Genomic DNA, 534,725 nt, shown 5'->3' on the forward strand with positions numbered 1-534,725 from the left:
TGCGTCTCCACCTTGGAGAAATCCATCCCCCTCCTGTGTCAGGGCACACAATGCCTTCACTGTACTGCTGCTCGCTCTCCCCTCCGGCTCCGACTGCAGATGGTGAAAGGGCTAGAGGAACATGCATACTGAGATTATGGCGGCATGAGAAAGTAGCATCGTAACAGTATCCATCATTATGGTACACCTCTCGAGGCCAGTGTTTTCACATCCATAAAAAAAAAAAATTCTCAGAGTGCTCCTCAGTGTAGAAGTGAAAATGAGAAAGGCCTTTCTTTTTTCTTTTTTATTCGGAATGAGTTCCTGCATACTTTGAGATGTTCGTGTGGAATATAAAGCTGGTACTATTGTGATTATAGCGGATGTCATGGGTCATGGGTTTGTGTATGTAATTGGAAGTGCATGTGTAATGGAAGTCAGTGGTAGATGTGCTGCATTGTGCCTTAATTAAAACTTCCACAGTTCAAGACCATCTTCTTTATGTGTATAACTTACATAAGTAGTGTTCTGTGTTTGCTCATGTGTGTGTATGTGTGTGGCATGTTATATATCTTTATGAGACCTAATATCCCAACAAGAATATGAATATCTGCTTGTGCTGCTTATATCTCATCTCATTATCTCTAGCCGCTTTATCCTGTTCTACAGGGTCGCAGGCAAGCTGGAGCCTATCCCAGCTGACTACGGGTGAAAGGCGGGGTACACCCTGGACAAGTCGCCAGGTCATCACAGGGCTGACACATAGACACAGACAACCATTCACACTCACATTCACACCTACGGTCAATTTAGAGTCACCAGTTAACCTAACCTGCATGTCTTTGGACTGTGGGGGAAACCGGAGCACCCGGAGGAAACCCACGCGGACACGGGGAGAACATGCAAACTCCGCACAGAAAGGCCCTCGCCAGCCACAGGGCTCGAACCCGGACCTTCTTGCTGTGAGGTGACAGTGCTAACCACTACACCACCGTGCCACCCCGCAGCTTATATAATAATAATAATAATAATAATAATAATCAAGCCAAAAGATTTCCTTCCAGTTATTGAGGTTAAGGTCAGGGTTCAATTTTTATGTAGATATAGCATTAATTAGCTTCATTAATATTAATGGAATGTCTTTACAAGGACAGTAATACAAACATTTGCTTACACACGTCCCTAAATGTCTTTTCTTGCATGCGAGTCTATTCCTGTGAGTGTTTCGAATTTTTTTTCCATCAGTGTCCTGAACCTGTAATTTATCTGATCCTACTTTAATAGTTTGAATAATTACTTTATCGTCTACAGAAAATGGGCGATTTGCAGTAAAGCTAATGATGGCCATTCTTTATGCTTAACTGAAGCCCCTCATCCTGGATAGAAAGTTCTGGAAGTGATTTGCAGATATCTCCGCAACGACTGCTGATTAGGACAAAAAAAAAAAAAGCTATGTGCATATGTGGTGAGCTCATCTAAATCAAAGTGTATTTCCTGCTAAATCGCTTTCTCGACTGAGCTCCTAAATCACTTGAACCTATAAGGAAAATGTATGGCTTTTACAAAGTGTTGGCATGGTATCAACTTATAATACGAGTACATTAGTACATATATAAATGGTGTACATCCTTATTGCCTTTGCCCTACTTACAAAGTGTCCAACCACAAGCATTAAACATGTCGAGGTCACCTGTAAAAGCTTTACTATGGCTGATTTTTGTGGGTTTCTTTCTTTTTTTGGTTTTTGTTACGATTCGGAATTTAAAATGGGGTAATAATAATAATCATTATCATACATTTCATAACGTGACTACTTTGCATGTTTGAAACCAGATGTATAACTACTTTTTTGCTATATGCATATCCAGAGCTTCCTGGGAATTGATTTCGGTTTAAAACCTCACAAGCAGTTGAGTTGACAAACATCAATTGAAATGGGGCAGGTGCGGAAAGAGGCAAAGACTTGATTTATTTTTGTATGTGTGGGAGCGTGGTAGGGGGTTGGTGGGTTTTAGGGGAAGTTGGGGGGGGTGGCTTAAAATTACACTCACAGCCCTAAATCCTCTTCCCCCAGCATGGCATAAACAGGCTTAGACTGGGCAGGGATGGATGCCAGGCCTCTCCCCCTTGGCTTTTGTGTTTTAATTAACCTGTGCTGGGCCTGCTCGTGCTAAATGTGCTTCAGTTGATAAGGTGCCTTGGTTGATTGATTCATTGGGCACACGTGCCTCCAATTTACATAGCATTAATGCTAACATTAGCTTTAGCATTAGGCATCAATTTATGCAGGAGATAGTTGAGAACTAGCATTTACGCTAATACTTACATGTACATATTGTCACAGCACGGAGATGGACTATGATATGATGTTATGATTGTTTGAGTTCATATTCATCTCAAGGTACCAAGGGATTGAATCAATGTGAGCGACGGGTTTAATTGTAAGTCTCTTCTGGACATTAGCGTCTCCTGTCCCTCTCTTCTGCCTGGCATAGACTAAGCCTGGCCACCTCCCAGCAGACCACTCAACGTCTCCATTAGCCAGTACCATGGCAATGGTGTGATTAAAATGGGTGCCGCTGGCACACCCAGATGGGCCATTGTTCCATATGTGTTCCACCTGTGCCCAAGGAAGACAGCGCCAACCACACGGCACCATGGCTTCTGATTGGATGTTGCCTCAGCAACCTTGAAGCTGGATGATATGAGTTTAAACCCCTCAACATGGGGCTGTTTTTGCTTTTTCTCACTCTTTTTTTTTTTTACCATTAAAGATTGGCACAGGACACAAAGTAAATGAATCACCATTAATAATAATTTGCATATGGTGCCTGGTGGAAGCGTGCAGTGATTTTGGCTGCAGGTGAGAAAAGCTCAGCGTTATCAAAACTAATGCAGGATACCTGGCACCAAGGGTGCATTAGCATGAAGCCATTAGTGAGAAAGGGAGACGAAAAATCATAAAAGCCCCTACAAACATCAACAGAAAGTGGTATCAAAGAAATTGAAGTTTTTCACATTAGGTTGTAATCAAATCAGTGCTACGCAACTTTTTATAACTTCACCCATTACTTTTAATGTTCGACCACATTAGCGAAAGTGATTAGGTGAAGGCGCAATGCCCCTTGCTCGCTGTTCTCCGTCTTCATACTAAACCCATCAGTTTCTTTCCTCCCCTGGTTTGCCTTTTTATGATTCCACTTCTTTTTCAGGGTATCTGGTGTTTTTTTCCTAATTCCTTGCGGCACTGGAGGGCGATGCGTAGAGGCTGTGTTCAGCATGCCTGCAGGTTTTAATAACAATATGGCTGCCATCCAGCAGCAGCGAGCGCAGGGATTGGTTGAGCCTGTGGTTGAGGGGGAGGAGGAAGGGGCTCGAGCGTGATTCAGCTGGAATCAGACTCCCCTCACCTGCATCCGAGTGGAGAAAAGCCATTAAAACTGCCTCGGGCTGAGAGGAAATGGGAAAACAGCCCAATCGTTTTATTCTTCTTGGTTTATTTATATATATATTATATATTTTTTTTTTAATGTTTTTTGAGAATTAATGTTTGAAGTTTCATATTTTGCCAGGATCTCAATGGCCTGTATTGACAGTATGTTCATCACACTATAACAGAAAAAAAGAGAGCTTAAAAGAGAGACACTTGAAATGGATACATGCATGAAGATATGGGTAAAAAAAAAATCAAAGATATTGGAAATTCCTATAGGAAGTTTAGGAAAAATTACAAAAAGTTTCTCACATATACATTGCTATCCCTTAGAGACAGTGGTACTTATTATGGCTCATCCCAGATCACAGTGACTAGTCCATCCCCAGTCATAATGCTGACAAAGAACATTCAGACACACTTCTATTTGATTAGTCAGTGCCCCTGGTTCCCATTTACATTCCCAACACTGGCACAGGAAGGCCCTCAAGGCAATATGTAGGCAGCTCTTGTGCAGCATAGGATGATGACTTTACGGTACAATGTATGCAAGGCAGCGCTTGCCAAATCACCTTGATTACTCTGTGGACTGGCACTGCACACTCTATTGGTTGGGCATGGAGTCAAGCAATTATTGCACATGTGTTGGAACAATTAATCTCTTTTGTTGCTAAGGCTTGTTCCAGTGTGGAGTGCTTTCAAGACTAAGATTGTTGCAGTCACACCATATTTTTTGCTTTTTTTGTTGTCATGATTTTCATGTTTTAAGGGGACTAGTATTCAGTCTTGCGGCATACCTGGGTATACGGATGGTTCCCCTTTTAGAAAAGGTAGCAAACAGAACTTCTGTAGGAAGCTAGAATCGTCATGTATCCAAACAGAGTCTATTTTTAATAGCTATCGGAGCGAATCATTTTTGTATGAATCAATTGTGGTTAATTCATTATTTGCTTTCTGGCTCTTAGTGATAGCATGTGGTATACTAGCATATCTAGATGCTTTTGAATTAGTTTCCAAAAGTCATGACCGGGACCATTTTCATGAAAAATGTGCAGTGTTTTCTTTGGCAGATTGTTTTAAATGCCATGACTACAGAGTAACAGTTCTTGCATTTTAGTGCCTGTTCTCTTTTCTCGTGCTGTACATAATGGCAATAATGAGATTATTCTTACAAATCATGACGTTTACCCTGAAAAACCTCTCTTGGCAAGAATATAAAGACAAAGCAATGAGAACTTATCAGCAATTCCTTAACTCTGGCACTGTTTTCATTATGAAATGTGCCTTAAGACAGAGAGCATCTATGAGATTTGAAATAAAGCCAGCCATTCATTAATGATAAATATGCGCCGCTATTGACCTCTATATGCTTTACAGTGTTTGTTCAAACACAAAGACTCTTGTGAAAATACACTAAATCAAATGCCCTAACACACACACAGAATGCATGACAGGCCTTTACTAAGACACATCAAGCAGTCAAAACATCCTTATGAAAACATAACCGTTAGCTTCAAAGGCTCAACTCCCTCTTGGAAGAACCGAAGTGATGATAAAAGATAAAGCCTTAAGCCTTCCCTGTACATCAACTCAGCCTTTGATTCAGCCTGAGTGCCGACTTTGCGGGGTGATACGGGTCACTGGAATTGTGCGAGGATGCTAATGCTGGTCGTCTGCATTCTCCTGAGCGGATGTGACCTTTTAGGAGCTGCTTGAAAATGCAGAACTGCTGAACTGCAGTGGAATTAGTGCATCCCTGTGGCCACAGACAGCTGGACCTCGCCTGGGCGCTGCCGCACAAAAGCCCCGAGCTGAATAGGGCTGCTAATCTGCCTGTGAGCTGCAGGCGAAGGGGCACAGCTTCACCCTGGGGGCCTCATTTGGCCCCTGATCAGATGGATGAAGGGTCGGCAGGGGCCACAGTGCCCCATGTACCCTTGCCCTCTTGGCAGATGCTACTTCACCCTTCAGGGATTGAGTTTCTCAGGGGGGAGGCATTAACATGGCAGAAAAGCTTAGGATGGAGTCCATAAGCTTGAATATCTACACCTCTAGGGGTGTTTGGGTGCTGGTGAAGACTTAGGAAGTACATTCCAAGGGGTAGTTCCACACCCAAACCAGGCTCACATACCACACAGAGGCAGAGAGGCAAGGCTCAATCATTACTCAGTTCTCCACTGCTCTAAAATACATCACTGTGACTTATCTCAGTTTTTTTTTTCTAATGGCTTTACCTTGTGATTGATTTATAATCTCACTATCCGGAGTCACACCGAAGAGGATGGGTTTCTGTTCGAGCTTAGTTCATCTCTAGGTTTCTTTTGGAAAACAATTCTGTCTTAGAGAAAAGTCTATGATTAATATTAAGAGTGGACAGGACAGCGGGATCTATCTATTGTTAATTATGCTCCTTGGTCTCCTAATCCAGCCTCCATATTCTATTTCCTTTACTACATAGCTTTTTGATATCTTGTTGATGATGAATGTGATTTATAATTAATTTAACTGACTGTTTCAGTGAACCCAGTGTGTATATTTTATATAGACTTTGGAGTGTATCTGATAAGGTGTGTAAGAGAAAGTTTACTGACAGAGCATAAGATGTCAAGAGACATTTTTAAAAACAGTAAAGATCATATTCATTCTTCACTAGTGGATTATGGATATTTTTACAATTATTTGAGTATTTGAACTCTATCTATCTATCTATCTATCTATCTATCTATCTATCTATCTATCTATCTATCTATCTATCTATCTATCGCTTCAATTAATTAAGTATTTGTTCATTTGGACACTTTATAAAACCAAAAATCTAGTCTTTGGAACTCGAAGAATGTTAAAATGTTAGTTTCACTGTGAACACACTATTAAGAGAAAGACTTTGAAAGAATTATGTAACAATTTGCCAGAATATCATATCATTGATCATTTGTGCGCTATGATTTATATATATATATATATATATATATATATATATATATATATATATATATATATACACATACATACATACATACATACACACACACACACGCACACACACAGAGAGACACAGGGTGTTTCAAAAAATTTGATATCATTTCACAATCTAATAACTTTGCCAATTCTCGTTCAGTTGACCTCAAATGTTAACAGCATGTGTGGAAACAGGTCGAAATTTTATGTTTAATGCTTTTTGTTTTTATCTTTTTAGATATAGAAATGCCATTCACTGGAAGAGAAAAGGTGTTTTGTGTGTTAGAGTACGCTCAAACACAGTCAAACAAGACTGTGCAGCGTGCATATATGAAAGAATTCTCTAAAAATGCACCAACTGCAATGCAGATTTGGACACGGCACAAAAAGTTCAAAGAGGAAGGCTGTCTGTGCGTGTCTGTGTCTCAGGTGGCATGAATACTGAAAATGTATTAAATTGTTCAAGGAATCACATGCCTTTGAATTCCTCATTCAAATTTTGAGGAATAAATCTTATATTGCTCAATATTAAGCCTGTTCAATCTCATTTGCCTCGACTATGTAGTTTCTGGGATATTTACATCTCAAATAATATCAAATTTTTTTTGAAACCCCCTGTATATACAGTATATACATATATATGAGCTTTTTAATTGCATTTTCAGCCGAAGATAGCCAGCAATTATCAACATTTTGAGAAATAATCTTCTAAATATTGATAGGGATGAATATGTAGAATATCTGGAATGCAGGTCATCTAGAAGCAGGGATATGAGAAAGGAAAAAATGATTTTGGGGGAAAATGAGTTTAAAACCAAATGTGATTTGATGTAAACTGACAGGTATATCATAGTGGCACATATAGGCCTTAGGAAACAGACTGTTCAGGGATACGAAATGATGAGATTGTGCCAAGTGGGTGAAGATGGAGTCTTCTTCGGTTGCTCATTTTCAGTTAATGTGGTAACCATAAATGGATAAAACAAAAACAAACATTGAAATAAAACAATGTTTATATATATATATATATATATATATCATCTCATCTCATTATCTCTAGCTGCTTTATCCTGTTCTACAGGGTCGCAGGCAAGCTGGAGCCTATCCCAGCTGACTACGGGCGAAAGGCGGGGTACACCCTGGACAAGTCGCCAGGTCATCACAGGGCTGACACATAGACACAGACAACCATTCACACCTACTGTCAATTTAGAGTCACCAGTTAACCTAACCTGCATGTCTTTGGACTGTGGGGGAAACCAGAGCACCCGGAGGAAACCCACGCGGACACGGGGAGAACATGCAAACTCCGCACAGAAAGGCCCTCGCCGGCCACGGGGCTCGAACCCAGGACCTTCTTGCTGTGAGGAGACAGCGCTAACCACTACACCACCGTGCCGCCATATATATATATATATCTTCAACTTTATTACTACAGTTTGAGAAGTGTTATAGAGTCTGTGATATAAATTTCCAAAAATCTGACCAAAATCATAATTTTTACCTCTTGCTTTAAATAGTCCACAACCACACTGTGTAATGTGACTCAATAATCAGATCTACTTGTATTTTAACTCTGATTATAGCTTTCTATATGGATTAGATTGATACTAATTTGCTGTAACAGAAGCATAGTGCAATGAGTGTGTTCAGCCAGCCAGCATTACTAAAGGACACGGCTAAGCATTAGAAGAAGGATCCTGGCATCTATCAAGCCACAACCCAAGCTAACACCTGGCTCTATGCACTGATTAGCAATCACTCCAGCCCTCATCATCTGCACGACAAATACTCACAACTGAGATCCCACACCATTAACAACTTACTCGTCAAGATGTTTTCAAAACCCTTAGAGATGCATAGCATCTATAATGTAAGTAGTTTGCTCTTCTGGTTAATTTGAGTCAATTTCTGGGCTAAGCCTGGTTCAAACAAACATCTCCAGGATATAGAGTGCTGTTAGTTTCTCAGGCTACTGATATCTCTCAGGTTGCCTTTTTATTAAAATGTTGTCAGTGATGAGTTACTTGTAGTGGAAGCATAATATTTGAACAAATAGGGAAAACAAGCTCCAATTCTCGCTATAGTTTGTACTGTGCAGCCAGTTTTCCCGACATATTGTAAGAAGCATCAAAGTACAGTACCTACCTCGTCTAATTCAATGTTTGTCTTTATTTTCATTAATTAAGACACTTCATGTCTTAAAGTAATGATGGATGTCGTTTCTCTTTACTTAGTTGAGCGCTTCTTGGTATAATATGGATTACTACACTTGTGGAACAGGGCTATTCACTGTATTTTTATTATTTGCTAATTGATCTCAAACACATTAAGAATGCAAGAAATTGCACTAATTAACTTTTGACGAGGTACACTTGTTAGTTGAAAAGCATTCCAGGTGACTACCTCATGAAGCTCATTCTCATTATCTCTCTAGCCGCTTTATCCTGTTCTACAGGGTCGCAGGCAAGCTGGAGCCTATCCCAGCTGACTACGGGCGAAAGGCGGGGTACACCCTGGACAAGTCACCAGGTCATCACAGGGCCGACACATAGACACAGACAACTATTCACACTCACACCTACGGTCAATTTAGAGTCACCAGTTAACCTAACCTGCATGTCTTTGGACTGTGGGGGAAACCGGAGCACCCGGAGGAAACCCACGCGGACACGGGGAGAACATGCAAACTCCGCACAGAAAGGCCCTCACCGGCCACGGGGCTCGAACCCGGACCTTCTTGCTGTGAGGCGACAGTGCTAACCACTACACCACCGTGCCGCCCATGAACCTCATGAAGCTGGTTAAGATAATGCCAATTACTGCGTAATTCCAAATGTGTTCCAGATGTTATTTCATACCTTTGATGTCTTCAGTATTGTTCTACAATGTAGAAAATAATCAAAAAACAGAAACCTATGAATGAGTATGGGTGTCCAAACTTTTGACTGGTACCGTAGTTATGATTTCCTTGCATATGAATGTTTTCCTGCTGAACTTCATCATGATCTTATTGAAGAGACTGGAAGAAGCACTTGATGACCCAGGAAAAAAAAATTTTTAGAAGAAAACAGACATTGGCATATATCAGAGCATGATTCAAACTTGTAGCATTTCAACTTTTGAAAAGTTACAGATGACTGATGTCGGGGTGATGGACAGGGTTAATGGTCAGTGCTTTTCTCACAAAATCCAAATCAATCTCTTTCAGTGATTCAAATTTCTATAATCGTTTTGAAATTGGGTTGCCTCCCAACATTTTTGCCGCATGTAATGCCTTATTTATACATTGTTACCTGGTTTCTCTGTGCAAGAAGCTCCTGTCCTGGATCTGAAGTTCCACATCTGTGGCCTCGGCCCTTTCCTGAGGAGGGTCGTGTATACTGTACACATGCCAAGGGATTAGGGGATGAAAGAATGCCACTGACTGTGAAATTGCCTGATTTTTATCAGGGTGCAGAAAGAGGAACAGCTGTGCATAATTCTGGTTCTTAATCCAGAGGAGGAGGATGTTCGAGGTGTGTGGGTGTGTGTGTGTGCACTTGTGTATTGCTGGACATTTACCAAAACAATCCAAATACCTGTGTTTGTTGTTTGTGTTCATTTAAAATGGTAGATTTCCGGCAGGCTTCTGGAGAGTTCCGTGACAAAATCACGATTTTTTTATTTGAAATGTCGCATACAGAGATGAGCTGAAATGATGGGCTGGTGTTGAATATGAGCCCCAGCTGCACTGGATCTTTATCGGTTTGCGGTTTTCTGACAGCATTGTTGATGCATCTGCATTCTAATCCTGCCCTCTGCTTTCTCACAGATAAAGCTCTATACTTCAGGGAAGTCTTAATCTGTCATGAAAGGTTTATCAACTCTGTCCCAGCTTGAGAAAAGTAAGAACTCCTGTGGCATCTTTCCATAAGAGGCTAATGGACAAGCAGTTTCATTAATTAGGTTCATTTCACCAAGTTGATTCTGGCAAAAGACAACTGTCATATTGGAAATTGCCTGATTTAGATCGGGAACGACATACACGGAGGATTCTGATACAGCCTGTTTTCATTCATGAAGCTGAAGAATATATATGGAGGTGAAGAAGAAAAGGCGAAGCTGCCTCCAGCCTAGGATCATGAAGCTCAGCTCCTTCCCAGAGCAGCAGGTGACAGGCAAAACCTGCTCCTCAAATGCCATTGGGGCTGCTGGAGCCGGATCATCTCCAAAGGCAAAACTGCTGCTTCCAAACACACCACGAGTGTGGGGGCTTTAATACATATTATTCACAAAGAGCATGATTGATCATGCAAACGTGTCCAGCTGCTTGCTTTTGGCAAGCAGAGCAAGTTAGCAGCATGCCATGCATCGCAGAGCCACTTCAGCTCTCCCTAATCCCCTGACACCACCATAACAGGCAAGACCTCACTTGCACAGCATCGTATGATTTTCTTTCCGAGACGTTTATTTGTGTCCTCGCATGCAGTCACTGATCCGTTTGGCACTCAAGGAGTCTGCTGGAATAAAAGGGACGTGCAAGAGCCTTGTTTGTCTATCAGAGGATATGAATTAATAAAGACAGGCCTTTTGTGATCAGCATGTCTGGAAAGATAGCGCCCCCTTGTGGAGATTTTATATAGGGAAGAACTCGGTAGTGTGTATTTGAAAAAAAAATAATAAACTAATATACAATTTATGAACAATTTTATTTCAAATTTGTTAATGTTCATGTCATATAATACATATTTTTGATGATTAAAACATTAGACGTAAAAGGAAAAACAGATTCCAAGAAATGTTGCAGTGTGAAGGACTTTTTATTTATTTATTTGTTTGTTTGTTTGTTTATTTTGCATTGATTCCTTTCAGATGATATAACTATCACACCTCCATACAAGATGATTCTGGTTTCCCTCCTGTCACAGCAGCTTGAAAACGAATATGTCTTTCTTTCTGAAAGAAAATGTATCCACAATTTGAATGTTAATCCACTAATAAGTTTTATTCTATACACATTCACTGGATATGAGCAACCGCGCGCTCTGATTGGCTACTCTACTACTAGGCTATCAGCTCATATACCATGAGTAGAGAAAAATAAAATGGTGGATCGTGTTGCTGAACCAACCGAGGATGAAATAAAAACTCTATTAGAAAACAAAACCCCCCACAAATACAAAAAGCGACAAAATATGGAATAAAAGTATTTGATGATAAGAACGTAATTTTTTTTTTATATTTCAAGAATTATTATTATTATAGCATTTTTCACAAATTGCTACTGTCATTTCACCAGCTTGTTTCCATAAGCGGAAATGATTTTGTCGGACGTTTTGTATAAAGTTTCTATTTATCGAATTTGCAAAAAATAAAATTAAAAATGTTCTGGTTCTCAAAATCTAGTGAATGTGGATATAATAAAACAATTATTCCACTCAATCTCATCGTACATGGCTTATAGTCAACTCAGCACTATACGCCTCATCGGCTATCAGCTCACGTACAACTCGATTTCGTTGAATAACTGTTAAATATGCATGTTACTTTTTTTTGAGAAAAAAAAACCTAAATGAAATGGTACCTTCTCTTGTCACTGGGCTGGCATCCTCAGGTACACTATTTGTACCTTTAGTATGTATCCTTTACCTAGAAAGTTGCCTGATAACTTTTAAAGCTTTAGTCTTCAAATTAATTTTGGTACCCTAAAAAAAAATTTTTAAGGTACATTTATAAGATACATGTTAAATGTACAAAACGTAAGAGTACCATGTTAGCAACAAGAAAAGGTAATAGGTTGGTATTTTTTTCTGACAGGATGCAAAAAAGAATTTCTTTTCTTTCCTTTTTTAATAAATTAAAAAAAAAACTAAAATGTCCTATGAAGCTTTGCAAACTAAAGCAATCATACTTACTTTTATCGCTTATCTGCTTTCCGAAAGAAATTTGACTGAAAAAAAAGTCCAAATTTGAATATAGACATGAGTTATTTTGATTCTTGGATATAATAATTAGGAGAGCATTGTGAACAACAACAATTATGATGTGGAAGAGAGCCAACTAACATCAGCAGAGTGATGAATGAAAGGTAGATGAGAACTTTTCATTCCAAAACTCACATGCTGTCCTCTGACAGGTTTGCTGTAGAAGTTCGCCTCTGCTTGCTGGCTTCCTCTTCTGCATTCTTTTGTAGTTGCAGCTGACCAGGGTGAAAATATTTCTTAGTGTGACAGTAAAAGATCCACTCGGGGAGCATTGCTAAACCTACACAGTGTATACTTATTGCTGTTGAACAATATGTTCCCAAAACCACACAGGCAGATTATATTGACATTGACAAATGGCACCTTAAAGCAGATACACAGAACCTTTTATTTTTAAATAAATTTCTGAGTGGACAGTATCTCCATCCTTGACTGTTGTATGCTGCATAAATGGGAATAAAGAATATATATTTTTGAGAGTTAAACTCGACTGCAAAGTTGGCATTGGAGCTGCCCCGCTGAGCCAGCCAGCCCTGAGTGCGTGATGTCACAGCGGGAACCGGTTTTAAGGCCGAGGCCTTTGACACCTATAGACCAAAGCCAGACTCAACAGGTGAAAGTGGTTGCAATGGCCTCTTCGTTCGGATTTATTGGAGATTCTTCAGATTCCTCAGATAGTAATACATCCGACTGTGATAGTCCTGACATTGGAGTGTGTGTACATGCTACTGCTACACACGTAGAACCGTATCAGTTTGATCCATCGGAAAGCGAATCCTATAGTAACACGTCGGCCATGGAGGCCCCCGCCTTACGAAATAAAGCCAGAGAACAAAGCCGTCTAGAGAATTGGATGGAATTGAACTGACAGTCTCATGTGACTCTCATTAAAACAGGATAGGCGTTATAACTTATGCAACATACATGTACATGCATGCATTTTCACTGATAAAACGTAAAAGGCTAATTAAATAATCAGATGAACTGAGACAATCACATTCTGAAGCAAATTAAATAATCTTATACCGGTAACTTAAACACACAATACAAGTTACATGGATTAATCTAAATGCAGGAAAACAATGAGTAGTGTTGTTGTTGTTATGTAACTAAATGAGAGTCGTGTCTTACCCATCTGTGTTCTCGCTTCTTGAAGGCGGATTGTTTTGAAACAATCTGACTTTCAGTTCTTCATTCATTCGCTTCTTCCACGTAAGGGCGAGATATTGCTGCTGAGGCAAGCATATCCAGTGGAGAAATCTGACTGCTGGTCCACTCATTCTCCATTTTCTCCATACTGATTACGCCACCATTACTGCTCGGCTCACACTCCGGGAGAACTGGTGCAACTGAACTTACTTTCCTTTCTTGTAGTTTTATTTTCCTTTAATTGTTGGTGCTGCACCCTCTTTCAATACGGGCTTATAGCCAACGCTTCTCAACAGATCAGAGGTCTCGTACGAGTCTTCAGTAAAATGTGCAAAGCAGAGGAGAGACCACTTCATAGGCGTCCAATCCATGAATTTCTCACAAAATGTGTCTAAATCTTTGCAGTTTGAACATTCTTGGGCCATGAATGCAATGTAAATCCTTCTTCTGTCGTGTTGCTGCACCCACTAGCAACACCTCTACGTGGCATGGCGATAAATTAGCTCAAAATGGAGGATCGGAGTTGCAGTCAGCTCTGTGTTTTAGTATAGCGGAAATGGCGATGAGACCGATAGACTTCCTGCTGTGACGTCACAGATGTCAAGGTCATTCACTCAGACCGCTACCTATATGAATCACTTTAATCGTAAAAATTACTATATTAGATTTATTGTTAACACTTAAAACTATTCCTCTGCCATTCTTGAGGTCTCAAGGCATTCATAAACGAAAAGTGAGGCCATGGTTCTGCGTATCTCCTTTAAAGAGGTGTCACACCACATAAAGATCTATATCAAGATTCTATCGTTGTGCGTGTGATCCTGCTTGTTAACTGCTTTCTGCAAGAAGGAAGCCTTTTGCAAGATAATAATAATAATCTCCCAAGGAGATGTTCTCAGCTCTCCATTAGCAGTGAGGCACTTACATGGCGTGTGATGAACGATGTTGATTTTATCTGTTGGACAGAGAAGAAGCGAGTTAACTTGCCTGTATCATAGCTTTGACAATGTGATGTTTTTGCCGATTTTGTTTAACAATTCAAGGTCAATTTCTCCTTACACTTTCATTACTTCCTCTGTACTGGCTGTATTAAGGAATCCGTCATCTTGACACTGAATGTTTTCCCAAATTAAGGGTCTGTTTTGGAACGGACTCAGGATTGTGCACCATAATGAGCACAAGAAACATTTCAGTTTGCCTTCTGATGCCGCTCCAATCAAAACTCACCACCACTTTCTGTTATTGTATTCAAGGATTAAATTAACCTTGATTAAACATGTTTATTTTTTTCGCGGTCCAGTTTCCATCAAATCCTGCACTCTGATTGGCTGGTGAGCGGGTCCGTATCCTATGATACGGACCCCAGTTACGGACCTCTGGTGATTCGCTCATTCACAACAACAACAAACATAGTAGCATTTTTTGTCAACATTTATCTTTTTTATAAGATTTATTGATAAGATTATCAAAAATCTTATAAATTTTTGCCAGCATTTCTCAGGAGAATAGCATTAATTTTACAGCATGGATAGCGATAACGACAGTGTTCACAGGGAAAGCGAGTTTTACTACCCTGAGGAAGAAGAAATAAAAGAAAACATTTCAGGAGAAAGCTAAAAACCTCTAACTTGCTAACGCCGAGCAAAAACATGGCTGAATCCTGAATGACTCCTATTTGTATAAATAGGGGACTACATAGGCGGCAAAATGTAGGTTTTTTCCTGCCATGGAAGTGCACTTGTATACCGAGGAGGAAGCTATTTGCATTACAGCCGTGAATGAGGATTCAAAATGGCGGCTCGGCTTGGTTTTCCCTTTCGGGCGCTCTCGTTTTCTGTTAGAATTTGGTCAAGAAAAAAATAAATATATTCTTTACCAGCTTAAGGTCGGTCCGTATGGTGAAATACTGTCACCTCGGCCTTGAATACTGACCTCGGCCCAGAGGGCCTCGCTCAGTACTTTCAAGACCTCGGTCACGGTATTTCACCATACGGACCTCCCAGCTGGTAAATAACATATATATCTTGAGTGATAATACTGTATAACTTGTCTGTTCTAGATGCTTTGTTACAACATTTTGAGGAATACGCCAATGTTTTCTACTTTACAGCATTGGTATCCTATGTCCTATTGCCTTTACCAGGAATTTCTCCATGTTCCCCTGTACTGAAGAAACAGCATAATTTTTTCTTCATTCTATTTCTTTATAAATGTACCATGGGGAGCCTGAGGCAAATGATATTTCAATGCACTGTATACTTGCATACAGCAGTATTGACAAAGTTCTCTTGAATCTCTCTTGAATCCTGAAAATTTGACAGAAAACTGACTTGTGATTAAAGTCATAAATTCATAGCTATAACTGTTTAACAACAGAGGACTACAGATATCAACATTAGGCTTTCATAACACATTCATGAGAAATGCATAAATAATAAATATCTAAAGCCGTGCTGGAAGATTTATGTAAGCCTTATGTCAAAGCAAATGAAATCACATTTTATAGAAAGTATATGACTGTCTTTGTATGAAAAAGAAAAGCAAGAAGCACTCTCACTTGCTGTCAACTGTTTGGGATTGTTGTATCTGTATTTTTTGTATTTTTAAAGTTATTAGTTAGTTTTTACTAACAGCGCACTGGGTGGCACGGTGGTGTAGTGGTTAGCACTGTCACCTCACAGCAAGAAGGTTCTGGGTTTGATCCTCATGGCCGACGGGGGCCTTTCTGTCTGGAGTTTGCATGTTCTTCCTGTGTCCGCATGGGTTTCCTTCGGGTGCACCAGTTTCCCCCACAGTCCAAAGCCATGCAGTTAGCTGGCTACTCTAAATTGCCCATAGGTGTGAATGGCCATCTGTCTCTCTATGCTATGCTACATCCAAATTAATGTTTTCATTTAAAAACATTATCTTTAAAACAAACATTATCTTAAAAACAAATCTCCATCCAGATGAGCATTTTAGCTCTGTATGAGAAATCCTCTCCATCCATACAAACATGTCTGACAATGTATATCACATGACCAGTCATGTACAAGTGTGCATGTGCATACCAACATAACACACACTGGTTTTCTTCCAGAAAAGGGTCACGTGATAGGAGTGTGATGAATCAGGGAAGGATATGTTGTAACTGATAAAACCCAATCATGAAGTGAACGTGGGTGTCTCTATCATTGTTTCCAAACATCTCCGTTTTCTCCCGTATACACTAAAATGGCACTCCACAGGTTTCAAACTAAAACAAGGCCAGCAGCATTTCCAAAAGTCTCCACTTGTGGGGCTCAAAAACTCCAGAGTAGTATGATGTGTTTTAAGATTTAAAAGTAAAGTGATACATTTTAAAATGAAAAAGTATTAGTGTGGACGCTGCCTTAGACCTGTGATGGATTGGAAACGTGCCCAAGCTGTGCCCCGCCTCTCACCCACTGTCAGCTGGGATTGGCTCCAGCTTCCCCGTGACCCTAATGGATAAGCAGTATAAATCATGGATGAATGGAGAGTTTGTTTTTACTAACAGCACAAGGACCCATTGGGCGGCACCAGTGTTGTAGTTGAGTCACTAAACCTCAAGTTCAAGTCCAGTCTCGAGTCCCCAGTGTTCAAGTCCGAGTTAAGTCCAAGTCATTCAAGAAAAATTTGAGTCTAGTCCACTACTGATCCAAGTCGAGTCCAACACTCCAACCGCACCATTTGACGGTGGCTGTTTTAGCGCCATTAACATTAGTTTGTTCCTGAACATGATGTATGAACAGGTAAATGTGGTTCTCTTTGTCAGAGTGTGTGAAGTATTCTGTCAGAGATGGTTGGGAGATGGATGTGAGTGCAGAAGGGGTGTTTATTAATACAAGTGAAGACAGGTAAACAATCCAGAACGGCAGGTAAAATCGTTAAACAGTGAAACAGGCAATAGTTCGAGCGAGGCACAAACAGGCTATCGTAGACTTGGCAGAATCAAAGACGACAAACAGGAAATCAGGGATCAGGAAACCAAACAAGGAAATAAGGCTCGGTAATGTGTCAGCAATGCAACTCAATACTTCGCAAAGTAAGTGCGTTTTCACAGTTTTTATATCGGCGCACTGATTGCGCCTTAATCCTGTGCAGGTGCGAGTCATTTTGGGCATGCATGAGAATCCACTTGGCATGTGCGCTGTCCAGAGTGCGCCCAAGAGTCTATCTGATGCAAGTGCCAAGGCACACAGGTGTGACACTCTTGCACAAAATTAGTACAAAAATTAATGTAGATATAAATATCTTATGCCAAATTATTATTGCATGTTACAAAAAATAAAGAAAAAAATCTGAGTCCTCATCTCTAATTTACGAATCCGAATGCAGTTAATGCACGAGTCCAAGTCCAAGTCTGAGTCATCAGTGCTCAAGTCCAAGTTGAGTCACAAGCCCTTAAAATTAGGGCACGAGTCGGACTCGAGTACTACAAGCCTGGGCGGCACAGTGGTGCAGTGGTTAGCACTGTCGTCTCACAACAAGCAGGCTCTGGGCTCGAACCTGCCAGTAAACTGGGACCTTTCTGTGTGGAGTTTACATGTTCTCCACATGCCTGCATGGGTTTCCTCTGGGTGCTCCAGTTTCCTCCACCAGTCCAAAGACATGTGGATTAGGTCAACTGGCTACTCTAAATTGGCCATAGGTGTAAATGTGAGAGTGAATGGGTGTTAGCCCCGCAATCAACCGATGACCTGTCCAGTCCACCCGTGACCCGCGATGGATAAGCAGTATAGAGAATGGATGGATGGACCTGGAAGTATTGAATCTTTTCTAAAGTGCTCAATTGTCATCTTAATTTCTGGGAGGTTTATTTACTGTTTATTTACTTATTTATCTCCTTGTTAGAGGAGAATTGAATTGAATACTCTTCAACTAAAGTGGTGATGCAACCTTTACATTTAAAAGTATTATTACTAAAATATTTTGTACACAAATTCACTTATTTATGATGTGCATATGACAGCCAAATGGATGACTTTAAAAATACCCCCCAAAAATTTAAGTAGTAGTCATATTTGCATTTGTAACACTGTTATGATGCACTATATCTATATCATGTGCCATTTTCTCAATATGTCCTGAAAGTACTGTTAGTAAAAACAAACCAGCAACATAAGGAGAAAAAATACAGCAGCTCAATCAATCAGTCTACACTTAATAATAATTGAGTGCTGTTCTCTCTTCTCTCTTTCATAAAACCTCAGATGTAACACATCTAAATTCTCCATCACTGCTTATAAAATAGTTATGTAATGCTTATGAATGCGTTATAAAAGCCCAGTGGAAGTACCCTTCAAAGAACATGTTACAGAAATGTCTTACTATGTATACAATGTATTGGTTAATTCAGCATTTCTATCAAAAAGATATACAATTCGTTTCTGGCTATTTATATTTTCCCAGAGTTTGATGGTTCAGGCCAAAAATGAGGCACTTCTGTATTTTAAAGTGCATATCCTGGACCAAATTTTATATGAAAGCATGTCCCTTTACACACTCATCCAGAAGGGTAATTTTGCACAAGGCCATCTGTCTACAACAGAAAAAAATAAAATAACAAAACGCATCTGGAAAAATCCCAAGGGAGTCTGGAGCCAGATTTGTGACGTCACCTGCGGAAGCGCCAACAGGCTGCGCGAGCTCTGCACGGTTTCAGTGCACAGCCTGTGTAGACCAAGCGCTCCCATTTCTCTCTCATTGTCCGGTCTTTTGGAAAACGATGAGTACTAATCCCATCATGATTGGTGTTGCTACACCCTCCTACGATACATCTGTTAACCATTTTAATAATTATGTGGGGGCGGCACGGTGGTGTAGTGGTTAGTGCTGTCGCCTCACAGCAAGAAGGTCCGGGTTCGAGCCCCGTGGCCGGCGAGGGCCTTTCTGTGTGGAGTTTGCATGTTCTCCCCGTGTCCGCGTGGGTTTCCTCCGGGTGCTCCGGTTTCCCCCACAGTCCAAAGACATGCAGGTTAGGTTAACTGGTGACTCTAATGCCACTTTTCCACTGCCAACGCGGCTGAGTTGGGCTGAGTCGAGCTGAGTGGGGCTGTTGGAGTTGCATTTCGACTACAACCGCGCTGAACCGTGCTGGCTGGAAGTGGGTGGACACACTGGGTGGAGTTAGCGAAAGTGGGTGGATGTCACGTGATGTCGTTAGGCGGCACAAACAGTGACATCAGTGATCTTTTAAGCGGTAGTCTCACGACCCAGAGAGTAAACAATAAACATGGAGTCGTTAGTGTTGCTGGTCTTGGTGCTGTGGCTTGTTGTCACCGACAACACCAACAGATACTGGCAAGAGCGTATAGATGAGGCGAGGCGCATAAGGCTTCATAATTCTTGTAATTCGTAATTCTTCTTCTTCCGGGTTTACGGTGTTTACAGATCCCAGCGTGCTCGCGGGGCGTGTGTGGGCATGTGAGGACACTCCTCCTCACCAATCAGTGCACAGGGGAGTGTATCCTCACTCCCCTAGCCCCACTCAGCTCGGTTTGGCTCGCTTCAGCCCCACTCCAAAACCGTGCGAGTTTTGGGTGCTAAGTAAGGCTGAAGCGAGCTGAGTCGTGCTGCTCTGAGGTAGTCGAAACGCGAGCCGTGTCGGGCTGAAGTGAGCTGAAGTGAGCTGAAAAAGGATAGTGGAAAAGGACCATAAATTGACCGTAGGTGTGAATGTGAGTGTGAATGGTTGTGTCTCTATGTGTCAGCCCTGTGATGACCTGGCGACTTGTCCAGGGTGTACCCCGCCTTTCGCCCGTAGTCAGCTGGGATAGGCTCCAGCTTGCCTGCGACCCTGTAGAACAGGATAAAGCGGCTAGAGATAATGAGATTAGATGAGATGAGATAATTACGTGATAACATTGAAGAAATGTGCAGAAAACCACCAGGTCGTTTTCTCATAAACAAACCAGCGCTGACATAGGATTCAGAAGGAGGCGTCCCGCACGTGATGTCACGAAAATCAATGTTTGCCGGGAAATCCAAATGCCAAGTTTTTTCAGAGGCGGACCAATTCACCTCAAATGGCTTGATTTCAACCGAATTTTTCTGGTATTGCGCAAGGTAAAAAAATTGCACAAAATGCAAAATGTTACCCAAAGTTTAATATAAAATAGGAGAATTACATTGATCTCGCTCCTGAATTTACCCGTGATATGCACTTTAAGCTCAGCTGAATATTTTGATAACATACTGTATAAACTATCATTTCTCCTCTCTGATAAAATAGTTCCAGCTCTGCACAGACATATCGTATACTTGCAGTCATTTACTGAATCCATCCATCCATTCATTATCCATAACCACTTATCCTGTGCAGGGGGAGCCTATCCCAGCTGACTATGGGCGAGAGGCGGGGTACACCCTGGACAAGTCACCAGATCATCGCAGGGCTCATTTAGTGAATGTAAATAAATAAATAAGCTAGCTAGCTAACTAGCTGCCCCAACAACTGCCTTTCCACAAGTACAAAACAAGTAAATTTTCAGTATGTGTTACAATTACTGTTCAAGCTTATCACATGTCTGCTACAGGTAGAGCAAGGAGAGATTAGATTAAAAACTCTGGAGGATTTTCAAAAAAATCCTATATACTGACCATAGACACTGTCGTCGTCTTCTCTGTTATTCATGATGCTTGCCCGCAACTGTCGCAGTTTTTCCTAAAACACAAAGAATTTATAAAGGGCTTCATTACAGTCACCTTAATTTGGAGGCCATGAATTAAAGCGCAGCAACACATTATAATACTCCATTGTGTTCAAATAGGTACAAAAACAGTGTACAGTGCAACTGAATGTAGTGCTGGGTATTAGGACTCATTTTACTCAACACATCTCTTGCTTTTGGTAAAAAAAAAAAAAATGTTAAGAAGGTGGCTTCTAACCACACCTGTTGTGATTTGCTTATGGGTTCAGTTCAGCTGGAAATTTCACCATTTAGGGATGAATGAGTCACGGGCCACATGTGAGCCAGAACAATGTGAACTGCAAATCTCAACCAAGAAACAAAGAAGCACAAACAGGATGGGTGGATTGTAGGCTGCAGAACAAATGAAGACTACACGGTGAACAGAGGGAGTGGCAGGAAAAATAACAGAAATGGGTGATCCTCCTTGCCTAACGTCTTCTGATGATAGGAAGTAATTGCTATTGCACTGATTCAGCATGAGAAGGGTGTTCATTTTGTTTTCTTTGTAAACCTTCCGAAGTTGTTTGATTTACTGAAGTAATGTGGAGTGTTGATATTGTATATTGTATGGGCTCCTAATATGGCCATAGCTGTAGGGGTATGTTTTATTGGTGCTGCACTGCTCTACAAATTCTGGTGAATGCAGTGTTGATCTTTTCTCACTTTGTGTTTATTTTATGTCTGCAGCCACTCAGGATTCCTACTGGAAGCATCCCGTCTGGATTTTATCTGCTGACAATGATGATGCACGATACTGATATCAGTCTGGTTTAATGAGTGTTTAGTCACAGAACTAGCAGTGAATCTTGGTCCCATTACAGCACAATGATTAGACAATGCAAGAAGAATGACCACTGAAAGGTCGTTGGGATTTTAGTTTTGATAGTTAAGTGACAGCATATTAAAAATAATCTGATTTAAAATTGACCTGCCATTGACCTGATTGACCTGCCTGATCCATCCTGATGCCGTACGTCTGGTCGGAGTCTCATCACATCGCTCCTGTGGACGACGGCCCCATGAGGACAGTCAAAAGTTACACTTGGAGGACGCTCTGGACTCTTACAGTAATGCTTTTATGGCTGAGGACTACAGTTGACTTGCTAACTTTGGGACTGCAGTTGTCATGAACAGTTTTGCACTCAAGTTTCCATCAATGAAGAGTTATAACATCAACGAAACTGACTTCATGTTAAAACTGTTAATGTTATAGTCATGCTGTCTGTTGTTGCCCAAATGAGGATGGGTTCCCTTTTGAGTCTGGTTCCTCTCAAGGTTTCTTCCTCATGTCGTCTGAGGGAGTTTTTCCTTGCCACCATCGCCACAGGCTTGCTCATTGGGGATAGATTAGGGATAAAATTAGCTCATGTTTTAAGTCGTTCAAATTCTGTAAAGCTGCTTTGTGACAATGTTTATTGTTAAAAGCGCTATACAAATAAACTTGACTTGATTTGATTTGACTTGACTTGACTTGTGAAGTGGAAATTTAACTGGATTATAAATGGAGTAACTTTATTAAGGGTAGCTCAATTGCAGCATTAATACATTTTACTCACCATTGCTTTTGGGTCGAGTGCAAATGTTTCGCCATCTAGAATTGGTGGAACTTACTGCCCACATTTTATTCCTCAGACACCTTTTATTAACTTATATTGCTGATATTGTAAGTGTGGTGGCCTGGGAAAGCCCTTCACATGGTTGTTATTTTCATATATTCTATTATATCTAGTACAGGCTTTCCTGAAACTAGTTTCTCTTCTGTATGTACAGTGCTGTGCAAAAGGTCACATGCAAAGAAATGCTGTAGACAAAAAATGGCTTAAAAAATAATGAAATGAAACCAGTGTTGTAGTCAAGTCACTAAACTTCAAGTCCAAGTCCAGTCTTGAGTCCCCAGTGTTCAAGTCCGAGTCAAGTCCAAGTCATTAAAAAATAATTTGAGTCGAGTCCACTACTGATCCAAGTCAAGTCAAGTCCAAGTCATTAAAAAAAATTCAAGTCGAGTCCACTATTGATCCAAGTCGAGTCTGAGAACAACACTCCAACTGCACCATTTGACGGTGGCTGTTTTAGCCCCATTAACATAAGTTTGTTCCTGAACATAACATATAAACCGGTGAATGTGCATTCTCTTTATCAGGGAATATGAAGTATTCTGTCAGAAGCGGTTAGGAAATGGATGTAAGTGCAGAAGATGTGTTTATTAATACAAGTGAAGACCAGTAAACAACCCAGAATGGCAGGCAAAATCGTAAAACAGTGAAACAGGCAATAGGTCCAGCGAGGCACAAACAGGCTATCGTAGACTCGGCAGAATCAAAGACGACAAACAGGGAATCAGGGATCAGGAAACCAAACAAGGAAATAAGGCTCGGTAATGTGTCAGCAACGCAACTCAATACTTCGCAAAGTAAGTGTGTTTTCACAGTTTTTATACAGGCGCACTGATTGCGCCTTAATCCTGTGCAGGTGCGAGTCATTGACGGTGTATGTGAGAGTCTGCTTGGCGCGTGTGCTGTCTGGAGCGCACCCGAGAGTCTATCTGATGCACGCGCCAAGGCACACAGGTGTGACACTCTTACAATTAGTAAGACACTCTTACCAATTAGTACAAAATTAATGTAGATATAAATATCTTATGCCAAATTATTATGGCAAGTTACAAAAAATAAAGAAAAAATCTGAGTCCTCATCTCCAATTTATGAGTCCAAATGCAGTTAGTGCGCAAGTCCGAGTCATCAGCGCTCAAATCTGAGTCGAGTCATGAGTCCTTAAAATTAGGGCACGAGTCGGACTCGAGTACTACAGGCCTGAATGAAACATTTCAACATTAAAAAAATACTACAAGCCATAATAAATGAAACAAAGTCAATATTCGGTGTGAGACGACCCTTTGCTTTAAAAAAATAGTAGTCTCAGGTACAGTGAGTGCAGTTTTATAAGGAAATAAGCTGTAGGTTTTACTGAGCATCTTACAGAAGCAGCCACAGTTCTTCTGGACACTTTGACTGTCTCACTCGCTTCTTCATTTTGCACCAAAACCCAGCAGCCTTCATTATGTTTTTTTCTTTAATCTGAAAAATGGTCTCTTATGGAATATGCTGCTCAGATACAAACATTTTTTCTGTAACATTTAATTTTGTGCTAGAAAACGAACGTTTGGACTCTAAAATGTTTTTGTACCGACTCGATAATGTAGAAGTCATAAGTTTGTATGAAAAAAAAAATAGGGTGCCTAAGACTTTTGCACAGTACTGTATATGTGCCACAAATAAAAGATATTGGTTTTTAAATTCTGGTTAGACCAAAAAGTGAAAAAAAATGGACAATTACAATAACTTAATCAACATTCAATGCATGAGGAAATCACACCAAGGCTTTAGATATCTTTAAGCAGTATGTATTCAACATCATGTTTGTTAAACCCAACATTATCTTTGCAAAAAAAAAAAAACAGCCTGATTTAGAGTTATGGTTTCTAAAATTCCCTACATCAAAAGTATGTCATACAAAAGTCCAATTTAGGCCAAAACCCAAGTGTTCATCTTTTTTAGCTGTTTCCCAGCAACATCAACTGTGTTTTCCCAGACAGCCACATATATTTAGAACAAACATCTTAAAACCCATCTTTTTACTTGATGATTTAATAATTAATGGGTAATAAGTCATTATAATTACTATATTAATTAAGCGTTACAACAGTATTTATTTCATCATATGCTTCTATTTTCACCAACTTGCTGCAAAATTTTTAAATGCCCTTATTAAAATATTGCTTTGTTTGTTTGTGTATTTTTATTAGCATAAGTGCATATCTAAAATAGCTAGTCACCTGTTGGACGCCATCTAATCCTCTCTGAACCCTCTGCCAGTCACTGAATCTCTCCAGGGCCTCATCCACGCTGAGTGATCCTTTCTTCACCTGCTCCTGCAGTTTAATGAGCTCATCCAATCCCGGCGCTGGACCCGGCATAAAGGTGTCGTATGTGTCTTGACCGCTGGCTGTGGCATGCAGTCAGCAGTTAGTGTTAAACACTGTAAGAAGTCTTTCAGTGGTATTGTCCATTTTACTTTATTTTTAAAAGTATATTTATTCCAATAAATCAATTTATTTTTCTTTTTTAGTTTTCTGAGTGGGCGGCACGGTGGTGTAGTGGTTAGCGCTGTCGCCTCACAGCAAGAGGGTCCGGGTTCGAGCCCCATGGCCGGCAAGGGCCTTTCTGTGTGGAGTTTGCATGTTCTCCCCGTGTCTGAGTGGGTTTCCTCCGGGTGCTCCGGTTTCCCCCACAGTCCAAAGACATGCAGGTTAGGTTAACTGGTGACTCTAAATTGACTGTAGGTGTGAATGTGAGTGTGAATGGTTGTCTGTGTCTATGTGTCGGCCCTGTGACGGCCTGGCGACTTGTCCAGGGTGTACCCCGCCTTTCGCCCGTAGTCAGCTGGGATAGGCTCCAGCTTGCCTGCGACCCTGTAGAACAGGATAAAGCGGCTAGAGATAATGAGATGAGATGAGTTTTTTGAGATATCTACAAGTAAAAAGTGTGAATATTTTCGTAACTTACTTTTTTCATCTCATCTCATCTCATTATCTCTAGCCGCTTTATCCTTCTACAGGGTCGCAGGCAAGCTGGAGCCTATCCCAGCTGACTACGGGCGAAAGGCGGGGTACACCCTGGACAAGTCGCCAGGTCATCACAGGGCTGACACATAGATACAGACAACCATTCACACTCACATTCACACCTACGGTCAATTTAGAGTCACCAGTTAACCTAACCTGCATGTCTTTGGACTGTGGGGGAAACCGGAGCACCCGGAGGAAACCCATGCGGACACGGGGAGAGCATGCAAACTCCGCACAGAAAGGCCCTCGCCGGCCCCGGGGCTCGAACCCAGGACCTTCTTGCTGTGAGGCAACAGCGCTAACCACTACACCACCATGCCGCCCGCTATTTTCTTGTGCCTGTTCAAAATCATTATACATTGTACATTGAGTGGAATTCTTCAGAATGTTGTAACGGTTTGTCCTGTTCAGGTTTTATACAAAGCTGCAGGTCATCATTTCTGGTGTGTAAATTAAGTTTTTTATGTTTTATACACACTAAATTGCCCCACTGTGAAGCTCCAGCTGGTCAGAAGGAGGGATCTGTGAGTTGTTTAAGTTAAAATGTTTCACCATACAGTATACACACTGAAAGACACTACTGTGAAGGTGTTCTGCTTGTGAATTGTTACAGGAGTACAGATCATCTTAATGTTAAATTGTTTTAGTAAGAAACTGTACTGTGAATGTTCTAAGTAAAACTTGAGATGCTGAGGTCATGCATTCTTTTATGCACTAAATACTGATGTTCTTGACTGTTAATACTGTCCAGCTTATTGACACGGTTTGGATATGGCTTATGGAAATGTTTATGTATACGGTTAAAAAAAAGTAAACTGTACAGTGAAGGTGTTCTACGCAGCACTTTAAAAAGTTGAAGTCATGCATTCTATGCAATAAATATGGATGGTGACTGTTCATACTGTCCAGCTTATTGCCACTGTTCTGATATGGTAATGATTTAATAAAGGTTGGAAATTGATATGTCTTGATTTTTTTATTATTATGCTAACTAATTATTTTAAGCAGTTCCCATTTTCGGGCGGCACGGTGGTGTAGTGGTTAGCGCTGTCGCCTCACAGCAAGAAGGTCCGGGTTCGAGCCCCGTGGCCGGCGAGGGCCTTTCTGTGCGGAGTTTGCATGTTCTCCCCGTGTCCGCGTGGGTATCCTCCGGGTGCTCCGGTTTCCCCCACAGTCCAAAGACATGCAGGTTAGGTTAACTGGTGACTCTAAATTGAGCATAGGTGTGAATGTGAGTGTGAATGGTTGTCTGTGTCTATGTGTCAGCCCTGTGATGGCCTGGCGACTTGTCCAGGGTGTACCCCGCCTTTCGCCCGTAGTCAGCTGGGATAGGCTCCAGCTCGCCTGCGACCCTGTAGAACAAGATAAAGCGGCTAGAGATGATGAGATGAGATGTTACTTATTTTAATTAAGTCTTGTGTGTTTAATATGCTGATGTTTTTTTATATTGATTTTACTCAATTTCTTGGCTTTTTCTGTAAATGCAACTTAATCTTTTTGCATACATCGAAATGCATATTATTAAGTTCTCCTTACTCAAAAATACCATTAGTTGACTAAACTTACAAAAAGTGGTTGGAAAATGTTGCCTTATTTTTAGCGAGTTAGATCTAGGCAACAGTTTTTGCAGTGCACACAGAGTTAGAGAGAGATAAAGCAGAGCAGCTACACTGTGACACCATGAAAACTGAATAGGCCACCTTTTCACAGCACAATACATTAAAGGGCACATCTTGGATATATTTAGGAGCAAGATCAATGTAATTATCTTATTTTATATTAAACTTTGGTCAAATATCTGCCACATTTTGCATTTTGTGCAATTTTTTTACCTTGCGCAATACCAGAAAAGTTCAGTTGAAATCAAGCCATTTGAGACGAATTGGTCCGCCTCTGAAAAAACTTGGCATTTGGATTTCCCGGCAAACACTGATTTTCATGACATCACGTGCGGGACGCCTCCTTCTAAATCGTACGTCAGCGCTGGTTTGTTTATGAGAAAACGACCTGGTGGTTTTCTGCAAATTTCTTCAACGTTATTGCGTAATTATTAAAATGGTTAACAGATGTATCATAGGAGGGTGTAGCAACACCAATCTTGATGGGATTAGTACTGTGTCTGTGCCCTGTGTCTGGTCGGAGTTTTATCGCATCGCTCCTGTGAAGGACGGCCCCATGAGGACAGTTGAAAGTTACACCTGGAGGACGCTCTGGACTCTTACAGTAATGCTTTTATGGCTGAGGACTACAGTTGACTTGCTAACTTTGGGACTGCAGTTGTCATGAACAGTTTTGCACTCAAGTTTCCATCAATGCAAAGTTTATAACATCAATGAAACTGACTTCATGTTAAAACTGTTAATGTTATAGTCATGTTGTCTGTTGTTGCCCAAATGAGGATGGGTTCCCTTTTGAGTCTGGTTCCTCTCGAGGTTTCTTCCTCATGTCGTCTGAAGGAGTTTTTCCTTGCCACCGTCGCCACAGGCTTGCTCATTGGGGATAGATTAGGGATAAAATTAGCTCATGTTTTAAGTCGTTCAAATTCTGTAAAGCTGCTTTGCGACAATGTTTATTGTTAAAAGCGCTATACAAATAAACTTGACTTGACTTGAGTACTCATCGTTTTCCAAAAGACCGGACAATGAGAGAGAAATGGGAGCACTTCGTGCAAGGCACCCGGAAAAACTGGCAACACCACAGCATCATATGCGGGGCTCTCAGCCTGCTGGCGGATCCGCACGTGACGTCACAAATCTGGATCAATCTGGCTCCAGACTCCCTTGGGATTTTTCCCGATGCGTTTTGTTATTTTATTTTTTTCTGCTGTAGACAGATGGCCTTGTGCAAAATTACCCTTCTGGATGAGTGTGTAAACGGACATACTTTCATATAAAAAACCAAAATTGGGCCAGGATATGCCCTTTAATGCTCAAATGCCAAAAAAAGAGGACGCATTGTAAAATTTATCAGTATTAAATCTTAACAAAGGACGTTTGGTGAAAGCACATTGCTTTGTGTAATGTATAATATCTTACTTTGCTTAGCAGGAAGAGAGTAGAAAGTTTCGGTATCTCCCTGGGACATTTTCTTCTGGAACACTAGGATGAAATCAAAGGCATTCAGCAATCATCACTGGCCTGGTTTTCTCATCCGAGCAGCTTGAGACTGTCAGTAAGAATGCTACTAATCCACTAGGTGGCATCACATAACAAAAAAAAAAAGAGGTACTGTTGGCCTGAGAAAAAAACTGATAAATTCCCTAAAGTCACCAGGCTTATTACAAAGCATAATTAGTGTTTTAAAAAAACCATAATCTGATATAGAGTATTATCATAACAACATAAGTAGACTGGAAGGAGCCTCTTTTTCTGCACTCGCTGAAACAAAAGATAAACACAAATGAGACTTGCTGAGATCAATGAAAGGAGGAAAATTGAATTAAAGTGAAGGATACACTTGGTGATACTATTGATTTGTTTGTAAGGGCTTTAAATGAAAGGCTACTGGTGTGCTCCGTAATTCCAGCACCACACACTGCCATTCTCCTGTGATGGATTCTTTTCTACCATTTTGTCATTTGCACCATTTTGTGACTTGCAGGCACACAGTGCGAGGTTAGCTCTTTATTAATACATCCTGAACTGTAGCCATGACCAAATTACCCATATGCCCAATAACAGCATAATAGCATACGCTCATGGAAAAAAAAAAGGTCCTACGTTATATTTTTCCTTGTCAGGGGGTGGTTTGTGTTTTGTAATTTTAGTACATATCATTAATCTTGTATTGTGAAGGGAGTTTACGTTACCTTAAGGACCACTCTTGTACCTTTTGTTTGTTTTTAGAGTAATACTTCAACGGTACACACTAAAGGGGAAGATGTTCACTTGAGGGTGTAATGCTGGTGGCAAGGAAATGTACAATTGAATCCTTTTTTTTTTTTTTTTTTAAATCTGAGAAGCTAATGCAGCAGCTTTATGGCTTTAACAATAGCTGGAATTTCAGCATGAGCCGTTCAGATGAGCCCTGGTCCCTCCCCGTTCAGCTCTATAAACACTGAGTGGGTCTAGAAATCTGATCAGTGCGTGGGCGAGAGATTGCAATGTTGAAGTGGATGGAAAAGTCTTTCTTTCTTTCTTTCTTTCTTTCTTTCTTTTTATCCCCCCCTTTCCTCCCACCCCCCTCTGTCATTTCATGTTGTGGGATGAGAGAGGTGGAAAACATGTGTAATGCATGATGTCGGCTCTACTTGGCCCCCTTGAACTGTTCTGATTGGTTGCAGATGCATGAAGTAGTAGCCTCACTCTTCTTCCTCCTCTCCATGTCTCTGGGAGCGAATATGTGTTGGTGTGTTTTTATATTCAGAGACTCATTGTACTCAACAGCAACCATTCTCTCCTCTTGCACTAATTCTCGTCCCTTGGCACTAATAACGCTTCAGATCACATTGGCACCATCCCTTAAGCCTGCTGAGGATTTGCTGATCAGCACAACGTGGTCTTATTAAAGAGGATAAAAGCTATTCACCTGGGATCAACTCGTGCACTAAATTAACGCAAGCATAATGCTTAATATCGCCTGATGAACAGTGATTCATCATAACGCATATTAGGCCCAGTGGAGAAGCTCTCGCGCTCTCTCACACACACACATTGTCTTACTCCTTGCCTGGTATCATTCATCCTCACAATAATGCTGGTCTGAGCTCAGAATCACACTAAAACCTAACACGGAGCATATGCCAGAGAAATTTGACCCTAAAACAGTAGCAGCACACCCACCAAGGCTTTTCGTCCATAAATGCTTGCCAAAGGGAGCAGTCTGCTGTGTGCTATCAGCTGTATGAGCTTAGAATTTCCTTTAAAAAAAAAACAGTCTGGTTATTTGAAGTACAGAATAGCTGTTGTTTCTGAGAGAACCAGAAACAGAGGTTTGCTGGTAAAGACACGCTGATTTCAGGAATATCCAAGGTAGCTGAAATTGTCTTCAACCATCACCCACGTTTAATAAATAATGTGGCGGGAACATTTCCCGCCATCATTCCGTGTGAACACAATGACGCCGGGTGAACCGTGTCGACAGAAACGCAATCGTTCTCGCCAAGCCGAGCTCGCAGCTCATTTTTGGATGGCACAATGAAAAGGGTAAAAAGACATGATAATCTTTTCATCTGTGATGAAAGGAAGAAACGAGTCCTAGAGAAAATGGAGAAATGAGCAGGAGAGCGAGAAGGAGAGAGAGAGAGAGCAGGATTTGTTGAACAACAGCCATTGCATTGCTCATGTTTTCATTCCCCCTTCTGTATTAATATATGAAAAATGAGGTTTTCACAAAACAGCTCTCGAAACACACGCTAGTTACCATCTGTTTCCTCCAATACAGCATCTGATATCACTGCAATCTATCTCACAGCACGACCCAAACAACCGACTTGTACACACTCAGCCACTCTCCATGATTGTTAACTGTTAAAAACAATTAATGACTCATTACTTTCACTTCCTCTGACCTAATGTTTTATTTTTGCAACAGTACTTTAGGTAAAAGGGCGGCACGGTGGTGTAGTGGTTAGCGCTGTCGCCTCACAGCAAGAAGGTCCTGGGTTCGAGCCCCGGGGCCGGCGAGGGCCTTTCTGTGCGGAGTTTGCATGTTCTCCCCGTGTCCGCGTGGGTTTCCTCCGGGTGCTCCGGTTTCCCCCACAGTCCAAAGACATGCAGGTTAGGTTAACTGGTGACTCTAAATTGACCGTAGGTGTGAATGTGAGTGTGAATGGTTGTCTGTGTCTATGTGTCAGCCCTGTGATGACCTGGCGACTTGTCCAGGGTGTACCCCGCCTCTCGCCCGTAGTCAGCTGGGATAGGCTCCAGCTTGCCTGCGACCCTGTAGAAGGATAAAGCGGCTAGAGATAATGAGATGAGATGAGATGAGATGAGACTTTAGGTAAAAAAAAAAAATCCTATTTCACTATTCCGTGAATCTGTGGAAATTAAACTATAAAATGGTGAAGTATCATTTCTCACCATTACAACTGAGCAATTCGGAGGAAAGTTTGGTTGCACAGATCATGCAAGGACCTCATTCTCATGATAAAGCACTGCACAGGCTCAGCCTCTCTCTCTCGTTCTCGCTTTCTGGCTTACAGGCTACAGATCAGGAGAGTCTAAATGATTTATTAAGCTCTAACAATACAAGTCAGTTGGCACCTTCAACTTGTTGAATTATTAATGCGGCTGAAATTGAACATTTAAGAACTTGCTGCCTGTGATGAACGATGCAAATTTGGGCCTCAAATTTGAGCACAGATGGGAAAGGAAAAAAATATTAAGTATTTATAAACATTGCTGATTCGCCTGCCTAAGAGAGCAGCAGAACCTGCTTTAATAAGAATGTAGTGTGGGGGAAGAAAAAAAAAGTACAATAACACACTGTGGCCATATTTTATAGCTAATAATAACCCTAACCCTAGTATGTTTGTTTTTTGATGAAGTACAAATCTCAAGATTCTCCATCAATCAACTAATCCATGAAAACTCCTTTCAAAATGAGATCTCAGTAGAAATGTTTCAGCGTGTGATATTCTTACCCTGAGCGATGTAAGGTATGTTCTCCTCCTTGGTGGGGAGGCTCTCGGGTCGAGGGGCAGGTGCAGGGGGGCGGTTAGCCATCACCACTGAGCTACTGGAGGTCAAGATAGTGTCATATTCTTCATTATCCCCTTCAAGTGTATAGGGATCGTCATCATTCTCCACCTGCACTTTAGCATTTCTGGCTCCCCCTGTGTGAGGCTGATCACGGCTGTCAGCAACCCGCAGATTCACTGCGGGATCAAAACAGCACACATTGATTCTGTGTAATAATTACTGCATGCTTTATTATTGTGCAATGAACGCACTGTTTATTACAAGAATATACGGCAAACAGATAGTTAAGTGTGTAGTGACTTACCAGTGCTGCCCATCAACTCATACACACTTGTGTCATCACTCGTGTCATCACCATTGCTCTTTGCCTATACAAGCAGAGTCAGTTAGTCTGTCAGTTCTTTCAGGGCGTAGAGGAAATATCAACCATGCAACACATTACATACTGTAAGTTCTCATCTCATCTCATTATCTGTAGCCGCTTTATCCTGTTCTACAGGGTCGCAGGCAAGCTGGAGCCTATCCCAGCTGACTACGGGCGAAAGGCGGGGTACACCCTGGACAAGTCGCCAGGTCATCACAGGGCTGACACATAGACACAGACAACCATTCACACACACATTCACACCTACGATCAATTTAGAGTCACCAGTTAACCTAACCTGCATGTCTTTGGACTGTGGGGGAAACCGGAGCACCCGGAGGAAACCCACACAGACACGGGGAGAACATGCAAACTCCGCACAGAAAGGCCCTCGTTGGCCACGGGGCTCGAACCCGGACCTTCTTGCTGTGAGGCGACAGCGCTAACCACTACACCACCGTGCCGTACATTACATAAGTTAATACTGAAACATTTGTGATGTGCTGAGGCAATGCTGGTGCTAATTTGTTGGTTGATGCTGTAATTTTATTGTACCCTTGAAATGTTAGCAGTCATGCTGACGTCTCAGGACAACATTCCTAGCCTAATTACAAAGGTGTTTAATAGCAGAATAAATATCAACAATTTCAGACATAAGGAATGATGGTGTCTCCTAAACCAAAGAGCAAGAACTTTTTTTCTCACTCGCCAGTTTTCTGCAATGTACGATGACCAATGTAGAAGTAGTCGAGACAGCAAATATTGGATTCAAAGACATGGTTCAGCTAGTTAGTGGAAGTGTTAGTGGTCTTTATATTATCTATTTAATATATTCGTCAATGACCTACAATTTAGTTGAGATAACAACCCTGCCCTTTTTAAATATGTCAATGATTCAACTACCATTGTTCTGGTCTGGGACAATGGACAATGGTGCTTGGACTTGGTTGACCAGTTTCTTGTTTGGTCGAAGGATAATAATATGAACTGCAATCCATCAAAGAGACTTTTCCACAAGAAAGGCTACGGTGAAGATCTATCTCCTGTTCATAATGTTCCACAATGTGTAGAATTGCCTATTCTTGGGATAACGTTTCAAGAGAATTGTAGGCTAACTTAACCAAGGCAAATAAATGTTTGATTTTAATTAGGTCACTCAGAAGGTTTTTCTCAGGTAGAGGTACACTGCCTTGCAAAACTATTCATCCCCCTTGGTGTTTGTCCCATTTTGTTGCATTACAAGATGGAATTAAAATGAATTTTTGGGGGGTTAGCACCATTTAATTTACACAACATGCCTACCACTTTAAAGGTGCACATTGTTTTTAATTGTGACACAAACAATAATTAAGATGAAAAAAAAACAGAAATCTGGAGTGTGCATAAGTATTCACCCCCTTTCGTATGAAACCCCTAAATAAGAGCTGCTCCAACCAATTCACTTCATAAGTCACATAATTAGTAGATTAAAACCCACCTGTGTGCAATCAAAGTGTCACATGATGTCTGTATAAATCAACCTGTTCTGGAAGGACCCTGACTCTGCTACACTACTGTAACGCTCCCTACGTGTGGGTGGAGCACTAAGGACGGCAGGACAGAGATCAGGTTTGCAAAATGGCTTTATTGCCACACTTTTCAGTGAACAATCTTATGGGCTAGACAGACAGCCACACACAGCCAGCGCCTAGTCCGGAGATCAGCTCCTCTGCTCTCACTCTCCCTCCTTAAATAGGGCGCTGTCACTGGGAAGACACACACAAACACAGGTTAATTGTTCTCAGGTGTCGTGATTCTGCCACTTACCTTCCCTGACTCCACCCTCCTGTCACAGACCGGTGCTTGACCACGCCCCCGCTGCCACAACTACTAAGCAAGCAACATGAAAACCAAGGAGCCTCCAAACAGGTCAGAGACAAAGTTGTGGAGAAGTATAGATCAGGGTTGGGTTACAAAAAATATCCCAAACTTTGAATATTCCAGGGAGCTCCATTAAATTCTTTATAGCAAAATGGAAAGAATATCGGACCACTACAAGCCTGACAAGAGAAGGCCGCCCACCAAAACTCACAGACCGGGCAAGGAGGGCATTAATCAGAGATGCAACAAAGACACCAAAGATAACACTGAAGGTGCTGCAAAGATCCACAGCAGAGATGGGAGTATCTGTCCATAGGACCACTTTAAGCCATACACACCACAGAGCGGGGCTTTATGGAAGAGTGGCCAGAAAAAAGTAATTGTTTAAAAAAACACGTTTGGAGTTTGCCCAACAGCATGTGGCAGACGCCCCAAACACACGGAAGAAGATTCTCTGGTCAAATGAGACAAAAATTTAACTTTTTGGCCATCATGGGAAATGCCATGTGTGGTGCAAACCCAACATCCTGAGAACACCATTCCTACAGTGAAGCATGGTGGTGGCAGCATCATGCTGTGGGGATGTTTTTCATCCGCAGGGACAGGAAAGCTGGTCAGGACTGAAGGAAAGATGGATGGCACTAAATACAGGGTAATTCTGGAGGAAAACCTGTTTTGGCCCTTTTCCACTACCCTTTTTCAGCTCACTTCAGCTCGCTTCAGCTCACTTCAGCCCGACACGGCTCGCGTTTCGACTACCAAAAACCAGCACGACTCAGCTCGCTTCAGCCCTGCTTAGCCCCTAAAACTCGCACCGTTTTGGAGTGGGGCTGAAGCGAGCCAAGCCGTGCCGAGTGAGGCTGGGGGCGTGAGCAGACACTCCCCTGTGCACTGATTGGTGAGGAGGCGTGTCCTCACATGCCCACACACGCCCCGCGAGCACGCTGGGATCTGTAAACACCGCAAACCCGGAAGGAGAATAATTACGAATTACGAGAATTTCTGGAGCCTTATGCGCCTCGCCTCATCTATACGCTCTTGCCAGTATCTGTTGGCGTTGTCGGTGACAACAAGCCACAGCACCAAGACCAGCAACACTAACGACTCCATGTCCTCCATGTTTATTGTTTACTATCCGGGTCGTGAGACTACCGCTTAAAAGCTCACTGAATCAGTGACATACAGAGCATCGTGGACGAGTTCGCGGAGCGCAAGGCTCGCCGTATGCCCTTCAAATAATGCGCGCAGTAGGCTATTGATGTTTTATTATGAGCCATGTACAGTATGTCGCCTAATGTTTTTTTGTTTCTGAGTTACATGTTCGTTTGAAGGACTTAATGTACAAAATAACAGTTGCACCCCGTAGTGTTGAAATTGGTAAACACAGTGCATTCAGTGAGGTTTGCACTGCCCTCCTTTTATTTCTGACTCTTCCTGTCACCGTTGCAACCTCTGAGCGCTCATTCGTATGCCCTTCAAATAATGTGCGCAGTATAAGCTATTGATGTTTTATTATGAGCCATGTACAGTATCCTAATGTTTTTTGTTTCTGAGTTACATGTTCGTTTGAAGGACTAGATGTACTAAATAACATAGTTGCACCCGGTAGTGTTGAAATTGGTAAACACCGCAGTTGCGGACATTTTGTAGCCTAAAATGATGTTATGATAAGCTTTAATAAAGGGCCCGGTCATTTGCCCCGCCCCCGGCCCGGCTCTGACTTGTTCCGCCACTGTCACTGATGTCACTGTTTGCGCTGCTTAACGACATCACGTGACGTCCACCCACTTTCGCTAACTCCACCCAATGTGTCCACCCACTTCCAGCCAGCACGGTTCAGCGCGGTTGTAGTCGAAATGCAACTCCAACAGCCCCACTCAGCTCGACTCAGCTCGACTCGGCACAGCACGGCTCAGCCGCGTTTGTAGTGGAAAAGCGGCATTTGAGTCAGCCAGAGGTTTGAGACTGGGATGAAGGTTCACATTCCAGCAGGACAATGACCCTAAACATACTGCTAAAGCTATACTGGAGTGGTTTAAAAGGAAACATTTAAATGATTTGGAATGGCCTTGTCAAAGCCCAGACCTCAATCCAATTGAGAATCTGTGGCATAACTTGAAGATTGCTGTACACCAATGCAACCCATCTAACTTGAAGGAGATGGAGTAGTTTTGCCTTGAGGAATGGGCAAAAATCCCAGTGGCTAGATGTGCTAAGCTAATAGAGACATACCCCAAAAGACTTGCAGCTGTAATTGTAGCAAAAGGTGGCTCTATAAAGTATTGACTTGGCGGGGTTGAATACTTATGCACACTCCAGATTTCTGTTTTTTCCATCTTAATTATTGTTTGTGTCACAATAAAAACAATGTGGTAGGCATGTTGTGTAAATCAAATGGTGCCAACCCCCAAAAAATCCATTTTAAATCCAGCTTGTAATGCAACAAAACAGGACAAACACCAAGGGGGATGAATACTTTTGCAAGGTACTGTAGATCAACTTTTTAATACTTTAGTTTTAACTAATTTTTTGTATGGATTCTCTATTTATGGTGCTTCTGATTCAGATCTGACACAAATTCAGAATTTTTTAGACAGCTGTTTATAAAAGGAAATATATCTCAAATAAAGTAAATACTCGTAATCTCTTAGAGAAGGCAGATGTTAATATTTTTAAGAAATGTAATTTAGACCTGTCATTAATGGCATTGAGAGCGACAGCTCTAACCGAACTACAAACATGGCTTCTCAGAACTACAACGCCCAAAATCACAGCGCCCCATCACCAGCTTATTAAGTGCAGCTGTCTCTCATTTACGTCTAATCAGCCACGCTACTTAAGCCTCTCTCACACTCACTCTCATTGCGAAGTATTGTTCTGAGTTTACCCAGTCATACCAAGCCTTTCCTTTTCTGCCTGCCTCTAGTTTCTTTGATGCTCAGTATCACTTATCTTCTACATCTCTAGTCTTCTCTTCATTGCCCTGTTTGCCGATCGACCGACCCTTGCCTCCCTTTGACGATGTTTCTAGTTTTGTGATTTGGCTACGTTTCCTGTTTGCATCCCCGCTCTCCCCTGCACATACATCCACAAGTGCCTGCACCCTGACAAGACCCGTCCCAGCCGTTATACGCTATTTTACAGAGAAGGAAAGGAACATCATATAACCTAAGGAAAAGCAGTAGCCATCACCGTCAAATAAATTCTAAAAGATTGAAGAATTCTTCTGTAAAAGACTCATTTTTAAGTATAAATTTTAAACAGGATATGATGTTAATGTTTGTAACTTAAGATATGTGTCTTTATCTTAAGAAATAAAGATTACAAGTGGGCAGCACGGTGGTGCAGTGGTTAGCACTGTCACCTCACAGCAAGGAGGTTCTGGGTTCGAGCCCCGTGGCCGGCGAGGGCCTTTCTGTGTGGAGTTTGCATGTTCTCCCTGTGTCCATGTGGGTTTCCTCTGGATGCTCTGGTTTCCCTCACAGTCCAAAGACATGCAGGTTAGGGTAATTGGTGGCTCTAAATTGACCGTAGGTGTGAATGTGAGTGTGAATGGTTGTTTGTGTCTATGTGTCAGCCTTGCAATGATCTGGCAATTTGTCCAGGGTGTACCCCGCCTCTCACCCATAGTCAGCTGGGATAGGCTCCAGCTTGCCTGCGACCCTGCACAGGATAAGTGACTACAGATAATGGATGGATGGAAGATTACAAGTTAGCACTCTATGAGATGACAAGCCGATTGGAGTAATGGAGGTATTAGGATTAAAAATAAGAGCTTTGGCACCATATCTGTTTGAGCAGAATGTGCAGATGAGGAGGTGAGAGAGATGATCAGACTAAAGCACTAAAGCTCTGCTGCAGAGATGAAATGAGGGCGAATTCCAAGCTGTCAGCAAGGAGTCACATGGCATTGTGGGTAATGTAGGAAATTGCCAACCAACATGTCGATGAAATACCTCCAGACTAAAAAGTCAACTCAAGGCAGGAATTTCATTACAACATAAATCCTGAATGCCATGCCACTAAAGATCACATGTTATTTATGAAGGTTAATATGCAAGTAGTTCAGGGTGGATTTTTCCTTTAATTAATGGTGCAATTTGCATGAGTCTGATCTAATAATAAGAAGCAAGCAGTCATAATCACCACTGATGGCTTGACCTCAGTATAAGCTCATTTTAATTAATATAGTACTTAGCTGCATGCCTGATGATAAACATGATGTTGAATTGTTGCTGCTGTTATTAAACCACTACCAAGAGTGATCCAGTGTGCAGGAATTCACTTCCTTTATTTATCTAGTAGTTTTACCATTACATGCATTTGAACATTTGTCTGTCACAACAGCATGCATTTTTTTCTTCTTCATTGTCAAAAATGAACTAGCACTGTGACGTTCTTCTTACTGACATTTTTACATCCACTGGCTTAATATTTGTATTTAAAATTTTTTTAAAAGCACCAGAAAAAGAACAAAATCTGTCCTTTTAATAAGGAGCGATATAACCAATTGCTAACAGATCTGAGTCTGCCAATGATGTGGTCTGGAACAGAGCAGAAAGTGTCTAATTCATCAATCACAGCTTGCAAACGCAGTCCATTCAAACATGTAATTCAGACTGCTCAAACGTGTAATTTAGCCTGTAATTCTGAGCCAAAGATTTGATTCTGTGCTCGCCAAGTGTTACAACTGTCTTTGTCATGTATGCTGCAATTAAAGGGGAGATATTTAAAATGAAGTGAGTATTATGCAATGCTCTTATATATATATATATATATATATATATATATATATATATATATATATATATATATATAAGCCTGACATGACAGACATGCTAAATGACAATAGAAACACATCGGTTTCTATCATCAAAATCTGACAGACAAACTAACGTCTACCATCATATTCTGACAGACACTCTAGATGACAATAGCAACAAAACTGTTTCTTACATTATTAATCTGACAAATTTAGTAATAATATTAAATACCTCATCAGTAGAACCAAATAATAAAATAAAATATTGAAATAAAAAAGATAAAATTTATTTTCAAAATTGAAATCTCATCTCATCTCATCTCATTATCTCTAGCCGCTTTATCCTTCTACAGGGTCGCAGGCAAGCTGGAGCCTATCCCAGCTGACTACGGGCGAAAGGCGGGGTACACCCTGGACAAGTCGCCAGGTCATCATAGGGCTGACACATAGACACAGACAACCATTCACACTCACATTCACACCTACGGTCAATTTAGAGTCACCAGTTAACCTAACCTGCATGTCTTTGGACTGTGGGGGAAACCGGAGCACCCGGAGGAAACCCACGCGGACACGGGGAGAACATGCAAACTCCGCACAGAAAGGCCCTCGCCGGCCCCGGGGCTCGAACCCAGGACCTTCTTGCTGTGAGGCGACAGCGCTAACCACTACACCACCGTGCCGCCCATATATATATATATATATATATAAAATCAATAGTGCTAGTTCATTTTTGACAATGAAGAAGAAAAAAATGCATGCTGTTGTGACAGACAAATGTTCAAATGCATGTAATGGTAAAACTGACAGGACCTTGAGATGAGATTTATATCTCATTATCTCTAATGAGATATAAATCTCATCTCAAGGTCCTGTCAGTTTTCCCAACCTCGCTGAATCGATTTGTGAAGCACACCAGTAATGTGCAAAGCAAGGCCCCGGTCACTGTGGAAACAGAAGACAACTCAATTTGCCTCAGAGCAGATTATGTGTCGATTGTTCAACGCAGTGAGAGATGAACAATGAGACTATTCATACCACTCATACACATACTGACCACAGCTACAGAAAATTCATTTGGCTCCAAACAGGGAAAGTGCATGGTGAATTGATGAGTGGGGACCATTGAAAGTACGCACTTTACCACGGCGCATGTTTCAGCCTGCAGCTACCATTCTCTGTGCACTGTTCCTTAGCAACCTCCTCCATTCACTCAGAATAATAGCCCACACTCTTCCTCTTTAGTATTGATAATGCACATTAGCATTCTGTGATGTGAATATATTCATCAGAGTAGAAAGCGAGGATTAACAGATATACAAGACAAGCTAATTACGCATCACAAGTCGAGGAAGATGCGAATGATGGTGACTTTGATGTCAGGCACAAGTGGAACAACAGATTTTCCACAAGTGCCTTTCTCATGAATAATTTAAGTTTTTTTTTCTCCCATAGAAAAAAAAATGACATGTCAACGGAAAAAATAGAGTTTGAAGAACTGGAGAAGAACAACGGGACATTTAAGGACAATTCATTTCACTGGGACTACAGGTCCGTGCTATAGCGTTTTATTCTAGCCACATTCACTGGATATGAGCAATCACATGCTCTGATTGGCGACTGTACTACTAGGCTATCAGCTCATATACTGTGAGCAGAGAAAAACGAAATGGTGGAGCATGTTGCTGAACTAACCGAGGACAAAATAAAAACTCGACTCGAAAACAAAACCCCCCAAAAATACCAAAAAAAGTGACAAAATATGGAATAAAAGTATTTGATGGTAAGAAAGTGTCTTTTTTATTTTTCAAGAATTATTATTGTAGCATTTGTCACAAATTGCTCCTGTCATTTCACTGGTTTGTTTACATTCTAAGCAGAAATGATTTTGTTGGACATTTTGTATAAAGTTTTTATTTATCGAATTTGCAAAAAATAAAAATGCTTTGTTTCTCAAAATCCAGTGAATGTGGAGAGAATAAAACAGTTATTCCACTCAATCTCATAATACATGGCTTATAGCCAACTTGGTGCTATGCACCTTGTCAGCTATCAGCTCATGTACGACTTGATTTCATGGAATAACAGTTAATTAGCTACTATATATTATATTTATAGGAGTTTTGTTTAGTTATTATTTTATTATATGGAAATCCTCCAGGTTTTGTTCTATACAACATTTGTAATTACACTGTGTGTATGATTATTTAGACAGTGGTGCTTGAAAGTTTGTGAACTCTTTAGAATTTTCTATATTTCTGCATAAATATGATCTAAAATATCATCAGATTTTCACACAAGTCCTAAAAGTAGATAAAGAGAACCCAGTTAAACAAATGAGACAAAAAAAATAATACTTTATTGAGGAAAATGATCCAATATTACATATTTGTGAGTGGCAAAAGTATGTGAACCTCTAGGATTAGCAGTTCATTTGAAGGTGAAATTAGAGTCGGGTGTTTTCAATCAATGGGACGACAATCAGGTGTGAGTGGGCACCCTGTTTTATTTAAAGAACAGGGATCTATCAAAGTCTGATCTTCACAACACATGTTTGTGGAAGTGTATCATGGCACAAACAAAGGAGATTTCTGAGGACCTCAGAAAAAGCGTTGTTGATGCTCATCAGGCTGGAAAAGGTTACAAAACCATCTCTAAAGAGTTTGGACTCCACCAATCCACAGTCAGACAGATTGTGTACAAATGGAGAAAATTCAAGACCATTGTTACCCTCCCCAGGAGTGGTCGACCAACAAAGATCACTCCAAGGGCAAGGCGTGTAATAGGCAGCGAGGTCACAATGGACCCCAGGGTAACTTCTAAGCAACTGAAGGCCTCTCTCACATTGGCTAATGTTAATGTTCATGAGTCCACCATCAGGAGAACACTGAACAACAATGGTGTGCATGGCAGGGTTGCAAGGAGAAAGCCATTGCTCTCCAAAAAGAACATTGCTGCTCGTCTGCAGTTTGCTAAAGATCATGTGGACAAGCCAGAAGGCTATTGGAAAAATGTTTTGTGGATGTATGAGACCAAAATAGAACTTTTTGGTTTAAATGAGAAGCGTTATGTTTGGAGAAAGGAAAACACTGCATTCCAGCATAAGAATCTTATCCCATCTGTGAAACATGGTGGTGGTAGTATCATGGTTTGGGCCTGTTTTGCTGCATCTGGGCCAGGACAGCTTGCCATCATTGATGGAACAATGAATTCTGAATTATACCAGCAAATTCTAAAGGAAAATGTCAGGACATCTGTCCATGAACTGAATCTCAAGAGAAGGTGGGTCATGCAGCAAGACAACGACCCTAAGCACACAAGTCGTTCTACCAAAGAATGGTTAAAGAAGAATAAAGTTAATGTTTTGGAATGGCCAAATCAAAGTCCTGACCTTAATCCAAGCGAAATGTTGTGGAAGGACCTGAAGCGAGCAGTTCATGTGAGGAAACCCACCAACATCCCAGAGTTGAAGCTGTTCTGTACGGAGGAATGGGCTAAAATTCCTCCAAGCCGGTGTGCAGGACTGATCAACAGTTACCGTAAATGTTTACTTGCAGTTATTGCTGCACAAGGGGGTCACACCAGATACTGAAAGCAAAGGTTCACATACTTTTGCCACTTACAGATATGTAATATTGGATCATTTTCCTCAATAAATAAATTACCAAGTATAATATTTTTGCCTCATTTGTTTAACTGGGTTCTCTTTATCTACTTTTAGGACTTGTGTGAAAATCTGATGATGTTTTAGGTCATATTTATGCAGAATTATAGAAAATTCTAAAGGGTTCACAAACTTTCAAGCACCACTGTATGTATGTGTGTGTGTGTGTGTGTGTGTGTGTGTATATATATATATATATATATATAAATGCATAAATATCTGATATACGGTATCTGTCGATATGTGACTTGTTTTAGTTCAGTTTTTCTTTCTTTTCTTCTTTTTTTTGGACAAAAGTCTGCAAATAGTTAAATGATATCCATCCATTATCTTATTAATGATATCCATTATCCATAGCCTTTTATCCTATGTAGGGTTGCAGGCAAGCTGGAGCCTATCCCAGCTGACTACGGGCGAAAGGCGGGGTACACCCTGGACAAGTCGCCAGGTCATCACAGGGCTGACACATAGACACAGACAACCATTCACACTCACATTCACACCTACGGTCAATTTAGAGCCACCAGTTAACCTAACCTGCATGTCTTTGGACTGTGGGGGAAACCGGAGCACCCAAAGGAAACCCACGCGGACACAGGGAGAACATGGAAACTCAGCACAGAAAGGCCCTCACCGGCCACGGGGCTCGAACCCAGAACCTTCTTTCTGGGTGGCAACAGTGCTAACCACTACACCACCGTTCCGCCCCTAGTTAAATGATATATTATTATAAATTACTTATTTTGTATTTCACATTGCATACAGGCTAATGAAAGTTAATTATAAGTGCCTAAATGGAATATCTGAAATTTAGGAATGAATAATACCATGAAACAAACATTGACATACTAATACACAGAAGCAACTTTGCTTTTCCTTTCTGAATGGGAACACTTCCAAGTAGTTTCTGATTTCAGAATAAACAAAAAGCAGCGCTACCCACTCTTTGAACCGTGTCACGTAATTATATTTGTTCCTTGTTCCCGTGTTTACATTGCCTGATGTTTTTCTTAATATATCAAGAGAATGCTGGCTGAACTGCATATGAGCAACTATAAACTACAGTATATTCTGGAAACCCGCTATGAAGCGTGTGGATTTCATAAAGGCTTAAATGAACTGAAACAAATGTAATTTTTCAGACATTGTGTTTCACATCATATAGATAAGCTCACCACTGTGGGAATGCATTTTGATATTTAATATGCACTGATATTCATTAGCATGAAAAAAGAGACATTTAAAAAAAAGACAGCTGCAATTTAACGGTTCACTGAGAGCTCGTGTTTTGAATGTGTCATTTAGGACACAGTTTTGGAACAATGGTACTTTATATCATGAAGAAGCTTCTACGCAGAATGAACTGTTACTTCAGCCTGTATTTGCCTACCATGCACTAACTGAAAGAGCTCAGTGTTACGCTTTAACATGGCGAACGTTAGCATTCAAATTTCAAGCAAATCTCAAAGCCATACCAGTGTTGCGCTGATGAATTCTTACTTTATAGAGATGTACATTTGTACTACCATTTGTGAAAGAGCTTGAAAAGTGGTCCATTGTTGCATCTGCTTCAAGGGTTTTCGCAAGCACACAGTGGTGCTTGAAAGTTTGTGAACCCTTTAGAATTTTCTGTATTTCTGCATAAATATGACCTAAAACAGGGGTTCACAAACTTTTCCATGCCAAGGCCCCCCAAACAGCATTAGCTTCTGGCCGGGGACCCCCTTTGCAAACCCACAGACAATGCTACAAAATATGCAAAGAAACATCAACTTTTAGAATGTTTTCTCTTACTTTTATTCAATATTCAATAACTGTTACATTTCTTTAGCATAAGAACATTATTAACTAACATGTTTTCAACACGGTGGCACGGTGGTGTAGTGGTTAGCGCTGTCGCCTCACAGCAAGAAGGTCCGGGTTCAAGCCCCGTGGCCGGCGAGGGCCTTTCTGTGCGGAGTTTGCATGTTCTCCCCGTGTCCGCGTGGGTTTCCTCCGGGTGCTCCGGTTTCCCCCACAGTCCAAAGACATGCAGGTTAGGTTAACTGGTGACTCTAAATTGAGCGTAGGTGTGAATGTGAGTGTGAATGGTTGTCTGTGTCTATGTGTCAGCCCTGTGATGACCTGGCGACTTGTCCAGGGTGTACCCCGCCTCTCGCCCGTAGTCAGCTGGGATAGGCTCCAGCTTGCCTGCAACCCTGTAGAAGGATAAAGCGGCTAGAGATAATGAGATGAGATGTTTTCAACACAAATATTTTCGCACTGAACAATAAACTTTTCAACAAACTGTTGATAAGAACAGCACAAAAGAAATCAAACCACTCTCAATTGTGTGTGTGTGTGTGTGTGTGTGTGTGTGTGTGTGTGTGTGTGTGTGTGTGTGTGTGTGTGTGTGTCTGGGAGTGACAGACGGTTTACACAAGTGGGAGGGATGGGCTTGGTGGCTCCTACATAGTTTGTCAACCCTGGGCTTAATCTCCGTCAGTGCCATACGCATGTCATTGTCCACATATAGACGTGCTCTATGTTTGGTTTTGAGTACCTTTAAAGTTGAAAAGCCAGACTCACACTAGTAGGTTGTTGCAAAAAGGAGAAGGCATTTCAATGCTCTGTCAGCCAAGCTGGGATAGTCGTTTCTTACATGTAGCCAGTAGTTAGACAGGGGAAGAGCCTCAAAGTCCATTTTTAAATCCCCTGAGTTTGTCATCTCAATCAGCTCCTCCTGTGACTTTAAGTCCAGACTAGAACCGACACTGGGGGCAAAGGGGTTCCTAACCCAGTTTAAATGTGTGTTTTCGAGGTCAGGGAAATAGTCTTTGAAATATCCTTGGAGGTGCTCCAGGTGGGACTGGATCAATGGAGAGACGGAGCCCAAATCATCACATGACAGCAGCTCCTGATGAAGTAGTGGGAACATTTCTGTAACTCCCTCCTGGAGCTTGTTTGACCACAGCATGATCTTTTTGGAAAAAGCACGCACTTTGTCTTGCACCTGGAGTATGTACGTGTCACGTCCTTGCATGCTTTGATTCAGTACATTTAGATGCTGGAAAATGCCTGACATGTATGCAAGTTTGCGGATCCAGGTTGCATCGGTGAACCGATCTGCCAGCTGGTGCTTTTCAGATGAGAGGAACTCTGCAATCTCCCTCTGCAGCGGTTCAAAACTGCGCCCCGTGACAGCCAGCGCATGTTCGAGTGAAGCAGCAGCCCCTCAAAACGAGCGCCCATCTCATTACAAAGCAGGGTAAACAGTCTGTGTTTCATGGGACGGGCTTTAATAAAATTCACTACTTGTATAACCTCCTGTAGTACCTGATTCAACTCGTTATCCATCCTTTTTGCGACCAGTGCCTCGCGATGGAGCATGCAGTGTGTGGCCACTACATGCGGGGCCTTCTGCTTAATGAGAGCGGTCACTCCACTGATCTTCCCGGTCATTGCCACGGCTCCGTCCGAACACACCCCCACACAACGGGTCCAGTCCAATCCGTTAGACTCGATGTAATCGTCCAAAACTTGAAAAATGTCTTTCCCAGTAGTTCTTCTTTCAAGTGCTTTACAAAATAGTATTTCCTCCACAAATCTTTCCTGTGAAATAAATCTGATGTACACAAGCAGTTGGGCCTCATTGGATAAATCTGTGCTCTCATCCAGCTGAAGTGCGAAGTATTCGATGGCTCTCATCTGCTCCAACAGCTGAGCAGATATGTCTTGAGCCATGTCACCAATCCGTCGGCTCACGCTGTTATCAGAGAGTGGGACAGCATCGATTTTTTATTTTTTTTTGGCAGCATCCTCACCAAGCAATTCTCGGACAATGTCTTTGATGGCTGGTAAAATCAAATCTTCTCCAATTGAGTGAGGTTTTTTAGCACGAGCAATGTGGTACGAGGCTAAAAATGATGCCTTCCGGGCCCGCTCGGGGACAGTAGCTTGCTGGGTGAATGCAGCAGATTGCCTGACCAAATGCTCTTCTTTGTGTCTGAAGAAATCTACTGTTTTTTTCGGCATCTGTCGGATGTTTTTGTACCAAGTGACGCTGAAGTTTCGAAGGTTTTAAGCACTCGTTTGACAGGGTCTCCAGACAGAGGACGCATTTCAGGCAATCATGGCCATTTTTCTGTATGGCTGTAAAGCCATACTTAATGCATGCTGCCTCATATTTTCGGATTTTAGTTGGCCAGGACGTCTTAGTTTTTTTCGCGGCAGTGTCCTCCACAGCAGGGCTGTTGGTTTGTTCATTCGGTCTCTTCTTCAAAAACCTGTCCATTTTGCGCTAGCAATACGCTAGTTTGAGGAGCAAAGCAGCTTGATAAATGGCGCAAACCGCAACGTCACAGGCAATCAGAGAGATGAGCATGGCAAACAATGTTTCGATATGATGTATTATTATTAATAATTATATTTTATAATAATGATTAAAAAACTAATTACAATATATTTAATAATAATTATTTAAACAAATTTTTTTTTTCGCAATTTTTTGTTATCGTCCCTCCAACTTTCTGAGGCCCCCCCTAGCATCCCCTGGCGGCCCCCACTTTGAAAACCACTGCACTAGACAGCGTTTATGTAGAGTATACACACTAGACAGCGTTTAGGTAGAGAGTATACCGGGCCCGGCACGATGGGCAGGCCTTTGGGGGCCGGGCCCGCCCATTTAGGCACGTGGGCCCGCCCTAGTGTGGGCCCGCCCGCCCTGTCATAGGCTAGGGCCAACAGCTTAACACAATATTTAAAATAAATAAATAAATAAATCGCAAGCTACTACAATTAAACGCTTTTTTTTTTAAAAAGGGCATAATATTAAAGAAAAAGTCCTTAATTTAAAATGTGTTAAAACTATTTGTAATCATATGATTGGTTATTTCATAATGATCCGGGTTAAACGGAAATGGAAACACGCTCTGATTTTTGGCGCAAGCACTGCTCTCTGCGAGAACTCCTTTTCCACTCTGAAGAACGTTTTCACTGACCACAGACAAAGCATGCTGCACACACGCAAGGCCAATTTGATCAAATTGGCATTTGAGAAGGACTTAACAAAAAAGTTCAGGGAGGAGTGGAGTGACGCTGTCTTGCGAAGATTCCACGCAGCTGCACATCATCGCCTACCGCTTTACTGAGGGTGAGCTTGAATTTTTAATCACTACATAATAGTTATACTTGAGTTGTTGATTATAGTAAGCCTACTGTATGGGCTACAAAATAGTTATACATGACACACTGTTTTCTTAACGTTTCGGCCTGCGCCCATCTCGTCAGCCCTGCGCTGTCATGCACTTGGCGTTTGATTTGCAAACTAAGCACTGGAGGTAAGAAACTGGTTTTGACGTTTCAGTTAACCTATAAAACACATCTCTATTAAAGATTAATGTTGTCATGCTTCACAAAACTAGAGACATAAAACTTTTAATGTGCATGGTTTCACTTAGAAGGGATTCAGTGACTGCAGTTAGGCTTTGTGCAGGGAGGATGAGTGTGGCACGGGGGTATGAGTGTGATGTAATCTTCTGTTGCGCACTCTTAATTGTAAATATCAATCTTAATTTGCTGTCAACATTGATCACAATCATCCGTTTGCGCATTCAGTGTTGGGTGTTCGGAACGAGTTTACAACATGACTCGTGCGCAAACGGAATACTGCCAATATTCCGTATGAAACGGAATATTCCCTGCAAATGCGCTCAGTGACGGACAATATATGGCGGCGGAACAGGGTGTCTGAAGAGCTCAAAATACACCATTTTAGAGTGTTTTTTTTTTTCAAAAATTTCTTCCGGGGGAGCATGCCCCCAGACCCCCCTAGTAAAATTGGGTTCGCCAATGCGTGCCCACTCCCAGCCAGTGCAATGCCCGGCTACTAGACTGCTTCTGCCGCCAGGTCTGGAGTATACACACTAGACAGCGTTTATGTAGAGCATGCACACTAGACAGCGTTTATGTAGAGAGTATAGAGAGCGTGCACGTGACGTCACGAGGTCATGTGATATTTGTTTATCCGCCATTTTGGATGGCAAGGTCGCGCACAGAACTTAGACGAACCCGTTCTAATTATCAAGTGTGTGGGAGTAGATCTTTCGAGAATGGTTATATCTTGTTCAGCATTTGGTTGTACCAATAGACAGGGCCAAAAGGAGGGCCTGTCATTTTATAGATTCCCCGCAGACGAGGAGAGACGCGCAAAATGGGTGTCCGCTGTGCGAAGAGAAAACTGGAACCCCAGTTCTACCAGCCGAATTTGTAGTGAACACTTCATATCAGGTAGGTGTAATCTTCTAATTCAATACTCCTAGTACATCTGTCAAGTTGATTTTCGGATTGAATGATAACTGCATACTTAGAAACTAGACAGTCTCTAACGTTTAAAATGGCTATGCCTAGCCCTACTACTCTGGCCTAGTCTATGACAATGTTTTATCTTTTTGGCTCATATATGCCTTTGAAAGGCCAATCCATAGTAGGGATGGCGAAAACTAAAAAAAAAATCTTGACCGACCACCGAGCCTCATTAGCCGGTTAAAGTCGGTTAACCTATGAGTTTAAACAGGGATGCAAATGGCGGATGCGCCTTTTTCAAGGCTGAATCGTGCAGATCCGATTTTTTTGGGGGGGGGGCGTTGGAGTGTTTATTGTTTTTCAGACAAAAACATACATATTTACAACCCTGTCATTATCTGGAACTGAGTTTAGATTTCGAACATTCTTACGATAAAACGTCCTGCATAGTCTCTTTATGATAAACGTCTTAATGCCACTTACCCGTGAGGTTATCAAGTAGACATTCTTCTTCGGAACCTTCCAGAGGTGTAGTTGGAATACCCATCCCGCAACAAAATATTTATAAGCTTCCAGGCTCTTGTAAGCTTTGAGGGCTTTGCCAGTGTAACACGAGTCACGATTAACGAGAAAATTGTAAATGTCGTGGTAGGCCAGATCGGGCAAATCGCCGGCACCGCAGCTCCGAATTTCCCTGAACAAGGATTGCGGCAAGTTGTACAGATCTGCAATCCCCAACCTGGAACACTTTTCCACGTAACGCTGCCTCACGTCACCTTCAAGATGCTGAACAAACTTAGACAAGTTATCGCGCGATGTAGATGGGGTATTTTCCGAATTTTCTTGGGGATTACTCCCTGGATCCATTACGCTCGCGCAAGGTAAACAATCCTGAAGCCGTCCAATATGGCGGAGTAGGCGGAATAAACACGGACGGGTCACGTGACTGCACATCCTCTATACACACTAGACAGCATTTACCGTATGTAGAGAGCATGCACACTAGACAGCGTTTATGTAGAGAGCATGCACACTAGACAGCGTTTATGTAGAGCATGCACACTATACAGCGTTTATGTAGAGAGCATGCACACTAGACAGCATTTATGTAGAGAGCATGCACACTAGACAGCGTTTATGTAGAGAGTATACACACTAGACAGCATTTACTGTATGTAGAGAGCATGCACACTAGACAGCGTTTATGTAGAGCATGCACACTAGACAGCGTTTATGTTGAGAGTATGTTATGCACAACCTGTCAACCTCGATTACAATTTCCTTTCTCTGTATTGGCCTAATTTAATGTTTTAAAGTAATTATTTTTTCGACTAAAATGAATGACTAAAACTGGACTAAAACCCTTTTAGTTTTCGTCGACTAAAACTAGACCAAAACTATCAAGGATAGAATTGACTAAAATGTGACTAAAACTAATAAGCATTTTGTCCAAAAGACTAAGACTAAAACTAAATCAAAAATGGCTGCCAAAAACAACACTGCTCCTGGGGAGGGTAACAGTGGTCTTGAATTTCCTCCATTTGTACACAATCTGTCTGACTGTGGATTGATGGAGTCCAAACTCTTTAGAGATGGTTTTGTAACCTTTTCCAGCCTGATGAGCATCAACAATGCTTTTTCTGAGGTCCTCAGAAATCCCCTTTGTTCGTGCCATGATACACTTCCACAGACATGTGTTGTGAAGATCAGACTTTGATAGATCCCTGTTCTTTAAATAAAACAGGGTGCCCACTCACACCTGATTGTCGTCCCATTGATTGAAAACACCTGACTCTAATTTCACCTTCAAATGAACTGCTAATCCTAGAGGTTCACATACTTTTGCCACTCACAGATATGTAATATTGGACCATTTTCCTCAATAAATAAATGACCAAGTATAATATTTTTGTCTCATTTGTTTAACTGGGTTCTCTTTATCTACTTTTAGGACTTATGTGAAAATCTGATGATATTTTAGGTCATATTTATGCAGAAATTTATGCAGGTTCGAACCCAGCGGCCGGTGAGGGCCTTTCTGTATGGAGTTTGCATGTTCTCCCCGTGTCTGCGTGGGTTTCCTCCGGGTGCTCCAGTTTCCCCCACAATCCAAAGACATGCAGTTAGGTTGACGTGGGGCGGCCTTGGGCTGAGGTGCCCTTGAGCAAGGTACCGAACCCCTGACTGCTCCCCGGGCGCTCTGGTGTGGCTGCCCACTGCTCTGGGTGTGTGTGCGTGTATTCACTGCTTCAGATGGGTTAAATGCAGAGGATGAATTTCACTGTGCTTGAAGTGTGCATGTGACAAATAAAGGTTTCTTCTTCTTCAAATATAGAAAATTCTAAAGGGTTCACAAACTTTCAAGCACCACTGTATGTCAAACATGCATCATTTCTCATGAAGTCTTGTTTACATTAATTCTGAAATACCCCTGCCATTTTTTTGAAACCAGTCTACACATATGAAAAAGCATCACTGGATACTATTCGATCCCAGTAATGCTGCTCAGGTCATTACTTTGTAATGGAGATATTGCAAATACATGTTAAATGAAAACATTTAGTATAAGAGTTCATCATAAACCAATTCAAGGAATAGCTTCTTTTTTTTTGATAGAATCTGCTGCTATTAACTCTCAATTAGTTCAAAGAGCTTTCACTGGCAGTGAAGCAAGCCATCATTATGCTAGAACATCCAAAGAAGCCCATCAAAGACACAGCAAAAAACATTAGGTGTGGCAAAATCAACTATTTAGTCGTCGTCTTCTTCCGGCTGCTCCTGTTAAGGGTCACAGCAGCGGATTATCCTTCCCAATTTATGATCTGCATATTTGATTTGGCATAGGTTTTTACAACAGATGCCCTCCCTGAGGCAACCCTCCCCAATCTATCCAGGTTTGGGACCAGCACTAGGTATGCACTGGCTTGTGCAACCCCAGTAGCTGGGTATATTAAAATCAACTATTTAGTACTTTCTTAAAAAGAAAGAATGAACTGGTAAAGTCAGGAACACCAAAAGGCCCGGAAGAGCATGGAACACAACTGTGGTGGATGAAAGAAGAATTCTTTCTCTGATAGGCATATCTGTGTCAATGTCAACAGTTAAGAGAAACCTTCACCAGAGTAAATAAAGAGGGTTTACCCCAAGACGTAAATCATTGGTAAGCCTCAAAAACAGGAAGACTGATTAGACTTTGCCAAAAACATCTATAGACCTATAGACAGATGAAACAAAAACTAACATGTCCCAGAATGATGGGAAGACACGACTATGGAGAAGGGAAGAAACTGCTCATTATCTGCAGCATACCACCTTATCTTATTCCATGTGTATGAATGGGTGTCCACCATACAACTGGTTCCTTTGTATTTATTGATGATGTGACTGCTGCCAAAAGCAGCATGATGAATTCTGAAGTGAATAGGGATATACTATGTGCATAGATTTACACTGCAGATGGACAATGACCATCGAAAGCAACCCAAAACGAGAAGTAGGAGGCAAATGAGTAGAATGTTCTGCAAAAGGCAAGTCAATCAACTGACCTGAATTCAACTGAGCATGTATTTCACTTGCTGAAGGTAAAACTGAAGGCAAAACACTTCAAGAACAAGCAGGAACCAAAGATAGCAGGCAGGCACTGACTGCAAAGTATTTGCAACTAAGTATGACAACTGACCATTTAATTTTTGGTCATTATAATTATGTCCAATTACTTGAGGTCCATTATGAAAAAGGGGGGGGGGGGGGGGGGGGGTTGATGTGGCAACATTAACATCAAGTGCTGCAATTCCTACACCATTCACCAGATTTGGAGGTAAATACCCTCGAATTAAAGCTGAAAATGCACTTTGATGTCATGCACTGTATATTATTTAATTTCAACTCCTATATACTGTGGGCATCATCATCGTCACTGCCAAACCCAACTTGAGGCAAACCATGTTTGGTTGACTTGGCTAGAATTGCAGCAGTAGGGTGGCCAGTTCCTTTCTGCACACTCACATTCATACCTATTTCCTCAACACACTGTCTGGTAACACATCATGCCCCATGAAACCTGCACACAACCCACTTTTAGTCTCTTCAGCGAGGGACGTCTGATCACTGAATAGCACAAAAGTGGACTCCATTAAAGTAGTTCTGTGATTTCTGAAAATAGCTGGTTGCACCAGAGCTAATTTAGGGGTTTCACAGCAATGAGGGTAAAAACTTATGCAATCACAACTTTTACATTTCTTATCAATAAATAATTTTGCAAATTATAGATTCAAATTTTGATTTTTTTTTTTAACTTTCGCAACATTATGGGGTATTTTGTATAGGATCGTGACATATAATCTGAGTTAAGTCGATTTCAGTTCCAGGTTGTAGCATTACGATATGTGGGAATGCTTATGGGGCATCAGTACTTTTGCACAGCACTGTGTTTTGCTATGACATAAAACAAAGGAGATGAGTGATCATGTGGTGATTAAGACAATTATTTGAAATAATTCATTCAATCATCTACAGGATACACTTTATCCTGATCAGGGTCAGGATGGATGCAGAGCTTACCAAGAGACACACTCGGAATGGGACGCTAATCTGTCGTAGGGCATCACACACTCACTCACACACCCATTCATACAATTCACCCAGTCAAACAATTTAGAGTATCCAGTCATTTACTGTCATGTTTTTTGGGAGGTGAAAAGAAAACCGGAGAATGTGGACTAGACAAGAATATGAAAAACATTGCACGCAGACTGAAACCTGAGCTCAGAATCCATCACTGGATCCTGGAGCTGTAGGCTACCTGCTATGCCACTACACCCTGATATCATTTCAGAGTATACCAAAATAGATTTTGAAACATTCAAAAGCAATTTGCTGAAGAGTAAATTGTTCATATACACTACCGTTCAAAAGTTTGGGGTCACTTTGAAATTTCCTTATTTTTGAAAGAAAAGCACTGTTCTTTTCAATGAAGATCACTTTAAACTAATCAGAAATCCACTCTATACATTGCTAATGTGGTAAATGACTATTCTAGCTGCAAATGTGTGGTTTTTGGTGCAATATCTCCATAGGTGTATAGAGGCCCATTTCCAGCAACTCTCACTCCAGTGTTCTAATGGTACAATGTGTTTGCTCATTGCCTCAGAAGGCTAATGGAGGATTAGAAAACCCTTGTACAATCATGTTAGCACAGCTGAAAACAGTTGAGCTCTTTAGAGAAGCTATAAAACTGACCTTCCTTTGAGCAGATTGAGTTTCTGGAGCATCACATTTGTGGGGTCGATTAAATGCTCAAAATGGCCAGAAAAAGGTCTTGACTATATTTTCTATTCATTTTACAACTTATGGTGGTAAATAAAAGTGTGACTTTTCATGGAAAACACAAAATTGTCTGGGTGACCCCAAACCTTTGAACGGTAGTGTAGCTACATAATAATGTACCGTGTCTTACAGAAGTATTCATCCCCCTTGGTGTTTGTCCTGTTTTGCTGCATTACAAGCTGGAATTAAAATGGATTTTTGAGGGGTTAGCACTATTTGATTTACACAACATACCTACAACTTTAAAGGTGAAAACTGTTGCTTTCATGTGACAAAAACAATAATTAAGATGAAAAAACAGAAACTGGAGTGTACATAGGTATTCACCCCCCAAAGTCAATACTTTATAGAGTCACCTTTTGCTGCAATTACAGCTGCAAGTCTCTTAAGGTATGTCTCTATTAGCTTAGCACATCTAGCCACTGGGATTTTTGCCCATTCCTCAAGGCAAAACTGCTCCAACTCCTTCAATTTAGATGGGTTGTGTTGGTGTACAGCAATCTTCAAGTTATGCCACAGATTCTCAATTGGGTTGAGGTCTGGGCTTTGACAAAGCCATTCCAAGACATTTAATGTTTCCCTTTAAACCACTCCAGTGTAGCTTTAGCAGTATGTTTAGGGTCATTGTCCTGCTGGAACGTGAACCTTCGTCCCAGTCTCAAACCTCTGGCTGACTCAAACAGGTTTTCCTCCAGAATAGCCCTCTATTTAATGCCATCCATCTTTCCTTCAGTCCTGACCAGCTTTCCTGTCCCTGCAGATGAAAAACATCCCCACAGCATGATGCTGCCACCACCATGCTTCACTGTAGGAATGGTGTTCTCAGGGTGTCGAGTTTGCACCACACATGGCATTTCCCATGATGGCCAAAAGGATCAATTTTAGTCTCATCTGACCAGAGAATCTTCTTCCATGTGTTTGGGGAGATTGCCACATGCTGTTGGGTAAATTCCAAACGTGTTTCTTAGGAAATTACTTTTTTCTGGACACTCTTCCATAAAGCCCCACTCTGTGGAGTGTACGGCTTAAAGTGGTCCTATGGACAGATACTCCCATCTCCGCTGTGGATCTTTGCAGCTCCTTCAGTGTTATCTTTGGTGTCTTTGTTGCATCTCTGATTAATGCCCTCCTTGCCCAGTCTGTAAGTTTTGGTGGGCGGCCTTCTCTTGTCAGGTTTGTAGTGGTGCCATATTCTTTCCATTTTGCTATAATGGATTTAATGGTGCTCCCTGGGATATTCAAAGTTTGGGATATTTTTTATAACCCAACCCTGATCTATACTTCTCCACAACTTTATCACTGACCTGTTTGGAGGCTCCTTGGTTTTCATGTTGCTTGCTTAGTAGTGTTGCAGAGTCAGGGTCCTTCCAGAACAGGTTGATTTTAGACAGACATCATGTGACAGATCATGTGACACTTTGATTGCACACAGGTGGATCTTAATCAACTAATTATGTGACTTATGAAGTGAATTGGTTGGAGCAGCTCTTATTTAGGGGTTTCATATGAAAGGGAGTGAATACTTATGCACACTCCAGATTGGGGGGGGGGTCATCTTAATTATTGTTTGTGTCACAATAAAACAACAATTTGCACCTTTAAAGTGGTAGGCATGTTGTGTAAATCAAATGGTGCTAACCCTCCAAAAATCCATTTTAATTCCAGCTTGTAATGCAACGAAACAGGACAAACACACAGGGGGATGAATACTTTTGCAAGACATTCCAACAGGTGTAAGTTGTCATTGATAAAAGATTACCTGTATTCATTTTATGTGAAATAATATCAGATCTGAGTCAAATTAATTTGTCCTTTTTTTTTAAATATACGTTTCCTCTCCAATGCTTTCTGCACCAACTTGATGTCAAGTAACCTGATTTTGTTTTTGTTCTTCTGGGATCTCATCTCATCTCATTATCTGTAGCTGCTTTATCCTGTTCTACAGGGTCACAGGCAAGCTGGAGCCTATCCCAGCTGACTACGGGCGAAAGGTGGGGTACACCCTGGACAAGTCGCCAGGTCATCACAGGGCTGACACATAGACACAGACAACCATTCACACTCACATTCACACCTACGGTCAATTTAGAGTCACCAGTTAACCTAACCTGCATGTCTTTGGACTGTGGGGGAAACCGGAGCACCCGGAGGAAACCCACGCGGACACGGGGAGAACATGCAAACTCCGCACAGAAAGGCCCTCGCCGGCCACGGGGCTCGAACCTGTACCTTCTTGCTGTGAGGCGACAGCGCTAACCACTACAACACCGTGCCGCCCCTGTTCTTCTGGGGTAATAATTAAATTGCTTAATGTAATTTTATTATCGCATGGTTTATTGTTTGCAGTGTGTCTCATTAGTCACTTATTGCTAGCAATGTTTCATTATTTTCTAAGAGTTGAAGTGTTTGTTGATTGGTCAATGTGTCACACATCAAAATCATACTCATTCTAATTTCAGAAAAGTCAGAAAATTACATATGTGCATAATTACATAAAATTACACAAATCATTCTTATTTACATAGTCCTTATGGCGTCATGCCATTGCCAGAGGTTTTAATAAAACTCAAATAAGTAAATATAAATCACACTTAAGGACAAGAGAAATGTACATAAATCTGTTGATACAATGTCATGATTATCATATTTAACACGTTAAATTCTCAAATTTTAATTTAATTATTATGATTGTAATTATTATGTGACTGAAATACCAGAACTACACTGTGTTACAAAGTCAGTTGCAATTTCCGTACATAACATCAGCTCAGAAAGTGGTATAGTGTAACTTTATTACCACAATCTCACTAACTCAAAATCTTATGATGACCACTGGGACCCTTAATAAACGCTTGTGTAGGTTTATGACAGTTGTCATGTACAATAACCTTAGGAATTCTGCCTAAGGTTACCAAACATGTTACTAAAAAGATCTATGTTAAGAAAGACTCACTGAGGACTCCTTTCTAATCTTTCCTGAGCTATAGATTACAAGCTATGGACAATTTATCAGGCAAAACCCTACTCAGGGAGCTTTCACACTTGGCATGGAATCTTTGAGTCCATACCCATGACAAATTCTGAGCTTGTCTGGGGCAGGCCTCAAAACTGCGGATTTGCTTTGATCCTTCCTAACTGGATTGATTCCAGGCGTCACATTTGTGCAGGAAGGTTTGCAATATGGAAGGTCCTAGGTTCATCTTTTTTATTGCTTTATTATTGTTTTCCTTTGGTAGACACACTCAAGTAGTGAAGAATAGTACTTCTAGACACAAGACACGTCATCATGGAGGAATACCTGCGAATGAGGGGCCATTCTCATTATAAGAATGAGATGTAATCCCCTCTGCTGGTCAAAATAACCCTTTCACCACTATCACGAAATTTCAAACAGGAAGGAATGTAAAGTAAGTTAACTCAATCCCGGTTAACTTCCGGGCGGCACGGTGGTGTAGTGGTTAGCACTGTCGCCTCACAGCAAGAAGGTCCTGGGTTTGAGCCCAGCAGCTGACGAGGGCCTTTCTGTGCGGAGTTTGCATGTTCTCCTCGTGTCTGCATGAGTTTCCTCCAGGTGCTCCGGTTTCCCCCACAGTCCAAAGACATGCAGGTTAGGCTAATTGGTGGCTCTAAATTGACCGTAGGTGTGAATGTGAGTATGAATGGTTGTGTGTCTCCATGTGTCAGTCCTGCGATGATCTGACGACTTGTCCAGGGTGTACCCCACCTCTTGCCCATAGTCAGCTGGGATAGGCTCCAGCTTGTCTGCGACCCTACATAGGATAAGTGGCTACAGATAATGGATGGATGGTTAACTTCCCCACATGATGAGGGCATCACCAGGGGCCTGTTGAAGCAAGCCAAGGATCGGTTCTCTGGACTGATCCAAAACAGTTCAGGAACAGCTTTCATACCCTACCTAAGTCGAACTCTGGGCAAAAAGCCATGGGGCCAGACAAAAGAAATCTCAAGTGTGAAAATGATCTTTTACAGAGATTATATCGTATTTAAAGTGTGACTTATTCAGTGGTCTAGAACATATAATTTCAGAATTTCAGCACATAGGAACACAGAGACGGGGGAAAAGCACTGAACATTTCACCAGGAAATCAAATAAGTGAACCTACTAGGCATCCAGTGGGGAAACGCAGGAGAAAAAGATCTCTGGGCACAATACTTAATCTGCTCTCCTCCAGAATTCAGGCTTAGTGCTACACATTCTGAGTCAATGTTGCTGTGGTTACAGACGTCTGCCAGCCAGGAAAGTGATGAGGAGTGGATCAAAATGATTTAGAGTGGAGAAACAGGCTGAAAAAGCTACAACTGGGGATGCTTTGATGCCTCACTTTACATGTTATTTGTTTGGGTCTTAGGATGAAGGTATAAAACATGAACCACTGACTGACATAAATGCAGATTAAATGTAAAGTGTAATGAAGGCTCAGAAGATAAATAAGTATTATGTGCGAAAGACAGGTCATCATCATGAATACGTAAAACATGCACAACCATGACTACAACTTAAGAAGAGCAAATAAGTGCTTAAACTTGTTAAACAAAGTGTCAAGTGTCACGATATTGAAGGATGTTAGATATTTGATTTTAATAACCTCTAATGCAGGTCAATTTCACATAAAGGAATCATCAACCCGTAGCCTTTAAGTGAAGATATGCTGTAACCACAGTCACAGGAAGGGCTGCATGCTGTCAGAGGTGCAGAATGGCTACTGCTGTTGATTGCTCTTGCACATGGTTTCATCAGACTCTGAGCTGCTATTGCCAAGGAGCTGTTTAGAGCTCTTCCACTGGCACGAGGGTGCCTATGGATTGCAATTTGGCTGGGTAAAGTAACTCCCAATGCCTGAGTTAATCTATTTATAAACCCAGTGATTGATCACGCCATGCATTCACCAGTGCTGCCACTTGTGCTCTGCCATTCACAACATGATGAAACAAATCGAATGATCAGCCATCCAGTGAAACACCAGTATCCCAAATGGCTTACTTTAAAAAATGAGCATAAAAATAACTACTACTGGTTCACAACTCAGCACTTTAATTATTTTAACAGCTACTGCCATTTTGTCATTAGAAATTTTCATGGTGTTTGAAGGTTGTCCCAATATGATTCCAGCAGCCTCATCAAAGGAAGAGAGATGACATGTTTATGAGTGCAAGCTGAAACAAGACCCGAGACCAAATGTAACCTGCTCACAATAGAATTACTCCATTAAGCCACGCTGACCTTTTAAGTGGATGTCATGATTTGCCTCATATGTGAGCAGGAGCATGAAGAATGATGGTTATTTCAGCAGGGGCAAACCCTTGCGAATAGGCCTCATGTTATTTGTATGGTTGACCGGGGTTTGTTTTGACCAGGCAACATAGTCACATTTAGAAGCTCCATTAGAAAGCAAAAGGGCTGAAAGTGGTTGTGCCCCTGGAGCAATGTAGGATTAAGTGTGTTGCACAAGGACATGACAATAGCACTCAAAGGGACTTTACTGTATCACACTGACATGGCAATCTTTATAGAGGAGTTTAGACTTTGTTATATGTGTATTTTCTTTTTACTTGTTGAATAATTTACTGAAAAATAGAAAAATGGAGATCAGACATTTTTACTAACAGGAGAAAGAGTGATGATCAGCTGCAGTTGGGATATACAGTATTGTGCAGAAGTCTTAGGTCCATGCAAAGAAATGTTGTAGAGCAAAGATGCCTTTGAAAATCCATCCATTATCTATACCGCTTATCCATTGCGGATTGTGGGGGAAGTTGGAGCCAATCCCATCTGACTTCAGGTGAGAGGCAGGGTACACCCTAGGTAGGTCACCACGCTATCACAGAGCTAACACAGATATGAACAAACATTCACACTCACATCTATGGGCAGTTTAGAGTAACCCATCCATCCATCCATTATCTGTAGCCGCTTATCCTGTTCTTCAGGGTCGCAGGCAAGCTGGAGCCTATCCCAGCTGACTATGGGCGAGAGGCGGTTATTGCAGGGCTGACACAGAGACAAACAACCATTCACACTCACACCTACGGTCAATTTAGAGCCACCAATTAGCCTAACCTGCATGTCTTTGGACTGTAGGGGAAACCAGAGTACCCGGAGGAAACCCACGCAGACATGGAGAGAACATGCAAACTCCACACAGAAAGGCCCTCACCGGCCGCTGGGCTCGAACCCAGGACCTTCTTGCTGTGAGGCGACAGTGCTAACCACTACATCACCATGCCACCCCATCTCAAGACTTATTCTTACAACCCTGATTCCAAAAAAGTTGGGACAAAGTACAAATTGTAAATAAAAACGGAATGCAATGATGTGGAAGTTTCAAAATTCCATATTTTATTCAGAATAGAACATGGATGACATATCAAATGTTTAAACTGAGAAAATGTATCATTTAAAGAGAAAAATTAGGTGATTTTAAATTTCATGACAACAACACATCTCAAAAAAGTTGGGACAAGGCCATGTTTACCACTGTGAGACATCCCCTTTTCTCTTTACAACAGTCTGTAAACGTCTGGGGACTGAGGAGACAAGTTGCTCAAGTTTAGGGATAGGAATGTTAACCCATTTTTGTCTAATGTAGGATTCTAGTTGCTCAACTGTCTTAGGTCTTTTTTGTCATATTTTCCGTTTTATGATGCGCCAAATGTTTTCTATGGGTGAAAGATCTGGACTGCAGGCTGGCCAGTTCAGTACCCGGACCCTTCTTCTACGCAGCCATGATGCTGTAATTGATGCAGTATGTGGTTTGGCATTGTCATGTTGGAAAATGCAAGGTCTTCCCTGAAAGAGACGTCGTCTGGATGGGAGCATATGTTGCTCTAGAACCTGGATATACCTTTCAGCACTGATGGTGTCTTTCCAGATGTGTAAGCTGCCCATGCCACACGCACTAATGCAACCCCATACCATCAGAGATGCAGGCTTCTGAACTGAGCGCTGATAACAACTTGGGTCGTCATTCTCCTCTTTGGTTTGAATGACACGGCGTCCCTGATTTCCATAAAGAACTTCAAATTTTGATTCGTCTGACCACAGAACAGTTTTCCACTTTGCCACAGTCCATTTTAAATGAGCCTTGGCCCAGAGAAGACGTCTGCACTTCTGGATCATGTTTAGATACGGCTTCTTCTTTGAACTATAGAGTTTTAGCTGGCAACGGCGGATGGCACGGTGAATTGTGTTCACAGATAATGTTCTCTGGAAATATTCCTGAGCCCATTTTGTGATTTCCAATACAGAAGCATGCCTGTATGTGATGCAGTGGCGTCTAAGGGCCCGAAGATCACGGGCACCCAGTATGGTTTTCTGGCCTTGACCCTTACGCACAGAGATTCTTCCAGATTCTCTGAATCTTTTGATGATATTATGCACTGTAGATGATGATATGTTGAAACTCTTTGCAATTTTACACTGTCAAACTCCTTTCTGATATTGCTTCACTATTTGTTGGCGCAGAATTAGGGGGATTGGTGATCCTCTTCCCAGCTTTACTTCTGAGAGCCGCTGCCACTCCAAGATGCTCTTTTTATACCCAGTCATGTTAATGGCCTATTGCCAATTGACCTAATGAGTTGCAGTTTGGTCCTCCAGCTGTTCCTTTTTTGTACCTTTAACTTTTCCAGCCTCTTATTGCCCCTGTCCCAACTTTTCTGAGATGTGTTGCTGTCATGAAATTTCAAATGAGCCAATATTTGGCATGAAATTTCAAAATGTGGAGGGGGGCGGCACGGTGGTGTAGTGGTTAGCGCTGTCGCCTCACGTCAAGAAGGTCCGTGTTCGAGCCCCGTGGCCGACGAGGGCCTTTCTGTGTGGAGTTTGCATGTTCTCCCCGTGTCCGCGTGGGTTTTCTCCGGGTGCTCCGGTTTCCCCCACAGTCCAAAGACATGCAGGTTAGGTTAACTGGTGGCTCTAAATTGACCGTAGGTGTGAATGGTTGTCTGTGTCTATGTGTCGGCCCTGTGATGACCTGGTGACTTGTCCAGGGTGTACCCCGCCTTTTGCCCATAGTCAGTTGGGATAGGTTCCAGCTTGCCTGCGACCCTGTAGAACAGGATAAAGCGGCTAGAGATAATTTCAAAATTTCTCACTTTCGACAGTTGATATGTTGTTTATGTTCTATTGTGAATACAATATCAGTTTTTGAGATTTGTAAATTATTGCATTCCGTTTTTATTTACAATTTGTACTTTGTCCCAACTTTTTTGAATCGGGGTTGTAGAAATTCAAGCAAAATCCAACATCGTCTCCCTCATTCATGTGGATTTCTCATAAGCTCAGGTTCACAATTAAATTGTGCACCATAGTCCCACTGAGAGATGAACCTCACGTTAACATATACCAAGTCTAAGCATTCTTCTATGTTGGAAAACAGAAGAATTTAACAAGCAGGAGTGAATTCAAACAAACCATTTCCTGTACATGGTTTCCCATGTGGCTACAGGTTGCAGAAAATAAAAAGAGTAACTGCTAATCAGATTCCCATGTGTGCCAATTTGATTCAGTGAAGCAGCTCAATCAGCAATCAGCTCTATAAAACTGAATTACTTTATTAACAAGTCCACTGCACCTAATTTCATCATTACAGTATGGATCAAAACTGGACATTGTCATATAAATGTCATTACAGATGGATAATGCAGAGAGCAGGAGGTCAGGAGATGAAAATGTAGCAAATTAATGGTGCACAAGTAAAGAAGGAACGTTTCTCCTCTTCAGCACTGTTGTTTGTGAAGCATATCAAGTTAATTAGATGGTAAAGGCCAGGTGCAGACAGAGGCATAGCTGGAGCGGGTTTAATTGTAGATCTTAACACATATTCAGCGATGATTATTATATACTGTACGGTACATACTGTATTTGTCAAATAATATTGTTTTGCACAATAAGTGCACTATAAAGATTTTCATAAAATGTTAGAAACCATTATGATTCCATCCATTATCTGTAACCACTTATCCTGTGCAGGGTCACGGGCAAGCGTCCTTGTCCCAGCTGACTATGGGTGTTACACCCTGGACAAGTCGCCAGGTCATCACAGGGCTGACACACAGAGACAAACAACCATTCACACTCACATTCACACCTACGGTCAATTTAGAGCCACCAGTTAACCTAACCTGCATGTCTTTGGACTGTGGGGGAAACCGGAGCACCCGGAGGAAACCCACGCGGACACGGGGAGAACATGCAAACTCCACACAGAAAGAACCCAGAACCTCCTTGCTGTGAGGCGACAGTGCTAAGTACTACACCACCGTGCCACCCCATTATGAGTCCTTCATATTTAATTGCTTTAGTTTGTTTAATCAGCTGTTTAATCCACTGAGAAACAGGATTAACCAATAAGAATTATGTATTTCGTTCTTGCATAGGAGATACACTATATAGCTAAAAGTATGTACACTGTAAAAAAAAATTAGTCAAGCCAACTTAAAAATATAACGCAACCTGCTGCCAAAGGATTTTGAGTAAACTCAACTAGTTTACCCAAATAGTTGTGCTGACTTGCTCTTTTAAGTCAACACAGATGAGTATTTTATGTTGACCTTACTTTATTTAGCAAGTTCAGTGCATTCAAATTGTTTAGTTGAAATAAATTGAAGTAATAATGCCAATTAACTTAGAAGAGCGGGCGGCACGGTGGTGTAGTGGTTAGCGCTGTCGCCTCACAGCAAGAAGGCCCTGGGTTAGAGCCCCGTGGCTGGCGAGGGCCTTTCTGTGTGGAGTTTGCATGTTCTCCCCGTGTCCGCGTGGGTTTCCTCCGGGTGCTCCGGTTTCCCCCACAGTCCAAAGACATGCAGGTTAGGCTAATTGGTGGCTCTAAATTGACCGTAGGTGTGAATGTGAGTGTGAATGGTTGTCTGTGTCTATGTGTCAGCCCTGTGATGACCTGGCGACTTGTCCAGGGTGTACCCCGCCTTTCGCCCGTAGTCAGCTGGGATAGGCTCCAGCTTGCCTGCGACCCTGTAGAACAGGATAAAGCGGCTACAGATAATGAGATGAGATGAGATTTAGTGTGCATTACATTTTTTAGTTAACACAAACCTCTCAACACTTAAGTTCTACTTCACTTTGCCTATTATTACACAAACAGAAACAAGTACTGACATACAAGGAGGGAATTCCCTGGCCTCTGTTGAGGAAAGCTTAGTCTATACTCCTACACAACGTCTCGTGTCAGTTTCCACGGACTTCTCACTCCACCCGACTGTTGAAACTTTCGAACTTGTGAAGTGTGCATGCGCAGTGGCATTGGTTAAGGGGTGTCAATCAGCACTTGAATATAAGTTCACTTCACTTAATTTTCCAATTCCTATGAACTTGTGGTGAAGGAAAGCGTCTCAACTATTTTTTTTTAGTTACTTGAACAATTAGAAGGGAAATTTGTTCATTCAACTTAGAATCCTTTTTTCACTCAACAATTTTGCAAGTTACATTTTTTACAGTGTAGACGCCTGACCATGACCCCCATATATGGACCTTTCCCAAACTGTTGTCACAAAGTTGGAAGCACCTGACTGTCTAGAATGCCTTAGTGTGTCGTAATATTAAGATTTTCCTTCACTGGAACTAAGAGCCCCAAACATGTTCCAGCTTAACAATACATCTGTACACAGAGTAAGCTCTGTGAAGACATGCTTTGCCAAGGTTGAAGTGAAAAACATTTGAGTGGCCTGCATAGATCCCTGACTTCAATCTTACTGAACAACTTTGAGATGAAGTGGAACACAGACTGCATGCACACCAGGCTTCCTTGTTTGACATCAGTGCTTGACCTCACTAATGCGCTTGTGGCCGAATGAGCAAATCCCCACAGCTATGCTCCAAAATCTAGTGGAAAGCCTTCGCAGAAAAGCATCAGTGTTCATCAAGCACTTATGGCTGTCATGCTCAGGTGTCCACATACAATCAAATACAATTTACTGTATGTATTGTATGAGAGTGGCTGAGTAGTTGCTTTTAGGTCAACTACTCAGTGTTTTTTGTTTTTTGCACCATTCTGTGTAAACTCTAGAGACTGTTGTGTGTGAAAACCCCAGGAGATCAGCAGTTTCTGAAATACTCAAACCAGTCCATCTGGCACCAACACCCATGCCACAGTGAAAATATAAGTTGTTTGTTGCTGTGATGCTAGTGGTTGCTACTTTTTTTGCATTATAAGCTTTGTTTTCTGGTTTGAGAAGTTGGAGATTCATGTCATGGTGTATAAACAGGGCCCCAACAATGGTTCAACCCCCCCAAAATAACTTCTTTGTTGGACCACTGGTGGTAAGCACTTTTTCTTCCTGTAGAAGACACTGGGCTTTGTTCACATTCGGTTGGAATTTTTTTTACATGATTAACATAATATCAATGGGTTCATTAAATATTGATTGATTTTGAGCATATAATTGCTGCAAATAATATATGACACTAAATAATTTATATGCGTGTGAAATGATGAAGTATATAATCTCTGACCAAGGTTGAGACGGTCATTTATCACTTCTGATTAACACTTTCTAACATTTTAATATATTAAATCTAGGTCACATATTGTACTTCCGTGATTAAGCTCTTGAGGATATCAATCTTTTTTCACTCCTCCCCCCCTCCCCCAAGGAATTTGATTCAATAAGGCAATTCCTTTATTATATTATATTTCCCCTTGTATTTATGAGATGTATTGCAGGGCTAGGTGAGGCCTATCAGTCAATTTTAATCCAATTTTACAGGCACAATTATAGCAGGCATATAACAACCAGAGCAGAGAGGGGATTAGGTTAAGTTCTTTCATTTTCATTCCCTTGAGGTTTGGAATTCCCTGGGTGCACTGAGAGCTTGTTCATGTTGGAGAAGAAGTGCACCTGTAGGAGGTTTATGTTAAATCCAATTCTTAAAATGAAGGTGGTAGTGGTACATGTTTTTCCTTATTAAGCTCTGTGGACGCGCCAGCTTTAAGGTGATAAATCACATTGAGTCATGGAAGATAGGGTTACGTCATATAAGTCATATGAGTGAAGGTTATACACTCACCAGCCACTTTATTAGGAACACCCATCCACCTGCTGTTCTATGCAGTTATCTAATCAGCCGGTCCCTTGACAGCAGCACAATGCATAAAATCATGCAGCTACAAATCAAGTGCTTCAGTTAATGTTCACTTCAAACATCAGAACGGGAAAAATTGTGATCTCAAAGTGTGACTTTCTTTCACTGTGGCATGGGTGTTGGTGCCAGATGGACTGGTTTGAGTATTTCAGAAACTGCTGATCTCCTGGGGTTTTCACACACAACAGTCTCTAGAGTTTACACAGAATGGTGCGAAAAACAAAAAACACTGAGTGAGCGATAGTTCTGTGGGTGGAAACGTCTTATTGATAAGAGAGGTCAGAGGAAAATGGCCAAATTGGTTCAAGCTGCCAGGAAGGATATAGCAACTCATAGCAATTCTTTAAAACTGTGATGAGCAGAAAAGCATCTCAGAAGAACACATAGCAGAAGAACACATTGGGTTCCACTCCTGCCAGCCAAGAACAGGAATCTTAGAATCAAGAACAAATTCCTATTAAAGTGGCCAGTGAGTGTATTTCAAGAAAACTTTCTGACACATTTACATACCCACAGACATTTTCACATTTTTCTCAGAGCATTAGTTTACATGAAAAAAGGCCACAATGAAAATGCAAAGTTTATTTAAAAATTTGGTTTCGAGTGCTATTAAGGAGGGCGGCACAGTGGTGAGTATTGTCACCTCACAGCAAGAAGGTTCTGGGTTCGAGCGCAGTAGCCGACGAGAGCCTTTCTGTGCGGAGTTTGCATGTTCTCCCCGTGTCCGTGTGGGTTTCCTCCGGGTGCTCTGGTTTCCCCCACAGTCCAAAGACATGCGGTTAGGCTAATTGGTGACTCTAAATTAACCGTAGGTGTAAATGGTTGTTTGTCTCTATGTGTATGACCTGGTGACTTGTCCAGGGTGTACCCCGCCTCTCACCCATAGTCAGCTGGGATAGGCGACTGTGTAACACTGCACAGGATAAGCGGCTACAGATAATGGATGGATGGATGTTATTAAGGAATGCCAGCTACAGAGTCATCAGTGTTCATTCCTAATTGCATTTTTTTGCACTTTCATATCCCTCAAAAGGCTTGGAAATCTGTCAGGTGAATTGCGGGACAGCTTTCTTACTACATTATCTGGTTTGATTTGCACAAATTGGTGCATTTCTGTTGAAATTTCAGTCTTGTGCATTTTAAACAATGTTCAGCAAAAGAGCTAAAAGTGGATGTTGTGAGTCAAAGCACCTGATAAATCAGATGAAATTACTCCTCATCTGCAATGTCTTGTAATTAAGCCTGAGTCAGTACATCTGGAACAAATTCTGCCCTGTTGTGGATTGAAGAGCAGAGACAGCACACTCACACACATCACCGCATACTGATGTCTGACAGATATTGATATTTTGCTTGGGTCAAATCTGTGGTGAACAAAAGTGTTTTACTACAGAACACATCCCTCAGAAGGATTTCCATGGCAAAAATAAAAAATCTAGTCTTACTGTATACTACAGAGTCAGTGATGATTCTCCAGTGGAAAATATTTTCCAAGACTAGACTTAACATCTCATCTCATTATCTCTAGCCGCTTTATCCTGTTCTACAGGGTCGCAGGCAAGCTGGAGCCTATCCCAGCTGACTACGGGCGAAAGGCGGGGTACACCCTGGACAAGTCGCCAGGTCATCACAGGGCTGACACATAGACGCAGACAACCATTCACACTCACATTCACACCTACAGTCAATTTAGAGTCACCAGTTAACCTAACCTGCATGTCTTTGGACTGTGGGGGAAACCGGAGCACCCAGAGGAAACCCACACGGACACGGGGAGAACATGCAAACTCCACACAGAAAGGCCCTCGCCAGCCACAGGGCTCGAACCCAGACCTTCTTGCTGTGAGGCGACAGCGCTAACCACTACACCACCGTGCCGCATAGACTTAACATCTGCAGTATAAACTACCTGCTTAATCATCTGATTAACTTGATAATTACTCTGTGGTAGTTTGTCTTTAGAATGACAGTACCATTGGCCAGTAGATGTAGTATTTGCTTCTGTCTTGGGGTAAATATTACCTGAGCAAGAGCACAGGTTGTCAGGCAAAATGCATCAAGTAAGGAATAAAACACAACAAGGCATAATGCTATAGGAAAATAATAAATGATGGAGTGGTGTTGATCTGTTACAACCCTTAATTATTTTGCTGTAACTGTATGTTTTATTTGGGTTAGACTATAGTAATTGGGGTGGCACGGTGGTGTAGTGGTTAGCACTGTTGCTTCACAGCAAGAAGGTTCTGGGTTCAAGCCCAGTGGCCGGCGGGGGCCTTTCTGTGTGGAGTTTGTATGTTCTCCCCGTGTCTACGTGGGTTTTGGGTTTCCCCCCACAGTCCAAAGACATGCAGTTCGATTAACTGGCTACTCTAAATTGCCCATATGTGTGAGTGCACAGAAAGAAACCAACCACCCTACTGCTGCAATTCTGGCCAACTCAACCAAACATGGTTCACCTCAAGCCTGGATCGGGTTTTGTAGTGACGACAATGACTATAACAATTTACCAAAGATTGTACATTTTTATGAACTAATGAATGACATATTTGACCATTTGTAGTTATATTTAAAAGTTGGGTACCCAAAGTTGGAGAAACCAGCAAGAGTAAGCTAGATTTCAAAAGTACCCAACCAAAAAACTCCCACCCCTTCCCATCAAAGCCACACCTCCAAAACACATGAACACACACTGCATGACTACTGATGGAGGATGAGACTGAGAGGGGAAGAGAGAGAATTGTGGACAGAAACATAGCACATCTTTGTCATATCCAACAACCTCATGTCTCAGTCACATGTAAGAAAATACCTAACATGATTATAATGGATGTAAACAACAAACATGGCTATTGTTAGTTGTCTCAGCTGTCGACTAGTTCACAAGCTTTAACAAAATGTCTGCAATATGTCTACTTAGCCTTGTGTGGAAGGCTCCAATCATGTGCAATGAGTGCACATAGGTAGACAGGCAGGTAGGCCATCTAATCATTTCATGCAGACCATATGAAATGATTGGACTTACAGCCCTGCGACTACTATAGATAATGGGTTTCTGTCCTTTTATTGTCAGAGCATTTGATTTAGTCATTGTTGTTGGGATGTAAAGAGAATTTCAAGAAATATAACAAAAATGCTTCTAAAATAAATTGCCTAGACTAACTTTAATGTTGTAGAACATCCACGAGACAAGCTGCTTCCTGTTATTTAAAAAGCACGCACAGTTTGTCATGTTCCTGAGCCCAGTCTCCCACAGCGTTAAAAAAACATACTGACTGTTATAATGCACTGATACAGTACTCGAGACTCCTTCCAGAAATGTTAATAAACATCTTTCAGAAAGCTTCGTCACATCAACAATTATACGTCTTTGTTTGCATAGACAATTGAGTAGTATCCACTATACAAATCCCTGTGAATGAGCTGTTATTATAGAAATGATATTTAACAATTATTCGCTGAAGGCCAAGTGAATACCAGTGAATAATAACCGAGACAAAATTGAGGTTATTATTAACCGTTATTCACTGAGCCTGAGGTGGCTAACTGTTTTAGTATAAATACACAAGTGATTATATCAGAAAAATAAAAAATCGTATTAAAAAATCTTTTATTTCAAAATTCAAAAGCGGCATGCAAATGTAATGCACGCAGACTTGTCGCTTATCTAGACCGAGTCACATAAAATACTTTGTTTTGAAATAGATAAAATAAATCACAATTCCACCTTCCCTTTGAATAGTTGTAGATCAAACTTCGGAGCATCTTTAGTGCTTTTAGGAACAGCATTTTCTTTCATTATTTGTAATTCTTCCTCATTTACGGTGACGAAGCAATTGGCAGCCATTTTGCTGAGTCGCTTGAGGTGATTATTGAGAATTGGTATAAATACGGAGGTGACTGTAGGAAAGCGCACGCTGATTGGTTGAAAGATTTGGGCTATTTCTCGATGATCACCTCAAGCGACTCAACAAAATGGCGGCCAATCACTTTGTCACCATAAGTGAGGAAGAATTAGAATTGATGTCAATCATGCACAGAACAGATCATTTAGTGTAGAAATTCCACTTTGCTAAAATAGAGAGACTCTTATATACTTTAGAGGCCTTGGGGTTATAAGATAATGCACTATAAATAAATTACTGCAGATTTTATTGTAAATTACTAACAGGTAGTTTTCTAGTGAGCTAGTGAACTATATCTAGAATGGCTAGAACGTAAAATAATGCTGAGAAAATATGATACTGTACATGTGTTTTAGAGAAATTTCAATTCAGTTATTATTGTCCATCTATTCATTATCCGTAACTGCTTATCCTATGCAGGGTCGCAGGCAAGCTGGAGCCTATCCCAGCTGACTACGGGCGAAAGGCGGGGTACACCCTGGACAAGTCGCCAGGTCATCACAGGGCTGACACATAGACACAGACAACCATTCACACTCACACCTACGGTCAATTTAGAGCCACCAGTTAACCTAACCTGCATGTCTTTGGACTGTGGGGGAAACCGGAGCACCCGGAGGAAACCCACGCGGACACGGGGAGAACATGCAAACTCCGCACAGAAAGGCCCTCGCCAGCCACGGGGCTCAAACCCAGGACCTTCTTGCTGTGAGGCAACAGCGCTAACCACTACACCACCGTGCCACCCTTCAGTTATTATTGTATTTTATCTTAATGCAGTGTATCTTACTGTGCTAATCGATATAGTTTGTATAATAATTTAATAACATTTTCCAATATTATAGAATTACTATAATGACCAAAATACTATAAATTGTTTTACTGCATCAAAATGAAAAATCACAACACAAAAACAAACAAGCAGAAAACGGCTGAAAAGCAGTCAATACCACAATGCATCAAGAATGCATTACAATTTTAGTGTAATTTATTTTCATTTGTTATACAGGACAGTGTAAATGTTTCATTTTTAGGAATGTTGTATGTTTGGTCAGGTTTAATGGTCATTCTATAATATATAATGTTCACACACACACACACACACACACACATGCATGATGATGCACGTCACTCAATAATGAATCAATTGGGCATGACTGTTCTGACTGTGGGTGGCACGGTGGTGTAGTGGTTAGCACTGTTGCCTCACAGCAAGAAGGTTCCGGGTTCGAACCCAGCGGCCAGCGAGGGCTTTTCTGTGTGGAGTTTGCATGTTCTCCCCGTGTCCGCGTGGGTTTCCTCCGGGTGCTCCGGTTTCCCCCACAGTCCAAAGACATGCAGGTTAGGTTAACTGGTGACTCTAAATTGACCGTAGGTGTGAATGTGAGTGTGAATGGTTGTCTGTGTCTATGTGTCAGCCCTGTGATGACCTGGCGACTTGTCCAGGGTGTACCCCGCCTTTCGCCCGTAGTCAGCTGGGATAGGCTCCAGCTTGCCTGCGACCCTGTAGAACAGGATAAAGTGGCTACGGATAATGAGATGAGATGAGATGAGTTTGCATGTTCTCCCCGTGTCTGCGTGGATTTCCTCCGGGTGCTCCGGTTTCCCCCACAGTCCAAAGACATGCAGTTAAGTGAACATGGGGCGGCCTTGGGCTGAGGTGCCCTTGAGCAAGGTACCGAACCCCTGACTGCTCCCCGGGCGCTGTGTGTGGCTGCCCACTGCTCTGGGTGTGTGTGCGCGTGTGTTCACTGCTTCAGATGGGTTAAATGCAAAGGATGAATTTCACTGTGCTTGAAGTGTGCATGTGACAAATAAAGGTTTCTTCTTCTTCTCATAATTATATAAAAGACTCGCAATTAATTTTTGCCCAATCACAAATTGCTACTATAATACTCATGTGTCTTTATAATCATTACAATGAGGTGGATTTGCTGCACACAAACACTATACTGCCTTTAATGAGACTATTGTGAAAGGCAGCAGAACACTTGGTTCCTCAGAACCTGGCTAATGCATTCACTAATATAGTGATTGATACCTGTTAATTGCTTACCATTAGTGAATAAATGCAGCAAACTGAAGCCTCCTCGGTGCTTTCATCTGGGTGCTATTGGAGATCTTAACACAAACAGGCTTTCATCCATTCAAAAAAAATTACAGTATAATCTTGTAATTAACATTCTCCAACCCCTTTCTCAGACCCTCCCAGCGCTCCCCATAATGCACTGCTCTGAATGAGAAAGCAGCACTGTATTTCTTTGAGTGTTTTTTTTTAATCTGTGAGTTGTAGTTTTAATATTGGTTCACATTTGGTAAGCAATTAAAGTGGTTCATTTTGGACCTAAACAGAAGGGTTGAAATGCTATCAGTGAGGTTTCATCAGTGTTGCATTGGCCAAGCCAGTGCTTTAATTCATGACTGGGAATGGGGTTTCTTAAAGAAAAAAATGTTCTTCTCAGAGTGTAATTTTCCAGAATATAAGGCTAGGCTTACTGGCATGTTGATCTCCAAGTATATCACAAGACCAACCCTAGACACAACAACATTCCAAGACATTCATCCAACACCGTTCCTTTCTCCACCTCATTCCCATGGGTCACCTTTTTTTTAAATACTTTTTTTGGCCACATTAACATCCCTTTGGCTGCAGACATGCTCAAACAAATCAGTGACTTGACTGTGGTCGCTGCTAGCTAACTCCAATCCACCTGAGCTGGGTATTTACAATCACTGAGGAGCCTGAAGGATAGGGAAGGAAGTCCATAAATAATGGCTTGAAAGTTAGTAAGGCTGCCTTAAGTAGGCGGCTATAAACCCCTCAAGACTAAGGTCAGCAGGGTTTGCTTGTTACAATCCTGTTCTCATTCCTGCCATTTTGTCCCTCTGTCCCATTTGAACATGTTTATGACGTCATTTTGTCAATAATAAAATGAAGTTAAAGGTTAAAATGACTGGTCTTTATAAATATACACTTGGACACATTCTATGTGCACACACTAGGAATGTAATGGATCCATTACATGAATTATTCATGTTTAGTATAAATATGGAGGTGATTATAGGAAATCGCGTGCTGATTGGTCGAGAAATTCAGACTATTTCTCAATAATCACCTCAAGCGACTCAACAAAATGGTGGCCAAACACTTTATCACCGTAAGTGAGGAAGAATTAGAAATGATGAAAGAAAACGTTGTTCCTAAAAGCACTAAAGATGCTATGAAGTTTGGTCTAAAACTATTCAAAGGTAAAGTGGAATTGTGGTTTATTTTATCTGTTTCAAAACAAAGTATTTTATGTGACTCAGCATAGATAAATCATACAAGTCTACATGCATTACATTTGCATGCTGCTTTTGAAGTTTGAAATAATTTATTTTTTAATATGAGTTTTTTTAATAATCACCTGCATATTTATACTAAGGGTAGTATCTCACTGGGCTGCGACAGCCTGCGACTAGTTGGAGACACAACAATTGCGATAAAATATGCGAATTAGCGACAATTTTCACTTGGAATCACACTGAATTGATATTCACATATTTTATCGCAATTGTTGTGTCTCCAACGAGTCGTAGGCTGTCGCAGCCCAGTGAGATCCTACCCATACACTCACACTTCCTGTCTCACGGAAACTGACTTGAGAAGGGTTCGCAATGGCTTTGCGACACCAGCGAAGCATTTGCAGCTATTTTGAGAGAAATTTTGTCACACAAATTTTTTGAACATGTTCACGAAGGAGCGACACTTTGCAACTCATGCGAAGAAATTGAGAAGCCCTGCAAATGTTTCAAGACACTTCTGAAACTCTTTCACGAATGACGTTCGCAATTTGTCGCCAGCTGTGGCAGCCCAGTGAGATACTGGCTTAAAACAATTATCCACCTCAGGCTCAGTGAATATCGTTGAATAATAACCTCAACTTCATCTCAATTATTATTCACCAATATTCACTTTACCTTGAGCAAATAATTGTTAAATAATGGATTATTCAGAATGAACAGATAATACTGTATATTCTAAACACATACAAATACAGATTCAAATAGGATATGCACTATATATTGTTTTTGTTTGGTTTCTATGTTTGCACATTTTTGGATATTATTTCCAAGGAATTTTTCTGGGGTGAGTTTCCCCAAAGCATTGCAGCACAAAGATCATTGTTAAATGGTAGAGCGAGCATCACAATGAACACTCTCTCTCTCTTAGTTAGGATGCTCTTAGCATTAAGAGGCTTTTGGGAAACGCACCCCTGATTATTTTCTGGAAAATAACAAACCCCAAAAGTAGCGTAAATCTGATATTACAGTATAAGGTGGCTGTTGTTGTCACTTATAATCAATAGTTCCCTGCTTTGGGAAAGAAAAAATATATTACTTTTACTTGTTACTTTTAAAAGATAGTTCCCTAGCTTGCTCCGTTCAGTAACTGCAAAAGTTTGAGAGATGAATAAAGTTATGTTCTACATATTGCTGTTTTTATATTTTGTTGAATGAAAAATGTCTTATTTCCCAGCAGCCCTGGGTTTTTTTTTCTTACCAATGATTTCCAGTGTGGGGCGGCACAGTGGTGTAGTGGTTAGCGCTGTCGCCTCACAGCAAGAAGGTCTGGGTTCGAGCCCCGTGGCCGGCGAGGGCCTTTCTGTGCAGAGTTTGCATGTTCTCCCCGTGTCCGCGTGGGTTTCCTCCGGGTGTTCCGGTTTCCCCCACAGTCCAAAGACATGCAGGTTAGGCTAACTGGTGACTCTAAATTGACCGTAGGTGTGAATGTGAGTGTGAATGGTTGTCTGTGTCTATGTGTCAGCCCTGTGATGACCTGGCGACTTGTCCAGGGTGTACCCCGCCTTTCGCCCGTAGTCAGCTGGGATAGGCTCCAGCTTGCCTGCGACCCTGTAGAACAGGATAAAGCAGCTACAGATAATGAGATGAGACGAGATGAGATGAGATGAGATTTCCAGTGTTTTCAGAGACATCACAAAGCAAAAATAAAACAAAAACAAAGACACACACACACACCTGCCAAGACAGATCCTAATATGTATGTCAAGGGGTGTTTGCCTGTTTCCTTAAATAATGTTTGTATCACTCATAATTAATAGGAATACAAGATATTCGTGGTTTCCTCTCCTATAGCCACAAAAGCACTTCTCTTCTCTTCCAACTTTTAAAATACTCATCTATCTACTGTATTTGTCTGAGTGTCTGCAGATATTTGTTTCTAAACATGAATGAATGAATGAATGAATGAATGAGAAATCCTCTCAAATGGCACTTCCTACGGCTACAGTTTCCAGCAAAAGAACTCACCAGTGATTCCTGCAGGAGGATGTGGAGCTGTGAGTGTCCATTTGCGTGTGCTAGTGCCAGAGGTGTGTGTCCAAAATGGTTGGTGCTTCTCATGGCCTGCTGAGCTCCGGGACACTGCAGCAGAACACTGGCCAGATCTTTTAGCCCATACTGCGCCGCAAAGTGCAGGAGAGTCGGGATGTCCTCTGAGTGGGATACTGCAGATGACAATGAATGTCTAAAGATGTTTGCATCCTGAACATGCTCTAGAAATTTGATCAGTCCATAAATACAGCATAGCATATCCATTTTAAAATAATCTAAAAAAATATAGAGATCCAAATTGTGAGCAGATTTGAAGGCACACGGGAATAGAGATCTTATATAACCATAGAGTTCTACCTCCATCTGAAAACATGCGGTAGCAATATCAAATCCAGAATTAAAAATCAAACACAAAATTGATAGACCCTCAATGCTTTGGATGCTATATGAAGGGTTACTTTACACCATGGCTTTCACTGCTGAGCCCAAGCTCTAACTCACTGTGTAGGTGTTTGAAAGGCAAAGATGATGCATTATTTATCAGTAGGCTTTGTACTGCCACATATTCAGATTTGAGAGCTGACTTTATTGTAAGACTATTCTGGTTAAAGTTTTGTTTGCTGTGCTTTGGGGGGGGGGAAAGAAGCTATTTTGAAAGTAACTTTTAGAACAGTATGAAAACTCATTTCTTTTCAGCTGTGGTGAGCTTGTAACATGAGTAATGACCAGCACTGCTTGCAGAAGACAGCTCTGAGGCTGGAATCGACAATCATTTGTTGGTCACAGGATCAATACCTGACTACTGATGAACTGATTACACCATCAATCAGGCTCCAACTTCTAAACTGCTCCGGGTTATTTAGGACCAACTTTCAGTTTCTGGACTAAAACCCTGGCTAAAGATCAGGTGTAGCTTTCACAAAGCACCACAGCAGCAGTGGCTCAACACCATAGATTTTAGTAGGGCATGACACATATAAAATTAAGTACAGAGGCACATTAAGTACAGAATCACACGTAATGTGTACTTATGTGTAGCTATAGGCTACTATCTAGTGAAGTTTTAAGAGTAATCAGTTGAAAGTCGACGATGTACAGTACCAGTCAAAAGTTTGGACGCATCTTTGAATTCAATGGTTTTTCTTTATTTTTATTAATTAAAAGTCACTTCATGTCTTAAAGTAATGATGGATGTCGTTTCTCGTTACTTAGTTGAGCGCTTCTTGACATGATATGGATTACTACAGTTGTGGCATCGGGCTATTTACTGTATTATTTACTGTTTGATCTCAAACGCATTAAGGAGGCAAGAAATTGCACTAATTAACTTTTGACGAGACACCTGTTAATTGAAAAGCATTCCAGGTGACTACCTCATGAAGCTGGTTAAGATAACGCCAATAGTGTACAAAGCGGCATCAAGGTAAACGCTGGCTACTTTGAAGAATCTAAAATATGAAACATATTTTGTTTAACACTTTTTTTGCTTACCACACAATTCCTTATATGTTCCAGATGTTATTTCATAGCTTTGATGTCTTCAGTTTTGTTCTACAATGTAGAAAATAGTCAAAATACAGAAAAAAACTATGAATGAGTGGGGTGTCCAAACTTTTGACTGGCACTGCACAGTCGAGCAGCTTGTTTTGAGAAGTTTGAGATGCACCTTAGTTCAGTTGTGTTTGATACAGCAGGTGTGTTTCCCGTCGCCAACAAGACACACACAGAAGAGCTGATATCATTACTCAGGGATGCCAGGTTTCAGAAAAAAATCAAATAAAATCCAGCCCACTTACATTTTGAAAACCATACCTGAAACTATCCCAAAAAATTCAGGCGTTGAAAAAATGAGACATGTTTTTTTTCTTTTTCACAGCTTTTGCGTCGGAAACAAGGTCACATTTCTGATGTATGTATAGTACATGATCCAGTCCATAATCTCCCTTTCTTTCTCACACTCTTTGCAATATACTGCATCTTAAAATAGAAATGGATCTGTACATCATAGACACACTGTCTGTGATTTTAATTCAAATTCTTTGCTCTAAAGTAAGATCTTGGCAGCCATGTAGGATTTTTTGGAGGATTTCTTTTTCTGAATACTGATCCTGTCGGTAACTGTCCTGTCCACTGCTCTGCTCCCAAGCATGGAGCAACGTGATTCCTGGCCAAAAGGGCTTTTATTGGCGCTTGTTGTAGTTTCAATTTTTGATCACTACACAGTCAGAAACAGGGGTACACTAAGGCCCTGTCCACACGGCAACGGATTCAGGTGACTCTGATAAAATTGTTTATCGTTTCGGCCTGGCGTCCACACGGCACCGGCGTTTTGGGTGCCCCAAAACGAAATCTTTTGAGAACGGGTTCCAGAGTGAAAAAACTGGCAACGGCGCCGTTGCGAAGTCGTCTGGATGAGTAGAACGGATTTGTTTACGATGACGTCACAACCACATGACTGTCAGTGCTTCACGCCGGGTAGAAGTGTAATGAACTCGATGCGAGTTGTCAACAAATCCTATAACTTGGTTCATGAAATGCGCTTACAAAATATTTTCACTGTGAATATTTATTGTGTAATGGTGCAAAGTGAGAGAGAGAGAGAGAGAGAGAGAGAGAGAGAGAGAGAATAGCCCTTAGGGCAGAGTCTTTAGTCCAAACACTGCGGAAGCAGTACCAAACCGCGCACTGCCCGTGTGCTTTCCAAAAACAATCCCGCCAGCAAAAATAGGGAAAAAAAAGGAGCGATCTCACCTCTTCAGATGTTGGTTTAAGTCCAACAATACATTCCTCAAAAAGGGCGTAGAAGAACAAAGTAATCCATCAACGTGTAGCATTCAATTTATTCCGGACCATTAAAGAATTCTGGAGGATATCAGAATGTTGGTGTACCAGCTTCCATCTACCCCCGTTCATTCCTCTCTCTCTCCATCTACCCCCGTTCATTCCTCTTTCCGCGTCTCCATTCAAAAAACGAGCACGTGATTTAAAGGGACTATGGACCCTTTTCACGTGACGTCACGACAAACGCGGCCGCCATTTTGGACGTGTACTACCAGTAGTTTACCACAGCCAACATTGAGGAACGGCAGCAAAGAAAGTTTTTACTTTCAGCAAGACTTCCATCATGCCACTATATTGTTGTGCACCTGGATGTAGTAACCATCAACAAACAAGGCAAGGTTTATCATTTTATCGGATCCCGACGGAGAAGATGGATAGCGGCCATTAACAGATTGGCAGCCCTCGGCATACCAACGCTTGTGTAGTGACCACTTTGTTGGAGGTAAGACGAATAAAATTAGCCAGAAAAGGCATTACATTGCTGTTAACATTCTGTGGCAGCGAGTGTGTAACCAAATAGGCTAAAATAACCCATTGTAACCTCTTTGTTCTTCTGTAGTAGCTATTGTTGACTAGCTAATGTCAACAAGTAGCTGGTATGTTACTGTAGCAATGTTTACGTTCAGTCATTTGGATGACTGTTAAAACCTTTCAGTCTCAAGTTTTTCCTTTACTGTATTTACTAGTTTACTGTAATTATGATCCGGCAGCTATTTACACCGGATCCAGTATAAATAGCTGCCGGAGCCAACGTCCGAGGTTCCGGAGCGCGCTCCGGCTTGCTCTCCCTCAAATTAAGCAGCGCGCGCCGGCTTGCTCCCGGAGTGCTCCGGCCGAGGTTCCCCTCAAATTAAGCAGCGCGCGCCGGCTTGCTCCCGGAGTGCTCCAGCCGAGGTTCCGGAGCACACTCCGGCCGAGGTTGCCCTCAAATTAAGCAGCGCGCTCCGGCTTGCTCCGGAGCAAGCCGGAGCGCGCTCCGGAACCTCGGCCGGAGCACTCCTGGAGCAAGCCGGAGCGCGCTCCGGAACCTCGGACGTTGGTGTGTATGTGTATGGTGATGGGTTTTTAATGACATAGGTATACAGATCATGTGGGCCGAAGTCAGGTAAAGACGAGGGCTTCGTGTACTTCCGTACGTCAGTGAACAATCCTGGTGGAAGCAGGTAAACGTCGTTCTCTAAGCCTGCTAACCTCAATTTTTGCAAATATCTCTCCCTCTGCTCGCCCTGTAAATGCCCTACGTCGCTGGATAGTGAAGGTGTTTTCTGCATCTCGCTCCTTTTTCTTTTATGTTTTTCGTTTGTCGCCTTCCTCGCATTCAAACTGATTCGAGCCGAAGTCCACTACATGTCCAAAATGGCGGTCGCGTTTACGAAGGTCACGTGACTGAAAAGGTTCTATAGCTATAGGACAGGAAGTGAGAAGGTGTGCACGTGTGACAGTGACAAGGAAGAACCTAGGCTCATGCTCGCCCTGAATTTCTCTTAAAGTGAAGGCAGAAGAACGTTCAGCACCTGGCCAGGCTTTCTATGTATTAATTTACATAGACGTTTTAATATGAAATATACCGTTAAATAAGTGTCTTAGACAATAGATACTATTTTACGCTACTGATTAATAATCAAAACTTTATGTGGCTGATGCTACAGAAGAAGGGGTTTATGCGCATGCGTCTACTTCTTCTATTGTTCTGGTGTCTCCGATGGGACCGTCTTACAGCGCACGTAGAGGTGTGGCATGTGTATTGCATCGTTTTCAGCAAGCGTTGCATTGCCATATGAACCTGATATTTTACTGATCCGTTGCCCATGTGGACGCGATATTTAAAAAAAAAAAATCTCGTTGCCGTTGTCGTGTGGATGTAGCCTAAGAGTCCATTTCTGTCCAGCAAGGAATTATCTACACTAATGTACCCCTCAAAGGCTCATTATTGGACCTCAAGCTAACTAGGTGTACCTTTATAGAGCTAAAAAGGTATATATATATATATATATATATATATATATATGGTACAAATACAGACAGTATATAAGGGTGCAATTGTCCTCCTAAAAGTACAATAAGGTACTTTATTTTCTGAGAGTGTAGGTGTAATAAATAACTCTATGGGTGCTAATTGTGCAACATCTACAAAGGTGATCAGTGGCTTACATCTGTCAAATAGAACAATTTTTTAAAATCATTGGTAATTAGCATTTCAACAGAGTTTAAAATGTATGGCCTTGTGTATGAGAACTTTCTGAAGATTAGTATTTAATGAATGGCAGAGATACATGCACCACAGATCAGATGGTTTAAGGTAATGTTTTGTGACTAATATCCCCTTAAATCAGGAAGAATTGTGAACACTGAGACTGAGATTAGCGTTGTAACACCAAGATGCTTCATGAATGTCAGCCTGAAGACTGAGCTTTGCTGACTTTAATTTGAAATGTTAAACAATACTGGACAAAGAAAGATCTATCAGTAAAGCAAATCGTCTCATAACCTGCAATATAGCAAAGGTTAATTCAAAGTTCTAAAGTTTGAAGGACAAATATTTTTCACTCATGTCTTATATATACAGTTGAATCTGTAATATAAGTACATGTCAGCTTTATGACAGCTTTATTTGCATAAAAAACTGGAATATGATAAATCATTTACATGTTTCTGGTGTGGCATCAAAATTTCTTTCACGATTACATTTTGTCATGGCATCTTAATTTAACTTACATTCTAAGATAATTACTGCATTTCTTTTTTTAAATATAAAATTTATTTATAAATTTATTTTATTTTATATATATATATATATATATATATATATATATATATATATATATATATATATATATATATATATATATACAGTGCTAAGCGTAAATGAGTACACCCCCTTTGAAAAGTAACATTTTAAACAATATCTCAATGAACACAAACAATTTCCAAAATGTTGACAAGACAAAGTTTAATATAACATCTGTTTAACTTATAACAGGAAAGTAAGGTTAATAATATAAACTTAGATTACACATTTTTCAGTTTTACTCAAATTAGGGTGGTGCAAAAATGAGTACACCCCACAACAAAAACTACGACATCTAGTACTTTGTATGGCCTCCATGATTTTTAATGACTGCACCAAGTCTTCTAGGCATGGAATGAACAAGTTGGCGACATTTTGCAACATCAATCTTTTTCCATTCTTCAACAATGACCTCTTTTAGTGACTGGATGCTGGATGGAGAGTGATGCTCAACTTGTCTCTTCAGAATTCCCCATAGGTGTTCGATTGGGTTCAGATCAGGAGACATACTTGGCCACTGAATCACTTTCACCCTGTTCTTCTTCAGAAATCCATCAGTGGCCTTAGATGTGTGTTTAGTCATGTTGGAAAAGTGCATGACGACCAAGGGCATGGAGTGATGGTAGCATCTTCTCTTTCAGTATAGAGCAATACGTCTGTGAATTCATGATGCCATCAATGAAATGCAGCTCCCCGACACCAGCAGCACTCATGCAGCCCCACATAAGGACACTGCCACCACCATGTTTCACTGGAGGCACCATGCATTTTTCTTTGTATTCCTCACCTTTGTGACGCCATACAGTTTTGAAGCCATCAGTTCCAAAAACATTTATCTTGGTCTCATCACTCCAGAGTATAGATTCCCAGTAGTCTTCATCTTTGTCAGCATGGGTCCTGGCAAACTAGGCGGGCTTTTTTGTGCCTGGGCTTTAGGAGAGGCTTCTTTCGGGGCCGGCATCCATGCATGCCATTCCTCTGCAGTGTACGCCGTATTGTGTCATGGGAAATAGCCACCCCAGTCTGGCTTTCTACTTCTTTAGATAACTGCAGTGAACTTGCATGCCGATTTTCTTCAACCCTTCTCATCAGAAGACGCTCCTGTCGAGGTGTTAACTTCCGTGGACGACCTGGACGTCTCTGTGAGATGGTTGCAGTTCCATCTTTCTTAAATTTTTGTACCACTTTTGTTACAGTATTCTGACTGATAAGTAAAGCTTTGCTGATCTTCTTGTAGCCTTCACCTTTGTGGTGTAAAGAAATTATTTTCATTGGGGAATTCTGAAGAGACAAGTTGAGCATCACTCTCCATCCAGCATCCAGTCACTAAAAGAGGTCATTGTTGAAGAATGGAAAAAGATTGATGTTGCAAAATGTCGCCAACTTGTTCATTCCATGCCTAGAAGACTTGGTGCAGTCATTAAAAATCATGGAGGCCATACAAAGTACTAGATGTCGTAGTTTTTGTTGTGGGGTGTACTCAATTTTGCACCACCCTAATTTGAGTAAAACTGAAAAATGTGTAATCTAAGTTTATATTATTAACCTTACTTTCACGTTATAAGTTAAACAGATGTTATATTAAACTTTGTCTTTTCAACATTTTGGAAATTGTTTGTGTTCATTGAGATATTGTTTAAAATGTTACTTTTCAAAGGGGGTGTACTTATTTACGCTGAGCACTGTATATATATATATATATATATATATATATATATATATATATATATATTTTTTTTTTTTTTTTTTTTTTTTTTTTAATCCACATTCACTGGTTTTGAGCAATCATGCGCTCTAATTGGCTACTCTACTACTAGGCTACCAGCTCATATACTATGAGTAGAGAAAAACAAAATGGCAGAGTGTTTTGCTGAACCAACCGAGGACAAAATAAAAACTCCACTCGAAAACAAAACCCCAAAAAATACACAGAAAGCAACAAAATATGCAATAAAAGTATTTCATGATAAAAATTTATCTTTTTTTAATTTTTCAAAAAGTATTATTATAGCATCATGAGGCAGCCTTGGGCTGAAGTGCCCTTGAGCACCTAACCCCCAACTGCTCCCCGGGCGCTGTAGCATGGATGCCCACTGCTCTGAGGATGTGTGTGTGCTCATTGCTCACTTGTGAGTGTGCATGTGTGTGTTCACTGCTTCAGATGGGTTAAATGCAGAAGATGAATTTCACTGTGCTTGAGTGTGCATGTGACAAAAATAAAGGCTTCTTCTTCTTCTTCATTTTTCATAAATTGCTACTGTCATTTCACCAGTTTGTTTACATTCTAAGCAGAAATTATTTTGTTGGATGTTTTGTATAAAGGTTTTATTTATCGAATTTGCAAAAAATAAAGCTCATTTATGACTCAATTTCGCGGGATAACTGTTAATTTTTTTTTTACATTGAGGAATATTTTGACAAGATATTAAATTACATGATATTTCAATATGAGTGTATTTGCCTCATTGATATCCTTATTATTTGTAACTGTAATACAAGGCTACACACACACACACACACACACACACACACACACACACACACACACACAAATATCATATTAGTAGCTACCGCTCAAGATTTCAGTAAGAAGGAAGATTTTAGAGAGATGTGCATTGCAAACATCAGTGAAGCAGAACTAAAGGTCAAATTAAATGACACTCATTCACTAAGTAGACTGTTATTGCTTTCAGACACCCTGTAGGGAAAGTGGAGCAGATTCTAAATATTCATCGAGCTGGTGATAAAGTGTCTATGAGTGTGTGTGCGCGCGTGTGTGTGTGCAAATGTGAAAGTGAAGAGTGGCTTCGAATGAACGAGAAAGGCATTCAGAGTAAGTGATACAGATGGCGAATGAGCAATCAGTCTGTGTGCAAAAGAGGGGAAAAATGAAAAGAAAAAGTTCAAGAATGGAGAATTGAGCAACAGGGGCTATGTGAGGTCATCCAACTCTTGTGCCATTTCCCTGGAAATAGATTCAGCACAGGTGAGGAGCAATCTGAAGTAATTTGGGCCGGGCGACACCAGGCACACCAGCAATGATTTATTCTCAGCAAGCTGAGAATCGATAGTTAAGAGTTAATAAAGTTACATATTTTTAAAATGCTCCTTATGCACTCTTTCTTTTGCCATCTCACCAAATGGTGCAAGATAAACCAGCAGGAGCGGATGAGATGAAGTTAATATTCCGCAACTGGCGCATGGTAGAGTGCTCTGTAAAACTCATTTCATCTTGATTTTTCTTTAAAAATGATGAACTGTGAAATGATCAACTTGTCATTTTCACCACTGCCAGTAAGTTGCTTTTCAGTTCTACTTGGAAGAGATGAAATTATGTTGAATCTCAAACCAGCATTTCCAGTCTGGCTTGACACATGAACTTATTATATGTCTGAGACAGAGTTCTAGATACAGTAACATCATTTCCTGAAGAGGTAAGAAGAGCTAGGAGATAATTTAAGGAGATAATTTCCTGTTATAATATGAGAATAACAAACATTTCATTGTTGTGAATATCAGCGTGTGTTTTAGTGCTCTGGGCCTTGCTGTGAAAAACACATCAGTGGTACCTGCCAAAACAAATGTGCCTTTGTGAGCTGGATGGTGTTCCTCGAACATTTATTCATCAACAGAATGAGAAATGAGGGACCTGTACATGCAGGTCAGGGATCAGTGAGAGCTGCTTCGAGCTAAAAATCAGTTCTGGCTTCTGTTGAATTGAGTTGTGATCAGTTTTTAGGAGTAATTCAGACCCAGAGAATCACTTACCTCCAGTCAAAGCCTGATCATTCTGCAGTCCTTGAAAGCCTCCAGTAGGCATCTTCTTCAACACACATGCAGCGAGAATGTGATCCAGCTTCTCTAAGGAGGATGACTGAAAAGCCTGAATCGAATGAGGTATAATTAAAACATATGACCAAATGAACAAAAAAAAGTGAGGAACGTTTAATGATTTCCATCTTGCTTTTTCACAATCCTCTGGAATATCATAGTCAAGTCAAAGTCATAGTCTTTCATGTGCCAGTATCTGGTCTTCTCAGGCAGTCTCCCAACCATGTACTAACCAGGCCCTTAAGGCACACTGGGCGGTGCTGATCTCCGTTTCTATAGCCCTCGGCCTCTCACCTATTACATAGCTAGGGTTACAGTGGGGGGCTCGTCCTTGGTAACCGTGAAAGTTTGACTCCCTACTCACATCTGTATTGTGGGGTCCCTCATCAAATGTCAGTAGGTACCATTTTTATGATGGTCTTCCGTACGAACCGACTGCAAATAGAACCCATGATCTCCTGGTTGAGAGGCGGACATGCTAATGGAATATCATAACTCGTTTAAATTATTTAAAGAGCCCTGACATTGCAGAATAGTCTTCTGACAAATACTTCTTAATAGTATTTAATGCAGGTGTTTAAAAATTACTATAGGAAAGTAAAACAAATGTCATGATAGACTTATTTCCAGGGGCAAACTAATTTAAATATCATGTGATCGATGTAAATGAGAATAAATCAGCCACTGCCTGGATATACAATTAACATAACAATCCATTTGAAATGAAGAGTCCATTGGTGTGTCTCTATTTTGTATTTGACCCGCACTAAACACTGATAATGTCCCTTGTGCTTGCTTAATCAAGCCTTTAATGCATTTCAAGCTGTTTGTGTACCTGACACATGAAGCTCATCGGGTCGGCAGCCTGCTTGAGCAGCCGGGAAATCTCTCCCATAGTGCTGTAGTAGTGTAAGTGGGTGCTGCCCTTCATTACACCTCCGCAGTAGAGTGTTACTGCCACATTTCCAGCAGGAAATTCTGTAACATGCAATAACCATAATCCTGACCAAAACAAACCTTGTGCATCATCAAATTTCTCTGCTTATAGAGCTGCCAGCACATAGTTATTTTCTTTTTCCGAGTGTTTTGGATGAGAAGAATAATACTAAGCTGCTTTATAAACAATTCTGATGTGGATTCTTTCATTAGGCTGTAGTGTGAATATTCTAGAGGATGATGACAGAATTAGAGCATCAGTTTACTGGCTATAGAGGACTGCATATTTCTTTGTTAAAAAACAATGCTGTACATTTACAGTGTTTGTTTAACAGCAAAACAGTGTTTTATTATTTGAGAAGATTGGACTGGAAACAGTTGGACAATTGTAGCAGTGTAGTAAAAAAAAAAAGACCAGAAAGTACAATTCATAGTGGGATATTTACAGACGCGCAGCTTGTGAACAGGCAAGGCAGGCAACTGCTTGGGGCCCCCTGGCCCAGGGGCCCCCTGAGAGTCGGGGCCTGAGGGCTTATTTATTTTGTTTTGTATTGTTTTTATTGTTCTTTACCATTGTATTTTCACATTTGGAATTTAAAAAAACTTTGGTTTCATACATTTTTTGTTGGTGTCAGATTATTTATAACTAGTGCTGTCAAAAATGTCGCGTTATTATCGTGTTAACTTGACTCAATTTTAACGGCGATAATTTTTTTATCGCGAGATTAACGCTCTGTGACATGATGTAGGTTTTTCATAAGCTTTTGAAACTGCCAGGAACTTAGGTTTTGTTTTCCCATCGGCGGCTCCAGCCCGACTTTGCAGTGGCTGTGACGTGTTATGCTCTGCAATTAAAAAAAAAACATTGGTACAAAGCAAGCCCATTCACTTTTTTATGCTGATAAGAGAATTACAGTGGTTTTTCATGTGACAAAAATGTGCGATTAAATTGCGATTAATCGCGAGTTAACTATGACAGTCGCGACATTAATCGCGATTAAATATTTTAATCGCTTGACAGCACTATTTATAACATATTGGTGATGAACACTGGTCAGAAGGGCCCCCTGGAAATTTTTGCTTGGGGCCACAACAGACTCTAGAATCGCCTCTGGATATTTAAGCTTTGACGTAAGTGTATACACGAGTAAAAACTTTAGTAAAGCACTGAAATTCAGTTTGTGTTACTTCAATAGTGGATGTGGTTCAGTCAGTGCAAGTTAGTAGAGGGAAGTGGTGACTCAGTGGTTATGGCTTTGAGGTACAGATCAGAAGGTTTTAAGTTAAAATCCCATATTTTCCTTTATGCTGTAATTATATTTACAAGCATTCACAGTAACTACAGTCTGCTGCCAGTAAATGACTGGAAAATTTGTAGACTGTAAAATGTTGTAAAACATACTGCTATTAAGTGTGAATACTGTAATATCATATAAGATTGACCATATAAGATTGCATATGCAATTACATATACATGGGGACAGTCAAAAGTTTGGAAACACCTTCAAATTCGATGTTTTTATTTTTTTTTCCTACATTGTAGAACAATACTGAACTCATCAAAACTATGAAATAACATATGGAACATATGGAATTATATGGTAAACAAAAAAGTGTTAAAAAAACAACGTTTCATCTTTTAGATTCTTCAAAGTCGTCACTATTTACGTTGATAACAGCTTTGCACACTATTGGCATTATCTGAACCAGCTTCATGAGGTAGTCACCTGGAATACTTCTCAATTAACTGTGTCTTGTCAAAAATGGAATTTCTTGCCTTCTTAATGCATTTGACACCATCAACCATCTCATCTCATCTCATTATCTGTAGCCGCTTTATCCTGTTCTACAGGGTCGCAGGCAAGCTGGAGCCTATCCCAGCTGACTATGGGCGAAAGGCAGGGTACACCCTGGACAAGTCGCCAGGTCATCACAGGGCCGACACATAGACACAGACAACCATTCACACTCACATTCACACCTACAGTCAATTTAGAGTCACCAGTTAACCTAACCTGCATGTCTTTGGACTGTGGGGGAAACCGGAGCACCCAGAGGAAACCCATGCAGACACGGGGAGAACATGCAAACTCCACACAGAAAGGCCCTCGCCGGCCACGGGGCTCGAACCCGGAACCTTCTTGCTGTGAGGCGACAGCGCTAACCACTACACCACCGTGCCACCCGGGAAACAACCCTTTGCTTAAAAAAAAATAGTAGTCTCAGGTACAATGAGTGCAGTTCTATAAGGAAGTGAGCTGTAGGTTTTACTGAGCATCTTGCAGAAGCAGCCACAGTGCTTCTGGACACGTTGACTGTCTCACTTTCTTCTTAATTTTTCACCAAAACTCAGCAGTCTTCATTATGTTTTCTTTTTTTAATCTGCAAAGTGGTCTCTTATGTAATATGCTGCTCAGATACAAACATTTTTTTTCTGTAATATTTCATTTTGTGCTGGAAAACGAACGTTTGGAACTATAAAATGTTTTTGTACTGACTCGATAATGTAGAAGTCATAAAATAGAAATCTATAACAAAGTTTGTATGAAAAAAATAGGGTGGTTATAAGATTTTTGCACAGTACTCTACGCACACACACACACACACACACACACACACACACACACACACACTATATATATATATATATATATATAGTGTCTTGCAAAAGTATATCCTGTCTATCCTGATTTGTCACATTATAAGTTGGAATTAAAAAAGATTTGTGGGAGGTTAGCACTATTTGATTTATATAATATACCTACAACTTTAAAGGTGAAAAAAATTTTTTTATTGTGACAGACAATAATTAAGATGAAAAAACAGAAATCTGGCTTGTACATAGGTATTTCCCCTTCCTCCAAGTCAATACTTTATAAATCCACCTTTTGCTGCAATTACACCTGCAAGTCTCTTGGGGTATGTCTCTATTAGCTTAGCACATCTAGCCACTGGGATTTTTGCCCATTCCTCAAGGCAAAACTGCTCCAACTCCTTCAAGTTAGATGGGTTGTGTTGGTGTACAGCAATCTTCAAGTTATGCCACAGATACTGTGCTAGCGACATTGTTCAATGGATTAAGTACAATAAGCTGCTGTGCAACACAACGAAAACAGAGGTTCTGCATTTTCAGTCACGGTATCTTGCAGTTGATGCCATCCAGTATGTCACCGTTGGTGAATCTGTGAAGGAGCCAATATCTGAAGCGCGCAATCTTGGGGTCATCTTTGATCACCATCTTAAGATGTCTTCCCAGGTCAGTAACATATGTAAATCCGCTTCACATTCTCTCAGACGTATTGGTCAGATTAGAAAATATCTTGACACTGCCGCCACGGAAAAGCTTGTACATGCATTCATAACATCCAAGCTGGACTATTGCAACAGTTTGTTGTATGGTCTCCCTGATAAGGACTTGTCGAAATTGCAGCGCATCCAAAATGCAGCTGCAAAGATGGTTACTTTGAAGAAGAAATATGACCACATCACACCTGTCTTATGCTCACTTCATTGGCTGACAGTGAAGAAGAGAATAATATTTAAGATCTTGTTGATGGCCTTCAAAGTACTCAATGGATTGGCACCATCATACCTCAGCAATCTACTGGTGGTGAAGAAGCCACTATGGACACTACGCTCTAACAGTAATAACATCATCGTTCTTTCTTTTCGATTTACATATCTCATCCTTCTAGTTTTGATTTTTGAACTTTTATGTTTTTTGATTGTTATCTTTATGAGAGAGATGGGAGAGGGAATCTCAATGTTTCATTTGCCGGGTCGTTTGGATTCTTTCTCTCATCTTTCTTATTTCTTAATTTTATTTTTTTATTTTTTTTTATGAGTACTGTATATTATGGACTATATGTCTTATTTTCCAGTCTTATACTTTTGAATTTCGAGGTTTTCTGTATTTGAGTATTTTTTCATGAATATTTGATTTGTGATCATTTATGAGGGGGATGGGGGAGGGAATCTCAGCGTTTCGTCGGAGTTTTGTCGGCGCATTTGGACTCCTCTCACCTCTTTTATTTTCTTATTTTCATTGATAATGTTTTTATGTAAATGAGTTTTCACCACCCACAGAGGTAGCAGTAGGGGTTTGGTGCAGTGTGGATCGGGTGGCAGTCGAAGGCAGGGGCCTCGACGACCTGATCCCCGGACACAGCGGCTGGCTGTTGGGACATGGAATGTCACTTCGCTGGGGGGGAAAGAGCCTGAGCTTGTGCGGGAGGTTGAGAGGTACCGGCTAGAGATAGTCGGGCTCACCTCCATGCACAGCTTGGGCTCTGGAACCCAGCTCCTCGAGAGGGGCTGGACTTTCCACTTCTCTGGAGTCGCCCGTGGTGAGCGGCGGCGGGCTGGTGTGGGCTTGCTTATAGCTCCCCAGCTCAGCCGCCATGTGTTGGAGTTTACCCCAGTGAACGAGAGGGTCGCCTCTCTGCGCCTTCGGATTGGAGAGAGGGCTCTTGCTGTTGTTTGTGCCTATGGGCCAAATAGCAGTATAGAGTATCCGGCCTTCTTGGAGTCCCTGGGAGAGGTACTGAGGGGTGCTCAGACTGGGGACTCCATTGTGCTACTGGGGGACTTCAATGCTCACGTGGGCGATGACAGTGACACCTGGAGGGGCGTGGTTGGGAGGAACGGCCTCCCCGATCTGAACCCGAGTGGTGTTTTGTTATTGGACTTCTGTGCTAGTCACGGTTTGTCCATAACGAACACCATGTTTGAGCATAGGGGTGTCCATAAGTGCACGTGGCACCAGGACACCTTAGGTCGGAGGTCGATGATCGACTTTGTAGTCGTTTCATCTGATCTCTGGCCCTATGTCTTAGACACTCGGGTGAAGAGAGGGGCTGAGCTGTCAACTGATCACCACCTGGTGGTGAGTTGGATCCGCTGGCGGAGGAGGAAGCTGGACAGACCTGGCAGGCCCAAACGTATGGTGAGGGTCTGCTGGGAACGTCTGGCCGAGCACTCTGTTGGGGAGGTCTTTAACTCCCACCTCCGGGAGAGCTTTTCCCAGCTTCCGAGGGAGGCGGGGGACATTGAGTCTGAGTGGACCATGTTCTCTACCTCCATTGTGGATGCGGCTGTTCGGAGCTGTGGCCGCAAGGTCTCCGGTGCCTGTCGTGGCGGCAATCCCCGAACCCGGTGGTGGACACCGGAAGTAAGGGATGCCGTCAAGCTGAAGAAGGAGTCCTATCGGGCCATGTTGACCTCCGGGACTCCTGAGGCAGCCGACGGGTATCGGCAGGCCAGGCGTGCTGCAGCTCGGGCAGTTGCGGAGGCAAAAACTCGGAACTGGGAGGAGTTCGGGGAGGCCATGGAGAAGGACTATCGGTCGGCCTCGATGAAATTCTGGCAAACCGTCCGGCGCCTCAGGAGGGGGAAGCAGTACTCTGCCAACACTGTTTACAGTGCGGGTGGGGAGCTGTTGACCTCGACTGGGGACATTGTCGGGCGGTGGAAGGAATACTTTGAGGATCTCCTCAATCCCACCGTCATGTCTTCCACTGAGGAGACTGAGGCTGATGACTCAGAGGTGGACTCGTCCATTACCCAAGCCGAAGTCACTGAGGTGGTTTGCAAGCTCCTCGGTGGCAAGGCACCGGGGGTGGATGAGATCCGCCCTGAGTATCTCAAGTCTCTGGATGTTGTGGGGCTGTCTTGGTTGACACACCTCTGCAACATCGCGTGGCGGTCGGGGACAGTGCCTCTGGAGTGGCAGACTGGGGTGGTGGTCCCTCTTTTTAAGAAAGGGGACCGGAGAGTGTGCTCCAATTATAGGAGAATCACACTTCTCAGCCTTCCAGGGAAAGTTTACTCCAGGGTACTGGAGAGGAGAATTCGACCAATAGTCGAACCTCGGATCCAGGAGGAACAATGCGGTTTTCGTCCTGGTCGCGGAACACTGGACCAGCTCTATACCCTTCATAGGGTGCTCGAGGGTTCATGGGAGTTTGCCCAACCAGTCCACATGTGCTTTGTGGATCTGGAGAAGGCATTCGACCATGTCCCCCGTGGTATTCTGTGGGGGGTGCTTCGGGAGTATGGGGTTCGGGGCTCTTTGCTAAGGGCTGTCCGGTCCCTGTACGAACGGAGCAGGAGTCTGGTTCGCATTGCTGGCAGTAAGTCAGACCTGTTCCCAGTGCATGTTGGACTCCGGCAGGGCTGCCCTTTGTCACCGGTTCTGTTCATAATTTTTATGGACAGAATTTCTAGGCGCAGCCAGGGGCCGGAAGGAATCCTGTTTGGGAGCCACAGGATTTCATCTCTGCTTTTTGCGGATGATGTTGTCCTGTTGGCTTCTTCAAACCAGGACCTTCAGCATGCACTGGGGCGGTTTGCAGTCGAGTGTGAAGCGGCTGGGATGAGAATCAGCACCTCCAAGTCTGAGGCCATGGTTCTCGACCGGAAAAGGGTGGCTTGCCCTCTCCAGGTTGGTGGAGAAGTCCTGCCTCAAGTGGAGGCGTTTAAGTATCTCGGGATCTTGTTCACGAGTGAGGGAAGGATGGAGCGTGAGATCGACAGGCGGATCGGTGCAGCCTCCGCAGTAATGCGGTCGCTTTACTGGTCCGTCGTGGTGAAGAAGGAGCTGAGCCAAAAGGCGAAGCTCTCAATTTACCGGTCGATCTACGTTCCGACTCTCACCTATGGTCATGAGCTTTGGGTAATGACAGAAAGAACAAGATCGCGGATACAACCGGCTGAAATGAGTTTCCTTCGCAGGGTGGCTGGGCGCTCCCTTAGAGATAGGGTGAGAAGCACAGTCACTCGGGAGGAGCTCGGAGTAGAGCCGCTGCTCCTCCACATCGAGAGGAACCAGCTGAGGTGGCTCGGGCATCTTTTTCGGATGCCTCCTGGACGCCTCCCTGGGGAGGTGTTCCAGGCATGTCCCCCCGGGAGGAGGCCCCGGGGAAGACCCAGGACACGCTGGAGGGACTATGTCTCTCGGCTGGCCTGGGAACGCCTCGGTGTTCTTCCCGAGGAGCTGGCCGAGGTGTCTGGGGAAAGGGAAGTTTGGGCTTCCATGCTTAGACTGCTGCCTCCGCGACCCGGTCCCGGATAAGCGGAAGAAGACGAGACGAGACGAGACGAGACGAGTTTTCATGGATATTAGATATTTATTTATCTATTATTATTATTATTATTATTTTGCATATATTATTGTAAGGGCATTGAGATTGTTATGGAATGCACATAGAAATAAATTATTATTATTATTATTATTAGATTCTCAATTGGGTTGAGGTCTGGGCTTTGACTAGGCCATTCCAAGACATTTAAATGTTTCCCTTTAAACCACTCCAGTGTAGCTTTAGCAGGATGTTTAGGGTCATTGTCCTGCTAGGATGTGAACCTTCGTCCCAGTCTCAACCCTCTGGCTGATTCAAACAGGTTTTCCTCCAGAATAGCCCTGTATTTAGTGCCATCCATCTTTCCTTCAGTCCTGACCAGCTATCCTGTCCCTGCAGATGAGAAATATCCCCACAGCATGATGCTGCCACCACCATGCTTCACTGTAAGAATAGTGTTCTCAGGGTGATGGGTTTGCACCACACATGGCATTTCCTATGATGGCCAAAAAGTTCAATTTTTGTCTCATTTGACCAGATAATCATCTTTCATGTGTTTGGGGAGTCTGCCACATGCTGTTTGGCAAACTCCAAATGTGATTTTTTTAAGCAATGACTTTTTTCTGGCCACTCTTCCATAAAGCCCCGCTCTGTGGAGTGTACGGCTTAAAGTGGTCCGATGGATAGATACTCCCATCTCCGCTGTGGATCTTTGCAGCTCCTTTGTTGTTATCTTTGGTGTCTTTGTTGCATCTCTGATTAATGCCCTCCTTGCCCGGTCTGTGAGTTTTTGTGGGCGGGGCCTTCTCTTGTCAGGTTTGTAGTGGTGCCATATTCTTTCCATTTTGCTATAAAGAATTTAATGGAGCTCCCTGGGATATTCAAAGTTTGGGCTATTTTTTTATAACCCAACCCTGATCTATACTTCTCCACAACTTTGTCTCTGACCTGTTTGGTTTTCATGTTGCTTGCTTAGTAGTGTTGCAGAGTCAGGTTCCTTCCAGAACAGGTTGATTTATACAGACATCATGTGACAGATCATGTGACACTTTGATTGCACACAGGTGGATCTTAATCAACTAATTATGTGACTTATGAAGTGAATTGATTGGACCAGCTCTTATTTAGGGGTTTCATATGAAAGGGGTGAATACTAATGCACATTCCAGATTTCTGGGGGGGGGGTTTTCATCTTAATTATTGTTTGTTTCACAATAAAGCAACAATTTTCACCTTTAAAGTGGTAGGAATGTTGTGTAAATCAAATTGTGCTAACCTCCCAAAAATCCATTTTAATTCCAGCTTGTAATGTCACAAAACAGGACAAACACCAAGGGGGATGAATACTTTTGCAAGGCACTATATATATATATATATATATATATATATATATATATATATATATATATATATATAAAAGAAGGTCCTGGGTTCGAGCCCCGTGGCCGGCGAGGGCCTTTCTGTGCGGAGTTTGCATGTTCTCCCCGTGTCCGCGTGGGTTTCCTCCGGGTGCTCCGGTTTCCCCCACAGTCCAAAGACATGCAGGTTAGGTTAACTGGTGACTCTAAATTGACCGTAGGTGTGAATGTGAGTGTGAATGGTTGTCTGTGTCTATGTGTCAGCCCTGTGATGACCTGGTGACTTGTCCAGGGTGTACCCCGCCTTTCGCCCGTAGTCAGCTGGGATAGGCTCCAGCTTGCCTGCGACCCTGTAGGACAGGATAAAGCGGCTAGAGATAATGAGATTTTATATATATATATATATATATATATATATATATATATATATATATATATATATATATACTCTCTACATTCTCCAGCAAAAATGTGGAAATGTTTAGGATAAATGTTTACCTGCAGCAGTCACACAGAGCGTGCTCTCATTCCAGTTTACTGGCTTTACTCTCACTTTCTGCTTGTTCCCACTGAACTCCACCTCCAAGTCTTTCCTGGCCATGGCCTCCCGCAGGAGAAGGAACACCTGCCCGGGATTCTGTGAACATGGAGATCAAGACATCAGCAGCACGGTGTTGAATACTTTTAGGGTTATAGTTGCAAAAAAATACAGTACCAGTCAAAAGTTTGGACACACTTACTCATTACTATGAATGACTATGTGTGCCCAAACATTTGACTGGTTCTGTACATTTCAATGTGACAGTTTAAACATGATGGCTTAGTAACCCAGCTTCTCTATTTTTGGTGCTGTCTTCAGCTTTCACATTATTACTGTCCTGCTGTGAATGATTATACTGTACAGTATATGTATGTAATAAAATACTTTGGGTCACACTGTTATAGGAACACAATCAACGTCAATACCACTCTGACGTTTATTACCCTGAAGATTATTTTCCAACATCAGCATGTCCCAAAGTGTTTTATTCTTCTTATACTAGCAATTTACCCATGATTACATTTTTTGTGTCACCAACACTAGGTGTTGGATATCTCAAGAATGAGGATTTATATGGATTTATCATTACAGCAGTTGAACTGGTTCGATTTTAGAATTGGTCCAAGCAGGGTCAAGGTCACACCAAGGTCAAATGGCTTCACAGCAAAGCTTGTTGTTGTTCTCGATGACTAAAATGAGCTTTCCTGTTTGAAGTATAGTTCAAGCGTATTTTATGCATAAAATTTAGTAGCAAGAAGGACTAAGCATGTTCCCCATTCATGCCTTTGGTGTCGAATTCTACATGTTTAAAATGTATGAATTAATAATATAACATACTTTTTATATCATTTATAATTACATTTAATGTTATAAAATGTCCATGAACCATGTTATTTCCTGCTATCACTGCTGTTATAGCAGCTATAAACAGTTAAAGCCCCAAAGCACTGACAGTCAACACTCTTTTCTATAAATGTTAAATTTCTCCTCACAGAAAATGTCACCATCAACATTTTTTAAAATGTTCCTTCTTTATTTATTAGTCTTTATGAATTAATTATTAATATAGGAACGATAGCTCATTAGAAGGAGCTCATTAATATACACCTGTGATTTGTTTTGCAGCCAACGCTACTGTCAATGCTGCTGTTATGGAAAATTAATCAACATCTTCTGAGAATTCAAAAGCACAGTAGGTGTGATAGCAAGATTATAATGTCACTCAAAGAAGAAATTCCAGAGACCTGCGGTGCTGTTAGGAGAAACACACATCAGCTGTGACATCTGAAAGCAGCAAAATCAGCTGACCATGATGTCACACATATACAGGAAAGACAATTTTAGTGTAGAAATTCCATTTTGCTAAACTATAGGCCTACAGACTATTTTAGAGACCATTGGGTTAGATGACAATGCAAAAAAAAAAAATCTGTAGATTTTATTTTAAATTACTGCCAGTTAGTTTGTTTGTGAGCTAGTGGAGTGTAGCTACAACTGTTGAAACCTACAGTGATGCTTAACAAATAGAATACTGTACTTTTTTTTTACCAGTAGCATCAATTCAGCTATTATTATTATTATTATTATTATTATTATTATTATTATTATTATCTTATATGATATGGACAGGAGTGTTTTACTGGAATTTCCATAAACCACTTGTATTTTTCATACAAGCTAAATCCGGGACATGGAGAAACAAAACTGTGCCATAAATCTCTATACTGTATGCCACTTGTGAGGAAATCAATGAATTGTTTTTATAAATCTGGGTGCTTTTTGTTTATGAATGCTTCGATATAATAAAAAGAAAATCACACGTCGGCTTGAAGAAATGAAGTTTATCCTCTCCTGTTGAAAAACTTGTATTTTTCATCTGACATACATCGTGGATCTGAGTGATATATTTAAATAATATTGGCTGGCTTTGAGTGGTCTATCAGATACAACCCCGATTCCAAAAAAGTTGGGACAAAGTACAAATTGTAAATAAAAACGGAATGCAATAATTTACAAATCTCAAAAACTGATATTGTATTCACAATAGAACATAGACAACATATCTATTCTGCACCGACAAGTCGTGGAGCAATATCAGAAAGGAGTTCGACAGTGTAAAATTGCAAAGAGTTTGAACATATCATCATCTACAGTGCATAATATCATCAAAAGATTCAGAGAATCTGGAAGAATCTCTGTGCGTAAGGGTCAAGGTCAGAAAACCATACTGGGTGTCGGTGATCTTTGGGCCCTTAGACGGAACTGCATCACATACAGGCATGCTTCTGTATTGGAAATCACAAAATGGGCTCAGGAATATTTCCAGAGAACATTATCTGTGAACACAATTCGCCGTGCCATCCGCCGTTGCCAGCTAAAACTCTATAGTTCAAAGAAGAAGCCGTATCTAAACATGATCCAGAAGTGCAGACGTCTTCTCTGGGCCAAGGCTCATTTAAAATGGACTGTGGCAAAGTGGAAAACTGTTCTGTGGTCAGACGAATCAAAATTTGAAGTTCTTTATGGAAATCAGGGACGCCGTGTCATTCGGACTAAAGAGGAGAAGGACGACCCAAGTTGTTATCAGCGCTCAGTTCAGAAGCCTGCATCTCTGATGGTATGGGGTTGCATTAGTGCATGTGGCATGGGCAGCTTACACATCTGGAAAGACACCATCAATGCTGAAAGGTATATCCAGGTTCTAGAGCAACATATGCTCCCATCCAGACGACGTCTCTTTCAGGGAAGACCTCGCATTTTCCAACATGACAATGCCAAACCACATACTGCATCAATTACAGCATCATGGCTGCGTAGAAGAAGGGTCCGGGTACTGAACTGGCCAGCCTGCAGTCCAGATCTTTCCCCCATAGAAAACATTTGGCGCATCATAAAACGGAAGATACGACAAAAAAGACCTAAGACAGTTGAGCAACTAGAATCCTACATTAGACAAGAATGGGTTAACATTCCTATCCCTAAACTTGAGCAACTTGTCTCCTCAGTCCCCAGACGTTTACAGACTGTTGTAAAGAGAAAAGGGGATGTCTCACAGTGGTAAACATGGCCTTGTCCCAACTTTTTTGAGATGTGTTGTTGTCATGAAATTTAAAATCACCTAATTTTTCTCTTTAAATGATACATTTTCTCAGTTTAAACATTTGATATGTCATCTATGTTCTATTGTGAATAAAATATGGAATTTTGAAACTTCCACATCATTGCATTCCGTTTTTATTTACAATTTGTACTTTGTCCCAACTTTTTTGGAATCGAGGTTGTATATTTCATTCAGCTAGCATGATACTGAACGAGTTGAAGACAAGTTCAGTATCATGCTAGCTGAATGGAATATATCTGATAGACCACGGGAAAAAAACAGCCAATATTATTATTATTATTATAATACACTCTCTTCATATCAGCATTCTCAAAGGCCAATGCCAGCTTACCCGCGACTTGGTGCTGTTAGTGCGGCAGTCCAGTTACCTTCTAGCCGGTGTAGTGTAAGCAAAGGCCAGTGCTAGTGCAGTCAAACCGATTATTATTATTATCTCATCTCATTATCTCTAGCCGCTTTATCCTGTTCTACAGGGTCGCAGGCAAGCTGGAGCCTATCCCAGCTGACTACGGGCGAAAGGCGGGGTACACCCTGGACAAGTCGCCAGGTCATCACAGGACTGACACATAGACACAGACAACCATTCACACTCACATTCACACCTACGGTCAATTTAGAGTCACCAGTTAACCTAACCTGCATGTCTTTGGACTGTGGGGGAAACCGGAGCACCCGGAGGAAACCCATGTGGACACGGGGAGAACATGCAAACTCCACACAGAAAGGCCCTCGTCGGCCACGGGGCTCGAACCCAGGACCTTCTTGCTGTGAGGCGACAGCGCTAACCACTACACCACCGTGCCGCCCACAATGTGCAATATTGTAACAATATTGCATGCTTATTCTCCATTGGGGAGAGTGGTGTAATACATGGAGGATAAGCGATATGATAACGATATTGTATGCTATCAATTCATGTGTCCCACTAGAAGGGAACAGAAGACATGTTTTTATTCCATGGAAAAAGTGTCCTGTATGTATAATAATTTCCAATATTTCACTCCGATGACATCACTCCCAGTGTTTTCCCGCTGACTAGATGCGCGTTGTCAATATGGCAAACCAGTTCAAAATTAAAATTCTTTTCATTAACTTGCATATTTTTTTGTGGATGTGTCCAGATAATGTAAAGAACATTCCACGGTGGCATGAAGATATGAAGTTTATCTTCTTGTGTTGAAAATATTTTCACTCGTTCACTTTGCTCACTCATGAATATGTTCACCACTCAAAGATAAACTTCATATCTTCGCGCAACCATGTAATATCCTCTATTTATATCATACTGCATATATTTTGGCTGTGTTTGGTTATATACTGCATACTGCTGCTAGTAACAAAGCTGCGTAATGATCAACAGTCACAACCTCATTAACATGCATGCACATGCTGTGGTGCTGCTGTAGCATGAAGCTTCCCTTAAAGCTTTGTGTCGTTATAGTTTCTACTCTGAACCCATTGCATTAAGAAGTGCCATTTAAATGTATGATATAATCATTTTATTTCATGAAATGTAGTTAAATGGAGGTACCCACCTCACAAGGAACGTGACAGGGCAGGACTAGTAGAGAGGATTTAGCAAAAACTGGACCAGCAGAGTGCCTTCTGGACAGTTGTGGTTTCTGAGTAATTCTCATGTCCGCTGGTGATATCTGGTCACCTGAGGTCAAATAAAAATGAGCATCCAAAACTATAAAGCAACTGAGTACAGCTATTTGTTCTAGTAAACAATGAATAACTAATTTGCATCTTGCTTCTGAATAGTGAACGCCTCTTTATGAGTCTATTAACAATCAATATTGTAACTTTTCAAATCCTCTTTAGATGAGCAGCCATTTTCCCAGCAGGGCTAAAGAGATCAGGAGATCAGGATTTGCATACTGAGTGATAAAGGCAGTTCTGACGTATAAGGAAGGCTCTGAGTTTGCATATGATTTCCCACTGGACCAAACACACACATGCTTAATATCAGCTTTTGGTCATATCATCCAGTGATATGACCAATATATTGGATCATTATAAACACAATATCTCTACTGATAGGCATAATAATTTTGAATAATCACAAACAATGCAAAAACTGAGGCATCATAGAAGGTTCGTAAAAGTTGAAGAGTAAACAGGATCATAATGACGGGGGGGGGGAATGGAAATCAGTCTACTGTAGGACCTAATTTGCTTAAGTTATGTTAATGAAATCTGAAACAAGATAAGGGTAGAAACAAAAGGTCTCTTTTGGTCTACTTTTAATTTATTGGGTTTTTTTATGATGTGGAAATTAGACACGGTGATAGACACATTGGTCCAAATCCTCCAAAGTGGGCACCAGCAAAACTGTTAATGTGAATAAATAGTACAAGCTGTCAGATTCAACTTAACAGGCATCAGAGCAGCACATAGTGTTCTCATGGAGACAGACTAAGCAGGCTTCATAATATAGTAGTAAAATGGAGCTGTCTATTCATTAGCTATTGAGTGACTGCATAGAAAAACACCTAATCAACACATTTCGTTGTTTGAGTATATTTACAGTAATGCAAATGTTAACACGTAGCTTCTCTATTTAAGGACTCAACCAACTTTTATGCAAGTACAGTACTACAGATGCTCCAGAAGCATCAGAACAAAAAATAATTAACGTAATCTGACTGATCTGATACTTCAGTATCAGTATGCTTGCTCTATTATTGTTTAAGCTTCAGAATTCAGGTTTGTGTGTGTGTTCTCAATGAATTTTTTTCTTCTTCATGATATTGTGTTATCAGCGATGACCTGGCGACTTGTCCAGGGTGTACCCCGCCTCTCGCCCATAGTCAGCTGGGATAGGCTCCAGCTTGCCTGCGACCCTGTAGAACAGGATAAAGCGGCTACAGATAATGGATGGATGGATATTGTGTTATATTGTTGATTTGTGCTATTTTGCCATCTGAATAACCTGCTCTACTTTCATCGGGATAATTCACATTGTTTGCATTATTGTTTCAGTGGGTCGTCTGTGTCGATTTCAAATATGCAAAATTTTATTCTACTTCAATTTACTGCAATATGTAATTTATTCCTAAGCTCAGTGACAGCTGAACACACAGTATTATTGAGAAAATGAGAACGCCCACATCCATGTTTCATGTTCACGTTTTTTCTCATATTAAAGCTGTACTGCCTTTCAGATTTTTCAAGTGTAGGTCATAAAAAGAATTTTCCCCAACACCCAATTATTTTTGTTTAGTGGACTGAAAGCTACTGAATTCAAATCACAGACTTTCAGTTTTATTACATTTTTTTAAAATAGAACAATTAATGAATTTAGGGCCACATGGCCCTCAATTCTCCGCTATTTTTTCCTGCTTCACCATGACCCAATTCAAGATACTATGTCATGCATCACGTGGTGGGCTTTCCCCATTCGCGCAAGGCATTGTGGGATACAAATTTGAAACAGGAGAGAAAAATGGAGTACTTGAGTGTGCAAATGAAACGTGAAAGTTCGACTACAGTAATGGAAAGCGAGAAGAAAAGACATTATGTTATATATGAAGGAAAGGACACGCAGGACCAAATTAATAAATATCGGCAGTCAGCGAGCACCTCGGTGTGATCAGCTGTTCGTTTAGTGACGGAATGATGTAACTGTCAGTGCACGGTCAAAGGTAAACATGTAGATGGCAGTAATGCAGCACTGTGGTTGCCAGCTTCCATAAAACCAAGAAGAAGAAGAAGAAGGTAAACCTGCACATGCGCACACGGACTTCCTCTGTCTGCTTGACTGCGTGAAGCGAGCGATTTCATGCACATTATTTGCTCGGGAATCCCCTCAAATTAAATAACTTCCCAGCCACAGAATGGCCTGATATTTTGTGAGATATTACAGAAATAAACGTATATCACAATGACCAAATTTCAGTTGGAACTAAATTTCACCGATTTTATGAAATCGAAAGGCCGTCTAGCTTTAATATTTGTACTTTGAGTTTGGCTTCTGGGACGGCATGGTGGTGTAGTGGTTAGCGCTGTCGCCTCACAGCAAGAAGGTCCTGGGTTCGAGCCCCGTGGCCGGCGAGGGCCTTTCTGTGCGGAGTTTGCATGTTCTCCCCGTGTCCATGTGGGTTTCCTCCGGGTGCTCCGGTTTCCCCCACAGTCCAAAGACATGCAGGTTAGGTTAACTGGTGGCTCTAAATTGAGCGTAGGTGTGAATGTGAGTGTGAATGGTTGTCTGTGTCTATGTGTCAGCCCTGTGATGACCTGGCGACTTGTCCAGGGTGTACCCCGCCTTTCGCCCGTAGTCAGCTGGGATAGGCTCCAGCTTGCCTGCGACCCTGTAGAACAGGATAAAGCGGCTAGAGATAATGAGATGAGATGAGATGAGTTTGGCTTCCCTGACCCAGGATTGTATGTATTACCTGAACATACACTGGTTGAGGGTGTATAAAGAGGTGTGTAGTATGTATGGGAGAGAGCGAAAGCGAGTGAGAGGAGAGAGTGGTGTGTGTTTGCAGCCAAACGACTGTGTGAAAGCATAAAATGCAGGGAGAGAATGGGAATGACAATGACTATGTTCTAACTTTTCCTGAGATATGGACCTGCTGGGCTCGAAAATCAAAAGGGTACAACACAGTAAGCACGACGGCACACAAAATGTTTTCATTCCATATGCATTTACCATACCTTTTTTTTAACTGAAGGACCCTTTTGTCTACATTTCATGGACTGTGTAATGTGCACAGCCCCTATAAATATATGTAAAATAATATGCATTTGCTGTTTAATTTAAAAAAATAATAATAAATAAATAAATAAACCTGTTTATTTGTCGAGCTAACCACTGATCTTGCAGCCTTGTTTTTAATATCTCCTTGTTAGTGTAGGGTTGGGCAGTATTCAAACTGGCAGTTCCTGTTATTGTCCTGAGCTAATACCCTGCTGGTATCTGTGATATTAGAGTTGGAGATTTAAAGGCATTTTAAATATAATAATAGACAATGTGTGCACATTTACTTGAAAAAAAAACAAACAAGTAAAATAGGATGTTTTATTTACAACATGGATGTCATGAAGGATATCTATATTATCACCCTCATTAATAGTTGCACCTGCTCTTCATTTACACACACATTAAAGTGCATATCACGGGTAAATTCAGGAGCAAGATCAATGTAATTCTCCTATTTTATATTAAACTTTGGTCAAATATCTGTGAAATTCTGCATTCTCTGCAATTTTTTTACCTTGCACAATACCAGAAAAATTCAGTTGAAATCAAGGCATTTGAGGTGAATTGGTCTGCCTCTGAAAAAACTTGGCGTTTGGATTTCCCGGCAAACACTGATTTTCGTAACGTCGCATGCGGGACGCCTCCCTCTGAATCCTACGTCAGCGCTGGTTTGTTTATGAGAAAACGACCTGGTGGTTTTCTGCAAATTTCTTCAACGTTATTGCGTAATTATTAAAATGGTTAACAGATGTATCGTAGGAGGGTGTAGCAACACCAATCTTGATGGGATTAGTACTCATCGTTTCCCAAAAGAAAGAGAGAGAAATGGGAGCGCTTGGTCTACACAGGCTGTGCACTGAAACCGTGCAAAGCTCGCGCAGCCTGCTGGCGCTTCTGCAGGTGACGTCACAAATCTGGCTCCAGACTCCCTTGGGATTTTTCCAGACGTGTTTTGTTATTTTTTTTTTCTGCTGTAGACAGATGGCCTTGTGCAAAATTACCCTTCTGGATGAGTGTGTAAAGGACATACTTTCAGATAAAAAAAAAACTGAAATTGGTCCAGAATATGCACTTTAAGACTTGTGTGTGTGTGTGTGTGTGTGTGTGTGTGTGTGTGTGTGTGTGTGTGTGTGTAGCTTGTGTTTGTGAATTCTATCATCTGTTACTCTAAAGCTTATTTTATTGTTGAAATTTTATACCTTATACTTCATTATAACTTTTCGATCTAGTTCATGAGTCCCTGATTGTGTTGGATTACCCCCATTCACCGCTCAATTTCATATATTTTTGTTTACTGTATTCTGAATTCCAATTGTGATTCATATAATCTCTGACCAAAACATACACTCACCAGCCACTGTAACAGGAACTTGTTCTTGATTCTAAGATTTCTGTTCTTGGCTGGCAGAAGTGGAACCCAATGTGGTCTTCTGCTGTTGCATGCTGAGATGCTTTTCTGCTCACCACGGTTGTAAAGAGTTGCTATGAGTTGCTATATCCTTCCTGGCAGCTCTAACCAATCTGTGCTGAGTTTCCCAAAAGCATCGTAGCACAAAGATCATTGTTAAATGGTAGAGCGAGCAGCACAATGAACACTCTCTTTCCTAGCTAAGATGCTCTTAGCGTTAAGAGGCTTTTGGGAAACCCACCCCTGGCCATTTTCCTCTGACCTCTCTTATCAACAAAACGTTTCCACCCACAGAACTGTCGCTCACTCAGTGTTTTTTTTTTTTTGCACCATTCTGTGTAAAGGCTAGAGAGTGTTGTGTGTGAAAACCCCAAGAGATCAGCAGTTTCTGAAATACTCAAACCAGTCCATCTGGTACCAGCACCCATGCCACAATGAAAGTCACACTTTGAGATCATAATTTTTCTCTTTCTGTTGAAGTGAACATTAACTGAAGCTCTTCATTTGTAGCTGCATGATTTTATGCCTCGTGCTGCTGTCAAGGGACTGGCTGATTAGAGAACTGCATAAAACAGCAGGTGTTCGGGTGTTCCTTATAAAGTGGCAAGTGAGTGTAGGTTAAAAAAATAAAAGGATTTGCAAATCATTGCATTTTGTTTTTATTTGTGTTTTACATAGTGCCCCGACTTTTTTTTAGCATTAGGGTTGTATTTTATTCGTGTGAAGTTATAAAATGGGTGCTGATCTCACAGGGCCTTGATCCATTCAAGCACGTAGGAAGTACTATGCTAATAAGAGGAGTTGTTATGGACTAATTTTGAGTTGTGTGTAGAGGAAAAGGAGTAGTTTAGAAATGGGGTTCCTACACTGTTCCCAAACACACCTTGACTGAAAAATAATCTTAATGAATACTGAATAAGTCATGATATTAATGACTTACAAGATGCTAATAGTTAGCTATTACCATTATTAATGGCTATTCATATATGATTTAGAGGCTGTTAATATAGATATGCTTCATTATTCCCTGATGTTTAATTGATCATTAGTTAAGTATTATCCATCCATCCATTATCTGTAGCTGCTTATCCTGTTCTACAGAGTCGCAGGCAAGCTGGAGCCTATCCCAGCTGACTACGGGTGAAAGGCGGGGTACACCCTGGACAAGTCGCAAGGTCATCACAGGGCTGACACATAGACACAGACAACCATTCACACACACATTCACACCTACGGTCAATTTAGAGTCACCAGTTAACCTAACCTGCATGTCTTTGGACTGTGGGGGAAACCGGAGCACCCGGAGGAAACCCACGCGGACACGGGGAGAACATGCAAACTCCACACAGAAAGGCCCTTGCCAGCCATGGGGCTCAAACCCAGAACCTTCTTGCTGTGAGGCGACAGTGCTAACCACTACACCATCGTGCCGCCTAGTTAAGTATTAATATATGCTTATTTGTGGACCTTATAGTACAGTGTTCCTGAGAATTTACTCACTCTGGGGAAAATAGTGTATTTGACAGTGATTACGTGTACCCATTAAAGGTATGGAATGGTGTGTAAATGCCATATTTACTGCATTTGCATAGTTGGGCCAATGTTATTGTGGCACACATTGCCCAGAGTGTATGTCCAATTGCTATTGTTTATGATTATTGCTGCTTAGCACATCCTGTCTATAATGAAATAAAAAGTTGAACACTAAAATTGTATCTTATACTACAGAGATACATTAACATGCAGTTTATATTATACAGTAAGTTTTTGAAAATGTTTAATCTTGCTCTCTTGCACATGATCAGGTGCTGCTTACCACTAATTTCTGGTATTTTTCATGTGGGTGATATATTGTTGAGGGATGGTAATTGGCTTGTCAGGGCTCAGTGTGGATAATGAAGATTCAAACATGTGGAAAATCTCTCTCTCTCTCTCAGCTGCCCTCCCCACTCATACTGCTCTGTAATTACAGTCCTCAGGATCACCGATCATGCTGGCAGAATATAAACCTGATTAAGTTCCTCTAGCACTGCTTAACCTGCTGCGCCAAGTTATTTAGCACAGCCAGACTTCTGCATTGGAGGCTGATGCTTCCTTCAGCTGGGAAAGAATGTAATTTACTGGGGGTCTTTAGAGTAATTCACTTGGGTTTTTTTTTTATTAAATGTGACTTCTTCTCCTTGTCTGAGCCAGTCTGTTATTTGTATACTTAGGCTTGATTGTTGCATATTGCCTGCTTTAGATAAGCCAGTAAGGCTAATCATTATTAACACCTTTCAATCTTCAAAATACATCATTATGTCATACCGAAGAATCGTAATCCATTCTTTCTCGACCTCCTTACCCTTTTTTAACGCTCACCCTCAGCAGGAGCTGACATTATTAACCATAGACTCCATTACAGACTGCCAGCAAGTTCTCAGAACTATAGTCATCAGTTCCTCCTTCCACTAACTTTGTTATATCACTATTTGTATAAGACTCACCTCTGCGAATTATATCGAGCACGGCCGAGCGGTACTCATTTGCATCTTGTTCACTCGAGATCTGAAGGCATTCTTCACCCTTGAGAGGAATGAGTTCTAGCAGGGGTTCCAGGCTTTCGACACCACACAGCAGCACCACCACACATGCCTCAGGCTTCAGCACACGTGCTAAGAAGAAGCGATACAACTGGCACATGTCTTCCAGCAAACCCCGCGACAGGATGAGCAGTTTGCACTTGTAGCTATTCAGCTCCAGGAAGTTGTCTCGCCGACTGGATACCATAGCAATGTTGTAGCAACATATTCCCGTCTCTGAAACAGATCTGGCTAGGATGGAGCACATGTATGAAGCCCACTGCTCCGCCTCCTGCTCGAAGATGATCAGCAGCTCTTTTCCTGGTGCAAATGTAGGAGATGGTACAGGAGATGACAGCTACAATGTAAGCTCATTGGTCTTACACTATCTGGCCAAAGGTTTATGGACACCTAACCATCACGCCAATATGTCCTTTTTGAACATCCCATTTCAGATTTAGTTCCTGTTTGCTATTATAATAACCTCCACTCTTCTGGGAAGGGTTTACACAAGATTTTGGAGTGTGGCTATGGGGATTTGCTCATTCATTCATAACAGCATTAGTGATGCTGGCAGAGGAGGCCTGGGGCGCATTCGGCATTCCAGTTTATCCCAAAGGTGTTCAGTGGGGTTGACGTCAGGGCTTTGTGTGGGTCACTCAAGTTCTGCCACACCAACCCTGGGAAGTCATGTCTTTATGGACCTTGCTTTTTTACAAAGAGGCATTGCCATGCTGGGACAGGTTTGGGCCCCTTAGTTCCAAGGGAAGTTTTGAGTTGTATAGCAATTAAATTTCCTTGTACTGCTGTGCAATAACAATAAAAGTATTCTATTCTATTCTATTCTATTCTATTCTATTCTATAGGCAACTGTTTGGGGAAGGTCCACATATGGGTATGATGATCAGGTGTCCACAAACCTTTGGCCATATAATGTATGCCATGTAATATTTATATTTATAAACCACAGGAACTTTGAATTCTCAAATCTGAAGGTGATGATTAGTTCTCTATAACAGCACTGACGATAGTGCTGGCCATAATTAAAAGGATCAGTTGATCAGTGCATTACTATGGTATACTGTAGTGAGTTATATGCTTCAAGGTAATACTATAGTATAATAAACCTTGTGACCGATAGATGCTAAGATGGCCAGAAGTACAGTTGTATATGGAAACCTGAAACATTACACCCATATGTGCTTGCTGAACATCGTATTCCAGATTTAGTCCCCCTTTGCTGTTATAACAACCTCCACCCTTCTGACAAGGATGTCCACTAGATTTTGGAACATGTCTGTGCAGTTTGTACCTATAGCATTAGTGAGATTAGGCACTGATGTTAGGTGAGGGGCCTGGTGCTCTGTCGGCATTCCAATTCATCCTAAAGATGTTCAGTGGGGTTGAGGTTAGGGCTCTGTGCAGGCAACTTGAGTTAATTAACACCAACCTTGTCATGAACCAGTTCATGTTTTTATGAACCTCGCTTTGTACACCGGTGCACTGTCATGTCGCAACATGTTTGGGCACCTTAGTTTGAGAAATTCCAGCATATAAAGATATTCTACATTGTGTGATTCCAACTTTGGAGAAAACGTTTGGGGAAGAACCAAATATCGGTGTGATGCTCAGGTGTCCACACACTTCAAGGTTTTGCTGTAGCATACTATAGTAAGATGTAGACTTCAAGCTATTATTATAGCCTACTACAGTATGCTATCAAGGAGAGTATGCTTTATACGTCAAGGTATACTATAGTATACTAGAGTAAGTGTATGCTTACTACAGAAATTATTATAGTATATTAATGTTGTTTGGTGTGTATTTTAAAGTATATTTTATAGTACTATTGTAGTGGTATATTTATGATAATGTACAACTCCAATTCCAAAAAAAGTTGGGACACAATTAAACAGGTATGTAAATAAAAACAGAACACAGTGATTTGCAAAACATGAAAACCATATATTCAATTGAACATAGTACAGAGACAACACATCAAATGTTGAAACTGAGAAATTTTATTGTTTGTTTGTTTGTTTGTTTGTTTGTTTGTTTGTTTGTTTGTTTGTTTGTTTGTTTGTTTTTAATATATGCTCATTTTGAATTTGATGCCAGTAACAAGTTTCAAAAATGTTGGTCCCGGGGCATGTTTACCTCTACATTTAAGAACACTCTGTAAATGTTTGGGAACTGAGGAGATCAATTTCTGTAGTTTTGAAGGTGTTAAATTTTGAAATTTCACTTGCTCAATAGTCTGGCGTCTCCTTTGTTGTATTTTATGCTTCATAATGCACCAAATGTTTTCAGTGGGAGACAGGTCTGGACTGCAGGCAGGCCAGTTTAGCACCTGGACTCTTTTACTACAGTTGTATGGTTGTAATACATGCAGAATGTGGTTTGGCACTGTCTTGCTGTAATAAGCAAGGCCTTCCCTGAAAAAGATGTCATCTGGATGGCAGTATGTTTCTTCAAAACACATATATCATTCAACATTAATGGTACCTTCACAGAAGTGCAAGCTACCCATGTCATGTGCGCTAATGCACCCTCATACTATCACAGATGATGGCTTTTGAACTGTGCTGATAATAAAGCAGATGGTCCTGCTCCTATTTAGCCCAGATGACATAGTGTCCATGATTTCTGAAAAGAATTTCAGATTTTGAATCATCAGACCACAGGACAGTTTTCCATTTCCTCTCAGTCCATCATAAATGAGCTCGGGCCCAGAGAAAGTGGTGGTGTTTCTGGATATTGTTTATATCTGGTTTTAACTTGCATTTGTGGATGCAGTAACAAACTGTGTCCACAGATTATGGTTTTCTGAAGTGTTCCTGAAACCACGCAGAATTTCCACTACAGGCACGTGTCTGCTTTTAATGCAGTGTCACCTGAGGACCTGAAGATCACGGGCATGCAGTGTCAGTTTTCAGCCTTGTTTCTTGCATACAGAGATTTCTCCAGATTCCCTGAATCTTTTAATGATATTATGTACCATAGATGATGTGATCCATAAATTCTTTACAGTTTTACATTTAGGAACGTTATTCTTAAATTGTTGCACTGTTTGCCCACACAGTCTTTCACAGAGCGGTAAACCCCTCCCCATCTTTACTTCTGAGAGACTCCGCCTCTCTGGGATGCTCTTTTTATACCCAATCATGTTACTGACCTGTTGTCAATTAACCTAATTAGTTTTCTCAAGCATTACACAATTTTTCCAATCTTTTGTTACCCCTGTCCCAACTTTATTGAAACATGTTGCTGGCACTAAATTCAAAATGAACATATATTTTCCAAAAAACAATACGATTCCTCAGTTTCAACATTTGATATGTTGTCTTTGTTTTTTTTCAGTGAAATGTAGGAATTCCATGGCTTGCAAATTATCACATTCTGTTTTTATTTACATTTTACACAGCATCCCAATTTTTTTGGATATGGGGTTGTATTTTCTGATTTAGTCAGTTCATCAGAAGATTTTACTCTCCACAGCTTCTGAAATAATATCTAATCTCTTTATTATAGACAGAAAGGCCTACTGTGTTTTATATAAATAACTCTTGTGATTTGGGAGGAAGAAATGAAACCTAGTGAATCATACTAAACCCTTAGGTGAAGCTGAAAGGTTCTGACTGTGGAAAGCAACTGTGAGATAGTGTTTAATGAGAAGTTTAGCAACATCAATTGTCATTATAGCCCCAGCTTTAGAATGTGGTTTATATCCAGGACATTTATACTGCTTGTATTACTTATGAAGATGTATTTCCTTATCATGAATAATAGGTAGAGCTCTCCATTAAGACTCCACAACAACACATTATCATAAAAGACTTCATACTATCTCACATTTTACCCTAATATGTTGCTACTGTACTAATTCTAACACTGTATTCATATTCATTTTATATTAAAAATGTTTGAAAGATACATTTCACCAACACAATGTTTGTAGTTTAAACACGGTTAAACATTTTCAGAAATAAAAAAGTGTTTTAACTCACCAGTTTTACTCATCTTTCCGTCTGGGTAGATGCAAGTGATACTGGGATCTACAGACAGGAAGGTGTGTTTGATCAGACACACAGCTTTCTTTGTGTTGATATCTGGTACCAGACTGGGAGAAGGTGTGTCACAGGGATGTATGATCTGTGAAGGCGGGTAATAACCATAGCTTCCTTGTGTATTGCTATAACACACACACACACACACACACACACACACACACACACACACACACACAGACCTAGTTATATCAGTCATGGTAAAATGGTTCAGCTTCATGGAAATAAATAGCAGTGAATTAATTGTGCTACTGATTTTACAGAACATTTCAGAACATGCTTGAGTGTTTGCTGTGACATTATTGTGTATTGTAGAAAATTCGTTTACATATATTCTAATTAATAGATTGGGGTTTCCCAAAGACAAACTTTACATTTGTATGATAAGTATGGAATTTTCTCAATGCAAATCTGCTGGTACTCAATAATTATAGAATAATTATATATGACACATTTATAATATATACAGTGGTGCTTGAAAGTTTGTGAACGCTTTAGAATTTTCTATACTAGTATTGCTGCATAAGTATGACCGAAAACATCATCAGATTTTCACACAAGTCCTAAAAGTAGATAAAGAGAACCCAGTTAAACAAATAAGACAAAAATATTATACTTGGTCATTTATTTATTGAGGAAAATGATCCAATATTACATATCTGTGAGTGGCAAAAGTATGTGAACCTTTGCTTTCAGTCTCTGGTGTGAACCCCTTGTGTAGCAATAACTGCAGCTAAACGTTTCCGGTAACTGTTGATCAGTCCTGCACATCGGCTTGGAGGAATTTTAGCCCATTCCTCTGTACAGAACAGCTTCAACTCTGGGATGTTGGTGGGTTTCCTCACATGAACTGCTCGCTTCAGGTCCTTCCACAACATTTCCATTGGATTAAGGTCAGGACTTTGATTTGACCATTCCAAAACATTCACTTTATTCTTCTTTAACCATTCTTTGGTAGAACGACTTGTGTGCTTAGGGTCATTGTCTTGCTGCATGACCCGCCTTCTCTTGAGATTCAGTTCATGAACAGGTGTCCTGACATTTTCCTTTAGAATTTGCTGGTATAATTCAGAATTCATTGTTCTGTTAATGATGGCAAGCCGTCCTGGCCCAGATGCAGCAAAACAGGCCTAAACCATGATACTACCACCACCATGTTTCACAGATGGGATAAGATTCTTATGCTGGAATGCAGTGTTTTCCTTTCTCCAAACATAACGCTTCTCATTTAAACCAAAAAGTTCTATTTTGGTCTCATCCAGCCACAAAACATTTTTCCAATAGCCTTCTGGCTTGTCCATGTGATCTTTAGCAAACTGCAGATGAGCAGCAATGTTCTTTTTGGAGAGCAGTGGCTTTCTCCTTGCAACCCTGCCATGCACACCATTGCTGTTCAGTGTTCTCCTGATGGTGGACTCATGAACATTAACATTAGCCAATGTGAGAGAGGCCTTCAGTTGCTTAGAAGTTACCCTGGGGTCCTTTGTGACCTCGCCGACTATTACACACCTTACTCTTGGAGTGATCTTTGTTGGTCGACCACTCCTGGGGAGGGTAACAATGGTCTTGAATTTCTTCCATTTGTACACAATCTGTCTGACTGTGGATTGGTGGAGTCCAAACTCTTTAGAGATGGTTTTGTAACTTTTTCCAGCCTGATGAGCATCAACAACGTTTTTTCTGAGGTCCTCAGAAATCTCCTTTGTTCGTGCCATGATACGCTTCCCCAAACATGTGTTGTGAAGATCAGACTTTAATAGATCCCTGTTCTTTAAATAAAACAGGGTGCCACCTCACTCCTGATTGTCATCCCATTGATTGAAAACACCTGACTCTAATTTCACCTTCAAATTAACTGCTAACCCTAGAGGGTCACATACTTTTGCCACTCACAGATATGTAATATTGGATCATTTTCCTCAATAAATAAATGACCAAGTATAATATTTTTGTCTCATTTGTTTAACTGGGTTCTCTTTATCTACTTTTAGGACTTGTGTGAAAATCTGATGATGTTTTAGGTCATATTTATGCAGAAATATAGAAAATTCTAAAGGGTTCACAAACTTTCAAGCACCACTGTAATGACAAAATGATTATATTTTACATTAAATCATTTCACACGTTTGTTTTAATTCCACACTCTGGTATAGAACCCCTTCATCTTTCCCGTGTATTTTGTATTTGTATTTCAGCTTAAAAATATAATTAAAACGCACTGTACACTACACTCCAAATCTTCCATCAAATGCGGTCTTGCCTTTCACGTTAGGCGCTTTTTGTAATACTAGCTTGATCTGCGATGTAAAACTCAGACATAGCAGGATGTAACTGACTATTGTTTCCACATGGTGCACTCTCTGAGCTCCACAGCAGGTTCATTGTTACAGGCCTTTGATAAAGATGTGCATTGTCTGTAACCTTGAGATACATAAGTGGACCTACTGTCTAGGTTACTTCAACATATTACAAGTGCCACTTAACCTTTCTAACAGCATACATTTTAATTCTAGAAACACTTACCATCCAGGCAGTACATTGTTTCAGGTTTAGCCATATTCTGTTATAAAAACTTTTCCATTGGACAAGTCAGAGCTTTATTTCCCAGAAGTACTGTTAAATAAATATCACTTGAACTGAAAAAAAAGGTGTTCACTGTGATGCTCAGTCTACCATTTAATAATGACTTTTATACTGCAATGATTTTTCTAATTTGTCTTGTCATTTATAGGAGTTTGGACAAAAAGCAAAGAAATGAATATTCATTCATCCAAATTAAGAGTGGGTTTAAGTCTCTCAGTACAACAGTTTGCATCAGCAGCAGCCATAGATTTTAGTGGGGTAGGATGACATTAATAATGGCATATAGCCACAAACAAAATTGTGTCAAGTGGCTATCACACTTGATTTATGATATAGGCCATGAGTGATTTTTCTGGAGTAATAGGTAGTTGAGAGTCGACAATATACAGTCATCCAGAATACAGTCGAGCAGCTTGTTTTGAGAGGTTCTTTTTCTCTGCCAATGTCACCATGGTGCACATTCATTTCCGATGTACGGACATTATCCATTCTACCAACAGCATGAACCTATGGACCCAACCTGCCTTGTGTCAGTAGTCCAGGCTCGTAGAGGTGGTATGATAGTGTGGGAATGTTTTCTTGGCACGCTTTGGGGCCATTAGTACCAATTAATCATCGCATGAATGCCACAGCCTATTGGAGTATTGTTGCTGACCATGTGCGTCCCTTCATGGCTACAATTTACCGTCTTCGAATGGCTACTTCCAGCATGATAATGCACCATGTCGCAAAACAAAAGTCATTTCAAACTGGTTACATGAAAAGTGTTCTTCAGTGGCCTTCCCAGTCACTGGATCTGAATCCAGTAGAACACCTTTGGGATGTGATAGAACAGGAGATTCACAGCATGAAAGTGGACCTGAAAAATCTACAGGAATTGTGTGATGCGATCATGACAACATGGAGCAGAATCACAAAGGAATGTTTCCAACATCTTGTGGAATCCATGCCATGAAGAAATGAGGCTGTTTTGTGAGCAAAGGGAGGCCATACCCAGAATTAGTATTAGCACTGACGTGCTCAGTGAGTGTTTATGCTAAGGCTCTGACCCACTTGCTGCTATGGATGAGCCTGCACTGGGTTAACACTGTATTAGGAAATCACTATGAACAGCTTCATATAAATGAATGGTTTTTGTGTTCCAGCTTTTTAAAGTTTAAAGACTTGCACCATTATTTAGCTAGCTGCAGTATTGCTTAAACAGCTATAAGGCTATTTATTTAATATTATTTAATAAGAAGTGTCACTTATTACTTGTTTATTTTTTTGCCTTTTTGCCTTTTTGTTTGCATAATTAAGAGCCATGTGATATACAAGCAATTAGTCTTCAAAGCATTCCTCTTTAGGTTGCAAAGGTTATCACTTGATATTATATCACTTGAATAATCTGAAGTGTGTGGCAATAACAGTAGAAAATTATTCCTTTTTTAATTATAGGTCAGCAATTTGCTTCAATGGGTCTATTATGAGTTATCTTAATATGTCCCTGTATTTAAAATGTGTTGTTACTGAATATTCACATGTGCTTAAAATATAACCTCGACTCCAAAAAAGTTGGGATACTGTGTAAAATATAAATAAAACACAGAATACAATGATTTGCAATTTTTTTTTCAACCTATATTCAATTGGATACAATTCAAAAACAATATATTATGGACATTGTGCCCTTGAAGTTAAAGAAGAAAAGGACCACCCAGATTGTTACCAGCACAATGTTCAAAAGCCAGCATCTATGATGTGATTTGGGGGGGGGTAGTGTCCACAGCATGGGCAACTTGCACATCTGTGAAGGCTCCATTAATACTGAAATATTCATACAGATTTTGGGGCAACATATGCTGCCATACAGACACTGTATTTTTCAGGGACATCCCTGCTTATTCCAGCCATACAACAACGACAACAACAACAACGTTTCATTTATATAGCCCCTTTCACCAACCCAAGAATGCTTTCCAGAATAATGATAAACAAACAAACAAACAAACAAACAAAAAACACACTACCAGAAAAACAAAACAGAACCACAAACAATCAAGTCAACCAAATGAAGTTATTACAAAAAAGGAAACAGAGAAAAAAAGAAATGCAAGATAATCACAAATAATGTGCCCATAAAGACAGCAGACTAGCTGTCAATGCCAAGGCACATTCTGCACGTGTTACAACAGCGTGCCTTCATAGTAAAAGAGCACAGGTGCTAAACTGACCGGCATGCCTCCTTATGAAAATGTGTGGTGCATTAAGAAGTGCAAAATACAACAAAGGAGACCCGCACTGTTGACAAACTGAAGTTCAGTGTTGTAGTCAAGTCACTAAACCTCGAGTCCAAGTCCAGTCTCGAGTCCCCAGTGTTCAAGTCCGAGTCAAGTCCAAGTCATTAAAGAAATTTTTGAGTCAAGTCCGGGTCAAATCCACTATTGATCTGAGTCGAGTCCAACACTCCAACCACACCATTTGACGGTGGCTGTTTTAGTGGCATTAATATTAGTTTGTTCCTGTACGTGATGTATGAACAGGTGAATGTGAATTCTCTTTGTCAGGGAGTGTGAAGTATTCTGTCAGAGATGGTTGGGAGATGGATGTGAATGCAGAAGGTGTGTTTATTAATACAAGTGAAGACAAGTAAATAATCCAGAATGGCAGGCAAAATCGTAAAATGGTGAAACAGGCAATAGGTCGAGTGAGACACAAACAGGCGATCGTAGACTCGGCAGAATCAAAGATGAGAAACAGGAAATCAAACAAGGAAATAAGGCTCGGTAATGTGTCAGCAACACAACTCAATACTTTGCAAAGTAAGTGTGTTTTCATAGTTGTTATATAGGCGTGCTGATTGTGCCTTAATCCTGTGCAGGTGTGAATCATTTACAACATGCGCGCGAGAGTCCGCTTGGTGCGTGCGTTGTCCGGAGCGCGCCCGAGAGTCTATCTGATGTACGTGCCAAGGCGCGCAGGTGTGACACTCTTACATGAAATTAGTACAAAAATTAATGTAGATATAAATATCTTGTGCCAAATTATTATGGCATGTTACAAAAAATAAAGAAAAAATCTAAGTCCTCGTCTCCAATTTACGAGTTCTAATGCAGTTAATGCAGGAGTCCGAGTCATCAGTGATCAAGTCCAAATCAAGTCACGAGTCCTTATAATTAGGGCATGAGTCGGACTTGAGACTGTTGAGCAGCTTTAGTCTTGTATCAAGCAAGAATGGACAAAAATTCCAATTGCAAAACTGCAACAATTAGTATCCTCAGATCCCATATGATTAAAAAGTGTTAGTAAAAGGAAAGGTGATGTAACACAGCGGTAATAATGCCTCTGTCCCAACTTTTTTGAGTGTGTTGCAGGCATCACATTCTAATTTTGCTTATATTTACAAAATACAATTAAGTTGGTCAGTAAAACTATTGAAAATCTTTTCTTTGTACTTTTGTCAGTTAAATAAAGGTTCATGTGAATTAACAAATCACAGATTGTTGTTTTTATTGCATTTTGGAAAATATCCCAACTTCTCTGGAAATGGGATTTGTTTCTTTTACACAGCATGCTAATTTTTCTGGAATCAGGGTTGTATTATGAAAGCTCATTCCAAGAGATATTAGTGTGGTGTTGTAGTTAGGAGTAGAATTTTATACTAATATTGCGCATAATCTGCACAACATGTTATACTACTGCTGAACACACATTCAGTGTGTTAGGCCTATTTGTATGTTTTTGTCGTTGATAATTAAAGAAATGGATAAAGGATAAAGGATAAATTACATATAGATAAAATGTAAGCATTGGAGGTTTTCCACTGTGCAAAACTTTAACATTTGTAACCTGTACAGAAATTTCACCCATCAACTAACATGCACAAATAGAACAAAATGACCTAGTTGACAAGAAGGGCAAGGCTCTAATCATTCCTGGAAAAGTACCAGCCTGGAGAGAGAGAAATGCGTATGACTTCAAATGGACTGTAAGTAATGAACTGAGTACAAATCCTCATTTCTTTACTTCTACATCTCTTACTTTTCACAGAGACACACCTGCTTAGACTCCATCCATTCTGCTCATTAGACAAATCCTCGGAGAAAGGGCCACCCACCACTCTAATTGCGAACGTTGCTAGGTTTTGCATGTCATCACTTTCTCGCATTTCCTCAGGTGAAATTGGTGGAAATAAAGACTAAGAATGCTATGAATTAATTTAAGAATACCAGGCAGCGAATTAGGCTGAAATGACCTCATTGTGAAGTTGTCTGGTGAGCTCATTTCACAAGGTCTGGCTTTGAGGTAGATCCTCTCATATGGTCAGAGAGAAACAGTCTGGTCTCTTGGTATTTGCAGTCTTCCCATGTATCCATCAATGTGTTCCAGTGCAGTGTCAGTTAAACCATGCTGCCTCCTTTGTTTTACATGACTGAAGACCTGACAGTGAATGAAATGGTCCCAGATAAATCAGTTGCAGATCTGGTCAATGCCCATGGCTGTAAAACAAGAAGCAACTCTCTTTTATTAACTTCAGTTTTGCTTTCTTCAGATCTCTGAGACTCTCCAAGGAATACAGTGCTCAGCGTAAATAAGTACACCCCCTTTGAAAAGTAACATTTTAAACAATATCTCAATGAACACAAACAATTTCCAAAATGTTGAAAAGACAAAGTTTAATATAACATCTGTTTAACTTATAATGTGAAAGTCAGGTTAATAATATAAACTTAGATTACACATTTTTCAGTTTTACTCAAATTAGGGTGGTGCAAAATTGAGTACACCCCACAACAAAAACTACTATATCTAGTACTTTGTATGGCCTCCATGATTTTTAATGACTGCACCAAGTCTTCTAGGCATGGAATGAACAAGTTGGCGACATTTTACAACATCAATCTTTTTCCATTCTTCAACAATGATCTCTTTTAGTGACTGGATGCTGGATGGAGAGTGATGCTCAACTTGTCTCTTCAGAATTCCCCAAAGAAAATAATTTCTTTACACCACAAAGGTGAAGGCTACAAGAAGATCAGCAAAGCTTTACTTATCAGTCAGAATACTGTAGCAAAAGTGGTACAAAAATGTAAGAAAGATGGAACTGCAACCATCTCACAGAGACGTCCAGGTCGTCCACGGAAGTTAACACCTCGACAGGAGCGTCTTCTGATGAGAAGGGCTGAAGAAAATCGGCATGCGAGTTCACTGCAGTTATCTAAAGAAGTAGAAAGCCAAACTGGGGTGACTATTTCCCGTGACACAATACGGCGTACACTGCAGAGGAATGGCATGCATGGATGGCGTCCATGAAAGAAGCCTCTCCTAAAGCCCAGGCACAAAAAAGCCCGCCTAGAGTTTGCCAGGGCCCATGCTGACAAAGATGAAGACTACTGGGACTCTATACTCTGGAGTGATGAGACCAAGATAAATGTTTTTAGAACTGATGACTTCAAAACTGTATGGCATCACAAAGGTGAGGAATACAAAGAAAAATGCATGGTGCCTCCAGTGAAACATGGTGGTGGCAGTGTCCTTATGTGGGGCTGCATGAGTGCTGCTGGTGTCTGGGAGCTGCATTTCATTGATGGCATCATGAATTCACAGATGTGTTGCTCCATACTGAAAGAGAAGATGCTACCATCACTCCGTGCCCTTGGTCGTTGTGCACTTTTCCAACATGACTAAACACACATCTAAGGCCACTGTTGGATTTCTGAAGAAGAACAGGGTGAAAGTGATTCAGTGGCCAAGTATGTCTCCTGATCTGAACCCAATCGAACACCTATGGGGAATTCTGAAGAGACAAGTTGAGCATCACTCTCCATCCAGCATCCAGTCACTAAAAGAGGTCATTGTTGAAGAATGGAAAAAGACTGATGTTGCAAAATGTCGCCAACTTGTTCATTCCATGCCTAGAAGACTTGGTGCTGTCATTAAAAATCATGGAGGCCATACAAAGTACTAGATGTAGTAGTTTTTGTTGTGGGGTGTACTCATTTTTGCACCACCCTAATTTGAGTAAAACTGAAAAATGTGTAATCTAAGTTTATATTATTAACCTGACTTTCACATGATAAGTTAAACAGATAGTATATTAAACTTTGTGTTTTCAACATTTTGGAAATTGTTTGTGTTCATTGAGATATTGTTTAAAATGTTACTTTTCAGAGGGGGTGTACTCATTTACGCTCAGCACTGTAGGATCATATAAAAATGGATCCTCATAAGAATTGAATAGAAAACAGCACATGGGAGCATGAGAAAGATAAATGTATTTTGGTGCAATGATTGAAGAAACTTTGATACCCAACCTGAACAGCTTAGAGAGAACTACAACCCTGATTTCAAAAAAGTTGAGACAAAGTACAAATTGTAAATAAAAACAGAATGCAATAATTTACAAATCTCAAAAACTGATATTGTATTCACAATAGAACATAGACAACATATCAAATGTCGAAAGTGAGACATTTTGAAATTTCATGCCAAATATTGGCTCATTTGAAATTTCATGACAGCAACACATCTCAAAAAAGTTGGGACAGGGGCAATAAGAGGCTGGAAAAGTTAAAGGTACAAAAAAGGAACAGCTGGAGGACCAATCTGCAACTCATTAGGTCAATTGGCAATAGGTCATTAACATGACTGGGTATAAAAAGAGCATCTTGGAGTGGCAGCGGCTCTCAGAAGGAAAGATGGGAAGAGGATCACCAATCCCCCTAATTCTGCGCCGACAAATAGTGGAGCAATATCAGAAAGGAGTTCGACAGTGTAAAATTGCAAAGGGTTTGAACATATCATCATCTACAGTGCATAATATCATCAAAAGATTCAGAGAATCTGGAAGAATCTCTGTGCGTAAGGGTCAAAGCCGGAAAACCATACTGGGTGCCCGTGATCTTCGGGCCCTTAGACGGCACTGCATCACATACAGGCATGCTTCTGTATTGGAAATCACAAAATGGGCTCAGGAATATTTCCAGAGAACATTATCTGTGAACATAATTAACCGTGCCATCTGCCGTTGCCAGCTAAAACTCTATAGTTCAAAAAAGAAGCCGTATCTAAATGTGATCCAGAAGCGCAGACGTCTTCTCTGGGCCAAGGCTCATTTAAAATGGACTGTGGCAAAATGGAAAACTGTTCTGTGGTCAGACGAATCAAAATTTGAAGTTCTTTATGGAAATCAGGGACGCCGTGTCATTCGGACTAAAGAGGAGAAAGACGACCCAAGTTGTTATCAGCGCTCAGTTCAGAAGCCTGCATCTCTGATGGTATGGGGTTGCATTAGTGCGTGTGGCATGGGCAGCTTACACATCTGGAAAGACACCATCAATGCTGAAAGGTATATCCAGGTTCTAGAGCAACATATGCTCCCATCCAGACGACGTCTCTTTCAGGGAAGACCTTGCATTTTCCAACATGACAATGCCAATCCACATACTGCATCAATTACAGCATCATGGCTGCGTAGAAGAAGGGTCCGGGTACTGAACTGGCCAGCCTGCAGTCCAGATCTTTCACCCATAGAAAACATTTGGCGCATCATAAAACGGAAGATACGACAAAAAAGACCTAAGACAGTTGAGCAACTAGAATCCTTAGAATCCTACATTAGACAAGAATGGGTTAACATTCCTATCCCTAAACTTGAGCAACTTGTCTCCTCAGTCCCCAGACGTTTACAGACTGTTGTAAAGAGAAAAGGGGATGTCTCACAGTGGTAAACATGGCCTTGTCCCAACTTTTTTGAGATGTGTTATTGTCATGAAATTTAAAATCACCTAATTTTTCTCTTTAAATGATACATTTTCTCAGTTTAAACATTTGATATGTCATCTATGTTCTATTCTGAAAAAAATATGGAATTTTGAAACTTCCATATCATTGCATTCCGTTTTTATTAGGGCCCGAGCCCTATAGGGCGAAGGCCCTATTGATCTTGTTCGGTTTTTTATTATTAGGGCCCGAGCCCTATAGGGCGAAGGCCCTATTGATCTTGTTCGGTTTTTTATTATTATTATTCTTATTATTATTATTATTATTATTATTATTATTCCTTAGTCGCGGTCGCTGTTCGGCCTTTTTTGGGGCACTTCCTGTGGACGAAAACGCGCATATTTTGGATCATTTTATCGGCATCCCCTACGCTACTCAGATCCAAAACCCCAGATCTGGGCGGGGCTCTGGGCCTCTATAGCGCCCCCTAACGCCTTGAAAATTTTGCCTTTTTTCGAAGGCTCCTGGTTGCCATATAGTTTGTCGTAGAGGAACGAAATTTGGTTCACATATGTATCTTACTGACACGAACAAAAAAAGTTCTATGAATGCATAGCCACGCCCAACAGGAAGTGAGGTAATTTTACTTTTGTGCGAAATGCATGGCCACGAAGACGGCGCAACTCCTCCTAGACCGTTCATGGGAATGTCACCAAAATTGATACACATCATCTACAGACATGGCTGACAAAAGTTACTAAATACGTTTCACGTAGGATAAAACGTTCAGAAGTTATACGTCAATCAATTTTCACTTCAAAATTTTACATGCTAAAAAATTCATAACAAATCTTCTAATTGCTCAAAACTGCTCATACTTCACACGCAAATCACTCATTGGGCTTCTGACATGTTACCCAATTTCTGTGATATTTCGCCACTGGGGGCGCTATTTTTGGGCAAAAAATCCAATCTTTCCTCAAATTTGGTCAAACTTCACGGCCACCCTCTTACTACCTCCCATGTCATGTATACCGCATTTTGGGAATTTTCGTCCATGGGGGGCGCTGTTTTTGGCCGACGCAATTGCTCCAAAACGGGTTTTTGGTAAATAATTCCATAATGCTTTTCCTTCACACCACTACCTTGTGATAGTGCGTTCCTGTTGTAGACACTTATTTTTCCAACTCATAATCGCTCATGTACAGCATAGCGCCACCTTCTGACATGGGAAAAACCAAAAAATTTATTCTTCAAAAATCTATATCTCATCTTCTATTTACTCAATTGTCATCAAACTTCATACGCAAACTCTTCATAGCTCACCTGACATGTCCGCCAAATTTTGTGCACTTTCGCCCCTGGGGGTGCTGGTTATGGCGGAAATGATATTGCAGCTTCTGATTTGTCAAACTTGGCAAGCAAACTCTTTTCAAGACCCTTATTGGGGCGCTTGCCATGGTCGACAACGCACGAAATTTGGCTCCTTTTTCTTAGACTGCCACCGCTACTGAGAACCAAAAGCCCAGATCCAGCCGGGCCTCAGGGCCTCTATAGCGCCCCCTAACTCGTTGTGATTTTGGCCTCCCGCTTTAAGGTGCCTGGTTGCCATGTAGTTTGTAGGAGTGGCATGCCATTTGGTACGCATATGTATCTCACTAAGCCGGACAAAAATGTAATGCCAATGCATTAGCCACGCCCAACAGGAAGTGAGGTAATTTCACTTTTGTGCGAAATGCATGGCCACGAAGACGGCGCAACTCCTCCTAGACTGTTCATAGGAATGTCACCAAAATTGATACACATCATCTACAGACATGGCTGACAAAAGTTACTAAATAAGTTTCACGTAGCTTAAACCGCTCAGAAGTTATACGTCAATCAATTTTTAATGCAAAATTTTACATGCTTAAAAATTCATAACAAATCTTCTAATTGCTCAAAACTGCTCATACTTCACACGCAAATCCCTCATTGGGCTTCTGACATGTTCCCCATTTTCTGTGATATTTCGCCACTGGGGGCGCTATTTTTGGGCAAACAATCCAATCTTTCCTCAAATTTGGTCAAACTTCACGGCCACCCTCTTACTACCGCCCATGTCATGTATACCACATTTTGGGAATTTTCGTCCATGGGGGGCGCTGTTTTTGGCCGACGCAATTTCTCCAAAACGGGTTTTTGGTAAATAACTCCATAATGCTTTTCCTTCACACCACTACCTTGTGGTAGTGCGTTGCTGTTGTAGACACTTATTTCTCCAACTCATAATCGCTCATGTACAGCATAGCGCCACCTTCTGACATGGGAAAAACCAAAAAATTTATTCTTCAAAAATCTATCTCTCATCTTCTATTTACTCAATTGTCATCAAACTTCATACGCAAACTCTTCATAGCTCTCCTGACATATCCGCCAAATTTTGTGCACTTTCACCCCTGGGGGTGCTGGTTATGGCACAAATGATATTGCAGCTTCTGATTGGTCAAACTTGGCAAGCAGACTCTTTACGGTATTTCGCGGGGACGCATGCCCCCGCCCCCCCTGGCCGCTGGCGCGAGGGCCCGTCAAGGCCGCTTGCGGCTTTAATTATTATTATTATTCCTTAGTCGCGGTCGCTGTTCGGCCTTTTTTGGGGCACTTCCTGTGGACGAAAACGCGCATATTTTGGATCATTTTATCGGCATCCCCTACGCTACTCAGATCCAAAACCCCAGATCTGGGCGGGGCTCTGGGCCTCTATAGCGCCCCCTAACGCCTTGAAAATTTTGCCTTTTTTCGAAGGCTCCTGGTTGCCATATAGTTTGTCGTAGAGGAACGAAATTTGGTTCACATATGTATCTTACTGAGACGAACAAAAAATGTTCTATGAATGCATAGCCACGCCCAACAGGAAGTGAGGTAATTTTACTTTTGTGCGAAATGCATGGCCACGAAGACGGCGCAACTCCTCCTAGACCGTTCATGGGAATGTCACCAAAATTGATACACATCATCTACAGACATGGCTGACAAAAGTTACTAAATACGTTTCACGTAGGATAAAACGTTCAGAAGTTATACGGCAATCAATTTTCACTTCAAAATTTTACATGCTAAAAAATTCATAACAAATCTTCTAATTGCTCAAAACTGCTCATACTTCACACGCAAATCACTCATTGGGCTTCTGACATGTTACCCAATTTCTGTGATATTTCGCCACTGGGGGCGCTATTTTTGGGCAAAAAATCCAATCTTTCCTCAAATTTGGTCAAACTTCACGGCCACCCTCTTTCTACCTCCCAGGTCATGTATACCGCATTTTGGGAATTTTCGTCCATGGGGGGCGCTGTTTTTGGCCGACGCAATTGCTCCAAAACGGGTTTTTGGTAAATAATTCCATAATGCTTTTCCTTCACACCACTACCTTGTGATAGTGCGTTCCTGTTGTAGACACTTATTTTTCCAACTCATAATCGCTCATGTACAGCATAGCGCCACCTTCTGACATGGGAAAAACCAAAAAATTTATTCTTCAAAAATCTATATCTCATCTTCTATTTACTCAATTGTCATCAAACTTCATACGCAAACTCTTCATAGCTCACCTGACATGTCCGCCAAATTTTGTGCACTTTCGCCCCTGGGGGTGCTGGTTATGGCGGAAATGATATTGCAGCTTCTGATTTGTCAAACTTGGCAAGCAAACTCTTTTCAAGACCCTTATTGGGGCGCTTGCCATGGTCGACAACGCACGAAATTTGGCTCCTTTTTCTTAGACTGCCACCGCTACTGAGAACCAAAAGCCCAGATCCAGCCGGGCCTCAGGGCCTCTATAGCGCCCCCTAACTCGTTGTGATTTTGGCCTCCCGCTTTAAGGTGCCTGGTTGCCTTGTAGTTTGTAGGAGTGGCATGCCATTTGGTACACATATGTATCTCACTAAGCCGGACAAAAATGTAATGCCAATGCATTAGCCACGCCCAACAGGAAGTGAGGTAATTTCACTTTTGTGCGAAATGCATGGCCATGAAGACGGCGCAACTCCTCCTAGACTGTTCATAGGAATGTCACCAAAATTGATACACATCATCTACAGACATGGCTGACAAAAGTTACTAAATAAGTTTCACGTAGCTTAAACCGCTCAGAAGTTATACGTCAATCAATTTTTAATGCAAAATTTTACATGCTTAAAAATTCATAACAAATCTTCTAATTGCTCAAAACTGCTCATACTTCACACGCAAATCCCTCATTGGGCTTCTGACATGTTCCCCATTTTCTGTGATATTTCGCCACTGGGGGCGCTATTTTTGGGCAAACAATCCAATCTTTCCTCAAATTTGGTCAAACTTCACGGCCACCCACTTACTACCGCCCATGTCATGTACACCACATTTTGGGAATTTTCGTCCATGGGGGGCGCTGTTTTTGGCCGACGCAATTTCTCCAAAACGGGTTTTTGGTAAATAATTCCATAATGCTTTTCCTTCACACCACTACCTTGTGATAGTGCATTGCTGTTGTAGACACTTATTTCTCCAACTCATAATCGCTCATGTACAGCATAGCGCCACCTTCTGACATGGGAAAAACCAAAAAATTTATTCTTCAAAAATCTATCTCTCATCTTCTATTTACTCAATTGTCATCAAACTTCATACGCAAACTCTTCATAGCTCTCCTGACATATCCGCCAAATTTTGTGCACTTTCACCCCTGGGGGTGCTGGTTATGGCACAAATGATATTGCAGCTTCTGATTGGTCAAACTTGGCAAGCAGACTCTTTACGGTATTTCGCGGGGACGCATGCCCCCGCCCCCCCTGGCCGCTGGCGCGAGGGCCCGTCAAGGCCGCTTGCGGCTTTAATTTACAATTTGTACTTTGTCCCAACTTTTTGGGAATCGGGGTTGTATAAAGGATTCAGATATGAAAAGACACAGGGGTTTCACCAGCTCACCCACACCATGTGAAAATTTTTCAGCTAGTATTTCATCATTATTTATGCCTATCCACTGATTTAGTTCATTTTTAATTAGAGGATTTTGTGAACATGTCATATGCACTGTGAGTTGCTGATTAGTGCACCGTTTCTATCAATTTCCGAATACCACCAAGGAATATCTGAGGGAAAAAAAAACAACAACAACCTTGTGTGTCACTATTTAAGATACAGTATGTGCCTATTAGCCAAGCGAAGCTAATTAGTCATTTGCTCTCCCGCAGTTTTCCACATGTACAGCTGCATGCTGCGCTGACAAAACCATTCTTAGAACACATTGAAAAAACATAGTAGGTGAAACTTTTAATTATAGTGAGAGCTGATTTTCTCTGTAAAGACTAACCAATCTGAAACGAGTTTTTATTTTTATTTTTTATTGGCATCCATTACCCAACATTAAAGAAAAGGCTTTTTTATGTTTGCCATAGGTCATAGGGTAAATGCTGGAGGAAAATAGCAAGGGCATGCTAGAAGAAAAGATGAGATTGCCGTAGTAACAAGGCTGACCTGACAGTGATGGCAGTCTAAGGGCAAGTTTATTATTTCAAGCCATAATGCCACTGATGAACGTCACACGCTCAGGCTCACGTTTATGCTCGCTACCAATCAGGGAGAAGAGAAGGCTGTTAATGCATAGGTTAATGTAAGGTGTTAATGCATAGCCTGTTCTGCCTTATGAGCATCTTAATGAAGTTTTGTGTCACATGGATGATTCAAAGAATGAGATCAAAGCATAATGTCAAGCAAGGCCCAATGCAATGGTAACATGAGAATTACTCATCTCATCTCATTATCTCTAGCCGCTTTATCCTTCTACAGGGTCGCAGGCAAGCTGGAGCCTATCCCAGCTGACTACGGGCGAAAGGCGGGGTACACCCTGGACAAGTCGCCAAATCATTGCAGGGCAAGGTTATTATAAAATGAACAAATACCTTATAAGATTGTGTAGTTCTATATAAAACAGCACGGGCACCACTTAACCGTAAGGTTTTTGTAAATAGTATGAGGATGTTAACATGCATAACAAGGTTATGTGCATTTACATACCATCTAAAATATGAAGCAGCATTTATTTACCGCTGCTAGAGTATAGCCACCTGTTCTTGAGAGTCCCCACAAAAGACAATTCACATAAATAAACAGCAAGATTTCACTGAGAGCTGCATATACAGTGGTGCTTGAAAGTTTGTGAACCCTTTAGAATTTTCTATATTTCTGCATAAATATGACCTAAAACATCATCAGATTTTCACACAAGTCCTAAAAGTAGATAAAGAGAACCCAGTTAAACAAATGAGACAAAAATATTATACTTGGTCATTTATTTATTTATTGAGGAAAATGATCTAATATTACATATCTGAGTGGCAAAAGTATGTGAACCTTTGCTTTCAGTATCTGGTGTGACCCCCTTGTGCAGCAATAACTGCAGCTAAACATTTCCAGTAACTGTTGATCAGTCCTGCACACCAGCTTGGAGGAATTTTAGCCCATTCCTCCATACAGAACAGCTTCAACTCTGGGATGTTGGTGGGTTTCCTCACATGAACTGCTCGCTTCAGGTCCTTCCACAACATTTCGATTGGATGAAGGTCAGGACTTTGACTTGGCCATTCCAAAACATTCACTTTATTCTTCTTTAACCATTCTTTGGTAGAACGACTTGTGTGCTTAGGGTCATTGTCTTGCTGCATGACCCACCTTCTCTTGAGATTCAGTTCATGGACAGATGTCCTGACCTTTTCCTTTAGAATTCTCTGGTATAATTCAGAATTCATTGTTCCATCAATGATGGCAAGCCATCCTGGCCCAGATGCAGTAAAACAGGCCCAAACCATGATACTACCACCACCATGTTTCACAGATGGTAGAAGGTTCTTATGCTGGAATGCAGTGTTTTCCGTTCTCCAAACATAACGCTTCTCACTTAAACCAAAAAATTCTATTTTGGTCTCATCAATCCACAAAACATTTTTCCAGTAGCCTTCTGGCTTGTCCACGTGATCTTTAACAAACTGCAGATGAGCAGCAATGTTCTTTTTGGAGAGCAGTGGCTTTCTCCTTGCAACCCTGCCATGCACACCATGGTTGTTCAGTGTTCTCCTGATGGTGGACTCATGAACATTAACATTAGCCAATGTGAGAGAGGCCTTCAGTTGCTTAGAAGTTACCCTGGGGTCCTTTGTGACCTCGCTGAATATTACACGCCTTGCTCTTGGAGTGATCTTTGTTGGTCGACCACTCTTAGGGAGGGTAACAATGGTCTTGAATTTCCTCCATTTGTACACAATCTGTCTGACTCTGAATTGGTGGAGTTCAAACTCTTTAGAGATGGTTTTGTAACCTTTTCCAGCCTGATGAGCATCAACAATGCTTTTTCTGAGGTCAGAAATCTCCTTTGTTCATGCCATGATACACTTCCACAAACATGTGTTGTGAAGATCAGACTTTGATAGATCCCTGTTCTTTAAATAAAACAGGGTGCCCACTCACACCTGATTGTCATCCCATTTATTGAAAACACCTGACTCTAATTTCACCTTCAAATGAACTGCTAACCCTAGAGGTTCACATACTTTTGCAACTCATGGATATGTAATATTGAATCCATCCATCCATTATCTTTCGCTGCTTATCCTGTTCTACAGGGTCGCAGGCAAGCTGGAGCCTATCCCAGTTGACTATGGGTGAGAGGCGGGGTACACCCTGGACAAGTCACCAGATCATCCTAGGGCTGACACACAGGGACAAACAACTATTCACACTCACATTCACACCTACGGTCAATTTAGAGCCACCAATTAGCCTAACCTGCATGTCTTTGGACTGTGGGGAAAACCAGAGCACCCGGAGGAAACCCACGTGGACACGAGGAGAACATGCAAACTCCATACAGAAAGGCCCTCGCCAGCTGCTGGGCTCAAACCCAGAACCTTCTTGCTGTGAGGTGACAGTGCTAACCACTACACCACTGTGCTGCCCTGTGATATTGGATCATTTACCTCAATATATAAATGACCAAGTATAATATTTTTGTCTCATTTGTTTAACTGGGTTCTCTTGATCTCCTTTTAGAACTTGTTTGAAAATCTGATGATGTTTTCGGTCATATTTATGCAGAAATATAGAAAATTCTAAAGGGTTCACAAACTTTCAAGCACCACTGTAATCCGATATTAATCACAAATACCTTAACTTCATTTACCTTTCAGTCTGCATTAAAGATGCACATCCATGCCAAATGAATGTGTATTTTATTTTACCATGTGGCTAACTTTTACGCTGGTCTTCTGAGCTGAGATAGCTTTTTATATCCTTGTACAGCCTTAATTTGTTATGCTGTCATTTGCTAGTGATAGTGCTGGATGTCCTAATATCATTTTGATTCGAAAAAAAGGATGTGCTTAAATAATGAAAGCGTAATCCTGTTAACTTTGTTTAACACAGGAGGGGAAGTGTAATCTCAGTGACTTTTGTCAGATGGACTGGTTTGAGTATTTTGAAATTCCTGATTGCCTGGGATTTTCACACACAGTCTTTAGAGTTTACACAGAATGGTGTGAAAAACAAAAATATGCAGTGAGCTGCAGCTCTGTAGAACAGGGGTCATCAAACTACGGCCCGCGGGCCGACTCCGTCCCGCCACCCCCCTTTGACCGGCCCCCCAGCCCCCCACCACTTGAACCGGCCCTATGAGGCCCAAAAGTGGTCATGGCCTATTTTTTAAAATTACTTTTTGGCAAATAATAACATGTCTGCATCTTGTATTTTGTTGATTTTATCAATTAAAATTGATATTTAGTTATAAAATGAACTATTCATATTTTCCAAATTTTCGTCATATGCTCGCGATCAAGCAGTGACAGGCAGCGCACGCGCAGAGAACTGTCAGTGTTCAGGACAGCAAAATGGCGAGCGGTAAGCGAAAAGTTGAGAGAGTGCAGAGGTTTTTAAAGAACAGTGGACCATCGATTATTTTTTCGTTCAGTGTAAGGACCGTGCAGTTTGTCTTGTATGTAAAGAAAGTGTGTCGGTCTTCAAAGAATATAATCTGCGTCGTCACTCCGAAACCCGCCACAAAGAGTATGCTAGTTCGCGAGGGCAAACAAGAGAAGACAGGATTCGGAGGATGAAATGCGGACTGGCTGCACAACAGAATGCATTCCTTCACCAAACCCAGATCAACCAGGCTGCTGTCCGAGCTCGCTATAAGGCAGCTCACCTACTAGCTACCCATGGAAAGCCGTTTACTGATGGGGACTTTGTTAAAGTATGCATGCTTGCTGTGGCCGAGGAGGTGTGTCCCGACAAGAAGGATGCACTCAACGCGGTGAGTCTCTCCGCACCTACTATGACCAGGCGAACCGAAGATTTGGGGGACAACGTGTATGACCAGCTGAATGAGAGAGCGTCAGAATTCGAGTTTTTTGCTTTGCCCATGGATGAGAGCAATGACATGCAGGACACAGCACAACTGCTGTGATCTATTGATCTATTGCTCATATTATTATAATTTCACTGTTTTATAAATGTATTTATTTTATAGGCCTATTTATTTGACCTTTAAGTGCTGCACACAATTATTATTAATATTATTAATAATATCAACAGGCCTACCTACAATTTATAATTTTCCACTCACCTTTGCCAGTGTCAATCACCTCAAATAGGCAGATGTTTCTTACCTTGACAGCTTTGATGTTATTTTTATTAGAAAATAAATAAATGGAATCTCTGTGGTATTTCAAATTAAAACAAAGTGTGAAGACTCGATTACTACTTTTGCAAACCACTAGTAAAGATAAACAAATATGTGCCAGGAAGCAAGTGTTGATATAAGTAGTGTGGATATAGTAGTGTGGATATAGTAGTGTGGATATAGTAGTGGGTATATAAGTAGTGTGGATATACAGTAGTAGTGGGGATGGCTGTGCCAGGCTAGTAATCTTTACTACACAATGAGGCCTGCTGGTGGTCATATTTGTCTGGGTCATACAATTCTATGTTATATAGCTGGCCCGACCCCGGCCCCCCATCACAGTCAGGAACGACAATGTGGCCCCCAGAGAAAAAAGTTTGGTGACCCCTGCTCTAGAAGAAAGCATTTTATTGGTGAGAGAAGTCAGAGGAAAATGACTGGCTTGGTTTGAGCTGATAGGAAGTCTATGTACTCCATGTCACCGCTCATGTCACCAGTCTGTACAACCACGGTGAGCAGAAAAGCATTTCAGTACACAGCATACTGAACACTGTGGCAGATCAGTTATAATAGCAGAAAACTACTTTGGGTTCCACTCCTGTCAGCCAATAATAGGAATCTGTGGTAACACTGCTACATTGATTTTTTATTATTATTTATTGATTTATTTTTTAGTTGGTGCGTATGGAAAATTAAACAGTAAAAGATACAAATAATAATAAATATCATTATATGGCAACTCATATTGCAGGTCCTACTGATATAACTTCATTAATATTTAAGTGGTGATAACTGTTTTATTTATAGAAATGTATTTGTGTTATCATGTAAATATGCTGTATTTGAATTTCTATCATATGAGATACAAGAAACCAAACTGCACTGATTGAACCATTAATATTAATACTGCTACCAATAATGCTAATACTACAGGTGTAATGAAATGATATGCTGTATTATGTATTTTGATGTCCAGCTTATTAAGTTGGGCAGCATGGTGATGTAGTGGTTAGCACTGTCGCCTCATAACAAGAAGGTTCTAAGTTCGAACCCAGTGCCCGACGGAGGCCTTTCTGTGTGGAGTTTGCATGTTCTCCCCGTGTCTGCGTGGGTTTCCTCTGGGTGCTCCGGTTTCCCCCACAGTCCAAAGACATGCAGGTTAGGTTAACTGGTGACTCTAAATTGACCGTAGGTGTGAATGTGAGTGTGGATGGTTGTTTGTCTCTATGTGTCAGCCCTGCGATGGCCTGGCGACTTGTCCAGGGTGTACCCCGCCTCTCACCCATAGTCAACTGGGATAGGCTCCAGCTTGCCTGCGACCCTGCACAGGATAAGCGGTTACGGATAATGGATGGATGGATGGATCTTATCAAGTCACATGACTGGGTGTTCGATCAAGTTTGTGGTTTGCCCATCGTTTTTCTTTAGTGCTACATCCCTGTGCAAGATAAGGATTGAGGTCACAAGAAGAACTATTGTCATTTTAAACCAATCAAGGGGGAATTCCACTGAGTAAAATCACAAGATCCTACCAGCAGAGTAGTATAGCAACAGTATAATGTAATAGCTCTTCAGAGGATTGTGCTTTGCAAAAATTAATTCTGCATGGGTCAAATTAGGAGCCAAGAGTACTGAAGGACTTCATTTTACCATGCTTTTGTTTTTAAATGAACACTAGTTACAAACTAACTGTGCAATTACAACACGAGGGACGTCTATAAGCAGTTACTACACTCATAAATCACTGGCTCATGTTATCAAAATTATATGATCGATTGGATTTCAAAAAATCCTGCAGGCAGTTCAGAGATCTCTGAAGGCAAACGTCATCTATAATGGTTCATATTTTGAGATATATTGTTGCAGCCATCTGTTTAGTCTGCCTTTTTGTCTAAAATTTTATCGGCCCTCAGAGAGTATGTGGGAAGCTGAATCTGCAGGCAGGTTGCCATTTAAGAAAAAAACAAAAGGTTGGAAAAGTTCTAGCATGCAAATCTTTGGCCAGATGGGGTGAAATTATGCACTGTCCACCATCAGGGAAATGAAATTGTTCTAAATAAATTTTAAAAATCCCCCAGTGAAAGATCCCCAAAGAAGGCTGTAGAAAATATTTTTAAAGAACTGAGTGATCATAATGCAATTAAATTGTTTTCCTGACCCTTGTGAAAAATAAGAAAACAGCATTTACTTTTATCTTAATGTGTGACTGTATATTTACTCTAATAAACAGTGCTGCATTTGTCCTGTACTATACAACACACTGAACAATTAAACCAACATAAACTTAAAAAATCTTTTCTTGTATCCAGGACTAAACCACAATCCCGATTCCAAAAAAGTTGGGACAAAGTACAAATTGTAAATAAAAACGGAATGCAATAATTTACAAATCTCAAAAACTGATATTGTATTCACAATAGAACATAGACAACATATCAAATGTCGAAAGTGAGACATTTTGAAATTTCATGCCAAATATTGGCTCATTTGAAATTTCATGGCAGCAACACATCTCAAAAAAGTTGGGACAGGGGCAATAAGAGGCTGGAAAAGTTAAAGGTACAAAAAAGGAACAGCTGGAGGACCAAATTGCAACTCATTAAGTCAATTGGCAATAGGTCATTAACATGACTGGGTATAAAAAGAGCATCTTGGAGTGGCAGCGGCTCTCAGAAGGAAAGATGGGAAGAGGATCACCAATCCCCCTAATTCTGCGCCGACAAATAGTGGAGCAATATCAGAAAGGAGTTCGACAGTGTAAAATTGCAAAGAGTTTGAACATATCATCATCTACAGTGCATAATATCATCAAAAGATTCAGAGAATCTGGAAGAATCTCTGTGCGTAAGGGTCAAGGCCGGAAAACCATACTGGGTGCCCGTGATCTTCGGGCCCTTAGACGGCACTGCATCACATACAGGCATGCTTCTGTATTGGAAATCACAAAATGGGCTCAGGAATATTTCCAGAGAACATTATCTGTGAACACAATTCACCGTGCCATCCGCTGTTGCCAGCTAAAACTCTATAGTTCAAAGAAGAAGCCGTATCTAAACGTGATCCAGAAGTGCAGACGTCTTCTCTGGGCCAAGGCTCGTTTAAAATGGACTGTGGCAAAGTGGAAAACTGTTCTGTGGTCAGACGAATCAAAATTTGAAGTTCTTTATGGAAATCAGGGATGCCGTGTCATTCGGACTAAAGAGGAGAAGGACGACCCAAGTTGTTATCAGCGCTCAGTTCAGAAGCCTGCATCTCTGATGGTATGGGGGGTTGCATTAGTGCGTGTGGCATGGGCAGCTTACACATCTGGAAAGACACCATCAATGCTGAAAGGTATATCCAGGTTCTAGAGCAACATATGCTCCCTTCCAGACAACGTCTCTTTCAGGGAAGACCTTGCATTTTCCAACATGACAATGCCAAACCATATACTGCATCAATTACAGCATCATGGCTGCGTAGAAGAAGGGTCCGGGTACTGAACTGGCCAGCCTGCAGTCCAGATCTTTCACCCATAGAAAACATTTGGCGCATCATAAAACGGAAGATACGACAAAAAAGACCTAAGACAGTTGAGCAACTAGAATCCTACATTAGACAAGAATGGGTTAACATTCCTATCCCTAAACTTGAGCAACTTGTCTCCTCAGTCCCCAGACGTTTACAGACTGTTGTAAAGAGAAAAGGGGATGTCTCACAGTGGTAAACATGGCCTTGTCCCAACTTTTTTGAGGTGTTGTTGTCATGAAATTTAAAATCACCTAATTTTTCTCTTTAAATGATATATCATCTCAGTTTAAACATTTGTTATGCCATCTATGTTCTATTCTGAATAAAATATGGAAATTTGAAACTTCCACATCATTGCATTCCGTTTTTATTTACAATTTGTACTTTGTCCCAACTTTTTTGGAATTGGGGTTGTCTGAAAAGATATCATATACAGGTAAATGGGTGCTAATGGTATGAATTTCATCATGTGCCTTGGATCAAGAGGTTTTTGGTTTTTTTGGCAGTTGTTTGACTCAAGAAGCAATGCATCAGTGTGTTTTTCTGAGATATTGCAGGATGAAGTGTCTGGGAAATTTGGTGGTTCAACAGTTCATTTACCCATTTTAATGTTGGTGAATTACAGCAAGAAGAAGAGAAAGAATGAGGTGGCTTTGTAGAGACATTTTAAACAGCTGTATTGCAACTGTATAGTAACTTCATTGCGTTGTCATGGAAATGGCTGCACTTTCTGTTGACACTAATGGGCTAATGGGCTTCACTGCTGAGTTCTACTTCTAGCCTGTTACATATAACAGCTCTTCTATACAAGAACACCAAAGCATGGGCTGTGTAATGTCTTAGAGTGCAAATCCTGTAATTAATTAATCCCGTAATTAATGTGGAATTCAGATGACATGACCTTTTTTCAGCAGAGGTTGGCGAACAAATGCTTCAGTACTTTTATTATTAGTGCAGCATAAACGTACAACTGTATCACCTTCTTACAAAATGGTACTTTCACAGTGTTTAAATAATGATAAACACACTTAAATCCTATTTAATTTGTGTTTTACAACAGTGATCATTTTCTTCAGCTGCCCAAAGCAGCTACAAATGGCAAACAAGTTTTTACAGTTACTTGAAGGACCTGTGTTTACATACCCTGCTGAAAAATCTATCTTAATCTGAACAGCTACCAGCTGCCAAAACACAGGCCAAGATGGTCAAACTGGTAAACCATGACCAAGAAAGCAAAATTAGCAATGCTTTCTGGGTGGGAGGGATAGTGCGCTCTTGCGCTCTCTCTCTCTCTCTCGCCCTCTCTCGCTCTCTCTCTGTCTATCAATCCCATTGACATTAGTCAATCATGAGTGTCTGTGAGCTCATGTATGAGTAAGAGGGTAGACAGCACTTTCCTCTGAGTGTGTTATGCCGCCCCTTGTTGGAACATGAGCAGCAGTTCAAAAAGATGCTGCCTTCACATGTCTCAGTGGAAGCATGTGATAGGCTTCACCCTTCCAGGTTGTGTACTGTTGTATGATGGGGAGACCTAACAGCGAGTAGGACTTGGCTATGTTACGGAGAAAATTACGGAGAGTGACTAAATTAGGGGTAAATTGTGGGGAAAAAAAGTGGTAGACAAAGACCATTTTGCTAGTGCTGGTAGAAAGGAAAATATTTCTGAATTACCACTACTAATGACACATTGTTAGCAAGGTATTTTTAAAGGGAAAAAAACCCCAATACTAATGCAATTCTCAAATTCTCAAACATGTACTGATTTGTTTAGGTAAATACAGTGGTGCTTGAAAGTTTGTGAACCCTTTAGAATTTTCTATATTTCTGCATAAATATGACCGAAAACATCATCAGATTTTCACACAAGTCCTAAAAGTAGATAAAGAGAACCCAGTTAAACAAATGAGACAAAAATATTATACTTGGTAATTTATTTATTGAGGAAAATGATCCAATATTACATATCTGTGAGTGGCAAAAGTATGTGAACCTTTGCTTTCAGTATGTGGTGTGACCCCCTTGTGCAGCAATAACTGCAGCTAAACATTTCCGGTAACTATTGATCAGTCCTGCACACCGGCTTGGAGGAATTTTAGCCCATTCCTCCGTACAGAACAGCTTCAACTCTGGGATGTTGGTGGGTTTTCTCACATGAACTGCTTGCTTCAGGTCCTTCCACAACATTTCGATTGGATTCAGGTTAGGACTTTGACTTGGCCATTCCAAAACATTAACTTTATTCTTCTTTAACCATTCTTTGGTAGAACAACTTGTGTGCTTAGGGTCATTGTCTTGCTGCATGACCCACCTTCTCTTGAGATTCAGTTCATGGACAGATGTCCTGACATTTTCCTTTAGAATTCGCTGGTATAATTTAGAATTCATTGATCCATCAATGATGGCAAGCCGTCCTGGCCCAAGTGCAGCAAAACAGGCCCAAACCATGATACTACCACTACCATGTTTCATAGATGGGATAAGGTTCTTATGCTGGAATGCAGTGTTTTCTTTTCTCCAAACATAACACTTCTCATTTAAACCAAAAAGTTCTATTTTGGTCTCATCCGTCCACAAAACATTTTTCCAGTAGCCTTCTGGCTTGTCCACGTGATCTTTAGCAAACTTCAGACGAGCAGCAATGTTCTTTTTGGAGAGCAGTGGCTTTCTCCTTGCAACCCTGCCATGCACACCATTGTTGTTCAGTGTTCTCCTGATGGTGGACTCATGAACATTAGCCAATGTGAGAGAGGCCTTCAGTTGCTTAGAAGTTACCCTGGGGTCCTTTGTGACCTCGCCGACTATTACACGCCTTGCTCTTGGAGTGATCTTTGTTGGTCAACCACTCCTGGGGAGGGTAACAATGGTCTTGAATTTCCTCCATTTGTACACAATCTGTCTGACTGTGGATTGGTGGAGCCCAAACTCTTTAGAGATGGTTTTGTAACCTTTTCCAGGCTGATGAGCATCAACAACACTTTTTCTGAGGTCCTCAGAAATCTCCTTTGTTCGTGCCATGATACATTTCCACAAACATGCGTTGTGAAGCTCAGACTTTGATAGATCCCTGTTCTTTAAATAAAACAGGGTGCCCACTCACACCTGATTGATTGAAAACGCCTGACTCTAATGTCACCTTCAATTTAACTGCTAATCCTAGAGGTTCACATACTTTTGCCACTTATGGATATGTAATATTGGATCATTTTCCTCAATAAATAAATGACCAAGTATAATATTTTTTGTCTCATTTGTTTAACTGGGTTCTCTTTATCTACTTTCAGGACTTGTGTGAAAATCTGATGATGTTTTAGGTCACATTTATGCAGAAATATAGAAAATTCTAAAGGGTTCACAAACTTTCAAGCACCACTGTATAAGGAAGATGGAAAATAACTTATATGATCAACTAGTTTGCCAAGCACTGCATGTATTCTGGTCAGATCAAGTTGGGCTTTTCAGCAAGGTAATTTACACCAGCTTGGTGAGTTAAAATGGCACCCATGTCTAGAGCTTTCTAGACCTCCTAAAGGCTATAATGAGAAAGCTCATTGTGTGTTATAGGACACGCAGTAGGAAAGGCTGCCATTAAGATGATATAGCTAATAAATTTTTCGTGAATTATTTCATAATCCATTTTGGAACGGTTCAGATCACTGATAAGGTACAAAAAATTTGACCTGACTAAAGACTTGTGGAAAATGTACAGTAGACAGACAAGTTAAATCTTACAATATTCTGTCTTTGAATAGAAGCACCTCATTTTCTTGTTTTCACATCACCTTGTTTTCTTGTCAGAAAGACTGGATGAATAGACTCAACATAAAAAGCACAGCAGCTGAGGGACCTTATCAAAGTGCTTCATGACACTTGCAGGAGAGTGAGGATAAAAATAAAGCACACAGTGTCTATTGTCACATTCTGGCTTAAGGCCATTCTCTTGTGGTCACTGGAAGTGTTGTTCTATCTCCTTGGGTGACACGCCGTTGTGCTGCTCTAGTGCTTGCTAGCACCTAATATAGAAAAGACTGTTGCAGCTGTGTGAGCAGTGTGTGTGTGTGTGTGTGTGTGTGTGTGTGTGTGTGTGTGTGTGTGTGTGTGTATGCTTTGTCTTCAGTACCTCTAAAGGTATCATGGTGCCCTGGTTTGGAATTCAGAATGATCTCTGCTTCAGAACATCTGTACAAATTGATAATACACAATTAGAAAAGGGCATTTGAGTACTCTAGAGGGTTTAACCCTGGAAAGATACTGTTACTCAAAGCTCTGCATTAAACTACTCAGAAGCATTTCAGCACTGGATTATATTGCCTGTGGATGTAATTACTCACTTACTTACGTTGTATGTTCATGGAACAGAACTAGAAATATATGTGACGTATTGAAGATTGGAAATAATCAATATTAATTAACAAGTTGATTTGGTTTGTGCTCATGATTATGGTTTGGAGACAGTGGCACTGATGAAAAGACAGGATGCTGAACTGGAGGTAGCAGACTTGAAGATGTTAAGATTTTCACAAAGAGTGACAAAGTTGGACAGGATTAGTAATGAGTTGTTTGCTTTTTTTTTTTTTTAAATCAAGGTAGCACAGTAGGGTGGTCCCAAATTTTTTTTTTTTTAGGATTTTGTTACGACCACCTTACCTTTTTTTTTTACATTGCCTAAAAGAAGTTATTGTGCGAAATTTGGTTAAGACTGAACAATGTTCAGAGGTGCCACAAAGCCATTAAAGTTTTCACTCAAGACACAATATAAAATAATGTGGCTTATTAACTGTTTCATATTAATACAAACAATACAGTAATATAACTTCCTGTGTTCAAAGTAACAATAGCTATTACTTGTCTGTGATTTTCTAAACCCTTCGGTATTATGGTATCTTGTGGGACACACTAAGGACTTCCCTAGCAGAAGGAAGCTTTCTCCCAGACAGTTCCTTGGAAGTGGGACCAATTAACCAAACATAATTGTCCTTTCTGGTTTTGTGCTTTGCACCACCGGTACTACTTGTATTACTGTTGCTAGCCATCTGAAAAACATAGAAAGAAAAACATTCACAACTTCATCAGCATATTACGATCAGTGCTCATTGTTTAAGAACCCCTTAGTGCATGAAAGTTAACCTTCTATCAGTCTATAAACTCTTCCTGCCTCTTCTTTTTCGTAGAAGTGGCATATTCCCTCTAGAACTGCAACTTTTTGGGGGTTTGAGATCTTCTCTGCAGCAGTCTATGCACCAACTAATGTTAATGGCTTAACCCGATTTGCAACCTCGTGTGGCACCTCTAAATATTAACCAATTTTTCTGAAATTTTGCTTGTTGCCTCCTTTTAGCCTATGTAAAAAAATGGTAGGGTGGTCGGAATGTTTTGGAAAAAAAAAATGTTTCCCATACATTTTGGGACCACCCTAGTGGCACGGTGGTGTAGTGGTTAGCAGAGATGGGACCAAGTCACACATGTGCAAGTCTCAAGTAAGTCTCAAGTCTTAACCTTCAAGTCCCAAGTAAGTCCCAAGTCTTTTTTGTCTTGGGCAAGTCAAGTCAAGTCAAGTCACAGGCTATGTCAAGTCAAGTCAAGTCCTATAATAAGTCAAGTCAAGTCCAAGTCAAGTCACCTTAGGCGTATTGGTGTAATTTTAGCAGCAGAATATGAATTTAATACATTGAAAAGGCAATACATAAGTAAATGTCAGTAAACATCCCTGGCACATGTGCCCAACCTGTTAAATATTTGCATTTTAAATACTCATGTTCTGTAAAATACATCATGGAATAAAACAAAACAGTAATAATGTCACAAAGTTATTTATTGATGGCAAAATTGATTGCAAGATTGAAAGCCAACTAAGTTTCTCACATTGTCATCAGCCAACAAGACAGTCTGGCTAATGTACACGAACACACTTACACGAATTTGTACTGCTCATGAACGTGTACATGTTCACAAGCTGACCATTAGCTTAACCCTGAAACAGAACAACAGGGTAGGAAGCTGCTTATGTTATTCAGCATCACGACTGCAAAGTGCACAATCAACTTACTACTACTGATATACAATATCATTAAACTTGACGTAACTACATTGCTTACCAGCATTCACATAAGAATTTCACAATAATAAACTGAATCCCTAGCTACATCTGCAATGGCTAAAATCCTCCTACCGCTCACTCTCTTGGCTAACATTGGCTAACGAGGAGTTTAGCTGCTATCACCAAATAACAACACATTAATAAACTTACTGGGCAGAATGGATCTTCAAATGCCGGAAAAAATTGGAGGTCGTGGTCTGGCTGTCAGAAATTGTCACGTTGCAAATCTTGCACTGCACCGTTCGTCGTTTACCTTCTAGGCAGTAGCCCTTGAAGCCGAAAGTGATTACTCTTGGGATGGCTGATGATATGATGTGAAATCTGTGAACACATCGTGGCATGGGGCGTGGTATATAGCCCACGCAGAGAGCGTGCCTGATGGACAGGGTGGTGACAACGCAACGGCAGTGCAATCAAAATTACTGAAGTATGTGCATATTACATTTTATTTTCACAATAAAAACACGATGGAAATAACACTCAAGTCACTCAAATCATTGTGTGTCAAGTCAAGTCCCGAGTCTTAAACTTCCAAGTCCGAGTCAAGTCTCAAGTATTTTCATGTTTTGTCAAGTCAAGTCACAAGTCATGAAAACAGTGACTCGAGTCCAAGTCCCCAAGTCTCAAGTCCCCACCTCTGGTGGTTAGCACTGTCGCCTCACAGCAAGAAGGTCCTGGGTTTGAGCCCAGTGGCCAATGGGGGCCTTTCTGTGTGGAGTTTGCATGTTCTCCCTGTGGTTTCCTCTGGGTGCTCCGGTTTCCCCCACAGTCCAAAGACATGCAGGTTAGGTTAACTGGTGGCTCTAAATTGACCGTAGGTGTGAATGTGAGTGTGAATGGTTGTGTGTCTATGTGTCAGCCCTGTGATGACCTGGCGACTTGTCCAGGGTGTACCCCGCCTTTCGCCCGTAGTCAGCTGGGATAGGCTCCAGCTTGCCTGCGACCCTGTAGAACAGGATAAAGCGGCTACAGATAATGGATAGAACCGAAATCAATATTTATACAGGAACATCCAGTTTAACATTGCTAGTTTAAATGGAGTCCTGATATAATATAATGAATGTAAATATAACAAAAAAAGAAAAAGTTAAGACTTGGAAACCAAATTAATTCTAAAAGGAAACAATAAAGTACAGTATCAAAGTAGCTTAAAACACAATGTTGCTGCTTAAGATGGCATTTTAATTTAATCTTAAACTCACGTAGCTCCTGTATATTTCTAATATCACAAGGCAGGGAATTAAATGCTCATGCACCATTGCATCTAAAACTACCCTGGTATTTAGTGGTTTTACAAAATGGTATACACAGCAGATCATGACCCCTGGTAATATAGGTATCTCATCTCATTATCTGTAGCCACTTTATCCTGTTCTACAGAGTTGCAGGCAAGCTGGAGCCTATCCCAGCTGACTACGGGTGAAAGGCGGGGTACACCCTGGACAAGTCGTCAGGTCATCACAGGGCTGACACATAGACACAGACAACCATTCACACTCACATTCACACCTACGATCAATTTAGAGCCACCAGTTAACCTAACCTGCATGTCTTTGGACTGTGGGGGAAACCGGAGCACCCGGAGGAAACCCACGCGGACATGGGGAGAACATGCAAATTCCATACAGAAAGGCTCTCACCGACCACGGGGCTCGAACCCGGACCTTCTTGCTGTGAGGCGACAGCGCTAATCACTACACCACCATGCTGCCCCTGTAATATAGGTATGAATTATAATATAGATATTATACAGTGGCGCTTGAAAGTTTGTGAACCCTTTAGAATTTTCTATATTTCGGCATAAACATGACCTAAAACATCATCAGATTTTCACACAAGTCCTAAAAGTAGATAAAGAGAACCCAGTTAAACAAATGAGACAAAAATATTATACTTGGTTCATTTGAGGAAAATGATCCAATATTACATATCTGTGAGTGGCAAAAGTATGTGAACCTCTAGGGTTAGCAGTTCATTTGAAGGTGAAATTAGAGTCAGGTGTTCTCAATCAATGGGATGGCAATCAGGTGTGAGTGGGCACCCTGTTTTATTTAAAGAACAGGGATCTATCAAAGTCTAATCTTCACAACACATGTTTGTGGAAGTGTATCATGGCACGAACAAAGGAGATTTCTGAGGACCTCAGAAAAAGTGTTGTTGATGCTCATCAGGCTGGAAAAGGTTACAAAACCATATCTAAAGAGTTTGGACTCCACCAATCCACAGTCAGACAGATTGTGTACAAATGGAGGAAATTCAAGACCATTGTTACCCTCCCCAGGAGTGGTCGGCCAACAAAGATCACTCCAAGACCAAGGCGTGTAATAGTCGGCGAGGTCACAAAGGACCCCAGGGTAACTTCTAAGGTGGGGTTTACATTAGACCTTATCAGCGGATCATCAGATTAACGTTTTTAAAACGATTAGCGTGCACACAGCAACGCCAATACACGATTCGCGTGCACACAGCAACGCCAATACACGGATACGCTCGGCTCCACAGGCATCCTGCGCTCCAAATCACTCCGCCCTGAACAGCGAGTGCCCTCTGGAGGGTGCGCACTCCGGCCCTGCGCAGCTCACAGAGCACGCGAGTGAAGTGCACGAGCAGTGATTCGGGACTGAGCCGCTGTGTGTGTGATCCTAGTGCATATCGGGCATGCGCGCCACTTACCACTTGCAAGTGGAAGGATGGCAAGCCTAAAGACAATCATAACTACACAATGGGCAGTATTTGCATCAGTATTTGCAGTATTTTCATACTTTTATACTCTTTAATGAAAGGTGATACAAGGCGGAAGTCCGCGCCGTTTTTCAGCAGTCGCGTCACATGACCAACGCCAGCGAATCAGGAAGGTGGATGTCACAGTGACGTTGTCCAATGACGACGCCAACTAGAGCTCAGCACAGCGTATCCGCGTATTCTCAATGTTTACACAGCACCGGACCAGACACGATCTGGATTGAATACGTGGACGCTGGCGGATTCCCGTTTCCCGGCGTTTCCAGGCGTTTTAATGTAAACGGACAGTGCATCCGTGAAGAAAACGAGACAGATACGGTCTAATGTAATCTTGGCCTAAGCAACTGAAAGCCTCTCTCACATTGGCTAATGTTCATGAGTCCACCATCAGGAGAACACTGAACAACAATGGTGTGCATGGCAGGGTTGCAAGGAGAAAGCCACTGCTCTCCAAAAAGAACATTGCTGCTCGTCTGAAGTTTGCTAAAGATCACATGGACAAGCCAGAAGGCTATGGGAAAAATGTTTTGTGGATGGATGAGACCAAAATAGAAATTTTGGTTTAAATGAGAAGCGTTATGTTTGGAGAAAAGAAAACACTGCATTCCAGCATAAGAACCTTATCCCATCTGTGAAACATGGTGGTGGTAGTATCATGGTTTGGGCCTGTTTTGCTGCATCTGGGCCAGGACGGCTTGCCATCATTGATGGAACAATGAATTCTGAATTATACCAGCAAATTCTGTCCATGAACTGAATCTCAAGAGAAGGTGGGTCATGCAGCAAGACAACGACCCTAAGCACACAAGTCATTCAAACAAAGAATGGTTAAAGAAGAATAAAGTGAATGTTTTGGAATGGCCAAGTCAAAGTTCTGACCTTAATCCAAGTGAAATGTTGTGGAAGGACCTGAAGCGAGCAGTTCATGTGAGGAAACCCACCAACATCCCAGAGTTGAAGCTGTTCTATACGGAGGAATGGGCTAAAATTCCTCCAAGCCGGTGTGCAGGACTGATCAACAGTTACCGCAAACGTTTAGTTGCAGTTATTGCTGCACAAGGGGGTCACAGCAGATACTGAAAGCAAAGGTTCACATACTTTTGCCACTCACAGATATGTAATATTGGATCATTTTCCTCAATAAATAAATGACCAAGTATAATATTTTTGTCTCATTTGTTTAACTGGGTTCTCTTTATCTACTTTTAGGACTTGTGTGAAAATCTGATGATGTTTTAGGTCATATTTCTGCAGAAATATAGAAAATTCTAAAGGGTTCACAAACTTTCAAGCACCACTGTATGTAAGTTTTCAGCCTGCAAAAGAAACAATAATGCTTAAGCTATACCTGTGGTTTGTCTTGCAGTCAAACTACTGTCCGAGCTGCTGTTATAGATAATGAATCAACACCTTCCAACCAGTCAGACTCGAGACTTTAGTAGCTGTGTGGTATAAATACGTCTCAAGGGTTCTTTAGTGCAGTTGGAAGAATGAAGGAATAATATGGGGTTTGATACCTCATAAGTCCCAAAAGTGGTTTTAAAAGAGATTTGGCTATTAGTTTCCATTTAAATTATCTTGATTAAAACCCATTTTCATAACTGCCTTAAAGGATACTACCCAGCCCACACAAGCAGATCTTTATTTCTTTTCATTTTTTGCTTCTTCAGCATGCCAGCAATTTGCATTTTCATCAGTTGCTAGAGCAGTCTTTTTCAGCTGCACACTGCAGTTTCCTCCACTTTCCTATCTCTAAGCTTGCCAAGTAGTACTCTGTAGGGAGGAGGACAGGGCATGGTGTAAACCCCTGCTCACAAGATGTCCACCATACACTGCAAATCCGCTGAGTAATACAACACATTGTTCTCATTTGGGAGTCCTTGTATCCAAGCTGATGTGAATTTTGTAGTTAAGAAAAACATGGCAGCTATTTGTACTATTGGGCTGCAGAATGTCTTCGGTCAAATCAGAGAAAATTGGAAAAAGTTTCTATGATGAGGTCATTTTGTGTATATATCTGAATATGTTCATTCTCATATAGTGCTCAAATGAAAAAGGGCATCCGTATTCACTATATTTCTTTTTCCGGATACTCCTGGTAAGGGTCGCCACAGTAGATCTGTTCCACTTATTTAATTTGTTGTCGGTTTTACACCAGATGCCCTTCCTGATGCAACCCTCCTTAATCTGTCCAGGCTTGGGACCGGTACTAATGGGGCTTTTCCACTACCAACGCGGCTGAGTTGGGCTGAGCCGTGCAGTGCTGAGTTGGGCTAAGTCGAGCTGAGTGGGGCTGTTGGGGTTGCATTTCGACTACAACCGCGCTGAACCGTGCTGGCTGGAAGTGGGTGGACACATTGGGTGGAGTTAGCGAAAGTGGGTGGACGTCACATGATGTCGTTAGGCGGCGCAAACAGTGACATCAGTGACCTTTTAAGCGGTAGTCTCACGACCCGGATAGTAAACAATAAACATGGAGGACATGGAGTCGTTAGTGTTGCTGGTCTTGGTGCTGTGGCTTGTTGTCACCGACAACGTCAACAGATACTGGCAAGAGCATATAGATGAGGCGAGGCGCATAATTTGTCGTAATTCTTCTTCTTCCGGGTTTACGGTGTTTACAGATGGTGGTTCCCTGCGTGCTCACGGGGCGTGTGTGGGCATGTGAGGACACTCCTCCTCACCAATCAGTGCACAGGGGAGTGTCTCCTCACGCCCCTAGCCCCACTCGGCTCGGTTGGGCTCGCTTCAGCCCCACTGCAAAACCGTTCGAGTTTTGGGTGCTGAGTAGGGCTGAAGTGAGCTCAGTCGTGCTGCTCTGAGGTAGTCGAAACATGAGCCGTGTTGGGCTGAAGTGAGCTGAAAAAGGGTAGTGGAAAAGGCCCAAAAGTATGTACTGGCTTGTGCAACCCCATTGGCTGGGTATTTAACCTAATCTGCATGTCTGTCTTTAAACTGTGGGGGAAACTGGAGCACCTGGAGGAAACCCACACAGACACGAGGAGAACATGCAAACTCCACACTGAAAGGCCCCCGTCGGCTATGAGGTTTAAATCCAAAACCTTCTTGCTATGAGGTGAAACTGGTGGAACTCGCTATGGCTACACCACCATGTTTACATGCGCAAAATATTCCTGTTTTTGCCCTTATTCAGAAAAAGACAATATTCTTACTAAGCTGTTTACATGGCTAATGAAAATGAATGTTCCACTAATATTCCTGTTTACATGCAGCCATGCATATACTGATTGTCTGGTTGGTTTGTGTACAACGCACTGAGCTGACCGTAAACAGATAAGAAGCCATGTGTCGCAAGCTGCCGTAAAAACTCCAGTTGAGATGCATATTCTGAATGTGCTTTATCAAGAAGGTTCTGGGTTCAAGCTCAGTGGCTGACGGGGGGCCTTTCTGTGTGGAGTTTGCATGTTCTCCCCATGTCTGCATGGGTTTCCTCCAGGTTCTCCGGTTTCTCCCACAGTCCAAAGACATGCAGATAGATTAACTGGCTACACTAAATTGCCCATCGGTGTGAATGTGTGTGTGAGTGATTGGTTGTCTGGGAACCCAGCCACCATTTTGTGCCAGTCGCAAGCCCAGAAAATGCAAGGGTTGTGGCAGGAAGGACATCTGGCGTAAAACTATGCTCCAATTAATCATGTGTGTCCACATGGCAGCGACCCCATACACATAAGTGGGACAAGATGGAAGAGGAAGAAGATTCTGAATGCGCTGTATACATGTCCAAAGAATGCTCCCAAAACCCAAATAATATCGGCATATCCCACATCGGAAAATGCTAAATCTGGAATAAGACCAAATTCAGAATATCCAAATGAAATATGCTGTTTGCATGACCCGTATCAAATTCCAAATATTATTATATGCGTAATAATAGTGGAATATTAGCATGTGCTGACTGTCATACAGATTGTGGCATGATGCCTATTTGTTGATACGGTACTGCTATCAGTGATTGCACATTACCACACACAGACCAGTTCACAATACCACATAACATTACTGTTTACATTTTATATAACTGATTTGTGAAAAAAATAGATGAACAACAGACACTCAGTCTTTTATCACATATGATATTTCTGCTATTCAGTATTTGCCCAAAGCCTGTTTCTGTTGGATGACAAAACTGTAATTGCTTACAACTGAAGGACAGATACTTCAATTTTGTTTGTTATTCTCTCGCTTCTTCAGCCTTGAAATGCAATTTACTGCCTTGTATCTTTGAAGCTTGTACACATAATGTATTTATTTCTCCAAATTCTAAGCCTCAGTTCTTCCCTTTATCTGTTTGATTTCCCTTCTTTCTGCATCCTCATCTTCTGTATAGAATATATTCATGACATTAATCTCCACATCTGTTTCTGTTTTTTTTGTCTGTTTGTTTGTTTGAGCTTCAAGTCCTTCTTCTTCTTCTTTTTTTTTTGCCTATTGAGCAAAATATTCGGTTTTACCACTGCTATTTCAATTTTTTTGGCCTGACTTGTTTTCCCCCACTTCACTCTCATCTCATCTCATTATCTCTAGCCACTTTATCCTGTTCTACAGGGTCGCAGGCAAGCTGGAGCCTATCCCAGCTGACTACGGGCGAAAGGCGGGGTACACCCTGGACAAGTCGCCAGGTCATCACAGGGCTGACACATAGACACAGACAACCATTCACACTCACATTCACACCTACGGTCAATTTAGAGTCACCAGTTAACCTAACCTGCATGCCTTTGGACTGTGGGTGAAACCGGAGCACCCGGAGGAAACCCACGCGGACACGGGGAGAACATGCAAACTCCACACAGAAAGGCCCTCGCCGGCCACGGGGCTCGAACCCAGACCTTCTTGCTGTGAGACGACAGCGCTAACCACTACACCACCGTGCCGCCCCCACTTCACTCTGTCTCTCTATATTTGCCTTTTCAATTGCCTTAGTAAATGGATAAATTTTCAGTGCACAAGCAGAAAGGGCTCTTAAAAGAATCATCACATTCTGGTTACAAGATAAATTGTTTAGATTCATTCATTCATTTATTTATTTGTGACAGGATGAGTTGAAATGTGCTAGAGCCCAATAATGTTTGCTAGTTGTATATCTAGCACTGTCGCCTCACAGTATGAAGGTTCCGGGTTCAAACCTCAAGGCCGACAGAGGCCTTTCTGTATGGAGTTTTCATGTTCATGTTCTCCCTGTGTCTGCGTGGGTTTCCTCCGGGTGCTCCGGTTTCCCCCACAGTCCAAAGACATGCAGGTTAGGTTAACTGGCTACTCTAAATTGCCCATAGGTGTGAATGTGTGTGAATTGTTAAGAGGAGAAAACCTCTATAATAATCCAGTAGAAGGCAACAGGAAACCATTATTGTAATTCTTCCCTAGGAACTTTGATGGCTGGATCTGTCAGAGCAGTCACGTCACTGCAGTGATATGCCAGAGAGAGAGAGAGAGTGAGTGAGTTATATAGCTGCACTCAAGAAATCTTTTTAATAATTGTGTAAAACAGTATAAGGGCAATTCCAGCGTTATGAAAGTGACATTTGCATTCACACTGGCTAATAGACTGTTTCCTAGCAGAGGCACGCTCGGGGTAAATGAATCAGTTAGCAACATATGTTGTCGTTTAACTTCTTCAGGACAATGCAGACAAATCTTAAAGACTCGTGTCTTGATTTACATGTTTCAAATACATCGTAATTTATCAGCATTACGGATGTGGCATCAAATGCACGAACTTTTGCAGGAGACTACACATTTTCTACAAAGTCTGAATTTTAAAGACTATCTCAGAAAGGACTGCATATATCAGATGAAAGAGATTTGATTGTTGACTGAACACAAACAAAAAAAAACAATGAAAAAAAAAACCATGGTATTACGGATGTGATGGATTTGACAAGTCCGAACCAGTACTCCAAATATTTGATGTAATAAATGATCCTATTTTCTGTATAATCACCCAGAGAAGTTAAATACAGTCAGTGAACATATCTAAAAGTATTGTTTCTGTGTTCACACTTTTACTTTTTCCATGATAAGGCTGACATTTGTGTGGAATGGCCCATAAATTAAAAGTGAAAAGAGATCTTCTGACAAACAAAGCAAAAACCCAAGTGCCAAGCACCAAGCCTCTGCACATGCCTGCTTTCAATTCTTCTGAGCCTGAACTTCAGACCATTTCTCCTTTACTGGCTCTCTGAATCTTAGCAGGCTCTGCACTGTCAGGGTGGCTGCCCATCTCATAGCTCAATATATTCAGCCGAAATATTTACTGTTGCTGTGGAGCGCTGACTCAACAGGAGATCAATCTCACATTTTATCATAGTCCAGACATTTATGCTTCTGTGATTGGATGGAAAGGAGACCTTTGGTGAGAAATAAACAACAGCAAGGTGAAAAAGGGTTGGTAATGGAGTAGACTGGGATTTACGTGATAGAATAACTTTTTGATTTTTTTCAGTAACTTAAGTGCTGACGTTGCAGTGTTTGATATGAATTAATGGATTTGCTTTCCATACTCTTGATGTGCACAATACATATTTATGATGAAATGGTAATAATATATTTTTAAAAGTAATAATAAACGGTATCCTTGTTATGACTCAGCATCTCTGTAGTCATTTGTAGTGTATACTGTTTACAGAGCTAACAGGCATCAGGCATTGCCCTTGAAAGTTTGTGAACCCTTTAGAATTTTCTATATTTCTGCATAAATATGACCTAAAACAACATCAGATTTTCACACAAGTCCTAAAAGTAGATAAAGAGAACCCAGTTAAACAAATGAGACAAACATATTATACTTGGTCATTTATTTATTGAGGAAAATGATCCAATATTACATATCTGTGAGTGGCAAAAGTATGTGAACCTCTAGGGTTAGCAGTTAATTTGAAGGTGAAATTAGAGTCAGGTGTTTTCAATCAATGGGATGACAATCAGGTGTGAGTGGGCACCCTGTTTTATTTAAAGAACAGGGATCTATCAAAGTCTGATCTTCACAACACATGTTTGTGGAAGTGTATCATGGCACGAGCAAAGGAGATTTCTGAGGACCTCAGAAAAAGTGTTGTTGATGCTCATCAGGCTGGAAAAGGTTACAAAACCATCTCTAAAGAGTTTGGACTCCACCATCCACAGTCAGACAGATTGTGTACAAATGGAGGAAATTCAAGACCATTGTTACCCTCCCCAGGAGTGGTCGACCAACAAAGATCACTCCAAGAGCAAGGCGTGTAATAGTCAGCGAGGTCACAAAGGACCCCAGGGTAACTTCTAAGGTGGGGTTTCCATTAGACCGTATCAGCGGATCATCAGATTAACGTTTTTAAAACGATTAGCGTGCACACAGCAACACCAATACACGATTCGCCTGCACACAGCAACACCAATACACGGATACGCTCGGCTCCGCAGGCATCCTGCACTCCAAATCACTCCGCCCTGAACAGCGAGTGCCCTCTGGAGGGTGCGCACTCCGGCCCTGCGCAGCTCACAGAGCGTGCGAGTGAAGTGCACAAGCTGTGATTCAGGACTGAGCCGCTGTGTGTGTGATCCCAGCGCATATCACTTACCACTTGTAAGTGGAAGGATGGCAAGCCTAAAGACAATCATAACTACACAATGGGCAGTATTTGCATCAGTATTTGCAGTATTTTCATACTTTTGTACTCTTTAATGAAAGGTGATACAAGGCGGAAGTCCGCGCCGTTTTTCAGCAGTCGCGTCACATGACCAATGCCAGCGAATCAGGAAGGTGGATGTCACAGTGACGTTGTCCAATGATGACGCCAGCTAGAGCTCAGCATAGCGTATCCGTGTATCTCAATGTTTACACAGCACCGGACCACACACGATCTGGATTGAATACGTGGACACTGGCGGATTCCCGTTTCCCGGCGTTTCCAGGCGTTTTAATGTAAACGGACAGTGCATCCGCGAAGAAAACGAGACAGATACGGTCTAATGTAAACTTGGCCTAAGCAACTGAAGGCCTCTCTCACATTGGCTAATGTTAATGTTCATGAGTCCACCATCAGGAGAACATTGAATAACAATGGTGTGCATGGCAGGGTTGCAAGGAGAAAGCCACTGCTCTCCAAAAAGAACATTGCTGCTTGTCTGCAGTTTGCTAAAGATCACATGGACAAGCCAGAAGGCTATTGGAAAAATGTTTTGTGGCCGGATGAGACCAAAATAGAACTTTTTGGTTTAAATGAGAAGCGTTATGCTTGGAGAAAGGAAAACACTGCATTCCAGCATAAGAACCTTATCACATCTGTGAAACATGGTGGCGGTAGTATCATGGTTTGGGCCTGTTTTGCTGCATCTGGGCCAGGACGGCTTGCCATCATTGATGGAACAGTGAATTCTGAATTATACCAGTGAATTCTAAAGGAAAATGTCAGGACATCTGTCCATGAACTGAATCTCAAGAGAAGGTGGGTCATGCAGCAAGACAACAACCCTAAGCACACAAGTCGTTCTACCAAAGAATGGTTAAAGAAGAATAAAGTGAATGTTTTGGAATGGCCAAGTCAAAGTCCTGACCTTAATCCAATCGAAATGTTGTGGAAGGACCTGAAGCGAGCAGTTCATGTGAGGAAACCCACCAACATCCCAGAGTTGAAGCTGTTCTGTACGGAGGAATGGGCTAAAATTCCTCCAAGCCGGTGTGCAGGACTGATCAACAGTTACCGGAAACATTTAGTTGCAGTTATTGCTACACAAGGGGGTCACACCAGATACTGAAAGCAAAGGTTCACATACTTTTGCCACTCACAGATATGCAATATTGGATCATTTTCCTCAATAAATAAATGACCAAGTATAATATTTTTTGTCTCATTTGTTTAACTCCGTTCTCTTTATCTACTTTTAGGACTTGTGTGAAAATCTGATGATGTTTTAGGTCATATTTATGCAGAAATATAGAAAATTCTAAAGGTTTCACAAACTTTCAAGCACCACTGTACCCCATTCCCACTCACAGTGAAAACCATCAATTTTTCCATTATTATGCAGTAATGGTGTCATGTGGGAATGGGAGTAAAAGTCGGAATGTTAATCAACTCATGTCAACCTAGTAACATTGACAGAAATCTTTTGTTATGGCTCCAGTGGGAATCAGAACCATCAGATTTACATGTTCTGACAGTCATGATGTTGCTGGCGGTGACGTAAATGATGATGTGGTGATACTGTGATGGCACTACTCATACTGCCACAGTGTAAATCAACCAGCAGCAAAGTCAAAACAATAGCAGTCATCGGTAGAGACAGTGGGAGCACCGTATCGTGGGGGATATGTTCCAAGCTCTAACACGGACAGCTGAAACTGTGGATAGGTGCAAACCAGATATAAAGCTTGTTTTTCATGTACATACACACCTATGAGGGTGGCATGATGGTGTAGTGGTTAGCATTGTCGCCTCACAGCAAGAAGGTCCTGGGTTTGAGCCCAGTGGCCGACGAGGGCCTTTCTGTGTGGAGTTTGCATGGTGTCCACGTGGGTTTCCTCCAGGTGCTGCAGTTTCCCCCAAAGGCATGCAGGTTAGGCTAATTGGTGGTTCTAAATTGACTGTAGGTGTGAGTGTGAATGGTTGTTTGTGGTTATCTGTTCAGCTGGGATAGGCTCCAGCTTGCCTGCGACCCTGTAGGACAGGATAAGCGGCTACAGATAATGGATGGATGGATACATACCTATGATAAAGTTTCATTTATAAATTACACACAACACGACATCAACAACAGTAACTAATAATAAAATAAACCAATAACTTATAACAATATATTGTAATAAGTTATGTGAATGTGCTCTCTCTCTCTCTCTCTCTCTCTCTCTCTCTCTCTGTCATGAATGGGATTCTGACATTTCCACTTAATATTTTCATTATGGTTGAGGCATGGAGATGGATGCTTTAAATAAGGCAAGTACTGTGATGTGTCCAAAGTAAAAGCAGGTGTGCATGGTTAATGCTGTCTATAAGCAGGGTTGACCACGAGTTGGCCTAGTGGTTAGCGTGTCCGCCTCTTGATCAGGAGATCGCGAGTTCTACTCACGGTTGGGTCATACCAAAGACCATCATAAAAATGGTACCTACTGCCATCTGGCAAGGCATGCTGCAATACAGATGTGAGTGGGGAGTCAAACTCTTGCGGTTACCAGAGGACTAGCCCCCCACTGTAACCCTAGATAGGCAAGAGGCCGAGGACGATGGAAACGGGGATTGGCGCCGCCCTATGTGCCACATGGCGTGGGAAGGACTTTGATTTTGATAAGCAGTATGTAGCTCCAGAGGGCATGCTTTGATGCTTGGCTGAGTCAGCGGATATGGCGGTCCTACTCTATAAGCAAAAATGCTATAAACAGTTTTTGCTTGAGCAACACAAATGTTCAGAAACAGGAAGACAACTTTCTCAAAGGAGACATGATGCAGCTTGACTCATACCATGTTGCTAACTAGCTACTGTCTCAGCTTGGGCTTTTCACAACAATGGACTTGCCACCTCATACGTCATATCCGGTCTTGCATGGTTTGCGTTTCATAGCATTCCGTTAAATATAGTTAGGTGGGAACATACAGTATCTGTAATGTTTCCATTATGGAAGACTGAGTGGGAATGAAAATTCCATGATGATCTAATCCGTGTTGTTTTTACCTCATACATTAATGGATTTCATATGTGAAAGAGGCTATTAGAGCCCATGTCTGTTCGTAGCCAAACGGCACAACATGGGGAAACTGTGTTATTACTGCTGTACTTGGGTGGGTTTCCCAAAATCTTCTTTAACACTAAGCGCATCTTAACTAGGAGAGAGAGTGTTCATTGTGATGCTCGCTCTACCATTTAACAATGATCTTTGTGGCACGATGCTTTTGGGAAACCCACCCATGATCAGTCCTGAAGAGAAAGACCTTGAAGTATTAGAGTCTGGAGTCTATTGTTTTCATTACATGCTATCCTGCAGTTCAGTCACACATCACACATCACATTATCTCTAGCCGCTTTATCCTTCTACAGGGTCGCAGGCAAGCTGGAGCCTATCCCAGCTGACTACGGGCGAAAGGCGGGGTACACCCTGGACAAGTCGCCAGGTCATCACAGGGCTGACACATAGACACAGACAACCATTCACACTCACATTCACACCTACGGTCAATTTAGAGTCACCAGTTAACCTAACCTGCATGTCTTTGGACTGTGGGGGAAACCGGAGCACCCGGAGGAAACCCACGCGGACACGGGGAGAACATGCAAACTCCGCACAGAAAGGCCCTCGCCGGCCCCGGGGCTCGAACCCAGGACCTTCTTGCTGTGAGGCGACAGCGCTAACCACTACACCACCGTGCCGCCCGCAGTTCAGTCAGTAATTTATAATTCTACTGCAACATGTCTCCAAAGGTTGCTTGTATCTCTTGAGTTACTTAATCCTGAGAATAAAAGAAAGCCTTGGTTTCCATGGAAATTCTGCAGCTGGCAATAATTAAGTTACGAAAAACACATATGCATAGGCATGTAGCCCGTATATTGACTGGGCAACATTAAGGGAAACACATGGTACACTATGATACACTAAGCTGAATATGAAACAAATATGTATCAAAGGTCACATGTTGTGTGTGTGTGTGTGTGTGTGTGTGTGTGTGTGTGTGTGTGTGTGTGTGTGTGTGTGTGTGAACAGACAGCATCATCTCTGGTGCTGTAATTTGATGGAAATGTAACTCATAGCATGGCAAAATGGTAATAGCAATGATGGTATAATAATTTTACAATGGTTTATAGAGAAATGCTTTCATATTCTCCTTCAGTTAAAGTGTGCAATATATGTGTAATAATTGGCAAATTCATATTTCATGCTGCGGCACAGTGGTGTAGTGGTTAGCGCTGTCGCCTCACAGCAAGAAGGTCCTGGGTTCGAGCCCCGTGGCCGGCGAGGGCCTTTCTGTGCGGAGTTTGCATGTTCTCCCCGTGTCCGCATGGGTTTCCTCCGGGTGCTCCGGTTTCCCCCACAGTCCAAAGACATGCAGGTTAGGTTAACTGGTGACTCTAAATTGAGCGTAGGTGTGAATGTGGGTGTGAATGGTTGTCTGTGTCTATGTGTCAGCACTGTGATGACCTGGCGACTTGTCCAGGGTGTACCCCGCCTTTCGCCCGTAGTCAGCTGGGATAGGCTCCAGCTTGCCTGCGACCCTGTAGAACAGGATAAAGCGGCTAGAGATGATGAGATGAGATGAGATGAGCTATTTCATGCTCCAAAAAAAGAGGGGGCAGTATATCACCAGAAAGTTGGGATGTCCACCTTTATTGTCAGGAACAAGGAAATGCACAGTCCCTCCTCCTCTTCCCCCGACATGCACCACTACCACCACTCTCATAGAATTATCACTCACTGAATATGGTGGAAAGTTATTTTTCAGCCGATCCACTACTGTGTTCATACAATCTAACTTTACAATAAAAAAAAAAAAGCTAATTACTAACTAACAGCAGGGCAAGAAAATATCAAATTCAACCAAACTACTGAAACTTTGACAGCCAGTCAAGATAACACTGCTATTTTATAATCTTACTGTGTTGTCAGTTTACAGCCGATGCTATAGCTTGCTTATCGCAGTTTTTAGCAAGAAAGCAGCCACAGCAACTTGCGCATCATTAGTGCATGAGACTGCTACGGCTCATGACATGGCAGGAATGTAACTGAACCTGACTGACACAGATTGCATCCAAATCCACATCCCTTCATCTTAGTCGAGCTGCTCACGAAGTGTTCATTTCAGCAAGGTGCAACACATACCACATGAAATAGCATGACTTTCCAATGATACTAGTTGTTCGAAGTGTCGTTTAAGCAATAAAAATCAAGAAAACACATGCAATTAGAAGGTGTGAAGGGCCAAACTAAACTAATGACTTTTAAAATGTCAATTCTAAAGTCTTGTTTAAAGGCTTCACTGTATTAAGTGTATTATGTGCCACATATTTTGATATGATTTTAATGTCACAGCAGGGAATAGTCAAAACATACAGTCTAGTCAATGCTTTAATGCTATCTTTAGGATAGAAGCAGAGTTCCATCATCTCATCTCATCTCATCTCATTATCTCTAGCCGCTTTATCCTGTTCTACAGGGTCGCAGGCAAGCTGGAGCCTATCCCAGCTGACTACGGGCGAAAGGCGGGGTACACCCTGGACAAGTTGCCAGGTCATCACAGGGCTGACACATAGACACAGACAACCATTCACACTCACATTCACACCTACGGTCAATTTAGAGTCACCAGTTAACCTAACCTGCATGTCTTTGGACTGTGGGGGAAACCGGAGCACCCGGAGGAAACCCACGCGGACACGGGGAGAACATGCAAACTCCATACAGAAGGGCCCTCGCCGGCCACGGGGCTCGAACCCGGACCTTCTTGCTGTGAGGCGACAGCACTAACCACTACACCACCGTGCCGCCCCAAGTTCCATCATATTGGTGAAATCCATATAATAACACAGAACTTGAACTGTTCCCACATTGTTGGGCCCCATAAAACAGTAGGGTTTCCCTGATTCCTAAACCCCAATTTAACCTCTAGTCTACATGAAAACATTGTGTAAGCTTCCAGAATATTGTTTCACTTACACACGCATTCCAAGTCTACAAGCCTGGATGTTTTGGTGTTTTTTTTTTTTCAAATTTATGACAACCAAATCTGTGTTTAACAAGGCCACCCTGGGTTACATGAGGGCCCATAAGGACAAATTCCAGCATAGCGATAGAGATGTCATTATCAGTGTTTTCAAAGTTCTTCTTTGTCTGCGGGGTGGCTGTACAGGCTGTACAAGCCCAACAGGCTAACATCCAGGCCTCCAGCCTCCGTGTGTGAATCATCTGTCTGCACATCTGACAGAGAGTAGGACTTGCACTGTGCCAAAAGCAGCATGTGATAATGCAGCCCTGCTGCTCACTTGCAAATATTTATTCCTGCTAAAATGTCAGGTAAGTAATTTGGTCTGCAGTGACTTCAGCATACTGTTTAAGCAGGGCTCAACTGAAAGGCTGCAATAAGACAGGATCCATCTTTATTTTTTGTCTTCCTTGGGTTTGCAGATTTTCCCAAGCCTAAAAAAACATCCCAAGGATTTCATATCTTGTCTTGTCTCATTCAGAAAAAAGCAAGACAGAATATGATCAGAAGGAATGTGCTCTATTAACAGTACTTTTACCTGTAAAAAGGTTAAACAAACCTTTGACATACAAGAAAAAAATATTTTGGAGTTATCCAAAACACAAAATGCATCCATCCATTATCTGTAGCCGCTTATCCTGTACAGGGTCGCAGGCAAGCTGGAGCCTATCCCAGCTGACTATGGGCGAGAGGTGGGGTACACCCTGGACAAGTCGCCAGGTCATCGCAGGGCTGACACACAGAGACAAACAACCATTCACACCTACGGTCAATTTAGAGCCACCAATTAACCAAACCTGCATGTCTTTGGACTGTGGGGGAAATCGGAGCACCCGGAGGAAACCCATGCAGATATGGGGAACATGCAAACTCCACACAGAAAGGCCCCCATTGGCCGCTGGGCTCGAACCCAGGACCTTCTTGCTGTGAGGCAACAGTGCTAATCACTACACCACCGTTCCACCCACACAAAATGCAGAGATGAGTAAAAGCACAGTACATGCCATTCAGGGCGGCACGGTGGTGTAGTGGTTAGCGCTGTCGCCTCACAGCAAGAAGGTCCGGGTTCGAGCCCCGTGGCCGGCGAGGGCCTTTCTGTGCGGAGTTTGCATGTTCTCCCCGTGTCCGCGTGGGTTTTCTCCAGGTGCGCCGGTTTCCCCCACAGTCCAAAGACATGCAGGTTAGGCTAACTGGTGACTCTAAATTGACCGTAGGTGTGAATGTGAGTGTGAATGGTTGTCTGTGTCTATGTGTCAGCCCTGTGATGGCCTGGCGACTTGTCCAGGGTGTACCCCGCCTTTCGCCCGTAGTCAGCTGGGATAGGCTCCAGCTTGCCTGCAACCCTGTAGAACAGGATAAAGCGGCTACAGATAATGAGATGAGACATGCTATTCATGACAAATATTTAAATTGTAAATTGTGACTTATTCTAATGTCAAAAAAGTTGTCTTTCAATAGGCAAATATGCTTTTCAAATATATATGCAATCTGTTTTACTCTTCTTAACTGCTAGGAGTGATTCTCACTCATGAGTTGGCATATCATGACAGTGACATGGCTGCTCTGACTCCCATCAAAGTTTCTAAGAAAATCTGCAGGAGTGGTTTCCCGTTGCCTTCTACTGGATTATTATAGAGGTTCTCCTCTCAACCATTCACACCTATGGGCAATTTAGAGTAGCCACTCAGTCCTCACTCACTCTGGCTACGTTTACATTACGTCGAATCAGCGGATCATCAGATTAACGTTCTTAAAACGATTCGCGTTGACACTAAAACCGTTAGCCGTGCACACAGCAACACCAATACGCGGATACGCTCGGCTCCGCAGGCATCCTGCGCTCCAAATCACTCCGCCCTGAACAGCGAGTGCCCTCTGGAGGGTGTGCACTCCGGCCCTGCGCAGCTCACAGAGCGCGCGAGTGAAGTGAACAAGCCACGATTCGGGACTGAGCCGCTGTGTGTGTGATCCCAGCGCAGATCACTTATTACTTGCAAGTGGAAGGATGGCAAGCCTAAAGACAATCATAACTACACAATGGGCAGTATTTGCATCAGTATTTGCAGTATTTTCATACTTTTATACTCTTTAATGAAAGGTGATACAAGGCGGAAGTCTGCGCCGTTTTTCAGCAGTCGCGTCACATGACCAACGCCAGCGAATCAGGAAGGTGGATGTCACAGTGACGTTGTCCAATGAGACGCCAGCTAGAGCTCAGCACAGCGTATTCGCGTATCTCAATGTTTACACAGCACCGGAGCTGATACGATCTAGATTGAATACGTGGACGCTGGCGGATTCCCGTTTCCCCGCTTTTTCAGGGGGGTTAATGTAAACGGACAGTGCATCCGCGAAGAAAACGAGACAGATACGGTCTAGTGTAAACGTAGCCTCTGTCAACTCTTGCTGTCAGGCATTTTGGAGATGCTCTCCAAAAACATCTGTCCTGCATGCTGGTTTCAATCTCCTGGATCTCATAGCCAGTGTCATCCTGTAGTAGGTCAATGTAGGTCTTCATGGGATGCCCTTGAGTTCTTCTTCCTTGTGTAGGCTGCCATGTAACCAATTTTGACACCACACTCCCTTCTGCCCTTTTACAATGTCCTGCAAAAGCCTGTTTCCTGGTAGCAATTTTAGTTGTGAGATGAGGTATGTCACCATATAGTTCTTTGTTGTTCATATGTGATTTCCAGCTCACATTCAAAACTGCTCTCAACATTCTGGTGTAACACCCATTCAAGGCTTTCCTGATTTTCTTTGTAATGGTCCAGGTCTCACAACCATATAGCAGTATGCTTTCAACTGTGGCTTGGAATAGCTTTACTTTCAGGGGCCTTGGGACTTCCATATTTTATTTAGTTTGTTGCATGCCTTCCACGCCAACGCTTTTCTAACCATGATACCTTGCTCAGTACTCTGAACCCATGACCCCAAATATTTGAAGTCATTTACTTCCTCTATAAAGCTGCCATCTACTAGAGTAGCCAGTTAATCTAACTACATATGTTTGGACAATGGGGGAAACCAGAACTACTTCTTTTGGCTGCTCCCATTAGGGGTCACCACAACAGATCTGTTCCACATAAGTTTTACATCAAATGCCCTTCCTGACACAACCCTTCCCAGTCTGTCCAGGCTTAGGACCAGCACTAATTATGCATTGGCTTGTGCAACCCCAGTGGCTGGGTATTTTTACCTAATCTGCATGTCTTTGAACTGTGGGGGAAACCAGAGCACACCCACACAGATATGGGAATAACATGTAGACTCCACACAGAAAGGCCCCCTTCAGCCATGGGGTTTGAATCCAGAGCCTTCTTGCTCTGAGGCGACAGTGCTAACCACTACACCACGGTGCTACCCTATGGAGGAAACACACATAGACACAAGGAGGACATGCAAACTTCACACAGAAAGGCCCCCATCAGGGGCTTGAACCCAGAACCTTCTTGCTGTGCGACAACAGTGCTAACCATTGCACCACCATGCCACAGGTTGAGTAGAGGTGAGTAAGACCAGCTATGTGCTTCCATAATGACATTGGTATTCATTATAATGTTAAATCAGAGGATCATGCTATTAGATCTGTGCCAAGTTTCCCAAAAGCATCATAGCACAAAGATCATCATTAAATGGGAGAGCAAGCAGCACAATGAACACTCTCTCTCCTTGTTAAGATGCTCTTAGTGTTCAGAGGCTTTTAGGAAACCCACCCCTGACTGGTTGCACACTCATCACAAAATGGAAATACAGTAAATATAGGGTGACCAGACGTCCCGGCCGGGACAGTCCCGATTTGGGGTTGTGTGTCCCGAGTCCCGACAAAAGTCTGTCGGGACACGGATATGTCCCGGTTTTCGCCACTCGCGACGTTTGCGACTGAGCAGCGTGGGAATCATTAGCGGAGAAATGTCTGCATTTACTATTTTGATGAATTGACAGGAATCGCAAACTTTCCTGGTTACTGCCCCCTGGCCCTGTGGCATGGGTGTTTATTTAGCCACATTATTCCAGACAACAGAACGTGTTGCCATGCAACAATAAAATAAACATTAACTGGCGCGAATGTTCTTTGTCTAGCAGCTAGCAGCAGTAATGCCGCAGCAATTATGCCGAAAAGAAAATGTACCTTTTCCAAAGATTTACAGGGCACCTACCCCTTCCTCCGAGAGGTGCAGAACAACGCGCACGAAGCCTACTGCACACACTGTAAGTGCTTTGTTCTTGTACTGAGTTGGGTAGCCTATGCTGCAAATGCTGTGCGCTCCTGTGGGGGCTTTCCTCGGGCTGTCGCCCCTCTCCTCCTTTACTGCTGTTTTGTTTGAGTGTATGTTCTCAAATCACCTGTCTCCTTTTTGTTTCTGTTTAACGTAACATTCTGACAGTTTGGCCATACTGAACAGCTTGTTGCACCTTCCATTAAAGTGTTCACTTTTGTACACATCTTCTTGCTTTATTCATTCAGTTGTGGGGAATGGTTAGTAAGGTTGATTCTGACCTAGGCTATGTTGAGGTCACATATCTACTTTTTAAGTTCATGCTATAGTGCATATAATTTTAGAGATATAGCCTGCATGTGCATATGCATTCTTCTTGGTGTTCTCCCAAACAGGTGAAATAAATCAGTTTAAATTTGGCCTATGGACATAGCCTGGCCTATTCTCAGCCATTACAAAATCTGTTGTCTGACCATAATTTAACTGATCTGTATACCACTATGCTACTAGATAACAAAATGCCTGTTTTGTTTTATTTCATGTGAGATGTTGATAAATGTGAGCTTCAACAAAATGATAAGAGCACCTCTCTGAGTGTCACGTTTACGTAAAAAAAAGGTGTGCATGCACGAGCATGGTTGCGCGCAAAAGTGTCCCGGTTTCAGACTAGGGAAATCTGGTCACCCTAAGTAAATACCATCTTACGATATGTCTCCACAACTATTTGATTGGTGAGAAAAAAATGAAATCTCTTGCATGTGATGTTTCCATACGCTTGAAAAATTTTCCTTTACTACTCCTAAATCTCGAACTGAATTATGTTTACAATTCTTATGAATTATTCATAGATGGAGATGTCCCCTGGCTTTCCATTCATATTTCATTTAGAGTAAGAGATTGAAGACTTTAAAGGTCAGACCTCTCAAAGCATTTGCACCCACTTGTTTATATCAAGCCAATCATCAGAGGGACAGATTGAACTCTGCATGTCTTTGTTATGAACCATGTAATTTCTCCCATACATCTTTATGACAGCTTCACAGCCTCAGTAAAGTTGAGGGTTAACATACTGCAGGCTATAAAACTTTTAAGAACACTGGATGGTAAAATGCAACCTAGTTCTCTGTGTACAGTACCCAGGGGTATAAGCAAAATGTCTGCTCACTGTGCAGATGCTTTTCCCTCTTCCTACTGAAGGTCATTTTCACCTAGGGGCCCTGCATAGTCACTTGCACTGTTCCCTACTCAGTGACATTTTCAGCAGCATGGGCTGTTTTGGCAACCTACTGAATTATACAATTGGCCAGGGGTGATGTAAAGGTGGTAAATCATACATGGTTCATGTTGTGCTTCCTTAAAGGGGACATACTGTGGAAAACTGATTTATTTTCTTGTTGTTTTGAAATAAGATATATTGATGTGACTTGGGGATACACTGGATCTTTGAAAGTGGAATGTTACCTTCCCACTCTTTAATGGCCATAGAAAGAAAATAAGTGGATAGAACAGGCCAATTACAAAAGTGGAGAATCTTTCATCACGTCAATTGCCTTTAGTCATACTAACCATGGCAATGGACGGTTGGTTTAAACTTTGGCAGCAAGTATGTTGGCATTCTTTACTAGGCCCTTAAACAAAGTTAGTGTTCTAGCATTGACGATACCAAGTGGAAGACAGTCCCACACTGGTATGCCCAGGGGCATAAGCAAAATGGGTAAAACATCTCATGTTGCTAAAAAATGTCACTGAGTAGGGAATAGTGCAAGTGACTATGCAGGGCCCCTAGGTGAAAATGACCTTCAGTAGGAAGAGGGAAAAGCATCTGCACAGTGAGCAGACATTTTGCTTATAGCCCTGGGTACTGTACATAGAGTACTAGGTTGCATTTTCCCATCCAGTGTTCTTGCATGCATCTTATATAGAATCTCCTCTCATTTTTTATGGTACCACCCCATTAATGTAATTGCAAGCTGACCTAGCGATTAGCGTGTCCACCTCTCGACTGGGAGATCGTGAGTTCTACTCGCAGTTGGGTCATACCAAAGACCATCATAAAAACGGTACCTACTGCCATCTGGCGAATCATGCCACAATATAGATGTGAGTGGGGAATCAAACTCTTGCGGTTACCAGAGGACCAGCCCCCCATTGTAACCTTAGCTATGCAATAGGTGAGAGGCCGAGGGCTATGGAAACGGTGATTGGTGCCACCCAGTGCGCTAAGTGCCTGGTTAGTACTGGGACAGGAGACTGCCTGGGAAGATCAGGTCCTGGCACGGAAGGGACTTTGACTTTTTTTGACCCCATTAACATATGACCACCCATAGCAATCTGAATCAAGAAGATGGATCCACCTACCTAGTTATTCAGCAAACGATACCTGTAAAGAACAAGAAGTGATATCAGGGAGAAAACCCAAGTGTGATGTTCCAGGATGCACAAAAGAAAACCTGAGTCTGCATATTCTTCTAAAGCATCCAGTGAGCTCTCCTTGGCCCTTGATAATCTGGGGAAGAGGGTGTAAATCTCGTGGCAGGCCATACCCATATACCCAGCAGGTCTCCAAGGTCAGCAGCCTTTGTAGTCTTGGGTGTAGCACTGGTTCTCTGGTTGCTCCTTCGTTTTCCTCTTCTGATTTGGATTGATGCATATAAGGCTGTAATCCTGGCACTGCTTACCTCTCAGAGTTTAGCTCCAATTCCATGTGCTGGTAGTGAGGCTGTGGATCACAGAGTTATCATTTAAAGATGTTAGCCAACCAAAGCAAGGCTAATTACATCTTTAATATTTAAAAGCACAGCAGCAAAATCACCCTGTCTTATCCTATAAGGGTTTCATACCATACTAACACGGCATGCAAAACAAGGACCAAGGTGTTTTTGCAATAAAACAGCTTGACAAAAGCATCTTAGGGAATGATATAAAATATTTGCAAAGTGTCTGGCATGTCCCCTTTAAATACAAGAGACAGACACACATTCACATCTATGGGCAATTTGGAGTAACCAGTTGTCCTAACCCACATGTCTCTGGACTGTGAGAGGAAACCTGCGCAGGTATGAAGAGAACATGCAAACTCCACACAGAAAGGCACTGGTCAACCAGTAGGTTCAAATCCCGAACCTTCTTGATGTGAAGCAACAGTGCTACCCACTGCACCACCATGCTGCCTTCTTCATACCAGTCTGTGCCTTTTTATGCCTCCGCCACCTTACGGTGCAGGAGGCATTATGTTTTCGGATTGTCCATCTGTCCGTGCGTGCATCCGTCCGTGCGTGCATCCATCCGTGCGTGCGTCTGTCCCGAAACCTTGTGAGCGCGATATCTCAAAGGCTAATGAAAGGAATTTCACCAAACTTTCATCATTTGTGCGCTTTGGGACAAACATGAACTGATTAGATTTTGAGGTTAAAAGGTCTAAGGTCAAGGTCACTGTGAGGTCAAATGTCTGTCCGAAAACCTTGTGAACACAATATCTCTAAGGCAAATGAAAGGAATTTCACTGAACTTTCACCATTTGGGGACAAACATGAACTGATTAGATTTTGAGGTTAAAAGGTCACAGGTCAAGATTACTGCAAGGTCAAATGTCCATCCCCAAACTTTGTGAACACCATATCTCAAAGACTAATGAAAGGAATTTCACCAAACTTTCACCATTTGTGCACTTTGGGGCAAAGATGAAATGATTAGATTTTGAGATCAAAAGGTCTAAGGTCAAGGTCACTGTGAGGTCAAATGTCTGTCCGAAAACCTTGTGAACACAAGATCTCCAAGGCAAATGAAAGGAATTTCACCAAACTTTCACCATTTGTGCGCTTTGGGACAAACATGACCTGATTAGATTTTGAGGTTCAAAGGTCACAGGTCAAGATTACTGTGAGGTCAAATGTCCATCCCCAAATCACAACTTAATAAGGCGTGTAGTCTACCAGACGGAGGCATCCCCATCGACGCCGTTGGCGTCGAGTTCTATCTAGTTCTTACCGTAAGTTCAAAACAATCCTCTTTAAGACATTTGTTCACAGCAAATAATCTGATATGAATGCCAAAATTAATCCTTATTGATGATTTTATCTTTGAAAGAGGGGTTTAGCCCTGTTTGAGAGTTTATACCAGCTGCCCCTGGGAAAGAGTATGCAGGTTGTGCATGATTGGAAGCCCAGCATGCCTTCTGCTGAACCTTCAGCTGAAGGCAGCTTCATTGGACACAGTAAAATACTGTCCCATTTTCGTTTTGAGGAGAAAAAAAAAAGAGTTTCACCCAGTCTGAGTAGCACAAGGCAAGAAATCACTATCATTGCATTAAGAAGAAGCAGCCCTTATTTTTTTATCACATGTACACTCAAGCACAGCGAAATTCCTCCTCTGCATTTCACCCAGCTGAAGCAGTGAACACAGACATATACCTAGAGTAGTGGGCAGCTATGCTACACCACCCAAGGAGCAGTTGGGGGTTAGGTACCTTGCTCAAACCATGATACAGGGGGACAGGAAAGTGCTCTTCATTCACTCAGCTCCCCTCACATTTTTCCTGCCAGTCCTGGGAATTGAACCATCAACCCTTTGGCTGCTTCTCTAACCTTCAGTCCATGGCTATCCCACTACTCTAAAAATCCATTTAATATAACATCTTCACTGGCATGGTGGTGTAGCGGTTAGCACTGTCGCCTCACAGTAAGAAGGTCCTGGGTTTGAGCCCAGCGGCCAGCGAGGGCCTTTCTGTGTGGAGTTTGCATGTTCTCCCCGTGTCTGTTTCCTACGGGTGCTCTGGTTTCCCCCACAGTCCAAGGTGGCTCTAAATTGACTGTAGGTGTGAATGTGAAGGGTTGTTTGTCTCCATGTCAGCCCTGCGATGATCTGGCAACTTGTCCAGGGTGTACCCTGCCTCTTGCCCATAGTCAGCTGGGATAGGCTCCAGCTTGCCTGCGACCCTGTAGAACAGGATAAGCAGCTACAGATAATGGATGGGGTGGCACGGTGGTGTAGTGGTTAGCACTGTCGCCTCACAGCAAGAAGGTCCGGGTTCGAGCCCAGTGGCCGACGAGGGCCTTTCTGTGCGGAGTTTGCATGTTCTCCCCGTGTCTGCATGGGTTTCCCCTACAGTCCAAAGACATGCAGGTTAGGTTAATTGGTGGCTCTAAAATTGACCGTAGGTGTGAATGTGAGTCTGAATTGTTGTTTGTCTTTGTGTCAGCCCTGTGATGACCTGGCAACTTGTCCAGGGTGTACCCCGCCTCTCGCCCGTAGTCAGCTGGGATAGGCTCCAGCTTGCCTGCGACCCTGTAGAACAGGAAAAGTGGCTACAGATAATGGATGGGGCAGCACGGTGGTGTAGCGGTTAGCACTGTCGCCTCACAGCAAGAAGGTCCGGGTTCGAGCTCTAAAATTGACCGTGAGTGTGAATGGTTGTTTGTCTTTGTGTCAGCCCTGTCATGACCTGGCGACTTGTCCAGGGTGTACCCCGCCTTGAAGTGGCTACAGGTAATGAATGGATAGATGGATGGATGGATAACGTCATCTCATTTAGAGAACAGATACTAAACTGATGATGGATTATCAGTCTTAGGGTGAAATATCCACTATTTGCATGAAAATAAGAAAAAGTCCCATCATGTAGTAAATAACGTTCTACACATATGAGTGAGATACTGAAATCGTGCAGGTCCAAACTATCTATCAAAAAAAAAACAAAAAACACACATTTCAACGCTGACCCTAAATTGTGCATGAGAAAGAGATTGACACATCGTACAGCCAATCAATGACTAGTACTCGAGAGCGCCTGGTTCTTTTTGGCCAATAAGAAACGGGATACTCGAAGTGGGCGTGTCTAGTGTTGAAGGCAAGTTCGGTTGTACTAGTTGTGATGTGATGTGCAGGGAGGGGTGTGTGTGTGAGAGAGAGACTCTCTCACTACAGTAGAGCTGGAAATCAGACGGAGCTACAGTAACGGCGCTGAAATTTGTTACCCTGCTGCAAGTATTTCTGGAGAGTGATAGGAGTGAGCGATATCACTGCAGTCTCCTGTTTCGGGGAAGAGCTGTTGAGCGACGGCTACAGCAACGGACCATTAAAGAAAGAAAGAGCAACACATTGGACTGGAAATGTCTGAAAACAAACCGAATGATGATCCGAAGTTGTCTACAACGGATAGAGTTATTAAATGTGAGTGAAGCACGCCATGCTACAATGGCACAGGGTGGTGGGGGTGTTTGTGTGCACGAAATAAAGCAAAATATGGACAGTTTAACGTATGCAAAAAATAACATGTCCATGTTGCTCGGGTTAATGGTGCAGTAAAGCCTTGTTTAGGAGAGAAAAAGGGTGTTAGCCGGCTGGAGTGGTGAAAGTAGGAAGTAATTAGCGAGTTAGCAGTCGCTCAAAATGACAGCGTTATATATTGGAAGTGTCCGTGCGTTTGTGTCGTATCGTCCCGACATGTTCATGTCGCCGGAGGGGATTGTTTCTGCGCTTACCGGCGGTGTGTGTTTACTTTGCTCGAGATGGCGTTTATAGACGCTGTTTAGCAAAGCGCGCGCGCTCCAGTGTAAAGCAGCCAGTCCACCCAGGTGTTGCTCAATGGCTCGGAGTGTGATTCTCATAGCACCGCTGATTCTCTGTCTCTTTTCCCTCCTTTATTCAGTTCGCGTTTGCTCAGGCTGCAGTTTGACAGGCTGTGGCCCGTGTTTTGGAAACCCTCGTTTTTCTGTTTCTCTTCCTTCTGTCATGATTCATATTATTTTGGTTCTTCTGTAGCATGATGGGAATTCCAGCGAATCGAATCATTTGGCTCGGCTCATCAATAAGAACCGACTCGCAAACGATTCATTCTGATAAAGTTTGCACTATGGCTGGAACAGGCCATTTGTAGGAATTGGTCACGTGCCAATTTCCCCCTAGCAACAAGCCCGTGGTGGGCAAGCTAACTTGGCATTCCTTGACAACCATAAGAGTTTGACTGGCGATGCTAAGCAAGCCATTTCTATAATAGCTGTTTTTACCTTTTCTACTGTTTTTTTTAACCCGAATTTTCGTCTGTACTTGAAAAAAGTTTGTGGTTTTAACGTCTGTCGTAAGTTAAAGCGAATCATTGGCTGTAACTGAGTTGATTAGATTAGATTCACTTTATTCGTCCCACATCGGGGAAATTCACGTGTTAGAGTAGCAAGAAAATGTCAAACAAATAAAAATTAGGCAAACGAAGGATTAAGTACAGAGGGTTATTTGCATTATCTACCGTGAAAAAGTATAGAAAAATTGCCTTATATATATACACACACACATATGGTCCTTTTCCACTACCCTTTTTCAGCTCACTTCAGCCCGACACGGCTCGCGTTTCGACTACCTCAGAGCAGCACGACTGAGCTCGCTTCAGCCTTGCTCAGCACCCAAAACTCGCACGGTTTTGGAGTGGGGCTGAAGCGAGCCAAACCGAGCTGAGTGGGGCTAGGGGCGTGAGCAGACACTCCCCTGTGCACTGATTGGTGAGGAGGAGTGTCCTCACATGCCCACACACGCCCCGCAAGCACGCTGGGATCTGTAAACCCGGAAGAAGAAGAATTACGAGAATTTCTGAAGCCTTATGCGCCTCGCCTCATCTATACGCTCTTGCCAGTATCTGTTGGCGTTGTCAGTGACAACAAGCCACAGCATCAAGACCAGCAACACTAACGACTCCATGTCCTCCATGTTTATTGTTTACTATCCGGGTCGTGAGACTACCGCTTAAAAGATCACTGATGTCACTGTTTGCGTCGCCTAACGACATCACATGACGTCCACCCACTTTCGCTAACTCCACCCAATGTGTCCACCCACTTCCAACCAGCACAGTTCAGTGCGGTTGTAGTCGAAATGCAACTCCAACAGCCCCGCTCAGCTCGACTCAGCCCAACTCAGCACCGCACGACTCAGCCGCGTTGGTAGTGGAAAAGTGGCAATATATAAAAATAGTTTAAGGCCTATATTATTGCACATAATTGCATCGATGAGAGATGGCAGAAGTAGTAGTGGCGAAGTAGTGCAAATGAAACGACAAACAGGTTATTGGTGCTACGTTACAAGTTGTGGATGTTATACAGTCTGACAGCAGCAGGTATGAATGACCTGCGGTATCTCTCCTTCTTACACCGTGGGGTTAGCAGTCTACTACTAAAAGAGCTGCTTAAAGCCCCCACAGCCTCAAGTTGGTCACCGCCGAAAGAAATTCAGGTGCGAAATGGCGGATTTCTCAGGTATGTTTATAACTTCTCCTTTTCTACCTTTTATCATTTGCTTAATGTGTGAAGATTCTTGAAAATAAATACAGATATATCTGCCATTTCGCACATGAATTTCTTTCGGCGACGACCAACTTGAGTCCAAAAAACTCTTACAGCCAATGATTCTCTTTAACTTACGACAGAAGTTAAAACCACAAACTTTTTTTCCAAGTACACACGAAAATTCGGGTTAAAAAAAGACAGTAGAAAAGGTAAAAACAGTTATTTATAGAAATGGATTGCTTAGCATCGCCAGTCAAACTCTTACGGTTGTCAAGGAATGTCAAGTTAGCTTGCCCACCACGGGCTTGTTGCTCGGGCGAAAATTGACACGTGACCAATTCCTACAAATGGCCTACTGTAAACATGCAATCTTGCTGTATCTTCTAATCAGTAAAAGCAACACTACGTTGCATTTTTTTTAAAGTCTGTTTTCATGATGTCAGCATTTTTGTATTAATGTGTCTGTGAATCATTAATTATTACCTCCTCTGATAGCACTTGAGGGGGTGCGGGCAGATCCTCCCTGTCCTGCTGATCAGACACACACAGCTTAGAGTCGAACTCATGATTCATGATTCACACTAATAACCAACTCACAAGGTAGAAAGAGGTTTCCATGGAAACATTTTGATTAACAGCATTAGTGTTAGAAATAATAAAGGGGGGGGGGGGGGGAATAGCAACCCCAAACCTGTTCAGCTTATAGGTTTTATGTGAGCCACCTCTCAAGATTCAACTAAAGGAGCCAATTCAAAGAACCGACTCTTTCAAGAATATCTAACTAGTGGTGAGACATATAGGACTGTGCACAAGTTAGGCTCATGCAAGGAAATACTGTAGAGCAAATATGTCTTCAAAAATAATGACAGTAAATGTTTCTACATTTAGAAGATATTATAAAGTACACAAAACAGTAGTAGTAATAACTTGTATAGCGCCTTTCTCAAAACCCAAGGTCGCTTTACAACTATAGGGGAAAAAAAAAGTCCACCAAATAAAGGTCAGGATGTCATTCCGATGGTGTAGCAGCCACGAAAACAAGTTCAGCACAGCCGCTGTGACGGCACCAGGCAACATCACTCGGAACATCACGCCATGGATCCACAAAGCGAGCACAGACGCACCGCTATGCAGAGTGCTGGTATGTCCTAAACCACCTGCGCAGCTGCTGTGACGCCACCGAGCAACATCGCTCGGAACATCACACCAAGCACTAAAGCACTGCTGCACAGCGCACTGGACAACCATGATGTTAAAATGAGCAACAAGCTCACTGCAGTCCATAGCTAGGAGCACAGGCATCACCCACAGCGAACCAAGGCCTGGAGGGGAACTGATGCCCAAAACCTGATCCGGAACTACAACCAGTGGACAAAAACACTCTAACAAACGTCAAACTACACAAACACAAAAGAGAAAATAAAATAAGCTGTGGTGAGAAGCGGCAGCCAGAGTGCACATGGCGTATTCTCAACCGGAAACGGGGGGGGTCTTTAGGCTGTAGCCAAGGTAATAAATGAAACGGTCAATATTTACTGTGATGACACTTTGCTTTTAATAATTAATAGTCTTGGGTACGATGAGTGCAGTTTGATAAGGCAATGAGCCGTAAGTTTTTTTTTCTGAGCACCTTGCAGAACCAGTCACAGCTCTTCTGGACATGTTGACGGTCACATTTACTTCTTATTTTTGCAGCAAAACCCAGTAGCCTTCATTAGCTTTTTTTTTTTTTTGCCTGAAAAGTGTTTATGTAATACGTTGCTTTTTTTACTGACATATGGACTTTTTTTTTTTTTGTATACCTTTTTAATTTTATGCTGGAAAACAAATGATTGAAAATCTAAAATGTTTTTGTACTTCGCTGATGTAGAAATCATCATAAAATAAAAATCTATAGCAAAGTTTGTACCAAAAAAAAGGTGCTTAAAGTGCCATTCCACCATTGGATGTATTCTTTGGCATAAAATACAATATATTTTATGACATGACTAGACAGAGAAATCTTTTAGCTTCAAAATGATATATCAAACATAATTTTTTGACGACAAGTATATTAATTTTGCGAACAAAGTCACCTACCCTTTTAATTTCCGCGCGGTAGTGAAACGTGATGTCATCGGCAGGTTCCCCTTCTTGTGTACCACATCACAGATTATCAGCAATGGCGGATAGAACGCGATTTCCACTTGTCGATCGCTGTGCCGATATTCACCATCGACCGTCTCCTTTGGGCATCACTTGCTATTTTCCTTCGCTTCTTTTCCGAAGCTGACAATCGCGTTCTATCCGCCATTGCTGATAATCTGTGATGTGGTACACAAGAAGGGGAACCTGCCGATGACCTCACGTTTCACTACCTAGCGGAAATTAAAAGGGTAGGTGACTTTGGTCGCAAAATTAATATACTTGTCGTTGTCAAATTATGTTTGATATATCATTTTGAAGCTAAAAGATTTCTCTGTCTAGTCATGTTGTCATAAAATGTATTGTATTTTATGCCAAAAAAATACATCCAATGGTGGAATGACACTTTTTAAGACTTTTGCACAGTCCTGTACCGTATATACTCGCCCACTAATTCTGTTTAGAGTTTTAGACCGGCTAACCCAAAGCTATATTTCTGTCGTAATCTGGATCTTTAACTTTTGCACAACTCCTCCTCCTCCTTTGACGCTCCTTGAACCCAACAGGCTATATGATCGTCCCTTTCCGGCACCCATTTTTAACACTGACCAGCTCGGGACAGAGTCTTTGTACCTTACAGTGACCAATTCCCCTGAGATCTCATTGCGCTCTCCTTCAACCAAGTTGAATGCCAATATGCTGCCTTGCTTGCAGGCAAGCACTTTAAATCCTGCTGTGATCCATTCTTTGGATATGCAGTGCTGTATAAGTGCACCCTTCTGATATGAATTGATTGCTCTCATAAGAAAGCCCTCTGAGAGCTGATAAGTCTTTTGCTATCAATCTTTTGGCAGCGTCTCGTTAAGACGCCACTCTGAAGAGCAATTTCCTCAGCTTGGCTGGAGCATGCAAGCGAAAGGGCTGGGAGTTCCTTTGGAAGGCTCCTGCATTATAAATATTTCACAAGATCACGGCAAAAGGTATCTGAGTAACTGAAGAGTGGTGCAAAGTGCTTTGCTCAGGGTGAATGGAGTTTGAATAGGTGGGGATGGAAGAGAGGAAGGAAAGAAACTCTGCTTCCTTTCTTACCTCAAACCACCTGATGTAATGAGCTCCTGCAGTGACTTATAGGATGAAACGGATGCTATTTTCTTATAAACGCTTTGCTTTGCCCTTCACCCCCTAATCAGGCTTTCGTCTAAACCGGGGAACAGGGGCGCTGCGCCCTCTTACTCTCGGCGTGCACCCTCTTACCGAAATGCCGATTGAACCCCAAGTCACACTTAGGCCATGCACTTGTATGCTACTGCACAACATGCAATCTTTCTCAAAACGATCTTTTCTCCGTGAAAACATCCCAACAACACCACGTGACGATGTGTCTGATCATCAAATACGTTATAATTACTCCAAAAATATTCCAATCATAGTAGATACACCGCCAGACGGTGCAAAAACGATCCGAATTGGCGTTTCAGACCGAGGCGCCATGTTGTTTACTTGTTGCAGCTGCTCTCGCGAGATTTGACATGGGTTACATACAAGGTCAGCTGACTTGTAGAGCGAGATTTCTCAAGACTGAATGACCTTTCACCCACCGGCGCGGGAGCTTTTGACAGAAGTAGTTCGCGAGTTGTTTTTGTTGACACTTGGGCATTTAAAGATGTCATCCCGCGGCACGAAGCGGAAGAAAGCCAAAGACTGTCCGGGGCAGATGATGATTACTTCTTTCTTTTTCAATGTTGACAGACAATTTGTTACAATTCCCCTCTCAGATAGCCTCAGAATGTCCCATTGGAGCCTCAATTTTTCAAAGGCTTCGCACGGCGGAAGGGGGGGACAACCGGCACCACCACCCCCCCTCCCCGCTTTGCTCCCTCGCCATGGTGAGCGCCCTCATACTAAATTTTTCTGGAAAAAACCCTGCTAATAGAAATATTACTGCTAGGAAGAGAGTGACTTGCAGTGCTGCAGATCTTCCATTGATCACCTCTGTCCAGAAAGATATAAACCAAAACGTGTACGTAATATAGCACTTCAGGTTTTACGAGAACGCCTGGTATTATTTCTTCGATTCAAGCACAAGACATGAACTTGATTAGGCAAGTGCAGATTCATTTTCCGAAATGCTGCGTCAGTGTTGGGGATAATATTTATTCAGCTGCCTGAGAAGCCTTTCATTTGTTTACCTGTCCTGCTCCCTGTATTTACTGCATGGACGGTCTGTCTCTACTGCTGGCTGCTTGCTGACTTTTTTTTTTTTTTTAAAAACCATAGCCTCGCTGTTTATAAATCAGTTTCCGCTAATGCACGCATAACGTACCAGGCCATTCGCCTGCACCTTTTCTCCTTTATGCCCAAATTTTCAATTTTAAAGAAGCTCAGAATTCAAAATTGATGAGTGATTTTATTTATTTCCTTGCCATTCAGAAGAGATTTCTTTTCTTCCGTCAGTCTAGCTGCACAATAAAGATATGGACTGTTGAGCAGTGTGTCCTTCGCTTTAAATGATCCTGTCTGTTATGTAATTTCAGTGTTCCTTGAGGGGGTTTTCTCGTCAAAGAAAAGACTCGCTCTTTATGCTAATGAGCCTTTGTGTGTTCAGAAAGAGGATCCGAGCGAAAGAACACACAAAAGAAAAGCTGATGGACAGGCGTAATCCACAGGTGTGGCTGAGTAAGAGCTGAAACGCTTTCATTACACCTGCTATTCACACAGCTACAGTGCGTTTGCTCGCTGTGGAGGAGTGCGGATTACTGCAGGGCAGCCTGCTCTCAAAGGGCACCATGGATTTGATGTATTATTCAGCTACAGCGCAAACAAATTAAGATTTAGTTTCAGTATGGACGAGGCTGTGTGTAGGCTCGATGTAGAGCAGCAGAATCTGTGTGTCCTTTTTTTTAAACTCCTTTTTAAGTGCACCATTGTTCTGCAAAATTGAAAATGACTGCATAATTGAGGTAATTTTATGTTTCCTGTACAATTAGGTTCATTACTGAATCAAGACAATAGTTGTTTAAAATAATTTCTAATGATGAGATTATTTCTATGGTTTGCATAGTTCTACCTATCAATTTGTGCTCATTTGAAGCAAAGAGGGATTAAAAGCCATTTGCTTCTCGTTCCCGTTCCAGCCCGTATGTGTGTGTCTTGGATGCCGTGGTGTTTGCTTCATGGGAACTTAATTTGATCCAGAGACTTGAGGTGAAAATATGACCAGACTGAAAATGTTGCAAATGCAGAGAAGTGGCGTATTAACATGGCTAACTAGCTGATGGCCGGTCAGTGCTGCGCAGCTATGAAGCCAGGTTAGTATCATTTTGAAGCTTGAGTGGCCCTTAAAGGAGATACGCAGAACCTTTTTTTTTATTTTTAAATCCATTTCTGAGTGGATAGTATCTCCATCCTTGACTCTTGTATGCTGCATAAATGGGAATAAAAAAAGTATATTTTTGAGAGTTAAAATCGACCGCAAAGTTGGCATTCGAGCTGCCCTGCTGAGCCAGCCAGCCCTGAGTGCGTGACGTCACGGCGGGAACCGGTGCTATAGACCAAAGCCAGACTCGGCAGTGGCCTCTTCGTTTGGATTTATTGGAGATTCTTCGGATTCCTCGGCTAGCAATACATCCGACTGTGATAGTCCTGAAATTGGTGTGTGTGTGTACATGCTACTGCTACACACGTAGAACCGTATCAGTTCGATCCATCGGAAAGTGAATCCGATAGTAACACGTCGGCCACGGAGGCCCCCGCCTTACAAAATAAAGCCAGAGAGCAAAGCCGTCTAGAGAATTGGATGGAATTGAACTGACAGTCTCATGTGACTCTCATTAAAACAGGATAGGCATTATAACTTATGCAACAGACATGTACATGCATGCACTTTCACTGATAAAACGTAAAAGGCTAATTAAATAATCAGATGAACTGAGACAATCATATTCTGAAGCAAGTTAAATAATCTTATACCGCTAACTTACACACACAATACAAGTTACATGGATTAATCTAAATGCAGGTAAACAACGAGTGTTATGTAACCAAATGAGAATCGCATCTCACCCGTCTGTGTTCTCGCTTCTTGAAGGCCGATCTTGTGGCCGATTTGTTTTGAAACAATCTGACTTTCGGGTCTTCGTTCATTCACTTCTTCCATGTAAGGCAGAGATATTGCTGCTGAGGCAAGCATATCCAGCGGGAACAAAAGAAAAGCATATCCAGTGGAGAAATCTGACTGCTGGTCCACTCATTCTCCATTTTCTCCTTACGGAGTACTCTGCCATTACTGCTCGGCTCACGCTCTGGGAGAACTGGTGCAACTGAACTTGCTTTCCTTTTCTTGTAGTTTTCTTTTCCTTTAATTGTTGGTGCTGCACCCTCTTTCAATACAGGCTTATAGCCAACGCTCCTCAACAGATCAGAGGTCTCGTACGAGTCTTCAGTAAAATGTGCAGAGCAGAGGAGAGACCACTTCGTAGGCGCCCAATGCGCCCGTGAACTTCTCGCAAAATGCATCCAAATCTTTGCAGTTTGAACATTCTTGGGACATGAATGTAACGTAAATCCACCTTCTGTCGTGTTGCTGCACCCGCCAGCAACACATCTACGTGGCATGGCGATAAATTAGCTCAAAATGGAGGATCGGAGTTGCAGTCAGCTCTGTGTTTTAGTATAGCGGAAATGGCGATGAGACCGATAGACTTCCTGCTGTGACGTCACAGATGTCAAGGTCATTCACTCAGACCGCTACCTATATGAATCACTTTTTAATCGTAAAAATTACTATATTAGATTTATTGTTAATGCTTAAAACTATTCCTGTACCATTCTTGAGGTCTCAAGGCATTTATAAACAAAAAGTGAGGCCATGGTTCTGCGTATCTCCTTTTAAAGACATTCTCATTTAGACATTTGCTGGAAAAGGAATTGCTGTAATAAAATGGACACATTTAGTTGCTAGTTTTGAACATAAGTCCTTCTTGTAAAATCTAACCATTCAGTGGTTATCATGGTGACTCTCTGGGGCAGTTATTTCCCCATCGTCTGGAAGAAGTGCGGGCGAAATGTTTAACAGATCGGCAAGATGATCTTAAGCATCAAGCAGTTTGTGGTCTTTGGTTTCTGACTGCTGTACACGAGGTGCAGACTTTAATTTACAGCTGTTTTTGTAGTAACTGCAGATTCAGAAGTAGGCTTACTGCTCCCTACATACGTGCACTATACAGGAAAAGTCATAACGGCTTCGACGCCTTATGTGGTGCACTATGTGGCCAATTTGTTGTCTTCAGCTTGGTATCTGGCTCCCCTGAAGTTGAACTAATCTGGATTTTACACGTTCTTTCTGTTACAGTTGTAAAGGATTCCTCTTTGTCGGGGTCTAAGATGAAGCCTAAGATGATGTTAGTGTTACTAGTATGGTATTAATTGCCCTTAGGGCAGTTGTGTATGTATATTAAAATAAAATGTATACAGAATAGTCAGCATCACTGACGTTAGACTATTACTTGCTTTGTAAGGCAGTTAACAAAGATTTGAATTCAGTGATTTGTTTTTGTTTGCACTTTATACTGAGTGGGATCTCCTCCCCCGAATTTACTTTCAGTCTTTCTCTCAAATGTCCTTCCTTCCTTTTGATGCGTGTATTCAGGCCCACTCTCAAACAAAAAAATCATAACGTGTTATTGGATAAAGCTGCAGTATTTCTTCAGCCTACATAAAGAACACTGAAAGTTTAACTAGTTTGCTAATAGAGCTCGTGTGAAGCAGATGAAGTTCGATAAAGCCCTTGTGCATGGAGATTTAAGTCTACTGAGATATATTGCGGCGGCATGGTGGTGTAGTGGTTAGCGCTGTCGCCTCACAGCAAGAAGGTCCTGGGTTCGAGCCCCGTGGCCGGCGAGGGCCTTTCTGTGCGGAGTTTGCATGTTCTCCCCGTGTCCGCGTGGGTTTCCTCCGGGTGCTCCGGTTTCCCCCACAGTCCAAAGACATGCAGGTTAGGTTAACTGGTGACTCTAAATTGACCGTAGGTGTGAATGTGAGTGTGAATGGGTGTCTGTGTCTATGTGTCAGCCCTGTGATGACCTGGCGACTTGTCCAGGGTGTACCCCGCCTTTCACCCGTAGTCAGCTGGGATAGGCTCCAGCTTGCCTGCGACCCTGTAGAAGGATAAAGTGGCTAGAGATAATGAGATGAGATATATTGCACTTGGTTAAAATACTGATGTGGACAAACGCACGTTGTCAAGGTGATGATCTTTCAAAGGTTTGCTTGTAGTGCAAGTGGCCATAATTAGTGCATGTACAGTATGCAGTGACCCATAAGCATCGAGTTTTCCTAAAGTGAAAACACTGACTGTTTTTATGTTCGGTTGTTGCCTTTCACCATGTCCCGTTTCTCTGGGGTATAATTATGAGGTTGGGCACATGTGAAACTCCTTTGTCGTCCATGATCAAGGGAGCAAAAACAAAACTTTCAACACAAATGAGACCTGTGGCTGCCGACCTGCACAAGTCAGGTAAGGGTTGTTTTACAATCAGGGTACAAAGTTTGTCTCACAGGGGTCCAAAATTCAAATTGATTCAAACTGGTTCTTGTACCAGTTTTTAAGTGAAGGACGAGTTAAAGAACAGATTTCAGGTAATTTTTTGACGTGTGTATGGTAGTTTTGTGTAATCTGCTATAAGATGGGAGAAACAAATGAAGTGATTCTCGGAGAGGACTTTTTTTTTTTTTGACAATTCAGAATCCGCTACTTCCATAGTGCTTTTAAATATAAGGCTTTAAGTGCTTTGTGTTAGTTGTCTCTAATATTTATGTCCCAATATCTTGACCACATTTTAGGATGAAAATAATCATTTTAGATATGTTATTTTATATTGAAAAATTAGCTGTCTCGGAGAGGACTTTTCTTTTTGACACAATTACATACTAATTTGATCAAAATAGTCTGAAAACTTACTGGCATTCAACATTAAAACTTAACTATGTTTCCAATGATATGGAACCAAATATGTGTTTTATGGTATAAAGAATGATTTAAGTGCATCCCTTTTGGAGCTACCTGTGGTCAAAAAAGCACTTTTTCTAAATGACACGAGTAATTTTGCTCAATATGACACATATTGCCATACATTCACCAAAAATAATGTTATCACCAATTTTTTTTGCATGGTAAATAGAGCTATCACAGGGCTACAGGGCTCGACATTAAGAGTAGCCCGATTGCCCGGGGCAACCATTCAATAGATTCGGACAACCAGACTCTCTCAAATGCTTGCCCAATCGGGCAACTACCCAAATATGTCAACTTGTGTGAAAAACGATGTTTATTCATTCATATTATGATGAAATTCCATCAGGATTTGCGATTGTTTGACTCGGAAAGACCGCGTCCATGTTATCATTACGGGATGTTCAACAACTAGCGGAATTCACATTTGCACATCGCAGGCTCGCAATGCAGTTTCCCATTGCTAATAATTATCGCATGGTGCATATTCAGTGTTCTATTTAGACCCTCCAGGATTTCGCGATGTAGCGATTTGCAAATTCAACCAATCCCCGCGAATTCAGGGCGGTGTTGCAATTATATCCAATCACCGCAACTTTCCCGCAAATTTGACCAATCGTTGGCGTCGTCTTGAGGTGACGTCGACAAACTACCTTCCGCCTTACTTCCGTGTATACGGTCAAGAGAAGCAGCATGTGCGCAGTGTTGCTAGATTGGGCTGTTTTAAGTGCATTTTGGCGGGTTTTGAACATATTTTGGGCTGGAAAACATCAGCAGTATCTGGCAACATTGCATGATGTGCGAGTCAGTGTTTATAGGCTTAAATTCTGTTACTGAAAGTGTGTTATGTTTACAGTGAAGGACTGTGCACTTTACATTATTTTTTTACTTACTACAAGAAATTAATGGATGCCAACATTTTTGCCAAAATGGTATTTTATTTTCCATTGTTTAGGCAGCTTCAGCATCATACTGTGAGATTCTGTTCAAATTGTTTTTTTTCTTCTATGAAGCCTGAGCCATTTATTTTATTAGTTTATAATTGTTTAATTTAGTCTTCAGGAGAGACTGCCTGCACACAGTACTAGTATTAATAGGTTTTTTTCTTACATGAAAGCTGAGGCATTTATATTATATTTTAAGGTAACTTCATGTTGTGCTGTGAGGTTCTCTGCACTTTAACTTTTGAACCAACAGGTGCATTTGGATAAGTAAAGCCTATTTTTCTGCATTTTTGTAGTCCTGGTAATCTTTTATATTGGTAAAGTTGTTTATAGGACCATTTCTCATTTTTTTTTTTTTTTTATCAATAGTTTTTCAGTAATAACTTAATATTTAACATATCACTCAATTTTAATCACAAAAAGAGAAAATCGCAACAATTTCTCGCAACTTTCACTTCCTCCCGCAATGTAATCGCAACAAAAACCTAAAAAACACCGCAAATTTAATCACAATTTTTTGGAAAACCCCCCGCAACATCAGACATTTTAGCCCGCAACAATCACAAAATAGGCCCGCGAAATCCTGGGGGGACTGAATATTGGTATGTCCTTCACTACATGACTAATTACCGCATTACTCGCACGGGGCGCTAGTGTCAATGCTTGCTGATACAGACAGCGTCTGAGAAGGTTGAATAATTAATAAATTAAAAAAATATGATGTAATATTTGGGCAACCATGTTCTGAGTTCAGGCAACCAGATTTCTACAAATGGTTGCCCGAATGGGCAACCATGTCTCAAAGTTAACGTAGAGCCCTGGGCTACAATAAACAACCAAGTTTATTTAGTCAAGCCTTTTGATATTGAAGATAATAAATGTTAAATGTGATTTTTAGCTTGCGTACCCTGATTGTAAAACAACCCATAATGGATGATATAAAAATAGAGACCCAGTTAAGAACAATTGGGGCCATAACAAAGTTTTACATGTCTGACAACATTGAAAGACACAAGAACACCATTTCCCACACAGTGAGGAGGATGGCGAAGGAGGTTAAAAAAAAATAACCCAAGGATCAGAAGTCTTTCTTGTGGTTTTCTAGTTTCAAAATCGACTGCTAAAAGCCACTTTCAAAACAAGAAGCTGTTTTGAAAGTGTTGCAAGAAAGAAACCCTTTGATTTGAAATTTATTTGAACTACCGTTGGCCGTGTGTTGTGGTTCGATGAGACCAAAATCAAACTTTGTGTTTACGTACATGATCAGTATGTTTAATGACAAAAGTGGATTACGTACAAAGTAAATCAGCCAGTGTGAAATATATAAGGGTGGATGCTTTTGGACTGTTTTGTAACAGGTGGTTCAGGGACTCTTGTGAACATTTCGCGGCGTCATGAATTCTGCTAAGTACCTGGACATTTCAGCTCGGTACCTGATTGCCTGCAGCAGGAGATTCAGACTCGGCCATCTCTTGAGCTTTCAACAAGATGATGAGCCAAATATAGGTCCAAATCAACATGAAAGGAGTTCAAATCCCGCAAAATCACCCGGTCTGGACCCTGATAAAAACGCATGGTCTGAAGTGTAGTCCACAGGCACAAACCTAAGAGTATTAAGGAATATAAAATGTTTCTGCATGGAGGAGTGGACCAAAATCCAAAGGACTTCAGCCTTATTCAGGGTTCTCCAGAAAATCTGAAGTGGCTAGCTCAGAAAAATAGTAGGCGGTGGTTCTGGAGTTTGCAGCAGCAAAGGTGTGCTAATGCTGGGGGGGGCATCCCCCCTCCCCAAAGAGAGGTTTTAAATGTACATGCCTTCTGGTGCATTCTCAGCTAATAAATTACTAACCATTTCCTGTAAAAGACGTGCAAAATCTGTATGAAATTTCCCTCCAGATGTGTGCACGCTCGGCTTTCTCAGTTACCCTCTGTAGTACGCTGCCTGGCTCTGTAACCTGACTACATATGCTGCAGCGTGGTCATGTGGTCTGGCTCAGCCAATCAACAAATATGGTGTCGCTTCCAGTCATGACCTGAATCAAAGACAATTTCGTGGTGGAATAATTGGATTGGTAGCAGAGACGATCTAAAATCCTTTGATCATTGAAAGACAAGTTTTTATTTTTTTTTCTGGGATCAAGTCGCCAACGCAGACCATCTGTGTAGGTGGAGAAAACCGCTGGTCTCCGGTGCTCTCGGATTTATTAGTCGTTGCATCAGGATGCATGTCAGAAATGCTGGTAGATTTCACGCCCCCATGCTGATTTAATGGCATGTAATAGGATTGAAACTCATGGGGATTGTTTATGATCAAATTAGAACAGTTGGACAAATTAATTAATTAAATTACTCAGACGGCTTGAGTGCTTGTGTCATCAGCCAAGCTGTGAGTATGACTAGGTTCATTTTCTCATCCTATTATCCCAACCTGAATAATCACACATGATTATGCTGTCAGTTCCTTTGTAGCTCAACTCAAGTGACTCAGCAAGCTGAGTGTTTTTTTTTTTTAATATATATATATATATATATATATATATATATATATATATATATATATATATATATATATATCTTTCCTTCCCTGACTGTGAGGTCTGCTGAGAGACATCAGGAAGGCATTGTCTGTGGATTTCATAGCGCTGAGAGCATGTGACATTTGACTTATGAAGATGGACACCAGGCTAAGCAAGAGAAGCCGGTGGCCCGGACACTGCCTGTTCCCTGCTGAGTCGTTTTGCTTCTAACTTTTAAGTAACTCGACAAACTTCAACCCCAAGCTTCAAGCCACCCACTGTTTACTGTGGATTCAGGTGGCTTGTCTCACCTATGTCAACTTATTCTCGCTTTTTTTTTTTCTCCCCCTTTTTGTTCCTGTCAAAACTACTCGGGATGTGCTTGTCTTCCTCATGACCTGTCCTGAAGAGCTTGCTTAGTTGGCTTTAAAATCCAAAACCTGGCTTTTTGGAAGCCTGATGGCCAAATCGTGAACGTGTCTGAAATCAAAATAAGTGGTTCTTTAGTGTTACGGACACCAGTATGAGAACATTCCTGGAAAAAAAAAAAGGCATACGGAAATAATTTGTTGCTATCCCAGTTTTACACCAAATTTTGTTTTATATATTTTTAAAATTGTTCCAAGGGTGCTTATATTACCTATAACCACACTAAGATGTTTCTCCATGTGTATCACTATTGCCCCTTTTCCACCAAAGCAGTTCCAGGGCTGGTTCGGGGCCAGTGCTTAGTTTGGAACCGGGTTTTCTGTTTCCACTGACAAAGAACTGGCTCTGGGGCCAGAAAAACCGGTTCCAGGCTAGCACCAACTCTCTGCTGGGCCAGAGGAAAGAACCGCTTACGTCAGCGGGGGGGGGCGGAGTTGTTAAGACCAACAACAATAACAAGACCGCGAAAGATCGCCATTTTTAAGCGACAAGAAGCAGCAGCTGTACAAACGCAAAGTCATTTTTTATTATTATTATTGCCTCTGCTGCTTCTTCCGTGTTGTTTTTGCTTTGATATTCGTGCCAAGGTTTATGTAAACGTAGCGCCGTAACTGACGTATACAGTGACGTAACTGACGTATACAGCGACGTAATGACGTGGCTCCGCTTAGCACCGTGAGCGATGGAAAAGCAAACTGGTTCTCAGCTGGCTCGCAAGTTGAACGAGTTGTGAACCAGCACCGGCTCCGAACCAGCCCTGGAACTGATTTGGTGGAAAAGGGGTAACACATGCCCCTTTTCCACCAAATCAGTTCCAGGGCTGGTTCGGGGCCAGTGCTTAGTTTGGAACCGGGTTTTCTGTTTCCACTGACAAAGAACTGGCTCTGGGACCAGAAAAACCGGTTCCAGGCTAGCACCAACTCTCTGCTGGGCCAGAGGAAAGAACCGCTTACGTCAGTGGGGGGCGGAGTTGTTAAGACCAACAACAATAACAAGACCGCGAAAGATCGCCATTTTTAAGCGACGAGAAGCAGCAGCTGTACAAACGCAAAGTCATTTATTGTTATTGTTGCTGCTGCTGCTTCTTCCATGTTGTTTTTGCTTTAATATTCGCGCCAAGGTTTATGCAAACGTAGCGACGTAACTGCTGTATACAGCGACATAATGACGTGGCTTCCCTTAGCACCGCGAACTATGGAAAACCAAACTGGTTCTCAGCTGGCTCGCAAGTTGAACGAGTTGTGAACCAGCACCAGCACTGGCCCCGAACCAGCCCTGGAACTGATTTAGTGGAAAAGGGGTATGTGCTCATCTGTGTTCACCACAGTGTTGTTGTCGAGTCACTAAACCTCCAGTTTGAGTCATTTAAAGAAAATTTAGTGTCGAGTCCAAGACTCCAACTGCACCATTTGACGGTGGCTGTTGCTGCCTTTTATGCGAAAGCGTCTCTGCTACCACGTTGGACTAATGCCGCTTTTCCACTACAAACGCGGCTGAGCCGTGCCGAGTCGAGCTGAGTCGAGCTGAGTGGGGCTGTTGGAGTTGCATTTCGACTACAACCGCGCTGAACCGTGCTGGCTGGAAGTGGGTGGACACATTGGGTGGAGTTAGCGAAAGTGGGTGGACGTCACGTGATGTCGTTAAGCAGCGCAAACAGTGACATCAGTGACAGTGGCGGAACAAGTCAGAGCCGGGCCGGGGGCGGGGCAAATGACCGGGCCCTTTATTAAAGCTTATCATAACATCATTTTAGGCTACAAAATGTCCGCAACTGCGGTGTTTACCAATTTCAACACTACCGGGTGCAACTATGTTATTTAGTACATCAAGTCCTTCAAACGAACATGTAACTCAGAAACAAAAAACATTAGGATACTGTACATGGCTCATAATAAAACATCAATAGCCTATACTGCGCACATTATTTGAAGGGCATACGAATGAGCGCTCAGAGGTTGCAGCGGTGACAGGAAGAGTCAGAAATAAAAGGAGGGCGGTGCAAACCTCACTGAATGCACTGTGTTTACCAATTTCAACACTACGGGGTGCAACTATGTTATTTTGTACATTAAGTCCTTCAGACGAACATGTAACTCAGAAACAAAAAAACATTAGGCGACATACTGTACATGGCTCATAATAAAACATCAATAGCCTACTGCGCGCATTATTTGTAGGGCATACGACGAGCCTTGCGCTCCGCGAACTTGTCCACGATGCTCTGTATGTCACTGATTCAGTGAGCTTTTAAGCGGTAGTAAACAATAAACATGGAGGACATGGAGTCGTTAGTGTTGCTGGTCTTGGTGCTGTGGCTTGTTGTCACCGACAACGCGGACAGATACTGGCAAGAGCGTATAGATGAGGCGAGGCGCATAAGGCTTCAGAAATTCTCGTAATTCGTAATTATTCTCCTTCCGGGTTTGCGGTGTTTACAGATCCCAGCGCGCTCGCGGGGCGTGTGTGGGCATGTGAGGACACTCCTCCTCACCAATCAGTGCACAGGGGAGTGTCTGCTCACGCCCCCAGCCTCACTCGGCACGGTTTGGCTCGCTTCAGCCCCACTCCAAAACGGTGCGAGTTTTAGGGGCTAAGCAGGGCTGAAACGAGCTGAGTCGTGCCGGTTTTTGGTAGTCGAAACGCGAGCCGTGTCGGGCTGAAGTGAGCTGAAGCGGGCTGAAGTGAGCTGAAAAAGGGTAGTGGAAAAGGGCCATAACGTTACTGATCGACTGCCCCATTTTAGTTAATAGGCTACAGATAAAAAGCTTGTTCATCGCTCTAATTTTGCAGTTTGTTTATTTTGTATCATTTATTCATGTTCATTATTCGTTTTCCTGAGACTGAGAGCAATTCCATCTTTGTGCACCATTGGGGAATATCCATCTGCAAGAGCAAGTAAAAGGCCCTTCGCTGTTCTCCATATAAGCTACTGTCAGGATTGTTTACAATTGGCAGGGCTGTGTTGTAAGTCGAACGCTGTTAGCTGTTGTGTAAGTCAGTCAAGCACTTTAACCCGACATCGCTCTGACTTCCTGTTTCGGAAGGGAACGGCTAAGAAGCTGTTTTAATCAGACTTTAAATGAACGACGGCTGTAATTTAATGTAACCTTTTGTAAACCTCTAGATATTGCGTGAATCAGGGAGTAGGAATATTGTGCTTCTGACTTTTTTTTTTTTAAGGAGGTAATTTGGTAAACGCACTACAGTTTTTATCATTTTGGAGGTCTCTGATCAAGCTGCCGCCTTTCTCTACTGTAAGTCAGAATGCGTTTCGCAGTCCTGCAGTGTGTTCAGGTGGCCAGGCATTTGGTGAAGTTACTGTGCAGCGTGTGACAGGACGGCCTTGCAGCATGGTGCCGCGCAGCACGTTTGGGTGTGGAGGGTGGCAGGAGCTGAGCTGTGTGTTGACGAGAAGAGCGACAGACTCTCCCTGTCAGAAGAGCAGAGCAGTGTCTGAGAGGCTGAGCAGAAGGAGACGAATTACCTCAGCCTCAACGCTACAACTGGGCTTTCAAGCCAATAGTATAGAACACCACTCACTCGGACTGTCATGCTGAATACACTCACTCTTCCATGTGTATGACTAAAGCAGGAAACTCCAGTGATGGGGAAACGATGCAAAACGCACTGGTGTTGCGAAACCATCCTGAACAGACACAGAGGGGTGTTTTGTCTTCTCCCACTCAGACCAACTTGCTCCCAAGCACCCCAGTGCAGTAACAGAAAACACTCCTGACCTCTGATGGAATGAGCCTGGAGTTTCCTGGAGGCACTGCATGACCAGCGTAGGAGGGTTTCAGGCAGAGGAGCTCGAGTCCATCTGTTCAGCCTGGCGCTGGGAGAGGTGCCGTGTGACAAGTATGTACTGTATGTTCACAGGCAAGCTGAGCCCATGCTACTAATGACACAAAACATCGGAGACATTTTTGGTGGTGATGGTTTCACACCATTTTTTTTTTTCTTTCCCTTACAGAAATGTTTCCACCAACGTATGTGATGTGTATAAGCATGCACTTTTTGTGCTTAGGAGTAAAAGTGAAAGTCCTTTACTTGTTCAGGCTGATATGCGATGGTCTTTTTCAAATATAAGAAGAAAGACTCCGCTTCAGGGCTCTACGTTAACTTTGAGACATGGTTGCCCATTCGGGCAACCATTTGTAGAAATCTGGTTGCCCGAACTCAGAACATGGTTGCCCAAATATTACATGTTTTTTTTTTATTTATTATTCAACCTTCTCAGACGCTGTCTGTATCAACAAGCATCGACACTAGCGCCCCGTGCGAGTAATGCGGTAATTAGTCATGTAGTGAAGGACATCCCAATATTCAGTCCCCCCAGGATTTCACGTGCCTTTTTTGTGATTGTTGTGGGCTAAAATGTCTGTTGCGGGGGGTTTTCCAAAAAATTGCGATGAAATTTGCGGTGTTTTTTAGGTTTTTGTTGCGATTACATTGCGGGAGGAAGTGAAAGTTGCAAGAAATTGTTGCGATTTTCTCTTTTTGTGATTAAAATTGAGTGATGTGTTAAATATTAAGTTATTACTGAAAAACTATTGATTTAAAAAAAAAGACACTGAGAAATGGTCCTATAAACAACTTTACCAATATAAAAGATTACCAGGACTACAAAAATGCAGAAAAATAGGCTTTACTTATCCAAATGCACCTGTTGGTTCAAAAGTTAAAGTGCAGAGAACCTCACAGCACAACATGAAGTTACCTTAAAATATAATATAAATGCCTCAGCTTTCATGTAAGAAAAAAACCTATTAATACTAGTACTGTGTGCAGGCAGTCTCTCCTGAAGACTAAATTAAACAATTATAAACTAATAAAATAAATGGCTCAGGCTTCATAGAAGAAAAAAACAATTTGAACAGAATCTCACAGTATGGTGCTGAAGCTGCCTAAACAATGGAAAATAAAATACCATTTTGGCAAAAATGTTGGCATCCATTAATTTCTTGTGTTAAGTAAAAAAATAACGTAAAGCGCACACAGTCCTTCACTGTAAACATAACACACTTTCAGTAACAGAATTTAAGCCTATATAAACACTGACTCGCACATCATGTAATGTTGCCAGATACTGCTGATGTTTTCCAGCCTAAATATGTTCAAAACCCGCCAAAATGCACTTAAAACCGCCCAATCTGGCAACACTGCGCACATGCTGCTTCTCTTGAACGTGTACACGGAAGTAAGGCAGAAGGTAGTTTGTCGACGTCACCTCAAGACGACACCAACGATTGGTCAAATTTGCGGGAAAGTTGCGGTGATTTGGATATAATTGCAACACCGCCCTGAATTCGCGGGGATTGGTTGAATTTGCGTTCAAGTTGCAAATCGCAACATCGCGAAATCCTGGAGGGTCTGAATAGAACACTGAATCTGCACTACGCGATAATTATTAGCAATGGGAAACTGCATTGCGAGCCTGCGATGTGCAAATGTGAATTCCGCTAGTTGCTGAACATCCCGTAATGATAACATGGATGCGGTCTTTCCGAGTCAATCGCAAATCCTGATGGAATTTCATCATCATATGAATGAATAAACATTGTTTTTCACGCAAGTTGACATATTTGGGTAGTTGCCCGATCGGGCAAGCATTTGTGAGAGTCTGGTTGTCTGAATCTATTGAATGGTTGCCCTGGGCAATCGGGCTACTGTTAATGTCGAGCCCTGCGCTTGTTACACCCTTACTGGAGCCAGTGTAAGGTTTAATTATGCCACTTCAGAGCTCGAGAGAAAAATGGGAGGGTCTGTTTAGTTGAATGTCAAAAAGAACTTTTATTATAGAGCACAGTTATTACCCTTAATTAGCTTGATTAGTGCGTGATGATAAATTTGGCCTGGCCTGTGACTGGTGTCTGCTCACATTAAAAACGCTCCTTGATTGATTGCTTTTATTTTAAAACCATGAATTAAGTCTTCTTTAAGTATTCTCTTTATACATGACTGTTTGTTTCATGAGGGGGGTAGTTGGGTAAAGACACAGCCTAATTGTTGAGAGAAGCAGCTTTGGGACCAAAAGGTCGTCGGTTTGATTCCCTGGACCAGCAGGAATGACTGAAATGCCCAAGACACCTAACCTCCACTTGCTCCCAGGCTGCTCTGGGTATGTTGTATGTCGCTCTGGATAAGAGCATCTGCTAAATGGCATTAATGTAATGGGTAAGCACAACTTAAAGGGGAACTGAAGGCAATTTTTTATCATAATTCTATTTATCTTATTTTATTAAATATAGGAATGCATTTTGATAGCTATTTTGTCACTGCTATAGCAGGTTATGAGTGTTTGAAATATGCTCTGTAATATATCAGTCCATATGTCAAAGCAATGGCCGTAAACGAGATTCGCTGAGACCTGTGCGAGACTTTGTAGGACGGAAGTAAAATGTACAGCAGAAATCAAAGTGGCCAACGTTGTCAAAAGACGCGCGCGCCCTCTTACGAGTGCTGACGTAATCAAGCGGGAAGTTTCCCCTGTGTCCAAAATCGCTCCCTACTCACTATATAGGGCACTATGTAGTGTGGACGCCATTTTGTAGTGCTGTCCGAAACCTTAGTGAGGATTATGTGGGAAATGCGCTCAGTATAATATTTATCACAAAAATACATGCATGTATTTATTATTTTGAAAACCCACCAGCCGCTTGATCTGGCATGTTTTAATTGTGCGACAGTAATGACGTGCGTACCAGCGAGACGGACTCGTCCTTATCCTGTCGTCTTTCCAACTCTTCTCTACTCCACGTTGGTTCGAAGTCGTATGGAATAATCTCCATCACTGATGAAGCTGGCAAATCTCGAAATTAATCTAAATTGAATAATATGGCGATCTGGCCGCTGTGTAAACTGTTTTCAAAATGGTGGCGCTGACGCTTCACATTTCGAAGTTTCGCACAAGTCTCGTGAAGATCGCACAGATAAGCGACGCCTGCTGTGGACCAAACGAACTACATTCAGCATGGATAAAGGCCGAGAAGTGTAATATAACATGCAGATACGAGTCACGATATAAGGTTAATAAAACGGAAATGTAATTAACATGTTAATTAAGAAATAAAGCAAGTTTAAAAATGACTGACTTCAGTTCCCCTTTAAAGACCAGGTGAAACCGTTGAACTCTACAGTTCTGACAATTCTTCTTTAAGCTCAACCCACATACAGCTTTTAAATGTTGTTTTATACATGATGAAATATTTTTAGTGTAAAATTTCTCACATGCATCTGGTGTGAAGTCAGTATATTTATAGCTCATTTTAGTCAACAACTCAAAACTTGTTGTTTTAAAGACATACTGCACATTAGTATATTTTTGGAGCTGTAAACTAAATGATAAGACTGTCCTGTGGTGAAACACATCAATGCTGGTGTTAATCTTAACAAAAAAAAAAAGTCAGCATTTTATACGTTGAAAATGGCTCAAAATGCTATCTACTGGTCAAAATCATCCTGTGCCTTGTAAGGCCGATGCTGATGTCGGGCGGAGAGGTGCTTTCTTTTAACTATACGTTCGTGTGCACGTGATGGTGACCTTGCATATCCTGCATCCATTTGATTCTGTGCCGTTGTGCACGTGCTCAAAAATTAACGCTATGCATCCGCAAGATGCAATACACACATGAATGGTAGGGGCAGTGTAGTAGCAGTATAACCAAATACTAACCACCTCAACTGTTGTCATCTTTGTTTACATGCAAATGTAAATGCCTGCAAATCTATATCCAGTGTTCTCCACGGGTGCTTTTAAAGTGATGCACCGCCATGTTATAATTCTGGCCCGCCATCCTTCTCTTGCAGTGTCTTCCACGGGCGCGTTTAAAGTGGCGCGTCGCCACATTATAATTCTGGCCCGCTGCCCTTCTCTTGGCCAAAAAAAAAAAAAAATTACGTAACTTCGTCAACATACACCAAATAAATCGTAAAGTATTCACTTTATTCTAATTTTGTAAGTATTTAACACGCAGAAGACCATTAAACGAATGCATACGGGGCTACCTGAAGTGGCCACGTGGTTGCAATAGAAAACCATCCAACCGGCTGCATGAAGATTGTGACCCAGAGCTGTGCAGATTGAGGTCTATCCCTGCGTTAGGGCCAATTTATGCAGTCCTCGCAGATGGCGTCTGCGAAGGCCCCCCCCCCGCTTCGCAGACGCTCTGCGCGCACCTCCCAAAATTTGTGACCACCGCAGACAGCGTCACAGACAAGAGGGCTCTGATTGGTCCACTCTACATCCGCTGTACACGCACTTCCGCTTCCCTACTTTCCCGGTTTGGTTTGTTTTCACGACCGCCATTTTTAAAAACACGAGCGAAGATGGAGCAGCACGAAGAGCGGTTGATCGAGGAAGTGAGGAAGTACGTACATCTATACGACTCCAGTTCTAGTCATTATAAGTAACTGGAGGATAAACACTCCACTAACCACACCCACCAACTACTCCTAGTGATTTCGCGACTTCGTGCCCCCTTGCGTTGTGGCGGTGAATAACATCGCGCACGCCTATTACTCCCCGCTCAACGATAAATTACAACTGTCTGCGAAAAGCTATCTGCGAAAGCCTTGTCGCAAGAGCATGCAGAGGCCTTTACACTACACCGCACCACATTACACTATACAGACACATAGTAACGCTGGAAGTTGTGGGTTCCACCACTTCAACCCGTTTGCTGTTTGTGTATCCCGGTCTGTTTTATTTGCGTGTTAGTAAATAAGGTAAGCTAGCGTTGGTCTTCGCTACACCAGCTGAAAGCTAACTGGACTGCCGTGCTAACGGCACTGAGTCACAGGTATCAAGAATCAGAAGTATCATTAGTGATGGCATTGAAAATGTTTGAATGAGCCACCTTTCATTTCGGATTTTTCCTGGCTGCTGTTGCTCTTTTCCAGTGCTTCACGTTTGAAGAGGGTGGGCTTCGCTGGTCGTCTCTCATTCTGACGTTTGTCGGCCGGGACTTCGGACTTCAGCAATGGGTTCAGATTTCTTAGTAACCAAGCTGATGTTTCAGTGTTGTGCAAGTAGCGTAAGGGGCGCTGCCACATTTGGCATCCCGAGGGCAGTATTTGCTGTTGTATTACTCCTGGCTGTACTTCCACGCCCTGTTCTACCAAAGTGGCAAAAGGCCTTCAGTAAAGGAAGTGCTGAAACGGGCGACTGGACTTTGCTGAACTCAATGGACTGAGGTTTATCGTGCCATCATCTTCCCGAAATGGAAGGACTCGGAGAACTTTTGAACACATTCTTCTGCTTGGCTCTACTGCTATCTGGTGATATCTCAACCAACCCAGGGCTCAGAGATTTTCTTGTGGATTCTGCCTAAAGGGGGTAGGAAAAGGCACTAGTTGTGCATCATGTAAAACCCGTTTTCACACTTCATGTGTACCTTATGCGAACAATCAGGTGGGTAACTATCTCTAACAAATGTGGTGTTACTGTTGATGGGTATGAATTTTCTACTAATAACGAGTCTCACACAATCTCTGATGCACCTATAAAATCACACCACAAAGGGCTATTATTTGTTCATCAAAACATCAGAAGTCTCTTGAAAAAGAAAGCACAAGTAGAAATGTTTTTAGTTAACAGTAATGCTGGCAGTTTTGCTGTGACCTGAAACAATTTTAGATGAAACCATTACTGATGATCTTGGTGGCACGGTGGTGTAGTGGTTAGCGCTGTCTCCTCACAGCAAGAAGATTCCGGGTTCGAACCCAGCAGCCGGCGAGGGCCTTTCTGTGTGGAGTTTGCATGTTCTCCCCGTGTCTGCGTGGGTTTCCTCCGGGTGCTCCGGTTTCCCCCACAATCCAAAGACATGCAGTTAGGTTGACGTGGGGTGGCCTTGGGCTGAGGTGCCCTTGAGCAAGGTACCGAACCCCTGACTGCTCCCTGGGCGCTCTGGTGTGGTTGCCCACTGCTCTGGGTGTGTGTGCGCGCGTGTGTTCACTGCTTCAGATGGGTTAAATGCAGAGGATGAATTTCACTGTGATTGAGGAGCGCATGTGACGAATAAAGGTTTTTCTTGTGTTCTTAACAGTTATAATGTACTCCGACACGACCGTGGTTCAAGGCATGGAGGGGGTGTTGCATTGTACATCTCTAACAAAATCCCTTTTAAATCGCGTTTGGATCTTGTAATATTAGGCCTTGAGGCCATATGGGCAGAACTTATGCCACCCTCCCGTAAGAAGATTTTAGTCTAGCATATACCGCCCTCCATTTGACGATCACAATTTTTTAAAAATAAATTTGATGAATGTATGGACAAAGTATGTGATGAGCAACAAGGAGATCACAGTTATGGGGGATTTAAACTGTGACTCGTTGATTACTGACAATTTAGATTCTTTCGGCAAACTTGGATTGTCCTGCATGCTGTATCAACTCGAAAATATTATAACTTCACCAACAAGAATCACAGACACTACCAGCACGTCCATAGATGTAATCCTAACAAATGAGAAATCCCATCTGTATAACCATGGCACCTATGAAGGGGGGTTTAGCGACCATGCCATGACGTTTGCTTACCATAGTGTGAAAAGTCCTAGAACACAGTCAAGTGTAATTAATAAAAGGAACTATAAAAATGTTTAGTGAAGAAAAATATCTTCACGACTTAGCTCAGGTACCATGGAACATCCTAGGGAATTTTTCGACGATTGATGAACAGCTGGAGGTATGGGAAAACCTGCTCACTGGTGTTGCAAATATACATGCTCCCATTAAGAGGCTCAAGGTCGGAGGTACGCCAGCGCGGTGGCTTACCAATGACCTGAAACAGCTTATTGCCCTCAGGGATCAATTGTACAAAATGACCAAAAGATCAGGCAACCCTAAAGAGATGTCGGAATACAAGTCTATAAAAAAAAAAACCAGGTAAACTATCTATCTGTGTCACAAAGTTTAAAAAAAAGATCATGCAGCCCAGTCAGTCATCCAAGGGTCTGAAGAGGGACAGGTTGGACTGTGGAAAGCCATTCGGAACTCACTTCCGAGTAAGACACCGAACACCACCAATTGTACTCAGCATGATGATCAGAATATTACTGACGGTAGGAATAACGGAATGCTTGAATACGTTTTTCCACAAAGTCATAGATGATTTGTATATCCATCTCAAATACCGTTCCCTACTTCAGCCCTTTTCAGTTCAACAATGCCGACAGCACTTTCTCTTTTACTCCAGTCACTGAGGAGTCTGTCATAAGTCTATTGTCCAGGCTTAAAGTTAAAAAAGCAACTGGACTAGATGCTATTGACAATAAGCTCTTGAAAGTAGGTGCACATATTCTTGGCCCTCCCCTTACCAAACTGTTCACTCAGTGAGTACTGGAGAGTTCCCGAAAAACAATCAAAAATCATGCCTATCCATAAAAAAGGGGACAAGACAAACCCGAATAATTACCGTCCGGTGTCCCTTCTATCGGGTGTATCGAAGATTCTTGAAAGGGTAGTGCACAACCAATTGTCTGAATACCTTAGCCATCACAGGCTATTAACACCTTCTCAGTCTGGACTTGGAAAACTATACTCATGCAAGACTGCTTTACACTCTGTAGTGGAAGATCGGATTCAATCCGTTGATAAGAAGCAGCTAACCGGTGTAGTATTTTGTGATCTATCAAGAGCTTTTGATCCGCTAGATCACGATATACTGCTGCTAAAACTGAAATGCTAAGGTGTGGATGACTTGGCTTGTGACTGGTTTAAGTCTTATTTGACTGGTAGGCAGCAACGCACAGGCCTGAGCTCAGTCTTATCCTTCGCAATGGGCGTTACCTGTGGTGTTCCACAGGGATCCATATTGGGTCCAATTCTGTTTATTCTTTATATAAACGATCTGCCAAATTGCATCCAGTCCTGTAAGGTGGCCATGTACACCGATGACGCCATTCTATATTTTGCAGTACGAAGTATTGACACGCTTGAGAAGACAATACAAAGTGACTCAACCCGGATTTCTCAGTGGTTTGCCGCAAACAAACTTTCTTTGAATCCTAGCAAATGCAAAACAATGCTTATAGGTTCAGCAGGAATGAATGTGGCAAATACCAAGCTTAATCTTATATTAGATGGGGCCAAATTAGAACAAGTAACCACTTTTAAATACCTGGGGGTCACCATTGACTACTCAAGTGGAGTGCACGTTTTGAATACATATACAAGAAACTTGCACAGGTGATTTTGGTATAATTAAGTACCTCAAACCATACCTTAACAGACAGGCACTTCAGTTAATATATATACAACACTATTTATACCACACATGCATTACTGTAGTACAGTTTGGGACCGGGGGGAAGGGATACCTTGAAAAACTACAAAATAGAGCAGGCAGGGTACTTCTAGGCTGCAACCAGTATATCTCTACCTCAACCCTTCTAAATACATTAGGATGGCTCCCAGTAGCCAAAATTCACAGGAAAAGTAAAGCTATTCTTGTCTATAAGGCTCTTAACGGTTTGACGACTCCTTACATCACAGCAATGTTCACTCAACTGTCACATGTACACACTCGTTATACCCGCCTCAGGGCACAAGGCGGTCTTCAGTTGCCCAAGATTAAATTGGAATACAGAAGACGAGCCTTTTCGTCCTCTGCGGCGGCACTTTGGAACATGTTACCACATCGTCTAAAAGCAGCTAGAACTTTAGCAAGTTTCAAACAACTATATGAACTTGATTGTCTGCCGAATATTGATATGGCAGATTCTACTGTAACTGGATCCATTAACCACTTGCCCACAAAATAAGAAATTTTTCTTGTCCTTTTTTCAGTGAGGTAATATTTTCAAGATTGAAAATATGGTATTTGGTCTTCTAAAACAGCACGTCATTTAAAAATACACCGAGTATATCAATAAAAGATTTTTAAAGAATAAAGTTCTATTTCTTTGACATATCTGACAGACATAACTCCCATTTTAAAAATCCCTTTCATTATCCCTGTTGCTATCGTCAGTGAATTTCTGTCAGATGAGCTGACGATAGACTCGGCCATTATGGATCTTTGGTAGTTATCGTGTGGAAGCAGGCTTTATCATTTTTGGGTGTCAACAGATAGAGTTGGAATAGATTAACAGCGAAAAAACTATTTCGTTCACGAGAGAAGCCCACAGTTATTTTTAAAAAATGCTATCGTCAGTCTGTCAGTCAAATGCACCTGACGATAGCAAAATTCACGCACATGTTGACTGACGCAAAGAGGAAATTCTACTGCGCGTGATTTTTGTGACAGCAGACATTTACTTCCGGGCAAGACTTGGAGTTCTGACAGCTAGATTTCATCAAATAAATCAAGGTAAGATTTTCAGTCAGCTATCCTGACGAGAGAAATTTTTGACGATAGAAACTTTGAGAATATATTTGTGCATTCATATTTAAATTTTTCTGGAGGAAAACTATCGTAAGTTGAGATAAATCAGAGCCACTTGCGACCCTTTCAGCCGACAGGCCATTTCAATGTGTTATTTCCCCGCGAAAGTGACACAGTCGTGTCTATCATCACTGTTCTGACAATTATTGTTGATATTTCAATTTTGAAAATAAATTTTATCTTTTTTATTTCAATATTTTATTTTATTATTTGGTTCTAGTGATGAGGTATTTAATATTATTACTAAATTTGTCAGATTAATAATGTAAGAAACAGTTTTGTTGCTATTGTCATCTAGAGTGTCTGTCAGAATATGATGGTAGACGTTAGTTTGTCTGTCAGATTTTGATGATAGAAACCGATGTGTTTCTATTGTCATTTAGCATGTCTGTCATGTCAGGCTTTTATTAATTAGATCAAATCAAATCAAGTTTATTTGTACAGCGCTTTTAACAATAAACATTGTCGCAAAGCAGCTTTACAGAATTTGAACGACTTAAAACATGAGCTAATTTTATCCCTAATCTATCCCCAATGAGCAAGCCTGTGGCGACGGTGGCAAGGAAAAACTCCCTCAGACGACATGAGGAAGAAACCTCGAGAGGAACCAGACTCAAAAGGGAACCCATCCTCATTTGGGCAACAACAGACAGCATGACTATAATATTAACAGTTTTAACAGGTATAACCCTCAACTGTCCTCATGGGGCCGTCCTTCACAGGAGTGGGGCGATAAAACTCCGACCAGACACAGGGCACCAGGATGGATCAAGCAGGTCCGAGGGGCAGAAGAGGCCAGCATCTCAATCCCAGGATCAACATGTAACTCAGAGGGACAGATGGGGGGGGGAAGAGAGAGAGAGAAAGAAAACACGTTGTTAGGTATGCCCTAAAAATGACAAGTATTAAATCTGTGTGGTAGGCTCGCAGAGACGAGAGTCTTTACATCAAGCATAACACACAATGGCATGTTAATATGGTAAAAAATATATCATGACCTGCTCTGGCTGGATGCTTGATTGGGTGATGGGAGCACACTCCTCAGCAATGATGAGATGCAGATGGGACCCTTAGGCCTGGCCAAGACAATTCAGTTACATTTCACCGGGTCTGGGACATGCGACAGAATGTCTGACGGCCGATTCCCTGCAGGCTACGATAGCCAGTCGAGGTCCCCACCGTCTCCACCAAAAGATTTCCTGTTGACTCCATGTAACTCAGAGGGACAGATTTGGGGTGGGGGGGAGAGAAAGAAAACACAGGTTGTTAGGTATGCCCAATGTCACCTGAATAAGTAGGAACAGTATACATATTGCACCGAGTACAAGCAGGGACTCCGGCAACTAACTATGACAGCATAACTAAAAGGGGAGAGCCAGAAGGTAACACAGGCATGAGGGAGCCCCGGGACATAAAGCAGCCAGCCACTACACCGTCAACAAACTTGAGTGAGCAAGCGAGTGGGGACTGACAGCATCCATACATCCCAGTTTACCAAAACACTCTATGTCTGAGGACCCTCCAGATCTACTCCTTTACCTCATAAACACCATTAACAAAAGGCTTGACTAAACAGATATGTTTTCAGCCTAGACTTAAATGCTGAGACTGTGTCTGATTCCCGAACATTACTTGGAAGGCTGTTCCATAACAGTGGGGCTTTGTAAGAAAAGGCTCTGCCCCCTGATGTAGCCTTCACTATACGAGGTACCAGCAGATAGCCTGCACCTTTTGATCTAAGTAGGCGTGGCGGGTCATAGAGGACCAGAAGTTCACTCAGGTACTGTGGTGCGAGACCATTTAGTGCTTTAAAGGTCAATAGTAGTACTTTATAATCAATACGAAATTTGATTGGGAGCCAATGCAGTGTGGACAAGACAGGCGTGATGTGGTCATATTTTCTAGTTCTAGTAAGGACTCTTGCTGCGGCATTTTGAACTAACTGGAGCTTGTTTATGCACTTATTGGAACATCCAGACAGTAAGGCATTACAATAATCCAACCTGGAGGTAACGAAAGCATGGACTAGTTTTTCTGCATCATGCAATGACATTAAATTTCTTATCTTTGCAATATTTCTGAGATGAAAGAAAGCTATCCGGGTGATGTTATCAATGTGAGTTTCGAATGAAAGACTGGGGTCAATAATCACTCCGAGGTCTTTTACTGCTGCACGTGAAGAAACAGAAAGGCCATCCAGAGTTACTGTGTAATCAGAAAACTTACTTCTAGCTGTATGTGGTCCTAGCACAAGTACTTCAGTCTTGTCAGAGTTAAGCAGAAGGAAATTTATAAGCATCCAGTGCCTAATGTCCTTAACACATTCCTCAATTTTATTAAGCTGGTGTCTCTCATCAGGTTTTGCAGAGACATACAACTGTGTGTCATCAGCATAACAGTGGAAACTAATACAATGTTTACGAATAATATCGCCCAGAGGTAACATATATAGAGAAAAAAGCAGTGGACCCAAGACAGAACCTTGTGGAACACCAAACTTTACCTCGGTACGTCTAGAAATATCACCATTTATATCAACATACTGATAACGATCAGTTAGATAAGACCTGAGCCAGGAGAGGGCCGTTCCCTTAACTCCCACAACATTTTCTAGTCTATCCAGAAGAATGGAATGATCAATGGTATCAAATGCTGCACTAAGGTCAAGCAACACAAGTAGCGAGACACAGCCCTGATCAGACGCCAACAGTAGGTCGTTTACTACTTTAACCAGTGCTGTCTCTGTGCTATGATGAGGTCTAAATCCTGACTGATACATTTCATGGATGTTATTCCTATGTAAATATGAGCATAACTGCTGTGCCACAGCTTTTTCAAGGATCTTGGAGATAAAGGGGAGGTTTGATATTGGCCGATAATTGGACAGCTGACAGGGATCAAGGTCAGGTTTTTTAATCAGGGGTTTGATAACTGCTAGTTTAAAGGATTTGGGTACATAGCCAATCATAAGAGAAGAATTGTAATTAGTTACCAGGACTACTGTCCTAAAATTTACTGTGAATGTCCAAGACCCCAAATGCTACTAGAAAAACTTAATAGAATGATCAAAATAATCAATTCAGCAATTTAAGGAGATGGGACTTAACTGGCCTCTGTTATGGTAGAATCTGCCATATGCAAATTCAATCTTGATTTTAATTTTTTGTTTCTGTCATATTATGTTAGTTATATCATTGTGCTATTTATTTTGTAATATGACTGTATAGTTTGAAGCGTGTTATTTTAAATTTTTTTATTGTATCGTTTCATTTAATGTTGATAGTTTGTCAGGGCACATTGAAAAACGCCGGTAGGCGATATGTTTCCCCTGGTGAAATAAATAAAACAAAGCAAGATATGTACAGTAAGAATGTGTGTTTTTAGTTTTTTTTTTTTGTAAAATTATTTTAACAATGATTTAGCATTTCCTATCCATTTTATTGGCCAGTTTCACTGTCAAAAAAGCCCAAAGTCCATCAGCTTCATGGGGGCGTCGTCCCCCTGACCCCTAACCAGGACTCTGCTACTGGACCCCGTTGGGAGCCTAGGTGGCCCCCAAACCCTCGCCACCACCTTATTATTTTTGAAAAGTGGAGAACACTGTATATCTATGAAGTTCTATACAGTGGTGTGCACTCTAGTGGAATCCTCCGGTAGCACATGTAGTACATGGGCAAATATGCGAACAATTATGTCCATAACGCAGCCAGTTATCTACGCAAACACATGGTTAAAAAGCAGCTATATCTCCATTCATAGCGTCGACCATTTGGGACTTAAGTCATATTTATATATTTTTGAAAAATGTTCAATGTTAATGCCGTCTAATCAGAGCTGGGTGTCCCTTGCGTCCCCCAGCTCTGTCTTGAGTGGGAGTGTATGAAACCCTTGAGGAAGCTGGCTTTAGTGTTACAGTAGCTTCACTTTTAAGTTTGTTCTGGTCTGCATTTGAGCTTAATGTCATGCAGATGAAGCATGTCCCAGTGCACGCTGTGCCTTGATGAAATGAGGATCACGGCTAATAAGCATTTTGGATTACTGATTTATCGCACGTTTACACTGCAGCAACCGAAATCCTGAGCGCAAATAGTTTAATCACCAGCAATAAGAACAGCTGGTTAAATAATTAGCTGCTGTTTCTGTTCTTCTGCTGATAACTCATAAGCCACTTGTGAAACTCGGTCCTGATAAACGTGCTATATAGTGTGTGTGTGTGGAGCCTTCACACACACGCCCCCTATTTGTACGTCTTTGTTTTGGTAATTGGGAATTTAATATTCAGTACAGCTGACATGGTGCATCACTGCCGCCTCGCAGTTTCAGGTCCCCGGTTCAATCCTGAGCTCAGGAGGAGTTTTGCATGTTCTTCCTGTCTGGGTTTTGTTCAGGATAAATTTGTTCCTGCTCACCGCAGCAGGTGTTTGGGACATTTTTAATCTTCACTCAAAGCTGATGATGTTTTGCCACTTTGCTTCTTCTTTCGTAGACTGTGTGAGTTGGAGCACTTCAGCTGTGTGCAGAGGTTATGCAGTACAGTGTCTGTGGTCATTAGTCACAGCGAATAAGGAAGGAAAAATGCTGCTCTGTTCAATGAATGCAAATGAGGCAGAATTAATGCTGTTTTTGAATCGAATCGCACTGAAAACCAAATTGAAGTCATGAATATGCTTGCTGTTAAATGATAGTTAATATGCAGTTTATAGGTTTATCACAGGTGCTTTTTCTCCCTCCCTCCCTCCCTCATGTTAGAAGCTCTTTCATATTGTTGCCAAGCCATCGGTGGACTTCGCTGCCATTGTTTGTTCAGGTGACTTTAAATTTACTAAGCCATTACCACTTCCGCAGATTGCAGTTGTACCTTGCACCTCTACCGTAAGAGGAAAATGTAAAAGGTGATCCGCCCGTTTCGGTACATTTACTGGATTACATGTCTGAATATAGAGCAGTAATACCATACATGACGTGTTTGAAATGCAAACTTGGCTTGTGGTTAAAAGCAATTCATGCTTCTTGGAATTGATTTAAAATCTGTTTCTCTGTATTGTGATTGTGGGTATTAATGTGGCGAGGAGTCTTTGGAGGTCTCCTGCTTTATTTCTGGTTTCAGTTTGGACAGAGGATGTAGCCAAATAGCATATTTGTAAAATTTTAGATGACCTCATGTATAACGGTTTGTAAGATTTTTTTTAACTGGAATACTGTCGTTTCTTGTGAACTTGTGGGTTTCTAGAGTATCCTGTGAGCTGTTGTGAGTAGTGAGCATTTCACAACCAAGACATGGCATTACTTGGTTCGAACGCTCGTTAGATTGAAGTGGTTTGTCTGAGTGCTTGAAACAGGATAAGCTTTATGCTTTTGTCATAACCTGTATTTAACTAGCCTAGTAAACTAGACCCACCCGCCTAGCGGCCAAAAATATTTTTGCCTAGCGAGTGGGTCTAGCCTCGCACCATATAAACAAAACACCCCGGGCATCAAATCGTGCCCGCCAATCACAACGCAAGGTTTTTGTTTGGATTCTTTGGACGGGCTTTTGCAGGAGTGACGACAAAGCTGCGCGACGCTGGAGAAAGCACAACAGGAAAGATGGCTACGGCTAGTGAACAGCGCGCGTTTGACTCCGCTTTGGAATCAGTTTTAGAAGAATTAGACTTGGAGTTTTCGTTGAAACATGAGCAGGAAGAGGCTCTCCACTCATTCCTTTTCAAGAAGGACGTTTTCGCCGTTTTGCCGACCGGCTATGGCAAAAGTCTGATCTACCAGCTGGCTCCGCTCGTAGCCAAAAGGATGGGGCTAGTTTGTGCAGTACGAAGAATTAATAAACAGCTTTGAAACATTACTTTTTGATTGTTTCTTATTTTCCCGTTATTTTAAATTTAAGGGAAATTATTTCACCAAACACCACTAAATAAAAACTCTCAAAAACAGTTTAAGCAAACCCTTGAAAAACACTTGGAAAAAATGAGTGTATGTTAAGTATGTGGTACAGACTCCAAACTTGTGGTCATTATCTCCAAACTTCTTAATATCTAGAACCTGTTTATTAATTAATACGCATTTTGAAAAATTATTTATTTCAAGGCCTCCCCCACTGCTTTCTGTCGCTCTGACTACGTCACAGTCACTGTTGCGCTGATTGGTCAGAGCGTTGGCCTATACGCACAGAGACAGTTTGAAAGACAGCGGGTTGTTCCTCCCACACCCGTCAGAAATGTCTACAGATCGAGGCCAGACTAAATATTCACATTTAGTCTGGCTTGCCAGGCTAGTATTTAACGGTTATTCCACGAAATCGAGTCGTACATGAGCTGAAAGCTCATGCATCCAGACAGGCATTGTAAACCCCAAAACATTTTTGTTCACATCAATTGACTTTTGTATAGCCTGCTAGACAGAGATTTGACATTTACAACAATTTTATATAAAAACATTTTTCCTTCTTTTATATTTAAAAAAATTTTTTTTTTTTAACCGTGGAACTTAGCAACAGCACAACATTAATACATAGCATACTGATTGATGTAGGCCCTAAATCAGATCTTAATCCGATGATGATCGGCACTGGAGGGAGTCAGAGAGGGCTGCATAGTCCGGACAGTAGCTGCTGGTAGCGAGCCTCGAGCAGGCCTCGAGATGATCGTCGGACGTACTGGAGCGGTATTTAGATTTAATGATCTTCATATGCGAAAAGGCCGACTCGCACAAATAAGTGGAGCCGAACAATGCGTTTAAGGAGGTGGCACATTGCCGCATGTTCGGGTACTTCGCCTCCGTGAGTAAATTCCAAAACGGCCCATGCGCCCTGGACTTCAACTCGATGTCAGACTGCAGCATCTCGTCTTGCACGGCAGACGTGTTCAGCTGAAACAGTGCCGCAAATTTTGAGGCGAGGGAATCCACCTCAGTATCTTCCCCGAATGGGTGGCACATGAATGTAGCTGGTGGCTCGAGCAAAGCAAAGTCTTGAAATCGCTTCTCAAACTCCGACTGGAGAATTTCAGTCTGCTCAGTGTAGCGCGCACTGTTAAGTTGCGCAAACGGCCTCCCTTGCATCTCCAGCTCCGAGGCGAGGTTTCGGAAGTTTCCTAAATCACGGCGCTGCATCTTTGAAACCAGCAGTTTCATTTTACTGGTTGTCATGGTAACCTAATGTAACATTTTTTTTTGACGCAGCGCTTGGCTGACATTTCGCTTCAGGGAAAAAGCGAATTTGTTTACATGTAAAAATGACCACGATGTTTTTTTGTTTTTTTTTAAATTTCATAAATATATTAATATTTACATATCAATCATGAGATCTACCATCCCTGCCTTCGAGATCGACGTAGTGGGCACCCAGGCTTTAGGGTACTTTTGAGATATTTAAAGATTTCTTGGATAAGGTACTTTTTTAAAATCTTGGATAAAAAACTTTTGGACAAGATACTTTCTGATCCTTCGAACAAGATGCATTTTGGCTTTCCTCTAAGGCAGAAAAGTCAGTATAAAAATGTAAAATTTTTTTTTTTTTTAAATCTTATTTCCACTGGATTATTGCTGACTATTCAACAGTGCCATGGGCGTTTTATTTGTAAATGAGACATGGATTGTAATTCTCCTCAGATATTGCTCTGTGAGGGTGGGGCGTAAGCGGATAGGTGTTTGGATAATTTGACATGTTTCTTATCAAGCTTTTGTGTCATGTTATGCCTCGGTCACAACCAGCCGTACGTGTTCCTACGGCCAGTCTACGTGCAAAAAATGCAAGAAACGCACGGAGGGCGCGCGTGTGATGTGCTGATTTTCGAGCCGCAGAGCGGCCGCAGAGGTTCTTTGTCATGTCAAACAAACTCTACGGGCGCTTACGTTTTTTTTCAGGTTGCAAGACAAACTTACGGCCAACGTGCGTCTTTCTCCACGACCAAAAAAACTGCAGTGATTTGGGAAACGCCAAAAATCGCACGGCCAAAAAATCGTACGTCCGGTTGTGACCTAGGCTTTACTGGGTGGTTTATAGCTTTTACTGAGAGATGAGATGTATAAGAATTTGTTACTCACTAGAAACTGGATGCGTTTTTTGCCAACCCATTGCTATGAAGGCATTACGGTCACCTGATGTGTTTGAGTTTTGTGTATCAGGTTGGTGGTAGCACTCATGTTTTATCACCAGTGATGGAAAATAACATGGCAGAAGGTCTGAATGTCTAATACTACACCCCCCTGCTTTTTTTTTTCTTAAGTAAAGAAAACGAAAGCGCATGTTGATTCTTTTTCAGTGTTTTATTAGGCTTGTGCCCTTTCAGATCGTTACTATTAATCAGGTGGAGCACAGGGAGTCCCTGCGCACTCAAACAGCCTGTATCGATTTTTCCCTGCTCGCTTCAGCTCCGGTTGCAACCTGCGATCAGCTACCAACAGTGAGATTTAAGACTTTCTGTCTGTTGTTTTTGTTTACAAGTGAAGCAACCTTGCCTACTGTTCATTCAGCTAATCGCTGACCAGTAGCTGTTTGTAAAAACAGATTAGCATGATGACTGTTCATTTCATTATCTTTTTAGGATACTGAATTGGGCCATAAATCTTAGAAACAATTTTTTTTTTCTTCTTACTATAATAATCTGTCAGGCTGTGCTTGATTTTTACACCAGTGAGGCTTTGGGTTTGAGGATGGAACCATGCATAATTTTCACAGAACTCTATCTAAAGGGGTGTTCACACGGCAACTTTTACTCCGGTGTAGCACCGGGGCTGCCCCGGTAGAGCGTTCACACGGTACAAAGTTAGGTGTACAAAAGGAAGTACATTTTCACGCATGCGCATATTTCATTTCCGCATTATTACTATCAGGGTTTTTTCTAGAAAAATTTAGTATGAGGGTGCTCACCATGGCGGGGGGAGATGGTGCCGGTTGTCCCCCCCCGCCGTGCAAAGCCTTTGAAAAATGCTCCAATGGGACATTCTGAGGCTATCTGAGAGGGAAATTGTAACAAATTGTCTGTCAACATTGAAAAAGAAAGAAGTATGGCCAAAAAAAAAAAAGTGTGTTTCCGGTAACATGAAATACTAAAATAAGGTCGGTAGGTAGGAAAGGTTTTTTTTTTCGAAAAAATTAACACAAGTAAACATCTTACAAAATAGTATTTTGGCACAGAATCCTTTATACCACACATCATAATAAAATAAGTGTTTTAAATCTTTAAACGAATAAAAAAAATATCGCGAGAGTTCAAGTTATGATCTACGGAAGCGATGTTTCATGATATTTTCATGTAATAATGTGAAAACACCTCATCAAGAAATAACGTGAAAATAACGTCCTAGGCTACTTCCATTAAAAGCAGCCGGCCTAGCCTACTGTAGACCTTGGGTCGAGCAAAAACATGGCTGAATCCTGAATGACTCCTATTTGTATAAATAGGGGACGACATAGGCGGCAAAATGTAGTGTTTTTTTCCCTGCCATGGAAGTGCACTTGTATACTGAAAAGGAAGCAATTTGCATTACAGCCTTGAATGAGGATTCAAAATGGCGGCTCGGCTCAGTTTATGCAGGAGGGCTGATAGAAGTGGCGAAACATTTTACTTTTTATCGTTTCTTTCACAACTTGAATGCGTTGAAACAAAAAATTATGACAAACTAACGCCGCTTACACTAAAATATCGAGGGAAATTTGTAATAACTTTACGGTCGGCAATTTCGACGCGGAAATTCTCGATCGGTCGGGTTACCGGAAACACACTATTTTTTTTTTTTTTTTTTTTTGGCCTAATCTTCTTCTGCCCCGGACAGCCTTTGGCTTTCTTCCGCTTCGTGCCGCGGGATGACATCTTTAAATGCCCAAGTGTCAACAAAAACAACTCGCGAACTACTTCTGTCAAAAGCTCCCACGCCGGTGGGTGAAAGGTCACTCAGTCTCGAGAAATCTCGCTCTACAAGTCAGCTGACCTTGTATGTAACCCATGTCAAATCTCGTGAGAGCAGCTGCGACAAGTAAACAACTAAACAACATGGCGCCTCAGTCTGGAAAACACCAATTCGGATTGTTTTTGCACCGTCTGGTGGTGTATCTACTATGATTGGAATATTTTTGGAGCAATTATAACGTATTTGATGATCAGACACATCGTCACGTGGTGTTGCTGGGATGTTTTCACGGAGTCGGTAAGGGGGCGCACGCCGAGAGTGAGAGGGCGCAGCGCCCCTGTTCCCCCGTTTAGACGAAAGCCTGTTACTATCGTATAGCACGGTTGCAAAAACTGCCGTGTGACCGCAAGTGGGGCTGCACCGGTGCTAACACGCTTCTCTCTAGTAAGCAGGTTTGTGACGTGTGACCGCTCCACAAAATTTACACCGGTGTAAGATATATCGCAACAAAATACATCGGTGCAGCATCGATGCAAATATGTGCCATGTGAACACCCCTTATGACGCACGATACACCAGTTTACTATGAAACTTCTCGCAAAACTTGAGTGCTGCATTTAGAAACATTTTTGAATGTTCAGAAAAACAACACTGAAAGCAGATGATTTGTTTTTTGCCGAATCTTTAAAATTGTCATGTATTTTTCTCTTTTCAATCAGTTTGTAATTATTAAAAATTAATTCCACGTTATTCTCTTTTACCCACCCATGAACTGCTTGAAATTCCTCTTCTACTTTTAAAATGTGTTTTGTTCAAGTTGAACTTGGCTCCTATTTTACTAAGGGCTCATTTCTGTGAATACAAAATGAGTGATGTTTTTTTTTTTTCTTGTCTCATGTTAGCACCCGAGGCTATATCATGGCAAACACACATTTTTAGCAAATATTATCTGTAAATACAACCCCAGTTTCTGCACAAGTCCTGATTTAAGCATACTGCAGTCATTTTCTTTAGTCACAGATCTACCATTAGAGGATCTTCATCGTGTAACCGGATACGGAGAACACCACCTAGTCTTTTACAGAATTCTCCCCATGTTTTACTGGGATCATCTTACGTAGCGTGCCAATTTAAAAGACTGCTGAAATCATAGTGTAAAACAGGCTTTAGTTTCCAAGTGCTAAACTAGTGCCGATATTAACAACCTGCTTGAGATGATCCTGTTTCGTTGTACAGGCGCCTCTGTCTCCAACCCTCTCCCTGACAACAGGCAGCAATATTTGCAGTAAAGCAGCCATTGATGGCTCTCTGGCGCTGCTGCTGTACATTTGGAGAGGAGGCTCTAATGACACGCCATCTCTGCTCCTTTCTCGCCAGCACTACAGGACGCCTGGGCTAAGTGCAAAAGTGAGGAGGAGTACTAGATAGATATCGCTCTTCTGAGGGCACTGGAGAGCCACATTGACCTCTGATGAAATTCAGATACTTTTACACAAATGTGACCATTAAAGTGCCATTCCACCATTGGATGTATTCTTTGGCATAAAATACAATATATTTTATGACAATGTGACTAGACAGAGAAATCTTTTAGCTTCAAAATGATATATCAAACATAATTTTTTGACAACGACAAGTATATTAATTTTGCGACCAAAGTCACCTACCCTTTTAATTTCCGCGCGGGTAGTGAAACGTGATGTCATCGGCAGGTTCCCCTTCCTGTGTACCACGTGTCGGTCTATTTTTAGACCAGGAAACCCCCAAAGTGAGAGAGTCATTTCTCCTCGTATATGGGGGCCAAAAAAATTGCGAAAAATTGAGTTAATCTTTCAGTTAGCTAGATTTATTGGTATTAGCTAGATTTCTTGGTATTATTTTTATCGCGTTCTATCCGCCATTGCTGATAATATGTGCCACGTCACACGTCACGTGGTACACAAGAAGGGGAACCTGCCGATGACATCATGCGCGGAAATTAAAAGGGTAGGTGACTTTGGTCGCAAAATTAATATACTTGTCGTTGTCAAAAAATTGTTTGATATATCATTTTGAAGCTAAAAGATTTCTCTATCTAGTGATACCATTTATATATGTTGTCAAAATATATTGTATTTTATGCCAAAGAATACATCCAATGGTGGAATGGCACTTTAATGTCTGAATGCTGTCAATGTAATTCATACTTAACATAATCTTGAATAACAGTGCAAACCTACACATCTTGGGTACATTCCACGTCTCCCATAACCCGGTATGGAACAGAACCGTCACGTATTTTCTTATATTTGCCTTCCGGGTTTTTATATGCTGTTCTATCCCATGTATAACAAGTGTTCCGTCCAGCGATACCATTTTTGTGACATTTATTTACATAATCTTAGCTTTTTTGTTCCAATTTCACAGAGACATCCGTCACGTCCACCATTTTATTAATCGATACTTACCATGGTTTCTCCCAAAGCGTTTTAGCGTATCGGACCCGATACGCTTGCTCTGCCTGCCGATACACTTAGTCGCTTTAGTTAAAATCCGATACGCTTAGATTTATACCGATACGTTAAATTTCCTACCCACAAATAACTAGATACATACGAGAGCAAATAACAGATCCATTTACATACTGATTGATATTTGCGTTAAACAAGCGGTCTTTTTTTCCAATGTTTGTGTTGATTCTGTCAAAGTAATATGTCCGCGTGGTATGATGTAAACAAACTGTAATCTGTTGGCTATGTCAAGATCACGTGTTCAAACCGTCCAATAAAAATATTGAAAGAAAACGTCAGACATCCCGGAATTTTCCGATTCATTATAAGCAATCTCATTGGCTGCCGATGTTGTCCCGGGCAGCACGGTCGCCTCACAGCAAGAAGGTTCCGGGTTCGAACCCAGCCGCCGGCGAGGGCCTTTCTGTGTGGAGTTTGCATGTTCTCCCCGTGTCTGTGTGGGTTTCCTCCGGGTGCTCCGGTTTCCCCCACAATCCAAAGACATGCAGTTAGGTTGACGTGGGGCGGCCTTGGGCTGAGGTGCCCTTGAGCAAGGTACCCAACCCCTGACTGCTCCCCGGGCGCTCTGGTGTGGTTGCCCACTGCTCTGGGTGTGTGCACGCGCGTGTGTGTTCACTGCTTCAGATGGGTTAAATGCAGAAGATGAATTTCACTGTGCTCAAAGTGTGCATGTGACAAATAAAGGTTTCTTCTTCTTCTTCCCCCACCAGACGGGCAAAGCCGACTGATTTATTTGATAGGCTATTCTGTTTAGACTGTGAACGAGGCTTCTCCTGCTTAAAGAGAATAAAGACTCCAGCGAGGAATAAGCTAGGAGAAGACTCACTGGACAATTTGGTCCACATCAGCATGGATGACCGCGAGATGGACGATGAGAGGGGTGCCCAACATTGGGCCAAGCAAAAGCCAAGGAGAATTAATCTGCTTTACAGGAGTAGAAAACTTCATTCATTAGTTTGGGTTTGCAGAAAGATTATGCACTTATAAACACTCTCTCACGAAGTGAAGTTGTCCAAATGTGTCAAATATAGCATAATTTCAAATAATCATCATAAGGATTTTTGGCAGTGTGATGTCACTGGGATCCATTTTCGGTGACTCACAGGAGGACCGGGAGAATCAGCTTTCCGTTGATCACCCTAATGACTCGCCGTTCACACCCAGCCTCCAGTGACCCACACCAACATGATGCCTCAACGACACCTTAGGTGGTGTTTACATTAGACCGTATCAGCGGATCATCAGATTAACGTTTTTAAAACGATTCGCGTGCACACAGCAACACCAATACACGATTCGTGTGCACACAGCAACGCCAATACACGGATACGCTCGGCTCCGCAGGCATCCTGCGCTCCAAATCACTCCGCCCTGAACAGCGAGTGCCCTCTGGAGGGTGCGCACTCCGGCCCTGTGCAGCTCACAGAGCGCGCGAGTGAAGCACACGAGCAGTGATTCGGGACTGAGCCGCTGTGTGTGAGATCCCAGTGCATGTCGGGTATGCGCGTCACTTACCACTTGCAAGTGGAAGGATGGCAAGCCTAAAGACAATCATAACTACACAATGGGCAGCATTTGCATCAGTATTTGCAGTATTTTCATACTTTTATACTCTTTAATGAAAGGTGATACAAGGCGGAAGTCCGCGCCGTTTTTCAGCAGTTGCGTCACATGACCAACGCCAACGAATCAGGAAGGTGGATGTCACACTGACGTTGTCCAATGACGATGCCAGCTAGAGCTCAGCACAGCGTATCCACGTATTCTCAATGTTTACACAGCACCGGACCAGACATGATCTGGATTGAATACGTGGACCCTGGCGGATTCCCGTTTCCCGGCGTTTCCAGGCGTTTTAATGTAAACGGACAGTGCATCCGCGAAGAAAACGAGACAGATACGGTGTAATGTAAACTTGGCCTTAGATGAGCTTGTCATCAGAATTCTGATCCATGAGAGGATAAATATCTGATACTCCTTATTAGTCAGACAGAACTGAAGAAGCCTTTCGGATGAGAGATGAAACGTTTTCAAGAATCTTCAAGCAAGCCCAGTTGCTCTTTTCTACCACCCACATTTAACAAAAGGCGGCTCCGGATTATTCTTTTGTTAAAGGCTCACAATGACATAACGCTGCCAAATATGCTTATCATTATTATTCGAAATTATGCTACATTTGACACTTAAATTCTCTTCATGTGTACATAATCTTTCTACAAACTTAAATGCATGAATTAAATTTTCTTTTCCTTTAAATGTGTTTTAATCTAGTCCATTTAATAAAGTGCCAAAATTTAAACTTTAACATGCAGTTGCCTTACTTTTCAGTGCATCTTAGTTATACATATATTATGGTAATTGCATCCGAAACATTCTAAATTATTACAGTTATAGTAATACAGCAACTTATTTTAAGGTGGCAGGTCTTAGGTTCAGATCCCTTTGTGATCAGCAGGAGGTCATGATGATCGATTCTCTTCACTGGATTGCATAAGCTGGAGCAAACCACTGGTCATATTTTCATGCACATTTTTGTTACAGCACTACTTGATCATAGATAATTAAGGGATCCCCGTAGAGTTTCAATCCATCATATACCTCAGTAGTCTAGAACAACACAGTTTAACTTGCATGTTGAACTTTAAGGTGAAATTTCAAATGTGTATACGTTAATACTATTTAGGTCAGAAATCACTGAAACACTGGTAAAGTCTATCCTATAATCATGTATCTAAAACCTCTCAAGAGACCCTGAAAATGTAGTCTGGCTAACGCGACTTCAAAGCTCTGCGAGCATTTGGTCTGGCCAAGCTATTAAGCTCAACCGTTTCCCAGAGCGCGTGGTTGACCCGCCTCCCTGAAATGCCTCAGTTTGCTACTGGTCGAAGCCAGAAAAGGCTGTGACGAAGCTTAAACCAATCACATCACTCTTTCCTCTGACGTATGCGACGCGACGGGGCTAACTGGTAGATTAAACTCTTACCGAAGCCGGTCGGGAGCAAGGCGAAAACGTCCTTCCTTTCAATAAATACCTCCAGGGCTGCTCTTTGCTCCGTTTTCAATGAGAACTTCCTGTTGAATGCTTTCAATACTGCATCTACCGCTGTGTTAAAGGCTTGCCGCTGCTCCATGTTCGTGATGTGAATGAAGCGCTTCCGGCATAGATTCTGTAAACAATCTATGGCTTCCGGTCGCAGTTCTACTACGTCAGTGCCTTGAACACGCCTCTACCCAGGGCCGTTGGAGATGCTCAAAGTTGATTGGTTCCCGATTTTTCGGGAGCTTGGAAATGCTGTAGATAGCTTGCCTGGCCAGACTAAGCTCGCAACAGGCCCTCGTGTTGCGTCACGCTTAGGATGGGCGGGCCCAGGCTACTGAAAATGCACCCGAGAGCATCTATTTTCAAAAAGTTTTCTGGGGGAGCATGCCCTAGTTTTGCTTCGCGCCGTTGGCGCTCAATTGTCTGTGTATTATCGGGCCAGAATTTAGGGCTTTCATTTTTTTCTGGGGAAAACACTGCTTACATTAGTCATCCCGCCTTTATAGATGAACCCGTCCCGTTACGTATGATAAAGTTGGAAGAAAAACAAAATATATTGTTTAGTTGTTTTATTGTCAAAACATATAACTTAACTACTATTTATTCATCTATTTTACAATTTCTTGCCTCTTCCCCTACCTCTACCTTTTCGTTTCTTCAGCTGACATTGTATACATTTCAAGTTCTTATCTTTTTTGAGCTTATCTTTTTATGACCCACGTTTTTACAAATCAGTGTGAAACCACATTTTACTCGAGATGGCACTCGTTCCACCACACGGGATTTGGAGTTCTGGGCTTTTCGATCAATTTCAATTGAAAATATCGTGAATGTAACGTTAATACAATGGGACGGGATATAATAACACTGGATAATCAAAGAATACATGACAGTGATACATCTGAGTACAAGATGTTAAGTATGAAACCCCTGAATATTTAGAAAAAACAACGTTATTTTAATGTTCCGTACTGGGTTATGGGAGACACCGGTACATTCATAAGGGGTGTTCACACGGCACATATTTGCATCGATGCTGCACCGATGTACTTTGTTGCGATATATCTTACACCGGTGTAAATTTTGTGGAGCGTTCACACGTCCCAAACCTACTTACTAGAGAGAAGCGTGTTAGCACCGGTGCAGCCCCACTTGCGGTCACACGGCAGTTTTTGCGACCGTGCTATACGATAGTAATAATGCGGAAATGAAATGTGCGCATGTGTGAAAATGTACTTCCTTTTCCCGGTCGTCATGGCATCACCAAGCGCCGGGAAAACAACGTGGATGAAGACACCAGTGTTGCCAGATACTGCTGATGTTTTCCATCCCAAAATATGTTCAAATCCGCCAAAATGCACTTAAAACCGCCCAATCTGGCAACACTGGAAGACACGCAGTTCTGTTGTTGTTGATATTCGCCATTTTGGAAGCGCAAAATACCAGGATGCAAATTATGCAATGCCCGCATGTAATCAACTCTCCTCATGCGTAGCGAGTCTGCCCCTGACGTCCCATTTTATATCGGTGCTGCCCCGCAAAGCAGCTTTCAGGGGCTACACCGGTATAACTTTGTACCGTGTGAACGCTCTACCGGGGCAGCCCCGGTGCTACACCGGAGTAAAAGTTGCCGTGTGAACACCCCTATAGGATTTGTCATATCGCCACCCATATGAGCAAGTCGGTGTTTTAACACAAACACCATCATTTGCTCAGACATAAATGGTTGTAGCTGTGTGTAATCCTTTGCTGTACTCCTATCGGTGGCTTTTGGACAAGCGTCATAGTAGCGCTGACAAAAACCTTTGTGCTCACTGTTTGTGTTTGGTTGCAGTGGACTGTAAGACTGCCAGTGTCAGCTCGCTCAGTGTGATGAGAGGAAAACCGTACAGTGTAAACTCTGCTAAATCGCTAAACCATACAAAAAAAAAATGCTGCTACTTGTTTTGCTTCTCACATTCTCTCTCACTTGGGGTGTAAAATGCAAGCTGATATCATTCTGACAGTCACTAGAGAGCTCATGTTCCCATTAGGCAGTTGGATTTGCTCCACAGTGAAGGTTGTTGTGGAAATGGTGTATGAACATGCAGGTGTCTGCTCTCATATAGTCCTGCTGAACCCTGTCAGGAGTGCACGATGCTGAGTGAATACCTGTGGAGCGGAGGGGTTTTTATTTATTTATTTTTTTCCCCTTCAATGCTTGGCTGTTATTGGCTTTGACATTAGCAAACACCCACTGTGCTTCTAGTGCTACTATCAAGGCTACTCATTTTTCACCTCACATTTTTTCTTTTCTTGACTGTCTATATAGAAATGTTATGATTGTGCCAGGGCGGCACGGTGGTGTAGTGGTTAGCGCTGTCGCCTCACAGAAAGAAGGTCCGGGTTTGAGCCCCGTGGCCGGCAAGGGCCTTTCTGTATGGAGTTTGCATGTTCTCCCCGTGTCCGCGTGGGTTTCCTCCGGGTGCTCCGGTTTCCCCCACAGTCCAAAGACATGCAGGTTAGGTTAACTGGTGACTCTAAATTGACCGTAGGTGTGAATGTGAGTGTGAATGGTTGTCTGTGTCTATGTGTCAGCCCTGTGATGACCTGGCGACTTGTCCAGGGTGTACCCCGCCTTTCACCCGTAGTCAGCTGGGATAGGCTCCAGCTTGCCTGCGACCCTGTAGAACAGGATAAAGCGGCTAGAGATAATGAGATGATTATGCCTGGGGTGGGGTGTGGTTTTTTTTTTTTTTTTTTTTTTAAAATCTCCCGCCCAATTGAAGTTTGGTGGGGGACATGGAAACGGGTTCCGTCCGTCCATCCTGTCACGTTTTCATTTCCGGGCCATATCTTTAAAACTACTGAAGATATCTTCGTGAAACGTTGTATACATATCAAGCAACATGTGAACTGGTGCCTTTTGCTATTTTGGATTTTTTTTTTTTTTTTTTTAAAGTGTTTTTTCAATTTTTTACATAAAATAATAGATTTTGACTTAGTTTCTAAGAGCAATGTTCGTTTCTGGAGCGTATATCCAAAACTATTCATGATCCATGTTTGAAACTTGGTATACATGTTAAGGTGATGTAGATGTGCCTTTTCATACTAAGAAATTGGAGAAAAATTTAAATTTCATGTTTCCTTGGAAACAATTTCAGACTCTCAGGTTAGGCTTAGGGGTAGGTTTTGTTTCCAGAGCAGGTCTTGAAAGTTGGTATGTGTGTTGAAGTAACATGTGCCTTTTAGTACTAAGAAATGCAAGAAATTTTTAGCTCACCTGGACCAAAGGTCCGGTGGGTTTATGCCATGGGCTGCTGAGGTCAGTGTAAAGAGGTAGGGTTGGTTTGCTGCAGCACAACTTGAAAAATGTGGCAAATAATACCTTGAAACTTGGTATATGGTTGGTCTATAGGGCGGGGGATATAGATGACTCGGTCTTGTTTTGTGCGGTGACTGAATGGGAAACGTTAGGCAAGCATGGACAAGTCCTCGGTCTTTATGGTTCACGGCACGCTGTGACAGAGCAGCCCATTTTCAGAGCGAGACTTGAAAAGTCAGCTGCACAAGTAAAAGGTGGATTAGTGGGCAGAGGGAAAGCCCTGAAGGGAGGGGTGGAGATGTGTATATTTGAAGTGGGGGATGTTGTGGTGCACAGCCATGACAGCACGTCTATGGAATGCAGAGAGCGGGAGAGGAAGGGGGGGGAATGGAATGAATATGGTAGATTGACTGACTGTGTGCTAACTATATCATCGGGGTACAGCCTGGTTAATGCTCGGAGCGGGTGGATTGTGCAATATTGCCCATGGCAGTTTGTCTGCTCTTGGGATGGGTTCATTACTGAGAGCTTATATCAGTGCTGACTGCAGGTTCGTTGATCGCCTACCAACTCAGACTTCTGACTCTCAGGATCATTAAAATGGACACGTTTGTTAATGTGCTGTAAATGGGTGTGTGATGCAGCATTTCCCTTTTAATCCTGTGTGTGAGATTGTACATGCACAGTACCTTTTCTTTCACATTCAGTGCGTTTACATGCACATCCAAATCGAGCTGCTGTCGGTAATCGAGCTAAGGGTCCCAGCAGGGGTGCCAGACAAATCCAATCCTACATGCACACAAGGAAATCGAGCTATCGTGTGAGGTACATTGTGCACCCGAGCCACAGGTGGCGCTACACACCCCATCGTGTTGGTACACTTCCGGTTGTCGTCATGAAGAAGAGCTATTCAAGAGTATAAACAAAGTTATCAGTTCCGTGTTCACAAGAAGGACGAGGACAGCAACATATATATAATTATTTTCAACTCCTTAAGCTGAATGAGCATGAACTCTATCTCCTCATTGCTCCAGAAGTGCACGTTTCTACTCCTGTTGTCATGCCGACTGAGGCTGTTGTGTTTCCCGCTTGTGGTCTCGTCACTTCCGGAAGGGGCGGTGCTGAAGTAAGTAGCTCGATAGGGTTTACATGCACTAAGTAGCTCGGCTACAATCGCATAATCTAGGTCGCGTAGCTTGATTACGAGAAATCCAGTTCGGTTCGATTTCAGCCGAGCTAAGGTGCTTCCATGGCATTTAGAACTTCGATTTCAGTCGAGCTACGGCAGAAATTTTATTTTCTCTATGTGCATGTAAACGCTAGCCTGGCAAGCCAGACTAAATGTGAATATTTAGTCTGGCCTCGCTCGTAGACATTTCCGACGGGTGTGGGTGGAACAACCCGCTGTCTTTCAAACTGTCTCTGTGCGTATAGGCCAACGCTCTGACCAATCAGTGCAACTGTGATGTAGTCAGAGCGACAGAAAGCAGTGGGGGAGACCTTGAAATAAATAATTTTTCAAAATGCGTATTAATTAATAAACAGGTTCTAGATATTAAGAAGTTTGGAGATAATGACCACAAGTTTGGAGTCTGTACCACATACTTAACATACACTCATTTTTTTCAAGTGTTTTTCAAGGGTTTGCTTAAACTGTGTTTGAGAGTTTTTATTTAGTGGTGTTTGGTGAAATAATTTCCCTTAAATTTAAAATAACGGGAAAATAAGAAACAATCAAAAAGTAATGTTTCAAAGCTGTTTATTAATTCTTCGTACTGCACAAACTAGCCCCATCCTTTTGGCTACGAGCGGAGCCAGCTGGTAGATCAGACTTTTGCCATAGCCGGTCGGCAAAACAGCGAAAACGTCCTTCTTGAAAAGGAATGAGCGGAGAGCCTCTTCCTGCTCATGTTTCAACGAAAACTCCAAGTCTAATTCTTCTAAAACTGATTCCAAAGCGGAGTCAAATGCGCGCTGTTCACTAGCCGTAGCCATCTTTCCTGTTGTGCTTTCTCCAGCGTCGCGCAGCTTTGTCGTCACTCCTGCAAAAGGCCGCCCAAAGAATCCAAACAAAAACCTTGTGTTGTGATTGGCGTTCACGATTTGATGCCCGGGGTGTTTTCTTGATATGGTGCGAGGCTAGACCCACTCGCAGGCAAAAATATTTTTGGCTGCTAGGCGGGTGGGTCTAGTTTACTAGTCTATGTAAACGCACTGAGTGTGAAATACTATAGTTTGAAACTGCTGACACCCATTAAATACTAACATGTTGATGGAGAAACAATTCCTTGGTATGAAAATAATCCTAGACAAAAAAGAAAGGAGAGAAATGGAAAAATAATCACAAATTTTGATGAAGCATATCAAATGGCTTGTATGGGAATGAAACGATTCAGGTTTTGTAGTTTTAACATTTGATTACATTAAAAAATGTGTAATAAGATTGTGTCTAATACATTCACTGGCCACTTTATTCGGGACACCTGGACGTTCATGCAATTATCTAATCAGCCAATTGTGACTGCTGATCAGGAGAGCAGTCCCTGTAAAGCTTCGAACTCATGCCCACTGCAGCTTCAGATTCTTGCTCTTGACTGACAGGAGCGGAACCTGATGTGGTCTTCTGTTGTTCACCCACCTCAAGGCTTGATGTCATTAGTTGTAGAGTGGTTATTTTAGTTACTGTACCCTTCCTGACCGCTCAAACAAGACTGGCCATTTTCCTCTGACCTCTTATCGACAAGGCATTTCCACCCACAGAACAACTGCTCGCTCACTGGTTTGTTAGTTGCACCATTCTGTGTAACTTTAGAGTGTTGTGTGAAATTCCCAGCAGGGTGTGGGTATCCATCCATCCGTCCGTCCGCCCGCCCACCCGCCACATGCCACAGCAAGAGTGACCGGAGATCATGCATTCTGTTTTTTCAAATGTGAAAAATACCTGAAGCTCTTGACCGGTATATCTATGATTTTTATATATTGTGCTGCTGCCCCATGATTGACTGATTTGGATAACTGGTATAAATGGTTACTGATGTACTTGATAAGATATGTCTTTGAATTATGTGAAATATTCTTGCAAGAAAATTTTGTCTACCCAGTGCATGTTTACAGGCTTCAGAATAACTATCTTTTGTAAAGTCACTCAGTGCGTTTACATGCACATAGAGAGAATCGAATTTCTGCCGTTGCTCGACTGAAATCGAAGTTCAAAATGCTATGTATACACCTTAATTTGGCTGAAATTGAACCGAACTTGATTTCTCGTAATCGAGCTACTCGACCTAGATTATGCGATTGCAGCCGAGCTACTTAGTGCATGTAAACCCTATCGAGCTACGGAGTCGAGCTACTTACTTCAGCACCGCCCCTTCCGGGAGTGACGAGACCACAAGCGGGAAACACAACAGCCTCGGTCGGCACGACAACGGCATGAATCTTTTCTTTTTGTGGCATTGTTTGCACTGTTAAAATTTAGCTCACTTACTGTATCACCAAATACATCTGTACAGCTGTTGCATAGCTGTGAATTGTGTGTGTATATAGATGTCCAACATCTGAAGAATGTCAATAAAAACAAAACAATTGAACTTTTTGTGTGTTTATTAAGACATAAGTTAAATTGTAAGCAAAAAAAAAATATATATTTTTTTGTAAGCAAAAAATGGACTTTAGAAAAATATATAATTGTGCAAAATAAGTTGTCTTACAAAATAGTGGTCTGCGCCAGACAGTTTGTAGCCATACAGTCTGTTAGAGCAAGCCTAACAGCTTGAACACGGAACTTGTGAACACAGAACTGATAACCAGTGTTGCCAGATTGGGGGTTTTAAGTGCATTTTGGCGGATTTGAACATGTTTTGGGCTGGAAAACGTCAGCAGTATCTGGAAACACTGCTGATAACTTTGTTTATACTCTTGAATAGCTCTTCATGACGACAACTGGAAGTGTACCAACACGATGGCGCGTGTAGCGCCACCTGTGGCTCGGGTGCACAATGTACCTCACACGATAGCTCGATTTTGTGTGCATGTAGGATTGGATTTGTCTGGCACCCCTGCTGGGACCCTTAGCTCGATTACCGACAGCAGCTCGATTTGGATGTGCATGTAAACGTACTGATTGTTGCAATCTTGAGTTTTCAGTTTCTTTGCCGGTTTTCATGGTTTTTTTTTTTTGTCCTTTTATGACTTACTAAACCAAAATCTAAATTGCCATATTTTCACCCATTAACCAGTTGCACCAACTTATGTACAATTCTCATAATGAATATGAATTGGACTATTACTAGTGCATCTACAAAAAAAAATTTAGAATATCATGAAAGTTCATTGTGTTTTCATAATTTATTTAAAAGGGTAAATTTCAACATTCTATATTCATTACACATAAAGTGAAAAATATTTCAAGCCTTTTTTGTTTTAATTTTGCTGATTAATGGCTTATAGCGTGTGGAAAATCAGAAATCCAGTTTCTCAAAAGATTGCAATATTTAATTTTGAGTTTGAGTAAAACAGTATAAATCCCATGGATCTCTCGGTCTAGTTCAGTACATGCAAACGCAATCATGGGGAAGACTGCTGACTTGACGGTTGTCCAGAAGATGATCATCGACACCCTCCACAAAGAGGGTAAGCCACAGAAGGTCATTGCTAAAAAGGCTGGCTGGAAAAGGTGCACAAGCTACAGGGATTGACCGCAGCCTTGAGGATTGTCAAGAAAAATCAATTCAAGAACTTGGGAGAGCTTCACAACGAGTGGACTGAGGCTGGTGTCAGGGCATCAAGAGCCACCATGCACCGACGTCTTCAGGAAAGGGGCTACAGCCGTCACATTCCTAATATCAAACCATTCCTGAACCAGAGACAATGTCAGAAGCGTCTTACCTGGGCTAAGGAGGGAAAGAACTGGAGTGTTGCTCAGTAGTTCAAAGTCCTCTTTTCAGATTCAAGTAAATTTTGCATTTCATTTGGAAATCAAGATCCTAGAGTCTGGAGGAAGAGTGGAAAGGCACAGAATCCAAGGTGCTTGAAGTCCAGTGTGAAGTTTCTGCAGACTGTGATGTTTTGGGGTGTCATGTTATCTGCTGGTGTTGGTCTACTGTATTTTTATTTATTTATTTTATCAAGTCCAAAGTCAACACAATCATCTACCAGGAGATTTTAGAGCACTTCATGCTTCCATCTGCTGATGAGCTTTATGGAGATGCTGATTTCCTTTTCCAGCAGGACTTGGCACCTACCCACAGTGCCAAAACTACGACCAAATGGTTTGCTGACCATGATATTACTGTGTTTGATTGGCCAGCCAATTTGCCTGACCTGAACCCCATAGAGAATCTATGGGGTATTGTCAAGAAGAAGATGAGAAACACCCGACCCAAAAATACAGACGAGCTGAAAGCCGCTATCAAAGCAACCTGGGCTTCAATAACACCTCAGCAGTGCCACAGGCTAATCACCTCCATGCTACACCGCATTAATGCAGGAATTTGTGGTAAAGGAGCCCCAACCAAATATCGAGTGTATAAATGAGCATACTTTTGAAAAGTTGGACACTTCTGTATTGTAAATCCTTTTTTTGATTGATCTTAGGAAATATTCTAATAATTTGAGATACTGGATTTCTGATTTTCATGAGCTATAAGCCATAATCATCAAAATTAAAACAAAAAAAATACTTGAAATATTTCACTTTGTGTAATGGATATATGAAAGTTGACCTTTTTGAAATAAATGACGAAAAAAAGGCTTTCGTGATTTTTGGGATGCACTAGGACACGTAAATACCACGACTGTGTATCAGTCAGCTTTAACATATTTTTCAATCTGATACACTATTTTATGTAATGAATGTGTGGGATGTTGACTGATGGATCAGGTTCTGCTTGTGAATACGGCACTCTTTTGTCTTCAAGCAGGTTGGTGATCATCCTCTAACGTTTTATCGCCAACGCTCGCTGCAGAGAATTGGCATAATTACTCGGAGGATGTTCGTATTAGAGCTCTTGTATCGAAAGTGTTCTATCAGTGCATACCTAATAAATAACTCGTAGTTCAAAGATTACATTACATACATTATACTCCCTTGATTATGACTTAAAATATACACATTATGTATGTGAGGATATTCCACCATTGTGTGAAGATATGAAGTTTATCTTCGAGTGGTGAACATGTTCTCATCTCATTATCTGTAGCCGCTTTATCCTGGTCTACAGGGTCTCAGGCAAGCTGGAGCCTATCCCAGCTGACTACGGGCGAAAGGCGGGGTACACCCTGGACAAGTCGCTACGTCATCACAGGGCTGACACATAGACACAGACAACCATTCACACTCACATTCACACCTACGGTCAATTTAGAGTCACCAGTTAACCTAACCTGCATGTCTTTGGACTGTGGGGGAAACCGGAGCACCCGGAGGAAACCCACGCGGACACGGGGAGAACATGCAAACTCCACACAGAAAGGCCCTCGCCGGCCATGGGGCTCGAACCCGGACCCTCTTGCTGTGAGGCGACAGCGCTAACCACTACACCACCGTGCCGCCCTGGTGAACGTTTTCACTTGAATATTTTCAGCATAAGAAGATAAACTTCATATCTTCACGCCAATGTTCTTTAGATTATATAGACACATCTAAAAAAAAAAAAAAAACCCAAACAAACCTGCAAGTCAATCAAAAGAATTCTAATTTTGAACCGGTTCACCATTTTGACAACGCACGTCTAGTCAGCGGGAAAACGCCGCGAGTGACGTCATCGGCGTGAAATGGCGGGAAATGTCACTCAGATCCGTGATGTATTTCATATGAAAAATGTGAGTTTTTCAACACAAGAAGATAAACTTCATATCTTAGTAAGTGTGTGATTTTCTTATTATATAGACACACTCAGACGAAAAAGTACTCAAATTTATCAAAACCATTCACCGATTTCCTCACAAGCGATGGAGAGATTTGTTACAGTTTTGGTTCTCCATGTCCCGGATGTAGTTCTTATGAAGAAATACGAGTGGCGCATTTCCCAGTAAAATCTGTGCGCGCGTGCGTGAGAGCTTTATAATGAAAACCTTATGCTGTCATCAGCAGGTCAATTAATACCCTGTCCACACTAGGGATTTTGTACTGATACGAAACTACTTTCGTACCGCAACACCTGTCCACACTAGCAACTATACTGGTACTGTAGCGGTATAACTGTATCGGTACGAAACCCACAAATGTATGGGTTTCGTACCGGTACAGTATCGGTACTGTAGCGCTTCGCTGTAGTGTGGACAGATGAAGCGGTTCTGTATCGATACAAATATAATGTGCATACGCAAACGAAACGACCGTGGAGCTACATGGAGCAAAGAAAGGGAGGGAGGGGGGAAAAGAGGGAGGGAGGGAGAAAGTGAGGGGGAGAAAGGGAGATTCGTTTTCTTTGTTTCTCAACTGCCTCGTGCGTTTTATACTATTCGACTGAATAAATGACCACCAGAAATACAGACTGTACATTGACAACAAAAAGCACACACACACACGTTGTTTCATCCGCCATATTCTCGGAAGGAAGTTACTTGGTAACCATGGAAACATTTCGCGCATGTGGATTTCAACTACTGTGAAAGAAAACCGCAAACATTTCTCGCTAGTGTGGACAGATGCACTAAACTGTACCGGTATACTTTGTATCGATACAGTTATACCACTTTCGTACCGGTATAAGTGTGAACACAGCATTAGTTTATCAGTACTAAAAGATATGTAGTATGGTTTTTTTTTGGTCATGGTATGCTTGACACTTTTTCAAAACTGATTCATCCTTTTTGTTAACACTACTTTTTTGTGAACCATGGTAAGTACCCAGACATTGTACAAGGTTGTCCTACTGTTTGTTGGCGTTTTCACACACAGAGCTTGGCGGTGCCGTCTTCATTTGGGTAGATCCTGTTTGCTTATCTAAGCTTTATTTGTACAGCGTGACGGGCCCTGTAAAAACAATAGAAAATAAAAACTGGTGTGCCGTCCCTGGGTGTTCCGTGCATGAGTCATTAGTGTCAGTATTTACAAATACAACATTTGTGTTCCTATAATTTTCCTAAAACACTGACTTTTTTTTTTTTTGGAAAGTTAGAAATGCCTTCAATTCCAATATGAGAGTTATTCCTTATTGCGTTAACAATATAAAGAGGCTGTAATATACTAACTAAAGCCAATTCAAATCGGCGTGTGCCATTCACACACATTGCATGAAACTATTAGCTTAAAATGGCTCCTCTGGTTCCAAGCAGCGCAAGTCTAATTTTGTTTCCTCCTCCTTTGTTTTTAAATTTTAGTTTGTTACTTTAATGTTGTTCCCTCAGTCTGTCTCTTGTTTCACCATCTTCTATTCCCAGCTCTACTCCACCTACCACACAATTCCCCAACCGCGAAAACACAAAACCACAAGTACCCAAACAATAATAAAGGCAGAAAACGGAGCTGATCAGAGTTACACGATTTGAAATGCATCTTTCTCTGGTTGCTTCAAAACTGGTCTGCAATGCCTTTTTATAGTTTTCTTTTTTTCGCAGTGGAAGTGACCTCGAAAGCTCTACCAGCTTGACTGGGCACAGGTCTGTAAATTAATTTGCCCTCCGTTTATCTTTTTAAACAACTGAATTACAAATTCTTCCAACTGTCTAGTCCTGAACTGGAGAGCAAATTCAGACTTGCGCTTGAGTACTCTGTGACTCACCACATGGTTCTGCCTTTGTAGTATTTATCAGAATGCCGTTACCAGGGATGTGGTTAGCACTGTATTCACTGATTCCAAGGATTTGAGACCTGAGGCGAGCATATTTTCATGAAATTGAACTGAATGCAGTTTACCAGGTTTTTTTTTTTCCTTCCTATTGAGGTGTTTCACCCACGTGACCAAGTCATGTGATGCTGTCATTTTGGACATCACGGCTCGAATCAGTTTGAATGCGAGGAAGGCGACAAACGAAAAACATAAAAGAAAAAGGAGCGAGATGCAGAAAACACCTTCACTATCCAGCGACGTAGGGCATTTACAGGGCGAGCAGAGGGAGAGGTATTTGCAAAAATTGAGGTTAGTAGGCTTAGAGAACAACGTTTACCTGCTTCCACCAGGATTGTTCACTGACGTACGGAAGTACACGAAGCCCTCGTCTTTACCTGACTTCGGCCCACATGACCTGTATACCTATGTCGTTAAAAACCCATCGCCATACACAGGTATTGATCTGAAAGCGTATAAGAGTTTGGATGCCTACAAATATTTTGTGTCAGGCTGGGTAACATGCCTACATCAGCGGGTCGTCCCTGGAGCCGGTGGTCGCCATCTTATTACAGCTAAGGTTTGTTCACATTTTCATTTACTTTCGGTCCTCAGGATAAACAAAATGTTATTAAATGTCATTGAAATAACTTCTTAGTCTGTTGAGACATGGCCTGTTATAAATTTGCTGTTACCAGGCAATGACCAAGAACTGTATTATTAGGGTCGGTGTCTGTGTTGTAGCAGTGTACTAGCAGCTAGCTGTTAGCACTAGCTAATGTCAACAACATAGCTTGTATGTTACTGTAGCAATGTTTACGTTCAGTCATTTGGATGACTGTTAAAACCTTTCAGTCTCAAGTTTTTCCTTTACTGTATTTACTAGTTTACTGTAATTATGATCCAGCAGCTATTTACACCGGATCCAGTGTAAATAGCTGCCGGAGCGTGCTCCGGCTTGCTCCCCCTCAAATTAAGCAGCGCGCTCCGGCTTGCTCCCGGGAGCGAGCGCGAGCGCGCGCCGGAACCTCGGCCAGAGCACTCCGGGAGCAAGCCGGAGCGTGCTGCTTAATTTGAGGGGGAGCAAGCCGGAGCGTGCTCCGGAACCTCGGCCGGAGCACTCCGGGAGCAAGCCGGAGCGTGCTGCTTAATTTGAGGGGGAGCAAGCCGGAGTGCGCTCCGGAACCTCGGCCGGAGCACTCCAGGAGCAAGCCGGAGCACACTGCTTAATTTGAGGGGCTGTTTACACTGGATCCGGTGTCTGTAACACGTTTTTTTTTTTTTTTTTCCAAGCTGGTTCTCCCTCTCTGTCTGCAGCATTAGTATGTAGCTTGACCTTCAAAATGGCGGACACCAGGGCGTCACGTGACCCTGTGACGTCAGGTGAAAAACCTCAATAAATCCTGAGGTGGTGCAACGGGTAGCTTTGCCACCTCAGGGTCCCCAGTTTGATCCTGAGCTCGCCTTAATGTTTGTGTGCAGTTTCACATGTCCCTCATGTTTCCTCTGGGTTCTCTGATTTCTTCTCATCTACTAAAAATCCTGCCAGGGAGTGGCTTGGCTACTAAATTGCCCCTAGGTGTGAATGTGCGCAAGAAATGGATGGTGTACGTGATGCCCTGAGATGGCCTGGCAATCCCATCCAGGGTGTATTTGCACCTCACACAGTGTTTTCTGGGATGGACTGCAGATACAATGCAGCCTTGACCAGGATGAAGTGCTTCCTGAAGAAGAATGAGATTCAAGAACCGTAAAATGCAGTTTCCCCCAGTATAATGCTGAGTGATGGTCAGAAATGCACACGTTTTAATATTAGTTAAGCTAAATAGCCACTCTGAATTCTGTAATAACCCTTGAAGGCTAGAATAGATTGAAAGCCAAGAACTGAAGTGATCTGATTACTCTGATGTTAAGAGGCTCTTGGTAATTGTTTTAATAAGGGCTTGTGTTTGTAGCAGCAGCATCTGTCTAACTAACTGATGCAAAATAGCATTGTTGAAGGGAACGCAGGGTGTCTAAACATGCCACCGTTTTATAGGGAGGTGTAATGTGTCATAAAATTGTAGAGAGATTCACCACTTCACAGCTTGGCTATGCTACTACATCAGCTTATAAAGTGTGTTAAAGTCTAAAGTCCTTCCCACGTGTTGGGTGCATTGGGCAGTGCCAATCCCCGTTTCCGTAGCCCTCGGCCTCTCACCTATACAGCTAGGGTTACAGTGGGGGGTTCATCCTCTGGTAACCGTAAGAATTTGACTCCCCACTTGCATCCGTATTGCAGCGTGCCTTGCCGGACGGCAGTAGGTACCATTTTTATGATGGTCTTTGGTACAACCCGAGTGCGAGTAGAACTCTCAATCTCCCGATCGAGAGGCGGACATGTTAACCACTAGGCCAACTTGCAGTCATAGTCAGTGCGTTTACATGCACATCCAAATCGAGCTGCTGTCGGTAATCGAGCAAAGGGTCCCAGCAGGGGTGCCAGAGAAATCCAATCCTACATGCACACAAGGAAATCGAGCTATCGTGTGAGGTACCTTGTGCACCCGAGCCACAGGTGGCGCTACACACCCCATCGTGTTGGTACACTTCCGGTTGTTGTCATGAAGAAGAGCTATTCAAAGTTATCAGTTCCGTGTTCACAAGAAGAATGACGACGAGGACAGCAACATCGAGATATATATATTCAACTCCTTAAGCTGAATGAGCATGAACTCTGTCTCCTCATTACTCCAGAAGTGCACGTTTCTACTACTGTTGTCATGCTGACCGAGGCTGTTGTGTTTCCCGCTTGTGGTCTCGTCACTCGTCACTTCCGGAAGGGGCGGTGCTGAAGTAAGTAGCTCGACTCCGTAGCTCGATAGGGTTTACATGCACGAAGTAGGTCGGCTACAATCGCATAATCTAGGTCGCGTAGCTCGATTATGAGAAATCCAGTTTGGTTCGATTTCAGCTGAGCTAAGGTGTTTCCATGGCATTTAGAACTTCGATTTCAGTCGAGCTACGGCAGAAATTCGATTTTCTCTATGTGCATGTAAACGCATTGAGTGTGTTGATCAGGAAATAATTGCATTTACCTTGGTTATACCAAACACAAACTATATAGACATGTACAGAAAAGCCAGTGAAACAGGAAAAAATGAGTGGAAGCAGGGTCTTTGTCTAGAAATTGAGAGAAGGGTGTCCAACGGCTGAGCAAAGAACTGCTGGTGGGGTTCTGGGGACATGCTCTGCTGGGAAAATTTGAAATATTGAAGCAAATTTGGGACCCTGTGGTGCAATCTTGGCATGAAAAAGCAGTTGGGAGAAGCTCTTAAAATAAGGTGTTTTGGGTAATGAATTTCTGAAAAAGGAATCAGTCTTTTCACTCAAATCACTTTGGGGAAAATTCTTGGTTTTATGCCATTTTATTGCATGTGTAGCCTTTGTGCCAAATCTTGCAATGCTCAGTCCTGATTAGCATGGTGTGGTAAATTGGTAATGGCTGTCCCAACTACAGAAGCTAACCTTTACATGTACATTGAGCGTGTATAAACATTAGACAGGGTTCTTCAGAAAATCTGGAGTAGCTAGCTAAAAAATAAATAAATAAAAAAAATACAGAAACTTTTGAAGTTTCTATTCCTTCTGGTGTATTCTCAGCTAATAAATGACTAACCATTTCCCTTTAAAATTCTTGCAAAATATGTATGAAATTTCCGTGTGCGCGCGTGCACTTGGCTTTCTCAGTTACTCTCTGTAGTAGGGCTGGGCGATATGAGAGAAAATTATATCACGATATATTTTTTCAAAATTTTCGATAACGATATATATCACGATATAAATCAAATCACCATTTTTGTATTTTCTTTAATTTTCTGCTCAAAATATGAACATTACAAATTAGTAGTTCCTTCCTAATTAACAAAAATAGCTTAACAAGCCTTCAAGTTTCACAGAACCAAAACAAACTGGATGCACATTCTTTTGTTCTTTTTATTCAAATGAAGAATAAATTGAAACTGAAAAATAAAAACTATATACCATTGTTAATCATTTGTGCAAATTCTAGCAGCTTTCAAATAAACATAGACATATTGACGTGTAAACCTTATGCTGCAAGGAGAAAAAAAAGTGCAATCTTGTACGTCAGTGTGTTTAAGGTTTTGTGTAACACTTTGTTGCATGTCCGATTTTAAATATCCAAAATACCTCCACACAACCGAAGATCTCTGGCCCTTCTTTTCAACGATGTCCTCCAGGGCAGTGCTCTGACTTTCCTGTTCAGAACTCCGGTCAGTCGGCTTCTCGCTCATTTTTATACAGGGTTCCTACAGATATTTTATGTTGAATTTACTACCTTTTTACTACCTTCACAATTTTTTTTACTACCACAGCGACAATTTGGATTTGGACATTTTCTCACAATTTAACAAGGTAATCTTTGAGTGTATGTGTTAGTCCAAGTGAATGTGCTACATATAAGTTAGTGACAACTCTACCCAAAGAGTTGGATTGATGAGACAAGATAGAAAGAAAATCTGAACGTACCGGTAGTGTAACTCTTTCCCTTTGGACGCATAATAGAACCTCCCATTGCTAGGGCTACACATGGAGTAATGCATATTTGCATAAAAGAAAACAAACTTCCACATACAAGTTATAATTTTATTGAACTGTGAAACTGTGGCCCATAACCTCTTAACGGGTACACAGATTTGCACTAAACCTTGTGTGTCAATACTTCACATTAGGTACAAGATCTGATTACATTTTGTCGGCCAACACTTTCAAGATGGCCAACATTTTGTTTGTGGAATAATCTTTTGAACAGGTGAACAGATTTGCACAAAAAATCTTATGTGCTTAGGTACATCAACTCATTACATTTAGATCAGGTCAAATGGCAAACACGAACACCCCCCCCCCCCCCCCCCCCCACACACACACACACACACACAGCGCACACACATGACAAAGACAAGACACACACCCTAAAGATACAAAACACACATAACCTAAGCCCTATTTTGGCAGTCTCTCAACACATTGCCAAGTTTGCTTAAGATAGTCACCAGTCTGTAGTCGTGAAGGCCCGTGGGCAGAGTCAACACCTTCCTCCCAGAGATCAGTGTTTTAGAGGGTTAATCTTAATCATTTGAACAGTTCAACAGATTTGCTCATCACATTTTGGATGCCTCAAATGGCGCGCGCGCAACGCACCAGGCGCGCGCGCGCAACGCATTACATGTGCCTCGATCAACTTTTCAATGAGCGCCTCTCGCCGATTGCCATCTACCGCCTTTAGCCAGTCTTTAAAATCAGGTTCCTCCAGCCAGAGGTCTGAAAATTTGCATTTCCCCATTGTTTAATTCTCGTGCAGATGTCGCCAGTCGGGTTAACAGATAGATTCGACTAGAGCCGTATAAACAAAGTCAGTCTCGTACTAAACAATCTCTGGTATAAATTTATACTGGATTCGACCGTTATTGGAATTCAATGCGCATGCGCCACCAACTCCTCACTGCGGTCCTCCTCGATACATAAAAATAAATTCGCCCAAATGTAGTAATTTATGGATATTATGGCATGCAGGTTAATTAAACGAATTAGAAAACACATAGGCCCAGTTGGATGGGGGTCAAAAAAATTTACTACCACGTTAGATTACGTTTACTACCTTTTACTACTTTTTACTGGCCATAATTTAGCCTATTTTAATTAACTACCTTTTAAAACCCCGCGGGAACCCTGTTATAATCGCTTTGTTTCATGCTTTGTTGGAGAAATGCCGCGCTCCTGCAAACTTCACCACAGCCATGCTGTGCGTTGCTGCTACACGTGTGTGTGTGTTTGTGTGTGCACGCAACCTAACTTGACGTGGCTCTCTTCCAACTGATTGGTTACGTGCGGTACTGTTTAGTTATGATTGGCTATTCGCGTGTCTGTCAAAACTTCGGATGAAGTAATTTTATGGAAGGCGTAGGCTTATCGTAGGCATATCGTACGTGTCTAATTTCTAATCGTAGAGATTTTATATCGTGAATAACATCGTAATCGTAAAATCGCCCAGCCCTACTCTGTAGTATGCTGCCTGGCTCTGTAACATGACTACATATGCTACGGTGTGATCATGTGGTCTGGCTCAGCCAATCAGAGTGTGAGAATCAATCAACATATATGGTGTCACTTCCGGTCATGACACATATCGAAGACCATTTTTGTGGTGAAATAATTGGATTTGCAGCAAATTATGGGCAGTGTAAACTCTATAAATCTCTTGAACATTGAAAGGCAAGTTATTTATTTATTTATTTTTCTGGGCTCGTGTAGGCGGAGAAAACCGCCGGTCACCGGTGCTTGGACATCTCTGATTAGTGATTTCACACACACCTCAGATAAGGTTGCATGAAAAGTTCTACGGCTTCCTCAAATGAGAAGCCCTCAATGTTTATCTTGGCATAGCTTAGACGAACGAGGCGGTCCAATGTACAGATGCTAAGTTGGTTGTGGAGGCCAACCTTTATTTTGTTGCTGCAGCCGAACCTGGCTAGAGTACGAAACATGGACTATGGTTGGTTGCTGTGCCACATGCTGGCCAATGGGAGCACGCTATCTGTTCTGAGCAGCAGATCACGTCCCGCTTCAGAAATAAAGGAAAGCAAATATCGTACTGGAGAAACACGCACGTAGGATGCAGATTTATTGTGTTTAGGGTCCCCACTCGTCAACTGGTGTTTATTTTGATCTGCCAGTGCAACTAACGTTGCTCGTTTTTGTTTAATCATGATTTTTTCTAATAGGAATTTTGAAGCCTGTCGTTGCAGAAAATTACCCGTCGACTTCTAGTCTTGGCCGTCAAAAAGACGGGTCTCTCGATAACACGGAGAGTGGAAGTTAATGTACAACAATGTTTTGTCGGCATATCAGCTCGTTTTGTATGTATGATTTATAGTGAAGGGGTGTGTGAGAGATTTTGTCTGTAATTTAGTCATGACCAGTTCCCACCCATCAAGCAGCTTTCCCCTATCTCACAAACCACGAAGGCAGACAGCTGTTGCGTGCTTCCTCTGAGGCACATGAAGTCAGCTGACTGCATCTTTTTTCAACTGCTGCTCATACAGCATCAGGGTAATGCACAAGTCCACTCGGAAAAAAGCACCATCTGCCCTCTTCTGCATGCATGAGCTCACAGAAGACCATGATTGGCTCATGTTGCTGCGACTGATGAGGCGAGAGAGAGAGAAAGCATGCCACCCTTCCCTCTTTGAGAGTATGACCAATTTTGTTCTCTTGGACTCCCAGTCACAGATGGCTGTGGCATAATAGGGATTCAAACTTGTGATCCCCACATGATAGAGTGAATGTGTTTTTGTGTGGTGGTTTTATTTATCATTTCTGCTTTAAAAAAATGTTCTGTAGTTATCTGCTTTTAGATACAGACAGGTACATTGTTAAGAAGAGGTCGGCGTTATTTCAGCCGAGTGCAAGCCACTGTTTCAGGTTTTTCAGGGAATATGATTTGCTGTTTATCTAGAGAGATTGTAGAGGGAGGCAAAAAAAAAAAAAATTACCAGAATACTTCAACAAATGAGTTCCTACAGTGAGCTAGATTGAGATATAAGAATATGAACACACAATTTAAAGCAGGTGGGGGCTTTTATTATTATGTCTGTATTGTTGGCTTTTAATTTCTGCGAAAATCTGGCATACAGTCAGAGCAGATAAGTCCATCTTATTTTTTTCCCGGTCCGATTTCCATCAAATCGTGCGCTCTGATACCCCTTTTCCACCCAATCAGTTCCAGGGCTGGTTCGGTGCTGGTGCCGGTTCACAACTCGTTCAACTTGCGAGCCAGCTGAGAACCAGTTTGCTTTTCCATAGCTCGCGGTGCTAAGGGAAGCCACGTCATTACGTCGCTGTATACGTCAGTTACGTCGCTACGTTTGCATAAACCTTGGCGCGAATATCGAAGCAAAAACAACACGGAAGAAACAGCAGCAACAACAATAATAATGGATGACTTTGTGTTTGTACAGCTGCTGCTTCTCGTCGCTTAAAAATGGCGATCTTTCGCGGTCTTGTTGTTGGTCTTAACAACTCCGCCCCCCCCGCTGACGTAAGCGGTTCTTTCCTCTGGCCCAGCAGAGAGTTGGTGCTAGCCTGGAACCGGTTTTTCTGGCCCCAGAGCCAGTTCTTTGTCAGTGGAAACAGAAAACCCGGTTCCAAACTAAGCACTGGCCCCGAACCAGCCCTGGAACTGATTTGGTGGAAAAGGGGCATGATTGGCTCGCGAGCAGTCCGGAGTCCTATGATATGGACCCCGGTTATGGACCTTTTGGCGACTCGCTCATTAACAGCAAACATGTTAGCAATTTTTTTTGTCAACATTTATTTTCGCATTTCTCAGTATAATAGCATTAATTTTACAGCATGGATAGCGATAATGACAGTTTTCACAGCGAAAGTGAGTTTTACTACCCTGAGCAAGACAAAATAAAAGAAACCATTTCAGGAGAGAGCCAAAAACGAGCTTGTAGCAGGTTTGTTCTAAATATGGTTTCCCTTTCGGGCGCTCTCATTATCTGTTAGAATTTGGTAAAGAAAAAAAAATGTACATTATTTACCAGCTTAAGGTTGGTCCGTATCGTGAAATACCGTGACCGAGATCATATATAATATAAAATATTTGTTATATATAGGGTAAAGACAGAGTGAAGGAATCCTCTGGTATCGGCGTCTGCTGTTCAAGAGAGATCTGTAGCGTGAACTGGACATGGAGGCAGAGGAATGCTTTAGACAGGGCATCAGAGTGCATCAAATGTTTTTATTCCTAGGTTCGAACTCCATCTTATTGTTGAGTGTGCACAGAGTGGCACACATGCCAGTTCTCTCATTCTCACTCTAATTTAGTTTCTTTCCTGTGTTCATGCATGAGCAGTCAACTTTGGTTCAACATATGCCACTGACTTCACAGTAACATCTGTCTCTCTGATCCCCGCCTCCCTCTCAGGAACACTCATCTCACTCTTACTGCTGTTGTTTACTGTTCTCTCAGTAGGGCGACTAGCTGTGTTCACTGTAATTAATATGGCAGACGTGTGCTGTAGGGCTGAAACCGTTAGTCAGTAGAACCGTCAGGAATCTAATAGCAGCTTGTTGGGCCGTGTAGTGAGGCATGGTAGAAAGTATGGACACTGCAGCTGCAGAAAATCTCAAATGTGTGGTAACCACTGGCTGGTTCCATCTCTGACCAGAGTTTCTGACTATTTTTATTTATTGTTTTGGATCATTACTTCATACATTTTGAGAAGAGTGAAGTTTTTAATTTCGATGTCCAAAAATTGCCATCTTGGTTTTCAATATTACATTACATTATAGGCATTTAGCAGACGCTCTTATCCAGAGTGACACACATGCCCCTTTTCCACCAAAGCAGTTCCAGGGCTGGTTTGGGGCCAGTGCTTAGTTTGGAACCGGGTTTTCTGTTTCCACTGACAAAGAACTGGCTCTGGGGCCAGAAAAACCGGTTCCAGGCTAGCACCAACTCTCTGCTGGGCCAGAGGAAAGAACCGCTTACGTCAGCGGGGGGGCGGAGTTGTTAAGACCAACAACAATAACAAGACCGCAAAAGATCGCCATTTTTAAGCAACGAGAAGCAGCAGCTGTACAAACGCAAAGTCATCCATTATTGTTGTTGCTGCTGCTGCTGCTTCTTCCGTGTTGTTTTTGCTTTGATATTTGCGCCAAGGTTTATGCAAACGTAGCGCCGTAACTGACGTATACAGCGACGTAATGACGTGTCTCCACTTAGCACCGCAAGCTATGGAAAAGCAAACTGGTTCTCAGCTGGCTCGCAAGTTGAACAAGTTGTGCACCAGCACCAGCACCGGCCCCGAACCAGCCCTGGAACTGATTGGGTGGAAAAGGGGTAATACAGCGTACTCAGAGCAGCCTGGGGGGGGGAGTAGTTGGGGGTTTAGGTGCTTTGCTCAAGGGTACTTCAGCCATTTCTGCTGCTCCAGGGAATTGAACCGGTGACCTTTTGGTCCCAAAGCTGCTTCTCTAACCATTAGGGCATGGCGTCCTCAAAAATAAACAAAAATTAACCCTCACTGTTGTGTATAAAAGGCAGCCTTGGTATAGTTTAAAAAAAAAAAAAGCCAGGAATCAGTATTAATTTTGACAATTTTAAAATGTTTTCATCTTAGTTGCTTACTGGAAATTGGAGTCACATTTTTGGTTTTGGTTTTTAGTCAAGATTTAGTCAGTTTTAGTGTTAATTTTCTCAGACAGTTTCATGATACCTTTTGTAAAATGTGCCTCTGGTTTTAAGACGGGGTATTGATAGGTGGGGTGGGTGGTGGCGGCACGGTGGTGTAGTGGTTAGTGCTGTCGTCTCACAGCAAGGAGGTCTGGGTTCGAGCCCCGTGGCCGGCGAGGGCCTTTCTGTGTGGAGTTTGCATGTTCTCCCCATGTCCGCGTGGGTTTCCTCCGGGTGCTCCGGTTTCCCCCACAGTCCAAAGACATGCAGGTTAGGTTAACTGGTGACTCTAAATTGACCGTAGGTGTGAATGTGAGTGTGAATGGTTGTCTGTGTCTATGTGTCAGCCCTGTGATGACCTGGCGACTTGTCCAGGGTGTACCCCGCCTTTCGCCCGTAGTCAGCTGGGATAGGCTCCAGCTTGCCTGCGACCCTGTAGAAGGATAAAGCGGCTAGAGATAATGAGATGAGATAAATAAATAAATAAATGCGATCAGTAGTGTTGTCGCTTTGCGGAAGTTATATGGAGTTAGCCATGACTTACTGTTTCGCTAGTTATCGAGTGAAGATGGCTTTTTGTACGCTGTGGTGATAATGACCACCTATTTTCAGATAAAAATGTGACTTTGTTCAGACCAATGCTGTGTGTCTATGTCCGGACTCATATACATGTTATGGTGATGATACACGGGGCAACTTTTTGGGCAATGTTGCCGAACAATGTTGCTGGGCAATTGCGTTTTGACTCTTTTCTATTGAGATTGGGCAACATTGTTTTTTCTGAATGGTTTTGATAATCTCTGGCAACTTTTTGAGATAAGCCAGTCAGAACGCGAGTATCGAGTCATGTGACCTCCGGTGAGGTTCGGATCAGAAATTTCAAACAAATATGGCGGCCGCTCAGTGTCAGTGGAGTGAAGAGACTCCTCATCTGTTTTTACGCCGGTAAGTTATTTTAATATTCTATATGGAGGAATTTACCTCACCAAAGCTCTAAAAAACAACAGACAGCTTGATTAAATGGTCACAGCAAAAATTAAGACATCGTTTTTTTTTTTTTGTTTTTTTTTTTTAAGCTAACTGTAAACTGCTGTTGCTAACTGTTGTTGCCCATTGTTAGTTACCCTGAAAAGTTGCCCTGTGTCTCACCTAGTTGCCTGTTGCCAGCAACATTGCTCGGCAACATTGCCCAAAAAGTTGCCCCGTGTATCATCACCATTAGACTCCAGGAGTGTTGTGAGAGCCATGTGAGCGAGCCGAGTGAGGAATGCAAAATGGGGACAGTAACAAACGGTGATGGATTTTGCTGAAGGATGTTTTTCTTGGCTGTAAAAATTAGTAAACTAGGTTGTCTGCCCAAACAGAGGCAGATATTTCATTTTGTCTTTACTCGTCAGGCCATAAGGAAGCTAGATTTTGCCGTAATTTCCGTTGATGCTGCGGTTTAGTCATAAAATAATAGGTCATCAACGAATGCTTATTGTCTAAATTTTCCTTGACAAAATTAACCCTGCTGGGAACCTCCTTCTAGCTGTGTGTTGCTGGTAACCCTGCTGTCGGGGTATAGCTGGTACTTTTGTTAGAGCCCACTATAGCCCGTAACTCGAGCTCGTGTCAGACTGCCGGGACAGCCAAATGCAGCTTCACGCTGGCCTGTGTGTTGAAGGATTGGATATCTCTCCCCCCGCCCCTGCATATTAGCTCCTGTATATGTAAGACTGCACTTGGACAGCACACACCGTGTCGATCAGAGGACACCCCCCTCAGGCTGGGTATTTATAGTGCAGTGTCTCCGAGAAGCCGGGGAAAGTCCAACCAGTGTGCTGCGTCAGCTGCGTTTTTGCTTGGATCTTTGTCTGCCACCTCAAGGGGATCCGCGGCCAAAGCGCCATGGTAGAAAAGAGGTAAAAGGCAAAAAAATAAAATGTTTAATTACACATTTCGGAAGTTTGTCTGACTCACAAGTCATTCCTTCTGCCCCAGACGGCCCTCTTGTCACCCTTTGAGTCAGAGCTGCCTGTCTTTCTGTATTGTATAGTCACGTCACACTGAGTGTGTGCTTTTCTTATTAGTGTTCACAGCCAATCACGGTCTTCCTGTCTGCCATGACTAACCATAAATGGATTACCTCCATAAATATTTAATAGTCCTGAAGTGAATGCATGTCCCCTCTCATAGAGCAATCAACTGAGTGAAAGATGGTGGACTGTGTGTCATGTACTGTTCATCTTGTATACCATGAGTGTGTGTTTTAATGGGTTGGGCGATAAATGAAACATTAGGCCTGATACCAAATCAAATTATACTACTGCATAAATTCTGAAATTTAGCTTCGAATTGTGCTTCTCTATAAGCTAGACTCATAAACTTGTTGCCATGACAGCATGTCTGTCTGCTCAAACCTCCTCAGGAGCAAACATTTAGAAGCAGTGTATATATACAAGATGTCTGAACACACCCTGTGTTCCATGAATTCCATTATAGTACATGGAAAAAGATGAATTGTAAAATGTCAGTCAGCGACCTTGCTAATGGGTAATTCATCTCATTATCTGTAGCCGCTTTATCCTTCTACAGGGTCGCAGGCAAGCTGGAGCCTATCCCAGCCGACTACGGGCGAAAGGCGGGGTACACCCTGGACAAGTCGCCAGGTCATCACAGGGCTCTAATGGGTAATTAATAGTGCTGTCAAGCGATTAAAATATTTAATCGCGATTAATGTCGCGACTGTCATAGTTAACTTGTGATTAATCGCAATTTAATCGCACATTTTTGTCACATGAAAAACCCTTGTAATTCTCTTATCAGCATAAAGTGAATGGGCTTGCTCACCGTTCGAACTACGGGGGTACTCGGGGGATCCGAGATCCCCTGAAACAGACATGAGATCCCTTGAAAACATGACTTGGGAAATGTTGGGGGGTCTCTAAAATATTGGCAAAATGATGTTTATTGACACAGCAATCGTGTGTAACGGGAAGCATTTGCATATCCGAAGTGAGCGCGTGATGGAGAGCCGCGCTCTGAGACAAGCGCAAGCACCCCCCTAAGGGAATAAAGGGACCCCCAGAAAATATCGGCATAGTTCGAACACTGGTTGTACCAATGTTTTTTTTATTTATTTATTTATTTTTTTATTGCAGAGCATAACACATCTTGTCACAGCCACTGCAAAGTGGGGCTGAAGCCGCCGATGGGAAAACGAAACCTTAGCCGAGCACCGTGGCTCTTCAGGGGAGGGCAGAGGACTCTGGCTGTGCGGGGCGTGGCATCATGTCACAGAGCGTTAATCTCGCGATAAAAAAATTATCGCCGTTAAAATTGAGTCAAGTTAACGCGTTAATAACGCGACATTTTTGACCGCACTAGTAATTAATAAATTAAAAAAAAAAAAAAAAAACCTGACTGGTAATGCACATTGTACGAAAGCCGCGAGAGGCCCTTCATATGAGCTTTTTTGTTCACCTTGTTATCCTGAGATAACGACATAATTAATTCAGGATCTCGAGAAAACAACACAACTAATTCGAGATCATGAGAAAACAAAACCGTTATTCCGTGATCTCGAAAAAACAAGAGGTGCCGCGGACTAATTTTGAAATTATCCCTTATTAAAAGACTTAATGCAATCTCTCCGTGTGTCAACCCCTGATCAAAATATTGCCTTATTAGGTGATCGATTATTCCAGACATTCTAATGACCAAAGTTGCGTCTATACAGAATGAGAAATAGCCCCAAAGTCAGCATATCACAAGTCTCTTGGCGCACCTGAATGAACCATTTCTCAGCTGTTTACTCGAGATCATGAAATAACGGTTTTGTTTTCTCGAGATCTCGAATTAGTTGTGTTTTCTCGAGATCCTGAATTAATCATGTCGTTATCTCGGGATAACAAGGTGAATAAAAAAAAAAAAGGATTATATGAAGGGCCTCTCTCAGCTTCCGTAACATTGTATATGCGTTTGGCCACACCCCTTTTTTCCTTCCTCAGTATTAGTGCAGCAGCTACCAGCAATACCATCACAAATCACCAGAAGTTAAGGAGCATGGCCTTATCGTATAAGCCGGTCCTCCGATGCAGACCTCTCATCCGACAGTAAACGTTTTCCTTCTGCCAGCTCGATAATCTTGGTTTGTATTTCCACAAACCAAAAGTGCCAGTCAGTCATGGCTGTGTGTTTGAGCCACTGCTGTTTGGTGCCAACAAGAACATGTGGGTGTGCTGCGCTTTTTTTTTTTTAAAAGGGTTCCTTTAGAATAATAACTTCTCTCTGTAAACCTAAGCCCATAATTATGAAATCTTTTGCAGTTGGTGGTTGACTGATTGATTGACGGCTTTATTCTTAATATGTGGCACTCTTATTCCAGTCGTCACACTTGTTTAGACATGAACGGATTCCAGCTTTGAGAGCACATGTGTAGGCTGTACTTGATACATCCAGATGGTCATTCTCTTAATATTTACTACGATGCTGTGCACTCATACGACAGATTTTTCTTTCTTCTGCCTCTATGCTGTGGCTGTTTGGACAAGTCATCAATAACCAAAGGGGGGGGGATGAAAGCATGAAGGTATATTTGGTTGAGATGTACAGCATCGTCTCTCATTCGTACTACCAATTTATTTATTTTTTTTTTCCCCCCCTCTGGACCAATCACTCGAGCAGCTGAACGTTTCAGTGCAATGCTGCAGTGGATGCTAGACAAGGCTGAGTCTGTGAGTGAGAAATGGAGCAGCTGTCCTTGCTCGGGGTGTAACGGTACATTGTATAGTAATGTATTATTCATGACGCTGTTGATATATTCGATATGCCTGGGTATCAAACACAACCATTTAAAACAATGCTCAAAGAAGCAGGCTATTCATCATGAAACATCAGTTTAATTAATATTCATACTTAATCAAGCCTACACTCTGCCCTCCTCTGAAAAAGTAACTTCCTCTTTATCTTGAAACAGGATATGCTTCGGGGGATTAAAAAAAAAAAAAAAAGTTGATTGTATTTATTTAACCATGCTGCATAAGAATACAATTTGTACACTAAAGAGCGACTCTTAGTGGAAGTGCTCAAAAGCTGTTGTGTTGTGTTTTTTTTTTTTTTTTTTTAAACGCAGCAGAGATGTCCACAAGCACCGGTGACCAGCGGTTTTCTTTGCCTACACAGACGGTCTGCGTCAGCTACTCGATCCCAGAAAAAGATAACTTGCCTTTCAACGTTCAAGCGATTTTCATATCTCCGCTGCCCTTAATTTTGCTGGAAATCCAATTATTCCACCACGAAATAGTCTTCGATTCAGGTCTAATATGACCGGAATTGACGCCATATTTGTTGATTTGATTCTCTTGCTCTGATTGGCCGAGCCGGACCACGTGACCATGCCATAGCGCATATAGTTATATTACATAGCCAGGCAGCGTACTACAGAGGGTAACTGAGAAAGCCAAGCGTGTGCACATCTGAAGGGAAATTTCATACGGATTTTGCACGTCTTTTACAGAGAAATAGTAATTTATTATCTGCAGGGTTCTCCACGGATTGAAAATATAGGGGGGTGGGGGTCAATCGGATGACCTTGAAACAAATTTGCATAAATTTACATATGTCATTTGCATAAAATACTCTCAAATAGTAATCATTGAGAATAGAGCAATCAGTTGGACTGGTACAAAACACATCATACATCAAACATTACACACTTAGACATCATATTCAGACACATTGTTTGAAATGGAACTGGAAAAAATATTTTTTTATTTAGCAAACTACAAAAAAAGTACAGAAAAGTTTTTGTATTAACTATATTCACACCGCTCCACAAAAGCTGACATTGTTTGAAATGGAAATGTAATTGCAGGCACCACTGGAAAAATAATTTTTTTAGAGAGTAAAGTACATTGAAAAGATGTTGTTTTAACTATATTTACACTGCTCCATGGCTATATTTACACTGCTCCATCCTTGTTCACCAGTTAACAGTCTAAGAAGATAAAAAAGAAAAATGACATTGTAATTTAAATTCGGTTTTACATCGGCATTCGCGTAAAACCGAATCGCTCGAGAGACATTTCGACAGAGTGTACGCACTTCAAGAGCTACAGTAACACTGACAGCCAGGTTATATCCTCATGGTTTTATAGGCAATATCACACTTGCCACACCAACTTTGAACTTTTTGTTTTTATCCTTTATTTCTCTGCCGACAATAACAATCAGTTATCTCGAACTTGGTGTCGATTCACACGTTATTATAAAGGCGTGTTATCTCCCGGCGCAAGAACAATGTGTCAGAAACGCCGAAGTGTGGAATGCTTTTCTTAGGCTACATCCACACGACAACGGCAACGAGATTTTATTAAAAAAAAATCGCGTCCACATGGGCAACGGATCAGTAAAATATCAGGTCCATATGGCAACGCAACGCTTGCTTAAAACGATGCAATACACATGCCACACCTCTAGGGGCGCTGTAAGATGGTCCCATCGGAGACACCAGAACAATAGAAGTAGACGCATGCGCATAAACCCCTTCTTCTACCCGGTGTGAAGCACTGTCAGGAACAAACGCACAACAAGAAGAAGATGGCTGCGACTATGCGAGGAAATCGTGCCTTCTGTGTGTACAAATTAGTTTTATTAGTGTGCATAGTTTTATATAACTTAATTTTCTTATTGTGTGTGAACATTTTGAAAAGCATTTTTATATAATTTATATAACTTTTTTTACAACCCCGATTCCAAAAAAGTTGGGACAAAGTACAAATTGTAATTTGTAATTTTTAAATTTCATGACAACAACACATCTCAAAAAAGTTGGGACAAGGCCATGTTTACCACTGTGAGACATCCCCTTTTCTCTTTACAACAGTCTGTAAACGTCTGGGGACTGAGGAGACAAGTTGCTCAAGTTTAGGGATAGGAATGTTAACCCATTCTTGTCTAATGTAGGATTCTAGTTGCTCAACTGTCTTAGGTCTTTTTTGTCGTATCTTCCGTTTTATGATGCGGCAAATGTTTTCTATGGGTGAAAGATCTGGACTGCAGCCTGGCCAGTTCAGTACCCGGACCCTTCTTCTACGCAGCCATGATGCTGTAATTGATGCAGTATGTGGTTTGGCATTGTCATGCTGGAAAATGCAAGGTCTTCCCTGAAAGAGACGTCGTCTGGATGGGAGCATATGTTGCTCTAGAACCTGGATATACCTTTCGGCATTGATGGTGTCTTTCCAGATGTGTAAGCTGCCCATGCCACACGCACTAATGCAACCCCATACCATCAGAGATGCAGGCTTCTGAACTGAGCACTGATGATAACTTGGGTCGTCCTTCTCCTCTTTAGTCCGAATGACACGGCGTCCCTGATTTCCATAAAGAACTTCAAATTTCGATTCGTCTGACCACAGAACAGTTTTCCACTTTGCCACAGTCCATTTTAAATGAGCCTTGGCCCAGAGAAGACGTCTGCGCTTCTGGATCATGTTTAGATACGGCTTCTTCTTTGAACTATAGAGTTTTAGCTGGCAACGGCGGATGGCACAGTGAATTGTGTTCACAGATAATGTTCTCTGGAAATATTCCTGAGCCCATTTTGTGATTTCCAATACAGAAGCATGCCTGTATGTGATGCAGTGCCGTCTAAGGGTCCGAAGATCACGGGCACCCAGTATGGTTTTCTGGCCTTGACCCTTACGCACAGAGATTCTTCCAGATTCTCTGAATCTTTTGATGATATTATGCACCGTAGATGATGATATGTTCAAACTCTGCAATTTTACACTGTCGAACTCCTTTCTGATATTGCTCCACTATTTGTCAGCGCAGAATTAGGGGGATTGGTGATCCTCTTCCCATCTTTACTTCTGAGAGCTGCTGCCACTCCAAGATGCTCTTTTTATACCCAGTCATGTTAATGACCTATTGCCAATTGACCTAATGAGTTGCAATTTGGTCCTCCAGCTGTTCCTTTTTTGTACCTTTAACTTTTCCAGCCTCTTATTGCCCCTGTCCCAACTTTTTTGAGATGTGTTGCTGTCATGAAATTTCAAATGAGCCAATATTTGGCATGAAATTTCAAAATATCTCACTTTCGACATTTGATATGTTGTCTATGTTCTATTGTGAATACAATATCAGTTTTTGAGATTTGTAAATTATTGCATTCCGTTTTTATTTACAATTTGTACTTTGTCCCAACTTTTTTGGAATCGGGGTTGTATATTGTGTGTGAACATTTTGAAAAGCAGTCTTATCCAATAAAAAAAGAAATTCAAGAAATGGTTCAGTTACTTGTTTATTTAAAAGAAAAGCTGTATACAAAAGTGAATGCAATGCAGTGGTTCATACAAAACAGCGAGAGTGCTGCTTGTTCTAGTCATGTGGTTGTGACGTCATCGTAAACAAATCCGTTCTACTCATCCAGACGACTTCACAACGGCGCCGTTGCCAGATTTTTCCACTCTGGAACCCGTTCTCAAAAAATATCGTTGTGGGGCACCCAAAACGCCGGTGCCGTGTGGACGCCAGACCGAAACGAAAAACAATTTTATCAGATTCACCTGAATCCGTTGCCGTGTGGACAGGGCCTTAGGCTATAATCGTCAGACTGACTAAACTAATTGCTGGTAAATGAGTTTCACACTCGGGTGTTGTCGCTACTCCAACGGAGAAAGGCTGTCTGTCACAAGGAAAACAAAGGGACGTGTCTTCCTTTTGGAAAGGGGCGGCAGAAATTAAATGGGGGCGGGAATCACAGAAAGGGGGGCGGCCCGCACCTCAAACCCCTCGTGGAGAGCCCTGATCTGAGAATGTACTAGAAGCCACCAGAAGGCGTGTAAATTTCAAAATTTTCTGGGCAGCCATTTTCCCAGACACCTCCCCCCCAGCATTAGCACGCTGCAGATTCCAGAGCCACCCACTACTATTTATTTTTATTTTTATTTTTTTTATCCGGCTACTTCAGGTTTTCTGGAGAACGCTGCACAAACAGTATTGATAATGTCCTGACTTTTATTTTTATTTGCTGTATTTTAAAATGTCTTTAATTTCATCAGTATATTTTTCTGGTCTTATGGTACAATAAACATAGTAATTTTGTCACTCGTGCCGTTTTTACGTGAACCCTAATAATTTTTTTTTTTTTTTTTTTTTAACAAATGACCAGAATGAGATTTCTTCATGTAAACAGCTGGATTAGAATGAAATGGCTAATTACGATTGAGAATTTAATCAGATTGAAAGAGGTGGTGTAGGCCTTGGTCATCTGTTTGATAGGAAAATATTAGCCATGTAAACACTCGATCAGATTAGCTTCTGCGTGAGTTCAGTACGCCTTGGCACTGTGATGTGCCGTTTCATTTCCTGAATGACTCCTGTCGTTCTGAAGTCGTCTCTGCGTTCAGCAACTGTAGCTTCACGTAGGACAGCTTTGTTTCACCTGTCCTTGCTTCTGACTTTCTGTGACAGTCCTCTGGTTTTGGTGGGTGGAATAGGCAGCAAAGGTACAGGACGGCATTTCAAAACGCACGAGCCTGTGCTCACCTCCTGCTGTCGGAAAATGAAACACAATCAGGTTGACTAAGAACACTCACCATGTCCGTTTTGATGGAGCAGAGTAAGCTGGCTATGTGGAATTGTACACATGGACACACACCTGTCTGATTGCTTTCATGTAAATTGGATGCTTATGAATTCATCAATTGGAAGGAGTTCATTCCAAATGTAATAAATGTAAATGTAGTTCTTATTATAGTTAGGTTATTCCAAGAAATCAAGTCATACATGAGCTGATGGTTGACGAGGTGCGTAGCGCCGAGTTGGCTATAAGCCATGTACGATTAGGTTGAATGGAATAACTGTTTTATTCTATCCACATTCACTGGATTTTGAGAAATGGAGCATTTTTATTTTTTGCAAATTCAATAAATACAAACTTTATCAAAAACGTCCGACTAACTCATTTCTGCTTAGAATGTAAACCGGCAAAATGACAGCAATTTGTGAAAAATTCTATAATAATTCTTGAAAAATAGAGATGGACGTTCTTGGTATCAAATACTACTCATTCCATTTTTTTTGGGGGGGGGGTTGTTTTCAAGTAAAGTGTGGGTTTTTTTGGGGGTCCTTGTTTGGTTCAGCGACCAGAGCTGCCATTTTGTTTTTCTCTGCTCAAGTATATGAGCTGATATCCTAGTAGTAGAGTAGCCAATCAGAGCGTGCGATTGCTCATATCCAGTGAATGTGGATAGAATTGTACTATAATATAACCTGGTTAAACAAATGATCAAAAGAGTCAAACAAAAAAAAAATTGTTGAAATTGATTCAATTAACCGGAATTAGTTTATTGAATGTCAGTCGATGATTACTGTCGTGACTGTGATTGCACTAGACATTTCTCTATTAATATGCAAAGGAAAAACCAAGTTCTGTCTGTCTTCTGTTACGTTGTCTGACAGTATTATTTCACACTGGGGCAAAAAATGTCCCATTGCGCAGGCATGCGCGCACACAGTAGCAGTCTCTCCCACACTGTTCCACATGTCTCACACCCAGATGACGCAGTCACGAATGCTTTTCATAGTGTTTTAACAACTCCGCTCTGTGTTCAGGCTCCTCTGGGAGGCTGCTGAGGAAGAATGAGGTGTAATTACTTTAGCCAGCATAGCCACATGGTGCTTCAGATTTTGTTTGATGTGGGTCAGGCTCTCGGTGGGCTCAGCGCGCCAGGCTAAAATGGAGCATGCTCATCCCTTTGCTGTGCGCCGAGTCATTACGTTTCACACACAAAGCAGGAACCAGAGATGATTGCTAGAGAAGCCTTCTCTCCCAACCAGCTTTCTTCCCTCTCGCTCCCTGCAGTCTCCCCTCAGGAGGATCTGCTCAGCCGCAAGCTATAACCAGCTGGAACAAAGTCTGACTCTGTGTTAGCACCATTTATAGTCACACTTGGTGTAAATGCTGTGGAAGTGTAGTACCTGACAATGACAAAACACAACATTTAAGAATCAACTTAATGAGTCAGTCATGCTACAACACGTAAATTAATAGCTGGCAGTTTGTTTTACTTCAGAACTAAAGCAGCAGGTAAATGATGGATGTTTTGAACACTAAATACAAATCTCTAATCTCCACGTGCTGTAAACAGGGCTCAACATCATTAACGCCTGTCCAACTGACCGGGACAACCAAATGTTTGGTCCAGATGAGTCAAATCCACATCTGCTTGTCCGACGGGACAAGGTGAAAGTTTTTGTTGAAAATCGCCATCTTTTTTATAGTAATTATTCAAGAGTTGCATCAATAAAGTTCCAACAAAACTAGTTCAATCCCTTCAGTGATCCGGTTGTCAAGTCAAGTTGGTTTGTATAGCGTTTTTAACAATAAACATTGTCGTAAAGCAGCTTTACAGAATTTGAACGGCTTCAAACATGAGCTAATTTTATCCCTAATCTATCCCCAATGAGCAAGCCTGTGGCGACGGTGGCAAGGAAAAACTCCCTCAGACGACATGAGGAAGAAACCTCGAGAGGAACCAGACTCAAAAGGGAACCCATCCTCATTTGGGCAACAACAGACAGCATGACTATAACATTAACAGTTTTAACATGAAGTCAGATTCGTTGATTGTTATAACTCTTCATTGGTCGTGGTATTGTTTACGAAATTCCGGGGAATCAGAGTACAGCAGGTGCATGTGTGTAAATAAGCAAAAAACAAATAACCTACCCGTGTCGTGATATCATCTAATTATAAATTATTAGACTTTGAATTCATCGAAATCGGAGAAATGGCGATCAAATACCTCAATAAAATGAATATTTGTGGTGAATTTTCATTTAATTCATATCTTATATTTTTCTTTTGTATAGCTCATATTAACCATCACACATGCTGTAAAATATTTTGCGGTAATTTTACAACAGTGCTGAACTCACGGTTCGTTTTTTCATTTACGACGTGATCGTCACCCTTATCATGTCCAACTTGTTTTTCTTTTGCTTTCATTTCTTTAAATTTGTACTTCAGGGTTTACTGGCTTAATCAAGATTTAACTTTATTTCCTCCAGAAGCTTTGAATTTAGGTGAGTCTAACTCTCTTAAAATTGCAGATCAGGTACTGGGTTAGAACAACACATGTACCATAATGGGCCATTGGACAGTTTTTATTTATTGGTACAGTTAAAATTTGAGTTTTATTGAAAAATTATAAATCATTAAAGCATAATGATAACTATACCTGCCTTTTTTTTTTTTTAATCAACTTTAACCACTTTCCTTTCATTGAACTAGTAAGGCTATTCACGACAAGTGAAAAATCTTGCTGCTTGTCTGACTGGACAAGTGGATTAAAAAGTTAATGTCAAACCCTGGTAAAACAGAATCTCACACGATTTATTTATTATTAATAAACCCCAAAACGGCTCCGACAGCATACAGTGCTGTGTGTGTGTGTGTGTGTGTGTGTGTTCTTGGGATGAGAGACAAGAGTGAGAAGCCTTAGGCAGCTGGGCCATAGAAGGTTCACGCTGCACGCTGCATGCTACACGCTACACGTTCACGTGAAGAACCGGACCCTGGGCCATTAAACTTCATGCTTGGATGTTCACGTGTTGCGTCTGTTCTACTTTGACCGAGTAATACAACAATAACCAACAATATGGACTCTTCGGATGACGACGATTGCCTCATTCTGCTTTTACTGAGACAGAGGAAGAGAAAAAGGAACAGAATTTGGAGCCGAGAACACTTCCTTCTGAGAGAAACCCGTGGTGAATTTCACCGAACATTCTATAATCTGCTTGACAATCCCGATGAAGAACTATTTTTCAATTATACCATTCAATTATATTTTTTCTGAAGTTTTCCCCTGAAAGCATAGAGTTATCTCCCTAGACCCGTTCTGATTGGCTGGCGCGGCGGTGACCGCATGCATTGACTGGAATTTCCATCTTCACGCCTAGAAAAAAGTGTGCATGTTCATTTCACGCTTCACGCGTGAAGTGTGCAGCGTGCAGCGTGCAACGTGAACGCCGTTCTATGGCCTAGAGCAAGTCATGCTACGTTTGTCCACTTTTCTTTACACGCGTGTAGCGTGTAGTGTGCAGCATGCAGCGTGCAGCGTGAACCTTCTATGGCCCAGCTGCCTTAAAGTGCATATCACGGGTAAATTCAGGAGCAAGATCAGTGTAATTCTCCTATTTTATATTAAACTTTGGTCAAATATCTGTCACATTTTGCATTTTGTGCAATTTTTTACCTTGCGCAATACCAGAAAAATTCAGTTGAAATCAAGCCTTTTGAGGCGAATTGGTCCGCCTCTGAAAAAACTTGGCATTTGGATTTCCTGGCAAACACTGATTTTCGTGACGTCGCGTGCGGGACGCCTCCTTCTGAATCCTACGTCAGCGCTGGTTTGTTTATGAGAAAACGACCTGGTGGTTTTCTGCAAATTTCTTCAACGTTATCGCGTAATTATTAAAATGGTTAACAGATGTATCGTAGGAGGGTGTAGCAACACCAATCTTGATGGGATTAGTACTCATCGTTTCCCAAAAGCCCGGACAATGAGAGAGAAATGGGAGCGCTTGGTCTACACAGGCTGTGCACTGAAACCGTGCAAAGCTCGCGCAGCCTGCTGGCGCTTCCGCAGGTAACGTCACAAATCTGGCTCCAGACTCCCTTGGGATTTTTCCAGACGTTTTTTTTTTTCTGCTGTAGACAGATGATCTTGTGCAAAATTACCCTTCTGGATAAGTGTGTAAAGGGATGTACTTTCAGAAAAAAAAAGAAATTGGTCCAGGTTATGCACTTTAACCTTGGAGCATAATTTAGAGCAGACCTGGGCATTTTCCGGCCCGCGGGCCGCATCCGGCCCTTTGGTTCATTCTGACCAGCCCGCGTAAGATTAATTAGAAATTACAAAATAAATGTATTTTCTAATTTTACCTCATGCATGGACTGAATGTGCAGAGCTTTTATTTTGAAGTTGTGTTCAACAAAAACACAATGCGCGCGACATGAGCATGACATGAAATCCCACGAAACCTAATCCCGCGATAACTACTTCCGTAATTTGTCCAGACCAACCAGAAACTTGTACGTCATCCTTCAAACGGTCCAGCCAATCACGTAGTGTGACGTCACCAGCAGGCGCCGGAGCCCGAGCCGATCTGTAGATCTGATACCTACACCGAATCGACTGATGATCATCTCTCAGCTGTGCTTCGCATCTCCACCTCAGACATTCAACCTGACTCTGATGCACTCGTTAAAGACCAACAGAGACGAGATTTCTCTCACTGAACAAATAAAAAACTGGAAAACACCAAATGAGGTGATTAGACTACAAATGTGGGCATCATTATTATAATATGATGTATCTTGCTTGATATTTGGAGTAGAAAGACAATATTGTGATGTCTTTATTGTGTTTTGGGGTGAATGTGACTGAAAAAAAATGGTACAAACGTTCACATTTTGTTAACCATTGTTTTGGGAAATTTGATTGAATAAATGACATTTTTTGTAAGGCAACCTCGTTTTTTCCATACTCTTACCAGTCTTAGCAGCTTGTAAAAACAATGTTATTTACTGCTTTATATAAAGAAATATAATTATTATGCAGAATTTAGTTCAGCCTTTTGGTCCGGCCCTCCACAAAATTTTCTGTTTCTCATGTGGCCCCATGGAAAAAATAATTGCCCACCCTTGACTTAGAGGAATAAATGCAATACAGTGACAACAGTAATATTTCCCATCTTAATGATGGAAGGGCTATGATCTCCACCAAGACAGAAATTTGTTGGAGAATGTTTGTTTTCCCATTTTCACTTGTACTTAACTTGCAAACACTATTTTACTAATTGATCATGTGAGAATTCCCCAGTGACTGTATGATATGATTTGGATTTATGTAACATATGCTATATTCTAGTGACTGAACACTGAATGGAAGTAATAATATAGAATTGTAAATTCAGACAAAATGCTAAGGTTGAGATGTAGTCTGTAGCGTGGACCGTATCATGTCATGACACTTGCAGGAGATGCTTGTAGAGGATGCAAAAGTATCTTGACAACTGCCCAAGAATATTTTGTTCTATTTTAAAATGGATTGTCTTTTTATGAATCCATTCTAAGAAAATGCCGCACCTTGTTTTCTACGTGGTGGTGAACGCAGCTCATGGAAGAAATCTTGGCTCTCGTGCAAAAATAAAAACCCTTGATAGAAACAGAACTGAGCAGGAACTTTTTTTTTCTAACAGGATGAAATTCATTTGTCTTAATGAAAGCTGTTTTTATGTACTTTTGTCTAACTTTAAAGGAGATGCGCAGAGCCTTTATTTTTAAATAAATTTCTGAGTGGATAGTATCTCCATCCTTGACTCTTGTATGCTGCATAAATGGGAATAAAAATATATATTTCTGAGAGTTAAACTCAACCGCAAAGTTGGCATTGGAGCTGCCCCGCTGAGCCAGCCAGCCCTGAGCGCGTGACGTCACAGCAGGAACCGGTTTTAAGGCCAAGGCCTTTGACACCTGTAGACCAAAGTCATATAAATAAAAATTTAAGGGGAAAGTAAGAAATAGCGTTACCGACTTGCTCAACTAACACTGATTTGACTTCACTGATTGTGGGTTGACTCTCATTAAAACAGGATGGGTGTTATAACTTATGCAACATACATGTACATGCATGCATTTTCACTGATAAAACGTAAAAGGCGAATTAAATAATCAGATGAACTGAGACAATCACATTCTGAAGCAAATTAAATAATCTTATACCAGTAACTTAAACACACAATACAAGTTACATGCATTAATCTAAATGCAGGAAAGCAACAAATGTTTTTTGTTGTTTTGTATCCAAATGAGAGTCGGAGCTTACCCGTCTGTGTTCTCGCTTCTTGAAAGCCGAGCTTGTGGCCGATTTGTTTAGAAACCATCTGACTTTCAGTTGTTCGTTCAGTTCTCCGTTAGTTTGCTTCTTCCACGTAAGGGCGAGATGGCAGCAATATCCAGTTTAGAAATCAGACGGCTGCTCCACTCATTCTCTGTTTTCTCTATACTGAGTACTCCGCCATTACTGCTCGGTTCAGGCAATTACTAAAACCTGGGATGGAACAGGACGTCACCGGTTTTAGCAACAACCACGGGGAGGTCACTGCCCGAGCGATATGTCCCGTCCAGTTCCATCCCGGGTTTTACCAACAACCCTTGGCTCGCACTCTGGGAGAACTGGTGCAACTGAACTTTCCTTTTTAAAAAAATAAATAAAATAAATGCTTTCCTTTTCTTGTTTTCTTTTCCTTTAATTGTTGATACTGCACCCTCTTTCAACATGGGCTTATAGCCAACGCTCCTCAACAGATCAGAGGTCTCATATGAGTCTTCAGTAAAATGTGCAGAGCAGAGGAGAGACCACTTCATAGCCGCCCAATGTGCCCATGAACGTCTCGCAAAACGCGTCCAAATCTTTGCAGTTTGAACATTCTTGGGCCATGAATGCAACGTAAATCCACCTTCTGTCATGTTGCTGCACCCGCCAGCAACACATCTATGTGTCATGGCGATAAATTAGCTGAAAATGGAGGATCGGAGTTGCAGTCAGCTCTGTGTTTTAGTATAGCGGAAATGGCGATGAGACCGATAGACTTCCTGCTGTGACGTTATGGATGTCAACGTCATTCACTCAGACCGCTACCTATATAATCATTTTAATCGTAAAAATTACTATACAGGTAATCGTCGACTTACGGCCTATGCGACTTACGACCGATCGACTTTACAACTGTCTGGTTATGACTGGCAAGTGTTTCCCAGCTGAGCTAGCTGAGCGTACTACAGTTTCTGCCCCAGCTCCCGGCAGCACCTCTCGCCGCGTACAACAGTTTCCGCCCCAGCTCCCGGCACATGCGCAGTCTCTCTTGCGCACCCTCGCGCACTCCGTCATACAGTTTCCGCCCCAGCTCCTGGTTTCAATGTTGCCAGATTGGGCGGTTTTAAGTGCATTTTGGCGGGTTTTGAACATATTTTGGGCTGGAAAATGTCAGCAGTATCTGGCAACATTGCCTGGTTTATGAAACGAGCAAATCCTCCCGCCAGCCCAAGGGCTGCAACAGCTGATGACGACGTAGACGACCCACAGCCAAGCACCAGTGATGCCAGCGGTCACTAAATTTTGTATTTTGCTGTTTTACATTTGTATTTTGGTATGTTTCAAACTAAAATGTTTTCTATTTTTCACACCTGTATTTCGTATTTTTTGTTTTGCACATATTAAACGAATTGTACTGTACGCAGTGTAGTATGCAGTGTTTGACTTAAACCAAATAATGAGCCAAGGTAATGAAATAAGAAAATGTTGATAAAATAAGACTTTAAGATGATTACAATATCATTACACATCACAATATACTTACGTTCATTTAACATAGGCCGACTTACGACCAGATCAGTTTACAACCGGTCAGTCGTAACCAAACGCAGTCGCAAGTCGACGACTACCTGTATTAGATTTATTGTTGACGCTTAAAACTATTCCTGTGCCATTCTTGAGGTCTCAAGGCGTTTATAAACAAAAAATGAGGCCATGGTTCTGCGTATCTGCTTTAAACACAGGCGCAGTGCAGTTGGAGATGGGTGGGGTTTTTGTTTGGTTTTTTTTTTTTCCTCTCCCCCCTTCCCCTCCCATATTAAAATTGTGCAAAATGATCAAAGGAAATTCTGCAGATGTTGATTGTTCAACCATTAATCTATTCAAACTCTACAAATGTGAATTGTAGACATTTTCATAGGCCTTCATTGTTCAGACATTAACAGCTTGCGTAAGGGCAGTTGTTTTTATTTGTTAAGGATGTTGGCTGCCTTTCATGTATCTGAATTGTAACCTTCAAAAGACAATAAAAGTTAATACCAAAAAGAACTGAAGTTTCAGACACCATGTTGTCATTGTACAGCGAATTGACCAGCTTCACACACACTGAGCCCAGTTTCTTATGCCTTTATTCATTTACCACACTTGTTAAGAGTTTATTTGATAATATGCCAGAAGTGCCCCCCTCCCTTTTAAATCTGGCTGTGAAAGAGCAGTGGGTGTATAAGAGCATCACCTCACTCGATAAACTGTGCTTCAGACCCACAGCACTCGTGGAGCAGCCTAAGGCCAAGTTTACATTAGACCGTATCTGTCTCGTTTTCTTCGCAGATGCACTGTCCGTTTACATTAAAACGCTGGGAAACGGGAATCCGCCAGGGTCCACGTATTCAATCCAGATCGTGTCTGGTCCGGTGCTGTGTAAACATTGAGGATACACTGTGCTGAGCTCTAGCTGGCGTCGTCATTGGACAACGTCACTGTGACATCCACCTTCCTGATTCGCTGGCGTTGGTCATGTGACGCGACTGCTGAAAAACGGCGCGGACTTCCGCCTTGTATCACCTTTCATTAAAGAGTATAAAAGTATGAAAATACTGCAAATACTGATGCAAATACTGCCCATTGTGTAGTTATGATTGTCTTTAGGCTTGCCATCCTTCCACTTGCAAGTGGTAAGTGACGCGCATACCCGACATGCACTGAGATCACACACACAGCGGCTCAGTCCCGAATCACTGCTCGTGCACTTCACTCGCGCGCTCTGTGAGCTGCGCAGGGCCAGAGTGCGCACCCTCCAGAGGGCACTCGCTGTTCAGGGCGGAGTGATTTGGAGTGCAGGATGCCTGCGGAGCCGAGCGTATCCGTGTATTGGCGTTGCTGTGTGCACACTAATCGTTTTAAAAACGTTAATCTGATGATCCGCTGATACGGTCTAATGTAAACCCCACCTAAGATTAACCCCTTCAGTGCCCTTGGACGAGTCACGTACGTCATGAAATCTTTCACCGCTGTGACTTATGACGTACGCTACTAGTCATAAAAACACCTCCTTTTATGTACCTTTACATGGCACATTACTTTTACTTCAAAGTGGCACGCTATCGCGAGTTGGCCTAGTGGTTAGCGTGTCCGCGAGTTCTGTTCACGGTCGGGTCATACCAAAGACCATCATAAAAATGGTACCCAGTTACTTGGAATACATGGACCTTTTGATGTACATTTGTGTTTAAGTACTAGTAATTCATGTTTATGGACAGGTTCTCATTGACCAGACCCGTTGTCTTGTCTCTCATCTCATTATCTGTAGCCGCTTTATCCTGTTCTACAGGGTCGCAGGCAAGCTGGAGCCTATCCCAGCTGACTACGGGTGAAAGGCGGGGTACACCCTGGACAAGTCGCCAGGTCATCACAGGGCTGACACATAGACACAGACAACCATTCACACTCACATTCACACCTACGGTCAATTTAGAGTCACCAGTTAACCTAACCTGCATGCCTTTGGACTGTGGGGGAAACCGGAGCACCCGGAGGAAACCCAGGCGGACACGGGGGGAACATGCAAACTCCACACAGAAAGGTCCTTGCTGGCCACGGGGCTCGAACCCGGACCTTCTTGCTGTGAGGCGACAGAGCTAACCACTACACCATCGTGCCGCCCCCCGTCTTTTTTTTTTTTTTTTTGGATGTTTGTGAAGTTGTTTTTGATTACTCAAGTTTTATTTTTACTCTACAACAATGTTTTTTGTGATTTTTCTATACAAATATTAAAAATATAAAGTTCTGAACAAGTTGGAGAAAGATTCTCAAAATATCCCAATTTTGACCTATTTTTGTCCTATATGCCCAGCACATTATAGTTAATTATGGGTGGCAGCCAAGGGGTTAAGATAAAGTGAAATGAGCGGCACGGTGGTGTAGTGGTTAACACTGTTGCCTCACAGCAAGAAGGTTCTGGGTTCGAGCCCAGCGGCCAACGGGGGCCTTTCTGTGTGGAGTTTGCATGTTGTCCCTGTGTCTCTGTGGGTTTCCCCCACAGTCCAAAGACATGCGGTTAGGTTAACATGGGGCAGCCTTGGGCTGAAGTGCCCTTGAGCAAGGTACCCAACCCCCAACTGCTCCCTGGGTGCTGTAGCCCAGCTGCCTACTGCTCTGGGTAAAGCCTAGGTCACAACTGGATGTACGATTTTTTTGGCCGTGCAATTTTTTGCCTTTCCCAAATCGCTGCCTTTTTTTGTTCGTGGAGAAAGACGCATGTTGACCGTAAGTTTGTCTTGCAACCTGAAAAAAAACAAGCGCCCGTAGAGTATGTTTGACATGACAAAGAGCCTCTGTGACCAGTCTACGGCTCGAAAATCAGCACGTCACACGCGCGCCCTCCATGCGTTTCTTGCGTTTTTTTGCACGTAGACCGGCCGTAGGAGCACGTACGGCCGGTTGTGACCTAGGCTTAAGTGTGTGTGCTGTGTGTTCACTGCTTCAGATGGGTTAAATGCAGAGGTTAAATTTCACTGTGTGCTCAAGTCTGTGCTTAAGTGTATGTGTGGGAAAAAATAAAGGCTACATCCACACGACAACGGCAACGAGATGTTATTTAAAAATATATCGCGTCCAAATGGGCAACGATCAATAAAATATCAGGTCTATATGGCAACGCAACGCTTACTGAAAACGATGCAATACACATGCCACACCTCTAGGGGCGCTGTAAGACGGTCCCTTCGGAGACACCAGAACAATAGAAGAAGTAACGACGCATGCGCATAAACTATTATGCGCGAGACTTCATATTATCCACAAAGTCAGGAAAATCTGTTCGTAAAATTACATTATAATGACCAAATACAATGAAAAGTATTTTTCCAGTCTCACCTGTGAAAGGTAATCCCATGTGATCTCGTTTGGACGGTAAACCTGTTGGTACAGTTAAACGCAGCTAATCTTTATTCTCCGCTTTGACCTATCCAATATGGCGGCGAGGATGACGTATGATTCTACGCGGAAGGCGGCGTCTTTAATGGTCCGGAATAAAGTGAATGCTACACGTTGATGGATTAATTTGCTCCTCTACGCCCTTTTTGAGGAATGTATTGTAGGACTTAAACCCACATCTGAAGAGGTGAGATCGCTCCTTTTTTCCCTATTTTTGCTGGCGGGATTGACTCTGCCCTAAGGGCTATTTTCTCTCTCTCTCTCTCTCTCTCTCTCTCTCTCTCTCTCTCTCACTTTGCACCATTACACAATAAATATTCACAGTGAAAATATTTTGTAAGCGCGTTTCATGAACCAAGTTATAGGATTTGTTGACAACTCGCATCGAGTTCGTTACACTTCTACCCAGCGTGAAGCACATGTGGTTGTGACGTCATTGTAAACAAATCCGTTCTACTCATCCAGACAACTTCACAACGGCAACGTTGCCAGATCTTTCCACTCTGGAACCCGTTCTCAAAAAGATTGCGTTTTGGGGCACCCAAAACGCCGGTGCCGTGTGGACGCCAGGCTTAAACGATAAGCAATTGTATCGGAGTCACCTGAATCCGTTGCCGTGTGGACAGGGCCAAAGGCTTCTTGTCTTGACTTCTACAGCAACTTTATTCATCACACTCGTGAAAGTCCTCTCTGCATTTAACCCGTCTGAAGCAGTGAACACGCACATACCCAGAGCTTCTAAAAATACTGGAACGGGGATAATATCTGACCATTATAATTATATTGGCTAAATGATCTGTTATCTGTTTTTAGCTCTTAAAATTATTTTTTTTTTTTGGTGGGAGGATTTGTTGTACTCCTTGTGATCAGACCCACATGCAGGCTTCTCTGCAAAACCATAGGATGAATTTCGACAGATTCAGAGCTTCTTTTACAAATAGTGAAATTTTTCCTTTGACCTCAAGCTTTGTACCCAAAAAAAAAAGCCTTTCTTATAAAAGTTTATTGACCAGCCATCTGACTGAGCTTGGAGTAAACAGTCTTTCCATCGTTTTATTAGTACATGGAAACGTGTCCATGTTTATGGTGTGGTAGATGGAGATTAGGGTGAAAAACAGGAGAGTTTTTGTGGCTTCTATTCTTCACTTGACCAAACGATGTCGTTCACGGCGTTGTGGAAACTTGAATCAAAATCAAAGTGAATTGGGATGTTTTTATTTGATGTTTTACTGTAGCAGTGTGGGAGTTTGAGTTTTGCAGGATGGACACTTAACTGTAGTGCCGCTGTAGTTGTGTGCGCGTGCATCCACACTGCACATTTTCTGACTAAATGTAGGCTTTTTTTTCCCCCCCTCTTTCCACTTATGCATTAGGTAAGTGTTACTTGGATAATATACCTCCATACACAGGTATTTAATACCCTGTCCACACTAGGGATTTTGTACTGATACGATACTACTTTCGTACCGCAACACCTGTCCACACTAGCAACTATTGAGGTATTTCACCTGACGTCACAGGGTCACGTGACGCCCCGGTGTCCACCATTTTGGACGGCAAGCTAGCTAATGTCAACAACAGTAGCTAGTATGTTACTGTAGCAATATTTATGTTCAGTCATTTGGATGACTGTTAAAACCTTTCAGTCTCAAGTTTTTCCTTTACTGGATTTACTAGTTTACTGAGCTAGCGCGCGATGGCTCCCGGCTCGGCCGGCAAGCGCGCGATGGCTCCCGGCTCGGCCGGCGAGCGCGCGATGGCTCCCGGCTCGGCCGGCGAGCGCGCGATGGCTCCCGGCTCGGCCGGCGAGCGCGCGATGGCTCAGTAAACTAGTAAATCCAGTAAAGGAAAAACTTGAGACTGAAAGGTTTTAACAGTCATCCAAATGACTGAACGTAAATATTGCTACAGTAACATACTAGCTACCATGTTGTTGACATTAGCTAGTGCTAACAGCTAGCTGCTAATACACTGCTACAACTACACCGACCCTAATAATACAGTTCTTGGTCATTGCCTGGTAACAGCAAATTTATAACAGGCCATGTCTCAACAGACTAAGAAGTTATTTCAATGACATTTAATAACATTTTGTTTATCCTGAGGACCGAAAGTAAATGAAAATGTGAACAAACCTTAGCTGTAATCAGATGGCGACCACCGGCTCCAGGGACGACCCGCTGATGTAGGCATGTTACCCAGCCTGAGACAAAATATTTGTAGGCATCCAAACTCTTATATGCTTTCAGATCAATACCTGTGTATGGCGATGGGTTTTTAACGACATGGGTATACAGGTCATGTGGGCCGAAGTCAGGTAAAGACGAGGGCTTCGTGTACTTCCGTACGTCAGTGAACAATCCTGGTGGAAGCAGGTAAACGTCGTTCTCTAAGCCTGCTAACCTCAATTTTTGCAAATACCTCTCCCTCTGCTCGCTCTGTAAATGCCCTACGTCGCTGGATAGTGAAGGTGTTTTCTGCATCTCGCTCCTTTTTCTTTTATGTTTTTCGTTTGTCGCTTTCCTCGCATTCAAACTGATTCGAGCCGTGCCGTCCAAAATGGCAGCATCACATGACTTGGTCACGTGAGTGAAATACCTCAATACCGGTACTGTAGCGGTATAACTGTATCAGTACGAAACCCACAAATATATGGGTTTCGTATCGGTACTGTAGCGCTTCGCTGTAGTGTGGACAGATGAAGCGGCTCTGTATCGATACAAATATAATGCGCATGCGCAAAGTCACACACCTCAATCGATGTCTTCGCTGAATAAAATGGTGAAGAACGGAGATTCGTTTGTTTCTTTCTTTCTCAACTGCCTCGCGCGTTTTATACGATTCGACTGAATAAATGACCACCAGAAATACAGACTGTACACTGACAACAAAAAGCGCACACGTTGTTTCATCCGTACAGAAGCCGAGAGAGGCCCTTCATATAATCCTTTTTTTTAATTCACCTTGTTATCCCGAGATAACGACATAATTAATTCAGGATCTCGAGAAAACAAAACCGTTATTTCATGATCTCGAGTAAACAGCTGAGAAATGGTTCATTCAGGTGCGCCGAGAGACTTGTGATATGCTGACTTTGGGGCTATTTCTCATTCTGTATAGACGCAACTTTGGTCATTAGAATGTCTGGAATAATCGATCACCTAATAAGGCAATATTTTGATCAGGGGTTGACACAGGGAGAGATTGCATTAAGTCTTTTAATAAGGGATCATTTCAAAATTAGTCCGCGGCACCTCCGCAGAAGACTGGCCCGGCTTCGTCTCTACCGACGGAGATACAGTGATCCAGCTGAGATCATGAAATAATTTTGTTTTCTTGAGATCTCGAAATAACGGATACCATATATTCTCAGAAGGAAGTTACTCGGTAACCACGGAAACATTTCGCGCACGCACATTTCAACTACCGTGAAAGAAAACCGCAAACATTTCTCGCTAGTGTGGACAGATGCACTAAACTGTACCGGTATACTTTGTATCAATACAGTTATACCACTTTCGTACCGGTATAAGTGTGAACACGGCATAAGTGTGTGACTGGCTTACTGTTCCTTTCTGTGTAGTTTTCTCATAACTTCTCTCTGCTGATTTGTTTAGGCCTATTCGGCTCTAATGCAGGTTTGCATGCTGTCTCTTTAATGTGGGCTAATCCTGTGTCACGGCATTGTGTGAATGCAGGCGAGGAATGTCTTTGAGCTGCTCCTAGAGTACCACACATGTAGAGACAAGCAACACGCACCACTCGCGCACACTCTTGCACTTGCTGTTTGGGTGTTTTATTCAGACGTTTTCTAGCACATAAGCTCCCATTGTGTCTCAGTTTTAACTTTCTTTGTTGCATTGTTTTCGGGCAAACCCGTTTCACTTCCAAACAACACACTCGCACGCAGCAGGAGACACGGCAGTGCTTGTTAGTGTCTTCGAGAACCTGCTGTCTCCGAGACTGAGTGTCTGGATGATCCGGTGGGTTGCTTGCGTGTGTTGGAGCAGTCTTTCTCCCGCTCCCCTTATTCATGCTGGAGAACGTGTACGTCTTACCCATCATACGTTCAAATCAAATATTAACCCTGGCTAAAACGAGGTTCACTCGTACAAGCTTGTTCAAGCACTAGAATCAGAAACACATCTGCACAACACGGTTATTTATCTACACGTTTATTTACACAGCTATTACATAGAGGTTGATAAACCACCAGGCACTCGTGACATGTAGATTACACATCTGAGCAATCACTTCTTATTTAAAGTCGCCTGGTGGACATGCAAGTTGTGTACCGTATGTTCACTCTCCTAAGATATCCATGACCTGTTTCATTCATTCGGTCTTCAGTGAAGGTCAGGGTTGTGGAGCCTATCCCAAGAACACTTGACAAAGTTGGGAGTACATACTGCATGAGACGCCATTTCACTACCGTACACACGCCCTCGTTCAGGCCTGCAGGAAGTTTTAGCATTCTGGCATGTTTTTTAAGGAGGCGGGAGGCCTGATCTGACCCGAAATCCGGATCAAACTGGTGACCCTGGAGCTGTGAAGCTGCAGCACTGCATTCCAACCCACTACTTAAAATTTTTCATTTGATATGCATGGGTTACAGCTAGTGCTCCAGTCAGTTCAGTAATTATTTATAACTTGACCCTGGCAGCCTATGGCAATCCACACATCGATCAAGGACGTGAACCATGTTTACTAAAAGTCTCTGTGGATGAAACCGTCTGAAAGATCCTTGGATGTAGAAGCACACGCATGGCTCAGCGTGCAGTTACTGTGCTGTTAAATGCACCGATATAAGGCCATCCTTAAAAAAAAAAATCCGTTTCCTGTCCACCGCGTGAGCAAAAAAAATTTCAGTCAGGAGGGAGGGATTTTTTTTTTTATGGATGGATAAGAAATCGCAATACGGTGTTTGCTTTTTCTTTCAGTACTTTTTTATTACAAAAGCAGACACATTTAATAAAATGACAGTTTAATCAACTGAAACTTGTACAAAAACTTTAAGTTAGCATTTTAAATGCTGACTGCAACATTTGCAAAACTTTTACAAAGGTACTTAAAATGTCCGACACACGGACTTTTTGTAGTTCTAAATCGAGCGTTAGGCCTAGTTCGGATGAAATTACACTATTAAAATGATCACTGAATTATTTGTTTTTCTGAATCTTTACTATTTTGTTGTTCGCTAGAATACCATTTTGCGATTTCACACTTAAGCAAATGTTTGAAAACTCCGGATCTCCTTCCTTCATGGTGGCTGCCATTTTTTTTTTTTTTTAGCATGGCGCATGCGCAGAGTTCAGAGTGCGCGCGCACTCGGCGGAGGCAGTAGTGTGTCGAGGCTGTCGGAGGGAACAGAAGCAGAGATAACGCTTATTTTGTCTCCGGTAAACCAGTCTTCTCTCGTTCAATTACGTGCTGGCATCAAAAGACACCGTTGGTTGTAAATGAAACCAAACTGAGTGGTTGGAGTGTATTTTCATACACAAATGGAGAAATGTTGGCTGAGTGTGTAATTGTGTAGCCCCACTGCAGACCGTTGTCGTTGTTAATTCATAGCATGCTCAGCTGCGTGAATGTGTCACGCACCGAAAATAAGAGATTTACAAGCCAGGAACGCCTCATGATGCAATACGCAAGAAAAGAAAGAAGATTTACTGCCATTTTACTTTGTATTTGAGTAAAGTGAATAAATAAATGTTCTGTGGAAAATACATTTAATCCTGGGAACTGCGTGCACAGGAGTTTATTTTGTGTTTACTCCCCCCGGCTGGCTACTTGTTTGTCATGGCTGGCTAGTATGAGCCTTAGTGGAAAGCCCTGGGAATGCGGAAATGTCAAGTTCGATTTTAGATTTACGAACCCGAAAAAAATGTCGAAAAACCGGCGTTAAAAAAAAAAATTCAACCGCACAAACGGCACTCACCCGGCCGGTGGACCGGAAACAGAAAATTTTTTAATAATGGCCTGATGCCGTTAAATACAAGCAAAAATGAAGACGCTTACTTGACGGAGTTGGCTTTTTGGTGATGCAGGGACAGAACACCACTAGCTTGGAATATTTAAGTTTGCTAGTTATGACTCTTGTCGCGTATTTCATTGGGTTTTTCAGGACCGAGGAGGACGTTAAAGCTGTTAGTCGCCTCCTGGGGCCGCTACTACTAACATTCTTCTGCAGCATTAATGCTTTCATATTCAATCAAATAGTAAAATAATTGATTTAGTTGTAATTGTAATTTCCTCTTGATGAACAGTGCGTCATTGTCTCTTTAATTAAATATCAAGAAACCTTTCTATTATAACAAAAAATAAACACTCGACTATTGAGGCTGTCAGATTATATTAAAAGTATTAAAACTCGTAGAGTGCCTTTTTAAATTCACAATTAGAAAATGGATGCCTTTTTTTTTAAATTTATTTATTTATTTCGGTGTTCTCCACGGGCGCGGTTAAAGTGGTGCACCGCCACGTTATAATTCTGGCCCACCACCCTTCCCATGGCCAAAAAAACCCCCCAAAAACGTAACTTCGTCAGTATACACCAAATAAATCGTAAAGTATTCACTTTATTCTAATTTTGTAACTATTTAACACGCAGAAGACCGTTAAACGAATGCATACGGTGCTACCTGAAGTGGCCACGCGATTGCAATAGAAACCCATCCAACCGGCTGCATGCAGATTGTGACCCAGAGCTGTGCAGACTGAAGTCTATCCCTGCGTTACACTACACCGCACCGCATTACACTATACTGACACACAGTAACGCTGGAAGCTGCAGCTAGCCAGCAGCTAAATAACTTTGCGGGTGTTTGTAGCGTTATTGTGCAACGGTTACGCTTATCTCTCGTCTTTTCTGACCGTACACAGTTACAGTAATCATATAACAGCGCACACACACACATTAGTTAAGTTCAGGTCTTTTATTTTGCGTATCTGTGATTGTGTAGGCGAGAGCTGCATTTTCCCGTTGCTTCCCTGTGGTCGTTTACTGCAGGACTCCCGGGTTCCTGAGTCAAAGGACCCGAACTACGGAGGCCGGGGTGGCTTTGTAGCGCCAGTCTTGGGCACGCGCACCAGCTCGTGCATGGATTGGAGTGGTTTCACCCAGTTAACGTTTAATTATGTGTGTTGTAAAAAAATTATGCATTTATTTTAATTGGGTATTTTTTTTTAATTATAGAGATTATTGGCTGCACTTAGACCTGAAATTGTGTAAATGTATTTTTTATGCGATGTTGGTAATATAAAGTAATTGGTATCTTCCAGTGGGTGGGGACAGACCACTATATCTAGCCGTCTGAAGGGAGGTGGATTAGTTGGGTCATGTAGTAGTCCTGTAATGTGCATGAAATCAGGCGGTGCGCAAACAATGCAATACCGTATTCTGTTTTGTAGACACAGGTGGTGTTTTTTTGGGTAATAATTACTTGAACTTTTATTATTTAATTTTTGTGTTAAATTTCTGCTGCTACTTTGGAAAACCGGACCCAATAAAACATCTTGTATTAAAAGTTCTATCTTTGGCCGTTGTCCATCAGATGATATGTACAGTAAGGATGTGTTAATTTTTTGTAAAATGATTTAAACAATGATTTAGCATTTCCTATCCATTTATTGGCCGGTTTCACTGTCAAAAAAGTCCAAAGTCTGTCAGCTTTAGGGGAGCTTCGCTCTCGTGGCTCCGCCCCTGGACCCCGTTGGGAGCCTAGGCAGCCTCCGAACCCCTGCCACCACCTTCTATTTTTGAAAAGCGGAGAACCCTGAAAAGTATTAAAACTAGTAGAGTGCCCTTTTAAATTTAAAATTAGAAAATGGATACCTACTACTTTTATATTTATTTATTTAGCAGTTTATTCAATTTCAAAATGCATACAAATACAGTGCCATAGTGACCAGCATAACCTATGGGACTGTATCAACTTTACAGTCTAAAACACTTCAGAATCTAAAAAGCTAACCTATTCACAATGAGTCATGAAAAAAGAAAATCTAAATGTTGCATCTCAAAAAGGGAGGGGAAAAAAACTTCTTTGACTCCATACGTACTATGCTTGTGATTGCAAGTTCATACTAATCTCAGTCTTGTACCCCTTTTCCACCAAATCAGTTCCAGGGCTGGTTCGGGGCCGGTGCTAGTGCTGGTTCAAAACTTGTTCAACTTGCGAGCCAGCTGAGAACCAGTTTGCTTTTCCATAGCTCGCGGTGCTAAGGGAAGCCACGTCAGTTACGTCGCTGTATACGTCATTACGTCGCTATGTTTGCATAAACCTTGGCACGAATATCGAAGCAAAAACAACACGGAAGAAGCAGCAGCAACAACAACAATAATAATGGATGACTTCGCGTTTGTACAGCTGCTGCTTCTCGTCGCTTAAAAATGGCGATCTTTCGCGGTCTTATTGTTGTTGGTCTTAACAACTCCGCCCCCCCCCCCCCCCCCCCCGCTGACGTAAGCGGTTCTTTCCTCTGGCCCAGCAGAGAGTTGGTGCTAGCCTGGAACCGGTTTTTCTGGCCCCAGAGCCGGTTCTTTGTCAGTGGAAACAGAAAACCCGGTTCCAAACTAAGCACTGGCCCTGAACCAGCCCTGGAACTGTTTTGGTGGAAAAGGGGCATCACTGAGTAGGTTGTGAGACACTCTTAAAAGTACTAACAATATTCAGCGTGCTTAATGGGACAATATCATCTTTACAATCTAAAATGCTTATTAGTAGTAGTAGTGGCATAGGTATACCATAAAATGACCGGAATATATTCATTTCTGCGCTTTTTTTGGAGGGGGGGGTTAAAGCAGAAAGCAACACAACACTAGTTTTGATCGTAAGTAGCCACTGGGATCATTAACTCTCAGGTTTATACTTTTAAAGTGTGCGTCCATAACTATTCTGAAATGTTGAAGTATTTGAAGAGTAAAATTTGTTCCGGCAGACTTATGGTGATGATACACGGGGCAACTTTTTGGGCAGTGTTGCTGGGCAATTGCGTTTTGACTCTTTTCTATTGAGATTGGGCAACATTGTTTTTTCTGAATGGTTTTGATAATCTCTGGCAACTTTTTGAGATAAGCCAATCAGAACGCGAGTATTGAGTCATGTGACCTCCGGTGAGGTTCGGATCAGAAATTTCAAACAAATATGGCGGCCGCTCAGTGTCAGTGGAGTGAAGAGATGGAGAGACTCCTCATCTGTTTTTACACCGGTAAGTTGTTATTTTAATATTCTATATGGAGGAATTTACCTCACCAAAGCTCTAAAAAACAACAGACAGCTTGATTAAATGGTCACAGCAAAAATTAAGACATTTATTTATTTATTTATTTATTTATTTAGCTAACTGTAAACTGCTGTTGCTAACTGTTGTTGCCCATTGTTAGTTGCCCTGAAAAGTTGCCCTGTGTCTCACCTAGTTGCCCGTTGCCAGCAACATTGCTCGGCAACATTGCCCAAAAAGTTGCCCCGTGTATCATCACCATTAATGAAAAGCAAATGGTCATGCTGCGGGGGAAAAGTAGTAATAATAATAATGTAGGGAATAGAAATCCATGTGAGCTCCTGAAGGTGTATAAAGGAATTGATTTCTCACTACGCTGTGGAAACCTGAATTAAAATCAAAGTGAATTGTGAAGTTCCTCTAGATTCCTGTCCCCTGATATCTCGATAACCCTGACTTAGACAGGACACGATTCATACCTTCAGATACCGTTTTGTCAGCTGTTTAAAAAACAAACACTGACTGACGGTACCCTTATCCACTGTGATGTTCCAAAATCATTGTAATTTTATTGCATTATTTATATAACCATTGTTTTAGGTCATGTTTTATTACTGTGTTTCCCTGGCAACCATCTCACTGGTTCATCATTTCTCTGCACACTAACGGGGCCAGTATTTCATGGGTTTAGATGTTTATTCTTTACGCGCGCGCGCACACACACCCAAAGACATCGCATGGTATTGCGGAACAAATCGCTGCAAACATCGTCCATCGTGCCAGTCCTGTGCGTAATTGACACCTGGAAGCGATTTCATATTAGATTTTATACTGTAACTAACAGTAAAGAAATCAATTAAGCTCTTATCTGATTTCTTAAATGGTCCGGTTGGGGGCAGTAGACATTCGAGAGCAATATCGCACTCCAGTCAGCAGTGTGTGAATCTCTCTCTGTGCGCGCACACACTGAGCCTTTCAGAGTGCGTAGGAAAGCATTTCTGCGCTGTGCATAATAAAGTGGGTTGGGTAACAAAACGGTAATTATTTGCTTCCACACAGGTTCCTTCTAGGGTTTGTGCAGCAGGTTTTGCATGTCTTGCCCTGGTTAAGTATATGTTTGTGTTCTAGCGAGCTGCTAATCTTTTAGAGAATAAAAAAAAAAAAAAATCTGGGTGTAAACGTTGCTCCAGGTGAATTGGCAGTAAAGGCGTGCAAGGTTACCCATTACTTTTAATGAACGATTTGACTTCGGGTGAACCAGCACACTTATTTATGGACATGTGATAACACGGATCTCGTTACCAAGGCCATGTGCTCTTTGAACAAGCATGCGCGCAGGGATTTAAAAGCAAAACCGCTGTTAAATTAATAACGTCCACATGATAGGAGTGTAGTTTCTGATTACAAAGTACATCTGATCATTAAGGGTGATGAGTCTTAGAAGTTGTGGGCTGAGATCACCACCAGCTTTTCATCAGCTCCCCCTTTTTAGATGGCTAATATGGCTTTAATAAATAGTATCATATTGCTGAGCCTGTACTTGCAGATTTTATCACGGTGAGTGTTCCCAGGTTTTTGAACAGTGTCGTCCAGCTGGACTCCTTCCATCCTCTTGCTTTCTCCTTCCTTCCGTTTGAATCGTCCACTTCCTCCAAATCCGAGTGTGCCAGGGGCACTAACTGCGATGCATGTGGGTGTCCCCTGGCTCTGGCTCAGCTTCCATCTGATTGGCCTTCAAACCAGCCTCTCTCTCTCTTTCCACCACAAACACAGAGCTTGAATGCTTTTGAAAACACTAAGCCTCAAAGACTTGTCCAGTGTTTACATCTTTTCCTCTGTTCTCACTATCACATGTAAAACAGACCCATTTGCACGTCTAATGACCCCCCTCCCTCCCTCCCTGCCCCCACTGCGTGTCTTACAGCTCGGTGGCCGTTCCGTCCTTTCATATCCATTGTACTGAATTCAGCCATGAGCAAAATTGAGCTTCCTGTATCAGTCGGGCAGCACAAAGTGCCTCTGTTTGGCTTTAATGTTGTGCATACATTGTGTTACATGGCCACAATGGCACTGAACACTGGAGATAGTATTTGCTCTTTGATTTTCTGCTTTTTATCTGTCCTCATGTGGATTAAAGCGAAGCACGTCCAGTCCAGAACAGAGGTCAGACAGCGGCCAATGCCTTTTAGGCTTATCTTTTTATTACTAACACAATCTACTGATTTCACCTCTCCTTATTAGGAACAGCTACAACCCCGATTCCAAAAAAGTTGGGACAAAGTACAAATTGTAAATAAAAACAGAATGCAATGATGCGGAAGTTTCAAAATTCCATATTTTATTCAGAATAGAACATAGATGCCATATCAAAGGTTTAAACTGAGAAAATGTATCATTTAAAGAGAAAAATTAGGTGATTTTTAAATTTCATGACAACAACACATCTCAAAAAAGTTGGGACAAGGCCATGTTTACCACTGTGAGACATCCCCTTTTCTCTTTACAACAGTCTGTAAACGTCTGGGGACTGAGGAGACAAGTTGCTCAAGTTTAGGGATAGGAATGTTAACCCATTCTTGTCTAATGTAGGATTCTAGCTGCTCAACTGTCTTAGGTCTTTTTTGTCGTATCTTCCGTTTTATGATGCGCCAAATGTTTTCTATGGGTGAAAGATCTGGACTGCAGCCTGGCCAGTTCAGTACCCGGACCCTTCTTCTACGCAGCCATGATGCTGTAATTGATGCAGTATGTGGTTTGGCATTGTCATGTTGGAAAATGCAAGGTCTTCCCTGAAAGAGACGTCGTCTGGATGGGAGCATATGTTGCTCTAGAACCTGGATATGGACCCTTAAACGCGGCCGCCATTTTGGACATGTACTACCAGTAGTTTACCACAGCCAGCATTGAGGAACGGCAGCAAAGAAAGTGTTTATTTTCAGCAAGACTTCCATCATGCCACTATATTGTTGTGCACCTGGATGTAGTAACCATCAACAAACAAGGCAAGGGTTATCATTTTATCGGATCCCGGTAGATGCTGACCGACGGAGAAGATGGATAGCGGCCATTAACAGGAAAGATTGGCAGCCCTCGGCATACCAACGCTTGTGTAGTGACCACTTTGTTGGAGGTAAGACGAATAAAATTAGCCAGAAAAGGCATTACATTGCTGTTAACATTCTGTGGCGACGAGTGTGTAACCAAATAGGCTAAAATAACCCATTGTAACCTCTTTGTTCTTCTGTAGTAGCTATTAGCTAACGACATTAGCTAGCGTTGTGTTCCTTTGCTGTTGGTAGACTGTAGGACAGATCAGAGGCAGTGTCCTACAAACGGCGCTTAATTTGAGGGGGAGCAAGCCGGAGCGCACTCCGGAACCTCGGGTGTTGGCTCCGGCAGCTATTTACACTGGATCCGGTGATCCGACACCTCTTTTGACTATGTAACAAAAAAATACAAATAATTAAATAAAAAAATGCAAGTTTAGTGTTAATGTCTGATTTTGATATCTGTCTTGTTGGTGATTTCTCTCATGAAACGACATCCACAAAATATCTGCAGATGAACTTAATTTGCAGTGTTATTACAAAACATGCCCAGAAGCGCAGCGCCGCGCCCCCTCCCCCCCTCTTTTTTTTCCGCACCGGAGCCGCTCATCCTCTGCGCTCCGGGACCTCCCACTTTACAAATTAAGCACTGCCTACAGATAAGTGTTCAAAACAATAGGAGCATGTATTTGTCTCTTAAATCCAGGCCGTTCCCTGTAATCTGTAACAACGGTTGGAGAAAGTAATGGCAAATAGTGAGTGCACAAACCGTAGAAGGTAAACTGTACACAGCGCCAGGGCAGTGTGATGGTATGTCTACTTTTAGATTGTGTTAGCTTATCAATGAACACACTCGTCACTCGACGAGTTTCACGTCTTTACGACGGATACTTAAATGTGTGTTAGGTATTATTGTTGCAGTCTAAGCAGTCATTGTAGCAGCTAGATGAGCGAGAACCGAAAGGGTCTGTGCCATAAACCGTTATTTCTGTACGGCGTTGCTAATGTGTCGTTACTGTTATTTCTCCCTCTGCTCGCCCTGTAAATGCCCTACGTCGCTGGATAGCGAAGGTGTTTTCTGCATCTCGCTCCTTTTTCTTGTATGTTCTCCGTTTGTCGCCTTCCTCGCATTCAAACCAATTCGAGCCGAAGTCCGCTACATGTCCAAAATGGTGGTCGCGTTTACGAAGGTCACGTGACTGAAAAGGGTCTATACCTTTCAGCATTGATGGTGTCTTTCCAGATGTGTAAGCTGCCCATGCCACACACACACTAATGCAACCCCATACCATCAGAGATGCAGGCTTCTGAACTGAGCGCTGATAACAACTTGGGTGGTCCTTCTCCTCTTTAGTCCGAATGACACGGCGTCCCTGATTTCCATAAAGAACTTCAAATTTTGATTCGTCTGACCACAGAACAGTTTTCCACTTTGCCACAGTCCATTTTAAATGAGCCTTGGCCCAGAGAAGACGTCTGCGCTTCTGGATCATGTTTAGATACGGCTTCTTCTTTGAACTATAGAGTTTTAGCTGGCAACGGCGGATGGCACGGTGAATTGTGTTCACAGATAATGTTCTCTGGAAATATTCCTGAGCCCATTTTGTGATTTCCAATCCAGAAGCAGGGTTAGATCTTAAGGTTTTTCTGCACTAGCCAGCCGGGCTAGTGGCTTGCAAATTGCACTAGTCCGCAGAGTGTTGCACTAGCCCGCTATTTTAAGCCCAATTCCTGTGACAGTTGAAAGAATTTTAAATACTAAACAATGAACAAGTTGAAACAACAGAAGCTCCCAATTCAGTGTAACAAAACCAGTACTTTATTCAATCCATTATGGTTCTCATATGTGACTTTGTGTTTCAAACCATAATTGTCACTTTGAAGTATGAAAGAGGTAGTCATTGCTTACAGTTAAGTAGACTAGTACATGTAGTAATCTCGCAAAATGGACTAGAACTGAAATCATTCAGTTGCCTTAGACTGGAAAAAAACAGCAAATTCTTATAGAAATGGACTAGAACTGAAATCATAAACTTATCTTGGACTAGAAAAGAACATGACTAATTCTTGTACAAGTAAACATTCCATACAAAAAATATTCATTAATTGTGCACATACATGTAGCAATACTGTCAGGGTAACAAACATAAATGAGATCTAATGGCAACATAGGAAGATACAAGTACATGATGGCAGTCAACTGAGAGTTACAAGTAAAATTAATTTCTGTTTGTTAAGTACAAACCACAACACTTGAAGAAATATCACAATTATTTTCCCTTTAAGGGTGGGATTATTCACTAAGTGAAAGTAAGTCACCAGTTCATTTTGCGTTCATTTCAGTTCATTTTGCAGATTTTGCGTGATTCAAGATGGCCACACCAATGTCAAGTTATTGCACTAGCCAACACGGGCTAGTAGCAGAGATTTTGCACTAGCCCGTAGCTATCTGCACTAGCCATGGGCTAGCGGGCTAGTGTTAAGATCTAACCCTGAGAAGCATGCCTGTATGTGATGCAGTGCTGTCTAAGGGCCCGAAGATCACGGGCACCCAGTATGGTTTTCCGGCCTTGACCCTTACGCACAGAGATTCTTCCAGATTCTCTGAATCTTTTGATGATATTATGCACTGTAGATGATATGTTCAAACTCTTTGCAATTTTACACTGTCGAACTCCTTTCTGATATTGCTCCACTATTTGTCGGCGCAGAATTAGGGGGATTGGTGATCCTCTTCCCATCTTTACTTCTGAGAGCCGCTGCCACTCCAAGATGCTCTTTTTATACCCAGTCATGTTAATGACCTATTGCCAATTGACCTAATGAGTTGCAATTTGGTCCTCCAGCTGTTCCTTTTTTGTACCTTTAACTTTTCCAGCCTCTTATTGCCCCTGTCCCAACTTTTTTGAGATGTGTTGCTGTCATGAAATTTCAAATGAGCCAATATTTGGCATGAAATTTCAAAATGTCTCACTTTCGACATTTGATATGTTGTCTATGTTCTATTGTGAATACAATATCAGTTTTTGAGATTTGTAAATTATTGCATTCCGTTTTTATTTACAATTTGTACCTTGTCCCAACTTTTTTGGAATCGGGGTTGTATTTTTTATTTCATTTCCATTTGAAGGGATTACACAAACCGCAAGTACCCATGATTTGATTGTAGATGTTGAAGTACACCAAGTTTTTGGACACCTGACCATCATGCACATTTTGCTTTTTGAACATCCCATTCCAGATTTCGTCCCACTTTTGCTGTTCTGATGTACTCTGTTCTTCTGGGAAACCTTTTCATTCGATTTTTGGAAATGTGGCTTTGGAGATTTTGCTCATTCAGTCGCAGGAGCATTAGTGAGGAGGTCTCGGGTGCAGTCAGTGTTCCAGTTCATACCCGAGGTGTTCGGTGGGGTTGAGGTCAGGGCTCTGCGATAGACACGTTGGTTCTTTCACGCCAACCTTGGCAAAACAGGTCTTCACAGACTTTGCGCTTTGTGCACAGAGGTATTGTCTTGCCGGAACACATTTGGGCCTCTTGGTTCCAGTGAATTCTTCATAAAGCATACAAAGAGATTCGATACAGTTATGATGTTTAAATTTTGTGGCAACAGTTTGGGGAAGAATGACATAAGTGTGATGTCGGGTGTCCATATTCCTTTGGTCATGTTATGTGTGTCCTTTTCACACAGGGAGTGAGGTTGTTGAAGACCTTGACTGATTTTCTACAATAGCCAGTGGTAGTCCTGAGCAATGAAACGATCAATTCGGCAACAGCAGTAAGAAAATTGTTTGATAGAATCTTATCATAAATGCAGACTGCCAGGAAAGCATAACCCACATGCAAAGTTTGGTTGCATGAGCAAACCCCAAGCGCTCCCTCCCTGGCTCATAAACTAGGATATCCCGGACATATCCTTTGATGATGGAGTGTGCTAGGAGTGACCCACAAACAGCCACGCGTTTAAGTTCGGTTCCATCTTCATGTGACGACAAACGGGCGTGAAGTGAGAAAACGAGCCGTGTTTACCACAGGTCTTTAACATACATGTGGTGATAGCTGGCAGAAACAGCCGGTATTATCTCCCAGCACAAAAATACTCTCTCTCTCCTGTGATTTCAGATCACGGCAAAATTTGCTCCACTCGTGCGGTTCAGTAAATCGCTCATGCTATCAGTGACGAGCTCAAGCTTCAGAAAAACGGACTCTGCTTTTTATTTCATTTTTATCTCCCGCTGGCCGAAAGGCCCGAAGGGGGATTATGTCATGGCGATTTCCATCTGTCCATTTCAGGGTGTTCGCCTTCTGAAATCAACTCCTCTCAGAATTTTTGGAGGAACTTCACGAAACTTGGCAGGATTCTTTGTTGTATGTCAGTAATATGCATATTGTGATTTCATTAAATTGGGTCACATTTTACCAGAGTTCCATCCCTTGATTAACAAAATTATACTTTGACAATTTAGTTTTCCTTCTGAAATCAACTCCTCTTACAATTTGTGGAGGAATTTTATGAAACTTGGCAGAAGGTCTTGTTATATGGCGGTAATACGCATATTGCGATTTTAATTTCGTTTGTGAAAATTTTACCAGAGTTTTGAGCCTTGATTAAATAACTTGTATTTTGACAATTTCATGAGGGTGTACGTTCTTCTGAAATCAACTCCTCTCACAATTTGTGGAGGGATTTCACCAAACTTGGCAAAAGGCTTTGTTATAGGACAGTTATACGCATGTTGAAATTTCGTTTAATTTGGGCAAATTTTACCAGAGTTATGCGCTTGATTATTAACAAACTTGTACTTTGGCAATTTCATCAAGGTGTGCTTGCTTTCTGAAATCAACTTCCCTCACATTTTTTATCCCCTGCTGGCGAAAGGCCCGAAGGGGGATTATGTCGTGGCGATGTCCATCCGTCCCGGGAAGGGTACTCACCTTCTGAAATCAACTCCTCTCATGATTTTTGGAGGAATTTCACGGAACTTGACAGGATTTTGATATATGTCGCTAATACGCATGTTGCAGTTTCGTTCAATTCAGCTACATTTTACCAGAGTTATGGCGTAGTTGCCAGCGGGGGATATTGTGCTCTCGGAGCACTCTTGTTTTACTTACAAAGAAGAAAAATAAACCCAACAAAAATGGCCTACTAATTTCTTTTATGGACACAAAAACAATGATCAAATGTACATGGACTGTTCACGTCCTTTTAATAATCGGTTAAATAGGCAAGAAAAATGCACTATTACAAAGCTGGCTGGACTCGTGCTCCATGTTTTCATAGTAACGTTGCCAAGAGCATGTAACGTGCACGCTGATTGAGATTGTCTACTGCGTGAAAGTTCTGTTCGTGTGATCGGCCATTCCAGTATAATACGGTTCCTTTTAGCAATCCAGTATATTTATGTTCATTTTATTAATTTATCGCTCACAGAACATACTCGTTCTTCATATTTGTTTGCTAAAATGGGTCGGCAGATGTACTTGGGAGGCGTTTAATGTTCCTGGGCGGCTCGTCCAAGTAAAGTCTGTGTGGGGATTACTGTGGAGATGATGAGGATGTTGTTGATAAGTCAAGTCAACTTTATTGTCAAATATGCTATACATGCTCGACATACAGCACAGATGAAATATCAGTCCTCTCTGACCCACGGTGCAAACACGCAATGCAATAAATAAAAATAGAATAATTGAAAAAACAAACAATATAAACAGTATAAACACTCTAGATAGGAACTAGACTAAACACTCATACATGCACACAAGGGTACAGTGTTTTAAATGCAGAACAAAGGGGTTAAGTTCAATCATTTTTCTCCTGGTAATTATTTAAAACGGGTCATTTAAAAACAATTGATAATTATCTATATTGACTGAAGTGAAACTTTTTTTTTTGCAGCTATATCGCCCAGCCTGAGTTAGTAATGTTTAAGATGTGGCACACCTCTGAATAAAACGTTGGCTATGGTTCGCTGAAACAGCTAAATAAGCTTTTAATGAGGGCTTAAGTGAGTGCAGACACATGGGTATAAACTCCAGTTTTCAACTCGGCGGATTGTTTGGAATTGGATTTAACGTGTGGGCAGCATATGTGGGAGTCATCAACATCGTCTACAAAACAAAGCTGTCATTTAAAAAAAAAAAAGTACGTACTGCCTTACTTCTGTCCACAGTGCTGTGAGACTCGAACAAAAAGATCGACACTGATTTTGATTTCAAGTGTAAAAATGAAATATACAGTTTACTCAAAGTTTGGACATGCTTACCTTTTTTTTTTTAATGTCCCAAGCATTCCAAGTTTCCAGATTTCAAACATATGAAGCTGGAAGTGAAATAATATTGATATCTGATTTGTATATTTTGATGCATGTGTTAGTGTGCAAATGCTTTTACTGAGTCGGATGATGGCTTCTGAGGTAGCTGCAGTGTCCAACTAAAGCGATCTACAATACATTTGGAACAATGCAAGCTAAAACCAGACTAAGGTCTTATCCAGAGCGACGTGCAACACACCCAGAGCATGGCACCGAACCTCCAACTGCTCCCCAGGCTGCTCTGGGTATGTTGTACATATGTTATGTTATTTACCAGCTGGGAGGTCTGTATGGTGAAATATCGTGACCGAGGTCTTGAAAGTACTGAGCGAGGCCCTCTGGGCCGAGGTCACGGTATTTCACCATACGGACCGACCTTAAGCTGGTAAATAATATATTTATTTTTTTCTTTACCAAATTCTAACAGAAAACGAGAGCGCCCGAAAGGGAAAACTGAGCCGAGCCGCCATTTTGAATCCTCATTCACGGCTGTAATGCAAATGGCTTCCTCCTCGGTATACAAGTGCACTTCCATGGCAGGAAAAAAATTACATTTTGCCGCCTATGTAGTCCCCTATTTATACAAATAGGAGTCATTCAGGATTCAGCCATGTTTTTGCTCGGCGTTAGCAAGTTAGAGGTTTTTAGCTTTCTCCTGAAATGTTTTATTTCTTCTTCCTCAGGGTAGTAAAACTCGCTTTCGCTGTGAACACTGTCGTTATCGCCATCCATGCTGTAAAATTAATGCTATTCTCCTGAGAAATGCAAAAATAAATGTTGACAAAAATCGCTACGATGTTTGTGAACGAGCGAGTCGCCAGAGGTCCTTAACCGGGGTCCGTATCGTAGGATACGGACCTGCTCGCCAGCCAATCAGAGCGCAGGATTTGATGGAAACCGGACCGCGAAAAAAAATGATTTATGAAGTTTATCTTGTCGTTTTGAAATATCAGGGTTCTCCACTTTTCAAAAATAAAAGGTGGTGGAGGGGGCGGGGAAGACTTTGGGCTTTTTTTGACAGTGAAACTGGCCAATAAATGGATAGGAAATGCTAAATCATTGTTAAAATAATTTAACAACAAATTAACACATTCTTACTGTACATATCTTTGTCAAGGTGAGACTCATTTGACATTTTCAGTTGAGACCGATGTGCCTGTTGCGCATCCCTGAATTAATTATATTTTTTTCTGTGTGTGAAAAATAAATGAACTTCCATGCATAAACAAAATACCCAATTACAATAAATGCATACATTTTTTTACAACACACATAATTAAATGTTAACTGGGTGAAACCACTCCAATCCATGCACGAGCTGGCGCGCGTGCCCGAGACTGGCGCTACAAAGCCACCCCGGCCTCCGTAGTTCGGGTCCTTTGACTCAGGAACCCGGACGTCCTGCAGTAAACGACCACAGGGAAGCAACGGGAAAATGCAGCTCTCGCCTACACAATCACAGATACGCAAAATAAAAGACCTGAACTTAACTAATGTGTGTGTGTGTGCGCTGTTATATGATTACTGTAACTGCATACGGTCAGAAAAGACGAGAGATAAGCGTAACCGTTGCACAATAACGCTACAAACACCCGCAAAGTTATTTAGCTGCTGGCTAGCTGCAGCTTCCAGCGTTACTGTGTGTCAGTATAGTGTAATGCGGTGCGGTGTAGTGTAACGCAGGGATAGACTTCAGTCTGCACAGCTCTGGGTCACAATCTGCATGCAGCCGGTTGGATGGGTTTCTATTGCAATCGCGTGGCCACTTCAGGTAGCACCGTATGCATTCGTTTAACGGTCTTCTGCGTGTTAAATAGTTACAAAATTAGAATAAAGCGAATACTTTGATTTATTTGGTGTATACTGATGAAGTAACATCTCATCTCATTATCTGTAGCCACTTTATCCTGTTCTACAGGGTCGCAGGGAAGCTGGAGCCTATCCCAGCTGACTACGGGCGAAAGGCGGGGTACACCCTGGACAAGTCGCCAGGTCATCACAGGGCTGACACATAGACACAGACAACCATTCACACTCACATTCACACCTACGGTCAATTTAGAGTCACCAGTTAACCTAACCTGCATGTCTTTGGACTGTGGGGGAAACCGGAGCACCCGGAGGAAACCCACGCGGACACGGGGAGAACATGCAAACTCCACACAGAAAGGCCCTCGCCGGCCACGGGGCTCGAACCCAGGACCTTCTTGCTGTGAGGCGACAGCGCTAACCACTACACCACCGTGCCGCCCATGATGAAGTAACTTTTTATTTATTTAATTTATTTATTTATTTATTGGCCAAGCGAAGGGTGGCGGGCCAGAATTATAATGTGGCGGTGCGCTACTTTAAAAGTGCCCATGGAGAACACTGTGCGTGTGTGTGTGTGTCCTCTATTTAGTCAGTGCCTAAAAGCGGAGCTCCTGATGACTGTATGAGCAAAATATTTGCAAGGGGCAAAAATCAACCTGAATGGAATAATAGGAGCACGCGGCCTCTCGACCTGTGCGTGTTTTTCAACTCTGTCTCCATTTTGGATCTGTTTGCTAGCCTGTTTTCCATAAAACTCCTCCTGCGATTGCATCAGTCTGTCGCCTTGGACTGTCAACTGTCCAGCAAGCTAGTGGACTAATAAAACTGTTAACTAGGGTATTTATTGATTTATTTTTTAGATGAAACGGTCATGAATATTTTCTGCAAAATGTTAGCAAATAATCCCACATTATTTAAAAAAAAAGCAAATTAAAAATAAGCACTCGATTAAAACCCATCTATCTTATGTACATAGATACAGATGTCGTTGCCCGGTGGTCGTGTTTTGAGATGCGTTGCCGTGCACTTGCGATCAGGTTCCCTGTAGTGGTACACGTTCATCATACGTACAGCTGCCGTTTAGTCGAGCTATCAGAAATCAGATCTATGCATTAATACTATATTCTCTTCAGTATGGGCTCCGGCACGCACAGGCAGCTCCACGAGAAGATTTCATCATATTTACTTTTGATAACTGATTAATCTAATGGTTATTCCTGCTTCTAATGACGATGACTAATTGAAGGCAAAATTAAATGACATCAGAAAGATGTTTAAGTAAGCAACTCATTGACTATTAAAATCCGCATCGACAAATTTTCTTACCCCATTATTGTTGTCTAATTGCTGCAGTCCTGCACAACATCATCGTAAAGTCAGGAAGAGTGTAAGAGTAAGAGGAGTTGGCAGTAAATTGCATTCAGATGGTGTTTATGGGTCGACTGGGATTTCGAGAAGAATTACTGCTTATTTGTGCACTGGCACTTTGCTTTCAACTGAAGACTGGTGGCTGCAGTCGCTCTCATGCCTGCCTCGTCTGCTTGTGTACTATTCATATTGCAGACACGGACTGAACTCCCACGTGGCAGGAAGGGTGCTTCTGAGGAGCACGGCGTTACCCGGCCAGCTGAGGGAACCCAATTCATTTCCGTTGACTGTCGTACTACTTCGGTAGAAGTCCTTATAAGACTTGAGATATATTTTTGTTTGTTTTAATCGGAATTCTCAGACCAGTCCCCCCCCCCCCCAATGCCAAGACTCTGTTTCACTCTTCAAACACGCTTCATACTTCAGGCACCCTTATAGGGAAATGCCATTTAAGATCCGTGGCTTCGGGTTTTATACCAAATAATTCAGATAGCCCAAGGGGGTTCTTTTCAACACACTGCAGTGCACTTCCAAAAATATGGATTCCTTTCTTTCTTTCTCTTTCTCTCGCTTTTTTCTTGCTTTTGCTTTCTTTTCCTTGCTATTTATTTCTTGCTCTCTTGCTTTCTAACTTTCTCTCTTGCTTGCTTTATTTCTTGCTCTTTCTCTCTCGCCTTTTCTTTATTTCTTGCTCTTTTTCTTTGTCTGTATTTCTTGCTTTTTCTTTTCTCTCTCGCTCTTTTTCTCTCACTTTCTCGCACTTTTTTCTTGCTCTTTCTGTCTCTCGTTTTCTTGCTTGCTTTCTTTCTTGCTTTTTCTTTTTCTTGCTCTTTATTTCTCGCTCTTTCTTATGGCCCTTTTCCACTACCCTTTTTCAGCTCACTTCAGCCCGACACGGCTCGCGTTTCGACTACCTCAGAGCAGCACGACTCAGCTCGCTTCAGCCCTACTCAGCCCCCAAAACTCGCACGGTTTTGGAGTGGGGCTGAAGCGAGCCAAACCGAGCCGAGTGGGGCTAGGGGCGTGAGGAGACACTCCCCTGTGCACTGATTGGTGAGGAGGAGTGTCCTCACATGCCCACACACGCCCCGCGAGCGCGCTGGGATCTGTAAACACCGTAAACCTGGAAGAAGAAGAATTACGAGAATTATGAAGCCTTATGCGCCTCGCCTCATCTATACGCTCTTGCCAGTATCTGTTGGCGTTGTCGGTGACAACAAGCCACAGCACCAAGACCAGCAACACTAACGACTCCATGTTTATTGTTTACTATCCGGGTCGTGAGACTACCGCTTAAAAGCTCACTGATGTCACTGTTTGCGCCGCCTAACGACATCACGTGACGTCCACCCACTTTCGCTAACTCCACCCAATGTGTCCACCCACTTCCAGCCAGCACGGTTCAGCGCGGTTGTAGTCGAAATGCAACTCCAACAGCCCCACTCAGCTCGACTCAGCACGGCACGGCTCAGCCCGACTCAGCCGCGTTGGTAGTGGAAAAGCGGCATTACTTTCTTGCTTTTTTCTTTCTCGCTCTTTCTCTCTTGTTTTCTTTCTTTCTTGCTTTTTCTTTTTCTTGCTGTTTATTTCTCGCTTTTTCTTTCTCACTCTTTCTTGCTCTGTTTATTTCTCGCCTTTTCTTTCTCACTCTTTCTTGCTCTGTTTATTTCTCGCTTTCTTTATTTCTCGCTCTTTCTTGCCTTCTCACGTTTTCTCTCTTGCTTTCTTTATTTCTCGCTCTTTTTCTCTTGCTCTTTCTCGCCCTTTCTTGCTTTCTCTTTCTCACTTTCTTTTTGTCTGTCTTTCTTGCTCTTTTCCTTTCTTTCTCTCGTTTTTTCTTTCTCTTTCTTTCTTGCTCTGTTTATTTCTTGCTTTCTTTCTTTATTTCTCGCTCTTTCTTGCTTTCTCACTTTTTCTCTCTTGCTCTTTCTTTATTTCTTGCTTTTTCTTTTTCTCTTGCGCTTTTCCTTTTTGTCTATTTTTTTCTCTCTCTCTCTCTCTCTCTCAGGCTGATGTGATGCACATTACCAATAATTCAATCCGTAACGAACAGCAGCAGCTGCTAAAGCAATACAGTATGACTGACCCCTGTTTCACTACAGTGCAATTTGAGTTGATTTAATTCAACACTCTGCAGTTTGATGTGATGCAGAAGAGTGAGATGTTATATGCAGTTTGTGGTAGCGCTTCCTTGCTGCATGATGCTCTATGACTCGCCGGGACGCGCCTCAGACTCGCACGAGAGACTCGTTGAGCATTGGCCACAGACAGCAGCAGAGAGGAGTGCACTTGGGAAACAGTTTAGAGAGGAGCAATCAATCCAAATATAAAATTATTGGTCACATTTCAAATACTAAAGGCATGGGCCTCTACTAATAATGAATGTGAGCACAGGAACTCTCGCGTATATGCCGGGGGAGGAGACTCCTCCAAGCACACATTCTACCCTGCACCTTCACCTTATACAGTCACCAGCATCAAATACTCTGCATAGGGAAAATAACCACAACCCGTGCAAACGCGCATTTCACTTCCAGTATTGTTGAATTTTATTTGTTTGGTCTCGTACCGTTGCATATCAGTGTAGATAGTGTAGACAGTATAGATAACCGCCTCGATGTTTTTGGCAAACCCCACTCCTGCAAGGCATCTGATAAGCAGATTGTGTATGTAACTGTTTATGACTGCAAACTCATGCTCATGTTAAAGTGTTTTAGGGCACGTTATTTATGATATTACAGAACGCACTTTTAGAAGCAATGAGCTGCCAGCGTTATTTCCTGCTCCTTGTATTTAAGATGAATTCTTGTGACGCTGTGGTTTAGAGGATCAGCGCTGGTTTTAGTGATCAGATGGGAACTCTGAAAGGAGCAGTTCTTTTTCTGCCTGTAGGAGGTCATCATTTATGTGTTAGTCATGTATGGGAGGTTCTTTATCTTCCTTTGTGACTTTCTTCCCCTCCTTCCATCAGCACAGTGCACTTAAGTGTGCCGGGGCTGGAATTGCTGCTGTACTAAGTGTTTGTGGGCAGTGGAAGATAAGTGCCTGCGTATCTCTCCCTCACCCTTTCTTTCCATCTCTCTCATCTCAGTCGTGCGTGTGTGTGTGTGTGTCTCTGCCCTAACCACAGAGGAGGATGATCTCTGAGCCTTTATGGGTGAAGGCATCGTGTATGATTCTAGAGTGGCACCATCCATTTCACTGCACTTTTACCCCCCTGACTCTCATTCTCGGTCTCTGTCTCCCTCTCGTCTGTCTGTCTGTGTCACTCTCTCTCTGTCTCCCTGTCTCTGTCTTCCTCTTGTTTCTTTGTTGCTCTCTCTCTCTCTCTCTCTCTCTCTGTCTGTTTTCCTCTGGTCTCTGTGTCGCTCTCTGTCTCCCTCTCATCTCTCTCTCTCTGTCTCCTTCTTGTCTGTGTCGCTGTCCCTGTCTGTCTCTCTCTCTCTCTGTCTCCTTCTTGTCTGTCTGTGTCGCTCTCCCTGTCTGTCTTCCTCTTGTCTCTTTGTCGCTCTCTGTCTCTGTGTGTGTCTCTCTCTCTCTCTGTCTGTGTCTCTCGCTCTGTCTCTCTTTATCTCTGTCTCTCATGCGCTCTCTCTGTCTCTCATGTGCGTTCTCGCGCACTGTCTGTGTCTCTCATGCGCTCTCTGTGTCTCTCGTACTCTCTCTGTGTCTCTCTCTCTCTGTGTCTGTCTCGTGCGTTCTCTCTGTCTCTCTCATGCACTCCGTGTCTGTCTCGCGCACTCTCTGTCTGTCTCTCGCTCTCTGTCTCTCTCATGCGCTGTCTGTCTCGCTCTCTCTCTCTCTCTCTCTCTCTCTCTCTCTCGGTCTGTTTGTGTGTCTCTCTGTCTGTCTCATGTGCATTCTCTCTGTGTCTCATGTGCTCTCTCTCTGTCTGTCTCTGTGTCTGTCTGTGTGTCTCTTGCTCTCTGTCTCTCTTTATCTCTCTCTGTGTCTCTCATGCGCTCTCTCTCTGTGTCTGTGTGTCTCTTGCTCTCTGTCTCTCTCTCTCTCTGTCTCATGCATGCTCTGTCTCTCTCTGTGTCTGTCATGTGCGTTCTCTCTCTCTGTGTCTCTCTCATGTGCTCTGTCTCTCATGCGCTCGCTCTCCTCTCTCTGTCTGTCTCGCGCGCACTCTGTCTCGCGCTCTCTCTCTGTGTCTCTCATGCACTCTGTCTCTCACGCGCGCTCTCTCTGTCTCATGCACACTCTCTCTCTGTGTCTCTCATATGCGCTCTCTCTCTGTGTGTCTGTCTCTCATATGCGCTCTCTCTGTCTCGCGCACTGTCTGTCTCATGCGCTCTCTCTCATGCGCTCTGTCTGTCTCATGCGCTCTCTCTCATGCGCTTTGTGTCTGTCTCATGCGTGCTCTCCTCTCTCTCTGTGTCTGTCTCGTGCGCTGTCTCTGTCTCATGCGTGCTCTCCTCTCTCTCTGTGTCTGTCTCGTGCGCTGTCTCTGTCTCATGCGCGCTGTCCTCTCTCTCTGTGTCTGTCTCGTGCGCTGTCTCTGTCTCATGCGCACTCTCCTCTCTCTCTGTCTGTCTGTCTGTCTTGTGCACGCTCTCTGTCTCATGCGCACTCTCCTCTCTCTCTGTCTGTCTGTCTTGTGCACGCTCTCTGTCTCATGCGCACTCTCCTCTCTCTCTGTCTGTCTGTCTTGTGCACGCTCTCTCTCTCATGCGCACTCTCCTCTCTGTCTGTCTGTCTGTCTTGTGCACGCTCTCTGTCTCATGCGCACTCCTCTCTCTCTGTCTGTCTGTCTGTCTTGTGCACGCTCTCTGTCTCATGCGCACTCTCCTCTCTCTCTGTCTGTCTGTCTGTCTTGTGCACGCTCTCTGTCTCATGCGCACTCCTCTCTCTCTGTCTGTCTGTCTGTCTTGTGCACGCTCTCTGTCTCATGCGCACTCTCCTCTCTCTCTGTCTGTCTGTCTGTCTTGTGTGCGCTCTCTCTCTCTCTCTGTCTGTCTCATGTGCTCTGTATCTCATGCTCTCTCTCTCTCTCTCTCTCTCTCTCTCTCTCTGTGTGTTTGATCATACCGAGATTGAGTGGGCGGGAGGGTAAAAGTGCTGCTCTCTGGCTTGGCAATGCCACACCAAAGTTATCTCGTTCCCAGAAGCCCCCGGTGGCTCAGAGCAATTTGCACCACCTCAGCACTTCCAGTGACACCACAGAGATGCTGCACACAGCGAAATTCACCAAAAACAGACCACAGGCAATCTTGCATCACAACCAGAATCACTACATGCATTTCATTTAGTTCCTCTCTCACTAATTAGTCCATGTGTTCCTGTAACAGCCCACTCTCGTACTGCTAAATGGTCACGTCCAGATCAGTTAGAATGATGGATCGTGTTTGACGTGCTGAGAACACTAATGCTTATGAGGCGGTATGACTGGCAGTAACGCGCTAAAAAAATCACAAAGGTTACATGTCTGTATATGAGCCTCTGCTAAAAATCATTACTGACGACTCTGCCCTGAAGTGCTGATCTTATTGGAAATGACATGACCGTTTTACTTCATATAGTTGAGAAGTCTTGTCTTCTCTTCACATTTTTCTTTCAGTCCATGATTGTTGTGTCTACTGTACAATACTGAGCTTCATTTACCAGTCGTTTAGTAAAGTTGTGTCTACATTTAAACATGGAGCAAACAGAATAAAACAATTCCTCACCAGGTTCACAAAAGCCTCGGTATTCCAGTATGTATGTATGTTGGTAAATGTCTGTCTCGAAGAAAGAAATATGAAGAATGTTTATGGAACAGCTGGCTTCCATTTAGTGACTCCTGTAAAACTCTCTAAAAGGCAAAGCTCACCGAGAGCTGAAAACGATGAAGGGTGAAAGAGTGCTAAAGCTTCCACTAATGCAGCTCAGCCACCGCAGCGTGTCCGATATCACAGACACCTACTAAAGGCAGGTTTGTACAACCCCGATTCCAAAAAAGTTGGGACAAAGTACAAATTGTAAATAAAAACGGAATGCAATGATGTGGAAGTTTCAAAATTCCATATTTTATTCAGAATAGAACATAGATGACATATCAAATGTTTAAACTGAGAAAATGTATCATTTAAAGAGAAAAATTAGGTGATTTTAAATTTCATGACAACACATCTCAAAAAAGTTGGGACAAGGCCATGTTTCCCACTGTGAGACATCCCCTTTTCTCTTTACAACAGTCTGTAAACGTCTGGGGACTGAGGAGACAAGTTGCTCAAGTTTAGGGATAGGAATGTTAACCCATTCTTGTCTAATGTAGGATTCTAGTTGCTCAACTGTCTTAGGTCTTTTTTGTCGTATCTTCCGTTTTATGATGCGCCAAATGTTTTCGATGGGTGAAAGATCTGGACTGCAGCCTGGCCAGTTCAGTACCCGGACCCTTCTTCTACGCAGCCATGATGCTGTAATTGATGCAGTATGTGGTTTGGCATTGTCATGTTGGAAAATGCAAGGTCTTCCCTGAAAGAGACGTCGTCTGGATGGGAGCATATGTTGCTCTAGAACCTGGATCTACCTTTCAGCATTGATGGTGTCTTTCCAGATGTGTAAGCTGCCCATGCCACACGCATTAATGCAACCCCATACCATCAGAGATGCAGGCTTCTGAACTGAGCGCTGATAACAACTTGGGTCGTCCTTCTCCTCTTTAGTCCGAATGACACGGCGTCCCGGATTTCCATAAAGAACTTCAAATTTTGATTCGTCTGACCACAGAACAGTTTTCCACTTTGCCACAGTCCATTTTAAATGAGCCTTGGCCCAGAGAAGACGTCTGCGCTTCTGGATCATGTTTAGTTACGGCTTCTTCTTTGAACTGTAGAGTTTTAGCTGGCAACGGCGGATGGCACGGTGAATTGTGTTCACAGATAATGTTCTCTGGAAATATTCCTGAGCCCGTTTTGTGATTTCCAATACAGAAGCATGCCTGTATGTGATGCAGTGCCGTCTAAGGGCCCGAAGATCACGGGCACCCAGTATGGTTTTCCGGCCTTGACCCTTACGCACAGAGATTCTTCCAGATTCTCTGAATCTTTTGATGATATTATGCACTGTAGATGATGATATGTTCAAACTCTTTGCAATTTTACACTGTCGAACTCCTTTCTGATATTGCTCCACTATTTGTCGGCGCAGAATTAGGGGGATTGGTGATCCTCTTCCCATCTTTACTTCTGAGAGCCGCTGCCACTCCAAGATGCTCTTTTTATACCCAGTCATGTTAATGACCTATTGCCAATTGACCTAATGAGTTGCAATTTGCTCCTCCAGCTGTTCCTTTTTTGTACCTTTAACTTTTCCAGCCTCTTATTGCCCCGTTCCAACTTTTTTGAGATGTGTTGCTGTCATGAAATTTCAAATGAGCCAATATTTCGCATGAAATTTCAAAATGTCTCACTTTCGACATTTGATATGTTGTCTATGTTCTATTGTGAATACAATATCAGTTTTTGAGATTTGTAAATTATTGCATTCCGTTTTTATTTACAATTTGTACTTTGTCCCAACTTTTTTTGGAATCGGGGTTGTACTTCCACAGAGAAACTACGCTGTAGGTACAGTGTTGACGCTCACGCAGAGTGAAGTACGTATACTTGCATGACCTCTAGAGGCACAGTCACATGGAACACGTCAGAATTTACTGATTGTACCCGTCGAAGAAGAGCAGGAAAAAACCAGCGGGTTCAGCGTTTCACTGTAGGAATAATGAACATCATGTTTTGAAAAAGCCTCGCGTGATTTAATTATAAACCGAGTGAAATCTCACTGAAAGCTTTTCTGATGTTTATAACTCGTCTGTGTTCAGCAGTATGAGCAGCTCGAAGCACTTCAGTGTAAATACTGTTGAAATCCGCCGGATTAGCTGCAGGATTAAACTGGCCATTCTAATTAACTACAGCCGCTGTAGAGCCTCACACTTCTTATATTAACACGACATCGTGGTGATAGATTTCCACTTGTCATGCAAAAGAACGAGCAGCCGGAAATGCGTAAGAAAAAAATGTGATGTTACCAAGCGGACCAATCACAGTTGTTGGAGTTTGTCACTACGACATGCAGTTAATTCCTGGGGAGGCGCGAGTCAGGCCCCACTTTTTTTTTTTTTTTTAAACAAAGTGTTTTTATTGTTTTTTCCAGTTATAAAAGATTAAATTTGACATACATTTCAATACAATCCCACCCCACTGTACCAGCACAAATCCATAATACAGCACAGGTTCAGTAATTGTACATACAGTGGTGGGCAAAAGTTTACATACCCCAACAGAATGTTTTGTTTCTTGGCTATTTCTAAGAGAAATTGAATGATAATACACAAGACCCTTTATTTCACTTGTGGTTAATGGTTGGCTGAAGCCATTTATTGTCAAGAAAATGTTAACTCTTTTTAAACAATTATGACAACAAAAAAACTACACAAATGACCCTGATCAAAAGTTTACATACCCCAATTCTTAATACTGTGTATTTCCCCCTTTAACATCAATAACAGCTTGAAGTCTTTTGTGATAGCTGCCAATGAGTCTCTTTATCTTTTCAGATGGTAAAGCTGCCCATTCTTCTTGGCAAAAAGCCTCCAGTTCCTGTAAAGTCTGGGGCTGTCTTGCATGGACTGCACGTTTGAGGTCTCCCCAGAGTGGCTCAATAATGTTGAGGTCAGGAGACTGAGATGGCCACTCTAAGACCTTCACTTTATGCTGTTGTAGCCACTGACAAGTTGTTTTGGATCATTGTCGTGCTGGAATGTCCAAGTTCGTCCTATGCACAGCTTCCAGGCTGAGGCGTGTAGATTTTCCTCCAGTATTTTTTGATAAGTGACTGCATTCATCCTGCCATCAACTCTTATCAAATCTCCAGTGCCTTTGTAGTTCACACATCCCCAAAACATCAGAGATCCACCACCATGTTTCACTGTGGGAATGGTGTACTTTTCATCATAGGCCTTGTTGATTCCTCGCCAGATGTAGCGTTTAGTGTTGTGCCCAAAAAGTTCAATTTTGGTCTCATCACTCCACACAACTTTTTGCCAGAAGGTTTGGGGTGTGTCTCTGTGCAGTCTGGCATATCGTAGACGGGCTTCTTTGTGGCATTTGCGTAGAAGGGGCTTTCTTCTGGCAACTCTCCCATGCAGCCCATTTCTTCTCAAGAGTCTCCTAATTGTACTCTTTTTGAAACATCCACATCAACTTGTTTCAGAGAATCTCGAAGTTCACCGGATGTTATTTGGGGCTTCTTCTTTACATCACGCACAATTCTTCTAGCAGTGGTGGGTGAAATTTTTCTTGGTCTACCTGAACGGGCTTTGGTGTCTACAGAGCCCCTGACTTTCCACTTCTTGATTATTGTTTGAACAGTGCTGACTGACATTTTTAATTGCTTTGAGATTTTCTTATATCCCTTCCCTGATTTATAAAGTTCAACTACCTTTTCACGCAGGTCCTTTGACAATTCCTTTGATTTTCCCATGGCTCAATCTCAAAGATGACGCGCAGCACTGGATGAGGGATAAAAGGTTCTCTCAAAAGTCCAGCAATTTACTGACTTTTTTATTTTCATCCACTAATTAGAAGAAAACAGATCACAGGTGAAGGTAGTTGCCTTTAATTGCCATTCAGTCCTGTTTATGTCAAATTGTGTACAGGTTTTCAGGCCAATTCACAGGGGTATGTAAACTTTTGATCAGGGTCATTTAGGTAGTTTTTGTTGTTTTCATGGTTTTCAAAGAGTACACGCAGTAATGAATGCAATAAGTAGCTTCAGCCAACCATTAACCACAAGTGAAATAAAGGTTGTGTATTATCATTCAATTTCTCTTAGAAATAGGCAAGAAACGAAACGTTCTGTTGGGGTATGTAAACTTTTGCCCACCACTGTAATTAAAAAAAATAAAATAAAACAATCTCTCACTCACAAAAAGGAGGGGTTACATCTACACATTTAAGATATCTGAGGCATTTATCTTTTCAACATGATCTAAAACTGGTTGCCATATAGTACAGAAATTGAGGGCACAGCCTCTTGTGGCATAGCGGATTTTTTCTAAAGTCAGATGGTGCAGAAGGTCTCTGATCCACTGATTTGAAGGTTGGAGGAGATTTATCTTTCCATTTAAGCAATACGAGTCTTCTAGCCAGTAGCATAGCAAAGGCCATCATGTTTTTGCTATGTCGAGTGGGGCAGAAATCCTGCAGTACTGCACCAAAAATTGCTGTTATGGCAAGAGGTTCCATGGTTATTCCTAATAGGTCAGAAAAGAATTTGAATATAGATTGCCAGAACTCTGTTAATTTTGGGCAGATCCAGAACATGTGTGATAAAGTGTCTATTGCTGCTCCACAGCGGTCACAGTTAGGGTCAATATTTGGTGTCAGCTTTGCCAGTCTCGCTTTAGACCAGTGTAACCTATGTACAATCTTGAACTGTATTACTTTATGTCTTAAGCAAATTGAAGATGAATGTATCCCATCTAATGTGGAATCCCACATATCCTCAGTAATTTCTATGCCTAACTCTTCTTCCCATTGGTTTTTTAAACGTGTCAAGGGTTCTGAGTCATAAGAAATGAGTGACGTGTAAGTTTTTCCGATAAGCCCTTTATGGTTGGAGCTAAGCTCTAAAAGAGAGTCGAGGAGAGAGGCTCCACTTTTGAATTTTTTTTTTATTTTGGATTGCTTCCTCTTGTACATCTTACCTTTCACTTTTCGGGAGTCATTTGTGATAGGAAAGTCTCAGCAAAAGTGAAAGGTAAGATGTATAAGACAGTAGTGAGAGCAGCCGTGATGTATGGATTGGAGACCGTACCCTTAACGAAGAGACAGGAGGCAAAGTTGGAGGTGGCGGAGTTGAGGATGTTAAGGTTTGCGATGGGAGGTTGGACAGCAGGCTTTTAGATAGAGGGGCGTCTGGGCGTCTTTTCGACGCCCTGTACTGAAAAAAACAAGAAATTGGACGCCCTACTTTTTAGTACGACGCCCTAAAGACGCCCTAATATTTCCGCCCGTGTTATGTCCGGTAACTTAGCTGAATATGTTAAAAAATCGCCGAGTCTGAGCTTTCCGAGGATCTACAAGCTTTGTTGACACCGCCATTTTGGAAATTTCAGAAGTCTCGCTTTGACAGCTGTCTTTCCCGAAGACGCCCAGGGTTACCATAGCAACAGCACGAGCCCAGAGTACAAAATATAGGCACCCGCCGCAGAGCTACAGAAACACGCGTTTCTATGGCTGCACTAATTTCAAAGTTGTGAGAGCCCTCGTTATAAATAAATGGGTTATTAAATAAATTTGGTGTACAAAGCACTTGTAATATGCGTTCCCAGAGCAGAGGGGGAAAAGATGTATGCCTAGGAGACACTGGCATAAATATCCAGACAATATAGCCGTAGACTATATTGCCGCAGCTAAATGTGGAATGTAGTCTATAGAAAACCGGCCTTACCTGACATGTTATTTATCCCGAATAAATCCTGCATGCATTTCAAAGGTGAGAACAATTTGAAGGTTTTTCATACCTAAATGTAAATTTTTAGTACCTTGGTTTTTACCTTCTAGCTTTGTAATTAATGGGTTTCTATTGAAAAAACGAATACCATTATAATGTTTGAAGACTTAGCCATATTTCCTGTGTGTTTTTTTCTTTGTTATACTAAATCTTTGGACGCTAGCGGCTTTGAAAGCAAAACTGGTCAGCCGGGGTTGGTTGTCACACTGTGTTCGGGGTTGGTTGTCACATGTAATGCAATTGCAATAGGTGCACTACTGACTGAGACAAACACAGCTACAACAAGCTTTATTTATGTAGTATTCTGCGATCAGAAAGCTTTATAGCTAATTTGTCATGCTTAATATGCAACTCCAGCTCAAAAAATCCCAGAAATATACCCATTTTAATAATAATATTCATTAAAAATATACGCAGTTTGCAGTGTATTTTGTTTTGGTGTTCCCAAAGTTGATATTGTATTACCAATCTGTTATACCTACATGTATTTTGAATACATTTTCTTTAACATTTTTACATAATTCTCAAAAATATGTATGTATTTTCGGTTCCTGTACCGCCCCATTGAAATAACATTGTGACAACCAACCCTATAGGGTGTCACAATCTGTCAAAGTGTGTTTGACAGCCCATATCTTTTGAACACAACGACATAAAGTAGAAATACCACCTTCCAGTCGTACCTGAGACTTGCAGCTTCCTTTGTACATTGAAAGGGACCCTATTGCAGTGAAACCATTTTGTTTACATTAAGACATTAAAGAAAGTTGTTTTACCTAAAATGAATCTGGCTTGAATTTTTCCATGCACACATGCCTCCCCCCAGTCCAGCCTTACTATTGATACAAGAATGTTGTAACAAAGGCAAAAACACTTGGCTGTATTGCTCAAAATTTGCTGTCAAAATGAAGGAAATAGCATTTGAGAGCATTAGAAATTTCAAAATTTTCCGGGGGAGTACCCCCGGAACCCCCTAAAACACTCGTGCCAGCGGCGCTCAACGCGCCGCTACACCTCGCCACATACAGTGACACCTGCAAAAAAGTTAGACTCCCTAAAAAAAAATCCTGCCTAAAAGCCTGTTGGACAGGATAAGGAACGAGCAGATCAGAGGGACAGCACATGTGGAGAGCTTGGGAATTAAGCTAAGAGAGATGAGACTGAGATGGTATGGGCACATCCTGAGAAGAGATGCAGAGCATGTGGGAAGGAGAATGTTGAGGATGGAGCTGCCAGGCACACGAAAACGAGGAAGGCCAAAGAGGAGATCCATGGATGTGGTGAGAGAGGACATGAAAGTGGTAGGTGTGGTAAAGAAGGATGCGGAAGACGGAGCAATGGAGACGAAAGATCCGCTGTGGCGACCTCTAATCGGGAGCAGCCAAAAGAAGAAGGATTGCTTCGTCTTAAGTCCTTAATGTGGGGGGATTGATGGTCATAAAAATTGTTAAACTGATTTCGCACAGTTTAATTTTTTTTCTTTCTTTCTTTCTTTCTTTCTTTTTAAAACTTAATCTGATTTTAAAAAACAAACAATTGTCGTAACTCCTGCCACTAAAATGATTTAAAGCCCATCACTGAAAGTTCATATAAAGGAGTTACTTTGTACATACATTTACATACATTTGTGTATTCGTGCATAAACCACAAATCATAGCTACTTGGTACCGATCTTCAGCTTGGGGTTCTATACTGTGTATACGTTTTCAGGTCTGTCACACATCGACTTCCTGTTTACCGACTGAATGTATTTACAAAACGTATAGCGTGGATTTACAAAGTTTTTGCAACACTTTTCTCAGCAGCTACAAATCACAACTGCTTGATATTTGGTACTGATCTTCAGCTTGGGGTTCTATACCGTGTATACCATTTTCAGGTCTGTCGCACATCGACTTCCTGTTTACCGGCTGAATGTACACTACCGTTCAAAAGTTTGGGGTCACCCAGACAATTTTGTGTTTTCCATGAAAAGTCACACTTTTATTTCCCACCATAAGTTGTAAAATGAATAGAAAATATAGTCAAGACATTTTTCTGGCCATTTTGAGCATTTAATCGCCCCCACAAATGTGATGCTCCAGAAACTCAATCTGCTCAAAGGAAGGTCAGTTTTATAGCTTCTCTAAAGAGCTCAACTGTTTTCAGCTGTGCTAACATGATTGTACAAGGGTTTTCTAATCCTCCATTAGCCTTCTGAGGCAATGAGCAAACACATTGTACCATTAGAACACTGGAGTGAGAGTTGCTGGAAATGGGCCTCTATACACCTATGGAGATATTGCACCAAAAACCACACATTTGCAGCTAGAATAGTCATTTACCACATTAGCAATGTATAGAGTGCATTTCTGATTAGTTTAAAGTGATCGTCATTGAAAAGAACAGTGCTTTTCTTTCAAAAATAAGGACATTTCAAAGTGACCCCAAACTTTTGAACGGTAGTGTATTTACCCAAACGTATATCGTGGATTTTGACGCTATTTTCAAGAAGCAAAATGCTATTTCAAAATGCCAGTTTACCAGGATGCTATTTGAAATCCCTGGAAAGAGACTCTGCTCTTTACTTGTTTCAGGGTTAATTATTTGTTGAAGTCAACATTCATAAGTGTCCTATTCCTCCAATTGCTTGCATTCTGATATAAGTGAGCGTGGGGGGGTGGGGGGGATACGTAAGCAAGCAGTAGCTCACAGCTGATCTTGCTTGTATTCATTCTGATAAATGAGGCCTATTGAAAGTAATACCAGCATGCTTGTATAAACTGTAGCGTCAGTAATATTTACTTTGAATGTGCACATATGGTGAAATGCACGCAGTAAATGTTGGCATAAGGCAGGGCCCGAAAACGATCTCTCCCTAAAAACCAACAGTTGATATTTTGATAGGAGGCTGTGCTCAAAGTGAAGATTCTCCCAAAACATCCTGTGAATTAATGTTCTTCCTGCACTATAATGGCCCAAAGTATGTGGACACCTGACCATTACACCCGTATGTGGTCCTTCCCCAAACTATTAGAACGAATTTGGAAACGCGTAATTGTCTCTGTCTCTCTATGCTGTAGCTTTACAATTTTCTTTGGGTCTGTTCACCCGGCATCAGTGCCTGACCTTACTAATGCTCTTGTGGCTGAGTGAGCAAATCCTCACAGCCACACTCAAATCTAGTGGAAGGCATAGCCAAAAGAAGGGAGGTCATCAAGAGAGGTGTTATGAATACATCTCATCTCATTATCTCTAGCCGCTTTATCCTGTTCTACAGGTTCGCAGGCAAGCTGGAGCCTATCCCAGCTGACTACGGGTGAAAGGCGGGGTACACCCTGGACAAGTCGCCAGGTCATCACAGGGCTGACACATAGACACAGACAACCATTCACACTCACATTCACACCTATGGTCAATTTAGAGTCACCAGTTAAACTAACCTGCATGTCTTTGGACTGTGGGGGAAACCGGAGCACCCGGAGGAAACCCACGCGGACACGGGGAGAACATGCAAACTCCACACAGAAAGGCCCTCGCCGGCCCCGGGGCTCGAACCCAGACCTTCTTGCTGTGAGGCGACAGCGCTAACCACTACACCACCGTGCCGCCTATTATGAATACTTGATTATTTAAAAAAAAATCCTCAGTTAACATTTCATGTCATTGAATTGTCAACAAATGATGTTCATGACGCACAGTAAAGGTGGTTTGTTTGTTGTTACCCCCCCGCTCAAATGAAGTTTGGGAGGGGATATACAAACGGGTTCCGTCTGTATGGTCACGTTTTTGTTTCCAGGCCATGTTTTTAAAACTACTGAAGATATTTTCGTGAAATTTTGTATACATATCAAGCAACATGTGAACTGTTGCCTTTTGCTATTTTGGATTTTTTTGGGGAAAAAAAAAAAAAGTATTTTTCAAATTCTTACATAAGATTTTGACTTCGTTTCTAAGAGCAATGTTTGTTTCCGGAGCGTATATCCAAAGCTATTCATGATACGGAGTTGAAACTTGGTATACATGTTAATACGGTGATGTAGATGTGCTTTTTCATACTGAGAAATTTAAATTTTTCATGTTTCCATGGAAACAATTTCAGACTTGGTCTCTCAGGTTAGTCTTAGGGGTAGGTTTTGTTTCTGGAGCAGAACTTGAAAACTGAGTGGTATAGTCTTGAAAGTTGGTATACGTGTTGATGAAGTAATGTATGTGTGCGTTTTGATACTGAGAAATTTGAATTTTTAGCTCGGGTTTATGCCATGGGCTGCTGAGGTCAGTGTAAAGAGGTAGGGTTGGTTTCCTGCAGCACAACTTGAAAAATGTGACAATATCTTGAACTTGGTATATGGTTGGTATATAGTGCAGGGGATATCGATGACTCTGTCGTCTTGTTTGTTTTTAAGAATGCAGACCTGAAGCTAAACTCAACTTTGTAATTAAAAAAATAATGCACTCTTGCTGTATTTTAGCTACTTTTGGCTAAAGCTTGCTGTTTTAGCAGATTCTGACAGGCCTCTTTTAAAATATTCTTAAGCAAGACTTTGCGCACTGAACCCAGTTCATACCCCTTTGACATGAGGCACGTTGAGAAAACGGTGCCAACAGGTCTGCAACTCTTTACCCAGACAGACGCTCAGCCATCAGGGCCGTTTATGAAGCACACGCAGTAGTTAATGGGTATTTCAGACAAGGAAAGGGTCTCGAGGGGAACGTAACCTCTTCCGAAACATTTTTAAAGGAAGGTTGTACAGTAATTAACTTCTAAGAAACTCTGTAAAGTGAGCGTCTCAGGCCAAGTTTACATTAGACCGTATCTGTCTCGTTTTCTTCCCGGATGCACTGTCCGTTTACATTAAACCGCCTGGAAACGCCGGGAAACGGGAATCCGCCAGGGTCCACGTATTCAATCCAGATCGTGTCTGGTCCGGTGCTGTGTAAACATTGAGATACGCGGATACGCTGTGCTGAGCTCTAGCTGGCGTCGTCATTGGACAACGTCACTGTGACATCCACCTTCCTGATTCGCTGGCGTTGGTCATGTGACGCGACTGCTGAAAAACGGCGCGGACTTCCGCCTTCTATCACCTTTCATTAAAGAGTATAAAAGTATGAAAATACTGCAAATACTGATGCAAATACTGCCCATTGTGTAGTTATGATTGTCTTTAGGCTTGCCATCCTTCCACTTGCAAGTGGTAAGTGACTTGCGCACAGCGGCTCAGTCCCGAATCGCTGCTCGTGCGCTTCACTCGCGCGCTCTGTGAGCTGCGCAGGGCCAGAGTGCGCACCCTCCAGAGGGCACTCGCTGTTCAGGGCGGAGTGATTTGGAGCGCAGCCGCTGAGGAGGAAGCGATGAGCCGCACTGACACATTTCAACTTGCGTGCCGAATTAGTCATGTGATTAGCGTATCCGTGTATTGGCGTTGCTGTGTGCACGCTAATCGTTTTTAAAAACGTTAATCTGATGATCCGCTGATACGGTCTAATGTAAACCCCACCTCAGAAGCTGTGTTCACACTTATACCGGTACGAAAGTGGTATAACTGTATCGATACAAAGTATACCGGTACAGTTTAGTGCATCTGTCCACACTAGCGAGAAATGTTTGCGGTTTTCTTTCACGGTAGTTGAAATGCGCGTGCGCGAAATGTTTCCGTGGTTACCGAGTAACTTCCTTCCAAGAATATGGCGGATGAAACAATGTGTGCTTTTTGTCAATGTACAGTCTGTATTTCTGGTGGTCATTTATTCAGTCGAATTGTATAAAACGCGCGAGGCAGTTGAGAAAGAAAGAAACAAATGAATCTCTGTTCTTCACTATTTTATTCAGCGAAGACATCGATTGAGGTGTGTGACTTTGCGCATTATATTTGTATCGATACAGAGCCGCTTCATCTGTCCACACTACAGCGAAGCGCTACAGTACCGATACTGTACCGGTATAGTTGCTAGTGTGGACAGGTGTTGCGATACGAAAGTAGTTTCGTATCGGTACAAAATCCCTAGTGTGGACAGGGTAAGATTGTCATCCTGACACATCCCTGGGTTTTTTTTTCCCCCCAGTTTCGAGGGAGCAGCTGAGGTCTGAGTTAAAGAATATTTTGATATAGATCCAAACATTACTATCATAATAGTGCTGTCAAAAGTTAGCCCTTTTAGCGTGTGGGCAGGAAATGTAATACTTGCTTGATGAAAAGAGCAAAGTTCTAGAGGTCCAAATGCATTTGTGTGAATTAGAGGAGTTAATGAGCTAATGCGTTCCAGCAACATGATCACCACTGAAACCCAGCGTTCTTTCCGTGCCTGATGGAAAATGATTTATTCCGCATCTCGATTGGAGCTGCTGACCTGAGCCATGACTGATATTGTTCTAACCAGAGCATCATATCCGATTTCCTTATCGCCTGGAGAAATTGGTTGTGGTCACCGGGGTGCACGGGATGATGCATACGCCTCTGAGCTAGAAACAAGACAAGCTTTCATTATGCATGGTAAGTGGGTGATATGGGACAGAGGCGGGGCTGCGCTTTCCCTTTAAATGTGTCTCATTATGCGGATTTTCATCTGCGCTCCTGCTGCTCCAGTTCTGCTCGAGCTGCCTCATTGACGTTTCTGTATATGCCGCTGGAAAAGCGTCTTCAAATGTCAAAACACCGTGCCCCATCACCGAAGACAAATTGCCGAGTGCATTATTGCCTGCTGCGTTCTCACAAAACATTTCACCCGGTTTTAGTCCTCTCTGGTTAAGTAGCTCGGATAAATGCTCTGACGCCGCATGGTGTTTAGTGTTTATAGGGGATGTCTTGAAGGCTGTTTGGTCACTGCAGCTGGGAACGGTCAGTGAACGGTTTACAAACGCTTTTTACAGGCAAGTGGGTGCTTTGATGTGGCTTCCTCAGCAGGAAACAGCCTCGGACAGATGAATTGGGAAGAACTAAAATGAGACCGAGTTGTCTGCATGTAACAGGGTCAGAAAAGTGGAGGGCTTCGAGTCAAAGCGATAAACACGTCACGCTACATTTTTATGTTTATTCATTTGACTAACGCTTTTATCCAAAGTGACTCAGGATTGAATTCAAGCATCAACATCTCGCTGTGAGTGGAATACTGCAGAGAAAGGCTGGTGTTTGGATCCGTTTAGAGGAGATTCAAACGGTCATGAGTAGGGCTGGGCGATAAAATGATAACGATACGTATCGCGATAGACACATACTTGATATCAATAGAAAATGCGTTCGATAGAACGTTTCGATAGAATTTTTTTTCTTTTTTTTTTAAGAAACAAGCGTTAGCCGGAGCTCTCTCTGGTTTAGGTCCGCTTTCAATCAACTGTTGTTGCGGAGCAAGCTTGGTTGCATGAGCAAAGGCACTCGTCCTCTGGTGCCTAGCAACGCATAGGGAGTGACACGCTGATAGCCAATCATGTAACAGTATCGCGTTTGGTTGCGCCATCTCGTTGTCTCGTGGTCGTGTTTATTTTTTTTTCCAGAAACAGCGTGGCCAAGAAAAGAAAGATGAGTGCCGGAACGAGCGAGGAAATTGTGGATAAAGTCCGTAAGGTCAGATGTTACAGATGTAAAGTCTTAAGTCTACCTCAGTTTTACTTTAATTTCTTCTATGTTTACAAAACACTATTTTTATTTTATTAAACCTTCAATGAAAATATACTTGAATAGTTTAAGAATAGTCTAAGTCTACCTCAGTTTCACTCAATTTCTTTTATGTTTAGGGCAATTCCATGTAAATGTCAACCTCACCATGCAAAAATAAAGCAACATGTAATACATCAAAACCACTCCCAGAGATATCACCTAGGCCTGTATTTTACAGATGTCAATAAGTTGAACCAATTTGTCACAAGAATTGTTCCCTTCGCCTTAATATGTCAGTATGTCTTTCTTATAATGTAAAACCCAAGCTAAAATCAACTTTGATCATGTACAATTCTATATTATTGCCACAAGCCACAGAAATGTATGCTAAAATCCACAAAACAGCAAAACAATAGCCATCCTAAATATTATTTAAGAACTTTGATAGTTTTAGCTGATATTTAGAGAGTTTTTCAAAGGGTTATGGTGGTTAAATTGCTGATTTTCTAAACATATGCCATGTCTATTTCAGACGCGTCACATCCATAACAGAATTTCGTCACATCCATAACGCTGACTTTTCCTTCCGAAACTCTGCATGAAATACAAAATATTTTAAACAAAGATTTTTTTAAATATTCACCTTGGACCCCTCTATCAAATGGATATCTCCATTTCGACATTAGGTTTACAATTTCACAGAGTTTGATAAAAATGTACAGTCACCCAAGAAAAGTGATACTTTTTCTGTCACATCCATAACGCATCTTTTATTGGCGTTTTCTGGCATGCCCTAGATGTACTATGGGAATTGTTCTTGTTCTATCACTTCTCCAGTATGGTACAGCCTTAAAATATGCAACACCTGTTTAAATACTGGGAGACAATAAAACATGCACTGGGTCATTTGTTGCCATTTTGAGTTCAAGTGTCACGTCCATAACGCTGGAATTGCTCTTATAAAGCACTGCATATTTTTATTTATGTTTTTAAATGTTATTCACCAGAGGGTGAACTTTTTTTGCACTAAACTTGCAGTAAAAAATAAAAAATATGACAGTCCTTCTCACATAGCAGGTTTTGCTATGTTTACATTTAACACTTTGCTCATGTTTTTATAACACTTGAGTTTTTTAAGCACTTTATTATTGATAATTGCTCAGTTTTTGTTGTGATCGTAACATTGAACATGCGTGTTGACATTCCTTGCTTATTGGCTGTCAGAGGAAGTTTAAGTTTAAAATAAATGTTTGAATTTAGTATTGTTCCCTCCTGGTCCTTATTTTAAATAGGTCATAAAATGCTTCAATAATTATCGATATCGACCAATGTGAAACACTTGTATCGTGATACAGATTTCAGCCATATCGCCCAGCCCTAGTCATGAGTCATACCCTGCATGATATTTAATTTTTTTTTTTTGATTGTAATATAGCGAACACGTTTTTTAAATTTTGATTGCAACCTCGTGTTCTTGCGGAAACGATAATTTCAGCAAAGCTCCTCGGCAGGGAAGCCACCTGCGACTAGTGAGAAACAGCAGCTGAGTTTGGCTTTAGGGCTGGTTAATATTTGCTCATCTATAGAAACTGTTTTCATTTACATAAGAGCAAAACCAGAGCAGAGGGGAGTTAATGGCAGGCTGTTGCCCTGTGCGTTTTACACTGCCACGCTCCACAATACACATCACTAAAACACAAGCGTGCTTATTAGTCCCTCTCAAATGCAGAGGCGTGTAAAACCTGCATCGCTCGTGCAGCGTAGTCCACGATGTTAAAATGTTAAAACTGTTCAACAGATAAATGTCTCAGATCTTAATGATGTAATACACTGCAAAGATTTAACAATTCAGGAGCACTTCCTGGTTAAATATAAACGTGCCCTAGATATACCATGAAGATGTCTGATGAGCACTGTTATAAATAGCCAAAAAAAAAAAAAAGTGGAAAAGCTTTCATGAGTAGCTTTAAGAGGTTTAAAGCTGTACTGCCTTTCAGATTTTTCAAGTGTAGGTCATGAAAAGAATTTTCTCCGACACCCAATTATTTTTGTTTAGTGGACCGAAAGCAACTGACTTCCAATTTTATTAGATTTTTTTTTAAATGGAGCAATTAATGAATTAAGGCCATGTGACCCTAAATTCTCCGCTTTTTTTTTTTTACACTGTTTCACCAAGATACTACGTCCTGCATCACGTGATGGGCTTTCCTCGTTCACACAAGGCATTGTGGGATACACATTTGAAACAGGAGAGAAAAATGGAGGACGTGTGCGAATGAAACATGAAAGACCGACTACAGTAAGGGTTGTTTTACAATCAGGGTACAAAGTTTGTCACAGGGGTCCAGAATTCAAATTGATTCAAACTGGTTCTTATACCAGTTTTTAAGTGAAGGACGAGTTAAAGAACAGATTTCAGGTACCGTATTTTCTGGACTATAGAGCGCACCTGTATATAAGCCGCATCCGCTCTATTTTAAAAAAAAAATATAAAAAAAGACATACAAGCCGCACCGGGCTATAAGCCGCAGATATCTATGTTGAAAAATTAGATATTTACTGCATGTACAGAACAATTTTGTACTGTAAATGTACATGTATGTACCTGAACAGATTTTTTCCGAACAGTGCCTTTTAACACGGCAGCAACTTTGCTGATTAAAACGGAACAGAACCAAGAGAAAATAACCGGTATTTATTTACCTTCATTTCTCCTGTGTTTGAAACCACAAGTCACTTTAATCATCTTGGCTGGATTTGAAAATAATTACCAGTTAGTAATTTGTCGTGCGTGTTCTATCTGCTAAAGATCTGCTAATTCTTCTTTGCATTGATTTTTCGTCTATCTTATTTTTGATTCTACTTCCGGTTAGAGCGCCCCTAGCGGTGGAAGAAAAATCCACAGAATAGCCGCACCTTTGTATAAGCCGCATGGTTCAAAACCTAGGAAAAAAGTAGCGGCTTATAGTCCAGAAAATACGGTAATTTTTTGACGTGTGTATGGTAGTTTTGTGTAATCTGCTATAAGATGGGAGAAACAAATGAAGTGATTCTCGGAGAGGACTTTTTTTTTTTGACAATTCAGAATCCGCTACTTCCATAGTGCTTTTAAATATAAGGCTGTAAGCTTTGTGTTAGTTGTCTCTAATATTTATGTCCCAATATCTTGACCACATTTTAGGATGAAAATAATCATTTTAGATATGTTATTTTATATTGAAAAATTAGCTGTCTCGGAGAGGACATTTTTTTGACACAATTACATACTAATTTGATCAAAATAGTCTGAAAACTTACTGGCATTCAACATTAAAACTTAACTATGTTTCCAATGATATGGAACCAGATATGTGTTTTATGGTATAAAGAATGATTTAAGTGCATCCCTTTTGGAGCTACCTGTGGTCAAAAAAGCATTTTTCTAAATGACACGAGTAATTTTGCTAAATATGACACATATTGCCGTACATTCACCAAAAATAACGTTATCACCAAATTTTTTTTTTTGCATGGTAAATAGAGCTATCACAGGGCTACAATAAACAACCAAGTTTATTTAGTCAAGCCTTTTGATATTGAAGATAATAAGTGTTAAATGTGATTTTTAGCTTGCGTACCCTGATTGTAAAACAACCCATAACGGAAAGCGAGAAGAAAAGACATTATGTTCTGTACGAAGGAAAGGAAACGCAGGACCAAACTAATAAATATCGGCGGTCAGCGAGCACCTCGGTGTGATCAGCTGTTCGTTTAGCGACAGAGTGATGGAACTGTCAGTGCACGGTCAAAGGTAAACCTGCGCATGCGCACACGGACTTCGTCTGTCTGCTTGACTGCACGCAGCAAGCGATTTCATGCTCATTATTTGCTTGGGAATCCCCTCAACTTCACTAACTTCCCAGCCACAGAATGGCCTGGGGTTTTAAAGATATTACAGAAATAAACACATCACAATGACCAAATTTCAGAGGGAACTAAATTTTACCGATTTTTATGAAATCGAAAGGCCGTCTACTTTTAATCAAGGCCTTTCCAAGATTTTTTTTTCAACTTGATATTTCGGTGCGTGGAGCTGTTGTTTCTGGGGGCTACCTGAAGAGCTCAGTACAAGTATTCCTGTGAAAAGAGTGGAGGAAAATCTCGTGGTTGACGAGAAGTCGATGAGACACAAGGCATTTCAGACCGTATGAAACCAGCTTGACCTTTTATTTAAAAAAAAAAAAAAAGTCGATATTGTAAAGCAGGTTTACCAGAGTGTCACAGCAAAAAGCATGTACTTGAGTGTTGAATTTCATATTAAAGTAATCTTGTGTGAAATCCTTAAATCTCAGCTCGGATCAATGGTGCCGTCATTAGCATCTTGCAGGAAAAATCAAATTTGCTTACTATTCGTGTGATTTCCACACATATAACACTCAAAATAAAGATGATCTCTGCCTGCCCCTTGCTAAAACTGCTAAGTATAAAAGTTATTTTTGCTTAAATGGGGCTAAAGTGTGGAACACACTTAGGAGTAGTTTGAGAAAGGAAGCATCTTTCCCTAAATTCAAGAAGAGACTCAGACTTTGTTTATATATATATATATATATATATATATATCTCGCACCTTTTTTTTTTTTTTTTTTAGGTGTGTGTTCTTTAGTTATATTACAGACCTCCATTTAAGCCAGCCTTAGCTGAATTGGACCACCTGTTTAAAGGAGATACGCAGAACCTTTTATTTTTAAATAAATTTCTGAGTGGACAGTATCTCCATCCTTGACTCTTGTATGCTGCATAAATGGGAATAAAAAAAGTATATTTTTGAGAGTTAAAATCGACCGCAAAGTTGGCATTCGAGCTGCCCCACTGAGCCAGCCAGCCCTGAGTGCGTGACATCACGGCGGGAACCGGTGCTATAGACCAAAGCCAGACTCGGCAGGCGAGAGTGGTTGCAGTGGCCTCTTCGTTCGGATTTGTTGGAGAGTCTTTGGATTCCTCAGATAGTAATACATCTGACTGTGATAGTCCTGAAATTGGAGTGTGTGTACATGCTACTGCTACACATGTAGAACCGTATCAGTTCGAACCATTGGAAAGTGAATCCGATAGTAACACGTCGGCCACGGAGGCCCCCACCTTACGAAATAAAGCCAGAGAACAAAGCCGTCTAGAGAATTGGATGGAATTGAACTGACAGTCTCATGTGACTCTCATTAAAACAGGATGGGCGTTATAACTTAAGCAACATATATGTACATGCATGCACTTTCACTGATAAAATGTAAAAGGCTCATTAAATAATTGGATGAACTGAGACAATCACATTCTGAAGCAAATTAAATAATCTTATACTGGTAACTTAAACACACAATACAAGTTACATGGATTAATCTAAATGCAGGAAAACAACGAGTGTTATGTAACCAAATGAGCGTCGCATCTTACCTGTCTGCGTTCTCGCTTCTTGAAGGTTGAGCTTGTGGCTGATTTTGTTTTGAAACAATCTGACTTTCAGTTCTTCTTTCATTCACTTCTTCCACGTAAGGGCGAGATATTGCTGCTGAGGCAAGCATATCCAGTGGAGAAATCTGACTGCTGGTCCACTCATTCTCCATTTTCTCCATATTGAGTACTCCGCTATTACTGCTCAGCTCACGCTCTGGGAGAACTGGTGCAACTGAACTTGCTTTCCTTTTCTTGTAGTTTTCTTTTCCTTTAATTGTTGATACTGCACCCTCTTTCAATACGGGCTTATAGCCAACGCTCCTCAACAGATCAGAGGTCTCGTACGAGTCTTCAGTAAAATGTGCAGAACAGAGGAGAGACCACTTCATAGACTCCCAATCCATGAATTTCTCTCAAAACGCGTCCAAATCTTTGCAGTTTGAACATTCTTGGGCCATGAATGCAACATAAATCCACCTTCTGTCGTGTTGCTGGCGGGTGCAACAACACATCTACATGGCATGGCGATAAATTAGCTCAAAATGGAGGATCGGAGTTGCAGTCAGCTGTGTTTTAGTATAGCGGAAATGGCGATGAGACCGATAGACTTCCTGCGGTGACATCACAGATGTCAAGGTCATTCACTCAGACCGCTACCTATATGAATCACTTTAATCGTAAAAATTACTATATTAGATTTATTGTTAACGCTTAAACTATTCCTGTACCATTCTTGAGGTCTCAAGGCATTTATAAACAAAAAGTTCTGCGTTCATGGTTCTGCGTATATGCTTTAAATAGGATGGATGTTGTATTCCCTGTTTGCTTTCCATGCAAGTTGTAGTAATTGTGAATAACAATGCCCTGTGCTTCTGAACAGTGTTATTGCACTGAAATAATTTCCCCTTTATTATGAAGTTACCTTAGAGGAAAGGGTGCTCATATTTTCCACATCCTCTTGTGGGGTTTTGGAAGTGTTAAGTGGCTTCAGCGTGAGAACAGGGCAGAAAAGGTCACTTATTCATGACTGTGTCCAAGCCAGCACTGGTGTGGAACATGTGTGCGGAACACTTGTTCAGTTTTAGCTTTTCGAAAACCCTGTTTATACAGTCTGTGCCAGAACTATTGGCATCCTTTGTAAATATAGGTTTAAAAATGGTGGTGAAAAGCTATTTATTAAAAAAAGTGTTTATAGTTAATTGGCTTAATCTTGCACTCGAAATATGAGCGCGCGCAAACCCTGAGTTGTAGCAAGTTCTTCGCAAAATACATCTTTTAAAAACAGCAAAGTCATGTCACCATTATTGGCACCCCAAGAAATCCCTACAAACATGTAGCATGTTCATGTTTATAGTATCAGTCAAAAGTTCATACACGTTCTACTCCATTCATAGGGTTTTTTGTGTTTTGATTATTTCTTACATTGTAGAACAATACTGAAGACGATGAAACTATGAAATGTTTAAATAATATTGGCTGGCCTTTTCGTGGTCTATCAGATGTATTCCATTCAGCGAGCATGATCTTGAACGAGTCGAAGATGAGTTCAGTATCATGCTAGCTGAATGGAATATATCTGATAGACCACGAAAAAAAGCCAGCCAATATTATTATTAATAATAATAATAATAATAATAATATCTCATTATCTGTAGCCGCTTTATCCTGTCCTACAGGGTCGCAGGCAAGCTGGAGCCTATCCCAGCTGACTACGGGTGAAAGGCGGGGTACACCCTGGACAAGTCGCCAGGTCATCACAGGGCTGACACATAGACACAGACAACCATTCACACTCACATTCACACCTACGGTCAATTTAGAGTCACCAGTTAACCTAACCTGCATGTCTTTGGACTGTGGGGGAAACCGGAGCAGCCGGAGGAAACCCACGCGGACACAGGGAGAACATGCAAACTCCACACGGAAAGGCCCTCGCCGGCCTCGGGGCTTGAACCCAGACCTTCTTGCTGTGAGGCGACAGCGCTAACCACTACACCACCGTGCTGCCCTAATTATTATTATTATTATTATAATACATACACTCTTCATATCCGCATTCTCGAAGGCCAACGCTAGCTTACCTGTGACTCAGTGCTGTTAGCGCAGCAGTCCAGTTACCTTCCAGCCGGTGTAGCGTTAGCGAAGGACAACGCTAGCTTACCCGTGAGTTGGTGCTGTTAGCGTGGCAGTGCAGTTACCTTCCAGCTGGCGTAGCATTAGCGAAGGCCAATGCTAGCTTACCTGCGACTTGATGCAGTTAGCGCAGCAGTGCAGTTACCTTCTAGCTGGTGTAGTGTTAGCGAAGGCCAGTGCTAGCGCAGTCAAGCTGAATATTCATTATATATATTTTTTCCCTCTGTAATTTACTTAGTTACTTTTAAAATCAACAACAGCAGCTACACACAAGGGAGCGACCGGGCAGCCAAAATTCTCTCAATCGTCTGCTTTTCATGAAGCAAACCTCGTGCCCATGTTTGTTTACAAACCGTCGCGGCCACTCGCTAGCATGGAAGTTTTACATCTCCATCTCTTTTTTCCAGTTTTTCAATGTCCGTTGGTGTGTGTTGTCTTGACAACGTGCAATATTGTAACAATATTGCACACTCCTCCATTGGGTAAAGTGGTAATACATGGAGGATAAGCGATATGATATTGCATGCCATCAATAAACCCACTAGAAGGGAACAGAATACATGTTTTTATTCCATGGAAAAAGTGTCCTGTATGTATAATTATTTCCGATATTTGACTCTGATGATGTCACTCCCAGCGTTTTCCCGCTGTCTTGACGCGTGTTGTCAAAATGGGCGAACCGGCTCAAAATTAATATTCTTTTGATGCACTTGCGGGTGGAAATTTTTTTTTTTTAAGTTCACGTGAATGTTTAGGAGCTACTAAGCATCATCAGTGCCTTCATGTTTTATGGGGATCTAAAGTATGAGGTGACACAGAGACCAAATTCCTTCATCAGTATGAGAGTGATTAGAGAATGCACAAATGAAAGTGTGTTAAACTCTGTCAATAAAAATGCCCATATCCACTGTTAGGGTAATAATTAGAAGTGTTTTATGAAGCTGTCTGAAGGAGAACACAAGGGATCATGGTTGGAGATTTGCAGAAGGTGGCAGCATGTTGGGGTCACGAAATCTCTAAATCTACAGTTAGATGCTGCCTCCTTTCATCTAACCCCAAACATAAACATCTGGAGTTTGTTACATGCTACTGGAACTGAGTTCTGTGCTCAGAGGAGACAAAAATAGGGCTTTTTGGCAAGGCTCAAGGTGAGTTTGGTGTGTAGAGAGATTGCGAGGCAGAAGAGAAGCTAACCTGAACTGTTGAGTATGGTGCAGCATCTGTGGTTTGGGCTGAAGAGGAGCATCTACAAGAGACAAACCTGAAAATGCCTGAACTCTGATCTTTCCCCATCATCTCTCCATTATTGTTACTTTCGACTGATTCACTGCTTTCATAATTTTTAGATCCCTTGTGATAATTCTCCATTTCTTATCTGCATGTCGCAAGTTCCATTAGGTCATTTAGCACACTCATGGTTGAGCCACTTCATGAGTCAATTTGCCATCATTAATGGACAACAAAAGGTTTGAGGTATAGAATGAAGTAGATGCATTAAGATGGATTTCCACACTAATGGCTTCCTTTTAAAAATGCATAGACAATAGCAGTACAAGTACGACAATATTAAAATTGTCAAGTAGATCCATCACAGCCCGCCCACCTGCACTGCGATTGGTCAGTGTACAGTGGTGCTTGAAAGTTTGTGAACCCTTTAGAATTTTCTATATTTCTGCATAAATAAGTCCTAAAAGTAGATAAAGAGAACCCAGTTAAACAAATGAGACAAAAATATTGTACTTGGTCATTTATTTATTGAGGAAAATGATCCAATATTACATATCTGTGAGTGGCAAAAGGATGTGAACCTTTGCTTTCAGTCTCTGGTGTGACCCCCTTGTGCAGCAATAACTGCAACTAAACGTTTGCGGTAACTGTTGATCAGTCCTGCACACCGGCTTGGAGGAATTTTAGCCCATTCCTCCGTACAGAACAGCTTCAACTCTGGGATGTTGGTGGGTTTCCTCACATGAGCTGCTCGCTTCAGGTCCTTCCACAACATTTCGATTGGATTAAGGTCAGGACTTTGATTTGACCATTCCAAAACATGAACTTTATTCTTCTTTAACCATTCTTTGGTAGAACGACTTGTGTGCTTAGGGTCATTGCCTTGCTGCATGACCCACCTTCTCTTGAGATTCAGTTCTGACCTTTTCCTTTAGAATTTGCTGGTATAATTCAGAATTCATTGTTCCATCAATGATGGCAAGCTGTCCTGGCCCAGATGCAGCAAAACAGGCCCAAACCATGATACTACCACCATCATGTTTCACAGATGGGATAAGGTTCTTATGCTGGAATGCAGTGTTTTCCTTTCTCCAAACATAACGCTTCTCATTTAAACCAAAAGTTCTATTTTGGTCTCATCCGTCCATAAAATATTTTTCCAATAGCCTTCTGGCTTGTCCACATGATCTTTAGCAAACTGCAGATGAGCAGCAATGTTCTTTTTGGAGAGCAGTGGCTTTCTCCTTGCAACCCTGCCATGCACACCATTGTTGTTCAGTGTTCTCCTGATGGTGGACTCATGAGCATTAACATTAGCCAATGTGAGAGAGGCCTTCAGTTGCTTAGAAGTTACCCTGGGGTCCTTTGTGACCTCGCCGACTATTACACGCCTTGCTCTTGGAGTGATCTTTGTTGGTTGACCACTCCTGGGGAGGGTAACAATGGTCTTGAATTTCCTCCATTTGTACACAATCTGTCTGACTGTGGATTGGTGGAGTCCAAACTCTTTAGAGATGGTTTTGTAACCTTTTCCAGCCTGATGAGCATCAACAACGCTTTTTCTGAGGTCCTCAGAAATCTCCTTTGTTCGTGCCATGATACACTTCCACAAACGTGTTGTGTAGATCAGACTTTGATAGATCCCTGTTCTTTAAATAAAACAGGGTGCCCACTCACACCTGATTGTCATCCCATTGATTGAAAACACCTGACTCTAATTTCACCTATCAAATTAACTGCTAATCCTAGAGGTTCACATACTTTTGCCCCTCACAGATATGTAATATTGGATCATTTTCCTCAATAAATAAATAAATAAATGACCAAGTATAATATTTTTGTCTCATTTGTTTAACTGGGTTCTCTTTATCTACTTTTAGGACTTGTGTGAAAATCTGATGATGTTTTAGGTCTCATTTATGCAGAAATATAGACAATTCTAAAGGGTTCACAAACTTTCAAGCACCAGTGTCGACATGTGGAAACTCCAAAAGCATCTGTTTCACTCACACACCAACATGCATTAAATATATTTCCCATAGCAAAGTGGAAGCATCGTTCCTTTTCGATCAAACGGGCTTGTTATCCCCCGCCCAAACAGTTTGCGACAGGTTCCGTCCAGCTGTCCATCCGGTCACGTTTTTGTTTCCGTTTCTGGGCCACATCTTTAAAAATACTGAAGATATCTTCATGAAACTTTGTATACATATTAAGCAACATGTCATCTGGTTCCTTTTTCTATGTTTGATTTTTGAAAAAAAGAAGTATTTTTCAAATATTTACGTAAATAGATTTTGACTTCATTTCTAAGAGTAATGTTCATTTCCAGAGCGTATATCCAAAACTATTAATGATATGGATTTGAAACTTGGTATACATGTTAACAAGGTGATGTAGATGTGCCTTTTCATACTAAGAAATTTGAGAAATTTTAATTTTTCATGTTTCCAATGGAAACAATTTCAGACTTAGTCTCTCAGGTTAGTCATAGGGGTAGGTTTTGTTTCCGGAGCAGAACTTGAAAACTATAAGTGGTATGGTCTTGAAAGTTGGTATACGTGTTGATGAAGTAATGTATGTGTGCGTTTTGATACTAAGAAATGTGAGAAATTTTCATTTTTAGCTCGCCTGGACCAAAGGTCCGGTGGGTTTATGCCATGGGCTGCTGAGGTCAGTGTAAAGAGGTCGGGTTGGTTTCTGGCAGCACAACTTGAAAAATGTGACAAATAATATCTTGAAACTTAGTATATAGGGCACAGGATATAGATGACTCTGTCTTGTCTTATTTTCTTAGTGGATACATGTTGGGAATAAACTTCTTGATTAATTGTTGATTAAAACAGTTTGACAAGTTGGGCATATGGAGCTGCTTTTCTCTTCCCAGACCATATACTGGGGATGTTTCTTACAAAATCAGTGAGAGTTGGAGCCATTTCTAATTGAACAGCATTCAAATAAATCTGTTGCATATTGATGTTTAAGTCCTGCAAGCGTTTCACTGTAATTCAGCTATGAGAAGCTTCAAATCAAACTTTCAAATAACTGTTCTACATTATCCAGTGTGATGTCTGTATGATCTTCCTCAAACGAGGTTCCAGCAAAAACAGCAACATGCTCATTTCAGCCATTTTATTTTAACAAACAACAGAGATCATGTGCTTTCACATCACATGTTGTTTACCACCCGCCCCCTTGTTCGATGGGCAGCCAAGGTTCACTTACTGTTCTCAAAGACTGTGAAAGCTCTGGGATTTCGTAAGTTTCTTTGTTATGGCAAAATATAAACCAGGCTTAAGGGCGCTGGTTCATGTCATAACTCCTTTGTGAGGGACCAAGGCACTGAGGTCACCTTTAAAATGTTTGAATCTCAGGTGTGCAGTTCTTACTTTGAGAGTTGATCCCATCACATTGGAGTTGTTTCAGGAAGGGGGGGGATGTGCAGCAGGTCATTCAGCAGAGTGTTCTGTGTTCAGTGTGCTTGAGGGTGTATTCAGACCAGGATAGTTCGATAGTTCACTTGCTTTGGTCCGAACCAAATGTTTTTTTTTATTTTTTCATTTTGGTGCGGTTCGCTTTCACACTGTACATTTTAGTAAGCGGACCAAAATCTGTCAACAAAGCCACGCGCCCTGAGGTCGTTCAGCTATTGGTCAGAGACGACACGCGCACAAAGCGTCAAGTTCAAAAGTAGTCACGGAGGATAGCGCTGATGAGCGCACATCATGTTGTGACAGTTCTGGCTCTTCACGCAAGTCGCTAGTACCGCCACTTTTTGAAAGAATGTCCCTGATTTTAATGTAGGTCTGACGGAGTTTCTTCACTTTTAGCCGACATTGTTCTGGGGAGCGCGTGAACCCCTTCTCCTTCATTTTCTCACTGAATACAGCGAACACGTCGGCATTTTTGTGTGTTCTCTCCAAAAGCTCAGATATGTGGACATCTGCCCATATATCCACAAGGGTACGCGTTTCTTCCTCGGCCCACGTTTGCCCCCTACTCATTTTTTGTACTCTGTAGTCTAGCCTACCACTGGTCTGAATGACTGAACGACTGTTGTAAGGTTCCCTTGACAACCGAAACAGTGTTTGCACTTTGCGGTGGAGTGTCAAGACTCTGTTTCCCATAATGCTCGACAAACGACGGAAGCTCCCGAGGTACAAAAAAGCAAAACTGTCTGATTAGGTCCGGTCTGCTTTCACACCTCCAAAAGGTCCGCGCCAGGGTTCCTTTGGTCCGGACCGAGTCCGACCTTGCAGCTCGGTCTCGGTCCGCTCGTTTGGTCCGGACCAGAGTTCGGTGGTTTGTATTCAGACCAACCCAAAAGGTCCGGACCAAGGGAAATTTGGTTCGTTTGGTCCGGACCAAACAACGTAGGTGTGAATACGCCCTTAGAAGCCAGAAGGTCACACGTAAATAGTGTAATGGCGGTGTTTCCGGTTTTGGACAAGTTCTACAGGTTGTACATGTTTAACCGAGCTAAGCCGTTGTTTGTATCCTGCATTTATACTGGTCAGCAGAAGAATAAATCACAAGGTGTAATGTTTGGTCTGGTGGATGATCAGAATAGTGGTCTGCATGATGCACACTGGGATACAGGAATGACTGTGTTGAATACCGAGTGTTCTCTTTGCTAACATGAAGCAGTCCATGACCTTATTGAACACCAGCGCACTCGCAACCCAGTGCAAGTTAGTAACCCAGAAACGTTTGCTGATCGTTATGAATACCAGCTGTGTCCAACGTGTGCCGGTGTGTTTTTGTTTAAGTCTTACTCGTTACTAAAGGAGAACTGAAGGCAATTTTTTTTAATCAAAATTCTGTTTCTCTCATTTTATTAAATATAGGAATGCATTTCTGACAGTTATTCTGTCACTGCTATAGCAGGTTGAGTGTTTGAAATATGTTATTCGTTGAGACCTGTGCGAGACTTCGTAGGACGGAAGTAAAACGTACAACAGAAATCAAAGTGACCAACATCTGCCAACGGTGTCAAAAGACACGCGCGCCCTCTTTCGAATGCTGACGTAATCAAGCCGGAAGTTTTGTTTGTTTTGATAGCAATCAGGAAAGTTTGAAAAAAGTAGTCAGTAATCATCATTTAAACTCGTTTTTGTGCAATATTTCATTCGGAAAACAGTTTTCAAAATGGCGGCGCTGACACTTCACGTTCCGAAGTCTCGTCAAGATCGAGCAAATGAGCGACGCCTGATGTGGACCAAACGAACTAAATTCAACATGGCTGAAAACCAAATAGGCCGATAAGTTTAATTATTTAATTGCAATTAGTTGCCAATATAAAATAGCAAAGATTACTGCAATTTGGGGGAAATCAAGACACATTCTGGACTATAAATCACTACATACTCTGTATAATGCACTCATACTTCCATATCTGAGCTACTGTGTGGAGATATGGGGTAATACCTACAAATCTAACCTGCAGCCATTATGCACATTACAAAAAAGAGCAATAAGAATCGTCAATGATACGGGATATCTTGAGCATACAAACGCGTTATTCGTAAAAGCACACACTCTGAAATTCACTGATCTGGTTAAACAAGACTGCACAAATTATGTATAAAGCAAGCCATAACCTTCTTCCGGGTGAGGTACAAAATGCGTTTATGGAAAGGCAGGGTGGGTATAACCTGAGAGGGGAAATGAATTTTAAGAGAGTAAATGTTAGAACAACTATGAAAAGTATGTGCATAACAGTCTGTGGGGTGAAATTGTGGAATGGTCTGGAAAATGAACTCAAAAATAGCACCAACATAAAACTGTTTAAAAAATTATATAAAAACATGTTAATAAAAATATATGAGAATGAGGACAGGCAGACTATATATGTGATGATGAAATTGAGAGCAAGTCTGTGACTGGTCTCCTTGTATTTAGTGTATAGTTATAGGTATGTGTATATGTATGTACTGTATATATGTATTGTATGTGTGTCTATATGCATAACATAAGTATCTGTATATGAGTGATTCCACGCTTATGGGTACTGAAATGGGGACATGAACTTATTTTTAAAAATTCACCTAAAACCATTTCTTTTTTTACCATCAGGTCACAAAACATGTAATCTTTTAATGAATGATATGTTAAAAGATAACTTTAATTTTCTGAGATGTAATAAAAACATATTTATATGCCAAAGTCAAGCCTATGAGTTCCAAAATGAGGTCTGTTCCATTACTTCTGTTACGATTGTCCATCTCACGTCTGTTACAAATTAATTACAATCTAGCTATATACCATGTTAATCTTATTGAAAGAATGTGTATGTTTATTCTACTACACATGTTTATTAATTATATTTGCTAAAACATCACCTTCCTATGTTTCAAAAAGTAATTCTACATTGTTAAAATTGAGAATATATATGTCCACAACACTTCTGTTACGTTCTGACTTTGGCATATAAATATGTTTTTATTACATCTCAGAAAATTAAAGTTATCTTTTAACATATCATTCATTAAAGATTACATGTTTTGTGACCTGATGGTAAAAAAAAGAAATGGTTTTAGGTGAATTTTTAAAAATAAGTTCATGTCCTCATTTCAGTACCCATAAGCGTGGAATCACTCATATATGATTTGATTTGGTCGATATTATACCATGTCGGTATGTTTTGGTATGTTGGTATGTTTTCTTTTTTGTTTATTGCTTTTGTTTTCTTTTGTATATATAGTTTATTATGGTGGAAAGTGACATTTGATTAGCGGTGGTATAGAGGGTTCAGATTGGATAAGTTATTACTTCTTCCTAATCCTTTCTGAACATTGTTATTGCCTTGTGGCTACGCTATTCTGTTTGTTTATGAAGAAGTTTTGATTATTGCTTTTTTTTAATTTAAATTTTTTATTTTTATATCTTCTTTATTGTTCAGAATAAAGTAATCAATCAAACAATATAAGGTTACTAAAATCAAGAACGTAATTGAATAACACGTTAATTAAGAAATAAAGCAAGTTGAAAAATGACTTCAGTTCTCCTTTAAAGCTGCATGGTGGAAATTGGATCCATCTCATTATGCAGGCTCGAGATGGACCTCATATTCCGTTCAGCAAACAACCATCCACAGACTGTAATCACAAAGCTGTGTTGGATAATGAAGTCCAAATTTGGATATTTCATCAAATATTCAGCTGCAAGGGATTTGCAATGATGTGTTAATATAGTTCCCCCCTTTGGTTTTTCATTGCAGTTTAATTGGCTGCAACTCCATGGAGTCATTAGATAAACTCAAGTCGTCACATGAGAGAGAGAGAGAGACGGGAGCAGAGAGATGGTTACGGTTTAGTCTTTACCTCTTCATTATTTAAAAAAGAAAAAATGTAAAGTGATTTTGGTCAGAGTCTCTGTGTGCTGCCTGTAAATACCTTTAGCCATCCTAATATTTTATTCCAGCTCCTATCAAATACCCTTTGTGTGTGTTTTTTAATGTGTGACAATTAATTTAGTTATTGATAACATTGCAGAGTATTGTGTTTTATGCTTCGTAATTAATTGTAGTGTATAATCATTATCGTCAGGTGCCGGCTCTTGTGTTCCACACTATGAATAATTGGCTGGATATTGAAGCAGTATCTCGCACACAAGAGTGCTGCTGTACCGTGATTAGCTGAATCACAGCCGTGCTCATAGTTCGTACGACAGCACAACCTCGAGTGTTGTATCGCTTTTATACAACAGTTCCGAGAAACAGGAAATGAATATTGACGAAGGGATGTTTTGGATGACCAAAACAGTTCAAGTGGAACTGGAGCCTGAAGAAGCCACTCTTGCTTTATAGCACGTCAGCTAGCGGGCTAGCTAACTCGCATTTCATTTGCACATTCCTGTTAAAGGTGCTTTTTGGTAAAATTGGCTCCCCTTCCTCCTTTTTGTCTTCATCTGACGAGCTTTCATATTTTAAGACTAAAGTTATATTCCTGAAAAGTATCATTCGCCATATCTGCTGATGTCAAGAACACTATACTGTAGTAACTGTATTGAATTAGGAAGAGTGGTTTTACCCCCCAAACATGGGCAAGCAGAGCGATGCAACAGTGAAACTAAGGCCCTGTCCACACGGCAACGGATTCAGGTGAATCTGATAAAATTGTTTATCGTTTCGGCCTGGCGTCCACACGGCACCGGCGTTTTGGGTGCCCCAAAACGAAATCTTTTGAGAACGGGTTCCAGAGTGAAAAAATCTGGCAACGGCGCCATTGCGAAGTTGTCTGGACAAGTAGAACGGATTTGTTTATGATGACGTCACAACCACATGACTGTCAGTGCTTCACGCCAGGTAGAAGTGTAACGAACTTGATGCGAGTTGTCAACAAATCCTATAACTTGGTTCATGAAACGCGCTTACAAAATATTTTCACTGTGAATATTTATTGTGTAATGGTGCAAAGTGAGAGAATAGCCCTTAGGGCAGAGTCTTTAGTCCAAACACTGGAAGCAGTACCAAACTGCGCACCGCCCATGCGCTTTCCAAAAACAAAAACAATCCCGCCAGCAAACATAGAAAAAAAAAGGAGCGATCTCACCTCTTCAGATGTTGGTTTAAATCCGACAATACATTCCTCAAAAAGGGCGTAGAAGAACAAAGTAATCCATCAACGTGTAGCATTCAATTTATTCCGGACCATTAAAGAATTCTGGAGGATATCAGAATGTTGGTGTACCGGCTTCCATCTACCCCCATTCATTCCTCTCTCTCTCCATCTACCCCCGTTCATTCCTCTTTCCGCATCTTTCATTTTACGCTACTGATTAATAATCAAAACTTTATGTGGCTGATGCTACAGAAGAAGGGGTTTATGCGCATGCGTCTACTACTTCTATTGTTCTGGTGTCTCCGATGGGACCGTCTTACAGCGCACGTAGTGGTGTGGCATGTGTATTGCATCGTTTTCAGCAAGCATTGCGTTGCCATATGTACCTGAAATTTTACTGATCCGTTGCCCATGTGGACGCGATATTTAAAAAAAAAAAAAATCTCGTTGTCGTGTGGATGTAGCTTAAATATCGGCAATCTTGGAACACCGCTTGACCAGTCAGGTTAGTTAACTGAAACTAGCTCACTTACTTCTTCCAGCTTGTCCCACTTGTGTATGCGTATTCATCCACAGGTCATGTTAATTGGAGCATAGTTTTATGCTGGATGCCCTTCCTGACCTTCGCTCCCATTTCCAGGCTTGGGGAATGACCATTCACACCTATGGGCAATTTAGAGTAACTAATTAACCGCATGTCTTTGAACTGTGGTGGGGAAACCCACACGGACACAGGGAGAACATGCAAACTCCACACAGAAAGGCCCCTGTCAGGGACTGGGCTCGAACCCAGAACCTTCTTGCTGTAAGGTGACCGTGCTAACTACTACACCACCGTGCCGCCCAGTTAACTGAAACTAGCTATTGTAAAATAAACTTGTTCACCTGTTTTCTGCCGAATTTAGTCTTGGCCATTTCCTGCCCTATCTGAGACATGTAAAGGCAGCCAACTCTATCTTTTTCTAACTGCTGCTTGCTCCTGGTACATCACAGTGCAGAATAAGACACTCGTAAGAAAGCGCTATCCACCCTTTTCTGCATACATGAGCACACAGATGCACATGATTGGCTAGTGTCACTTTGATTGACAAGCGACAGAGAACATGCTATCACTCCAACCCAGAGAGCATGGTCAGATGTTGCTCTCTTGGATAGCTGTCATATTGTCTGGATTCGAACGTGCCATCTCTGGATGAACTGTTTTACTGTTGCATCATGTTAGACTATTTTTTTGTACTAATTGTTTCATTTCCCCTCTTTTTTTTTTTGTAAAGTCTTTAGTTTTATACATAAACGCTAGACAAAATTATCCAACCATATCGTGGTATTTGGTGCTTTGTTAGCAGAATGATGTCCAGGGTTAGTCAAAAGTATGTTAACACTTAAATGGTAGAAACCATTTATTGGCAAAACATGCATCATATGTGCAAGATGATTTACAGGACGGTCTCAACCTGTTCGCCATGGTGTTCAACATACAAAAACCAGTGAGCAGCAGAACCATTTAATTGGTCACCCAGTGGCGTACGTCTATCTGCAGGAGAAAAATAATCCGTTAGTGTTACCATAATTTTGATTAACCCTGTATAGTGATCTATTTTTGTCATATTGCCCAGCCTTAAGTAGGTGATGAGCTTGGTGTTAAAAATACTGTTTAACTCTGAGAGCCACTAGTTTGGAGGTTTTCGACGCATCAGTATAAACGAGTATCTGACAGCAAATAAAAGAAGAGCCTTCAACTTCATTCCAGCCAAACAGAAGCTACGTAATAGTCATTTAGAAACCAAGATCAATGAAGTAAAGAAGTGGAATGAGGTGTGGCTGCTTGATTGATTGATTGATTGATTGATTGATTGATTGATTGATTTGATTGATTTGATTTGGATAAGATTGAAGCTTCAGCCCTCGGTTTACCCTGCAATGATTAATGTCTCCCCCCCCCCCCCCCCCCCCCTTAAATTTCTCCAGCTGTCCCGTTCCCCCCCAGCCACAGGCTGACCGTGAAGGAGGTGTTCGACAGTGAAGGAAAGCCCAAAGTCGATGTCCTCAAGGCTCACCTGACCAAAGAGGGCCGTGTGGACGAGAGCGTGGCCCTGCGCCTCATCGGCGAAGGAGCAGCCATCCTACGCTCTGAGAAGAACCTGCTGGACATCGAGGCCCCCGTCACAGGTCAGTGTTTCCCTCTCAGCCCACATTTCTACAGGGGTGTTGGAAAATATCTCTCGCAGCAGAAATCTCCCTGTCTGATTTCTCACACCTCTCGAACAGTGCGAGGCCCGGCTGTGTTAACGAGAGAAGTGCTGACAAAGGGCTGCATGCAATTATGGCATAATTTATTTTATTTTTTTATATATTATTATTATTATTATTATTATTATTTTACCGTTTTCCACTTTTCAGATTGGTTTGACAGCTCTGATGCTGCCCCCTGCTCGAGGGGATACCACAAGCTTTGCTTAGAAATGACATGAGATTCTTGTTGAGAGAAAAGAGCAAGTGTCTGAGACTGGTCTTTTAAAAACTGCACATGACTGCATGCAGTCTTGGAGGTTTTGACTATTATTTAAAAAAAAAAGAGCTGGAAATCTTAGCATTCTAATATTACATTTCACCAATGCTTTTAAGGCAAGTTACTCGAGAATACATTTCTTCCTCCTTGCCTTCTTTACCATTTAACTGACTTCATTAGACTTTGGTTTGAGGCTGTTTGATGACTCCATTAACACAGAGCAGGAGGATGAGCTCTGTGCAGCGCTGCTTATTATATTTGGGCGTGTGCTTTATTGGCCGCCTGCAACACAAACACCTTGTCTGTTTCTCATTACACTCAGCCTCGGGCTTTGAGGTTTACTCTGCAGCATAACTCTCTCTCTTTCCACTTTTAACAGGTATATTTTAAATCCTGAGTGTTGTTTTTGGTTTACTGTCTTAAATTAGTTGTTTGCAGTTGCCCCCTCCCCCCCCAAAGTATGTTCTCCCGTTCTCTGCTGACTTCCAGCCCACAATATCGTTGTTCCTCCCACTTGCATCCAAGAGCCAATGAAAGCCAAGCTGCTTCAACTTGTTTACAGAAATAAGAATAGCGTTACTTGGAATTTTTATATACAAGTGGCCCAGAAGAATGTGTTTAGCTGTTGTGGCTACCAAGTACAAATTATTATTATTATTATTATTATTCCGAGGGAGGCGGGGGACATTTGAGTCTGAGTGGACCATGTTCTCTGCCTCCATTGTCAACACGGCTGTTCGGAGCTGTGGCCACAAGGTCTCCAGTGCCTGTCGGGGCGGCAATTCCCGAACCCGGTGGTGGACATCAGAAGTAAGGGATGCTGTCAAGCTGAAGGAGTCCTATCGGGCCATGTTGGCCTCCAGGACTCCTGAGGCAGCTGACTGGTATCGGCAGGCCAGGCGTGCCGTAGCTCGGGCAGTTGCAGAGGCAAAAATTTGGAACTGGGAGGAGTTCGGTGAGGCCATGGAGGAGGACTATCGGTCGGCCTCGAGGAAATTCTGGCAAACCGTCTGGCGCCTCAGGAGGGGGAAGCAGTACTCTGCCAACACTGTTTACAGTGCAGGTGGGGAGCTGTTGACCTCGACTGGGGATATTGTCGGGCGGTGGAAGGAATACTTCGAGGATCTCCTCAATCCCTCCCAGGAAGCGGAGGCTGATGACTCAGAGGTGGACTTGTCCATTACACAAGCCAAAGTCACTGAGGTGGTTTGCAAGCTCCTCGGTGGTAAGGCACCGGGGGTGGATGAGATCCGCCCTGAGTATCTCAAGTCTCTGGATGTTGTGGGGCTGTCTTGGCTGACACGCCTTTGCAACATTGCATGGCTGTTGGGGACAGTGCCTCTGGAGTGGCATACCGGGGTGGTGGTCCCTCTTTTTAAGAAAGGGGACCAGAGAGTGGTCCCCTTTCAGCCTCCCCGGGAAGGTTTATTCCAGGGTACTGGAGAGGAGAATTCGGCCAATAGTCGAACCTTGGATCCAAGAGGAACAATGCGGTTTTTGTCCTGGTCATGGAACACTGGACCAGCTCTATACCCTTCATAGGGTGCTCGAGGGTTCATGGGAGTTTGCCCAACCAGTCCACATGTGCTTTGTGGATCTGGAGAAGGCATTCGACCGTGTTCCTCGTGGTATCCTGTGGGGGGTGCTTCGGGAGTATGGGGTTCGGGGCTCTTTGCTAAGGGCTGTCTGGTCCCTGTACGAACGGAGCAGGAGTCTGGTTCGCGTTGCTGGCAGTAAGTCAGACCTGTTCCCAGTGCATGTTGGACTCCGGCAGGGCTGCCCTTTGTCACCGGTTCTGTTCATAATTTTTATGGACAGAATTTCTAGGTGCAGCCAGGGGTCGGAGGGAATCCTGTTTGGGAACCACAGGATTTCATCTCTGCTTTTTGCGGATGATGATGTCCTGTTGTCTTCAAACCAGGACCTTCAGCATTCACTGGGGCGGTTTGCAGTCGAGTGTGAAGCGGCTGGGATGAGAATCAGCACCTTCAAGTCCAAGGCCATGGTTCTCAACCGGAAAAGGGTGGCTTGCCCTCTTCAGGTTGGTGGAGAAGTCCTGCCTCAAGTGGAGGAGTATCTCGGGATCTTGTTCACGAGTGAGGGAAGGATGGCGCGTGAGATCGACAGGCGGATCAGTGCAGCCTCCGCAGTGATGCTGTCGCTTTACCGGTCCGTCATGGTGAAGGAGCTGAGCCAAAAGACGAAGCTCTCAATTTACCAGTCGATGTACGTTCTGACACTCACCTATGGTCATGAGCTTTGGGTAATGACCAAAAGAACAAGATCGCGGATACAAGCGGCCGAAATGAGTTTCCTTCGCAGGGTGGCTGGGCGCTCCCTTAGAGATAGGGTGAGAAGCACAGTCACTCGGGAGGAACTCGGAGTAGAGCCGCTGCTCCTCCACATCGAGAGGAATCAGCTGAGGTGGCTCGGGCATCTCTTTCGGATGCCTCCTGGACACCTCCCTGGGGAGGTGTTCCCGGCATGTCCCCCTGAGAGGAGGCCCTGGGGAAGACCCAGGACACGCTGGAGGGACTGTGTCTCTCGGCTGGCCTGGGAACGCCCCGGTGTTCTTCCCGAGGAGCTGGCCGAGGTGCCTGGGGAGAGGGGAGTTTGGGCTTCCATGCTCAGACTGCTGCCTCCGCGACCCGGCCCCGGATAAGTGGAAGAAAATGAGATTATTATTATTATTATTATTATTATTCATCTCATCTCATTATCTCTAGCCGCTTTATCCTGTTCTACAGGGTCGCAGGCAAGCTGGAGCCTATCCCAGCTGACTACGGGTGAAAGGCGGGGTACACCCTGGACAAGTCGCCAGGTCATCACAGGGCTGACACATAGACACAGACAACCATTCACACTCACATTCACACCTACGGTCAATTTAGAGTCACCAGTTAACCTAACCTGCATGTCTTTGGACTGTGGGGGAAACCGGAGCACCCGGAGGAAACCCACGCGGACACGAGGAGAACATGCAAACTCCACACAGAAAGGCCCTCGCCGGCCCCGGGGCTCGAACCCAGGACCTTCTTGCTGTGAGGCGACAGCGCTAACCACTACACCACCGTGCCGCCCATTATTATTATTATTATTATTTCAATTTATATAGCACCTTTCTCAAAACCCAAGGTCACGTTACAATTATAGAGGGGGGAAAAAATCCACCAAATAAAGGTCAGGATGTCATTCCAATGGTGTAGCAGCCATAGTCCTACCAAAAGGTGCACGAAAACAAGTTCAGCACAGCTGCCGTGCCGCCACCGGGCAACATCACTCGGAACACCACGCCATAGATTCACAAAGCGAGCACAGAAGCACCGCCACGCAGAGCGCTGGTACGTCCCAAACCACCTGCGTAGCCGCCACGATGCCACCGAGCAACATCGCTCGGAACATCACGCCAATCACTAAAGCACAGAGTGCTGGACAACCACGATGTTCAAATGAGCAACAAGCTCACTGCAGTCCATAGCTAGGAGCACAGCACAGGCATCACCCACGGCGAACCAAGGCCTGGAGGGAACCGACGCTCAAAACTTGATCCGGAGCTACACCACAACCGGTGGACAAAAACACTCAAAAACAAACATTAAACTACTCAAACACAAAAAAAGGAGAGAAAATCAAATAAGTGGCAGCCAGAATGCGCAGTACAGGCAGTTTTCTGACCGACCCTGCGCCTTGAACACCTTTTTGTCTGTTTATGATGCGTAATAGTGAAGCTTTGTGCTTGATCTCAAAGCTTTAAGTCAGGGTTATGATATCATTAAAAAAAAAAACCTTCCACATAGCGACTGAAGAAGAAAGGAGCCTTACACAGCATTACGAAATAAAGCTGTGCGTGTCCTCGCATCCATGTTATTATGCTCCATTCCCTCTCTAGACTTCACCCTTCACTCTGAGAAGTCTCCATTGTAGGGGCCGAAATTAAGTCGTTTGGAACCGACTTCGGCACCATTTTGTAAAGCTGAAGATGCATCTCACATCGCTGACACCTTATGTCAACAAGAGTAAGTTTAATCATGAGCAAATAAAAGGAGCAAGCACCAGTTTGATTGAAGAGATTTTGTTCTGAATTTGTAAATTTGCAGAAGCAAATGCACACGCTATGAGCTTTTCCAAGCGGTAGCCATTAGAAACATGAAATCTACATCTTATTTGCAGCCGTTTTATTCATTTCAACTGCAATTTAATATATTCTGACTTGTGCTCGAACTATGTTTTTACAGCAGCCAGTTGTACATTCGGCATAAAAGCAGTTGTCCATCGATTGTTCCTTTTGAGGGCTTTTAAGAGCCATTTAAAGTCAATGTTTTTCATCACTTCAGTTTGGAACGAAGCTAAAAATGGCTGCCGTGGTCGTCTCCCATCAAAGCTCCCTGTGTAGGCTTCGTCATTTCACGATGGACTGCAGCATCACTCAGCATGCGTGTGTTTGCTCATGTGCTTGTGTGCATCAGGGATCATCGGTACACACAAGTTGCATCAAACCTGCAAGTCCTTAACCACACAGACGCAGCATGGGGCTGTATGAGGATCGTGTGGGTGTTTTTGTACAGTTGTAGCCAGTTTAATGGCGAGCCTCTTTGAGGTGGAAAGTCCTCTTGTCTACACTGATGTTAAAATACAGCCACCACTCCCAAACCTTATGTGTTTTGTGGGTTTTTATTTATTTATTTATTTATTTATTTTATAAGTTTGTTTGCGGGCGGCACGGTGGTGTAGTGGTTAGCGCTGTCGCCTCACAGCAAGAAGGTCCGGGTTCGAGCCCCGTGGCCGGCGAGGGCCTTTCTGTGCGGAGTTTGCATGATCTCCCCGTGTCCGCGTGGGTTTCCTCCGGGTGCTCCGGTTTCCCCCACAGTCCAAAGACATGCAGGTTAGGTTAACTGGTGACTCTAAATTGACCGTAGGTGTGAATGTGAGTGTGAATGGTTGTCTGTGTCTATGTGTCAGCCCTGTGATGACCTGGCGACTTGTCCAGGGTGTACCCCGCCTTTCGCCCATAGTCAGCTGGGATAGGCTCCAGCTTGCCTGCGACCCTGTAGAACAGGATAAAGCGGCTAGAGATAATGAGATGAGAAGTATGGTTGCGCCTCGGGAAATGTGAAAAATTGAAAGTTCTGCATTTTTGATGCAAAAAGCAACTTTTTAAAAAAAAAATATATATATATATTTTTCTTGAATTGCTGTCACAGTTCGTAATTACTTGCATTTCCACTAAACATGAGCCTTTGGCGTGTTGGGACTCCGTGAGGGCATGTTTATAGTGTATGCTGCATTGTTTGTGTGTTAAGCTCTGGTCTGCTGGTGTTTTGAGAGAGTGAGAGAGAAACCCTCATCTACACACATGCCTTCATCAGGACATGCAGAGGTACACAGTGTGACTGGAACAGAGCCATTAATCACTCCCACCCAGCTAATCCCTGCCCAGTTGGTGCGCGCGCACATACATAAACACACGCACGCGCGCGCACACACTCCTCCTCATAATGTTAGTCTCTCACTCACTCTCCTTCTGTATCTCACACTTGTATAAACGTACTTTTTCTTCTCGCATAACACTTGCCAGAGGGTTCAATGTGCCAGTGAGTGGGAAGTGGGTTGATCTCATCGAAGTGTTTGGTATACACACACACACACACACACACACACTGTAATTGTTGGCTGCTAATTGTGTGATATATAATACACACACACACACACACACACACACCATATATATATATATATATATATATATATATATATATATATATATACACACAAAATATATATATTAGTGCTGTCAAGCGATTAAAATATTTAATCGCGATTAATGTCGCGACTGTCATAGTTAACTCGCGATTAATCGCAATTTAATCGCACATTTTTGTCACATGAAAAACCATTGTAATTCTCTTATCAGCATAAAGTGAATGGGCTTGCTTTGTACCAATGTTTTTTTTTTTTTTTTTTTTATTGCAGAGCATAACCCGTCTTGTCACAACCACTGACATCCATAACTTCCATATTAGATGAGAAAACCAAGGGATGAAAAATAGTGCATATCACTGTGAAAATAAAAAAATGTTTTATTTTACTCTTCATTAGTTTCTTTTGAAGAGAAGTATTTACCATAAAAGAAGAAAAAAACAGATAACAAAAATAAAAACATTCATCATGCGTTCAAAAACGTTCATCATAGTGTGGCACTGTATTATCTAATTCTCACTGCTTATAACTCTACACCTCCCCGGTGGAGATGAGCTGGGAAACTGAAGACTGAAGGAACAGTATTGAAAAGTATTTTTCCAGTCTCACCTGTGAAAGGTAATCCCATGTGATCTCGTTTGGATGGTAAACCTGTTGGTACAGTTAAACGCAGCACATGAATGAGGCATCTTTATTCTCCACTTTGCCCCATCCAGTATGGCGGCAAGGATGTTTATATGTCTATGCCTTTCTCCATCACTCACACGTACTCTTATTGAAGCAGTGCACAACAAGCCTCAACAGGAACTACGGGTGACTCGCAGGGCCAAATTAGAATTTGCGTTAACGGCACTATTTTTTTTTAAATTGAGATCGCATTAACGCGTTATCGCGTTAACTTTGACGGCACTAATATATATATATATATATATATATATATATATATATATATATATATATATATATATTGATTGTGTGTGTATACAATCCATAGTGCTCATGGGGTGTGTGTGTGTAAGTAATAAAAAGAAGATATTACATGGTTGCTTGAAGATATAAAGTTTTATCTTGGAGTGGTGAACACGTTTTACGAGTGAGTGAAGCGAGCAAGTGAAATATTTTTCAATACAAGAAGATAAACTTCATATCTTCATGGCGCCATTTAATGTTGTTCATATTATACAGACGTTCAAAAAATACACAAGTTAATCAGAAGAATTTTAATTTTGAACTGGTTCACCATTTTGACAACGTATGTCAAGTCAGCGGGAATATATATATATATATAGCGGCACTAATAAATATTGATTGTGTGTGTATACAATCCATAGTGCAGCGTCGTGGCTCAGGTGGATAAGGCGCCATACCATAAATCCGGGGACCCGGGTTCGATTCCAACCCGAGGTCATTTCCCGATCCCTCCCCGTCTCTCTCTCCTGCTCATTTCCTGTCTCTACACTGTCCTATCCAATAAAGGTGGAAAAAGCCCCAAAAAAAATCTTTAAAAAAAAAATGATTAACACGGTTACAGAGGGGTGATAGATTAAAGGAAAATCCATCATAAAGTGTCTTTGTCAGGCATTTAGCCTACACAGGCTGGCAGAACAGCTTAAATGCACCTTGGAATAGATTCTACACGTCTCTGAAACAGTGCTGCAGTGATGACCAACAAACTTCTTAAAGAGATTCCCTCAGCTGGTGTTTTGATGATGAAGTCAAAATCAACCAGTCGCCCTCTAAAGGGACAAGTGAACCCAAACCATTGTCCACCATCAGTCTATATACTGTTATAGCCTTAAAATCTCCTAAAATATAGACTGAATAACCCACTTGTCCATTACAGTTTTGTAATGCCGCATGCACACAGTATACAGAAATACATCTACCTACGATAACACTTGAAACTAGTATTACGCTCTCATTGCTCCTGAATCCAAATATCAAATACTGAGTGAACTTATGGAAACGTTGCCGGTAAACCCCCTGCATGCCCATAAGTATGGATTGGTTTTGGGGGGGATGTGTATAAATTGAGATTGCCGATAGACTGCCCAGTTTAGGAGGCACATGAATGGTTCCATTCAGATTGGTGAAGAGTTTTCAGGTAAACATACTGATTACAGCAGCACTGTATGGCCACTTTATTAAAGCCACCTGCCCTGAGCCTACACCCCTCTGGCCTTTTTATAATGCACACCCACCCACTTTAAGTGGGTGTAAGTTCAGTTGTTGCTCTGCACAAGTCATCACCCACTGCACTCTGTCCATCAGCGTTAATAGATCACCATTATAAATAAATTCATTATGCATCAGGTTTTCCCTCCTCCTGCAGAAAGTTAGACCAACCTCATCCATTCCTGCAGTTATTATTGTTTGCACCAAACGGCAATGTTTTTTTGTTGACCTTGGTTGGTTCTCTTTCTTAAAATATAAGCATATTTATCATTTAAACCACTGTGGATAAATAAGTTAGTAACGATGAATAGGCATGTAACGATATATCGTGTGTTGATAAATCGCGATCCAAGTTTATGATGATACAACTCAATGAAATGAATCGCGATTACTATCAGGTTACGTAATCTTAGATTTTACTAGCTATAGTTGTGTTTAGACAGCTTGGGGAATAACAATAATGCACAATAGTGGGAATGCACGTGACCTCACTCTAGGTGGAAGTAACACAGGTCATTCACGAAAATGCACCAAAAAGAGCTGTTGTGCAATTGACTGTACAAATAGATTTAGCAAGAACTCCGAGCTGTCTTTTTACAGACTGTCTATCCATCCATTATCTGTAGCCGCTTATCCTGTGCAGGGTCGCAGGCGAGCTGGAGCCTATCCTAGCTGACTACAGGCGAAAGGCGGGGTACACCCTGGACAAGTCGCCAGGTCATCACAGGGCTGACACATAGACACAGACAACCATTCATACTCACATTCACACCTACGGTCAATTTAGAGTCACCGGTTAACCTAACCTGCATGTCTTTGGACTGTGGGGGAAACCGGAGCACCCGGAGGAAACCCACAGGGAGAACATGCAAACTCCGCACAGAAAGGCCCTTGCCGGCCACAGGGCTCGAACCCGGACCTTCTTGCTGTGAGGCAACAGCGCTAACCACTACACCACTGTGCTGCCCCTTTTTACAGACTGATGAAAGCTAAAGAAAAGAGAAGCAAATGCAGGTAGTACAAATGTTCATAAGTTTATTGAGGCCTATTTGTTTGCAACTTTTTTAATTTTTAATAAAAGGAATATTTTGGTTAATGGGCTGTTATGTTACTCTAACCTTTTACAAATGTGGGTAAGTAAATATTGCTGGTTATTAAGAAAATGAAACAAGTGTGTATGTTTTTTTTGTTTTTCATCGTGAAAGACCAACGTGAGAGCCAGTTACAACGTGGCGAGCAGCTCCAATGCGCAGTTAAAAAAATCAATAAATAAAATACACAAGACCTACTGTATATGTGGTTATTTGATAAAATGATGGTCGTTGTAACTACAGAGACGTTTTCTTCTGCGAATGCATGCTGTAGTACGTATGTAGTAGCACATACACACTAAAACACACACTAGACAGTCAGCTTTTGCTCGTATCCAGGGCTGTGTAGCAGTCCTGTGGTTAGAACAGAAGGCCTCGCATCCACTAAGTGACTCAGCAGTAATCAGTGCCAAGCTTCTCCTCCATCTTTTGCTAATTGGCTGAATAGACAGTTCAACTCGGAGGCTGCGGCTGTTCTTCCAGGCACGGCTCAATTGCCTTAATTGTTTTATCTGGAAAGTCCAGGTTCCTGTAATGTCATTAAAAAGAAAGGCAGTCTCATCAGACGGGCCTTCTATAGCGGCGACGCTAAACTGCATTGTTAAATTATGTCTATGATAATTAATGACTTGTCTCCAGTGGAAATGATTTGACTAGGAGTTTGTGTTAATGGTGGCCATGAGGAAGACCCAGAGGCACTTCCTGTCTGTTCCTGTCTGGTAGAACTATAAGCACAGTTACACTTATGTGCTCAGGGCTGTGGACGACTGATGAGGCTGTGTGTGTGGTGGGGGGGTTAGTAGAAATGGGGAAGTGTGTGTCATACATGTATGTCAATCGTTTACTTTTATTACTTACATAACGATGTCATGCTGTACATGTTGTAATTCCATTAAATGTTCCAATTTTTAAATTAATGTATTTGTATATTAATTCCTGTGTAATTTGGTTTAGTGGTAGTACAATAATTCCTGTTCACTCTATGCTCACTACATAGGGTATAACATACCTGTTTAGAACAACAACAACTTTATTCATCACACGTTTGTGAAATTCCTCTCTGCATTTCACCCATCTGAAGCAGTGAACACACACATGCGCACGCGCACACACATATACCCAGAGCAGTGGGCAGCCATGCTAACAGCCTGGGGAGCAGTTGGGAGTTAGGTGCCTCGCTCAAGGGCATCTCAGCCCAAGACCTAACCACATGTCTTTGGACTGTGGGGGAAACCAGAGGAAACCCACGCAGACACGGAGAGAACATGCAAACTCCACACAGAAAGGCCCTCTCCGGCCGCTGGGCTCGAACCCAGGACCTTCTTGCTGTGAGGCGACTGAGCTAACCACTACGCCACCGTGCCGCCGTCTTACAGAACCTTACAGTGACATCTTTTATCTGCTTCCAACAAAGCTCACCTCCAGTAAGTTAGAATTTAGCTGCTGACTATGTACTGTCACTCTTGTGATGTACACTTGTTCGTTGTGATTTTGAAAATTGATGTCTGAATTAAAAAATGTTGCAATTAAGTACAATTCCAAAAAAGTTGGGACAAAGTACAAATTGTAAATAAAAACGGAATGCAATGATGTGGAAGTTTCAAAATTCCATATTTTATTCAGAATAGAACATAGATGACATATCAAATGTTTAAACTGAGAAAATGTATCATTTAAAGAGAAAAATTAGGTGATTTTAAATTTCATGACAACAACACATCTCAAAAAAGTTGGGACAAGGCCATGTTTCCCACTGTGAGGCATCCCCTTTTCTCTTTACAACAGTCTGTAAACGTCTGGGGACTGAGGAGACAAGTTGCTCAAGTTTAGGGATATGAATGTTAACCCATTCTTGTCTAATGTAGGATTCTAGTTGCTCAACTGTCTTAGGTCTTTTTTGTCGTATCTTCCGTTTTATGATGCGCCAAATGTTTTCTATGGGTGAAAGATCTGGACTGCAGGCTGGCCAGTTCAGTACCCGGACCCTTCTTCTACGCAGCCATGATGCTGTAATTGATGCAGTATGTGGTTTGGCATTGTCATGTTGGAAAATGCAAGGTCTTCCCTGAAAGAGACGTCGTCTGGATGGGAGCATATGTTGCTCTAGAACCTGGATATACCTTTCAGCATTGATGGTGTCTTTCCAGATGTGTAAGCTGCCCATGCCACATGCACTAATGCAACCCCATACCATCAGAGATGCAGGCTTCTGAACTGAGCGCTGATGATAACTTGGGTCGTCCTTCTCCTCTTTAGTCCGAATGACACGGCGTCCCTGATTTCCATAAGGAACTTCAAATTTTGATTCGTCTGACCACAGAACAGTTTTCCACTTCGCCACAGTCCATTTTAAATGAGCCTTGGCCCAGAGAAGACGTCTGCGCTTCTGGATCACGTTTAGATACGGCTTCTTCTTTGAACTATAGAGTTTTAGCTGGCAACGGCGGATGGCACGGTGAATTGTGTTCACAGATAATGTTCTCTGGAAATATTCCTGAGCCCATTTTGTGATTTCCAATACAGAAGCATGCCTGTATGTGATGCAGTGGCGTCTAAGGGCCCGAAGATCACGGGCACCCAGTATGGTTTTCCGGCCTTGACCCTTACGCACAGAGATTCTTCCAGATTCTCTGAATCTTTTGATGATATTATGCACTGTAGATGATGATATGTTCAAACTCTTTGCAATTTTATACTGTCGAACTCCTTTCTGATATTGCTCCACTGTTTGTCGGCGCAGAATTAGGGGGATTGGTGATCCTCTTCCCATCTTTACTTCTGAGAGCCGCTGCCACTCCAAGATGCTCTTTTTATACCCAGTCATGTTAATGACCTATTGCCAATTGACTTAATGAGTTGCAATTTGGTCCTCCAGCTGTTCCTTTTTTGTACCTTTAACTTTTCCAGCCTCTTATTGCCCCTGTCCCAACTTTTTTGAGATGTGTTGCTGTCATAAAATTTCAAATGAGCCAATATTTGGCATGAAATTTCAAAATGTCTCACTTTCGACATTTTGATATGTTGTCTATGTTCTATTGTGAATACAATATCAGTTTTTGAGATTTGTAAATTATTGCATTCCGTTTTTATTTACAATTTGTACTTTGTCCCAACTTTTTTGGAATCGGGGTTGTATGAAATAAATGACAGATGTTTATTTGGAGATCTTTTTATACATCAAGTCACATGAGTAATATTCAGCCAAATAAGTGGGGGAGGAAAAGAAAAAAAAAGTCTTGATAGATGTGCATTAACTTAAACAGTGCATTGGATGTTCAATTTGGATTTGTTGCCTTACATCCATCCGTTCTCTGTAGCCTGTACAGAGTCACGGGCAAGCTGGAGCCTATCCCAGCTGACTACGGGCGAAAGGCGGGGTACACCCTGGACAAGTCGCCAGGTCACACAGGGCTGACACAGAGACAGACAACCATTCACACCTACGGTCAATTTTGAGTCACCAGTTAACCTAACCTGCATGTCTTTGGACTGTAGGAGAGGGGGTGGGAGAGAAGATCTTCACATGACTTGACTTTTGCAAGGCATGACTGGGACTGAACCCATGATGTTCAGTTTATCAGACCAGCAGCTTCTCAGTTGGCCATCATGCTTGAGCTGTTGCCTTGCATAATTAAGACATATCACCAGGGGCGCAGATAGGATTTTTGAACTGGGGGGGACTGAGTTGTCAGCAAATGATTCCATTTTGTGTATATATGTGTGTGTGTGTGTGTGTGTGTATGTATGTGTGTGTGTGTGTATATATATATATATATATATATATATATATATATATATATATATATATATACACTACCGTTCAAAAGTTTGGGGTCACTTTGAAATGTCCTTATTTTTGAAAGAAAAGCACTGTTCTTTTCAATGAAGCTCACTTTAAACTAATCAGAAATCCACTCTATACATTGCTAATGTGGTAAATGACTATTCTAGCTGCTGGTTTTTGGTGCAATATCTCCATAGGTGTATAGAGGCCCATTTCCAGCAACTCTCACTCCAGTGTTCTAATGGTACAATGTGTTTGCTCATTGCCTCAGAAGGCTAATGGAGGATTAGAAAACCCTTGTACAATCATGTTAGCACCGCTGAAAACAGTTGAGCTCTTTAGAGAAGCTATAAAACTGACCTTCCTTTGAGCAGATTGAGTTTCTGGAGCATCACATTTGTGGGGTCGATTAAATGCTCAAAATGGCCAGAAAAATGTCTTGACTATATTTTCTATTCATTTTACAACTTATGGTGGGAAATAAAAGTGTGACTTTTCATGGGAAACACAAAATTGTCTGGGTGACCCCGAACTTTTGAGCGGTAGTGTGTATACATGTTATTTCACCTCCCTCACTGCCATCACCAGGAACTACCTGCAGGCCAGGACAATGATAACATTTTAACATAGCCTATGGAAATCCAAAGTTTACACATTATCATCACGCACAGAAATTGCAAAACTAGTTTTAAAATTGCTAAGTTCCAACTGTTAACCATAGCGAGAGGCTGGGCTACGTGTGTGTGTGTAAGGTGTAAACCAGTGCATCCTGACTTTCTAACTATGCCTGTGTGTTGCGTGAGCGGCAGTCAGTCAACAACTCTTCGCAAAGTTTCCTTATGAAACAATATGCTCGCTGAAATTATGGCAGGGAACGCCAGATTAAACATTAAAACTGCCTTCTGAGCACTGTATCTACAGGCTACCACCGAAAGAAGGAGGCTACCAGAAAGGCATCTCTACTCTGTACGATTTTACTTTCACTACGACATTACTTTGAACAGACTATCAAAAAATTGCAAGGTGATATGATAAAGTAAGGCACAGTTTACTTACAGTCGTTTTTTTTTTTTAAACGATGCAGTCGTTTTCTGCCTTTTGGCACCCTTCATCATGCCGTGTTGGGGTCCTGAACTAGGAGGCGCTGTCCCCGATATGCCTGTCAAACTTGTAACCATAGCAACCAAGCTCGAGCTCGCAACCTGTGCAGTCTGCGCAGGTGCAGCTATGTCTGTACTGCTGTGCACCTCAATAAACCGAATGGTAATCAGTCTTTTGATTTTTCCGTGAGGTTTGCCTTATGCAAAGAAAGACAGCATAGACGTTTTTTCCTCCCTATAAGTGGGGGGGACCGAACGAGGTGAATTTAAATCTGGGTGGGACGAATCCCCCCTGTCCCCCCCTCTATCTGCGCCCGTGCATATCACACAAGCTACAGTAGAGTACAGTTATACTGAATGTCAGCATGGCTGTGATTCACCGCAGGCACAAGTCCTCACTGGCTCGCTCACATTCATGTGTATATTTCCCATTAAAAATAAGTCTGTTAAAATTGGTGTCCCTTCACTTTCATCTTTAGCTGGTGGAGTTTCATATGTTAAGCCAAACATGATATTCCTGCCACATCGCTAACTCTACCCTGAGTTGGCCTAGTGGTTAGCGTGTCCGCCTCTCGATCGGGAGATTGCGAATTCTACTCGCGGTCGGGTCGTACCAAAGACCATCATAAAAATGGTACCACCTGCTGTCTGGCAAGGCACACTGCAATACAGATGCAAGTAGGGAGTCAAACTTTCGCGGTTACCAGAGGACCAGACCCCCACTGTAACCCTAGCTATGTGAGAGGCTGAGGGAAATGGAGATCGGCGCCGCCCTATGCACCACATGGTGTTGGAAGGACTTTGATTGCTAAAGGCCAATTTATGCTGACAACCCAGTCCTCACAGATAGCGTCGCAGACAGTGTCTGCGTAGCTCCCCCACCTTCGCAGACGCTCTGTGCGCACCTCCCCAAAATTCTGACCACCGCAGAAGCCTCGCAGACAGCGTCGCAGACGAGGGCTCTGATTGGTCCACTCTACATCCGCTGTACACGCACTTCCGCTTCCCTACTTTCCCGGTTTGTTTTGTTTTCACGACTGCCTTTTTTAAAAACACGAGCGAAGATGGAGCAGCACGAAGAGCGGTTGATCGAGGAAGTACGTACATCTACACGACTCCAGTTCTAGTCATTATAAGTAACCGGAGGATAAACACTCCACTAACCACACCCATCAACTACTCCTAGCGATTTCGCGCCCCCTTGCGTTGTGGCGGTGAATAACATCGCGCACGCCTATTACTCCCCGCTCAACGATAAATTACAACTGTCTGCGAAAAGCTATCTGCGAAAGCCTTGTCGCAAGAGCATGCAGAGGCCTTAACTCTGTCTTCGCCACATAAAATTCCACTTCCTAGTTTGAAATGATTACTTCAGCAAACGAGCATAACGGTTATAGGAAATACAGGGACTCTTGGAACGCTGCTCGACCAATCGGATTAGTGAACCGGAACTAACTGTTGTATAATACATTAATAATATGCAAATTATTTATTGACTGAGTATAATTTATTCTGACTGTCGTGATGGAAATGTTTAAACCTAGTGTTTTCCTGATAGATGAAGACTTCATCATGCTTTAAAACCGTACATCTGAAATCAGCATGCATAAAAAAATCGCATCAAGCCACGCTGTGTTCACATCGAAATTACATTACAGGCATTTAGGAGATGCTCTTATCCAGAGCAGCGTACAACAAGGGGGTACATGACGAAGTGCTCCTGGAGCAGAGAAGGTTAAGGGTCTTACTCAAGGGCCCAAGAGTGGCAGCTTGTCAGTGATGGGGCTTGAACCCATGACCCAGATCAGTAACCCAGAGCCTTAACCGTTGCACTGTCACTGCCCCAGTGGGAAATGGGCAATCCGTGTGTGTGTGTGTTTTTAAAAAAAAAAGAGAGAGAGAGAAAATGCACGCACACACCTTGCTGCTGTATTGGCACTGTGTAGGCCAGTGAGTGAAGTTGTGTAATGTGCATCGCCTACACAGTGGCCTGCTGATGGAGGTGCAGTCGCAGAGATCACTCCACCACTCACTCAACACTGCGTGTTCCTACTCACTCAGCTAATGGAGAACCTGATCGTGACGGTCTCCCCCGGTGTTTGGGTGTGTGTGTCTGTGTGTGTGTGTGGTGCAAGCAAGAGAGAATGTTGTTGTCCTTGAAAGTGGATTTTCTGTTTGATTGCATCCTATTTTAGTCGAGTGCATTTCCGCTCTATGATGAGAAGCACCAATTCGTTCTTCCACTCATTTCTTTATTTCTGTGGTAGTGAGGAGTTGAAGTTGGACTTGAAATGCGGTATTTCTATTAGGGCTGGGCGTTTCAAGCAACATCGCTATTCAAAATTGTCAAGGCATTATTCAACTAATATTTAAATATTCAAACCGCCACATGCACAGTGACGCGTCCTGCAACACATTATGGTTTCGTCACTGTGGTGGGTGTGCAGGCCTGCTTAGTATGCTGCTTCATATCCACGTGCAGAAGCATCTAAACATTCCACGTTTAAATGAGATTTTACATCCCGTTTGGCTTTTTGATTAAACAGCACTGCACTCTGTCTTTCAGCTTATAATGATGACATGTGAATACTGACAGTGTAAGGGATATTATGGAAAAACAGTGTTTCCTCGAAGGGCTTTTTCAGCAGCAGGGGTAAAGGGTTTTGTGGTGGTTGTGCGTAGTACATCTGTGGTCAGGAGTGAAATATCAAAAGGTAATTAAAAAATATGAAGAAGGACACGGTCACGGGGTTTATTTTTTTCTTTTTTTTAAATTCCCTTTTGAGCTTCACAGAAATAAAGTATCATGATACCTGAAAACAAAACTGAGTTTGGTGATTTTTTTTTTTTTTTTTAGACATTTAAATGAATAATTGAACACTGAAAAGGAGGAAGGAAAAAATCCAATGGTGTACGTTATTAAAAAAAAAAAAAATCATAGTGTACAATTTGGGATCCCAGTCACCCCGTCAGGGTTTATTTCACAGTAATAACCAGCTCGCTGTATATTATCCCTTACATATTAGCCAGGTGTGTGTGTGTGTTCTGTTTTTTTTTTTTTTTTTTTTTTTAAACCTCGCCTGGGACGGAGTCCACCAGGAGGCGAGATATTGTTTTTGGTCAGGGTTTTTTTTTTTTTGTAAACGATATTACGGGAAAACAGCTGGATCAATCTTCATGAAACTTTCAGGATAGATGGGCATTGGCCTCAAATAGAACCTCCAACATTTTGATAGTCATCCAGTCAAGGTCACCAGAAAGGTCAAAATCGTTTTTGTTGTGGCTACGGCTTCATACACTAGCCACTACGTCATCGTGCTGCAAGAATGTAAGACTGTAGCAATCACGCACTGCGCATGCACGTACACATGTTCCGATTAAAATGGCCGGTGAGTGTATACAATTCGGTTTTCGGTTGGAAATGCTACAGTTGCACAAAAAGGAAGGCTAAAGAAAATAATAACTGCTAGCAAGCTGATTGGCACAAATCTTAAAAGCTTGGAGATGATCTATAGGGAACGTTTACTGGCTAAAATAGACACGATTTTAGCAGATAAGAAACATCCTCTATTTTATACATTTGAATTATTGCCATCAGGCAATAGATTCCGTTACCCTGCTGTCTCCAAAAATAGGACTAAGCAGTCATTCATTCCACAAGCCATTAGCCTTTTTAATAAACAAAATCCCAGATCTTAATTTTGATTTTAATTGTGCAGGAGCTGTTCAGTGGGCCTGAGCAGGGAAGCCACATTTTATTACATTTTATCTTATTGAGTGTACACTTTTAATTTCTAACGTTTTTTGTTTTTAAGGATGTATTTATTTCCTCCTTGCTGTTTGCACATTTCTCCAGTATATACTTTTATCTAGGACACTTTAGTGCTATTTATTTCCCCTCCCTACTGTACCTGCACAGCCAGCGTTTTTGCACAACCAGTGCATTTTGGCCATTATGCACTTATGCCAGAGAAGCAGAAACTGTGAGTGGGACTGTTGAATAGTTTGTCCTGTCTTGTCTAATGTCCAATGTCTTTGTTAATATCTGGGTAAATGTGTAATGTAAATGTGTTAGACTTTGTTCCTTCATGTCATAGGCAAATACAACATGCCTGGTGTACCTCACTTGCTGACCAAAATTTCCCCATGAGGACAATAAATCCGTCCGTCCGTCCGTCCGTCCGTCCAATTACAGAGGGAAAGTGCATTCCACTGAGCTCTAGCGCTGGGCCATTTCCAGGAAATAAGAGTTTGGGTCATGGCGACAGTGTGTGCATATCAGCCTCAGTTCGGAGGTTTCAGTTTTGAAAACTGTAAGAGGTAAGAGTAGAATAAGATAAAGTACAGACACTTGGTATATTTTACTTCTCTGATCTTTAAATTGTTCATTTTTGGATTACGCTTCATTTTTGTGCCTACTGCCTCATAGAGTAAATGTACAGGGGGCTGCAAAAGTAGGTATACAGTAAGGATTATTCCAGTAGTATAATAGTGGTGCTACAGTAGATTTCATTTAATACTAACGTTTTGTTTTTCATTACTGTATACCTACTTTTGCAGCCCCTGTATATGCTATATTTACTGTATGGACATGGTATCAGAAAAGAATTTTATTTATAAGCAGTAGCCACATGGACCCATTACCGAGGTTTGTTTTGCCTGGCAACACTTGTTCTTTTTGTTTTCTTGACCTATGTAAAGTGACCTTGAGTTTGAGAAAAGTGCTATATAAATGTAAAATTTTTATTATTATTATTATTATTATTATTATTAAATGCATTATTCCTGGACACATTATACTCAAACTAAAATCTTCTTTTGGCTGCTCCCATAGGGAATCATCCTTCCCAATTTTATGATCCACATATTTGATTTGGCATCTGACTTTTTTTTTTTTTAAAACACCGGATGCCCTTCCTGACGAAGCCCTCCCTAAACTATCTAGAGTTGGGACCAGCACTAAGTATGCACTGGCTTGTGCAATCCCAGTGGCTGGGTATTTTACCTGCCTGGGTATTTTAATCTGCGTGTCTTTTTGAAATGTGGGAGGAAACCAGAGCACCCAGAGGAAACCTACACAGACACAGGGAGAACATGTAAACTCCACACGGAAAGACCCCCATCGGCCATGAGGTTTGAACCCGGAACCTACTTGCTGTGAGCAGACGGTGCTAACCTCTGCACCACCATGCAACCGATAATTAAAGCTAAAGTTACTTAAATGACTTATTAATTATAATATTTTATCTTAGTCCCCCCCCACTCGCGTCATTTTCTGCCCTCTCTGCTCTGTTACTCCTGCCTGTCTACTTGTCTAATAGGTTTACATTTGAGAATGAGTAGTGTTAGATAATTCTCTTGCATCATAAATATTTGATCACCCAGTCGGTAAGAATATTCAAATATTGTAGTAGCCACCACTCACATTACATATTTTAGAAACAGAAGGCGTTTTTTCTGTATAAAACTTCATCTTTTTGGAGAAACATATTTTTTTTTAACAAAATGCAATCAGGAATATTTTAATACGTAGCTCATATAAACATCACTGGCAATTATGTTACAGAAGTTTATTGAAGTCACGTTACCGGTGTTGTGATTCATTGAGTTTGCTAACATTAACGTTAGCTGGACCGTTATTTCACGATATTATTAAAATTAAATAATTAGTTGTCCCTGAAGATCAGTAGAAAAATACACTGCGAATGTTTATTTAAACTGTAAAACCTAACTTGACATTAGATAAATCTAGTTAAACCCCTCCCTCTCTCGTCTCGGCCAGGTGTCACTACATGGCTCCACCTGCTCTATCGGTCGTTTCAAATTAAAAGCCTTCTTCAGAGTCGTGTATTTGCAACTTTTATGACATTTGATCAAATTCTGAAGCAGCGGCAGCAATAATATTGTAGTGATGGGCTGCCGCTGCAAAATGTATGGGTAGTATCTCACTGGGCTGTGACAGCCCGCAACTAGTTGGAGAGACAACAATTGCAATAAAATATGCGAATTAGTGACAATTTTCACTTGGAATCGCACTGAATTGATATTCGCATATTTTACCGCAATTGCTGTGTCTCCAGCTAGTCGCAGGCTGTTGCAGCCTGGCTTTCCCTTGGCATGCAGGGAAGTAGAGGAAGCCTGACGAAAACTGACTTGAGAAGGGTTCGTGACAGCTTTGCAACACCAGCGACGCATTTGCGGCTATTTTGAGCGAAATTTTGTCACGCGAATTTTTTGAACATGTTCAAAATTTCAGCGACAAAGGAGCGACACTTTGCGACTCATGCGAGGAAATTGAGAAGCCCCGCGAATGTTTCAAGAAGCTTTTGAAACACACTCGCGAATGACGTTCGCAGTTTGTCGCGAGCTGTCGCAGCCCAGTGAGATACTGGCTTATATCGTGGAAACCGTGGAAGAAAAGAACAATGATGGGATTTGATATTTTTGTTTTGTTAGATATACAATAATGTGCAAATAAATGTTTGTTTATACAGATATCTTGTAATAAAATCTGAAATTTTTATCGTTTTCACCACCAGCTTGTTGTGGATTTTAAAGGGTTAATTAACAAAGCAAAGCTGTGCTATTACTCAGACTCGTTTATCATCCCGTGAAATTTTCAAACTTGCATCTGATCCACAATCATAGCGTTGGGAATAACCAATCTGACCTGTCCTAAATATATACAGTACATATACATACTGGTGCATCTCAAAAAATTAGAATATTGTGAAAAAGTTGAATATTTTCCATCAGTTATTTAAGAAAGTGAAAATGTTATACATTATAGACTCATTACACACAAACTAAAATGTTTCAAGCATTTTTCTATTTTAATTTTAATCAGTATGGCATACAGTACAAAAACATTTAAAAAAATCTCAAAATATTAGAATATTTCATTTCGAGTTTGAGTAAAACAGTATGAACACAGTGTATCTCTCGGTCTAGTTCAGTACACACAACCACAATCATGGGGAAGACTGCTGACTTGACTGTTGTCCAGAAGATGATCACTGATGCCCTGCACAAGGAGGATAAGCCACAAAAGGTCATTGCTGAAAAGGGTGGCTGGAAAAGGTGCACAAGCAACAGGGATGGCCGCAGTCTTGAGAGGATTGTCAAGAAAAGTTGATTCAAGAACTTGGGAGAGCTTCACAAGGAGTGGACTGAGGCTGGGGTCAGTGTATCAAGACCCATCACGAACAGACATCTTCAAGAAAGGGGATACAACTTTCGCATTCCTAATATCAAGCTACTCCTGAGCCAGAGACAACGTCAGAAGTGTCTTATCTGGGCTAAGGAGAGAAAGAAATGGACTGTTGCTCAGTGGTCCAAAGTCCTCTTTTCAGATGAAAGTACATTTTGCATTTAATTTGGAAATCACGCTTCTAGAGTCTGGAGGAAGAGTGGAGAGGCACAGAATCCAAGGTGTTTGAAGCCCAGTGTGAAGTTTCCACAGTCTGTGATGATTTGGGGTGCCATGTCATCTGCTGGTGTTGGTCCACTGTATTTTATCAAGTCCAAAGTCAACACAGCCATCTACCAGGAGATTTTAGAGCACTTCATGCTTCCATCTGCTGATGAGCTTTTTGGAGATGCTGATTTCCTTTTCCAGCAGGACTTGGCACCTACCCACAGTGCCAAAACTACTACCAAATGGTTTGCTGACCATGATCATACTGTGTTTGATTGACCAGCCAACTTGCCTGACCTGAACCCCATAGAGAATCTATAGGGTATTGTCAAGAGGAAGATGAGAAACACCCGACCCAAAAATACAGATACGCTGAAGGCCACTATCAAAGCAACCTGGGCTTCAATAACACCTTAGCAGTGCCACAGACTGATCACCTCCATGCCACACCGCATTGATACAGTAATTCATGGTAAAGGAGCCCCAACCAAGTATTGAGTGTATAAATGAATATACTTTTCAGAAGTTGGACATTTCTGTATTGTAAATCCTTTTTTTTGATTGATCTTAGGGAATATTCTAATAATTTGAGATACTGGATTTCTGATTTTCATGAGCTATAAGCCATAATCATCAAAATTAAAACAAAAAAGGCTTTAAATATTTCACTTTACATGTAATGAATATAGAATATATGAAAGTTTACCTTTTTGAATTAAATTATGAAAAAAAGGAACTTTTTCATGGTATTCTAATTTTTTGAGATGCACTAATATATACAGTGTCCACAACTGGTCCGACAGTCATCAAACCACTGAAAAGTAAAGAGGAAGACGTCTGTTCCTCCCAGAGCCGACTTTGTTCCTGACTAAGAACACCAGCCTACAGCTACATGAGAATACATTCAAAGGCAAAATTATTCAGAAATGGGCTTCACAGACTCTGCACACAAAATAAACCAGACAGCTACATACATATACCATATGGCACTGCACACCCATTAAACATTTTTGGCAACAAGCCACTCATCGGTTATCTCTCCTGCTGAAGCGGCCCATCCCTCTGTCTGCTTGGAGACACGTTAGAAATAAATTTCACTAAGAAAAGCAGTAAAGTACATCTCACAGCATTAACCATTGCCAAGGAAATTACCCTGGGGAATTAGAATTGATGAATACCATCATTCTCACTCAATACAAACGGTTAATAATCAAACGTACAACATTGGGGGAAGAGAAAATGTCAGCCTGAATGCTGTGCTGAAACTTAAATCTAATACTAAGCTCGGTAATTAAAATGAGTTTTTAAAATAAAATTATAATAAAAGAAACCCAGGGACCAGCCAGATGTTTCCATAATGTCGGAATGCTTTGGGACATCTGGTGCCAACAACATTCTAACCAAGGATGTTTGAGTTTGTTTCTTTTTTGGTGCCCCCCCCCAATTTATCCTATTTTATTTATTTATTTTCCTCTCTGGGCCTTGTTAATTCGTTGTATATAATATTAAAAAAGCCTCAGTGTTCCACTGAAGAGAGGGGGTGACGAAGCTCAAAAAAGGGGTGGGTGGGATGGTTTGTTTGTCGTTTTGTTTTCAGGAAAAATAAACTGTTGAACAGCTTTCCTCTAATCCATAGCAAGCACGTCTTGATGACAGCACTCATAACACTTCATCTCTGATCGTGCGCTTTCCCATAACTGTGCTCAGCACTCAGCTCTCATAGTTACTATAAAAACATCGTGAACCTGAATCCATCACCAATCACGGAGCCATCATAAATCCACAGGTCCATTCAGTCCAGACATTAACTCCATACTTCCATGTTATTTCCATGTATAGACAATAAATAAAACCACTAGATTGATGCTGAAAACCTGTGTAGGCCTACTGTCGTCGTCTCCCCCCCCCACACACACACACAGAAAATTGATCAGGAATCAAACCGATAAGGAGAATCAACAATGGCATCACTATGAATAAAATCTAATCACTTCCCTACTTGTTATATCCTCATGTGCTATACTCACTGACCATACAGATGATGCCACATGGCATAAAATGCACTAATCGTACAATAAATTTGGCATTTAATTTGTGCTATTGTCATGATGATGTGGAGGCAGAAGGATGTAAACACAAGTGGTTTATTAACAATCCAAATCAGTAAACAAACTTGTGGTCAGATATCAGGCAAATAGAACAATGCAGACGCATGAAACCCATGAAGGTCAAACAAATCAGCAATAATGAACACGCGAGAACATACAAAAAAAAAAATTGAGAACTGTACACTGGAATGGCAAAACCTTGCAAATACAGGTGGTGAAGGAGCTGGTATTAACATACAGTACCAATCATCACTGGTTTGGAAACGCCTAACTTTTTTTTTTTTTTTTTTTTTTTTTTTTTTAAATTGTCACTTTAGGTCTTAAAGTAATGATGGATGTCGTTTGTCTTTACTTAGTTGAGCGCTTCTTGACATATGGATTACTACAGTTGTGGAATAGGAATATTTACTCTGTATTTTTTTTTAAATAATAATGGTTTAATATCAGTTTCCACAAATATCACCTGATATAAACGCTAAAAATACATACTCTACTAATGTTAAAAATACGAATTGTTAAACTCCTCTCATCTCATTATCTGTAGCCGCTTTATCCTGTTCTACAGGGTCGCAGGCAAGCTGGAGCCTATCCCAGCTGACTACGGGCGAAAGGCGGGGTACACCCTGGACAAGTCACCAGGTCATCACAGGGCTGACACATAGACACAGACAACCATTCACACTCACATTCACACCTACGGTCAATTTAGAGTCACCAGTTAACCTAACCTGCATGTCTTTGGACTGTGGGGGAAACCGGAGCACCCGGAGGAAACCCACGCGGACACGGGGAGAACATGCAAACTCCGCACAGAAAGGCCCTCGCCGGCCCCGGGGCTCGAACCCGGACCTTCTTGCTGTGAGGCGACAGCGCTAACCACTACACCACTGTGCCACCCATTGTTAAACTTATTTACTAAATATAAAAGATACGTATAAGAATTTCCTAGCCTGAAATACAAAAAAAAAACCCTTAATACTAAATATTGGAGATTGTATGAAAAATAAGTAAAATCTGAAACTTGAGCAATACTATGATACTAATAGAGGAAAAATGATCCGAGACAAAGTGAAGGAATTAAACGATATGATTACCTACTTGATAAACAAGTGTAACAGTGATGGTATAATGGGGGCGGGACTGTGTAGCAATAAACAAATTAATAATAATGAAAGCACTGAGATACTAACGGGAATTTTATTGATAAAGTTAAACTAGATTACTAATGATTATGAGGCGGCACAGTGGTGTAGTGGTTAGCACGGTCACCTCACAGCAAGAAGGTTCTGGGTTCGAACCCAGCGGCCGACGAGGGCCTTTCTGTGCGGAGTTTGCATGTTCTTGCCGTGTCTGCGTGGGTTTCCTCCACAGTCCAAAGACATGCAGGGTAGGTTAATCAGTGACTCTAAATTGACTGAGTGTGAATGGTTGTCTGTGTCCGTGTCAGCCCTGCGATGATCTGGCGACTTGTCCAGGGTGTGTACCCCACCTCTCGCTCATGGTCAGCTGGGATAGGCTCCAGCTTGCCCCCCACATGGGATAAGCGGTTACAAATAAAACAATTATTGTTTGTGCAGCGGTTTCTTATTTTATTTTTATTATTTACTGTTTGATCTTAGGCACATTAAGAAAGCAAGAAATTGCACTAATTAACTTTTGATGAGGGACATCTGTTAATTGAAAAGCATTCCAGGTGACTACCTCATGAAGCTGGTTAAGATAATGCCAGTAGTGTACAAAACGTCATCAAGGTAAACGCTGGATACTTTGAAGAATCTAAGGCCCACTTTACACGGGGACGGTCTGAAACAAAAACGCAAAAGTCCGTTTTCGTTCTCACTTTTTTCCGCGTCTACACGACCGTTTTCAAGGAGGAAATCTGCGTCTATACGGTGACGCATAAATGTGTGGAATTCAATTGGATGTGCATGCCAGGCGGCTAGGTGGTGCTGTGAAAGACCTCCGCTATGTCTGCATGCATGCGCAACGTCTTCCGTCTTGTCTGATCTGCACATCTGTGCCGCGAAAACTTTGACTACTCTGGCTATGGTAAGTAAGAAAGTAAGTAAAAAAAAAGTAAGAGCATACTATACCCGCCTCTGTTCATTAACGGTATATGTGCAGATTCGGGATAGATGTTCGAAGGACTCCTGGACGTTTATTAAAGCTGCCAGAGCAGCTTGAAGGTCCGTTGGATCGATGTAATCAGACATGCTCTTACTTTTTTTACTTACTTTCTTACTTCCCAGGCTGGCATGTACAGTATATGACATATGTATGACGTAAACGCGTGCCCGACGTGAGCAGATCCGAGCAGAGTTTCGCGTATTGGGTAGTTTAGACGGATATGCAACGGGGGCTGTTTTTAACTTATCCACTCTGGAAGGCATTTTCAATTTTTTCCGTTTTTCAGCCTCGGAAACGCCATCCCCGTGTAGATGAAAGGCACTTCCGATAAAATATTTAGTCGTTTTTACTCAACAGCGTCCTCGTGTAAATGGGCCCTAAAATATCAAATGTATTGGGTTTTTTTTTTGTTTTTTTCTGCATTTTTATGTTTACTAAATAATTTCCATTCATTTTTTTTCGCGGTCCGGTTTCCATCAAATCCTGCACTCTGATTGGCTGGCGAGCGGGTCTGTATCCTATGGTACAGACCTCTGGTGACCTTGCTTGTTCACAACAACAACAAACATAGTAGCAATTTTTGTCAACATTTATATTTTTTATAAGATTTATTTATAAGATTTTTTTTTTTTTAAAAAATCTTATTTTTTGCCAGCATTTCTCACCATAATAGCATTAATTTTACAGCATGGATAGCGATAACGACAGTCTTCACAGCGAAAGCAAGTTTTACTACCCTGAGGAAGAAGAAATAAAATAAAACATTTCAGGAGAAAGCTAAAAACATCTAACTGTTGCTAACGCCGAGCAAAAACATGGCTGAATCCTGAATGACTCCTATTTGTATAAATAGGGGACTACATAGGCGGCAAAATGCAGTTGTTGTTTTTTTTCCCTCCCTCGGCCTTGAATACTGACCTCAGCCCAGAGGGCCTTGCTTAGTACTTTCAAGACCTCGGTCACGGTATTTCACGATACGGACCTCCCAGCTGGTAAATAACATATATATGTTCCAGATGTTATTTAAAAGTTTTTGGTGTCTTCAGTATTGTTCTACAATGTCTCATTCATCTCATCTCATTATCTCTAGCCGCTTTATCCTGTTCTACAGGGTCGCAGGCAAGCTGGAGCCTATCCCAGCTGACTACGGGCGAAAGGCGGGGTACACCCTGGACAAGTCGCCAGGTCATCACAGGGCTGACACATAGACACAGACAACCATTCACACTCACATTCACACCTACGCTCAATTTAGAGTCACCAGTTAACCTAACCTGCATGTCTTTGGACTGTGGGGGAAACCGGAGCACCCGGAGGAAACCCACGCGGACACGGGGAGAACATGCAAACTCCACACAGAAAGGCCCTCGCCGGCCACGGGGCTCGAACCTGGACCTTCTTGCTGTGAGGCGACAGCGCTAACCACTACACCACCGTGCCACCCCTGTTCTACAATGTAGAGAATACAAAATACAGAAAAACCTATGAAGGAGTGGGGGTGTACAAACTTTTGACTGATACTGTAAATCGGTCCATCTTTATCAGTTGTAGTGAAAGCGTGAGTGCTTAATCATCCCCGTCATGTATAACAGCTCTTAAACACTGGTGTGTTCTTGGTCTATGCACAGTACTGGCCTTTTCAGTGTCACATTGCTTCCCACAGGAGCAGCTCCGTACAATCTCACTCACTCCATCCATCCATCCATCCATCCATGGTTTGTTTCCTCATCTGAAGTGTAACGTTGACTTTCGGAACATAACAGTTCATAACACACACACAGGCACATGAACACGTACCAGTGGCCTCAATGTGTCTTTGTTAAACTTGTTCAATAAAAACTGTGACAAACCATTGTGTGCTCTCTCTCTCTCTCTCTCTCTCTCTCTCTCTCTCTCATATATATGCTTTATACACACCACACATGCACGCGCACAGGGAATGTGATGGACAACATAGTTTAATTGTTGCTAATCCTATATTTATTAAATATGCTTCAACAAAGCAATAAAACCCCATTGGGATTGGACTTGCCACTGCAGTGAATGAGGAGCTCATCACAGGACTGTTTCCATGCCAATAAGTGAGGTTTCCATAGTGACGGTAGCCGCTCGTGTAATTGCAGGTGACCACAATCAGGTTGGATTTGAACGCTCATCTAATAAGCTCAGGAATTTCTAGACATAACTATAGTTAGCTTTTTTGGGATGGATGTGATGTTCATAGTGCTGCGAAAGATATCTGACATTCAGCCCTTCTGCATGCGTGGAAGAGCTGTGCCAGCGTGGAGTTAGGAACTCGTGTGTGAGATCATTAATGAAGCGTGTTAGTTTGAAAAAGCACATAGGGAAAGTAATACAGGCTGGAAAATGGCTACTGAATTTCACTAACAAATGTGTGCGCACACACGGTAGTGTAGTGTGCATGCCGAAATTAAACTGTGCACAAATGTTCAGGTTCTCACAATAATCCTGTTGAAGTGGACGCCTACTGCACATATGAAGAAAGCAGCTTTGTATGCATGTCGGTGTTTTTTCTCTCTCTCTCTCTGAGACTTTGGCTTAATTGCTTCCCAGTGCACCCCGTCTAACAGATGCTAATTGGACAGCTCCAAAAGACATTTTGACTCAACTGTTTTGCGTCGCAGACACTTGTGCAAATAAATACATGTACAAGTTTGTAAAGCGTTTCCAAACAAGCTTCAGTCCTAATAAGAGTAGTTCTTCAGAGTGACATCAGCTGTCCTTATTCCCCCCCCTAATTACAGCTTCTGCGAAACTGCTGCCTCAAATTTGCTTTAAAACATCAGATTTTCACACAAGTCCTAAAAGTAGATAAAGAGAACCCAGTTAAACAAATGAGACAAAAATATTATACTTGGTCATTTATTTATTGAGGAAAATAACCCAATGTTACATATCTGTGAGTGGCAAAAGTATGTGAACCTTTGCTTTCAGTATCTGGTGTGACCCCCTTGTGCAGCAATAACTGCAACTAAACATTTCCGGTAACTGTTGATCAGTCCTGCACACCGGCTTGGAGGAATTTTAGCCCATTCCTCCGTATAGAACAGCTTCAACTCTGGGATGTTGGTGGGTTTCCTCACATGAACTGCTTGCTTCAGGTCCTTCCACAACATTTCCATTGGATTAAGGTCAGGACTTTGACTTGGCCATTCCAAAACATTTAACTTTATTCTTCTTTAACCATTCTTTGGTAGAACGACTTGTGTGCTTAGGGTCGTTGTCTTGCTGCATGACCCACCTTCTCTTGAGATTCAGTTCATGGACAGATGTCCTGACCTTTTCCTTTAGAATTCGCTGGTATAATTCAGAATTCATTGTTCCATCAATGATGGCAAGTCGTCCTGGCCCAGATGCAGCAAAACAGGCCCAAACCATGATACTACCACCACCATGTTTCACAGATGGGATAAGGTTCTTATGCTGGAATGCAGTGTTTTCCTTTCTCCAAACATAACACTTTTCTCATTTAAACCAAAAAGTTCTATTTTGATCTCATCCATCCACAAAACATTTTTTCAATAGCCTTCTGGCTTGTCCACATGATCTTTAGCAAACTGCAGACGAGCAGCAATGTTCTTTTTGGAGAGCAGTGGCTTTCTCCTTGCAACCCTGCCATGCACACCATTGTTGTTCAGTGTTCTCCTGATGGTGGACTCATCAACATTAACATTAGCCAATGTGAGCGAGGCCTTCAGTTGCTTAGAAGTTACCTTGGGGTCCTTTGTGACCTCGCCGACTATTACACGCCTTGCCCTTGGAGTGATCTTTGTTGGTCGACCACTCCTGGCGAGGGTAACAATGGTCTTGAATTTCCTCCATTTGTACACAATCTGTCTGGCTGTGGATTGGTGGAGTCCAAACTCTTTAGAGATGGTTTTGTAACCTTTTCCAGCCTGATGAGCATCAACAACGCTTTTTCTGAGGTCCTCAGAAATCTCCTTTGTTCGTACCATGATACACTTCCACAAACGTGTTGTGAAGCTCAGACTTTGATAGATCCCTGTTCTTTAAATAAAACAGGGTGCCCACTCACACCTGATTGTCATCCCATTGATTGAAAACACTTTACTCTAATTTCACCTTCAAATTAACGGCTAATCCTAGAGGTTCACATACTTTTGCCACTCACAGATATGTAATATTGGATCATTTTCCTCAATAAATAAATGACCAAGTATAATATTTTGTCTCATTTGTTTAACTGGGTTCTCTTTATCTACTTTTAGGACTTGTGTGAAAATCTGATGTTTTAGGTCGTATTTATGCAGAAATATAGAAAATTCTAAAGGGTTCACAAACTTTCAAGCACCACTGTAATCTGGCCGAGTACTTCAACTGAAAAAGCATGTTGGTGCATCATTTGAGCTGAGAACACCGATTTCAGTTCATCTGCTACAGTGTGTGCACTTCTGACTACCACGTTTTTTGTTCAGTCTGTGATTTGATCTGAATATCACCTGGTTGCTTGCATCACTGACCAGAGCAGCGGGTTGGCTTCCAAATTCCTTTTTGTTTCTTTTTATTGAAGAAACCGACCGAGTAAATTCACTCTGTGTTGCAACCTCCTTCGTCGTTTCTTTTCTTTTCTAAACAAACGAACGCTACGGCCAACACTTCTTATTACTCTGCTGCATTTGTGTCTCTTTTAGCACCACCACCTTCTTTGTTCTTTATCTGTATGGTGTTCGACGTGGTTGCCAGATATGTCACACAATTTATCTAGTCCCGTCTCTGCTCCATGTTTCCTTCAAAACACAAGCCCAGCTCCACATGACCCATTGTTCCTTAAGATACAAGGAAGACGTTCATCAGGACTCTGTACTAGCGCCCAGGTGGTGAAATGAACCTTCCTTTCAACTTGTCCTCTTATCGTCACTGTACTAACTCCTGTGTAACAGGGTTTGAGCTTGGTGCTGTTCGTAGACTCTGATCTATTTTACGAGCATGAGCATGTTTTTGATGGAAACTATAAAGCGATTTATAGGAAGACCGCTTCACTGATGCACAGCATTTTATCCAGATAATATACGCAGTATTTATACAGAGATGCACTACCGTTCAAAAGTTTGGGGTCACCCAGACAATTTTGTGTTTTCCATGAAAAGTCACACTTTTATTTCCCACCATAAGTTGTAAAATGAATAGAAAACATAGTCAAGACATTTTTCTGGCCATTTTGAGCATTTAATCGACCCCACAAATGTGATGCTCCAGAAACTCAGGCCCTGTCCACACGGTAACGGATTCAGGTGAATCCGATACAATTGTTTATCATTTCGGCCTGGCGTCCACACGGCACCGGCGTTTTGGGTGCCCCAAAACGCAATCTTTTGAGAACGGGTTCCAGAGTGGAAAGATCTGGCAACGTTGCCGTTGCGAAGTCGTCTGGATGAGTAGAACGGATTTGTTTACGATGACATCACAACCACATGTGCTTCACGCCGGGTAGAAGTGTAACGAACTCGATGCGAGTTGTCAACAAATCCTATAACTTGGTTCATGAAACGCGCTTACAAAATATTTTCACTGTGAATATTTATTGTGTAATGGTGCAAAGTGAGAGAGAGGGAGAGAATAGCCCTTAGGGCAGAGTCAATCCCGCCAGCAAAAATAGGGAAAAAAAGGAGCGATCTCACCTCTTCAGATGTTGGTTTAAGTCCTACAATACATTCCTCAAAAAGGGCGTAGAAGAACAAATTAATCCATCAACGTGTAGCATTCAATTTATTCCAGACCATTAAAGACGCCGCCTTCCGCGTAGAATCATACGTCATCCTCGCCGCCATATTGGATGGGTCAAAGCGGAGAATAAAGATGCCTCATTCATGTGCTGCGTTTAACTGTACCAACAGGTTTGCCGTCCAAACGAGATCACATGGGATTACCTTTCACAGGTGAGACTGGAAAAATACTTTTCATTGTATTTGGTCATTATAATGTAATTTTACAAACAGATTTTTCTGATTTTGTGGCTAATATGAAGTCTCGCGCATAATAGTTTATGCGCATGCGTCCTTACTTCTATTGTTCTGGTGTCTCCGAAGGGACCGTCTTCCAGCGCCCCTAGAGGTGTGGCATGTGTATTGCATCATTTTCAGCAAGCGTTGCGTTGCCATATGGACCTGATATTTTACTGATCGTTGCCCATGTGGACGCAATATTTTTTTAAATAACATCTCGTTGCCGTTGTCGTGTGGATGTAGCCTCAATCTGCTCAAAGGAAGGTCAGTTTTATAGCTTCTCTAAAGAGCTCAACTGTTTTCAGCTGTGCTAACATGATTGTACAAGGGTTTTCTAATCCTCCATTAGCCTTCTGAGGCAATGAGCAAACACATTGTACCATTAGAACACTGGAGTGAGAGTTGCTGGAAATGGGCCTCTATACACCTATGGAGATATTGCACCAAAAACCAGACATTTGCAGCTAGAATAGTCATTTAGCACATTAGCAATGTATAGAGTGGATTTCTAATTAGTTTAAAGCGATCTTCATTGAAAAGAACAGTGCTTTTCTTTCAAAAATAAGCAAATTTCAAAGTGACCCCAAACTTTTGAACGGCAGTGTAATGTTGAGAACCAAAATAAAGGGGGATGAATATAACCTGCCCCCCAAGCCAGCAGGCAGCACATCAAAAGTTGTCCTCAGACCTGGCAGTATTACAGTCGTGCATCATCTGTGCTCACAGCTCCCTCAAAAGCGTTTTGCTCCCGAGCAGTGGTGCACAGTGTCGAGAGAGATGTACACAGGGCTCCTGTAAAGCACACCAACGAGTGAGCGTTTTTTTTCCTTTGAGGAGGTTTTTTTTTCTTACATTATTTGAAGTACATGATCAGCTTTAAAAACCTCCATACTGACAGGAGGAATAAGAATAAGACTAGACCTGCTGGCACAAAAATGGTTCACGACATGTAACCGACAGGAAATACAACTGGAAACGAGAAACATGAATCTAGTTTGGTCTCTGCATTTTGTCTCCCTGTTAATTGAGGCTTATGCATCCTAATGTAGGCCAAGTTGCCTGTGGTGCTGTGCATCTCTCTTCCACATCCTCGCGCTGTATTATTTTTAAAATATTTTTGAAAACGTATCTGCTGATTTTAGTTTTAGCAGTCTAACCTTAGCTAAAGTTAGCCTGTGCCTTTCTAACTGCTGGAGAGAAAACAAATGATAATCTTTCTTATATTTAGCCCAGACAACTTTCTGCATGTTGCACAATGGCCAAGTTACGCGTGTTGAAGATGCTCTCGGGTCTTGTAGCTACCAGTACAGCGTAGGTGCTGCTCAGTTTCATAGAGTTCAAAGCTACTACCAAAGTCAGAGAGCAAGAACACAATAAGGAGAAAAGGAGTTGCTTTATCTGCTCCATGCTTGTAAAATATGCGGTGTCTGCGTCTTTTAATGTCATACCAGAAAATGTGTGCATCTCTCTCATGCTTCTTGCTCTCGCTCCTTCTCTCTCATGCTTCTTGCTCTCGCTCCTTCTCTCTCGCATGCTTCTTGCTCTCGCTCCTTCTCTCTCGCATGCTTCTTGCTCTCGCTCCTTCTCTCTCTCTCATGCTTCTTGCTCTCGCTCCTTCTCTCTCGCATGCTTCTTGCTCTCGCTCCTTCTCTCTCGCATGCTTCTTGCTCTCGCGCCTTCTCTCTCTCATGCTTCTTGCTCTCGCTCCTTCTCTCTCATGCTTCTTGCTCTCGCTCCTTCTCTCTCTCATGCTTCTTGCTCTCGCTCCTTCTCTCTCGCATGCTTCTTGCTCTCGCTCCTTCTCTCTCTCGCATGCTTCTTGCTCTTGCTCCTTCTCTCTCTCGCATGCTTCTTGCTCTCGCTCCTTCTCTCTCTCGCATGCTTCTTGCTCTCGCTACTTCTCTCTCTCGCATGCTTCTTGCTCTCGCTCCTTCTCTCTCTCTCGCATGCTTCTTGCTCTCGCTCCTTCTCTCTCTCTCTCGCATGCTTCTTGCTCTCGCTCCTTCTCTCTCTCTCGCATGCTTCTTGCTCTCGCTCCTTCTCTCTCTCTCGCATGCTTCTTGCTCTCGCTCCTTCTCTCTCTCTCGCATGCTTCTTGCTCTCGCTCCTTCTCTCTCTCTCGCATGCTTCTTGCTCTCTCTCTCTACATTTGTGTTTCTCTGTAGGGCCCGTGTGATTTTGTCTCAGTAGTCCCTTCTTGTGATAGCAGAGCCAACAGCTACAGGAGGGGTAGAGCAAGGGGAGCTTGTCCATTAGTTAATCAACCGCAGATGGCATTGTTCTCTCAGGAGGATTAAATTTAAAAACATTGTTGAAAAATACTAAAATGTCATCAAATATACTTTGGTGGCCATTAATATGCCTGGGTGGCCTGTTCAAGTAAAGTCTGTGTGTAAAAAACTGTGGACATCTGACTATGACACCCATATGTGGTTCATCCCCAAACTGTTGCCGTTAAAGGTGGAAGCACCTCTTTTTTTTTTTTGTATAGCATGTTTTTGTGTGCTGTAGCTTTACAATTTCCCTTCACTGGAACGCAACTCGGGTCCAAACCCGTTCCAGCACGACAAAGCCCCTGTGCACAAAGTGAGCTCCTTAAAGACGAGGTCTGCCAAGGTTGGTGTGGAAGAACTCCTACACAGAATCCTGAGTCCCAACTCAGCCCTGCTGAACACCTCTCTAATGCTCTTCTAGTTGATTGAACGCACATCTCTTATAGCCACGCTCCAAAGTCTGGTGGAAAGCTAAAGAGAAGAGCGGAGGTTATTGTAACAGCAAAGCAGGGAAGTAAAATCTGGAATAAGATCAAAGCACATATGGATGTGATTGATCAAGTGTCTGCATACCTTTGGCCATACAGTGCCTATTATGCAAGGGATAAAACCATGGCATCGTGTGTTAGCTTGGCTTGATATGAGCTAATCTGAAGCCCAGAATGTTTATAGTTTTATTCTGTTGAATGTCTGTGAAACTAGTTAGTTCCTGTTATCGCTTAAGTTATAACAGTAATAGCAGTCATTTCCTCTGGTTTGAAGCTGATAAGACAGAAATGAAGCTTATCATGCTACCAAGAAACCACAAGTGTCTGTCCTGAAGACTTTCTCATGTCTGAAAAACTGAAATGAACAGCTTTCCCTCTGACTGACTGACTTCTCATAGAACTCTTGATAACAGTCTGTTTATGTGCAGCATTGAGCACACAAGTCTCTGTGTAAATCCTTATTACAGAAACAACAGCGTATTACACAGGTTCCCAGCCGTGGTCCTGGAGTACCCCCTGCCCGATATAGTTTGGTGTTTTCCCTGCTCTAACACGTTAATCCATCTAATCAGCACTTCCAAAAGGTCACTGGTTCGATTCCCTGGACCAGCAGGAATGGCTGACGTGCCCTTGAGCAAGGCACCTAAACTCCAACTGCTCCCCAGGCTGCTCTGGATATGTCGTGCATCACTCTGGATAAGAGAGTCTGCTAAATGTCTGTAATGTAATGTGTATTAGAGCAGGGTAAACACAGATATTGAGTTCTTCAGGACCAGGGTTGGGAACCTGTAACGTAATATATTAGAACGAACACATTACTATAAACCCATGATTCACCTTAGAGCTGTCCGAGCTGTGCTATTATGGCAAATCTCATCTCATTATCTCTAGCCGCTTTATCCTGTTCTACAGGGTCGCAGGCAAGCTGGAGCCTATCCCAGCTGACTACGGGCGAAAGGCGGGGTACACCCTGGACAAGTCGCCAGGTCATCACAGGGCTGACACATAGACACAGACAACCATTCACACTCACATTCACACCTACGGTCAATTTAGAGTCACCAGTTAACCTAACCTGCATGTCTTTGGACTGTGGGGGAAACCGGAGCACCTGGAGGAAACCCACGCGGACACAGGGAGAACATGCAAACTCCGCACAGAAAGGCCCTCGCCGGCCACGGGGCTCGAACCCGGACCTTCTTGCTGTGAGGCGACAGCGCTAACCACTACACCACCGTGCTGCCCCATTATGGAAAATATTTCAATATTATGAACTTCTGACCAATCAGATTGAGGACTTGAGCAGCGCTGTGACGGACCGGACCGTTGTCACGAGAGCCGTGTTCGCCATCAACACGTTGCCGTTGTGTAAGAGAGTTGAAAACACTGCTTGAACACTCGGAATAAATCGTGACTTATTAAGTTTGAGCAAATAGCAGCTTGAACAGAGGAAGCTCTATTTATAGAACTCGTTCTGCCTCCATGAATAAGAAATAACTGGCAAATAACTAATATGATGTCGATACTGACACAAACAAAACGGCGTAAACACTACCACCAGTGGAATCAGCAGAGACGGGGCTGCATTATTTACAGCTCCTGTACCTCCAAATTGAGCCCGGCTAATTTATTGCACACACGTTTGGCAGAAAAGCTGAAAATATTGATGGGCTGCTATGGGGAGTTAGAAAGAGCGTTTGCTAAATAGCATTTGCATTTCAAGTGGACACTGGAACAGAGCTTGTAGAGCACAGTAACCATGGAAATGTGCATCTTATGAGAACATTGTCACTCATCGTATTGTGCTCACTTTACGAGCATGTGGTCAAATCTGTTAATGATTTTATGGTTGCTGGTGATAAAAGTAACATTTAAAAAATGGCATGAGGTCAGAGTAGTGTCCTCAATATCAGCACAGTTCTCAAACCCTAATGCTCTCTGGCACATTGTGCCTCTTTCACCACTACCTTCTTTGTGTGTACATTGTTCAACTGATCAGATCAGATCAGACAAAACTTTATTTATCCCCGAAGGGCAATTAGAAACTGGGTTTCTATGTACTTCTTATATTTCCTTAAAGCAGATGCACAGAGCCTTTATTTTTAAATAAATTTCTGAGTGGATAGTATCTCCGTCCTTGACTCTTGTATGCTGCATAAATGGGAATAAAAAAATATATATTTCTGAGAGTTAAAATCAACCTCAAAGTTGGCGTTCAAGCTGCCCCGCTGAGCCAGCCAGCCCTGAGTGCGTGACGTCACAGCAGGAACCGGTTTTAAGGCCGAGGCCTTTGACAGCTATAGACCAAAGTCATATAAATAAAACTTTTTGGTGAAAGTAAGAAATACCGTCACCGACTTGCTCAGCTTAGACTGATTTGACTTCACTGATTGTGGGTTGACTCTCATTAAAACAGGATGGGTGTTATAACTTATGCAACATACATGTACATGCATGCATTTTCACTGATGAAACGTAAAAGGCTGATTAAATAATCAGATGAACTGAGATGATCTCATTCTGAAGCAAATTAAATAATCTTGTACTGCTAACTTAAACACACTAATACATGTAAGTTGTATTATCTAAATGCATGTAAACATGTTGTTTTGTATCCAAATGAGTCACATCTTACCTATCTGTGTTCTTGCTTCTTGAAAGCCGATCTTGTGGCCGATTGTTTTTGAAGCAATCTGACTTTCAGTTGTTTGTTCAGTTCTCCGTTCATTCGCTTCTTCCATGTAAGGGTGAGATGGCAGCGATATCCAGCGGAGAAATCAGACGGCTGGTACTCCATACTGAGTACTCCGCCATTACTGCTCGGCTCAGGCAATTACTAAAACCCAGGACAGGACGTCACCGGTTTTAGCAACAACTACAGGGAGGTCACTGCCTGAGTGATATGTCCTGTTCTGTCCCGGGTTTTACCAACAACCCTCGGCTCACACTCCGGGAGAACGGGTGCAACTGAACTTACTTTCCTTTAAAAAAAAAAAAAATTTTTCTTGTAGTTTTCTTTAATTGTTGGTACTGCACCTTCTTTCAATACGGGCTTATAGCCAACGCTCCTCAACAGATCAGAGGTCTCGTACGAGTCTTCAGTAAAATGTGCAGAGCAGAGGAGAGACCACTTCATAGGCGCCCAATGCGCCCGTGAACTTCTTGCAAAACGCGTCCAAATCTTTGCAGTTTGAACATTCTTGGGTCATGAATACAACATGAATCCACCTTCTGTCGTGTTGCTGCACCCGCCAGCAACATATCTACGTGGCATAGCGATAAATTAGCTCAAAATGGAGGATCGGAGTTGCAGTCAGCTCTGTGTTTTAGGTGGGGTTTACATTAGACCATATCAGCGGATCATCAGATTAACGTTTTTAAAACGATTCGCGTGCACACAGCAACGCCAATACACGGATACGCTCGGCTCCGCAGGCATCCTGCGCTCCAAATCACTCCTCCCTGAACAGCGAGTGCCCTCTGGAGGGTGCGCACTCCGGCCCTGCGCAGCTCACAGAGCGCGCGAGTGAAGCGCACGAGCAGTGATTTCGGGACAAATAGCAGGAAGTGAAAGTCCGCGCCGTTTTTCAGCAGTCGCGTCACATGACCAACGTAGCATGACCAACGCCAGCGAATCAGGAAGGTGGATGTCACAGTGACGTTGTCCAATGATGACGTCAGCTAGAGCTCAGCACAGCATATCCTCGTTCCTCAATGTTTACACAGCACCGGATCAGATACGTAATGGATTGAATACGTGGGCCCTGGCGGATTCAAGTTGTTCCGCCTGTGGAGTGGTTTCCCGGCGTTTTAATGTGAACGGACAGTGCATCCACGACGAAAACGAGACGGATACAGTCTAATGTAAACACCACCTTAGTATAGCGGAAATGGCGATGAGACCGATAGCCTTCCTGCTGTGACGTTATGGACATGAAGGTCATTCACTCAGACCGCTACCGATATGAATGACTTTAATCGTAAAAATTACTATATTAGATTTATTGTTAACGCTTAAAACTATTCCTGTGCCATTCTTGAGGTCTTGAAACGAAAGTGAGGCCATGATTCTGCGTATCTCTTTTAAATAAGCTTCTTTTTTTTCCCCATTTAATAAAGAATAGCTACACAAATGAGTCACGTTAATTGATTCACAACATAATTCATTTATACAGAAAATGCATATTTTTACAGAGCTAACATTTGAGAATAGAAACGAGGTGTGTGCATATCGCATGCTCACAATCAAATGAATTATTTGCTGTGAGTTTTTAACGAGTTCACCGATTTCTTCTTCCTTATCCAGGATCGTACTTCAAGGGCAAGGCCCAGATTAAAACGGCTTGTTTTCATGTTAATGACTTGCAGCAAATTGGCCAAAAATGGAGTGAATGCATAATGTGTAAATGATTGATTATTCTTCTGCAATTGTGATGTTGAGCAGGATAAAGCAGTTACTGTGGATGAAAGACTGAGCGAATATTCTTATGCGAATGCTTTCGAGTTAAATATATCTCCAGTTCATATACCATCAGGGTTTTACTTATTCATCCACTAAGTAGAAGTTGTGGAGAGAGGGATATGGAACATGCATGATTTGTGACCAGAAAGGTCACCCAACAGCCCAGCCTAGATATTTTAACCTTTTTTTAAAGGTGTAGAAGAAAGCTCGATGGTATACGAGTTGGCTCAGCCTCTGTTAAATGCCATCGTATTGCCACTTCTGCCCTTAAACACTGAGCAATCCACATTAATGAGCAGTCGTCTCCTGGTGCTTAATGCACGACTGCTGTTGTAACTATGCACCTTTTTTGAACGTTTTCATAACACGCCATTCCAGTGGAAAGTAAAGCCGAGGAGCCGAACTCTGTTTTAATCTGCTCAGGCAGTCAGTGCGTTTACATGCACATAGAGAGAATCGAATTTCTGCCGTTGCTCGACTGAAATCGAAGTTCAAAATGCCATGTATACACCTTAATTCAGCTGAAATTGAACCGAACTTGATTTCTCGGAATCGAGCTACACGACCTAGATTATGCGATTTCTGCCTAGCTACTTAGTGCATGTAAACCCTATCGAGCTAGTAGTCGAGCTACTTACTTCAGCACTGCCCCTTCCGGAAGTGACGAGTGACGAGACCACAAGGGAAACACAACAGCCTCGGTCGGCATGACAACGAATCATGACAACGGCATGAATCTTTTCCTTTTGTGGCATTGTTTGCACTGTTAAAATTTAGCTCACTTACTGTATCACCAAATACATCTGTACAGCTGTTGCATAGCTGTGAATTGTGTACATAAACAAGTCACTGTGTGTGTGTGTGTGTGTGTGTGTGTATATATATATATATATATATATATATATATATATATATATATATATATGTCCAACATCTGAAGAATGTCAATAAAAACAAAACAATTGAACTTTTTGTGTTTATTAAGACACAAGTTAAATTGTAAGCAAAAAAAAATATTTTTTGTAAGAAAATGGACTTTAGAAAAATATTATTGTGCAAAATAAGTTGTCTTACAAAACAGTGGTCTGCGCCGGACAGTTTGTAGCCATACAGTCTGTTAGAGCAAGCCTAACAGCTTGAACACGGAACTGCTAGTGTTGCCAGATTGGGGGTTTTAAGTGCATTTTAGCGGATTTGAACATGTTTTGGGCTGGAAAACGTCAGCAGTATCTGGCAACACTATAGCTCTTCTTCATGACGACAACCGGAAGTGTACCAACACGATGGGGCGTGTAGCGCCACGTGTGGCTCGGGTGCACAATGCACCTTGCACAATAGCCCGATTTCACTTGTGCATGTAGGATTGGATTTCTCTGGCACCCCTGCTGGGACCCTTTGCTCGATTACCGACAGCAGCTCGATTTGGACGTGCATGTAAACGTACTGACTGTATTTACTCACTTTATTACAGGACAAAACATCTGAATGCGTATTTACACTGTCACTATATTGGGGCATCGCAATAGCCATCACTCAGCAGGATGCTGGATGAAAGTGAGTCTTTGCTCAGTGCGCATTGTTTAATGCACAAAGGCGCATTTCAGCCGGCAGCACTGATGCATGTATTATTCATTAAACAAGAGGCCAGGTGACACTCTTTATATGAAAAGCCTCAGGCACCATTGTTTGGTAATAAGATGGAGGAAAAGCTTTCAGTCACTGTGCTACTTCAAAGCCCCGATGTCAGCTCAGCATGGAAATGTGTGCACCAGTGTGCCACGCATCGATAAGGAGGGTTATGTTTTCCTTGTGTATGTGCATTTAGATTTAAGGAAAAGGTTGCTGAGGTTGATGTTCGACAGAGTTGCATTATAAATGAAGAAAATACCCGGTGCACTGACTCTTTGAATGTTTGTTTTTCCTCTCTCTCGGATTCTTTTCCAGTATGTGGAGACATCCATGGGCAGTTCTTTGACTTGATGAAGCTGTTTGAAGTGGGAGGATCGCCAGCCAGCACACGCTACCTTTTCCTTGGCGATTATGTGGACAGAGGATATTTCAGTATTGAAGTACGTGTCATGTTGCATTGATGCCCAATTTCAAACTGTCCTAAAACACCTTATCTGTTATGTGAAGGTCTGTTCTTTAACCCTTGTGTTCTGTCTCGGTCAAAATGAATCATTTTTAAACCCTCGCTGGCCGAAAGGACCGAAGGGGGATTATGTCATGGCGAAGTCCGTCCATCCTGGAAAGGGTTCTCACCTTCTGAAATCAACTCCTCTCATAATTTGCGGAGGAATTTCATGAAACTTGGCAAAAGGCTTTGTTATCGGACAGTAATACACATTAGGGTGCATCAGTTGCCCTCACTTTCATAAAATCTGATGCATTTTTATTTGGGTGTTCCTTTTCACCAATAAAGACATCCTGTACAATTTTTTGACCATATTCAAAAGTCTAATGGTGGCACCATGAGGTTCATTTTTTGCCAAAAAACGCTTATTTTATGTTTTCGCGTAAGGTTTGAATCACAATGTTGGACTCCATTTATTGATTTCTTGTGACCCAGAGATCATGTTAAGAACCTTTGCAAGGGATTGAGAAGCATTAATGTGATTCATAATACTATTGTTTAAAGGAACAGTCCACCGTACTTCCATAATGAAATATGCTCTTATCTGAATTGAGACGAGCTGCTCCGTACCTCTCCGAGCTTTGCGCGACCTCCCAGTCAGTCAGACGCGCGGTCACTCCTGTTAGCAATGTAGCTAGGCTCAGCATGGCCAACGGTATTTTTTGGGGCTGTAGTTAGATGCGACCAAACTCTTCCACGTTTTTCCTGTTTACATAGGTTTATATGACCAGTGATATGAAACAAGTTCAGTTACACAAATTGAAACGTAGCGATTTTCTATGCTATGGAAAGTGCACACTATAATGACAGGCGTACTAACACCTTCTGCGCGCTTTGGCAGCGCATTGATATCTGAGCTCCGTATCAATGCGCTGTCGAAGCGCGCAGAAGGTGTTAGTACGCCTGTCATTATAGTGCGCACTTTCCATAGCATAAATCGCTACGTTTCAATTTGTGTAACTGAACTTGTTTCATATCACTGGTCATAGAAACCTATGTAAACAGGAAAAACGTGGAAGAGTTTGGTCGCATCTAACTACAGCCCCAAAAAATACCGTTGGCCATACTGAGCCTAGCTACATTGCTAACAGGAGTGACAGCGCGTCTGACTGACTGGGAGGTCGCGCAAAGCTCGGAGAGGTACGGAGCAGCTCGTCTCAATTCAGATAAGAGCATATTTCATTATGGAAGTACGGTGGACTGTTCCTTTAAAAGTAGTTGAACAATGATTCAATGAACAGCTAAAACTCAAACTGTGCTTGATAATATATTTAGAATGCGTACTAAAAATGTGTAAGATATTTGGTATACTCTATAAGGTGCCATAATGTTTCATGAAAAGTGATCGAAATTTTGTCATAAAAGTCATAAAATGGCAGCTTTTTCCATAACTTTGAGCTCCTGGTGCCACCATTAAACTTTTGAATTTTGTCAAAATATTTCACCCAGTGTGTTTTCTTACCAAAAGGAACATAAAAACAAAAATGCATCATGATCGGAGGAACCTTTCATTTCTAGGGAGCAAATGATGCACCCTAATACGCATATTGCAATTTTGTTTGCGATATATTGTAGCGGGGGGATATTGTGCTGTCAGAGCACTCTTGTTAATTTTGGCTGAAAGTTGAAAAATACTGAGATGTGGGTCCGTCCATGTCTGGCTTATTTTGTCAATTTGAGCAAATTTACTTTTGATACGCCTGCCATTGCCCTCTTCTTAATTATATTACACGGGTTAGGGTTAGGTTTCCGTTCAGGAATAAACCAGATTACTCAAATTGGTGAAATATTAATGGACACAAACATGCTTTTCATTAAAAAAAAAGTAGTAAATAATTCACTCTGTTAAATTATTTGCACACGTTGATAGAACTTCCTCAGGTATAAGAAGTGCTTTTTATGTTTCATTACTGTTCCAAAAAAGAGATGTAGATATATTCAAACGTTGGTCAAATATTTTCTGTATCAGCAGCCCAAAGTCAGTGTGACCTGTGAACAGACCAACCGTGAATACATCTACATCTATTGCTAAGTAGCAAACAGAACACAGGGCTATGGGTTAGGTTAAGCATGGTGAGTTTATCTGCTTTCACATTTGATTTCTGCAGTTTCTTTATTTCTAGATAAACTTTTTTTTTTTGTGTGTGTGTATGAAAAGTGTTTACTTAATTTTCTCTGGGGCTTCCAAGGGAAAACGTCCAACTTATCATTGGGAGATCACAAGTTCAAATCCTGACAATCCATGGCTGGGAATCAAGGGAGCAAAATTGCCGGTGTTCAATGGGTGTCCAGGGACGGCACACACACTTTCTCCTGTCAGTCATAATGATACTAGCCGATCATAGGTGTCTGTAAGCTCATGTATGTGGAAGAGGGTAGATGGCGCTTTCCTCTGTTGTCCCTTTTCTACCAAAGCAGTTCCAGGGCTGGTTCGGGGCCAGTGCTTAGTTTGGAACCGGGTTTTCTGTTTCCACTGACAAAGAACTGGCTCTGGGGCCAGAAAAACCGGTTCCAGGCTAGCACCAACTCTCTGCTGGGCCAGAGGAAAGAACCGCTTACGTCAGCGGGGGGGCGGAGTTGTTAAGACGAACAACAATAACAAGACCGCGAAAGATCACCATTTTTAAGCGACGAGAAGCAGCAGCTGTACAAACGCCAAGTCATCCATTATTATTATTGTTGCTGTTGTTGCTGCTGCTTCTTCCGTTTTGTTTTTGCTTCGATATTCGCGCCAAGGTTTATGCAAACGCAGCGACGTAATGACGTATACAGCGACGTAACTGACGTATACAGCAACGTAATGACGTGGCTTCCCTTAGCACCGCGAGCTATGGAAAAGCAAACTGGTTCTCAGTTGGCTTGCAAGTTGAACGAGTTGTGCACCAGCACTGGCCCCGAACCAGCCCTGGAACTGATTTGGGTGGAAAAGGGGTGTGTGTGTGTGTGTGTGTGTGTGTGTGCTTTGTGATGCAGAATGAGCTGCAGGCTGAAAAGATGCAGATGTGTATGAATGGGAGGCTGATGGGTGTGAAGTTGGGGAGAAGAATCCCCCTCAAAAAAGTTCATTTTGAAGGTTTTAAGAATTCTGTGAAATAATGTCTTGAGTGCATCTGAATATTTGTCATTCGTACCATTTACATCCTAATGTTTGTCTTTGTGTCTGGTTTTTTTCTCCTTTTCAGTGTGTGCTGTACTTATGGGCCTTAAAAATTCTCTACCCCAAAACACTGTTTTTGCTGCGTGGGAACCACGAATGTAGACATTTAACAGAGTATTTCACCTTTAAGCAGGAATGTAAGTATAGCTACCAGCCACATTGCCTCCCACTTTACCCAAACACATCAGTAACTCGTATGTTGTACTTTGCCAGCTATACATAGTTTTCACATGACGTCACAGAGTCGGGGATTCCCTAGTGGCGGCCATCTTGCGGGGCAAGCTTACCGTACTGGTGACTGAGCACACATTGTAACGCACGAGTACAAAGTCTTCAAAAGAACCCAAGCAGGCTATTTAAAGCTAGCAATGGTGCACACCTGTTGTATTCACGGCTGTCGTAATAGGTCAGACGATGACGTCAAGCGGAGCTTTTATGGAATTCCCACTGTACGGGAGCACGAAGGCGAGCAAACAAAGAAACTCAGCATACAAAGGAGAAATCTATGGCTTGCGAGAATCAACTGCAAGGATTATCAGCCTTTCAAACACAGCAAAGTCTGCTCCGATCATTTTATAAGTGGTAAGTTGTTTAAATAAACAATCAATTGCAAATCCGTTACAGTCCATGAAACATAGGAAGTATAAGGATGAGGAAAAAAAACAGTGAATCGGAAAGCTGCGCAGCTTCGCGCAAATGTGCGCAGCTTTCCGATTTAAATCAATTCCGATTTAAATCAACTCGATATTATACACACACATTTATATGCAGTGTTGAGAGCTCTAAAATTCCAATGTTTACATACCTTGGCTGTAATTAGGACACGACTGTCACTTGTTTTTGGTGGACTTCACGGACCCAGCCACAGACAAAATAATTGTATGACTCCAGTGACTTGTATGCTTTGAGGTCGTCAAGTGTGTAGGCACTTTTACTATTCACGGAATAGTTCACAATATCAGGGTACGATATGGATGGCAGCCCTGCATAGTCACTTGAAAATGCTTCTTTGTCCACTTCGTAGGGGTCAGTTCCCCCAATCAAGGCCAGTTTGGCTGCATACCGTTGTCGTGAGATGTCGTCCAATGTATCTATATACTTCCGTTTGCTTGATTTTGTCAACATTGATCTTTATTTTAGAAAACTGACTATATAACTTCATAAATTCATCCGAGATAATGTAGCTGGTAATAGCGATGGTCCGTTTTGTTTGCCCCACAAGATGGCGGCTGGAGGGCGTTCCCCGGAATGCTGTGACGTCAGTGAAAACGTTTTGAGCTCAGTGTTAACTGTGGTATGTTGGGGGGGGAACAAAAAAAAAAAAAAACAAGCAGGCACTTTCTTTAAAGTCTAAAGTGAGAAATTAAAGTGTTTCCTGTTCAGCCCATGAAGTCATATTCTCGACTTGCCCACTTTGATGGTTAGACTTCAGACATGTTGCTTTTGGATTGAACATCTAAACACCTGCCAGAGTCAAGCTTTTGGACATGATGATTGCATTTATTCATATTGATGTTAGCTTTGTGTTTCCTTCCCACCATCTCCACTTGGCCCTCTTTTCCATCCCTCGCAGGTAAAATTAAGTATTCGGAGCGAGTGTATGACGCATGTATGGATGCCTTTGACTGCCTTCCACTGGCCGCACTCATGAATCAGCAGTTCCTGTGTGTGCACGGAGGCCTGTCCCCTGAAATAACAAACCTCGACGACATAAGAAAAGTATGTACGCCACATTGAAGCAATCACCTCCAGATTCCTCCAGCTGCTTTCAAGAGTATCGCTCAGATGTGGCAAATATAGTGTTGAATGCAGTACTTGTAAAAATGAGTCAGTAGCTCAAAGGTAAGTAGTAGTTAGCTAATAAATGCGTAATGTGAACGACACTGAACATAACTTTTATGAAAAGTGGATATTTAGAGCCAGTAATTCAGGAGTTTGTGTTTGATGGATATGTATGAAGGCTTTGTGTGTTGTGGAATTCAGACATGGGTATTAAATCTATAACTGAAAATACAGATTTAATCACTTAATATCACCGAACAGCATAATTTCCGTGAACTCCAAACCTTTTATTTGATAATAGGGTTTTGTTTTTTTGTTTTTTTTAAATAAATGTATCTCACATTCCCACTCACTAGCTAGATCAGCCTGGATGAGAGTAATAACCTCGGATAGCTTGCAGAGTGTACAGTATGTATGCATGTGTGCGTGCGTGCGAACAAGTATCCAAATATACTATTCAAAAAAAGTAGGGGATATTGGATTTACAAGTAGAATGAAATGCAGATCATGAGGTCAGGAAGGAAACAAATGACAGAAAAACATTAAGGAAACATTTGTCAATTTATTCGAAACCCTGTGTACAGTCAGTAAAGGACAGATTCTCCAGAATAAGGGTCAACACAAACACAGGGTCACACAGCAAATTTACGACCATTTTGAAACCGAGTCAGTAGCGGGTAAAACCCCCTCGGTTGGCTAGACAAGCTCGAATTCGGCGTGGCATACTCCTAACGAGACGGCCCAGGTCATTTTGGGGAATGTTATTCCATTCCTGTTGCAATGCTGCAGCAAGTTCTTGGACATTGGCAGGAGGTTGTTGACGTTGGCGTAGCCGCTGTCCAAGCATGTCCCAGACATGCTCGATGGGGGGAAAGGTCCGGACTGAGTGCTGGCCATGGTAATCTGGTGATATTCTGCTGCTGGAGGTAATCTGTAATGATCCTGGCCCTATGACATCTGGCATTGTCATCTTGGAAAATGAAACGGCGGCCATAACGACGTGCAAACGGCACAACATGGGGTGCCAAGATGTTGTCCCGGTAGTACTGCCCTGTGACACGTCCAGCAACAACATGCAAGTCTATTCTGCCGGCAGCAGTGATGCCTCCCCACACCATTACAGAGCCACCCCCATACGGATCATGTCTAATGACGTTAACATCATGGAAACGTTCATTACGTCGGCGCCAAACCCTTACTGCGTTTGTCCAGGGAGTACACAGTGAACCTCGACTCATCTGAGAACATTACGTGGTTCCATCGGCGATTATCCCAGCGTTGATGATGACACCATTGGAGTCTGGCCCTAATGTGACGATCCCTCAAACAGGGAATGACACGAGGACGTCGGGCGTGTAAGTGAAATCTGTGCAGTCGATTCCTGATGGTCTGGCCACTCACTACCAAGCCAGTATTCCTTCGAAGTTGAGACCTTATCTGATTTGCTGTTACCATACGATTTCTCAAGGCAATAGTGCGGATGAATCTGTCCTGAGCCTGAGTTGTTGCCCTTGGTCGACCGGATCGTGGTCTATCCTGAACAGACCCTGTAGCACGATGTCTGGACCATAATCTGCTGATGACAGACTGGGAAACATTCAATGCTCTTGCCACAACGACCTGTCTTGTGCCAACCTGTAGCATGCCAAGGGCACGTAACCTCTCATCCTGTGTTAGACGGCGCATGGTCTCTGTTTAATTAACGACTTCAACCACTGATAATCTGATGCTTTCTCTTCAAAATCTTCCTTTGGAGTGGCTCTAACCTTCCAATTCAGAGTCATGCAAATTTGTGGCACGACCCCCTTGATCATCAGTAGCATCCCGTGCTGATCATGAGAGTGTCATTGATGTGTATGGGTGATGAATTTCTTTGGAAATGCTTCCTCAGTAAGGAACTATACAGCATGCTTTCGTATCCCTTTGTATATGTGAAAATTTGGATCTCAAAATAAAATATCCCCTACTTTTTTTGAATAGTATATTCATGATTGAACGGATGAGAAAGGCCATCTTTGCCACTTTTAAAAGCTGTTATGCTGTGAATTTGATTTAATTTTGACACCACTCAAAAACAGGGATGCATCAACACTGATACTGGTATTGGCTATCAGTCCAACACATCTCTGTTTTACTTGTATAACGTACCTTGCTGCACAGAGCAGGTTGTAATTTGTGCTCTGCGAAATTATCAAGAGAAGGAACTCTACAGCATCTGCGCACTGCACAAGTAACGTGACAAAACGCACGACTTTTAAACGGTGGCTTTAAGAGAGAGCGTGAGGTCCTGAGCCAGCAGAGCAGTAGTTTTTCAGTCAGAGTGTGGTGATTTAAAATGGGCACACAGTGCCATGAATTGTGCGCACGCAATGGTGAGCGTGCAGAGGAACTGGCGCACGTAAAAGAGAGCACTTCAGTTCTAATGCTCTCCAGGGTCTGCACGTTTCTTCCACACATTGCATAGCTTAAAAATAAAACGAAGCACGAGGTGTTCATTGTTAGCAGCACACAGCAGCAACATAAACGGAGTGAAATTAAAATGTTCCGTGATGTCCCTGGTTGCTTACTGCAGGTTAAGTAACTTGGTCATTTAACCCCGATTCCAAAAAAGTTGGGACAAAGTACAAATTGTAAATAAAAACGGAATGCAATAATTTACAAATCTCAAAAACTGATATTGTATTCACAACAGAACATAGACAACATATCAAATGTCGAAAGTGAGACATTTTGAAATTTCATGCCAAATATTGGCTCATTTGAAATTTCATGACAGCAACACATCTCAAAAAAGTTGGGACAGGGGCAATAAGAGGCTGGAAAAGTTAAAGGTACAAAAAAGGAACAGCTGGAGGACCAAATTGCAACTCATTAGGTCAATTGGCAATAGGTCATTAACATGACTGGGTATAAAAAGAGCATCTTGGAGTGGCAGTGGCTCTCAGAAGTAAAGATGGGAAGAGGATCACCAATCCCCCTAATTCTGCGCCGACGAATAGTGGAGCAATATCAGAAAGGAGTTCGACAGTGTAAAATTGCAAAGAGTTTGAACATATCATCTACAGTGCATAATATCATCAAAAGATTCAGAGAATCTGGAAGAATCTCTGTGCGTAAGGGTCAAGGCTGGAAAACCATACTGGGTGCCCGTGATCTTTGGGCCCTTAGATGGCACTGCATCACATACAGGCATGCTTCTGTATTGGAAATCACAAAATGGGCTCAGGAATATTTCCAGAGAACATTATCTGTGAACACAATTCACCGTGCCATCTGCCGTTGCCAGCTAAAACTCTATAGTTCGAAGAAGAAGCCGTATCTAAACATGATCCAGAAGCGCAGACGTCTTCTCTGGGCCAAGGCTTATTTAAAATGGATTGTGGCAAAGTGGAAAACTGTTCTGTGGTCAGACGAATCAAAATTTGAAGTTCTTTATGGAAATCAGGGACGCCGTGTCATTCAGACTAAAGATGAGAAGGACGACCCAAGTTATCAGCGCTCAGTTCAGAAGCCTGCATCTCTGATGGTATGGGGTTGCATTAGTGCGTGTGGCATGGGCAGCTTACACATCTGGAAAGACACCATCAATGCTGAAAGGTATATCCAGGTTCTAGAGCAACATATGCTCCCATCCAGACAACGTCTCTTTCAGGGAAGAGCTCGCATTTTCCAACATGACAATGCCAAACCACATACTGCATCAATTACAGCATCATGGCTGCGTAGAAGAAGGGTCCGGGTACTGAACTGGCCAGCCTGCAGTCCAGATCTTTCACCCATAGAAAACATTTGGCGCATCATAAAACGGAAGATACGACAAAAAAGACCTAAGACAGTTGAGCAACTAGAATCCTACATTAGACAAGAATGGGTTAACATTCCTATCCCTAAACTTGAGCAACTTGTCTCCTCAGTCCCCAGACGTTTACAGACTGTTGTAAAGAGAAAAGGGGATGTCTCACAGTGGGAAACATGGCCTTGTCCCAACTTTTTTGAGATGTGGTGTTGTCATGAAATTTAAAATCACCTAATTTTTCTCTTTAAATGATACATTTTCTCAGTTTAAACATTTGATATGGCATCTATGTTCTATTCTGAATAAAATATGGAATTTTGAAACTTCCACATCATTGCATTCCGTTTTTATTTACAATTTGTACTTTGTCCCAACTTTTTTGGAATCAGGGTTGTAGATGAGTAGCTGAAAGCACGTACGTGGATTTGGACTCGGACTGAAAAAATTATCGGTGCATCCCTACTTAAAGTGAAGTTTATTGCTGTAGATGTACATAAAACCTTTAACACAGCTTTCACTAGGCAGAACCGAGAACGTATCCATGTGGTGACGGTGAGTTTATTTGGAAAGTTTCTTTTTATACATTATTCATTTTTTTTTTTTTGTCTTTCACCACTGAATCCATTGAAGACATTATTATTATTATTATTATTATTATTATTACGACATCATACAATGGCCTTTCCCTCTTTTCATTTCTGTAATATGATGCACAGAGAAGAAATACCAAATTAATGATGCTTAATGATCCTGTAGTTTCCTCAACTTTAATGCCTGGATTCTCCGACTGTACCATCATGCCATTTAATTGAATGCAACAATTTATTATCAGCTGTGTGGTCGCAGCACTTAGTAATAGATGCTCTCTAGCTGTTAATCGAGCAGTTTATTTCTGTGTCTGGTTAGAAAAAGTGTAACCCTTTCAGTTAGGGTTGCCTTCAAATCCAGGGCAACTGAGCTGAGCATGTTTTCACCATCTCCAGTTAGACAGATTCAAGGAGCCTCCCGCTTACGGACCAATGTGTGACCTGCTGTGGTCCGATCCGCTGGAGGACTTTGGCAACGAGAAGACCCAAGAACACTTCACACACAACACAGTGCGAGGCTGCTCTTACTTCTACAGGTAGCTACAAGTATAAACCCACAAAGTGCTCTTTCACATTTACCTTCATCCTTTCATATGACCTGCAAATTCCTACACCACAATATCGAAGCAAAGCAGCAGGTTCATTTTTCTGTCCTCGATGATGCACCAATTGTACCCCCCAAGCTTCCTCTAGATATCATTAGAACACCAGGAGCTTATAACAGCAATAAAACCGTGGCAGAAATTGTGAAAAGTGTGAGGTATTACACACCGCATGAGTTCGGCTGCTGCACTAGGATCCCCACAGTAACACAAGCTGCTTTGATGTGTGTGTCATATATATGTATATATAAAAACAGTAAAAAACAGCAGACTAAAATAGAATAAGTTAGTTTAAAACATATATACACACACACACACACACACACACACACACAATAAATATATATATATATATATATATATATATATATATATATATATATATATACACACACACACACACACACACAGTGGGGCAAAAAAGTATTTAGTCAGTCACCAATTGTGCAAGTTCTCCCACTTAAAAAGATGAGAGAGGCCTGTAATTTTCATCATAGGTACACTTCAACTATGAGAGACAAAATGAGAAAAGAAAATCCCATTGTCTGATTTTTAAAGAATTTATTTGCAAATTATGGTGGAAAATAAGTATTTGGTCAATAACAAAAGTTCATCTCAATACTTTGTTATATACCCTTTGTTGGCAATGACAGAGGTCAAACATTTTCTGTAAGTCTTCACAAGGTTTTCACACACTGTTGCTGGTATTTTGGCCCATTCCTCCATGCAGATCTCCTCTAGAGCAGTGATGTTTTGGGGCTGTCGCTGGGCAACACAGACTTTCAACTCCCTCTAAAGATTTTCTGTGGGGTTGAGATCTGGAGACTGGCTAGGCCACTCCAGGACCTTGAAATGCTTCTTACGAAGCCACTCCTTCGTTGCCCGGGCGGTGTGTTTGGGATCATTGTCATGCTGAAAGACCCAGCCACGTTTCATCTTCAATGCCCTTGCTGATGGAAGGAGGTTTTCACTCAAAATCTCACGATACATGGCCCCATTCATTCTTTCCTTTACACGGATCAGTCGTCCTGGTCCCTTTGCAGAAAAACAGCCCCAAAGCATGATGTTTCCACCCCCATGCTTCACAGTAGGTATGGTGTTCTTTGGATGCAACTCAGCATTCTTTCTCCTCCAAACACGACAAGTTGAGTTTTTACTAAAAAGTTCTATTTTGGTTTCATCTGCCCATATGACATTCTCCCAATCCTCTGCTGGATCATCCAAAAGCTCTCTAGCAAACTTCAGACAGGCCTGGACATGTACTGGCTTAAGCAGGGGGACACGTCTGGCACTGCAGGATTTGAGTCCCTGGCGGCGTAGTGTGTTACTGATGGTAGCCTTTGTTACTTTGGTCCCAGCTGTCTGCAGGTCATTCACTAGGCCCCCCCGTGTGGTTCTGGGATTTTTGCTCACCGTTCTTGTGATCATTTTGACCCCACGGGGTGAGATCTTGCGTGGAGCCCCAGATCGAGGGAGATTATCAGTGGTCTTGTATGTCTTCCATTTTCTAATAATTGCTCCCACAGTTGATTTCTTCACACCAAGCTGCTTACCTATTGCAGATTCAGTCTTCCCAGCCTGGTGCAGGTCTACAATTTTGTTTCTGGTGTCCTTTGACAGCTCTTTGGTCTTGGCCATAGTGGAGTTTGGAGTGTGACTGTTTGAGGTTGTGCCCAGGTGTCTTTTATACTGATAACGAGTTCAAACAGGTGCCATTAATACAGGTAACGAGTGGAGGACAGAGGAGCCTCATAAAGAAGTTGTTACAGGTCTGTGAGAGCCAGAAATCTTGCTTGTTTGTCGGTGACCAAATACTTATTTTACCGAGGAATTTACCAATTAATTCATTAAAAATCCTACAATGTGATTTCTTTCCCCCATTCTGTCTCTCATAGTTGAAGTGTATCTATGATGAAAATTACAGGCCTCTCTCATTTTTTTAAGTGGGAGAACTTGCACAATTGATGGCTGACTAAATACTTTTTTGCCCCACTGTGTGTGTATATATATGTGTATATATATGTGTGTGTGTGTGTGTGTGCATGTATATGTGATATATGCATGCGCCCGTCTCAGAAACTGGTCTCTCATTTGGGACATTATGGTCAAAAAATAAATTTTCTAATTTTACTATTTTTTTTCCATTTACCCAACACTCAATGTTTCTTTTGTCATGTTTAATAAGAATAAAGATAGTATCTTGCTTTATCTGGCCTCCACTGTGGGAATTTTTTTGATTACAATTCAAATGCTTTTGTAAAATTGATTTCCATATAAAATAACTCCATCATGAAGAATTAAAGCCCCTCCTTCACAGATGAGTGAAGATATTGAATAAATTTCCTCTTTTTAATTGCTTGGGTTAAAAATGCCAAGTTATGATGACTGAATTGATTATTCACTTAAATATGAATAATATGATACATTTTGGGTATTTGATATGGTGAAATAGGACACAATGGAAAAATCAAGAACATACCGGAAAGATGAGAATAACGGTGCTGGTAAAAGAACAGCGACTTTACCGGCTGAAGGTCGCACGGGTCTCTGCTGCAGCGCACGAGCAACGGGACATCACTACCGCACCGGATGGAGCGCGGGGCGGGGGCGGGGCAAAATGACTGGCTGTAGATTCTATCAAAAGTTTGATCTAAATTGACCATGGTTGCAAAATATTGGCCAAAAATACACAAACACTACGAAATATGAAAGTAAGATGAAAAAGAAACATTCTATTGCCTTATACTGCAAGACTAAAACAAAATAAAACTGTCAAAACTCACCTTTTCAGTGATAACGTCCAAACAGATCACTCGCGTAACAGAAAGACCGCAAATGGAAGCACGATTGGAGTGGAAAATTCCATTCTACACATGCACATTGTTAATGTGTGTCCTTCCCCGCACGCAAATAACACGCTACGGTAAAAAATAGACCACAACTCATTTTATAGCTCAGAAATTCATACAAGACCAGCTACCATTGCAACATATTCTGTAAGAAACATATTCTATACCTAACTTTCAGCTTTCGTTTTAAAAAACAAAATCGCAGATTTATAACTAAATTTTTATATGGCGTAGTGATTTTAAGTTACTACTTTTGGTGAGGTAGTGACCCCGACCCTGAGGCTTTCCGTTTAGATCAAAACACATGATCGTATTGGGTTTGGGTATGCGGAAAATGGAGTTACAACGGTGATCAAATATTTTGCATGATGTTTTATTATGGTTATGATTATTCTGGGCGGCATGGTGGTGTAGTGGTTAGCGCTGTCGCCTCACAGCAAGAAGGTCCGGGTTTGAGCCCCGTGGCCGGCGAGGGCCTTTCTGTGTGGAGTTTGCATGTTCTCCCCATGTACGCGTGGGTTTCCTCTGGGTGCTCCGGTTTCCCCCACAGTCCAAAGACATGCAGGTTAGGTTAACTGGTGACTCTAAATTGAGCGTAGGTGTGAATGTGAGTGTGAATGGTTGTCTGTGTCTATGTGTCAGCCCTGTGATGACCTGGCGACTTGTCCAGGGTGTACCCCGCCTTTCGCCCGTAGCCAGCTGGGATAGGCTCCAGCTTGCCTGCGACCCTGTAGAACAGGATAAAGCGGCTACAGATAATGAGATGAGATGAGATTATTCTGTGAGCGCACCAATCCTTAGGTGTATAAAGTTACAACTTAAAATACAATTAGTGATAACTGTAGACTTTTCAGTGGACTACAACCTTTTTAAGGGAATGCGATGTAGTCCACCGTTTATCATGTCCCAGATCAAGCCGCCATTTTTCCACAAATTTGTAGAATTTTTGCCAAATTCTGAATAGAGTATTCACATCAAAGATTGTTTTATCTGTGTTATTTCTTTCATTATTTTATTTCAAATTAAAACCAACATCACCATTCAAAATCGTATAGTTTATTGACCGTGAGTATATTTAGTGGGGTTCCCCTACAGTACCTGGCTTTGCTACTGGTAGCACTGTAACCCAGTACAACCTGCCGCATGGACGGGTGGTCGGCGTGTAAACCGGCTCCCCCACCAGTGCTCTTTGGCTCACTGGTGAGGAGGGTGGCATGTCACCCAGCAGGACGAAAAATAAGACCTGTCAGAGGGCGGATGAGCTCCTTAAGAGCCAACAGCCGTCATGCAGACACAAAGGGCAGGTGGGGCTCTCAAGCCTTGGAAGGCAACCCACCTAGGGGAAGGACACTCTGAAAATAACCTGCATCCTTGTGCGTCGCTCATCTTGTGGCAACCTTTGCACCAGATATCAAATGGCACGTACTGGACGGGAGTGCGCGACTGGAAGTGCACACACCTTTCTCACTATAATCCACTCAAGTGCAGGTCATCCTGCGACATCCTTTAATCCATCAGGTGTATGTTTTTTATATAAATAAAATGTATATGAGAGAGAGTGAGTGAGTCTGGTTCAGATAGACTTTTGAGCTTGTGAATATTTTTGTGCATCGAGTTTTCATAGTGCATGCATGTTAAAAATTTCCCCTCGTTTCTGAAGTTGCATACACTACCGTTCAAAAGTTTGGGGTCACCCAGACAATTTTGTGTTTTCCATGAAAAGTCACACTTTTATTTCCCACCATAAGTTGTAAAATGAATAGAAAATATAGTCGAGACCTTTTTCTGGCCATTTTGAGCATTTAATCGACCCCACAAATGTGATGCTCCAGAAACTCAATCTGCTCAAAGGAAGGTCAGTTTTATAGCTTCTCTAAAGAGCTCAACTGTTTTCAGCTGTGCTAACATGATTGTACAAGGGTTTTCTAATCATCCATTAGCCTTCTGAGGCAATGAGCAAACACATTGTACCATTAGGCTGCTGGGCCATAGAAGGTTCACGCTGCACGCTGCACACTACACGCTACACGCGTGTAAAGAAAAGTGGACAAACGTAGCATGACTTGCTCTGGGCCATAGAACGGCGTTCACGTTGCACGCTGCACACTTCACGCGTGAAGCGTGAAATGAACATGCACACTTTTTTTTCTAGGCGTGAAGATGGAAATTCCAGTCAATGCATGCGGTCACCGCCGCGCCAGCCAATCAGAACGGGTCTAGGGAGATAACTCTATGCTTTCAGGGGAAAACTTCAGAAAAAATATAATTGAATGGTATAATTGAAAAATAGTTCTTCATCGGGATTGTCAAGCAGATTATAGAATGTTCGGTGAAATTCACCACGGGTTTCTCTCAGAAGGAAGTGTTCTCGGCTCCAAATTCTGTTCCTTTTTCTCTTCCTCTGTCTCAGTAAAAGCAGAATGAGGCAATCGTCGTCATCCGAAGAGTCCATATTGTTGGTTACTCGGTCAAAGTAGAACAGACGCAACACGTGAACATCCAAGCATGAAGTTTAATGGCCCAGGGTCCGGTTCTTCACGTGAACGTGTAGCGTGTAGCGTGCAGCGTGAACCTTCTATGGCCCAGCAGCCTTAGAACACTGGAGTGAGAGTTGCTGGAAATGGGCCTCTATACACCTATGGAGATATTGCACCAAAAACCACACATTTGCAGCTAGAATAGTCATTTACCACATTAGCAATGTATAGAGTGCATTTCTGATTAGTTTAAAGTGATCTTCATTGAAAAGAACAGTGCTTTTCTTTCAAAAATGAGGAAATTTCAAAGTGACCCCAAACTTTTGAACGGTAGTGTATTTTCAGAGGTAATAAATGTATGTTCAGGTTTTTTTTTTGTTTTTTGTTTTTTTTTCCACCAGTAGGCCATGATTCCTGGCAGCTATGACATGATGCATGATTTATGCTGTTTCAGTTTTGACTAGAATGTCTGCTTGCTGAAAAATCGGATCAGACTGGCATTGTTAAATCAGTTATCGGAAAACCCTGCGTGAAGGACACACAAACCTCACAAATGACTACTTAACCATCTGATAAAGTATGTAACGTAGTATGTGCCACTGTGGGACAAGGCTGTAAGATGCATTAAATCTCTGTTACAAAATAATATCCGTCAACGCAGATGAATCCTCAGACAGGTGGAGTATAACAGGAAAGTACTGCATTTAAATTTGCAGCCCTAAACAGCTGCTGCATTTACATGCATCTCTCACACGTGCACGCACGGCCTTCTGCCTTTTTCTCAGGCAGTAGGGGGTAATTGAAAGCATACTGTGGAGTTGTAGCTTTATGAGTCTACACCAGAGTAGCAGGTCTGTTCTGCCTCTTCTCAACACTCCCAGGGACGAACATCCTGTCTCATCCCACCACGAGTCCTCGTAACTTTTACACCCATTGCCAGCCGTGTACAGTAATTGCTCACAATTCAAATTTGCACCTGATGTGTTGTACAGAGAGGGTTGGCTGTTGATCTGGTTGTATAACTCTTGTCAATTTTCTTGTTATGGGTTTTGACTAAACTGTTACACCAGTATGAAACACTTTAACATGAGAAGACAAATTATCACATAATCAACACGGTGTAATTGCAATAGACTGAACAGCATGAAGACTAGAGCGCTTTTCCGTTGCAGTGTCCACACTGGTTGTATTTGATGATGAACACAGCACAATGGCTTTCATCACTTCGAAAGCTCTTGCATTGTCTCCATCTTGACTCTTCACTTGTCTACTCTCTGCTCTCCATTGCTCAGCAAGTGCTCAAATTCATCAAGTCATATCGAGGCAAAATACAGGGTGTTTAAAAAGAAATTTGATATGTAAATATCCCAGAAACTACGTAGTCTAGGCAAATGAAACTGAACAGGCTTAATGTTGAGCAATATAATATTTATTCCTCAAAATTTGAATGAGAAATAGAAAGGTATGTGGATTCCATGAACGATTTCACGAATTTTCAGTATGTACGCCTAACCCAGCCTTCCTCTTTGAACTTTTTGTGCCGTGTCCAAATCTGCATTGCAGTCGGTGAGTTTTTAGAGAATTGTCTCAGAAATGCACGCTGCACAGTCTTGTTCGAGCGTACTCTAACACACAAGACGCCTTTTCTTATCCAGTGAATGGCATTTCTATACCTTAAAAGATTTAAAAACATTAAACACAAAATTTTGACCCGTTTCTACACATGCTGTTAAATTTTGAGGTCAATTGAACGAGAATTGGCAAAGTTATTAGATCGTGAAATGATATAAATTTTTTTGATACACCCTGTATATTTATATTAATGTGGAACGCCAATGACGTCTAGTCCATGCTCTGTGGCTGCACTGGATGCTGTCAGAAAGGATCATTAGCTTAAACGTGAGGAATAAAATGCAACAGGGTGTGCCATTACGGGAAAATAATCAGTGATGGGGTGGTATGATGCAGCCTGATGCAAAGTGGATTTACTAAAGTGTGAGGATTTTTGTATATAATATAGCACGTCCTGGAGTGCTTTATTAGGGTGCAGTGCGAAGCACTGCAATCCTATTGTTCTTCTATGTGTTTCTTCCTCCGTTTTCACCTTCCGTACAAATTTCGGCACTTAATAATTCAATAACCGTACGTCGCACACAGACAAGCAATATATCAAAACGTGCGGCTCGATCGGACTCGGTGTGCTATTACTTTGTTCATCAAAATGTGATTTTTTTCACGACGTAGTCGCGAAAAAATCACCCGAAATTTCCCATTCATTTCTATGGAATTATTTGAAAAACTACACATTTATAGCTACCCCTAGAACGGTCTGGCGCAAAGTTGTGAAATTTTGTACACTGATTCTTGACAACGTCAGGGTTCTTCTCAGCAAGTTTCAAGTCACCACCGTAAACTCTCTAGCGCTACCAACAGCTCAAATTCGCAGGTACATTTCTGCTTGTAACTTTTGAACCGTTGGTCCGATTTTCAAAAACTTGGTATCCCTAGAATCCTTGGGCCAAGACGAATCCAGCGCAATCTCTAACAAAATTTTCAACCCCGGAAAGTTTTCGCGCTATTTTGAATATTTTGAAAATCAATTAAAATGCTTCTCCTCCCTCAATTTTTGACCAATTTCTCCCAAACTTGGTACATGCCAACTTTAGACTAAGCTGCAAAAAAGACATTTTTTTGTTTTTCAAATTTCATAAGCGTTTGGCCGTGGCAGCCAATCAAAATTGGCTGCGCAGACGCGAAACAGGAAGTGTGCTCATATCTCGGCCGCGCTTTGGCATATCTTAACAGAACTTGGTGGCATTATGCCCCACCCCTCCATGAAGGCCCACAAAAAAAGTGGAACAAGTTGGCCGCCAGGGGGCTGGGAAAAGTGGGAAAAGTGTCCTTTGGCTCATATCTTGACGTCATATTCTGGAAAAGTTCTGCAATTTTGCACACTGCTTCTTGACAAACTCAAGGTTCTTCTCAGCAAGTTTCGAGTCACCACCTTAAACACTAGCACCACCAACAGCTCAAAGTCGCAGGTCCAAAAAACCCCATCTTCCGAACAAATTTTGATTCGTAATAACTCAATAACCGTACGTCGCACACAGACAAGCAACATATCAAAACGTGCGGCTCGATCGGACTCAGTGTGCTGTTACTTTGTTCTTTATTCTACGATTTTTTCGCAAAATGGTCGCGAAAAAATCGTCCAAAATTTCCCAATCATTTCTCGGGAATTAATTGAAAAACAACGCACTTTTTCAAACCTCCGCTGCTCTGGCATGCATTGACCTAGAGACATGATTCAAACGTAAAAACGTAGAGAAACTTCTCCTGTGTGGATCTGGCATTCAACTTTTTTGTTAGGTTCTATACTTTTGGCTCAGTCCCGGCTCAAACACCATGAGCAAAAATGGAGAAATTCAGAATTTATAATGGGTGTCTATTGCGTTACACACCAGTGGAGCTCGTTAAGCTAGAGTGTAGAGGGCCTGAAAAAAAACCTCAAACTTTCTCGTTTAAACTGTTTTCAGCCACAATTTTCACTCTACATACATAATTTTCTCAAAAGTAGTAGTCACACTTGTCCTGATTCACACAATGTGTCTACCTAACCGATAGGATTTACAGTTTTTGAATGAGAAGCCTCAAAGTGAGGAGAGCGCAGGCGAGCGGCCTCATTGACTGCCAGTATAAACGTAGCTGAAAAGTCACTCGTTTTTAACTCGCTCTAGTGTCCTCATTTTTAAAACGACAGACAAAAAATTACATCAGTGTGTTCAGGATACCCTTGTGGCGCTCCCGGTGAAAGAATTTTGTGAATAGCTGCTTTCGTTTTCGAGTTATTCGTCGTTGTTCAAGGCCTGCTTCTGAGCCAAAAACAGCAGAAAAGTGACAAGATCTTGTGTGACTCGGCACTCCTGCTCAGGCCCGTCGCCATGCCGACCGGGGCCAGTGAGGGAGCAGACAGGGGAGGGGCTGCTGTCTCAAGCACACACATAAATCATGGCATTGTAGCTTCATAGCAGGTCACACATTCACGGCCAGCGAACATGCGTGACCGAATTGCTTCACGCACTGCATCCTCTCACAATTTCCCCCGGGGAATTGTCCGGTCTAGTTCCTCTTATACTACAACAATTTGCCAGTGATTGCAATTTTTATTGAGTCACGTACATGTCATACTTCTTATCTCATTCTCTCTAGCCGCTTTATCCTTCTACAGGGTCGCAGGCAAGCTGGAGCCTATCCCAGCTGACTACGGGCGAAAGGCGGGGTACACCCTGGACAAGTCGCCAGGTCATCACAGGGCTGACACACAGTGCGTTTACATGCACATCCAAATCGAGCTGCTGTCGGTAATCGAGCAAAGGGTCCCAGCAGGGGTGCCAGAGAAATCCAATCCTACATGCACACAAGGAAATCGAGCTATCGTGTGAGGTACATTGTGCACCCGAGCCACAGGTGGCGCTACACGCCCCATCGTGTTGGTACACTTCCGGTTGTCGTCATGAAGAAGAGCTAGTCAAGAGTATAAACAAAGTTATCAGTTCCGTGTTCAAAAGAAGAACGATGATGAGGACAGCAACATTGAGATATATATATTCAACTCCTTAGGCTGAATGAGCATGAACTCTGTCTCCTCATTGCTCCAGAAGTGCACGTTTCTACTACTGTTGTCATGCCGACCGAGGCTGTTGTGTTTCCCGCTTGTGGTCTCGTCACTTCCGGAAGGGGCGGTGCTGAAGTAAGTAGCTCGACTACGTAGCTCGATAGGGTTTACATGCACTAAGTAGCTCGGCTACAATCGCATAATCTAGGTCGCGTAGCTCGATTACGAGAAATCCAGTTCGGTTCGATTTCAGCCGAGCTAAGGTGCTTCCATGGCATTTAGAACTTCGATTTCAGTCGAGCTACGGCAGAAATTCGATTTTCTCTATGTGCATGTAAACGCACTGACAGAGACACAGACAACCATTCACACACTCATTCACACCTACGGTCAATTTAGAGTCGCCAGTTAACCTAACCTGCATGTCTTTGGACTGTGGGGGAAACCGGAGCACCCGGAGGAAACCCACGCGGACACGGGGAGAACATGCAAACTCCGCACAGAAAGGCCCTCGCCAGCCACGGGGCTCGAACCCAGGACCTTCTTGCTGTGAGGCGACAGCGCTAACCACTACACCACCGTGCCGCCCCTGTCGTACTTCTTATTCATTTAATGTTGTAGAATGTTCTCAAAACAAGTTTATATTTTTTCCCCTCTCATGAAGTTAGAAAATGCTGTTTGCTGTGTTACAATGAACAAGAGCATTTGATTTGACTTTCAGTTGGAACGACTGTGAGAACCGCTGTTATAGAAAACAATCAACACCCAAATAAACAAAATGAAGCCAAATTGGATGATGTAGCTTTCCAAGTGTCAGGAGATGCCCAAAATAATATTTTTCAATTTCTATCAAGTTTTTTTTTTTTAATCCACAAAAGTAGAGAAGTGCATGTTTCATGTTTTTAATACTGCATTACCAGTTGGTATTTGTTTTTCTTTTGGCTTGGCATTATTCTTTTAATGAGTTCTGAATTCAGCAATCCTTCGGGTAGTGTTAAACCATTTTCATGGCTTCCAGCATTTTGCCTTGTATAACCAGGCAACTCATTCTCTCAGCAGCGAGTAAGTTTACAGAGTGTGTGCGCGCAGGCACCGAGCTCCATTTGGGTTTGTGTAAGATGTTGTTTTAGTTCTGTCAGCTCATTCAGCGGTTGCAGTGTGCCACAGGGTAGATTCATCACCAAAGCCAGTTGTAAACATGGGAAAGTTTCAGCATGCCCTTTTCTAGTTGGATGATGGCTGTGGGATGGAAAAGTCTAAAAACTCACATCTAGCCTTTCAGGATGGATGACAGTTTGCTTTGGCTTCCAGTCTCCAGCACTGATCTCGGGAGTGTTGAGGTTTCTCCCTGTTGCTCTCAAAAACAAATGCGTTCAGTTTTTAATGCACAATTTCCTCCCTTGATGGTCACTATGAGAGAGTTGAGTGTGTGATGTGCTGACCTCCTACAGTATTGTTGAAACTGATGTTCCTGATTTTTTTTTTTGTTCCTATAGTTATCCTGCTGTGTGCGATTTCCTACAAAACAACAACTTATTATCGGTCATCCGGGCCCACGAAGCACAGGACGCTGGGTAATATCTCCTTTAAAACACCTCATGTGTAGCAAAGATGGTTACTCGTGATATTACAGTGCTATTTAAAAAAAAAAAGTGCCTGACTAGCAATTTAAATGCAACTTTTTTGTTGTTGTTAAATACCCAGAAAATATTTTCAGTTGGATGACTTGTGAATTAAGCTCATCTCCTGAATAAGTACATACAATTTACTCCCACTGAATTTGAACTGAGCTCAGCAACTGTCTGAAATTTTGCTTACTCACTCCAGCTCAAATGAAATTGCCCTGCTTGTGCTTTAGTCAGTTAATTTGAGCTCTTTGCACAGCAGGAGTTTTATTGATTATTGCAGAGTTATTGTCTGAATACAGTAGTTTGGACTCCCCTTAGTCTCACAGTGTAATAGATTATTGCAATGAGGAGTTGAGCAGTAAACCAAACCCCCCGGTCTGTACTGTATCCAGCAGGACCTGTTGAGAATGTAGAAGAAACCATAACACGCAACTAAACCTGTGTAGATAAATGATTATGGATTCTGTAACCAGGATGATGACGCGAGAGCTTTTGTCTTCGTCAGGTATCGCATGTACAGAAAGAGCCAGACTACAGGATTCCCCTCACTCATCACCATCTTCTCAGCCCCCAACTACTTAGATGTCTACAATAATAAAGGTAAGAGACCATGATAACAGACGTGTTGGGGGGGGGCACTAGTCTAGGGTTGGCATGCTGTGGTCCTGCTGAGCTGCAAGATGGACAGACCCAGGCTCAGTTAGTCAGCACTTTTACATTAAAGAGAAAGGAAAGCGAGTGGGTGTTTGGTCATTTTACCCATGCTGCACTTTTTCTTCTGGCAAATGAAAATGTGAAGATGGATCAATCATTGCTGAGTTCACACAAACACCCACCACCACACACACAAAGCGAATGTAACTACTGTAATCGTGTTCAGGGTTTGTGTGTCAGCTATTCATCACCGATTTCAGGTTGTACGTTAAAGTTTTCCTCCTAACATGAAAGGACATCTGTCATATTAGAGTAACCGGTAGATGGTAATCGGCTCATGAACCATCTACACAGTAATTGTGAGCACAGGACTTTTTTCATGGAGCATGGAGAACTGGCATGTCTCAACAAAAACCTATTAAACACGCCTGGTTATTCTTAGCTTCTGTAGTTATTTGCTTTGCTGATCACTAATCTTTCTCCAGCTTTAATATTTCATCCAAGCTGTGCCACGGCAAAGGTAATGAGCTTAAAATATGCGTTTTGCATTACAGAGAGGAAAGAAAGCAATTATGACCTCCAGGTTTAGTAGTTAGATGTGAATAATTTAATTTCATCATGAATTGAAGTGGCAACACGAACGCTATGGCAAAATGGTGTGCGTGACAGTCTTTATTGGTTAAAGGAGTACGCCACCCCCAGGTGAAATTGAGTCAGTCCCTAGAGTTGGATGAGTGAGCCAAAGCGTTTTGTAGCCGACCCAGCCATTGCCCTGATCTAGAAACGCCCCGGTTAGCTTAGCTTAGCGTAGTCGCTGTAATCCGGCGTGTCCAGCTAGCATGTCATTGCAAAAGTAAATCAAATAACTCAAGATTTTTTATAATTATTTCTCATGACCTGTACATTCACATCGAGTACACATATCAATGCAAATTAACACAAAGGGATTTACTAGACCAATTTATATATGGAACTATTTTCGGCCACAGCACAGGCAAAGCACTGCTGCAGGCGCAAAGACACCACGCAGCACCTGAAAACCCTCAACTTCCGTCAATACACCAGCGTGACTACTAAGTTCTCTGCTACTAGCAGTGTTGCCAGATACTGCTGACGTTTTCCAGCCCAAAATATGTTCAAAACCCACCAAAATGCACTTGAAACCGCCCAACTGGACGGGAAACCGCCCAATCTGGCAACACTGGCTACTAGGCTGACACTGACAGGTGCTGTGTGGTGTCTTTGCGCCTGCAGCGGTGCTTTGCCTGTGCTCTGGCCGAAAATAGTTCCATATATAAATTGGTCTAGTAAATCCCTTTGTGTTAATTTGCATTGATATGTGTACTCGATGTGAATGTACAGGTCATGAGAAATAATTATAAAAAATCTTGAGTTATTTGATTCACTTTTGCAACGACAATGCTAGCTGGACACGCCGGATTACAGCGACTAAGCTAAGCTAACCGGGGCGTTTCTAGATCAGGGCAATGGCTGGGTCGGCTACAAAACGCTTTGGCTCACTCATCCAACTCTAGGGACTGCAGGGACTGACTCAATTTCACCTGGGGGTGGCGTACTCCTTTAAGAAAATGTCAAAAAGCAAAAGAACTGCTTTATGCATTATTAGATAAGCTACTCTCGGAGGACGAGTTTGTCTTGTAGTATTATACGGGTCTCTGGTGTCATGATGAGCAGAGTCTGTGTGGCCAAAAGTTTGTGGACACCTGATCAATCACACCCACGTTTGTTGTTGAACGTCCCAGTATAGATTTAGGCCCTCTTTACTGCTATACTAACCTCCACTCTTCTGGGAAGGCTTTTCACTAGATTTTGGCGCGTAGCTGTGGGGATTTGTGCTCATTCAGTCACAAAAGCATTAGTGAGGTCAAGCACTGATGTTCGATGAGGAGGCCTGGGGTTCAGTCAGCGTTCCAGTTTATTCCAAAGGTGTTCACTGGGTTTGAGGTCAGGGCTCTGAGCAGGACACTTGAGTTCTTCAACTCCAAACTTGGCAAATCATGGACCTTGCTTTGTGCACACGGGCATTGTCAAGCTGAAACATCTTTTGGGCCTCTTGGTTCCAGTGAAGAGAGAGTCAGAGACTTTCTGGAAAGTTGTGCGCTGCACATTTTGTGACAACAGTTTGGGGAAGAACCACATATAGTTTTGATGGTCAGGTGTCCACATACTTTTGGCCATTGTGTATCTTCAATTTATAGTACAAGTGTCTAACCAAATTGCTCTGAATGAATAACATTGTCGTATAGTGTCAGTGTAATTCTAATTCAGTACAAATTAAAAGTACGGAATGAACTCCCCTAAACCTCATGTTTTGTTGTACGTCAAAACGAGTTTTTGCTGCAGTAGAACCACGGGCTGTGATGGGAAGAAGCAGCACGTCAACTTTACGCAGACATTGCTACACCTCAGTACATCTTCTGGCACCATAGCCGTCCTTGATTTTGCATCAGTCTGGCTGTTAATGATATGGTAGCTTGTGTTTACTTTTACATTCTAGCCATGTTTAACAGTTATTCCACGAAATGGAGTCGTACGTGAGCTGATAGCCGAGGAGGAGCGTAGCGCCGAGTTGGCTATAAGCCATGTATGACGAGATTGAGTGGAATAACTGTTTTATTCTATCCACGTTCACTGGATTTTGAGTAACGGAGCATTTTAATTTTTTGCAAATTCGATAAATAAAAACTTTATACAAAACGTCTGACAAAATAATTTCCGCTTGGAATGTAAACAAACCGGCGAAATGACAGTAGCAATTTGTGAAAAAAGCTGTAGTAATTCTTAAGAAATAAAAAAAGATACGTTCTTACTATCAAAAACTCATCTCACTATCTCTAGCCGCTTTATCCTGTTCTACAGGGTCGCAGGCAAGCTGGAGCCTATCCCAGCTGACTACGGGCGAAAGGCGGGGTACACCCTGGACAAGTCGCCAGGTCATCACAGGGCTGACACATAGACACAGACAACCATTCACATTCACACCTACGGTCAATTTAGAGTCACCAGTTAACCTAACCTGCATGTCTTTGGACTGTGGGGGAAACCGGAGCACCCGGAGGAAACCCACGTGGACACGGGGAGAACATGCAAACTCCGCACAGAAAGGCCCTCGCCGGCCACGGGGCTCGAACCCAGGACCTTCTTGCTGTGAGGTGACAGCGCTAACCACTACACCACCGATTTCTTCTTCAGGGGTTTTTGGCGTTTGGCAAACCAAATTAAAGGTGCATTACCGCCACCGACTGGGCTGAAGTGTGGAACAGGAGATACTGGGGGGACTATATTCTTTTAGCCACTTCTGCTTCTTTTAAATACATGATCATATAATTTTTGGGTTTTGTTTTCGAGTAGAGTTTTTATTTCATCCTCGGTTGGTTCAGCAACACGCGCCGCCATTTTGTTTTTCTCTACTCACGGTATATGAGCTGATAGCCTAGTAGTAGAGTAGCCAATCAAAGCACACGATTGCTTATATCCAGTGAATGTGGATAGAATAACACACTCTTGCAGGGAGGTGTTTTGTTTTTCTGACCCGACAGCCCCAAAACGAGCTGCCGTTAAGCAGACGAGACCAGAGGTGCGCCATGTGTCAGCAATACACCAATGGTTTCACTGAGCTGTGCTCTCTTCACGCATAACACCATGCACCATCACAGCCTCCGCACATTCATTTAAAGCTGGATCAAGCAGACAGTGGGCAGGGGGTAGATGGAAGCATGGGAGATTGATCCTCTCTCCTCAGAGTGAAGTCAGAGCCATGGCCTGTGTCAAGACTGATGGCTCCAGAGCACTGCTGTAAATCCAGCAGAGAGGGTGCGTCTGCCCAATCCATCACTCTCCTGGGTTACCAGACTGACTGTCCAGCTGTCCATCAGGCTGTAGCTCTGTCTGCAGGAAACGAGTCAATAAGGCAACCCATGACAAAGCACAGCAAATCCAACGGCACAGTGGCGAAGTAGTGCTAGTGCTGGTTAGCCTAATGTAGCTAACGAATGCCTAACCAGTGTTTTAGTTTCTGAGCAGAGGAAAGTGTAGCAGGACTCAGCAGGAGTAATGGCCACAGTCTCTGCCAGCACGCTGAGCTCATTCCAAGCATTGATTAAAGCACTGAGGGTTCCTCCATCTGTCCGTGGCACAACAGTTGGGGATTCCAGATAAGACATGCTTCAAATACTAATCCACAGTCAGATTTTGCCTCAAGTAGCACAAATGCACAGGAGAGATTAGTTCATTTGAAGAATAGTGGCTCATTGTTTTCTTAGGAATCTGGTTATGAACAAATAATGGAAGGGTTCTTGATGCATTTTTCTGTAATGGTGGTTGATTGGTTAAATTCTGGTTCCCTGATTTCTTCCCACATGCCGCACATTCCAGCATGGGCCGTGTTGCTTCCTGAAGCACGGTGTGTTTAGCGCTAGGATAACAGGTCATGGGGTCATCCTGTGGTTCCTGAACAGACTGGTGTTCTCGGGTGGAACGGCCACGTCACTCGCGATGACTCTGCCTCCTGGAATGAGGGAGAGGGAGCGAGACAGAGAGAGAAACAGATCCTCTCCATGGCCACAGTGCTCGGTTTCTCCTTTCCACTCCCAGGCTTTAGCTTTGCCTCCAAGTTTACTGCTTTTATTGTTTTCATTTCATGGATAACAATGTCAGTGTGACGTACGGCGTAATAACTTGGATGCTTGAGAGCTCAAAGCTATAAATTATAACATTTCGTAAAAAGGCACAGTTCTTGAAACAGGTTGGATAATTTAGGAATTGGCTTTTCAACACATTTGCATGTTTTTCATCTTTATTCATTTCGTTCGCTCGTTATTCATGCCAGTTTTAATTAAAGTAGATTAGCGTTAATATTTTTGTTCCCTTCAGTCGTTGTAAAGTTTTTTTTTTTTGTTTTGTTTTGTTTTTTTTTTTTAAATTTGTCTGCATGTAAATAATATCTATGCGAATCTGAATAATACCTTAAGTCTAGTCTCCACCATTACGTTGTTCTTTAAGTGCTTTAGTGGGCCCTGGAGCCACCTAGTGGCTGTGCCTGGAAATGCATCTCAAATCAAATGGTCACATTTGAACTCTTTTTACTTAATCCGTCAAATGATGTCATGTAGTAAATTATCATGGTATGTAAATTTTTATATTTTATGAATTAGGTGGTGTAATGGTGTTTTAACATATTTTATGCATTACCCAACCAAAGTTGGAGGTTAAGTAGAGACATGGTCGGGTCTTCAAGTCTGACTTGCAGTTGACAGCTGGCCTGCTGTCTGCACCACATGACAGCCTGCTATTCTCAATCGAGAGCGACACTCCAGGTCGGGAAAGTCCCTCTGTGTCAGCTCAAGTGCAAGGGTCAGCTTTCAGTATGTGAGGCACACAAGCAGGAGTCACCATGCTTACGCTAATTTTGATACCACACTGAGAGTGACCTTGAGCCACACAGATAAGATTTCAACAAGATAGCTGTGATGTTGTATGTTGACCACTCATTTAAAACTAGAATTCTGGTTGGCTGTGAGAATTTTTGTCCCAAGCCAAACGGGGTACCCCTCCTCCTTCTCCCCACACAAGCTCATCCCTTCCTCTTCACTGCAGTCATCACCTTTCAACTTTACATTGTTAATGTTAAGCGCGGGTCAGTTTGAGCGAAGCAGCACCTGACACAGAGGAAAAACTGCGCGCGCGTGCTCGGCATGAGCGATACATGCGTTATTGCAGAATGTGCAACATTCACGAGAGACTGTATCAGATGGTGTTAAAATAAGTGTGCTTTTATGCATTAATAAAAAAAAAATGACTCATGACATATTTAAATAATATTGGCTGGCGTTGAGTGGTATATCAGACATATTCCATTCAGCTAGCATGGTACGAGTCAAAGACGAGTTCAGTATCATGCTAGCTGAATGGAATATGTCTGATATACCATGAAAACAAAGCCAGCCAATATTCTTATCTTATTATTCTTACACACACACACACACTTCCGTTTTTTTGATGTCCGTTGGTATGTTTTTCTCATCTCATTATCTGTAGCCGCTTTATCCTGTTCTACAGGGTCGCAGGCAAGCTGGAGCCTATCCCAGCTGACTACAGGCGAAAGGCGGGGGACACCCTGGACAAGTCGCCAGGTCATCACAGGGCTGACACATAGACACAGACAACCATTCACACTCACATTCACACCTACGGTCAATTTAGAGTCACCAGTTAACCTAACCTGCATGTCTTTGGACTGTGGGGGAAACCGGAGCACCCGGAGGAAACCCACGCGGACACGGGGAGAACATGCAAACTCCACACAGAAAGGCCCTCGCCGGCCACGGGGCTCGAACCCAGGACCTTCTTGCTGTGAGGCGACAGCGCTAACCACTACACCACCGTGCCGCCCTCTAGTAAATATATGTGAAGAATATCTCATGAAGTTTTGGTAGTCTTTCAGGTTTTCAATGTGTCTTTCTCTTTCCCGGCGAACAAAGAGATGCTTCTGTGCATGCGCAGCAGAAAAGTTTCTCCTTTGGATATTCGCATCAGCTCCAACGTGTGACGTAATGAATGAATGAATGAATGAATTGACTTTGTAAATGTATACAATGAAATTAAAGTTGCCACTCTGTGGTGCAAATATAGAAACACAAGACATTGAAGACAACCATGCAATATCATAAACAATATTCCGCGCTCATTCTCCATTGGGTAGAGTGACGTAATACACGTAGGATAAGCGATATGAGAACAATATGAGAACATGCTATCGAACCAAATGAATGAAACCTGCTAGAAGGAAACAGAATACATGTTTTTATTCCATCGGAAACGTGTCCTATATGTATAATAATTTAGTGACTGAGACAGTGATGGAAAATAAAAATGAGAAAAAGTATTAAATTCAGGTGTAGACGGTGTCCAAATTGATGGTAATGAAAAAGGAATGCTAATTTGTTTGTGTTATTTATTTATTTAAGAATGTGTTAATGTTGAGCTCAAGACGGTATCAGACAGTAAAAATAAGCAGTGTTGTGCATGAACACGCTAAATGAGTGCCGTTTATTGAATGTGCTCATATTTCAAAGAAACCTTTTTGTCACGTACGCTCAAGCACAGTGAAATTCCTCTGCATTTAACCCATCTGAAGCAGTGAACACAAGTGAACAATGAGCACACACACATGTTAAGGTTATGATAAGGTGATCAGGTTATGTGCTGTGCGAGAGCACTTCAGCCAGGATACAGAGAGAGGCGCTGTTCATTCACTCAACTCCCCTCACGTTTTCCCTGCTGGTCCCGGGAATCAAACTGATGACCCTTTGGGCCCAAGGCTGCTTCTCTAACCTTCAGGTCATGATCTTGCCACCTCCTTGCCATGATCTGGATTCAAACCGAGGTTGCTGCAGCCACAGCGCAGAGTACTAATCGCTGTAAGATCACAGTGAGCAGCTTGCGGTAAACTGAACGAATCACTGGTGAGATTCACTGGTGAGAGTGAACGATACTCTCGCAGTAGAGATAATGGGCAAAAATGTAACTTTTTTCATATTGTGATTTTCTTAGGTGGGGTTTACATTAGACCGTATCAGCTGATCATCAGATTAACGTTTTTAAAATGATTAGCGTGCACACAGCAACGCCAATACACGGATACGCTCGGCTCCGCAGGCATCCTGCGCTCCAAATCACTCCGCCCTGAACAGCGAGTGCCCTCTGGAGGGTGCGCACTCCGGCCCTGCGCAGCTCAGAGCGTGCGAGTGAAGTGAACAAGCAGTGATTCGGGACTGAGCCGCTGTGTGTGTGATCCCAGCGCATATCACTTACCACTTGCAAGTGGAAGGATGGCAAGCCTAAAGACAATCATAACTACACAATGGGCAGTATTTGCATCAGTATTTGCAGTATTTTCATACTTTTATACTCTTTAATGAAAGGTAATACAAGGCGGAAGTCCGCGCCGTTTTTCAGCAGTCGCGTCACATGACCAACGCCAGCGAATCAGGAAGGTGGATGTCACAGTGACGTTGTCCAATGAGACGCCAGCTAGAGCTCAGCACAGCGTATCCGCGTATTCTCAATGTTTACACAGCACCGGAGCTGACACGATCTGGATTGAATACGTGGACGCTGGCGGATTCCCGTTTCCTGGCGTTTCCAGGCGTTTTAATGTAAATGGACAGTGCATCCGCGAAGAAAACGAGACAGATACGGTCTAATGTAAACTTGGCCTTAAATGTTCCTCGTCTTATGGCAGTGCACTCTGATGTGCTGGTTGTGACTCTGCTGATTGCTTATCAAAGTAAACACCAAGAACTTTCTCATGGTAGGTGAAATTTGATATTTTAGTTGCTGAGCAGAAATTTCACGTTGAATTCAGTGCTGCTCATTAAAAAAAAACTTCAGAAGAAATGCTTGTGGGCTAGTTTATTTTTGGGACTGTGAACTATGAACAGATTCATTTTAATCTGTGTGAACTGAACTTTGAACGAGGGACAGCAAGAACAGGTTAAAAAAAAATTAATTGGCGTGTAGACTGTACAAATTAACAGCCATTTCTCATTACCATCAATTTGGACTCCACGCAGTCTACACTTGAATTTAATAATCTTTTTTTCCTTATGCTTATTTTCCCTCGTCTGCACCACACTAAACAGCTGAAGCATGCATACATGTATCAGTCCTGAACAAAATGAATGTATTCACAGCAACGTTTTAATAAATTGTTATTCTTGCATAAAAAGCATGCTTATTTTTACATCATCTGATCCTGTCTCTCATAAACGTTACACGTTCTGTGCTAATGCGTGTAATGCGCTGAAGAGGAAGGGATGGGCTTGTGTGGTGTGAAAGAGGAGGGGCACCCCCTTTGGCTTGGGAAAAAAAACCTCCAGAAATCTAGTGTTAAAAGCTTGATTGCCCAAAGCACATATCGTACTGGTTGTGGACCAGTCTGAAGGGTAACACTTTTTGCAATAAGGTTGCCTTAACTCATTCATTTCAGTATTAAAGATTTACAAGCTATGGACTTAATAATGTTAATTATTTTTAAGTGATGTTGGGAAGTAAGAATTAGACAGTTAGCACATAACTGTTGGCACCAAGACTATTGTTTTTCTTCATCATTACCAAAGATAAAGGTTAGTACAAATATCTTTGTTGTTAATTAGCTTAATTTCACACTTTAATAGAAGTAACGGTGAAGGTCATTCTCTTAAACAGATGCATTGTTTTATAAAATGCTTTTGCCCATATTTAACGAGGGTGCCAATAATTCTGGAGCTGACTGTAATCCATGTTCGTTTTTATGTTAAATGAACAACCATCAGCATTACCACCAGTATTACTCTCCCCACAGAGGCCTGTTGCTTTTAAATATTGAGAGGTCAACTGTCTTGGATGTGTGTGTGCATGGTCGTCTGTGTGTGTGTGTGTGAGAGAGAGAGAGAGAGAGAGAGAGAGCGAGCACGCTGCTGAATGTCTAAACGCCTAAATCGTCCCCTCACTTTTCTTGCTTTCCATGTATTTAGCTGCTGTGCTGAAATATGAGAATAACGTCATGAACATTCGGCAGTTTAATTGTTCTCCTCACCCCTACTGGCTGCCCAACTTCATGGATGTCTTCACCTGGTCCTTGCCCTTTGTTGGAGAGAAAGGTACGTTTTGAAACCCCTCTGGTAATCAGGTTTTCTTGTAGTGCTGTGCAGTACGTTGTCTGTTAGGGATTTTTTTGATAAATTGTGTATATACACTGGTGCATAGACTGGTGGTGGTGTTGCTGACTGATTACATGTTGAAATCTATTTTTGTATGGATTGTTTTATTCTCTAACATTTTTTTTAAATATAAACATTCAGTAACATTATAATCAAAACTGTGGAGCAGCTACAAACATTATGGTACATGCTGTGTATCATGGACTCTTCTATCCACAGTCACTGGATATGAGCAATGATGCGCTCTGATTAGTTACTCTACTACTAGGCCAGACCTGGGCATTTTACGGCCCGCGGGCCGCATCCGGCCCTTTGGTTCATTCTGACCGGCCCGCGTAAGGTTAATTAGAAATTACAAAATAACCGTATTTTCTAATTTTACCCCATGCATGGACTGAATGTGCATTGCTTTTATTTTGAAGTTGTGTTCAACAAAAATGCAATGCGCGCGACATGAAATCCCACGAAACCTAATCCCGCGATAACTACTTCCATAGTTTGTCCAGACCAACCACAAACTTGTACGTCATCCTTCAAACGGTCCAGCCAATCACATCGTGTGACGTCACCAGCTGGCGCCTGGAGCCCGAGCCGATCTGTAGATCTGATACCTACACCGAATCGACGTTGTTGCGAGCAGGTCACAAGAAGACTTTAGCCCCCAAAATGTCCGCAAAAAGAAGAAAGGTAGATGCCGAATGCAGGGCTTTCAACAAAACATGGACTGCTAAGTATTTATTTACTGAAGTCGGAGATAAAGCCGTGTGTTTAGTTTGCGGAGAGCAGATCCGAAAAACTGAAAAACACCAAATGAGGTGATTAGACTACAAATGTGGGCATCATTATTATAATATGATGTATCTTGCTTGATATTTGGAGTAGAAAGACAATATTGTGATGTCTTTATTGTGTTTTGGGGTGAATGTGACTGAAAAAAAAAATGGTACAAACGTTCACATTTTGTTAACCATTGTTTTGGGAAATTTGATTGAATAAATGACGTTTTTTGTAAGGCAACCTCGTTTTTTCCATACTCTTACCAGTCTTAGCAGCTTGTAAAAACAATGTTATTTACTGCTTTATATAAAGAAATACAATTAATATTATGCAGAATTTAGTTCAGCCTTTTGGTCCGGCCCTCCACTAAATTTTCTGTTTCTCATGTGGCCCCATGGAAAAAATAATTGCCCACCCCTGTACTAGGCTATCAGCTCATATGCCATGAGTAGAGAAAAACAAAATGGCGGAGCATGTTGCCAAACCAACCGAGGACGAAATAAAAACTACTTGAAAACAAAACTACAAAAAAAAAGCACAAAGTATGGAATAAAAGTATTTGATGGTAAGAACGTATATGGGTCCGTCTCAGAAACTGGTCTCTCATTTGGGACATTATGGTCAAAAAATAAATTTTCTAATTTTACTTTTTTTTTTTTTTTGCATTTACCTAATACTCGATGTTTCTTTTGTCATGTTTAATAAGAATAAAGATAGTATCTTGCTTTATCTGGCCTCCACTGTGGAAATTTTTTTGATTACAATTCAAATGCTTTTGTAAAATTGATTTCCATATAAAATAACTCCATCATGAAGAATTAAAGCCCCTCCTTCACAGATGAGTGAAAATATTGAATAAATTTCCTCTTTTTGATTGCTTGGGTTAAAAATGCCAAGTTATGATGACTGAATTGATTATTCACTTAAATATGAATAATATGATACATTTTGGGGATTTGATATGGTGAAATAGGACACAATGGAAAAATCAAGAACACACCGGAAAGATGAGAATAACGGTGCTGGTAAAAGAACAGCGACTGTACCGGCTGAAGGTCGCGCGGGTCTCTGCTGCGGTGCACGAGCAACGGGACATCACTACCGCACCGGACGGAGCGCGGGGCGGGGCAAAATGACTGGCCGTAGATTCTATCAAAAGTTTGATCTAAATTGACCATGGTTGCAAAATATTGGCCAAAAATACGCAAACACTACAAAATATGAAAGTAAGATGAAAAAGAAACATTCTGTTGCCTTATACTGCAAGACTAAAACAAAATAAAACTGTCAAAACTCACCTTTTCAGTGATAACGTCCGAACAGATCACTCGCGTAACAGAAAGACAGCAAATGGAAGCACGATTGGAGTGGAAAATTCCATTCTACACATGCACATTGTTAATGTGTGTCCTTCCCCGCACACAAATAACACGCTACGGTAAAAAATAGACCACAACTCATTTTATAGCTCAGAAATTCATACAAGGCCAGCTACCATCGTAACATATTCTGTAAGAAACATAATTATTCTATACTTAACTTTTCAGCTTTCGTTTTAAAAAACAAAATCGCAGATTTATAAGTAAATGTTTATATGGCGTAGTGATTTTAAGTTACTACTTTTGGTGAGGTAGTGACCCCGACCCTGAGGCTTTCTGTTTAGATCCAAACACACGATCGTATTGGTTTTGGGTTTGCGGAACATGGAGTTACAACGGTGATCAAATATTTTGCATGATGTTTTATTGCGGTTATGATTATTCTGTGAGCGCACCAATCCTTAGGTGTATAAAGTTACACCTTAAAATACAATTAGTGATAACTGTAGACTTTTCAGTGGACTACAACCTTTTTAAGGGAATGCGATGTAGTCAACCATTCATCATGTCCCAGATCAAGCCACCATTTTTCCACAAATTTGCAGAATTTTTTGCCAAATTCTGAATAGAGTATTCACATCAAAGATTTAATTTTATGTGTTTTTTCTTTCATCATTTTATTTCAAATTAAAACCATCACCATTCAAAACCGTATAGTTTATTGACTGTGAGTATATTTAGTGGGGTTCCCCTACAGTACCCAGTTTCTGAGACAGACATGTATAAATAATTTTTTTTTTCCCCCCAAGAATGGTTATAGCATTTTTCATAGTTTCTACTGTCATTTCTCCGGTTTGTTTACATTCTAAACGGAAATTATTTTGTCGGACGTTTTGTATTTATTGAATTTGCTAAAAATAAAAATGCTCAGTTTCTCAAAATCCAGTGAATGTGGACAGAATAAAACAGTTATTACACTCAATTTTGTCGTACATGGTTTATAACCGACTCGGTGCTACGTGCCTTATCGGCTATGAGCTCATGTACAACTCGATTTCATGGAATAACTGTTAAATGTCTTCAGGTATCATAATATACTATTTTTATCATGTGGGCCATTACTGTATCTAGAACATTCCAGATGTCAGTGGTGTGTGATTTCGGTCTCTTTCTCTGTGTGTGTTCTTGCTCCCAGTCACTGAGATGTTGGTAAATGTCCTGAGTATCTGCTCCAATGATGAACTGACTACAGATGAGGAGATTGATGGTAAGACAGTTACAGCTGACGCATGCGAACGCACACGTACACTTGAACAGAAAGGGTTTGGTGTTGAGTTTCTCAGGATTCCCAACAGGAGATGCCAGGAGACCAGATTAAACAGTCTTAAGTATTCAATGTGTGGCTGCTTTCAGATCTCTAACGCAGCAGGTCTGAGTTAAACGCAGGGCCGGGCTAACTGTGGTTAAAACCGTCTCTGCTTGTAAGATCACATGTACACAGTCTGCAGTGAAGTGAACATGGTGGGGCGATGCGCTTCGTGTTATAAAAAGCCCTGTAAAGCTAATTTCATTTCCCTACTGCTACACGATCAGCAGCCGCTCTGAATTAGTTTATAACCAGAAATTCTAGCCGTTTTTGAAAGCTTTTCCATTTGTGTGTTTATAGTAGACCTGTGAATCCTGCGTGTAGACCCAACCAGTAAAACCTGTTTCCTCAAAACAATAGCAACGCTGATGTATGTAAGCTCTTTCTGCATAGCTCCTAGTAGTTTTGCTTTATCATTGTGATTTACTGCCAGATATAAGCATTCATGTTGATGACTAATGGGATGTATGCACACTGTAGAGTCCTCCTGTGAACCTCGCTATATCTAAAATCATCAGTCTCTCAAAACAGGAAACGATAAACAAATGAACCTTCTCTGCACTGTGGGATGTCTATCAGCGCAAATGTATTCTTTCCATGCCCTGAAATCCTCCGTATCTCACAAACAGCATCACATTTTGTGTTCGCTGAACTGCTTGAGTCACATTTCCTGTTAAAGAAAATGTAACGAAAGCTGAGGAATATGCTCGGCCTCAGGGCTTCATTTGCGTGACAGACATTAAATTGCTGAAGCCGAACGTTTATATTTTATTGAAAAGAAAGCAGATCGTCTTGGCTTGCAAGCTAAGCGCTATTAAGTTCACACTGCTTTAACACTACATCTTTCGCTCACTGTTCCTCTTCCTGTCACACTTGGTTTAATATGAATTTGTTTAGTTTTGAGGGGTTTTTTTTCTTTCAGATTTGAGTTTCTTCTTCTTCTTCTTTCTTCGTTCTCCTCTCCCACCCTCCTGTTTGCACATTCTTTTTTTTTTGTGTGTGTAGGTGACTTCACTTCCCCTGCAGCTTTATCTAATCAGTATCTTTTCTGTTTCCTCCCACAGTCTTTAGGTCAGGCATTTCCGTTCTTTTGCTCCATAGGTGTGGCTTTCTTCCTCTCGTTTCTCTCCTTCTTGCTTTCTCCCTCACTCTGTTCCTTACTATCTTGCTGTCTCCCTCACTGACTCTTTGCCTCTCTCTTCCTCTCTCTCTTTCTCTCCTATTCCCATTCCTCAGCCATCCACTCATCATTCTTCTGTTCTTTTTCTGTTCTCTTCTGGGGTGTTCTTGAGAAGGACAGCTAATATATGCCCCAAAGAAAGGTACAGCCTCCCACATGCCTTACCGTGTGCACAGTGCAGCCTTGCTTATTGTTTGTACCTTTTTTTTTTTTTCCTAACGGGTTGCATAACACCAAGTTTATATTTTATTTTTTTAATGATTATATGGATTCATACTAATATCCTTAATGTCCACCTAAACTAGCTCATTGCCCATTTTAGATTATTATGTGAAGATGAAAATGTTTGGTGTGTGGATTGCCTCCAGTGATTTGCTGACACTGTTGGTGTCGATGGTCTTGCAGGAGAATTCTAATGCAGTTGATTCTAAAATTAGTATTCATCAAAAATGTATAACGAAGAAGTGCATATAAGCAGTGAATATGGCAGCAGCTTGTGAGTGCCCTAGTGTTGCTATATTGTTCCCTTATATTGTAAACATTATCCGATTCTTCTTGATTCTTTAAATTTGTATATTTTAGATTATTCTTATTTCTTATTCTATTTTTATAACTATTTTTTGTCTAATTTTTAAATTCTTTTATCCTCACTGTTACAAGAACCAACCACCAAAGCAGATTCCTTATATGCGAGCGCATACTTGGCAATAAGCTTGATTCTGATCACTGTTTCTGAAAAGTACAGGCTAATAAATGATCAGTAAAGTCATTGTAGCACTCTAAATGTGCTCCTAGATTAGAGATTAGATTAGATAAAACTTTATTGATCCCTTTGGGCGGGTTCCCTCAGGGAAATTAAGATTCCAGCAGCATCATTACAGATAAACAGAGAAAAGAAATAGAGAAAACTTCTAGATAAATTAAAATAAATTAAGTATTTACATATACAAAATAAAAGAACAAGATATGGGGAAGAGAGGAGGGGGGGAAGAGAGGAAGGGGGAGGGGGGGTGGAGGCAGGAGAGATATTGCACTTTATATTGCACATTGTCCGGTATTGCTTATTGTCAGGCTGGGCTACTGCTCCTTCCCATCCTCTGTCCTCCTGTTACCCCTCCTCCCCCCCAGAGAGGAGTTGTACAGTCTGATGGCGTGAGGGACAAAGGAGTTTTTAAGTCTGTTCGTCCTGCACTTGGGAAGGAGCATTCTGTCACTGAACAGGCTCCTCTGGTTGCTTATGACGGTGTGCATAGGGTGACTGGCATCGTCCATGATGTTCAATGGTTTGTCCATAGACCTCTTCTCTGCCACCGTCACCAGAGAGTCCAGCTTCATGCCGACCACAGAGCCGGCCCGCCTGATCAATTTGTCCAGCCTGGATGTGTCCTTCTTGGATGTGCTGCCCCCCCCAGCACACCACGGTGTAAAACAGGACACTGGCGACCACAGACTGATAGAACATCCACAGGAGTTTCCTGCAGATGTTAAAGGACCGCAGCCTCCTAAGGAACTATAGCCTGCTCTGTCCCTTCCTGTATAAGTGTTTGGTGTTGCAAGTCCAGTCCAGCTTGCTGTCCAGCCACAGCCCAAGGTACTTGTAGGAATCCACAGCCTCCACCTCGGTCTGGACCTCCCAAAGTCAATGACCAGCTCCTTGGTCTTCGAGGTGTTGAGCTGCAGATGGTTCCTGTTGCACCACACAGCAAAGTCCCTCATCAGGCTCCTATACTCCTCTCTGTCGTCACTGATGCACCCAACGATGGCTGTGTCATCGGCAAACTTCTGAATGTGACACAGCTCCGAGTTGTAGCAGAAGTCCGTGGTGTACAGGGTGAAGAGAAGAGGGGCCAGCACTGTGCCCTGGGGTGCTCCGGTGCTGCTAATCACAGTGTCAGTGTCCTTCAGCCTGACATACTGCGGCCTGTCAGTGAGGTAGCTGGAGATCCAGGTGGCCAGGCAGGGGTCCACTCGCATCCTGTTCAGTTTGTCCTGAAGCAATAGGGGCTGGATGGTGTTGAAGGCACTCGAGAAGTCCAAGAAGAGGATCCTCACTGTGCCATTTCCCTTATCCAGATGTGAGTGGGCTCGGTGTAGCAGGTAGAGGATGGCGTCTTCCACACCAACACCTGCCCGGTACGCAAACTGCAGACAGTCCTGGGCATGTTGTACCTGGGGTTTGAGGAGGCTGAGGAAGAGCCGCTCCAATGTCTTCATCAGATGTGAAGTGAGTGCCACCGGTCGGAAGTCGTTCAGCTCACTGGGCCGATTCTTTTTGAGAACTGGAACGATACATGATGTCTTCCAGAGGGTGGGCACTCTCCCCAGCTGCAGGTTAAGGTTGAAGATGCGTTGGAGTGGTTCACCCAGTTCAGCAGCGCAGGTCTTCAGTAGTCGTGGACGCGCCTTGTCCAGGCCTGCTGCTTTCCTGGGGTGAAGCTTCCTCAGTTGACCTCTGACCTGGTCTGCAGTAATGCATGGAAGAGTCTGTGTTGAGGTGGGGGAGGAGGGGGCTGCTGTGATGACTGGGGGGAGATGTGTTGAGGGAAGAAGGAGAGATGGCTGCAGTGAGGGAGAGGGTGGGGGGGACGTGGGCTGGTTGAACCGATTGGAAAAAGTCATTCAACTCTCCATTGTCCCCTCAACGACTCTGGTCTTTGTATTGTGGCCTGTGATGGTTTTCACACCTTCCCAGACCACAATCCTAATCCACTGTCTCAACACAAGGCAATTGAGGCTACGTTTACACTAGACCGTATCTGTCTCGTTTTCTTCGCGGATGCACTGTCCGTTTACATTAACCCCCCTGGAAAAGCGGGGAAACGGGAATCCGCCAGCGTCCACGTATTCAATCTAGATCGTATCAGCTCCGGTGCTGTGTAAACATTCAGAATACGCGAATACGCTGTGCTGAGCTCTAGCTGGCGTCTCATTGGACAACGTCACTGTGACATCCACCTTCCTGATTCGCTGGCGTTGGTCATGTGACGCGACTGCTGAAAAACGGCGCGGACTTCCGCCTTGTATCACCTTTCATTAAAGAGTATAAAAGTGTGAAAATACTGCAAATACTGATGCAAATACTGCCCACTGTGTAGTTATGATTGTCTTTAGGCTTGCCATCCTTCCACTTGCAAGTAATAAGTGATATGCGCTGGGATCACACACACAGCGGCTCAGTCCCGAATCGTGGCTTGTTCACTTCACTCGCGCACTCTGTGAGCTGCGCAGGGCCGGAGTGCGCACCCTCCAGAGGGCACTCGCTGTTCAGGGTGGAGTGATTTGGAGCGCAGGATGCCTGCGGAGCCGAGCGTATCCGCGTATTGGTGTTGCTGTGTGCACGGCTAACGGTTTTAGTGTAAACGCGAATCATTTTAAGAACGTTAATCTGATGATCCGCTGATTCGACGTAATGTAAACGTAGCCTGAACTTATTGGTAACATCGGTACATTAATGTTACGCTTTTATGACTTAACCTTGTGACTCAGAATTTCCAACCTCCAACTAGGAAAAACCACAGATGTGTAATTCGTACTGAGAAAGCTGGAAAGGTCTGCTCAACCCAGAGTAAAGCAAGTGATGTCAAATCAACATGGCTGCTCACAGCATCAGTAGTAAACAAAGTAGATAGGAGGTCTAGGTTGTTAAATCTATAATATTGTCTATACAGTTTGCTCCTTTGTGGCGATAATTCTACATCACTGATCAGATTTGATCAGCTAGATTGTTCCTAACAAAAGACAACTTTGTAGGAGTTGAACGCAACATATGCATTCTATTCTGGTCAAGCTCATGGTGCCATCGAACACAAGGTGGGAATACAGCCTGGATGGGATGCCAATACGTTCACACCGAGGGACAAATTAGAGTAGCTAATCCACCTACCACCTGTTTACAGGAGGAAACCAGAGAACCCACATGGAGAGCATTCAAAACTCTGCACTTTCAGTAACCCGAGCTCAGAATCAAACGGGGGCCCTGGTGCTATAAGGACGCCATGCAATAAGCTATTAATGTTACCTGTTTACTGCTGTATTCACTACTTGGATACACACTTAACTATGAATAAATGTCTAATATGGGGCCCTTCTCACTCACTACAGTGTTGCCAAATAACCTTATTGCACATTCTTTACAAATTATAAATCCTGTATTTCTACCAAACCTCAGTCATGTTCTAATGACTTCATGACCATTTAAGGCTGCTCCAAGTATTTACACTCCATGGCCAAAAGTATGTGGACCCCCAGCCCTCACACTCATGCGGTTCTTCCCCAAACTGTTGCCACAAAGTTTGAATTACACAATTATATAGGATGTTTGTGTATGCTGTAGCATTAGTTTCCCTTCATTAGAAATAAGAGGAGGGCGGCACAGTGGTGTAGTGGTTAGCACTGTCGCCTCACAGCAAGAAGGTCCTGTGTTCGATCCCAGCGGCCAGCGAGAGCCTTTCTGTGTGGAGTTTGCATGCTCTCCCTGTGTTTGTGTGGGTTTCCTCCAGGTGCTCCGGTTTCCCCCACAGTCCAAAGACATGCAGGTTAGGCTAATTGGTGGCTCTAAATTGACCGTAGGTGTGAATGTGAGTGTGAATGGTTGTTTGTCTCTATGTGTCAGCCCTGCGATGACCTGGCGACTTGTCCAGGTGTACCCCGCCTCTCACCCGTAGTCAGCTGGGATAGGCTCCAGCTTGCCTGCGACCCTGTAGGACAGGATAAGCGGCTACAGATAGTGGGTGGATGGATGGATGGATGGATGGATGGATGGATGGAAATAAAAGGCCCAAACATGTTCCAGCGTGACAATGCCCTTGTGCACAAAGCGAAGTCCATGAGGGCATGATTCGCCAAGGTTGGAGTGAAGAACTTGAGTGAGCCCGGACCTCAACCCCACTGAAGACCCTCTGGGATGAACTGGAACATCAACTGCACACCAGTCCTCATCCAACATTGGTGCCTGACCTCATAAAATGCTCTTGTGGCTGAATGAGCACAGATCCCCACAGCCACACTCCAACTTCTAGTGGAAAGACTTCCCTGAAGAGTGGAGGTGGTTGTTATACCAGTAAAGGAGAATGAAATCTGGAATGGGATGTTCAACAAACACACATGGGTGTGATGGACAGGTGCCTATAAACTTTTGGCCATATAGTAGCTGTTTCAACAAGGTTGGGTTTAATGAAAGATCTGGCTAAGTAACAGTTGTAGAAGTTGTTTGTACCACTTTTTCAGTGCAGCAACCCTTTCCACAGTCCCTTAAAGCTAGCATCTTGATCAAAACAGTGTGAATAATAATGCGTGTGTCTGTGTGTGTGAAGCTATGAGTAGCCTCACCGTAACCCTGATTGCAGAAATCAATAGCTAACCGAATGCTTAGCATGCGTTTCACATTCTGAAGTCTAGAGGCATAGGATGCTGTAGGGGACTAGTTTATTGATCTGACTTGCTTTTGCCACGACAGCAAATTAGTAGCACTGCTGTGAATGAAGCTTTTTATTGGTTTGGGTAGTCGTACCTCAGGGCTCGATTTAGTTAATGCAGCTGTTTGCCTTTTTGGACATAAGGATAAAAGTGAACGTATGAAATATTTGAATGGTTTTTGATACTCGAGGCTGTGCCATGGGGCGGGGGACGGCCTGAGGCAGGTATGGCTCGACTTTGCTGCGGTCTCATTGTGACCCTGTGTTTCTGTGCATGTGTGTAGGTGCTACAGCCTCTGCACGCAAAGAAGTGATCCGAAATAAGATTCGTGCCATTGGGAAGATGGCTCGAGTGTTCTCGGTGCTACGGTAAGATGCAATTTGTGTCTGTGGGTACAAGTGGGTTCATGCGGGTACACATGGGTAATGTTGTGTGTGTATTTCAGAGAGGAGAGTGAGAGTGTTCTCACTCTGAAAGGTCTCACCCCGACTGGCATGCTACCCAGCGGTGTTCTCTCAGGCGGCAGAGAGAAACTCCAGAATGGTAAGACAGACACACGCGCGCACACACACACACCTCTCTGGATGAGCGCAGTTCCACTGTCACACTCTTTATAACATTGTCATTTATAAACACTGCCGAATAGGCCTTAACAGTTAATCATATTTAAATCATGATGGTGTTTCGACGTTCTCAGATATATAAACATTATTGATTATAGTATTTGTGAATTTTGCTCAAGTTGGCTTATGCAAAGGGAAGTAGTGCCTCTAGTATGGAATAACATTTTTATTTTATTTACTTTTTTAAATTGTGAAATGAATGAACCACCATTGCCAGTCCAGGTTGTGTAGGTCAGCTGATGTTTATCACCACTTTCAGCCAACCTAGTTTACTAGCTCTTTTCTAGCTGTGTGCATTTTTTGGATATATTGATGGATAGATGCATGTATAGATGTGCTTTATTGATCCCCTCAAAGAGGAACATTTTGGCAATACAGTACATTGTACATGCAAATCATTAAGTACACAGAATAAATACATTTAATTACAAATATGCACAATACAAAGACAACAATGCACAAACAAGACAAAGAATAACTTGTAGTTTAGTTAGCTGTGTTTTGAAAGCATCTTTCCGAACACTGTGCTGACGTTGGGTACAGTCAGTGTTCGTTAAACTGCTTGCTTTCAAAGTCTAACTGGGGTGAAATGCTGCATATAAAATATCCACTCAGTTAATGGATTATGATGAAAGAGTAGCCTGAATCAAAGATCTATACTTTGTAAGAAATATAATGTTAAAACATACAGTGTGAACCAAAAGTACGTTGAGTGTAAATTTAATGCAATGAAGTCCAGTCTACTGATTTGTTCCTCAGTTGGCTGAATAATTGTGAAATTTTTTTTCTCAGTCGTTATCCTCTAACAGATTATTTCAGCACTGAAATGTATGCTAACATAAAACAACTCATCGTTTTCTTGTCAAAGGGAGAACCTTGAAACTACAGTAAAGAAGCATCGCTCATAACTGAAATTCTTTATTCTGAAATCCTAGCATCTGTCCTCAAACCCATTTTCCAACTGTGCTAATTACAATTTTGCCTTTTTTGGGGGGAAGACACATAAAAATGCAAAAATAATTAAAATAAGTCATATGAAAGCCCAAAAAAATGAGGTAGAGACAGTATCTTAGTTTTATAATGGGACCCCAAAAGTGAAAGAGTTCCAATTAATATGATGACTATCTACAAACTCTCTACTTTCTCAGATGTTAGTTTAGTTACTTTTATGGCGTAGCCAAACATTCTAACTGATGTATGGCAACTGACTTTGTTTTTCTTCAAAAGCAGTGGAAGCACAGCCATTTTAAATCCCATCTTTACCTGGTATGCAGCCTCGGGAATGTTCAATTGCCCTGTGGGGTTCCCCCCCCCAACACACACACCTTTATTTATGAATATACAGTACCAGTCAAAAGTTTGGACAAGTCTACTAATCAAATGGCTTTTCCTTATTTTTATTAAGACACTTCATGTCTTAAAGTAATGATGGATGTCGTTTCTCTTTACTTATTTGAGCAGTTCTTGACATAAATATGGATTACTACAGTTGTGGAATAGGACTATTTACTGTATGTTTATTATTTACTGTTTGATCTCGAACACATTAGGGCGGCAAGAAATTGCACTAATTAACTTTTGTCGAGGCACCTGTTAATTGAAAAGCATTCCAGGTGACTACCTCATGAAGCTGGTTAAGATAACGCCAATAGTGTGCAAAGCGTCAAGGTAAATGGGGGCTACTTTGAAGAATCTAAGATAGAAGAATTATAGTGTGTGTATATGTGTGTTATTTACCAGCTTAAAGGGCTGATGACACGAACATGACTCTATGCAATTTCTTAAATAAACTATACAACATGGCAAACATGTTAGATTTCTGTTATAATTACGTGAAAAGAAGCTGTTACGCGAATATCCAGCTTTTAATTGCACAGCGCAAGAAAACTGGGTCCGTGGCTCGCGGCCATGTTGTGATGTCAGCGGGAGAACACGCTGCGGTTCACTGGCTGTTCTACTCTGGTTCTACTCAATGGAAATGGCGCATGAAAACGCCGGTGAACTCTCTAGTGCTAGCTCTTCCTCTTCTGGGAGTCTAGAATTGTGTTGATCTCTTCCGAATAGAATCTATGATAGCCTACCCTCTTTACCCTTTGCCTCTCGTTGCTAGGCGGCAGTTACATGAAAGCAGCAAGCTTTCACAAGCAAATACGTGACTGATATCACGCCGACTTTATGATTACATTTATGATTATCATGTAGAATCTATAGCTCTACGTACCTTTGTCTTATGTTGTTTCACAACACATGTTCTGACAGGAGGACTGTCTTTGGATCCGGCATAGCTACTAGTAGACCCCTCTGGAATACTGGCAGTGTTGCCAGATTGGGATTTTTCCCGCCCAGTTGAGCGGTTTCAAGTGCGTTTTGGTGGGTTTTGAACATATTTTGGGCTGGAAAACTTGAGCAGTATCTGGCAACAGATACTGCTGACGTTTTCCAGCCCAAAATATGTTCAAAACCCACCAAAATGCACTTGAAACCGCTCAACTGGGCGGGAAAAATCCCAATCTGGCAACACTGTGTAGGCACTGCTGATGGTAGTAACACACGTTTGTGCTGAACTGAACACCCAAGAGATTCTTTTAAGCTGGGAAGGGTGTCAAAACAATCCAAATCGAAGTGTTCAGAGCACAGGACGGATGTTGGTGAGGGCTCCCACTTGTCACGAGTGCGCCTGACTTGCTTCACCCACTTCGCATGCAGCTCGGGATCTCTGGGAAACTTGAATAAACTTACCCCATCCTTGTGGGTTTTGGAGCAAAAGCCGGCAACACAACGCGAAGGCATAATAACTTATATATATAATGTATAATAATAATAATACTAATAATGACAAACTGAACACCTGTCGCATCAACAATAAACTGGTAAGTTAGGAGGAAGGTTCTTTCGCTGACGTCATATAGCCCCTCCTCCTCCTTCGTCTCCTGGGTGCTGCAGCCCCGTCAAATTTGCCCAAATAGCCGCGTTTTTTATCATAACTTGTAAAATAGGCGCCTTCGTGAATTAATATATGGATCATCTGGAATTACTTTTTATGTTATAAAACATCGCCAAAGATGTCAAAAACGTGTCATCAGCACTTTAAGGTCGGTCCGTATGGTGAAATACCGTGACTAAGGTCTTGAAAGTACTGAGCAAGGCCCTCTGGGCCGAGGTCACGGTATTTCACCATACGGACCGACCTTAAGCTGGTAAATTTTTTTTTTTTTTTCTTTACCAAATTCTAACAGAAAACGAGAGCGCCCGAAAGGGAAAACCGAGGCTAGCTGCCATTTTGAATCCTCATTCACGGCTGTAATGCAAATGGCTTCCTCCTCGGTATACAAGTGCACTTCCATGGCAGGAAAAAAAACTACATTTTGCCGCCTATGTAGTCACCTATTTATACAAAATTGAGTCATTCAGGATTCAGCCATGTTTTTGCTCGGCGTTAGCAACAGTTAGAGGTTTTTAGCTTTCTCCTGAAATGTTTTATTTTATTTCTTCTTCCTCAGGGTAGTAAAACTCGCTTTTGCTGTGAACACTGTCGTTATCGCTATCCATGCTGTAAAATTAATGCTATTCTCCTGAGAAATGCTGGCAAAAATTTACAAGATTTTTGATAAAAATCTTATAAATAAATCTTATAAAAAAGATAAATGTTGACAAAAATTGCTATGTTTGTTGTTGTTGTGAACGAGCGAGTCACCAGAGGTCCGTAACCGGGGTCTGTACTGTAGGATACGGACCCGCTCGCCAGCTGATCAGAGCGCAGGATTTGATGGAAACCGGACCGCGAAAAAAAAAACATTTGTTATTTCATAGTTTTGATGTCTTCAGGATTGTTCCACAATGTAGCAAATAGTCAAAATACAGAAAAACCTGTGAAAGAGTAGGGGTGTCCAAACTTTTGCCTGGTACTATACATGTTTACACACTGATGCACCCTCTGCTGGTGATGTGTGGAACAAAAGGTCTTCTCTGAATCTCCTACACTCACTGTACTATCTGCTGATGTGTCAAACAATGTCTTTTCTCTCTCTCTCTCTCTCTCTCTCTCTCTCTCTCTCTCTCTCTCCGTGGAAACTGCAGGTATAATGTGTCTTTCACTCTTCTACATGAAACAAATGCAGAATTCACTCAAACACTCCACATAGTTAACCTTCATTATGGCACCTAACACATGCTGAATTAAAGCATCTACTTTTCTGCATCACAATTTTACAGCACCTCTGAGGAAATTGCATCTTTTTTTTTTTTAAGTTTGTGGTTCAAAGGCTTATAACAGGTCTTATTAAGCATGAATAATGATGCTGTAATGGCACAGAATATTTCATCATATGGAGTAACAATGACTGAGCTTCTGAAGTTTCTGAACCACAGATCCAAGCATATGTGATTTCCAGAGTTGCTGATATTATGATGCTCAATATAGTACACAGTAAAACACAGGCAACGTTATACTGTATGACCAAAAGTTTGTGGACACCTGACCATCACACCCACTTGTGCTTGTTGAGCATCCGATTCCAAAACCATGAGCAGTAATATGGAGCGAGCTCGTCCCCTTTGCCGCTGTTATATCCTCCAGTCTTCTGTAAAGTCTTCCCACCAGATTTTGGAGCATGGATGTGAGGATTTTACCCATTCAGCCACAAGTGAGGTCAGGCACTAATGTTGGGTGAGAAACTGGCCGCATAGTATATCAGGGCTCTGTGCAGGACACTCGAGTTCTTCACACCAACCTTGTCTTAATGGAGCTCACTTTGTGTACAGGGGTTTTGTCGTGCTGAAGAATGTTTGGGCTCCTTAATTCCACTGAAAGGAATACAGTTGTGTGGTAACAGTTTGGGGAAAAACCACATGTGGGTGTGATGTCAGGTGACCACATAGCTTTGGCCATATCATGTACCGAAATACACTAAAGGCATTTTCTATTATAACCAAAGTAAGAATAAATATTTAAGTTATTCCACAAAATTAAGTCGTACATGAGCTGATAGCTGATGAGGTGCGTAGCGCCGAGTTGGCTATAAGCCATGTACGACGAGATTGAGTGGAATAACTGTTTTATTCTATCCACATTCACTGGATTTTGAGAAACGGAGCATTTTTATTTTTTGCAAATATTATAAAGGAAATCTTTATACAAAACGTCTGACAAAATCATTTCTGCTTAGAATGTAAATAAACTGGCGAAATGATAGTAGCAATTTGTGAAAAATGCTATAATAATTCTTGACCAAAAAAAAAAAAAGTTCTTACTAGCAAATACTTTTATTCCATATTTTGTTGCTTTTTATTTTTGGGGGGAGTGGTTCTTCTTTAGGGATTTTTTTGGCGGTTGGCAAACCAACTTAAAGGTGCATTACCGCCACCGACTGGGCTGGAGTGTGGAACAGGAGATATTGTGTTCTTTTAGGTATTTGTTTCTTTTAAATACTTGATTATGATTTTTGGGGTTTTGTTTTCGAGTAGAGTTTTTATTTCGTCCTCGGTTGGTTCAGCAACACGCTCCACCATTTTGTTCTTCTCTACTCAGGGTATATGAGCTGGTAGCCTAGTAGTAGAGTAGCCAATCAGAGCGCGTGATTGCTCATATCCAGTGAATGTGGATAGAATAATAATATAATATAAATCTACCACCTTATGTTGCATCATGCTATTACATTTTATAGATTTAACCATACTAGTATAGCAATGAAACTGTGTTTAAAACAACATCGCTGATACCTCTTCACAAACCACAGGCAGGAATTAGAACAACTTTACTCTCTCACTTGCATGATCTCACATCCAGCACTCGCACTAAATGCAAAGTTTGGTTATATCTAATATAATGAACAATAATCGGGTTAGTTTGTTTCCCTTCTTTTTTTTTTTTTTTTTAAAGAAGTTTTGACTCCTCATCTGTCCCAGTTTTGAGTGTGTGATGAACATCAGGAGCCGTATTAACAAAAAAAAAATCTTACCACTATAATTTTTCCAAAAGTGGCACAAAAAGTTGTTCATTAAACTGCAGGGAGGACCATTTGCTGAATTAATTTTCATGATGTTAATAGAGGCTTGTTATTAAGCTGTTTTAATTTTCTGTGCTGCAGGAAATGGTGAATATCCTCTATCAAGGGATGTTATGAACTCGAAGAAAGTGCCTTGAATTTGTAGTTACTACTGCATAAAAAAAACCTTTTGTAATCCAACAAAGGTGCATCTCATGTCTTCAATGCAAACTGATTGCTTTTTCTTTTATAATAGGAGCTTGTTGTTGGGCCTGTGTTCACGTAGAGCTTGGTAATGAGTAGGCTCTTTGCACATTGTGTGTACACTAGCTTATCCAAAGCCATCAGAAACACCATTCTGAGAAACTTCTTTGAATGTTGTATACATCTTATGCTGTGTTCACACTTATACCGGTATGAAAGTGGTATAACTGTATCGATACAAAGTATACCGGTACAGTTTAGTGCATCTGTCCACACTAGCGAGAAATGTTTGCGGTTTTCTTTCACGGTAGTTGAAATGCGCGTGCGCAAAATGTTTCCGTGGTTACTGAGTAACTTCCTTCCGAGAATATATGGCATCCATTATTTCGAGATCTTGAGAAAACAAAACAATTATTTCATGATCTCAGCTGGATCACTGTATCTCCGTCAGTAGAGACGAAGCCGGGCCAGTCTTCTGCGGTGGTGCCGCAGACTAATTTTGAAATGATCCCTTATTAAAAGACTTAATGCAATCTCTCCCTGTGTCAACCCCTGATCAAAATATTGCCTTATTAGGTGATCGATTATTCCAGACATTCTAATGACCAAAGTTACGTCTATACAGAATGAGAAATAGCCCCAAAGTCAGCATATCACAAGTCTCTTGGCGCACCTGAATGAACCATTTCTCAGCTGTTTACTCGAGATCATGAAATAATTTTGTTTTCTTGAGATCCTGAATTAATTATGTTGTTATCTCGGGATAACAAGGTGAATTAAAAAAAAAAAAGGATTATATGAAGGGCCTCTCTCGGCTTCCGTACGGATGAAACGACGTGTGTGCGCTTTTTGTTGTCAGTGTACAGTCTGTATTTCTGGTGGTCATTTATTCAGTCGAATCGTATAAAACGTGCGAGGCAGTTGAGAAAGAAACAAACGAATCTCCGTTCTTCACTATTTTATTCAGCGAAGACATCGATTGAGGTGTGTGACTTTGCGCATGCGCATTATATTTGTATCGATACAGAGCCGCTTCATCTGTCCACACTACAGCGAAGCGCTACAGTACCGATACTGTACTGGTACGAAACCCAGACATTTGTGGGTTTCGTACCAATAGTTATACCGCTACACTACTGGTATAGTTGCTAGTGTGGACAGGTGTTGCAGTACGAAAGTAGTTTCGTATCGGTACAAAATCCCTAGTGTGGACAGGGTATAATTGATCTCATTGTTAAATTTGGCCAGGACGTGTCTGCACGTTTAAGAAAAACAGTGAAAACTCTTTATCCACAGGATAAATTTATCAAATATGTCAGTTTACATTATATACATGAATTAATCTGGCATTATTTCAAGCCATTATAGTGAGTAAAAGAGAGTGCAGACTTTCCAGACCAGGGGACAGGCCTAAAACGTGCAGAGTGGAGGAAAGTCTATAAAAAGAGGTACTCCTGTAATGAAAAGGCATTACCCCCACTGCCCCGTGTAAATCTAAATCCAGGGAAAAGGAGGCCATTTGGGAGCTGCTATTAGCCTTAAGATCTTTGTAAATACGGCTCTAGTAGTTCAGCTCGAAAATGGAGACATGCCAGAGCCTGAGTGAAGTTGAAGGCTTATTCCTGCCTCAGCATTCGTAGAAACACAGCTAATTGTGTGCTCTCTGTCCACTGAGACAGCAGAGTGCTTCTACTGCAATGCTGTCTCTTCCCTCGGCACCTCTGTCACCTTAGCAGATTGTGTGTGTGATGGTTTCTCTTGATCCTATTCTCTTGAACAAAGTCTCCCAGTTTTCCTTCAGTTTTACAGAGATCTTCACATTTTGCCAAATTTCCATTCTTGTTCTGAGCGTGTACATGTTCCTGCATATTAATTTAATGTACATAATGTTAACCATCAAAGATGGTTACTTGAAGGTAAGTAGCAACTTCTACTCAGTGCTGTCAAAGATGGAGATTTTCTTTGATGAGACATGCTAACGACTTTCTCATTAGAAACTGTGTATGTGGGCAGATATAATAATTTCAGTCATTATTAAAACGCATTTTTCTGATATTGTGTTTGGACACAATAGAGCCCTGAACCTGTAACAGCCGTTCTGTATCTGCATCCCGTGGCTTCTCACATTTCATGCTCAACAGTTAAAATGTATTAAAATACAGAGCAGTGAGACACAATGAGACAGTCATGCTCTGAGCACCCGCCGCTTTCTGTACGTTTCTGTCCCATTTCCCCCAGTCATCCATTCTCCGTGGTACAAGAATCTATCATTAAACATTTCACTCACTCTTCCTCTGAGCCTCTCTTGTTCCGTCTTCCTTTCTCCTCTAGCATCTCTGTGTGTTTCTTACCTCAGAGTTGTTTCGCTGTGTGTTAATGCTATTACATGTACATTTGGCTCTTTTTGCTGCTCGTTGACTTTGTTAATGGACAAATTTAACCTGCTCTGCTCACCTCTCTCACTCGTTTTGTAACCCCCTTCCCCTTCTTCTCTTCAGCTACTATTGAGGCTATAGAGGCCGATGAAGGTAAATAGGCCAAAGCCCCTTTTCCCCTTTCTGTTGCCTGCCTGCAACAGACAAAGGGGTTCTAATGGGTTCATCTATTGTTACTGTAACTTGTGTACAGTGTGTTGGGTGTTTGGGCAAACAAAGTGCTTTAGTGTTCAGCGAAAATAGAAATAAAAAAAGAAAATACTGAAACAGGCCACGCTTGCTTTAAAGGGGAACTTGATTGCAAGTGCAGCCACATGTCATATAGCATGTAATTTTGGAGAGCATTGAAACATATTTTTCCATGCAAAATTTCACTGTATATAACAGGGGTTCTCAAAATTTTGCAGTAAGGGACTGTGCAATAAATCCTACAGACCATCTTAGCCCTGATTTATGAACACAATCCAACTATTCAGATATAGAAGCTTTGTACCGTCACGTGACCCCCATAGCAACAGTAACTACGCCGCTATGACAGGAGGCAGCTTGCAGTGCCTCATTCACCCGAGTTGGTTGTTATTGATCAATATGGGAAGGTTTTGCTGTGGTTTTGGATGTGCAAACCGTTTTGAACAAAACTACGGAAGCCACGAGAGGCCCTTCATGTAATCTTTTTTTTTTTTTATTCACCTTGTTATCCCAAGATAACGACATAATTAATTCAGGATCTCGAGAAAATAACACAACTAATTCGAGAGCTCGAGAAAACAAAACAATTATTCCGTGATCTCGAAAAAACAAAACAATTATTTCATGATCTCAAGAAAACAGCTGAGATTTCTACCAGAGCTGCGCCCCCTGTGGGTCAGACAACGAAGACTTAGAAATTGGCGGACATGTAACGGAGCAGAAATGGCTTTTTACGATGCCTTGAGAGAGAGGGGGGCCAGTCTTCTGCGGAGGTGCCGCGGACTAATTTTGAAATTATCCCTTATTAAAAGACTTAATGCAATCTCTCCCTGTGTCAACCCCTGATCAAAATATTGCCTTATTAGGTGATCTATTATTCCAGACATTCTAATGACCAAAGTTGCGTCTATACAGAATGAGAAATAGCCCCAAAGTCAGCATATCACAAGTCTCTTGGAGCACCTGAATGAACCATTTCTCAGCTGTTTACTCGAGATCACGGAATAATTTTGTTTTCTCGAGATCTCGAAGTAACGGTTTTGTTTTCTTGAGATCTCAAATTAGTTGTGTTGTTTTCTCGAGATCCTGAATTAATTATGTCGTTATCTCGGGATAAGGTGAATAAAAAAAAAAGGATTATATGAAGGGCGTCTCTCGGCTTCCGTACAAAACAGACATCAGATTTTTTTTTAATTTACCAAATGTAATTCATTATCGGGGGGAACAAAAACTAGAGAGGTTTCTAAACATACAACCCTGATTCCAAAAAAGTTGGGACAAAGTACAAATTGTAAATCAAAACGGAATGCAATGATGTGGAAGTTTCAAAATTCCATATCATATTCAGAATAGAACATAGATGACATATCAAATGTTTAAACTGAGAAAATGTATCATTTAAAGAGAAAAATTAGGTGATTTTAAATTTCATGACAACAACACATCTCAAAAAAGTTGGGAGAAGGCTATGTTTCCCACTGTGAGACATCCCCTTTTCTCTTTACAACAGTCTGTAAACGTCTGGGGACTGAGGAGACAAGTTGCTCAAGTTTAGGGATAGGAATGTTAACCCATTCTTGCCTAATGTAGGATTCTAGTTGCTCAACTGTCTTAGGTCTTTTTTGTCGTATCTTCCGTTTTATGATGCGCCAAATGTTTTCTATGGGTGAAAGATCTGGACTGCAGGCTGGCCAGTTCAGTACCCGGACCCTTCTTCTACGCAGCCATGATGCTGTAATTGATGCAGTATGTGGTTTGGCATTGTCATGTTGGAAAATGCAAGGTCTTCCCTGAAAGAGACGTCGTCTGGATGGGAGCATATGTTGCTCTAGAACCTGGATCTACCTTTCAGCATTGATGGTGTCTTTTCAGATGTGTAAGCTGCCCATGCCACACGCATTAATGCAACCCCATACCATCAGAGATGCAGGCTTCTGAACTGAGCGCTGATAACAACTTGGGTCATCCTTCTCCTCTTTAGTCCGAATGACACGGCGTCCCTGATTTCCATAAAGAACTTCAAATTTTGATTCGTCTGACCACAGAACAGTTTTCCACTTTGCCACAGTCCATTTTAAATGAGCCTTGGCCCAGAGAAGACGTCTGCGCTTCTGGATCACGTTTAGATACGGCTGCTTCTTTGAACTATAGAGTTTTAGCTGGCAACGGCGGATGGCACGGTGAATTGTGTTCACAGATAATATTCTCTGGAAATATTCCTGAGCCCATTTTGTGATTTCCAATACAGAAGCATGCCTGTATGTGATGCAGTGCCGTCTAAGGGCCCGAAGATCACGGGCACCCAGTATGGTTTTCCGGCCTTGACCCTTACGCACAGAGATTCTTCCAGATTCTCTGAATCTTTTGATGATATTATGCACTGTAGATGATGATATGTTCAAACTCTTTGCAATTTTACACTGTCGAACTCCTTTCTGATATTGCTCCACTATTTGTCGGTGCAGAATTAGGGGGATTGGTGATCCTCTTCCCATCTTTACTTCTGAGAGCCGCTGCCACTCCAAGATGCTCTTTTTATACCCAGTCATGTTAATGACCTATTGCCAATTGACCTAATGAGTTGCAATTTGGTCCTCCAGCTGTTCCTTTTTTGTACCTTTAACTTTTCCAGCCTCTTATTGCCCCTGTCCCAACTTTTTTGAGATGTGTTGCTGTCATGAAATTTCAAATGAGCCAATATTTGGCATGAAATTTCAAAATGTCTCACTTTCGACATTTGATATGTTGTCTATGTTCTATTGTGAATACAATATCAGTTTTTGAGATTTGTAAATTATTGCATTCCATTTTTATTTACAATTTGTACTTTGTCCCAACTTTTTTGAAATCGGGGTTGTAGAAGGGGTAAATAGCTTGCAAACATAGTGCAGCGAGGTGCTCATTCTTATATAGTGATGTAAACATGAGCTTGAGCACCTTGCTGAAGTTTCTCTTTGGCTCATGTTCACTTCTCTGTATAAGAATGAGCACCTCGCTGCAGTTTTAATTTTTACCTTTGTGGAAATGAAGTTAGCATACCATAGGGGTTTTGACTTCTCCGTTTAACACGGAGTCCCACCGCATGTTTGCGAGTCATTTTTCATTTCTACATTTAGAAATCTCTCTTTTTTTTTTTCCCCCTCCAATAATGAATTACTTTTGGTAAATTAAAAAAAAAAATCTGATGTCTGTTTTGTTCAAAATAATTTGCACATCCAAAAACGCAGCAAAACCTTCCCATACCAATCAATAACAACTAACTCGGCTGAATGAAGCACTACAAGCTGCTTCCTGTCATGGCGGCATAGTTACCATTGCTATGGGGATCACGTGACGGTGCAAAGCTTCTATTAAGTTCGTTATTGAAATGTTTACAATGATATCTTTGATATTTATTGGAGAATACTTTTATCCTGAGCATTCAACCAACAGAATACATCAGGTCCATGTTCCCTACTTGTTTCCGGGTTTTTGAGGTTTGGATTAAAGCTCATTTAATTCAACTGACCAGTCAAACTAGCTAATAACTAAAGTTGTAGTAATAATGGTGGGTTGTGATTTCCACCACTGTACCCCAAAAAAGTCAAATCTTCCCCATGGTGATACCATGAGGACCCTTGGGACCCCTTTGAGAACCACTGGTATATTATACAGTAATTACAAGACTACAGTTACCCAGTGTACAGTCCTTATATCCCCTTTAAAACAATGGTACTGATGCAGTTGTGCTTTGTTTTTGCCTCAAATTTGAGTTTTACCAACAGTATATACCACAAGAACAACCTCAACTGCGCTCTAAATAGTGGCTTTGGCTGCTATTTATGTTATAACTGTTGATGCTTAAGTATTGTTCTTAGACATAAAGGTGCCCACTGTGCCAGTACTGGTTTTCTTTTATTATTATTCTATTTTTGAAATCTATTTCTTTGGCTTCCCCCCTGTGGATAGTCCGTGGCTGTGCTGTGTCTGTGTTTCTTTCCTTCACTGCTAATAACCTGTGTTTGCCCTGTGCTATGCAGCAACGGTGAAACGTATCCATTGTACCACATGGCCCAAAGCCCTGATCCAAACGGCAGGCCGAGTCAGAAAGGGAACAACTCGGATTGTTAATCAGCAGTGTTTTAATACGTCTCTTCAGTTTGCTGCATGCTTCAAACAGGCATAACGTGGTTAACAAGCAACTTCCCTCAGTATCCATATACTGATCGAGCTCCACCTTTGTTTTTGTGCACACGTTTACTATCTTTTGTCACATTCTTCCCTCTTTTACGTTCCGTTACTTTCCCCGAGCCTCTGTAGTGCTTTTATGGAGTGTGGTGGGAAGTTCAGTTCTTGGTGGCTTAGTTATTTTGGTTCCCACTGGGCAGTGCAAAATGCCACCAGCCTCTGATCAGCCTAAAGGGAAGTGGCCTTGTGGAAACCACGTGTGTTCATGGCCCTCCAGAACTGAGACTGCCTAGCACTGCTCCATTCTATAATCCAAAACAACATGGCAGCTAGCGTCAGTATCCTGGTATTTCCTTTTACACATTACATTGATCCAGAAAACTATTCATCCCCCCTCTCCCCCCACCATTTAGGGAATCATGAGGCATTGTGTATTTACAAATCTCATGATGTATCGATGATTTTTTTTTTTTTTTTAAATGTTTCATCTTATTCAGTTTAAGTATGCTACAGAGCATTAAATAAAGAGGGATTTCAATATTTTGGATCAGCCAAAATATGGATGTGAAGGTTTTCAGTCATCCTGTAAGTCAAGGTCACAGGAATGATTTTCTTTCAGTATCATACTTGTTCTCGTAACGTCTGTTCATTAGATTAAGTGGTTAAGATTATATCGCAAGTCCAGTCACCTTGACTTACTACAACGAGACTTGAACATATCGACCAGTAAAATTAAACAACCCTAGCAGGACTTTGCCATGGCCAGAAATGTGAAGCATCCTATTCTAACGTTTCTCCTCCTTCCTGCTCCCCACTTCAGCCATCAAAGGCTTTTCGCCACAACACAAGATCACGAGCTTTGAAGAGGCCAAAGGATTGGACCGCATTAATGAGCGTATGCCACCCCGGCGCGACACGCTGCCTTGCGATGCCAGCCTCAACTCTCTCAACAAAGCACTGTGCTCCGAAAGCAACGGCACCGAAGCAAAGGCCAGCAGCGGCAGTGCCATCCAGTGATTATCCCCGCCCACACCTCGCCCATGCCGTCATCAGGCTCCTCCCTCTCTCTCCATGCTACAGTCGGACAGACGAGTGCAGGGGGGCGGGCATCGCGAGTCAGAGGGTAGGAGCCAGAGGAAGTGAGGATAGAGAGGGAGGTGAAGGGGAGAGCAGAGTTTTCAAACATGATTCAGAGCGACACTCTCTTAGTCTTTCGATATGCCTTTAAAAATATTTTGCTTGTAAAAACCATGAAAAGTTCTTGCGGGTTCACTCTTTTCTGAATGAGTAAGTATTGGAAGGGTGCTCTCGGTTCTGGATTGAGAAGCGCAGCAGGCAGATATCTTATGTGAAAAGGCCTTTACTCATTTACTGGTTAACAGATTTTTTTTTTTTTTTTCGTGTGTGTAACTTCTTACTAATTATTGTATGTTTACAAAAAAAAACAGCACTAAAATGGACAGAGCATAAAGTTTTTAACATGGAAAGGGTGTATAAACTAAATAAGGACTATTTATTGATACCTTTTTTGCTACTCTTATAAACTAGCTCTAAAGTAAATTAGGCAGTCTTAAAAGAATGTTGCAACATTGAAATGCCAAAAATGGAACGTTTTATGGTTTTGTACAGATTATGCTTACCTCAGGTTTCTTTGGTGTGTGTGCTTTGATCCTATTTTCTGTATAATGGCTAATTTGCTTGATAGCAAGTACCCACTTTCTTGGAGTTTAGAACTGGAATTCGCACCTATCATTTGAAAAATGTTTTGTTTTATTGAAGATGGGAATAGATCTATTGTGGCTTGCTGGAACTTCTGTGAGTGTTAATTTTTCTTTTTAAGTATTGCGAACAAACAAAAAGTATGTGTGTAAAATAAAAATTATATATATATATATATATATATATATATATATATATATATATATAAAAGCACCTATATTCTGAAAAAGGCAAAAAATAGAAAGCATCTGCCTATGCATGTTTTATAAGATTTATCAAAGGAAATATGAATGAATTACCTTGGCTGCAGAGGCCAGTTTTGATCTGTAGTGTGCTTAGTCGATATATACTGGAAATGTATACCGCCATTCTTTACTCTAACGCCAGGATAAAGCTTCAGGCCTTCGACTTTTGTTATGAAAGCATCAAACTATTTAACATTGGATGAGGAATCAACGTTTTTACGCCTGTAAGTACACATGTAGTCCAATTTAGCATGTTTAACTGTTATTGTGACATAAGTTTGTGGTTACATGTGGAACTCAAAATGCATGACAGCTGTTAATGTCATACAAGACAGTTAGACTTTTTTTTTTGTAAACGTGCCACAGACAAAGTGTAATTATTATTATTATTATTATTATTATTAGGAACTATGCTTTGTATATCAGTTACTGGTTTGTTACTGCTCAATACTTTAAGAAAATAAAATACTCCATTGTTTTTTTTGTTTTTTTTTTTAAATTAAACAAATGCTTAAGTGCCCAAGTAATTCACTACACAACATTAAGACTTGCTTTTGTAATTTAACTTCCAAACTGTTGGCTGATGCAGCATGCACTCACAACTATTAAAGAGTATTTTATATTACTGTTCAATAAAATGTGCATGAAAATAAAACCTTGGATTTGTGTCGATGCCTGTGTGTGTGCCCATGCTTGTGTATGCGTACGTTTCCAATGCAAGGGCCCAGAGATGTTAAGAACATTAAGTCATTAAGAAAAATGGATGAATGAAATGAACTCTTGTCCTGAGACAAGTTCTGAATATTGGTTCTCTTTGCAGTCCAGTATAAAATAAGTCTGATAACCCTATATCTATGAAGCTTACTAGCTCTTCATACTTGTTGCAGTTTGCTAGCTAATGAGACTGCTTTAAATCTGCAGTGGTGCTTGAAAGTTTGTGAACCCTTTAGAATTTTCTATATTTCTGCATAAATATGACCTAAAACATCAGATTTTCACACAAGTCCTAAAAGTAGATAAAGAGAACCCAGTTAAACAAATGAGACAAAAATATTATACTTGGTCATTTATTTATTGAGGAAAATGATCCAATATTCCATATCTGTGAGTGGCAAAAGTATGTGAACCTTTGCTTTCAGTATCTGGTGTGACCCCCTTGTGCAGCAATAACTGCAACTAAACGTTTGCGGTAACTGTTGATCAGTCCTGCACACCGGCTTGGAGGAATTTTAGCCCATTCCTCCGTACAGAACAGCTTCAACTCTGGGATGTTGGTGGGTTTCCTCACATGAACTGCTCGCTTCAGGTCCTTCCACAACATTTCCATTGGATTAAGGTCAGGACTTTGACTTGGCCATTCCAAAACATTAACTTTATTCTTCTTTAACCATTCTTTGGTAGAACGACTTGTGTGCTTAGGGTCGTTGTCTTGCTGCATGACCCACCTTCTCTTGAGATTCAGTTCATGGACAGATGTCCTGATATTTTCCTTTAGAATTCGCTGGTATAATTCAGAATTCATTGTTCCATCAATGATGGCAAGCTGTCCTGGCTCTTTAGAGATGGTTTTGTAACCTTTTCCAGCCTGATGAGCATCAACAACGCTTTTTCTGAGGTCCTCAGAAATCTCCTGTGTTCGTGCCATGATACACTTCCACAAACATGCGTTGTGAAGATCAGACATTGATAGATCCCTATTCTTTAAATAAAACAGGGTGCCCACTCACACCTGATTGTCGTCCCACTGATTGAAAACACCCGACTCTAATTTCACCTTCAAATTAACTGCTAATCCTAGAGGTTCACATACTTTTGCCACTCACAGATATGTAATATTGGATCATTTTTCTCAATAAATAAATGACCAAGTATAATATTTTTGTCTCATTTGTTTAACTGGGTTCTCTTTATCTACTTTTAGGACTTGTGTGAAAATCTGATGATGTTTTAGGTCATATTTATGCAGAAATATAGAAAATTCTAAAGGGTTCACAAACTTTCAAGCACCACTGTACAAAGAATGAATTTGGAAAGTATAGATGATGCATACAAAACAAATGTGATCATTTGAGTGGAATCTGAGTATTAGCAATAACTCAATTGTTTATAGATTGTTTTATGCTTCAAATCTCATTTTCACACATTTTCAGTACAAATTTGTCTCAGCTAACATTCAGAATTTTTTTGTCTTTGCTATTTTTAGTTCATTGCAGATGCAAAATTGTGTATTCATATAAGATAAAAATTAAATAAGACACATTAAAATAAATGTTATATTTTCAAGTTCATTGAAATATTAGGAGTAAAAATAAACTTGAGGGCAATCAGGATTATTTTAGTTTGTATACTATACAGTGAGAGATTTCACATCAGTTGTGTTTGGACTGGGAAATTACAGCTTAACCCCAGCAGGAGATTAAAGCAGATATGCCGAGCCATGGCCTCACTTTCGTTTATAAATGCCTTGAGACCTCAAGAATGGCACAGGAATAGTTTAAGCGTTAACAATAAATCTAATATAGTAATTTTTATGATTAAAGTGATTCATATAGGTAGCAGTCTGAGTGAATGACCTTGACATCCATGACATCACAGCAGGAAGTCTTTCGGTCTCATCGTCATTTCCGCTATACTAAAACACAGAGCTGACTGCAACTCCGATCCTCCATTTTGAGCTAATTTATCACCATGCCATGTAGATGTGTTGCTAGTGGGTGCAGCAACACGACAGAAGGTGGATTTACGTTGTATTCATGGTCCAAGAATGTTCAAACTGTAAAGATTTGGATGTTTTGTGCGAGAAGTTCACGGGCACATTGGGCGCCTACGAAGTGTTCTCTCCTCTGCTCTGCACATTTTACTGAAGACTCGTACGAGACCTCTGATCTGTTGAGGAGCGTTGGCTATAAGCCTGTATTGAAAGAGGGTGCAGTACCAACAATTAAATAAAACTACAAGAAAAGGAAAGCATTTATTTATTTATTTTTTAAAAAGGAAAGTAAGTTCAGTTGCACCAGTTCTCCCGGGATGTGAGCCGAGGGTTGTTGCTAAAACCCGAAACAGAACAGGACATATCACTCAGGCAGTGACCTTCCTGCAGTTGTTGCTAAAACCAGTGACGTCCCGTCCTGGGTTTTAGTAATTGCCTGAGCTGAGCAGTAATGGCGGAGTACTCAGTATGGAGAAAACAGAAGATGAGTGGAGCAGCCGTCTGATTTCTCCACTGTATATCGCTGCCATCTCACCCTTACATGGAAGAAGCAAATGAACGGAGAACTGAATGAACAACTGAAAGTCAGATTGTTTCAAAACAATCAGCCACAAGATCGGCTTTCAAGAAGCGAGAACACAGACGGGTAAGCTCCGACTCTCATTTGGATGCAAAACAAAAGCAACAACACTGATTGTTTACCTGTATTTAGATTAATACATGTAACTTGTATTGTGTGTTTAAGTTACCGGTATAAGATTATTTAATTGGCTTCAGAATGTGATTGTCTCAGTTCATCTGATGTTAAATAAGCCTTTTACGTTTTATCAGTGAAAATGCATGCATGTACATGTATGTTGCATAAGTTATAACACCCATCCTGTTTTAATGAGAGTCAACCCACAATCAGTGAAGTCAAATCAGTCTTAGTTGAGCGAGTCAGTAATGGGATTTCTTACTTTCACCATGAATTTTTATTTATATGACTTTGGTCTACAGGTGTCAAAGGCCTCGGCCTTAAAACCGGTTCCTGCTGTGACGTCACGCACTCGGCTGGCTGGCTCAGCGGGGCAGCTCGAATGCCAACTTTGTGGTTGAGTTTAACTCTCAGAAATATATATATATATATATATTTATTCTCATTTATGCAGCATACAAGAGTCAAGGATGGAGATACTATCCACTCAGAAATTTATTTAAAAATAAAGGTTCTGCGTATCTCCTTTAACGTCTTTTAACACCTGCTCTGTTCATCATGCTTACTGTTTGATAAAACTTTGACAATTCCTGATTGGATCAAAGAAATTACAGGGAGGAAACCTGTCAAGCTTTACTTTGCCATTTCTCAACACGTGAGTGAGTGAAAATCAAAAACAGTATTTGGGTGTGTACTGTTATTCTATTTAAAAAAAAAAAAAAGTTTGTGAAAGCGCCTCTATGGCCTTTTTCCATTAACAGGAGATGATGATTTGTCCCCTGGGTTTTGTTTATTTGGTTCGCTGAGATGAATCATTTTGTTCAAGGTTTTCCCCAGAAAAAATATCGGAGCGGTGCTACTGATGCGGAGCCTGGCCCATAGGGCTGACTGCTAGGGGGTCCGGGGACATGGTCTCACAGAAAATTTGAAATTAGACTTCAAATGGTGCATTCTGGTGGCATCTAGGGCTGATTTTGGCACAATTCAACATTATTAAATTTGCTGTTTTTTTACCTTGTCAAATATGCAAGGGGGAAAATTTAAAGGGCAAAATTAGATTTGAAATGACAACACTGGAAACAGACGATTCAGAGAAAGATTTAATTTTATTGCACAACAAAAAATGCATAATATTGAACATTAGAGCACGCCTCTTCATTTTCCAATTCCAGGACGCCAGGAACAGAATCGAGGTCAAATCATGCAACATCACCATCTAGTGACCAGCACCTAGAACATAGTTTTATGTATGGCTGTGAATGGCAGTCAGTGCACGCAGCGAAACCCTTTTTCACTTCTGGGTTGAATACCAGGATAGTCTAGACCTAAATATTACAATATCTTCCTATTTCTATAGTTATTACTCATTTTCAGAGGGGAATAGGAGATATTTAGGTGCGGAACATACTCTGCATTGTTCAATTTACGATATTGATTTTGGTGTGCAAGTGACTGCATGGCGCTAATGTCGTGCAGCACAGCGTATCTGCGCTTTGGGGAAAGCCCTGCTGGTGTACCGGCGTACAAACCACATGCTACTTCTAACTCCAGTCCTGTACTGTTTCACAATTACATGTATTTATTTAATTTTTTAGGCAGGCAGCTTTATGAGTGAGGCAGAATACAGCACAAGTATTGGACTGAAGACTGAACACAAGTGCTGCATGTCTACTGTCTCATCAAAAGCAAGAGTGAGACTGATTTAGGAAGAACGGGGGAGCAGCAGCTAGTGGTAATAACATCTCATTCATCTCATCTCATTATCTGTAGCCGCTTTATCCTGTTCTACAGGGTCGCAGGCAAGCTGGAGCCTATCCCAGCTGACTATGGGCGAAAGGTGGGGTACACCCTGGACAAGTCGCCAGGTCATCACAGGGCTGACACACAGACACAGACAACCATTCACACTCACATTCACACCTACGGTCAATTTAGAGTCACCAGTTAACCTAACCTGCATGTCTTTGGACTGTGGGGGAAACCGGAGCACCCGGAGGAAACCCACGCGGACATGGGGAGAACATGCAAACTCCGCACAGAAAGGCCCTCACCGGCCACTGGACTCGAACCCTGACCTTCTTGCTGTGAGGCGACAGCGTTAACCACTACACCACCGTGCCGCCCCTGAGTGAATGTTTAAAAAAAAAAAAGTATGACGAAGTAAATTAGTCAGGTTTTCATGTGAAAAGTACCTCATTACTTCTCTAAAACTCTTTATTTTAAAGCAGCTATGCTGTTTAAACAACATTCAGTCTCAGTAAGACTGTAATATTTACCATTAGCTAGAATTAGACTTGTTTACTGGCTAATTACTTACCCTACTAGCATTGATAATCGATGCTCGTCTAGTTTAACTTCTCTTGTTAGCAAAGACAACAGGCTAACTTAATTAAATATAGCCAGTTAAAGCTGGAGTCAGTAGGACTGAGGAGAATAAAATTTGAATGTGTAAAATGTCCAGGTCCCTCCACGTCCCCACAGAGGAGGCTGCTGTACACGCACAGGCTAGCAACCATGTCAACTGAAGCTGTTTGGTAAAAGAAACTGTTGTGAAGTACTTCTGAGGACATTTAGCTGTGAGAGCACAGGCACACAAATATCAGGACCAACACCAAAGCGATACGACTGCCTGGACACTTCACAAAGATGTTTTTGGCAACTTTCAAATAAAACACTACTAACCAGTAGGGTTAGCATCGGAAACAAGCTAATGTTAAGCCAGTATCTCACTGGGCTGCGACAGCTTGCGACAAATTGCGAACATCATTCGCGAGAGAGTTTCAAAAGCGTCTTGAAACATTTGCGGGGCTTCTCAATTTCCTCACATGAGTCACAAAGTGTCGCTCCTTCGTCGCTGAAATTTTGAACATGTTCAAAAAACTCGTGCGACAAAATTTCTCTCAAAATAGCCGCAAACGCGTCGCTGGTGTCACAAAGCCGTCACAAACCCTTCTCAAGTCAGTTTCCGTGAGACAGGAAGTGTGAGTGTATCTCACTGGGCTGCGACAGCCTGCGACCAGTTGGAGACACAACAATTGCGATAAAATAAGCGAATATCAGTTCAGTGTGATTCCAAGTGAAAATTGTCGCTAATTCGCATGTTTTATCGCAATTGTTGTGTCTCCAACTAGCCGCAGGCTGTCGCAGCCCAGTGAGATACTACCCTATGTCTGACTGCGACATCACAGTAACATGAGAGATGCGTTACGGGGTGTTACTTACAACCATCACTATCTTAGCTTTGTTTGTTTGTTTTGAAAATCAAATCGAGCAGGGGTAATTACCTTTGAAACAGAAACTTGCCATTGGTTTTGAATCCTTTCAGGTGTTCATGAGTGAGAGCATGTGCAAGGGAGGGGGTTGCCCACAGTGTGCATGAACAGTGATTGGCACTCCGTCAGACACTCCTCCTGGCTCCGATTGGTTGGTTGATTCAGGCGCAGTGGATTCTTGCAAATAGCATTCGGAGCACCAGGCAGTGGCAGATGAGCCTGACTTTTTTTTTTCCATGAGATTATCTGTCTCGTATTACTGTCAGGACATAGTGACCGCTTTGGCAAATATGACAAAAAGCTTTTTTATATGGATTACCTACTGCAGCTTTAACATTAGCAAATTAGTGAACATGCTTTTTTCAAATTAAATGGAGTTCTAGAGAGGTGAAGAAAACACCTTTGTTTTAATAGGAGTCTTTGCTTAGTGCACTTTTCCTGTGTTCGGGCCGGGCCGGGTCGACCGTCCTCAAGTTCCACACTGTAGTCCAGTGAATTATACCAGAAGTGGACAAAGTACTCAACTTCATTCCTTAAGTCAAAGTACAGATCCCACTGGTCAAATGTTACTCCGATACAAGTGAAAGTTGTCCAGTCAAATTTTTACTTAAGTTAAAGTACTGAAGTACTTGCTTTTAAAAATACTTAAGTATTAAAAGTACATTTTCTGTCAACGCATCGTTGTATTATTGCCATAATGCTTACAAAACCTAACGCCTCTGAAGCAACCGACTGGATTTACTGACGAGCTTGTAGAACCTGTAGAGCTGAAACTCCACCTGGCATGCTAGCAAACTCTTTTCAAACTCAAAATCATATTGGGTAGCTAATGCTACTAGAAAAGAAAGATTTCTACATTCTGTTTATTTGGCAAGATTATGCTAAAACATATTTCTGAAAGGACTTCAGATAAGTTAACGTTATTCATGTTAGCGTAACTCCGTTTTTACATGCTAACTAATAGCGTCCAAGTTAACTAGCTATGTGTTAATGTTAGCCGTAGACAAGACTACGACAACTTGGTGGGCAAATCCATAAAAAGTCCTTTGACTAACCAGACTGCATAGCTATTGCAACGTTATCGCTCGCTCTAAAAGCACAGACAACTTCATTACAAGCTTTCTCTTGGAATAAAATGTTTACATCCCTCAATATGCTTCCGCAGGTCAGACAGCGAGTTTTTGTAGGCCGTGATGTGCTCCGTTTTAAGCAAACATTTCAAATGAAATGAATCTTTAATCCTTTCAGAAAACTGAAAATAGATTCTAGCTATAGCCATGAGTGTGTGCATTCCCCAGAATATCCACCTCCTTCCATTCCGCCATCAACTGATTGTGTTCGAATAATGCTGTTGAGAAATTGAACTTGATTTTACACAGTCTATGGACGTGACGTGACCCTAGTGATTACTGACAGGCTGTCTCAGTGTCACCTGCGAAAAAACCAATCACATTTTATAAAAGAAAAGAAAAAACATCCACTTTCAAAGCTGCTTCATAGTAACGAGGCCCTTGATAGAAATGTAGTGGAGTGAAAAGTACAATATTTGTCTTTCAAATGTAGTGAAGATAAAGACCCCGTCCACACGTAGCCGGGTATCTGCTAAATCGAAGATATTTTTCTACGTTTTGGCCTGTCATCCACATGAAAACACATCAAAAACGAATATTTAAAAAAACTCTGGGCAAAGTGAAGAGTTTTGAAAACTCCGTGTATGCCTTTTCGTGTAGACAGAGATAACCGGAGTTTTGCGTTTTAGAACGTCACAATCTGCGCCAAAAAAATGACGACAAATCTGCCCTGACGTCAAACGTGCTACCTTTGTTTACTGCAGAAGCCAGATTAAGCATGGACAAAGAGTAATGGATCGGAGTAGTGCCTTGAAAGCGTTAATTATTGTGCAGGTGCTATTTACATGTTTAATTTTAGAAGCCCAACTACTGACAAGATTCCCAATCAATGTTTTCTTGCGTCTTTTGAAGTTTATACTCCAAAACTGTGTTTAGAAGCAATTCTGTCTCCGAGTCTGTCCAGACGAACGAGCTTGGCGCCATGTTTTATGTTTAGGCGGAAGTGACGCCAACAGAGGGCTATTCTGATGTGATTAGGGGGTAGGATTTGGGGAAATAATGCCATCTACAGGTTTGGAATGCTTATGAATGTGATTGAAAACGCAGATGTTCGGTTATGTGTGGAAGGGATTTTTTTCGAAGACGAGGTGGTGTGGATAAAATATTTTTATAAACGGAGGGGGGGAAATGTTCGGTTTTAAAAATACCCGGCTACGTGTGTACGTGGCCAAAGTCATAAGTTTCCAAAAAAAATACTCAAGTAAATGTTCTTTGTTACTGTCCACCTCTGATTATAGCATTAACGACATCGTGTAGCATGAGAAGGTCATGGCCAGTGACAAATTGGCATCATTCTTGGTAGTTTCATTATTCTCGATTGGATGCTAAGCTGAGCCTGTTGTGTTGATGATGAAATATCCTACGAGATTTATAACAAGTACTTTAAAGGTGTGAATAAAATTGCAAGGAGATAAAAGTAATTCATTTTCAATAATACATCACAATAATGGTTAAGTATGGTGGTGATGAGCAACTACTCAAATATTGTCCACTCCTTGATCGGCAGGATGACTAGAAGCTCTGTCTTTAAAAGATTGAGTAGGAGGTGGAAGCTGAGAAGTCTGTAAGGCAAGATACAATGTGTGGTGAATTGGAGGCATTCTCTGGTGAGAAGAACAGGTAGAGATCAGTGTCATAAGCACTGCAGTAACATGATGAGCCGTGAGGCAGAATAACTTTTGCCAGCAAGGCAGATGAACTCAAGAAAAGCTTAATCATTAGTGAGGAAAAAAGGTCTCAGGGAGGGATAGTGTTGCAATGGGTCGCTTTGCTGTCTCACAGCTCCAGGGTCCCTGGTTTGATCCTGAGCTCTTGTTACGGTCTGTGCAAAGGTTGGCATGTTCTGCCGTGTCTGCGTGGGTGTTCTCTGGATACTCTAGTAGGTGTATTGGCTATAGGATAAAGCATTTTCTGAAGATGAATCAATGAAAAGGTCTCCTCTGTACTGTAGCTGAGAAACCCAAGCCTCCCTGGTGAAAGCAGGAACTTTAACACTGACTGTGTTAATGTTGCATAGACGGTGAGGGGAAATAAGTATTCACACATTTGTTTTTGTTATTAAATAAACCCCCAGTGCATGTATCCATTTCAAATTTACACACACACTTCCTTTTGAATTTGTGCTTAAATATGGACCAAAAAAAAAAGTATTTATGATTTCATCAGCATAAACAAAGATATGTTTAAAAATGAAATTGATAGAGAAAACAGGAGCCATACACAACAAACTTCTCACATTAGTGCTTTGTTGCAAAGCTGTTGTTGGTAATTCCAGCTTTGAAATGTCTACAGTGGGTTTTTGTAGAACTGTGGTTAACTTTAAACCCATTTCTTTTGGCAAATCATCTTCAACTCCCCCAGGTTATGTGGGTCCCTCTGATGGACGTGCGATTTCATGTTTCAAAATCCTCCATAATTATGAGTCATCTGAATACTTTTCTCCTCACTGTTTCTGATCATAAAGTAATTGATCGCATTTGAACATGTGCTAAAGTCTTCAGTAAAACTGGCTCCAGTTTCTCTGAAGATCTGGAGTCTTTCCTTATGTCTCTGCAGGGAAATAAAGATTGATCCAATTGTAAGGAGAAATAGAAAATGACCATTTGGCAGCTTTATTAAAAGGTGTTTTCTGTGTTGTACATAATGAATTTTGGTAGGGGAGGGATGAGGCGGTTTGAGGGGGATTCATGGAATACAAGCGGACCTAGTTCACTTTTATAAAAACACCTCTGCTGAATTGCCGGAAAGGATGTTTATGGGCGTTAGCGCAACTCATCCTGTACAAAAACAGAGTAATTAGGTTAACAACATTACAGTAAACATCATTTGACAATTTACACTTAACAAAACAATATTATGGCGTAAAAGAGATGGTAAAACATAAAACAACTGTCAGGTAAAAAATGTGGTATTTTGTCTCTAATTTTCAGTACTGACACAAATAATAATAATTACATGGGGACACTGGGGAAAGTTGTCATACTCACAAGGGGAGATTGGGGACAGTTGTCATACTCACAAGGGGAGATTGGGGACAGTTGTAATACTCCCATGGGGAGAGTGGGGACAGTTGTTGTAATCCCATGGGGAGAGTGGAGACAGTTGCAATACTCACAAGGGGAGATTGGAGACAGTTGTAGTAATCCCATGGGGAGAGTGGGGACAGTTGTAATACTCAGAAGGGGAGAGTGAGGACAGTTGTTATGCATGGGGATAGTGGGGACAGTTGTAGTAATCACATGGGGATGGTGGGGACAGTTGTACCACTCACACAGAGAGTGGTGACGGTTATGCCACTCACACGGGGACAGTGGGGACGGTTGTAATCACACGGACAGTGAGGATGGTTGCAGTAATCGCACGGGGAGAGAGGGGATAGTTGTAGTCACATGGGGAGGTTGTAGTAATCGCACGGGAAGAGTGGGGACAGTTGTTATATTCACATGGGGAGAGCAGGGATAGTTGTAATACTCACATAGCAGAGATTGGGGCTTTTAATATGATCAATCTCTCCAGTCACTAGCTACAGTCATGACACTCACTCTACACATGCTCAATAACAGCCTCTGCCTCTGTTTTTTTTAACAGCTACTGTTAAAAAAAAAAAAAAAGAAACCTTTATTCCTCACCATGGGGGGGAAAGGTTAGAACAATTCTAGGGGCCCAGCACTGCCATGGGGCCCTTTAAGGGGCTGATAATATGCTTTTAGTGATTTTAATAAGACTTTTGAAATAACAACAATGCAATATTCCATCTGGTAAAATGAGCTAATTGAACAAGGTTGTCTATTTCTTGAGTTCTTCAACATATTGTAATTTAACCCTCCCCCTTTTGCGAAATGGTACGGTCCAGTTCTGGTAGAAGCGCGATGCGTTAAATCTGTGTGCTGATCAGTGCAACGCTACTTGCTGCTGTGTCGCGGTGCAGCAGCCAGCCAGCCAGCAGTGGAGTGCGTACAGTCTATGATCGCTAAATATGAAGAGTGGCTGTCAAAAACGTAAAGAAAGGCAGCTGAAAGCTGAGAGGGACCGGAGAGGCAGGCAACTGCTCACTCAGTTTTTCCCAAAGAAAGGTAGCTATCGCTCACATGTGTGTTCAAAATATTAGCGAACGGTAAATGAACAGTATGAACGTGGTTGGATTAGCCTATCAAGAGAACACTTTTACAGTTTGTACAGTGACATTTTTTCCATTTTAATAACTGAACTGACTTGTGTGATAAACAAGATGAAATATTACGTTATGCTGGTGCTAATAACTAGTGCTAATAACCAGTTTCATAACTAATGGGGTGCCCTAAATATGCACAGATTCAGCCTCAGGGGGACCTCCGCCCTACCAAACCACTGAACCCCCCTTTGGAGAAGGAGGTAAGCAGCAATACAACCCATAAATGCTTTAGGATTGAAGTCTTTAATGAGCGAGCGCCATATACAGTTTGCTAGATTAAAGTGTTGCTAATAACGGACACCAGTCAAGTGTTTGACATGGTTACGTGTGTGGAATGTTACACTCAAATTTCTGTCTAGACACACTTTGCTTTGAACATATTCCCTTTTTGCAGAACAGTACACAGAGCTTTCTACCTAACACATAACAATCCATGGGATTTCCATAGGTATTTTGATGCTGGGTAGAAAACTTTTTCTATGATTTATTAGCAGTCACATCACACATTTCACTACCAATTGTCCTAGCACAAGAAGGCATGTGGCAAAATCTTGAATTTTCATTTGTGATTGTAAATGCACCAGAATTAGTCACTGACCAGTTTTCATCTAGTCCCTGGTAGGTTAATACATAAAATGTAATAACAGTCACAAACTCAAGATCCATGGGCTGGGATGTAGTGGTGCGTAAACGCACATAAACGCCGTTTACCCACCTCCAGATTTTAGGAAATAGCGTTTATGAACCTCTAAATATAGTTTACGCACATCCAAGCATAGTTTACCCACCTCTAAATACAGTTTACGCACGTATGTCTCTTGTTTTATGCAGATATTAAAACAGCTTTTCCGTTATTTTTCAATTGCCTACACCTAGTAGATCCTGCACAAGTTCTTGTGGGTTTTATCAACACTGCGTAGCCTACGCGTAGTAATTGTCTGTCTACCGCTCGCCCTCTTGCGGGAGCCAGCAGACTGCGAGATTCATTAGTCACTGATTACGTGTGTGAAGAAATGGTGAAGAAATGGATATTAGGCGATTTCTGAAGCGTCGGAGCATCACCCTTCCAGCTGATACCAGCAAAACGTCTTGACACAGTGAGTCCAAAAAGAATCCTGAACTTCACGTTTTTAGGATAAACTCCCCATCGTTTTGGTTTGTGAACCATGCCACTAACTAACGTTAGGTTGTTAACTTGTGCCAACAAATTAGCCTACCTTTCTGGCAGACAAATGACGTTGTTAGTGCAGTCTAAAGTTTTTGGTAATTATTATATCAACATAAATTCAGTATTTGTAGCGCATTGTAAGACAAATAGTTGTCATTTCATGTTAATCTCGAAGTCATGATGACAGCATGCTAGCTTCATGTCACGGACATAATATAGAGAACTTAGCCTAAAGTAATGTTAGGCAGGTCACTCCTCCCCGCCCTTCTCGGTGTGTGGGTGTGTGTGTTTATTTTTTAAAGAAGGCTATAGCATTCAGATTGGGCAGAAATACTTGTCCACATGATTGGTGTACTTAGCTGTTTTAATTTAATTTTACAGATAGTGGTGGAGAGACAGACAGTGTTGCGGGGCCAGGAGAAACAGCAGGAGGAGAGACAGAAGGAGGAGAGAGTGAGAGGAGGAAAATAGGGCAAAGAGAGGATGAAACAGGATCAACTACAAGAGGAGAAAAGGGAGGAAAAGAGAGAAGGCAAATGGATGGAGAATCAGATAGGCCTTTAAGAGAAACTTTGATAGAGGAAACTGAGGGAGAAACAGAAGAAACAGAGAGAGGAGAAAATGAGGGAAGAAAAACAGATAGACGGAACAGAAGGAAGAGAAAATGAGGGAGGAGAATCAGACAGAGAAGATGCAGAGAGACGAAATGGAGGCAGAGGAAACTGAGACAGTATCAGAAAGCATCAGATGCCATCCACACATCTGGACTGAAAGTATGTGTAATTTGCCATTCTTACACACAGTCTTTATTTTTCTCTCTTTATTGATTATTTAGATTTCATAAACACCACTCTACTTGGTGTCACACACACACACACACACACACACACACACACACACACATGCTTGGACTCACTCACACATGCACACAAGTAAACACACATGCACATTCACACTCACTCACACACACAAACACTTTCATACACACACATACAAAAGTTAACATTCTTCTAGTGCAAGGTCTACTGCTGTGATATATCTGTCAGCTTATGGATTTCATATGGCCTACTGTTGGTATGTGTAATTTGCCATTCTTTCACACTGACATTATTTTTCTCTTTATTAAGATTTAATAAACCTCAAACATACTTATTGTGTATCTTGTTTTATGAATGATATAGAGTAGAGACCTCAGGGAACCCTTGTCACACACACACACACACACATACATACATGCACTCACACACACAAGTACATGCACATTCACAAACACTCTGTCATATACACACACACACACACACGCACTGTCATGCACACACACACACACACACACACACACACACACACACACACACACTCCTATGTGTCAGAAAAGTTGTTTCATACAATACGCATCGTAGCATCCTTGCGTCATGCTTGCGTCGACTATGAATTGGCCTTGACAACGTCGTGGTCCCCCGATCCCAAAATTTATAGTTTACCCACCTCTTTTTTTACCACTACACCCCTGTCCATGGGCCATCAAAAGTCAAATAATGACAATAGTGCAATTGTGACAAGGGTTGGCAAAGTTGGGGGGCCCAAAATTTCTGGCGGCACACCTGTTCCTCACATGCACACTTCAAGCACAGTGAAATTCATCCTCTGCATTTAACCCATCTGAAGCAGTGAATACACACACACACCCAGAGCAGTGGGCAGCCACACCAGAGCGCCCGGGGAGCAGTCAGGGGTTCGGTACCTTGCTCAAGGGCACCTCAGCCCAAGGCCACCCCACGCCAACCTAACTGCATGTCTTTGGACTGTGGGGGAAACCGGAGCACCCGGAGGAAACCCACGCAGACACGGGGAGAACATGCAAACTCCGCACAGAAAGGCCCTCGCCGGCCACTGGGTTTGAAAACCCAGCAACTTCATCACATATCTGAAGAATTTTTCATCAAAAGTCAGAATTTGAGGTATGAAAGGAATTTTCATCTGGAGAACATTTAGAAATTATATTATGTGCTCATTTTGTATGCAGGTTAAACCAAAATAGGCTAGTTTTGATCACTATCTTGTTTAACTATTGATTATACTATGATTGATAATTGGGCATCACTAGGCATATTTCCAGGGATCTTTAGCCCCCCCCCAAAAAAAAAGCTCACTCGTGTAAACTTTCAAATATTTGGTATGATTTGTTGTTAAAAATTCAAATTGCACTTGTTCCAGTGATCCTGTGAAATGTTGATTTTCTGTCTTAATGTTCATAGATCAATTTCTTCAACAGTAAAAACAATCGCTACAAACAAAACAAAATTACCATGGGAACCTTCACAAATGATCACCTGTTGAGACTGGAAGTGTTAATGCAAAGACTTGGCATTCAGTCCACTGAGTGAATTGGAAAGCTGTCTTTTTCATTTCTGTGCCACGTGCGCTATAAAGTCAGGATGCTTACTCTTTTTTTTATCACAGTTAATGTGGGATATGGATAAGCTGCAATAGTAAGTATTTATTCAACATGGCGGGCGTGCACACGCTGCGGCTTCTCTTTCTCCTGACAAAATGATGTTTTTGTGTTCTTTGTCCTGTGAGTCGCAGTGTTTTTGTACGTCTTCGTCTTGTCTACCATACATGTCTCGAAGCACACGCACAGCCGTGAGTTCCTGCTCAACTTCGGTAGAACCACATTTTTAGAGCTAAACTCTGAACACAGAGAAGAGCTATGAGTCTGTGGTCTGCTCAGGAGGCCGGCACCATCACCAACCCCCACTCCTTCATCTCGCCCACAGTGGAAGTGCCACAAGCGGCCCGAGAGGAAGCAGAAGAGGGGTAAGTGTGGAGGTATCCGAGCTAGGCTAGCAGCTAGCCCACACAAGCAGGCCATTCCCACCATGGTACTGGCTAACATATGCTCTTTGGACAATAAGCTGGACTACATACATCTACTACGATCAACTCAGAAGACTGTGAGAGACTGTTGTGTTTTTGTGTTCATGGAAACATGGCTCAACAACAACGTCCCAGACCATGCCATTCAGCTCGAGCGGCTAACATGCTATTGAGTGGACAGAGCTCTCGTTGAAGGAGGTAAGACCCGTGGCAGGGGGCTCTTTGTTTATATCAATGATGCCTGGTGTCGTGATGCTGCTGTGGTCTGCGAACACTGCTCACCGTTAGTGGAGTTTATGGTTATTAAGTGCTGACCACTCTATCTACCAAGAGAATTTACAGCCACTGTAATCGTTGCTGTTTGTATCCCTCCAAGCTCTAATAACAACAATAGGAGTGAAGCACTGAATGAACTGTATCAGCACATCAGTGAGCAGCAGACAGCCCACCCAGATGCTTTTCTCATCTTGGCAGGCTATTTCAATTATACAGATCTAAAGAGTGTGTTTCCCAAGATATATCAACACACAGACTTTCCAACATGGGGAAACAACACACTGGACCAAGTCTACACCACCCTGAGAGGAGCTTACAAGGCCCTTCCCCTCCCCCACATTGGCGCCTCTGACCACATCACTGTTATGCTAATGCCAGCATACAGACCACTGGTCAGTCATCAAACCAGTTCATAAGCAGGTACAAGTGTGACCAGAAGGGTCTTCAGAGGCACTTCAGGACTGTTTTAACACCACAGATTGGAATGTGTTTTAAAAAAAGCTGCTACCTACAACAACACCACAGATCTTCAGAAGTACACAGATACTGTCTCTGCCTACATCACCAAGTGTATTGATGATGTAACTGACCTCAAGACCATCACTGTTTGGGCCAATCAGAATCCATGGCTGACAGCTCCTGAAGGCTAGGAATGCTGCCTTCACAGCAGGTGATCAGGTGGGTCTGAGGACAGCTAGAAACAACCTGTCCCGGGGCACCATAAAGGCTAAGAGGCAGTACTCCTGGAGGATAGCTCATCGCTTCAGCAACAGCAGAGATACATGGAGCCTGTGGCAGGGGATACAGACTGTCACAGATTACAAGCCCCCCCCGCAGACCTGCGATAGCACCACCTCTAGGTTGAATGAGCTGAACAATTTCTTCGCTCAGTTTGAAGCATACAACAGCACGCCCGCACAGAAATCCTTTCCCCCTCTTGGCAACCAGGTGCTGACACTGTCCCCGGTCAGTGTGAGGAGATCATTCAGCAGGATCAACACTTGGAAAGCTCCTGGTCCTGACAATATACCTGGTCATGTGCTGAGGGACTGTGCAGGGCAACTCGCAGTTATCTTCACAGACATCTTTAACATCTTGTTGAGTCAGGCCATTGTCCCTACATGCTTCAAAGCCACCACCATCATCCCTGTCCCAAAGAAGGCGTCGCCCTCCTGTTTCAATGACTACCATCTGGTGGCGCTCACCTCCATCCTTATGAAGTGCTTTGAAAGGCTAGTCATGCAACACATTAAGTCTATCCTTCCCCCCTCTCTGGACCCCTTCCAATTTGCATATCGGTCCAGTCACTCAATCGATGATGCCATCTCCACTGCCCTCCACACAGCCCTCACACATTTAGACACAAAAGATTCTTATGTTAGAATGCTATTCATTGATTTCAGCTCAGCATTTAACACCATCATCCCCTAACAGCTCATTTTCAAACTGGACAGGCTGGGGCTGAACACCTCACTGTGCAAATGGATGTTAGACTTCCTGACCGGGAGACCACAGGCAGTATGGGTCAGCAGTAACACATCCAGTACCATCACAGTGAACACGGGGGGACCCCCCAAGGATGTGTGTTGAGTCCCCTTCTATTCACTCTGGTGACACACAACTGCACACCATCACACAGTTCTAACCTCTTCATCAAGTTTGCAGACGACACGATTGTGGTGGGTCTCATCAGCAACAATGATGAGACAAACTACAAGAGTGAGGTGAGCCACCTGGTCTTGTGGTGCAGACACAAAAATCTCTCTCTGAACATTGATAAGACAAAGGAGATTGTTGTGGACTTCAGGAAAATGCACACCCAGCATGCTCCTCTAACCACCAATGGTACTGCTGTGGAGAGAGTGAGCAGCACCAAGTTCCTGGGAGTGCACATCTCAGAGGACCTGTCCTGGAGCAACTACACAGCATCACTGGCCAGGAAGGCTCACCAGCGCCTCTACTTCCTCCGCAAGCTGAAAAGAGCTAGAGCCCCAACCCCCATCATGTGTACCTTTTACAGAGGTGCCATCGAGAGCATCCTGACCAGCTGTATCACTGTGTGGTACGGCGCCTACACCACGTCCTGTTGCAAGACCCTCCAGCACATCATGAGAGCAGCTGAGAAGATCGTTGGCACCTCTTTCCCCTCTCTCCAAGACATACATAGCACTCGCCTCACTCGGAAAGCCCCCTGCATGGCAGGTGATCCTACCTGCCCACTACACAGCTTTTTCAGCCTGCTGCCATCAAGGAGGAGACTGCGGAGTCTCCGAGCTAGAACCAGCAGACTGAGGGACAGCTCTGTCCACCAGGCTGTCAGGATGCTCAACTCTCTCCCTGCTCTGCCCCCCCTCCCCCTTTTGCCCCCTGCACACACAAACTTTGGATCCTGCATCCCTCCCCATCAATACACAGACTCAGGATCTTGACCCCCCCCCCCCCCCCCCCCCCCCACCAGACTTTGCCATCATCAAGAACTGGTTACGCACACATCACTTTAGGCAGTCTATAAGCTCATCCAATTTGCACTACTGTTTATAATTGCACTAGCCATACCCACAGACTTTAATCTGTTAGGTGCCTATGTCACTTTATTGTTCTGATGTCAATATCAGGGACATTTATATTTATCTTATATATGTCTTTTATATATTTTATATATCTTGAAATAATCTTTACGATTAGTGTGTATTAGCCCTATATTTTACGCTTAGTGTTTATTTAATGTTTAATGTTTATTGCTGCATCATAGGTTTGAGAGTAACGCAATTTCAGTCTTCTGTATGTCCTGTACAATAAAGTAGACTTTGACTTAAGTTAAAATGCCTATCTAACAGATTGATTTGTGGTAAGATAAACATTGAAAATCAACTCGCATTTGCAGTTGTTTATTGGCCTGCTGCTAAAGAAAACGTATCTTGCTAGACAATGAGAGAGGTTTTTAACATAAACAAGTATTGTGTGGTAACGGTTGTGTTCACGGGCGGCACGGTGGTGTAGTGGTTAGCGCTGTCGCCTCACAGCAAGAAGGTCCGGGTTCGAGCCCCGGGGCCGGCGAGGGCCTTTCTGTGTGGAGTTTGCATGTTCTCCCCGTGTCCGCGTGGGTTTCCTCCGGGTGCTCCGGTTTCCCCCACAGTCCAAAGACATGCAGGTTAGGTTAACTGGTGACTCTGAATTGAGCGTAGGTGTGAATGTGAGTGTGAATGGTTGTCTGTGTCTATGTGTCAGCCCTGTGATGACCTGGCGACTTGTCCAGGGTGTACCCCGCCTTTCGCCCGTAGTCAGCTGGGATAGGCTCCAGCTTGCCTGCGACCCTGTAGAACAGGATAAAGCGGCTACAGATCATGAGATGAGATGAGGTTGTGTTCACAAGTCGCCTCTCTTTTGAAGCCATAAATCTTTAATTTTCTAGCTTATTAGATGGGGCGGCACGGTGGTGTAGTGGTTAGCGCTGTCGCCTCACAGCAAGAAGGTCTGGGTTCAAGCCCCATGGCCGGCGAGGGCCTTTCTGTGCGGAGTTTGCATGTTCTCCCCGTGTCCGCGTGGGTTTCCTCCGGGTGCTCCGGTTTCCCCCACAGTCCAAAGACATGCAGGTTAGGTTAACTGGTGACTCTAAATTGAGCGTAGGTGTGAATGTGAGTGTGAATGGTTGTCTGTGTCTATGTGTCAGCCCTGTGGTGAGCTGGCGACTTGTCCAGGGTGTACCCCGCCTTTCGCCCGTAGTCAGCTGGGATAGGCTCCAGCTTGCCTGCGATCCTGTAGAACAGGATAAAGCGGCTAGAGATAATGAGATGAGGTGAGATTATTAGATGGATATATAAAAATTCTTCCACACCAGCAGCTCTGTGAAAGGCCAGTTGGGTGAGAAAATGTTGGCAGTTCAGTTGAATATACAGAATTTAATGATTTATTACTCATGTGTGGAGTTTTGGATTATCTAAGTTCAATTGTTTTAATACCAGCAAGTGATTAGACTGACAGCAGGTAAAAAGGAGCAGGTCTGATGGAGGCTAGTGGTTAAAAAAAAAAAGTAACTGTAAGGGTTTTAGATTTCAAGTGAGACTTTATTGGTTATTTAATGAATATTTTATGAACAATTTGAAGGATTTTGTAGATGTGTGCTGACAAGTGTTACCTTGAAAATGTCAGTTTTGTTACACCTTATAAGTTCCGCTCTTTCAGACTGAACCAACTAAGATCGAACACATCTATTACCTGTTTAAAGGAGAACTGAAGGCAAATTTTTTTTATCATCAAAATTCTATTTCTCTCATTTTATTAAATATAGGAATGCATTTCTGACAGCTATTTTGTCACTGCTATAGCAAGTTATGAGTGTTTGAAATATGCTATGTAATATACTGTATCAGTCCATATGTCAAAGCAATAGCCGTAAACGAGATTCGCTGAGACCTGTGCGAGACATCGTAGGATGGAAATTAAACATACAGTGGAAATCAAAGTGACCAACATCTGCCAACGTTGTCAAAAGACACGCGCACCCTCCTTTGAATGTTGACATAATCAAGCCGGAAGTTTTCCCTGTGTCCGAAATCGGTCCCTATTCACTATATAGGGCACTATGTAATGTGGACGCCATTTTGTAGTGCTGTCCGAAACCTTAGTGAGGATGATGTGGGAAATGTGCTCAGTATAATATGGATTTATCACAAAAATACATATATATTATTTACCAGCTGGGAGGTCCCTATCGTGAAATACCGTGACCGAGGTCTTGAAAATACTGACTGAGGCCTCTGGGCTGAGGTCAGTATTTTCAAGACCTCGGTCACGGTATTTCACGATATAGAATGACCTTAAGCTGGTAAATAATATATTTATGTTTTTCTTTACCAAATTCTCACAGAAAATGAAAGCACCCAAAAGGGAAACCATATTTAGAACAAACCTGCTACAAGCTCGTCAAAAACCTGTTTGACAAGCTACGTCAGCTCAGAATTTTCCAAAAATAAAAAACTTGATCTAGGCGACACAAAACCAGGTGCTTTCATCATAGTGAAATGTGAAAATACAAAAAAATTCCTACCATGTTTGTTGTTGTGAACGAGCAAGTCGCCAAAGGTCCATAACCGGGGTCCGGATCGTAGGATTCCGGACCGTTCGCGAGCCAATCAGAGCACACGATTTGATGGAAACCAGACCGCGAAAAAAATAAATGCATGCATTTATTATTTTAAAAACCCATCAGCCGCCTGATCTGGCACATTTTAATTGTGCGACAGTAATGATGTAAATACCAGTGTGACGGACTAGTCCTTATCCTGTCGTATTTCCAACTCTTCTCTACTCCACGTTGGTTTGAAGTCGTATGGAATAATCTCCATGTCACGTACACGAGGGAAGCAGATGTATGTGCAGAAGTATACAGTTTAATAAAGTGCAGAATATATATACAGTGAGACAATGTATACACAGGCAAACAATCCAAAACGGCAGGCTAGATCAAAAGCGAGAATACAGGCAAAAGGTTCGGTCAAGGCCCAAAAAATGCATCAAAAGGCTAGGCGAGGATAAGAACAAGAAACAGGCACAAGGATCATGAAACAAGAAATCAAGACAACGGGTAGAAAGGCTCGGTAATGCGTATCGTAATACTTCGCGATGCAAATGCACCAGCACAGTCCTTAAATAGGCAAACACATAGTTCCTTAATTGAGCTCAGGTGCGCCTTGTTCACGACGCGCGTGCTGGAGTCCACTAGGCATGCACACAGCCCAAGGCGCACCTTCAGGTGCACGTGCCACAGCACGCAGGATTGACACTCCATCACTGATGAAGCTGGCAAATCTAGAAATTAATCTAAATTGGAATGATATGGTGATCTGGCTGCTGTGTAAACAGTTTTCAAAATGGCAGCATTGACACTTCACGTTTGAAGTCTCACACAAGTCTCGTGAAAATCGTGCGGATAAGCGACGCCTGCCGTGGACCAAATGAACTACATTCAACATGGCTAAAAACCAAAAAGGCTGATAAATGTAATATAATATGCCAATACGAGTTACAATATAAGGTTAATAAACCTGAAAATGTAATTGAATAACACATTAATTAAGAAATAAAGCAAGTTTAAAAATGACTTCAGTTCCCCTTTAAATAAATAACATTCATATGACCAGTAACTTGCATAAGAAAGGAGATATTCTTGGTTACAAAGCCTTTGCTTTGTGACTGTTGTAAACTGAGAGATAGCGTTTATATCAGTAGATCTATTCTCAGGAAAAAATTACAACGAGGTCTCATGTAGGGTCTCGTGTTCTTTTCTCTAAAAGTAATGATAAAGAGACACTCTGAGGTTAATATTTATCCATAAGGGCGAAGCATGCTCTTAGCCCCTCCACAATGATGGCTTCTCCCCAATCACAAATGTCTAGTGACATCCTGAGATGATGATAAACTGTTTCCAAGATGGTTGGGCACCATTTTAATGTTTATTTAACAGTGTTTAGTCTAGACTTACTTGAAAAAAAATTTTCCTTCCTGGAAAACTTTGTAGCCCAAAGATGAGGCTCAAATATGTATTTGTGCGTCATGCAGTGTCCAGCATTTTTGCACCCGGTTAAGAATATGTTTTACACAAGAAGGCTCTTCAACATTCCACCACCACCACGTAAAGGTTCATACTGCATGATAAAATAATAGGCAGAATGATATTAATATCTTCCACAGACAGTGGAAACACTCATGGCCACAGATTTTAGTGAGGCAGGATGACATTAATAACAACATAACCTCAAACAAAATTCAGTCAAGAGGCAATCAGAGATGACCTATGCTATAGGATACTCATTATTATCTCATCTCTAGCCGCTTTATCCTGTTCTACAGGGTCACAGGCAAGCTGGAGCCTATCCCAGCTGACTACGGGCGAAAGGCGGGGTACACCCTGGACAAGTCGCCAGGTCATCACAGGGCTGACACATAGACACAGACAACCATTCACACTCACATTCACACCTACGCTCAATTTAGAGCCACCAGTTAACCTAACCTGCATGTCTTTGGACTGTGGGGGAAACCGGAGCACCCGGAGGAAACCCACGCGGACACGGGGAGAACATGCAAACTCCACACAGAAAGGCCCTCGCCGGCCACGGGGCTCGAACCCGGACCTTCTTGCTGTGAGGCAACAGCGCTAACCACTACACCACCGTGCCGCCCCGCTATAGGGTACTTTATATATTATATACTGTAGTATATTTTTGAGCAACCCTGTAATAGGGAGTTAAGAGTCAACAATACAGTCACCTAGCACACAGTCTCACTCATTTTGGGCAGTTTTAGATGCATCTTTGTTCAGCTGTGTTCTATACAACAGGCATGTACATAGTCTTCCTCTTTATCTCAGCTTTTTCATGGGAAACAAGGTCACTCTGGTGCATAGGCATTTCTGTTATACAGACAGTATCTAGTCCATAGTACTCCTTTTTTTCTCACACTCTTTATAATATTACAGTAGGAATGGTTCTGTACATCATGGACACACAGTCTGTACTTGCACTTTGCCTTTGTTTCAAATGTATTAGACTTCATTCAGATTAGTTGCAATAAACCAATTTTTTGTTGACCAAACTTTTGGTATTTTTAAACGAGCCCTGTTTGGCACAATAGCTGGCACCATATTTTGGCACCAAACAATGAAGAATTAAGTATCCATCATTTGTCAAAAAAATGGAGCTTGAGAATCATGAGAGAAGAAAAAAAAAGTCAAATGTCATAACTGACCCCACTCTCCCCTACTATTGTGGAAGGATAATTTGGACCATGAGAGTATTTAATATTCTTAAACGCTATTAAACTTAGACCCTACTTACTTACTTAAATAGTTTTTCTTTTTTTTTTTATTGTGACACAAACAATAAGATGAAAAAACAGAAATCTGGAGTGTGCATAGATATCCCCCCCCCCCCCCCCCCCAAAAAAAATCAATACTTTGTAGAGGCACCTTTTGCTGCAATTACAGCTGCAAGTTTCTTGGGGTATGTCTCTATTAGCTTAGCACATCTAGCCACTGGGATTTTTGCCCATTCCTCAAGGCAAAACTGCTCCAACTCCTTCATGTTAGATGGGTTGTGTTGGTGTACAGCAATCTTCAAGTTATGCCACAGATTCTCAATTGGATCGAGGTCTGGGCTTTGACTAGGCCATTCCAAGACATTTAAATGTTTCCCTTTAAACCACTCCAGTGTAGCTTTAGCAGTATATTTAGGGTCATTGTACTGCTGGAATGTGAACCTTCATCCCAGTCTCAAACCTCTGGCCGACTCAAACAGGTTTTCCTCCAGAATTGCCCTGTATTTAATGCCATCCATCTTTCCTTCAGTCCTGACCAGCTTTCATGTCCCTGCAGATGAAAAACATCCCCACAGCATGATGCTGCCACCACCATGCTTCACTGTAGGAATGGTGTTCTCAGGGAGTTGGGTTTGTGCCACACATGGCGTTTCCCATGATGGCCAAAAAGTTCAATTTTAGTCTCATCTGACCAGAGAATCTTCTTCCATGTGTTTGGGGAGTCTGCCACATGCTGTTGGGCAAACTCCAAACGTGTTTTCTTAAGCAGTGACTTTTTTTTCTGGCCACTCTTCCATAAAGCCCCGCTCTGTGGAGTGTACGGCTTAAAGTGGTCCTATGAACAGATCCTCCCATCTCCGCTGTGGATCTTTGCAGCTCCCTCAGCATTATCATTGGTGTCTTTGTTGCATCTCTGATTAACGCCCTCCTTGCCCGGTCTGTGAGTTCTGGTGGGCGGCCTTCTCTTTTGTAGTGGTGCCATATTCTTTCCATTTCGCTATAATGGATTTAATGGAGCTCCCTGGGATATTCAAAGTTTGGGATATTTTTTTATGACCCAACCCTGATCTACGGTAGACTTCTCCACAACTTTGTCTCTGACCTGTTTGGAGGCTGCTTGGTTTTCATGTTGCTTGCTTAGTAGTGTTGCAGAGTCAGGGTCCTTCCAGAACAGGGTGATTTTAGACAGACATCATGTGACAGATCATGTGACACTTTGATTGCACACAGGTGGATCTTAATCAACTAATTATGTAACTTATGAAGTGAATTGGTTGGAGCAGCTCTTATTTAGGGGTTTCATACGAAAGGGGGTGAATACTTATGCACACTCCAGATTTCTGTTTTTTCATCTTAATTATTGTTTGTGTCACAATAAAACAACAATTTTCACCTTTAAAGTGGTAGGCATGTTGTGTAAATCAAATGGTGCTAACCCCCCAAAAATTCATTTTAATTCCAGCTTGTAAGGCAACAAAACAGGACAAACGCAAAGGGGGATGAATACTTTTTCAAGACACTGTATATATACACAGTAGTGTGCAAAAGTCTTCGGCACATGTAAAGAAATGCTGTAGATCAAAAATGGCTTAAAGATAATGAAATTAAATGTTGCAACATTTTAAAAAAAACAATAAACAGCAGTAAGGCATAATAAATGAAACAAAGTCAATATTTGATGTGAGACGACCCTTTGCTTTAAAAAAAATAGTAGTCTCAGGTACAGTGAGTGCAGTTTTATAAGGAAGTGAGCTGTAGGTTTTACTGAGCATCTTACAGAAGCAGCCACAGTTCTTCTGGACACTTTGACTGTCTCACTCGCTTCTTCATTTTGCACCAAAACCCAGCAGCCTTCATTATGTTTTCTTCTTTAATCTGAAAAGTGCCCGCTTATATAATATGCTGCTCAGATACAAACTTTTTTTTCCTGTAACATTTAATTTTGTGCTGGAAAACAAATGTGTGGACTCTAAAATGTTTTTTTTACCAACTCGATAATGTAGAAGTCATAAACAGAAATATGTAACAAAATTGTATGAAAAAAATAGGGTGCCTTAGATTTTTGCACAGTACTGTGTGTGTATATATATCACCGTAACATTTTATTTTTTTATCAGGGTATCTGAGACAACCATTCGTCTGTGTCTGTGTGTCGGCCCTGTGATGACCTGGCGACTTGTCCAGGGTGTACCCCGCCTTTCGCCCGTAGTCAGCTGGGATAGGCTCCAGCTTGCCTGCAACCCTGTAGGACAGGATAAAGCGGCTACAGATAATGAGATGAGAGGGTATCTGAGAAAAATAGGGTACTTTTACTTTCTCTCAGTGAATTGTGAATTTTACATTTGTGGCATGTGTGAGTCATAGTCTCATCTCATTATCTCTCGCCGCTTTATCCTTCTACAGGGTCGCAGGCAAGCTGGAGCCTATCCCAGCTGACTACGGGCGAAAGGCGGGGTACACCCTGGACAAGTCGCCAGGTCATCACAGGGCTGACACATAGACACAGACAACCATTCACACCTACGGTCAATTTAGAGTCACCAGTTAACCTAACCTGCATGTCTTTGGACTGTGGGGGAAACCGGAGCACCCGGAGGAAACCCACGCGGACACGGGGAGAACATGCAAACTCCACACAGAAAGGCCCTCGCCGGCCACGGGGCTCGAACCCGGACCTTCTTGCTGTGAGGCGACAGCGCTAACCACTACACCACCGTGCCGCCCGGTGAGTCATAGTACAAAGAGAAATTAGAATGCTAAATGTGATTGCTTTGAAGGACAGTATTTCTGGTTCTTATCTAGTTCCTTGATATGTTGTGAATTAGGCAAGTGTTTATTTACTGTCCAGGCAGGAAAGAATGTTAGGAGGACTGTCATCTTTTGGTTTCCTGAAAATTGTTTTTTCTTTGGAAAGCCAGAACATTAGCAGCTTATTCCTCAACCTTCAAGATCGCTGAATTTCTCCCTAATGTTTTTTTCTCATGTGCAGGCATGACACAATAGGTGCAGGAAGTAAACAGACTTTTTGCATCCTGTTTTGGATGAAGAATCCTTTGGAAAGGCTCAGTACATTCATGTGGGTGCTTTCTAAAACATGAACCTGGGATACAAACATGCTCAGCCTCCACTTCTGTAATTTGAGTTGTCATACAGAGCCAAGAGTCGTACAGTATCTAACCTGTGGTACTTCCTGATTAGTGTGTGATCAGATAAGCTTTAATTAATATTAACAACATCCACTTGATCTCCTGGATACCTACACACAACACTGACCGTTAACTTGAAACCAAACTTTCCTCAAATGATTTCATGTTTCAGATAATATCTTTTAGGTTATAAGGCCACACTGAACATATATCTAACACCTTTACTGAGTTCAGGGCTGAGAATAACATGGGGCTTTAATAGAGGAACACTTTTGGCAAAACTGTTCAATAAATGCACGGTACCCAGATAGCAAAAATCAGTTGAATCAACACTGAAATAGCGTTTGGCAGAAAACATTGAAATAATGTTGAAATGATATTGAAAGTGTCCCCTTGAATTTGGGTTGAATCAACGTTGAATTTTCAACCCTATCAGCATTGACTCAATAGTGATTCAACCATCATCTAAATAGAAATTTCTATTTAGATGATGGTTGAATCACTATTGATTCAATGCTGATAGGGTTGAAAATTCAACGTGGATTCAACCCAAATTCAAGGGGACACTTTCAATATCATTTCAACATTATTTCAATGTTTTCTGCCAAACGCTATTTCAATGTTGATTCAACTGATTTTTGCTATTTGGGAATTGCTCAAGGGCACCTCAGCCCAAGGCCGCCCCACATCAACCTAACTGCACATCTTTGGACTGTGGAGGAAACCCACACAGACACAGGGAGAACATGCAAACTCCACACAGAAAGGCCCTCGCCGGTCGCTGGGTTCGAACCTGGAACCTTCTTGCTGTGAGGTGACCATGCTAACCACTGCACCACCGTGAGAAATTGGGTTGATGTTGATGTTTCACCGTACACAATGATGGAAAGGCCTGTCTGTGGACATGAACCAGATATGATATGAACCAGAAAGGATTATACAGTCTTTACCTGGACAATAAAATATTGCCTAAATACAGTACTAGCAGTTAAACTTACTGTACAATTCAAATAACTGCCTGACTAACAAAATATTTGAATATTTGCTCCGGTTTCCCCGACAGTCCAAAGACATGCAGGTTAGGTTAACTGGTGACTCTAAATTGACCATAGGTGTGAATGTGAGTGTGAATGGTTGTCTGTGTCTATGTGTCAGCCCTGTGATGACCTGGCGACTTGTCCAGGGTGTAGATACCCCGCCTTTCGCCCATAGTCAGCTGGGATAGGCTCCAGCTTGCCTGCAACCCTGTAGAAGGATAAAGTGGCTAGAGATAATGAGATGAGAATACATAACATGTCATAATAAGTCTGTATAGTAATCCTCAGTCACTGTTTTATCCTACTCAGTATGGTGGTGAATCTGGAGCCTATGCCAGGAACACTGGGCGTGAGGTGGGATGGGGTTCTTGTCCATCAGAGTACCATGTGTACAAGCACATGTTCACTTAACCACTATTTTTAACCACACTACCACAAAGAGGAGAACTGGCCAGTGTTGTTGAAGCAAATTTCTTCAGTCGCAAGCACGGACAGTCTATGGTCACAAGTCTCGTCGTCAATGGAGCTCGAGCTCTTCTGAAAGTTCTTCTGAGAGACGGTTATTTGGACCATTCCAAATAGCGGCCGGTATGGTAGAATTTTCTGTTCATTTTTTCCTTACATGTTGCACACACAAGATTTGCACATAACCATAAATAATAATCTATTCTTCATAGTTCCTTGTGCTCTATTAAAATTATAAATTAAATAAATGAAATTCAATGAAATATAGGAAACCCCCCTCCCACAAAATGGTCTCACCCAGAGTGCATCCCAGGCTCCCGTCCAGTGGTGCAGTGTATGATGACAACAAAATCAACATATATTCAACATTGATCAAATGTTTCCTTCAACCATTACATTGATTCGAACACATTTTTTCAACTTTTTATCAGTGGTTGATTAATGGTTGATCCACCATCAGTGTTCAACTATAACTGTAAATCAACCATCTTGACCAAATATCAACTTTGAAATAACATCATTTGCTATCTGGGTATTTTATCAGAAGTTAGATTTGAAATAAATCTATCTGGTTTTGGACTTTCAAAATATTGAAAAGTCCATATTTACTGACGCTTATGCAATTATGATGGAGTTTGGGGCAGGCAGTTGCCCCAGAGCTGAAATATGACTAGAAATTTTCCGATGACTTATCAAAATCTTCTTGCTAGTTCTGATGATGTTCTATGAATCAGACATGGATTTGTTTGTGCATGATTCATTGCATTCAAATCTGCATTTCCACACACCTCTGGTGATTAAAGGCAACTGTATGCAAGGTGGGGACAAACCCTGGATGACACACCAGTCACCAGTCAGATGCAGTGTATCTCATGCATGTGTTTGGAATGTGGGGGAAATAAGAAAATGAGAGGAAATCCAAAAGGAGAAAATGCAGACCCTTGGGCTATGAGGTACTAACCATTGTTGCCTTGTTTTCTATTACACCGCCATGCTGTTCACATATCACTAACCATTCTACAATATCTATTTCATTTTAAAAAATGATAATTCTTAGACTACGTGATATAAAAGTTCGAGCCGCAGGAGTGTGGTATATGGAATGAATTCTCAAGTTTCTTTCAATTCTAGCTAGAAATCTAGTTAAAACCTGGGCTGTGTCATAAAAATAAGGAGAATGACCACCATCCTTAAAATAAGATGTGTTGGTCTTTAAAAAAAAAAAAGTCACACACCTGAGGATGAAGATGCACAGGTGTAAACTTATGATCAGGCTGGTTTTGTCTGACACAAAGAACCAAGACTGTAGTGGTTTAACGAACACATCCAAGACATTTCAGTTGGTTTTATGGCCAGGAAGGAAAAGCTAACAGAAAAAAAGTTTGTGCAAAGGAGCACAAACAGCCTCGGACACGGGGTTCCTGTTCACAGAATTTGGAATTCTCGCTCTGGGTTATTCACGCCTCAACAACTCCACCTCCTTCCCGTCCAGTCCACTAGTCCTCCACCCAAGTGGAAGCTGGTGCATTTCCTCTATTTAGCCAAAGGAAGTGACAGAATAGGCAGCAGAGGCATTGTATGTGAAGCTGTCTCCCAGAGAGCACTGACCCTGTTGCACTTATCTGATGCTGCAGTGTGAAACCATCAATTTAGTGCACCATACAAAAGAAGGACATCATGGCTACCAGGGTCACTCTCTTCATCTTCTGTTATTTTCTCTTCCTAAGTAAGTACCATTTTTATTTATGTGTTTCAAGTTGTTGAGGTGATTTTTGGGATGAAGTGTACTTTCATTAGGATAAAATGATGAAACAGTATAGAAGGTCTTTATATGGTGGAACTGAAGCAGTTTCTTTAATGCAGTAAATGGAAGGCCTGTTACATGATGAATGCTTACAGGGGAAAATGGTGCTATTTAATTACTGTAATAACTCTTTGATTGTTTAAATGAAATGATAAGAGGAATGTAATCAGTTCTCTAAACCCAGAAAGTATGTGCGTACCTCAGCAAAGAACACTTTTAAGGTGCTGTGAGGATGTGGGAAATGTTGACTGTCTAAGATCTTTAGATGTGTGTTGACCCTGTAACAGTTCAGGGTGGGGATGAACTGGTGTTCTATTGTTGGGAGTGCAACCGAATGTGCTGATAATCAGTGGAAACCAGACAGCCATGTTTCTCACAGGGGAGTGCAACACTGGCCAGCGTGTAAAGCCTCCATTTGGAAAAATTTACAGCAAATCTGCTTCCACTGGAAATCAACACAACTAAGAAACTGGTCAAAACCCAGAGGCTTGAGAATGGTTAGGAAGTCTCAGTAAATCTGTCTTCAGTAAATAAATAATGCTTTTCATTTTTAGAATATAAATCACTTTATACTAACTATTTCTATCCACAGTAGAAGCCTGTGTAGCTCGTTTTAGCTTTCATTATGGATAAAGCAGTAATCTTGAATTTCTATCACTTCGTTAATCTATTTAATGTAGCAGTTGAACTGAATTGTGGCCATTTATGGGCAAAAACAGTGCTTCAAAAGTTCTGATACCGACATAATTGTTTTTCCTCATAAGTAGCTTAGTTAATTATGATTTATTCTGACTCACCGAAACAGACAGAATCAGGCCTCGGCTTTCAGGCTGGAGAGCATAAATCAAACATAGAATTTGCGCTGGGCCAGACAATAAGGGCACAGAAAAAGAATTTATCATGGGCAGGAAGTATCGACAGGAACCTCATAGGGGACTCTTGGGAGAGAAACAGGGTTACACAGGATGCAGCTTTTCACAGGTCTGCTCAAGTATAAAGAGGATGTCTGCACTAGAGGATGAGGGAATGCTGCTCTTTCGGCCACTCCATGTCATCCAATGTGTTAGGTGAAAAGATTACACAGGTTACGTCAAAAAAGGAAAGACAGTCATTTTGAAGATACACGTGTTTAATGATAGATGGATGGATGGATGGACAGACTTTATTGATGCCCAAAAGGAAATTCTGGAGCGTAGCATCACACTTTAACTGTTTCCAGAGGAGTCCAGCGTTGGTGGTTGTAATTAATTGTGATGATAAAACATAATTTTTTGGTTAATCTTATTTCACTTCTTTGAGTAAACGTTCATCTGTTCTGAAAGGATATGAAGCAGACAAACCATCATGTACAGTTTGTTCAGTCCTATATACAGTAGCGTCAGTGGTTGGCATCATCAACACCAGACCTGAACAAAGAAGAAGAAGCCAAGTCAAGAAGCCTTTATTTGTCACATATACACTCAAGCGCAGACTTAAGCACACAGTGAAATTTAACCCATCTCAAGCAGTGAACACACACATGTACACACAAGTAAGTAATGAGCACACACACATACCCAGAGCAGTGGACAGCTATGCTACAGCACCAGGGGAACAGTTGAGGGTTAGGTGCCTTGCTCAAGGACACTTCAACCCAAGGCTGCCCCATGTTAACCTAACCACATGTCTTTGGACTGTGGGGGAAACCGGAGCACCCGGAGGAAACCCACACTGACAACATTAAAAATCCGCACAGAAAGGCCCCCATCGGCCACTGGACTCGAACCCAGAACCTTCTGGCTGTGACACGACAGTGCTGCCCAAAATACTAGATACACCGTGTATGTATACAATTGCTGACTGTAGCCTCCACCATGCCACCTGTCTATCAATTTGGAACTGTATTCCAAACTTTTTTTCACTAAAGTGGACAAGATTCACACCTATAACACAAGGCATGCTGCAAAACAGTCATACTATCTTCCTTAAGCGAGAACAAATTATAGAACATTTAATATTCATTTCTGAGGCCCCACACTCTGGAATGGTATCGATATTGATATCAAGTGCTGATCATTTTCTCGGTTTAAACAAAAACTAAAACAAAACTTTCTCAACAGCTACAAGTTAATTCTTCATATGAATATGCATTTGGATAATACCGGTACCACTGTTTTACAAGGCTTATCTGACTGTGTTTTTTTCTTTTTTTCTGTCGTTTTTGTGTTTTATGTGGAAAGTGTGTAAATGTCTGACCTTAGATAGCAAGCACTTTCCTTAAAGCTGACAACCTGGCATTTTAGCCATCTAGAGTTATTTCAGGTTGCCAGTGCCCTCAGTCCATCCATCCATCCATCCATCCATCCATCCATCCATCCATCCATCCATCCATCCATCCATCATCTGTAGCCGCTTATCTTGTCCTACAGGGTCGCAGGCAAGCTGGAGCCTATCCCAGCTGACTATGGGCGAGGGACGGGGTACACCCTGGACAAGTCGCCAGGTCATCACAGGGCTGACACATAGACACAGACAACCATTCACACTCACATTCACACCTACGGTCAATTTAGAGTCACCAGTTAACCTAACCTGCATGTCTTTGGACTGTGGGGAAAACCGGAGCACCCAGAGGAAAATCACCAGGTTATCGCAGGGCTGACACATAAAGACAAACAACCATTTACACATATGATCAATTTAGAGCCAGCAATTAACCTGTATGTCGGAGCACCCAAAGGAAACCCACGCAGACACGGGGAGAACATGCAAACTCCACACAGAAAGGCCCTCGCCAGCCGCTGGGCTCGAACCTGGACCTTCTTGCTGTGAGGCGACAGTGCTAACCACTACACCACTGTGCCACCCCTGCCCTCAGTTTATTTTATTAAAATTCTTTATGAAAGAGTTCTATTCAAAAAATGTAAATAGCGCTTATAAGGGATAATAAAGATTGTTGTTGGAGAAAAACCACCATGGCTATTGAGCCCTCCATCATACTAGCGTTAGTGCCGTATTGAGAATTAACAACCACTGAAACAATATCTGATGGGGGGTGGAACGGGATAGAGGGGGCTGGCAAACTTCATAGCAACAGATACACTCAGCAACTGTAAATCTACAAAGTAGTTGGTGTGTACCTCATAAAGCGAATGTAGTTATAAATAAAATTGAATGGTAAATGTTTTCTTTCTAGATACCTTGAAATACCTAGCAGTTATTTAGAAAATTATATATAATGGATTAAGTTCCCAGTGTGCTATGCCCAATGCCTTATGAGCTTTTTCAATAATATTTCCCAGCATTTTTGTGACTCCATATTGATTTCAATCTGGAATCTTTACTATGGCATCACTTCTGTCAATGTTTTATCTTGACTTTATGCAAATGAATTTTCAGTCGAGTAATATCAGATTCTCTCACTGTTTAGCAAATGGGTTCGCTGCTTCCCATGAAACATCTTCTTCCACTTCTATACCAACAACATCACAAGCTGGTGAGTCTCACTCTTATTGACTGGGGTCCAATCTCTAACAGCATCTTATAGTTAGAATCATTCTAAATGATGGATGTTAGCGTGTACATTGTGATGCTTTGTCTATCAATTAAAATATATACATTACTGTGCAGAGGTCTTAGGCACCCTATTCTTTTTTCATAAAAACTTTGTTACAGATTTCTATTTTATGACTCCTACATTATCGAGTCAGTCCAAAAAACATTTTAGAGTCCAAACGTTCATTTTCCAGCACAAAATTAAATGTTACAGGGAAAAAAATGTTTGTATCTGAGCAGCATATTCCATAAGAGAGCACTTTTCAGATTAAAGAAGAAAACATAATGAAGGCTGCTGGGTTTTGGTGCAAAATGAAGACGTGAGTGAGACAGTCAAAGTGTCCAGAAGAACTGTGGCTGCTTCTGTAAGATGCTCAGTAAAACCTACAGCTCACTTCCTTATAGAACTGCACTCACTGTACCTGAGACTACTATCTTTTATTAAAGCAAAGGGTCGTCTCACACCAAATATTGACTTTGTTTCATTTACTATGGCTTACTGCTGTTTATAGTATAGTATTTTTTATGTTGAAACATTTCATTATTTTTTTTAAAGTCATTTTTGGTCTCCAGCATTTCATGCGCCTTGGACTTTTGCACAGTGCTGTATATTGGAATCCAAATACCACCATGCTTTTGAGAAACTTGTACATCCATTTCTGCGGTCATCTTTATAATCTGCTAATAGAATAAACAAAAATAGAATGTTAAATCAGTTCTCTTAATCACTTTCTGTCAGTATTCAGTGTTTTGGAGAACAGCCAGATTTCATGTATGGAGAGGAACTGTGTTTATTCCCTCAGTGTTTATTCCTTCACTTAGTTCAGACAAGGGCCATACCTGACTCAAAAGTTGCAGAAAATGGAGCAAGCATTCATTCTTCAAGCAAGGCTCCTGATCACATAGAAGATACTGTATGTATCTGTGTTAGTTCAAAAATACACTAGGCGTATGCGCTAGAATTACGTCAACTGTTTAATGAAGAAAAATACGAGTTGCTTTAATGCCAGGAAAACCACAATCACAAGCCATCTTTGTGTATTAATAGTTAAAGAAGTGATTTCCTGTGAGGAATGAGCTATGAATAAAACATGCAGCAAACATGTATTGCAGTGTTTTGTGGCAACTTGTCATATATTTTAACCCCAATGCTCATTTGTAATGACTACTGAGAACACACTGGATGTAACTGCACAGACTTTTTCATTCAAATCCATTCTAACAACCAGGAAATGCAAATTTTTAAGATGCCACTTAAATGCATAATGCTAAATGTCTTTCACTGATTTCCAGGAGCTGCAGGAAACACTGGCAATGAGACTTATACGACTACAGCAGCACAACTATCTGGTGAGTGTCACTATAACTGAGCACTACCATTTCACCACTATTAGTTAGTCATGGCCAGGTTCTTGCCCAAACTGATAATCGCATCATCAGTTTTTCTTTGGCTAATCAGAAACAAGGTACGCCACCACTCTTGTCGGAGCAGTTAGGGGTTTGGTGCCTTGCTTAAGGGCACTTGAGCCAGTCTTGCTGGTTCAGGGAATTGAACCAGTGACTTTTTGGTCCCAAAGCTGTTCCTCTGACCATTTGGCCATGGCTTCCCCAAAACTACTTTTTCCACTGGGTTCAGCTCTATCTTTATCATCTGTTTATAATGTGTTGATGAAGTGAATGAAAAGTGTACTTACCATTTACTTTCCATCACTGCTGTAGGTATTAATTAGTTGCAAGCTTGGAAACACTTGGGACATTTCAGAGAACTGTCAGGAGTCATGCATGTAGAGAAACAAAGTGTATTATGAACAGGTCAGGTGAAGAACACAACAGGGACAGTGAGCACTCCCATGACCATCATCTAGCAGAAATAAATAAATAAATATAGTGCCATTATTACAAACAAATACTCCATTTATATACCTGTTTAAAAAAGGTTAAAATGGAAAAGGCGATGAAAATGTGTAATATTTATCAGTTTGTTCCTTTTCACTGAAGAAATTAAATGCATACTCGTTAAATATTAGACCAGGTGGCGTCCCGACTTGAAGCGGACTCACACCCTTTGTCCGAAATCGCTCCCTACTCACTATATAGGGCACTATATAGTGGGGATGCCATTTTGTAGTGCTGTCCGAAAACTTAGTGAGGATTATTTACACCCTATATAGTGCACTCAAAGTATCCCACAATACATCATGAAAAGTAGTGTAAAATGATGGTCACTAACCAAAGCAATATATCCCATCATGCATTGTGGTCGCGCTGAAAGAAATCAAATTAAAAGTCTCAAATTTGATTTAATAAAAGGCAGCGGCAAAGAAGAAAGTATTCAGCCTTGATTTAAAAGAACTGAAAGATGCAGGTACTTTGTATTGATTAATGTGGGAAATACACTCAGTATAATATGTATTTATCACAAAAATACATGCATGTGTTTATTATTTTGAAAACCCACTAGCCGACTGATCTGGCACGTTTTAATTGTGCGACAGTAATGACGTAAATACCAGCGTGACAGACTAGTGTACGAAAGCGTTTTTTCATTTTACCAATGAGCTCACTATGTAGTCCTCTATATAGTACATCCCTGTATAGGGAGTAGTGAACGAGTGAGCGATGTCGGACACAGGGACTGTTACCACACAAAAGTTGATCAGTTTCGAATTATAATATTCCTCTCACACCAAAGTAATTTGCACATTTACAATTACAATTTTAACATACATATTCACTTTATAGTTACATCTAATGGTGTGGAATGTCTGCTAAACAAGTTACTTCCTGATATTACTCACATTATCACAGCTACTGTGGTGCTTGAATGTTTGTGAACCCTTTAGAATTTTCTGTATTTCTGTATAAATACGACCTAAAACATCATCAGATTTTCACACAAGTCCTAAAAGTAGATAAAGGGAACCCAGTTAAACAAATGAGACAAAAATATTATACTTGGTCATTCATTTATTGAGGAAAATGATCCAATATTACATATCTGTGAGTGGCAAAAGTATGTGAACCTCTAAGGTTAGCAGTTAATTTGAAGGTGAAATTAGAGTCAGGTGTTTTCAATCAATGGGATGACAATCAGGTGTGAGTGGGCACCCTGTTTTATTTAAAGAACAGGGATCTATCAAAGTCTGATCTTCACAACGCATGTTTGTGGAAGTGTATCATGGCACAAACAAAGGAGATTTCTGAGGACCTCAGAAAAAGCATTGTTGATGCTCATCAGGCTGGAAAAGCTTACAAAACCATCTCTAAAGAGTTTGGACTCCACCAATCCACAGTCAGACAGATTGTGTACAAATGGAGGAAATTCAAGACCATTGTTACCCTCCCCAGGAGTGGTCGACCAACAAAGATCACTCCAAGGGCAAGACGTGTAATAGTTGGTGAGGTCACAAAGGACCCCAGGGTAACTTCTAAGCAACTGAAGGCCTCTCTCACATTGGCTAATGTTCATGAGTCCACCATCAGGAGAACACTGAACAACAATGGTGTGCATGGCAGGGTTGCAAGGAGAAAGCCACTGCTCTCCAAAAAGAACATTGCTGCTCATCTGCAGTTTGCTAAAGATCACGTGGACAAGCCAGAAGGCTATTGGAAAAATGTTCTCTGGATGGATGAGACCAAAATAGAACTTTTTAGTTTAAATGAGAAGCGTTATGTTTGGAGAAAGGAAAACACTGCATTCCAGCATAAGAACCTTATCCCATCTGTGAAACATGGTGGTGGTAGTATCATGGTTTGGACCTGTTTTGCTGCATCTGGGCCAGGACGGCTTGCCATCATTGATGGAACAATGAATTCTGAATTATACCAGCAAATTCTAAAGGAAAATGTCAGGACATCTGTCCATGAACTGAATCTCAAGAGAAGGCGGGTCATGCAGCAAGACAACGACCCTAAACACAGAAGTCGTTCTTCCAAAGAATGGTTAAAGAAGAATAAAGTGAATGTTTTGGAATGGCCAAGTCAAAGTCCTGACCTTAATCCAATTGAAATGTTGTGGAAGGACCTGAAGTGAGCAGTTCATGTGAGGAAACCCACCAACATCCCGGAGTTGAAGCTGTTCTGTACGGAGGAATGGGCTAAAATTCCTCCAAGCCGGTGTGCAGGACTGATCAACAGTTACCGGAAATGTTTAGTTGCAGTTATTGCTGCACAAGGGGGTCACACCAGATACTGAAAGCAAAGGTTCACATACTTTTGTCACTCACAGATATGTAATATTGGACCATTTCCCTCAATAAACAAATGACCAAGTATAATATTTTTGTCTCATTTGTTTAACTGGGTTCTCTTTATCTACTTTTAGGACTTGTGTGAAAATCTGATGTTTTAGGTCATATTTATGCATAAATATAGAAAATTCTAAAGGGTTCACAAACTTTCAAGCACCATTGTATGAACCAACATGCAGCTTGTCAAGAAGTTAGTAAGAAACTGCAAAGCACAATTTCCTCTCTCCTGAGACTTCCAGTTCGATGGAAAACGTGAAAAAGCAACCTTACCTCAAAACCTGACACTGACTGAGGTCTTCTTTTTGTAAATGTTAAATAAATGTCATCTTCCATATAAACACCAGTGCAACTTTTATATCTTTCTTTGTTGTTAAATAACAAAACTATTCATCTCATTATCTGTAGCCGCTTTTTCCTGTTCTACAGGGTCGCAGGCAAGCTGGAGCCTATCCCAGCTGACTACGGGCGAGAGGCGGGGTACACCCTGGACAAGTCGCCAGGTCATCACAGGGCTGACACATAGACACAGACAACCATTCACACTCACATTCACACCTACGCTCAATTTAGAGTCACCAGTTAACCTAACCTGCATGTCTTTGGACTGTGGGGGAAACCGGAGCACCCGGAGGAAACCCACGCAGACTCGGGGAGAACATGCAAACTCCACACAGAAAGGCCCTCGCCGGCCACGGGGCTCGAACCCGGACCTTCTTGTGAGGCGACAGCGCTAACCACTACACCACCGTGCCGTCCCAACAAAACTATTGTTAGGAATAATTTGTGTATTCATCATACAAGTATTTTTAAATGAGTTCCGAGAATTATAAATAACGTACCAGAACAAGTGCATTAATGCACACCTGTAACTTGCCTTGGAGCTGGCATGATTTTTATAAATACACAGCCAGGAAATATATAAATTGATTATGTCTGGTAATAATGATATTCTGTCAAAAAGAATTTCCAAGTGAGTAACTTCTCTTGTTGGTTAACCCATTTAGGAACAGCGTCAACCATCACTAGTACATCAGCGCAGTCTACCAAATCTTCTGTCAGCACAAAAACTATGCAGTCTGTCCACCTTACTGCATCACCAACAAGTGAGTCTCACTATAACTGACCAGTCGAGTTTCACCACTTTGTTCAGTTTACAGTTTGTCCACAAGTCAAAAATGCACAGAGAACAATGTGTATTATAAACTTTATATTCTCTTAGGTTCGGGGCTTAAATTTGAGCATCAGAACACATCAGCGAGCACTCTGAAAACCACCAGCAGTATTGGACCTCAAGGTAACAGAAATGATAATTTCATGATTCGAGGGGTGTGTGTGTGTGTGTGTGTGTGTGTGTGTGTGTGTGTGTGTGTGTGTAATTGATGTATTGTAAATGCATACAGTTGCATAATGTACAATACCAGTTTTTGTTTTCACAAATTAGTGGCCAATAATTGTCAGACGGGTTAATTATTATGGAATGGCATGTATGTAATAATAATAATAATAATAATAATAATAATAATACAGTTGGAATAATAATGCCATCAATGTCTCAAGTTTTTGCATTCTTACCATTTGACTAAAAACTGCATTTCACATATTTTTTCACTTATATTTTACAAGCTTCATAAAATAGAAAACTGAAGTCCTTCATCACCATCACTTTTGAAGAACTTTCCATATGAGCATTTGCTGGCTGCTTTTGCTTCACTCTCTGGTTATTTTCACTTAGATGGAGTAACTAGCAGCTATGAGCACCAGAAAACATCAGTGAGCACTAACAAGACCAGCAACACTGAACATTTAGGTAACAGAAATTATTATGTCATAATTTGAGGTGTGTGTGTGTGTGTGTGTGTGTGTGTGTGTGTGTGTGTGTATACAGTTAGGTCCATAAATATTTGGATAGAGGCAACATTTTTCTAATTTTGGTTCTGTACATTACCACAATGGATTTTGAACAAAACAATTCAGATGCAGTTGAAGTTCAGACTTTCAGCTTTAATTCAGTGGGTTGAACAAAATGATTGCATAAAAATGCGAGGAACTAAAGCATTTTTTAAACACAATCCCTTCATTTCAGGGGCTCAAAAGTAATTGGACAAATTAAATAATTGTAAATAAAATGTTCATTTCTAATACTTGGTTGAAAACCCTTTGTTGGCAATGACTGCCTGAAGTCTTGAACTCATGGACATCACCAGACGCTGTGTTTCCTCCTTTTTAATGCTCTGCCAGGCCTTTAATGCAGCGGTTTTCAGTTGCTGTTTGTTTGTGGGCCTTTCTGTCTGAAGTTTAGTCTTTAACAAGTGAAATGCATGCTCAATTGGGTTGAGATCAGGTGACTGACTTGGCCATTCAAGAATATTCCACTTCTTTGCTTTAATAAACTCCTGGGTTGCTTTGGCTTTATGTTTTGGGCCATTGTCCATCTGTATTATGAAACGCCGACCAATCAGTTTGGCTGCATTTGACTGGATTTGAGCACACAGTATGTCTCTGAATACCTCAGAATTCATCCGGCTGCTTCTGTCCTGTGTCACATCATCAATAAACACTAGTGACCCAGTGCCACTGGCAGCCATGCATGCCCAAGCCATCACACTGCCTCCGCCGTGTTTTACAGATGATGTGATATGCTTTGGATCATGAGCTGTACCACGCCTTTGCCATACTTTTTTCTTTCCATCATTCTGGTAGAGGTTGATCTTGGTTTCATCTGTCCAAAGAATGTTCTTGCAGAACTGTGCTGGCTTTTTTAGATGTTTTTTTAGCAAAGTCCAATCTAGCCTTTTTATTCTTGTGGCTTGCACCATGCAGTGAACCCTCTGTATTTACTTTCATGCAGTCTTCTCTTTATGGTAGATTTGGATATTGATACGCCTACCTCCTGGAGAGTGTTGTTCACTTGGTTGGCTGTTGTGAAGGGGTTTCTCTTCACCATGGAAATTATTCTGCGATCATCCACCACTGTTGTCGTCTGTGGGCGTCCAGGTCTTTTTGCATTGATGAGTTCACCAGTGCTTTCTTTCTTTCTTTCTCAGGATGTACCAAACTGTAGATTTTGCCACTCCTAATATTGTAGCAATTTCTCGGATGTTTTTTTTCTGTTTTCGCAGCTTAAGGATGGCTTGTTTCACCTGCATGGAGAGCTCCTTTGACCACATGTTTTCTTCACAGCAAAATCTTCCAAATGCAAGCACCACACCTCAAATCAACTCCAGGCCTTTTATCTGCTTAATTGAGAATGACATAATGAAGGAATTGCCCACACCTGCCCATGAAATAGCCTTTGAGTCAATTGTCCAATTACTTTTGCTCCCTTTAAAAACAGGGTGGCACATGTTAAGGAGCTGAAACTCCTAAACCCTTCATCCAATTTTAATGTGGATACCCTCAAATGAAAGCTGAAAGTCTGGACTTTATGTCCATGTCCATTATATAACTATAACTTGAATATGTTTCAGTAAACAGGTAAAAAAACAAAATTTGTGTCAGTGTCCAAATATATATGGACCTAACTGTATGTGTGCACATGGATGCAAGTATATTCATTAAAAATACAATATATTTTATTCTATTTACATTCACCGGATATGAGCAATCACACGCTCTAACTGGCGACTCTCCTACTAGGCTATCAGCTCATATACCGTGAGTAGAGAAAAACAAAATGGCGGAGCGTGTTGCTGAACCAACCGAGGACGAAAAAAAACCTCTACTCAAAAACAAACCCCCCAAAAATACAAAAAAAGCAACAAAATATAGAATAAAAGTATCTGATGGGGAAAATATATCTTTTTTTTTTCCGAGAAGTATTATTATCGCATTTTTCACAACTTGTACTGTCATTTCGCTGGTTTGCTTACATTCTAAGCAGAAATGATTTTGTTGGATGTTTTGTATAAAGTTTTTATTGATTGAATTTGCAAAAAATAAAAATGCCCTGTTTCTCAAAATCCAGTGAATCTGGACAGAATAAAACAGTTATTCCACTCAATCTTGTCATACATGGCTTATAGCTGACTCGGTGCTACATGCCGGCTATCAGCTCATGTACAACTTGATTTCGTGGAACAATTTAAATGTACAGTACCAGTCATCAGTATGGATACACATGGTTATTTGTGGGGGTTTTTGTTTCCTTTGTTTTCATAAATCACTGGTCAATAATTATCAAATTGGTTCATCATTATGGAATGGCATGTATAGACTCATGTAATAATAATAATAATAATAATAATAATAATAATGCCTCCATCAAAGTCTCATGTTTGAGATACCATTACCATTTTGACAAAAAAACGGCTGAAAAGCTGTTCTTTTTTGTTTGTTTGTTTGTTTGTTTGTTTGTTTGTTTTTACAAGCTTCCTGAGATAGAAAGCTAATCACCAACAGTTCACCATCACTTTTAAATGGCTTTCCACATGAGCACTTGCTAGTTGCTTTTGCTTCACTCTCTGGTCTAGGTCAGACCAAAACATGGGTTTAACTGGTTAATATGGAGATCTTATGAAACAGAACTCTACATATATATCTAAAAATATAAAGCATGTGTATATATAAGCCTTTAGCTGTGTCTTACTTTTTTGCATCAGTTATGTGCAGCTCTTTGACTGATGCTGTACAGTATATTGTAGCCTGAGTGTTTTGGTGGTGAATAGTTCAGTTCCATCTAAACCACAATGCAAAGTTCATCTTTATGAGTAAAAAAAACAGAGGTGGACAAAGTACCCAACTTCATTACTTAAGTAAAAGTACAGATCCCACTGGTCAAATGTTACTCCGATACAAGTGAAAGTTGTCCAGTCAAATTTTTACTGAAGTTAAAGTACTGAAGTACTTTCTTTTAAAAATACTTAAGTATTAAAAGTACATTTTCTGTCAATGCATCGTTGTATTATTGCCACAATGCTTACAAAACCTAATGGCGTTACCAAAGACAGAAATGTGAATTCACAAAATGAACGCATGCTGTGCCATCATGGTGGTTTAACATTAAGCTAGCTAGTCAGTGAAGCTCCACCTGACATGCTAGCAAACGCTTTTCAAACTCGAAATCATATTGGGTAGCTGATGCTGTTGTTTATTTGGCAAGATTATGCTAAAACATATTTCTGAAAGGACTTCAGATAAGTTAACATTATTCATGTTAGCGTAACACCGTTTTTACATGCTAACTAACAGTGTCCAAGTTAACTAGCTATGTGTTAATGTTAGCCGTGGACAAGGCTGTGGTAACTTGGCGGGCAAATCCATAGAAAGTCCTTTGACTAACCAGACTGCATAGCTATTGCAATGTTATCGCTCGCGCTAAAAGCACAGACAACTACATTGCAAGCTTTCTCTTGGAATAAAACATTTGGACAGCGAGTTTTTGTAGGCCGTGATGTGGTTCATTTTAGGCAAACACTTAAAACGAAACAAATCTTTATTCCTTTCAGAAAACTGAAACATGGGTTCATGGACCATGAGTGTGTGCATTCCCCAGAAGAACCACCTCCTTCCATTCTGTCATCAACTGATCGTGTTAAATAATGCTGCGGAGAAATCATTGAACTTGATGCTATCCTGTCTATGGACATGAAATGGCCCAACTGATGACTGATAGACTGTCTCAGTGTCACCTGCGAAAAAACCAATCACGTTTTAGAAAAGACAAAAGCGTCCACTTTCAAAGCCGCTTCATAGTAACAAGGACCTTGATAGAAATGTAGTGGAGTAAAAAGTACGATATTTGCCTTTCAAATGTAGTGAAGTTCAAGTCATAAGTTTTCCAAAAAAAAATACTCAAGTAAAGTACAGATACTCAAAAAGTGTACTTAATTACAATACTCAAGTAAATGTATTTCGTTACTGTCCACCTCTGGAAAAAAAAATGATCGAATGTGCACAAGTGTCTTTCACTATCTTTGACAGCATATTGATTGTTGCATTTTGTAAATTCTGGACTCATTCAGATCAGAAAGTAAATACTACTAAAGCTAATGTCAACCAAACAGAAGGAAACAGGACCTCTGGTAAGTAACCTTTAGATAATTATCAACATGCACATAATAAGTAACAACTAAGTGCCTCATATCAAATGTTAATACTACATTAAGCAGATATTATTAAACAGGATGGTTATTTTTCCCATAGGTCCTCAGTCTGAAGAAAAAACTGAAGCTGCACAATTTCGTAAGTCTGTATATCAGCCAATTATACACTGATGAAAACCATGAAACCATGAAAACCTTGCCATATTTGCAGAAAACAAGACAAACTCTTAGAACTGATTTTTTTCAATTTAGAATAGCTAGAACATTTAAGCCATGACTTAATATTCATGATTATTTCAAATATTTCAATTTTTCAAATTGCACAGCTGTCATCAACTTTTATTCAAACACAAAGCCGAACTGGAACTGACTCAGTGGTTTTGATTAGCCATTAAAATCATTATGCACTTCTGTTCAGATAGGGAAAGGTTTATACTTAGAAATATTATTATTACTTCATAAATAAGTTGAGTACCATTTGACATTTGAGTACATTTTGGAAATAAATCTTAATGCATCAATTTGTAATGGTAATTTGTCCAGAAACCTTTTTTTTGTCCTTCAAACACTATCTTAACAAAGGCGAGCATCTTGAATATCGTCAAATATATCCAGTATTTCCTATTATAAGATTATTAAAAAAACAGCTAAATATTTCATCTCATTATCTCTAGCTGCTTTATCCTGTTCTACAGGGTCGCAGGCGAGCTGGAGCCTATCCCAGCTGACTACGGGCGAGAGGCGGGGTACACCCTGGACAAGTCGCCAGGTCATCACAGGGCTGACACATAGACACAGACAACCATTCACACTCACACCTACGGTCAATTTAGAGTCACCAGTTAACCTAACCTGCATGTCTTTGGACTGTGGGGGAAACCGGAGCACCCGGAGGAAACCCACGCGGACACGGGGAGAACATGCAAACTCCACACAGAAAGGCCCTCGCCGGCCACTGGACTCAAACCCAGAACCTTCTTGCTGTGAGGCGACAGCGCTAACCACTACACCACCGTGCCGCCCAGCTACATATTTATGAAACATATTTCAAGACATTTTACTAATCTCAAACTTAAAATAGTCTTACTCTACAGGTAGATAATTGTTCTAATTTTAAACAGGTCTTTCTAAAAAGGAGCTGGAGTACCTGCTAATAGAATAAGAACATTTGAAGCTGAAAATGTTGAGTAAATCTAAAAACAAGCTGAATTATATTATACAGTGATGCTTGAAAGTTTGTGAACCCTTTAGAATTTCACACAAGTCCTAAAAGTAGATAAAGAGAACCCAGTTAAGCAAATGAGACAAAAATATTATACTTGGTCATTTATTTATTGAGGAGAATGATCCAATATTACATATCTGTGAGTGGCAAAAGTATGTAAACCTTTGCTTTCAGTATCTGGTGTGACCCCCTTGTGCAGCATTGACTTCAACTAAATGTTTCCGGTAACTGTTGATGAGTCCTGCACACCGGCTTGGAGGAATTTTAGCCTGTTCCTCCGTACAGAACAGCTTCAACTCTGGGATGTTGGTGGGTTTCCTCACATGAACTGCTCGCTTCAGGTCCTTCCACAACATTTCGACTGGATTAAGGTCAGGACTTTGACTTGGCCATTCCAAAACATTAACTTTATTCTTCTTTAACCATTCTTTGGTAGAACGACTTGTGTGCTTAGGGTCATTGTCTTGTTGAGATTCAGTTCATGGACAGATGTCCTGACATTTTCCTTTAGAATTCGCTGGTATAATTCAGAATTCACTGTTCGATCAATGATGGCAAGCCGTCCTGGCCCAGATGTGGCAAAACAGGCCCAACCCATGATACTACCACCACCATGTTTCACAGATAGAATAAGGTTCTTATGCTGGAATGCAGTGTGTTCCTTTCTCCAAACATAACGCTTCTCATTTAAACCAAAAAAGTTCTATTTTGGTCTCATCCATCCACAAAACATTTTTCCAATAGCCTTCTGGCTTGTCCACGTGATCTTTAGCAAACTGCAGATGAGCAGCAATGTTCTTTTTGGAGAGCAGTGGCTTTCTCCTTGCAACCCTGCCATGCACACCATTGTTGTTCAGTGTTCTCCTGATGGTGGACTCATGAACATTAACATTAGCCAATGTGAGAGAGGCCTTCAGTTGCTTAGAAGTTACCCTGGGGTCCTTTGTGACCTCGCCGACTATTACACGCCTTGCTCTTGGAGTGATCTTTGTTGGTCAACCACTCCTGGGGAGGGTAACAATGGTCTTGAATTTCCTCCATTTGTACACAATCTGTCTGACTGTGGATTGGTGGAGTCCAAACTCTTTAGAGATGGTTTTGTAACCTTTTCCAGCCTGATGAGCATCAACAATGCTTTTTCTGAGGTCCTCAGAAATCTCCTTTGTTTGTGCCATGATACACTTCCGCAAACATGCGTTGTGAAGATCAGACTTTGATAGATCCCTGTTCTTTAAATAAAACAGGGTGCCCACTCACACCTGATTGTCATCCCATTGATTGAAAACACCTGACTCTAATTTCACCTTCAAATTAACTGCTAATCCTAGAGGTTCACATACTTTTGCCACTCACAGATATGTTATATTGGATCATTTTCCTCAGTAAATAAATGACCAAGTATCATTTTTTGTCTCATTTTGTTTAACTGGGTTCTCTTTATCTACTTTTAGGACTTGTGTGAAAATCTGATGATGTTTTAGGTCATATTTATGCAGAAATATAGAAAATTCTAAAGGGTTCACAAACCTTCAAGCACCACTGTATTTTGTCACTGCTATAGCAAGTTATGAATGTTTGAAATATGCTATGTAATATATCAGTCCATATGTCAAAGCAATGGCTGTAAACGAGATTCACTGAAACCTGTGAGAGACTCCATAGGACGGAAGTAAAACATACAGCGGAAATCAAAGTGACCAACCCTGTGTCCGGAATCGCTCACTCGTTCACTACTCACTATATAGGGAATTACTATATAGAGGACTATACAGTGAGCTCATTGGTAAAATGAAAAAATGCTTTCGGACACTAGTCCGTTGTGTTGGTGTTTACGTCATTACTGTCACACAATTAAAACGTGCCAGATCAGTCGGCTGGTGGGTTTTCAAAATAATAAACACATGCATGTATTTTTGTGATAAATCCATATTATACTGAGCATATTTCCCACATTAATCAATACAAAGTACCTGCATCTTTCAGTTCTTTTTAAATCAAGGCTGAATACTTTCTTCTTTGCCGCTGCCTTTTATTAAATCAAATTTGAGACTTTAATTTGATTTCTTTCAGTGCAACTGCAATGCATGATGGGATATATTGCTTGGTTAGTGACCATCGTTGTACACTACTTTTCATGATGCATTGTGGGATACTTTGAGTGCACTATATAGGGTGTAAATAATCCTTATTCAGGTTTTGGACAGCACTACAAAATGGCATCCCCACTATATAGTGCCCTATATAGTGAGTAGGGAGTGATTTCGGACACAAGGTAACATCTGCCAACATTGTCAAAAGACGCGCGCGCCCTCTTTCGAACGCTGATGTAATCAAGCCGGAAGTTTTGTTTGTTTTGATAGCAATCAGGAAAGTTTGAAAAAAGTAGGCAGTAATCGTCATTTAAACTCGTTTTTGTGCAATATTTCGTTTGGAAAGCAGTTTTCAAAATGGTGGCACTGACACCTGGCTGACACTTCACGTTTCGAAGTCTCGCACAAGTCTCGTGAAGATCGCGCGAATAAGCGACACCTGCTGTGGACCAAACGAACTACATTCAACATAGTTAAAAACCGAACAGGCTGATAAGTATAATATTTAATTGCAATTAGTTGCCAATACGAGTCACGATATAAGGTTACTAAAACTGAAAACGTAATTGAATAACACGTTAATTAAGAAATAAAGCAAGTTTTAAAATGACTTCAGTTCTCCTTTAAATGCTGACCAATATATAACAATCCAGTTTTAAGATAAATTAAATTTGATCAGGTGTACCACTTTTGATCTTCCAATACAATGCAATAAATACAGTACAGTAAATTACAGCTAATGGCTGACATGAATAATTTCTTGTCTGAGAAATTGAAGAGCATATGCCAAATGATGGAATGTGGATTTAATGTCCAGATTCTTTCAAACACATTGTTATGTTACAGAGCCCCGTTATCTCTGGCTTTTGCTTTTGGTGGTTGCAGTCGTGGCTGTATTAATATACATGAAGTTCAAGTGTTTTAAAGTCCATCATCATCCAGGTACCTATTGAAATCCATTCTATTAAGAGTACACTTTTTATTATTCTTATTTAGACCAATCTAAGATTTTTCTTCATTTTTGTTTCCCTTAGTTGAGGCCATGGACCATGGAACAGAGAAGTGAGTATGTTGGGTCTGAGAGAAACTCTCCTTCTTGCCCAATGTGGCTTTGTCCAAGGTCATCTTGAGTGAGAAGTACTTGCTTGGAAAGTTGTGATACTGTTATACAGCGTATCAGCTATTTTAAGCCACTTGACTAGGCACATTCACAGACGTTATATTGTAAAATAGTTTCCCTGGGGTCCTGATTGTTTTCTGTTATTGCTCCCATGTTGCTCCTGAAATCTCAGTGCTTCATTCCAAAGGACGGAGAGCAACAAAGATGGAGTCATGCTTTTGGGAGTCAAATCAGGAGGAGAAGAGAATGGTATGCTTACGATCTTATACAGTATATATAATCACTAATCATTCCTGTACAACTGACCAAACTGTGCCAGGGCCTGTCTCAGAGAATATTATTGTTGTGTACTGTACAGTTTGTACCTTTTGTTTCTGAAATTATCGGTTGCTGCTATTATTTAAAAGTCGCTGATATCCTAATCCAACTAATGCCGCTTTTCCACTACCAATGCGGCTGAGTTGGGCTGAGCCGTGCCGTGCTGAGTTGGGCTAAGTCGAGCTGAGTGGGGCTGTTGGGGTTGCATTTCGACTACAACCGCGCTGAACCGTGCTGGCTGGAAGTGGGTGGACACATTGGGTGGAGTTAGCGAAAGTGGGTGGACGTCACGTGATGTCGTTAGGCGGCGCAAACAGTGACATCAGTGACCTTTTAAGCGGTAGTCTCACGACCCGGAGAGTAAACAATAAACATGGAGTCGTTGGTGTTGCTGGTCTTGGTGCTGTGGCTTGTTGTCACCGACAACGCCAGCAGATACTGGCAAGAGCGTATAGATGAGGCGAGGCGCATAAGCCTTCAGAAATTCTCGTAATTCGTAATTATTCTTCTTCCGGGTTTACGGTGTTTACAGATCCCAGCGTGCTCGCGGGGCGTGTGTGGGCATGTGAGGACACTCCTCCTCACCAATCAGTGCACAGGGGAGTGTATCCTCACACCCCTAGCCCCACTCGGCTCGGTTTGGCTCGCTTCAGCCCCACTCCAAAACCGTGCGAGTTTTGGGTGCTAAGCAGGGCTGAAGCGAGCTGAGTCGTGCTGCTCTGAGGTAGTCGAAACGCGAGCCGTGTCAGGCTGAAGTGAGCTGAAGTGAGCTGAAAAAGGGTAGTGGAAAAGGGGCATAACTCAACATTTTTTAGAGACTTCTCTGCTTTTTATGCTGTCTAAAGACATGGAGACTAAAAAACAAAAAGTAAACAAAAAAGACTTAAGCGAGTCACCTTCTGAATTGATCAGATTAGAAACACTGCTAAACTAATGCCAACATTCTTTATACTCTCCAGCTAGTCAATAAAAGTCTGCAGCTCTGCAGATAGGTAACACTTCCTCACAGAGTGACTTGTTTAAGACTCAAAAGGACTCTGGACTTGACTCAAAGCAGATAACTCATGACTTAACTCGAATTTAGAAACAAGTCCCAGTTAAAAACGATATTTGATCATTACGTTTAGGGTGAAAGGAATGAATGTGATTTCAATTGCTCTTTCTTTTGGCCACATCTTTTGGTCCCTCTCCATCAGAACACCCTGTAATGCCATTTATCTGGTCCAACGTGTTCAGTTGCTCAGAGGAAGCCTGAGCTTTTAATAACTCATTGTTGCTGGTGGGGGAGTGAATGAGGGAAGGTGTTTCCTGCTGTTTATCTCCCCACCTCTCTCTCTCCATCAGACCACCCTACAAAAAAAAGTGCAGGACGATAGATAACTTTTCAGTCAGGCACTACCTATTCTGGTGAGGGATTGTTGTATAGCACTGTGAAAATGTCATTGAATCCCCAAGAGTATTACTCTTTTTTTGGGGGGGGGGGGGGGGGGGTGTCTCTTTTCTGCTGAACTATTCAATGGAGGGATTTTACAGGATTTGCATCATTTAGATGTAGTTTATATGTAGCGCTTCCTGCACTTAGAGCTGATAAACATCTTTATTATGTTTGTACTTTTGACATTCAAACCCATTTTCTCTTTAATCAGTAGAACCCATCACATAACAAAAGGTTAAAAACAACAGTTAATGGCAAATTTTCATTCCCACTCAGCCTTCCATAATGAAAAAGTAACAGATATCGTGTATTTTCTGTAAATCCGTTGTTGTGAAAAGCCCAAGTGGAGACATTAGCTAGTTAGCAATATGGCGTGAGTCAAGCTGTTGAGAGAGTTCTTTTCCTGTTCCTGAACATTTGTGTTGTTCAAGCAAAGGTTATGTATAACATTTCCCCTGATGTTTTCTTTACTTATTGTTTTGAGTTTGCCGCCAGTTGCTTTACATTGATGCAGTGTGAGTAGTTCTGTTGCGATATCACTACATCACCGTCAGCAATGTCACGACCGTCACAACATGTAAATCTGATGGTTCCAATTCCCACTGGAGCCGTGGCGAAAGATTTCTGTAATTGTTACTAGGTCATCAGAGGATAGATTAACATTTTGACTTTAGTCTTTTGCACCCATTCCCACACGACATGACACCATTACAGCATAAACCCGGAAAATATACGGTTTTCAGTGCGAGTGTGAATGGACTAAGAGATTGTGGCTATGGAAAGAGAAATAGAGTCAACGTTTGAGAACCTATCCCCTAGGATTTCACCAAGCACTGTAGCTTTAAAAACAGCCATTATTGTCCTCGTGTTCCTGTTAACTTATTGTTCGAGTAATGAATAGCTAAACAATTAGAACAAATATAGTGCTATTGTTTGGAGCTGTGTTGTGACTCAGAATATTAAATGTGCCAGACAGTAATTAGTTGGCAGTGGTTCACTATGTAATCACAATGTAGTTGTGATCAGCGTTAATTTGTTTCCCTGCGACTCATTAGCAGTATCAGATGAACATGACTTTACACTCATATTTTCTCTGACTTGTTAGTGCACCCAACTGAGTACGTTAGTAAGTAGAATTGTGCGATCATAATGTCGTATTAAGTCATTTAACAATCATTATGCCCTGCAAATATGAGTATTTACTGGCATGTGTGGCGTAATAGCTCTGTTTTTCATGTTGTGTTTATATTGGCTGGAGATTTCTGACCATTTAAAAGTATCTTAGTGGCCTCTGGTGGACAGGAAAGCACTTTTATTTTGGTGTGCATCCATGCGGCTAATGCATTTTAAAGAAGATACGCAGAACCTTTATTTTTAAATACATTTCTGAGTGGATAGTATCTCCATCCTTGACTCTTGTATGCTGCATAAATGGGAATAAAAAAATATATATTTCTGAGAGTTAAAATCGACCGCAAAGTTGGTATTCGCGCTGCCCCGCTGAGCCAGCCAGCCCTGAGTGCGTGACGTCACAGCGGGAACTGGTTTTAAGGCCGAGGCCTTTTACAGCTATAGACCAAAGTCATATAAATAAAACTTTAAGGTGAAAGTAAGAAATAGCGTTACCGACTTGCTCAACTAAGACTGATTTGACTTCACTGATTGTGGGTTGACTCTCATTAAAACAGGATGGGTGTTATAACTTATGCAACATACATGTACATGCATGCATTTTCACTGATAAAACGTAAAAGGCTCATTAAATAATCAGATGAACTGAGACAATCACATTCTGAAGCAAATTAAATAATCTTATACCGGTAACTTAAACACACAATACAAGTTACATGTATTAATCTAAATGCAGGTAAACAATCAGTGTTGTTGCTTTTGTTGTTTTGTATCCAAATGAGAGTCGGCGCTTACCCGTCTGTGTTCTCGCTTCTTGAAGGCCGATCTTGTGGCCGATTGTTTTGAAACAATCTGACTTTCAGTTGTTTGTTCAGTTCTTCGTTCATTCGCTTCTTCCACGTAAGGGCGAGATATTGCTGCTGAGGCAAGCATATCCAGTGGAGAAATCAGATGGCTGGTCCACTCGTTCTCCATTTTCTCCATACTGAGTACTCCGCCATTACTGCTCAGCTCAAGCAATTACTAAAACCCAGGACGGGACGTCACCGGTTTTAGCAACAACCGCGGGGAGGTCACTGCCCGAGCGATAATATGTCACATCCCATTGCATCCCGGGTTTTACCAACAACCCTCGGCTCACACTCGGGGAGGACTGGTGCAGCTGAACTTACTTTCCTTTTTTAGATAGATAGATAGATAGATAGATAGATAGATAGATAGATAGATAGATAGATAGATAGATACTTTCCTTGTAGTTTTCCTTAATTGTTGATACTGCACCCTCTTTCAATACGGGCTTATAGCCAACACTCCTCAGCAGATCAGAGGTCTTGTACAAATCTTCAGTAAAATGTGCAGAGCAGAGGAGAGACCACTTCATAGGTGCCCAATGTGCCCGTGAACTTCTTGCAAAATGCGTCCAAATCTTTGCAGTTTGAAAATTCTTGGAACATGAATGCACCTTCTGTCGTGTTGCTGGCAGGTGCAGCAACATATCTATATGGCATGGCGATAAATTAGCTCAAAGTGGAGGATCGGAGTTGCAGTCAGCTCTGTGTTTTAGTATAGCGGAAATGGCGATGAGACCAATAGCCTTCCTGCTGTGGCGTCACAGATGTCAAGGTCATTCACTCAGACCGCTACCTATATGAATTATTTTAATCGTAAAAATTACTATATTAGATTTATTGTTAACGCTTAAAACTATTCCTGTACCATTCTTGAGGTCTCAAGGCATTTATAAACAAAAAGTGAGGCCATGGTTCTGCATATATGCTTTAAACTGGATATGGCCTGGCACATAACATACATCCACTTTAATCTGAAAGTTTCTTTAAATTAATTTTCCTCCTTTTCACCTTGGTGCAGCTGCAGCAAAATAAGCAGGCAAGTGAAGTGACACAAGCCAAAACAAATCCAGAAGCTGAAAAAGATGAAGACTGCACACTTCAGTGATTTTCCTTTGGAATGAAATGAAATGAAGTGATACATTTCGCATTTAATGTTCATGTGTAGATTGTATTGGCTCAGTAAGTCTGAACGATGATGAATGTGCAAATGATAATTTTATTATCATTAAAATTATTATCATTATATGTTTATTTTACATTTTGAGTAAATAATATGATGTGACTCTGAGGTCTTTGCTGGAAATATATATATATATATGTTATTTACCAGCTGGGAGGTCCGTATGGTGAAATACCGTGACCGAGGTCTTGAAAGTACTGAGCGAGGCCCTCTGGGCTGAGGTCAGTATTCAAGGCCAAGGTCACGGTATTTCACCATATGGATCGACCTTAAGCTGGTAAATAATATATTTATTTTTTTCTTTACCAAATTCTTACAGAAAATGAGAGCGCCCGAAAGGGAAAACCGAGCCACCATTTTGAATCCTTATTCACGGCTGTAATGCAAATTGCTTCCTCCTCGGTATACAAGTGCACTTCCATGGCAGGAAAAAAAAAACCCTGCATTTTGCCGCCTATGTAGTCCCCTATTTATACAAAATTGAGTCATTCAGGATTCAGCCATGTTTTTGCTCGGCGTTAGCAACAGTTACAGGTTTTTAGCTTTCTCCTGAAATGTTTTCTTTTATTTCTTCTTACTCAGAGTAGTAAAATTCGCTTTCACTGTGAACACTGTCGTTATCACTATCCATGATGTAAAATTAATGCTATTCTCCTGAAAAATGCTGGCAAAAAATTATAACATTTTTGATAATCTTATAAATAAATCTTATAAAAAAAAGATCAATGTTGAAAAAAAATGCTACTATGTTTGTTTGTTGTTGTGAACGAGCGAGTCGCCAGAGGTCCATAACCGGGGTCCGTAACTGGAGTCCATATCGTAGGATACGGACCCACTCGCCAACCAATCAGAGTGCAGGATTTGATGGAAACCGGACCACGAAAGAAATAAACTTCTGTTATTTTCTGTACATAAACAATTTCTAGATGTGCCAATATATGTAATACATATACTTTTTAAAAACAATCATGTGATATAATTTTGTTGAACAGATTTAACTTGCATTAAGATAAATGTTCCTCAAATGTGTATAAAGATAGTGAACAAGAACGTTTGAGAGCTGAAGAAATGTTGAAATATGGTATGTTTTTGTAAAATGATTGAAGCAATTTAGAAAAATATCTCGAGAAAATCTATTTCTTTTACATTAAAGAAATGTTTTATTCAGTTTCCATCCATAGAATGTATAATTTTTTCCAGTTTTATCATAACGATTATTCACTGGAGTCTTAATAGAGCCTACAGTGTGTAAGACATTTGCATTATATCATTGTAACTTGTTTTTATTCATATAGACTGTTTTGTTTTTTTTCTTTCAAATTAGCATTGTTCCAGAGTATCTGTAAATATTGACTTGTGGACATTTAGGACACATTAAGTTTTAGACACTCAGATTTTCTCACTCTTCTGTTTTTATAATGGAATTGTGTTTTTCATTTCCTCATCTCATTTTTAATTATCTCAGTTAATAAAAGAATTTGTGCCCAATCTGCCACATCTTCAATCATTAATCACTATGATAGCAGTCAGATCACAGACAAGACATACATACAAGAGTTATTACTGAACTAAATTAGCTGCATTCATACAACATGAGCTGTGATCACAGAGGCTGGCGACTTAAATCAAATGTTATGGTAATATTTATATGGGCAAAGTTGCACATATTCAGAGTCGGTTTACACGCACGCTTTAGTCAATTTTCTGGGAACCCTTTCAGATTATTAAAATGACCTGTGTGTAGTTCATGCCTGTGAGGTTGGCAGATAAAACATGAGAGTAGGTTTTTCAAGAGCATCTACATCACTGACTTTAAACACAAGCACTAGTCTTTAAGCCCCCCCCCCAAAAAAAATAAAAATAAAAATCGGAGAATTTGTTTTCAAATGTAATGTAAAATAAAAACAAGGGAATTTAAAAATAGAAAATATTAATATGCTGATAGTGTCTTGCAAAAGTATTCATCCCCCTTGGTGTTTGTCCTGTTTTGTCACATGGCTTTTTGGGGGGGTTAGCACCATTTGATTTACACAACATGCGTACCACTTTAAAGGTGAAAATTGTTTTTTTTTTATTGTGACACAAACAATAATTAAGATGAAAAACAGAAATCTGGAGTGTGCATAGGTATTCACCCCCCCCGCCCAAAGTTGATACTTTGTAGAGGCACCTTTTGCTGCAGTTACAGCTTCAAGTCTCTTGGGGTATGTCTCTATTAGCTTAGCACATCTAGCCACTGGGGTTTTTGCACATTCCTCAAGGCAAAACTGCTCCAACTCCTTCAAGTTAGATGAGTTGCGTTGGTGTACAGCAATCTTCAAGTTATGTCACAGATTATCAATTGGATTGAGGTCTGGGCTTTGACTAGGCCATTCCAAGACATTTAAATGTTTCCCTTTAAACCACTCCAGTGTAGCTTTAGCAGTATGTTTAGGGTCATTGTCCTGCTGGAACGTGAACCTTCGTCCCAGCCTCAAACTTCTGGCTGACTCAAACAGGTTTTCCTCCAGAATAGCCCTCTATTTAATGCCATCCATCTTTCCTTCAGTCCTGACCAGCTTTCCTGTCCCTGCAGATGAAAAACATCCCCACAGCATGACGCTGCCACCACCATGCTTCACTGTAGGAATGGTTTTCTCAGGGTGTTGGGTTTGCGCCACACATGGCATTTCCCATGATGGCCAAAAAGTTCAATTTTAGTCTCATCTGAGCAGAGAATCTTCTTCCATGTGTTTGGGGAGTCTGCCACATGCTGTTGGGCAAACTCCAAATGTGTTTTCTGAAGTAATTACTTTTTTCTAGCCACTTCCATAAAGCCCCACTCTGTGGAGTGTACGGCTTAAAGTGGTCCTATGGACAGATACTCCCATCTCCGCTGTGGATCTTTGCAGCACCTTCAGTGTTATCTTTGGTGTCTTTGTTGCATCTCTGATTAATGCCCTCCTTGCCCGGTCTGTGAGTTTTGGTGGGCGGCCTTCTCTTGTCAGGTTTGTAGTGGTGCCATATTCTTTCCATTTTGCTATAATGGATTTAATGGAGCTCCCTGGGATATTCAAAGTTTGGGATATTTTTTATGACCCAACCCTGATCTATACTTCTCCACAACTTTGTCGCTAACCTGTTTGGAGGCTCATTGGTTTCCATGTTGCTTGCTTAGTAGTGTTGCAGAGTCAGGGTCCTTCCAGAACAGGTTGATTTACAGACATCATGTGACAGATCATGTGACACTTTGATTGCACCACAGGTGGATCTTAATCAACTAATTATGTGACTTATGAAGTGAATTGGTTGGACCAGCTCTTATTTAGGGGTTTCATACGAAAGGGGGTGAATACCTATACACACTCCAGATTACTGTTTTTCATCTTAATTATTGTTTGTGTCACAATAAAACAACAATTTTCACCTTTAAATTGGTAGGCATGTTGTGTAAATCAAATGGTGCTAACCTCCCAAAAATCTATTTTAATTCCAGCTTGTAATGCAACAAAACAGGACAAACACAAAGGGGAGTGAATACTTTTGCAAGACACTGTACATTGATATAAATGAGAAGATGGCAATCCTTAATATAGACATCTAATGACGTGGTAAATTGCCAATATTGTGGCATGAATTCACAGTCCTGATTGTATTTAACAAATTAATCACTTTGTATTTGATTTAATTTAATAATACGGTTTCTACCTTCATTATTCATTAGCTTATAAAATAGCCATTGACCCACATACTAATACAGTATTTTGCATTTGCATAATGCTGAACCTATGAGACTCAATCAAGGTAACAAAATCATTATATATGCATGTCACACTTTTAATTCCTTACTCTGAGTTGTTGAATTAAAGCAAGACGGCCTTTTGATTTCATAAAATCGGTGAAATTTAGTTCCCTCTGAAATTTGGTCATTGTGATATGTTTAATTCTGTAATATCTCACAGAATATCAGGCCATTCTGTGGCTGGAAAGTTATTTAATTTCAGGGGATTCCCTAGCAGGTGGCATGGTGGTGTAGTGGTTAGCACTGTCGCCTCACAACAACAAGGTCCTGGGGTCAAGCCCAGCAGCAGGCAAGGGCCTTTCTGTGTCTGCATGGGTGTGCTCCGGTTTCCCCCAAAGTCCAATTGGTGGCTTTAAATTGAGTGTGAATGGTTGTTTGTCTCTATGTGTCAGCCCTGTTGACTTGTCCAGCGTGTACCCCGCCTCTTGCCCATAGTCAGCTGGGATAGGCTCCAGCTTGCTCATGACCCTGTAGAACAGGATAAGTAGCTACAGATCATGGAAAGATGGATTCCCAAGCAAATAACATGCATGAAATCGCTCGCTTCGCACAGTCAAGCAGACAGAGGAAGTCTGTGTGCGCATGCACAGATTTACCTTTGACCTTGCACTGACAGTTCCATCATTCTGTTGCTAAACGAACAGCTGATCACACCTGATTATCAGTTTGGGCAGGTAACATGGTAATAATAATAAAAATAAATAAATAATTAATAGTGTCATATTAATGTGGGTGGCATGTTCTCCACGTGTCTGCGTGGGTTTCCTCCGGGTGCTCTGGTTTCCCCAACAGTCCAAAGACATGCAGGTTAGGTTAACTGGTGGCTCTAAATTGACCGTAGGTGTGAATGTGAGTGTGAATGGTTGTCTGTGTCTATATGTCTCAGTCCTGTGACCTGGTGACTCGTCCAGGGTGTACCCCGCCTTTCGCCCGTAGTCAGCTGGGATAGGCTCCAGCTTGCCTGCAACCCTGTAGAACAGGATAAGCAGTTACAGATAATGGATATTAATGTATCTAATATTGGTCATTTGTGATAGGAAAGTCCCAGCAAAAGTGAAAGGTAAGATGTATAAGACAGTAGTGAGACCAGCTGTGATGTATGGATTGGAGACCGGACCCTTAACGAAGAGACAGGAGGCAAAGTTGAAGGTGGTGGAGTTGAGGATGTTAAGGTTTGCGATGGGAGGTTGGACAGGATAAGGAACGAGCAGATCAGAGGGACAGCACATGTGGAGAGCTTGGGAATTAAGCTAAGAGAGATGAGACTGAGATGGTATGGGCACATCCTGAGAAGAGATGCAGAGCATGTTGGAAGGAGAATGTTGAGGATGGAGCTGCCAGGCAAATGAAAACGAGGAAGGCCAAAGAGGAGATCCATGGATGTGGTGAGAGAGGACATGAAAGTGGCAGGTGTGGTAGAGAAGGATGCGGAAGACGGAGCAATGGAGACGAAAGATCCGCTGTGGCGACCCCTAATCGGGAGCAGCCAAAAGAAGAAGAAGAAGAATGTATCTAATATTGGACTCAAATGGCCATAGTTTGCTTGAGTGTATTTATAGCCCAAAATATAAATTTCAGCATGACACATTGTGGTTACATTGAACAGACAGCGGTGCTGGATTTAATACTGTTGTTTGCTCACACAAGAAGAATGGGCTTCGGTGAAAGGTCAGAATTGTGTACTGCTAACACACTCCTCTGTTTTTTTTTTACAAACTCTATCTTGTGCATTTAATTCTCATGTAGCTTCTGAATATCACTTACATCATGTGAGGCCTGAATACCAGCGCTATTAATTGAACTCTGCCCATAGTGAATGACAGAACTTCAGTGACACAGGTTTTAAGAATACCAAGCTTGTAAAGAACAAGTGTTGGCCTGTAGCTAATAAAACATGAAACCAAGACATCTGTGTTCTGGAAGCCAGACTGTTTGTTTTAAATTCAACTCGTTAACACTTACAAACGAAGACAGTCTTTTTCAACAGAATTAGGCACAGGTTCGGGCTTATGCATGACTGTCATGTAAAGAGCCAGATGAAATGGTCACAAAGACCTTAAGCACATGTACACACACAGAATATTGGGAGTGCCAACACACAGCCAGGCAAGAGACATACCAAGCACAAGATGCAAACAATGTCTGGTCTGTGTAAGTCAGAGCCTCGTGCAGGCAATACACTATATTCCAGTAAATATAATACATATAGTATATTCCAGAATCTTAGACTTTTAGTAAAAAGACATGTAAAAAGCTGCAATGCTTGTAAAAGGGTGAAAATGTAACTGAAGTGATAACTAGTACATGTAAACTTGTGAAAGTTCCACAGCTAGGTTGTGGTAGACTTTTCAGTGTCAGCTCATCCACAGGGGCAGGTGAGACAGATCCCAGTCATATATACATCAACCATTCAACAAATGTTAATCTTCATTCACAGCCCTATACATTTCAATAGTACATGAAATACAACCCCGATTCCAAAAAAGTTGGGACAAAGTACAAATTGTAAATAAAAACGGAATGCAATGATGTGGAAGTTTCAAAATTCCATATTTTATTCAGAATAGAACATAGGTGACATATCAAATGTTTAAACTGAGAAAATGTATCATTTAAAGAGAAAAATTAGGTGATTTTCAATTTCATGACAACACATCTCAAAAAAGTTGGAATAAGGCCATTTTTACCACTGTGAGACATCCCCTTTTCTCTTTACAACAGTCTGTAAACGTCTGGGGACTGAGGAGACAAGTTGCTCAAGTTTAGGGATAGGAATGTTAACCCATTCTTGTCTAATGTAGGATTCTAGTTGCTCAACTGTCTTAGGTCTTTTTTGTCGTATCTTCCGTTTTATGATGCGCCAAATGTTTTCTATGGGTGAAAGGTCTGGACTGCAGGCTGGCCAGTTCAGTACCCGGACCCTTCTTCTACGCAGCCATGATGCTGTAATTGATGCAATATGTGGTTTGGCATTGTCATGTTGGAAAATGCAAGGTCTTCCCTGAAAGAGACGTCGTCTGGATGGGAACATGTGTTGCTCTAGAACCTGGATATACCTTTCAGTACTGATGGTGTCTTTCCAGATGTGTAAGCTGCCCATGCCACACGCACTAATGCAACCCCATACCATCAGAGATGCAGGCTTCTGAACTGAGCGCTGATAACAACTTGGGTCGTCCTTCTCCTCTTTAGTCCGAATGACACGGCGTCCCTGATTTCCATAAAGAACTTCAAATTTTGATTCATCTGACCACAGAACAGTTTTCCACTTTGCCACAGTCCATTTTAAATGAGCCTTGGCCCAGAGAAGACGTCTGCGCTTCTGGATCATGTTTAGATACAGCTGCTTCTTTGAACTATAGAGTTTTAGCTGGCAACGGCGGATGGCACGGTGAATTGTGTTCACAGATAATGTTCTCTGGAAATATTCCTGAGCCCATTTTGTGATTTCCAATACAGAAGCATGCAGTGCCGTCTAAGGGCCCGAAGATCACGGGCACCCAGTATGGTTTTCTGGCCTTGACCCTTACGCACAGAGATTCTTCCAGATTCTCTGAATCTTTTGATGATATTATGCACTGTAGATGATGATATGTTCAAACTCTTTGCAATTTTACACTGTCGAACTCCTTTCTGATATTGCTCCACTATTTGTCGGTGCAGAATTAGGGGGATTGGTGATCCTCTTCCCATCTTTACTTCTGAGAGCCACTGCCACTCCAAGATGCTCTTTTTATACCCAGTCATGTTAATGACCTATTGCCAATTGACCTAATGAGTTGCAATTTGGTCCTCCAGCTGTTCCTTTTTTGTACCTTTAACTTTTCCAGCCTCTTATTGCCCCTGTCCCAACTTTTTTGAGATGTGTTGCTGTCATGAAATTTCAAATGAGCCAATATTTGGCATGAAATTTCAAAATGTCTCACTTTCGACATTTGATATGTTGTCTATGTTCTATTGTGAATACAATATCAGTTTTTGAGATTTGTAAATTATTGCATTCCGTTTTTATTTACAATTTATACTTTGTCCCAACTTTTTTGGAATCAGGGTTGTACTAATAACCTCACTTGAGTGACAAACTAGTTTTAAAATGTTTGCTATCTGACAGACAGAAGCAATATTGCATTGCTGGGACTTTATAGATGTTGTGCAATCATAAAGTAGCACGCTCACTGTCCCATTAGCTCAGTATAGTTATTATATCCCTCATCAAAAAATTTCCCGTGCAGGGACTGGCCAAGGATGGCTCACGTGACACAAAATAGTTTCATCATTGATTAAGCAATGTATCTTGTGACGTCAAAAAAAAAAATTGATATGGTGTGAGTCAGTCATGGTATATCCTGGATATACCATGAACACTGATATCACAATTTCAAACTATGGTCCACTTGAGTCTTTATTAATATACAGATTTAGGCACTGCCTAAAAGCGGAGCTCCCATCTGTTTCTGGGTTGTAGAATTTTCTTATATCATAGCCAGCCTCTTTTGTTTTAGCTTTTGATTTTGGACCTGGAAGTCAATTTTCCTTACAAGTGATGTCACACTTAACAGCTCTCATAGAATCATCTACCAGGTAGTTGTCAAAATAATTTTCTCGCTTTGTGATTGGTCGATAGTCTTTCTTTTTCACTTTCCCGTCTTCTAAGCTTTTCTTCTTCTGTTAAAATTTGTTTTCTTTTTCCTTTGTTCTCCTCTGCCGTCATTTCCAGATGTATAATTCCATATACTTTTAAACTGGAAGTTGTTATTATTTATTTCGGCCTGCGTGAGCAGAGTACCATACCTAAGAAAAAATGGTAAACCCATCGAGTCAACTAACCGGCCACTTGCTCCCGGCCGTTCGAAATTTACAAACGCTGACAAAGTTGGTTGTTTTTTGCAAACACTTTGCAATGATTTGCTAGCTTTGAATTCCCTGGTCTTAACTTGGACCAACACAGAATGACTAGTCTCGATCCTTTTCATTTGAAAACTTTTCGAAAGCAAAACTGGGCTTCCTGTAGTGGTACACGTATACGGACAAACCACAAAAAATCGACTCGATGGGTTTACCATTTTTTCTTAGGTATGGTGCTCCGCTGGGAGCTCCGCTATTATTATCCATCCATCCATCCATCCATCCATTATCTGTAGCCGCTTATCCTGTTCTACAGGGTTGCAGGCAAGCTGGAGCCTATCCCAGCTGACTATGGATGAGAGGCGGGGTACACCCTGGACAAGTCGCCAGGTTATTGCAGGGCTGACACATAGACACAGACAACCATTCACCCTCACGTTCACACCTACAGTCAATTTAGAGTCACCAGTTAACCTAACCCTCATGTCTTTGGACTGTGGGGGAAACCGGAGCACCCAGAGGAAACTCACGCAGACACGGAGAGAACATGCAAACTCCACACAGAAAGGCCCTCATTGGTCGCTGTGCTCGAACCCAGAACCTTCTTGCTGTGAGGCGACAGCGCTAACCACTACACCACCGTGCCGCCCATTATTATTATTATTATTATTATTATTATACAGTAAAGACAAACAAAAATACAAGTCATTAATACAATCGAAACAGAAACATTAACATTTCAGCCAGAGGGATTTTCAGCTGAACACATTAAAATAACCACACAAATCAATACTTTTAACAGCTTCCTATTTAGTGCGTCAGTAATTGTTTTTATGTACTGCTTGGTTTCTTTTTCAAATACCAAAGATAATGGTTTAGTAACTGACTTGAGTCACAGCTGTGGCTCTGCAAGCATTTCTGTGTGTAGATCTACATATCATGATCATGCCTAGTGAGACAAGCGATAGCATAGTAAAAAAAAATGTTTAAAAAAAGCGATAACACGGTGCATTGCACATGCACGGGTCGAAGGTCGCTCTGACGTACAACCCCGATTCCAAAAAAGTTGGGACAAAGTACAAATTGTAAATAAAAACGGAATGCAATGATGTGGAAGTTTCAAAATTCCATATTTTATTCAGAATAGAACATAGATGATATATCAAATGTTTAAACTGAGAAAATGTATCATTTAAAGAGAAAAATTAGGTGATTTTAAATTTCATGACAACAACACATCTCAAAAAAGTTGGGACAAGGCCATGTTTCCCACTGTGAGACATCCCCTTTTCTCTTTACAACAGTCTGTAAACGTCTGGGGACTGAGGAGACAAGTTGCTCAAGTTTAGGGATAGGAATGTTAACCCATTCTTGTCTAATGTAGGATTCTAGTTGCTCAACTGTCTTAGGTCTTTTTTGTCGTATCTTCCGTTTTATGATGCGCCAAATGTTTTCTATGGGTGAAAGGTCTGGACTGCAGGCTGGCCAGTTCAGTACCCGGACCCTTCTTCTACGCAGCCATGATCCTGTAATTGATGCAGTATGTGGTTTGGCATTGTCATGTTGGAAAATGCAAGGTCTTCCCTGAAAGAGACGTCGTCTGGATGGGAGCATATGTTGCTCTAGAACCTGGATATACCTTTCAGCATTGATGGTGTCTTTCCAGATGTGTAAGCTGCCCATGCCACATGCACTAATGCAAGCCCATACCATCAGAGATGCAGGCTTCTGAACTGAGCGCCGATAACAACTTGGGTCGTCCTTCTCCTCTTTAGTCCGAATGACACGGCGTCCCTGATTTCCATAAAGAACTTCAAATTTTGATTCGTCTGACCACAGAACAGTTTTCCACTTTGCCACAGTCCATTTTAAATGAGTCTTGGCCCAGAGAAGACGTCTGCGCTTCTGGATCATGTTTAGATATGGCTGCTTCTTTGAACTACAGTATAGAGCTTTAGCTGGCAACGGCGGATGGCACGGTGAATTGTGTTCACAGATAATGTTCTCTGGAAATATTCCTGAGCCCATTTTGTGATTTCCAGTACAGAAGCATGCCTGTATGTGATGCAGTGCCGTCTAAGGGCCCGAAGATCACGGGCACCCAGTATGGTTTTCTGGCCTTGACCCTTACGCACAGAGATTCTTCCAGATTCTCTGAATCTTTTGATGATATTATGCACTGTAGATGATGATATGTTCAAACTCTTTGCAATTTTACACTGTCGAACTCCTTTCTGATATTGCTCCACTATTTGTCGGCGCAGAATTAGGGTGATTGGTGATCCTCTTCCCATCTTTACTTCTGAGAGCCGCTGCCACTCCAAGGTGCTCTTTTTATACCCAGTCATGTTAATGACCTATTGCCAATTGACTTAATGAGTTGCAATTTGGTCCTCCAGCTGTTCCTTTTTTGTACCTTTAACTTTTCCAGCCTCTTATTGCCCCTGTCCCAACTTTTTTGAGATGTGTTGCTGTCATGAAATTTCAAATGAGCCAATATTTGGCATGAAATTTCAAAATGTCTCACTTTCGACATTTGATATGTTGTCTATTTTCTATTGTGAATACAATATCAGTTTTTGAGATTTGTAAATTATTGCATTCCGTTTTTATTTACAATTTGTACTTTGTCCCAACTTTTTTGGAATCGGGGTTGTAAACAACAAACATGGCTGCCTTCAGTGAGTTTATGCCGAGATTCAATCTCATAGACGAAAGTTAATACTGTTAGTTTGGAATGTTTTGATGATTGATATAAATCAAATATACCATGCACTGAGAGACACCAGTAATTATGAATTCTCATCAGTGGCTGGCATAGTACTATTTTCTTTGGAGCTGTGCCCCTCACAAAATAGTACTATACCAGTCACCTCAGAGAATCCATAATTTCAACCGAAGCCCCTCAGTGCCTGGTATATTTGATAGATAGATAGATAGATAGATAGATAGATAGATAGATAGATAGATAGATAGATAGATAGATAGATAGATAGATAGATAGATAAAAAAATGTATTGATCCTTTTGGGCAGGTTCCCTCAGGGAAATTAAGAAGCTTGTATTTCAAGGTTATTCGGTAGTGGTCAAAATCAGAACTTCAACAAATGCGTGCAGCCCGTTGGGGCGGGAATTATGCTGCTCCATGCTTGCTCTATGAACGTTTTGTTTATAAGTAGGGGAGGTATAACAAACAGATAACTTAATGATCATATAATGATTATATTGACAATATAATAATGAAAGGCGGCACGGTGGTGTAGTGGTTAGCGCTGTCGCCTCACAGCAAGAAGGTCCGGGTTTGAGCCCCGTGGCCGGCGAGGGCCTTTCTGTGCGGAGTTTGCATGTTCTCCCCGTGTCCGCGTGGGTTTCCTCCGGGTGCTCCGGTTTCCCCCACAGTCCAAAGACATGCAGGTTAGGTTAACTGGTGACTCTAAATTGACCGTAGGTGTGAATGTGAGTGTGAATGGTTGTCTGTGTCTATGTGTCAGCCCTGTGATGACCTGGCGACTTGTCCAGGGTGTACCCCGCCTTTCGCCCGTAGTCAGCTGGGATAGGCTCCAGCTTGCCTGCGACCCTGTAGAAGGATAAAGCGGCTAGAGATAATGAGATGAGATGAGATGAGATGAGATATAATAATGACATTGACAGTTAATATCAGTTAATAACCTTAGAATCTTCTTCAGTAAGTCTCATTAAGCTCATAAAGAGATTTTACCTGGAACCATTTGTACTCCTGCTGTAATAAGAGCTACAGATCAGACCAGCTGAATAACAGGACGGGTTCAGGGTCAGCCAACACAAGAACCCAGGTTTGTGTTGTGCAATTTACTGATAATCGCCAACAGCTGTGGTGGTTTGTCGCAACCAAAACTGGCGCTCTCATTTCCTTTCCTGAGAAGGCAGTTCACTGAATTTGCATCATCATATAACCTAAAGTGTGTGGAGGTTTTAGACTCACGTATTAGGTTCTCATTTGTTTTATCAGATAAGTGTTTAGCAAAATAACAGCTGAAATGTTGAAGGTACAACTTAAGCATAGTCCTAGACATAAAGGAATTTGTAAGATAAACCCAACTTGAGTAAGCTAGACAAAGACTAGACTTAATCTTTCTCTAGAATGCTGATCATTTATTTAACAAACAAAAAAAGATCATTTCATACTCCTGATATGCCGTGTTATATCTAAATGTACAAAGCAAACAGTATTGCTTTGGTTTAAAAAAATACTCATAATCTCAATTCACAAAAATGGAAATTTGCCTTTCAGTCTATTTGCTTGATATGGAAACACTCAAACGTTTTCCAAGAAGACTGGAGTGGCTACATAAGATGGAAGCTGATGAGTCACTTCATTTACAGATAGATGAAAAACAACCAGAGAACAAAACACTCCATTCTACACAGGCAGCGATCGTGGACCAAATGAGCAAGAGAACGAAAACACTGAAATGGGTACAAGCCACCTCACTGGTCTTTTCATCATCACGCCACTGCACTAAACCTCATCATTACCATACGCCCGAGTGGACAAGGAAATGAAAACCACACACACACACTGGTACAGTGATACAGACTTGTGTTAATGTACAGTATTGATGATTATCATTATAAAAAGCATGTGATTGCCAGCCGGGTAGTTTTCTTATTGTTATAGAGAATTGTTATACTTCATTAAACAATAACTTTCAAAGAATAATTTGTCAGTGTTCGACAAGAAGTAAACTAATAATCAGAATAATAAGTAAAAAGAAAGAAAGAAAGAAGTCAATGATCACAATTACTGATAAAAGGTGGTTCATTTTTACGTACGTCCTCAAATCCATAATCACAAGAATGTACTTATCCTCACTTCTAAAGGATAACTCTTTTTACATAACCTGGTTATTCTTCTTAGGGATTAAAATGACTGGACATTTAAAACGCTGTGAACTCTTTATTCTCAGGTTGCGGTCTGTAATGATGGGCACATAAAAGACTGTAGTTCAAAGCTCTTATTACAGTGACGCACTTTGAGGCCAAATTAAAGACGTATAGAGCACCTAAATCAAAGACCCATGAATCAAGCAGCTTTGTTTTTCATTCTTCTTCTTAACCAAGACGGAAGTCTGTTTTTATCAATTAAGTATCCTTATTTACTCCTGACATGAGGAGAAAAGTTCTAATGTACATTTACAAACTTTGGAGCACTCATTGTAGAAAAAGGCAAATGGCCTTGCAGTTGTCAGACATGCCCTGATATGGTATTTTAAAGCTTCCCTTGTGTGTCCTTCTTGCTATCCCCATTCAGAAAGGTCAGCTGTGTTGCTTGTGTACCTCTTGGAGATGCTTCATGCAGGAAAATACATGTGACTGTATGACTCTGTTTTCTTACCAGGATCTTGTTCATGCCATGTGACCTGTTGGATTCCATTACTTGGCTGTGTGTGTGTGTGTGTGTGTGTGTGTGTGTGCGCGCGCATGCACACACGTGTGTGTGTGTGTGTGTGTGTGTGTGTGTGTGTGTGTGTGTGTGTGTGTGTGTGTGCGTCAGAGATATTAAGTCGACAGGGTCATATTGCATGGAGAAAACAAGCATTGACAGCAGGGTATAATGAGCTTGTTTTGCTCCATGCGGTTACTAAACACCTCCTGTAACTTCTGTGCTGGATCAGTATAACTGGATCAGCAGTGTACTGGATGTGCATTTCCAACAAATATGTTGGTTGAAGTGATGGCTACATCTCATATGTCCTCATTCTGAGGTTTTGACCAGCAGAATATTCTCAGTCACTGGGAACCACTGTAGGAAGGACCATTTTATATACTGATAAACACATTATTCATCTGTTTGTCTGACAAACATGGACTGAATTCAAAATGGTTTAGGATTTCGTATAGTACAGTATCCATAATTTGTCTGTGATCACCATGTTAGAAAATACTATGAAATAATTTATTTTTTAATTCAGCCCTAAATTCTACAAGAATTTATTGTTAATAATAAAAATGTTATTTCTTAAAGCTGCTAGATTCAAGATTTAGGGATTTTACCCTCAGGTTTAAAAAAAAAAAAAATGCTATTACAAGCTACTCACAGAAGAATTTCATGCCATGGGGTGTGCTGGGTGCAGATAAATATCATGGCTGCAGGTGCAAAAAAAAAATACACATTCAAAAAATTTTGTTTGAAGCATAATACTGTGCACTGAGTAGTATGCCTAAATAGTGAGACAGCCAAGGATATAAATAATCTGTTAGGTTGATATTACAGAAGTGCCTGTCACAGTTACTGAGTATTTGTAGGAGGTTTTGCTTCTTCACCTATCAACAAGAGTTTCTTTTAGCTACTGTCAGCTGATCTTACTGTGACTGCCTGATTCAGCAGCAGACTGCCCCTGAACCACCAACCTGCCCTGATGTAACTGCTTACATCACATATTCTACAGGTGTTTGAAGTCCAAAAATACAGCATGCAGTGGAGATAGTCAATCTGATTGCTATCTCTTTAGGTAAGACATCTTCACAACTGAGTAACAGCAAAGTCCTTATAGGCAAGTCTCGCCACTTGGCAGCCATCCTGGTAACGCGTCCAGGCAGTTATTTTGGGCTAACAATATCAGGCCTCTATCTAAATGAATGGGGAAAGAGCCATAACTGCACTTTCAATGGCCACTGGGACATAAAAACTGCATGTATAGAATCACCAGTCAAATCTGATTTATTAAAAAAAAAATCTTAAAAAGTTTGGTGCCAAAAAAAGCTTTTTTTCTCCAAAGGTTATACTTTTACCATGCATGCACAAGGTTGCTATAACAAGGTTGCTATACTTCTACTATGCATGCGCAACTATGCACTTGCATCAGTGCACCAACACAATTAGCTTAATATGTTTCCCGGTTTGGCAGATGATTGGAGGAAAGGGGCGGGATATGTGCATACAACTACCATCTTTGGTGTCATGGGCGTTTCCCATAGAATTCTATTCAGGATTCTTTAAGTGGCTTGTCTTCTCCCTTATAACATCTCTGGTAACAATACAAATTCCACAACAAGGACAAAATGAATGACCACAATTCCCCAGTTTCCCACCAAGTTCAAGGACAAATGCATGTTCACTATCACACCTGTGTCTGTAATTGACAAGTTATTTATATATTTTACACACACACACACACACACACACACACACAGAGAGAGTATCAAATCAAATCAAATCAAGTTTATTTGTACAGCGCTTTTAACAAACATTGTCGCAAAGCAGCTTTACAGAATTTGAACGACTTAAAACATGAGCTAATTTTATCCCTAATCTATCCCCAATGAGCAAGCCTGTGGCGACGGTGGCAAGGAAAAACTCCCTCAGACGACATGAGGAAGAAACCTCGAGAGGAACCAGACTCAAAAGGGAACCCATCCTCATTTGGGCAACAACAGACAGCCTGACTATAATATTAACAATTTTAACAGGTATAACCCTCAACTGTCCTCATGGGGCCGTCCATCACAGGAGTGGGGCGATAAAACTCCGACCAGACACAGAGTAGTGTGCAAGAATCTTAGGCACCTTTTTTTACATGCAAACTTTGCTATAGATTTTTATTTTATGACTTCTACATTAGGCGGCACGGTGGTGTAGTGGTTAGCGCTGTCGCCTCACAGCAAGAAGGTCCTGGGTTCGAGCCCCGTGGCCGGCGAGGGCCTTTCTGTGTGGAGTTTGCATGTTCTCCCCGTGTCCGCGTGGGTTTCCTCCGGGTGCTCCGGTTTCCCCCACAGTCCAAAGACATGCAGGTTAGGTTAACTGGTGACTCTAAATTGACCATAGGTGTGAATGTGAGTGTGAATGGTTGTCTGTGTCTATGTGTCAGCCCTGTGATGACCTGGCGACTTGTCCAGGGTGTACCCCGCCTTTCGCCCGTAGTCAGCTGGGATAGGCTCCAGCTTGCCTGCGACCCTGTAGAAGGATAAAGCGGCTAGAGATAATGAGATGAGATGAGATGAGACTTCTACATTACGGGGCGGCACGGTGGTGTAGTGGTGAGCACTGTTGCCTCACAGCAAGAAGGTCCGGGTTCAAGCCCAGTGCCCAGTGAGAGTCTTTCTGTGTGGAGTTTGCATGCTCTCCCCGTGTCCGCGTGGGTTTCCTCCGGGTGCTCCGGTTTCCCCCACAGTCCAAAGACATGCAGGTTAGGTTAACAGGTGACTCTAAATTGACCGTAGGTGTGAATGTGAGTGTGAATGGTTGTTTGTCTCTGTGTGTCAGCCCTGCAATGACCTGGCGACTTGTCCAGGGTGTACCCCGCCTTTCGCCCGTAGTCAGCTGGGATAGGCTCCAGCTTGCCTGCGACCCTGTAGAACAGGATAAGCAGCTACAGGTAATGGATGGATGGATGGACTTCTACATTATCGAATCGGTACAAAAACATTTTAGAGTTCCAAAAGTTTGTTTTCCAGCACAAAATTAAATGTTACAGAAAAATGTTTGCATCTGAGCAGCATATTACATAAGAAAGCACTTTTCAGATTAAAAAAGAAAACATAATGAAGGCTGCTGGGTTTTGCTGCAAAATGAAGAAGCGAGTGAGACAGTCAAAGTGTCCAGAAGAACTGTGGCTGGTTCTACAAGATGCTCAGTAAAACCTACAGCTCACTTCCTTATAAAACTGCACTCACTGTACCTGAGACTACTATTTTTTATTAAAGCAAAGGGTCGTCTCACACCAAATATTGACTTTTTTCCATTCATTATGGCTTACTGCTGTTTAGAGTATTTTTTTTAATGTTGAAACATTTCATTTCATTATTTTGAAGTCATTTTTGTTCTACAGCATTTCTTTATGCCTAAGACTTTTGTGATATATCCATCCATCCATCCATCCATTATCTGTAGCAGTGGCGGCTGGTAGTCTTTCAAACAGGGGAGGCTGGTCGGTTACGATATTTCCAGATTTTAAAAGAAAAAAGAAAAAACACATCAATTTTGCCCATACTCTTGCCTCTGATCTGGCTGATTGTTGGCAGGGTCACAAACTGTGAAATAACAGGTTCTTTTGGCCCATTAGCCTACTGTCCAATATACATGATGGTGGTGTTGGGGGGGGGGTATATTTTAACATTTTATATTTTAAAATTGTGGCATGTTGTTTAAAAATTGATCATTATTGAAAGCAGCTCTTTGTCAGGAACCTCAGCAGTAACAGCAGAGTGCTCTGGAATAGGCACAAGCACTGACCTTGGGGAGCCAAACATTTCATTCAATGACACTTTCCCTATATTTTACTTATTTTGACTGAGAAATGTTTTATTGACAATTTTGATAACCCTTCACTTTTAATCCAGGTCTGTAGTGTGAAATGTTCTTGGCTGTGTTTTTGTTTAAAAATGTTTTCCAAACTGTAGCGGTGTTTAATTCATATCCAGAAAAATATATATTTCAATATAATATACTCAGCATAAACATTTTAAATAGATTCTATATTTTTGGTCCATCCATGACATATTACTAAAGTAGCCTATTTACTGTTGTTGATGTGGGTCACCACCATATCAGTATTATTTAAAAGAAAATTCTGCCCTCCTTTCTTTTTCTAGAAAATGTTCAGTTACCCTGTCATACCAGGTGGGAGTCTTCTCTAGAGACTTCACTAACTTCCTCTCAATTGCAAGTAGAGCAAGGTTGCTGAGTCAATTCACATGCTCATTGCTGATCTCGTGTCTTTTATATGCCCTTGTGAAATTGTGCAGGTCATCAAAGCCCACGTTTGACCAAATCACGGATCCGGGTTTAATCAAGAGGCATGGCCAACGATACATTTTCCTCGTCATTGAACTTGCTGTTAGCCAATTCACTTTCTCATACCAGGAGAGCTGAAAGGAACGAGTATTATTCCCTACCTTTTTCACCAAGTCAGTTTGAGGCGTTGGTCTACCCTGCTCTTTAATTTTAATTTTTTCCTCGAAAGGAAGACTGGCAAATGGCTTCGCCAAAATTAAATCAACAATGCTTGGCATCCGTGCGCAGCTTTCTTGCTAGCTGACTAGCCCCCTCAAGTTCAAGTTCAGTCACTCAAATAAATGAAATTTCTGGAACTAAGATAGCAAACTTGACAACACTATATTTACACTTTATTTACAATGAAAATATATACAAACTAAAAAAGCTGGTAGAAACCGTATGTAATGAATGAAATCGAAATGTAAGCTGATCTCTTACAATACACCACAGCACTTGCGAATCCGCATGGGACTGAACTGAAATTCTCTGCTGCCTGTCTATATTTGAAACGAGCTGTCAATCAAAGAAAATATCCGGCCGCTTTCACCAATCACCAGTCTCCTTGCAGAAAGCTTTGCCATGTCCCTCCCACTGTGAGGCTGGGAGTCCGTGAGAATCCGTGGGTGGGCGTTTTCGCAGTATTTGTCCAATAATCGTCTTGCATTTTGAGATTGAAAAGCGCATAGCTCCCAAATGCCATTGAAGTCCACTGAGGCTGGGCTGCATCGCGCTGTCACGAGGGGGAAAAACTCATGCACACATTAGGCGAACTGTGGAAAGTTATAATGGAATGATTTTGCACTGTAGTTGGGTTGAGCACATATATTTCTATGATTCTGGATCTGAAATAGCAATGTTATAAGGTCGGCTATAACATAAGCCTAGCGCAATTCATCCTACATGATGTTCGTCATTTTTAGAGGAGGCTGAGCCTCCCTCGTTGTCTTAGAGCAATCGCCCGTGATCTGTAGCCGCTTATCCTGTCCTACAGGGTCACAGGCAAGCTGGAGCCTATCCCAACTGACTATGGGTGAGAGGCGGGGTACACCCTGGACAAGTCGCCAGGTCATCACAGGGCTGACACATAGACACAGACAACCATTCACAATGACGATCAATTTAGAGCCACCAATTAGCCTAACCTGCATGCCTTTGGACTGTGGGGGAAACCGGAGCACCCAGAGGAAACCCACGTAGACACAGGGAGAACATGCAAACTCCGCACAGAAAGGCCCTCACCGGCCGCTGGGCTCGAACCCAGGACCTTCTTGCTGTGAGGCGACAGTGCTAACCACTACACCACCGTGCTGCCCTTTGTGATATATATATATATATATATATATATATATATATAATTGTGTAGTTAGATTTTTTTTTTGCCTAAAGTTGGACCAGTTCTGACTGGACACCCCTGATGCTTTACTGACTATGAATTTCTCATCTCATCTCATTATCTCTAGCCACTTTATCCTGTTTTACAGGGTCACAGGCAAGCTGGAGCCTATCCCAGCTGACTACGGGCGAAAGGCGGGGTACACCCTGGACAAGTCGCCAGGTCATCACAGGGCTGACACACAGACACACAACCATTCACACTCACATTCACACCTACGCTCAATTTAGAGTCACCAGTTAACCTAACCTGCATGTCTTTGGACTGTGGGGGAAACCGGAGCACCCGGAGGAAACCCACACGGACACGGGGAGAACATGCAAACTCCGCACAGAAAGGCCCTCGCCGGCCCCGGGGCTCGAACCCAGGACCTTCTTGCTGTGAGGCGACAGCGCTAACCACTACACCACCGTGCCGCCCCTATGAATTACTATTATTTTTTATTTCTATTTATGGATTACTAGAACAACTAACAGCAGATGAGGCACCTTATGTTATACAGTAGTTTATTGTTCGTAGACTCAAATTTTTGTTAGTATTTGGGTTTTTTCATACTGAACAGAAAAGAAATCCTACACACCATAACTTTAGGAGCAATGACCTTAGTTTGTGAAAGTTAAGAGGTCAAAAATGGGAACAAGCTGATGTGTTTCATCATGCTGTAAACTGTGTAAACAAACAAAACACCTGGAAGTGATCAAATGAAATCATTTATCTCTTATCTAGATCTCAGTCAGTGGCTGTTCCTAGACAGACTGAATCTGAGGAAAAGCAAAAAAAAAAAAAAATTTTTTTTCAATGTACCTTGTAAATAAATCTAACTAAATATTAACCATTAAAGTGAATGCAATACATTTACGAAATGACATGTATTTGTATTATATTTGTATTTTTAAATGCAGTTCACCCAAAAAAAAAGACCTTAAAGTTTATAAAACTGGCCTGATGAGATTTTTAGTTCACCATCTGTTTTGTATTAGAAGGAAATAAGAGGAGAGTAGAGCTACTGGAAGTATAGCAACAAGAAACACCTTACAGCAATTGGTTAGTGGCGTGGACGCTGACCAATCAGATCACTCGACTCGGGCACGCGCAGGTTGGATGGACTACCTGCAGTTCTGATTGGCGGATGGTGTGTGGGCGGTGTCCGCGGAAGCCCATAAATACTGGTAAATCCTCTATCGGATATTCGTTTTATATGAATGTTTGTGTTTATTTGATGCGTATGAGTGTGAGTTAAGTATTTATATGAAGCCTTTCCTGAGTAATATATTTTAAATAATTTTATAACGGTAAGTCCTTGTACCTGCTTCACTTTTTTATTGTTCTTTAGCAGTCTTTAATAAGCTTAAAGTAACGGTAGCCGGCTGGGGTTCAGGGCTGGAACTTTTCTGGAAGTTTCTTAATGTTTTTATTGCAGAAGGTTGAGAGATGAGCAGATTTCTGTCATCAGTTGACTTTTTTTTTTTTATTTTGCAGCATCATTTGGTAGTTGTAGCTTTGCCTTTAAACTGGAATAATATTGAGAGAAATGCTTGGCTTTAGGGCTGGGTGGTTTGATAAAGTGGATGTTAAGTGGAATATCTTTCTCTTTCAGCACTTTATAAAACCAAGAAACTAATCCAAAGGATTTTCACAATGGTTGCAACAAGCACACAGAAGAACAAGAGCTCTGAATTCATCTCGGATTTTGTTGACCGAGGATACAATCAGTCATGCATCGAAAATGGTATGGTTCCTTATTTTTCAGGTTTGCACGTTTGTAGCAGTGCTGTTCTCATGTCCTGTGGGTCAGAGCAGATCTACATCATGGGGTAACTCAAGTGTGTTGACATGGATGAGCTGCAGGGCAGAGGCTGGCCGCAGTGACGTCATCAGCACGCTGATGTCATGCTCTTGGGCAGCACAGTTCCTTTATCAGTCTGAGTGTAAAATCACCATGATCACAGGTGCACACGTGAATATCAGCTCTCATAGGTATGACAGCTAAAACTGGACTCGACTGTGGAATATCTGCACACTTGTACCGTCATCCTGTGCACACTGTATATTTATATTTACTAATTCATCCTTGCACTATGCCGTCTATACATGTATTTACCCTTCTACACGTACATAGCTTTTTATCTCTTTGTACTAAGAGAGCTAAGTGAAACCGTAGTCAAATTCCTTGTGTGTTCATGTACCTGGCAAATAAAGGTTATTATTCATCTCATCTCATTATCTCTAGCCGCTTTATCCTGGTCTACAGGGTCGCAGGCGAGCTGGAGCCTATCCCAGCTGACTATGGGCGAAAGGCGGGGTACACCCTGGACAAGTCGCCAGGTCATCACAGGGCTGATATAGACACAGGGAGAACATGCAACTTCGCACAGAGAGGCCCTCGCCGGCCACGGGGATTGAACCCGGACCTCCTTGCTGTGAGGTGACAGCGCTAACCACTACACCACCGTGCCGCCCTTATTAAAGCAAGCTAAATTGTATCGACACGTAGACCTCCATACATAGGGGAAATAATTCCCACATTTGCCTAATAAGAGAAAGAGAAACCTTTTTTATTTGTCACATGCACAGTGAAATTCATCCTCTGCATTTAACCCATCTGAAGCAGTGGGCAGCCATACTAGAGCGCCCAGGGAGCAGTCAGGGGTTGGGTACCTTGCTCAAAGGCACTTCAGCCCAAGGCTGCCTCACGTTAACCTAACTGCATGTCTTTGGACTGTGAGGGAAACCGGAGGAAATCCACACAGACGCTGGGAGAACATGCAAACTCCACACAGAAAGGCCCTCGTCGGCTGCTGGGTTCAAACCCAGAATCTTCTTGCTGTGAGGCGGCAGTGCTAACCTCTCATGGTTAGAGAAGCAGCTTTGGTACCAAAAGGTCACCGGTTCAATTCCCTGGACCAGCAGGAATTGCTGATGTGCCCTTGAGCAAGGCAGCTAACCCTCAACTGGTCCCCAGGCTGCTCTGGGTATGTTGTAGATCACCCTGGATAAGTGTCTGCTTAATGCCATTTAGTGTAACATAACCTTGTTTACCTCCTCTAGATGAGGAAGAGGCATTGTTTTTACAAAGGCCTCTGTCCCACTTATAATGAACTTATCACATCAGGTGTTACATTATGCATGTAATTGCACTTCAGATGTGTTCTCTTAAATTCTTTGTGCTGTAGTTATGAGCATGATCTTTTTGTCAAGCGTTATTAAAGGTGATCTGGGGGAACAAGTGTGAAATTTTGCCAAGTGTTAATTTCCCCCATGTATGGAGATTTTTGAGGTGTCTAGATTTCCATTATACAATCACTATCTAGAGAGCAGCACTTGTAATCTGAATATGGGGACATAATTTAGTCCAAATATGCCTGCTTTCTTGCCTAGAATAAACAAGCCCCAAGGAATGTTGCATATAAAACCTGTTAAATGGTTTCTAAAGGTTAGTCCGTGCTAATTAAAGTTGTGCAAGCATTATGAAGATCCATCTGAATGGAAAGTAGACAGTAACCAAGAGTTTGGAGGTTCTTAAGTTGTAAGGGTTTTTTTTTTTTTTTTTTTTTTTTTTGTGCACCAAAAATTTAGATTAACCTTCAGTCTGGTGCAGGTTCTTTCACCTTATGGTGGTCTCATCCTTTTGTCCTTCTGTACTGTTTAGAACTGGACTTCTGGAACCGCTGCCTGGCTGAGCCATACTTGAGCGCTGAGGCTTGTGAGGAGTGGGCGTGTCAACAACTGGCACGGCTGCTTGAGGGCTGCTTGGCACGTGCAAAGACCAGCACACTGCAATGTACAAGAGTGTTGGTGCCAGTGATGCTGACCAGGCGGGTAGCAAAGGATGTTTTGCGGCTAGCGGCAGGTGAACCCTGTGGGTTACGTGGCTGTGTGCTGGATGTGCGCCTCGAGCTGGAGGAGCAGCGTAAACAGCGGCGATGTGCAAAGCTTGAACGGTTGCTTTGTGATGCCAGCATGGTGCCCACCTTTGAGCTGACGCTCGTCTTCAAACAAGATGGCAGCAGCTGGATGAACTTCCGGGATTTCCTGCATATTGGCACATGCTTTTCACGTCGCACACTCCGGCTCGGCCCTGGCTTCCGGTTAGTTAAGAAGAAGCTCTACTCATCAGCGGCTGGTACCGTAGTTGAGGAGTGCTGAGCCACTGGGCTGGGGTTTAACAGCACAATGCACTTGAACACTTCAGGGTGTGAATGTACAGGGTGACCTTTTGAATGGCTTTTCCTTCTCCCCCTCCCCCCCTTGCACTTTTTATACGATTAATGTGAGCTAGTTCAGTAGTTTCACCATGGTCTGTTTTGGGGGAGGTGGATTAACACAATGAGCTATTTCATATGTTGGTGGACTTGTGTCTTTGTTATAGTATGTTGTACCCAAATTGCTGTCTGTGCATTTTCACATTTCCAGTTATTTCCTAGTGCACACATGTTTGTGCCCTTTAATTTTTGCTTATTTTTCACTAGTATCCAACCAACACCTTACTAGATATTAAAAGGGACTTGCACTGCTTTGTATAAAGTGTGGGAGAATGCTACGTTTCTGAAAGTATTGTGCTTTGTGAAGTGTTTTTCTTATTAAAAACATGCTGGTGAAGGCATTCAAGTGCAATGCAAGTGTAAAGATTTTCAATATCCAACAATTAAGAACTTTTGGCTTTTCTAAGAGATGTAACTGGCACATGTATAGGGTCTGTATAATGCTTTGGTTGCAAGTTTCTTCATGTTCTCTTATCTCTGCAGCGCTGTTCTGATAACTGGATGCATTTTTAAGTAGTTCCTATTACAGGAAGTGGAAATTCTTGTCTATTTGACAACAATAAAATATTTTGAATAGCTCTTGTCTTGCTTCATTAAGTTTCCATGTGTTGACTTGCTTGGCTACTGGCACTTCTGATGGTTTCAAAACCAGTGCAAGGGTTTTGAGAAATAACTTATTCCAGCAATTTGCATGTTTTATCTTAAGCCACATACAAGCTGTTAAATGTGGGGGTGAACCTCCTGGTAACGGTGAATTATTTTGCTTACTCTCGGTTATGAGAAACTGAAAGTGCCAGCTCTGTAGCAACTGATATGCCTTTTGTATTTTTGCTTTTGTGTAAGTGGTGTAGAGAAGGCCACTGGGAAAGCAACATCTGCATCACCACCAGATTACTGTGTTTTTTTTCTTCTTCTCTGCTTGGGGTCTAACAATGACCCTGTTTTTAGTGCTTGAAACGTGTTCATGTAAGGATATGGGAAGTGAGGGTAAAATATCTTACAGAAGTTTTACAACACCCACATACACCAGTCTTATGTGGTGTTGGGGGGGATCTCCAATAACCTGGTCTGCTTCAAGATGGTATTTGGTGGGGGGAGCCTTGTACCTCTGATCACAATTAACTGAAGCTGAAATAAGGCCCATATTCTGCATCAGTCAAACTTTTTTTTTTTAAAAGGTTATATTTCAAATTCTTTTGTGCAGAGCAAAAATGTATTGTATACTATTTATAAATTGAGTGTTGCTTTTGAAGGACCCCAAGGTTCAAACTTCAGGCCAGTTCTGTTTTTAAAAAATGGCTAAAATTTGACACTTATGGTGTTCAGTGAGAGTGGATGGATTTCTCATTATTTGGCATTTTGTGATAATGTTGCATATATTAATCGTGCAATAGATGTTGCAATATTAGTTTGTGCTGTTGGTTTATAGGTTACTTTTTTGCTCACATTTAAAGTTAGTGGAATGTGTGCATATAAACATATTATTCTAAACATGACCGTTCAGAATTTGATACAGGTCATGTAAACAGCATAGTCAAGTCAGTTTTTGTATCATACTTTAACAGTGTTGCAAAGTAGCTTTACAGAAAATTAAACTTTAAACATGTGAGCTAATTTGATCCTAAATATATTTTTATTCCTAATGAGCAAGTCTGAGGTGACGGAGCAAGGAAAAACTCCCTCAGATGACATGAAACTTTAAGAGCCAGACTCAAATCATTTGGGTGATAAGATTGCATGATTATAAATAACTCGTGTTCTATATAGTCACAACATATAATTGCATAACCAGAAAATTCATTATAGTTTTGACAAGAAGTCTGTTTTGTTGAAGTTATCAACTGTTCTTTGATGGAGACTTGAGTACAAAACTGTTCATGACCATTGCAGTCCTAAAGTTATCATGGCGATTGTAGTCCTCAGCCATCATAGCAAAACTGTAAGTGTCCAGAGTTGTCTTCTGTGACTTGCCGTCCTCCACAGGAGCGAGGTGATGAGACTCCAACCAGACGTAGGGCATCAGGAGGGATCAGGCAGGTCCGAAGAGACATTCCGTTTACTCCGTTTGGATATTCCAGATTTAGCATTTTCCAATTAAGGCATAGGATATGCTGATATTGACCTGGCGACTTGTCCAGGGTGTACCCCGCCTTTCGCCCGTAGTTAGCTGGGATAGGCTCCAGCTTGCCTGCGACCCTGTAGAACAGGATAAAGCGGCTAGAGATAATGAGATGCTGATATTATTCAGGTTTTAAAGGCATTCTTTAGACATGTAGACAGCACATTCGGAATATGCATCTCAATTGGGGGTTTTATGGTAGTTTGTGACACGTGGCCTCTTACCTGTATACAGTCGGCTCTGTGCATTATACACAAACCAATTAGACACTCGGCCTATGCACGGCTGCATGTAAACGGGAATATTTCATTTTCATTAGCCGTGTGAACAGCTTACTAGGAATAAGGGCAAAAACTGGAATGTTTTGTGCATGTAAACATAGTGAATGTGAGCTAATGAACATTGCAGTATCAGACAGAGGTGAAATAATGACCACGTTATCACTATACAGGATTTGTTACTAGACATAAGTTGGGTATAGAGGGTTTTGGCCTACGTCATTGTTTCCATAGCGACAATATTTATGCCGCCATTTTGACGGTCACAAATATGGCGACTACCGGTAGCGATACACTGTTGATCATGACGAAGTCTCATTGTCGAGTATTTTATCCGGCCTAGATGACGTGAGTAAGAAGCGATATCACCAGAAAATCAATGATGCTGGTGTACGTGATCCGTACACGTTACCAGGCTATCTTTTTCTGGCTTTGCAGTGCGGGTGATCTTCCTGACCTGCAGTCAGGCGTGTGGGAAATACCAGGGAAAAAACATAAAAGAAAAAGGAGTGAGATGCAGAAAACACCTTCACTATCCAGTGACGTAGGGCATTTACAGGGCGAGCAGAGGGAGAGGTATTTGCAAAAATTGAGGTTAGCAGGCTTAGAGAACGACGTTTACCTGCTTCCACCAGGATTGTTCACTGACGTACGGAAGCACACGAAGCCCTCGTCTTTACCTGACTTCAGCCCACATGATCTGTATACCTATGTCATTAAAAACCAGGCTGGGTAACATGCCTACATCAGCGGGTCGTCCCTGGAGCCGGTGGTCGCCATCTTATTACAGCTAAGGTTTGTTCACATTGTCATTTACTTTCGGTCCTCAGGATAAACAAAATGTTATTAAATGTCATTGAAATAACTTCTTAGTCTGTTGAGATATGGCCTGTTATAAATTTGCTGTTACCAGGCAATGACCAAGAACTGTATTATTAGGGTCGGTGTAGTTGTAGCACTGCACTAGCAGCTAGCTGTTAGCACTAGCTAATGTCAACAACATAGTAGCTGTAGCATGTTACTGTAGCAATGTTTACGTTCAGTCATTTGGATGACTGTTAAAACCTTTCAGCCTCAAGTTTTTCCTTTACTGTATTTACTAGTTTACTGAGCTAGTGCGCTCGGGCAGGCTGGGAGCGAGCACGCTAGCTCGGGCAGGCTGGGAACTAGCGCGCTCGCTCCCTCCCAGCCTGCCCGAGCTAGCGTGCTCGCTCCCAGCCTGCCCGAGCTAGCGCGCTCGCTCCGTAAACTAGTAAATACAGTAAAAGAAAAACTTGAGACTGAAAGGTTTTAACAGTCATCCAAATGACTGAACGTAAACATTGCTACAGTAACATACCAGCTACTATGTTGTTGACATTAGCTAGCTTGACCTTCAAAATGGCGGACACCGGGGCGTCACGTGACCTGTGATGTCATGTCGAAATCCTCTATACCTGTGAAATATTCATCCTTGTGAATATTTGGTTTGAGCTATAGTTAGTACTACAGTACTTAAGACTGGTCTTGGTCTCGTCTCTGAATCGACCGAATTTTTACTCGGTCTTGTCTCAGTCTCAGACATAGAGGACCCAGGATTTTATTTCAAGACCAGTCAAGACCACAGCTGCTGGGATTTCACTAACCTGTCTGTGTATTGCCTGATTTATTTGTTAACATTGTTACTGTGATTGGACGTAAAGCTTCCTGCTTCAAATGCAACCAATAATATGACTGCTTTTTTTTTTAGCTTTGCCATAGCGTAATATCTACAGTGGTGCTTGAAAGTTTGTGAACCCTTCAGAATTTTCTACATTTCTGCATAAATATGAACTAAAACAACATCAGATTTTCACACAAGTCCTAAAAGTAGGTAAAGAGAACCCAGTTAAACAAATGAGACAAAAATATTATACTTGGCCATTTATTTACTGAGGAAAATGATCCAATATTACATATCTGTGAGTGGCAAAAGTATTTGAACCTCTAGGATTAGCAGTTAATTTGAAGGTGAAATTAGAGTCAGGTGTTTTCAATCAATGGGATGACAATCAGGTGTGAGTGGGCACCCTGTTTTATTTAAAGAACAGGGATCTATCAAAGTCTGATCTTCACAACACGTTTGCGGAAGTGTATCATGGCACGAACAAAGGAGATTTCTGAGGACCTCAGAAAAAGTGTTGTTGATGCTCATCAGGCTGGAAAAGGTTACAAAACCATCTCTAAAGAGTTTGGACTCCACCAATCCACAGTCAGACAGATTGTGTACAAATGGAGGAAATTCAAGACCATTGTTACCCTCCCCAGGAGTGGTCGACCAACAAAGATCACTCCAAGAGCAAGGCGTGTAATAGTCAGCAAGGTCACAAAGGACCCCACGGTAACTTCTAAGCAACTGAAGGCCTCTCTCACATTGGCTAATGTTCATGAGTCCACCATCAGGAGAACACTGAACAACAATGGTGTGCATGGCAGGGTTGCAAGGAGAAAGCCACTGCTCTCCAAAAAGAACATTGCTGCTCATCTGCAGTTTGCTAAAGATCATGTGGACAAGCCAGAAGGCTATGAGAAAAATGTTTTGTGGATGTATGAGACCAAAATAGAACTTTTTGGTTTAAATGAGAAGCATTATGTTTGGAGAAAGGAAAACACTGCATTCCAGCATAAGAATCTTATCCCATCTGTGAAACATGGTGGTGGTAGTATCATGGTTTGGGCCTGTTTTGCTGCATCTGGGCCAGGACGGCTTGCCATCATTGATGGAACAATTAATTCTGAATTATACCAGCAAATTCTAAAGGAAAATGTCAGGACATCTGTCCATGAACTGAATCTCAAGAGAAGGTGGGTCATGCAGCAAGACAACGACCCTAAGCACACAAGTCGTTCTACCAAAGAATAGTTAAAGAAGAATAAAGTGAATGTTTTGGAATGGCCAAGTCAAAGTCCTGACCTTAATCCAATGGAAATGTTGTGGAAGGACCTGAAGCGAGCAGTTCATGTGAGGAAACCCACCAACATCCCAGAGTTGAAGCTGTTCTGTACGGAGGAATGGGCTAAAATTCCTCCAAGTCGGTGTGCAGGACTCATCAACAGTTCAAACTGCAAACGTTTAGTTGCAGTTATTGCTGCACAAGGGGGTCACAGCAGATACTGAAAGCAAAGGTTCACATACTTTTGCCACTCACAGATATGTAATATTGGATCTCATCTCATTATCTCTAGCCGCTTTATCCTTCTACAGGGTTGCAGGCAAGCTGGAGCCTATCCCAGCTGACTACGGGCGAAAGGCGGGGTACACCCTGGACACGTCGCCAGGTCATCACAGGGCTGACACATAGACACAGACAACCATTCACACCTACGGTCAATTTAGAGTCACCAGTTAACCTAACCTGCATGTCTTTGGACTGTGGGGGAAACCGGAGCACCCGGAGGAAACCCACGCGGACACGGGGAGAACATGCAAACTCCACACAGAAAGGCCCTCGCCGGCCCCGGGGCTCGAACCCAGGACCTTCTTGCTGTGAGGCGACAGCGCTAACCACTACACCACCGTGCCGCCCCTAATATTGGATCATTTTCCTCAATAAATAAATTACCAAGTATAATATTTTTGTCTCATTTGTTTAACTGGGTTCTCTTTATCTACTTTTAGGACTTGTGTGAAAATCTAATGATGTTTTAGGTCATATTTATGCAGAAATATAGACAATTCTAAAGGGTTCACAAACTTTCGAGCACCACTGTATATATGTACATACATAATGGCTGGGAAACCACTACAGCTTGCACCAATTACAGTGGCCCATCTATCCATCCATCCATTATCTGTAGCCGCTTATCCTGTGTAGGGTCGCAGGCAAGCTGGAGCCTATCCCAGCTGACTACGGGCGAGAGGCGGGGTACACCCTGGACAAGTCGCCAGGTCATCACAGGGCTGACACACAGACAAACAACCATTCACACTCACATTCACACCTACGGTCAATTTAGAGTCACCAGTTAATCTAACCTGCATGTCTTTGGACTGGGGGGGAAACTGGAGCACCCGGAGGAAGCCCACGCGGACACGGGGAGAACATGCAAACTCCACACAGAAAGGCCTCTGTCAGGTGTGAGGATTAAACCCGGAACTTTTTTGATGTGAGGCAACAGTGCTAACCACTACACTGCCGTGCCACCCTTGTTCATTACTGTTCAGGGCTGTCACTCCCTCCCCACCCCCCTTCACATACACTGGTCTGGTTCTGATCTTGACTCGGTCTTGCTCTGCCTTTGTCTTGGTCTTGATATGGTCTAAACCCCTCAAAGTCTTGGTCTTGTCTCAGTCTCAATACACTCTGGTCTTGGTCATGACTTGGTATCGGTTTAGGTGGCCTTGACTCCAACACTAGCGAGAGCACACACACAGACACGTACTGATCCTTATATGAGTGCTATCTTTGAATTGGACTGGGAGCAATATTCCAATGTCACCCTGCCTTAAAGTTGATTATTTTTTTTGTTGAGTCTTGAGGTGCTGATTGAAGCCTGCAGAAATCCATGAGGTTGTAATTTTGACACAAGAAAGAAAATGAGTTTTTGTGATTTAATACCCGAAATCTTGCTGCTGTATGTACCCGACGTTCAAAATGGAATTTTTTGGTGCTCTTTATACATGTGTATGAGTACATAATTATTTCCACAAGCACATTTCTCAAAATCTTAACATCTTAGCATAATCATAAAGAAGGAGAAAATGCTGATTAGTGTTACAGTGCTGGGATCTGTAGCCCCTGTGTGCTTTAGACAGTCACTGAGAAATGTGCAGCAGCCAGGATAAATAACTTCAGCTGCTGCTGACTCAGCAAAGGCAAACTAGACTAGTGACCTATGATACAAAAATAAATAAATAAAATAAAAGATGCTAAAATTCCATTTTCTATCAATTTTATCCAGGAGGATATAGTGTATATTTTTTACCTAAAGTATAATTTTCATATCAGACATAGTTTTGTGTCATGCTAACAAATGTTAGAGAGATTTCTGCGAGTGTGAAACAGGTTGTAAATAATTTAACAGTGATTCACCTTGTATGGTGCACCAATATATGAGGAGAAGTCAAAAAGTTCTAAGACAGATGTTATAATTTCAAAAGGTGTGAAAGACATCCCCCAGAATTCTACAAAGAAGGAATTCTGCAATGGAAACAGAGCTTGCAGAAGTGTTTAGACCTAAATGTAAGATATGTAGAGAAATAGCTTTGTTATTTTCATAAATAAAGATTTTTATAAATTTGTCTTAGAACTTTTTGACTTACCCTCGGATATAAGATTATACTGCAGGTTCATCTCATCTCATTATCTCTAGCCGCTTTATCCTGTTCTACAGGGTCGCAGGCAAGCTGGAGCCTATCCCAGCTGACTACGGGCGAAAGGCGGGGTACACCCTGGACAAGTCACCAGGTCATCACAGGGCTGACACATAGACGCAGACAACCATTCACACTCACATTCACACCTACGGTCAATTTAGAGTCACCAGTTAACCTAACCTGCATGTCTTTGGACTGTGGGGGAAACCGGAGCACCCGGAGGAAACCCACGCGGACATGGGGAGAACATGCAAACTCCGCACAGAAAGGCCCTCGCTGGCCACGGGGCTCGAACCCAGGACCTTCTTGCTGTGAGGCGACAGCGCTAACCACTACACCACCGTGCCGCCCCATAATAATAATAATAATAAAAAAAGGAATGGGACAGTTGTCTGTTTACTTGTTCTTTGGCCGTTCATTGTTTTGCTTAAAAAAATACAAGGTTTTGTATTTGGGGTCTGTTACTGTTGTTGCTCAAGTTGATGACCAAAGAAGTGTGGTCACCAGTTTACCTAAAACACGTGCTAAAGATAAATGTCGGAAGAACATTAAGCCACAAATAATTTTGGGCCTACAGTCATCGGTTATGCTGTTGTGGAGTACCTGCCTATGATTTTTGATGGGCAAAGTTAAATGAATGAATGAATGAATGAATGAATACTCATAAGAGTACAAGTTACAAAGCAGCACCGATACTAAGAACGATGTCATCTTTTAATTCAATGAAGATGAACTTGCATTATTGCAAATTCCAATATTAGCAATAATAAAGTTCCAGGATCACTAGTTCAGTCTGACTCTGTGCAGAGTATTGCATGTTCTCTCTTTTGCATCAGTATGGGTTCTCCAATTTCCGCTCTACTTCAGTCGGTGGATTGGCAACTCTAATTTACCCCAGGTGTAAATGAATGTGTAAATGTGTGCCTTCGGTGCCCTGCGATGGACTGCAGACTTAGCCAAGGGTGTTTCCCTTGCCTCACTCACACACAGTCTTACTGGGATAGGCTCTGGATCCACCCTGTGACTGTGACCAGGATTTTACATTTGTGTTTACAGCAGTTAGCAAACTCCCATGTCTGGAGCAACTTACAGAAAGGTAGTCTCTCACAAAACCATATCCTCATGCTAGGTCAGGATCTGAGAATACCATCAAACTGAACCCTGTTAGGGAGACGTTAGTGCAGGACAAAGAAGTCACTGAAAATGAATGAATGAATGAATGAATGAATGAATGAATGAAACTGCAAGGAGCACAGGACATAACCTCACTGATAAGCTCATCAGGTATTGCACATGAGAACGTAGCCAGAGACATATACACTGATCAACCATTATGATTACTGACAAGTGAAGTGAATAACATTGATTATCTCATCACAATGGCACCTGTCAAGGGGTGGGATATATTAGGCAGCAAGAGAACAGTCAGTTCTTGAAGTTGATGTGTTGGAAGCAAGAAAAATGGGCAAGTGTAAGGATCTGAGTGACTTTGACAAGGGCCAAATTATGATGACTGGGTCTGAGCATCTCCAAAATGGCACATCCTGTGGGGTGTTCCTGGTATGCAGTGGTTAGTACCTACCAAAATTGGTCCAAGGAAGGATAACCGGTGAACTGATGACAGGGTCATGGGTGTTGTAGGCTCATTGATTCGCATGAGGCACAAAGACTAGCCCATATGGTCCAGTCCCACAGAAGAGCTACTGTAGCACAAACTGCTGAAAAAGTTAATGCTGACACACAAAAGGAGAGATGGTTCATCAGTATTCTCTCAGAACAGCTGAGCCTGAAATGATTTTTTTCAACCTCTGTAGGAAGAATATTATGTAAATATTATTTCATAGGAGTAATATGTCTCTTTGCCTCCCAAATCTCATTTTACATCAATTCTTAAAAGCCTCCAGCTATTACAGAATGGTAGACTTTGAGCTTTGGCCTCATGAATGTGTCAGTTCTTGTGGTCTGGTATGAAAAACTTTGGGTATTCATTTAATGTCTAATCATATTAAACAACATCAGCATGCTCACATAATTACCTTTCCAAATGTCAAGCCCATTACCTACACAGATGAGATTGATTCTGTGGTTCACCTTTGATACGAAATTTGGTATCTGTGGTTGGATTATAGGAATGAAAACTGATTCACACACGCACACACCAACATATGCTCTGGCCTTGGCATATGTACGTATATGAGTGTGTGTGCGCGCGCGCATGCACGCTTGGCAGCTGCTGTCAGACTACCCCACTGTAATACATAGCTGCTGATTAAGCAGTATGCCTGCCAAACTATGCAGCACTTTACACAGAGGTGGAAGGACATCACCCATCCTCACTTACACACACACACACCAAGTTCTCTGAAATGCATGTTGATAGGTTTCTGAAACAAGGTAATCTAATCTAACAAAACAACAGTATCATTCTTCAGCAGCTCACAGAACTTAGGCTGCTGTAGGAATAAAGAATGGTCAGTAATGAAGAGAAAAAAACTTTAGCATGTCCAGTTTATTGTTTTGTGCTTATGAATACAAAATATCAGATCACAATCATGGAAAAACTGTTGTTGTTGTTGGTGGTGGTGGTGTTTTTTCCTCAATAGATATCCCCAATATTTTGTTTATGTCCTGTCTCACATATTTAAATGCACTTGGAGATCCAATATACAGAAACCTTCCATTAATCACTCAAAATCTTATTTCCACTTCCTCAATACATAACTGTCAGTATATATTGGCCTGGCCTGGCCTGTCCTTGAACAGTAACAAGATGTTCTGTAAGTTGACACATAGTCCTTCCCATGCCATGCAATTGGGCACATTGGGTGGTGCCAATCTCCGTTTTCATAGTCCTCGGCCTCTCGCCTATACAGCTAAGGTTACGGAGGGGCTAGTCCTCTGGTAACTGCAAGAGTTTGACTCCCCACTCGCATCTGCATTGCAGTGTGCCTTGCCAGACAGCAGTAGGTACCATTTTTATGATGGTCTTTGGTATGACCCAACCGCGAGTAGAACTCCCGATCTCCCGATCTCCCGATCGAGAGGTGGACACACTAACCACTAGGTCAACTCGCAGTAAGTTGACACATACACTGAAATAAAAGCTTAATGTTTGGTGTCATCAGTGTATGAACACATCTCTAAGAATTTATGGGAATTTATGTTCATTCATGATTGTGTAATGGAGGACAGTCACGCCACTGGATTCATCTGAATTCCTCCCAAATTACCATGCAATGTACTGTAAGTAAATAACATCCTTAAATATGACCTTATTTAGTCAGTTGGCCATACAGAAACAGAACGAACTGTGAAGTTCCTGTTCATTCCCGTTTCTTAGCTGTCTTGGTGGCAACGTCTGGTTTTCCCTACAAGACCTTATTTATGCAAAATGTAATTGATTTTATTTTGAATATTCTGTAAATCTATTGCTTTAAGCTATATATCTAAATACTCCAAGATATCAACAGTTCAAGAAAGACCAATTCAGTGCTACAGATTTTACAGAGAGTACAGATAATCTGGCTGCAATGTATGGAAAGTGTTTATTGCTTCACTTGACCTTCTCAGTTGACTGTTTACTGTCATTTTAAGAATTAAACCATTAATCATTCTGTCCACGGGTGAGCTGAATTCTTGGCCCTAGATTTTTCTGGCTGTGGTGTTTGGTCATGATGGAGGTGTGGGCGCTGGTCCTGCGCTGACCTTTAGTAACAGCCTTGATCAGGACTGTTTTCCATATAAAAGTGCCCACTGCATAAATCAGGCTCTCTGTATGCCAGGATATGCCAGCTAAAAATATCAAATCTTTTTTGCAATGTCACATTCCAGTGTCCAAAGTCATTTACTCATTTGCTTTTTAACAATATGCTCATTTGTAAACTTTTTTTCTGTTGAATAAAATTGAGGCAGCCTTACATATTAATTCTTATTCTTTATTAATGTGCTATAATGATAAAATATGAAAATGCAATTATCCAGTAATATACACAGACTTTAGTTTCCCAGTTCCACTTAAAGGCACTTACGGTATCTCTGTGAATCTGGAGCTGTTTTAATGCAGAGTACCCAATGTGAGTTTAATTGTTTTGGCTGGGTGGGGATATTTTTGCAGGTCTGAACAGAAACATTTATTTCCCATTATGTAACTGCAGTTATATAAAGACCAAGCCCAGAATTCCAGGACAAATGTGGTTCGGTTTGGGCACATGGGGTCAGTTACAGCACTGGCACTTACACTGAGTCCTGAAAGTGGCACAGTCACATGTAAGGTTTTCATGCACATCCATATCGTACTTATCAGTCTTATCAAGTATCATTATGTCTGTGTTCTGGCAGATACACAGAGTTCCTCACCACTATTCCACAGTATGTGTGTGCCAACACTGGGCCATTACTCGTTTGCTGTCTAGTAAACATCTATAAAGTATCCTGACATTGCTTGTTAGTACAACCCCAATTCCAAAAAATGTTGGGACACTGTGTGAACTGTAAATAAAAACAGAATGTGATAATTTGCAAATCATGGAAACCCTATATTTCATTGAAAATCGTATAAAGACAACATATCAAATGTTGAAACTGAGAAATTTTATTGTTTTTTTTTTGAAAAATTTATGCTCATTTTGAATTTGATGTCAGCAACACATTTCAGAAAAGTTGGTACAGGGGAAACAAAAGACTGAAAAAGTTGTGTAATGCTAAAAAAAAAAAAAAACCTAATGTAGTTAATTGGCAACAGGTCAGTAACATGATTGGGTATAAAAAGAGCATCCCAGAGAGGCAGAATCTCTCAGAAGTAAAGATGGGGAGGGATTCACCGCTCTGTGAAAGACTGTGTGGGCAAACAGTGCAACAATTTAAGAATAACGTTCCTCAATTAAAATTGCAAAGAATTTGGGGATCACATCATCTATGGTACATAATATCATTAAAAGATTCAGAGAGTCTGGAGAAATCTCTGTATGCAAGAGACAAGGCTGAAAACTGACATTGGATGCCTGTGATCTTCAGGCCGTCAGGAGCATTATTTCATTTCATTTATTTGTTTATTTAGATGGGACAATGCGTATTAAATGAACACTGCATACATGAGATATGCAGTGTAAATACACCGGAATTAGCAAAAATGCTAAATTCCATCTGTAGTCCCCAAACAAGAAACATAAAACGCTTAACAATACAAGTTCATAAAAAAAGATCACAAAATCACAACAGACCAATAAATAAAAAAGCCAAAACCATATAAATGTGTACAATGTACAATCATGTACACACACATATATATGTGTATACATGACTGCACATATATCGATTATATAAACATATGAACAAACTCCCCTGTGCGTGCAACATACAGTTACACACACAAGGGAGATCCCAGACTGAACATGATTACAGATGCTCACATTAAAAGCAGACACATGTCTGGAGTGGAAATCACTGTATGGGCTCAGGAACACTTCAGAAAACCGTCATCTATGAAAACAGTTCATTACTGCATCCACAAATATAAGTTAAAACCAAATATAAACAATATCCAGAAACACCGCCACCTTCTTTGGGCCCGAGCTCTTTTACGATGGACTGAGGCAAAGTGGAAACTTGTCCCGAGGTCTGACGAATCAAAAGTAAAAATTCTTTTTAGAAATCATGGACACCACGTCCTCCAGGCTAAAGAGGAGAGGGACCATCCAGCTTGTTATCAGTGCACAGTTCAAAATCCAGCATCTGTGATGGTATGAGGGTGCATTAGTGCACATGACATGGGTAGCTTGTACATCTGGGAAGGCATCATTAATGCTGAATGATATAAACACATTTCAGAGCAATATGCTGTCATCCAGACAAAATCTTTTTCAGAGAAGGCCTTCCTTCTTTCGGCAAGACAATGCAAAACCGCTTTCTGCATGTATTAAAACTGCATGGATCTGTAGAAAAAGAGTCCAGGTGCTAAACTGGCCTGCCTGCAGTCCAGACCTGTCTCCCATTTAAAACATTTGGCGCATTATGAAGTGCAAAATACAACAAAGGAGACCCTGAACTGTTGAGCAACTGAAATTGTATATCAGGCAAGAATGGGACAACATTTCTCTTTCAAAACTACAGCAATTGGTCTCCTCAGTTCCCAAACATTTACAGAGTGTTGTTAAAAGTAGAAATGATGCAACGCAGTGGTAAAAATGCCCCTGTCCCAACTTTTTTTAAACGCATTGCTGACATCAAATTCAAAATGAGCATATATTTTTCAAAAAGCAATAAAATTTCCCACTTTCAACATTTGATATATTGTCTTTGTCCTATTTTCAGTGAAACACAGGGTTTTCATGATTTGCAAATTATCACATTCTGTGTTTATTTACAGTTTACACAGCATCCCAACTTTTTTGGAACTGGGATTGTATTAAAATAATTTAAGGTTCATATTAGATTTCCTTCATGCTAAATTTGAGAGCTGCATGTATGGATGGTCCTCACTGTGTCTGATCACTACTCTGAAACTCCTTCACAGGTGGCCCTGACCTTTTCTTTGGACAAATCATGCATTCATTTGGAGGAAGGGCTCATTCAAGGCAGGATGATGTAACTCGTAGGCAAGCGTGTAGATTGTTGCTTTCACAAGTTATTTCACAACATCAGCCTTCAGCCTGTATAATATGTTTATGTGGTTGTTTTAAGAGTGTCTTTCAAACAGAAATGTTTCCAGAAATATTCACGCTAACTATTAGAATGTATGGATTGGGAATAATTAGGTGTTTTTAATACATGCCCTGACACACTGCCACTGCCATTTCTCATTCATTAAAAAAAAAAAAATCTCTGTAAAATAGAATTTTAATTTTCAGTTTGATTTTGAGACTCTAAATTGACCGTAGGTGTGAATGTGAGTGTGAATGGTTGTCTGTGTCTCTGTGTCGGCCCTGTGATGACCTGGCGACTTGTCCAGGGTGTACCCCGCCTTTCGCCCGTAGTCAGCTGGGATAGGCTCCAGCTTGCCTGCGACCCTGTAGAACAGGATAAAGCGGCTACAGATAATGAGATGAGATGAGTTTGATTTTGAACATTTGGACTTTGATGTTGCAAGAATGATTTGCTATTTTAGTGAGTGGGGACCTTCTGTTCCAAGCAGGGGGTATTGTATGGAAAATGCTCCAGATCAAGGCAGTTACTCTAGTTGTGTAACGAACACAACATGCAGTAGATTGTGCTAACCTATGAAGACAGAAAATGCTCTGTGGAAGCAACACAGCAGGTCCTTTTTTGGGTTAGGTCAACTGAGTAAAATTGGGACACAAGACACCTTGTTATATTTAAACATGTTTCAGGACATAAGAGCAGCAGCTCACACAGTGTTTTACCCGTGCAACTGCCCACCACTTCCAAAACAAGATTCATAAACATAAAATGAAAAATGTCACCATACAATTTTGGATCGCCACTTTTAGCATCACCACAGATACTACAGAGGACAAGTGACAGGATGCAGGGATTGTGGTTGCAGGGAATGTGGTCAAGGCCATCTGTTAACCCACCAAGGTGGAGGACCTGGCATCTACCCTTTCTTGTTTTATCCAACTAACACACACACACACACACACACACACACACACACACACACACACACACACACACACACACACACACAAAATACACCTACCAAAAAAAAGCATCCTACTCTGTCATAGCAAGTGATATGTTTTTGTCCATTGCATGAAAATTTCACATGAAAGGACAAAGAATTGTAAAAGTACCCACAAAAATAGCTTTAAAAAAAGTCACATATCCTATGCTATACTTCACACATTTTTCTCTCAAAATATTTTAAACGAGACTAATAGCTTCTATTACAGGGTATCGAATGTTTATTGTGAAGAATCGCTGAGATGACAGTAAATCTGTGGATATACATTATATAACACTTGGTTTTGAAGCCAAAATAACATGATCCTGGAAAAACAGAATGACCTGAATGTACTCAGAACATGAATCATCAAAGCTGGGTTTCTTCAGGAGAAAGCACCAATTACTCTCTGCTGAGATGAGCACTCTGTTATGACTAGGAACAGAAAGAGAAGATCCGGAAACGGACACGTGATGACTTGTATATTTCTCTAAACGGCAAAAACAGGCCAAACAAAATACTTGTTTTATTTTCTACAACTCTGTAATTGTAATTGATAAGCAATATTAAATATAGTACAGATATTGTAAATATAAATATAGTACAGATGCTGTTAGTATACCAATGGCCATTTCTCAAGTCAAAAACTCTGAATTTTTTTTTCTGAGATTAATTTAATGTCATCATATCATAATATCATCATAATGTCATCACATTCGTGCACTGCCATTAAGTGAGTTAAGAATGATAAAAATTGCCATCTGCATTAATGATATCATCTGTGTTAGAACCAACAGGCCTGTTCAGGTGCCATGTGTTTATGTGATTCTCTCTCTTGCAGGGCATGTACACATTTCAATACATCTAAAAAGAAATTTGGTGTGCTTTTTATGTGTGTAATGGATTTGTTGCCATTGTTTTCAGTAAGGTTATCAGAAATGAATGATGGTTATGATCATAGTGGTAACTAAAAGGTAAAGTTTAAATAGTCATGAGAAATGTATTTATTTGTGTGATGTAATTCAATGCTAGTGAAGAGTCATTTTCTAAATCTTGCCCAGAGATAGACGGGGGTTATTTAGAAGATTTCTGAGGAGAAAATTAGGAGGAGGACTTTAGCATGTGTGTCAAGTCACATTTCAGTGGGAAGTTTAAAGAGCAGGTCATGCATAACTGTGTGATATTCCAACAAGAGATGACTGCTTTCCTTCCTTCCTTCCTTTCTGCCAAAATTGACTTGAGTTTTCAATCAGTAATAACGTGCATCACTCCTGAGATAATACATACCAAATCAGAGTGAAGAGTAACATTTGGTTTAATCATTTCAAATGTCATACCAATGTAAAAAAAAAATAATAATAAAAAAAATTCAAGTTGGTTAAACCTAGAAATGAAAGTTCACCTGCTTAAAAACCTGAGTAAACTCAACTTATAGTTCAACTTATAACTTGCAAACATGAATTCAGTGGTGGTCCTTCATTCCCGAAGAAGACTGTCTGTGTTCTCATTGTTAGTTGAGTACACAGACACCTGTGCGGGAGTTGTTTAAAGTGGGAGAGCTGTTGCACAGGGGCAATCCCACTCTCTTGGCAAAAGGAACTTAGGTCCAGTGGCATGGAAACCGTTGCGCCTGGAGAGCCCTCCTGCTGCAGTGGATGGCCAGGACTCCTACGTGTCCCGTCATGCCCTAAGCTCTCCAAAACGCCTGCTGGGACCGTCTTTTTGGCCAGTGGACTTCAAGTGTCTGAGAGCCTCATACGCCCAGTCAGACGGGACCAGTCTTCACATGCAGTGGGTGGACAAGCCCTATGTCACCGAGGGTTTGCGATCCATCGGCTACCCTCACCAAGTTTAGCCGGCCAGTCGAAGCCGTTGCCTGGGGTGTGGCCACTGTTGCATGCTAACAGTTACTTGGAGCCATTGGTGAGACTTGAGTGACAGATGACGTCCAATTACGGGTGAACTACTCTACAGATCTAGTCTACAGAGCATGACTGTCCATTCGTAAGAGGTACTACCCCTCTCTGACACCCCTAACAACCCCAGTTGAATTCAGTAAACATAAACAAAACTCACAAGTAGTCAAGAGAATGGATTACTTGAAGTTTAATTATGGAAAACTTATAAACTTGAGTGGGGCGGCACGGTGGTGTAGTGGTTAGCGCTGTCACCTCACAGCAAGAAGGTCCGGGTTTGAGCCCCATGGCCGGCGAGGGCCTTTCTGTGCGGAGTTTGCATGTTCTCCCCGTGTCTGCGTGGGTTTCCTCCGGGTGCTCCGGTTTCCCCCACAGTCCAAAGACATGCAGGTTAGGTTAACTGGTGACTCTAAATTGAGCGTAGGTGTGAATGTGAGTGTGAATGGTTGTCTGTGTCTATGTGTCAGCCCTGTGATGACCTGGCGACTTGTCCAGGGTGTACCCCGCCTTTCGCCCGTAGTCAGCTGGGATAGGCTCCAGCTTGCCTACGACCCTGTAGAACAGGATAAAGCGGCTAGAGATAATGAGATGAGATGAGATAAACTTGAGTTCAAACTTTTTTTTTCAGTAATCCAGTATCTTACATGGGTGGCATGGTGGTGTAGTGGTTAGCACTGTCCCCTCACAGCAAGAAGGTTCTGGGTTCGAGCCCAGTGGCCAACGGGGGCCTTTCTTTGTGGAGTTTGCACATTGTCCCCATGTCTGTGTGGGTTTCCTCTGGGTGCTCAGGTTCCCCCCACAGTCCAAAGACATGCGGTTAGGTTAACTGGCTACTCTAAATTGTCCATATGGTGAACGGTTATTTCTCAAGCCCAGAAGTGGGAGGGTTGTGGCAGGAAGGGCATCCGGCATAAAACCATGCTCCAATTAATATGACATGACAATAGGGTTCACATGGACCCCAACCTGGCAACAGTGCTGGACAAGGGAGACGATGTTGTTGACAAGTCCAGTAAGACTGGAATATTAAGAATACTCCAAAATACTAAGAATATTGCAAAAAAGGACTGTAGCTGTTCTCAGTGCAAGTGTAGGAACTACTTCTTAGTGGATACATGATATTAATGCTTTCTTTATATTTACATTTTCTTGTGCTCCCTTTATATCACCACTGAAAAAGTCATGAGACAAAGAAAGACTTGTCTTATTATTTCCTCAGATCATGTGTTCATATTTCTGACATTTTTGACAGAACAGTCAGAAGCAGAAATGGGTCAAAAGCATCTCAGAGGCATTATGATTATGCGCAAATGTGTGTGAAATGTAGGCTCATGGTCTGTGGTTTGACCTCTCTTGCTGTGTGTGTGTGTGTGTGTGTGTGTGTGTGTGTGTGTGTGTGTGTGTGTGTGTGTGTGTGTGTGTGAGAGAGAGAGAGAGAGAGAGAGAGCAGAAAGTATGTGAGAGGGATGGATCAGTAATGAGCAGCCAAATATCTTTCATTACTTCTGTGTAGGTGGTAGTACTTCAAGCATGTCTGTAATTTTATGCCAGCGATTTGTCAGTAACAGATTTCAGCTCTTGCCCTGGGTGGCATGTCATTCTGCTCACTATACGGTTTCTCTCATTGACAGTATGCTGAATTTTCTCATTTGCCTAATATAATTTTACTGCTATACATAAACAAGTACAAAGACTATTGAAATTGTATTAACCATGGTTTAACCATGGGGCGGCACGGTGGTGTAGTGGTTAGCGCTGTCGCCCCACAGCAAGAAGGTCTGGGTTCGAGCCCCATGGCCAACGAGGGCCTTTCTGTGCAGAGTTTGCATGTTCTCCCCGTGTCCGCGTGGGTTTCCTCTGGGTGCTCCGGTTTCCCCCACAGTCCAAAGACATGCAGGTTAGGTTAACTGGTGACTCTAGATTGACCGTGGATGTGAGTGTGAATGGTTGTCTGTGTCTATGTGTCAGCCCTGTAATGACCTGGCGACTTGTCCAGGGTGTACCCTGCCTTTCACCCGTAGTCAGCTGGGATAGGCTCCAGCTTGTCTGCGACCCTGTAGAACAGGATAAAGCGGCTACAGATAATGAGATAAGATGAGGTTTAACCATGGTGTGTTGAAATTTCTACTGGTTTAAAATTTTGGACATCACTATAGATATGAATGCGTGCTAAATATCTAAATGGAAATGTATGTACTCATGAACAGCTTTGGCATTGTGCATGGTAACTTCACTAAAAGCAGTTAGATGATGTTGTAGGGGCACTTTCATTCAAAATCCAAAGGTGACTGACCAGAAGGCATAATCCCTTTGGTTAAACAGGTCTGGAGTTATACACTCAGGTTCATGGTGTGTAATCACACTATATGTCCAAATTTATGTGAACACCTGACCATCACACCTATATATGGTTCTTCCCCAAATTGTTGCCAAAAAGTTTGAATTACACGGTTGTATAGAATGTCTTTGCATGCTAGAGCATTACAGTTTCCCTTCACTGGAAATAAGAGGCCCAAACATGTTCTAGCATGACAATGCGCCTGTGCAAATAGCAAGCTCCACAAAGACATGCCCTGTGTCCGAAATCACTCCTTACTCACTATAGTGAGGTTGCCATTTTGTAGTGTTGTCCAAATGTATAGTGAGCATTATTACACCCTAGATCAAGGGTCACCAAACTTTTTTCTCTGGGGGCCACATTGTCATTCCTGACTGTGATGGGGGCCGGGGTCGGGTCAGCTATATCACATAGAATTGTATGACCCAGACAAATATGACCACCAGCAGGCCTCATTGTGTAGTAGAGATTACTAGCCTGGCACGGCCATCCCCACTACTATATCCATACTACTATATCAACACTTGATTCCTGGCACATATTTGTTTATCTTTACTAGTGGTTTGCAAAAGTAGTAATCGAGTCTTCACACTTTGTTTTAATTTGAAATACCACTGATATTCCATTTATTTATTTTCTAATAAAAATAATATCAAAGCTGTCAAGGTAAGAAACATCTGCCTAGTTGAGGTGATTGACACTGGCAAAGGTGAGTGGAAAATTATAAATTGTAGGTAGGCCTGTTGATATTATTAATAATATAAATAATAATTGCATGCAGCACTTAATAAAGGTCAAATAAATAGGCCTATAAAATAAATACATTTTAAAAAACAGTGAAATTATAATAACATGAGCAATAGATCAATAGATCACAGCAGTTGTGCTGTGTCCTGCACGTCATTGCTCTCATCCATGGCCAAAGCAAAAAAACTCGAATTCTGACGCTCTCTCATTCAGCTGGTCATACACGTTGTCCCCCAAATCTTCGGTTCGCCTGGTCATAGTAGGTGCGGAGAGACTCACCGCGTCGAGCGCATCCTTCTTGTCGGGACACACCTCCTCGGCCACAGCAAGCATGCATACTTTAACAAAGTCCCCATCAGTAAACGGCTTTCCATGGGTAGCTAGTAGGTAAGCTGCCTTATAGCTAGCTCAGACAGCAGCCTGGTTGATCTGGGTTTGGGGAAGGAATACATTCTGTTGTGCAGCCAGTCCGCATTTCATCCTCCGAATCCTGTCTTCTCTTGTTTGCCCTCGCAAACTAGCATACTCTTTGTGGCGGGTTTCATAGTGACGACGCAGATTATATTCTTTGAAAACCGGCACACTTTCTTTACATACAAGATAAACTGCACGGTCCTTACACTGAACGAAAAAATAATCGGTGGCCCACTGTTCTTTAAAAACTCTGCACTCTCAACTTTTTGCTTACTGCTAGCCATTTTGCTGTCCTGAACACTGACCGTTCTCTGCGCGTGCGCTGCCTGTCACTGCTTGATCGCGAGCATATGACGAAAATTCGGAAAATATGAATAGTTCATTTTATAACTAAATATCAATTTTAATTGATAAAATCAACAAAATACAAGATGCAGACATGTTATTATTTGCCAAAAAGCAATTTAAAAAAATAGGCCATGACCACTTTTGGGGATTGCCTCATAGGGCCGGTTCAAGTGATGGGGGGCAGAGGGGCTGGGGGGCCGGTCAAAAGGGGGTGGAGGGCCGGATCTGGTCCGCGGGCCGTAGTTTGGTGACCCCTGCCCTAGATAGTGCACTCAAAGTATCCCACAATGCATCACGAAAAGTAGTGTACAACTGATGGTCACTAACCAAAGCAATATATCCCATCATGCATTGTGGTTGCGCTGAAAGAAATCAAATCAAAAGCCTCAAATTTGATTTAATAAAAGGCAGCGGCAAAGAAGAAAGTATTCAGCCTTGATTTAAAAAGAACTGAAAGATGCAGGTACTTTGTATTTATTAATGTGGGAAATACGCTCAGTATAATATGGATTTATCACAAAAATACATGCATGTGTTTATTATTTTGAAAACCCACCAGCCGACTGATCTGGCACGTTTTGATTGTGCGACAGTAATGACTTAAATAACTGTGGGATGGATTTGTGTCCGAAAGCGTGTTTTCATTTTATCAATAAGCTCACTATATAGTCCTCTATATAGTAATTCCCTATACAGTGAGTAGGGAGTAGTGAACGAGTGAGCGATTTCGGACACAGCGATGGTTTACAAACATTGGTGTAGAGAAACTCAAGTGTCCTGCACAGAGCCCTGACCTCAACCCCACTGAACACCTTCGGGAGGAATTGAAGCACTGACTGAACCCCAGACCTCCTCACCCAACATCACTTCACTGATGCTCTTGTGGCTGAATGAGCACAAATCCCCACAGTCACATCCCAAAATCTAGTGGAAAGCCTTCCCAGAAGAGTGGAGGTTATTATATTAGTAAAGGCGGACTAAATCTGGAATAGGCTATTCAACAAGCACACAGGGTATGATGAACTGGTATCCATGTAATTTTGGCCATATAGTGTACATATACAGTACCGGTCAAATATTTGGACACGTCCTCTAATTCAATGTTTTTTCTTTATTTTTTATAATTAAAAGTCACTTCATGTCTTACAGTAATGATGGATGTCGTTTCTCTTTGCTTAGTTGAGCGCTTCTTGACATAACATGGATTACTACAGTTGTGGAATACTGTATTTTTATTATTTACTATTTACTGTTTGATCTCAAACTCATTAAGAAGGCAAGAAATTGCACTAATTAACTTGACGAGGCACATCTGTTAATTGAAAAGCATTCCAGGTGACTACCTCATGAAGCTGGTTAACACCAATAGTGTGCAAAGCATCATCAAGGTAAATGCTGGCTCCTGTGAAGAATCTAAAATATAAAATATATTTTGTTTTTTTTAACACTTGTTTATTTACCATATAATTCCATATATGTTCCATATGTAATTTCATAGTTTTGATGTCTTCAGTATTGTTCTACAATGTAGAAAATAGTCAAAATACAGAAGAACCTATGGAGGAGTAGGGGTGTACAAACTTTTGACTGGTACTGTAGATGCTATATAGAAGGCTGCTAAAGCATTTGAGACATGAAATGAAACCCTGTTACATGAAAAAGACCATGGCTTCTGGTCAAACTCATATTACAACACTCAGCCATGTGCTTTTTGAGTTACAGCAGGTAAAGAACAGATTTACACCGGTGCCTGCAGCCATCGTGTGGAGCTTCCAGTGATTGCAATGAAAAACCTCCACTGATCAAAACAAGAAATTGTAACACTGGTTGAATTTCAGTACAACTGGATTGCATATATTCTACATACATTATATGAGAGAAATGAGGAAATGTACTCATTTACATGTCTTTTTTTCTTCCATCATATGAAATAAATTAGATTGTGTTTCTGTAAAACAACGATAACAACATGGGAAAAAGACCGTTTTATGCATTTTACACAACAAGAAGATTCTGGGTTCGAACCTTGAATTAAAAATGAGGTCTTGTCAGCCTTTCTGTCTGGAGTTTGTATGTCCTTCAGGAGCTACAGTTTCCTCCCACAGTCCAAAGACATGCAGATATGGTCAACTGGCTACTCTAAATTTCCCATAGGTGTGAATGTGAGTGTGAATGGTTATTCATTTCTGTGATAGATTGGTGACCTGCCCAGAGTGTAGCCCACTTCTCACCCACTGTCAGCTGGGATTGGGTCCAACTTCCCCCATCACCCTGACAGATAAGCGGTATAGAGAATGGATGGATGTTTATACCACTATAAAATGCTGGAAGTTGGCTACAGAGAATTAAATATGCAGTGCAACTATTATAGGACTGTATTATTTTGTGGATCCAGAACCTTGAGATGGCGGCACGGTGGTGTAGTGGTTAGCGCTGTCGCCTCATGAGAACCTCAAGACACTACTTATGACCGAAACTCTGACAAGACCTCATTTTTAATTCATATCTCTTTTATGCACTTGGATTCACAGTTCTTGAGAGCTGAATAAAGACATGAAACAGTTTTGATGTGGCAGTCAGTCATTTAATTGACCACTTCACAGTGTCAACAACTGTCTAATTCTTGACTGACATGTTGTTTAATCCAAATGCGAAATTCACCATTCTGTCATTTATTGCAGAATAGGACGTATCACTATCCACTCTAGGGCCAACAATATTGGCACTAGTTCTGTTGTATATACTGACAAAAAATCAGTCACTCTTTTCTTAATACTTACTCCACTCATTGGAATATACACTGCTGAACCAGCACATCCTTTCTTTGGATCTTTTGAATAATCTGTAAATATAAGTATAGAATTTGAGAAATATATCTAAATAGACGGGGCGGCACGGTGGTGTAGTGGTTAGCGCTGTCGCCTCACAGCAAGAAGGTCCTGGGTTCGAGCCCCGGGGCCGGCGAGGGCCTTTCTGTGTGGAGTTTGCATGTTCTCCCCGTGTCCGCGTGGGTTTCCTCCGGGTGCTCCGGTTTCCCCCACAGTCCAAAGACATGCAGGTTAGGTTAACTGGTGACTCTAAATTGACCGTAGGTGTGAATGTGAGTGTGAATGGTTGTCTGTGTCTATGTGTCAGCCCTGTGATGACCTGGCGACTTGTCCAGGGTGTACCCCGCCTTTCGCCCGTAGTCAGCTGGGATAGGCTCCAGCTTGCCTGCGACCCTGTAGAAGGATAAAGCGGCTAGAGATAATGAGATGAGATGAGATCTAAATAGACGGCACGGTGGTGTAGTGGTTAGTGCTGTCGCTTCACAGCAAGAAGGTCCAGGTTTGAGCCCCGTGGCCGGCGAGGGCCTTTCTGTGTGGAGTTTGCGTGCTTTCCCTGTGTCTGCGTGGGTTTCCTCCGAGTGCTCCGGTTTCCCCCACAGTCCAAAGACATGCAGGTTAGGTTAACTAGTGACTCTAAATTGACCGTAGGTGTGAATGTGAGTGTGAATGGTTGTCTGTGTCTATGTGTCAGCCCTGTGATGACCTGGCGACTTGTCCAGGGTGTACCCCGCCTTTTGCCCGTAGTCAGCTGGGATAGACTCCAGCTTGCCTGCGACCCTGTAGAACAGGATAAAGCAGCTAGAGATAATGAGATGAGATATATCTAAATAATTTTGGACAGTGTCCCCTACTGATACGGTAGTTCCTTTTGCTTTGCTTTCCACTTTTTATTTCCTGATCAATATTAAAATCTACAACCGGCAAAGGGAATAACCATGGCGGAATGGAAGATAATGAGACTTTAGGGCAGTACTGGAGTTGATGTAAACCTATGCTCCCTGCTTTAGTGTTACTTATCCACCCAAAACTTTTGAAGTTTGATTCAGGATGTTCCCAGCAATCTGCTAAAATACCTTTCACAGGATGATTATCACATTGCCCCTGAAGACTGACCCAATATGCCATCATCAATTGTATTCTTCTGATCCTTAAAGGCATTTCCCATTTCCAGCTGCATTGATGATACTGGAGATGTTTTAAATGATCCACTACAAATTCTCAAAGCCTGAGCTTGTAGCACATCCAACACTTTGATATTTGATTTTGCTGCTGACATATAGGCTACACAACCATAATCAAAGACAGACCTTATAAGTGCCCAGTACATATTTCGTAGGGACACTCTGCTTGCTCCCCATTTTTGTCCCAACAAACAGTGAAGAATTTTAAGAATATTTTTTTACACTTGTTTTTAACTTTATCCAAGTGAACCTTCCATGTTAGTCTTTTGTCAAACCAAATCCCAAGAAATCTAATTGCCTTGACTTTTTCAAGAGGCTAGTCATATAATTTTAAAGAAACAGGTGAGACTGTATGCTTTCTTGAGAAACAAATTACTTGTGTTTTTGAAACAGATCATTTAAATCCCCATTTATTTGCCCATTTTTCCACTTCAGATATTGTGGCTTGCATTTTGGTTTTAACAAAGGATACGTTGTGACTTCAAATCCATAATGCACCATCATCTACCTTGTTCAATTTGTGAGAAAACGTCCATCCATCCATTATCTGCAGTCGCTTATCCTGTACAGGCAGGCTGGAGCCTATCCCAGCTGACTATGGGCGAGAGGCAGGGTACACCCTGGACAAGTCACCAGGTCATCGTAGGGCTGACACATAGAGACAAACAACCATTCACACTCACATTCACACCTACAGTCAATTTAGAGCCACCAATTAGCCTAACCGGCATGTCTTTGGACTGTAGGGGAAACCCACACAGACACAGAGAGAACATGCAAACTCCACACAAAAAGACCCTTGTTGGCTGCTGGGCTCAAACCCAGAACCTTCTTGCTGTGAGGCAACAGTGCTAACCACTACACCGCCGTGCCACCCAATATATTTTGTACTAAATATAAGTCTATGTCAAACAAATTTTAAATAAAAAAACATGTTTTGTTAACTTAATACCACATACTGATTTTTTTTTATAAATAATCATTTGGATGTCAATAATTGTGGAACAGCGTTGATAACTGTAGACAAAGGTGTCGATAACTGTGGCACGTTGTCACGTGATGTTTGAGTAACTATTCATACACAGTTTGAGTACTGAAAGCCTTTTCTACTTTTGCAATGGCTAAAAGATTGTTAAGGTGTTGATAATTGTAGCTGCCGCTCTATTTTCATTTCTCAACAACACCAATTACCCTTGATGGATTAATATAAGTTTATCTCACAGTCGTGTAGTGGTTCACACTGTTAATTAGTGGCTCTAAATTGACCGTAGGTGTGAATGTGAGTGTGAATGGTTGAATGTGAATGTGTCAGCCTTGCGATGATCTGACAACTTGTCCAGGGTATACGCTGCCTCTCACCTATAGTCAGCTGGGATAGGCTACAGCTTGCCTGTACAGGATAAGCGGCTACAGATAATGGATAGATGGATGGATGAATATAAGTTTATCTCACGGTGACACGGTGGTGTAGCCTCACAGCAAGAAGGTCCTGGGTTCAAGCCCAGTGGCTGACGAGGGCCTTTCTGTGTGGAGTTTGCATGTTCTCCGTGGATTTCCCCTACAGTCCAAAGTCATGCAGCAGGTTAGGCTAATTGGTGGCTCTAAATTGACCGTAGGTGTGAATGTGAGTGTGAATGGCTCTATGTGTTGACCCTGTGATGATCTGGTGACTTGTCCAGGGTGTACCCCACCTCTCGCCCATAGTCACCTGGGATAGGCTCCAACTCGCCTGCGACCCTGTGCAGGATAAGCGGCTACAAGTAATGGATGGATGGGAGTTTATCTTATTTCTATTTTTGTTAATTGACTTAAAAGTCAAGTCAAGTTTATTTGTATCGCACTTTTAACAATAAACATTGTCACAAAGCAGCTTTACAGAATTTGAACGACTTAAAATATGAGCTAATTTTATCCCTAATCTATCCCCAGTGAGCAAGCCTGTGGCAACGGTGGCAAGGAAAAACTCCCTCAGACGACATGAGGAAGAAACCTCGAAAGGAACCAGACTCAAAAGGGAACCCATCCTCATTTGGGCAACAACAGACAACGTGACTATAACATTAACAGTCCTAACATAAAGTCACCTTCGTTGATGCTATAAACCCCCCACCAACGGAAACCCGAGCGCAAAACTGTTCACGACAACCGCAGTCCTATAGTCAGCAAGTCAACCGCTGTCCTAAAGTCAGCAAGTCAACCACAGTCCCAAAGTCAGCAAGTCAACCGCTGTCCTAAAGTCAGCAAGTCAACCACAGTCCCAAAGTCAGCAAGTCAACCGCTGTCCTAAAGTCAGCAAGTTTATACTGTTTATATTGTCTGCTTGAGTGTTTAGTCTTTGTCTAGTTCTTATCTAGAGTGATTATACTGTTTCTATTGTCTGAGTGTTTAGTCTTTGTCTAGTTCTTATCTAGAGTGTTTATACTGTTTATATTGCCTGTTTGAGTGTTTAGTCTTTGTCTAGTTCTTATCTAGAGTGATTATACTGTTTATATTGCCTGTTTGAGTGTTTAGTCTTTGTCTAGTTCTTATCTAGAGTGATTATACTGTTTATATTGTCTGTTTGAGTGTTTAGTTCATGTCTAGTTCTTATCTAGTGTTTATACTGTTTATATTGTCTGTTTGAGTGTTTAGTCTTTGTCTAGTTCTTATCTAGAGTGATTATACTGTTTATATTGTCTGAGTGTTTAGTCTTTGTCTAGTTCTTATCTAGAGTGTTTATACTGTTTATATTGCCTGTTTGAGTGTTTAGTCTTTGTCTAGTTCTTATCTAGAGTGATTATACTGTTTCTATTGTCTGTTTGAGTGTTTAGTCTTTGTATAGTTCTTATCTATAGTGATTATACTGTTTATATTGTCTGTGTGAGTGTTTAGTCCATGTCTAGTTCTTAATCTAGTGTTTATACTGTTTATATTGTCTGAGTGTTTAGTCTTTGTCTAGTTCTTATCTAGAGTGTTTATACTGTTTATATTGTCTGTTTGAGTGTTTAGTCTTTGTCTAGTTCTTATCTAGAGTGATTATACTGTTTATATTATCTGTTTGAGTGTTTAGTCCATGTCTAGTTCTTATCTAGAGTGATTATACTGTTTATATTGTCTGAGTGTTTAGTCTTTGTCTAGTTCTTATCTAGAGTGTTTATACTGTTTATATTGTCTGTTTGAGTGTTTAGTCTTTGTCTAGTTCTTATCTAGAGTGATTATACTGTTTATATTATCTGTTTGAGTGTTTAGTCCATGTCTAGTTCTTATCTAGAGTGTTTATACTGTTTATATTGTCTGAGTGTTTAGTCTTTGTCTAGTTCTTATCTAGAGTGTTTATACTGTTTATATTGTCTGAGTGTTTAGTCTTTGTCTAGTTCTTATCTAGAGTGTTTATACTGTTTATATTGTCTGAGTGTTTAGTCTTTGTCTAGTTCTTATCTAGAGTGTTTATACTGTTTATATTGTCTGAGTGTTTAGTCTTTGTCTAGTTCTTATCTAGAGTGATTATACTGTTTATATTGTCTGTTTGAGTGTTTAGTCTTTGTCTAGTTCTTATCTAGAGTGATTATACTGTTTATATTGTCTGTGTGAGTGTTTAGTCCATGTCTAGTTCTTATCTAGTGTTTATACTGTTTATATTGTCTTCTTTGAGTGTTTAGTCTGTCTAGTTCTTATCTAGAGTGATTATACTGTTTATATTGTTTTTTTTTTTTTTTTTCAATTATTCTATTTTTATTTATTGCATTGCCTGTTTGCACCGTGGGTCAGAGAGGACTGAAATTGACTTGTGTTGGTTTGGGCTGTGCGGCTCCACCGTTGTGCGCCACCTGTTGACTCCTCCGCACATATCATAGCGGAACCGAGCCATTATATACATTTCAAATGGTTTGCAATTAATTGGGATCCACTGTTTTATCGTTTCAACCGTGCATCATATACCCTCGACCAGTTGAAAATGTCATTCACGCACTTTTCTCCCCCATGAGAATTTTGGAAAGTTGGGAAGTCTGGGTTAATCCCAGCCTCGCCGGGTTCTCCTCTCTAGTGCTCTTCACTTGTGTTCATCCTGACCGCCACTCAGCAGCAGGTTAGGACGAATCTGATTGGTTGCTCGGTGAGCGCAGTGTCCCGGATGTACCGCCTTTCTTTCTATATAGCCCACTGAAGGCGGGAAGTCTGTTTCAAACCGAGACCTTCTGGAATTGTCTGGACGTTTTTACGAGAAATATATTCACGAAATGGTACACGAGGTTCTTAGTTTTGGGTATATTTTACAGTTAACGCCGTTTCGGAAGTTTATTAAGGTTTCTGTGTATTTCTATCCTTTGGCGGTTTTAGCCTACATGCTATTGTCTCCGGCTTATTTTAAGCTAACGTTAGTTAGCATTGAAGCTAACCTGAAGAATTGTGTGATGCAGGCCAAGGGCATGTTCTGCTGGAGAGCTCTTAGTAACGCGTTTTGGCTGAACTTGCCTGCCTGCCTGCTGAGATGTTAGATTGTGTGTTTAAAATGTCTTTCTCTCGTTATTTTTTAATCTCTTAAGGCAGGAGGAAAAGCTGGAAAGGACTCCGGTAAGGCGAAAGCTAAGGCGGTTTCGCGCTCACAAAGGGCAGGACTGCAGGTCTGTAACGCGGCGCCTCCACTCAACTCCTCACCTTTTTATTTATTTTTAAAAACCTTTACTATTGTATTAATAGATAACATTATTTCTTCCACATTAGCACGCGTTTTTAATCGATTAATCTTAAAGTACGTATTTTAATTTTGACCCGAATAAGGATAAGCTATTTAATAAAGTTTTATAGTAGTTTCCATGCACTGTTTTTATTATACATGTGACTTTTATCCAACTTCCTGTGCTCATCCCGACTCTGCAGTTCCCTGTTGGACGTATTCACAGACATCTGAAGTCCAGAACAACAAGTCATGGCCGTGTAGGAGCCACTGCAGCTGTTTACAGTGCTGCAATCCTCGAGTACTTGACTGCTGAGGTACACTGAGACTTTAATGGCAGAGATCTATCATGGAGAACACGAACTAGTGTTTCTGTGCTTATAATACATAGGGCCAAATTACTCAATTCTGATTGGTCAATCAAGGAGGGTACTCTTCCTTTCTGAAATGCTATTGGCTAGTTTGTTGCTTGGTTACAGTTACAAATATTAGCAAACTTTGTCAACAAAATGGCTGACTTGGCAATGCTGCATTTTGCTATATTTGATGAAGAAATGATAAACCAGTTGCAAGCGAAAATGAAGAATGCCCCAAAAAGTGTGAATTTTTGTCTTTCCGTGTTTAAGACAGACAAATAAACGACTCTCTAGTGGCATATGAAAGGCTGTGAGTTAGACAAGGGGCTATTGCAGCTTTATGCAGAAGTGAGGAAAGAAAATGGGGGGACTACGACCCAGACTCTCTTAACCCCTTAAAGCAGTTGCTACAGCCACCCTTGGTGGCAAGTACATACTTTTCACCCTTAGAACATTTACAAGAAAAGTCTATAGATGAGGCGTCATACGTCATCACACATCATGCATGGCGAGTATGAGCTGCTACCATCTGGTAGAAGGTTTAGAGTTCCTCACTGCAGACTGAACAGATTTAAAAACTCGTTTGTTCCTGTCAATTAAGCTGGTAGACAAGGTCAGATAAGACCAGAGCACAGATGACTTGTGGTTTTGTTTTGCACAGGTTAGTATTTTTACTTATTAGAATTCTAGCTTTTTATTACACCGATTAGGTGTTTATTTATTTATTTTTAAATTCACAATGCTTCTTGCACTTTGTATTATATGGATGCGCATATCTATTGTATGTTCTGTGTTGTGGCTGCAGCATGGGCGAATGGCCCAGAACAAATGTCTCACTTTGTGAGACAATAAAATTAATCTTGAATTATGGTATATACACGGGGTTGTCATTTAAGGGGTAAAGAGTTAGTAATGCAGGCAGAATTGGATCAGCATCCGAGACAAGAGAAATATCTGGGATCAATCCTGAGAGATGTTATTTTTCAAGAATCACAAAGTCTTTGGGGATTTGTGAAAACAAGGAATGCTTTAGAAACTGATTCAAATGTGCAAGATAGTCTTGTGCCCTGATTGGTTCAGAAAATGTGAATGACAAATGTTCTGAACTTGAATGGCTTCCGAAGTATGAATTTGGCCCTATATATTATAAACAAGTAATTGTATGGTTCCTTGTTAAATTAAGGATCAATTTCACTCGTGACTTCAAAGTTGTGAAATTAATCCTTAATTGTACTCTGCTACATACGATTACCAATGCAAACTTGTACTGTGTTTCCAACAAATTTCCGCTATCTTCAGTTTGCATGATTGGGGCAGTGCTAGGGGTTGTATACTCCATGCAAATATCACCATTTCAAGCATGGTGGTGTAGTGGTTAGCACTGTTGCCGATGAGGGCCTTTCTGTGTGGATTTCCACCAGCTGCTCCAGTTCCCCCTAGAGTCCAAACACGTGCACGTTAGGCTCTAAATTGACTAGGTGTGAATGGTGGTTTGTGTCTGTGTGGCGACTTGTTCAGGGTGTACCCTGTGCCTCGCCCACAGTCAGCTGGGATAGGCTCCAGCTTGCCTGTGACCCTGTAGGACAGGATAAGTGGCTACAGATAATGGATGGATCATTCATGTTCACTTGTCCTACATCTACTGAATTTGCAGAAACGATGTTTGTGTTGCATTTTAACATGCATTCGCTTGTGCATTACTCCATGCATTTCAGGGTGCTTGTATTTGTAATAAATAGGCTATCATTAGGATCCAGAGTCCTTATTATTGGCTCTAAGTGTCCCCAGTAATGAAATTGGTTAGTGATTCCTTTATGGCATGTTCTGTCCACATTGGCAAGCTGCCTAAAAGTGGCCAATCTAATCATTTTACAACTGAAGTTGCTCTGTTGGATTTGTGACACATGAATAGCTTTTTCCTCTTGCATTAAGGTCCTTGAGCTGGCAGGAAATGCATCCAAGGATCTGAAAGTGAAGCGCATCACTCCACGTCATTTGCAGCTTGCCATCAGAGGTGATGAGGAGCTGGACTCGCTTATCAAAGCAACCATTGCTGGTGGTGGTAAGTTGTGCATGTACAGTCTTGTTTATACAATATTAAATGCCACAAAAACTCATCTTAAGTTTTTACCTAGTACCATCCAGAGATGGATGACCCCTTGGATGAGAGGGTTTTGTGGAATATGGTGATTTTGAATATAAACCTTATTATGGATATCTGGCTATTTTCAATTGACCCGTTTCTTCTGTTTTGTTCAAGGTGTCATTCCTCACATTCACAAATCTTTGATTGGAAAGAAGGGGCAGCAGAAGACTGTGTAACCTTTTCAGCAAATCGTGCGTGTGGTGCGTCTCAGGATTGGCTCTGGAAGAATTCAGAAGTGTTTTTGTGTAGTCTGGTAGTCTAATGACCTTGTGTTCAGCTTTGCATTTACTCATTTCTGGGGTATTTTTAAACAAACAAAAAAAACAAAACATGGCTTCAAAGAAGCCAACTTTTATTTTTTTTTTGACCAGTTTAAAGTGTAGTGTGCTTTGTGAATTTTAATTGATTTGTGTTAAACTTGGTGGGTTTTATTCAAATAAAACTTGGTGCACTGTAACTCTTTGCTTTTAACTTATGAATAAGTTTTTCTGCGTTTGAGTTTTCTTCTTGGAAACAATACTATAAAAGTAGAGCTGCATGTCTGACTCAGTATTGATGAACCTCTTGATTTTGGTTAATTTAGTAACCAAAACTTGTTGCACTTGATGTTGAAATCAAATGCATTGTAAATTTGAGTCTAAAATTAAGTACCTTGAGTTGAATTGGTGAAGCACTAAATGCATGAGACTTAAGTCTGAAATTGAATGGAATGGTCAGGTAAGGAATAATTTGGATAATGCAATAAAGTGAATTGAGTTGAATGCAGTTTTTAGCTCATACAAGCCAGCCCGGATGAGTTTATGCAATCGCCTTGTCTGTCCACTACTTTTAGAAAAATCACTATTCATACAGGATTGATCAGATTACGATCAAACTGTCTTTCCCAGGTGGGTGTGCATAAGTTGTAAGGATGGTGGTGCCACTGGTCATATGATTTTATAGGCATCATGGCTGGTATGAGGTACACCCTCATTGAGGCTTTTTTACTTTTCCCTTCCTCTTTAAAATTTACTTGCATTTCTAGTGGATGATTTGTGGCAGTTAGTCATCCTTTAGCACTGTTATTCTTGCTTAGGATCAAGCTATACACTTTCTCATGGTTTTTAATTTTGTACATGGCCATTTCTACTAAACATGCTATTTTATACAACTAACAATAACTTCAGTTTTATATACACTGCCCAACTCAGGAAAACACTCGGTGCTGTATGTTGAAATTAAAACTGAATTTGTAAGGCTTTGACCTGTATTGCAAATACAACACATTTTTACTTTTTTTCCCCCTTCCTCCTCCCCCCCCAAAAAAAAATCCAATTTGATTCTTGCAACGTGGGGGGGGGGGCTGGGATGGTGAAACATTTGTCACTATAATATTGCATTCCTTCTTACAATGTGTAAAAGATGTTTAGGGACAGTCTGGTCCTTTTCGTCTGTGGAACATATGGTATCCATTTCTTAAATGACCTGGAAAACTGATGCAGCTGACCACAATACATGTTTCCACTGTATGATGGTTCATCCCAGATGCGTCTGAGCCCAGAGAAGTTGGCAGAGCTTCTGGACATGGTTAACAAAAGGCTTCCTTTTTGCACAGTAAGTTTTAACTGGCATTTGTCAAAGTAATTCCAGGCTCATGTGGTTATATCAGCAATAGATGAATGATGGCTTTGATGATGTGCTGTCTGAGGGATCGGTGATCTTGGGTGTTCAGCTTAGGCTTGTGCCCTTTATGCACAAATTCCTTCAGATTCCTTGAATTGTCTAATGTGCTGTAGAAGATGACCTATCGAAATCCTTTCATATTTTTCTGTTTTTAAACACTTCAATAATTTTCTCATGCATTTGTTGGTAAACTGGAGATCCTCAGCCTATGTTTGTTCCTCAAAGACTAGGCCCTTACTGGATATTGATTTGGTACAAAATCAGGATTCCAACTGCCTGTTTCAAATCACGTTGTTTTACCTCACCCTAAATTGCTCCGGTCTCAACATTTTTTGGAATGTATTGCAGGCCTGATACACAAGAATGGATGTATATTAACAAATGAAATGAAGTTGACCAGACAAAACATGGCATATCTTGAGTTAATACTGTCTGCAATGAAATAAGTCAAAGTATTTAGAAATCACTACTTTTTTTTAACTAGCATCTTCCATACCGGCGGCACAGTGGTGTAGGGGTTAGCGCTGTCGCCTCACAGCAAGAATGTCCGGGTTTGAGCCCCGTGGCCGACGAGGGCCTTTCTGTGCGGAGTTTGCATGTTCTCCCTGTGTCCGCGTGGGTTTCCTCCGGGTGCTCCGGTTTCCCCCACAGTCCAAAGACATGCAGGTTAGGTTAACTGGTGACTCTAAATTGACCGTAGGTGTGAATGGTTGTCTGTGTCGATGTGTCAGCCCTGTGATGACCTGGTGACTTGTCCAGGGTGTACCCCGCCTTTCGCCCGTAGTCAGCTGGGATAGGCTCCAGCTTGCCTGCGACCCTGTAGAAGGATAAAGCAGCTAGAGATATGAGATCTTCCATACCGTCCCAACTTTTTCTGATTTGGGGTTGTACTTTATTTCTGTCTCCTCTTTACAGTTTTGAAAAATAGTGAGTGAAAAATTAACTTCACTTTTGAATGTTTCCTGCATCTCCTTTCGTAATTGATATCTGAGACAATTTAACATCAGCGTTGTTTTTTAGTCTCAACTACTGCTATTTTCCCAAATTCTAGCTGCTTTTTTTTTCTTTTAAATAAAGCATTAGTTACTGACCTTGCAGTAGGTTCCCTCGCAGATCTACCACTTTATTAGGGGCACATCTCAAGGAATTTGCCTGATTTGAGTTAAAACTGAGTTGAATGTTTATTAAATAATTTATGTAATTATAATACAAACCTAATAATTTGGGATATTATTCAGTGTAAGTTGTAGCTAATGGAACAGAAAAATGCTATCATGTAGTAATTTAGTTACTAAGGCTGAATTCATGTAGATTTAATGTCCTTTAAAAGCCCTCAGCTTGGCAAGAGAGAAAGGCATTGAGAGAGATTATCTGCTCTTACAAAGGCTGCATTCTCATTGTGACAGATGCAGAGTTTGTGTAGTTAGATTGCAGAAGGAAAAAAAAAAACAATATGGCCTCTGGCAATTATTTTGGACTGGGAATGAGCAAAATCAAACCTACCAAAAAGTAGTATGTGGCACTGAAGAACAGCATGTAAGATTACTCTACTAATAAAATACATAACCAATATGTTAGTTTATGATTATGTTCTAATGTTAAGATTAGAATGTTATTAATCATGGTAGTTGAGATACTTGAGCACATCAGGAGGACAGCACATGTGGAGAGCTTGGGAATGAAGCTAAGAGAGATGAGACTGAGATGGTATGGGCATATCCTGAGAAGAGATGCAGAGCATGTTGGAAGGAGAATGTTGAGGATGGAGCTGCCAGGCACATGAAAACGAGGAAGGCCAAAGAGGAGATCCATGGATGTGGTGTGAGAGAGGACATGAAAGTAGCAGGTGTGGTAGAGAAGGATGCGGAAGACCTGCTGTGGCGACCCCTAATCAGGAGCAGCCAAAAGATGATGATGGTAGTCCAGATACTTGGGTGTCAGTTGCTTTTCAGGTTTGCCTTGGATGTGATCACAAGTGAAAAACTGCCTTACCTTCTGTATTTTCTAAAAATGTGTTAAACACATGCCTAGTTATTTTGTGTTGTTACCACTAAAAGCTCTATATACAGTTATAGCTTAGTGCACTTTAGTTTTGTGGCTCAGTGACACTGCAGCATAAAACCACTGACCTGTTTACAGCAGTGCATTGAGATATAAATATTTTATTGAATACAAGGCAATGTTAGGGTGTGGTCTTGGGTCAGATGACAGTGCTGCAAGTATTCATTTGTTTGGGCTTAAACATTAATCAAGTAGACAGATACTTTTATTAGTACTCTTTCGAGAAAAAGAAAATTGTACAGAGGATTTCGACAGAAAAAGAGCATAATCGAGCTAAGAGACTTCGGTCTAGCAATAATAGTTATAAATTGCAAATGGTAGGAGAATACATCAAGTAGATTTAAAAAACAACAACAACTGAGATATCAACTTGTGCCGAATACCACACACTACCTTTGATAGATCATTATGAAGAAGACTTTATCACATGCACACTCAAACAGTGAAATTGATCCTCTGCATTTAACCTATCTGAAGCAGTGAACACATGCATGCGCGCACACATACATACCCAGAGCAGTGGGCAGCTATGCTACAGTGCCCAGGGAGTAGCTGGGGGTTAGGTACTTTGCTCAAGGGCACTTCAGCCCAAGGCCACCCCACATTAGCCTAACCTGCATGTCTTTGGACTGCGGAGGAAAACTGAGCACCTGGCGGAAACCCACGCAGATACGGGGAGAACATGCAAACTCCACATAGAAAGGCCCCCATCAGCTAGCTGCTGGGCTCGAACCCAGAACCTTCTTGCTGTGAGGTGACAGTGCTAACCACTACACCGCTGTGCCGCCTGATATGCAAACACTTGAGAAGGAGAAATCACACAAAAAGAAGCTTCAGCTGTGTTTTACGATTCAAATGTATGGAATTAGACAAGTTTTCCCTGTAATATCATAAATATTGTTGTAAACAGAACTGCACCATGAACCAATATAACCACATAAAAATGGAATACACATGCATCATTTTACATAAAAAAAGACATTTGTTTTCCCCCCAAAACAAATCCAGATCTTTCATTCTCTTTGTAGATGTGATTGGATTCATGACCATGAAGAATGAAATCAGAATAGACACTGAACCAGTGAGGTGAACATCTGTAACACAGCAATACCCAAACAAATCCACTCTCATTCATTACTCATAGATATCTGAAGTATATAACCAGAGTGAATGCGTGGTGTAGTGGTTTGCGCTGTCACCTCGCAGTAAGAAGGTTCTGGGTTCAAACCCAATGGACGACAAGGGTCTTTCTGTGTGGAGTTTCCATGTTCTCCCTGTATCTGTGTGGGTTTCCCCCCACAGTCCAAAGACTTACAGTTAGGTCCATAAATATTTGGACAGAGACAACATTTTTCTAATTTTGGTTCTGTACATTACCACAATGGATTTTGAACAAAACAATTCAGATGCAGTTGAAGTTCAGACTTTCAGCTTTAATTCAGTGGGTTGAACAAAATGATTACATAAAAATGTGAGGAACTAAAGCATTTTTTAAACACAGTCCCTTCATTTCAGGGGCTCAAAAGTAATTGGACAAATTAAATAATTGTAAAGGCGGCACGGTGGTGTAGTGGTTAGCGCTGTCGCCTCACAGCAAGAAGGTCCGGGTTCGAGCCCCATGGCCGGCGAGGGCCTTTCTGTGCGGAGTTTGCATGTTCCCCCTGTGTCCGCGTGGGTTTCCTCCGGGTGCTCCGGTTTCCCCCACAGTCCAAAGACATGCAGGTTAGGTTAACTGGTGACTCTAAATTGACCGTAGGTGTGAATGTGAGTGTGAATGGTTGTCTGTGTATATGTGTCAGCCCTGTGATGACCTGGCGACTTGTCCAGGGTGTACCCCGCCTTTTGCCCGTAGTCAGCTGGGATAGGCTCCAGCTTGCCTGCGACCCTGTAGAACAGGATAAAGCGGCTAGAGACAATGAGATGAGATGAGAAATAATTGTAAATAAAATGTTCATTTCTAATACTTGGTTGAAAACCCTTTGTTGGCAATGACTGTCTGAAGTCTTGAACTCATGGACATCACCAGACGCTGTGTTTCCTCCTTTTTAATGCTCTGCCAGGCCTTTACTGCAGCGGTTTTCAGTTGCTGTTTGTTTGTGGGCCTTTCTGTCTGAAGTTTAGTCTTTAACAAGTGAAATGCATGCTCAATTGGGTTGAGATCAGGTGACTGACTTGGCCATTCAAGAATATTCCACTTCTTTGCTTTAATAAACTCCTGGGTTGCTTTGGCTTTATGTTTTGGGTCACTGTCCATCTGTATTATGAAACGCCGACCAATCAGTTTGGCTGCATTTGGCTGGATTTGAGCACACAGTATGTCTCTGAATACCTCAGAATTCATCCGGCTGCTTCTGTCCTGTGTCACATCATCAATAAACACTAGTGACCCAGTGCCACTGGCAGCCATGCATGCCCAAGCCATCACACTGCCTCCGCCGTGTTTTACAGATGATGTGGTATGCTTTGGATCATGAGCTGTACCACGCCTTTGCCATACTTTTTTCTTTCCATCATTCTGGTAGAGGTTGATCTTGGTTTCATCTGTCCAAAGAATGTTCTTGCAGAACTGTGCTGGCTTTTTTAGATGTTTTTTAGCAAAGTCCAATCTAGCCCTTTTATTCTTGAGGCTTATGAGTGGCTCGCACCGTGCAGTGATCCCTCTGTATTTACTTTCATGCAGTCTTCTCTTTATGGTAGATTTGGATATTGATACGCCTACCTCCTGGAGTGTTGTTCACTTGGTTGGCTGTTGTGAAGGGGTTTCTCTTCACCATGGAAATTATTCTGCGATCATCCACCACTGTTGTCGTCTGTGGGCGTCCAGGTCTTTTTGCATTGATGAGTTCACCAGTGCTTTCTTTCTTTCTCAGGATGTACCAAACTGTAGATTTTGCCACTCCTAATATTGTAGCAATTTCTCAGATGGGTTTTTTCTGTTTTCGCAGCTTAAGGATGGCTTGTTTCACCTGCATAGAGAGCTCCTTTTTTTCTGGAAATTATTCTGCGATCATCCACCACTGTTGTCGTCTGTGGGCGTCCAGGTCTTTTTGCATTGATGAGTTCACCAGTGCTTTCTTTCTTTCTCAGGATGTACCAAACTGTAGATTTTGCCACTCCTAATATTGTAGCAATTTCTCAGATGGGTTTTTTCTGTTTTCGCAGCTTAAGGATGGCTTGTTTCACCTGCATAGAGAGCTCCTTTGACCGCATGTTTTCTTCACAGCAAAATCTTCCAAATGCAAGCACCACACCTCAAATCAACTCCAGGCCTTTTATCTGCTTAATTGAGAATGACATAACGAAGGAATTGCCCACACCTGCCCATGAAATAGCCTTTGAGTCAATTGTCCAATTACTTTTGGTCCCTTTAAAAACAGGGTGGCACATGTTAAGGAGCTGAAACTCCTAAACCCTTCATCCAATTTTAATGTGGATACCCTCAAATGAAAGCTGAAAGTCTGGACTTTATGTCCATTATATAACTATAACCTGAATATGTTTCAGTAAACAGGTAAAAAAACAAAATTTGTGTCAGTGTCCAAATATATATGGACCTAACTGTAGGTTAACTGGCTACTCTAAGTTGCCCATAGGTGTGACTGTGTGAGTGCGCAGAAAGAAACTGGCCACCCTACTGCTGCAATTCTGGCCAAGTCAGTCAAACATGGTTCACCTCAAGCCCAGATCGGGTTCGGCAGTGACAACAAACCAGGCTGAATAACTAAGGTTTGTTTGTTTTTTACATATTATACAGGTGCTGGTCATATAATTAGAATATCATGAAAAAGTTGATTTATTTCAGTAATTCCATTCAAAAAGTGAAACTTGTATATTATATTCATTCATTACACACAGACTGATATATTTCAAATGTTTATTTCTTTTAATTTTGATGATTATAACTGACAACGAATGAAAATCCCAAATTCAGTATCTCGGAAAATTAGAATATTACTTAAGACCAATACAAAAAAAGGATTTTTAGAAATGTTGGCCAACTGAAAAGTATGAACATGAAAAGTATGAGCATGTACAGCACTCAATACTTAGTTAGGGCTCCTTTTGCCTGAATTACTGCAGCAATGCGGCGTGGCATGGAGTCGATCAGCCTGTGGCACTGCTCAGGTGTTATGAGAGCCCAGGTTGCTCTGATAGTGGCCTTCAGCTCTTCTGCATTGTTGGGTCTGGCGTATCGCATCTTCCTCTTCACAATACCCCATAGATTTTCTATGGGGTTAAAGGTCAGGCGAGTTTGCTGGCCAATTAAGAACCGGGATACCATGGTCCTTAAACCAGGTACTGGTAGCTTTGGCACTGTGTGCAGGTGCCAAGTCCTGCTGGAAAATGAAATCTGCATCTCCATAGAGTTGGTCAGCAACAGGAAGCATGAAGTGCTCTGAAACTTCCTGGTAGACGGCTGCGTTGACCTTGGACCTCAGAAAACACAGTGGACCAACACCGGCAGATGACATGGCACCCCAAACCATCACTGACTGTGGAAACTTTACACTGGACCTCAAGCAACGTGGATTCTGTGCCTCTCCTCTCTTCCTCCAGACTCTGGGACCTTGATTTCCAAAGGAAATGCAAAATTTACTTTCATCAGAGAACATAAGTTTGGACCACTCAGCAGCAGTCCAGTCCTTTTTGTCTTTAGCCCAGGTGAGACGCTTCTGACGCTGTCTTTTGTTCAAGAGTGGCTTGACACAAGGAATGCGACAACTGAAACCCATGTCTTGCATACGTCTGTGCGTGGTTGTTCTTGAAGCACTGACTCCAGCTGCAGTCCACTCTTTGTGAATCTCCCCCACATTTTTGAATGGGTTTTATTTCACAATCCTCTCCAGGGTGCGGTTATCCCTATTGCTTGTACACTTTTTTCTACCACATCTTTTCCTTCCCTTCGCCTCTCTATTAATGTGCTTGGACACAGAGCTCTGTGAACAGCCAGCCTCTTTAGCAATGACCTTTTGTGTCTTGCCCTCCTTGTGCAAGGTGTCAACGGTCGTCTTTTGGACAACTGTCAAGTCCGCAGTCTTCCCCATGATAGTGTAGCCTACAGAACAAGACTGAGAGACCATTTAAAGGCCTTTGCAGGTGTTTTGAGTTAATTAGCTGATTAGAGTGCGGCACCAGGTGTCTTCAATATTGAACCTTTTCACAATATTCTAATTTTCTGAGATACTGAATTTGGGGTTTTCATTAGTTGTCATTTATAATCATCAAAATTAAAAGAAATAAACACTTGAAATATATCAGTCTGTGTGTAATGAATGAATATAATATACAAGTTTCACTTTTTGAATGGAATTACTGAAATAAATCAACTTTTTCATGATATTCTAATTATATGACCAGCACCTGTATAGAGTGGCTTTTTTCCTGATTCATAATTTTGTTTTTTAAAAAAAGTGTTGTAATTAAACAGCAAATCTACATCTTGAAAGCATGATACAGTGGGGCAAAAAAGTATTTAGTCAGCCACCAATTGTGCAAGTTCTCCCACTTAAAAAGATGAGAGAGGCCTGTAATTTTCATCATAGGTACACTTCAACTATGAGAGACAGAATGAGAAAAAAAATCCAGGAAATCACATTGTAGGATTTTTAATGAATTAATTGGTAAATTCCTCGGTAAAATAAGTATTTGGTCACCTACAAACAAGCAAGATTTCTGGCTCTCACAGACCTGTAACTTCTTCTTTAAGAGGCTCCTCTGTCCTCCACTCGTTACCTGTATTAATGGCACCTGTTTGAACTCGTTATCAGTATAAAAGACACCTGTCCACAACCACAAACAGTCACACTCCAAACTCCACTATGGCCAAGACCAAAGAGCTGTCAAAGGACACCAGAAACAAAATTGTAGACCTGCACCAGGCTGGGAAGACTGAATCTGCAATAGGTAAGCAGCTTGGTGTGAAGAAATCAACTGTGGGAGCAATTATTAGAAAATGGAAGACATACAAGACCACTGATAATCTCCCTCGATCTGGGGCTCCACGCAAGATCTCACCCCGTGGGGTCAAAATGATCACAAGAACGGTGAACAAAAATCCCAGAACCACACAGGGGGACCTAGTGAATGACCTGCAGAGAGCTGGGACCAAAGTAACAAAGGCTATCATCAGTAATATACTACGCCGCCAGGGACTCAAATCCTGCAGTGCCAGACGTGTCCCTCTGCTTAAGCCAGTACATGTCCAGGCCCGTCTGAAGTTTGCTAGAGAGCATTTGTATGATCCAGAAGAGGATTGGGACAATGTCATATGGTCAGATGAAACCAAAATAGAACTTTTTGGTAAAAACTCAACTTGTCGTGTTTGGAGGAGAAAGAATGCTGAGTTGCATCCAAAGAACACCATACCTACTGTGAAGCATGGGGGTGGAAACATCATGCTTTGGGGCTGTTTTTCTGCAAAGGGACCAGGACGACTGATCCGTGTAAAGGAAAGAATGAATGGGGCCATGTATCGTGAGATTTTGAGTGAAAACCTCCTTCCATCAGCAAGGGCATTGAAGATGAAATGTGGCTGGGTCTTTCAGCATGACAATGATCCCAAACACACCGCCCAGGCAACGAAGGAGTGGCTTCGTAAGAAGCATTTCAAGGTCCTGGAGTGGCCTAGCCAGTCTCCAGATCTCAACCCCATAGAAAATCTTTGGAGGGAGTTGAAAGTCCGTGTTGCCCAGCAACAGCCCCAAAACATCACTGCTCTAGAGGAGATGTGCATGGAGGAATGGGCCAAAATACCAGCAACAGTGTGTGAAAACCTTGTGAAGACTTACAGAAAACGTTTGACCTCTGTCATTGCCAACAAAGGGTATATAACAAAGTATTGAGATGAACTTTTGTTATTGACCAAATACTTATTTTCCACCATAATTTGCAAATAAATTCTTTAAAAATCAGACAATGTGATTTTCTGGATTTTTTTTTCTCATTTTGTCTCTCATAGTTGAAGTGTACCTATGATGAAAATTACAGGCCTCTCTCATCTTTTTAAGTGGGAGAACTTGCACAATTGGTGACTGACTAAATACTTTTTTGCCCCACTGTAGATGTAAAAAAAAAATGTCCACAGATCAGTCATGACATGTACACACCTTCATCACAATGGTATTCCCTAATGACACTGGCCTCTTTCAGCAGGATAAAGTGCCTTCCCACACTGCAAAAATAGTTAAAGAATGGTTTAAGGCAGGGGTTCTCAA

General features: G+C 41.8%; 5 protein-coding genes across 8 annotated transcripts; 4 read left to right on the top strand and 1 right to left on the bottom strand.

The window, feature by feature from the left end:
- Positions 1 to 11,095: 11,095 nt before the first annotated feature.
- LOC132894594 (B-cell scaffold protein with ankyrin repeats-like) lies at positions 11,096 to 164,167 on the bottom strand. 3 transcript variants are annotated; one of them, XM_060934660.1, is made up of 17 exons: positions 164,053 to 164,167; positions 111,236 to 111,420; positions 107,154 to 107,549; positions 100,087 to 100,211; positions 95,388 to 95,526; positions 86,352 to 86,494; positions 85,454 to 85,568; positions 76,033 to 76,229; positions 32,750 to 32,813; positions 32,388 to 32,621; positions 28,840 to 28,902; positions 25,013 to 25,182; positions 21,088 to 21,151; positions 14,411 to 14,440; positions 12,472 to 12,551; positions 12,268 to 12,302; positions 11,096 to 11,308 (listed from the first exon to the last, which is right to left on the bottom strand). In XM_060934660.1, exons 1-16 carry the CDS (start codon positions 164,157 to 164,159, stop codon positions 12,270 to 12,272), a joined length of 2,145 nt encoding a protein of 714 aa, XP_060790643.1. In that variant the 5' UTR covers positions 164,160 to 164,167; the 3' UTR covers positions 11,096 to 11,308; positions 12,268 to 12,269. The 3 variants fall into 3 exon arrangements, with proteins under 3 accessions (XP_060790643.1, XP_060790623.1, XP_060790633.1); XM_060934640.1 differs by having other exon boundaries at positions 12,418 to 12,551; XM_060934650.1 differs by lacking the exon at positions 12,268 to 12,302.
- A 3,230-nt stretch (positions 164,168 to 167,397) lies between these two features.
- Positions 167,398 to 414,385, top strand: LOC132894605 (protein phosphatase 3 catalytic subunit alpha). 2 transcript variants are annotated; one of them, XM_060934673.1, is made up of 14 exons: positions 167,398 to 167,677; positions 314,858 to 315,058; positions 356,049 to 356,173; positions 359,421 to 359,532; positions 360,969 to 361,114; positions 365,957 to 366,096; positions 377,600 to 377,677; positions 378,237 to 378,331; positions 387,922 to 388,047; positions 391,399 to 391,470; positions 392,865 to 392,891; positions 398,448 to 398,532; positions 398,610 to 398,707; positions 412,587 to 414,385. In XM_060934673.1, the coding sequence occupies exons 1-14, from the start codon at positions 167,617 to 167,619 to the stop codon at positions 412,781 to 412,783; spliced, it is 1,563 nt and encodes a 520-aa protein (XP_060790656.1). In that variant the 5' UTR covers positions 167,398 to 167,616; the 3' UTR covers positions 412,784 to 414,385. The 2 variants fall into 2 exon arrangements, with proteins under 2 accessions (XP_060790656.1, XP_060790665.1); XM_060934682.1 differs by lacking the exon at positions 392,865 to 392,891.
- Positions 414,386 to 444,019: 29,634 nt separating this feature from the next.
- Positions 444,020 to 468,923, top strand: LOC132894615 (uncharacterized). The gene is made up of 12 exons (XM_060934695.1): positions 444,020 to 444,220; positions 447,708 to 447,773; positions 449,126 to 449,182; positions 453,087 to 453,185; positions 453,302 to 453,376; positions 453,815 to 453,889; positions 458,043 to 458,102; positions 458,224 to 458,262; positions 462,285 to 462,380; positions 462,473 to 462,500; positions 462,731 to 462,807; positions 467,312 to 468,923. The coding sequence occupies exons 1-12, from the start codon at positions 444,172 to 444,174 to the stop codon at positions 467,323 to 467,325; spliced, it is 735 nt and encodes a 244-aa protein (XP_060790678.1). The 5' UTR covers positions 444,020 to 444,171; the 3' UTR covers positions 467,326 to 468,923.
- Positions 468,924 to 488,448: 19,525 nt separating this feature from the next.
- LOC132887914 (DNA damage-inducible transcript 4-like protein) lies at positions 488,449 to 492,066 on the top strand. Its single transcript, XM_060923718.1, has 3 exons — positions 488,449 to 488,537; positions 488,843 to 488,974; positions 490,895 to 492,066. Exons 2-3 carry the CDS (start codon positions 488,884 to 488,886, stop codon positions 491,389 to 491,391), a joined length of 588 nt encoding a protein of 195 aa, XP_060779701.1. The 5' UTR covers positions 488,449 to 488,537; positions 488,843 to 488,883; the 3' UTR covers positions 491,392 to 492,066.
- Positions 492,067 to 520,751: 28,685 nt separating this feature from the next.
- On the top strand, positions 520,752 to 524,245 carry LOC132894621 (histone H2A.Z). Its single transcript, XM_060934701.1, has 5 exons — positions 520,752 to 520,852; positions 521,156 to 521,233; positions 521,490 to 521,603; positions 523,575 to 523,704; positions 523,903 to 524,245. The coding sequence occupies exons 1-5, from the start codon at positions 520,850 to 520,852 to the stop codon at positions 523,962 to 523,964; spliced, it is 387 nt and encodes a 128-aa protein (XP_060790684.1). The 5' UTR covers positions 520,752 to 520,849; the 3' UTR covers positions 523,965 to 524,245.
- The last annotated feature ends 10,480 nt before the right edge of the window (positions 524,246 to 534,725 follow it).

This window comes from Neoarius graeffei, chromosome 1 (genome assembly GCF_027579695.1).
Source record: "Neoarius graeffei isolate fNeoGra1 chromosome 1, fNeoGra1.pri, whole genome shotgun sequence".
Lineage (NCBI taxonomy): Eukaryota > Metazoa > Chordata > Actinopteri > Siluriformes > Ariidae > Neoarius > Neoarius graeffei.

Excerpts from the sequence above, each read along its gene's own strand:
- LOC132894594 (XM_060934640.1), bottom strand. The coding sequence starts at position 164,159 with ATGCATCAATCCAAATCAGAAGAGGAAAACGAAGGAGCAACCAGAGAA. Across the intron at positions 25,183-28,839 it reads CTCTCTTCCTGCTAAGCAAA|CCAGCGGTCAAGACACATAC; the intron begins GTAAGATATTAT and ends TGCATGCCACAG. Across the intron at positions 12,303-12,417 it reads TCATTCATCACTCTGCTGAT|TCAAATTTCTTTCGGAAAGC; the intron begins GTTAGTTGGCTC and ends CTTTTTTTTCAG.
- LOC132894605 (XM_060934673.1), top strand. The coding sequence starts at position 167,617 with ATGTCTGAAAACAAACCGAATGATGATCCGAAGTTGTCTACAACGGAT. Across the intron at positions 366,097-377,599 it reads GGCTGCTCTTACTTCTACAG|TTATCCTGCTGTGTGCGATT; the intron begins GTAGCTACAAGT and ends TTGTTCCTATAG. Across the intron at positions 392,892-398,447 it reads AATATATGCCCCAAAGAAAG|GTGCTACAGCCTCTGCACGC; the intron begins GTACAGCCTCCC and ends GCATGTGTGTAG.
- LOC132894615 (XM_060934695.1), top strand. The coding sequence starts at position 444,172 with ATGGCTACCAGGGTCACTCTCTTCATCTTCTGTTATTTTCTCTTCCTA. Across the intron at positions 447,774-449,125 it reads ACCAACAACATCACAAGCTG|GAGCTGCAGGAAACACTGGC; the intron begins GTGAGTCTCACT and ends ACTGATTTCCAG. Across the intron at positions 449,183-453,086 it reads TACAGCAGCACAACTATCTG|GAACAGCGTCAACCATCACT; the intron begins GTGAGTGTCACT and ends TAACCCATTTAG.
- LOC132887914 (XM_060923718.1), top strand. The coding sequence starts at position 488,884 with ATGGTTGCAACAAGCACACAGAAGAACAAGAGCTCTGAATTCATCTCG. Across the intron at positions 488,975-490,894 it reads TCAGTCATGCATCGAAAATG|AACTGGACTTCTGGAACCGC; the intron begins GTATGGTTCCTT and ends TGTACTGTTTAG.
- LOC132894621 (XM_060934701.1), top strand. Across the intron at positions 521,604-523,574 it reads TCGAGTACTTGACTGCTGAG|GTCCTTGAGCTGGCAGGAAA; the intron begins GTACACTGAGAC and ends TCTTGCATTAAG. Across the intron at positions 523,705-523,902 it reads AGCAACCATTGCTGGTGGTG|GTGTCATTCCTCACATTCAC; the intron begins GTAAGTTGTGCA and ends GTTTTGTTCAAG.